The following is a 576716-nucleotide window of genomic DNA, read 5'->3' on the forward strand; positions in this document are numbered from 1 at the left end:
TAATTTGTTATTCCTTACCTCGGGAAACCGAGATGGTAACAGTCCGGTTTATTAGGGAATGTCTTGCTAAAGGCTGCTTCATAAATCGGGGTGTTACACAGGGTGTCAGGACGTCAAGCTACCAGGATGCAAGGAGACAGGCGCCAAGCCACGGAGAGGACAACGGTCAAAATATCAGGACGATATTTGACCAGATGACTATATTATAGACAATATTCGCGCAATAATTGGAGCATTAGTGGAGAAGATTTAGAAATAAAGGACAGTAATTAAGGGAGCAATAATGAGCATTAAGGCGGATAATCAAGACAGAATAATCAGCATTAATTACAAGATTATGCAGCCGTTCAGCATGGCTATATAAGAAGCACTTAGAGATCATTTGCAACACACAACACAATACAACACATACTCTAAGATACTATTCTCTCATACAATACTTGAGCTATTTTTAAGTCCATTGTTCTTATTACTTAATAATATATTGAAATCCTCTCCTGCCTTGGTGCCCGTGGTTTTTTCCCATTTAAGCGTTTTCCACGTACAAATTCCTTGTCTTATTTTTACTTATTTATTTTTGCTTTACTTTTTTTATTTCATACCCTGCCTGCATATTCACAGATAAGTTCGAGCTAGTTAACCCTGCCTAGACCTACCCTGACCCGATTTCACTTTGCGCAAAATCCATACAAAATAATAAATATAAGTCATAACCCAAAATCTTTTGATTCTCTTAAGTATTGACAGAGAGAGCTTTTAAAAGAGTTTGTATTACTATCTCTATAGTAATGATTTCTAACATAAGTTAATCTTTGGAAAATCTTTTAGTTATTATAATATATACTCTGTATTTCTTATTTTATATTCAAGTGATTTTCTAATTTTTATATAAAAACTTTTACATTTCATTTGGCAAAATAATGTCGGTAAAAAAATTATGAAAATAATATTATTAGATTCATGATAAGAAATGCTATCATTAGAGTATATATAGATTTCATATAATTTGCACATATTAAAGATGGTGTATTTCATAGTATGTTATATGTCCCACATTGAAAAATAATATAGGTGTGACAAATATACTACATATAAAAAATAGAATTTTCTCACACCGAAATATAGCATAAGGTAGGTGATTCTATGATTATAAATAGGAGGTATCCTTGGAACTTAGGCATCAACCCAAAATCTTTTGAGTCTCTTAAGTATTGTCTTGGAGAGCTCTTAAAAGTTATATCATTATATTTCCTACCTATACGTTTTATATGTCCCACATTGAAAAATAATGTAGGTGTGGTAAATATACTACGTTTAAATAATATAATTAGAATTGTGTACTTTAAAATATGTTATTCGTCTCACATTGAAAAATAATGTAGGTGTGATAAATATATACTACGTATAAATAGTTGAATTGTCCCACATCAGAAGATTATCATAAGGTAGGGTGATCCCATGATTATAAATTGGATTTATCCTTGAAATTTAGGTATCACCCGAAATATATTGAATCTCTCTAAGTATACTTATTATATAAAAGACTTTAAACATAATCTTGAATTAAATGTTAAATTTTTAAAGTCGAGAAAGAGCGATAAAATGGTCAATATTATAACGAAAATTTTTCATGGTACCCTCGAATTTTGGTAGATTACACATAATACCCCTAATTTTAAGTTTCTACATATAATACCCTTGTGTTTACTTTTTTTCATAACGCCGTTACTCATATGAGTAACTAGATGAGTAATTGAGCATGCCATGCTATTTGTGTTTTGTTATTTAGGTATTAAATGTTAGTTTATTAAATAAAATATGGATTTAGGAATTAGATGATGAAGTGTTTGTGTAATAGATAACAAAAAAAAAGGCATCACAAGTCATATGAGTAATGGCATTATGACGGAAGTTGTCAAATATTATTCAGGGAAAGAAAAAGGTGAACACAGGGGTACCATTTGTAGAAACTTAAAATTAGGGGTACCATGTGTAATCTATCAAAGTTCAAGGTTACCATGAGAAATTTCCAATATTATAATGATATAGTTAAATAAATTTTCATTTAAAAGAGAGAGATATCCGTACCAATACAACAATAAAGGGGGTATTATTTTTTAATTGTTATTTTATTGCCACACCATCAAACTTAACGTCCATTTAACAGCCTTTATATTAGGGGGTACCATGGGCAAAATAATGGAACCTCAAGGGTGTTGGATTATGTGTCCTCAACAGTAGTGCGATCACATATTTAAATCTCATAATAAGAATACATAAGGGATGATACATGATATAGTCAACTGATCAACATTTATCGGTAACGATTGGCTGACTAGAGTTATTTGACATTACTGTCGTTTGGCGGTGGTGATCAGTTGATCCCTTGAGGTCACACCTATAGGATGGAACCCAAATTATTAACTGATCAAATGTATTTGATACAGGTTGATCAGTCCCTTATATTTAATATATGTATATATATTTAGTTGTGTAAGTTTGTTGAAGTCGAGTTTAGAACTGGATTCAACACAAGTTTATTATTCAATTATGCGATGGTTGACTAAGGAAATTTATATCTTATTAATGTGATTAAATAAGATTTAATTAAATAATTAAGCGTTAATTCGTTAAATTAATTGAGGTTTTGTATTTTTAGAGGTAGAGGTTATTTGTTGATTATATTTACGAAGGATTGTAAATTAATTTAATTGGACATTATAGGACCCATTATATTTTAATATAATGACATAATAATCACCTAAGAGTTAATTGTATATTAATTATTAGTTTATATTATATAATTGTTATATGATCAAACTAATACTTATTTATGTAAGATAAATAAATAAATATATGATTCTTGTATTTGTGTGACAAACATTACAAAATCAAAATGGTCCATTTCATATCCATATTGGCCGAAATACATATGTTGTTGGACAATATTTTTATTTCGCATTTTATTTTATAATCAACTTTGCATGTAATCACAACACTAGTTGCATGCTTATGACAATAAACTACCCTAATATAATCATTACCCATTTTGCTTGGATTAAAATAAGAAAAAGTAATTGCCCACTATTGGACATAGGGTGCCGGTTTTTGGGTGCTTTTAAGGGCAATTTTGTTGCTCATTTTTCACATTCTAATCTTATACAATTATCTCTCTATATTACACACAACCACATTATTATTATATAATTACTAGAGTAGTAATAAAAATAATATTAAGAGATTAATTCCTTAATAATATCTAGTTAATATTTTTAAGGATTATTTGGGTAAAATCTTGGGTGCAATCAAAAGGAGAGTTTCTAATTTGAAACTTGGAGGATCATCCTTATATTTATAGCTCAAGAACAAGGTTGGAAGGAGTCCTTCGTTGTGCCCATATTTCCATTTATTCAAATGTAAGGAAAACATTGTTTTCTCTCTTTATTATTGTTTTTGTTTGCAAGCAACTAGATTCTCATCATCTAATTTAACAAGTAACTTAGATCTATATTAGAAGAGTCTAATAAGATGGTTGAAGAACCTAACAAAGGGTACCATAGGCAGATTCTTAAAAGTAGGGGTAACATGGAAAATCTGACACAATTAAGGGATACCACGGGAAATTTCCATATCTCAATTATGATAAATTTTTTTGAAGAAATACAACGTACAAATATTAATGGAGAGTACTTGATCATATTATTAAATTTAAATATAACTATTAGATATAATGAGTAGCAATTGTCCATATTCGGTATTCGGGATCTGGTTGGATGTCGAACTAAGTGCAAAAAAGATGGTGTAATTATGAGTATGTTATTTGTCCCACATTGAAAAACAATGCAGGTTTGATGAATCACAAAATCTCATTATATACGACACATATCCGTCTATAACTAAAGACGGGTCAAATACAATACCATATTCCTAATAGGACAAGCAACAAGTGGGGTGGTGGGAGCCAAAAATGTCACCACTTTCAAGCTACTTGACCCGTCTTTAGCTATAGACGGATATATCCGTCTATAGCAAGACTAGTTGTGGATGAATATATACAACGTATAAATAGTATAATTGTCCCACATCAGAAAAATAATCCAAGTTTGGTGAATATATTATTTATAAATAGTAGAATTGTCCCACATCGAAAGATTAGTATAAGGTGGGTGACTATATGGTTATAAATAAGAGTTAACCCACGTATATATTAATCTTTTTCTTTTTTTGAAAGAGATATTTTAATAATATGTAAACAAATCATTAGACATAGAATGTAAACATTAAACCCTTATAACATCTTTTTTTTTGCATTATAAATAAGTTAATTACCCCGTTGCAACGCACGGACATTCAAACTAGTAATTAAAATATTTCCTCTATATTTTTTATATCAAAATAATTATTTAGGATATTTTCCTAAATTAATTAATTAATTTTTAATAATACAAACTCTTAAAAGTTCTCTAAGACAATACTTAAGAGACTCAGAAGATTTTTACTTGATACCTAAGTTGTAAAGATAACTCCTATTTATAATCATAGAATCACCCACCTAATGGTAATCTTCCAATGTGGGATAATTCTACTATTTATATGTAATATATTCACCACACCTACATAAATTTTCAATGTGGGACAAATAACATATTAAGAAGTACACCATCTTTTATCATAATTAAAATATGAGAAAATAATAATACTTCGTTCATACCATTGAATTGCTTATGTTTTCTATTTCACCCTGTTCACTACGTTTCTATATATGGATATTTTATGACCAATTAAATGACCCACATACCTTTGTCTACTTTTATACCTTTCAGTGGGTGGGTGCCAAAATATGAGGGGCTTACATGAGAGTAGTTGTGTAAGTAAACATATGAAAAGTAGAGATATCTCATTTTCCTTATATTTGTGCAAAAAGTAAATGTAAACAATTGAATGGAAGGGAGGAAGTAGTAATAGTACGAAATTTATACTCAAATAAAAGCATTTTTCGCTACGAATCCAAATATCCAAGTTTCTAAATGTTTTGTGTTATACTTTTTGGTTAGATTTATAATCAAACAATTCTTTTATGTAAAATATAGCTTTGATATTAAAAATATTACATAGTATCTTTGTCATAATTTTGGAAGATCTTATAATATACTTTCCTAAAATTAAAAAAGTTGACGCAGACGCTCTAATATCGCTCGAAAAAAGCCTCATAATATATATATATATATATATATATATATATATATATATATATATATATATATATATATATATATATATATATATATATATATATATATATATATATATATATATATATATATATATTTAGGATCCTACGAGAACCTTCTTTCAATGAGAACTACGGGTTCAGAAACTTTGTACCAAATGTACAACAATATTATACTAACGGTTCAAAACATTTGTACCAAAGGTACGGAGGATTGCACTATATTATACTCCCTCCATCATATTCATTTGTTTGCCTTTAATATTAAAATACCATTTACAAAGAATAAAAAACAAACAAATAATGAAGATAAAGAGAGTATATATTGTTTTATTTTGTTACCCAGTTATTAATACAAAGAGATTGGCCAAAAACAATGTTAATCTTTATATGACGCACAAGTGATTAATATGTCCTACAAATTGTACGTAACTAAATGTTAATAACGATTTGGATTTATTGACAAGCTTGTTAGGATTTAGCCACTTAGAATTCGTTCTTTTCATAATTGGATTGAGTTTGGTGTTAATCAATCAACCCGTATAACTAGATGTATTCAATTTCTTATTATCTAATGTTATTCATGCTGTAAGTGTATTGTATGGTACCTGACGTTGTTTGGTTTTGTGATTCCTAGATTGGATCATTTGTCGTATGATGAGTTGTGAGTTTGCGCTTTGAAAACTCAACCACTACATTATTCCTATGAGATAGGATCTTGTGAGTTTGGTTTCTTATGATGAGTTGTGAGTTTGCGCTTTGAAATCTCAACCACTAGATTATATTAGAGATGAATGACCAAGATCTAATCTTATCTGTCATATATAACCACTATCATTTATTTATTTTCTCTTTTTGCTAGTGCTACTTTTTTTTCACTTTAATTTTTTTTATCTCTTTTTATTTAGCTCGTGTTATTATGCTGTTATTATACTTTTTTTTACGACTTTGATTTTTTTTTTCTCTTTATGTTTTTCTCTAATTTTCTCATTATGTTACATTTTTTTCTTTTTCTTTTTGTACCAAATTTTTTTTTCACTTTAATTTTTTTTTACTCTTATTTTTTTTACCTCGTGTTATTATGCTATTATTGTGTTTTTTTTACGACTTTGATTTTTTTTTTTACCACGTGTTATTGTGCTGTTATTGTTACTCCGTTGTTATTGTGATGTTATTCTGCTGTCACTTTGATTTTTTTTACGACTTTGATTTTTTTTCTTTGTTTTTACCACGTGTTATTATGCTGTTATTGTTACTCCGCTGTTATTGTGATGTTATTCTGCTGTCACTTTGATTTTTTTTACGACATTGATTTTTTTTTCTTTTTTTTACCACGTGTTATTGTGCTGTTATTTTACTGTTATTCTTCTATTATTGTGATGTTATTCCGGTGTCACTTTTGATTTTTTTTTACTACTTTGATTTCTTTACTCTCTTTTTTACCGCATGTTATTGTGCTGTTATTCTGGTGTTATTGTGATGTTATTCCGGTGTCACTTTGATTTTTTTTACTCTTTTTTTTCCCGTGTTATTATATTGTTATTCTGGTGTTATTGTGTTGTTATTCTGCTACCATTGTGTTGTTATTCTGATTATAATCAGTAAATCAACACATTGTACATGATAACATATCAACAACAAATCCTATACTAAATAAGACAAAAGTAAGGAAAAGAAAAAAAACAAATCAAACAAATTATTTGAAGTCCATATCCCTTTGCACCTTGGCCTATTTTTATATACGGCTACTTCTCAAGACAAACCATATCCCAATATCACTTTGGAATTGATCAATCCATTTCATAAAACACATAACAAATTAACTCAAGTCCAATTTGAGCACCATCAACTTACAAATTACAATCAGCAATAATAATACTAAACAATCATCCTCCTTTCCTGCTCAACCACCACGCTCAACCCGAAATCGAAGTCGCACCTGGACAACAATAGACCACCATCAGGCCGATTTTGAGCACCTCCGTCAACGGCATCACCATCAGGACAACAATGGATTCATGCACGACCTCATACTAATAACCATACCTGCTGCGAGTATGATGCATGATTTTGCCATCACAAAGAACTATGCATAAGCATGCCCACAGGTAGAGGTAGGTAGGAGAATCCCAATTAAAACTCGCTGGTAGTAGCATGTACTAGCGTTAGAAAGGAAATTAATGCCTGCACACGAAAAAAATGGCTGGCATATCTTGATTTAATTTCCTGAGCTTGTTTACAGTTTTTGTTGATTGGAAGGACGGCGTAGCAACGTTTCAGATTGGAAGCGGTGAAAAATGGGCGTATCAGTACAGCCAAAATAAGGTATACATATGTCTTGATCCGAAATTGAGCAAAATGTTGTTAATGGCCGCAATATTCTTAATAAGTTTGAAATTTGAACAGCGTACCTTCCAGGGGTGGTTCAATTGGAATTATATGACGTTCATGAAGGAGGCGTCTTTTCTAGCGGATAAAGCTCGTTTGCTGTTTCTGACAGTTCCGGAGTAGCACGTCTTGTTTCAGTTCCACATTGGAGAATCAGCTGATTTTTTTTACTACAGAAGGCTCGTTTTGTGATGTCTGCAGAAGATGAAGATGTCGTCAGCGACATTGTTACCCTTGATACACTCTCTAATTCCTGGCTCCACTAAATCGAGTCAGAACCAACACTCGTATAACTACTCCGTTAGTACTCGCAGGCAGGCACAACGATTTTGATCTCTGTTAGTATGTAGTAGTTGTTTCGATGATGATTGATGGATGGAGATACGAACAATGTGTGGGATTTCAGGAAATATAATAGAAGAGAGAGAAAAAAAAGTAGAGTGTGAGGTAATATAAAAGTATTGATTTATCTGCTTGGTTAATCTGAGCCGTAAGATCTTATTATTCAATGGTTTAGATTTTCCAAACTCACAACTCACCGTAAGAACCAAACTCACGAGATTCCGCCTCTCTCTCTCTCTCTCTCTCTCTCTCTCTCTCTCTATATATATATATAAATATATATATATATATATATATATATATATATATATATATATATATATATATATATATATATATAGACACACACACACGAGAGACTAGTACAGATATAGGGGATAATAACGGCTATTAACCGTTGTTATAGAAAAAAGCGGGCGTTGTTATTCGGGCCATTGTTAAAGATTTTAACAACGGGTAATATTTTTAGAAAAAACCATTGTGGAAAGTATTAACAATGGTTTACACCCGTTGTTATTTGGTGTTATCCGTTGTGAAAAGAAGTGACTGGTGTGAAAGTAATAACAAGGGTTATTTTTAAAAAAATTGTTGTTAAAAGTAATAACAAGGGTTATATATAAAAAAAAACCGTTGTTAAAAGTGACTATTAACAAGGGTTATATGTAAAAAAAACCGTTGTTAAAAGTAATAATAAGGGTTATATTTAAAAAAAAACCGTTGTTAAAAGTGACTATTAACAACGGTTTTGTGGCATATAACCGTTGTTATTGATGTTTATTTTTATTTATTTTAAAATTTACAAAATCAGTGCATTTAAAATCTTGTATCAACAACAACAGCAGTATCAACATACAACAAAAGCTCACTTCAAATTGATTAACTTAAAACTAAACACCTACAAAGTTTTATGCACTAGCACAACGATTTTCTCAAATGCAACATAAATTAATAATTAACAACAAATATCATCATACAAACAACCTATTATCCAAATCCATTCAAGTACTAAAAGATCTATCCTAATTTAGATAACTAACCGAATAACCGATCAATAAAATCAGAAACGAATTTATAAGCTGATATAATTTAAAAAAAAAAGATTGAAGAGGCGAGACTACTTGTTGCCACCAAATTAACTTCTTGGTAGTCGAGATCTATTCATCTTCCATTGCACAGGAACCTGCATAAATAGACATGCTGTCATTAGAGAAGTTGAAATCCAATACAAGTCACCAATAAGAAGGCATAATCAATCAAGATTCGTACATCACAATTGTGGGTCTACAAACCCAAGGATAAATAAATCAAACAAGAATTGCTACGATGAATCGTCTACCAAAAATCCCAAACGAAATGAAAAATTATGTTTTACCTATAAATCCACGGAGAAATTAATAAAAAAAAAGGGCACTTACAGAATCATAGTAGAAGTGACATTAAAGTTGATGCTCCTCTAGACATCCCAAAATCCGCTCCTCTTCCATTTCACACATGACTAACAGAATCTTGTTCAACATATGAAAGTCAATTGAGAATACGACATACATTTAGGGAACCTTCATAAAATCGATCCTATATGAGTCGCGAATAAGAAGGCATAAGCAAGATTCATACATTATAATTATGGGTTGACCGTCTAATACAACTTCTAACATCATTGTTACACCCATTCTAACGAAGTAAAATTATACATTTACTTACACGGTTACACCCATTCTGGCTAAGCAAAAATTTGACGTTTACTAATTACATTGTTACACCCATCAATCCTGCAGTGTAAACTATGGGGACAGACACAATTTTGACAAACCCTGAAAACAGACAAATGAACAATCTCAGGGAATGCAATAAACTTGAGTATTTTTGTAAAAATAGTAAATGACCTTGAAAAATTATGAAAATTGGTGACAATTTAGTTAAGATGGTAAATGAAACTGAGCCAAAATTCAGAATTTTACAAACACTTTAAGTAATTTAATTAATTAGAAAACCAGACTGAATTATATTGATTCTCAGACAATTTCCTTAGCAGAATTTGGATGACTCTTTTTGTGACTAGAAACCAGGATATAATTATTAAATTCACCCTCAAGCAAGCACAAAGGTTAAACTTAATAATTTGGGGAGTCTGAAATGAATTTACTCAAGCAAACACAAAACAAATACAAGACAGACAGACAATGCACTTAAAACAGTTCAAGCAAGCACAGACCTGTCCTAAGTAACATCACATATCCTTAATCACCTTCTAAGCAAGCACAAGAAGATATTAAGTCTGACTTACAACTAAGACTCAACAAAGTTAATAAGATTTGCAATTTTTGAGAGAAAACTCAAGGTTTTCATTAATCAAAGTCTGCCTTTCAACAGTAGTCTCAAGGTCCTTATATAGGCCTTGAAAATTAGGTTTACAATTTGTAGGGCATTCGTCCAAGGGCCGGGATTGTCTTTAGGATAAGTACAACTGAAAGATAAATATTTTACAAACTGAAATTCAAAAGTAAACTAGTAAAAACAAGAGTTCTTTGGTAAAACAGACTGTGACTGATGCAAAAAGCAGTCTGTCCTTGGCTTGTTGTGTGCAGGTTGTTGTTGGATTTAGAGGCTTACAACATTACTCCCAAAGTCAAGGCTATTTGTAAGGTTTTGTGCTTTGTATTTAAATGGAAAACTGAGCAAGGAAACTTTAAAAGTAGCCTCACAATTGCCTCACCAAAAGAGAAAAGTATGCTTTATGCTTTTTGGCTTGTTTCATTCAGCAACATGTGACTGTCTCTTGGGGTTGTTTCTTGGACTAATTCTTGGCCATGGCTGGAGTGTGGCTTGATCTCAGTTCATGGACTTCTCAGCTGGCTATGGTGGCAGCTGGTGGCTGGCTTGGAATTAATACATATGGCTTGGACAGAGTGGCCTGATTGGGATTGTTGTCTGCTCAGGGTTGCTGTAAGTTGTTGAGCTTTGAGCCTGGCTAGACTGATCCAGGGTCAGTGTAGAAATGTCATTGCCCTGGTCTATGGCTCCTGCTGCAAATCCATGACTGGATATTAAAAAAATTGGTTCAAGAGGCGAGACTACTTGGCTGCCAACAAAAAACCATCTTAAATAGACAAACATATCAAAAAGTAAGTAACATATAGTTCCCTGAAGAATGTCGCCTCTAGTTTGCACAAGTTTCATTTTAATCAAGCAATGGAAGGCTGACTCATGACCTTTAGAGAAGGTGAAGCTAGTTTCTGTAATGTAAAAATAAGAATCAAAATTTTTATATAGCATGTGCATATCTTACCTCTTGCAAATCAATTTTGAAACCTTCAGATCACCACTTGTATAACCAAAACAGTAATACAGAGTACACATGTGAAAAAACAAGAGAACCCACCTCCAAAGAACTGCTAAATGAATGTGAAAATTGGAATAAGGTTGGCAGGTTGTCAACTGCTGCAACAATGAATACATGCATGTCTACAACAAATACATTCTGCACCCAAAATCATAACTAAGCAAATTAGTAGAAAGCAGAGAACATAAACACAACCTAATATAATTATTAGAGTTATTATTAGACTAATTCAGGGGAGATAAACAAAAAAGATTCCATATTTTTACTTAGAAATGATACTCCATATTAATTTGTAAGCACCCAACATCATAACTAAGCAAATTAGTAAATAAACTAATCAAACTCAAACAAAATCATGTGATTAGAACAAAGTTCGCATCTTTTTGGCATGTTAAATTTGATATCAATCCAAGTAAGAATAAAAGTACATAAGCTCCATCCAAGTATATGTTCAATTTTCAACATCAAAATACAAACCTCTAATTTTCAGAAAAACAAACCTCTAATTACAAAGTACTAGATGAAACTGAGCTTTTCCATCCAAATTCAGTAGAGTAATTAACAAACTACTATACAAAAACAAATAATTCGTGTTTGTCGTCATATAACCATAATTATACCGATACTGTACAACTAATTCGTGTTGAAGTAAAACCCCCTAATTTTCAGCATCAAAATACCATAATTTTACTTTAGCTAATACCTCTATTCAAACCCTAATTAATTGAACAAATTAATAAAGAAACCAAACTAGTTAAGCAACAATTGAAGTAGATTGATTATAGAAGTAGGGAGAACTTAAAGAAGAGACGACGATGCTGGTGGTAACGCGATGACGATGGATAAGCACGGCAGCGGTGGTCACTATAGAAAAAACACCAAATGAAAGAAGAAGAAGGGAATGACAACACTTGTAAACAACAAAATCCAATCGAAAAACAAACACATTAACGACATACCACAATATGGATAAGAGACAACACCTGCAACTCCTTAACACCTATATGAGCCTTTCTCTTGCTTCTAGTGCTCACCGTTTTGTATACTAACCCAAGAAATACTACCCCAAAAAGATGCTTCAAATCCTTTAGTAAATGAACCCCAAGTACCTTAATAGTGCCTTAGAAATAATCTATGAGCAATGAATAGAAGTAATAAGGTGAAAATCAAACCACAAAATCAATTTCTTGCTCCCGGACTTTTAAAACCCTAGGTTTCTAAAAGTCAATTTTGAGTGATTTTGGTAGTTTTGAAGGTTTGAAAGTGGGTTATAAGTATGCAGGATTGAGTTAGGGGGAATTTTTGAGTGTTTTGGGGGTGATTTGGTGGGTTTTGAGTGAGTATTGTGTGAGGGGTTTTGTTTTTGAGGGTGAGGGAGATGAAGATGTGAATGTTGAAGATAAATAAAGAATAAAAAGGGAAAGAAACATAAGGGATCCGGTTTGTGAAAATATTTTGGTTCAAAAGTAATAACAAGGGTTATATGTAAAAAAAAAACCGTTGTTAAAAGTAATAACAACGGTTATATGTACAAAAACCGTTGTTAAAAGTAATAACAAGGGTTTAAAAAGAATAACCGTTGTTATTAATTTTCAACTATTAACAACAGTTCTAAAATAAAACCCGTTATAATTACTAATAACAAGGGTTTTAATGAAATAAACATCGTTATTACTTTTCACAAAATTGCGCCAAAATACCCTAACCTGATTAACAATGGTATTATATATAACGCGTTAATATGCGTTGTTATTGCATATATTTTGAGTAGTGATATATATATATATATATATATATATATATATATATATATATATATATATATATATATATATATATAGAGAGAGAGAGAGAGAGAGAGAGAGAGGGAGAGGGAGAGAAGTTCTTATGAGTCCTCCTCTTTCATTGAGTCCCTAAATCCTTCTAAGAGCCATTGGATGGACTAAATGGATGGTTGAGATGGATGGAGAGGGAATGGATTAAGGATTACCAAAAAGAAAAGGAAAAAAATGTGAATGGTTGGATTGAAATGGATGGTTGAGATTGAAAAAAAAAAAATTATTACTAAACAATTTTCTATACACTAAGTAATTATCTTTCTCTCTCTAGCCCCTAATTAATCACTTTTGAGTTTCATATTTGAGGAGTGTAACTCTTATGTTGCATGTGTTTTAAGAGTGTAACTTTGATTTTTTGAGGCGGTTTTGTATGCAAAAAATTTGAATTTATACAATTTTAACATTTTACAAGTGTAACTCTAACATTTTACGAGTGTAACTTTGATGTTTTATGAGTGTAATTTTGATTTTTTTATGACGGAAAATTTGAATTTATATAATTTTTAACATTTTATGAGTGTAATTTTGATGTTTTACGAGTGTAAATGTAATATTTTAAGAGTGTAAATTTGATTTTTTTAGGCAATTTTAATAAAAATTTGAATTTATATAATCTTAACATGTTACGAGTGTAAATTTGATGCTACGAGTGTAAATGTAGTATTTAAAGTATAAATTTGAAGGTTTACGAGTGTAAATTTGAAGGTTTACAAGTGTAAATTTAATGCTTTATAAGTGTAACTTTGGTCCTTTAAATGTAACTTTCGTCCTTTAAGAGTGTAACTTTGGTTCTTTATGAGTGTAAATGTAGTCCAACCACCAACAAACATTACCACTGTCCTCCACCACCAACCCACCCTCATAAAAAAAGGTAGACCTATTAAAAAAACCTGAAAAATAAAGAAAAAAACTAGATCTGAAATCCAAAAAAATAGAGTACAAGTGTAACTCTGAGGAAATACGAATGTAACTCTGATGAAATACGAGTGTAAATCTTAAAAAATATCTATAACAAGATGAATTTAAACAAGCCGAGATTAAAAAAATATAAAACAAAAAGAGATTTGGAAAATATAAAACTAGTGTAACTTTAAGGAAAAACGAGTGTAAATTTGAGGAAATAGAAGTGTAACTTTAAAGAAATACGAGTGTAAATTTAAAGAAACACGAGTGTAACTTTAAAGAAATACGAGTGTAACTGTAAAACCAGATCTGAAAACATCACAATTACACTTCATAATACGAGTGTAACTTTGATGGAGTAGAAGTGTAACTTTAAGTAAATATGAGTGTAAATTTAACGAAATACGAGTGTAAATCTGGAAAAAAAGAAAAAAAGGATCTCGAAAAAGAACTAAAAAACCCCAAAAAAATGAAAAAGGAACCTAACAAAACCAGATCTGAAACATAAATCTAAAAAAATATATAACAAGACGATTTTTGAAAAGACAAGATTTGAAAAATTATAAAACAAGAAGATATTTGAAAAAAAGACGAGATTTGTGAAAAGCTGAAAATAACAAAAATTTAAACAAAAGAAAACAAAACAAAAAGGAGTTCACAAAACAAAACCAAACGAAACCAGCACCACCCACCGACACCACAGCCCCGCCACCACCACCACCAGATTTGCGACCCTCCAACCCACCCCAACCACCGCCGGAACCTCTAACGCCACCACCACAAAGCACGACCGTCATTGACAGCCCACAACCACTATGTTATAGGTCTGAGATTTTTTTTTTAAAAAAAAAAAAATTGAGTAGAAGGTGCAAGGGGACTGGCGTGAGGCGTGATGGTGCGGGTTGTGGTGGGTGGTTGTCGGGTTGAGGTCGTGGGGCCAGATCTAGACAAAAAAGAAGGGGAGAGAGGTGGTGGGACTGGTAGAAAGGTCGTGGTGGGGTTGGGAGGACCATCGGAAAGGAGGTCGTGTGGAGTGGAAGAAGGTGGTGTTGGTGTCGGGTTGTGTGTCGGGTGGAGGGAGTGGAAGAAGGAGGATGTTGTGGTGGTGGTAGAGGGCGGCAACAAGTGCGGTTGTTATTGTTGTTGTTAGTTGGAGGAGCGAGGGTGGTGGGTCCGGTGTGGTGGGTTAAGTGGCATGGTGGCGGGTCTTGTGGTGGGTCTGAGTGGTTTTAGATCGTGGGGTAGGGGTTGTTGTGGTGGTTGTCGGGGAGTAGGTGCGTGGTTGGTGGTGGTAGGTGGGTGAGTGAGAAGAGCGGAGGGAAATGTTTTTTGAGTTTTTTCGATTTATTTGGTTTTTAGAGAGATGAGAGAAATGATAATTGTGTGAGATGAGAGAGAAGTGAGTGGAAAATAAATGATACTCCCACCAATCCACTATTTTCTTTCCTATTTCCGTAAACGGATTATTCAGGTTTTCTTCCCTATTTCCTTTTTTTGGGTTGATTTGTGCGGTCCAAATTCAATAACATGTGGGGTAGTGTGTTTTGTGTGGTCCAAATTCAATTTCTTATTTCTTGTGCAAAAAGGAAAGGTAAAGAAAATGGTGAATTGGAGGGAGTATATATAGTAAAATAGTGTTTGATTAGTGAGGGTAGAGAGGGAAAGTGTTTAATTAGCAATTATCCCCTCCTTTTAGCATTAATCCCCTCATTTTTTCTTTCAATCTAAGCTTTCCATCTCACTCATCCAAGGGCCCTAAAGAGGACTTATGGACTCAATGATTTTGGGTGGACTCATTTGATCTCATATATATATATATATATATATATATATATATATATATATATATATATATATATATATATATATATATATATACTCCTCCGTCTCGATCAATTGTTATCTATTTCTATTTTTGGGTGTATCACTCATTTGTTATCTATTTCCTCTTTTGGTAAGCTTTACACAAGTGGGCAAGTGGGTGTGTGATGTGGGGTAAGTGTAGATGTGAGAGAACACCTTAGTTTATTATTATTTTTCTCTACTTTTTCTCATTTCCTTGGTCTTTGTGCCAAAATGAATAGATAACAAATGACCGAGACGGAGGGAGTATATGTGTATATATATATATATATATATATATATATATATATATATATATATATATATATATATATATATATAGAGAGAGAGAGAGAGAGAGAGAGTTGGGATCTTGTGAGTTTGGTTTCTTATGGTGAGTTGTGAGTTTGTGCTTTGAAATCTCAACCACTAGATTATATTAGAGATGAATGGCCAAGATCTAATCTTACATATTATATAAAACCACGGTCATTTACTTATTTTCTCTTTTTTCTAATGTTACTTTTTTTTTTTTACTTTAATTTTTTTATCTCTTTTTTTTACCTCGTGTTATTATGCCGTTATTGTGCTTTTTTTACCACTTTGATTTTTTTTATCTTATGTTTTTCTTTAATTTACTCATTATGTTACCTTTTTTTCTTTTTCTTTTTGTACCCGATTTTTTTTTACTTGAAATTTTTTGTACTCTTATTTTTTTACCTCGTATTATTATGCTGTTATTGTGCTTTTTTTTACTGTTATTCTGCTGTTATTGTGATATTATTCCGGTGTCACTTTAATTTTTTTTCTACTTTGATTTTTTTAACTACTTTGATTTTTTTACCGCATGTTATTGTGCTGTTATTCTGGTGTTATTGTGATGTTATTCCGTTGCCACTTTGATATTTTACTACTTTGAGGTTTTTTTTACTACTTTGATTTTTTTTTACTCTTTTTTACCTGATGTTATTGTGCTGTTATTCTGGTGTTATTCTGGTGCCACTTTGATTTTTTTACGACTTTGATTTTTTTTCCTTTTTTTTACCACGTGTTATTGTGCTGTTATTCTACTGTTATTGTGATGTTATTCCGGTGTCACTTAGATTTTTTTTTACTACTTTGATTTTTTTACTCTTTTTTTTTACCGCATGTTATTGTGCTGTTATTCTGCTGTTATTGTGATGTTAAACATCGAAATGAAAACATACATTGTATTCTCTCTTCCTGCATGGATATTACAGTTGTTCTGCTTCTCGATACTTCATTTCCTTTGTGTAAGCCTTCATAAGAGCAAGGTAAGTGACGAAATCTAGGTGATAATATCTAGGCATAACCATCTCTACGCATCTCCTTCAATAATTCCCTAATCAATTTCCCTAAATTCAGAAACCTTAGATTTATGTTTAAAATCATGGAATTTAGTGTCGGAATAGTTCTGAAATTCCACATTAAATTGTCGCCATTTCTGTATTAACTTTAACTCAATAATATGGAAATATCCTTATTTTCATCTGATACATTAGGATGCAGCATCGTCCTCTATTTGAATTGCTGACTTCCAAGTCTACGTGGCTCTAGTATCCATCAGGCGGCAGCTGAAAACAACAAGAGCAAGTAACTGAATCATATTATGCCATTAGAGCAGTCCAACAGCCTAGCAACTATAACAAGGGTACAAAAACCAAAATCAAGTGCAGCGACGTGACACTGCCTACCTAGAAAGAACATAATTGAGGGAAACATCGCCCTTCGAGCAAAAGTAACAATGCAATCAACTGGCCAAAAAGGCACGCCAACAGAAAATAAAGGCGGCAAAACGCAGAAAGCACAAGAATCATATATAAGTGAGTGGACCAAAGATTGTTCCAGGGGTTAGGTAATTAAATTAAAATCATGGAATCCCCTAATCAATTTCCCTAAATTTATCAATCTTCACCTCAATCAACAAACCCTAATTTCCGATCAATTCCCCCAAATCATCACCAACTCCCACAATTCTCTCTTTTTAACTAAAGAGAGAATCGCCATTGTTGTCGAACAATTCGAGCTCGAACTGTCTGTCGGTGATGTCCCCTGCTTCGCCGTCGTTGTCGGGCAGATCGACTTCGAGTGTGATTGTCGTTTTCATCGTTGAATTAAACGTTAATTCCTAACTTATTTTTGTGATTGTCGGAAAGGTACAAGGAGGTGGATGAAGGCGAAGATTTGAATAAATTATTGGCTTTGTCTTTAGTTGAGGAAGCCATAGCTGAGATGGGGAGTTTTATTTGGGATTTTTTTTACAGAGAGTTGGGTTTATGGAGGGAGAGAAAGTTTCAGGGAAACGTGATTTTTATTTGTTTAAGGGTTGAATATCAGCCGTGTATTTGTATTTATCCAATGGTCCAGATTTTTCAAACTCACATCTCACCGTAAGAACCAAACTCACGATATATATATATATATATATATATATATATATATATATATATATATATATATATATATATATATATATATATATATATATATATATATATATATATAGCTTGTTCGTTACGATTCTAACGATAGGTCACACGCCCAAAACGACCAAGAAACGAGTGAGTTATGTCCGTTTTACGAAAATTGGATAGTGGTGAGAAATGCGCAGGGTACTCGATCAAGTGGACCTCACTCAATCGAGTGCACCTCTTGTTACTCGATCGAGTAACCCTTACTCGATCGAGTAGCCCTAATAATTTTTTTTACGTGCTTCTGACCTTCACCTACTCGATCGAGTGACCTTTACTTGATCTAGTGACCCCTGTTTTGGGTCATATGCTTATCTTTTGACCCGGTAGCCTATTATGTTTAATTAAAAGGTGTTCTTTTGCTTCCTTATGCATTGATTTACATGTGTGTCGGTCTTGATGCGTAAGTTACCCAATCTTATGATGTAAGGAGTGACACCTGTGGTGAGTATGAGTTCGGTGGGGAGGACATGAGTTATATGCGGTTGTGATAGGTAGTGGAAAAGAAAAGGAAGATTGGTAAGGCTTATTAAGGCATGGAGCATGTTTTGTGAGATGATATGAGTGATATGATTGTGTGCTGAGTAATGTAAAAGTAAGTGAATGTGGGCAAGGGATGATGTGAGTCTAAGGAACGTGAGAATGAAAAGATTGAAAGGAAGAATGTGGATAGTGGCAACTTGAGATGTGTAAAGAATTATGGAGGAAGATGGTTAGGAATCGTGTGTGTTAAGAATATATGTAGTGAAAGGTCGTTTTAGAGGGATGGAGAAGAGTGGTATATAGTGAACTTAATGGAGACATGTCGCGACGTGGATTTGCAGATAGTGAGTGAGTTTGGGAATTTGCATTATCAAGAGGTGAAACTAATGTGTGATTTCCTTGGGCAAGTAACGTTATGAAATGAGTTTTGGGATTTTTTTTTTAAAAAAAGGGGGAGAGATTGGAGATCAGTGTGAGTAATAGCATGAGATGGCCTGGACTGATTTATGTTAAGTGTGAGTAATAGCAGGATAAGAAAAGATCGATGGTAAGAAAGATTGAGATGATACTAATATGAAATAATGGAATTTGAGTTTTGGAACAACGAAAGGGTAACTGGATTACTAAAGAGTTAGGTAGAAGGAATAAGGAGTTGAACTATTAATTGGTATTGTTGAGTGTAAAGAGAAAAAAAGGATAAAAGTAAGCTGAGAAAAATGTTGACCAGAGTTATGTGATATAGAAGTAAGGAATCGTCGAGATTTATGATACTATCATGAGGATGTTAGTTAAGGGTTATATAGGAGTTTCAGGACAACATGATTAGTCATGAGTTTCGGGGAATTAAGGAAAGTAAGAAGTCGGGTAAAGACTTTACACGATATGAGACCTTGGTGGTGAGTTGGGTGACGATGCAATTAAGGATGGAATTGGGAATAGTGTTGAGGTAATTTTGTTGATGGGTTTGATGTTCGTTATTTGGGATGTTAACCAAAGGTAGGAAAGAAACCGTGACATTTAGAGATGAGTGTAAAAGGGTTATTATACGAGCAGTGGGGGTATTGTGGTGTTGTCACTAGTGGTTAAGGGTGATAGTCAATTAGAAAGATAACAATTCTAAAGAGGTTGATTTGGTAGAGGCCGGATTGATATGTACGTTTGTGGGGAAGTATAAGATGTGGTCTTAGGAGGCGGTTGCTAGTGGTTGAGTATTAGCTGTATGGTTATATTTGGCAGGGGATGATGGTTATGCGAATGGAAGAATGTGTTATGGGCGAGAGGTAACCTTTATCAGGTGGTAACTTATGTGATCAGGATTGACTAGTTGGATGTTATTACGGGTCTATGATGTGTATAAATGTTTGTGTGAGGTTCTGACCTTACGAGAGATAGTATGGTGTGATAGTTATAAAGTTGTTATATGAATGTTTTGTGATATATGTTGGGTACGGTAAACTAATGGTATGATGTTCAAAAGTGATAGTTTGGGTGATATGGCATGGCTAGTTATACTTGTATGTGTATTCCTGATATATGTTTATTCCATAAAAAGGTATGGATGATATTCATGAGATTCTTGTCTGTTTATTCCGTATAATATGTTGTGTTATGAGTCAGTAAAGCAGTTTTGAGTAAGTTTTCTTGTCCGGAAAGTTATAGTGAGTCAGTGTTTATGGGAATTATATGTGGTTGTGATGTCTATCAACTTGGTTGTTGTGCCTCGGGTGGTGATCCGGGCACGGTACTTCGTGTTGTGATGCGGGTATTTTCGCGCTGCAGTGCGGCTGTTGGTGGCGGTGTTGCAATGCCGTCACTGGTTGTGGTGGAGTAGGTGAGATGATTACGATTCGAGTTTCGAAAGTACATACCAGATATACATAGATTGTTGTTTTGTTTGATGTTGTTTTCTGTGAGTTTCGGGTTGTACATATAGACGGTTGTTTTGTTTATTGATGTTTCTTACCAGTTTTAGTTTGGGAGTAAGGGTAGAGTATGATATGGAAAAGAGTTGTGCATGTTTTCGTTGTTGTCATGGTATAGTGACATCCTGTTGATGGGACACAGTTGCGAGAAGTTGTTGGAATACTTGTGATGTTCTTTTAGAGGAGGCGTTGGTAGACTTAGTAATGGCATGTGAATGGTGGGACATGTGTTGTACTGATCTGAAAACTGCAAGTGGTTCATAATCTTTTATTGGGACAGTGAGTATAGAGTGTTTGAAATTAGTATCATGGTAAGTTATGGATGAGTTTTGCGATAGTGATAGAAAAGAACTTGAGGATCTAGTGTGAGTGTGTGTAATAATTGTGGATCGTAAGTTATGAGTATGGAGATAGATGCATGTATAGAGGGGACTATGTCGTTTTGGAGGTAATAGGGAACAATTGACGTTTTGGTTAAGGTAAATATTTTTTGGTATAGGTTAGGTGGTGTGCCGAGTGAATTGAGGTATGGGAACTGTTTAAGTAAGAGAGCCTTGGATATAGGAATGGTGAGTGTTTAGAGTATAGGCGGTTATCTTTGACATGCGGTGGTGATGAGGATAATGAGAAGATATAGCTAGGATTTAGTATAGTGAGTTACGAGGACGTAACATTTATCTTAAGAGGAGGAGGATGCGATACAAGAGAGTTTGTTGGTTGTGCATGTTGTAGTACAATTGGAAGTAGAGTATTGATGTAGCATAATGAATGGACTTGTATATATTGTGGTTGATATTGTTAAAAGGGTCATGGCCGTGCTTGTAGTAGTGTGATGCTTAGGAGTGTGAGAATATTTCGATAGTGTTGACAGTTGGATGATGATGATTATGAGTTCCATAGTTTTGGCAATTGGATGATGATGTTTATAAGTATGAGTAAACTTCGAGGATGAAGTTCCTTTTAAGGGTGGTAGAATGTAGCATTCCGTTTGATGTTTATGAGTGTCTTGATATTGGATTTTCTATTGGATAATATGTTAGTGAAACGGAGCTAGCGGCGTTTGTGGAGGGTAGTTACTAGTGTATGGAGTTAGTGTCGAAAGAGGCTATAATGTTGTGGATATGATATCGTTAGTCATGTTGTGGGGGTAGACATAGTTGGTGGAGTTGGTGTTGGGAGTCCATGTTTGATGGGTTGGAGTTTTGTTTTGAGTTCTTATTTGCGTTGTTATGTCTTGATCGAGTTAGTATGTTTTGTTTTTGTTTATGGGTTGAACTTCGGGGACGAAGTTCTTTTTAAGGAGGGAAGACTGTAATACTATGGTTTTATGAGTCTATGGGTACTCTATCGAGTGGGGCTTACTCTGTCGAGTTAGTAGTTTTTGACGCAAAACAGTAGTCTGCCTATAGGGTACTCGATCGAGTAAGTTGGGTACTCGATCGAGTAGGGGGCACTCGATCGAGTAAGTGCCTTACTCGATCGAGTAAGTGAGTTTACAGGCTGAGTTTTGACGGGTTTTGTTAATGATGCGAGATTAATATATAATGAGTTCCGTCACTTTTCTTAAATCTTTTTATCATTTAAAAACCTAAATTGAGAGAAGGAAGTTACGTAAGTTGATTCATCGCATCATTAGCAAATCCTCAAGGCTAGGAGAGTCGGATCATCTTGTTCTTTACGCCGTCGTGATCAACGTGTCAAGGGTAAGTTCCTTGTATAATTTTTATAGCATTTGGTTGAGTTTCTTTAAAACCCTAATTGGGTGATTTTGAGGATTTTGGGTGATTTGTATGTGTGTGGTAGTAATTGAATGTATACATGTTATAGGAGGAGGATTCGTAGAGGAGAATTCTGATTAGCTGCTAGATCGTCTGTGATGGTTGCTTCTCCAGGTAGGGTTTCCCTACTCAGTATTAATTACATGATGTGTTTGGTGGTTTCATTGTGATTATTGTTGAAGTATATTGTTGGTGGTTGTGACGGTTGTTGGTTATATTGTTGGTTGTTGTTGATTAATTATCGTATTGGAATTGGTTTTTGGTAATTGTTGATTGTGTAAAGTGATTGTTGTATAACTGTCTGTGATCTTCGGGGTGCGTCTCTGGCTGAGTGCAGTCACTTGCAGGAGTGGCTTCACGCCCTTGATTCACCTTATGTGGAACCCGCCACAGGAGGGATGTGCACATTAATGAACATGGGTTTATCGCTCGATGGAGATGAGCGGGGCTTAGGTGGGAACGGCTGCGGTCCCCCACTGGCGGTGTGGAGTATCTGTTGCGATGGGTACTCTGGCAGGGCTACACACTTTAGTGTGTAGTCAGTTGTGTGGAGATTTGAGATGGAGACTGGGGTTTGTTGAGTTGTTTGCGATATTGTTCCTTTATGGTCTTTGTTTTTGTGTAATTAGTACAAACCCCGTTTAAATATTTTAAAAACCGTGGTGATCCATTCGGGGGTGGTGAGCAGTTATTGAGCAGGTTTGGTTGATGCGCATGGGATAGCTGGGTTGAGTCATCACGAGCTGTTTTAGAAGTCTTCCGCTGTGTCGAACGTTGTTCTTTAGCCAGTTGGTTTAACATTTGAGAACAATTGTATTTTCTTTTAACAGTTTTGGAGTTTAGTTGTATCACTTAAACTTTGTAATCATTTAAGTACGTTTTGTTATTGTCTATTTGATTATCATTGCCTCGGGTAAGGCACTTGGAGTATGGGGGTGTCACAATATGTGTTGGTTTTATATCTGATCATTAATTTAGACTAAAAAATGATTTTGGGTTAAAGTTACACAATACTGGACTAAAGTAACACAATTTTGGACTAAAGTTACACAAAATTGGACTAAAGTTACACAATTTTGGACTAAAGGTTACACTATTAATGAACAAAAGTTACACTCAGAAAAAGAGTTACATAAACTCAAAATAATGTATAAAATGGACTATACGACTGAAGTTATTGTATTAAGGACTAAAGTTACACCCTTAAAGCCCTAGAGTTACATGATTTTGAATATATAAATTTAATTTGTATAATTTTAGTCCAAATTTGTATAATTTTTGTAATTTATAAGTAAATTTATAAGACAAGTTTATATAAATTGTCCTACTGTAACTTTAGCCTTTTTTTGTATAACTTTAGTACAAAATTATGTAACTTTAGTCCAAAATTGTTCAACTTTAGTCCAAAAAAGAAGAGAAATGAGAAGAATAAGAGATATAATATTTTAAGGGTATAACTTTAATCCTTAATGATATAACTTTTGTCCTAAATAGTGTAACTTTAAATTTTAAAGGGTATAACTTTAATCGTAATTAGTGCAACTGTCATCACAAGTAGTGTAACTTTAATCGTATAGTCCAAATTTATGTAACTTTTACTTCCTCCATTCTCATATGATATACCCATTTTATTAAAATACTCCACTCATATATTCAACAAATGGGTACATCATATAAAAACGGAGGAAGTATATTTTAAGGGTGAAACATTAGTCATTAATAGTGTCACTTTAGTCCAAATTGGTATAACTTTTGTATTCCAAATTGGAATAAAACTGAAGTTATAGTATTAACGATTAAAGTTACACCCTTAAAGAATTAGTGCTAAAAATCTGAAAAATGACATTAAAGTTTATGTAACTTTAATATTTGAAGTGTATAACTTTAGTCGTAAGTAGTGTAACTTTAGTCATAAATAGTGTAACTTTAGTCGTATAGTACATTTTTTGCATCATTCATATTTAATAGACCTAAGATAAAATCAACAAAATATATATAAGTAAAACAAGATTTGAAAAAAATTAACAAAAAGATTTGAAAAATTCAAAATTCAAAAGTAGATCTGAAAAATTAACAAATGTAAATTGTCAACAAAAATTTAAAAGTATAAAAAACCGTCTCACAACAACAAATACCAAAGAAATAAAAAAAATTAACAAATGGATGGTTATAACTTTAATGTTTAAAGGGTATAACTTTAGTCGTAAATAGTATAACTTTAATAGTAGATAGTATAACTTTAGTTGTATTCACATATAGATCTGAAAATTAAAAATAAAAAAAAGTTAACAAATGTAAATTGTAAACAAAAATTATAAAGTACAAAAAACCGTAAATCTAACTAATATTAGATCTAAAATAAAAAACCAAAAAAAAAAAAAATCTAAAAAAAAAAAACAAAATTGAGAAGTAGAAAACTAGATCTGGAAACCAATAACAAAAACAATAAAGAAACGAAAAAAGAATCGAAAGAAAAAAAAAACGCAATAAACACCACAAAAAATAATTAAATAACAACACTAACACCCAATAAAAACCAAATATGAAATTATTTAAAAAAAAAAACGAAAATAACTTTAATCCATAATAAAAAAACCCGTAAATCTAACAAAAAAACCCGTAAATCTAAGAAAAAACCAAATAACCAAAAAAAAAACAAAAAACAAATAAAAGTAAATCTGAAAAAACAAAATGGACCAAAAACAAAGAAAATGAGGAGGGAGGCGGGAGGTGGAGAGGAGGGTGGTCGTGGAGAGGAGGGTGGCGAGGGGAAGTTGCAGGCGTGGTGGTGGAGAGGAGGCCGGCAGACGAGTGGTGGAGGGGAAGATGCAGGCGCGGTGGTGGAGAGAAGGGCGACAAGCGAGTGTTGTCGAGATCTGGAGGGGAAGGTGAGCGCGGTGGTGGTGGTGATGTTGTTGTCAGGTGGTGGTAGGCGAGTGGTGGAGTGAGGGTGGCATTGAGGAGTCGGGATTGGGCGGTGGTTTGTCGGGTGCGGTGGTGGTAAGGGAGGGAGGGAGGATTTTTATGTTTTGAAAATTTTGATTTGATTTGTTTTGAGTTTTTTATTGTGTGTTTTTTTTTTTGTTTTGTTTTGAGAGAATGAGAGGAAAATGAGAGAGAATGAGGTAATGAGAGAAGTGAGAGAGAATGAATAATGATGAAGTGAGTAGGGAAATGAGGAAGAAGTTATGGAGGATTAGGAAGAAGTTATGAAGGATTAGGGAGGGAGATTAGAGAGGGAGATTTATGGCCCTTTATTGAGATGCAGTCTCATCCCTCTATTCCCTTCATCCTATGGTCCTTAGAAGGACTTAGGGACTTTGTTGAGAGTTACACTTGTAAAATGTTAAAATTTTATAAATTCAATTTTTCATATACAAACTGCCTTAAAAGGTCAAAGTTACACTTTACGACTTAGAGTTACACTTCTAAATCTCAGAAACTTAAAAGTCATGAAACAGGAGCTAAAAGTCACTAAATACAAACTAGAGAGAGAAAGTAAATTAATGAGTGCTTAGAGAATTGATTAGAGTTAAGTGTATTTTTATTGCTTTTAATCTCAACCATCCACCTCCTCTCTTCTAATGGCGTAGATGAGGACTTAGGAACTCAATGGAAGAGGAGGACTCTATTGAACCCATATATATATATATATATATATATATATATATATATATATATATATATATATATATATATATATATATATATATATAGAATTAGGTTCAACTAAGTCCTCCTAGTTAAAATGAGTCCATAAGTCCTCATCTAAACCCTTAAATGTATACATAAGGGGATTTGAGATTAAAACAACCAACAAAAAAAAACTCAACCACCTATTTCATTAAATCTCTCCAATTCCCAATATTCTATTCGTTTCCCAATCTTATACTGTACTCATTTTTCTAATTCACTCTCAAACATATTGATTGTCACTGCCGTTTTCCATGTTTACTCCTTCATTTTCTTATTCTTCTTTTTATTTGCGAGATCTCTTCTTCTTGCACACTCAAATACGCACTCCATGAGTTCTTGCACCAAAATCTCGTCTTTTTTTCTCTCAATGAAGATTTTATGCACAATTATTATGATTTTATCAAAAAAATATTCGTCGCTGTTAGTTTTAATGGTGAAAGCGCTCGCTAATTATGAGTTCTTGCACATATCGTATCTTCCTTCGTTGATCAACCACATTAAATCACATGGTTATCAAAATAGTGAGATCTCGAGATTCTAATTCACACACTTAATCAAATCTCTTGCTCATCTTCTCGGAATCGAAAACGAACGAGCCCAACCACGGTAATAACGGAGGAGCAGGGGAGTGGCGATTCCGGGTAATGACGAAGGTGTGGCTAGATTCGCGATGGTGGTTGACGACGGAGAGCAGGTGAGTAACATTAGAGTTTGTGATTGTCTCTGTTCTTGATTTTGTCCGAAAATTGTGACTGTCTTTAAGTTTTTTCCTTTCATTTTATTTATTTCTTTTCCTTTCATTTTTTTATTAAGATCTAATAACATTGAGTTTGTGGTTAGTGGATATACTTTAGAAATTATTTGAATCTAGTAAGAAGTTGATTCAGTGCAATTTTATGTTTTTCCGTAACATTCCCATACTTAATTTAAAATGTCCATCCTACACATGTGTATGAAGTTCTATTAACACTCTAATGTTGCTTGTGATTTCGTATTTAGATGAAGCTTTAAGCTTTTCAATTGCACATGCTTCCTTTATGTTATCTTGTACAAATTTCCTCTAACACTATTAATTCGTCTGTAAATTGAATGCAGGATTTCAAGTATATAAGGGAACAGTACTGATATTGAAGATCCGAGAGGAGTCAAGACAGGATTATGCTTACTTTTTCTGTTTTGTGTTGATCTGAGAGGAGTATTAGGGAGTAGTTCGTGTTCTTATGGCAAAGTGGAATTTGCCTGGGTTGAAATTTTGTAGGAGATCAGTTACATTTTTAATTGTATCCTATTTGAATAAAGGAGTAGATTCTTATTCTTATCGTTTACGAATAATAATGGTGTAAAAGTTGCATTATATTTGTATAAAGGACTGGGAGAATTATTTGAAGGTAACTTCAAGCTAATACCGTGTAACAATTCAATGAAGGTGTCACATTTTAAATGATATTGTGAAACTTCAAACTAATATTATTTTGAAGGTAACTTCAATTTACCGTGTAACTTTAATTCAATAAAAGTGTAACTTTAAACCGATATTGTGAAACTTCATTATTTTGAAGATATCTTCAAGCTATTACCGTTTAACTTTAATTCAAAAAAGATGTAACTTTAAATCGATATTGTGAAACTTCAAATTAATATTATTTTGAAGGTAACTTCAAGATAATACCGTGTAACTTTAATTCAATAAAGGTGTAACTTTAAATCGATATTGTGAAACTTCAAATTAATTTTATTTTGAAGGTAACTTCAATATACTGTGTAACTTTAATTCAATAAAGGTGTAACTTTAAACCGATATTGTGAAACTTCATTAATTTGGAGGTAACTTCAAGCTATTACCGTGTAACTTTAATTCAATAAAAGTGTAACTTCAAATTAATATTATTTTGGAAGAAATTTCAAGTTAATAACGTGTAAATTTAATTCAATAAAGGTGTAACTTTAAATCGATATTCTGAAACTTCAAATTAATATTATTTTGAAGGTAACCGCAAGCTAATATTGTGTAACTTTAATTCAATAAAGATGTAACTTTAAATCTATATTGTGAAACTTTAAAACTACATTGTGAAACTTCAAATTAATATTACTTTGAAGGAAATTTCAAGCTAATACCGTGTAACTTTAACTCAATAAATGTGTAACTTCAAGTTGATGTTGTGTAACTTCAAGTCGATATTGTATAACTTCAAATTAATACAGTGTAACTTCAAGTATATGAGTAAATTAATTAATTAATGTCAAGTAGATAAGGCGTAACTTCACGCAAATTGATATTGTGTAACTTCAAATATACATGGTTAATTAATTAATGAATTTCAAGTAAATATGTGAAACTTCAAACAGAAATTTTGTAACTTCAAGTAGATATAAATATGATGTAACTTCAATTAATATAGTGTAAATTCAAAAATATAGGTAAATTAATTAATTAATTTCAAGTAGATATGGTGTAAATTGAGTGTAATTTCAAACGTATATGATGCAACTCCAAATTCACGAAGCATACTGAATATTTCAAAAATTCAATAGTATTTAAAAATGATACCATTGTGACGGGCTCGAAAAAATAATAAAATTAGACTTTTATTTCGCTTTAATCGGAGTTCGGATGAAGATTTAAAGAGCTTTTTTTAAAGCCGTTTTTAATTTACGCGGGCATGAAAATTTCAGATTATAAACATTAATTTGAGATTTTAAATGGGAATAACAAGTTCCTCAAAAAGAGAATGCAATTAATGGATTAATTGAGAATAAAAACTAGGAGAGATAAAATTTAATGGATCATTAATTACTAGTGGGTGGATGTGTCTTTCCTTTTAATCTCAACCATCAATTTTATAAGATCTAGTGGTTTAGATTAGGACTTAGGGACTTAATTTTTTAGGTGGACTCATTTGAACTTGACTCTATATATATATATATATATATATATATATATATATATATATATATATATAGAAGGGTTCTTATAAGGTCTTCATACCTTATAAGGCCCTAAGTCTTTATAAGAGCCCTTAGATGAAGGGATTGAAGGGATGAGATGAGGAGAGAGGGCGTGATTTTTAGAGCAAAAAAAAAAGGAAAATGGTGATTGTGTGAGAGAGGGACCACTTTCACTGTTTATGTACTGCCTCCATATCAAATCCCGCGGACAATAGCAATAAACAAAGCCTCCTAAATCATTTTGCATGCTTCCTGATACCCGTCGTTGTGAGTACCAAAAATAATATTTATAATTCCGAGCTAAACTAACAGAAGCTAGTGGTAGCACGAGTCGAACCACAGGGAGGAAGGGAATTTCAGTTGTCTAAATCTGGTCTAAGGTAACGATTGTGGGGGTTTAATTGGTTTGGTCTATAGCTAAGAGAAATAAAAGACAATAAAATAAATAACGGATTAAACAGATAAAGAAAGGTACTAGGAGGGTCGGTTCACTATAGTTTCGGCGGCAAAGATACTAAAACAGTCTAAATCAAAACACATGAGGCGGGAAATAAAGAGGTCCTCTCGGTCCACTCTTAACAAATAGCATCTTTCGATCTCGCTATAAGTCCCTAATATCACTAATACGACTCTCGTCCTAAAAAGTGACTTATAATCTAAACTTTACCTATCTTTCGATCTCGGCATAATTTAGTCATTTTAATTGGTGATCTAACAACTGTCCCTATCTCTCGATCTAATGGGTCAGTCATATCCTAAACATTCAACTAGTCGTGTGCACTCGATTCGTCGAATAAAGAATTAAAACAATTAAAACGAAAGGAAAACCTCACGTGGTCAGTCGATCGACCAAGTATGGCGGTCGATCGACTGACATGCGAATTCAGTCCGTGTTTAATCTACGCCGCCTAATCTATAATTCCCCTACATCCTAGCACAAGCAATTTAGCTACTCATAACGGGAATGATAACAACAATAATATTAAGGAAATAAACAGAAGAATTCATGCTTGGATTAATGGAATAAACAATTAACATAAATGATAATTGCGGTTTCGGGAAAACTAACTAGCAATTTCTATACTATTAATGCAATAAAGATGAACTGAAATAAGAATAAGGGAATACCGAATTTGCAGAAGAATTGTAACGGAATGATTAAAGACCATAAACGAAAATCTAATGCGAAACAATATCCCGAACCCTAATTATTTGATATTCTAAACTGAATGAAAACTAGATGTAAAAACTTTATAAATTTCTGAATGTTCATGCTGCGTTTTATAGGAAAAGTACGCAGCTATTATTCCTAAACCTAATAACTCATGGGCTTGATAAATCTCGATCTTTTAATTCTCGTATCAGCTCGTGGAGTGGTCGATCGACCATGTTGCTCAGTCGATCGACCAACCTATACTGAACAGTAGCTTTCGATCTCGTGCTCTGGTCGATCGACCACAAGCATCGATCGATCGACCAAGGTTGTTGACAAGAGTGCATTCTCGACGAATTCTGCAGCGCGCACCGATCTTAAAACAGCTGTCATTTCTTCATTCCTTGGTCAAATCAGGCGTTCTACGCGGCGTTGGAAAGCTAAGAGGATAATATTTCACCTACAATTGGAATCACTTGATTATCAGCTCTAGAACTCGAGATATTGCCATCTGAAGCAGGCTGCAATATTGTGAAGTGCTTCTTCGCTTGTTAAACTCGTACGCACCCATGCTTTTGCTATCTTTAGGCCTTGAAACGCGCACCAAGCTCATTCCTCGAGTCAATACTTCATGTCAAATGCAATGTTAATTACTTAGGGACGGATTTGGCTCGATTCCCGCTCAATTCTTCATATTTCTGCAATAATAGACAAAAACACGAAAGTAGAGGAAAATAGGGAAATAATGGCATATATTGCACATTTGAGCTCTGAAATGCGTGTAGAATAAAGTGTGAAACATCATATTTTGGACACGCATCAAATCTCCCCAAACCAAACCTTGCTTGTCCCCAAGCAAGAACTAGACTCGATCCTAAAACCTAATGGAACGAGTTCAGTCTCAGAGCGAATTGCAATATGTAAAGCCTAAACCAATTTAATGCACAACCAACAATCAATTAGCAATGTGAATCATGCAAACGAATTATGAAGCCGTTAAAATCTGGCCGAACCGTCAACCATAGAGACTTATCAAATTGGACTCTCACGGGTCGCTCAAATCACTCAAATAAGAACAAGGTGAATATATAAGAGGATAGAAAGAATTTATTTTGTAAAGACTCTCACCTAACTACGACCTATGAAGACGTGCCAGCAATAAAATAAGAAAATGATCTCTATGACCGTACATATGCATTCCAACCAACAAATGACCATGACACATGCCGAGGTATATATGGATATGTGAGGTAAAGGGTAAGAAGGGGCTAAAATGAATTTGGATATGAGGAGTAATAAGCCAAGCTAGTACTACAATCCAAACTATAAACGAATCCCAACTTCAAGCTCAATGTAAATGATACAATACGGTGCCAATTCAAGGCACAAAACTCACAATCTCCACAAAATTTGACTCCCCAAAGAATACAAATGATAATATGGGAGTAGAAATCACCAAATCATAACAATTGCAACATGTGATTTTTTCGAACTTTTCTTTCTCTCGGGATGCAGTCGATCGACCAATATAGTCAGTCGATCGACCGGATTCTACAGCACTCGTCTCTCTTTTTTTTTCTCTTCTTTTTTCGAGTCATTTTTCTTCTTCTTTTTTTTTCTTTTTTTTTTCTTCCACCATTTCACCCAACATCTCGAAATGAGCATATAACCAAACCGCAAATAAACACATCCCCAAAACTAATACTACTAGCTTGACAAAGGCAGGCTAAATATAGGATGTAGTTAAGGGACAAAAAGGCTATTTTTGGCTATGAGGGGTTCATGGGTAAAATGAATAAAGGGAAACCTCTACCACATGTGTCAACAAACCACAAACCGAATGCATACAGGTATTAAGTAGATCAAGTTCATAATTATGCAAATTAAGAAAACATGTCTCATAAGGAGTACTACTCACATTCCTAGATAAACTGGTCATAGGTGTCACCAGTTATAGGCTCTAATACTCAGAAATATGATGTAGCTTGCCAAAAATCCAAGTCAAGTCTCAAGTTCAGCAAGAATGTAACGAAAACTCGTAGATATGCATTTACGATTCTACTAATAATATGTAAGTCAAGCAAGGCTCAGGCAAAACAGGTGCAAAAGCTAAATCATCCTTGAAATACTACCGTTCCGACTCGACCTAAATGCTAAAATAAACGTGCATTTTATGGAAATTTTTGAAATTTTTTTCAATTTGTTTGAATTTTGTATATATATGAAATGAAATAAACAATGCAAAACAAAAGTAAACGTGAATGCAAAACAATGATATGCGACGCAAAACCCTTCCCCAAACCAAATCGCACAATGTCCCCATTGTGCAAAATCATGTAATGAAGAAAAGAGAAATGGGAATTTGCGAGAAAAGAAATAAAATATAATGACATGAAGTAAAGAAATCAGGAACTCACAAGACTTTAAGCGCAGCAAAGGAAACCTCCCAAACCAGCGTGAGCTAAGAGGTTTCAAGAGTTTAGAGCAGTGTGCTACTAATAAAAGTGCCGAAAGAGAGAAAATACCACGTATAAGATCGAGAAAACAATTTTGAAGCGTAAAAATTGTGCACAAATGAGACAATAGAAGAAATAGATAATTCGACGGAAAATAAAGTGGAGTAGAAAACTCCCTTAAGTCCGCATATCGACCAAACACAGCAGGGGAGAGGTCGTGAATGAATATAGCAGCAGTGGTGGTCGATCGACCACATAACCCAGTCGATCGACCATGCAAACGTGTGAATGATCGTCCCTGGAAATGAGATCGATCGATCGACTAATGGTGCCAGTCGATCGACTGAAAACACTGCTGCAACCTCTTATTTCTTCGTATTAGCCCAATAACTTGAGCTAATGAGGTCTAAAAACCTGCAAATGCACAATAATACGCGCCCAAAATTGCGCAAAACCCAAAGTAAAGTCTATAGCGTTTAAAATACTAAGCAAGCAAAAATAAAATGCGAAGTCTCGCGCACACAAAATACGGTAAATAGTCTTAAAAGCAATAAAGTAAATGTTTGATAGAGCATGTGATCAACTAATAGTCGATCAAGAACGGCCACGGTATGGCCCACTTCGTCGGCTTCTGGCTACATGAGGTAGCCTCAGCAGTGCTCATCTTCTCAGCTGCACTCTTCTTAACTTCAATATCCGTATGGCTTAACGGATCAATACTCTCATCATCTCCCCAGTCAATGACCTCTTCGGAATCGTCAGAATCCAAATCAGACTTCGTTGCTTTGACCGGCTTGTCATCCACTTCCTCATCGGTCCCATAGCTCGTGCAACCAAGACCACCCCTTGAAATGATTGGCTTCTTTACACCAGTGGAGCAATTTGCAGCTCACCCTTCCCCAAACCAGCTCTGCAATATCGTAAATAGACAGATCTTCCTCCAATTTGCTCTCAATTTGGGGCGGAGGTGTTACAACAGGAGTAGAAATAGAGACAGTAATTCGGGAAGCACAAAGTACGATTTCTTTTCGAAACCGTATTGCAAGTGACCGCCACACGGGGTCTTTCTTCTTAGCAGTGAGTAAAAACGATGGACTGTTTTCCTACTTTAAAGGTCAACGTCCCTGAGCCTACATCTATAATCGCACAGCAAAGTGTGCGAAATGGTCTACCCAAAATAATAGGAATATGAGCATCCTCGGGTATATCAAGTACAACGAAGTCAACAGGGAAGAAAAACTTCCCTATTTGGACAGGAATGTCCTTTAGGACTCCTATTGGCTGGACCGCAGAACGATCACCATCTGTCTTGTCATGCTAGTAATCGAAAACCTAGTCAAATTCAATTTCCTAGCTAGACTCAAAGGCATGACACTTATATCGGCTCCTAGGTCACACAATGCCCTCTCAATTGAGAATGTACCTATGTTGCAAGGAACAGAGAAACCGCACGGGTCCTTTAACTTAAGGGGCGCAGAGAGAGATAGGAGCAAGACTCCTCGTAAGTGCGACAATGTGCTTTGTTTCAAGTGACCGCTTTTTGGACAACAATTGTTTCATAAATTTAGTATAAGCGGGTACTTGGTTAACTAACTCGAGAAAAGGAACCCGTACATTCGGACTACGAATAACATTTTCAAACTTATTAAATGATACCTGTTCCTTTGTCGGCACTAGTCTCTCCGGATATGGGGCTGAAAGAAGTAACTTAGCCCTCTCCTCTAAGTCTCTCGCACGTATCGTGGATTTAGGCTGAAAATCCACTACCTTCTCTTTGTTGCAGCTCGACCCTTCTTCAGACCGTCTCAAATGTGAGCCATTAACCGACATGGGGTCATACCTTGCCAGGGGGACCACCCATCAAAGACTCGGGTCTTGCCTCAATATTTTCGGAGTTGTCGTCACCGAAACAAATGGTCTCTCAAGTCATTAGGCATTGGGGGACGGAACCGAGCACCTTGGAGACTTCCTCGGTCGATCGACTAGGTTGGTCGGTCGATCGACCGAGGTTTTCGTGCACTGATAGCACTGGAAAGTCGGGACTGGTCGATCGACCATTATGGTCGATCCCGATCGATCGGTCCTGTTTGTTTGAAGTTTCGCTTCGTTAATCTTCTCCTTCGTTTTTTCAAGGCGGTCGATCGACCATGATAGGCAATCGATCGATCGCCTATCTTCGCTAGTCGTCTTTATTTTGCCATTATTAACAGACGCCTTTTCTTTCTTCTTTTCGGACCCATCTTTCGCCACAAATGACCCTGCAATAGTAGACCCGCTCCTCGGGGTTATGGCATTCAAAGTCTCTTTTTGCTCGGTCTCATCTTTATCAACAATATCAGCAGTAGGCGAGGTCTATTGACTTTCAAATGCAGCAATTCTACTCCTAACGCTATTCTTCTGCTCCGAGAGTTCAGCCTCTTCTCTTCCCAATTCATCTTTATTAATTTCCGGGCTTACCCTTTTCATAGCAGCTTTTCAGTGGGTCGACCCATTATGATGCGCATAGCATGCACGGTCTCCTGTGTGTTGAAGAGAAGAAAGGTCGGCCATTCGGGAGTGAGTTGATTTAAACCATGTCATAGATTTTGGCCGAAATCTCTTGTATCATAGCTTTGAGATCCGCTATCTCGTTAGAGGGAAGAGGATTTCGGAGGTGGCGCAAAATAATATGAAGGCTCTTGAAAGCCTTGATGATAGTACGGATGTGGCGGCGTATAATGACCTTGTTTATATTGCTTGTAAGCATAAACTTGGTCCATAGTTGCTCGGCATATATAGAGAATCATGCCCTCAAAGACCACATCTCTCACAAAATTCCACCTGCTGCTCCCAAGAACGGAACATGGTGAATCCTCCTGAAGTACTGCTAATAGGACCTGTAGGACCTATCGAAACAACACTAAAGAGGAAGATAAGAACTGCCTCAAGGTACTCAGTCTTCCCTTGAGGCTAAAGACAGACCAAAATAAAAACAACTAAAACTAGCGCTACCTCCCTGGCAACGGCGCCAAAGTTTGATACCCGTCGTTGTGAGTACCAAAAATAATATTTATAATTCCGAGCTAAACTAACAGAAGCTAGTGGTAGCACGAGTCAAACCACAGGGAGGAAGGGAATTTCAGTTGTCTAAATCTGGTCTAAGGTAACAGTTGTGTGGGTTTAATTGGTTTGGTCTATAGCTAAGAGAAATAAAAGACAATAAAATAAATAACGGATTAAACAGATAAAGAAAGGTACTAGGAGGGTCGGTTCACTATAGTTTCGGCAAGCAAAGATACTAAACAGATCTAAATCAAAACACATGAGGCGGAAATAAAGAGGTCCTCTCGGTCCACTCTTAACAAATAGCATCTTTCGATCTCGCTATAAGTCCCTAATATCACTAATACGACTCTCGTCCTGAAAAGTGACTTATAATCTAAACTTTACCTATCTTTCGATCTCGGCATAATTTAGTCATTTTAATTGGTGATCTAACAACTGTCCCTATCTCTCGATCTAATGGGTCAGTCATATCCTAAACATTCAACTAGTCGTGTGCACTCGATTCGTCGAATAAAGAATTAAAACAATTAAAACGAAAGGAAAACCTCATGTGGTCAGTCGATCGACCAAGTATGGCGGTCGATCGATCGACATGCGAATTCAGTCCGTGTTTAATCTACGCCGCCTAATCTATAATTCCCCTACATCCTAGCACAAGCAATTTAGCTACTCATAACGGGAATGATAACAACAATAATATTAAGGAAATAAACAGAAGAATTCATGCTTGGATTAATGGAATAAACAATTAACATAAATGATAATTGCGGTTTCGGGAAAACTAACTAGCAATTTCTATACTATTAATGCAATAAAGATGAACTGAAATAAGAATAAGGGAATACCTAATTTTTAGAAGAATTGTAACGGAATGATTAAAGACCATAAACGAAAATCTAATGCGAAACAATATCCCGAACCCTAATTATTTGATATTCTAAACTGAATGAAAACTAGATGTAAAAACTTTATAAATTTCTGAATGTTCATGCTGCGTTTTATAGGAAAAGTACGCAGCTATTATTCCTAAACCTAATAACTCATGGGCTTGATAAATCTCGATCTTTTAATTCTCGTATCAGCTCGTGGAGTGGTCGATCGACCATGTTGCTCAGTCGATCGACCAACCTATACTGAACAGTAGCTTCTGATCTCGTGCTCTGGTCGATCGACCACAAGCATCAGTCGATCGACCAAAGTTTCTTTGTAAGAGTGCATTCTGACGAATTCTGCAGCGCGCACCGATCTTAAAACAGCTGTCATTTCTTCGTTCCTTGGTCAAATCAGGCGTTCTACGCGGCGTTGGAAAGCTAAGAGGATAATCTTTCACCTCCAAATGGAATCACTCGATTATCAGCTCTAGAACTCGAGATATTGCCATCTGAAGCAGGCTGCAATATTGTGAAGTGCTTCTTCGCTTGTTAAACTCGTACGCACCCATGCTTTTGCTATCTTTAGGCCTTGAAACGCGCACCAAGCTCATTCCTCGAGTCAATACTTCATGTCAAATGTAATGTTAATTACTTAGGGACGGATTTGGCTCGATTCCCGCTCAATTCTTCATATTTCTGCAATAATAGACAAAAACACGAAAGTAGAGGAAAATAGGGAAATAATGGCATATAATGCACATTTGAGCTCTGAAATGCGTGTAGAATAAAGTGTGAAACATCATATTTTGGACACGCATCATTTCCCTCCTCTTTTCACCATTCAAAACCTCTCAACAAGCCAAACCCATGAAAATCATCAAAAAAACCTGAATAATTCTGCAAATCCATTATAAATCATCAAAAAGATTAAAGAAATTTCATTCCCACTGTTAACTACATCATCTTTCCGTATAAAATTCATTCGCTTTGTTGAAAATAAATAATTTGTCATTGTTCATCACAAAAAGACGATCAAAATGACAGTCAGGGTTCGTGAAATCGATTATATGCAGATTGAAGTTGCCGTCGATGACGAGTTCCGAATGTTCATTATTGTAGGTTGTAGTTATTTAATTTGTGTTCATTATTCTTAATACTGTTGTACTTTCATTGTGTTCATCATATTTGTTCTTTCATTTTGGTAGCTTGTTGTTGATCGAAAAAAATGATGGTAATTTAAAAGCTTCATCAAGTACTTAATTATAACTTGAGTGGGTTTTAGTAAAACTCTGACCCAAATATGTATAACTTGAATAATACAGTGTACACATGCAGTTCTTATATTCATCGTGTTATAACTCCAGAGGTTTTTTGTAAAACTCTTTGACAATTTCCTGCAGCTGTGGCTAGAGTTATACATTGTGCGTAATTCAAACGCTAAATTGTGCGTAAAAATCTTACTAAAGAACCAATTTTGATATAGTTATACAGGCTGTGGCTAGAGTTATACATTGTATCATTAGAGTTATTCAGACTGTGTATAGAGTTATACATCGTATGATTACAGTTATACACGTTTTGTACAGGAGTTATACAACACATCACTGCAGTTATCCATATGTAACACCCCGTATTTTAATAAGTTGGATAAAATTCTTTTAATTGCTACTTTATATTTAATTACGTTGGTTAACGATTTATATATTTATTTTCTCAGCTAATTAATTAATTTCATTATAATTCGTTACGTTAAATTTAATAATCGTTAATAAGTTCTTTTAAAAGTTAGCTCGAGTTTGTTTAGTTGACTTTTTATGGGTTCATGTAAATAGTTTTATTTATTTAATAACCTTTTGTTTCTTTCTAAGTCCCTTATCGAAGTCGAGCTAAGTGGGCTCCAGACGGATCAGTTAGCTATTTCGAGTTCGTTCCGCTAAATTAGCAAATATCTTTAAAAGCCGCTAATTTAGTTAAAATCTCTAATAATTCCGATTCGAGCTAATTTCGTATTATTTTAGTTAACTAGCTGAGTTTATTTTATTTATATTCATTAAATTTATTTATTATTGAGTATGTTTTATCTCGAAAAACTTTACTAAAATCGCTTCTATTTAACTCGAGACGATTTTAAAAACGAGTGAAATTACTTAACGATGAAGAAACGTACGTATAATATATAGCAGGCAAGCAAGCTCGTCACTCATTCTTTTATTATTATTATTATTATTATTATTATTATTACACCCGTCCCTACCCCATTCTTTTCCCCTTCCTTTCGTGTTTCACCAGCAACAACGAAACAATAGCAACAACAACAGCCAACAACCAGTGAACCACAACACCCACCATTTTCGTCACCTCCAACCCCAGATCCCGCCTCCATTCTCAACCAAATTCGATAATTTTTGTACCATTCTCTTCCCCTTTCCTTCCTCCTCCTTTTAAGGTAAGAAAGTCTCCTTTTTGTAGTGGTTTCGTCTTTCGCCGTCTTATAAAAGTGTCGTCTTTTAGCTTCTTTATTCCGTTTTCTTGCCCTTTTATGAAGGATTTGAAGACCCGGAGCAGTTTGAGTCGGAAATTCGTGAGGTTAAAGGTAACGGTGATAGGTTACTCGACTTGAACCTTTATGTTTTTCTCATTTGTATGTAAATTTTTCCGTCTCAAAATGATGCTGGTTTTGGAGCCGTGTTTGGCACGGTTTCATGTAGTTTAGTGGACTGTTGTTGGCTCGGTTTCTCTAGGGGATTTGGATGTGAAGGGTGCGGCTGAGACTGAGGTTCCGTCTCAGGAACAATCTGTTTTACATGACATTTTCGAGTATAGCTAGGTTGAATTTAAATGTTACTATGTTAGCCCATATTTCCTGCAGATCTTAATCTTATATTTGACAGTGGACTGATTTTGGACAATTTGTGCGGTTGCTTCTAGGCCGAAATGGGACCGTTTTTAGTATGTTTGAGCTGAGAAATTATAGGGCTAGAAATGTTGGTTGAATACGTAAACTATTGAACTCCCGTCCAATCTTCCCGCATTTACATGTTCACCTTTCTACGGGTATGACTGTTTTGGAATGGTGATAGGGTGGTAGAAATGGGCTGTTTAGTCAGCCATAACGGGGTATTTGTGGGGCTAGTTCTTTGGCTGTTTGGCGTACCGTGGAGGAAGGGTTGAGTAAGTTGGTTATGGGCATGGTTTACATGGTGTTTATGAGGACTGTTTTGGGCGAGAATTTGCAGTGCCAAATAGATCGCTTTTACACGGTGAAATGAGGACCCAATGGATGAAATTTGGTTGTATGAATTGGATAAATTGTTGTTGTACTATTTGAGACCGTCACATTTTTGGTTTGAAGTAAATTCTAGTCTTATGGTTACATGGTTATATGAAATGGGTGATTTAAGTGAGTGAATTCTACCTTCTTCATACTTTAAATTTTGTCTTTAAGTGCCTTAGTCATGAGGCTGTTTTGGGTGGTAAATTGTCGTGTTTGTGTGCTGTTTTGGGGCGTAAAAGTGGTGGTTTTTGGGCTGTGTTAGGGACGGCATGACCGCTGGTTGTGGGCAGTCGAGTGGTTGTCTGTCACAGCCTGTTTTGGCCTGCAACTAGACGGCACACAGCCTGCACTGGCCTGCTTTTCACGGCCTGCTTTATGGCCTGTTTTGGCGAGTCGGGTGGCCTGGCCGTGGCCTGGGTAGTGGGCTGGGGAACGGGTTGAGGCCGCGTGTGGTTTGTTGTGAGGTCGAGTTGAGGTTGCCATAATAGCTCGTGAGTCATGGTTATAATTGTTTTGGCGCTAGTTTGGTTTATTTAAAATATGATTAAATAACCGTCTCGTATTTTATATCACGTAACTCGTTAAATATCATTCATTTACATATTAATTTAATTGGACTTATTAAGTTAATAGGACTTCTCATATTTAGCTGTTTGAACTCGTCTGGCTAATCTAATTAAAATTGCCTCGTTAATTTAATTGGACTTGTCTAGTTTACTTATTGGGGGTATGAATGAGTCACTTGAGCTTTGTCACATTTTATTCCGTAATTTCATATAACGTAAATTATTCATCGTCACTCATAATATTTTATTTAACTGGCATGTTAAATTATATAATAGAATATTTATTATTATAAGACAAGTTTGAGTTATTCGAGTTATTTAAATCCCGTCTCATACTTTATATAACGATAATTCGTTAATATCGTCCTTTCACATAATTATTTTAGGTGACTCATATGTGGTTGAAGATGAAGAGTAATTTTGGGTTTTAGAAGCTTTCTCAAGTTTATTGCTTGTCTCTTTGCTAGCTTAAGGTAACTATTCCGAGTTACTCGACGAATTAATGTCACATTAGTAGTTGATGTTGTGTTTGTTGTTTGATAAGTGTTTAGGTGATTGATAATGTATTACTTTCGTTTTTCACATGATAGAAATTGGAAATAGCATGAGAATAGTATTGCGATAAAATTTGTGATTTGGGCCAAAGTAGGCCAAGACTCTGAGCTGGGCCAGATTGACCGAACGAGTTTGGTCAAACTAGGTTTATACCATCGGCCTCGATTTGACCGATGACCGTCGCGGGACTCGGGTCGAGGGTTTGTCTTTGAGGTGAGATTGGATGTTTTATGTTATGCCTTGATATTTGTAATTATCATTTCACATGTTGGTTGTTGGATGAATTGGTTGCCATATACTTGAGTCTTGTTGCCTCTTTGCCATTTTAGCTTGTTCTCATGAATTATGAGATTAACGGTTAGCTGGAATTTGGATTATTATTGATATTGAGGATATTGTTGGATTGTCTGCTGAATAGACATTTATATAGCCTTTCACATGATAGAATGTTAGCATTTATGTTGGTAAGTTGGACTCTTTGCCCTTTTATGGTTAATTGGGTATCCTACTTGTCTTGTGTGGTGTGGGCTAAAGTATTCAAGTCGGGACTAGTGGGACTAGGTCCTAGGTGAGTATTTCGGCCTTCATCATAGATAGGCCATTATAGTCTTTGACGAGTGTATGTTCACTGCTTAATAGCCTTTGTGTTCCTGACTTGGTGGGTTTATATCCAAGTTAGGGCATGACCTCGTTACTTATTTTGAGAGTAAGTGGTCAGCTTAAGTACTAGCCAACCCTTTGGTGGACTCCTTAGGGTACTCACTTTGTTTTAGAAAAATTGTGGGTCTTGGGTGCGGTGGTGTGTATCCGCATGTCTAGGTCTCAAGGCAGATTTTAGGCTAGGGTTGTGTTGTGTCTTGGCCATGTTTTGATAGAACCTCTGAGCCAAGATACCGGTTCGATTACCTTCCCTACCTCGTGGTATAGACTCGAGTTACAGAGTGACTATTGACCGTGCTAAGAACTTATGCCTGTCTTTGATATATTGCCCTTTCTTGTTTTATGATTCTATGAATCATAGAAGGTGAGATGCAAGCCGGCTATGGTTGATAGAGTTTGGATTCCTGGATGTTATGTGATTCACATGATAGTGTAGTATGAGTCGGTCTAGTATTCACATGCTAGGACTATGTGTTGTTATATTGTTGTTCACATGATAAGCACGATTGTCTAGCATCTATATGCTAAGGCTATGTGTCATTCATATTCATATTCTTATGTTTACATGTTATATTAATTATGACATTTCGTGGCTGGGAGAACTCGGAGTTACTCCCCACTGACTGTGGCTTTCGTAATTGTATAAAATGCGAATGACAGGTAGGTGATGCATATATGGGGCACATGGACGAGCTAGCGAGCAAAGTAACCTTGGGACCTAGATTGGCTTTATTTTATGGTGACCCTTAAACACTTTTTATGTCACATACATTTTAGGGACATATGTCTCCCTCTTTACATTTGGTTGTATAATTTGCTATTCGCGACTTTAGCGATGGTTAGGTTATGAAACTTCTAGTTAGACCTTGTATGTTTGACACCTTCCAATTTGGATATCTTTATAACAGGTTCAGGTTTTAAAAATTACAGGTTTTTACCCAAATGAACCTATTACAAACATATCCATGCAGTTTTATTCTAGAATTACGTGTTTACTTTTCCGCAATAAATGAGGGTGTCACAGTTGGTATCAGAGCATATTTGCTCCCGACGCACGTTTGTGCACCCCAATATAAATAACTTGACCTTAAAATAATAAACTTGAGAGATGGGTAAGATGGGTAGATTTAGGATCTTATGTTGTAGTCTCTTTGTGTTTGCTCTTTGTTAGGTACTAACCTGTTTGTTGATTGTCATTTAATAATTGTTGCGTTCTTGGATCATGACCGTGAGCTTATCTATAGCTAATGGAGTTATTACCCTTATTATAAAAAAAATTTTGAACTAAAGGTTTTGAAAATATTTTAATGTTTTTCACTGGTTTTAACGTCAATTAGTGTTAAAACTTGTTATTGGAGACGTCTGATAATTAGTTTTATCAATTGTTGGTGTAAAAATGTATTTTTATGTCTTTGAATTGGAATATTGATGTTCTTGAGTGATCGCCAAGAGTATCTCCGTTCCATTGAAAGGACACTTATATTTTACGAAGATCAAGATTTAGTGCCTATTGCTGAGGATTGAAGATTTGTTCAACCTTTGAAGAATGCTTCTACTTCCTTGAAGATGTTTCTCGTTCTTTTTGTATCTCGCCTTATTCTTAATCTCTTGGTGCTTATCCTCCTTCTAAACTCCCTTCTGTTTTACTTTAAAAGCTACGCTTGTACTCCTAACTTGTCTTTTGTTCCTTGCTTATCCTCCCTTAACGCCATTTGATAGTACTCTTTCTTGTGAGGAATGTTGACCTTGGTTGAAAATTCGACTTTTGAGGAGCTTGTTTGTGTTTGACCCTTTCCTGGTTTTGAGAGGATTTGATGATGGAAAGACTTAGGTAAGGTGATGAGACATATTTAGTGATTCTTATACCTAGTTCCTTGATAAAGTGAGTATAATTGATTGGTGGATTATTTGTGTTAGGAATGAGTTGCCTATGTAATTAAAAGTTATAGAACTTGGCTTTGTTGTTTATGTTTGGGGATTTGAAAGCTTAGTAGGTTGAGCGTCGTCACCCTAGGAGTAAACATGAGATAAGTTTAGAATATGAATTTGGAAGAAAACCCATTTTTAGATGTTAACAATCCCGTATAGATTGGGAATGTGATTTGGTCGTTTTGTCATGAAGGTACAATACCCTAATAGGCGTTTCCTTGTTGTCTAATTTCCCTTTTTCCTTGATCATGAGCGTTACCGTTCATACCTCCTTTCCTCGCTTCATCTTGCTCCTCCTTTAAGTTTGACACTCGTATCTGGTGAAACTCTATCTTTGACATCCATGTAAATTTGACTTCAATTCTTATCCCTAGGAAGTTCATCATACCTCTTTTGTTGGTTAAGCTTGAACCCTCTTAGCATACTTGTATCTATGATGTCTAACTTACTTTTCATTTCACACAATTTCTAAATATTTCAAACTACTATTTTTGGTTCGTTGTTAAAAATTTATGTTACCCTCACAAAATTTTCCCTACTTGTAAAGATTTGGAAAATGAAAATTCGATTTGATTCTCTAATTGTTCTTTGAGTATAGACTTCCTTATCATGGTTTTGAGTTGCTAAACCTGAGATTTTTGTAAATTTTATCCAATTTCTATTCACTTTAATCTATTATGATGCCTTTGTCAAAGTTTAATATTATATTTCAGGAATTTAACTCCCCTTTTAGTTATTTAAAGGTGAAACTTTTATTTCCATTTTGGCTTAGGTGGACTACCTTTTCTTTGGATTTTAACGTTAATCGGACGTTATTAGAGACGTTTAATAGCTTGTTCTACTCTTGTCGACGAGTGATTTTCGGTTTTAAATTTGTCTCTGACTTGGAAAGTTAGCGTTCTTGTGTGCGCGACAAGAGCATTTCCGTTCCATGAATAAGACTTATATTTTTGAAAACTCTTCATTAATGTTTTTGAAGGTATTTTGATTTTGACTTATACAAATAATTTGCCTTTTGACCTTATCTTTGATTTGGAATGTGATGTTCTTGAATACGTAACGAGAACACTTCCGTTCCTCTGATGAGAGTCTGGTTCTGTCGGAAAATTTTATTTGAAACTTTTGAAAGAATTTTAGTTCTTATGATAAGTAACCTTTTAAATGTTTTGGTTACCGATTCCAAAGTTCCAGTTTTGTTTTATATAACCTTTCATTTCTACTTTCAAGTTTCGAGGACGAAACTTTTTAAAAGGTGGGGTGATTGTAACACCCCGTATTTTAATAAGTTGGATAAAATTCTTTTAATTGCTACTTTATATTTAATTACGTTGGTTAACGATTTATATATTTATTTTCTCAGCTAATTAATTAATTTCATTATAATTCGTTACGTTAAATTTAATAATCGTTAATAAGTTCTTTTAAAAGTTAGCTCGAGTTTGTTTAGTTGACTTTTTATGGGTTCATGTAAATAGTTTTATTTATTTAATAACTTTTTGTTTCTTTCTAAGTCCCTTATCGAAGTCGAGCTAAGTGGGCTCCAGACGGATCAGTTAGCTATTTCGAGTTTGTTCCGCTAAATTAGCAAATATCTTTAAAAGCCGCTAATTTAGTTAAAATCTCTAATAATTCCGATTCGAGCTAATTTCGTATTATTTTAGTTAACTAGCTGAGTTTATTTTATTTATATTCATTAAATTTATTTATTATTGAGTATGTTTTATCTCGAAAAACTTTACTAAAATCGCTTCTATTTAACTCGAGACGATTTTAAAAACGAGTGAAATTACTTAACGATGAAGAAACGTACGTATAATATATAGCAGGCAAGCAAGCTCGTCACTCATTCTTTTTTTTTATTATTATTATTATTACACCCGTCCCTACCCCATTCTTTTCCCCTTCCTTTCGTGTTTCACCAGCAACAACGAAACAATAGCAACAACAACAGCCAACAACCAGTGAACCACAACACCCACCATTTTCGTCACCTCCAACCCCAGACCCCGCCTCCATTCTCAACCAAATTCGATAATTTTTGTACCATTCTCTTCCCCTTTCCTTCCTCCTCCTTTTAAGGTAAGAAAGTCTCCTTTTTGTAGTGGTTTCGTCTTTCGCCGTCTTATAAAAGTGTCGTCTTTTAGCTTCTTTATTCCGTTTTCTTGCCCTTTTATGAAGGATTTGAAGACCCGGAGCAGTTTGAGTCGGAAATTCGTGAGGTTAAAGGTAACGGTGATAGGTTACTCGACTTGAACCTTTATGTTTTTCTCATTTGTATGTAAATTTTTCCGTCTCAAAATGATGCTGGTTTTGGAGCCGTGTTTGGCACGGTTTCATGTAGTTTAGTGGACTGTTGTTGGCTCGGTTTCTCTAGGGGATTTGGATGTGAAGGGTGCGGCTGAGACTGAGGTTCCGTCTCAGGAACAATCTGTTTTACATGACATTTTCGAGTATAGCTAGGTTGAATTTAAATGTTACTATGTTAGCCCATATTTCCTGCAGATCTTAATCTTATATTTGACAGTGGACTGATTTTGGACAATTTGTGCGGTTGCTTCTAGGCCGAAATGGGACCGTTTTTAGTATGTTTGAGCTGAGAAATTATAGGGCTAGAAATGTTGGTTGAATACGTAAACTATTGAACTCCCGTCCAATCTTCCCGCATTTACATGTTCACCTTTCTACGGGTATGACTGTTTTGGAATGGTGATAGGGTGGTAGAAATGGGTCATTTTAGTCACCATAACGGGGTATTTGTGGGGCTAGTTGCTTTGTTTGGCACCGTGGAGGAAGGGTTGAGTAAGTTGGTTATGGGCATGGTTTACATGGTGTTTATGAGGACTGTTTTGGGCGAGAATTTGCAGGCCAAATAGACTGTTTTACACGGCTGAAATGAGGACCCAATGGACTGAAATTTGGTTGTATGAATTGGATAAATTGTTGTTGTAGTATTTGAGACCGTCACATTTTTGGTTTGAAGTAAATTCTAGTCTTATGGTTACATGGTTATATGAAATGGGTGATTTAAGTGAGTGAATTCTACCTTCTTCATACTTTAAATTTTGTCTTTAAGTGCCTTAGTCATGAGGCTGTTTTGGGTGGTAAATTGTCGTGTTTGTGTGCTGTTTTGGGGCATAAAAGTGGTGGTTTTTGGGCTGTGTTAGGGACGGCATGACCCGCTGGTTGTGGGCAGTCGAGTGGTTGTCTCATCACGGCTGTTTTTTGGCTCAGAATCGACGGCACACGCCCGCGACGGCTCGCTTTCGCCACGGCCGCTTTATGGCCTGTTTTGGCGAGTCGGGTGGCCTGGCCGTGGCCTGGGTAGTGGGCTGGGGAACAGGTTGAGGCCGCGTGTGGTTTGTTATGAGGTCGAGTTGAGGTTGCCATAATAGCTCGTGAGTCATGGTTATAATTGTTTTGGCGCTAGTTTGGTTTATTTAAAATATGATTAAATAACCGTCTCGTATTTTATATCACGTAACTCGTTAAATATCATTCATTTACATATTAATTTAATTGGACTTATTAAGTTAATAGGACTTCTCATATTTAGCTGTTTGAACTCGTCTGGCTAATCTAATTAAAATTGCCTCGTTAATTTAATTGGACTTGTCTAGTTTACTTATTGGGGGTATGAATGAGTCACTTGAGCTTTGTCACATTTTATTCCGTAATTTCATATAACGTAAATTATTCATCGTCACTCATAATATTTTATTTAACTGGCATGTTAAATTATATAATAGAATATTTATTATTATAAGACAAGTTTGAGTTATTCGAGTTATTTAAATCCCGTCTCATACTTTATATAACGATAATTCGTTAATATCGTCCTTTCACATAATTATTTTAGGTGACTCATATGTGGTTGAAGATGAAGAGTAATTTTGGGTTTTAGAAGCTTTCTCAAGTTTATTGCTTGTCTCTTTGCTAGCTTAAGGTAACTATTCCGAGTTACTCGACGAATTAATGTCACATTAGTAGTTGATGTTGTGTTTGTTGTTTGATAAGTGTTTAGGTGATTGATAATGTATTACTTTCGTTTTTCACATGATAGAAATTGGAAATAGCATGAGAATAGTATTGCGATAAAATTTGTGATTTGGGCCAAAGTAGGCCATGACTCTGAGCTGGGCCAGATTGACCGAACGAGTTTGGTCAAACTAGGTTTATACCAGTCAGCCTCGATGACCGATGACCCCGTCGCGGGACTCGGGTCGAGGGTTTGTCTTTGAGGTGAGATTGGATGTTTTATGTTATGCCTTGATATTTGTAATTATCATTTCACATGTTGGTTGTTGGATGAATTGGTTGCCATATACTTGAGTCTTGTTGCCTCTTTGCCATTTTAGCTTGTTCTCATGAATTATGAGATTAACGGTTAGCTGGAATTTGGATTATTATTGATATTGAGGATATTGTTGGATTGACTGCTGAATAGACATTTATATAGCCTTTCACATGATAGAATGTTAGCATTTATGTTGGTAAGTTGGACTCTTTGCCCTTTTATGGTTAATTGGGTATCCTACTTGTCTTGTGTGGTGTGGGCTAAAGTATTCAAGCTGGGACTAGGTCCTAGGTGAGTATTTCGGCTTTCATCATAGATAGGCCATTATAGTCTTTGACGAGTGTATGTTCACTGCTTAATAGCCTTTGTGTTCCTGACTTGGTGGGTTTATATCCAAGTTGGGGCATGACCTCGTTACTTATTTTGAGAGTAAGTGGTCAGCTTAAGTACTAGCCAACCCTTTGGTGGACTCCTTAGGGTACTCACTTTGTTTTAGAAAAATTGTGGGTCTTGGGTGCGGTGGTGTGTATCCGCATGTCTAGGTCTGCGCAGATTTTAGGCTAGGGTTGTGTTGTGTCTTGGCCATGTTTTGATAGAACCTCTGAGCCAAGATACCGGTTCGATTACCTTCCCTACCTCGTGGTATAGACTCGAGTTACAGAGTGACTATTGACCGTGCTAAGAACTTATGCCTGTCTTTGATATATTGCCCTTTCTTGTTTGATGATTCTATGAATCATAGAAGTTGAGATGCAAGCCGGCTATGGTTGATAGAGTTTGGATTCCCTGATGTTATGTGATTCACATGATAGTGTAGTATGAGTCGGTCTAGTATTCACATGCTAGGACTATGTGTTGTTATATTGTTGTTCACATGATAAGCACGATTGTCTAGCATCTATATGCTAAGGCTATGTGTCATTCATATTCATATTCTTATGTTTACATGTTATATTAATTATGACATTTCGTGGCTGGGAGAACTCGGAGTTACTCCCCACTGACTGTGGCTTTCGTAATTGTATAAAATGCGAATGACAGGTAGGTGATGCATATATGGGGCACATGGACGAGCTAGCGAGCAAAGTAACCTTGGGACCTAGATTGGCTTTATTTTATGGTGACCCTTAAACACTTTTTATGTCACATACATTTTAGGGACATATGTCTCCCTCTTTACATTTGGTTGTATAATTTGCTATTCGCGACTTTAGCGATGGTTAGGTTATGAAACTTCTAGTTAGACCTTGTATGTTTGACACCTTCCAATTTGGATATCTTTATAACAGGTTCAGGTTTTAAAAATTACAGGTTTTTACCCAAATGAACCTATTACAAACATATCCATGCAGTTTTATTCTAGAATTACGTGTTTACTTTTCCGCAATAAATGAGGGTGTCACACATATATAGGTAAGAGTTATACAAGTTGTACAACACATCACATTCTGGATATACAGTAATACACTCTAAAATGTATAACTCTAGGCGTATAATGTATAACTCTTAACATATACAGACAGTGTTTGGAGTTATACATTATATGCTAAGAGTTATACATTGTGTAGCTAGAGTTATACATCCTATGACTAGAGTTATACAGACTGTTCATAGAGTTATACATTAAATACATAGAGTTATACAGTTTGTGTCTAGAGTTATACAAATTGTGTACAACAGATTTACACAACACATGACTGCATTATGAGATAGGCAAAATTTATTACGATTATGAGTTATACATTTCGTGAAGTACGATTATCCATATATAGGTAAGAGTTATACAAATTGTATGACTAGAGTTATACATTTCGGAACTACTGATAATACACTCTACAATGTATAACTCTAGGCATATAATGTATAACTCTTAGAATATAATGTATAACTCTTAGCATATCTGTTGTGTTTGGAGTTATACATTCTATGCCTAGAGTTATACATTATATGCCAAGAGTTATACATTCTATGTCTAGAGTTATACATTATATGCCAAGAGTTATACATTATATGCATAGAGTTATACATTAAATGCCTGCAGATTATACATTCTCGTGCCCTGAGTTATACATTCTATGCCTAGAGTTATACATTATATGCCAAGAGTTATACATTATATGTATAGAGTTATACATTAAATGCCTGCAGTTATACATTATGTGCCCAGAGTTATACATGTTATTTGCATGTGTTTTTCTCCGTCATTGTTTTTTCTGTAATTATTTTTCGCTTAGTTTTTCTGCGTTTGTTAGTAAAACAAATTAAATAAAATAAAACAAAGAAGATGATGGAGAGGATAGTAAAACAAACCCACATTTAACATACATGAACTTAATTAATAGATATAGATACATAAACTTAATGCATTGCTAAAAATACAGTTCTTAGATGTTCATATAGGGATGAATTCTCTTCTATGATATTCATCCTCTCCTCCTTTGCTATTTGGAGGTTTCGTTCCGCAGATGTAATATCTTCTAATAGCTGCATTATCTGCTGCTCTGACAAGCCGTTTTCTTTCGCGTCCTTGAGTGCGATCTGAGCGTCCTCAAGGTAGGTCATGTACCTCCTCTCGATGTCCAGCAACCGGCGTATGAAACTCTTGTTGTACTCGGTCATAATGCATGTATTACGAATGGCATCATTCATTGTTGTTGAAGGAAGTTTGGAGTTTATTATTAGGTTTTAACGATTTAGGGTTTGGAGTTTAGGGTGGAGATAGGGATATAATGAACTGGTTTTTGAGATAGTGGAATGAATTTATAATTAGTAATGTGTCCTTTGAGTTGCCATATCCCTGCTTCAAAATCTTATAACCCTTCCCATTCCATATATTGTGCCGTTTCATTAAATGTATAACTCTTAGAATATAAAGTATGACTAGAGTTATGCATTATATACCTAGAGTTATACATAATTTGCTAAGAGTTATACATTGTGTAGAATGAGTTATACATCTTACAGTCTCTGCCTAGAGTTATACATTGTGTATCTAGAGTTATACATCGTATGACTAGAGTTATACAGACTGTGCCTAGAGTTATACATTGAATGACTAGAATTATAAATACTGAAAGTAGAGTTATACATCCTATGACTACAGTTATACATTATGTGCCCAGAGTTATACATTATATGACTAGAGTTATACAAACTGTGACTAGACTTATACATTGTATAACTAGAGTTATACAGTATCTACCTAGAGTTATACAGAGTGTGATATGGTAAGAGTTATACATTGTGTATAATGAGTTATAAATCTTACAGTCTCTGCCTAGAGTTATACATTGTGTATCTAGAGTTATACATCGTATGACTAGAGTTATACAGACTGTGCCTAGAGTTATACATTGAATGACTAGAATTATAAATACTGAAAGTAGAGTTATACATCCTATGACTACAGTTATACATTATGTGCCCAGAGTTATACATTATATGACTAGAGTTATACAAACGTGGATGGACTTATACATTGTATAACTAGAGTTATACTGTATCTACCTAGAGTTATACAGAGTGTGATATGGTAAGAGTTATACATTGTGTAGAATGAGTTATAAATCTTACAGTCTCTGCCTAGAGTTTGACATTGTGTAGCTAGAGTTATACATCCTATGACTAGAGTTATACAGACTGTGCCTAGAGTTATACATTGTGACTAGAGTTATACATTGAATGACTAGAATTATAAATACTGTGACTAGAGTTATACATTATCTGACTACAGTTATACATTCTGTGCCCAGAGTTAGACAGTGTGACTAGGGTTATACATTAAATGACTAGAGTTATACATTGTATGACTAGAGTTATACATCCTGTGACTAGAGTTATACATTGTATGACTAGAGTTATACAGTATCTACCTAGAGTTATACAGAGTGTGACTATAGTTATACATGATATGGTAAGAGTTATACATTATATACCCAAAGTTATACAGTCTGTGTCCAGAGGTATACAGTCTGTGCATAGAGTTATACAGTATATGTGTAAAGTTATGTATTTCTTAATCATTTCATGGATGTTTGATTCTGGTCAGATGGTCGCAAGGCAGCGGAAACTGAGTATTGTAAGCATTTGGCAGCGGAGTTTACACCTTGTGTAGGGCAACAATTTTTTGAAATCGACGAGGCAGTGACATTCTATAAAGTTTATGCATTGGCGACCGGGTTTGATGTTCGGAAGTACTCGACGAAAAAATGGCGCGACGGTGAAATGCAGACAAAGTTGCTGGTTTGCAACAGAGAGGGATTCACATATGTCCCAAAAGGAGAGGCAGTAAATAAAAAAAATGAGTCCGGGATTAGGGAAGAAGGAATGCAATGGGGAAAAAGAACTGCGAACCAGAGGAAATATACAGTCAAGAGGGTAGGGTGTAAAGCACATGTCAGGCTATTTATGAAGAATGGAGTACTAGTAATTGACCGATTCCACATGGGGCATAATCACGAGCTTGTATCGAGTGAGGATCGTCAGTTTCAAAAGATGTCGCGGAACATAGAAGATTTTCACAAGTACTTGATAATGTACAACTCAAGGGTTAGTTTACTATTAAACAAACATCCACTAAATGAATGGCAAACTTCTAAAGTTATTCACCGAGATGATAGAGTTATGTAAACCTAAAAGTTATAAATAATAAGAAGTTGCATAATCAATCAATGGAGTTATGCATATGTTTCAAGAAGTTATAAGAATAGCTGAAAGAGTTATAGTTGAGGAATTCTTGGTTATTAATCAAGATCGATAAGGATTTGTTGTCCACTGCAGTTGAGGATAGGAGCAACTAGGACGTACAACATGTGTAAGGAGTTCGTAAACGGTTCGAGAACATTGGTGCATCCTTAACTGATTTTAAGAACTTCCACCGAGATGTGAAGTGCTTCATCCATAAACGGGACGGTCAATTGTTCATTGACCGGTTCAAGAATATGGCACAAAATAGGCAGGGTTTTTATTTTGATTACGAAGTTGACAAGGATAATGACCTTGAAGCGCAATATGGGTGACAGAACCGCTAGAAGGAACTACTCCGTTTTTGGAGATGCGGTGTCGTACGACCCAACGTACTCAACAAACAAGTACGATATGATTTTCACGCCATTCATTGGCATAGATCACCATAAGCGATCGGTGACATTCGTGGGGCATTGATTGCCCATGAAGACCATGAATCCTTCCGGTGGGTTTTCAACGGGTTTTGAATGCTATGGGAGGAAAGGAACCCAAGTACATTATCACGGATCAGTGTCCGGGCATTATTAAGGCCGTACCCCTTGCCTTCAAGATCGCACGACACCGATTTTGCATGTGGCATATAATGAACAAGGTGCCATCAAAGGTCGGGGTGACAAGGGAGGATTATAAGGAGTTCGTTCAGAAATTGAACAACATTATATGGGACGACAACATAGAAGGCACGACTTTGACGCTAGGTGGGCAGAAATAATGGAAGCGCATGGTCTTGTGAACGAAGAGTGGTTTACTGAAGCGTACGATAAAAGGAGCCAATGGGTGATGGCCCATTGCAGGGACTTGAACATGGGTGGTGTAATGAGGACAACCCGGAGATCGAGAGAGCGTAATAGTTTTTTTAAGAAGTTCGAGCGAAGTCGGGCACGTTAGTGGAGTTTTGGATGCGTTTTGAAAGCGCTATGGACCATCAACGGCATACGCAGAAGAGACTTGACCATGAAAACCGACACTCAACACCGGAAATGGGGACGCATTTACCCATAGAGGAATATGCGTCGGATGTTTATACCCGTGAGGTTTTCAAGGAATTCCAACTAGAGGCCATTTGCTCAATCGATACATGTAAGAGTGTCGGCTATCTTTGAAGTCGATGGAGTTGAAGTGACTGTGTCGTAAAGGATTCAATCGAGAAAAGTTTCAACGTCGAGTACAACCCAGGTAACAACATTTTGGCATCAACTTTATGTGGTAGTTGACTGAAGTTGCTAGATATAGTGCCAAAGTTACATTGTCTGAACATAGAAGTTCTACAATTGTTCAGTGAAATGCAGTTATCTGCTGTATAAATCTGACAACAATTTGAATAACTTAAGTTTTATGAATGTATAACTTTTCTTATTATATGCATAACTCTACTTGCAGAATGTATAACTCTTGTTGACATATGTATAACTCTACTTTCAGAATAACACTAGAAATTCAATTTTTCATTGAACTGTTGTCATTTGTAGTATAACTCTGATTACATTTTGAATAACTTTAGGTTTCAGAATGTATAACTCTTGTTGCCATATGTATAACTCTACTTTCAGAATAACATTAGAATTTATTCAATTTTCACTTTGAACTGTTGTCATTTGTAGTATAACTCGATTACATTTTGAATAACTTTAGGTTTTGAATGTATAACTCTTGTTGCCATATGTATAACTCTACGTGATAATGTTTAACTCTTATTATTATATGTATAAGACTACTAACGGCATAATTTAATTGGATTACAGGGACACAGGCTACACAGTGTAGCTATATGATGTTTGAAAGGATGGGATTTCTGTGCCGACATATAGTATGGATTTTGTCGGCTAACGGCATGAAGACAATTCCAGTTGATTACGTTTCTACAAGATGGAGAAAGGATGCATTGCAATTCAGATTATCAGAATGTGATGGTGAACAAATGGAAACAAATAGTAGCGCTGATGCAAAAGAAGTTGCGATGGTGAAGTTGTGGTCAGAAGTTCATGCAACCATTGGTTTACTTCGTGGCACGAGTGAGACTGAAGTTGTGAAATTAAGCTCGTTAATTAGAGAGTTCAAGGAGAAACTTTTACCGTACAAGAAGGATTTAACAAAGCAGCAAGAATTTGACCAAATCCTTGGTTGCTCGGCCAGTGACGAGGTAACGATACTTCCACCAAAACAATCGAAAAACAAAGCCAGCGGTAAAAGAATGGTGTCAGCTAAGGCTAAAGCCATTGCCTTGGCTTCTAAGCCAAAGCGCATGTGTAATAACTGTAAACAAATGGCACACCACGATAAACGGAACGCCCTAACCCATTCTCTCGAGCATCCACCGTCTTCACCAAAGATCGAAGGAGTAGAAGAAGAAGAAGAAGAAGAAGAAGAAGAAGAAGAAGAAGAAAGAAGAAGAAGAAGAAGAAGAAGAAGAAGAAGAAGAAGAAGAAGAAGAAGAAGACGACGAAGAATAGAGAAACATAACATCTTTGTAGTAGTAGGCAGTAGAAAAATACCTCCGTCTCAACAAATTATTTACAATCTTTTTTTCTTTAAAAGGTAAAAAATCTGGTGAGACGGAAGGGGTATTTAATAGCTAGCTTTTGTCTATTTTGAAGGGGGATTGCACCTTCCAGAATGTATAACTTCAGTAATATGGTGTGTGAAATTTCAAGCTAATGTTGTATAACTCTTTAAGAACGAATTATAAGTCCAGTGGCTTTAAGTAAAACTCTTACCTATATATGGATAACTGTATTTCACAGAATGTATAACTCTTGTACCCAATTTGTATAACTCTTGTTATTTTTTGAAAAACTCATAACTGTCTAATAAAATATTCCTTTTACATAACTGCAGTCATATGTTGTATAACTCTTGTACGCAGTTTGTAGAACTCTTGATGTTTTTTGTATAACTCTTAGCTGTCTAATAAATTTTGCCTTTTTTTTTTCATAACTGCAGACATGTGTTGTATAACTCCTGTACATAATTTGTATAAATTTAGTTCATAGAGTGTATAACTCTAACACTTATCTGTAAAACTTGGATTTTCATTATGACTGACCAAGATGATATAGTAACAATATATTCCAAAAAGTTGTCTAAGTTGTTAAGCTGTTTCTTGACAACATACTAGAGTTGCAAAAAAAGAGAATACAGAATGAAAGGAAATACATTCTATTTTTTTCGCGGGTTTTTATCTCCTCTCCGCGCTACTTTCCGTCGGCTTCTACTTGCTTCAGGATCGTAATTTATCGCCAATGAAACCGTTGACCTTGTCCAGAACTCCTTCCCTGATGATGTTCATGTCGGCTAGAGAAGCGTCGCCGCCAACCTGGATCACCAAATATCGACGGTTCACCTTCCTCTCGAGATCAACGTGACCAAAACTTCCACCCTCGTACATTAACATGTGCATCATGGCGAACAAGCCAGACTCGGTGTCGTTTATCGTTTGCTGATGCCAGGCAAACTGGATCTGACGGAACTGGAACGCCGGTATGTCTTTCCCTCTGTTCTTCGTGTTGTCCCTAGACTCCACGTAGTCGCTCATGAGGCTCGCCTGGCAGAGACAAGAACGTCAAAAAGTGAAATTGTAAAAGCGGTGACAACACTTTTTAGTTGAACATAATTACAAATTACTTCCACTTACAATAACGTGACATGCTTTGCATATCTCCGATTGCCGCGGACTTGAATAGTACTTATTGTCCAGAAGATCAATCGTCCTAGAATTAAAGTTGATACACACACATGCATAATGGGCTTCGATCTTAATGGGTACGAAGATTAAATCAGCCTTCAAGCTGAAATCATCCCACTGATCGGTTCGGGAAGACGTCCCACATATTGTACAACCTATCGGTGTCCGGTGTTTGTTGGACAGGGTTTCGTACAAGGCTCAAGATTATTTCCTGTTCAAGTAGCAGTATATGTGTGAGGATACTAGTGGAGTTATAGAGGTTGTGCATTGGAGTTGTACAGTAACTCTTATAGCATAATGAAAAAATGCCTAAGTTCATACTGGTTGTTAATAACTATTCAAAACGAAATGTTTAACTCCAGGGAGGGTATGTATAACTTTAGACTCATTTTCCACTGTGAAAGTTTTAAAGAGGGTATGTGCAACTCTTATAACATATTAAAGGATTGATTAGGACCATACCATATGACGGATACCGAAGAAAGACGAACGAAAAATCGCGCAATCCTGTGCCTCCAATCGATTAAGCAACAAGGACCAACACTCAATCACTTTTTCATCCATTGGCGTCTCAGGGAGCATAGACAACATTTGCAACCTATTAATTGTTCCGTGCCGGCCATAACTCACAAGTGGTTCACTGTAGTTCAGACAGCAGGTGTTAGTCAGGCTATAACGTATACTAAATGGGAAGGTAACTGCTATTAAAATGACTGCATCACTTCACTGATGAAATGTATAACTGCAGTTTAGGAGTGTTTAACTCTATTAACGATATATATAACTTCAGTGATGAAACATATAACTCCATGTATTACTCTAGGTATAACTCCAGGCCTCTAATGTACAACTCCAAAGCATATATTGTACAACTCTGAGCATATACTGTAAAACTCTACGCAAAATAATGTAGTATTCCGGTAAACCAATGTGTCTATATTGATAAAACTTAATATGATAAAACGTTAGGATTTCAGACAGCTTACTCATTTGGAAATTTGTAGTCATCAAGGAAAACGTAATCAGCCACTTGTTTGCGATACACCAGGATATCCCTAGTTAATGCCTTGTTCATCTTGACATCTTGGAGACCACCGTAAGGTCGGCGTCTGGTTCCCCGCAATATGTGGTGCAACCAAGGCCATCGCCCTTACCCCGGGAGCGGCTATTAACAGCTGAGAGGGCCCGACTAGATGGCGTCCGGCCCAGGGCTACTTTAGAAGGTGGAGTCTGATACGTTGAATTGACTTTAGAATAAGGTCGTTTAGAAGAACTGTTCTCTCCGGCGATTCCAACACCTCTCTTCCTTCCACTTGTGTTGCCGGCTATCCTCTGTTTATCACGCGCCTCCTCCATTTCACGGTCTTTAAGCTCCTTAAAAGCTGTTACCCTGGATAACACATCTTCCCTCTCCAAGTTAATGTCACTGAGGACAAGGGTTGCAGCAATTTCCGCTCGCATGAGGTCATTGCTTTCCTTAGTCCCTAAGGTACAGTCGAATGGCTCTCCACGGTACAGCAACATATGAACCATGACGTACAGACCACAGTCATTGTCAGTATGTCCTGTTCCCTGCCAGTTGAATTTAATGTTGACAAAAGGAAACCCTTCAACTTTCTTCCCTTTGTCGAGCCCTTTGTAGGCCATATACTTTCCCATTGCATCAGCCTGGCGGAAGTTAGGCAAGGCGTTTAAAATTGGAAGACCAATTAACAAAACAATGGAGCTGATAATTAATATAGTCACCAGTTTTATAAGACTTACAGTAATACGCGCAATCCCTCCGTACGGTAATTTCAGAAGATCGTCCTCATAAGAACGATTATCAAGGTACTCGATCTGCTCGGAGAGGAAATTTATGCAAATGCAAGAGTAATGATCTTGATCGCCACTGCTTACCGGGACGAAAACCTACAAACATGCACCAAAAATCTAAGAGTTATAAAACATAATTAGCAGATTAGAGGCGTACATATTGTGCGTGGTTGGAATTATACATTCTATGGTCAGAGTTATACATTATATGTGTAGAGTTGTACATTCAATTTCTAGAGTTATACAGTATATTCTTGCAGTTGTACATTATGTGCAGTAAGCAGATGCCTGGAGTTATACATTATACTGTATATGCTTAAAGTTATACATTATATGCCTAGAGTTATGGAGTGAAGTTAGCCACTCATCAAAACTCTGAGCATATACTGTATAACTCTAGACAAATAATGTATAACTTCAGTCCTAGAACGTATAACTCTAGTCATTCTGAAAGCTAGAGTTATATAATGTATAACTCTTGCAATATGATGTACAACTCTAAGCATATACTGAAAGCTAGAGTTATATAATGTATAACTCTAGCCATATCTTTGTATAACTCTAGACAAATAATGTATAACTTCAGTCCTAGAACGTATAACTATAGTCATTACAAAGCTAGAGTTATATAATGTATAACTCTTGCCATAGGATGTACAACTCTAAGCATATCTTTGTTAAACTCTAGTAAAATAATGTAGTATTCAAAGTATGTAAATGTCTCTATATTGATATCCGAGCTCACCATATCGAGTCCGGTTGGAATGGACTAGAACACGACTCTTGCCACATGTCCCACGAGGCACAAAAGCCTTCAGAATTATCAACAACCAAGTTTTTCTTCCTGCCTTGCCAAATTGCAATTGCTAGGTCCTATAAAAATGATAGACATGGGTTGGCAGCTTGTATCACAAGTTACGTACAGTTTTGTCACAAAATAACTTGCGGAGTTCGAGCACACTTACAGCGTGACCTAGGCCAAAGAAACAGCGTGAACTTGAAACATTGCTGTTTGCGTGCGTAAGGCGATTGAGTAGTAATCTGAGACCAATGATCGATGACGTTGGCCAAAATCTGAACCCCGGGCATCAACGACTGGAGATCAATACGCGTTATGCAGTTTGGTGTGGGATATGTGACCAATTGTTCCCTACAAAGGATTAGAAAAATTGAGACACGCAGCAAGGGAAAAGATTCATGGGCTGTTTGACTGTCGTATTGAAATATATGTAAAACTTATCTTCTACTTACACTTTCTTATGGTCGTGGAATTGATCGAAGACGTAATCCATTACATCCTTCCTCACCCCGAACACCGTCCTGAAACGTTCCTTGTTAAATCGCAACCACTGTGAGCATACGTGCTGGTCAGGTTCGGGTGCCCCGCAATCGTGAGAACACCCTAGGTTCTCAGGTACAATGTCCATACACGGAAGGGGGGCGGTTGAATGCAGTAGGAAAGGATGGTGGATCATGTCACATCGCGGCACATAAATAGGGGGTGGGAGTGGTGCAACCGGCTCAACCCTAGCACCATCGATTTCAACTGCCGAACCTTCTTTGGCAGCACCAATCGTTCGCTCCTCCACCCCGGCAAATGCCTCATTCACATCTGCCGTGCTCATGAAAGTCAGCGGGATTTGATTTCCACTCCATTCCGTTGAAGGATTCCCCGGGGTGATCTCCGCACCATCGACGACATCTACGTTTACACCCCCATTGTTAGAATGTTGTTCAACATTCTCAATTACATCCTTTTTAACAGTGGCCTGAATGAAAAATAATAAAATTAAACACCAAACGTATAACTCTGGCCATAAAATGTATAACTGTGAGCATAGAATGTATATCTACGGCCATAAAATGTATAAGCGTAAGCATATACACTATAATGTATAACTCAGGAATAACTCCAGGTATAGCTCTAGCTATACCTCCAGCTATCTAAGGTATAACTAGAAAGCATATATTGTATAACTCTAGTCATATCTTTGTATAATTGTAGTCATATCTTTGGTTAGGAGTTGTACCAACCGGTCGTTGCAGTGGCACTACAGTTACAAGGCCTCAACATAAGTTTCAACAAAGTTATACTTTATCAACTTAGAGTTATACACGACCAATAAAAAAGAAAAAATACGATTGTAACAAAAGTATTTAGCGCAGATTAACAAACTTACCTCGCCACCAGGACCACTCCCGTACGCTGGAAGTCCACATAAAGCTTCCTTCATTTCAGCAGTAGAAAACATACACTCCATCAATTCTTGTGTCTCCAAACCCAATTGTGGGACCGTATATTTTTCCATCTCCTTATCTGACGGTTTATTGTTTGACAATCTTTCAACATTTTCTTGCAATCCCTCCTCATGAACTTGCTCATGCACCTCATCACCTACCACGGGCCGAGATTGACATCCTCGACGGTCCGTCACTCAACCTACAATGTCTGCTGCTCTTTCATGGTCAATGTCTGACAATCTTCCAACATTTTCAGCATACATGTTCAATTCCTCCCCATGAACGTGCTCATGCCCCTCATCACCTGCCCAAGGGCGAACCTCATCGTCCTTTGACCGTCCGTAAGTTTCGTCAATTTCTTCCTCGGTGTAATTCGCCTCCAACAACAGTTCTCTGACAGTTGGGCCGGGGGTGCACAAAACTTGATCCTCTAACCCTGGGCTAGCAGGTAACAACGGCTTAGAAACTACTGTATCACCTCCCACTTCCTCCATAATTTTTGACCAAGAAACTGCAACTGATTTCGTTGGCGTCTCGGCTTTGACGGACTCTCGACACGGCTCAACACGGGGGTTACCACCCCTGCCACCCCCATCATTGGCGAGACTAGACAGAACTTCACTTATTTGCCGCGTAGATGCATCGATTCCGTCAGAATTTTTGGGAGGCTCGGTAACTACCTCTCCAAATGCAGGAACGTTACCAACCGAAACCTTCAGCCTTTCTGCAATCTGTTCTGCTTTAGCGACGTAATTTTGAATATTTTCACCCTCAAAGAATTCTTGAGAGGGCTGACTAGGATTTAGGCCCGTCGGATCACTAGTTACAGCTTTGATCCTTGCGGTTGCATCTGCGTACCATGAATAGAACACAATAGCGTTCCTTTGCATTTGTAGATAAAGCTCGTGAGTAGACTGCATTCAAGAAGTACAGTAAGTTAGTTATATTATAATAGATGCGTATGTTCAGCTGAACCAGAATCCATCTGCAGAAATATATAATAGTTTGAACTTACATCGACAGCCCTAACTTTCAATTCCTGGTCATCCTCGACACCTTGGTAGTTCTATCGAATGAACTTCTTCTCGGAAGTTGAGCGGGAAGGAGGGGGTGGGGGCTGATAGCAACAGTAGTTTGGGTTCACGCGCGTCGCTGAGGCTGCTACTGTTCACACTCCTTCCATAAGAGGGGTCTTGAAGGCACCTCGGATACCTGGTCTTAGACAAGGTTAAAGTACCCAATCCCCCTTGACCCACCTCAAATTTTACCCTGTCTACAAGCGAAGCTTCATCCCAATGCTTAATCAAAGGTAGATCGTGGCGGCACGGCTTACCCCTGTAATCATATCGCTGAAAGTAGCTTATCATGAGGAACGGGATACACCCGTTCAAAATTGTTACCCCCTTTTTACAGTCTAACTCCGCTTTCACCATCATGTCCAAAATATAAGAGCACCAGTCAAAATGCGGGATGGCTTTAGGATCTTCTACAGCCCTTAACAGCTTCCAATCTATCCCGCTGTTTGGGGTGGGTGCGAGGAATGAAGACATACAGAACAAAACAAATGGGCGGCAAAATTGATCGTCCGCCTTCTCATACTCCAGAAGTTGCTTGTAAACTTTCCCTAAGGGTATTGCACTATTCCCTTTGGCCACCCCGTACGCTTGCCGCCATTTGTCCTTCAGCTCCTCATTCTCGGGATCGTTGGACCCCTTCTGCGAGCTCACAGGCACCAAAGGGAGAGGGTTGGGTCCAGAAGGTAACAAGAAACAGTCATGCACGTCATGCTTACTGATCATAAACTCCTTCTTCCGCGAAGCCCTGAACACATATGACCCGTCAGAGAAGGACTCCAAGAACAGGCGAACGTGTGCAAGTGGGAGGCTGCTAATCTTGAGCTCCAAAAGACCACCAAACCCAATTTTCTCAACAGCGGACACCTGATCCTCATTAAGCTTTTCAATGAGAGAGACAAGTCTGTGAGGTCGACACGAAACCGTGATTTCATGCACCCTCTTTACCCTTGGCTTGACTTCAACCATCTGGGGAAAAGCAAGGACAACACACAAAATTAGACATACTTTAGTTGCAATTAGAGATATTTGGAACAAAGAAATAGACATACTGTGAATTAAAGTAATACAATAGATAGTCAGAGTTATACAAAATATAAGTAAAGTTATACATTCTGATAATAGAGTTAATCAGAAAATATCAAGAGTTATACATTCTGTACGCAAAAGTTATTCAAAATGAAATCAGAGTTATACAACAAATGACAACAGTTATAAAAAGGTCAAACTTTGAACCTGGGAATCACTCCCTTCTCCGTACTTGGTGCATCCATCCATCTGTAGTTGACAAACAAAAAGGGATTCAAATTAACAGTACAGTTATACATATACATATAATCATGGTGACAAAAAAAAAAAAAGAAGAGGTAATCGGGAGAGTTATACGGAATAACGATGCAGTTTGACCTATTATTAAAATGTATAACTTCAAGTATATCTTTGTGTAACTCTAGGCATATCTGCATAACTCTAGGCCATATATTGTATAACTCGAGTTATACATTATGAATGACAGTTATTCAACATGTAATCGAGTTATACAACAGATGACTGCAATAGAATGTATAACTCTAGCAATAAAAAGTATAACTCCGGCCATATAATGTATAACTCTGGCCATACAATGTATAACTAGCGTAAGTATATACGAGTATAACACTAGCAATATAAAGTATAACTCGGCAATATAAAGTATAACTCGGCCAAATAATGTATAACTCGGCCATATATTGTATAACTCGATTATACATTATGACAAAGCAAGTTATTCAACATGTAATCGAGTTATACAACAAATATTTGCAATAGAATGTATAACTCTAGCAATATAAAGTATAACTCCGGCCATATAATGTATAACTCTGGCCATACAATGTATAACTGTAAGTATATACAAAGTATAACACTAGCAATATAAAGTATAACTCGGCAATATAAAGTATATCTCGGCCAAATAATGTATAACTCGGCCATATATTGTATAACTCAGTTATACATTATGACAAGCAGAAGTTATTCAACATGTAATCAGAGTTATACAACAAATGACTGCAATAGAATGTATAACTCTAGCAATATAAAGTATAACTCCGGCCATATAATGTATAACTCTGGCCATACAATGTATAACTGTAAGTATATACAGTATAACTCTAGCAATATAAAGTATAACTCTGGCAATATAAAGTATAACTCTGGCAATATAAAGTATAACTCTGGCCATACAATGTATAACTGTAAGCATATACAGTATAATCTATAACTCCAGGAATAACTCCAGGTATAACTCTAGGTATAACTCCAGGCATCTAATGTATAACTCCAAAGTATAAATTGTATAACTCTAGCTATACATTGTATAAATTCAGGTATAAATAGTGTAACTGTAGGCATATATTGTATAACTCTATGCATGGAAACTAATTAGAAGTATAGTTATACATATAACAATTAGAGTTTGACATTATGAAAAAGGAGTTGGTCACAGAATCAAAAGAGCTATACATCTAGAACCCAGAGTTATACAGCTAGATACCAGAGTTCTACATATTGCGTACTAAAGTTATACATCTAGTAACCAGAATTTTACATTAAGTAACCAGAGTTATACACATTGAGTACTAAAGTTATACATCTAGTAAGCAGAGTTAGACATCTAGTAACGTATAAATCAAAATCAAAACTTTTAACCTGGATATCAACTCCCGTGTCAATACTTTCTACAACATCCATCTGTAGATGACAAACAATTGGGATTAGAGTTATACAGATATTTAATTGAAGTTACACATCATTCTGTAAGAGTTATACAAACAAGACGAGATTTTTTACCTTCGATTCAGATTTCTTGGCATTTTTCTTGGCAAAAACCATTGTTAATTATCAAATGACCTCGAATTTGATCTGCACAACCATAATTAACAATTGGACAAATCAACATCAGCAAACCCATAATTGAAGATTGAAAAATCAAATGTACTCTTTTTATAATAGTTTAACAAAGGCAATAATTAACAAAAAACAAACTACAAATCACTAAATAAGGAATGGAAAAAATACCTTATAAAAAAATGGAGACAGGCGAGTTTGCAGACGAGTTGGAATTAATTTGTAGTGATGAAAATGGCGTTTGTTAGGATGGAGTTAATTGGTAGTGATGAAAATGGAGTTATCAGAATTGTGAGGAAAGAAGAGGAAGACGAAATGACAGGAAATAGAGGGAAAAATACCCGCAAGTTGTTTTGAATTGTCTAGAAAATGAGGAGGGAAATGATCATAGACTGATGGACAAACAGTGTAGCATGCATGGGTTAGTGGGTAAGAGGAGAGAGGTAAATCAAAAATATTAGTTTAATGGGGTTTAGTGGGGTTTTTTGCAAAATCGTGGCCATTCGTTTGATTGATCCAACCGTCCACATTAGGACTTATGGACTTAATATATATAAGGACCTTAGTTGATCTCTTCTCTCTCTCTCTCTCTCTCTCTCTATATATATATATATATATATATATATATATATATATATATATATATATATATATATATATATATATTGGTATTTGACTATTTGAGACATAAGATAATAAAAAGGAGGTGTGCATGTATATAGGGACTCAGTACTTGGATACGACATATGGTAAACAATTCCGGATCTGGTCAAACCCTCTCGTCCTAATTAGTATAAATACTCCTCTTTATACCCTTATTCAACACACAGAAAACACACAGAAAATTCACAGAAAAGTACTAACTTATCAGAAAAATACTATTCCATACAAAATACTACCTTCCATACAAAATACTGTTCCATTCATTCATCCTACTTTGAGCATAAAGACGCCCGAAAGTCAGTTCAAGTAGGCTAATTGTCGATTCGCCGTAACCAGGTAGACCCGAGGGTGTTATATTTACTCCTTATTTTTATATTGTCATAATATAATTTCATTGTTTGTAAATAGTCTAACTTAGTTAATCCACCCAAGTAAATAATTTGTATAGTCTTGTATAAAATCGTTTTAAAACTTTTTTTATTGTTAATTTCATCAAATATACAATATTATAAATAATAGTAGAGACTTTCAGTTTGATGGTCGGTCCGGGTGCGTAACACCTTCCCTGACCGTACCTTTACCCCCGAATCCGCAATCTTTGGTTCAGACCGGAGTGACGGATTAGTGCCCATACCAGGGATCTAAATGGCCTTTTCCGTTAAAATATTTTTTCATATGTTTTTTTTATAAAACCTGCTGGTGACTCCTATTATTTATTTAAAAATTAAGATTTTTTTCAGGAATCTCACACATACAATGACTAATTTATTAACCAAATAACTTGTCGATTCATTCAATTACACCAACCTAACCCCAAATCCAAAATTTCTTATCTCACTTCCCCAATTCATTCAATCGATTTTCAGATTCCCTTTTTTCCTTCTTTCTCACTCTCTCATTTTCCAGATTTTCTGCCGAGGTATGTGTTCTTGGGCTAACATGATTAGTCAACTCAAGCATATTGTAGAAAGGTAATAACCAGACTTCTACGTAAGAAATATTAATCGAAGTATTAAAAACATATCAACAGGAACTTCGATATACAGTTATCGAAAATTTGTAGCATCCAGATAATAGATGCTGTTATACAAAGGTCAACTTAAATTCCTCATTTATTACCGAAACCACAGGACATAGCAAGAAGGCTAACTTTATAAGGAACTCCAACATGAGGGAGCTCATTCATATGTCATTTCATATAACTTATAAATTTATGGTGATTAATTACCCTAATAAAAAACGATAAAAGAAAGCTACAGCAAATAACTTATTGCCAATTTTTCGTTGTTTTTTAAACCCATAACCTTTAATTTCTTGGGGGAATTGATCGAGGTGGAAATGCTGATCAAGGAAGAAAGATTGAATGACTTGGGGAAATTGATCGAACAATGAAGTTGATTGTGAGAAATTGATCGACGGAATTGGGGAATTAGTGATTTAGGGTTTAATTTGAGAGAAATAAGGGAGTAATCATTCCTGTGAGAAATGATCGAGTAATATGGGAGTAATCATAGGAAAGGGTAATGATGGTGTTTAGCGTAAACTGTCACTAAAAAGTTAGAAAATAAGAAAAACGATGCTCGGGATAAAAATACGGTGGTGATTGGGAGTATACATTAGAGTGTAAGAGTTATTTGTAAAAATGCAAATACTTGCTGTTAATTTGTAAACAAAAGTAACAAAATGTAAATACGTTTTGGTTATTTACAATTTTTCCTAATTTTTTTTATTATATAGGTATTAAGTGAATGGGTATATATAGACCTGACAAATGTGACATTATCTAAATGAACTGACTCGATAAGGCTCACTTGATATCCAAAATAACTCGAGAGTGCTAACCTGAATATGACCCGACTCAAACCCGACCTAAATCTTGATCGATCCAGTGTCAACGGACCCAAAATAACCCGACTCAAAACCTGGCCCCATGACTCATAATTAACCATATACTCCCTCCAAATACCTATATTTGCCCCATTTTCCCATAATGGCAAAACATTTGTGTTTGCCCCATTTCTCCACTTTCCTTATATGGACACATTTTTTTACTATATGATCCTTTTGTCTCTTTTCTATTTATAATATTTTCCACTCACTTATGGTCTTGATATTGTTGTTTATATACTCTAATCCATATTAGTTTATCCAAGCCATTTCCCTAATGTACTTACTCACTCTAATATTTGGCCCCAAAAACAAAATAATCCCTCCATATTTTGGATCAACCCAAAATATCCCTCCATATTTAGATCAACCCAAATCTCGTCCACATTTGAAAACCCTACTTCAACCCCTCATCCTCTCTTAGAACTTTCATTCTCTCCTTCTCTCAATTAAGTCGTCATTGTCTCCTTTCCATTCTTCTCTCACTAGAAACCCTAAAACCTCTCTAGAACCTTCACCTCACCGCCTCTCTTCTCGTCTTTTCCTTTTCTCTTCTTCTTCTTCTTCTTCTTCTTCTTCTTCTTCTTCTTCTTCTTCTTCTTCTTCTTCTTCTTCTTCTTCTTCTTCTTTGTTCTTCCAATGTCATCTATAAGAGATTCTTCGAAGGATCACTTACTCCTGCACTATTCAGCACTTCATGAGTATGCTGTCTAAGATTCAGAAGATGGGTTTAACGGTTTATATATCCTCGATCCGCCAGGTTTGGTGACCTGTCCCTTTGTAAGGAGCCCTTACGATCAGGCTCTTGGCGAATCTCATTGTTGGGAAGAATCATTAAAGAAGAATAAGGTTTGTTGATTTCTCCTTTTGATTTAATAAATATTGTGTTAAAGATGGTTACTTTTGTTGTTAAATGTCATAAAAATCTCAGATCTGGTGTGTTTTACTTTTTGTTGTTGTTAAATTTATTAAAATGTTTATTTGAGTTTAAATTTGAGGTTTTTCTGTTGTTAAATTAAAAAAGATGAAACACATAAGTTGTTTATTTAATTTTATGATGCTGCTTTTACTTGTATTGCTATGAACATTTAGATTTGACGGTTATTTGGTTCTACATGTCACAAAAATTGATTTAGTTAAAGTTATTTTGGTGACTTTATGTTAAGTGTATCTACGTTGGCTTTGATATTTGATGGTTTTTTTATATAAAACTGTGTAAATTTTGTTCAGTTCTTGTTGTACCTCCGACCTCATTCAGTTGTTGTTGTTGTTGTTGTTGTTGTTGTTGTTGTTGTTGTTGTTGTTGTTGTTGTTGTTGTTGTTGTTGTTGTTGTTGTTGTTGTTGTTGTTGTTGTTGTTGTTGTTGTTGTTGTTGTTGTTGTTGTTGTTGTTGTTGTTGTTGTTGTTGTCGTCGTCGTCGTCGTCGTCGTCGTCGTCGTCGTCGTCGTTATTGTTGTTGTTGTTGTTGTTGTTGTTGTTATATTATTGTTGTTGTTGTTGTTGTTGTTGTGGTTCATTGTGCATGTAAGGAGAAAAAGAGACAACTCGTTTTATATAAAAAAACCATCAAGTATGATGATCCTCTCACCCATACAAGAACCTCGAGATGCGTGAGAGGATCATCATACTTGATGAGAGACTACTCGCAAGTAAAGTAGAGGTGTACACCAGATCAAGTAAGACCTAGACTAGACCTAGTGAACCTGCAGTAGACCGAGTAGAGCTTTCAGTGGACTTAGTAGGCTCCACTCGTCCAAGTACGAGGAGTACTCGACCGAGTATGAGGAGTACTCGACCGAGTGAGTGGCACTCGGCACTCGACCGAGTGCGACTGAACAACACCCGATAAAGCCTATTTTGGGATCTTATCCTAAATCATTTTATCCTTTCTCCTTATCACTCTAAATCATCTCCCTTCTTTTTAAAACCCTCACAAACACGTTCTGCATGGGATTCAAGCTTGGATTAAGAAATTGTCCAAATCGACTATAAGAATCAAAGAAAGTCCAAATCGACTCTAAGAATGGAATATGAAACGTGAAGTAAGAGCTAAAATGCAAGTCAAGTTAAACATGAGAGAAGAGATAAAAAAGATAACATACAAGGACCATGGTATGGATGCTATGTGAGCCACCTTCCACCAAGTGCTTGCCATCCTTCTCCCTCAATCTTCTTTATCGGTCACCCCATCATAATCGGCGTTCTCGCCAACATTGTCACCAATTGAAGTAGCCATATTATCACTTTCATTATCCCCATCATCACTTTCTTGATCAACATCGTCGATCACATCATTATCACTAACATCGATAGTCTCATCATAAACCTTATCATTACTCCCTTTATCACTCACATTTCCATTTCCACTCATCACCTCTTCATCTTTTGAAGCGTAAAGGTCCGGGAAGAAGACCTTGCGATCCACCCAATCCGGTATTGGCCCGTTAGGATCAAGTAGGCCTTGTTTGAAAGTTGTAAAGCGGAGGGTATTGGGCATAAAAATTGTTCACCCGGTCCTTATACATTTCATTATGGATATGTTGCAATAAACCAGAAACATAATCATTTCCCGCCATGACATTGGGATCGCCGTGGCCAAAAGGTTGGTGTGGGTAAGGAAAAATAGGAATAGTCAAAGTTGAGGGAGTTGATTGAGAACATGGAGGCGAAGATGCTTCACATTTTTTGGTTGAAGCGGTGGTGGTCAACATTGGAAGAAGATAATCTTCCCTATCCTTTGAGAGGCGCGGGAATTTCTTTTGTGGTAATGTGATAGAAGGAGAATCCTTTACTAACCATTGCACGGTTCTATTATCGTCATTTCTCTTCACCCAATATAAACGATAAGCAAGCATAGACATGTTGATACACGTATCCCCTTTAACCGGTTTATAAGTACGAAATTGATTGAAGTCGGGGTTGGAATGTTTAGCTAGCTTTCACAATAATCTGTTGGAATATGTGTCCTCCGACAATAATGCGATCACAACTGTTGATCATGATGATCACATGTTTAAGTCTCGTTTTAAAGAATACAATTGGGAAGTAATTTTTACTGTCAACTGGTCCACACATATCGGTAATGATTGGCGGACTAGAGTTTGACATTACTGTCGTGAGACGGTGGTGACCAGTTGATCCCCTTAGGTCATACCTAAAGGGTAACACTCTTAATTGATCATTTAATTGATCGTATGACGATAGGGGTCAATTAAATTACTTAAAATTGACGGACGATTTTGGAAGTAATATTTACGTATCTCATTGTAATTTGATTAAATAAGATACGGTCTAAGTAATCGAATTGTTTTATTGCTTAGATGAAATTATTGTTTAAGGAAACAATTACATTTGAATGAATAAATTATTATAAATACAAGATGTTGTTATTTATAATTGGTAAATTATTTTGGTACAAGTAATTATGAATTACTAAGTCGATTTTGTATATGACGTATTTTTATTAATGCGTTGATTTTTAATATGTTAAAAATACATAACAATTTTATGTGACATGTGACATGTGACATATGACAAATTGGCAATTTGACAAAGATAAAATGGAGTCTATTTTATCCATGTTAACCGAAATAATGGGGTATTAGGAAAATATATTATGTTAATTAAGTGAGTGGTAAGCATAATCATTTTGCCTAATACTAGCCATGCAACCCTACTTGCTCTTGTGAAGACCACCTTGTGCATGCATTGGCCCCCTTTCCTTCCCTATTCCAACCGGTTTTAAGAGGAGAAAAACCATGGGTTTTTCTCATCTTTTTACCATATACACTACTAATAGTTAGTGTATCTATTATTCATTCTAACTCACATCTAAAATAAGAATTTTAGAGAGATAAAGAGCTTTCCTTCTCCTCCTTCTCTCAACCGAATTAGAGAGCACAAAACAAAGATTTTTGGTCAATTTTATACTAAATTAATATTGTTCTAGTAATAATAATATTAATTTGATTAATTTGTTACTTTGGGTATAAATCCTTGGGAGGGATTCTCCACTTGAATCCTTGTTCTTCCATTTTGGAGTGCTCAAGAACAAGTAAGAAGGAGATCTTACTTGTGCCCAATAATCCGAAATTCCAATGTAAGGGTTGATGATTTCTTCCTTTTAATTATTGTTTGCATGCATAAGATCATCTTTTAATCTTATGACTAAATTAAAATCATCACATATATGAATATGTCAAGTAAAGAGATATAGATTTCTAACAAGCGGTATCAAGAGCCTTGGTTGTTTGCATGCAAATCGGTTATAGTTTTTCCGAGTTATACGATTAACATATAAAACTTGTAAATTTGTGTTATTATGATATATCACGAAATAATTTATGCATGTTAAGTTTCTGATCCTAAAATGTATTTAGGATATTTTGGTTAATTTATGGATTTTTATTCTTCATCTTATATAATAATGGCATTAAAAATGTGATTTTATGATTAAAATGTCATTTTCGGACTAAAATTAGCTAAACTTCGAATTTTCCAGTGATTTTTGGATATGTTATCACATGTTTTATTTTTAGATGACCTGTAAATATTCAGAAATTGTGGAGTTTTTATGCTCGAAATATGGATTTTTCATGATAAAAATTGGATTTAGATGAAAAATAGGTTAATATGAGATAAATTTCGAATCTATTCATAGAAATTTAGTATGTTGTCACATGAAATTTTACAAGATGTGTGTAAAATAATAGGCTATATTAAAGTCTTTATGCATGATTTATGAATTTTTGATGAAAAAATAACATAAATAGTGACTTAATTAGTGAATAATTGCTAAAACATACTCCATGACTAAGGAAAAACGTCACATGTTGCATTTTATTATCTTTTTCAGACCTAAAATTGAAAAGTTGATGAATATAATTTTTCTCATGTTTTATGATTATAAATGATGAATCTATAAACCGCAACATAGTTTTTCCGGAAAATTTCGAAATTTTAACCTAGTTTTTGAACATTATGAGTGTCATGGTAATTTTTCCAGAATGTTTATAAGTTTAAATTTCAAATTTCAAATTTATTTGAAATTTTTGTGATTTATTTGAAGTTTATAGCATTTTATTGTAATTTTGGGTCCATTAATGAACAAATTTTAAGAAATATGAGTTAATTATAGTCAAATAGTTAGTGGAGACTAATTTTGAGTCCTAAGAGGTTAGGGTAATTAACTTGTGCATAAATGTGATTTTATGTAATTAATTGTGATTTTTAAAAGGTTGAATCACGCAAATCCGTAAAAACCGTTAAATATACGATATTGGCTCCTTAAAGGCGATTTAGCATATAATTGGGCATGTTCATACATATTATAATGCTGCATTTTATTTATGATTGTCATAATTTTATTTTATGTAATTTTGAATTATGTAATTTTTACTTAGTATGGCCTTAGTTTTAATTGGTATTACCCGAAATGTATGGGAATATCGATTCGTTTGTAATTTATTGAGATCTCGTATCACCGTTTTGTAATTTAATAGATTTATTTTATTTTAATTACAAATGTATAATAGGAAATTATGTAATTTGTTATGTAATTTATTTATTCCGGAGTTCCTTGGAGACGGTGTCATTCAAGAAAGTGATACATAAAGACGGTGTTACCTCGAGATGCGTGCCATAACCGAAGTTCAAGGGACCAATGGAGTTGGTTTCCGAATATGTAATAGTTAATTAGATTTTCTATTTTAGGAAGGTCATACTAGGATTTATTTTATGCTTTGCATTTTATTTATATGTTGCATGCATCGCTAAATCGCCATGACTAAAACATGCATTATCTTTTAATCGAGATTATCGACCGTGTCAATTAGAATTATCGTAGTTCACCGCTTTAGTTCACTTAAAACGTGATAGATAATAAATTGACATGACCTCTCGCTAAAACAATCAATTGAGACATAGCCTTACCAAATAGTAGAAACCATGAAAACCTATTTCGCGAGGGAGTGCACTCGGCCCTACCGGGGTACAAACCTTGTTACGTAGGGGAAGTGGGTGATAAATGTCTATCCACCGAATTTATGTTAATGAGGGGTATTTCGGCACACCGTGCCCTAAGTTGATATGAGTTTGGATCATGGACACATTTATTCGAAATTTGGGTTGAACTCAACGAAAGTATTCACGACGATTTCTGGATGTGTTTCGGGCTAGAGATAAATATTAATGTAAATTTTATCGACCAAGAGTTCTAAAAGTAGAATCAATTAAAAGGTTAATCCACCGAGTTATGTTAATAAAGGGTATTTCGGCACACCGTGCCCTAAGTTAATATAAATTTGGGTCTTGGAATCATTTATCAAGTTGGGTAGAGGTCTCTAGATAAATGCCATAAAACTTGTTTAAATTTAAATTTATTTTACGAGTATTATAAGTTTGGAAACGACATTTGTTTTACTCCTTCTATTTTGTTTTGTAGACCGCTTCTATTTCTCATAACCAATGGCTACTTCAAACCCAAACGCCACACCTCTCGCTAATACTTCTTGGCTCCGATCCTTCATGGTTCGATTTAAACTTGAAAAGAATGGGTCAAATTTCTCCGATTGGGATGCCCAACTCAAATTAGCCGCCCAAGGTGACGACAAGCTTCGTTACCTCACCGAGGCCTCTCCACCCGAACCTAATACTAGGTCGACCGCCGCCACTAGGGAAGCATATGAGGCTTACCATAAGGAGTCCGCCGCAATAAAAAATGTGTTGATCTTTGCGATGGAGGCGGATCTCCAAAGGAGAGCCTTTAAGATGGGAACCGCTAATGAAATCTATTCCAAGCTTGTGACAATGTTTTCACAAACTCCGCGGATCGTCCAATATGAGGCGGCCGCGGCATTATTTGATCTCAACTTCAAAGAGGGCCAAAAGGTTAGCCCTCACATGCTCAAATTAATGGAGCTAGTCTAGACATTGAAGATTCAAAAGGTTGAAATCCCCAAAGAACTCATTGTAGATAGGATTCTAAACTCGTTATCCAAGGTCAAAGCGTATGTTCAATTCCGGGTGAATTTTAACATGCAAGACAAGGACGTGTCTCTTGAAGAGTTGCACAAGTTACTTGTGCAAGCCGAAAGAGACATGGGGTTAAATGTTAACCCACCTAAGGATGTGCTTAACATTAGCACCAAAAGGAAGGGGAAGTTTAAGAAGAATGGGAAGAGGGGTAAGAAGCAAGCTCCCACTTTCACCAAAGCTAAGACTTATGAAGCTAGCACTTCCAAAATCAAGAAGGGTCCTCTTGATAAATGCCATTATTGTAATGGTGTTGGACATTGGAAAAGAAATTGTTCCAAATACCTTGGTGATATTAAGGCTGGAAAGATCACTCTAGTAGGTAAATGACTATCCTTTCTTTTATGTTTCTAATTAAACTATGGTATTGTGATACAAAGTTGTGATAATGTATCCCCTTTTTATTATAAATAGGGCCTCCACCAAGTAAGGACAAGGGAAAAGAAAAGCAAGCTTGAGAAACCATCGAGAAGCTAGGAATAGCTTCCATGAAGCTTCGCTTTTTATTGTCTTATTTTAATTATGTTTAGGATTTTAGAACCTTTTGATTTCCGTGTTCGACATGGAAATGTATTTTGGATAATGGTTGTATTTTGGATAATGGTGGCTTGGTTTGCAACCCAAGTCACCCGTTTTATCGTTTTTATCCTTGTTCTAAAATTCGTCTTTATCCGCTTGCTCATAGAAACATATGATCATTCAATTAAAGTGATCTAATACACAACTATAATGATGGGATTCATTATATGTCCACAAGCTTAAGGCTTGTGTATGATCATTTATAAAATGATATTGAGTTAATGAACTCTCTTAAAGGTATGTCAATCACCAAGTACACTTACAAAATCTAAAACAATTAGTCAACCTATGAGATAGTTCTCTTTATACTTCAAAAATCATTATTTGTGTCTCATATGCTATCTTTGAATCTCTAGTGTATTCATTCTAAAGATAGAGTGGGAGAAAAATGAGGACACAAAGAACACCAAGATAAAATTGTGTACTTGTGTAAATGAGATCTACGCAAGGAAGAATGATTTGAATAAAGGAATATCTATTTATATGGTATACACGAATAGATGAGATCTATGGTCTCGAATCGATCTACATGACAAAAGAGGCCAAGTGAAGTAATCGAAAGAATATGTTCTCAAGATAACTACACGAGGAGACCAAAAGAAAGTTTTGGAATAAGAATGACTAATATAAATTCTTAACAAGAGTTTTGACTAGTTTATGATAAAATTTGACCAATAGTTTCAACATTGATATTTACTTAAGAGCCTATATAAATCAAAGTTGCAAATATTGATATACCGATATCCACAAGAGTTAAGTTAAGTATTAACCACGCAAAAGTCATTACTTAACCTCATTATGAAAATGAAATGGTTAAACCTCCTTCCGAAAGGGGTATTTTGAAGGACGTGTATTAAATATTATTCATATTTAAATAATGACATTTCTACGCATCATTTTAAAATGAATGAGTTAGAGATTAAAATCTCTTTCCATAAGGCTAAGATGAGACCACTTCAAAATAGGTATTTTGAAAGGATATGATGGGAACATATATGGTTTTATCTTAATAACTTAGCGAAGCAAAATATATTTCAATTCTTGAAATGTTTCAATTGAGTAGTCAATTACGAAACATGTGGTATTAAGTGGGAGTTGGAAATTATCATGTGAAGACATGGAATTTAGTGGGAGCAATCATCTTGTAAAAGTTTATAACTCATTACTCATTGAGAATGACGAGCTAATACTATTCTTTTACAAAGAAGTATTTCAGTTTTCAATTCTAGATAAAAATGGACTATGATGAATCCAATCACATCATGAGATGTTGGATAAATATTGAGATATACACATCGAATCAACGAGAAACATAGGTTATTCATGTCAATGAAAATGGAATTGCCATTAGCAGTCATGGTCGTTCATTGAACCTAAGAATGGTTGATCACATGATTATTAGTTACTAATGTTTCCGCCATTAGAATAACCATGCACATATCCAATAATGAATCATATGCATAAGAGCATGGTGAATCATTGGCAAGCCATAGAAGAATCGTCATGAATTCTCGAGGAGAACTGATAAGCGATTTCAGTGTTGGACAAAAGACTCTGTTATGTGTCAAGAGGTTGCACATATTAAAGTTCGAACACATGTAAGGATTTATGAAAATCCTAAGCTTTCCAAGATAAAAGGAGAAATAGGAAGTTTGGAAAGATATTTAGTTGAAGTAAGAAGTTACTCAAAACTAATATTTTCTAATATGCTAGGACTTGTGAGAAGTGCTAGGCTAATCATCTTGACAATTGTTGCAAGACTCTGCAAAACATTTACCTAGTGCATTGTGAGTGGGTCGAATACTTGATTAGTGCAAGTTGAATCATTCACCGCAAATTCATTGGTTATGTGATAATCGACAGGAAAGTTCTTTCAAGATAAAGAACCCAAACCGAGGTTGGGAACCTATATGTGTACTTGGTAAGGTTCATGCTATGAGAGATAACATGAATATAAAGGAAATGCGATTAAAAGAAGTTTGAACACATGGACACATGGTATATTAAACTTCCATTACAATCGTCTGGTGTTTACACACTTACGATATGCATCACAAGGTTATAATACGGTATTGACTACCTGAATGTGATGTTGACATTTGTCGTTTGAGTTATTAATTAACTCACCTTATACTTTGTTACATTCAAACGGGTTGTAGAGACAGTTGAACCCCGTTAAAGTGAACACGGATTAGCATTGTATTCGCCCATAGTTACTTATATGAGGTGACGTCTCGAAGTGACTAGAGTGTGATGCGATTGATGGCAAGTTCAAGTGCCATGGAGTCATATGAGAATGACTAGTCGATCACATAGGCAGACTGTTAGGAACACTTTGTCGGGCCTTATGACCGCTTATAGAGTTCTGGCAAATTTATATAGCCTAGTCGTGGCGAGAGCTACTATAGTATTCTAATGAGTCGATTCTTTTGACTAAAGACTATTCGCCTAAGATGGCACAGTTTCAGATCAAATTTGATTTGTGTTACTACGACCTTTGTAAATGGGATCAAATGGGCATATTTTGGGTTATGATGGCTGTGGCTAGTCGAAGGGAATGAGTGCGATATGAATTGTCCAACCCTATTAAGGGTTATAACAATATCTCAGGGCCACTCGAGGAGTAATGAAATGGAAATGCGTGGCCACGCTCGGAAGATATCTATGGTAGATAAATCCGGTCAATCAGTTATTCTCCAGATCGAGGAAACCACTCTCGATATGATCACTTGCAAGTACGACTTGAAAGACACCTTGCATTGAGTGGGAGATAGTAATAGGACAAGAGAATTGGTGACGCACACTTGTCGAGGACAAGTGGGAGATTGTTGGAATATGTGTCCTCCGACAATAATGCGATCACAACTGTTGATCATGATGATCACATGTTTAAGTCTCATTTTAAAGAATACAATTGGGAAGTAATTTTTCTTTGTCAATGGTCCACACATATCGGTAATGATTGGCTTACTAGAGTTTGACATTCTTGTCGTGAGACGGTGGTGACCGATTGATCCCCTTAGGCCATACCTAAAGGGTAACACTCTTAATTGATCATTTAATTGATCGTATGACGATAGGGGTCAATTAAATTACTTAAAATTGACGGACGATTTTGGAAGTAATATTTACGTGTCTCATTGTAATTTGATTAAATAAGATACGGTCTAAGTAATCGAATTGTTTTATTGCTTAGATGAAATTATTGTTTAAGGAAACAATTACATTTGAATGAATAAATTATTATAAATACAAGATGTTGTTATTTATAATTGGTAAATTATTTTGGTACAAGTAATTATGAATTACTAAGTCGATTTTGTATATGACGTATTTTTATTAATGCGTTGATTTTTAATATGTTAAAAATACATAACAATTTTATGTGACATGTGACATATGACAAATTGACAATTTGACAAAGATAAAATGGAGTCCATTTTATCCATGTTAACCGAAATAATGGGGTATTAGGAAAATATATTATGTTAATTAAGTGAGTGGTAAGCATAATCATTTTGCCTAATACTAGCCATGCAACCCTACTTGCTCTTGTGAAGACCACCTTGTGCATGCATTGGTCCCCTTTCCTTCCCTATTCCACCCGGTTTTAAGAGGAGAAAAACCAAGGGTTTTTCTCATCTTTTTACCATATACACTACTAATAGTTAGTGTATCTATTATTCATTCTAACTCACATCTAAAATAAGAATTTCAGAGAGATAAAGAGCTTTCCTTCTCTCAACCGAATTAGAGAGCACAAAATAAAGATTTTTGGTCAATTTTATACTAAATTAATATTGTTCTAGTAATAATAATATTAATTTGATTAAGTTGTTACTTTGGGTATAAATCCTTGGGAGGGATTCTCCACTTGAATCCTTGTTCTTCCATTTTGGAGTGCTCAAGAACAAGTAAGAAGGAGATCTTACTTGTGCCCAATAATCCGAAATTCCAATGTAAGGGTTGATGATTTCTTCCTTTTAATTATTGTTTGCATGCATAAGATCATCTTTTAATTTTATGACTAAATTAAAATCATCACATATATGAATATGTCAAGTAAAGAGATATAGATTTCTAACATAATCCACCATTGACTATATAAGTCATCTGTTCCTTGCCCATCACCAAATCCATCCATCGGTTTAACAATTATTGTATGATGTTGTACGTAGATTTGTAAGACCCATGTGCATTTAATCGGGTCTCAAGGTAAGGTAATTCAAGCTCCGAGAAGGTACATGCTTCATTCCTAGATATCAAAGTGGTGGACACAAAGCGTTGCCAAAACCGAATGCTCGGGTGATAAACAAATAAATTTGAGCAAGCTTTGAAATTTGTAAAGTCCCTACCCGAAATAGCCTTCCAAAGGGTCTTGGCATCAAAGTTATGCGGTTTCTTAATCATTTTGAAAAGTATTGTGATTCCAATCACTACGGCAAATGCATGTATGTTAATTCTACGGGAAACATTAACAAGTCGGAATTCCAAGAATTTACGGTCTTTATGTCTAGTCATCTTCAAACAACTAATGAAATCAACGGTTAAGGCTCTATATGTATGCTCATGCATATCAAAGAGTTTACCTAAACTCGTGGACTCAAAGAAAGACCTCGTGTCCTTCAAAATCCCGAATTGGGTCAAGGTGTCATGGCATATAAACTTTGTAGTCAAGACATTCTTGCTGTAAAGAAACAAAAGATTTCTTATGATTTTCATCAATGAAAATTACCCTCGGAAATCCTCCGATTGGTTCAATTGTCGGAATGTTGGGAGCCACAACCGCTTCAACTTGCCTCTCTACCAAAGGTGCTACAACAATTGCCTTAGTAGCTAATATCTTTTGCCTCTTTGTAATATTTGTTGGAGCTAGTGTCCTCCACAGTTAGTGTGATAACGTATATAAATCTCTTATAGGTTCACAGGGTATACTTAGTATTTTATCAGTTGATTAACGTTTATTAATAATGGTTGGCGTGCTTGAAGTTTGACGTTATTATCATACTGATGGCGGTGATCAACTGGTCCCTAAAAGTCACACCTAAAGGATGTTTTCGAGAGATATGATTATATGAAAATATAATCACATTGATGCCTTATATGACTAAAAGGTTAGTCCATGTATTTGACTAAAAAGTTAGTCAATGTGATGATGAGACGATTATTTAATACAATTAAATAATATTAGCTGAGACGAATTAATTGTTAATTCGTAAATTGAATATAAACTGTTATATTTAATTAATGTATAAAATGTTAGCTTAAACGAATTAAGATGTTAATTCGTAATTAAACGTAACCAGTTATATTTAATTAGAAAATTATAAATATGCGATATTTATAGTTAAAGTATATATTATACGACATTGTCATAATAAATGATTGACAGACCAGTATTAATAAATCGACTACAAACTGTTGTGTGTGGACTTATTAAAGACGTGTTGACATAATTGACAATTGATAAATATACACATTTTATACAATATGAGAACTACCAATAAGAAGATTATCTCCTTATTTTGGTTGGTGGTTTTTCGGTCAAAGTGAGGAAAAAAGGAAGAAAAAGATCTTCCCATTTTACTCCCCTTTGCACGGTTAAAAGAAGAAAAAGAGATCATTTTCTTCACTGGTTTTTTAACCTAATTCTCTCATCAAAAAACCCTAAAAAAATATAATTAAAATTAGGGTTCTTATTCTAGCAGAAGGAGAGGCATTTCTCGGGCATTTTGGGTGCAACGATTAGGAGAATATCGATCTCGATATTTGTTCTTAGGCCAAATTGCTAGGACCAAAGGCTAAATCTAATCTCTATACTTTTGTTTATGCAAATTCGTTTATGACTAGTTATTTCATATTTATAATTTCGTTATAATTCGAATTTCTTGATGAAGTATACCGATATTTCCCACAAGTGGTATCAGAGCATAGGCCACGAAATTATTTTATATGATTTTCATAAATGGATTTAAACAAAAATTTTGAGAAAAAAAATTTCGGCCGAATGAAAAAAAAAAATTTTGCCGAGACCTTTTTTTGTTTTTTTGATGTTTTGTTTCCATTTGATTTATTGATATTATTGTTTTAACATGTTAAGATGATAATATGATAAATTTGTAGATGTTTTGATTTAATAAGAATTAAATTAAAATGTAAATGGAAATCGTTTTTATTGTTGATGATTTGTTTTTGCTATATAGTTTTTGCATACAAGTTAATTTAATTATGTTAAAATCAATTGTGATGAATCAAATATTCGGATAATCGATTTAATCATAATTTAGATATTCATTTTAAGAGGTTAAATCGGATCATCTAGTTTGAATCTATGCTTAAATTAAAAGATAATGATTATGCCATTCTTGTTATATTAGCAACATTAAACATTTTGTTCACATAAAAGTTTTTTTTTTTTTCGAGAAAAGAAAGAAGAAAAAAAATAACGGCTGAATGCCGTGAGCTTTTAAAAAGGAAAAAAATCTGTTTTTTTTTTTGTATTAAGGGCAAAATGCCCCAAGAAAAAAAAAAACTGTTTTTGTTTTTAGGATTGGAATGTCGAGTGCATTTAAAATAAAAAAAAACTATTTTTTTTTGTTTGAGCAATGCCGAGAGCATTTTATAATTTTTTTTTTTTTTTTTTTTTTTTTTGTGTTATGGCCAATAATCTTTATACATTAAATCTGTAATGTATGATTGTTTGTTGTGAAAAGGTTCACAAATTTGAGATACCCAAATTATTTTAAAGAGATTTAAAATAATGTTATATTAATTCATATTATAGGTTAATGTGAATTAAGATTGGAATTATTGTGAGTAATTGAGGAATTGTCACATAATTTGATCATTTAAATAGGTGGTTTGGATAAATTACTCTACATAATTAAGGAATTATGTCTTGAATGATTAATTTATAGTTGATGCATTTTTATTTAGTTGTATGAATTGTTGAATGGTTTATTTATGTATTTTTGCAATCGGTTGTAATTTTGTATTACCTAGTGTGGCCTTAGTTGATTATGTTTTCGTAATGATGGAAACATAATTTTTATGTAATTTTGAGATCTCGAATCTCCTTTGGTTTTTCTTTAGTATTATGTTTTGAAATTAGAATGTAAATAGGTTTATTTTGTAATTTTATTTGTATTTTTGAGAAGACTAAAGATGGAGATTGGATTGCTCACTCCCGCTACATGGACCAAGATGGAACATCAAGACAAGCTTCTCGGGTCCTAGGAAGGATTCCAAAGTTGTATTTATGTTCATTTTGGTAGATAGGCCACACTAAGACTTTGTTTTTGTTTTACGTTTTCATTCTCGTTGCTTTTCTATGCATGATAATTAGTGCATCATATTCCGCCTAAACCAAACCACCTACTACTAATATGCATGAAAATTGACTCATATAGATTGTATGTTAGTTATCATGGACATAAAAATGTCACACTATTTTAAGCCATCGTCTTAGTTTATTCATTCTCGCATGCTAGATATTAGTTCACATAAAATGAATTAAAATAAAGTTGATGGGATCTTCCTCTAAAATAAAATTGAGACCAGTCTTTATAAGGCCAAATAACTATGAATCCCTTCTTCGTCGGTAGATATATAGGACCTTACTCTCCATGTGACCCCTTCTACGTTGGGTAAGTAGTTTGTGTTGACTTATTTTACCTCAACATTATAATCCGAAGAGTTTCTCGTGATTATGATGGACTATAGATAGAATTTACAGAAATTTATCAACCAAGAATTCTAACAGTAGAATTAGCCAAGAGGTTGGCTTATCAATTTAAAGATAATTGAGTCTTAGGATCATTTATATAATTCTTGAGGGAGGTCAATTGTATAAATGCTTGAGTCTTCGCTTATAACAGTTATGCATTAGACTTAAATCATAATGAAGAGTATGCTTATTATATTTTTATTCTTCTTTTCGCAGTGTAGAATTCGTTTTATATTGATAATACTGCTTACAACAAATGGCTGGAAATAACGAAATCCCTATGCCAAGTGCCACACTTGCACGCGAGTCCGGGCTCAAAACTTTCATGGACCACATGAATCAGTCCACACGACTGAAGAATGACGGGTCCAACTTTGTGGACTGGGAGGCATCATTAAGGAATGCTGCCATTGCTGACGGTAAGCTCAAGTACTTAACTGAGCCAATACCGCCAAACCCAGGCCCCAATGCAAGAGCTAACGAGTCACTTGCTTATAGTGACTTCGTCATGGAAGCGGGTGCGATAAAGAACGTACTCATTTTTGCAATGGAAACCAATTTGCAAAGACGCTTCATTGCCCAAGGTGCAAACAGGATTTTCACCACGCTCACTAATGAGTTCTCAAAAGCACCGAGAATCGTTACTTATGAGCATACCTGTCGCTTCTTTGATGCGAAACTCCAGAAGGGCCAACCGGTTAGCCCACACATTCTTAACATGATTCAGAATGTCGAGAAACTGGAGGCACTTGATTTTAAAATCAGTGAGAGCATAGTCATTGACCGTATGCTTCATTCACTTTATGATGGTTTTTCCCTCTTCAGGGCAAATTACTACATCAATGACATGAAGAAAAGTCCTCATCAGCTACACTCACTTCTCGTAAAGACCGAGAAGGATATGAAATTGAGTGGGAGCATGAAGGAAGATGTTCTCATGATTTCCAACAAGAATAAGGGTAAGGGCAAAGCTCACGGCGACCTAACTGTAGGAAAGCCAAAGTTTAAGAAGTCAGGAAACGGTAAGAGTGGGCCTGGTGAGACTAGTGGCTCACAAGGCAAGACAAAGAGCAAGGACGGTAACGTTGAGTGCCACCATTGTCACAAGACTGGGCATTGGAGGAGGAACTGTCCCGTGTACCGTGAGGACATAAAAGCAGGCCGCATCACTCCTGTTGGTATGTCATCTTATATTCATATGATTGAGATTAACCATGAAAGTTTCGGAACTTGGGTACTAGATACTGGTTGTGGTTCTCATCTGTGTAATCATTTGCAAGGCCTAAAAAACATCACACCCCTCGCAAAGGGTGATGTGGACCTGCGAGTCGGGAATGGAGCAAGAGTTGCTGCAGTCTCAATGGGAACATACGTAATCCAGCTCCCTAGTGGTTTTGAGTTATATTTATATAACTGTTACTATGTACCCAGTTTATCTAAGAATATTATTTCTGTTTCCGTACTTGATAAAGACGGTTTTTCATTTTCAATAAAAGACAATAGCTGTATTTTCTCTTTTAATGAAATGGTTTATGGCAAAGCAGTTTCCATGAATGGAATTTATATCTTAGATCAAACCACAGATATATTACATGTGAATAATAAGAAATTAGAGGTTGGTGACAAAGATCAAACTTATCTATGGCATTGTCGAATGGGACACAAAAATGAAAAACGTGTAAAGAAACTCATTGAGAATGGGACTATCCCCACTTTTGATTTCTCATCGTTTGGCACGTGTGAATCATGTCTTATCGGCAAAATGACTCGAATTTCCTTCAAAGGTGTTGGAATGCGCGCTAATGACCTATTAGGACTCATACATACTGATGTATGTGGACCTATGTCAATCACCTCAAGAGACGGCTATAGATATTTTATCACTTTCACGGATGATTTGAGTAGATACGGATATGTCTACTTAATGAAGCATAAAAGTGAGTCCTTTGAAAAATTCAAAGAATACCAGAATAAGGTTGAGAACCAACTGGGTAGAAAGGTTAAAGCACTCCGTTCAGATCGTGGTGGCGAATATCTTTCAAATGAGTTTGATCAACACCTTAAAGACCGTGGAATAGTTTTGCAGTTAAACTCCACCTGGAACACCTCAATTAAATGGTGTGTCCGAATGGAGAAATCGAACACTACTTGATATGGTTCGATCCATGATGAGTCACACAGTAGTACCTGATTCATTATGGGGCTTTGCTCTTTTGTCACCTGCTCTTATACTTAACCGAAGTCCGTCTAAAGTTGTCGACAAGACTCCATATGAAATGTGGAAGGGAACGGTCCCTAACTTGTTCTTTATTCGGTTTTGGGGCTGCGAGGCTTATGTCAAGTGGAGACACAAGAATAAGCTCGGCCCGCGATCGGTCAAGACATACTTTATTGGTCATCCAAAAGGAATGTTTGGTCATTACTTCTATTCGCCTACCGAACATCGAGTTTTTGTTGCGGCTAGTGCAAAGTTCTTTGAGAAAGAATTTCTCGAGAACAAGTCAAGTAATAGAACCTTCGAGATGTCGGAGATTCAAGAACCAACAACCGAGGAACAGATGGAGGAAGTTGTTCCTTCAATTGATGATACGGTTAATATTCCTCAGGAACCTAGAAGGTCGGGTAGAGTCTCTAATCCTCCAGACAGATACATTGGTATGGTCGAGGAAAATGACGTTTTGCTCCTAGAGAGTAATGAACCCGCTACCTATAAAGGTGCCCTGACCTGTTTCGACTCTAAGCTATGGCTTGAAGCCATGCAATCCGAGATGGACTCCATGTATGAGAATGACGTATGGGATCTTGTTGATTTACCTAACAAGTTACGACCTCTTCAGTGCAAATGGCTTTACAAAATAAAGCATTCTATAGACGGGCAACCAGATACCTATAAAGCACGACTAGTGGCAAAAGGTTTCACTCAAGTGCACGGATTGCATTATGATGAAATTTTTGCACCCGTAGTTATGCTGCGTTCCATTTGGATAATCTTAGCGATTGCCGCTTTTCATGACTATGAAATTTGGCGGATGGATGTGAAAACCGCCTTCTTAAACGGTTATTTGGAGGAGGAGTTGTACATGGTACAACCCGAAGGTTTCATAGATCCTGAAAATCCTAAGAAGTGTGCAAGCTTAAACGTTCCATTTATGGATTTAAGCAAGCTTCTCGGAGTTGGAATCATCGTTTCGACCAGGTGATAAAAGAGTATGGTTTCACTCGATCGGTCGAGGAACCATGCTTATATGTCAAGTTGAGTGGGAGCAAGATTGTTTTCTTGATATTGTATGTCGATGACATACTCTTGATTGGGAATGACATTCCTCTCTTATCTTCGGTAAAAGGATGGTTGAAGAACCATTTCGGATGAAAGATCCGGGTGAGGCACAACGCATATTGGGAATCCGTATCTATCGAGATAGATCACGACGGATGTTATCACTGAGTCAGGAGTCTTATTTAGATAAGATTCTTGAAAGGTTCAGCATGACCAACTCCAAGAAGGGGAACCTTCCAATGACTTCTGGGATGCATTTGAGCAAGTCTCAGTCACCCCAGACACCTGAAGGGGTCGAACGCATGAGTCGTGTTCCATATGCATCAGCCATAGGATCAATCATGTATGCCATGATATGCACACGTCCAGACGTGGCATATGCATTGAGTATGACGAGTCGGTACCAAGGCAATCTAGGTGAAATACACTGGATGGCTGTTAAAAACATCCTTAAGTACCTACGAAGGACTAAGGATTGGGTATTGACTTATGGAGGAGATACTAAGCTATGTGCAATCGGTTACGTAGATGCTAGCTTCCAAACGGATCGAGATGATTCGAAATCTCAGTCTGGATTCGTCTTTACTCTTAATGGTGCTGGGTCAGCTGGAAGAGTTCCAAACAGGAAGTTGTAGCATATTCTACTACTGAATCCGAGTACTATGCCGCTTCAGAAGCAGCAAAGGAAGCTATATGGATGCGTCAATTCTTACAAGGACTATCCATAGTTCCTAGTTCGAATGACCCAATCACCATCTATTGTGACAATAGAGGTGCCATCTTCCAGGCTAAGGAGCCTAAGTCTAGCAACAAGTCTAGACATGTACATCGGAAGGCTCACCTGATCCGTGATTACATGGAGCAAGAGGAGATAGTGATTTACAAGATTGCTTCGGATGACAACATCGCGGATCCTCTCACTAAACCATTGAAATATGATAAGCATGAAGGGCACGTTATTTCCATGGGAATTAAACGTGTTCCTGAGTTGTACTAGTTGCTTATGAATTCGATACATTTTCTTTTCATATGCTATTTATAACTTCATCGTATTATTTCATATTTTGTTTTTCATGTGGATTGTACGACAACATTGAACGCCAAAAAGTGAACTGAATTACATTATATTTGTTTTGGTCCGTAATCGCCTACATGAGCTGATAACTCTGGTTATTATATTGTGAAGTTGATTGATGGTGGGTTCAACGAGCCATAAGTCTAACGGTTGGCTGATCGATCACAGATGCGAGTTATACTGATACCTCGTAGGACATTATGACAACGTAATGGAGTTCTAAATGTTTAAAAACATTCGGTGCCAGGTCGTGGATTGGACGTCCATTGTGTTCCTAGAGTCGATTCTTTTGACTATCGACTGTCTCTTGAGATTAAGGCAGTTTTTGGGTGACTTTGGTTTCTTGATATTGATCACTTGTAAAATACGACCTTTGTGAATTCGGATTTTGCAAATTGTTTTACATTGAGTGGGAGAAATTTTAGGATATGAGAATCGGTTATCGCACATACACTTGTGAGGACAAGTGGGAGATTGTTGGAGCTAGTGTCCTCCACAGTTAGTGTGATAACGTATATAAATCTCTTATAGGTTCACAGGGTATACTTAGTATTTTATCAGTTGATTAACGTTTATTAATAATGGTTGGCTTGCTAGAAGTTTGACGTTATTATCATACTGATGGCGGTGATCAACTGGTCCCTAAAAGTCACACCTAAAGGATGTTTTCGAGAGATGTGATTATATGAAAATATAATCACATTGATGCCTTATATGACTAAAAGGTTAGTCCATGTATTTGACTAAAAAGTTAGTCAATGTGATGATGAGACGATTATTTAATACAATTAAATAATATTAGCTGAGACGAATTAATTGTTAATTCGTAAATTGAATATAAATTGTTATATTTAATTAATGTATAAAATGTTAGCTTAAATGAATTAAGATGTTAATTCGTAATTAAATGTAACCAGTTATATTTAATTAGCAAATTATAAATATGCGATATTTATAGTTAAAGTATATATTATACGACATTGTCATAATAAATGATTGACAGACCGGTATTAATAAATCGACTACAAACTGTTGTGTGTGGACTTATTAAATACGTGTTGACATAATTGACAATTGATAAATATACAAATTTTATACAATATGAGAACTACCAAAATAAGAAGATTATCTCCTTATTTTGGTTGGTGGTTTTTCGGTCAAAGTGAGGAAAAAAAGGAAGAAAAAGATCTTCCCATTTTACTCCTCTTTGCACGGTTAAAAGAAGAAAAAGAGATCATTTTCTTCACTGGTTTTTTAACCTAATTCTCTCATCACAAAACCCTAAAAAAAAATATAATTAAAATTAGAGTTCTTATTCTAGCAAAATGAGAGGCATTTCTCGGGGCATTTCGGGTGCAACGATTAGGAGAATATCGATCTCGATATTTGTTCTTAGGCCAAATTTCTAGGACCAAAGGTTAAATCTAATCTCTATACTTTTGTTTATGCAAATTCGTTTATGACTAGTTATTTCATATTTATAATTTCATTATAATCCGAATTTCTTGATGAAGTATACCGATATTTCCCACAAGATTTGACCCACTTGGTGCCTTAATATTCCCTTTTGTTCTTGTCATCCCAAAGAAACTACCATAAAATTCTTCAAACTTTGATAAATTAGTACCGATTAGCCTTATAGATGCTTGACAAATCCTCTTCAATTAACAATTCAAGCTATTAATCAAACCCAATTAGGAAAACCCCCAATTTTCGACGTCTTCAAACCCTAGATGTGGGCCAGTCAATTTTTGGGTGATTTGAAGGCTAAAATATAATGGAGCTGTTTAAAAGTGTCAAAGATGAATTTGCAACAAATTTGGGGTGATTTGATTAAGATTTAAATGATTTGAGATATGGGTAATGGGTGTTTATGTGTGAGAAGGGGGTTTTGTGTTTTGAAATTGGGGAAAAAATGAACAATTGAAGGTAAGATCCCGTATTATAGTCTAGCATGAACAGTGAACTCGCCCGACTTGGCTCTGAAGAAGCTCGACTTCGTTATGCAATGCTTGGATCTCTTCATTGATTGTGGGGGCAATAGTAATGCAAGTGATTAAGCATCCCCATACTTCATTTTTACTCCATCTACGCACTTAAAACACAATAAGTGAACCCTCCCTTACCTTCCCTCATATAAAACATTACTAGAAATGCAAATTAACTAAATGCAATGTAATGATGCTTAATGAAATGTAAAGTTAGAGGGTTAGAATATGTACAAATCATGGTTTAGAGAGGACTCCACCAAACTCCTCTCGTTTTTAAAGATTGTCAAGGGGGTAAATCTAAGACGTTGTTGATGTTGCTCAACGTCACATGAAAGAAATTGAAAGCTTGTTCACATTTCTTAAATGAATCCCACGAAGACTTGGGTGAATTGTGACCATCACGTGTAATACTACGTTTTTCTAAGTCCTGTTACTCGGCCGAATAAGGCTTACTCGGCCGAGTAATGCGTCGTATGTTTTTGGTCAGGCTACTGTCCAGGAATACTCGGCCGAGTATGGTAATACTCGACCGAGTAAGGGATACTCGGCCGAGTATACTCTATACTCGACCGAGTATCCGGTCTGACGGGTATTATTTCCGTGGTTTTGATTAAAATGATTAGAGAAGTATAAATAGCGTGTTAAGCAGTTTCTAATCAGTTCTAAATCAATACTTTACAAAATCTAATGACGCTCTAAACTTCTCTAATCATCTTCCTCGTTTCCTAAGCCAAGGGTGATCGATTGTGAGCTTTTGGATCTCGTTGTGCGTGTCGTCTGTGTTAGTAAGTCTCTAATATTCCTAATCAAATTATCATTGTTATTGTTAGAATTTGTGCAAACCCTTATTTGGGTTAAATTGGGGGAATCGTTTATAGTGATGGTATGTGTTTATTCGTGTGTAGGTGACGGTGTCATAGAGTATCGCTATTGATTGCTTGTGTGTGCTTAGATTGCGAAAAGGTAGGGTTTGCCTACTCAGTTGACTTTATAATTGATTTAATGCATTGTTGTGATTAATTGATTTGATTCATGTTGTTGATTGATTGTTGTTGGTGGATTGGAGTATGGGGTGTTGGAGTTAAGATGGTTGTTGATGTTTGCGAGGTGCGTCCTCGGCTGAGTGAAGTCACTTGCGGGAGTGGCTTCATGCCCTTGATTCGCCCTCTGTGGAACCCGCCAAAGGAGGGGATATCTACTACAGATACATGCTATAACAACGGTTAAAAACCGTTGTTATATAAAAAGCGGACGTTGTTAAAGCGTCCGTTGTTAAAGGTTTTAACAACGATTGGTTTTTCTATGAAACCCGTTGTGAAAACTATTAACAACGGTTTAAAGTAGAAAAAACCGTTGTGGAAAGTGTGACTAATTTTTGGTGGGAAAGTTATAACAATGGTTACAGTAGAAAAAACCGTTGTTATAACTAAAGACAACGAGTGTTTTTTTAATAACCGTTGTTGTTGATTTTTTAAAAAAAAATAATAAATTATATATTACTAGATGCATGCATTATTACTGCAATTCCGATGCATAATGCATTATTACTGCCAAATCCTGCATATGAAAGAACACAATAATATATGGAATGAGAAGGGTTATAAGATTTGGCACAACTTCCTAAACATATTAATTAAAAAACAACTCAAACGACACATTACTAAGTATAAATTCATGCATTATCTCAATAACCATTTCCATTATATCACTATCTCCACGTCCTAAACTCCAAACCCTAAATCTTTAAAACAAACTCCAAACTTCCTTCAACACTTCCTTCAACAATGAATGATACCATCCGTAATACATGCATTATGACCGAGTACAACAAGAGTTTCATCCGCCGGTTGCTGGACATCGAGGGCAGGTACATGAGCTACTTTGAGGACGCTCGGACCGCACTCAAGGACGCCAAAAAAAATGGCTTGACAGAGCAGCAGATGTTGCAGCTATATGACGATTTAGCAAATGCGGAATGAAACCTCCAAATAGCAAAGGAGGAGAGGATGGATATCATAGAGAGAATAAGACTCTCTATTCATATCTAAGAATTGCATTTTTAGCAATGTAATTCATTTTTTTATGTATTTATATATTAATTAATTAAGTTTATTATGCATTATTCATCTCCACCATCTTCTTCTTTTGTTTTATTTAATTTAATTTGTTTTACAAGCTAATAAACGCAGAAAAACAACAATGACAAAGCTAGTTAAGCGAATAATAGTTAGAGAAAGAACAATAATGATCGATAAAAACACATGCAAATGAAATAATTAGAGAAAGAAAATAATGACTGAGATGATGACAAAACCTAAAACCATGCATATAAAGCGATACCTGATAATTAGAGAAAATAAGAGATGACGAAAACAACAGTGACGGAGATGATAAAGCGACGATGAAAAAGAGAGAAAGAGACGATGAGAAAGTGTGTGTTTGTGTTTGTGTATGTTTATGTTTGTGTTAGGTTTTTGTGTTTATGGTCAGAATTGATCGTGTTTGTGTGGTTTATATTATGGAAAGTATTGACAACGGTTTTTACACAAAAACCCGTTGTCATTAGAGAATATATTAACAACGGGTCCTTAGAAAACCGTTGTTAAAAAGTATTTACAACGGGTTCAAATATAACCGTTGTAATTACTTTTCACTAATTTTGCGCCAAATTTTTAACAACGGTTATAATGTATTACAGAGTAAACTGTTGTTATTAGTTTTTATATTAACAACGGTTGTGCAAGTTTGACCCGTTGTTAAAACCTATAACAACGGTTATCAACACATAACTGTTGTAGTTAAGTTTAGTAAAATTCGCGCCATCCATTCTACAACGTCTTATGGTGATTTTCGTGAACAAGCGTTGTTAAAGGGGCGTTGTAGTTGCCTGGATTTGTAGTAGTACACATTAATGAATAAGGTTGTCGCTCGTTTATGAACGGGGTTTAGGTGGGCAAGGCTGCGGTCCCCCACTGGCAGGAATACACACTTTAGTGTGTAGTCAGTTATGTGAGGTGATTAGGAGTTGGAGATGGATGGTGGCACAGCTATTTACCTTTGTTGCACTTTGTCTTATTTTGTTTATGTAGTGAACTGACCCCGTTGTTGTTTTTTAAATCTATGGTGATTTATTCGGGGATGGTGAGCATATTGTGACAAGTGATGATGGTCTTTAGCTATGGGGATGAGATGGGGAGTCATCACTTCGAGTCACGCTTCCGCTGTTACGAGTTTAGCTGTTTAAGTTTTCAGTTGTTTTGAGTAGTAGCAAACATTTCTTTTGGTTTGGTTTGGAACTATGTAACATTAACTTTATATACTTTAATAAATGTTGTGGAATGATTTCTTTTGATATACTATCCTCGGCCAACCGAGATGGTAACAGTCTCTCATTCTAGGGTGGTCCTTGGTAAGGCACCTTAATATGAGGGGGTGTTACAAGGTGGTATCAGAGTGACGATTCTGGAACCTAAAACCAATGAACCTAATAAACATAGAGAGTCTAAATAAAAATAAACCCGGGGAGAGTTGTTTGGAGCTACCGCAAAGACTTGGTAGACGTCCCGAAGTCGCATTGAGGCGCTTACAACTTTGCGCCGGTCACGATGGGGTGTCAAGGGATCATTATCTGTTGTATTCCTATAATTATATGTTGGATGAAAGTATATTTTTGGGCTGAATTGAAGTGGTTGAAATATATATAATGTGATGTGGGTTATGTCTATATGGTCATGATGATGTTAATGTTTGGTTTGTTGGTAGTAGCATGTGATTAAGGTCATACGTCTATATATATAAATGTATATATATATATATATATATATATATATATATATATATATATATATATATATATATATATATATATATGAATGTTGTGTTTAATTTACATGTGGATATGATAAAAGTTCACTTATGTACTGGTTTTTAGAAGTATTGAGTGGTTATTGTTTGCCTTATTCATGTTCAAGTTGTTTTGTTAAGAAAAATTTAATTTGTATAAAGTCCGATTATGGAAGGGCTGTCTTAAAACTGTCATAAGTCGAGTTCTCGAAATGATATTGCTGTAATTTTAATTGGAGGTGATAGCTTTTCCTCTTACAATTATAACGATAGGTCACACGCCCAAAATGACCAAGTAACGAGTGAGATATGACTGTTTTATGAAAACTGGACATTGCTCAGAACCGTGTCGGTACTCGACCGAGTAGGCCCTACTCGGCCAAGTAACTTTCATAGTCGGCCGAGTAACCCATATTGGGCCGAGTAATCTTTCTGTGATAATTCTGTTCAGCTTTTGGAGTCGTGAACTCGGCCGAGTAGTCTCATTACTCGACCGAGTGTCCTGTACTCGGCCGAGCACGTCATGCACTCGACCGAGTATCTCTTTGGGCGGTTTTATTGGGCCGGCGGCTACGTTCTTACATAAATTTTGAGTCGTAGGTGATGTGCGCACGTATGTTTTGGGTCTTAAAGCATTCTTTTACATATGTGACGGTCTTGATACGTAAGTTTCCAGATGCTATGATATGGGGAATGCCGGCTTATGAGGGATATGTGTTGGGTAGGGAGGACATGAGTTATATGTGGTTGTGAGGGATAGTGGAAAAGGAATGGAAATATTGATGAGCTTATCGAGGCAGGGAGCATGTTTTGTGAGATGTGGTGAGTGATATAGTCGCATGTTGAGTAATATAAAAGTAAGTGTATATGGGCAAGGGTGATGTTAGTGTAAAGAAACATGAGAATGCAAAGATTGAGACGAGGGATGCAAATAGTGTCAAATTAGAATGTGTAAGGATTTATGTAGGGAGACGGTTAGGATTGTGTTGGTTAAGGATATATGTGACGAAAAGTCGTTATAGAGGGATGGAAACGAATGGTGTATAGTGAGATCGAGTTATACCCCGATTAGTAGATAGTGGTTGAGTTTGGGGAATTTGGATTATCAAGGGGTGAGCCTAGTGTGTAATTCTTTGGTAAATTAACGGTATGAGATGAATTTTGGTTTCTAAGGATACGAAAGGGAGATACAACTAATTGAAGAGTAACCGTTAGTTGTGTGGACTTGATGGTGACAATTGTGAGTGAGTAGTATGATGAGAGATGATTAGTGATAAGAAAGAATGAGAAGATATTAATATGAAGAATGGAATTTGAGTTGTGGAGCAACAAGAAGGTAACCGGATTACTAAAAAGTTAGGTAGAAGAAGGAAGGAGATGAATTATTAATTGGTATTGTTGGATGGAAGTAAGATGAGAGAACGTTGACCAAAGTTATGGAACATGAAAGTAAGGAATCATGGAAATGTACGATAGCATCACGAGAGGGTGTGAGTTAATGGTTATATAGGAGTTCAAGACGACATGTTAGCCGTGAGTTTCGAGGTATTAAGGGAATAAGAAGCTGGTAAAGTGTTTGCACGATATGAGATTTTGGTGGAGAGTTAGGTGACGATACAAAAAAAAGATAGAATTGGAAAGAATGTTGAGGTAAATTTTGTTGATGGACTTGATTTTCGTTATTTGGGATGACAACCAAAGAGAGAAAACGGATTGTTATATTAAGAAGTGATAGTAAGAGATTAGTCACATGAAGGATGGTGGTGTCGTAGTGTTGGCACTAGTGGTTGAGGATGGTGTTACATAGGGAAGTTAGTTGTTCTAAAGGGGTTGATTTTGTGAAGACTGATTACTATGTATGGTTATGAGGGAGTATAAGATGTGGATATAGGAGGTATTTGCTAGTAGTTGGGTAATGATGATATGGTTACGTTCGCCGGGTGGTGATAATTTTGTGGATGGGAGGATATGTTATGAAGGGCATCTGAGTTAAGTTCGGATGAGAGATATTCATTATCAAGTGGTAACTTACATGATCAGGATTGGTTAGTTAGATTTGATTATGGGTCCATGATGTGTGTAAATCTTTGTGTGAGTTTCTAACCTCACGAGTAATGGTATGGTGTGATAGTTATGAGTCGTTATATGAGTGTTCCGCGTCATATGTTATATTTGTATGTGTATGTATGATATCTGTAAGTGATAGTGTGAGGTTTTGGCCTCATGAGTAATAGTATGGATGATATTCATAAGGTTATTATCTGTTATTCCATGCAATATGTTGCGTTGTGATCTAGTAAAGCGGTTTTAAGGAAGTCTTCTGGTCAAGGAAGTTGTACTGAGTCAGTGTCTATGGGATTGTATAAGTTGAGATGACTCTCGATGTGGTTGTTGTGCCTCGGGTGGCGATCCGGGCACAGTACTTCGTATTGTGATACGAGTATTTTCGCGTTGCGGTGCGGCTGTTGGTGGCGGTGTTGCGATGCCGTCATCGGTTGTGGTGGAGTAGGCGGGATACTGAAGAGACGAACTTTCGAAATTATATATCAGTTATATAGAATGTTGTTTGTTTTTTTTCGCTGTTCTCTGTCAGTGTCGGTCTAGGTATATAAATTTTTGTTTTGTTTATTAATGTTTCTTACCAGTTTCGGCTTGGGAGTGAGGGAAGAGTATTATATAGAAGAAAGTTGCGTATGTTTCCGTTGTTGTCATGGTATATTGATATTCTGTTTATCAGACACATTGGCGAGAAGTTGTTAGGGTATTTTCGATCTTGTTGTATACGAGGCATTGGTTGACATAGTTGTGGCAAGAGTTTTGTGGAATATGTGTGAGCTGAGCTGGAAGCAGCAAGTGGTTCGTAATCTTTATTGGGAACTAGTTTTATGTTAAGTTATGGATGAGTTTAACGGTAATAAACAGGAGAACTTGAGGATCTAGTGTGAGTGTATATAACAATTGTGGATCGCGAGTTATGATTGTGGGGATAAGTGCAGGTATAAAGAAGTATGTCGTTTGCGGTAAAGGTTATGCTAAGGATTTCGTGGTATAGGTTAGGTGGTGTGCCGAATGAATTGAGGTATGAGAACGGCTAGAGTAAGAGAGCCTTGGATATAGGAATGGATTTAGGTAGGTGTTGAGGCTATAGGCGGTTATCAGGGACATGCGGTGGTGATGAAGATAATGAGAAGATATAGCTAAGGATCTAGTATTAGTTAGTTACAAGGACGTAACATTTATCTTAGGAGGAGTAGGATGCGACAAAGAGAGTTTGATGGTTGTACATGTTGTAGTATAATTGGAAGTTTGAGTGTTGGTGTAGAATAAAGGATGGATTTGTGTTGTGGTTGGTTTTATTACAGGTAATGGCAGTGCTTGTAGTAGAATGATGTTTATGAGTGTGAGTAAACTTTGATAGTGTTGATGGATTGGGTGATGATGTTTATGTGTATGAGTAAACTTCGAGGACGAAGTTCGTTTTAAGGGTGGAAGAATGTAACATTCCGTTTTGGTGTTGATCTTGTTTGGTGGATTGTTTTGGTATTGAGTTGCTAGTGAGCGTTATGGAAGTAAGACAGAGTTGGCAACACTTAAGTTGTTGATATTCGATAGTATGATGGAGTTAGGTGAGTTATTCTATGGTCGAGGTTACGTCGGGAGCTGCATTGTTGAGATAGGCGTTGTTAATTGAGTTAGCACTGAGGATGTAGGATGAGAGTTGAGTGATGTTGGTTGGCTGAGTGGTAGGTGTATATGCTACGTAGGTATGGGTTTGAACTTCGGGGATGGAATTCTTTTGAAGGAGGGAAGACTGTAATACTACGTTTTTCCAAGTCCTGTTACTCGGCCGAATAAGGCTTACTCGACCGAGTAATGTGTTGTGTGTTTCTGGTCAGGCTACTGTCCAGGAATACTCGGCCGAGAATGGTAATACTCGGCCGAGAATGGTAATACTCGACCGAGTAAGGGATACTCGGCCGAGTATACTCTATACTCGACCAAGTATCCGGTTTGACGGGTATTATTTCCGCGGTTTTGATTAAAATGATTAGAGAAGTATAAATAGCGTGTTGAACAGTTTCTAATCAGTTCTAAATCATTACTTTACAAAATCTAACGACGCTCTAAACTTCTCTAATCATCTTCATCTTTTCCTAAGCTAAGGGTGATCGATTATGAGCTTTTGGATCTCGTTATCTGTGTCCTCTGTGTTAGTAAGGCTCTAGTATTCCTAATCAGTTTATCATTGTTATTGTTAGAATTTGTGCAAACCCTAATTTGGGTTAAATTGGGGGAATGGTTTATAGTGATGGTATGTGTTTATTCTTGTGTAGGTGAGGTGTCATGGAGTATCGCTATTGATTGCTTGTGTGTGCTTGGATTGCGAAAAGGTAGGGTTTCCTATTCAGTTGATTGTATAATTGATTTAATGCATTCTTGTGATTAATTGATTTGAGTAATGCTGTTGATTGATTGTTGTTGGTGGATTGGGGTATGGGGTGCTAGAGTTGAGATGGTTGTTGATGTTTGCGAGGTGCGTCCTCGGCTGAGTGGAGTCACTTGCAGAAGTGGCTTCACGCCCTTGATTCGCCCTCTGTGGAACTCGCCACAGGAGGGGATGAGCACATTGATGAACAAGGTTATCGCTCATTGATGAGCGGGGCTTAGGTGGTCATGGATGCGGTCCCCCACTGGCAGGACTACAAACTTTAGTGTGTAGTCAGTTATGTGATGTGATTGGGAGTTGGAGATGGATGGTGGCACAATTGTTTACCTTTGTTGCACTTTGTCTTATTTTGATTATGCAGTGAACTGACCTCGTTGTTCTTTTGTAAATCTGTGGTGATCCATTCGGGGATGGTGAGCAGATTATGACAGGTGATGATGGTCTTTAGCTATGGGGACGAGATGGGGAGTCATCACTTCGAGTCACGCTTCTGCTGTTACGAGTTTAGCTGTTTAAGTTTTCAGTTGTTTTGACTCTTTTGAGTAGTAGCAAACATTTCTTTTGGTTTGGTTTGAAACTATGTAACATTAACTTTATATACTTTAATAAATGTTGTGGAATGGTTTCTTTTGATATACTATCCTCGGGCAACCGAGATGGTAACAATCTCTCATGCTAGGGTGGTCCTTGGTAAGGCACCTTGATATGAGGGGGTGTTACATCATGACCTAGAAATCCCATTCCATAGATGCTTGAATCAGGATTAACATAGCCTCTATCATAGTCAAATGACATTGCATTGTCAAAATAAGGATTGAATAACCCTTCAAACTCGTCATGCCAAAGACCATTGACTTCCTCGGTTTTGCCATTCACAGAACCAATTCCATTGCTAAAAGTAGCAACCATTTCTTTCATAGAGTCAATCGGGCCTCCAAGGTCCGTTTCTTCTGCCTTACAACTCATATCATCCAAGGTTTCACTCTTGATGTTAAACTTGTCAAACGTTCCTACCTCATCATAGATAACAATCTCTATTTTATCAACCTCTTGTTTCCAAGTTGGGGTCTCCACCTTATCTTTTTCATGGGAGGTTCATCTTTTGAATGGGAACAAGGAGGAGGCACAACTTTATCGTTTACATCGCTATTTTAATACTCGAACATTATAGAGACCGATGAAGGAACATTGTGATACGTGAGAGGACCCTTAGGCTGGACGAGAGACCATTCGTGAGTAAGACATATGGGCATAGTGGACCAAGTATAACCTGTATGAAACCTAGTGGAAAGTCTAGTGGACCGAGTAAGCAGAACTCAGCCGAGTACGAGTTGTACTCGACCGTGTGGGTGGCACTCGACCGAGTGCAGCAGTACTCGACCGAGTGGTTCAGCTCTCGACCGAGTGCAGCCTGTCAGAAGGCGATATAACTTAAGACGGGATGACAATTCACCTAACCCCAATTCATTTCTCCTTCTCTCTCTTCCACTCCAAATCCTCTCCCTTTTCTTTAAAACCCTCTTAAACACCTCTCCATGGAAGCTAAGCTTGGATTAGAAGATTGCAACCTTATCCTTCTTTCTTCCACCTTGTAAGTAAGGATCTACCATTGTTTCCTCTTCTTATGACATGTGATCGTATTATTGTTGAGTACACATACTCCAACAATCTCTCACTTGTCCGCGACAAGTGTGCGTCACCAATTCTCTTGTCCCATTACTATCTCCCACACAATGCAAGGTGTCTTGCAAGTCGTACTTTCACTTGATCATATCATGAGTGGTTTCCTCGATCTGGAGAATAACTGTTTAACCGGAATTATCTACCGTAGATACCTTCCGAGCGTGGCCACGCATTTCCAGTTCATTACTCCTCGAGTGGCCTTGAGATATAAGATAACCCTGACCGAGATGGACTATTCCTATTGCACTGTTCCCTTCGAATAACCATAGCTCATCATGACCCAAAACATGCCCATTTGACCCCAATTACGAAGATCGTAGAACATAAATCAAAGTCGCTCTGAAACTATGCCATCTTAGGCGAATAGTCTTTAGTCAAAGAATTGACTCATAAGAATACTATAGTAGCTCTTGCCACGACCAGGCTATAAAAATTGCCAGAACTCTATAAGCGGTCATTTCCCGACAGAGTGTACCATACAGTCTTCCTATGTGATCAACTAGTCATCTCTCCTGACACTATAGCACTTGAACTTGCCATCATTCGCATCACACTCTAGTTACTTCGAGACGTCACCTCATATAAGCAACTAGGGGCCAATACTATGTTAATCCAGTTCACTTTAATAGGGTTCAACGTTGTCCTTACAACCTATTTGGAAATAACAAAGTAATAGAAGAGTTTTTAATAAAACTCAAACAATGAATGTATTATCACATATGTAAAATTGATACCATATCAATTACTACATAATCTATAATCCATATTAAATATTGAATACAACTATACATCTCAACTTAATTGAAATGGCATGACTTATCACGCTTAGCCTATGAAAAGGCCTTGGTTAGTAAGTTTTAGCAACACTTTGCACTTTTTCTAACCTTATACCATTTCCCTTTGTATAATCTTTATTATAACAACCTTTTGAGTACATGTCCAGATCCAATCCAAAAATAGCTTCTTTAGCCTAGGAATAACTCCCACTGTCCTCATAGTGTGTAGGGATAGGACATTTGGTTATTGGAACGAACTACCATGATTCCTCCAATTTATGAAACCAAATCCCAATATCATCCCCTCCTTCTTGCATATCTTATTATTGCAAGTGTACTCAACTTCCGTTTTTAATACCTCATTGTTCTACTGCCTAGAGAGTTTTTAGAAGATATCCTCCTTAAAAAATATAGCGAAGATGGTTCTCTAACCATCCTAGTGTGTCTAGAATGTGGTTATCGTGCAACTCCTTGCACATAAATCCATATCAATTCTAATCACTTTGCATCATATCTTTAGTGCTCCAAGAGTACTAACCCATAAACTATATGGCTATATAGAGACTTCTCTCAAAAATTCGATTTGTAACTTTTCGTCATACTTCAAGTATACGAATTTTAAGAATGGTGATACATCTAAGCGTAATGAATTAATCCCGTAGCGGAAGCAAGTGGATTCAATTTCTACATGTTCAATACCTTTGAACTTGACTAGACTCTTATCAATATAAGAATATTCATTTAACGCCAATATCCTCTTAGAACTATCTTTATAGGTCTATCTTTATAGGTATGGATACCTTAGAGATGTACTATTCCTCTCCTAAGTCTTTCATTATTCACAATGATCAATATGTCCCTTACTTATAAGACTAATTATACCACATTACACCCACTAAACTCCATGTATAAACAGAACAACTCGACAATTAGAGAAATATTTATCACATGATCAAAACATACAAATTAACTCTTTGACATCTACTTAAGACTTCCTCTTAAGTTCGCATCCTACTTTAGGATAGTTGCGATTTACAAAACTCATGCAAGATGATTTTAAAATCCAACTATATCAAATCATATCCGAATACAATGAAGCATTGTTGTTGTGTGCAACACCCTTTGCCACCAACCAACCAAGCTAAATAAACATTTTTCATGTTTATGCTTGCTTCGGAGTTTTGCGGAGTTGAAACTAGATAAAGCATCATAATAAGTTACAGGTTTGTTATTTTCTAAAATAACATGACTCCTGTCCACTTAGATTTCGAAGAAATAATTACTGATTTTGACCAAGAAGGAACATCTTCCTACGTCTTATTCTCAGTTTGTGGCTCTTGAATATTTTCTCCCACTCTGTCTATAAGAAATAATACTCTTTTCTCTAATAGACAGCATCACAAACCACAAACCCTTTGTTCTTGTGATCATGTAGAAAGAGAGACCACACATTCATTATCGAAACAAGCTACAATTTAGGTACCATGCCTAACTATATCACATATGAAATGTAGATGATTGCTTTAATTATGTTTTTTTACTGGAATAAGTAAATACTAGACAAATTGTGATAGAAACTACTTCCAACTTTATAGTAAAGATTCAGTCATATCGTATAGGATTCTTTGTCACTTCTAATATTATGAAGGTGAACTTGTGATACCATATCACACTCCTCTTGGTGCATATAAAAGTCTTCACTTTATTGTTCCTTATATTAACAAAGTACTAATACTTTGGTCATAATCTCTAGGTTTTGATACTTTTAAACATTCATTGAACTTATTCAAAGAATTTTTCTTCTTACCTCATTAAGTGGATACCAAGTATCTACCTAATTCGTTGGTAAAAGAGATGAAGAAGTAATAACCCTTTTGATTGAATTGTATTTGACCATACACTTTTAAGTGTAAATAGGGCGAATATCTTGCTTTATGCATAATTATTTTCTAGAAAGAAGTCATGAATTAATCTTGCTTTGAATACAAGATTCGCACACATACCAAGAGATTCCCAATCAGATGGTTTGGGACACTAGTCAAAACTAGTCTTCTAAATGCAATTTCAATCGAGAATTGAGAAATAATTTGGGGTCACCATTTTGAGTCTTATACAATGAATACACTATAACACTTATATGTCTATGGATGAAATGGTAACTACCCTAGTTCCATTCATGTAAATGTCTAACTTTATTCTTGCTAATCGTCGTACGATTATTTAATGTTAGGATTCTAAGGATTTAAAAAACCCTCAAATTGTGTTATAAACACATCATCTTCTAAATACCCATTTAGAAAGGTGGTTTTGACATCTTTTGCCATATTTCATAATCATGAGATGTGGGATTTTCTAACATTGTTCACAAATTTGTATCAAATACTCATGACGTGATAATTCGCAAGAAGGTAATAATAATATCATATATATTCAAGAAGGAATTTGTTGGAGTCACACGACCAACTTCATAGATCTTTAATTATTTGGGGTTTGTCTCTATTTTAGTGTCTAACACCTTCTCTTTCGAGCCTAATTCTATCCTTAACAATTAAGATAGATACTTTACTTCTTATTGCTCCCACTTATTTCAAGAATTTTTACTCGATGAAGACCTATCTTCATATAAATTCCTAGTTAATTCTTCACAAGAATTACCTTTATAGTGGTAATTGGTTAATCAAAATCTCTAACAAATCAATTTACCAATGTAACATTTTCATGTTCTTAACAACTTAAGTGCTTAATGACAATTGTTTAGGTTGAGCAATGAGACTTTTGAACCATGGATGTATAGAAGACATTATCAAAACATATTTTGACTAATCATTACTTCTATTCACATTTCTTCATAAGAAATCATAGGTATGTAAGGAATTTAAGATGTTAATCTTATATTTGCATAGGACGATTACTATTGAGTTCTATGGAATAGAACGATTCCAATGGATCTAGTCCACAACCTATGACACGGTTTTAGAAATAGATTCTATTTGTTATAAGTAATAGTGGTTTAGCGGAGACTCGTGTTACAATCGAAATGATATCATATATGAGTAGGAGCGATAATAAAGAACAACATAAAACAACGGGAAAATCAAACATTCATGTTATATAAAAACATTTAAGCATGTTTTAGCATTTATATAGTGACCTCTACCCAACTATTATAAATAATCCCGAGATCCAAATTCATATCAACTCGGGCACGGTGAGCCGATTCATCCCTAATCAATATAATTCGGTGGATTAACTCTTTAATCGATTCTACTTCCAGAACTCTCGGTCGATAAAATTACTTTAATATTTATCTTTAGCCCGGAACACATGCGACTACGGTCACGAATACTTCCGTTGAGCTCAATCCAAATTTTGATGTAGAAACAATTTACCACCCACTTACCCAACGTAACAAGTTTAGCACCCTGGTGAGCCGAGCCTACTTCCTTATGAAATTGGGATTCATGATTCTACTATTTGGTAAGGCTAATTCTCAATTATTATTTAGTGAGAGGTCTTGTCAATTTATTATCTATCATGTTTTAAGTGAACTAAAGCGGTGAACTACGATAATTACAATTGACACGGTCGATGACTCGATAAAATATGATATGCATGTGTAGTTATGGCAATTTGGCTATGCATGCAAACATATAAAATAAATGCAAAGCAACCAATAAAATCCTAGTATGGCCTTCCTAAAATAGTAAATATAATAAACCATTTACAAATTTGGAAACTAACTCCTTTGGTCCCTCGAACTTCATATGGCACGCAATTCATGGCAACACCGTCTTTGTCGGACCGCCTTCTCGAATGGCACCGTCTTCAAGGAACTCCGGAATTAATAAATTCTATAGCTTTTCTACTTTATACATTATAAAAAGAGAAACTAAAAATAAAATAAAAAATGATACGAGATCACATTAATTACAACGGAATCGATATCCCCATTCATTTCGGGAAATACCGATTAAAAACTAAGGCCATACTAAGTACAAATTACATAGTTCAAAATTACATAAAATAAAATATGACAATCATACTAAAAATGCAGCATTAATATATGTATAAAACATGCCATGTTATGTGCCAAATCGCTCTATTTAAGCTAATATCGTATATATGGTCCAGTTTTATGGATTATTGTGACAATTAACCTAATAAAATCACAAAATATTACATAAATCACATCTATATCCAAGTTAATTACCCCAACCATCTTAGGACTCAAAAATTTAGTCTTCACTAAACATTTGACGATAATTCAACTTGATATTTTATTATTGCTCTTTAAACATCTATTATTCATAATAATAAAGAAATAATTCCCAACGAAGTCATAAAAATTCGAAAATTCAAAATCATAATTTTGTATATTCTGGAAAATTCCCAACATCCCAAAATTTTAATAAAATTTGTCCTTTAATTTATTTTAATTTATTTCACAAATAAATCGCATAAAACAAAATTTTAACCCTTTAATTCCAAATTAAACATAAAATTATGCAATAAATCAAAATTAAAATTTTTAATATTCTAAATGAGTTTCTAGAACCTGGAAATGACAAATTTTTAAGGCCAAAATCAAATTTTTATATTAATGACTAATAAAGTTGCTATTTATCAATTTATATCACATAAAAATTAATAACCATTTAAATCATACGAAATTTAACATACAACTTTAGATCTGATGTTCATATCATATATACAACATTGGGAAAAATTTTCATGCCATAAAATTCATTTTAGCTATTTTTGCTAAAATATTCACTATTTATGTGATTTTTACATATAAAAATCATAAATCATGCAAAATAAAACCATTTTATCTCAAAATTTACATACAGTGTGTAAATATTGCATGTGACAACATACTAAAATATCATGGGCAGAAACGAAGTCTAACGTTTTTTAACAAAATACCTCTACTTAATCGATTTTTATCATGTAAAAATCATAAAACATGCAATATAAAACCATTTTATACGAAATTTTACATACAATGTGGTAAAATATGCATGTGAGGTCGTGTTAAAATTTCATGGTCAGAATCATAGTCTAACTTATTTTAGCATTTTAAAAGTCATTTTACTAAATAAAATGTAATAAAAATACTAAAATAAATTAAGAGCAATATTTATACCATAAATCAACAAAATGACCTAAAATCAATTTAGGACCAGAATGTTAAACATGCAAAAATTTCGTGACCTTTCTCATCATAAATCACAAATTTCAAGTTTTACATGTTAACATTTTAACTCGGAAAAACAATAACCGATTATGCATGCAATAATTCTTGCTCTGATACGAATTGAAAGATTCATTAATCTCTTATTAGACACTTCTAATAACTATGTTGATTTAGTTTAGTCATAAACTAATTAGATCTTATGCATGCATAACAATAAAATACAAAGTAAGAAGAAAACCGATCTACTTACAATGAGGGCCGAATGGTTTATACTAATCGGCCTCCTACCAAATTAGTCTTCTTAAGAAAAACCAAGTGCTCCAACAAAACCCTTAGATTCAATAGTAGAATCTACTCCTCAAGGATTGTACCAAGGTAACCACTCTTAATATATATATTAATTTAGATACTAGAAATTAGTATATGTACCCTTTTAAAGACTAATATAATTGTATTACTATTACTAGTAATGGAATGATAATATTAGTAATTTTAGAACAAATTCTATGCATAAAAACCTAATTTTTATGAGAGAGAGAAGATAGATTTTTGCATGAGAATTAGAATAAAAAAAAAAATCAAAACTACACTCCTTGAGTGTATATGGGGGCACCGGTTTTTCCCTCATAGGGGAAGGGAATTTTTGTCTTCTCGAAAACTCCTTTTTGCCTTATCAAAGTATAGGGTAGGGTGTTGTTCTTGTTTTATGCAAAAGGCACATCATTATGTCCTTAAGCATGCTAATAAAATAATTGACAAAACAACACCAACCATCACACCCTTTGGACCGGTTTTTCCATATTAGGAGACCTCCATTTTAACTTTGTCAATTGTAAAATGTAATTTGGTAGGTCATGTAACATGTTACATGTCCTAATTAATTTTAATGCATATTTAACTAATTAAATATCAATTTTCGATAAATGAATTACGTTTAACAAATTGACTAGTAATTCTTGATTACAAGTACTTAAAATGGGTCATGTTTATTTAATCTACAATATTTTGTAATTACAATAATCTTATTAAATTACTAAATTAAATCTTATTTAATCACATTACAATAAGATATAAAACTCTCTCTTACAAATAAAATTTGTTCAATTTAAAGAATTAATTAACTTGTATCAACATACAATTAATTAATTAATAAATTAAGAGTGTTACCCTAGAGGTATGACCTTAAGGGATCAACTGATCACCACCGTCATACGACAGTAATGTCAAACTCTAGTCAGCCAACCATTACCGATTAATGTGGATCAGTTGACAATAAAATATTACTTTCCCTCATGTATTCTTATTATGAGATTTAAACATGTGATCGCATTATTGTCGAGGACACATACTCCAACATTATTACCCACCTTCTTTATGGGAGAAGAGACGTTAGTAGGTTGAATTCGACAGAGGTTTTACTTTTAAGTTCCTATCTGAACCATTACCATGAGAAGCACTTTTACTTTAGCGCCGTTTCACTGGTGTATTTAGCCCTTGAAAGGTGGCTACTTCGGATAAGTGTTCTTTGGGTTGTGGCGCCATTGTAACGCGCTTGGCCAAGAGGTTGTTGAATTACTATCCGGGGGATGTGGATAGACCATTGACTGCCGAGGTACCACTTTTTGATATAGCCTACATGGGAGAGAGTCTTGGTTGGCTCGCGGAGTTGAGGGGTGAGGGTCATTCGTAGAGAGTAGATGGAAATTGGTACATAAGGCTCCCCGCGAGAGGGAGGTTACCTAAGACGGCACATCTAATGAAAGCAAGACCACTCCGCCCTCCGGCCACATACTACACCATTCCTCATGAGTTCACCTTCTTACTTAGCGACTTGAACAATAAACAAGGACCCGATTCCCCGACACCTCATACCCGACCTTCCTTCTCTAGGCCCATGCCACCTCCACCCTATTTGAGCGGGTATGCCCAACCGCCGCCTTCCTATGATCACAATTACTACATGGCGGAGCTCACCCAACGCATGAACACTTATCTAGGGTTAAGGAGTACCCATGAAGCGGCAATTCTACAAGTAGTGAACCCACCCTACAACCCTAATTAATGGACCAAAATGGGAAATGATCCGGGCATTTTCAAAGCCTATGGCGTGGCACCATCGGATTGGGGTACTAGGATTCCTTATAGTGAGGGACGCTTGCTTGGTCCTTGGGCGGGACCGTCTCACTTGAGTGGAAGCCTCTTTAGCAATGCCTTCCAAGGGGAAGGGAGTGGAGTGGAGCGGGTACGTCCGGAGCGGCGACGGGGAATATGGAACAAGAGTATGATAATGATGATAACAATGATGATGATGGTGAGGAGGATCAAGAGGAGGACGAAGAGGAGGAAGATGAGGAGGAAGAGGAAGACGAGAGTGAAGAGGATGAAGAGCAAACCACGGCAAGAAAACACGAGTATAAGGGTGATACCACCTTGGGCCATTGGATGAGTTTCTTCCGCATGAAGAGGAAATCATCTCATTAGCTCTGGTGTTTATGAGTCGGATTGGACATGCCATTTGTATCGGTGGTAGGTCTTGGATAAATCATTTTTGTGTGTTGTAACCGTGGCCATAAGGCTAAGACTTGTCTACATTTGATTATTGGATGGTCTGTTAGTCACCATTGAAGTTTATTTGCACTTAAGTGGTAAGATAGGCAAGTTTGGGAACGATTCTGGACAATAAACATTCTGCCCAGGTGACACTCGACCGAGTGCCCCTTTGAATCGACCGGGTGTCGTCTACTCGGTCGAGTGGGCTGTTTTGTGCGCCATCTCGCCAATACTGGACAAAGTATTGAGTGTATACCTTATTCCGCGGTTTATACTAGATGACTTGCGTTATATAAGCCTGCTGACCCTACATAGATTATATCGTGATGAATTGTTTACGCTTGAGCCCATTATGTGAAACTCTACTTTTAAGTGACATTTGATGGAATCGTTAGTTAACATGAGGTTATGTGATAATCTTACATAACACATGAGTAATTTCCGCCATCTTATTTTATGAAAGCAAGATGATAACAATGTCCATATTACATGAAGTTTTGTTTCATTATGTGTGTCACATAGTAACGTTAAATGCATGATAAAAGTTGCGAATGTCTTATAAACGGAACTGTCCATAGTGGATGGAAATGAGTATGAATAAAACATGTGTGATCATGTGGGGGTGGGTGCGACGAGGTATGCGTGATGTGATGTATACGGAAGTGGGAGTATTGAAAGTCATCGAGTCATATCTGTGGACGCGGGCCCGCGGGGGCGAAAAACGAAGCAAGCTTTTCACTCTTTGTATGTTTTGAATTTGTGGAGTCGCCACCAATTTATTGTGGAAATTGGAAACCGTTCGAATACCTCTTGTCATGTCAAGACACAAAGTAATGACATGAACACTAAGCACTCATTACCCTTAGCATTCTATGTCTAGAATGACTCTCGTGGATGCCAATGAACAGGGATGTTCACAGAGATCTCGAGTAAGGGGTGAGGGTATGTATTAGGAAGCTCTTTTGATCGAACACCTAATCCCGCCCGCCTCGATAGCGGCCTCTACTAATGATTAGGGAAATTGTCTATACTCGATATATTGACGGTTTATATGTATGCAATGCAACATCCATTAGATTAATCCTAGCATGTGAGAATTAACTAAGTCGGTTATCACGTAATTTAGCATGCAATTAATGTCAAGGTAGAAATTTAGGTTAATTGCATATGAGAAAGCATACAAACAATACAATAAAAGAAATACAATAATAATACAATAAAGAAAAATTACAATAATTACATCGGATTTAATGATTTATGTCGAAAATACATTTAAAACGGATAATTTTAGAAAAGAAAGAATAAATAAATAAACGAACAGATTATGGAGGATAATACGAGTAATAGTAAATTAAATACGTAAGCTAAACTAGGTCAAATCAGAAACAGGAGTTCAGGGACAGAAATCAACCGGGAACAGGCGTAGTAGAGCTGCGTCCCTTGGAAGAGGCGCAACAGTCGCTGCGTCTGTTCCTGGGTTGAGTTCTATCTGTGAAGCCGGAACCGCAACTCGCTAATGTTCGTTGGTGAATTTAATGGTTTATTATGAATAGTTGACTCGGATGAAAGTGATTAACAGATTATTTACATGTGATTGAGGTCATAAGAACGATAAAGCACGAATGAAACTAATTAGAATGAATTATTACAAGATTAATGAGATTATTTACAAATTAACAAACTAATCAAATTAATTAGTTTAAACAAGTTATTAATGATGAATTGACGATGGTGACGATAAATAACAGATACTAGTATATCAAAGATGAATTCCAAAGATTCAATATGGGTAAATCGAATCTCTAAAACCCAAATTGATTTAATGACGAAAACCCGCAAATATGGATTATAAGGGATTTAAGTCGAGGATTTAAAAGATGAATTAAATATTAATGATTTATTTACATGTTAAAATTATTATATTCAAATTATCGGGTTAAAAGAAATATGAACAATTGAAGGCGAAACAAAACAATCGAATTATCAAAAGACGAAGGAAGAAGAAAGGAAGCAGGAACTGCGGCAGTGTCAGGAAGAGGTGCAGCAGGTGCTGCATCCCTTCGAAGAGGCGCATCAGTTGCTGCATCCTTTCTCGACGTTTGTCTCCTGATAATCCGTAAAAAGGGTTTGAATAAAGGTTTTGCAAAACGGTTTTGAATATACTTTCGACATAAAACTTACAATAATTATTACAAAAATAAAGTACAATAATAAAATATGGGATTTACACCCTCAGACTTACATGTTTGACGAAACGAGATTGACTAAGTTAACGTTTAGTGATGCTCGACTCGAATCTACGACGAAAGTGCCCTCTTAGAGGAATTAAACAGATTGATTAAGTTAATTGGTTGTGGAGTTGGTCAAATTGGCCGGTCATGCAAAACGAGGCTGGTACTCAGAAGGATCCGAGCTTACGTGGTCGAAAGTTCAAGCACGTAGACGCCAAAAAGTAAGAACGTGGTCTAGAATGCAAAGGGAGAAGAGAAGGGCGGACACTCGCGTGAGAAATATGTGAGACCGAAGGTCTCTATTTATACTAATCACACGATAGAAGTAGGGTTTTCGGAGAAGCTTTGGAAGTAAATCTCGAAAAGATACGGAAAATACGCAGAAAAGGACTGAGGAAGAGGCGCAGCAAGAGCTGCGTCCCTTGGAAGAGGCGCAGCACCTGCTGCGTCCTTTCCTCAGTGGTTTCCTCCTGCAGAAGAAAGATTTTTGCGTTTCTATTATGGAATAGCGGATTAATCTCGTTTCCTTAATATTTCGTGTGAATATTACGGGAGATATTTTACCAATGATCAAAAGATTGGAAAATATGGAATAGAAATATCCGGAACATTCCAGAACATTCTGACTCGGTTTTAAAAAATGAAGACGGTTTTTGACTCGGTCTCCAAATATACTCTAATTACTGCCAAAATGACCGTATCGGCACGTAGATGACAATTAAGAGGTAGACACAAGTGTTTGAGCGACCACTTGACGATAAACTTACGAACTGTCACAAATCGTTCCGTATACCAAACATGCGGCCCAATCATCACCGGGTGGTTTGCGGGAGGTGCAGAAATGAGGTATCTACAGAGCCCCCACTTTGACTGAGGCTTAGAAAAGGCAAAGTCAAAGTATAGCAATCAGGTCAATCGAAAATTACAACCTGACGACTACGGCGACACGAGGTGGCTCAAGGGGCCTGAGCCAAGGACCTGTCGTCGGGAACATTTTAGAGTCTGTCGACTATCGGGGAGGGTCGTTTAAAGTCCATTAGACTACGCAAGGAAGCTCGCCAGCCATAAGAAGAGACCATACCTGAAATTCCTTGAAATTTCAGGGGAAACAAAACGCGATATTGGGAGGAGGCAGCAGGACGTAGTCAGGAACTGTTGGGAGAAATCTGCTTGTGGTCGGTTTCAAACAAACTTCAGAAGAGCTTGGGGTCGATGTTGATATCCATGTCTCGAGAGGGACGATTGGCTATCCGTGAACTCTCGCTGGGGGAACATAATCGGAAACTGATCTCCATGTCTCGAGAGGGAATGTCTATCCGTGTACTCTCGCTGGGGGAACATAATCGGGAACTGATCTCCATGTCTCGAGAGGCAATGTCTATCCGTGTACTCTCGCTGGGGGAACATAATAAAGGTGTGTCGAAACACCTGTCAAAGAAGAACCGCTCGTTGTGACAAGCTAGGTCTTCGCAAAAACATGGCAACAGTTTGCTGCTGGCTTGGAAATACGGGTCCGGGCGAAGAATAAATGTCAAACGGACCAAATACGCGATATGACATCGAGGAAGAGGCGCACCAAAGATGGACCCACAAAATAACGAACTTATAATGAATCTTCAAAAATTCATATGGAGGGAAACTGAGGAAGAGGCGCCGCAAGAGTTGCGTCCCTTGGAAGAGGCGCAACACCTACTGCGTCTTTTCCTGAGCGTGGCATTTCTGGGTAAAAACCCGATGAAACAAGGGTTTATTCATTATTTCGAAATTTAATTCTCTAATTTCTCTCTCAAATTCAAAGCATTTTCCGTCAAAATTCGATCAAAACCTCGCATTTGCCATGACTAATCGAGGTATGTGTATTATTTGTGCATTAATCTTCTGTAATTGATCAAATTCGACCGACAAAATCAGGGTTTTCAACCCTAATTATGTCGAAAATTTGGGGCTTTTTCCCCAAATGATTTTGCCTTGCAAAATTGACCTTTTAAATGGCTAATTGGTAGTATAAGGATCATAACCATGTATTTGTTTCGAATTTTCGTCTAGTTTTGAGCATTTGGGTGAAATTGTGACGGTTTCACAGCTAAACCGTAAATTGCTTTGAAAATAGCCTTAGGATTTGCCCTTTTGTGACAAAACTTGATATTTGGAATCCTTGTATGATTAGTAAACTTCTTATCATCTCGTAATTTTGATTCGTAACGGCTTTTTCAGGACACTTCCTAAGGTATAATCGCCGTTATAACGAAATGCTGTCGAAATTCCGACCCGAACCCATGACCAGGCTTCAACTTAGGCTTGACTTGACCAAAGTTACCACATGAGCGGATGGGTTTGTAGGAAAATTGCGAAAGATGGCGAGAAAAGAGCGATTTCGGAGCTCCGAAAACTCGAAAATCCCCTATTTAAGGCTTGTCGTCACTTGACGCGGCCTAAATTCACTTTAATTTTGCAGGTGATGAGGCTTTTATGTCGCGGAGAGCTCCCATGGACGTGGATACTGCTATTGACCCTTCTCGCTCGCTTGAGGAGGCGTTAGAGCAGACTTTTACTACCGCGGTGATGGCCGCTGAGGACGAGGTCCTTGAGGAGGAGGCCCCGAGACGGGCCAACGTTGGTCGGGGTGGTCGCCAGCTAAGGGGAGCACCTGCGTGGGCTGAGACTTGGGACAACAGGCACCTACTTTGGGCTGCAGAGGGTCACCTGTCCTACAGGACGATGAAGAGCTTGGTAAATCGAATTCATCGCTCTTCATTCATCTTATTTCATTGCTTTTGTTATTCCTTTTCTTCATTCAGTCAAGCTAAATATAGCTTTTATTTCGAATCCAAATAGGAGGCCGGGAACATCAGATCATTCTCGGGCTACATGACGGCGATGGGGTGCTACGAGAGGCTGTCGGTTGAGGAACGAGTCATCATCGAGCGGGGAGCGTTCGGTGCTTTGGTGCAGGCTTGGAGGGATATCACGAGGAGGAAGCTTCGGGCTAACCTCAGCCTGGTCCGAGCTTTCTTGGACGGGTTTTTGTACATGACCTCAACATTTCACATGCCTTTTGGTGAGGTGGGGGTCACGTTGGAGGATTACGGCATGATTTATTGTTTGCTGTGTGGGACTGAGGTGGTGGAGTGGCCGGAGACAGCCATGAGGGTAGACTCGGCTGAGGCTAGGAGATTGATCGGCTGGAACTTGATGCCGAAGGCTGCTGCGGTGCCTGGATTGGTGCCTAGTTCTTACGTCTGGGACTATTTTGAGGGGAAGACCTCGACGTCGATGGTGATCGAGGGGAGGGAGACGGCTCCTCCTCCCTGTACTGCAGAGCAGAGAGTCCGTTTGTGGCTTTGGTGGTTCCTGTCTTCAATCTATTTCGGAGACAAGGGAGAGAGGCTATCGATGAAGCTCCATCCCTTTCTTTCTGACCTGAGTGACCTAGGCCGTTGGGACTGTGTCACTGCTGGTTTTGCGGTCCTCATTCGCTTTATGAGGGCCATGGTTCGTCCGGAGTTGATGGAGAAGGGGACTTCTCCTGCCGCTGTTGGCCCTGGGCTGTTGTTGGAGGTATGAACCTTCATTTATTTCATGAAAGATCATTTCCTTTTCTCATCGAACCACGAAAGATCGTTGTTGACTATCTTGTTCTACAGGCGTGGGTGTAATCCTACTTTCCGGGCCTCGCGCCCAAGAGGACGGAGCTGGTGGAGAGGGCCTATCCCGTTGTGAGGGATTGGGTGATGTGCCGTACAATGAGCCGGCGTTCCTTCCACGACGTCTGTCGACGGGAGGTGAACGCTCTTCAGTTGGATGACGTGAGTACTTCACCTTGCGTTGTTTGTCTTTCTTCTTTACTTTTAGAACTGATCATAAGAATGACCCTTCGTTTGCTTTTCATAGTGGGTGCCCAGGCCTTGGGTGGACTATGCTGGCACTCCTCCCTTTGTGGCTGAGGTCCTTCGACCTAGGATCTCGAGCTGGTTGCTGCTGAGGACATCGATGGGTCCTGTGTGGTACTTAGGCTAGCGTTTGGCTCGTCAGTGCTCTCGGAATGTCTTGACGGTTCCCATCGACCCTCCTCGGACGATGTTTAGGGAGCCTTCTGAGGCTGAGAGGGAGGTTGACCTGGCTGGCGTTGGTGGTGACGCCCTCCTCCTTCCAGGCGAGGACTACTCGGCGTTCCTCTACGGGAGGTTGGCGTACTGGCCGGTCGTGGTAAGTGTTTTACTCTTATTTTTAGTCATTTTGAGAACACGATGAATGATCATCGGTTAAAGGAAATCATTTGACTTTGCAGGAGGTCAAGGCGGCGGGCATCGAGCCCCCAGAGTACTCCGAGCTGCTCGACTTTGATGCGGCGGTGAGAGATGCTGGCTTGGACGAGTGGCATCATCTGATTCAGAGGGTGGGTCTCCTAACTTGTATAATTTTGTGTAAGAACACATTTGCTTGAATTTGTCCAATCGTTTAAGAATCTCTTCTTTTAAAATGCAGGTTGCGCCGTCCCGGTTCGTGGCTTTATGGAGGGTAGCCAACCGGCTGCGGGCTACTGCCGTCGAGGCACATGCTGGTGGCCGAGGACGTCAGGTATGAACCTTCCGTTTACTTCATTTTCGAATTTTCTAAATTTCCTTATGTTTGAAATGATTGACATGAGCCAAAAGAGGGAGCGTGAGCTCGAGCGAGAGCTTGCCCAGTCCCGGGAGGAGACAGCTCGTCTGCTGAGGGAGCTCAAAGTTCGTGACGCCGAGGTTACTACTCTCGAGGCGAGAGTTGCTGAGCTAGACGGCGACTAGCAGTAGTTTGCTTGTTGTATTTTTGGTTTTGGCTGTATTTTGTACATTTTTAGGACCCACATTTTGGACATTCGGACTTTGTTTTGGGGCTCGAGCCCCCAGTTTGGTGTACATATCCCCTTTTGGTTGTATATATGATGGCCTGAGTGCCTTTGCTACCGGGTTTCTTTGTTTGTACCTGCAGGTAAGCTTTGAACAGGTTTGGTAGATGTCGGTTTATGCCGTCATGCTGCCGAAATTTACACAGAAATCATATAGAACATACATTTGTACACATGGCCTAAATTAGCGCAAAATAACAACTCGGAAATGCAAAAAAGTGCAAAAATTTGCCGGAAATGACCGGACGGTAGGGAGGGTTACCCCCTAAAAAAAGAAAAAAAAGAAACATATAAGTTTGAAATGTAATGTGGAAGGAGATTGAAATGATTCCCCAAAAAAAAGAAAATTAAAAAGAAATGTATAAGTTTGAAAATGAATAATTTAAATTGGTGAAATGATTCCCCAAAAGAAAATTAAAAAAAGAAACGGATAAGTGTGCTAAGATGACGAAAATGTCGATATCGCCTCGCAATGCGTGCCCGTGGAATTAGGAAACACGAAACATGGCAATTTGATGGACTTACCAAAATAATAACCCGTATGAATAGGAAATTATTATTTGAGGAATTAGGAAAGATCCAACGCGGAAAATCACAGAAAGAAGGTTGAGGAAAAGGCGCAGCAAGAGTTGCGTCCCTTTGAAGAGGCGCAGCACCTTAGTGTATCCGTCCTGAAAAATTTTAGGAAACAACTTTTAGGATAAATAGAGACGTCGGGGGAGGTTTTATTCACATAATTCTTCCGTCTTTCCTTCGTCTTATTACATAAACCTCTCAAAATAAGACTACATCATGAATACTCTCGAAATTCGTCTAAAAGAATGGACAAATGAGTTCTCTAATGTGGAGAAACACGACATGGGTGCTTATAACTTTGGATCACTTTTGAGTTTGAAGTTGATCAAGGTGGTCAAACCGTTCCTAGATGCTTGTCTTGATTATTGGGACCTGTGGACATGGCCCACCTGCAGGTCCGCTTCGATCTGCGGACATACAACGGTCTTTTTGAAAGCCACGCTCGGCGGCGTAAAGGTGCTTTCGACCGGATCGTTTTAGATCGGTCGGTTTCGTCTCGGTAAGGGTCTCGAAACGATTAGAGATGTTTGGAGTCGTCACCAAGCATTTGTGGGATGCCTGGAACCCGTTCGAATTCCACTTTATACCTCGGTTAAATCGAAGCACAAAGCAGCGTTTGACATAGGTACTAAAGATAAGGAAATCGTCCCTCTTTAGCATCCTATCTCTAGAATGACTCTCGTACGCACTGGATAAGGTCGTACACTATCCAAAGTTTCTGAGTAAGAGGTGAAGGTACGTATTGGGAAGCCCTTTAATCAGACACTCAATCCCGCCTGTGTTTAGCGGCCTCTACCGATCGATCTTGGTTGGTTGAATGCAAAAGTTGATAAAACGGTTTAAATGCATGAATGCGCATCCAATAATTTAAACCTAACATGTGAGAGCTTTCTAAGTCGGTTGATTTAATCCAAGTATCAAGTATAAGATGTCGAGTTGGATTAATGGTTGATTTGCATGCAAGACGGAAATTAAACATCCATTTACCGTATTAGGTTTAGGGTGCATAACATGATCCATTTGTCTTAGTCAGGCATTTTGCAAATATGGTTTGAGCGATGTCGTCGATCCGTCCTGTATCCGGGTTAATCGGAGTCGGGATCGTCCTAGACTGATGCTGGAAGGGAACAGGCCCTGTACCAGACGGCTATATGAGGCGCGAGCCAGCGGGCGGTGTAAGGGGCCTCCCTCTGGTTTTGAAAATGAGAAATGGAGAGCCTGTTTAGGCGCGGGTTAGCCCACGGTTTATGTGCCGTGTTCTGAACTTTTTAGAAAACGTTATAAAACGTGTTGAAAATGGGTATTTGAACCCGGTTTGATTTGAAAGGGTCGTTTAGACCGCATTTGTTGATTTGAAGAACTAGACTCGAATAATCATCATTATTTGATAATATTCGGTGTCGGGTTCGATTTGACAAACTTGACATGAATAGTTTTGAAAAATGATTATGGACTAGTTGTTTTAAGTCCATTTGAATGTTATTAGCCGATACTCATCATCGTACCCGGGTTAAAATCCGGCATGGTATGTAGAACCAAGGATGACTTTGTGTTGGTGACTAATATGTTTGTTTGAAAATGTAAAGAAATAAAATAAAAGGCTTTAAAATACCTTTTAAATGTCATTAACCAGATATTATCACCGAAACACGGATTTAACCGTCATGGTATGAGGAACCAAGGGTGAAAATGCTTTATGGTTAAAACATGTGAAATAAAATAACAATGGTTCGAAAATACTTGAAATGGTGAAAACCGATTACAAATAGGAAAAATGGATTAAGGGAAATGACGAGAACAAACACGGTTGATCTCTGGTCTGAATACCCCATTTAGGCGCGGGCTGGTTGGCGACCTAAGGGGCTTCTGCCTCAGACCAAAAATCAGTTTTGGCTCGTTTATTCCATGTTTTAGTTCATGTTATGCATGTTTTAGCATGTTAGAGTCATGAAACAAATGAAAACATAATGAAAGAGGATTTTTACACCCTCATACTTACATGTTTGGTTATGGCGAGTGACCGACGTAAGTGTAATAACTCGTTTGATCGGAAAAAACTCGGTTTAAAACCGTTTTGGTAAGTAAAAGAGTGTTTTAAAAGTTTAGTGATGGTGTAGTGGTCGAAATGGTCGGTCAAGTGGTTTAATGCACGATGATGGTACCAAACAATGTGTAAGGCTCGTGTTTACGATCGGTAGGTCGTAAATATGCGTCGGATTGTGACTTTAGAAGTCGAGTCGAGAATTTTAAGGGAGAAAAGAGGGGGGCGGACACTCGCGTAACTCTCAAATGAGTGGCATTTGAGGGGTATTTATAGGAGAATGAGTGGTTGTGTGAGTTTTGAGCGACGTGGCCACCTGGGCTGCTCAAAGAGGCGCGAGCCACGTCGCGGGTCTTCGAGCTGTGTTGTCACTTTCACAACAAACGCAATCGTGATTTGTTCTATCCTAGGTTTTGTAGTCACATGTTTGGTACTTGACCATTCATGAATCCAGGAAAACTTAAGGTAGAAGGTTTAAAATGTTTGTTTTTTGTGGTTGACTCGGTTTGACTCGTTGTTGGAGTCAGGATTTTAATTTTTGAGTCAGTTTTTGGTCCGGTGTCGGTTTTGACTCTAGTTAGTGTCATTGTGACCCCGTCGCCGTGCATTAAACACTTCAGGTATTTTTTGAAATGTTTTTGTAACACCCCAAGTTATTGAGAGTAAGGTTGTCCTACATCGGGGAATTGAGGAGGTTGTGATATGTTTATAAGGGATTCCACCCACCACTTAGTAACAAGGCCTTGTGCTTTTGGGCTTAAGTGAGGATAAGTAATGGGCCCAAAGGCACATATCCCATCTTATTGGGTTGTGTTACAACCGTGGTGGGTCGGGTTGTTATAGTTTTGAAATGTTTTATTTTCGAAATCGTTTTAAGTTTTCCGACGTAAAGTTGTACACAAACTGTCGATCAAACGCCGCGATTCCAAAACATGTTGTAGTCCGATAATCATCGGGTGTTTGTTGGAGTCTCAGCAGATACTGGGTATCTACAGAGCCCTCACATTGACTGAGGCTTGGACAGGGCGAAAGTCAAAGTAGAGCCCCCAGGTCAATCGAAGATTATAACCTGGAGACCCAAGCGACGTCGAGGCGGCTCGAAAGGATTCGGGCCAAGGACGTGCCGTCGGGAAGGGCGCCGCCAAGGCGACTCGAGGGTACGAGTCAAGGACTTGTCGTCGGGAACAGTTTAGAGTCTGTCGACTGTCTGTGCAGGTCGTTTAGAGTCCGTTAGACTACGTACAAAGGCTCGCCAGCCATAAGAAGGAGTCATACCTGAGGCATCTTCGGATATGTCCTTGCACGTTTGCGGACAAAGGCTCGCCAGCCATAAGAAGGAGTCATACCTGTGTTGGAATATGTGTCCTCCGACAATAATGCGATCACGACTGTTGATCATGATGATCACATGTTTAAGTCTCATTAAAATGAATACAATTGGGAAGTAATATTGTTACTGTCAACTGGTCAACATATATCGGTAATGATTGGCTGACTAGAGTTTGACATTCTTGTCGTGTGTGGTGGTGATCGATTGACCCCCTAGGTCATACCTAAAGGGCAATACTCTTAATTGATTATTTAATTAATCGTATAATGTTGCGAGTTAATTAAATTACTAGAAAATTGACGGACGATTTTGGAAGTAAAATTTACGTATCATATTGAAATGTGATTTAATAAGATACGGTCTGAGTAATTAAATTGTATCATTACTCGGATGAAATAATTGTTTAATGTAACAATTAAATTGAATGAATTGTTATAAATACAATCAGTTGTGATTTATAAATTGGTAAAATATTTTGGCACAAGTAATTATGATATTACTAAGTCGATTTTGTATGTGACGTATTTTTATTAATACGTTGATTTTTAATATGTTAAAAATACATAACAAATATATGTGACATGTGACATGTAACATATTGACATTTGACAAAATTAATATGGAATCCATATTAGCTAAAGGTGCCGAAAATAGGAGGGGCTTTTAAGCTAATTAATTGTTTAATTAGTAGCTAAACACAATGATTGTTTTGCTTTAGTAGCCATGCAAGCCTATGGTGCATTGTGAAGACAAACCATTTCATGCATTGGCTCACCCAAAAGCCCCCCTACCACCCGGTTTGTGATGTGAAAAACCATCATTGGTTTTTCATTTTTATTTTACCTATTACTCTAAAATGTGTTAGAAATTAATTCATTCCACTCATCATCCAAAATATAGTTTTAGAGAGAATTAAAATCCTCCCTTTTATCTCTCTAAAAACCGAAATAGTATAAGAGTTTATAAATATTTTGGTTCCATTTTTCTACCTTGATTAATATTATAACTAGTATTTGTAATATTGATTTAATAAAGAGAAGCCTTGGGTATTAAGCATAGGGAGAGATCTTACACTTAGATCTTTGTTCTTCCATTGGAATAGCTCAAGAACAAGAAGAGATAGGTGATCTCTCTTGTGCCCTAATAGCCGAAATCCATTTTGTAAGAACATGATTTCTCCTCTATTTATATTATTGTTTGCATGCATAAGATCCGTTTTAATTTTATGACAAATCATTTAGACATATAAGAGTATGTTAACATGTATATGAATCTACTTTTCCTTCAATTGGTATCAGAGCCACGGTTGTTTGCATGCAAATTGGTTAAAAGTTTTTCCGAGTTATATGAATAACAAAATAAAACTTGGAAAATTTGTGTTATTATGATATATCACGAAATTATTACATGCATGTTAATATTTCTGGTCCTAAAATGTTTTAAGATATTTTGGTTAATTTTTCGGATTTTTATTGTTCATAATTTACAATAATGGCATTTAAATGTGATTTTATGAATAAAAATGTCATTTTTGGTCGAAAATTAGCTATACTTCGAATTTTAAGTTGATCTTTGGATATGTTATCACATATAGTATTTTGAGATAACCTGTAATTTTTCATAATTTTTGCACTTGTTATGCTCGAAAAATGAATTTTTCATTATTAAATATGGATTTAAGAGAAAAATAGGTTAATATGAGTTAAATTTCGAATCTGGTCATAGAAAATTAATATGTTGTCACATGCAATTTTACAAAATGTGTGTAAAATAATTGGCTATAAAGAAGTCTTTTAGCATGATTTATGAATTTTTGAAGAAAAATTAGCATAAATAGTGACATTATTAGTGTAAAATTAATAAAACATAATCTATGACTTAGGAAAAACGTCTAATGTTGCATTTTATTGTATTTTTCAGATCTAAAATTGAAAAGTTAATGAAAATAATTTTTCCATGTTTTTATGATTATTTTATTAAATATCGATAAACCGCAACATTGTTTTTCCGGAAATTTTTTCGAAATTTTTAACCTAAGATTTTGAACATTATGAGTGTCATGGATTTTTCCAGAATGTTCATGAATTTAAATTTCAAATTTTGAATTTATTTGAAATTTTGTGATTTATTTGAAGTTTAATAGCTTATTTTTGTAATTTTGGTCCATTTATGAACAATTTTGTAAATAAAAGTTAATTATGGTCAAAATTATTAGTGAAGACTATATTTTGAGTCCTAAGAGGTTAGGGTAATTAACTTATGCATAAATATGAGTTTATGTATTTTTGTGATTATAAAATGTTGAAATCACGCAAATCCGTAAAAACCGAGTAATATATGATATTGGCTAATTAAAGGCGATTTAGCATAAAAATTGAGCATGTTCATACATATTATAATGCTGCATTTTTCTTTGTGATTGTCATAATTTTAATTTATGTAATTTTGAATTATGTAATTTTACTTAGTATGGCCTTAGATTTTAATTGGTATTTCCCGAAATGTATGGGAATATCGATTCGGTTGTAATTTTTATTGTGATCTCGTATCACCGTTTTGTAATTTAATAGATTTATTTTATTTTAGTTACAAATGTATAATAGGAAATTATGTAATTTATTATGTAATTTTATTCATTAGGAGTTCCTAAAGACGGATTTCTTCAAGAATGGCGATACATAAAGACGGTGTTACCTCGAGATGTGTGCCACAACCGAAGTTCAAGGGACCAATGGAGTTGGTTTCCGAATATGTAATAGATTAATAGTTTTTCTATTTTAGGAAAGGCCATACTAGGATTTATTTATCTTTATGCTTGCATTTTATTTTATGTCACATGCATCGCTAAATCGCCATAACTAAAACATGCATTGTCTTCTTTTATCGAGTTTATCGACCGTGTCAATTAAAATTATCGTAGTTCACCGCTTTAGTTCACTTAAAACGTGATAGATAATAAATTGACATGACCTCTCGCTAAAACTATCAATTGAGAAATAGCCTTACCAAATAGTAGAAACCATGAAAACCTATTTCGCGAGGGAGTGCGCTCGGCCCCACCGGGGTACAAACCTTGTTACGTAGGGGAAGTGGGTGATGAATGTTAATCCACCGAATTCATGTTGATGAGGGATGTATCGGCCACACCGTGCCCAAGTTAATGTGGGTTTGGATCATGGACACATTTATTCGAAATTTGGATTGAACTCAACAAAAGTATTTGATGAGGGATGTATCGGCCCCACCGTGCCCTTGTCGATGTGTTTTGGGCTATAGATAATAGTTAATGTAATATTATCGACCAAGAGTTCTAAAAGTAGAATCGATTAAACGTTAATCCACCGAGTTATATTGATGAAGGATGTATCGGCCCCACCGTGCCTAAGTCGATATGAATTTGGGTCTTGGAATCATTTATCTAGTTGGGTAGAGGTCACTAGAAAAATGCGTAAAACTTGTTTAAATCATACATTTTTACGAGTATAATCAAAACGACAATTGTTTTACTCCTTATATTTTGTTTTGTAGACCACTTCTTATTGATAACAAATGGCAACACCAACTCCTAATGCTACACCACTCGCTACTTCATCTTGGCTCCGATCCTTTATGGACCGATGTAAACTTGAAAAGAATGGGTCAAATTTCTCCGAGTGGGATGCCCAACTCAAATTAGCCGCCGAAGGTGACGACAAGCTTCGTTACCTTACCGAGGCCTCTCCACCCGAACCCTCCACTAGGTCCACTGCGGCCACGAGGGAAGCCTATGAGGCTTACCAAAAGGAGTCCGCCGCAATGAAAAATGTCTTAATATTTGCGATGGAGGCGGACCTCCAAAGGAGAGCCTTCAAAATGGGCAATGCTAATGAGATTTACTCCAAACTTGTGACCATGTTTTCACAAACTCCGCGGATCGTCCAATATGAGGCGGCCACGGCATTCTTTGATCTCGACTTCAAAGAGGGCCAAAAGGTTAGCCCTCATGTGCTCAAACTCATGGAGCTTGTCGAGACCTTGAAGATTCAAAAAGTTGAAATCCCCAAAGAACTCATCGTAGATAGGATTCTACACTCCTTGTCTAAAGTTAAGGCATATGTGCAATTCCGGGTGAATTTCAACATGCAAGACAAGGATGTGTCTCTTGAGGAGTTGCACAAGTTACTTGTGCAAGCCGAGAGGGACATGGGGTTAAATGTGAACCCTCCCAAGGATGTGCTTAACATAAGCACAAAGAGTAAGGGGAAGTTCAAGAAGAATGGGAGAAAGGGCAAGAAGCAAGCTCCCACATTCACCAAAGCTAAGTCTTGTGAAGCTAGCAACTCCAAAGTCAAGAAGGGTCCTCTTGACAAATGCCATTATTGTAATGGCATGGGACATTGGAAGAGGAATTGTTCCAAATACCTTGGTGATATCAAAACTGGAAAGATCACTCCAGTAGGTAAATGACTAACCTTCTTTTATGTTTCTAAATTCAACTATGGTATTATGATGCAAAGTTGTGATAATGTATCTCCCTTTTTATTGTAAATAGGGCCTCCACCAAGCAAAGACAAGGGAAAAGAAAAACAAGCATGAGAAACCATGGAGAAGCTAAGGATAGCTTTTATGGAGCTTTGTTTTTCATTGTCTTATTTTAAGTTATGTTTTGGATTCTAGAACTTTAAGTTTCCGTGTTCGACATGGAAAGGTATTTTGGATAATGGTTTGTATTTTGGATAATGGTGACTTGGTTTGCAACCCAAGTCACCCGTTTTATCATTTATCCTTATGTTCTAAAATTTCATCCTTAAATGCTTGCATTTTGAAACATAAGATAATTCACTTAAAAGTGATCCAATAGACAATTATAATGACGGGTTTCATTATATGTCCACATGCTTAAGGCTTGTGTATGATCATTTATAAAGTGATTTTGAGTCTATGAACTCTCCTAAAGGTATGTCAATCACCAAGTATACATATGAAATCAATAACAATTAGTCAACCTATGAGGTAGTCCTCCTTATACTTCAACATCATTAATTTGTGTCTCATATGCTATCTTTGAATGCTTAGTGTATTCATTCTAAAGATAGAGTGGGAGAAAAATGAGGACACAACACACAAGGCAAGATATAATTGTGTACTTGTGTAAATGAAGATCTACGCAAGAGAGAATGATTTGAATGAAGGTATATCTATTTACATAGTATACCAAATAGATGAGATCTATAGTCTCAAGTTAGTTCTAAATGACTTAAGAGACCAAGTGAAGTAATCATAAGAGTTTATTCTCAAGATAACTACACGAGGAGACCAAAAGAAGTTTTGGAAGAAAAATGACTAATGTAAAGTCTTAACAAGCTTTTGACTAAGGTTATGAATCATTTGACCAATAGTTTCAATCATGAGTTTTACTTAAGAGCCTAAATGAATCATAGTAACATACTAGTTATGATCAAGTTGCAAAGATTGATATTCCGATATCTTCAATAGCCAACGTTTTAACCGCGCAAATGTCGTTGTTTAACCTCGCTATGAAATGGTTAAACCTCCTTCCGAAAGGGTATTCCAAAGGACCTATTCTAAATATTATTTGTATTTGAATAATGACATTGCTACACATCATTATGACATGAGTGTGTTAGAGATTTAAAATCTCTTTCCGTAAGGTTGAGATGAGACCACTTCAAAATAGGCATTTTGAAAGGATATGATGGGAACATATATGGTTTTATCCTAGTAACTTGGCAAAGCGATTTATATTTATATTCTTGACAAATTTCGATTAAGAAGTCAATTTCGAAATATGTAGAATTAAGTGGGAGTTAGGAAATTCTCATGTGAAGACATAGAATTTGGTGGGAGCTATCATCCTTGAATGTATAAAACTCATTACTCATTAAAGAATGACGAGCTAATATCTTCTTTCATAAAGAAGCTTTTGAGTTTTCAATTCTGGATGAAAATGGACAATGATGAATCCAATTACATCATGAGATGTTGGATTAGTATTAAAGAGATACACATCGTATCAACATTTACATAGGTTATTCATGTGAATGAAAAATGGGATTACCATTAGCAGTCATGGTAGTTCATTGAACCTGAGAACGGTTGATCTCATGATTATTAGTAACTAATGTTTCCGCCATTAGAATAATCATGTACATGTCCAATTATGAATCATATGCATAAGAGCATGATGATTGACTTGGTGAGCCATAATAGAAGCGTCATGAATTCTCGAGTAGAATCCGATGAGCGATTTCGATGATTGACGGATGTTCTATTGTGTGTCAAGAGTTTGCACATATTGTAGAAAATCCGAGCACATATGAGGATTTATGAGAATCCCAAATCTTTCAAGCCCAGAAAGAGAAATGAGAAGTTTTGGAAAGATACTTGGTTAAATAAGAAGTTATTCAAAACAATCTTTCCTAATAAAGCTAGGACTTGTGAGAAGTACTAAGCTAATAATCTTGTCAATTGTTACAAGATTCTACAAAACATATACCTAGTGCATTGTGTGTGGATGGAATACTTGATCGGTACAAGTTGTATTATTCATCGCAAATTCGTTCGTTATGAGATGAGCAATGAGAAAGTTCTTTCAAGTTAAAGAACCAAAACCAAGGTCAAGAACCTTAATATGTACTTGGTAAGATTCATGCTATGAGAACATGAATGTGAAGGAAATTGCAAGTGCAAGAAGTTTGAACACATGGACACATGGGATGTTAAACTTCTATTGCAATCAATAAGTGTTTACACTTATGATAAACATCACAAGGTTGTAATATGATATTGACTACCCGAGTGTGATGTCGACATTTGTCGTTTGAGTTATTATTAACTCACTTGGTACATTGTTATATCCAAACGGGTTGTGGAGACAATTGAACCCCGTTAAAGTGAACATGGATTAACATTGTTTTTGCCCATAGTTACTTATATGAGGTGACGTCTCGAAGTGACTAGAGTGTGAGGCGATTGATGGCAAGTTCAAGTGCCATACAGTCATGTGAGATGACTAGTCGATCACATAGGCAGACTGTTAGGAACTTTTGTCGGGCCTAATGACCGCTTATAGAGTTCTGGCAAATTTATATAGCCTGGTCGTGGCAAGAGCTACTATAGTATTCAAATGAGTCGATTCTTTTGACTAAAGACTATTCTCCTAAGATGGCACGATTTGGATTAACTTTGATTTGTGTTACTACGACCTTCGTAAATGGGGTCAAATGGGCATATTTTGGGTTATGATGGTTGTGGCTAGTCGAAGGGAATGAGTGCGATAGGAATTGTCCACCCCTAGTCAGGGTTATAACAATATCTCAGGGCCACTCGAGGAGTAATGAACTGGAAATGCGTGGCCACGCTCGGAAAGTATCTATGATGGATAAGTCCGGTCGATCGGTTATTCTCCGGATCGAGGAAACCACTCTCGATATGATCACTTGCAAGTACGACCTGAAAGACACCTTGCATTGAGTGGGAGATAGTAATAGGACAAGAGAATTGGTGACGCACACTTGTCGAGGACAAGTGGGAGATTGTTGGAATATGTGTCCTCCGACAATAATGCGATCACGACTGTTGATCATGATGATCACATGTTTAAGTCTCATTAAAATGAATACAATTGGGAAGTAATATTATTATTGTCAACTGGTCAACATATATCGGTAATGATTGGCTGACTAGAGTTTGACATTCTTGTCGTGTGACGGTGGTGATCGATTGACCCCTAGGTCATACCTAAAGGGCAATACTCTTAATTGATTATTTAATTAATCGTATAATGTTGCGAGTTAATTAAATTACTAGAAAATTGACGGACGATTTTGGAAGTAAAATTTACGTATCATATTGAAATGTGATTTAATAAGATACGTCTATGCGAGTAATTAAATTGTATCATTACTCGGATGAAATAATTGTTTAATGTAACAATTAAATTGAATGAATTGTTATAAATACAATCAGTTGTGATTTATAAATTGGTAAAATATTTTGGCACAAGTAATTATGATATTACTAAGTCGATTTTGTATGTGACGTATTTTTATTAATACGTTGATTTTTAATATGTTAAAAATACATAACAAATATATGTGACATGTGACATGTAACATATTGACATTTGACAAAATTAATATGGAATCCATATTAGCTAAAGGTGCCGAAAATAGGAGGGGCTTTTAAGCTAATTAATTGTTTAATTAGTAGCTAAACACAATGATTGTTTTGCTTTAGTAGCCATGCAAGCCTATGGTGCATTGTGAAGACAAACCATTTCATGCATTGGCTCACCCAAAAGCCCCCCCTACCACCCGGTTTTTGATGTGAAAAACCATCATTGGTTTTTCATTTTTATTTTACCTATTACTCTAAAATGTGTTAGAAATTAATTCATTCCACTCATCATCCAAAATATAGTTTTAGAGAGAATTAAAATCCTCCCTTTTATCTCTCTAAAAACCGAAATAGTATAAGAGTTTATAAATATTTTGGTTCCATTTTTCTACCTTGATTAATATTATAACTAGTATTTGTAATATTGATTTAATTAAGAGAAGCCTTGGGTATTAAGCATAGCGAGAGATCTTACACTTAGATCTTTGTTCTTCCATTGGAATAGCTCAAGAACAAGAAGAGATAGGTGATCTCTCTTGTGCCCTAATAGCCGAAATCCATTTTGTAAGAACATGATTTCTCCTCTATTTATATTATTGTTTGCATGCATAAGATCCGTTTTAATTTTATGACAAATCATTTAGACATATAAGAGTATGTTAACATGTATATGAATCTACTTTTCCTTCAACCTGAGGCATCTTCGGATATGTCCTTGCACGTTTGCGGACAAAGGCTCGCCAGCTATTGTAAGGAAATGTACCCGAGGCATCTTCGGGATGTGTCCTTGAAAGATTGCGGACAAAGGCTCGCCAGCCAAAGGTAAGGAAATGTACCTGAGGCATCTTCGGGATGTATCCTTGAATGCTTGCGAACAAAGGCTCGCCAGCCAAAGGTAAGGAAATGTACCCGAGGCATTTTCGGGATGTGTCCTTGAAAGGTCGCGGACAAACGCTCGCCAGCCATTGTAAGGAAATGTACCCGAGGCATCTTCGGGATCTGTCCTTGAATGTTTGCGGACAAAGGCTCGCCAGCCAATGATAAGGAAATATACCCGAGGCATCTTCGGGATCTGTCCTTGAATGTTTGCGGACAAAGGCTCGCCAGCCATTGGTAAGGAAATGTACCCGAGGCATCTTCGGGATCTGTCCTTGAATGTTTGCGGACAAAGGCTCGCCAACCAATGGTACGGTCGGTTAATGGACCATGGGAGTAGCCTTGTCGAATGGGCTTGTTTTGAAAGTAGCGAACTCGTGATGTCGCTGGGGAAATAGTGAGTATGGATTCTCACTATCACTGTTTTTGGAATGAGTGGGTTCCGCGAGGAAGCCCCCTGCTGGTATTTGAAAGAATAGTGAGTTTGGCATCTTCACCATTCGTCGTTCTTCTTTGCGCTTAAAGTGGCGGTTTTGATCGCCGTTTGTTTTAATTTTGAAAGAAAATAGCAAATTTGAGTTTGCTATTGGGTTTGAAGTGACGGTTTATATGCCGCCGTTGACATTTGATGGAAATAGTGAATTTGGAATCTTCACTATTAATTGAAGTGACGGTTTATGTGCCGCCGTTGACATTTGATGGAAATAGTGAATTTGGAATCTTCACTATTAATTGAAGTGACGGTTTATGTGTCGCCGTTGACATTTGATGGAAATAGTGGAATTCAAATTCCAACTATTATTTTGAAAATGACGGTTTTAATTGCCGTCGTCTAAAATTTGGAGAAACAGCGATTTTTGAATTTTCGCTATTATTCTTGAAATTTTGAAGGAAAATGGTGAATTTTGATTTCATCATTATTTTTGAAATTGGCGGTTTGATCGCCGTTTGCTTGAAAATTCTCGAAAATAGTGAATTTAAATTTTCACTATTCGATTGGAGGGACGGTTTATGTGCCGTCGCTTAAAGCTTCTGAAAATAGTGAATTTGAATTTTCACTATTTGTTTTTGAGAAAAATGACGACCTTTAATATCGTCAAATGAAAGTTTGAAGTTTGTCACGGGAAATTGGGCTAAAGCCCAAATTTCGCTGAAAAAGCAAGGGACGCCTTGCGACAATGGTGCCGGGATTTGTCGCCTCCCGAAAAGCATCAACTCGTTTGCATGGGAGTTGGTCAATTGTTGGTGCTTCGCCAAGTTAAGGTGAAACCTTCGTTTCTTGAAGCATGTTCTCGGTTTTGCGATTCGAAACATCATGTTTTTGTTTTCCCGAAATGTGAGCTTTATCCTCTTGCCGAAGAAGTTGGAGCCATTGGTGGGTGGCCGGGTTGTGTTCCGGTGCTTCCTCCGACTCGGTTGTGCTACAAGGAGAAATTCCGTTCCATGTTGGGCTTGTCAACAAGCCAAGTCAACTTTCTTCTTTCTCCACATGGTGTGGACATGTTAGCTCTTATCAACATCTTTTCAAACCGATTAGATGCTAATGTCTCGGAGGTGGCTAGGAGACGGGCTCTTGCATTTTGCCTTGTCCATATGTACCTCTTTGTTGATGCCTTGAAGAAGGAGGGGCCGAGATGTCATGTTAGCATGACCCTTATCCATGTGATTGAGCAAATGGAGCATGGTAGAGATCCATCATGGTTGGTGCTTGGGGAGATTATCCAAGCTTTGGACAAGGAAGGCTCTTGTGGAGAAGCTCCCTCTTTCGGATCCCCAAGGATCCTCCAAGTGTGGCTATTGGAGAGGCTAAGGTATGTAGAGCCTCCGGTAGATCCTTCCTCTTACTCCTTCCGTCACCTTACTATGAGGAAGAAGTTGTACCCGGATAGTTTTGCTTCCACCGAGGCCTATTGGGCCGCAAGATTGGCGGAGGAGGGTGGTCCTCATATCCGTTGGGTGGTGCCGTGGTGGCACTTGAGGTCCTTCACGGGGTTGCCCGCTTCGGGTGCTAGTCCTCGTTCTTTGATGGTGGTGGGTTTGAAGGTTGTTTCCTTCATTTATCACGAAAGGCTCATGAGGCAAATGGGGCGTCAACAAAAGGTGCCCGCTCAAGATACTCTTGTCTAAGAGAATGTTTTACGGAACTCCTAGCTTGTGGAGTTATTTGAAAGATGGTGGGCCACTCGGCCGCTTTGGGAGGTACCAAACCCCGCTGCCACGACATGGGTGACTCCCGCTTATGTCAAATGGTCACGAGCTCCGTCCTTGGAAGAGAGATCCAAATTTCGTAAGGACGAGGTTGTCGATTTGAAGTATCGAGAGGTTGGCAAGGCCAACCGTGCCTTCTTTGAGGAGTATGTTGATGGAGCTACTCCAGATGTGATGAGACCACCGAAGAGGAGGAGTTCCGGCCCCAAGAATATGGTGGGCCGTGCATTGGCTCGTCTTGGGTCGAATATGGGGTCTTGTGCTAGACCGGAGGCCATCGCCGTCTTAGATCCGTTGAGGGTCCGTTCCGAAGAGGAAGTCCATGCTAGGCGGGCCAACAAGAGGAGCAAGGGGAAGATGTACCCCGAAGGAAAAGGCAAGGGTAGAATGGAAGAGTGAAGACCTCCATTACCCACTTTATTATTATGTTGTATTATTGTTGTGAGTTTTTATTATGTTGTACTAGCTATGTATTGTGTGTTTTGTGCTAGTTTTATTATGTGAGGTGTGTTAGTTGACACCTTAGCTATGACAAGTTTTAGACTCGTCGAGCTTTATTTGTTGAAATTGTAATCCCTCCCATTATTAATTAAATAAGAGGATTGCTCGTGTCGAAAATTGTGAACGCTTGTTTCTTCCATCCATTTGGTGAAGGCAATTCAATTTGAATCGTCTCAAACATTTGCACTTGGGAAAGTGGTATTTTTTGGAAAGGGAGAAAGGCTCATTTTTGTATTTTTGTGGGAAAGGGAATGGTTTCCCTTCCTCTTTTTTGATGGGGATGTTTTTGTATGTTGGGATTTTTGTATGGGGATGGTTGTTTTTGATTGTGGGAATGGTTGTATCCTTCTTGTGTAAGAAAGGACTGCCTACGTATTCACCTGGAGAGGTGAAATCAAACCATGATCGTAGTTCGAAATGTTTTGTGAATTTGATTGGGGTTTTGTGGTTGTATCCCTCAGGCATAAGAGGTACTGCCTACGTATCCACCTGAAGAGGTGAAATCAAACCATGCTCGTAGTTCAGGGGTTGTTTTGTTTTAGCGCAAATGGACGTTGCCTTTGACGGATCAAAGGACATTGGAAATGGGCAAGGTGCCGCCGCTTAGACTCGATAAAACATGCAATTTCAAATCAGAATACGTTGAGGAACTTGACTTGAAAAGGGTTGAGGTTGTTGCTAGTTGTAAAACTAGGCTTAGGTCGTTGGTTGTTATGGTTCAAGGGTAGTATTTCTTGAGCTGGTCTAGGTTGGTTGGGTTTGTAAAATCCTCCCCATCTAGGTCACTCAGTCTCACTGCGCCCCCGAAAGTATTTTCTTGACCAGGTATAGCCCGGCCCAGTTGGGTTTGAATTTTCCCCTCGGATCGACGGGTAATGGTGCTCGAACTGACTTGAGGACCAAGTCGCCCTCCTGGATGTTTCTTGGTTTAACCTTCTTGTTGAATGCCCGTTGTATACGTCGTTGGTATAACTGGACGTTGTGCAAGGAGTTGAGTCATCGTTCGTCTAGAAGAGTGAGTTGTTCGTACCTTCGACGGGTCCATTCCGCTCAGGGACTTGACTATCCAGTAGGATGCGTAGAGAAGGGACCTCTAACTCTACCGGTTGAACCGCCTCCATACCATATGCTAGGTAGAAGGGTGTGGTGCCTGTTGGTGTTTGAATGGAGGTTCGGTATCCCCAGAGTGCGAATGGGAGTTTGCTCGGCCAATCGCGGTAGTTCTCTTGCATTTTCTTGATAATGGTGACAAGAGTTTTGTTTGCTGCCTCCACCGCTCCGTTGGTTTGGGGACGGTAAGGGGATGATCGATGTCGCCTGATTTTTTACTTGTCCAGCAAAGCTTGAGTTTCCGTCCGGAAGTGAGAGCCTTGATCGCTGATGATTTCATGGGGTACCCCATATCGACAGATGATGTTGTTTTGAATGAACTTGGCCACTTGTTTGGCAGTCAAGACTGCATATGACTGTGCTTCTACCCATTTGGTGAAGTAGTCGATGGCGACAAGGACGAAGCAATGCCCCTTGGTGCCTATTGGGTTGACTTTCCCGATGATGTCGATGCCCCAGGTTGAGAATGGCCAGGGTGATGTCATGGTGTATAAAAGGGATGGTGGTATGTGTTGTATGTTGGCGAAGATTTGGCAATTATGGCAACGTTTGACGTAGTTAAGGCAATCAGCTTCCATGGTGGTCCAGTAGTAACCTAGCCGTATGATTTTCCGTGTAAGCATCATTGCGCTCATGTGAGGGCCACACTCTCCGTCGTTGACCTCTCCCATGACTTTCTTGGCTTTGTGATGGTCGATGCAAAGGAGGAGAATTCCTTGGGGTGTTCTTTTGTAGAGTTGGTTTTGGTTTATCACGAATTGTGATGCAAGTAAACGGATGGCTCTTTGTCCTCTTTGATCAAAGTTGGGAGGGAATTCGTTTTTGGTTTTGTAATTGAGGATGGCTTGGTACCAAGGTTCATCATGGTTTTCCTCGTCGTCGATAATAGCACAAATGTGAGCTGGCTTGCTCCGTCTTTCGACACATAGGGGCATCGACGTCATGTCGTCAGGTATGTTGACGAGCGCGACAAGTTTTGCCAGGGCATCAGCAAATTGATTTTCCTCGCGTGGCAAGTGGAAGTAGTCTATTTGGTCGAAGAATTCGGCCTCTTGATTGATCTTTGCTCGGTAGGGAGCTAAGCTGTTAGATCGGATTTTCCATGATCCGGACACCTGATTGATGATGAGCGAGAAATCGCCATGGACCCTCAATCTCTTGATGCCAAGTGTGATGGCTGCTTGCAGGCCGATGAGACATGCTTCATATTCAGCGGCATTGTTGGTGACGGCGAAGTCTAGCTTGACCGAGATCGGAACATGTTCTCCCTCTGGTGATATTAGAAGGATTCCTACCCCGAAGCCTCTCAGATTAGATGCACCATCAAAGTATAGGTCCCATGCATCGGAGTCGGCACAAAGGATGTCTTCGTCAGGAAGTGACCATGTGTCGGTTGTTGGATCCTTGTTGACAGGATTTTCTGCCAGGAAGTCGGCAACTGCTCTTCCCTTGATAACCTTGAGGGGTACGAACTTGAGATCGAACTCGGACAGCATCAGTGTCCATCTAGACAGCCTTCCGTTTAGTACGGGTTTTTCGAAGATGTATTTAACCGGGTCCATCTTGGAGTAGATGTGGACCGTGTATCTGAGCATGTAATGCCGCAGCTTCTTTGTTGACCATACTAGGGCAAGGCATGTCTTTTCCAGTTGGGTATACCTCGTCCCGTACTCAATGAACTTTTTGCTGATGTAGTAGATGGCTCGCTCCTTGTTGCCAACTGTTTGTGCTAGCATTTCTCCCATGGCTGTGTTGGTAACAGGCAGGTATAAGGATAGAGGAATCCCCGGTTGAGGTGGCATGAGGACAGGAGGTTTGGATAGGATTTCCTTTATCCTGTCGAAGGCCTTTTGACAGTCGTCGTCCCAATCGGTGTGATCGGAGGCTCGAAGCTTCTTGAATATTGGTTCACAAATCATAGTGAGCTTGGCAATGAACCGACTGATGTATTGGACCTGACCGAGAAATCCCCGAATCTCCTTCTCGTTCCTAGGCCGAGGCATTTGTTGAAGGGCTTTGATTTTGGTTGGATCAATCTCAATGCCTCTTTTGCTGACGACATGTCCCAAGAGTTTTTCCGGAGGTTACCCCGAATGCACACTTCTGAGGATTTAGTCTCATGTTATATTTCCGCAGACGAGCGAAGAATTTCCGGAGGGCATTGATGTGGTCGTCCCGTTCTTTTGATTTGACAATCATGTCATCAACATATACCTCTACCTCCTTGTGCATCATATCATGTAGGAGAGTGGTAGCGGTTCTTTGATAGGTCGCTCCGGCGTTGATGAGGCCGAAAGGCATGACCGTGTAGCAATATGTACCCCACTGTGTAGTGAACGCAGTTTTGTGCATATCTTCCTCAGCCATCTTAATCTGGTTGTACCCGGCATACCCGTCCATGAATGATAGGAGAGCATGTTCGGCGGTGTTGTCCACCAAAATGTCAACATGTGGCAAAGGGAAGTCGTCCTTTGGACTCGCCTTGTTCAGGTCCCTGAAGTCGACGCAACCCGAATTCTTCCGTCTTTCTTTGGTACCGGCACAATGTTGGCCACCCAATCCGAGTATTCAGATACTTTGATGAACACAGCCTTGAACGGTTTGTCCACTTCTTCTTTCATTTTTAGGGCCCATTCAGGACGCATCCGGCGTAGCTTCTGTTTCACAGGTTTAGCTCCGGGTTTAATGGGTATCCGGTGCTCTGCAATTTCTCTGTCAATCCCAGGCATATCTCTGTAAGACCAGGCGAACACGTCCGTGTATTCGTGGAGGAGGTCAATGAACTGTTGTCTTTCCGAAGGGTCCAGGGGTGTCCATAACCTAAGTTCTTGAGGTGTATTGTCGGTTCCTACGTTAATAAGTTCGTTCTCCTCAATGATGGGGGTTCTGGTTTCCCGTTTGTCAAGTTCTTTGGCTAAGTGAGGTGGGTAGTCACTCAAGTCAAATTCCTCATAGTCATTCATAATTGCATTGCAGTTAAGATGAGACGAGTCATAAGCAAACTTAACGTTCATTAAGTTGACACGAGAGAAAAGCTCGGAAAGGACAGACATCTCGTGATCAGTCACAGGCGACACGACAGAGGAAGTGGCCCCTGGAATTGGATCCAGGTTGTCACCATTCATGGGAGTGGGGGTGACCTTAGTAGACTCAGCCTCTGAATCAGCCATAACTTTGTGATAGAACAGTGGGAAGGGGGACCTTGACTGGGACATCCGGAGTGTTAGGAGCTATGACAGACTCTGACTCTCCGACTCGGACTCAGACTCAGATACTTCTTCACTTCCCTCCTTGAACATAGGGCCCTCTCCAGTTGTTATCTTGAGAATGCGGCCCTGGCGATCGACCACTTGACGGTCTTCCTCCAGCCCTGGGTAGCGTTCTCCGGGTCAGTATCGGAGATCAAGGCGGTTGGATCGAACTGGTTGTCCTTCAGGGCGATGTTGATAATGTCCTCATAGTCGAGGTGTTTGACGTTATCTTCCCCAAATATGAGTGTGACAGCATGTCCGTCAAGGCATGGTGACGGCTTGGACTCAGTTGATGCAGCTTCGATGTTGTCGGGGATAAAGTAGCAGTCCTGGAAGACTTCCACTCCCGGGTATCTAGCCATGGCCACAAAATTATAGATTAGCTCCGGAAAGCCGTGGTAGAGTTCAGACTCTCCCTCGGGGACAAAGTATCTGTTGAGAGTCAGGTGGTAGGGACGGAGGATGACTCCGTGCTTCTTGCGTTTTCGGATTAGGAGGTTCATCTCCCGGATATCTTGGTCGATGAGGTTCGCACCCGATCCAAAGGGAATGTTGGGGACCTTAGCCTGTTTCAAGGGAGGCAATGGGTCCTTTAGTGGATTAAGCGGCAAACCCGGGAAGTAACCCTGACGCATCATGATACGGTTGACCGTGAGGTTGGTGAACGGGTCACACTCAGAGGTTGCCGATTCATTAGTTATGGCGTTTACGGCTTGGAAACCCCAAATTTCATTGTCGTCCTCCTCAATGTTTTGGGAGGCTATCCCCCTTCTCATAACTGCTTTGATTGGGGAAGCGGGAATCGTGATCGTTTTCCCGTTGAAGGGGACCCTGATCTTCTGGTGGTGCGTTGATGTGACCGCCTTGACGTCGTGAATCCAGGGACGTCCCAGGAGCATGTTGAAGGACGCGTCGATGTCGACCACTTGAAAACTGGTTTGTCTTTCTAAGGGTCCGGTTGCGACGGTCAAAGTGACTAGCCCAGCGACCTTGCGACGAGTGCCGTCGTAGGCGCGTACTCCTTGATTCGTTAGGATCAAATCAGATTCCTTGACACCCAGCCTGTGGGCAGTTTTGAGAGGGATGAAATTCACGGTGGAACCGTCATCCACGAGGACCATTGGTATATTCTTTTGGAGGCATTGTACGGTGATGTACAGGGTCAGGTTATGATTGGCTCCGAATGGAGGGATGTCCTCGTCGGAGAAGACGACCGGGTTACTCAGATCAGGGGCGTCCCTCGTCATGTGTGCCACTATTTCTTCTGGGGAAGAGGTGGAGGGCACGGTTAATTTTCCCAAGGCCTGCAGCAAGGCCTGTCGATGCTCAAAAGACGTTGCGATCAATTGCCAAATTGAGAGTTCGACTTTTGCTTTCTGGAGCTGCTTCAGGATTGAGTTCTGGGCGGCCTTTGGCTGAGTGTCCACCTCTAGGACGATTTGGTCATTAGTTGTTGGAACGACCGTTGGGTTGCTCGGATTTTGATAGGGACGTCCGGACCGGGTGAGATGTCCGATTTCTTTCGTCCGCTTCTCCTTCCCTGGGAGGATATAGACATCCTCAACATTATCCCTCCATATGCCGTTAATTTCAGAGTCTCGAGGATACCTTGGAGGGGTATTCCTCGGTGGGTAGTTCTTCTGGGGAATATTTTTGTGAGGGCGATTTTTTTGGGGGTAGTTATTTTGAGGGTAGTTATTTTGAAGGTGATTATCTTGAAGGTGATTTTTGTGAAGTGTATGCCAAAATGGTCGCGGGAGCAATCCATCCTGGGGTGGGTAGTTTTGAATGCTTGGGGAATTCTCCCTTGGGCGCGGTGTTGGGGGATTGAAGACGAGTCGACGGTAGGCGTCGTCGAGTCGGGTGATTCTCTCAGAGAGGCTGGCTATGGCCTCTTCAACTTGTTGAAACATAGTGAGCATATGGGCAGCACTAAACACAAACACTCCGTCTGAAGGATCCTTTTCCAGAACATTCACCTCGTTGTCAATCGGCAAGATGAGGTGAGAGCAATCTAGGGTCGGCTCATTGTCAGAGATGGCGTGAATTCCTAGAGGATTCGTCTTGTTGTTCGGCTTAGTTGGTGGGGGTATAGGCAAATCTCCCTTCTCAATCATGTCTTGAATGAGGTGCTTGAGTTTGAAGCAATTTTCGGTATCATGCCCTTTCCCTCGATGATACTGACAGTAGGCGTCAGGGTTCCAAAATCGGGACTTCTTGGCGTCGGTCGGATTTGGGGTGGGTCCGATCGGTTGTAGCTTCCCTTGGTCCATGAGCCTTTTCAGGGCACTTGCATAAGTCGACCCTATGTTGGTGAACACCCTCTGGGGGCGCTCCGTTTTCTTGGCAGATGGTTCAACGAGGTTGACCTCATCAATCTTGTTTGTCTGACCGTAAGGGCGAGATCCGGTTGAGGTGGATCCCTGGTAACCCGTGCCAGTGGTCTTTGCTAAGACATCCTTTCGGAGGTCGTCCTCAATACGTGTCCCCAGAATCTGCAGATCTTGAAAAGTTTTGATATTCTGATACCTCAGTAGGTTGGCATAAACCGGGCGGAGATTGTTGACAAATTTTTCCACCAGAGTTGATTCACTCGGCTTAGTGACCAATTGAGTACTCACCCTCCTCCAACGGGTTAGGAACTTAGTGAACCCCTCCTTGTCGTTTTGGGTTAACACTTTGAGAGTGCGGGTGTTGGCCTGGATTTCGACGTTGTCGGCATACTGCTTGGCAAACTCAACTGCGATCTCATCCCAAGTAGTAAGGTTTTTCGGGTCCAAGGAGTAGTACCATTGGCGAGGAATCGGCTCCAAAGAGGATGGGAAGATCCGGGTAAAGAGCTCCTGTTTGACTCCCTTAATGGCCATGTAGTCCTTGAAAGCACAGATATGGTTGAGTGGGTCCTCCACTCCCTTGAACTTAGGTACATCAGTCAGGGTGAAGTTGTTAGGTAACTGGTCCCCAACAGGCTCGAACCTTCGGTTGTTTTCAAGATGGATGTTGTTACCCCGGGCTAGGAGCTGTTCTTCCAAGAGTTTGACCTCTTCTCGTTTCGATCAGAGGTGGGGTATTATGTTCCCCAGTTTCCTTGTTCTCCAGGGCGTCGATACGGGTCTCGACGCGATCCAGGGTGACCTTAAGAGCGGTAAGCAGGCTGGCTAGTTGATCAGTTGTGACATCTCTGTTGTTATCATTGTTGTTGTTGGACGAAGCTGAAGACGGGGCCATGGCTCCGAGGCATAAAAATGGCTCACAGAAAACACAGAGGACGAGACAAAGATCGAATCAACAAGACGGGGTGACCGTGTGTGGTCCCTTGGTGCTGACTCGATTTATGTCGTGACGGTGTTTGACCAAACCTTTGACACGAGTCCAATCATGACGGCGCGACGCCATTGGACGGGTCTCGTGGTGAGACGACTCATAAGTAAAGACCCATAAGTACGTTTGCTTTGACTCGATAAACACGAGGCGGAATTGGAATGGTGCACTGAAGTTTTCGAAAATAGAAATTTTCAAAAAGGTTCATTTGTCACTTTAATGGGCGGCTTCCGAAGATAGAGATCTCCGCAAGTCGATCAGTTGAAAAGGTTTGTCTTAAGTTTATTTGCAAAAGACGGTTTGAGTTTGAGTCGGCTCGGAAAACAGTGCGTCGTTTCCCAAAACGGTTTTTTGAAATTCAAAATTGTATGTTTTGAAAATCGAGTTTGAAATGTTTGAAGTGGTCTCGGGGACGGTGCATGGTCCTCGGGATCCCGAAAGTGTCTCGAGAAAAGGGTGTGTGCCTTTCTCAGGTTTTGAAAGAAAGCCATTGTCGGCGCGAAACGGGTTAAAATTCGTGTGTAGACGCGGCGATTATAACGGCGTAAAAAGGTGATTTGAAATGGTTATACAAAACCGGGTTTGAAAATCGTCATTATGACGGCCTAGAAAGGCGTGTTGAAATGGTTATACAAAACCGGGTTTGAAAATCGTCATTACGACGGCCTAGAAAGACGTGTTGAAATGGTTATACAAAACTGAGTTTGAAATCGTCGTTACGACGGCCTAGAAAGGCATGTTGAAATGGTTATACAAAACCGAGTTTGAAAATCGTCATTACGACGGCCTAGAAAGGCGTGCATCGGTCGGCGAAAGACCGAGGTTTGAAATGGCCATTATAACGGCGCAAAAAGGGTGTTTTTGAAAGTTTGAAAAATGACACGGAAAGACTTATGATCAAGTAGCACATAAGCACTCACAGTTTCATTATATTATGCATTATGCTGACACGGGTTTTGGCTTAGAAGGGTGGGTTACACACCAAGCAATCAAAGCCCGATTTGCGAGAGGGATACCAATCCAAACAAAACGTGTAAGGAGGGTGCCCTAGCCTCGTGCTCGAAAGTGATGAAAGCTCTTTGCGAAACAGAATTGTGTAACGTCAACGGTATGCTTAACTCAATCAGGATTCAAAACCCGGGGATGAGAAAACTCACGCCGACGAAACGAGCCAATTGGTCGAAAAGGGTTAGGTTGTGGGCCCGGACAAGGAACCCGACCGTGACCGTAATATCAATTAATGCATTCCAACCAAGACCTCGTTCGAGTCTCACCATCTAGGGACCACAAAGACGTAAGTGTCCTAGTTTTCCCCAGCGGAGTTTCCAATCTGTGGACATGGCCCACCTGTAGGTCCGGTTCGATCTGCGGACATACAACGGACTTTTTGAAAGCCACGCTCGGCGGCGTAAAGGTGCTTTCGACCGGATCGTTTTAGATCGGTCGGTTTCGTCTCGGTAAGGGTCTCGAAACGATTAGAGATGTTCGGAGTCGCCACCAAGCATTTGTGGGATGCCTGGAACCCGTTCGAATTCCACTTTATACCTCGGTCAAATCGAAGCACAAAGCAGCGTTTGACATAGGTACTAAAGATAAGGAAATCGTCCCTCTTTAGCATCCTATCTCTAGAATGACTCTCGTACGCCCTGGATAAGGTCGTACACTATCCAAAGTTTCTGAGTACGAGGTGAAGGTACGTATTTGGAAGCCCTTTAATCAGACACCTAATCCCGCCCGCGTTTAGCGGCCTCTACTGATCGATCTTGGTTGGTTGAATGCAAAAGTTGATAAAACGGTTTAAATGCATGAATGCGCATCCAATAATATAAACCTAAAATGTGAGAGCTTTCTAAGTCGGTTGATTTAATCCAAGTATCAAGTATAAGATGTCGAGTTGGATTAATGGTTGATTTGCATGCAAGACGGAAATTAAACATCCATTTACCGTATTAGGTTTAGGGTGCATAACATGATCCATTTGTCTTAGTAAAACATTTTGCAAATATGGTTTGAACAGTCATCTGATCCGTCCTGTATCCGGGTTAATCGGAGTCGGGATCGTCCTAGACTGATGCTGGAAGGGAACAGGCCCTGTACCAGACGGCTATATGAGGCGCGAGCCAGCCGGCGGTGTAAGGGGCCTCCCTCTGGTTTTGAAAATGAGGAATGGAGAGCCTGTTTAGGCGCGGGTTAGCCCACGGTTTATGTGCCGTGTTCTGACCTTTTTAGAAAACGTTATAAAACGTGTTGAAAATGGGTATTTGAACCCGGTTTGATTTGAAAGGGTCGTTTAGACCGCATTTGTTGATTTGAAGAACTAGACTCGAATAATCATCATTATTTGATAATATTCGGTGTCGGGTTCGATTTGACAAACTTGACATGAATAGTTTTGAAAAATGATTATGTACTAGTTGTTTTAAGTCCATTTGAATTTAATAGCCGATACTCATCATCGTACCCGGGTTAAAATCCGGCATGGTATGTAGAACCAAGGATGACTTTATGTTGGTGACTAATATGTTTGTTTGAAAATGTAAAGAAATGAAATAAAAGGCTTTAAAATACCTTTTAAATGTCATTAACCAAATATTATCACCGAAACACGGATTTAACCGTCATGGTATGAGGAACCAAGGGTGAAAAATTCTTTATGGTTAAAACATGTGAAATAAAATAACAATGGTTCGAAAATATTTGAAATGGTGAAAACCGATTACAAATATGAAAAATGGATTAAGGGAAATGACGAGAACAAACACGGTTGATCTCTGGTCTGAATACCCCATTTAGGCGCGGGCTGGTTAGCGACCTAAGGGGCTTCTGCCTCATACCAAAAATCAGTTTTGGCTCGTTTATTCCATGTTTTGGTTCATGTTATGCATGTTTTAGCATGTTAGAGTCATGAAACAAATAAAAACATAATGAAAGAGGATTTTTACACCCTCATACTTACATGTTTGGTTATGGCGAGTGACCGACGTAAGTGTAATAACTCGTTTGATCGGAAAAAACTCGGTTTAAAACCGTTTTGGTAAGTAAAAGAGTGTTTTAAAAGTTTAGTGATGGTGTAGTGGTCGAAATGGTCGGTCAAGTGGTTTAATGCACGATGATGGTACCAAACAATGTGTAAGGCTCGTGTTTACGATCGGTAGGTCGTAAATACGCGTCGGATTGTGATTTTAGAAGTCGAGTCGAGAATTTTAAGGGAGAAAAGAGGGGGGCGGACACTCGCGTAACTCTCAAATGGGTGGCATTTGAGGGGTATTTATAGGAAAATGAGTGGTTGTGTGAGTTTTGAGCGACGTGGCCACCTGGGCTGCTCAAAGAGGCGCGAGCCATGCCGCGGGTCTTCGAGCTGTGTTGTCACTTTCATAACAAACGCAATCATGATTTGTTCTATCCTAGGTTTTGTAGTCACATGTTTGGTACTTGACCATTCATGAATCCGAGAAAACTTAAGGTAGAAGGTTTGAAATGTTTGTTTTTTGTGGTTGACTCGGTTTGACTCGTTGTTGGAGTAGGGATTTGAATTTTTGAGTCGGTTTTTGGTCCGGTGTCGGTTTTGACTCTAGTTAGTGTCATTGTGACCCCGTCGCCGTGCATGAAACACTCCAGGTATTTTTTTAAATGTTTTAAAATGTTTTATTTTCGAAATCGTTTTAAGTTTTCCGACGTAAAGTTGTACACAAACTGTCGATCAAACGCCGCGATTCCAAAACATGTTGTAGTCCGATAATCATCGGGTGTTTGTTGGAGTCTCAGCAGATATCGGGTATCTACAGGACCCGAATTATCACGTATTTGCCTTCCCTGGAGGCGACATTTGCCCATTTCCCGAAGAAATTGCTGCGATTGGTGGTTGGGACCCGGATCATTTGCCTGCTATTCCCTCTACTTCTCAAGGGTATAAGAATAAGTTTAGAGATTTGCTTGGGTTGACAAGAGCTGAGGTGGACCGTTTTGTGACCTCTAAAGGAGTGCGAATGTTGGACTTCATTGATCGATTCATAAACAGAGCAGATCCTACCATCTCATATGTTGCCAGACGAAGGGCATTCGGGTTTTTCCTATTACATGTATATGTCCTTCAAGGGCATGTTGATGAGGATTTGAGAGGTGATCCTCGTTATTTGAGCTTGATTGAGCAAATGGAGCTGCGCAGGAGCCCAGCTTGCCTGTGTTTAGGAGAGATCCTGTTGGGGTTAGATAACAGGAAAGCCAACCGCGACCTTCCTTATTTGGGAAGTCCCATCATATTGCAGGTAAAAGAACTCTTTTATCTCTTTCTTTTTTTTGTCTATTTTTTTTGTCTCGTTTTTAATACCCGCTTTTGTTAGGTCTGGCTTATGGAGCATCTTCGATTGATCAAGCCCCCAGTTAATGTTCCTGCTTATCATGCCCGTTCAATTGCGATGAGGACCAGGCTCTACATGGTGGACTTCACTCGAGTCTGCAACTATTGGGAAAATAAATTGAAGAGTGAAGATGACCCCTTGATTAGATGGATCGTACCATGGTGGCATCTTAAATCTGTCATTGGAGTATCATCCTTGGATCCTACCCGGTCTGTGCGCATTCCTGGCTTGGAGTTTATGATATGCATCTTCCTGGGGAGGTTGATGAGGCAGGTTGGATTGAAGCAGACAATTCCGAAGCTTGACACTGTCCCGCAGACTGCCGTGGCGCTTACTACTGAGAGTCGAAGAGAATGGGCCATCAAATGGGCTCAAAGAAATATTTGGTTCTTGAACTCTTCTGTTAGTGCTCTATGGGTGTCGGATTCCTATCTGCGGTGGAGAAAAGCTACTACTCCGGAGGAGCGCGAGATATTGAGGAAACGCGAACCTGTTGACCACAAGGTTCGTGATGTGGAAAAGGAGAAAGAGAAGCATCTGACCGAGGGAGAGGAAGAAGCCGGGTTTCGAGTTGTTCATCCTTCGAAGAAACCGAAGACTTCTCCTGTCGTTGAGATGGTGGTTGACAAGATTGGCAAGGCTAGACCACAAGAGAGACCATTGGTGATTAGGTCGGAAGTGGCGCAAGAGCGTCCGGCTCAAGGTCGGGACAAGAAATATGATAAAAATGACAAAGGCAAAGGGAAAATGGAAGAATAGCCTAAGTCTTTATTATTATTATTATTATTATTATTATTATTATTATTATTATTATTATTATTATTATTATTATTATTTTTTTTTTTTTTTTTTTTTTTTTTTTTTTTTATGAAGAGATGCGCGCAGCTTTCATTAAAATAAAAATAAAAGGTTTACATGAAATTGGTGGGGAGCCGAGAGACAATCTGGGCTCAAAATGTTGTTGATGGGAATTGAACCCACAACCTCTTGGTTGAAATGCACTTATTTTTACCACTGTGACACATGCATCTTATTATTATTATTATTATTATTATTATTATTATTATTATTATTATTATTATTATTATTATTATTATTATTATTATTATTATTATTATTATTATTATTATTATTATTATTATTATTATTATTATTATTATTATTATTATTATTATTATTATTATTATTATTATTATTATTGTTATTACTATTATTATTACTATTGTTATTATTATTGTTATTATTATTGTTATTATTATTATTATTATTATTATTATTATTATTATTATTATTATTATTATTATTATTATTATTATTATTATTATTATTATTATTATTATTATTATTGTAATAAGAAGGTGGGGTTTTTAGAATCCTAGCCGATTTTTATTTTTTTATATTATGTGGCATATTATTATTAAAAGAAATGAAATAAAAGAGGTTGATTGGTTATGAAACCGTTACGATTTTCTATCATTATTCTTGTCGAATTCCAAATGCATTTAAAAATGTCCTTCTATTTACATTTAAAATAATTAATGGGTTGTATCCTGTGAAGAATTGCCTACGTATTCATTTAAAAAAAAAGAAATCAAACCCTTGCGCGTAGTTCAAGTAAATGTAAAAGAATAATTGTTCTAAGCAAGAGCCTGTAATGAACTTAGAAAATAAGCATGAACGCTTACTTACTCCTAAAATGCACTCCGGTTTATTTGATGACATGAGGATGACAAATTGTCAAAATGCAAGAGTAAGATGACATTAGCTCATTTCAGCTTGATCTGGGGCCGTTTATTTCGTGCCACAAGAGCGACACGTGAGGTTACGCGAGGCGCGTTTTTGCTCCTATTCTAGGCATAGTAACATTTTAGTTGGTCAAGGTTTGTCGGGTTGGCAAATTCGTTTCCATCTAAGTATGTGATCCTAACTGCACCCCCTGGAAGTATGGACTTGACTAGAAATGGCCCGGCCCAATTGGGTTTGAATTTTTCTCGTGGATCGACAGGTAAAAGAGCTCTAATTGATTTGAGGACCAAGTCTCCTTCTTTGATGTTCCTTGGCTTAACCCTTTTGTTGAAGGCTCGTTTGATACGTGCCTGATATGTTTGAACATTGTGTAATGCATGCAATCTTCGTTCATCCAGGAGGATGAGTTCTTCATATCTATCCCTCTTCCACTCGGCTTTTGGGATTTGACGTTCGAGTAAAATACGCTAGGATAGTATTTCTAGATCGACTGGTTGTACTGCTTCCATGCCGTAGGTCAAATAGAAAGGGGTGGCCCCAGTGGGCGTCCTAACAGATGTGCGGTATCCCCATAAAGCAAAGGGCATCTTGTTTGGCCATTATCGATAGTTGTCAATCATTTTCTTGAGAATCGTGACAACGTTTTTGTTTGCCGCCTCTACTGCGCCATTGGTTTGTGGTCTATATGGCGAGGAGTGGTGATGCTTGATTTTGTACTTGGCTAGCAATTGCTCAGTCTCAGCTTGGAAATGTGATCCATTGTCACTGATGATCTCATGTGGGCAACCATATCGACAGATGTTGTTGGTTTGTATGCACTTTGCCACGTTCTTGGCTGTAAGACTGGTGTAGGAAGCCGCTTCTACCCATTTGGTGAAGTAATCAATTGCTACTAGGATAAAACAGTGACCTCCTGTTCCGGCTGGAGTGATCTTGCCGATGATGTCAATTCCCCAAGCAGAAAATGGCCAGGGAGACGTCATGTTGTAGAGCAATGAAGGAGGGATATGTTGCACATTCCCGAAGACTTGGCAATTGTGGCAATGTCTTACATATTTGATACAATCGGATTCCATCGTGGTCCAATAATACCCCAAACGTGTGATTTTCTTTGCCATCATGAGTCCACTCATGTGAGGGCCACATTCTCCATCATGGAGTTCTTCCATCACTTTCTGTGCCTGTGAATGATCAAGACAGCGTAGGATTACACCAAGAGGTGTTCTTTTGTACAATTCTCCTTGCATGAGAACGTATTGGGAAGCTAGTAAGCGTATAGAGGGTTTTCCCCTTTTGTCCATATCTGGTGGATAGGTGCCATTGAGTTTGAAGTTTAGGATCGCTTGGAACCAAGGTTCTTCTGTGATTTCCTCTTCATCGGCAATTTGGTGCACATAAGCTGGCTCTGATCGCCGTTCGATGCAAAAAGGCATTTCTACCATGCTATCCGGCATATTAATCAAAGATGCGAGTTTTGGAAGAGCATCTGCAAATTGATTCCCCTCTCGAGGTAGGTGTAGGTAGGTTACTTGATCGAAGAATTGGGCTACTTGGTCTATTCTGGCTTGATAAGGTGCTAACCTTTCCCTTCGGAATTTCCAAGATCCCGTAATTTGGTTGATGATCAAAGATGAATCCCCATGCACTCGAAGATTCTTGATGCCTAAACCTACTGCTGCTTGTAATCCAATGAGACAAGCCTCGTATTCTGCAGTGTTATTTGTCACCTCGAAGTCGAGTTTGACAGAGATTGATGTATGCTCGCCTTCAGGAGAAATGAGCAACACTCCTATTCCAAATCCTCTTAAGTTCGATGCTCCATCAAAATAAAGGTCCCAGGAGTCTACATCGGTTTGGAGTATATCCTCATCCAGAAACGACCAGGTGTCTATCGTTTGTGTATCATTAATAGGATTTTCTGCGAAGAATTCGGTAACGGCGCGCTGTAGATACCTCATTTCTGCACCTCCCGCAAACCACCCAGTGATGATTGGGCCGCATGTTTGGTACGCGGAATGATTTGTGACAGTTCGTATGTTTATTGTCAAGTGATTGCTCAAATATTTATGTCTTCCTCTTAATTGTCATCTACGCGCCGATACGGTCATTTTGACAGTAATTAGAGTACATTTGGAGTCCGGGCCTAAAACCGTTTTCATTTTCTGATAACCGCTAAATCCCGAGTCAGAATGTTGGAATGTTAGGATATTTCTATTCCATATTTCACAATCTTTTAATCTTTGGTAAAGAATTTCCCGTAATATTCACACAAAATATTAAGGAAAATAAGATTAATCCGTTATTCCATAAATTAAACACGGAAATCTTTCTTCCGCAGGAGGAAACCACTTGGGAACAGACGCAGCAGTTGCTGCGCCTCTTCCAAGAGACGCAGTGCCTGCTGCGCCTCTTCCCAAGTCCTTTTCTGCGTATTTTTCGTATCTTTTCATATCTTTTCGAGATTCACTTCCAAAGTCTCTCCGAAAACCCTAATTCCTCCACGTGATTAGTATAAATAGGAGCCTTCGCTCCTCATATTTCTCACGCGAGTGTCCGCCCTTCTCTTCTCCCTTTGCATTCTAAGACCACGTTCTTACTTTTTGGCGCCTACGTGCTTGAACTTTCGATCACGTAAGCTCAGATCCTTCCGAGTACCAGCCTCGTTTTGCATGACCGACCAATTTGACCAACTCCACTACACCATAATCAATTAATCAATTCAATTTCCTTTTAAATCCTTTTTCAAGGGCACTTTCATATTTGCATTATAAATCGAGTCGAGTTACCACTAAAAGCCGATTTAGTTAAATCTCGCGACGCTAACATGTAAGTCTGAGGGTGTAAAATCCCAATTTTATTTAAAGTATTTATTTTCTGTATTATAATTAATGTAAGAATTTATGTCATAAGCATGCTCGAACCGTCTTTTAAAACCCTTTTTAACGGAAGTAACACAGATCTGACGTGGGGAAGAATCGCATCAACTGATACGCCTTCTGGAAAGGGTGCAACATCTGTTGCGCCTCTTCCAGGGGCTGCATTCAGTTGATGCACTTCTTCTTCTTCCTCGGGTTTTTGTTCCTTTCGTCTTTTATTTTTCTTTCTTCGTTCTTTCCCTTATTTCACCTAATAATTTTCAAATTAGTTTTTATGAATCCATTTCAATAATTTTCGACTTAAATCCCTTATAATTAATATTTGTGGGTTTTCGTCACAAATTCAAACTCGGATTTTAGAGACTCGATTCGTTCATATCCAGTCCCTTGATTTCGTCTTTGATACATGTTTTAAATCTGTATTCTTCATCAATTCGTAATCTTTTGTTTCTACCATTAACTTCAAGTTTGCAAATAAACCAATTCCAACATCGTAAATAATATCTAACTTATAATAATTCGTTTTAAATTGTTTTCTTTCACTTCATGACGATCCCAGATGCATGTAAATCAATTAATCACTTCTACTCGAGTTACCAATCAATAAATCAATGTAAATTAACCAACGAACATTAAAAAACCGCGAGTCTGACTTTCACAGTCAGAACTCAACTCAAGAACAGACGCAGGAAGTGCTGCGCCTGTTCTGAGGTGGTTTCTGCCTCTGAACTCTTCTCGTTTTGACGTAGGGTTTCTAATTTGGATTTTAATTAACAATTATTCTTATTTTCCAAATTTCCATACTTTCCATATTTTCATATTTTCCATATTTTCCAAATTTCCATAATTTCCATAATTTCCATATTTTCGAAATTTCGAAATTTCTTTATTTTCCAAATTTTCCTTTTCTTCAAATTTCCTTATTTTCCAATTTTCCTAATTTAAATCAATTTCCTAATTTTTTCCAATTTTCTAATTTTCATTTATTCTTTTATTTTATTTCTAAAACTCTTTTGGGCATGTTTATGACGCAAATTCAAGTTTATCAATTGTAATTTATTTCTTTATTTCGTATTCATATTTATTATGTATGATTTATTTACTTGCTCTCACATGTAATTAATCTAAAATTCACTTCGACCCCAATTTATGTGCTAATTACTTGTTCACCGACTTAGTTAATTCTCACATGCTAGGATCAATTTATTGGATGTTGCATTGCATGCATATAAATCGACAATATATCGAGTATGGAAAATTTTCCCTAATCATTAGTAGAGGCCGCTATCGAGGCGGGCGGGATTAGGTGTTCGATCAAAAGAGCTTCCTAATACGTACCCTCACCCCTTACTCCAGATCTCTGTGAACATCCGTGTTCATTGGCATCCACGAGAGTCATTCTAGACATAGAATGCTAAGGGTAACGAGTGCTTAGTGTTCATGTCATTACTTTGTGTCTTGACATGACAAGAGGTATTCGAATGGTTTCCAATTTCCACAATAAATTGGTGGCGACTCCACAAATGCAAAACATACAAAGAGTGAAAAGCTTGCTTCGCTTTTCGCCCCCGTGGGCCCGCGTCCACAGATATGACTCGATAACTTTCAATACTCCCACTTCCGTATACATCACATCACGCATACCTCGTCGCACCCACCCCCACATGATCACACATGTTTTATTCATACTCATTTCCATCCACTATGGACAGTTCCGTTTATAAGACATTCACTTTTATCATGCATTTAACGTTACTATGTGACACACATAATGAAACAAAACTTCACGTAATATGGACATTGTTATCATCTTGCTTTCATAAAATAAGATGGCGGAAATTACTCATGTGTTATGTAAGATTATCACATAACCTCATGTTAACTAACGATTCCATCAAATGTCACTTAAAAGTAGAGTTTCACATAATGGGCTCAAGCGTAAACAATTCATCACGATATAATCTATGTAGGGTCAGCAGGCTTATATAACGCAAGTCATCTAGTATAAACCGTGGAATAAGGTATACACTCAATACTTTGTCCAGTATTGGCGAGATGGCGCACAAAACAGCCCACTCGACAGAGTAGATGACACTCGGTCGATTCAAAGGGGCACTCGGTCGAGTGTCACCTGGGCAGAATGTTTTTTGTCTAGAACCGTTCCCAAACTTGCCTATCTTACCACTTAAGTGCATATAAGCTTCAATGGTGACTAACAGACCATCCAATAATCAAATGTAGACAAGTCTTAGCCTTATGGCCACGGTTACAACACACTAAAATGATTTATCCAAGACCTACCACCGATACAAATGGCATGTCCAATCCGACTCATAAACACCAAAGCTAATGAGATGATTTCCTCTTCATGCGGAAGAAACTCATCCAATGGCCCAAGGTGGTATCGCCCTTATACTCATGTTTTCTTGCCGTGGTTTGCTCTTCATCCCCTTCGCTCTCGTCTTCCTCTTCCTCCTCATCTTCCTCCTCTTCGTCCTCCTCTTGATCCTCCTCACCATCATCAACATTGTTATCATCATTATTATACTCTTGTTCCATATTCCCCGTCGCCGCTCCGGACGTACCCGCTCCACTCCACTCCCTTCCCCTTGGAAGGCATTGCCAAAGAGGCTTCCACTCAAGTGAGACGGTCTCGCCCAAGGACCAAGCAAGTGTCCCTCACTATAGGGAATCCTAGTGCCCCAATCCGATGGTGCCACGCCATAGGCTTTGAAAATGCCCGGATCATTTCCCATTTTGGTCCATTAATTAGGGTTGTAGGGTGGGTTCACTACTCGTATAATTGCCACTTCATGGGCACTCCTTAACCCTAGATAAGTGTTCATGCGTTGGTTGAGCTCCGCCATGTAGTAATTGTGATCATAGAAAGGCGGCGGTTGGGCATACCCGCTCAAATATGGTGGAGGTGGCATGGGCCTAGAGAAGAAAGTCGGGTATGAGGTGTCGGGGAATCGGGTCCTTGTTTATCGTTCAAGTCGCTAAGTAAGAAGGTGAACTCATGAGGAATGGTGTAGTATGTGGCCGGAGGGCGGAGTGGTCTTGCTTTCATTAGATGTGCTGTCTTAGGTAACCTCCCTCTCGCGGGGAGCCTTATGTACCAATTTCCATCTACTCTCTACGAATGACCCTCACCCCTCAACTTCGCGAGCCAACCAAGACTCTCTTCCATGTAGGCTATATCAAAAAGTGGTATCTCGACAGTCAATGGTCTATCCACATCCCCCGGATAGTAATTCAACAACCTCTTGGCCAAGCGCGTTACAATGGCGCCAAAACCCAAAGAACACTTATCTGAAGTAGCCATCCTTTCAAGGGCTAAATACACCAGTGAAACGGCGCTAAAGTAAAAGTGCTCCTCATGGTAAGGGTTCAGATAGGAACTTAAAAGCAAAACCTCTGTCGAATTCAACCTACTAACGTCTCTTCTCCCATAAAGAAGGTGGGTAATAATGTTGGAGTATGTGTCCTCGACAATAATGCGATCACATGTTTCAATCTCATAATAAGAATACATGAGGGAAAGTAATATTTTATTGTCAACTGATCCACATTAATCGGTAATGGTTGGCTGACTAGAGTTTGACATTACTGTCGTATGACGGTGGTGATCAGTTGATCCCTTAAGGTCATACCTCTAGGGTAACACTCTTAATTGATTAATTAATTAATTGTATGTTGATACAAGTTAATTAATTCCTTAAATTGAACAAATTTTATTTGTAAGAGAGAGTTTTATATCTTATTGTAATGTGATTAAATAAGATTTAATTTAGTAATTTAATAAGATTATTGTAATTACAAAATATTGTAAATTAAATAAACATGACCCATTTTAAGTACTTGTAATCAAGAATTACTAGTCAATTTGTTAAACGTAATTCATTTATCGAAAATTGATATTTAATTAGTTAAATATGCATTAAAATTAATTAGGACATGTAACATGTTACATGACCTACCAAATTACATTTTACAATTGACAAAGTTAAAATGGAGGTCTCGTAATATGGAAAAACCGGTCCAAAGGGTGTGATGGTTGGTGTTGTTTTGTCAATTATTTTATTAGCATGCTTAAGGACATAATGATGTGCCTTTTGCATAAAACAAGAACAACACCCTACCCTATACTTTGATAAGGCAAAAAGGAGTTTTCGAGAAGACAAAAATTCCCTTCCCCTATGAGGGAAAAACCGGTGCCCCCATATACACTCAAGGAGTGTAGTTTTGATTTTTTTTTTATTCTAATTCTCATGCAAAAATCTCTCTTCTCTCTCTCATAAAAATTAGGTTTTTATACATAGAATTTGTTCTAAAATTACTAATATTATCATTCCATTACTAGTAATAGTAATACAATTATATTAGTCTTTAAAAGGGTACATATACTAATTTCTAGTATCTAAATTAATATATATATTAAGAGTGGTTACCTTGGTACAATCCTTGAGGAGTATATTCTACTATTGAATCTAAGGGTTTTGTTGGAGCACTTGGTCTTTCTTAAGAAGACTAATTTGGTAGGAGACCGATTAGTATAAACCATTCGGCCCTCATTGTAAGTAGATCGGTTTTTTTCTTACTTTGTATTTTATTGTTAAGCATGCATAAGATCTAATTAGTTTAGGACTAAACTAAATCAACATAGTTATTAGAAGTGTCTAATAAGAGATTAATGAATCTTTCAATTGGTATTAGAGCAAGAATTGTTGCATGCATAATCGGTTATTGTTTTTCCGAGTTAAAATGTTAACATATAAAACTTGAAATTTGTGATTTATGATGAGAAAGGTCACGAAATTTTTGCATGTTTAACATTCTGGTCCTAAATTGATTTTAGGTCATTTTGATGATTTATGGTATAAATATTGCTCTTAATTTATTTTAGTATTTTTATTACATTTTATTTAGTAAAATGACTTTTAAAATGCTAAAATAAGTTAGACTATGATTCTGACCATGAAATTTTAACACGACCTCACATGCATATTTTACCACATTGTATGTAAAATTTCGTATAAAATGGTTTTATATTGCATGTTTTATGATTTTTACATGATAAAAATCGATTAAGTAGAGGTATTTTGTTAAAAAAAGTTAGACTTCGTTTCTGCCCATGAAATTTTAGTATGTTGTCACATGCAATATTTACACACTGTATGTAAATTTTGAGATAAAATGGTTTTATTTTGCATGATTTATGATTTTTAGATGTAAAAATCACATAAATAGTGAATATTTTAGCAAAAATAGCTAAAATGAATTTTATGGCATGAAAATTTTTCCCAATGTTGTATATATGATATGAACATCAGATCTAAAGTTGTATGTTAAATTTCGTATGATTTAAATGGTTATTAATTTTTATGTGATATAAATTGATAAATAGCAACTTTATTAGTCATTAATATAAAAATTTGATTTTGGCCTTAAAAATTTGTCATTTCCAGGTTCTAGAAACTCATTTAGAATATTAAAAATTTTAATTTTGATTTATTGCATAATTTCATGTTTAACTTGGAATTAAAGGGTTAAAATTTTGTTTTATGCGATTTATTTGTGAAATAAATTAAAATAAATTAAAGGTCAAATTTTATTAAAATTTTGGGATGTTGGGAATTTTCCAGAATATAAAAAATTATGATTTTGAATTTTTGAATTTTTATGACTTAGTTGGGAATTATTTCTTTATTATTATGAATAATAGATGTTTAAAGAGCAATAATAAAATATCAAGTTGAATTATCGTCAAATGTTTAGTAAAGACTAAATTTTTTAGTCCTAAGATGGTTGAGGTAATTAACTTGGATATAGATGTGATTTATGTAATATTTTGTGATTTTATTAGGTTAATTGTCACAATAATCCATAAAACTGGACCATATATACGATATTAGCTTAAATAGAGCGATTTGGCACATAACATGGCATGTTTTATACATATATTAATGCTGCATTTTTAGTATGATTGTCATATTTTATTTTATGTAATTTTGAATTATGTAATTTGTACTTAGTATGACCTTAGTTTTTAATCGGTATTTCCCGAATGAATGGGGATATCGATTCCGTTGTAATTAATGTGATCTCGTATCATTTTTTATTTTATTTTTAGTTTCTCTTTTTATAATGTAAAAAGTAGAAAAGCTATATAATTTATTAATTCCGGAGTTCCTTGAAGACGGTGCCATTCGAGAAGGTGGTCCGACAAAGACGGTGTTGCCATGAATTGCGTGCCATATGAAGTTCGAGGGACCAAAGGAGTTGGTTTCAGAATTTGTAAATGGTTTATTAGATTTACTATTTTAGGAAGGCCATACTAGGATTTTATTTGTTGCTTAGCATTTATTTTATATGTTTGCATGCATAGCCAAATTGCCATAACTACACATGCATATCATATTTTATCGAGTCATCGACCGTGTTAATTGTAATTATCGTAGTTCACCGCTTTAGTTCACTTAAAACATGATAGATAATAAATTGACAAGACCTCTCACTAAATAATAATTGAGAATTAGCCTTACCAAATAGTAGAACCATGAATCCCAATTTCATACGGAAGTAGGCTCGGCTCACCGGGGTGCTAAACTTGTTACGTTGGGTAAGTGGGTGGTAAATTGTTTCTACATCAAAATTTGGATTGAGCTCAACGGAAGTATTCGTGACCGTAGTCGCATGTGTTCCGGGCTAAAGATAAATATTAAAGTAATTTTATCGACCGAGAGTTCTGGAAGTAGAATCGATTAAAGAGTTAATCCACCGAATTATATTGATTAGGGATGAATCGACTCACCGTGCCCGAGTTGATATGAATTTGGATCTCGGGATCATTTATAATAGTTGGGTAGAGGTCACTATATAAATCCTAAAACATGCTTAAATGTTTTTATATAACATGAATGTTTGATTTTCCCGTTGTTTTATGTTTTCTTTATTATCGCTCCTACTCATATATGATATCATTTCGATTGTAACACGAGTCTCCGCTAAACCACTATTACTTATAACAAATAGAATCTATTTCTAAAATGAACCATGTCATAGGTTGTGGACTAGATCCATTGGAATCGTTCTATTCCATAGAACTCAATAGTAATCGTCCTATGCAAATATAAGATTAACATCTTAAATTCCTTACATACCTATGATTTCTTATGAAGAAATGTGAATAGAAGTAATGATTAGTCAAAATATGTTTTGATAATGTCTTCTATACATCCATGGTTCAAAAGTCTCATTGCTTAACCTAAACAATTGTCATTAACCACTTAAGTTGTTGAGAACATGAAAATGTTACATTGGTAAATTGATTTGTTAGAGATTTTGATTAACCAATTACCAGTATAAAGGTAATTCTTGTGAAGAATTAACTAGGAATTTATATGAAGATAGGTCTTCATCGAGTAAAAATTCTTGAAATAAGTGGGAGCAATAAGAAGTAAAGTATCTATCTTAATTGTTAAGGATAGAATTAGGCTCGAAAGAGAAGGTGTTAGACACTAAAATAGAGACAAACCCCAAATAATTAAAGATCTATGAAGTTGGTCGTGTGACTCCAACAAATTCCTTCTTGAATATATATGACATTATTATTACCTTCTTGCGAATTATCACGTTATGAGTATTTGATACAAATTTGTGAACAATGTTAGAAAATCCCACATCTCATGATTATGAAATATGGCAAAAGATGTCAAAACCACCTTTCTAAATGGGTATTTAGAAGATGGTGTGTTTATAACACAATTCGAGGGTTTTTTAAATCCTTAGAATCCTAACATTGAATAATCGTAGACGATTAGCAAGAATAAAGTTAGACATTTACATGAATGGAACTAGGGTAGTTACCATTTCATCCATAGACATATAAGTGTTATAGTGTATTCATTGTATAAGACTCAAAATGGTGACCCCAAATTATTTCTCAATTCTCGATTGAAATTGCATTTATAAGACTAGTTTTGACTAGTGTCCCAAACCATCTGATTGGGAATCTCTTGGTATGTGTGCGAATCTTGTATTCAAAGCAAGATTAATTCATGACTTCTTTCTAGAAAAGAATTATGAATAAAGCAAGGTATTCGCCCTATTTACACTTAAAAGTGTATGGTCAAATACAATTCAATCAAAAGGGTTATTACTTCTTCATCTCTTTTACCAACAAATTAGGTAGATACTTGGTATCCACTTAATGAGGTAAGAAGAGAAATTATTTGAATAAGTTCAATGAATGTTTAAAAGTATCAAAACCTAGAGATTATGACCAAAATATTAGTACTTTGTTAATATAGGGAACAATAAAGTGAAGACTTTTATATACACCAAGAGGAGTGTGATATGGTATCACAAGTTCACCTTCATAATATTAGAAGTGACAAAGAATCCTATACGATATGACTGAATCTTTACTATAAAGTTGGAAGTAGTTTCTATCACAATTTTCTAGTATTTACTTATTCCACTAAAAAAACATAATTAAAGCAATCATCTACATTTCGTATGTGATATAGTTAGGCATGGTACCTAAATTGTAGCTTGTTTCGATAATGAACGTGTGGTCTCTCTTTCTACATGATCACAAGAACAAAGGGTTTGTGGTTTGTGATGCTGTCTATTAGAGAAAAGAGTATTATTTCTAATAGACAGAGTGGGAGAAAATGTTCAAGAGCCACAAACTGAGAATAAGACGTAGGAAGATGTTCCTTCTTGGTCAAAATCAGTAATTATTTCTTCGAAATCTAAGTGGACAGGAGTCATGTTATTTTAGAAAATAACAAACCTGTAACTTATTATGATGCTTTATCTAGTTTCAACTCCGCAAAACTCCGAAGCAAGCATAAACATGAAAAATGTTTATTTAGCTTGGTTGGTTGGTGGCAAAGGGTGTTGCACACAACAACAATGCTTCATTGTATTCGGATATGATTTGATATAGTTGGATTTTAAAATCATCTTGCATGAGTTTTGTAAATCGCAACTATCCTAAAGTAGGATGCGAACTTAAGAGGAAGTCTTAAGTAGATGTCAAAGAGTTAATTTGTATGTTTTGATCATGTGATAAATATTTCTCTAATTGTCGAGTTGTTCTGTTTATACATGGAGTTTAGTGGGAGTAATGTGGTATAATTAGTCTTATAAGTAAGGGACATATTGATCATTCTGAATAATGAAAGACTTAGGAGAGGAATAATACATCTCTAAGGTATCCATACCTATAAAGATAGACCTATAAAGATAGTTCTAAGAGGATATTGACGTTAAATGAATATTCTTATATTGATAAGAGTCTAGTCAAGTTCAAAGGTATTGAACATGTAGAAATTGAATCCACTTGCTTCCGCTACGGGATTAATTCATTACGCTTAGATGTATCACCATTCTTAAAATTCGTATACTTGAAGTATGACGAAAAGTTACAAATCGAATTTTTGAGAGAAGTCTCTATATAGCCATATAGTTTATTGGTTAGTACTCTTGGAGCACTAAAGATATGATGCAAAGTGATTAGAATTGATATGGATTTATGTGCAAGGAGTTGCACGATAACCACATTCTAGACACACTAGGATGGTTAGAGAACCATCTTGGCTATATTTTTTAAGGAGGATATCTGCTAGAAACTCTCTAGGCAGTAGAACAATGAGGTATTAACAACGGAAGTTGAGTACACTTGCAATAATAAGATATGCAAGAAGGAGGGGATGATATTGGGATTTGGTTTCATAAATTGGAGGAATCATGGTAGTTCGTTCCAATAACCAAAGGTCCTATCCCTACACACTATGAGGACAGTGGGAGTTATTCCTAGGCTAAAGAAGCTATTTTTGGATTGGATCTGGACATGTACTCAAAAGGTTGTTATAATAAAGATTATACAAAAGGGAAATGGTATAAAGTTAGGAAAAGTGCAAAGTGTTGCTAAAACTTACTAACCAAGGCCTTTTCATAGGCTAAGCGTGATAAGTCATGCCATTTCAATTAAGTTGAGATGTATAGTTGTATTCAATATTTAATATGGATTATAGATTATGTAGTAATTGATATGGTATCAATTTTAGATATGTGATAATACATTCATTGTTTGAGTTTTATTAAAAACTCTTCTATTACTTTGTTATTTCCAAATAGGTTGTAAGGACAACGTTGAACCCTATTAAAGTGAACTGGATTAACATAGTATTGGCCCCTAGTTGCTTATATGAGGTGACGTCTCGAAGTAACTAGAGTGTGATGCGATTGATGGCAAGTTCAAGTGCTATAGAGTCAGGAGAGATGACTAGTTGATCACATAGGAAGACTGTATGGTACACTCTGTCGGGCAATGACCGCTTATAGAGTTCTGGCAATTTTTATAGCCTGGTCGTGGCAAGAGCTACTATACTATTCTTATGAGTCAATTCTTTGACTAAAGACTGTTCGCCTAAGATGGCATAGTTTCAGAGTGACTTTGATTTATGTTCTACGATCTTCGTAATTGGGGTTAAATGGGCATGTTTTGGGTCATGATGAGCTATGGTTATTCGAAGGGAACAGTGCAATAGGAATAGTCCATCCCGGTCAGGGTTATCTTATATCTCAAGGCCACTCGAGGAGTAATGAACTAGAAATTGAACAAGGTTAGGGAATAGTTTGTACAAGACAATTGTCGGTTTTCATAAGTCGGTCTTCCTAGATCGTTTCATTCGGCCTTCCTAGGCCCAACCCAACCCATTCGACCAACCGTCCCGTCTAAACGGTCATAATTCTTATTTGGGCCTAAGGATTGATAGCGATTGACGTCATCCATACCATGGTACTTACTCTTGTTTGTATCAAGGACTTTCACTACTTGAGGAAATGGACTAGGAATCGGCCTTACTCTTTTTTGGTACGAGCCTCTCCACAAACTTCGGGTTTCATTGTTCGGTATGGGAACCCACCCTTTAAACCAAAACCCTTTTAAATGCACTCAGCATCCCGTTATAATGCTTGTATAAATGTTTGTACCTTACGTGATCACCATTTCTAAACGAAACCATGACGATTTTTGTAAAATCAAAATCCCTTTAAAATGTAAATTTTGGAAAAAGCCAATGATTAGCGCAAAACCGAGTCAAAACTCTGTCCATTTGTCGAGTCAAAATTCCGGGCCCAAGCCCATTTCAAAACCTTACTTCGAGTCTACTCCTACAACTACACTATAGTTGACTAGGACACACATTTTCAAACTTTGTCATCTTTTCCAAACTCACTCGACACAAGTGGAACACACCCACTTCCTAAGTCAAAACATTTCTCTCTTAAGTAAGTGTGCTAGAATGGTCGATCGTGTTTTCATTCGTCGTCGATCTCTTATCCAGTTTCCAAGATGCCTGAAACAAGCGACGTAAGCACCGACCAACCCCAGAATGGTAATGATCAAATCATAACCGCGCTAGCTCGCCTCCAAGTTACTCAAGATCAAGTGCACGACCGCCTCGATACAATCGAAGGCCGAATTTATACCGTAGAAACGAGGTTGCCTCCTCGGGAAAGTGAAGTAGATGATGGCTTTGTGAACACCTTCAGGGAAGAAAACCCTCCCATATGAATGACTGCAGCTGAGAAACGACTCCAATATTTGGAGGAACAATTGATGTATCTCAAATGGGATGACATTTATAGGGAAAATAACCGTAAGTATGAGGCCGTGAGTTCCAAGTTGCCAACCAACTTCAACATGACGGATATCCCTTGATTCAAGGGGCACGAAAACCCTTTGAATCACATCCGTGCTTTCAAGGACTATATGTCTATCAAAGGCATCAAACCTGAGATGTTCCTAAGGATCTTTCCTTCATCTCTTGACACCATCCCAAAGCAATGGTTCTACTCTCTAGAACATAAGAATATCGCTACTTGGGAAGATGCCGCGATCGAGTTTGCTAAGCAATATGCGGATAATGCTGAAATCCAAGTTAACATGCGCACTTTAGAGGTTCTTACCCAAAATGACAAAGAAGGTTTCACCGACTTCCTAAGTAGGTGGAGGAAGACTAGTACCCAACTAGTTGAACGCCCAGACGAAGCTACCCTTGTGGAAAAGTTCGTGGACAACCTAAAACCCATCTATGCGAGTCATTTGAGGTACCAAAACATCAAAACTTTCAAAGATTTAACCGTACTAGAAACAAGGATCGAAGATGACATCCGTAAAGGGCTCTTGTCCAAAACAGTAGGCCGAGGCTATCAAGGCTCAACAAGTCGATCTTACGGCTCCACTAGCAAGACCGATGAAGTTAACCTCCTCAAGCCATCCAAGAAGAGTACCCCACCAAGGAAATTTAAAAATCTTGGGGACACTTACTCCAATGCTCTAAAAAGGTTGATGAAACAAGGTAAACTCCAACCCATAGGCCTTACGCCCTAACCAGAAAAGAAATCCAAGTTCTGGGACGAGAATTCATACTGCGAATATCATAGGGGTAAGGGACCTGACATAGAAAAATGCTACAAATTGAAAAATGTGCTTCAAGACATGATTGAGGATGGTCGACTACCAATACCGCCGGGAGGTAAGCCCAACAACACTCAGAATCCTCTTGGAATTCTAGTGATAACAAGTGAAGAATCTACCTTAGATTGTTCACACCTCATTTCCCCAGTAAAAGATGAGATCCACGCAATCGAGAATGAAGGGTTCTACTCTACCATTTCCTCTACCATTACCGACTTCATCGCATGGACAAAGGGTGTGGATAGGCAAGTTTCGGAATTGGAAAATGTGGTGACAACCTTACATGACCCGAATGCAACACCTAAAGAACATGCGCCACTAATTTTCTCCCAAAATGCTACTATGCAAGAAGTAGTCACCGTGGTTGATAAACTAATCGACCAAATTACACAATTAGAGGACGAGATCATGAGAATGAGGGAACTAGCTATAGTCAATGGAGTATGGGCCGATGATGATGAGGACGAGTATCTCATTTAACACTCCCTAGTCAAGGAAATAGTCCAAAATAATGAAGACAAAGATGTGGACCACCTAACTCGTTCGGGGCGTCCATATCAAAGTACTACTCAAAATGGTCCAACCAACGTTATCACACCAAATGATAATGAAGATAACTCTACTGATCATTTCCTAAAGCAATTACAGAAGACAAAGGCTGATCTTTCAGTCTGGCAACTAGTAGCAAGCTCATTCCCACATCGCCAAGCTTTACTGCAAGCTTGGGCAAAACTAAACGTAGCACATAACTCCACACCCGACGATGTAGTCAACTTGGTCTTCCAAGAATCACCGAAGCTAAGTAATCCTATTACTTTCTCAGATGAAGATTTGCCGCCCTTTGGCGCTAGTCACAACTTGGCTCTTTACATCACTGTTGTTTGCTTAAAGAAGAATGTGCCAATGACCTTGGTAGATGATGGCTCTACGGTCAACGTCATACCCTTGAAAACAGCATACAAACTAGGCATGAAAGAGTCGGATTGGACCCCTACCAATCAAGGTGTTCGCGCATATGATGGTACACGACGAAAGGTAGTAGGACTCGTTAACCTAACCGTAGCCACAGGGCCAATTGAGCGAAAGGTTAACTTCCAAATGGTGGACATTGAAGCTTCCTTCAACATACTTCTGGGAAGACCTTGGATTCACGCTTCCAAAGCAGTAACATCCACCCTTCACCAAAATATCAAAATTCCACTAAATGGCAAAGTGGTGACGATCACTTCGTCGCCTATCAAAGCAATAATCGAAAAGAAGTCAAATAATTAAGTCCTTGCGGATCCAGTATATGAACTTGGGGGCTTTCAAAGCATAAGTGTCATAGAAAGTGAGTTGGCACCCCTATACTACGATCCCTACTCCAACTTGGTGGTCAACCACATACTCAAATCCCAGAGATACTTCCCGGGAATGCCTTTGAACCCAGCCCGAAGAAACACCTTCGCACCTGACAAGGAAGGCAACTCAAAAAGAATACCACTTGGACTAGGATACAAACCCACTAAAGAGGATGTTTTCGAGATGCTCGCTCAAGTTCAAAGCCATAAGCACGTAGGAGTCCAAATGCGACCATATGTCCCTACCCTAAATGGATACTTCGTTAGGGAAGGAAGTCAAGAACTCTTTCATGAATTTCCCGAACCTTGGCACTATCTCGGAAGGAAGCTAGCCGGAATCGAGATCTTTCAAGATTGCTACTTCATTCCTCCAGAAACGGTTCCTACCGTCAAGGCTCGTCAAGCACCTTGCTTAGACGAACAAGCTGTTAGTCTACTATTTGGAGAAGATCAATTTGTTAGAGCCGCGCAGGATGAGATCATTACCATGATACTTCAAGATGATCACTTCAACCCTACCGCGTTGATCATAGAAACAAACGCGAACCAGCAGAAAGGATGGAGAAAATGAATCAAGTGGACCAACAATCAAGAAAGGCTCTTCAAGCTCACCACTGGAGAAGGAGTGATGTTCAAGGGAGAACCAGAAGACGATGAATTCGAGTCAGAGTCAGAGTCAGAGTCAGAGTTGGAGTCATAGTCGGAGTCTAGAGAAGTTACTAGGAAGTCTCCTCCTGTCGTCGTCCCCACTCCCTTTGTTTCTCCTAGCTTAGCCTCAAATAGTAACGGTAGTTCGGGAAATGTCCCAACAACTGTCCCTTTACCGCCGGTGACCACAAATTAGATGGCTTCCTTGTTTCAACTATTCTCAAACTTTAATATGAATAAATTAGGTTCTGCTTACTCTTTGTGTTATCTTGAATGTAATTCTGTTTACGATGATACTGAGGATGACCCAAACCCAGACTCAATTGAGATACCTCCCTATATAGCCAAGGAAATACTACAAGAGGGGGAAGGGGGACCAGTAATAGAGAACACCGAACCCATCAATGTAGGAACCGAACTAGAACCCCAAGAACTTAGGATATGGACTACCTTGAGCTCTACCGAAAGGGCGAGTTTCATAGACCTCCTAAACGAATTCAAAGACGTTTTCGCTTGGTCCTACAAAGACATGCCAGGGATCGACAGGGATATCGCCGAACATAGAATCCCAATTAAGCCAGGTTTCAAGCCCGTAAAACAGAAGCTTCGTCGAATGAGGACAGAATGGGCTCTGAAGATTAAGGAAGAAGTCGATAAGCAATTCAAAGCCGGGTTCATCAAAGTTTCCGAGTACTCTGACTGGGTAGCCAACATAGTACCCGTACCCAAAAAGGATGGGAGAATCCGTGTTTGTGTTGATTTTAGAGACTTAAACAAAGCAAGTCCTAAAGACGACTTTCCTCTACCACATATCGACATATTGGTGGATAATACCGCAGATCACGCGGTTACTATCCTTCATGGATGGGTACGCGGGATACAACCAAATCAAGATGGCCATAGAAGACATGCATAAGACCGCCTTTGTCACTAAATGGGGAACCTATTGCTATACGGTCATGCCGTTTGGGTTAATCAACGCCAGAGCTACATATCAACGCACCGCAACTACACTCCTACATGACATGATGCATAAAGATGTTGAGGTATACGTTGACGACATAATTTTCAAGTCCAAGGATAGAGAGGGGAATATTGCGAACCTTCGCAAATTCTTCTCAATGCTACGAATGTACAACATGAAGCTCAATCCTCAAAAGTGCGCATTCGGAGTAACATCTGGCAAACTCCTGGGATACGTCGTTAGCCAACGAGGTAAAGAAATAGACCCTTCCAAGATCAAAGCTCTGATCGAAATGCCACAACCTCAAACGGAAAAAGAAGTCAGAGGATTCCTGGGAAAAGTGCAATATATAAGTCGATTATATCAAAACTCACCATGATCTATGAACCTATCTTCAAAAAGCTCAAGAAAACAGATCACACCATGTGGGATGATGACTGTCAAAAGGCATTCGCCGAATCAAGGAGATATTAGCTAAACAACCAGTGATCATGCCACCTCAACGAGATCAACCTCTTTGTTTATATCTCACAGTAACCGAAATAGCCATGGGCGCAATGCTAGCTCAAAACATAGGAAAGGAAGAAATGGCTATCTACTACCTTAGTAAGAAGTTCCTAGAGTAGGAGTGCAAATATTCAGAACTCGAAAAGACATGCCTCGCTCTTGTGTGGGCAACGAAGAAGCTACGTCATTACATGCTTAGCTACTCCGACAAAATATACTCCAAAATGGATCCTGTCAAATACCTCTTCGAGAAACCCGTCCTCAATGGACGCCTAGCAAGATGGACCTTGATGCTCTCAGAGTTCGATCTCAAATACGTGCCTCTGAAAGTCATAAAAGGGCGCGTCGTTGCCGAATTCTTTGCAGAAAATCCCATCAATGATGCACAAACAATAGATACTTGGTCATTTCCAGACGAGGATATACTCCAAACCGATGTAGACTCCTGGGACCTTTACTTTGATGGAGCATCAAACTTAAGAGGATTTGGAATATGAGTGTTGCTCATTTCTCTTGAAGGCGAGCATACACCAATCTCTGTCAAACTCGACTTCGAGGTGACAAGCAATGCTGCAGAATACGAAGCTTGTCTCATTGGACTACAAGCGGCAGTGAGCTTAGGCATTAAAAACCTCCGAGTGCATGGGGATTCGTCCCTGATCATCAATCAAGTTACGGGTTCTTGGAAAATACGAAGCGAAAGCCTAGCGCCTTATCAAGCCAGAATAGATCAAGTTGCCTAATTCTTTGATCACGTGACCTATCTACACCTACCTCGGGAAGAAAATCAATTTGCAGATGCTCTTGTAAAACTTGTATCTTTGATTAATATGCCAGATGACATGGTGGAAATGCCTATGTATCGAACGACGATCAGAGCCAGCTTATGGTGGAAATGCCTATGTATCGAACGACGATCCTAAATACATGCCTAGACTTGTTACTAGACTTGGGCTCTTTTGCTTGAAAAATAGCCCCACTGTTATCACAATACAAAGTGATAGGATCCTCGGCGGTCGGAACTACTTTCAGTCCCTCTATAAATTGCCTAATCCAAACAGCTTCCCTTGCAGCTTCAGAGGCTGCAATGTACTTAGCTTCCGTTGTAGAATCAGCAGTCACAGACTCTTTGAAACTTCTCCTGCAAACCGCCCCTCCGTTCAACAAAAAGACAAAACTAGCCTGGGATTTCAAATCATCCCTATCGGTTTGGAAACTGGCATCCGTATAACCTCTTATACGTAATTCAGATTCTCCTCCAAACACTAAGAATGAATCTTTAGTCCTTCTCAAGTACTTCAGAATATTCTTGACGGCTATCCAGTGACTCTCACCTGGATTTTTCTGAAAACGACTCGTCATACTCACAGCATACGACACATCAGGACGAGAACGCATCATAGCATACATGATCGATCCAACAGCGGAAGCATAGGGAATCGATTTCATGCGTTCAATATCCTTAGGCTCAGTAGGACACTGTGACTTACTCAAAGTGATCCCATTGCCCATAGGTAGAAAACCTCTCTTGGAGTTTTTCATATTGAATCGGTCAAGAATCTTATCGATATAGGCTTCTTGACTCAATGCTAAGATCCTTTTGGATCTATCCCTATAGATCCGCATACCCAAGATGCGCTGAGCTTCTCCCAAATCTTTCATTTGGAAGTGATTTCCCAACCACTTCTTAACAGAAGCAAGCATATCAACATCATTCCCAATGAGTAATATGTCGTCCACATAAAGAAGTAAGAAAACAACTTTACTACCACTAAACTTCATGTATAAACATGGTTCCTCAACACTTCGAGAAAAACCATTCTGTTTAATAACATGATCAAAACGATAATTCCAACTCCTTGACGCTTGCTTAAGACCATAAATGGATCTCTTAAGTTTGCATACTTTGTTAGGATTTTTAGGATCCACAAAACCCTCAGGTTGTGTCATGAACACTTCCTATTCCAGAAACCCGTTCAGGAAAGCGGTTTTGACATCCATTTGCCATATCTCATAATCATTAAATGCACCAATCGCTAACATTATCCGAACAGATCTAAGCATAGCAACTGGTGCAAAAGTTTCATCATAGTGTAAACCATGAACCTGAGTGAAACCTTTTGCAACCAATCTAGCTTTCTAGACATCTTTATGTCCATCCATGCCGATTTTAATCTTGAATATCCACTTACACTGAAGAGGTCGAACATCTTTAGGTAAGTCAACCAGGTCCCATACCTGATTATCGTACATGGAATCCATTTAGGATTGCATGGCTTCGAGCCATAGCTTAGAGTCAGAACTCATAATAGCCGCTTTATAGGTCTTGGGTTCACCACTTTCTAAAAGTAAAACCTCATAGTCACCATCTTCTTCGATAATACCAAGGTATCTATCAGGCTGGCGACTAACCCTTTTTGACCTCCTAGGTTCAGAAGGAACAATAACCGATTCAGACGTAGAAGGAACATCTTCCTGTATTGTCATATCAGTTTGTGGCTCTTGAACTTCGTCAAGTTCAAATTTTCTCCCACTCGGTCTTCTAGAAATAAATTCTTTTTCTAGAAAGACAGCTTCACGAGCCACAAACACTTTGTTCTCGTTACTATTGTAGAAGTAATATCCACAAGTTTCCTTAGGGTAGCCTACAAAATTACACTTTTCTGAACGAGGTGCAAGCTTATCGTCATACTTGCTCTTGACATAAGTATCACAACCCCATACTTTTATATATCGCAGATTCGGGACTTTCCCTTTCCATATCTCATATGGAGTTTTGTCAGTTGCTTTAGTGGGACTTTTATTAAGTGATTGTACAGCAGATAAAATGGCAAAACCCCAGAATGACTTAGGTAACTCTGTTTGACTCATCATCAATCGAACCATATCTAATAATGTTCGATTCCTCCTTTCAGCCACACCATTTAATTGTGGTGTGCCAGGATGAGTTAACTGTGATACAATACCGCAGTTTATAAGGTGATCTTTAAAGTCATTGCTTAAATATTCCCCACCACTATCTGATCGTAATGCTTTAATCTTCTTATTTAATTTGTTTTCTACTTCATTCTGAAACTCTTTGAACTTATCAAAAGCTTCACTTTTATACCTCATTAAGTAGATATACCCATATCTACTCATGTCATCGGTAAAAGTAATGAAATAGTCATAATTACCTCTAGCTGTGACTGTCATTGGGCCACAAACATCAGTATGTATTAAACCCAATAACTTACTAGCTCGAGATCCTTTTCCTAGAAAAGGTGAACGAGTCATCTTGCCAAGAAGACAAGATTCGCATAAACGAAATGATTCGAAATCAAAAGGTTTAATTACACCAGTCGACACTAGTCTTTTAATGCGCTTCTCGTTGATGTGTCCTAATCAACAATGCCATAAATAAGATAGATCAGGATCACCTGTTTTGAGTCTTTTATTATCTAAATGATAAACATCGTTGCAAGTATCTAGAATATAAATACCATTGATTGAAATAGCTTGACTATATACAATCCCATTAAGGAAAAAGTACAACACTTGCCTTTAATTACAAAGGAAAACTCTTTCGTGTCTAACACATGATACGAATATTATATTTCTAGATAGAGTTGGTACAAAATAACAATTATTAAGATGTAACTCCAACCCCGAAGCTAAACTAAGTACATAAGTTCCTCAGAGACGGCAGACTACTTTAGACCCGTTTCCCATTCGGAGATCGACATCACCCTTGTTTAGCTTTCTTATGCTTTTTAGGCCCTGCAAATGATTACACAAGTGAGAACCACAACCAGTATCTAATACCCAAGTTGTATTTGAAGCATAGTTTATGTCTATCATAAAAGATTCAGTTGAGAAATTACATGTCGGCTTCACAATGCCAGCTTTTATGTCATCCAGGTACTTTGTACAATTACGTCTCCAATGTCCCTTGTTATTACAATAATTACAAGTATCTGTAAGAGGATTACCCTTTATAGGTTTTTGCTTGGTAGAGCAATTCGCAATTGCTTTACCTTTGCCCTCCACCTGAATGGGCTTCTTACCTGCATTCCTCTTAAACTGCTTCTTCCCCTTCACGTTAATCGCAAGCACATCTTTCCTCGTACTCCCACTCAATCCCATGTCCTTCTCTGCTTGCACAAACAGAGAATGGAGCTCATGTAAACTCTTTCTCATGTTTGTCATATTGTAATTTACCCTAAATTGGGTAAATCCCTTGACGTGCAAGAGAGAGTGGAGCACTCGGTCCACCACAAGTTCGTCGGGGATCTTGCATCCCAACCCCTCTAAAGTTTCCACGTACTCAATCATTTTAAGTACGTGTGAACTTACAGGTTGACCATCTTTGAGGTTAGCCTCAAAGAAACCAACAGTGGTGTCATACTGAATGATTCTCGGGGCTTGAGAACACATAGTGGAAACCCTCGAGAATACTTCATGTGCATCACGAAACTTGACACATTGCCTTTGTAAAGCAGGATCCATAGAAAAAATAAAAACATTTTTTATTGCAGCGGATTCCTTTTGATAATTTGAAAAGGCCACCCTTACATCGGCAGTGGCCCTAGTACTAGGTGAAGGGGTAGAGGGATCGACAAGGTAGCGTAATTTGCCATCACCTGCGGCAGCTCATCGAAGTTGTTCTTCCCAATCTTTAAAATTACTACCGTCGGCTTTTAATACATATTTGTCCATAAAAGAACGTAGCCATGAATATCTAGCTATGGTGGCGGTTTCACTAGTAGAAGTCATCATGATTACTACAAAGGAAATAAAGGAAAGATTAACATTTATCGTCTAGAAATATTTAATTTGTGAAACTATTTAACAAGTTCCCATTTATATAATGATCTCCCACTGAATTATATAAATGATTCCAAGATCCAATTTTATATAAACACGGGCACGGTGGACCGATTCAACCCATATTTATATAAATTTGGTGAGTCAACATTTTGACTGATTCTACTACTAGAACTCTTGGTTGACGGATTTTTCTTAAAATCTATCTTTTAGCCCCAGAATAAATATGGGCACGGTGGACCGATTCAACCCATATTTATCCCGTTGAGTCCAACCAATTTTCACTCGTAATAACTTTTATTACCCTACTTACCCAACGTAAAAAGAGTGTACCTCGGTGATCCGAACCTACCTCTAATGAAGAAGGGATTCATAGGTGCTATTATTTGGTAAGGCTTAATCTCAATTTTAAACAAAATGTGAGAGATCTTATCAATTTAATTGTCTATCACTTTTAATTGAACAAAATTAGTGAATCCTAGACGATTAAATCGATAACAACAAAACAAAAAAAAAAAATAAAACATGTAGTGACGATTTGGCATGAATGCATAAAAGAATTAAAACAAACAAGTCCTAATATGGCCACCTAGTTAATCTAATTAACTAAAATTATTACACTTCGGAAACCAACTCCTTGGTCCCTTGAGTCTTCATAAAATGGCCTCCTTCTTTAGGATTTCGGAACGCCTTTCCGAAAACACCGTCTTCATGAAAACTCCATCTTTAGTAGCTTCATCTAATTACTAATAATTAAATTACATAACAATACCCTATTATATAATTTGTAATAAAATTAAAATAAAACTATTAATTAATTACAAATTAGGCGATGCGAAATCGCAATTAATTAAAAAACAAGTCGATATTCCCTTACATTTCGGGAAATACCAACTTCTACCTATGGCCATATTAGGAAAAAATTACATAATTATAATTATAAAAACCATTCATCTAAATGAATAATAAAATGCGTTATGGAAAATGACATGCCAAATCGTCTAACTTACCAACAACGATCATTCACAATTATCATACAAAAATTCCATTTAATATAAAAATTTATTGAAAAATAAATTTTAAAGCCATGAACATTATGGTATTACACCAAAAATACCATGCAAGTGAAAATTTTGGTTTTTAAAATTTATTTAAAACAATTTCACAATTTAATCGGTAAAGCGACAATTTTTACGATTTAATTCTAAATCAAACCATAAAAATTGAAATGACTTAAAATAAAATTTTATACATTTTAGAACATTTTCCAGGAGCTAAAAATTCAGAAATTTCGAGCCCCATAATTAAATCAATATTTATTTACAAAATAACCATTATTTACCCATTTTTATCAAATAAAAATCAATAAACTACCTAAATTAATCACATTAACCTAAAGTATCTACTTATCTCATAAATAGAACATGCATGTGGTTATTTATAAATAAATATGCATAAAATTAACATGCAACCCAATTTAATTAACTCTTAATTAATTTTAATGCATTTTTACTCAATTTTATGCCAATTTAAGTTATAAAAAGTGAAAAAAATTAACAAAAATCAAATTTTCGTCCATATCATCCTAAGACCAGATTATTTACATACAAGAGTATATTATGTGATAAAACGAATTTTAGTAATATAATATCAATTTTATTAATTTATCTCATAAATTACTAAAATCGTCTTAAGACAACATGCATGTATTTAACAATGCTCTGATACCACTTGTTAGTTATTTAGACCAAATTAATACTCATATTATGATATTAAAATTATAAATTAATTTAAAGTGGTCTAAATCTACATACATGCAAATAAAAAGTATAAAAGATGGTATTAAACCATCTTAAGACAAGAAAATCCTTACATTGTATAAGGTAAGTTAAGGGCACAACTCAAGGACTCCTTCCTTGATGTTGTTCTTGAGCTATGAAAATGGATGATCCTCCAAGACAACTAACCACCAAAAAGATGGTCTCCTAAGGATACACCCAAGAATCAACCCAAAAACTACTATATTACTAACTAGATAAAATTAGTAGTAATCCTTGTTTGTAATATATTTGATGTACTAATAAATATTATTACTATGATAATATTATTAGTAGATAATTATATGTGTTTTTAGATGAAAAAGATGAAGAAAATAAGAAGGAAAATTGGTCACTTAAGGAAGAGAAGGCTACCGGTTTTAGGCTTAAAATTGGACCAATTTTACTTCAAATTTTTCAACCTAGGAAATGAAGTGAATAATGGGGTATTTATAGCAAAAATAAGGGAACAATCCTTAGTGGAAAATCCACTACAAAGGACACTTGTATGTCCTCATAAAAACCGAAACATGTGGACTACTTATGGTCCATTTCGGTTTTCGACATTTGCCCCACAAATGCTTATAAGTCTTATATTTAATTATCTTACATAATTAAATATTAATTTAATTATTTAACCCTTAAATAATATAAATTAACTACCAATAACTACTTAACTATTATGTAATCATAAGACCATATTATCAACATACAATGTGTCAATATTAACCCATTTAGCTAATTTTACAACCTCTTGTAAAATATAATAGCTAATTGATTCTACCTCAAAACATATACACATATCATATAAAATTAATTAATTAACAATTAATTAATAAATTCTAATCATTTATTATTTAAATATCTCATAATTAAATAATAAATCTCTTTGTCTCGAGTTCGTAACCCGTCATCAAATAATACATTTATGTGACTAACTAAGAGTCAAATAATACAAGGAATTAATTATCTCGTATCTCATACAAACAATTAATTTATTCTATTTGGGCGTCATCCTATAGGTGTGACCTAAAGGGATCAGCTGATCACCGCCGTCACACGACAGTAATGTCAAACTCTAGTCAGCCAATCATTACCGATTAACGATGACCAGCTGACAAATAAATAAAATAAATCCCCGATATTCCTTTTACGAGATTTAATATGTAAACGCACTCATTGTGGAGGACACTACTCCAACAATCTCCCACTTGTCTGACACAAGTGTGCGTTACCAATTCTCTTGTCCAATAATATCTCCCACTCAATGCAAGATGTCTTTCAGGTCGTTCTTGCACGTGATCATATCATAAAGAGGTTTCCTCGATCAGGAGAATGACTGTCTGACTGGATAATCTACTATAGATCGCATTCGAGCGTGGCCACGCATTCACAGTCATCTCTCCTCGAGTGGCCTTGAGATAAAATATGACTTAAAAGGACAATCCTGTTGACCTATTTTCTTCGTTCGATACAGATCACAATGACCCAGTAAATGCTCATCGGCCTCCTTTTACGGTGCGACCTAGAACAAAAACCAAAGTCACCGGAAAACCGTACCAACTCAGACAAATAGTCACCAGTCCAAAGAATTGACTCGAAGGAATAAATAGAAATCCTCGCCACGACCTAGCAACAAAAGGACTCTATAAATGGTCACTGTCCGACAAATTGTCTCACAATATGCCTATGTAATCGACCAGTCATCACTATGATCATATGACAGTCGAACCTGTCATCTATCGCCTTACAATCTAGTCACTCCGAGACGTCACCTCATTAAGTAACTAGGGACAAAATACAATGTTAATCTAGTTCACTTAATAGGGCACTACTCCAACATACCCTACTCATGATTTCGAGCTGGGTGCAGTTGTTTTTGCTCTTAAGATTTGGAGGCACTACCATTACGGGGCAACCTTTAAGGTGTTTTCAGATCATAAGAGTCTGAAGTATATCTACACTCAGAGGGAGCTTAATATGCGACAGAGACGATGGATGAAGCTGATCGGGGACTACGATATAGAGATCATCTACCACGAGGGAAAGGCTAAAGTTGTTGCAGATGCTCTGAGTAGGAAGAGCGTTCATTCGCTATGTACATCTATGTATTTACTGAAGATGAGGGATGAGATGTCCAAGATGGGGATCTTTATGATAAGGAAAGGGGATGCTATCGGAGATTTGACGATCGAGCCGGATTTGTATGAGAACATCAAGAGTAAACAAGAGCTTGATCCTAAGATCCAAGAGTGGAAGTCTAGAGTGGAGAGTGGCACAGTCTCCAGGTTTTCTATCTACACGGATGGGAGTCTTCGCTTTGATGGGAGATGGTGTGTTCCTGATGATGCAGATTTCAGGAGAGTGATCCTGACAGTGCACTCCTTATTCGGTTCACCCAGGTGGTGATAAGCTGTATAAAGATCCTAAGAAGACCTTCTGGTGGCCCAACATGAAGAGGGATGTGGCTGAGTTCGTGGCTAAGTGTTTGACCTGTCAGAGGGTCAAGGTGAGCAGCAGAGACCATAAGGTAAGATTCAATCCTTGGAGGTACCGGAGTGGAAGTGGGAGTCGATCTCTATGGACTTTGTTGTGGGGTTACCTAGGTCACAGCAAGGTAACAACATGGTCTGGGTGATTGTTGATCGGTTAACAAAGTCAGCTCATTTTGTTCCTATGAAGGATACTTGGTCCAAGATGCAGCTGGTCGTGGGTTATAGGAGACATGTGGTCCGGTTACATGGTATACCTAAGGATATAGTGTCTGATCGTGATGCGAGGTTTATATCCAAGTTTTGGCAAGAACTGCAGGATTTGATGGGTACTACCTTGAAGATGAGCACAGCTTTTCATCCTACAACTGATGGTCAGACTGAGAGGACTATCAAGATCCTGGAGGACATGTTGAGAGCATGTGCCATGGAGTTTGGGGGAAGCTGGGAGGACAGGCTTGATCTGATCGAGTTTTCGTACAACAAAAGTTACCATACTAGTATCGGGATGGCACCTTTCGAGGCTTTATATGGTCGGAAGTCCCGAAGTACAGTTTGTTGGGACGCCAGTTCAGAGGCAGTGGTTTTAGGACCACAGCTGGTACAGGATATGGTTGAGCAGGTTCGGTTAATTCGTCAAAAGATGAAAGCAGCTCAAGATCGTCAGAAGAGTTATGCTGACTTGCACCGCAGAGACATAGAGTTCGCAGTAGGTGACAAGGTCCTTTTGAAAGTGTCATCTATGCGAGGAGTGATGAGATTTGGAATGAAAGGCAAGTTGAGCCAGAAGTTTATAGGTCCTTATGAGATTTTGGATCGCGTAGACGAGGTAGCCTACAGGTTAGCTTTGCCACCAGCTTTGGATAGAGTTCACAATGTCTTTCATGTTTCACAGCTCGGGAAGTATGTGAGTGACCCGTCACATGTACTTGAAGTTGAGAACATCGAGCTTGATGAGTCCTTGTCCAATGCTGAGGTTCCTAAAGAGATTCTAGACCGCAAAGTACGCAAGACAAGGAATGGTGAGACCGTCTTACTCAAGGTACTTTGGTCCCATCACAATATTGAAGAGGCCACATGGGAACCAGAAGAGGCTATGCGAGAGCGTTTTCCTAACCTTTTTTATCAGGAATCGTTGGTTACGGGGACGTAACTATTGTCTTTTTAAGGGGGTTAGCAGATGGCCGCATGTGTGTTTTTGGGGTAGTTTGAGTCGGGTTAGTTGGGTTTTGTGATGTTTTGTGTTAGTATATTGTTTGGTATGTTGTGTCGGGAGGTCCTTCAGTTGTGGTTTATTTTGGTAGAGTGTGAACTTCGGGGACGAAGGTCTTTTTAAGAGGGGAAGACTGTAATACTACGGATTTTATAGGCTAGTACTCAACCGAGTATGGCCTACTCGGTCGAGTAGTGTGTGTCGTGTAGTTTGTTTGGCTACTGCCAAGGAACACTCGGCCGAGTATGCTAAATACTCGACCGAGTAGAGGGTACTCGGCCGAGTATACTCTATACTCGACCGAGTATCCGGTCTGACGAGTAATATTTCAGCGGTTTGATTCGGGAGTAATTAGGGCATTATATTTCGTTAATAAGTTTCTAAACACAATTTACAAAACCAAAAACATCACACGACGCTCTAATCACTCCGAATCTCTCCTCTGTATGTGGACTATCATAAGCAATCGTACTCAACCCTTTAATTCTTCGTCCGTAATTTTTTATTCTCATGTTTAATGGTGGTTATTTCTAGGGTTTGTCTTTAATCATGAATTGGGGGAAATGGGGTTTTGGCAATTAGTGATTGTGTTATGTGATAGTTGTTTAGGCGAAGACTTCGTAGAGGAGCCGTTCTAGTTGCTTGATCTCCTTCATTTCTGTTGTGGTAAGGTAGGGTTTCCCTACTCAGTTACTGTTAGTTGATTTAAGAATGTGATTGTATTGTGTATGACTGTTTTCTGGCGATCATCGGAGTGTTGGTGTGGTGGTGGTGGTGGTTGTGACGATTTTGTGATGGTTGTGGTGGAGTCACTTGCAGGAGTGGCTTCACGCCCTAGTTCGCCCTCCGTGGAACCCGTCACGGGTGGGGAAGTGCACATTAAGGGACAGGGTCATCGCTCGTTGATGAGCGGAAATTTGGTAGGGATTGGTTGCGGTCCCCCTTTGGCGGCGTGGGCTACCTGTTGCGATGGATAGTCTGGCAGGTCTACACACTTCGGTGTGTAGTCGGTTACTATGTGATATCGGGAGACCGTGAATGGATGATGATCAGCTGGTTACTTTATGCACTTGTCTTATTTTGATTAAGCAGAACTGACCCCGTTGTTGTTTTGTAAAATCTGTGGTGATCCATTCGGGGATGGTGAGCAGATTATGACAGGTGATTCATTTGGTGAGCTTGGGGCGGTCATGGGAGAGTCGTCACGCCGGATTAGTATCACCATCACGAGTCTTAGCTTTTGTTTTGCAGTCGTTAGTATTTGGATATTTATTTATTGGATTTTGGAAATATTGTAACCTTTTATACTTACCGTACTTTAATAAATGTGTTTGGGATAGTTGCTTTTGATATGTACTAACCTCGGGCAACCGAGATGGTAATAGCCTTTCATGCTAGGGTAGTCCTGGTAAGGTACCTTGGTATGAGGGGGTGTTACACCCCTTGTGTAATTGAACACTCCCCTAGTCTGTTCGTGGACTTGTGAACACCATGGTTGATCATTGCTTGAACCGTATTAGTGAACGGTTCACCTTGTTCCTTGGACACACACTCGGCATGGAGGACATGAGCACTTCCCATTTCACCCTCCCCTTGGACATCCTCGGTTTCTTGGACCAACATTGCCCCCTTAGAAGGCTCAAACACGGTTGACGGTGGAAGTTGTGCTAGAACAATCTTCTTTTTGTCAAAGTTGAAGGCATATGTGTTATCCTTCCCATGATGTACCGAATTCTTATAAAATTCTCATGGCTTCCCAAGTAACAAATGACAAGCATCCATAGGTAAGACGTCACAAAGGACCTCATCAACATTTCCAATTGAGAAGGAGACCAAGCATTGTTTATCCACTCTAACCTCGGCCCCTTTGTTGAGCCACCTTAGTTTATATGGACAAGGATGTTTTATGGTAGGCCATGAGAGTTTTTCAACCAATGTACTTGATGCTACATTAGTACAACTCCCTCCATTAATGATTAGATTGCACACCCTTCCCCCAATTGTACACCTAGACCTAAAGAGTTGTTGTCTTTGATCCATCTCCAAAGGTTGGGGTTGTACGTGTATGCAATACCCTCCTAATTACCAAGCTAAGACCCGAATCTGGTGCTATCACTTCGGTTTTCTCACTTTCTTCTTCGGTCCCACCCTCATCACACACAAAAATCTCATCCTCTCCCCAATGAACCACCTCAAAGCTACTAAGGGCTCTTTGAGCTGGACAATCTTTGACAAAGTGACCATAACCTTGGCATTGGAAACATTTTTTAAGGCTGATGGTTTTCCTTTGTGAAATTTTGAGTGCTTTTCCTTTGTCAAAGTAGGGTGTTTTTGGTAGTGTGGTTGGTTGTCATTAGTTTTGGTCTCGGTTGTGGTTGGCTTGAGGTAGTGGCTTGTCTTGGCCGTAGGTTTGGCCGTGGGGTTCTTACTCTTCCCCGCCCTTTTCACCCTCATGGCCAAGTTGACGGCCTCATCAAATGACCACACATGTTGTAAGCGAACCCTTTGAGCAATTTTAACATCTAAACCTTCAACAAATCTAGCAATCTTTTGTTCCGGTTTCTCATTGATTTCACATTGCAAAGTGAGTTGTTCAAATTTCCTAATGTAAGATTCAAGTGGTTGTTGATCTTGTTTTAGTTGAGTAAGTTTAACAAACATATCTTGAGTATACTCTTTGGAAATAAACTTGTCACTAAGCTTCTTTTTCAACTTTAACCAAGACTTTATGGGTTCTTTACCATCCTTCTTCCTTTGGTTTTTCATGTTTTCATACCAAAGATATGCATAACCTTTAAATTTTAAAATGGCAACCTTGAAAGACTTAGCATCCGAGTATGATTTAAATTCAAAGATTCTTTCAATTGACCTAAACCAATCTCGTAAGTCATCGGGATTTAAACTACCATGGAAGTCCGAAATGTCTACCTTTAGTCCTTAGGATGCTCTTCATGCTCGGCTTCTATAAAGGAACCCTCTTCATCCGAGTGTAGGTCCTCCTCTTCATGGTCGGCCTCTTGGTCCCTTGCTCCAATCCCTCGGCCACGCCCTCTACCACGGTGAGGTGGTGGTCTTCTCCGGTTCCTTGGTGGTGTTGGAACATTGGTCATAATGGTGGTTATGGACTCCAAGATTAGATCAACATTTTTTGTTAATCGGTCTACTTTTGTCTCAAGACCAATTATTCTCTCCTCACTAGTTTCACTCATGGTTGTTTTGTTATTTTTGTGATGCGGTTAGGATATTTATAGAACTCACAAGGCTTGACTCAAGACTAACACAACAATGGAATTGTGTTAAACTAACCAAAGCTCTGATAACCAATTGAAGTAAAACCACTAAGACTCGAAATTTTGGACAAAGACTCGAAACTGAACAGTGTGCAGAACTGTCTGATTCTGGAACAAGGACTGAAATTTGGATGGACAGTGGAGAATTAAACGGTCGAGAGGATTGATTAATTCAGAGAACCTAAAAGAAAAACAATTTACTATGAGCCCGGTTTTGCATTCAACAAATACCTTGGATGGGCGTAAATTGGGCAAGATATGTTTTAGTCCGAACACACAACAATAGACTAAAACTAAGACTAATCCCAACACTAAGTAAAGGACTCATCCAAACCTCAAGCACTAAGCAACGAGGGCTATTCAAGCACTAAGCAATGAATATGGTTAGATGAAAACTTGGTTTCAATCTTTGGTTTTTTTATCATTCAAAATCTGAATTTTCCATGTCCAACCCTTGGCTTTTATACTACAAGCCTTACAATCTTGACCCTCAAAAGTTAACTAAGATCTAGGTCTCACAATTAAGCTGAAAACACAACAAATAAAACGGCTCTCTAGGCCTTATATGACTTACACAATCTTACACAAGAAAAAGACATAAAGCATAAAGATACAACCTCCCTTTGGCATGTTCTATTGACTTATTTATGATTACAATGGATCTATTAGAAGCTCTCAAAACCGGGACATACTCTTGGTAGCCTTCCAAAGGTGTTTTAGAACTTGCTTGTTCAAAAGAGGAAAGGTTGAAAGTGACCCCTTGATAAGCCTCTCAAACCGTGTAGATGTCCCTATCACTCGTTTTGTTGCATTTTGTTTCATTATTGGTGTCTATTATGCAAGGTTCCTTAGACAAAAATACTCCAAATTCTCCCTTGAATTGAGTAGTAACGATTTTTGACATGAGTTCTTAGACGGAAATTTGGTTCAACCTCGTTTTGTGTGACGGGGTCAAAACCGTGGCTTTATTCTCTTCAATATCCTTTGATCCCGAACCAGAAAAGACTTTTCAGTATTGACAGAATTTTCAGAGAGAAATCAGTCAGGTGGAAGACTTGAGTACACTTGACGTCAATTACGAGCACTTTACATTTGTAGAAAATCCGTCCTTTGAAGAGGACAAGCCCGTTTCGGCCACTGACATTCTAGTTCCTATCCCAGACGAGATACCTACTCTAGCCAGTCATTCAGAGCCTACTCTTGCATCCATTCCTAAAGAATTCAAGCTACCCACTACAGACAATGGCACATTCGAGATTCATCCCTTCTACATGAACCTGGTGGAGCGAAATATGTTTGGTGGAGGTGCTTCTAAAGATCCGGCTAAGCACATGGAGATGTTTACTGATTATTGTTGCTCCATTCCGTTATCTGCTGGAGTAACTCAAGACCAAGTGAAGCAGGCACTCTTCCCTTTTTCCTTGCGAAATGGTGTGGCCGAGTGGTTAAGAGATTTGGACATGGAGACTCATGGTGTCACATATTTGAACACTTTGGCTCTTGCATTGTATAAGAGATATTTCCCACCACAGAAGACCAATGCTTTGAGAAGTCAGATTACAAGATTTAAACATGGTCCCACTAAAGACCTGAATGAGGCCTGAGTTCGCTTCAAAAGGCTAGTTCGTTTTGTTCCACATCATGGTTTCTAGACTTGGTTTTGTGCAATCAATTCTATAATGGGTTATATGACGATCATAGAGCTTTAGTTGACTCCTCTGCCAATAGGAGATTCTAGAATAATAATAATAATGATGCCACTGCATGGAAGTTGATCGAGGAGATGGCTACTCACACTGATAAGTATGGTAACCCAAGGGGAAGTACGAGAGGGAGTGGTTCGGATAGTGCCGTTGCAAAACATTTAGAGGCCTTGACAGCCCAGATAGCCGAATTGAAGACATCCCAGTCCTTGGGAAAGCATCAAACGGTTCATGCCATGGTTCAACAGAAGGTGCCTTGTGAGTTATGTGGGATTGATGGTCATACTGCGGCCAGATGTATGAGTACTATTGAGCAAGTACATGATTTTCAAGCTTTCAAACAAGGAACTCCATATTCAACTTTCTTCACCGAGAGGAGTCCGCAGCAGAATGCATATATTATTCCCTAAATCATGGTCATCAACCACAAGGGAACTTTGTTAGGCAGAACCAAGGAGGTCAAAGTTTTAATCAATAACAATTCTAGCAGATAGAACCTCCTCAGCAAGCTCCTAATAATTATCTAGTAGAGAATAAAGCTATGTTGCAACAGTCTCTTATGGCTCAAAAAATACAAGCGGCTCTAATTTCTGAACTTATGACTCATAACAAGATATTGGATACCCAAGTTGCTCAGTTAGCGGTCCAAAATCCTTCAAAGTTGTGGATGTGGAAAATCGGTATATCCACGGGGTGCTTTAAAAAAAGGAGTCTCCACCAAATTTAAGGAAATTTGGAAACCATCTTGAAAACAGATTTGAGTTTGATGTGAAAGTACATCGTGGGAAGTTCATTAATAAAACACCCACCCCCACCCGTTGTAAACAACGGCCTCTACAAATGGACTATGATGGCTAATCGTATAAGACTTGATCGTTGTATAAAAGTGCACACACCCTTTTTGATCCTATGTGAGTTTAGTTTCTAATCGTTTGATGCAATTTAAACTACTTTGTCCAAGTTGTTTTAGCATACGAGATTGATTTACAATAAATACGCAAACAAAGAGATAGATAGAAATTCTTACACTTAGCATAAGACAGATGAACAAACGTTAGAGGTTAGTATACAAATGACGTGCTAAAGTGATACAAATTACATGTTAAGCATTTCGAAAACAGTAGCAAGGTGTCGACTTTAAGACGAGTTTTGAAGGTGCAAACGAAGTCGAATATGGGTGTTCTTGGACTTGTTGGAATCATGGAATTGTGAAGTTTATAACTATGGTTAGAGGTATGGTTAATGATTGCTCTAAGGGTAGTCAAATGGGTGCTAAACAGGTGCTGGTCATGGACTGGACTGCTGCATTTTCTGGGCAGTTCGTTTACGGACAGGGTATCTTCTAATGATCTTTTAACCCAATTAGAGAGGTGATACTGATATGAAATTCGGTACAATCCTAGTTTTGAGTCCAATGAAGGTCATGGTTGTGTCAGTTATGGCATATGATGGTGTTGGATGGCGGTTTCAAGGGCAAGAACAGGGTCTGATTGCGTGGGTGCAAAAACGAAAACAGGGGCTGTCAAATTAATCAAACTACGACTTGAATACATTCATACACGTTTGACATGCTCTCACAAATACTTCGTCGTAATTATTAACAAACTAAATTTTGCTACGGAAAATTTATTAACGAATATTGACATGCTAAAACGAAGTCATATGGTATGACAAACGAACGAGCAAAAGTAAGCCACGCTATTGTCAATTTACATGCTCATGCTAATACTATGTCATGGTTATATTATTAAGACTTGAAGTGGTGATTTACAACAGATTATGATGCTAGCAATGATAAGTAAAAGGTATAATATGGGATAAGTGGAAAATAGCGAAACCAATGAACGATGTTAAAACATGCTATAAAACGAAAATAAAAGAAAGACGGAATTAGTAAAAGGAGTTGTTGCACCCTCAACTTACATGTATGAGACAGGTCGCCAGACTCGGAGTCGATATCGATCTCGAAATGAGCTAAGTTGACAGAAGGTACGTGAAGAGTCATAATTATATACATATTTATGCCTCCCCTTAATTACTTTTGATACGGTTTTCGTGCTAATTTATATTAATTACATGCCTTTTAGGTTAGAATATTGTTACTTCCGCTATTTGATGTTTAATGCAGGATGATGCATTTGAGGAGCAAAGGAATAAAATGGGCATCGCGGAGTGGGCATGAAGGAAAACACGATGTATGGCATGGGAATCTAGAAGAATAAAGGAGGAGAAGTGAACAAGACAACACGAAGATAAGAGATGAAAAGGGAGTATACTCGATCAATCCTAAGCAGACTCGATCGAGGAAGTAGTGTACTCGATCGAGTGCACCTAGGCTCGATCGAGTACACATCGAGGTGAGGGATTTTTCGCAATTTCCATAAGTCGGTTATGTTTTACTATAAATACCCAATTCGTACCCTATGTTTATTTACGTTTTATTTTACCTAGATACGCTTTATTTCACCTAGCTACGTATAATGTACCCTAGAAACTCTCTCTAAAACTCCTAGTTTAGTTTATTGCTCTTATTCTCGGATCTAGCATTCTCTATTACGGTATTATTGTTAATCTTTCCTATATTATTAATCATTATTTCATCATTCATCTTTTATGCTTTTAATTATGTCTTCTATTATTTTTGTTGTTGTGACTCTTTCTATTATACGTAGCTAAACCTCTAATCTAGGGTGAATGGGGATCTATGTTGTTTGAAGGGGGATTAATTAACGAATTGATAGTTAAATTTCTTATTCGTTATTGTTCATTTTATTATTCTTCATCTAGTTAGTTAATTACTGGCCAGGGTTAATTTACAAGTATAGCGAATTGAGACTTTCACCGACTGGGTTAGAATTAATATAGGCTGCGATAACTGAATAGATATAATTTAATGATAGCGATAGCATGTTAAATTAGATCTAAAGGAATATTGAATCGACCAATCATATAATCTTAAACAACGTAATTAGCTCTGTTAATGAATTATATCTGATTCCCGGATGACTACCAAGTGAACTTAGTCCCTAGACTCTTTTAATATTATCGAATTTGTCTTTTATTTACATCGCAATTAGTTTTTAGCAAACAATCATCCTTCAAGAAAATGGTTACTTTAAAATGAACTTAAATATAAACAAACTAGAACAATTAACTCGCCTCCCTGTGGATTCGACCCTTTCTTGCCACTAGCTACCAACTAGTAGTAAATTAGGATTTGTTTTGATAGGCCAACGACTGAAAATAACCTTATCAAATTTGGCGCCGTTGCCGGGGAGGCAACAATTTTTCTGTTTATTTTTGTTTATTTTCGTCTTTTGTCTCAGGGAGCATCAGTTCCTTGAGACAGTTTAATATTTTTCTTGTTGTTTTCGTGTATGCCCAGGTCTGGTGGGTTGGAGTTTGTACCTTTTGATCCCGAGCCAAAGAAGACTTTTCACTATAGACAAAAATTTAAAAGAGAAATAAGTCAAGTGGAAGATTTGAGTACACTTGACTACGAGCGGTTTACTTTCGCAGAAGATTCGTCCTTTGAAGAGGACACATTAGTTTCTGCTCCCGTTATTCCTACAATATTAAAGATGTCGACCTTGGCAAGTTGTATGCTTAATGTTGTTGATCCACCAATTAATGATTCCTTTACTTTGTGGTTTGACTGGATTCAGTCCGACGCCCCTGCTGCTGCGTCAGGACCATGGAGCAAGGAAGTGGACGAGATAGAGAAATTGATTTATGGAGAAGAACCTCATCCCAAGCCGGTTTACAGCTTTGATGATGATATTGACATAGAAGCTAATATGGATGCCTTGGAGGCCGAGATTTTTAAAGAGGAGTCCGTCAAAGTTTTTGATGAAGCTCCTATGACGGATGAAGAGCCCCATCTCCTCCCCAAAGATGATGACTAGAAGAGCGATGAACATACTTGCTCATATTTCCTATTAGACTTTGAGTTTGATGAGCCCGAACTTTATTCATTGCTTATTTTCTTTGTATGGACTATTAATTGGTGCTACTTATGTCTGTGTGTAGCACATGCGCTACTTTTTTATTTACTATTACATGCTTTAAGTTGTATTGATTATGCCTTGCATGGTGTGTGTTTTTAAATGCAGAAAACTATCCGTTGGACTGAGTACTCGATCGAGTGAAGCTGGGCTTGATCGAGTACCCTTGCCTTTTGGGTTTAAATCGTAGCTAGCTTGGATGGAATTACGCGGTTGGTCTTTTTCCCCTATTTTTACAGCTGGTTTGGGGAACTCCTACGCTCTTACCCGGTATTCTCTTACCTTGTACCAACTTTTGTTGTATTATCTATAGTTATTTCTCATTCCTCTTGTTAGATGTGTCCTTTAGGTTGCTGGAAATTTGTTGTGTGATTGCTATGTTGTAGGCGTCACAATGAGGATACTGTGATGTTTAGGTTTGGGGGAGGAGTCTTTAATTATGTTGTGTGATTTACTTTATTGTTGTGTGCATTTAAATCAAAAATCCCATAAAATTAAAAAATTTCAAAATACAAAAACATGTTTTTCCTTTATTTTAGGTCGAGTCTTGGTGAACTAAATAACAATGATGTCAAATTGCATTGTTTTTGCATTTGAATCCCAATATAGTTGTGCATGTACTTAGTTTTGACCCGTTATTTATGAAAACAAAGCTCATAACTCGAGTCTTGACCGTATTGACATGCCTTATGCTAATTAGATTTGACAAATTTATGTTGGTAAACTACTTAAATTCGGAGGTCTATAGAGCTTCCTAGGCCATGAACATCAATAAACTGGTCTCATTGTCAATTATGTTTGAGTGTGGTTTCTCCTTGTAGAATGTGTAATATCAAACTGCATAAGTGTGACATTGATTTCTTGATACTTTTATTGCTTTCATTTGACTAAGTACTTGTGGATAAACTGTTCTTACCGTTCAAATAAGCCTTACATTACCTTTTGTTTAGCCTGTTTGAACCCTTGTAGCCAACTTTAAATTACATCTTATGAAGTTATAATCCAAGAATTTGTCTACCTTTTCGAGACAGTCGCATTTGCTTATTTTTCGTGTCAACTTTGCTATTATGGTTGGGTTGGTACTTATTGTCATGTGGGTATGGCAAAGCACTTTAATAGCAATTGTGTTGTATCCTTGTGTTGGAAAAAGAAAAAATACGAAGCAAAAAAAGGAAAAAAAAAAAGAAAGAAAAAGAAAAAAAAGAATTGAAAAGAAAAAAAAATGAAATTGATTGCTTCGTTTTGGTTCTGTCAAGGATCGAAAGGATATTTACTAGAGTCTTATGCATATTTGGAGAATACCTCATAAGCTCTCATGTGTTGTAAAGTTGAGATGATTTCTCTAGTTGGGTTGTATTCATGCTTACTTTTGTCTAGAATTGGTTTTGGTTTAGCACTGCGACTACCGTCTTAGCTCCATATATCCATAATGTGCCTTGTCACAAACCATTTCTACCTTTGCCCATTTACCATCCTTATTGTCCTTAATACATGTACTTTTGTTTACATTGTGAATGCATATTAGTTGGGAAATCTCTTTCACATTAGATTGCATACATGTTTCATAAGTTGAGTGAGTGTTTCTATTTCTTTCTATCTTCACATATAAATCACCCATACTTATGAGTGCATGAGTGAATCCGCGAGAATCCGACTAATTTGTCTTGCAAGATCGAATGGTATTTGGCATTTCTCTGTAGTATGGTGACATGAGACTTGAGCTACGTTTTCTATTACCCGTGCCTTTGAATTTGTTTTATTGATACACCTTGGTCATTACTTTGTTACAAATATAGATAGCTTGGGATTTGTATGTGCATCAACATTAGCTCTGAGTTATTTATGCGCCATTTGTAAGATTGCCTTTTGTATTGTGTGATTCTTTGCTTGAGGACAAGCAAAGAGTTGGTTTGGGGGAGTTTGATGAGTCATAATTGTATACATATTTATGCCTCCCCTTAAATACTTTTGATACGGTTTTCGTGATAATTTATATTAATTACATGCCTTTTATGTTAGAATATTGTTACTTCCGCTATTTGATGTTTAATGCAGGATGATGCATTTGAGAAGCAAAGGAATAAATGGGCATCGCGGAGTGGGCATGAAGGAAAATACGAAGTATGGCACGGGAATCTAGAAGAATAAAGGAAGAGAAGTGAAGAAGACAACATGATGAAAATAGCTGAAAAGGGAGTATACTCTATCAATCCTACGCAGACTCGATCGAGGAAGTAGTGTACTCGATCGAGTGCACCTAGGCTCAATCGAGTACACATTGAGCTGAGGGATTTTTTGCAATTTCCATAAGTCGGTTATGTTTTACTATAAATACCCCATTTTACCCTTTGTTTATTTACGCTTTATTTTACCTAGCTACATATAATCTACCCTCGAAACTCTCTCTAAAATTGTTAGTTTAGTTTATTGCTCTTATTCTCGGATCTAGCATTCTCTATTACTGTATTATTGTTAATCTTTCCTCTAATATTAATCATTATTTCATCATTCATCTTTTATGCTTTTAATTATGTGTTCTATTATTATTGTTGTTGTTACTCTTTCTATTATGCGTAGCTAAACCTCTAATCTAGGGTGAATGGGGATCTAGGTTGTTAAAAGGGGGATTAATTAATGAATTGATAGTTAAATTGCTTATTTGTTGTTGTTCAATTTATTGTTCTTCATCTAGTTAGTGAATTATTGGCTAGGGTTAATTGACTAGTATAGCAAATTGAGACTTTCACCGACTGGATTAGAATCAATATAGGCTGTGAGAACTGAATAGAGATAATTTAATGATAGCGATAGCATGTTAAATTAGATCTAAAGGAATATTGAATCGACCGATCATATAACCTTAAACAACGTAATTAGCTCTGTTAATGAATTATATCTGATCCTCGGATGACTACCTAGTGAACTTGATCCCTAGACTCTTTTAATATTATCGAATTTGTCTTTTAGTTACATTGCAATTAGTTTTTAGCAAACAATCATCCTTCAAGAAAACGGTTACTTTAAGACGAACTAAAATATAAACAAACTAGAACAATTAACTCGCCTCCATGTGGATTCGACCCATTCTTGCCACTAGCTACCAGTTAGTAGTAATTTAGGATTTTTTAATAGGCCAACGACTGAAAATAGGCTTATCAAATTTGGCGCCGTGGCCGGGGAGGCAACAATTTTTCTGTTTGTTTTTGTTTATTTTCGTTTTTTGTCTCAGGGAGCACCAGTTCCTTGAGACAGTTTGATATTTTGTTGCACGGTTTGTGACGGTTTGAGAGGTGTTTTCATGGGGGTTAAGGCAGAGGAATATGATTAGGATAGTTAAGTACGGATTAGTGGTAATGGGTTGCGGTTTTGGGTCGAAATTGAGCGGGTTTGGTGGAGGGGAGCTGAACATGGGTTGGCTGTTTTGGGCTGCTCATATGGGGCTCAAAAATGGGTCTTAAAACGGTCATGGTGAGCTATCATGAGGTATACTGGCATGGGAAAGTGAGCCCAAGTGAATGTGTAGAAATCGGGTTTCAATCGGATTAAAATAACGTCGTTTTAAATCGCTTTAAAAAAACTCATTTTAAGAGGAACAAACGAACGATAAATAGCCAAAATAAAAACTCGAAAATATGAAATTATTTGATTAAAAATAATTTGGTCAAACATGCATCTCATTTTAAATCAATTTGCCAAAAAGGTTATTTTTCTAATAAACTTTAAAATTAATCTTAAATAAATCAAACATTAAAGACCTTATAAAAATTAATCAAAATAAAGACACTTTTATTCTATTTATATATTCAATCGAACCCCATTGATCTCGTCAGTCGGATTTTACCCCGCTCATACATTAACGTCCTATTATCATCGGGTGTTTTTCGGGAGTCTTATAAATGCAGTATCGTGACGGATACGAGTATCTACAGAAGCAGCCCGAAACTCTTCCTTCTCAAGGTAAAAAAAGCAGATGAGCAGGTTAATGCTAGTTCAATGAGGAGCGGTACTATTTATCAAAGTAAGGAGATGCCTATTGTTTAAGATGAGGTCCCTTACATGCAGCCCAAGGGATTGGGTAAACTTGAGCCAAGTGATGACGAGAATGAACCAAGCAAAGATAAAACACGAGGCAAGAAGAAAGACGTAACAGCAGGAAACAAGTTGTGTACTCGATCGAGTGGTCACGAGCTCGATCGAGTACACCCCCTCTGAAGCTACTCACTACAAAAAGAATTAAAACAGGCGACCGATTTTGGCGACTGAAATCAGTCGCCAAAATCAATTTGGCGACTGAAATCAGTCGCCAAACGTCAATCGCGGACCTTAGTCACCTTTTCTAACTTTGGCGACTAAAGTCGGTCGCCAAATTTTGCGACTGAAAAATCAGTCGCCAAACGACAAAAATGGCGACTGAAAAAATAGTCGCCAAATTGGCGACTGATTTTAGGTAGTCGCCAATTTGGCGACTGAATTTCAGTCGCTAAATTTGGTATTAGTCGCCAAATTCGGGTGACGTAGCCAGTTTCACTGAGAAACTTTGGCGAATGAATAAGAGCTTTGGCGACTGAAATTCAGTCGCCATTTTGGCGACTACATTAAATCAGTCGCCAAAGCCCTTTTCAGTCGCCAGAGTTGCTGTAAGTTTTTGTGGTTTTTTTCGTTTTCAATGCTAGCCAACCTGCATACAACGCCATACATCAACCCAAATTTCATCGCCGTACATCCCAAATTTCAACACACACAACACCATACATTTCAACCCAACACCACCCATTTTCTCAAACTTCATTTCATATATTGAAAATGAAAGTTTTACAAGCTAAGCTATTCTAAAGTTCAAGTCTAAAGTTCAAGTTTTACAAGCTTACATGCTAAAATCATCTTACTTGGAAGCCAACACCGGCTCCACTCCCCCCTTGTGGACCATGCGGATCATTTGGATCGTAGTTGGGTCTAGGTCCGGGGTTACAACCTTGCCACCAATTCTCAAACATTTCCATTCTTTCCTTCATTTGGCGGAATTCTTCATCACGTTTGGCATCACGTTCATCACGCTCTCTTACTTGAGCTTGAAGTTGACTAATAATTCCCGGTTGATACGTGTTGCTGGGAATTGTTGAAGTCGATCTCCTACGCGTTTTCTCATAGAAAGCCAGTGTTGAACTTCCGGTACCATACACATGCCCTTTCTTGAAGCCATTCACCAACTCATACCATATGTCATTATCCAGTTTTTCTGGATTGGCGGCCTTTTCTTGTTCAAATGCTTCCTACAATATTAAACAAATGGTTGTAAGTTAATATGTTAACCACCTTATATACGACATTTTAAAAGAGAATAAATTAACAAAAATTAAGTGTTAGGGAAAACTTACATATAATTGCTTGTGTTTTGGCTTAGTCCAACTTCTAACCCCTTTGTGGTCAACCCTGGAATGCGTGTCCAGAAACAGTTTCGGTACCGTCGCAATCGGCTTTGACTTCTTCTTTCCTTTCTGAATGAAAAAAAAAACATACATGTTAGAAAATCAACAAAAAATCTAACATAAAATAAACATGTTGCATTGAAAACCAAAAAAAGTGTGAAATAATAGACAAACTTACACCCAATACACGATCCCTGAACGATCGTGAACCCGCGAAATGAGTAGGCTCGTTCACGGCATCTTCCTTTCCTCCTTTTTTGTTGAGGGATGCTTGCTTAGACTTCTTCTGAAAAGCTTCACTTTTGGTATGCTTTATTAAGCCTTCATACTTGTCACCTGTAATTACACATATGAAATCATAACTAATAAGTTACTGTTATTTATAATATAAGAGAGTATATGCTAATTAATACAAATAACAAAACAAGTTAATTAAATACCTTTCATGTGCTCTGGTTCCTTCGGGCGCCTGATCGTCTTCCAGATCACGTCCCGATATCGTCGAGTACCAACGTCATTGTACCTATTACGGACATTCTGTTCTTGAGACGGTGACCAAGCAAATGATAGCTACAAAAAAAAGCGACAAAATTTCATATTAGTATAAAATAAAAGTATAACCTTGGTTCTTAAAAAATTTATCAAAATTAGATATTTGGTTTCTAAAACAAAGAATTACGGAAAATATATACCCGAAAGTTATTGAACCACGCCTCTTTTTGTGCATTAGATGCTTGTGTCCACGATGTAGGAATTGGACCCACGAAATTAGTCTTCGTGCTTATTTTGAACATGTAAAATTAGAAACAATTATTATTTTACAAGAAAAAAAAAAGAAAAAATAGTAGACTAATAAAGAATAAAACTTACCATAATCCCGCCGGCTCAAGAATCATCCGATGATCCGAAGTGTACCGTATCGTCACCCGTACTGGCTCGTCGGTAGCGTCAGTCTCCTCATCGTTACCGTCACCGTCTGTCTGCATCGGATCCTCCTGCACAAACTCCTCCTCCTTCTCCGCACGCGTACTCTGTCCAGAACCTGAGCCGCCTCCACGCTTCCTACCTCGACCTGCTCCAACCATCTGCAGTAATACAAATAAAAATTAACACAAATAATGATAAATGAAAATTATACAGACTTCTAAATTTTAATAATTTACTCTTGAGGAATACAAAATTATACCAATTTAATCATCTTCATCTTCAAACCCCTCGTCCTCATCCTCATCCTCATCCTCATCATCGTCATCATCATCATAATCATCTTCCTCTCCAAACCCCTCGTCCTTCCTCCTCCTTTTCTCCTCCTCCCTTCTCCTCCTCACCTCCTCTTCCCCCCTCCACTCCTCCTCTTCTTCCCTTCTCTCCTCCTCCTCCGCCTCATCCTCCCCCGGCAGTCTCTCTTCCACATTATAATATTCTTCCTCTCCCATGTCTTCACCATCTTTATTCTCATGCTCATAGTTGATTTCATCGGGTGGAGACAAAAGTGTTTCATTTGAAACGTTTTCTTCTTGGAAAAAAGTTGTATCAACTTGTGACCGTGCCTTTGTCTTAAATATTGCACACCACGCATTTTGATTTCTATCATTTGTTGTGCTTGGATAAGTAGCAAAATACACTTGATGAGCCTGATGTGCAAGTATAAATGGATCATACTTAGAGTATGTTCTAGTACGATTCACTCCTACAAGCTTGTATTGTTCATGTACTCTCATTCCAGCCACAAAATTATCCTTCCAGTCAACCTTGAATAAGACAGTTTTATAAGCTCGGTCACGTCCATTATAACTAATTTCAAAGATATCTTCAACTATACCATAGTATTCGTTGTCATCAAGAGAAGAAATAGTAACCCCCTAATTGCACCTAGCCTTACCTTTACCGTGGTTGAATGTTTGAAAATTAAACCCATTAACCGAGTATCGATTCCACGTTCTTACTATTTTTTAAGGACCAAAAGCCAAACTTCTTATCAAATCATCTTGAATCATCAACTCAATTACATGTTTCTGAAACCATGATAGGAATTGGTCCTCATGTTTGTCCCAAACATCATCCTTACTTATATTAGGATTCCTCTTAATGAAATCATTAACAAACTGTGTTTCGTATGACTCCAAGAGGTCACAATTAGATAGCACGTAAAGGTGGGCACGATTATACTCCTTATCATACAAATATCTTGTTTGCCCCTTTGATGAACACCCTTCATCATCTTGAGTTTGAAAAAATTCGGGTAAACTTCCGTCTATTTCATCCGGTTTCTCAACATTCAAGTTTTTTGCTTTGGTTTCTATATGTTTTTCAAAGTAAAGAGAACAAAAGTTTGCAATCTCTTCCGTTAAATAAGCATTGCATATAGAACCTTCCACCCTAGCTTTATTACCAATTTTTTTTCTTCAAATGATTAAGAAACCTATAAAAGTTAATGATGAGTTTTATTAATAATAAAGTTAACATATAATAAATAGATTAGTTATTATTATTAATTTTAATTTAAAAGTAGCTAGATTATCTTAATTACCTTTCAAATGGATACATCCACCTATATTGGACGGGTCCCCCAACTTTGGCTTCATATGCCAAATGAACCGGTAGATGCTCCATGGAGTTAAAAAATGCAGGAGGAAAGATCATTTCAAGCTTACACAATATCTGTGGTATTTGCTCTTCCAGACAAATCATGTCATCAACACATATTGAAGAGGCACATAAATCTCGGAAGAATTGACTAATCTCAACAACTACATTCCAAACGTTTGTCGGCACGAGGTGTTTCAAAGCAACGGGTAATAATCGCTCCATGAAAACATGACAATCATGACTTTTCAAGCCTTGCAACTTCAGCTTCTTAAGATCAACACATCGACTAAAATCTGATGCATACCCATCAGGAAACTTCAAATTTTGTAACCACTCACACAATACCTTTCTCTTAGCTTTGTCGAGAGTGAAAATGGATGTTGGCTTAGACCCGTCGCCGCGAATGTGTAATTTGGGACGATGACAAAATTTCTGCAAATCTTTTCTAGAAGCAATGCTATCACATTTTTCACCTTCTACATCCATGATCATGTCAATTAGTTGCTCAAAGAAATTCTTTTCTATGTGCATTACATCCAAATTATGTCTTATCAACATTGTCTTCCAATAAGGAAGGTCCCAAAGAATTCTTCTTTTAAACCAACCGTTTTTCTGCTTTTTCAATTCTTTAAATTCTTCCTCGGTACCATCAATAGGGGATGGTAAATCACATACCGTCTTCCATATCTCATCCCCAGGCACTCGTTTCGGAGGGGCATCAAGCACCTCTTTACCTTTTGTGAAAGCTTTCTTGTTCCTCCTATGTGGATTTCCCTCTCGTAAGAAGAATCTATGACAATCAAACCAGCTTATTTTCTTGCTATTGGGAAGCCAAAATTCTTTACTTTCCTCCATGCAACAAGGACATGCTTTTTGTCCTTGTGTAGACCACCCAGATAGCATACCATAGGCGGGAAAATCATTTATTGTCCACAAAAGGGAAGCTTTAAGTTAAAATTTTTGTTTTTTAGACACATCATAAGTTTCCACCCCAACTTCCCACAAATATTTCAACTCCTCCACCAATGGTTGTAAATAAACATCCAAATTACGTTTCGGGCTTTTTGGTCCGGGAACAATAAGTGAGAAGAAGATAAATGGTCTTTTCATACATAACCAAGGTGGTAAATTGTATGGTGTGACCATAACGGGCCAACAAGAATACTTCCTCCCAAAATTACCGAAAGGATCAAATCCATCTGTACACAAGCCAAGTCGTACATTGCGGGGTTCCTTGGCAAAATCAGGATACATCTGATCAAATCGTTTCCATTCTTCCCCATCACTAGGATGACTCATCTTCCCTGTGAAGGAAAAGTAGATCTATATACTTAACATACTCATATATGTTTTAATTTAAATTGTCATAAAATTAACTAATGATCTTATGCATGCAAACTAACAAACAAAATAAGGAAGAAACATCCATTCTTACATTGGATTTTCGGTTTTAGGGCACAAGAGAGATCTCCTTCTCTCTTGTTCTTGAGCTTTCCTTTTGGATGAATAAAGACCCAAGTGTAGGATCTCTCCCAAGGATTTATACCCAAAGCTCACTCTTAATTAAAATTAATACTATGAATACTAGACAATATTAATTTTGTAGAAAAATGACCCAAAATAATTTGGTTTTTAATCTCCCAAAACCGGTTGAGAGAGGAGAGAAGAGGAAGTATTTTTATCTTTCTAAAATTCTTAATTTTTTGATGAATGAATGATACAACAACAACCAAAATGTTATGTATATTATAATGAATAATCTAAGGCATAAACCACTTGTTTTTCCTTGAAGAAAAACCGGACAAGAGGAGGGGGAGGGGAGCCAATGCATGCACTTATTTGTCTTCACAATGCACAATAGGGTTGCATGGCTAGATTAGTAGGTAATCATCATGCCCTCCACTAATACAATCAACATAATATTAGCTTAATCTTCCTCTAATTTTTGGCACATTAGATAATACAATTCGATTACTCAGACCGTATCTTATTTTAATTAATTTCAATGAGATACGTAAATATTACTTCCAAAAATCGTCCGTCAATTTTCAAATAATTTAATTAACTCGTAACATTATACGATCAATTAAATGATCAATTAAGAGTGTTGCCCTATAGGTATGACCTAGGGGATCAACTGATCACCACCGTCGCACGACAGTAATGTCAAACTCTAGTCAGCCAATCATTACCGATATGTGTGGACCAGTTGACAGTAAAATATTACTTCCCAATTGTATTCTTTATAATGAGACTTAAACATGTGATCATCATGATCAACAGTCGTGATCGCATTATTGTCGGAGGACACATATTCCAACACCCCGGAGCACGTGGATTTTCTTTGTGCCATCTCATTTGTTCGGCAATGTTTTTGGTGGCATAGATTCTTTGAAGTCTTGGTGCGAGAAGAAAGTAAAACAATTGGTTACATGCTATTGGTTTCTTACTCTTTTTGGCCCTCTTACTACCGTTGCCTTTTTTCAACACCAAAATTGTATCTCTTTCACTTGTCTCATATCTATCCGCCCCACAATCTTTACATTTGTCAAGCAAAGCATCATCTTTCCAAAATAGCATACATCCTTCAGGACATGCATCAAACTTTTCATGCGGTAACTGAAGACCTTTAACTACTTTTTTGGTAGTATAGAAACTTCGGGTCATGATATTATCATCGGGGAAAGATTCCTCAAGGAACGAGGCAATGCCATCAATAGCAACAAATGGCATATTAAACTCACATTTCAAAGTAATTAGCCTAGAAGCGGTTTGTAACAATGTCATTCTGCTTCCTTCATACAAAGGTTTTTCTGAGGCTTTTAACATGTCAAGAAAGGCTTTTGCTTGTGGGTGTGGCGATTGTTCTTCAGAAATGGTTGTATGGTCATCACTATTAAAAATAGTGGAATCCATAGCATCAACAACCATCTCTCTATATGGGTTCTCATCATTTTGTATTTGTTGGGTGTGAGCTTGTTCATGAATTGGAGAATATGCTTCTCCGTGTGAAATCCAATTGTAATAATTTGGCTTAAACCCGTTTATAATGAGATGTTCTTCTACTACAATTGCAAGCTGGTATTTAAGGTTTTTGCATTTGGCACAAGGACATCTAAGTTTTTTGTCTACCAAGTCATATTCATCTTGTTGTTTAGCAATTTCAATAAACTCGCTAACACCCTTTATAAATCTAGCAGTAGGACGTCTTTTCTTATTGGAATGGTCTAATCTTCCATCATACATCCATGAACGTTCCAATCTCTTCATTTTAATCTAAAGAAGACCCCATAATAATTTAAACATTTTTAAAAAATAACAATAATATTACATACAAAATTTAAACATTATACTCCACATTATACAATAAACATATGAAAACAATATATAAATATTGTCAATAAGTAATCCATCTTCGAATGGGGTCCTTATCACTCCAACCTAAACCCGTCAATGTACGTTTCAAGTCACTAGCAAACACACTTGTAATTTATTAATGAGGAAAAAATTCGGCAGCAATTCCCTTCAGTTCTCCAAATACACATCTATGTAGAATAACTAATTACTCCACATATACATGTATACGGAGAATATTAAAGGGATCGCCACCAAACTCATTCCTAATTAATAAATCACAAGTACGTGTTTACTACCTAAATGACTTGAAACGTACAAAGACAGTCCCAAAATGGGGACTATTCAAGAATTACTCCTAATGAGTAATTCTTGAACGGGTACTAAGTCAACATCAAATCAAACAACAACACAATCAAGTACTAAATTAATTAAGTCAATCAATAGCACAATTCAACCACATAATAAAGGTTTCTATCCTAAAGTCCGTAGCATAATTTGAACTAAAATTAGTAAATTTAAAAGGTAACTGGTAAGAGAAGGTTACCTAATCAAGTAAAAGCAAAAATGAAAAGAAAACAAGAAGCAACGAGCTACGCGTGACGGTGGTGCCTAGCGGTAGCGGTGACAACCCTGAAAAGAGAAAAGAAAAACAAAAAAAACAAGGTTATTCAACCTCAATTCATCAATAACATGAATTATCAAACTAAATTTAACAAAATCAAGTCCTAAAGAAGGTTCCACTTAGCTAATAGCTAATTTCTCTTAATCCAAAAGACGGTTCCACTTAGCTAATTCCATTAATGCAAAAGACGATTTCACTTAGCTTAATATTAATAATAATACGACGGTTTCACTTAACTTAGTAATAATAATAATATTAATTAAGACGGTTCCACTAAGCTTAATACTAATGATAATGAGACGGTTTCACTTAGCTACAAACACCACCCCACGATCCACCCCAACCAAGGCCGACCGCCGGCCGACCACCACCCACCGAACCACCCCCACCCATAACCCTAAACCAAGACAAAAACCCCTTTAATCATTCCCTTTTAATTCAAACACAAATTAAACTAAATCTAACTACAAATTAAACTAAATCTAACTACAAATTAATCAAACATACTAACTACAAATAAATCTAACCAACTAACCACAAATTAATCAAACTAACTACAAATTAATCTAACAAATTAAACTAATTAAACTGAAATTAAACAAAAACAACTAACCTAATTAAAGAGGGTGGATGTGGCGGTGGAAATGGCGGTATAAGGGTGGTTGTGTGGTGTTGTTGGTTGGTTGTGTCGTCGTCGCCGCTGTTTCGCTCTCCCGTCTTTTTTTTTTTGTTTCGTAAAGAGTAAAGTATGAGAGAGGCTGGTTTCTATTACCAAATTTGGCGACTGAATTCCATTTTGGCGACTGAATTTCAGTCGCCAAATTTGGCGACTACACATATTTCAGTCGCCAAATTTAAAAACTCGGTCGCCAAATTGATTCCCTTTTTAAAAAAGACAGCCTGGTTTCTATTAAAAAAATTGGCGACTGAATTTCAGTCGCCAAATTGGCGACTACCCATAAATCAGTCGCCAAATTTAAAATCTCGGTCGCCAAGTTTGATTCCCTTTTTAAAAAAGACAGTCGCCAGATTGGCGACTGATTTCAGTCGCCAATTTGAAAATCAGTCGCCAACTTGGCGACTAAAAATATCAGTCGCCAAATTTCGGTCGCCTGTTTTAGTTTTTCTTGTAGTGAATGTTTCTCACCTTTCAGCTACGACAATTAGTAATAACAGGGTACTCGATAGAGTGTCCCCTATACTCGATCGAGTAACCCCCGTGGTTGATGACAGTGTTTCAAAAACTTCGAGTAAAGCAAAAGAAACCGGGCCCATTACCATTGCACAACCTTTCCCACACCGACAACACAAATCCACGCTTGATTAGCAGTTTGGAAAGTTAATGGAGGTAGTGAAGAATCATCAAGTTAGTGTGCCATTTACGGAATTGGTCACTCAAGTGCCGTCTTATGCGAAGTTTCTGAAGGAAATATTAACAAAGAAGAGGCCTTTCAATGAAGTGGAGATGGTTGCTTTTACTAAAGAGTGCAGTGCGATGTTGCAATCTCGTTCACCACCTAAGTGTAAGCATCCAGGGAGTTTTTCTATTCCTTGTACTATTGGTTCATTAGCTATTGATAATGATCTTTGTGATTTAGGAGCGAGTGTTAGTGTTATGCAGTATAGAATTTGCAAACAACTGAACATGACTAAGCTTAAATGTACTAGTATGACCTTGCAAATGGCTGACAAATCTATTAAATGCCCTGTGGGTGTCTTAGAAGATGTGCCAGTTAGAGTCGGAAAATTCTTTATTCTAGTTGACTTTGTAGTAATAGACATGGCCGAGGATTCCCGAATCTCTATTATTCTAGGACGACCATTCCTGCACACAGCGAGGGCAGTCATAGATGTTAGGGATGGTAGTCTTACACCAAGGATTGGGGATGACACTATTATTTTTGTTCTTGATAAAGCATTAAAGCATCCCGAGTTAGAAGCTACATGTCATATGATTAACTGTGTTGATCATACTATTGATAGCTTTGCTTTTTGTTTGGATAAAAATCCGTTTGACGCTCCTGCTATTGTGTCAGGATCATGGAGTAAGGAGGTGCATGAGATAAAAAGGTTGATTTATGGAAATGAGACTCACCTTGAGACGACATATAGTTTTGATGGGAGTGTTGATTTAGAAGCTGAGTTAGATGTTCTGGAAGCTGAAATACTTAGAGAGGAGACCATCAAAGTATATACAGATCAAGTATCTCAGGTAGCGTATGCGCCTATAATGGGTGAGGTAGTGCGTTATTCTCCCGTCGATGATAAGATGGACTTGGATAAACAACCATGCTCGTATTTTACATTGGACTTTAAGTTTGACAAGCCCGAACATTATTCATTGTTTATTTTCTTTGCTTGTAATGTATATTGGTGCTACTTGTGTGTGTGTGTAGCACATGCGCTACTTTTTTATTTACTAATGCGTGCATTAAGTTGTATTGATTGTGCCATGGGTGAACACTTGGTTTCAACGGAGAAGCAACATCCGTTTATTGCGTACTCGATCGAGTACTCTCGCTTTTGGGTCTGAAACGTAGCTGATGATGATGGATTTGCACGGTTGGTCATTTTCCCCTATTTTTGCAGCTGGTTTGGGGGAACTCCTAAGCTTTTACAAGGTATTATCTTTCGTTATATCTACTTTTATTGTATTACCTCTAGTTATTTTTCCTTCCTTTTTTAGATGTGTCCTTTCGGTTGTTGGTAACTTGTTATGTGATTGTTATGTAGTAGGCGTCACATTGAGGACACCGTGATATTTAAGTTTGGGGGAGGAGTCTTTACATTCCTGTTTTGTGCTTTTACTTATTGTTGTGTGATTTTAAACAAAAAAAATCTATTAAAATTAAAAAGTTTCAAATTCCAAAAACATGTTTTCCTTGTTTTAAGTCGATTCTTGGTGAATTATGTAGCAATGATGTTAAATTGTATTGTTTTTGCATATTGAATCCCAAATAGTTTTCCATGTACATTGTTTTGACTTGTTATTCGTGAAAACAAAGGTCATAACCCAACTCTTGACAGTATTGACATGCCTTATGCTAAGTAGATTTGACTAAATTATGTTGGTAAACTAATTAAATTATGAGGTCTATAGAGCTTCCTAGGCCAGAAACATCAATAAACTGGTCTCATTGTCAATTAGGCTTGAGTGTGGTTCTCCTTGTGGAATATGTAATACCAAACTACGTAAGTGTGACATTGGTTTCTTGATACTTTTACGTGTTCTTATGTTGAAGTACATGAGTATAGGCAATTCTTACCATTCAAATAAGCCTTACATTACCTTTTGTTTAACCCGTTTGAACCCTAGTAGTCGTTTTATATCCTATTTCTAATAGCTACAATCCTAGAATTTGCCTAGCTTATCGGAAAAGTCACAGTTGCTTGTTTATCATGTTTATTTTGCTACTATGGTTGGGTTGTGACTATTTTTTTTCATTTGTGGGTGTAGTGGAATACTTATTAGCAATTGTGTTGTATCCCTTATATTGGAAAAGGAAGGGAAAAAATATGAAGCAAAAGAAAAAGAAGAAAAAAAGAAGAATTCAAAAAAAAAAGCAAAAAAAAAGAGACAAAAAGAAGGATGGTTAGTATAGTCTAATCCATTATTGGAGAGCAGTTCTTTTATCTCTCATATGTTGTCAAAGTTGAGATGATTTCTCTAGTTTGGACGATTTATAATGTTTTAGATTTTGTTTTGGTTAACAAGTTGAATTGCGACAACCGTATTAGCCTCACATATCCATACGTGCCTTGACACAATCCACTTCTATACCTTGACCCATTTGCCACCCTTATTGTCCTTGATAGGTGTAATTTTGTCTATATTATGAATGCATACTAGTTGAAGAAATTCTTTTCACATAAGATTGCATGCATGTTTCATAAGTCGAGTGAGTGTTCTAATTCTTTCTTTGTTCACTTATAACTCACCCTTACATAGTTATGAGAGCATGAGTGTATCCGCGAGAATCCCACTAATTTGTCTTTTAAGATTGAAAGGTATTTGGAATTTGTCTTTACTACGGTATAAAGGGACTTGAGCTGCGTTTTTTATTACCCTTGACTTCGAATTTGTTTTATTGGTACACCTTTGTCATTACTTTGTTATAGATATGGGTAGCTTGGGATTTGTATGTGCATTAAACATTAGCTCTGAGTTAGTCATTCACCATTTGTATGATTGCCTTATGTAATGTGTGATGCTTTCTTAGGTACAAGAAAAGGATTGGTTTGGGGGAGTTTGGCGAGTCATATTTATATACATTTACATGCCTCCCCTTAGTTACTTTTGTTATGGTTTTCGTGCTCGATTATGTTATTTGTATGTCATTTATATTAGAATGCCGATAATTCCGCTTTTTGGTATTTAATGCAGGAATGAAGCATTTGTGGAGCAAAGAAATGAAATGGGCACCACGGAGTTGGCATGAAGGAATACACGAAACATGGCACGGAAATCTAGAGGAATAAAGGAAGAGAAGTAAAAAATACTACACGAAGAAAAGAGCTAAAAAGAGAGGATCCTCGATCGAGTTGATGAGCACTCGATCGAGTGGTTGTGTACTCGATCGAGTCACCTATACTCGATCGAGTATACACCGTTCTGATGACTTTCCGTGCACGTTTCCTAAAGTCGGTTTACGTTTACTATAAATACCAAACTCGTGCCCTATTATTGGGTTATGCTTTATTACGTGTCATTTACTCTAAAAACTCCTAGAAACCCTTAGTTTAGTTCCATTGCTATTATTTCGGATCGAAGCACTCTCTAAGTATGGTGTTACTAATCTTTCTTTAGTTATTGTTAATTCAAAGTTCTATTTTATTCAATTTCTCTCTTACTCACCTTATTATGTTTTTAATTATGTTTTCCCTTCATCCTATTACTGTAGTTCTTATTAATACGAGTAGCTAATATTTTAATCTAGGGTGAATGGGGATCTAGGTTGTTAGAAGGGGGTTTAATTAATGAATTCATATTTAAATTGCTTCTTTGTTGTTGTTCAGTTGATTGTTTTAAATCTAATTGATTAATTACTGCAGGATTGATTAATTGGGGTTGCGAACTAAGATTTTCACCGACCGGGTAAAAACTAGTAAAGGCTAGGATAACTGAATATAACTAATTTAATGATAGCGACCGCATGTTAAGTTAGATCTAAAAGGCATATTAGAATCGACCGATCGTATGGCCTTAAATAACAAAAATTGCGCTGTTAATGAATTAAATCTCACCCCTGGATATCTACCTAGTGAACTTGATCCCTATACTGCTTTAATATATTTGAATTCATCTTTATTACTTTATTGCAATTAGTTATAGAAACCAACAAATCAAACCTTCAAGAAATTGTTACCTTAAGACAGACTTAGATAAAAGCAAACTAGATAACTACCGCCTCCCTATGGATACGATACCCTACTTACTGCTAGCTAATTGTTAGTGCTAAAATAGGATTTCATTGATATAGGTAATATAACTAAATCCTTATCAGTTGTGTCGTTGTGTCAAGGAAATCGTGCTGTTATATGGTTTTGGTATGTGTAATTGTGGTAGTCGATTTGTGGTATGAGTATGGTTGGTTTCATCTTGGTTACTCCTGAGATATGGCACGTGGTGATTTAGTGAGGAGGTGTGGGAGCAGACCTCACACCTAAGATCGCTCCTTGGAGTGTCCCTCACTGATAGGTCCATTTTATATATAGTTTTAACTCCCTATTTTAGCTCGGTTTATTTGATTATTGCACCTCTATTAGTGTATTTGTGAGCTAATTTCGTGTTCTAGGTGTTTTTGCTCGTATTCATTGCATTTTGTAGGAAATGAAGTCCTTGGTAGCTTTTTCCCGTCAAATTAGCATTTACCCAAGTTCACGAGGCTAATGAGAGAAAGTCTTGACCATGCAAGGGCGTTTTGGGAAGAAATTGGAAATCCCGAGCAAGAAGAAACCAATTTTGGTTGGTGGATATGTAAAGAAATGAAGTCCAAGTAAAAGCCCAAGCTATATGTATGCATCGGATGCCAAATAATCTCTAGGATGCCTTAGACGGACGCATAAATAAGCAAGCATTGGATTCCGCATCACCATAAAGTAAGACGTTAAGACAAAATTAAGATGAAAAATAGAAAACACACGACCCCGATTAGGGTTGGGTATCCCCAATCGGAGTGACCCCTTTCTAGCTCATTTACGTTACTCCCTTTGTTCCTATATAAAGGGTGTTGATCCGGGACCTCAAATACAACTCATACACCACTTTTACATGTTTTTCATACCCTTTATTTCAAGTTCTTAGTATAGTTTAGATTAGATTTCCTTTAAGCATTTCCTTTATGTTATAAACATTTTCATTTTAGCATTTCAAGTTATATGCAAGTTACATTTCAAGTTACTTTCAAGTGTTATCTTGTTCTTTATTCCCAAGTTATATTTCCATTGCAAAGGTAATCTCATTTCTAATATTACTTTTGTTATTCATTTGTTATTTCCACTACTAATTAGTATGTTCATGTTTATCATTTCATATGTCATTGGTTTAATCTTCATTATGCAAGAGTAGTTCATTTGTCTAGGGAATAGGGAAGTCATGCATAAATAGTTTTGCAATTGTTGAATTAGGATGTTATAGTAATCATATAATAGTTTCTATCACATGCTTGTTAGGTTCTTTAACCTTTAATTAGACTCTTCTAATTAATCTCTAAATTACTTATTAATTTAGACTTACAAGATCTAGTGCATGCAATAAGTAAATAAATGAAATAAGGAGAAAATGGATTTATCCTTACAAAATGGTGGACCGATTTATTGGGCACAAGGTAGGACACCTTCCTAACCTTGTTCTTGAGCTTAATAACATTAGGATGATCTTCCAAAAAACATAGTTCCCAAGTATAGAAACTCTTCTCTTAGTTGCACCCAAGACATCCCCATAACACTAATATAATTATTAACTAGATAATGTATATTAGTATCCTTCAATATTAAATCTAATACTAATGATATTTCTACTATAGTAATATATTTATTTTACTAGATTTTATGAACAAAGTTTCTTCACAAAACTAATTTTTTAAGAAAGTTTAGTGAGAGAAATGAGATATGAGAATGTATGAGCAAAAATGATGATCATAAAAAAATGAGAACTACTTCTCCATCAATAGGGGGGACCGGTTTTTTCTCATCATCAAAAGAGGCATGAAATTGCTTTTTCTCTTATCAATATTATAGACTGGGTTCTAGGTTGTTTAGGTAATTATGGTGTCTTTTGCATGAAAAAGAACAACCATCATCACCCTAAAACCCCACCCAAAACCGGCTCCCACTCACTAAAATGGATTTCCATATTACAACTTGTGTTATGTTAATTGTAATGTGTGACATGTGATATGTAACATGTCATTAGTAACATAAATGCATATTTAACTAATTAAATATCATTACATATCAAATAAAATTACATTTAGCAAATTAAATTGTAATTCATAATTACATGTATGTAAAATGGATCATTTTAAATTTAGTTAATATAATCTACAATATTTTATAATTATAACTAACTAATTACTCTTATCTCAAATGTTTCATAAACATTAACCAATTTTAGTAATGTAACATATTAGTTACTAAATTGAATCTTATTTAATCATATTACAATAAGACATAAAATTCTCACTCACAAATGAAATTTGTTCAATTTAAGGAATTAATTAGTCTGTATCGATATACAATCAATTAACTTATCAGTCAAGGGAATTGTCCTATAGGTGTGACCTTATGGGATCAAATGATCACCACCGTCAAACAACAGTAATGTTAAACTCTAGTCAGCCAATCGTTACCGATTAATGTTGATCAGTTGACAATATATTGAATCATCCCTTATGTATTCTTATTATGAGATTTAATAATGTGATCGCACTATTGTTGAGGACACTTACTCCAACAATGCTTGCATTGAATTGTTAGTCTTTGATTGTTGGCCACTATCTTAGATTAAATAAGTTAATTCACTTTTATAAGTCGAGAGGCACGAAAATGAATTAGACTAAGTATGTTTTAGAAGACCGACCTAGCCATAGTGAGAGCTCGTTAGGACCCGTTCTATGGTTGATAATAAGGCCGAGAGATGCTTGTCATAAGACCTAAACAATTAACGATATTATCAACTCCTATGTTTAACTTGAGTATTTACGTAATTTGCTTGTGTAACCCGACTTCCCTAGGCTCTTTCCTTATTATTGAGTTCTTTCATTGCTTTATCATTGTTTTACAAACCCAAACAAACAATCAATCGAAAACCGACCTTGATAGAATTCACTCCATAACAACTTGTTTAGCAACTCCCGTATCCTTGTGTTCGACCCCTACTACATTCATTTGTGTCTAGGGTATTTATCTTTGATTAGGTTACGACATCCTATCACTCACCTTCAATGAGCATGTGCACATTAATGTTTTGGGTTACCGGGTTCGTGCTGTGATGCAGACTCAGGTACTTCGTGTTGTGATGCAGGTACCTTGGGCTGCGGTCCGACTGTTGGGGCGGTGTCGCGATACTGTTGCCGGGATTGTGATCAGATGAATATGAGTATGATGAGATGGGTAGGAGATAGGTTGGGGAGTTCTTATGTCGTGTCAGTCGATCATAGTATGTTGTTTATTATGGTTACATGCATTAGTGAGGCTGACTTGTGTGTTGTCTGTGTAATTGTCACCAAATCTAATTGCAGTGGCTTCTGTTGATCCATATAATATTTACGATAATATGGGGAGCAGTTTGAGTACAAGTTTGCATTTGGTAGCGCGTGGGATCACGGGCTGAGTTACAGAGTTGAAGTCGAGTTGCTTGATTAAATTTTAGTTGACATAGTTGAAAGTTGAGTTGTATAATGGTTGATCCACATTTATTATTCATTTTTTAGTAATGTAATTCACTAAACATGTTATTTATATAAATGTTTCTTAATTGTAATTCCAATTTCACTGCCTCGGGAAACCGAGACGGTAACATCTCCCGATTACCTTGGCCGGGTAAGAAGGGGATGTTACAGTTATGAGCATGGTCAACCATAAAGCATGGTTCCTTGAAGTTGGACGCCATCATCACTTTGATAAGATTGAAGGTTATCCTTTCATCGGCTACCTCCATGGCGAGCATTCTGTTCTTCACATCTATTACCGCTCCGGCGGTATGCAAGAATGGTTGTCCCAAGATGATCAGGATATGAGCATCTTCCGCCATGTCTACGATAACAAAGTCAATGGGAATGAAGAACTTTCCAACTCGTACTGGTACATCTTCCAAAACTCCTAGGAGCTTCTTTGTAAAGCGATTCGCCATTTGAAGCGTCATGCTCATGCATGTAGACACCTCGTTTCTACACCTCCCGCCAAACACCTAGTGATGATTGGGCCGCATGTTTAGCATATGTCGCGATTTTACGACGTCTTATAAATCGGTTAATAAAAGGTAATGCTTACACTTATGTCTACCCCTTGGTTGTCATCTAGGTGTCATTACGGTCGTTTTGGCAGTAATTAGAGTACATTTGGAGTCTGGGTCAAAAACCGTCTCCATTTCCTAAAACCCTCAAATCCCGAGTAAAAAAGAAATGTGCTTGTCTACCTAAGGGTAGGATGTCATAAAATGTTATGAGTATATATCATTTTTAGTCCTATGTCACTTCTTTGAGCTGAACTTAAAGTTTACATTACAAAATGTTCATTTTATTTAGCTAAAATGACAGCCCAACATTTAGGCCCGTTTTACGAGGTGATAACGACTTTTTTGGGTATGGGCTTTTTTACAAAAACTTATCGATCTTTCTCTTAGCTTTCCAAGGCCACCGAAATCACGTTAATCCAAGTCTTGTAGAGAAAGTTATGCCTAAAATACGACAGGCTGTCAAACGCGTTTTCTTGCGCAGAAGAATACTACCTGAGAAAGAATGCGTAAGTGTTGCTCCTCTTCTAAGGGTCGCAACACCTGCTGCGCTTTTTCTCAAGGCTTTATTTTTGTCCATGTTTTCGTGTTTCAACCTAAGTCGGTTGTTTTCGGATCTTTACTTCCATATCCCTTTCCTAACCCCACCCCTCGCGATTAGTATAAATAGAGGCCTTCGCCTCACATATTTTTCACGCGAGTGTTCCGCCCTTCTCTTCTCCCTTTGAATTATAAGACCACGCTCTTACCTTTCGACGCCTACTTTCTTGATCAATCGACCACGTAAGCTCAGATCATTCTGAGTACCAGGCACGTTTGCATGACCGACCAATTTGACCACTACACAATCAATTAATCAATCTTTTAAATTCTTTTTTCAAGGGCACTTTCATATGTGCATAGATCGAGTCGAGTTACCACTAAAAAACCATTTTAGTTAAATCTCGCGACGCTAACATGTAAGTCTGAGTGTGTAAGATCCCATTTATTATTGTACTTTATTTTGTATCAATCAATGTAGATTTATATCAGAAGCACGTTCAAAAACCGATATTAAATCCATCTTTTAAAACCGTATTTACAAAACAGCAGAGGTCAGACGTTGAGAAGAAACGCAGCAGCAGCTGCGGCTGCGCCTCTTCCCGAGGCTGCTCGCTGCTCCCGCTCTTCTTCTTCTTCCTCGACTTCCTGCAATTTTCTTTTATCTTATTTTCTTTCCTCTTTCGTTCTCTTTTGTAATTTTTTGTACATTAATCATGTTATAACAAATCCTCTTAAATTACAATGTTTAATCGTCTTTAATCCCGAGTAATTCAATACATGCGGATTTTCGCCGTTTTAATTCAAATCGAATCTTCTGGGTTTCGACTTGTTCATGTCGAGGTTCTGGGAATCTAATTTGATATATACGTTTTTTTATTTGTCTAAATCCGTCTTAATTTAACCTAAAGTTTGTTCTTTTATATTTCCGACACAAGTTCATCATAATTATGTAAACTAATGTAAATTCTCGTTTTTTAATTCGTTTACGACTTGCCTAGATGCATGTAATCAATTAAAACACTTCAATTTGAGTCTAAAATTATAATCGATCTTTAATCTACGAATGAACGAAACAACCCGCGATTCTGACTTCACACCCAGAACCCAACTCAAGAACAGACGCAGGACGTGCTGCGCCTCTTCCAAAGGACGCAGCAGATGCTGCGCCTGTTCTGGGATGGCTTATGTCCCTGAAATCTTTATCGCCTTGACGTAGCTCCTAATTACGGTTTAAATTAATTATTATTCGTACTATCTCTTCAAATCTGATATATTTTCATATTTTAGTTCTAATTTTATTTTCTTTTATTTTCTTCTTCGAAATCCCGTCTTTGAGCGTGTTTTTGACGTAGATCAAATAAACCTTGTAATTCTTGTAATTTTTAATTATTTTAATCATTTATCGTATTTATTATTACGTATGATTTATTTACTTGGCATTCCCATGTAATTAATCTAACATCTACTTCGACCAAATTGTTTGCTAAAACACGTGTTAACCGACATAGTCTAATTTCACATGCTAGGATTAATCTATGCTTGTTGCATTGCATGCATAACATCGACGACATATTAAATATGAACAATTTTCCTAATCATTAGTAGAGGCCGCTATCGAGGCGGGCGGGGTTAGGTGTTCGAATTAAAGAGCTTCCTAATACGTACCCTCACCCCATACTCCAGCTATCTGTGGACATCCGTGTCCATTAGCATCTCGAAAGTAATTCTAGACATGGAATGCTAAGGGTAACGAATTTCTTAGTGTTCATGTCATTACTTTGTGTCTTGGCATGACACAAGGTATTCGAACAGTGTCCAATTTTTCCACAATAAATCGGCAGTGACTCCACAAATGCAGGCTTATTCAACCTTTCACCGGTTTCAATGCCTCACAAGTAACGGCCCATGACGTGCTTTGGCAAACCAAGGTTCCGTGGGAGAAGTGCCACCGCCTCGAAACCAACGTCCGGGTGCGCGCGGCGCGGGTGGCCCATGTCCACCGTTTGGCGACTCCGCTGGGGATGATACACTTACGTGTTACCCAGGGTGAAACTTGAACAAGGTTAGGGAATAGTTTATATGAGACAGTTGCCGATTTTCATTACTCAACATTCTTAAGTCGTTTCATTCAGTCTTCCTAGGCACTAAACCAACCCATTCGACCAATCGTCCCATCTGGACCGTCAAAATTCTTATCTAGGCCTAAAGATGGATAGCGATTGACGTCAACCATACCACGATGTTAACTCATGTTTGTATCGAGAGCTTTCACTGCTCGAGGAAATGGACTAGGAACCGACCTTACTCATGTTTGGCACGGACCTCTCCACAGACCAGGATTTGATTGCTTGGCATGACAACCCACCCTTTTTAAGCCAAAACCTTTTACATGCACTGAGCATACTATCATAATGCATGTTAGTGTGTGTACATTGTACGAACCAATCACGTGTCTAAGTACCTCATTTATAAACAAAATAATGTCGAATTTCTATTTTTTTTGGTGTAAATAAGATTCATTTTCAACCCTTTGAAATGTCCCATTTGTAAACCAAATAATGCCGAATTTTCCGATTTTCAAATTCAATTTTCCAACAAATAAACCTTTTCAAAAATCCATTTTGTAAATTAAATAATGTCCAATTTTCTGTAAATGTAAATCCATTTCCTTTCAAAAATCACTCTCTGTAAAATTCCATTTTTAAAGTTTAAGTCAATTTTAAATTCACTATAAATAAAATCCTTTGTAAATTCCCAAATAAAAAAAAAAGAACGTAAAAAAAAAACAAAAAAACAAAAAAAAAACAAAACGTTTTAAATCAAAATATTTTCAGACAATGTAAATGTAAATATGTAAATTCAATTGGGCTAAGTTAGAGTCAAAATTCAAACTGACTATGTCCTAGTCAGAACTCTGTCGAGTTATAAACCCGTCTTTCTTTACATTTTGGGTCTTTTCAAATTCAAGTCAATTCCTAAGGCGTCACGCCGTCATTTTGGACCCCCTACCCCAATTCTGTTAGGATCTAAACATTTCCGACACCTCGAGTCACACGTGCCCGAGTCATATACAAAAGACATATTAACACCTATAAGCACACCTCGGGTATCTACACTTATGCCCGAGTCTAGAATCAATACGTGTCATCAATCCCGTCAATAAGGTCAACCATATAAGGGTCACTCAGTCAAAGTCAACACTCGAGTCTAAAATTAAAGTCAAGCACCGTGAATTCAAACACGAGAAGTCGCTCACGTCATTTCAAGAATTCACAAGTCAAGTCTAGATCCGTCTTCTTATCCTCGTGATTACTTGTCCCTTCTAGTGTTTGTTGCTTATTGCCTTAGTATACGTGATCCCATTTCGAATCGAGTTGTAATGCGCGTCATTTCTCATTTCTGTCGAACATGAATCCAGCAAGTTCCGTCAGTCAGCAAAGTCACGAATCAGCTCAAGCCACAATCACCCTGTCTCTCGAAGACGTTTATGCCATGGTCCTACGAGTTCAAGCTACAGTGGAAAATATGAGCATTCGCGTCCTCACCCTTGAGAATGGAATGGTGGAAAAGAACACGCCACCTAGAGAAACCACTAGTCTAAGTCGTCCAAAGCTTACCTCTTGCAATTACTGTCGCCCTAGAGAGCCGAAAACATCCGAAAGGAAACCTGGGAGGCATCAAAGGGCACTTTCTGATTTAGGCATGTCTTATATATACCGATGCTTTGAAGATACTCTCTGCCCAAGGCAAGCTACATCCGATAGGTTCGACTCCGGATCAACCTTTAGAGAAGCAGGTGAACCTCTGGAAGGGCAACAAATACTGCCTATATCACCAAGGTTGAGGCCATGAAATTGAAGAGTGTTTTCTCTTGAAACACACCATCCAAGATATGATCGAAGAGGGCAAGCTTCCAGTGCCACCTTCTATCGAGCAATCCGAGAGGATCAACCCTCTTGGGTCTAGCAACACTAAACATGATGAAGAATTATCCCTAGACTGTTCTCATCTCCTCGATCCTTGTAACGACAAAGAGATCAACGTGCTTGAGGAAGACGATATCCAAAGTGGAATGCTCATGCTTTCCATTGCCTTCAACAATAAATTTTCCAAGTTAGAGGGAGCTATTGATAATCTAAACTCTCGGCTTTCCAACATGGAGAACCAGTTTGATGAAATGGGTAAGAAGCTTGAGGCCCAACCTCTCAAGATGAAAAGTGTCCAGACAAATCCTCAACCTGACAGTCCTAAAGCAACAAGTGAGCAATCTATTTCTAGTTCTCCTCATCCCGGAATCAAAATCAACAATGGCAACCTCATGGCGCCTTCGTCAAAGAAACCTAACAACCCTCCCAAGTCATTCACAAGTTTAGGCATACCTTATGCCCTATAATTAAAAACATTATCCTCTCTAGGTATTCTTTAACCAATAGGGCCTACCCCAGATCCGGAAAAGAAGTCTAAGTTTTGGGATGGCAACTCGTATTGTCGATACCATAGAGGAAGGGGGCATGACACCGAGAGTTGCTACAAACTAAAAAATGTCATCCAGGATAATATTGAGAGCGGCGAGTATCATATATCGACCTGTGCTCTAACTAACATTAAGTGTGATAGGGCTAAACTCATGGAAGCTCCACCCAGAAGACCGGGACGGGCTCCTAGAGCATTCACTAACCTTGGCGTCACTTATGCAGCAGCACTCCAAATGCTAGTATCACAAGGCAAATTACACGTACTCGGTCCAATTCCAGACCCCGAAATATATTGCCTAGATGGAACAGTAATACATATTTCCAATACCATCGTTGTAGGGGACATGATACAGAAGCATGCTTTTGTTTGAAGCATATGATCCAAGATATGATTGATAGTGGGAAATTGTCTCCCTCAACTTGTAACCCGCTGGTCGTGATCCCTCGTGAGGGTTTAGTTTTCAGTACTTGTGGTTAGGAGCACCTAGACCAAAACACAATTTATAACTTCACAAAAAACTCTACAATTAGTAAAGAGGCAAGTAAAGGTCGGATCCCAAGGGACGGGAATTGAGATGAGATTTCTATTGCAACTAGTGGTGTCTAAGGGTGTCACAATTGGGGTTTGAAGTAGAAGATCACTAAACTAAGTAGCAATAAAAGTAAACAAGCAAGATGAATTAAAAGGGATGTAAACAATTGATAAAAAGCATTAGGATGTCATGGGGTCATAGGGGATTCATGGGAATTGATCATACAAACATGTTCTCAAATTATAAGCAAGCAATTATTGTTGTGATGGATCGAGTTGGTTTATATCTTACAATCCTAGGAAAGTTTGGGTCCCGGAGCCGAATCGATTAGATTGTACAACACCTACAAGTCGACTTAATCTTCTCTACTCAACTATATGCATGGTCTAATGAGACTCGAGTTGGTTTATGTCTTACAAGTCTCATTGAAAAGATAGGTGATGGGTAAAAAATGCAAGGATTCATAGGCTCGCATTTCATCAAACATAACATGTGCATAAGTTGAGATCACAACAAGCAAGCAAATAAACTATGAAAGCATATTAATTTAAGCATGAATCATTCCCCATGTTGGTTTCCCCTAATTACCCATTAAGCCTAGCTAAAGAAACTACTCACTCATTATCATGTTGAACATGCTAGCAAGGTTGTCAATCATACCAACAAAGTGAAACATGATGAATAAATGAAAGTGATTAACAATAATTAAAAAGGGATTAAGAGAATTATACCTACTAATGATTCCAATAATAAAGCAAAGAATAAAAGAAGTACTTGATGCTTGATTGGAAGGTTGTCAATCTCCCAATAATAACCCAAATAATCTTCAATTACCCAAAATAAAGGATGAACAAAAGAGAGATTAAGGAAATAAAACTTGTATTAAAACTTGATTAAATGTTGATTACAAGATTAAAGAGATATTTGATTGATATTAACTACACTAAAGATTGCTAAGAAGAACATGCTCTTCTAATTAGACTAATGGGGTATTTATAGTGGGCATTAGGTACATAAATTAGGGTTTACTAAGGGCTTAAATGACGATTAAGTCCTTGAGGAATCGCCGGTCTCTAGGGAGACTCCGGTCACTTTTTCGCCGGTCGTAGAAAAAGATGCGCATCCTTCCTTGAAGCTTGTAGAAGACGAAAGTACTGTCTGGGATACCGTGCGTTTTTGGCACGGGACGGGCGGATTTGGGAGCTTCTGGACGGGCGTCCAGAAGGGAAAGACGGGCGTCTTTGGGTGGTTTTGCCCGGGCGTCTTGTGGAGGAAGACGCTCGGATTGTGGGTGGTGGACGGGCGTCTTCACGGCAATCCGCACGGATTGTCAAACAATTTCATTCCTTCTTCTTTTCTTCCTTTTTCTTCATAGAATCCTTGAGGATTTCCCCGGGGACGCAAGGATCTTTTCTCATCATTGCCCATCTACTATAGTATGTACAAAGGCCTTCTAATCTTGTCTCTCCTTGATGCTTCATCATTAAATTCAATCAATTTAGCCTCATTTTGCCATGAAAATGCAAGGTTTGCACTCCTTTCCTACCAAGGACACAAAACCTCAAAGAATATGCAAAACAAAGAACTAAAGACAATAAATGACCCAAATATGCACTAAAAAGCATGGGAACAAGGCTAATTCGGGGATTAAATATGCTCTAATTATGGTCACATCAAATATCCCCAAACCGAACCTTTGCTCATCCCGAGTAAAGAGGTGACAAAGACTAGGACCATTATTTAAACTATCCTAATAACATAGCCGATATGAGACAATTAGTGGGTGTCACTCCGCCCCTTCAACTCACAACAAGACAACTATGAGGTAGGATACTTTCTTGCAAGGCAAGGTGGGTCTTGCCAAAATGGCGACACATCCAAACATTAAGCACACAAAATCAAGTAATGGATGCATCTACAAAAGAATAACCACTTTCCTCATCTAAGTGGCGGAAATTATCTACAAGGGAAGCAATTCAAGGGTACACACTCCTTCATAGATGCAATTTCTTCAAACTACGTAGCCTAGAAGGATACCAATAAATCACCTCCAAATTGTGTCAAGCTAGGGTACCTTTGTTCTCAATCGTTAAATGCTTTTGTCAAGAATAGACTCCCTATGGTGTTAGAAACACTGGAGGATCGCGGAATTCCCCCTCTTGCCTAGACAAGAAGAAGGGTCGTCCCCTCTCTACCATGCACAAAAATTGATATGAAAGGGATCGATAGATATTTGAGTTTTATTTTGGGAGTTTGCTTTGTTTTTCCCCCCAATTTCTTGTGGCTTATAACATTTGAGAACACTTTCTTTTGCCATTTCTTTTGATTTTTGGCTTTTCAACACTTGACAACTTTTTAACTTTTTGCATTTCTCTTTGAACATTTTCAATGTCACCCCATATGTAGTGAGGGTGGCTTATATTTGAAGCATAGGAGTTCTATTTTTGCTCCTCTTTTCATTTGATGCATTTTTTGCAAACTTTCTTTCACTTTTCATTTCATTGAACTCAAATTGATTTCTTTTTGTGCCCATTCCCTTTGATGACAAAAATGTGGTAGAACATGGATGATGGATGGATGCATGGTTTCAAGGGTCACCTTGGAATAAACGGTAGCCAAGGAGTTATCACACCACAAGGTACTCTTGACTAGGCCTTAATCCATGGGTCAAAGGATACTAGCATGACACATCCTAGGGTGTTTTACAAGTATTCTAACAAGCAAAGTCTTAAGAAGAAAAAGCATCTACTAGGGCCTATATACACTTGTCAAGCTTCCCAAGTAAACGGTTTCACAAAATTTTTCTAACATGCAACTACATGCCATGATGCAACTAACATAGGAATCATCATTAGGTATAATTCTCTTAATCCCTTTTTAATTATTGTTAATCATCTTAATTTATTCATCATGTTTTGCTTTGTTAATATGATTGACAACCTTGTTAACATGTTAAACTTGATAATGAGCGAGTAGTCTCCTTAACTAGGGTTAATGGGGAATTAGGGGAAACCAACATGGGGATTGATTCATGCTTAATCTAATATGCTTTCATAATTAATTTGCTTACTTGTTGTGATTTCAACTTATGCACATGTTATGTTTGATAAAATGAGAGCCTATGAATCCTTTCATTTTTTACCCATCACTTATCTTTTCAATGAGACTTGTAAGATATAAACCAACTCGAGTCTCATTAGACCATGCATATTGTGGGATAGGGAGGATTAAGTCGGCTTGTAGGTGTTGTACAATTTAATCGATTCGGCTCCGGGACCCAAACCTTCCTAGGGATTTTAAGATATACACTAGCTCGATCCCATCACAATAATAATTGTTTGCATCTAGTTGAAAACATGTTTGTATGATCAAATCCCATGAATCCCCTATGAACCCATGACACCCTAGTGCCTTTAATAAATTGTTTACATCTCATTTTAATCATCTTGCTTGTTTACTTTTATTGCTATTTAGTTTAGTGATCTTCTGTAACACCCCCATATTCCGAGGAGCCTTAACTAGGCCTTCCTTAGCATATAAGGGCGTTACCATCTCGGTTGCCCGAGGAAAGTAATTATCAAACGTCAACCAAAGAACTATTAAGTTATTTTACAAGGGATTCAAACCAAAATACAATACTAAGGTACAACTCAAAGACTACTCGCTATGACCACCACATCTCGTGAAGACTCATCCCTGCCCGGACCTCAGCTATCAACAACATCAACACCTGCTAAGACCGACTGCTCACCATAAGGGATCACAGCAGACACATAACAAACAACCACACAAGGTCAGTACTGAGACAAGATAAGACAACAGCAACTACAAACAACAATACAACAATGACATTAGACCCAACCACAACCACGATAATCCAACCGAACCTGTCACTGACTGTCCACTGGACCAGCCCTGCCAGTGAGGGACCGCAGCCGTTCCCACCTAAGCCCCGCTCATCATACGAGCGATAACCCTGCTCATTAATGTGCACATCCCCTTCCGTGGCGGGTTCCACGAAGGGCGAAACTAGGGCGTGAGATCACTCCCGCAAGTGACCCCACTCAGCCGAGAACGCATCTCGAGAACCATCAACAACGATCACAACCACAACCATAACACAACTCAATCACCATGTCAAGCAACCACAATACTATTACAACGACCGACACACTAGACAATCTACAGCAACTGAGTAGGCGAACCTACCTTTAAGCGACCGCAACCAATCCACGCTGACAAACAAAGTATCCAGCGCACAAGCAAAGCCTATTACCATCACACAAACATCTATTACTAACAAGCAATCCTAACTATAGAGACAAAGGCACGGATGATGATTATGACATACCTATTAGGGGGAAACTCAGCAAAGACCGCTACCCGACTCAAGAGGCGCTCTCCTAGGCACAAGAACCTTCCAAGAGGCATCCATGGAGGTTTTGAGGTGAAGGGAAGGGAAAGAGGCGGCTGAAGGATAGGAGGAAAGTGGCGAAAGTGATTTGCGGATTTAACAAAACGCGATATATAACCCTCGCTGAAAACCAGGCACTCGATCGAGTACCCAACATACTCGATCGAGTAACCCCCTACTCGATCGAGTACCCTAGCTACTCGATCGAGTAGCCTCTACTCTATCGAGTACCACTCTTTCACCCAACTTCCGATGCCCTCGGCACTTAACTCTAAGGCTATTCCCGCTCCCAAGGTCAGTCAACGCTGGTCAAAGAGTCCCTAAAAGGGCGGGTATTACAGTCTTCCCCCCTTAAAAAGAACTTCGTCCCCGAAGTTCAACTCACCTCTCCCGCTCTCGACCCGGAACCAACACAGCCTTACCAAACTTCCCGGCCAAACCACCACTCCTTCTAAATACCATTCCCCCCCCATGTCATCATCATCACCGTCCACATTTATGCCTATCGATTCTTGCCACTATCATGTAAGCTTTATCACAGTCAACGGTTATCTTATACATATAAAGCATCCAACTCGCAATGCGAATCGTCACACACGATCTCCGAACATACAATATCGACTATCAAACTATTGATCTAGAACATGTCTCGTATCAACTTTCACGTGGTACAACTAATGCCACCATATTACTTAGTAACGTGATGCAAACGCGGTTTATCGTACTATAGCTTTTCTCCATAACCGTATTTTGAAATATATTACCACACTCCCTTAAGAACTAAAGCAAGTCGTTACACATATATTTTATATTTTATTTATTTATTTATTTATTTATTTATTTATTTTTATTTTTACGCTACCAACCACATTATAACAATTACCTACAACATTATAACCGAGCAAAACATCATTCAAACAACCTTTTTATTTTGCGACATTACTCTTCCCCTCTAAAAAGGAACTTCGTCCCCGAAGTTCACCACCCAAATATCAACACGTATTTACTTATTATGGGCATCAAAACATGAAAGGAAACCACATTATTCTGGACATTACTCACTAATTACACACTTGTTAAATTAAAGTCATACCCACGCCACCGGAATAACTAGTCACCGTTGATAACATATAATAACATGGTATGCACAAATGTACGAGAAGCTACAACTCCGATAAATTAATCGCAATGAGGCGTATACAAAATAAAAGTAACAAGAAATTATTACCGCCTTGCTAGTTGTGACCAAAATGCTTATAAAACTTCAAACACGACTTCCAACACATGAATTTAACTGTCCAAAGGTGTTACTGTGCACTAATAATTATATGAAATGATAGACTTGCAATTATAAAACATTTGAACATTTTTAATTTTGAAACCTCTCGAATACAGTGCTACTCGATCGAGTAACTAGAGGTACTCGATCGAGTGCCATGCTACTCGATCGAGTGCTTTGGGCTACTCGATCGAGTAGCCTACAGGTCAGAAGCTTTTCTTTCTCTAATTCCCGCAGCTACTTGATAGAGTACGAGGTACTCTATCTAGTACCTACAGTCGAGATGTTTTATAAACCTGCGCGACGGATCGTGTAATGCATATCTTGGTCTCATAAAGATCAAGTCGGGACAATTTCCCCGACTTCTAATATCCTGCTACCTATCAAAGTACCAAATCCGGCCTTATGGCCATCAATACAAGTCTAACAAAGTCTAGGAAGAACCAACCGCTAAAGTCTGGCAACAATATCCACATCTAAAACCAACTACTACTAACCAACATGAATGAAGATAGAAACAAGGAGTATCACTCCTCCCTGCTGCTTCTTCTTTGCTCGAACATCGTCTCATCACCACCACCCGAAGTACCTGCCCCCGATGACCCGATCCCCGCATCCCCTCCCGCTCCGCTGCTGAACTCGAGTACCATGGGGTCAAACCACCGTAAGGGAAGGACCGAGGTGTCCCCACGTCGACCGATCCACCCCGTAGGAATGGAAAACCCCGAGTAGTCTCCTACCCCACTCCACCAAATGGATGCGGTCCCTCGGTCCCTATCCCCTGAGTGTACGCCATCTCATGCATGTTCCGGAGTGTCAAAGTAGATGACATTCTCTCCGACAAGTAGCTGGACCGCGTCTCCGGTGTATCAAGATAGGGGTAGTACGGGAAAGGCTGCTGCTGCTTCCGCCGTGCCTGCCCCGGCCGTGTCCTAGTCTCCGGGGCCTCTCTCTCACTCGACGGGGTCCCTCACCACCCTAGGCCTCTCCGCCACCCGAACTCCCGCGTTCTCACCCTTCGTCGGCCCGGCATCTCCGTGAGGATGGTGCGTCGATGAGATAGGGTCAGTAGGGCGGGGGGTGTGTCCTCATCCTCCTCCTCCTCATCATCGGAGTCCACTGTCACTACAGTCGGCTCCAAGGGCTCCGTGGGTGGGAGGTGCTCGGGAGCTGGGATCTTCATCCAACTCATCCCATGCACCCTCCATGCTAGGCTACCATCAGTCAAGGTCCTCAACCATTTCAGGTCGAGGTAGTATTCACGATCCATGGTAGGCACAGGGGTAACTAGAGGCACGTACGCCGAAGAAGCCTCAAAGGAGGTTAGCTTTTCAGCTAACCGAGTGGCAATAGCACCACAGCTCAATTATCGAGAATTAGAAGAAGTCATCAAGGCGAGAGCAGCACAAACTATGGAAGGAGCATTGAAGACCACTTTCCTGGTCCGCTCCGGGTTCAGGTACGACATCAAAAGTAAGACCTCATGGTTGTTCAACTTACTGATATCCTTTCTATCGTAGAGGAGGTTTGAAAGAGAACGGAGGAAGATTCTCAAGGTGATGTGCTGAACGTCATTAATCAGCATATTGCTTGCGGTGGGAGCTTGCTTCCCAGTCAAGCAAGGCATTAGGCGGCAGACGCCGCACTCAGCTGGAATGTCGGTGATGGAGTCCTTGGGAGGCTTGGCCAACCCAAGGTGAGAGGCAAACAAATCCATGGTTAACAAGAAACTGGTATTCATCAATCAACTCAACAAATCGACCTACTGGGTCATAGTTAAAGGAACTCATGAATTCTAGGGTAAGGAAAGGGTAAGTGTGCTTCCTCAACCGGTACAAACCCGTAAACCCCAAGGTCTCGAATATATGACGGACATCCGTCTCTATCTCCAACTCCTCTAACACAGCGGTGTCAATACACTTTGTAGGTCTCATCTTGCGTTTTTGTAAAGCTACAAAACGCTCTCTTTGCTTAAAGTCAACAAAAACGACAGAAGGGTACTCAGACACTGCGGGTACTACCGGTCCACTAGCCTCCCCCCTCTCAAGTGGATCAACCCTTCCCCGTTTACTCTGACGGGTTCCAAGGTTTAGTCTCGGCATCTGCTTTAGACATATGTTCAAACAATTTATATAATCATGCAAGCATATACTTCATGTAATTTAGGTTCTATATACTTAGTAAGTTTACTAATTCATCAACCAATTCCATATTTGAGGCACATAATTCATATCACCAAACTTAGTTGCTCAGCTAGGTACACACCAAATTTCCAACCATTCTCAGCATGTGAAGCACATATTTCACGTTGTTACTTTGGTTATGGAAATAAGTATACATGTTCTTTAGCAGTTTATACGATTTCAACACACTAGTTCATATTATTACTACTCATAAGGCATAGTGGTGTAAGTAATTGTCATGATGGCCGCATATGTTCAGCGAATTTGAATACCCTATCATGCTTCTAAGGGTTGTTCCAGTACATTGCTAGATACATGTTACTAGTTCAAGAGAATGTATAATTTATGACAAATCAATATCACCCTTCACTATTATGTAAAACAACTCAATCAAAATTTTCAGACGGTCTTTACAGCTGTGAGAATTGTGGCATGTATTCATCAATCATTGTTTCTTTTATCATATTGGAATTCTATTCATGCTTATATTGTCAATTACAACATCAATTTTCTCATTCTAAGTCACGAATTTCTCATGAAACACTTTTAAGACGGAGTTTTAAGGCAACTTTCTAAGGGTAAAATCGTTAAAACCTATCCTCCAACATGATATAAACCATAATTAAAGCTCAATTTTGCTATCTAATCATTATAAAACAACCAAAAATCGATTTCAATTTGGAAACCCTAGAAATTTCGGGTTCAACTATTGTAATTTCTAATCTAATTTACAGCATATAATCACCAACAAGCACGATTAGGAGGCATGTGAATCATGTTTCAACAATTAAACGCACCAATTTGCTCATTATAATCGAAAATTTCAGATTACTACACTATTTTAACATATTCAAAATAACAAATCACATAAATTGAGAAGAATTACATACCTTGATTGATTAGTCAGGTAAGAAACGAATTAAACTAAGAAATTAACCCCAAGATTCACTACTAACCCAAGAGAAAGCTAAGATTTTGGAGGAAATAGGGGAGTTGAGAGAAGTTTAGATGTGAGAGTGTCGAAATATAGAAGAATAAGAAGAAGATATAGGAGGATTAGGGGTTTTAAGAAAACCCGTAGAAGTCACTGTACAGTAACCTACTCGATCGAGTGCCTGGGGTACTCGATCGAGTACCACCCTACTCGATCGAGTAGGAGCTAAATCATCGAGTAACTGCGGAAATTTTTCCACATCCCGACATCATAGCTCCCTAATTAGATCGAGTGAGGTCTACTCGGTCAAGTAAGCACTCGCACTCGGTCAAGTATAGTTAAGTACTCGAACAAGATATGAAGTAACTTTGAAGATTCCTGCAAAAACAACACCGCGTGTCGATTCCAACTAAGTTCGGAATTCGACACTAGTCATCGCATTCAATCACGTTTTATAACCATCGTCACACAAAATACAACTCTCCAACAACTAAGAGACATATCCCGTTACGTTATACAAATTACCCAACTCGGTCTACCTGTCACCGAGTTATGTATAAACCTAGCCGTGCCATTTTATTACATTTACTTACTTTACATGCTATTACTAAACTCGTGTTTATATCAAATTCAAACGTATGATTAACATTAATGTCCCCATGTTTACTTATCACATAATTATATACATTGCCAATCACTTAATCAATTATGTATTATATGTGATTCTAAGCAATCTATTTTGCATAATTCAAATATTTCGCAGCGGAAAAATTTCAACTAGCTAACAAAGCATATACACATTACCATATATCGTGATTCGATTTATTACTCATCCATACTATAATTTTCATTATAGCTATCGCGGTATGATCTACAAGCTCACTTACAACTTCCGTCATCATAAATTTTATGACAAACACCTACGTGTTCGCTATTCATATTACACATTCAAGTTCCCACCTTCATGCATCCCCATGATGTATAATCTCGTCACATAACTCCTAGCTATCCTATAGGCTCACTATTCATCCAACGAGCTTCAATAATCCCGTCACTAATTACCATACTCGGCCCGAACATTACTATCATACCTCTATTAATTCTAACAAAACTTAACCGGAGGTAGCTCTGGCACAATTAACATTCATAGTACACATAGACACACGGACTCCACATTCCCATCCCATGTGACTGGCTTAAGTGTCATGGGGCCAAAATTTTGAAATGAGGGCGCCTACTCACCCAAAATCTAGCATCGGTAGGCTCCCATTACACATACACCAGGTTCATTTTATTAGACTCTCTATGTTCATTATGTTCATTTGTTACAGGTTCCAAAATCGTCGCTCTGATACCAATTTGTAACACCCCCATATTCCGAGGAGCCTTAACTAGGCCTTCCTTAGCATATAAGGGCGTTACCATCTCGGTTGCCCGAGGAAAGTAATTATCAAACGTCAACCAAAGAACTATTAAGTTATTTTACAAGGGATTCAAACCAAAATACAATACTAAGGTACAACTCAAAGACTACTCGCTATGACCACCACATCTCGTGAAGACTCATCCCTGCCCGGACCTCAGCTATCAACAACATCAACACCTGCTAAGACCGACTGCTCACCATAAGGGATCACAGCAGACACATAACAAACAACCACACAAGGTCAGTACTGAGACAAGATAAGACAACAGCAACTACAAACAACAATACAACAATAACATTAGACCCAACCACAACCACGATAATCCAACCGAACACATCGATCACGACGTCCACTTTGGACCGACCACGCAAATGAGGGACCGCAGCCGTTCCCACCTAAGCCCCGCTCATCATACGAGCGATAACCCTGCTCATTAATGTGCACATCCCCTTCCGTGGCGGGTTCCACGAAGGGCGAAACTAGGGCGTGAGATCACTTCCGCAAGTGAGCCCACTCAGCCGAGAACGCATCTCGAGAACCATCAACAACGATCACAACCACAACCATAACACAACTCAATCACCATGTCAAGCAACCACAATACTATTACAACGACCGACACACTAGACAATCTACAGCAACTGAGTAGGCGGACCTACCTTTAAGCGACCGCAACCAATCCACGCTGACAAACAAAGTATCCAGCGCACAAGCAAAGCCTATTACCATCACACAAACATCTATTACTAACAAGCAATCCTAACTATAGAGACAAAGGCACGGATGATGATTATGACATACCTATTAGGGGGAAACTCAGCAAAGACCGCTACCCGACTCAAGAGGCGCTCTCCTAGGCACAAGAACCTTCCAAGAGGCATCCATGGAGGTTTTGAGGTGTAGGGAAGGGAAAGAGGCGGCTGAAGGATAGGAGGAAAGTTGCGAAAGTGATTTGCGGATTTAACAAAACGCGATATATAACCCTCGCTGAAAACCAGGCACTCGATCGAGTACCCAACATACTCGATCGAGTAACCCCCTACTCGATCGAGTACCCTAGCTACTCGATCGAGTAGCCTCTACTCTATCGAGTACCACTCTTTCACCCAACTTCCGATGCCCTCGGCACTTAACTCTAAGGCTATTCCCGCTCCCAAGGTCAGTCAACGCTGGTCAAAGAGTCCCTAAAAGGGCGGGTATTACATCTTCTTATCTCAACCCAAATCGTGACACCCCTGGACACCGCTACTTGCAATCGAAAATCCTACATCAATACCCGTCCCTTGGGATCCGACCTTTACTTACCTCTTAACTAATAGTAGAGTTGTTTGTGGAGATATAAATATTGTTTTGGTCTAGGTGCTCCTAACGACAAGCAATCGAAAACTAAGCTCCAAGTGAGTCCGACCAAAAATGGCGCCGTTGCCGGGGACGGTATTTACTTGATTTGATTTTCTTAGATTTTTATTATTGTGTCTTTCTTTGCCTTGGGGAAGTAAAACTCCTCAAGGTTTGTTCTAATTGTCTTCAAGTTGTTCGATATTTTGCAAGATGGATATTATAGATTGTTTTGTTGAGAACCACTTAAGTATACCTTTCTTCAAAGACCCCATGCAAGCATTGGAAGCCTTGGAAGCAAGTGAGGCCAAAAATATGCATTGGGAGTTGGAGGTAGATCTTTTTGAGGCCGCTCTAGCTAACAAATAACTTACTCATGAGAAATCTGAATTAGTACATAACATCCTTGTGGAAGCATATCAACCTATAGAACAAGAGCAAGCAATCATAGAAGACATCTTACAAGCCGAAGAGCAAGAAGAATTTGTCATGGAATTTGAGTATGACGAGATTGATGAGCTTGAAGAACAAGTTGAACATGCCATGAGAATGGAGTGTCTAATGGAAATGGAGCACGTTTTCAATGAACCTTCAATGGAGGAAAGTGAGGTACAAGTCCAACTTTAAAACCCCTTCCCGCAAATTTGAAATATGCTTACCTTGATGAATCTAAGACCAAACCCGTGATTGTTAATGACAAACTTGATGAAAACCATTTGGGAAAATTGTTTGATGTGTTGAAACAACATGAAAAGGCTATAGGTTATAGTCTAGATGACCTTAAGGGGATAAGTCCCAACTTTTGTATGCAAAGAATTCATCTAGAGGAGGACCATAGACCTACCATTCAATCTCAAAGGAGATTAAACCCCCACATGTAAGAAGTTGTTAAAGGAGAGGTTATGAAATTACTTGATGCGGGAATCATATACCCCATATCGGATTCTTTATGGGTTAGCCCCGTTCAAGTGGTACCTAAGAAAGGAGGTACCACGGTAGTGACAAATGAAAAGAATGAGCTAATACCCACAAGGAAGATCACCGGGTGGCGTATGTGTATTGACTATCGAAAATTAAATTCCGCAACAAGAAAGGATCATTTCCCCCTACCATTCATTGACCAAATGCTTGAGAGGTTAGCCTCCAACAAGTTCTTTTGCTACCTTGACGGGTATTCGGGATTCTTTCAAATCCCTATACACCCGGATGACCAACACAAGACCACCTTCACATGCCTTTATGATACTTTTGCATATAGGAGGATGCCTTTTGGCTTGTGTAATGCCCCTGCCACTTTTCAAAGATGCATGATGAGTGTCTTCTCCGATTACCTAGAGACCATAATAGAAGTTTTTATGGATGATTTTAGCGTTTATGGAGAAGACTTTGACTCATGTTTGCATAATCTTTCTCTTGTATTGCAAAAATGTGAAGATGTTAGTCTTGTTTTAAATTGGAAAAAGTGTCACTTCATGGTCAATGAAGGAATTGTTTTTGGTCATTTAATCTCGGAAAAGGGCATCGAGGTTGATAAAGCTAAGGTTGACGTGATAGAGAAACTCCCACCTCCCGTGAATGTTAGAGGGGTGAGAAGTTTTCTCGATCACGCGGGTTTCTATCTCCGTTTCATAAAAGATTTTTCAAAAATCGTGAAACCCCTCCCTCAACTCTTACTTAAAGATGCCCAATTCCATTTCACTAATGAGTGTGTTGAAGCCTTTAATAGAATCAATGAAGCACTAATCTCGGCATCGATCATTCAACCACCAAATTGGGAACTACCGTTCGAGATTATGTGTGATGCTAGTAACTACGCCGTTGGAGCGGTTCTTGGCCAACGGGTAGGAAAAGCTCTACATGCTATCTACTATATAAGCAAGACTCTTGATTCTTCCCAAGTGAACTATGATACCACCGAGAAAGAGCTTCTTGCCATTGTCTATGCTTTGGACAAATTCCGTTCCTACTTATTTGGATCCAAAGTGATTGTCTTTTCGGATCACCGCGCCCTTCGGCATCTCTTGATAAAAAAAGAGGCAAAACCAAGGTTGTTGAGATGGATTTTGCTTCTTCAAGAATTCGACATGGAAATAAGAGACAAGAAAGGAGCCGAGAATGTATTGGCGGATCACTTGTCAAGGATCCGGTTTCATGATGAAGAAGGAGAAACACCGATCAATGACTATTTCCCCGATGATATCTTGATGGCTATTCAAACACAACTTGAGAGACATATCACCCCATGGTTTGCCGATTATGCCAACTATATTGTTGGAAGAGTACTCCTTCCAAACTTAAACTACAACCAAAGAAAGAGGTTCTTATTCGAAGTAAAGAGGTATTTTTGGGATGACCCAAATCTTTACAAGGAGTGTAGTGATGGGCTCTACCGGAGGTGCATCCCTCAATGGGAGATTCAAGGAGTCTTGGAAGGATGCCACTCATTACCTTACGGTGGACACCATGGAGCAAGGATAACCATTGCAAAAATTCTTCAATCGGGCTTCTATTGGCCCACGATGTTCCAAGATGCAAGGGAATTCATCCTTAATTGTGATGCTTGTCAAAGGACGGGGAATATCTCTTGGAGGAATAAAATGCCACAAAGGGGCATACTAGAGGTGGAGATATTTGACGTTTGGGGGATCAACTACCAAGGGCCGTTCGTGACATCCAAGGGAAACAAATATATCCTTGTGGCCGTAGACTACGTCTCAAAATGGGTGGAGGAAATTGCCACCCCAACCGATGATGCAAAGACGGTCACTAAGCTCTTCAAGAAAATAATCTTCCCAAGATTCGGAGTCCCTAGAGCAATCATAAGTGATGGAGGACCGCATTTTCACGAAAAGAAGCTCGCATCCCTTTTGACCAAATATGGTGTTCAACATAGAACCGGCTTAGGATACCATCCTCAAAAAAGCGGTCAAGTTGAAGTTTCAAATAGAGAGATCAAGCAAATTCTTGAGAAAGTTGTCAACAAGACTCGTAAAGATTGGAGCATGAAGCTTGATGACGCTCTTTGGGCTTGTAGGACGGCCTATAAGACTCCCATAGGAGCTTCCCCTTACAAACTTGTCTATGGGAAAGCATGCCACTTGCCAATCGAGTTAGAATACAAAGCTTTTTGGGCGATCAAAGCTCTCAACCTTGATCTCAAATTAAGTGGTCAAAGAAGGATGAAACAAATCCAAGAGTTGGAAGAATTCTGACTACAATCTTATGAGAACGCAAAGATCTACAAGGAAAGGACAAAGTTGCTTCATGACAAGAGAATCAAGCAAAAAGCCTTGCACAAAGGAGATAAAGTCCTTCTATTCAATTCCCGATATCGACTCTTCCCCGGGAAGTTGAACTCTAGATGGATGGGTCCTTATGTGATCACCGAGGTAGGCAAGTATGGAGACTTTGAGATCAAATCGGAAGACGGAAGCAAATTCAAGGTCAATGGCCAAAGATTGAAGCCATATTATGAGGGAGAATTCATTGGAGAGGTCGAGGTCACCTACCTCGGGCCTCCTCATCCTTGAAGAACTGATCAAAAGGAGAGTTTGGTGGGGTCCTCCCTAAACCACCACTTGTAAATATACTAACCCTTCTTACTTGTACTTTTAATTTTATTGCACTTCTTTCATAAACATGATTCTTTCCATGAGAGTAAGTGAGGGAGGGTCACTAATCATTTTGATGAATGAAGGAACTAATTTTCAAGTGTGGGGAAATATTTCTATCCGAGTGAAAGAAAGACAGGAGGAATCCGAGCGTCCCGAGAGGAAGACGCTCGTCCAAGTAGAGAGTCCGAGCGTCGCCCTAGGAATCCGCTCGTCCTACTGAGCTGACAAGCATCTGTTTAGTGCTGACCTGAAATCCGAGCATCTCAAGTGCTGATCCGCTCGTCCTATTCCGGACGCCCGTCGCGTTGGGAATCCGCTCGTCTAGTTGACAAAAGTTTCTGGGATTGTTCGCTGTAACAAAATCCGAGGGTCTGCTGGAGAAGCCGCTCGTCCTACTGTTGAGAGACGCTCGTCCCAACCTGAGGATGCTCATCCTGGCTGTTTCAAAATCTGAATTTTTTATCTGTAAGAGAATCTGAGCATCCCTCGTGGAATCCGCTCATCCCAGCACGCAAGAATCCGAGCATCCCGATGACAAAGCCGCTCGTCCCTCTGCGTCTTCTACTACCAATTTTCGCAATCAATCTTCTGCCCCACCATACAATTTGTGACACCTCATCTTCTTTCCACTTACAATATAAAAACCCCCTCTCTTATGACTCTAAACCATATCTCAAGCACTCACTCACTCCACAAAAATAAAAACCCCCAAATTCTAGGGTTTCAAAAATATTAAAAAGCAAGATCTAATTCACAAAGAGCATCTCCATATTTCACTAAATGTAATTCCAAATCTACAATCAAATAATGGGACCAAGAGGATCTTCATTTAGGGAAAGAAGAAGACCAAGAGTGAGAGGAAGTTCCTCTACTTCTCACATCAACACTCTAAGGAGGGAACATGAAGAGATTGTGGATCTCACCAAGCTTGACGATTTTTCCAACATTGATTTTATGAACGATGTTCAAAGGCTTGTCTTTCACCAACTACTTGGTAAGAATATTCTTCCTACCAAATTTCTATGCCATAAGACATTAAGAAAGCTTGGAATATACCATCAAACGGAAGTCCTTTTTGAGTTGTTTGGTCTTTCTACCTTGGTCCACGTACATGAGCAAACCTACCGACCTCTTGGTCTTAAGTTTCTTAAAAATCACAACTTTGAACAAAAAAAATTGCATAGAGTTTAGATTGGAGAATGTGACAACGATGATTACTCTTGTTGAGTTTGCAAATGTATTCGGTTTGGATGTTTTGCCTACCCGAACATCAAGACCTAAGAATTATAGTGTGGCGCCATTGTGGAGAGCCATGACAGGTCGAGACTTTTTGTATATCAAGGATTGTTTGGCATTTCACATCCAAAACCCTATTCTAAGGCTCACTTACCGGTTCTTATCCGGAACTATTCTTGCACGCCGAGACCTGGCAATTGTGAATGAGCTTGATCTCGTATTCATGGAATCATATCTTGAGATCCAAGGAAAGAGTGGTTATCATTTTAATGCACCTCTTGTACTCCTCGAGAAATGGGCTAAGTTTCGAAATGGAGATGATGATGGGATGAAGCATATCATCAATGGAGGACTCATTACAAGACTCGCAAAACACTTCAATCCAAGGTTTAATGAGAACAATGAGTACACTCCCCTTCCGAGAAATACAAGGATAAATGAGGAGCTAATCTTTGTGCAACATCATTGGAGAACCCACGAGGGTTTTAAAAAGAAAACCAAATGTATAACAAAAGGGAGCAATCCTATCTACTTGCCATTGAACGGTTTACCGAGAATTTCACCAAGGAGGGGTCCTCTATCTCCAATTCCGTCATACCTCATCTCCACAAACCCGAACCAAACAAATCAAGCGCCACCACAAACCAAACAATAACAAAATGAGCCACAACAACAAAATGAAAAGATCAAGATACCTCCCTACCCTTTTCAATACCAACCATACAATCACCCTAACCCCTTCATCCTCCCCCGAGACGATTTTATGACGGGAATTCTCCAAGACATGCATTTCCATCAATATGAAGCCGCCGTGGATAGCTACTATGCTCTATACCCACAATTCCACCATTTGGTTCAACAAGGGAATGTTTCCTTCTTGGGCCCAAATGGACATTCTCTTCCCAAACTCGGAAAGAGCAAATGAAGGAGCAAATGAGCAAGAAGGAGAAGGGAGCGATAAATCTTGTGGTGGAGATACGGTGGAGCTCAATAGTGAGGAAGATGAGTTCATGGACTTCAATGCAAGGGATGCATCCAAAGAGGCTTGGGATAGTGACTTAGAGGGGGATAATGGCGATCTCTAGGGATCTCTCCATAGCTTGATGGAGCGGGCAAGAGGCACCCGTCAAGGCTTAAGTGAAGTTTCCTTTATCCCTTCTCTTTTTTTTTAACTTTCATGAAACGAATTTGTTGTTTTCCTAATTTGTTGTACCATATTTGTTTTGATCATTTTGTGGAGTCCTAGCAACATTGGAGGACTAACACCTTGGCTTCATTAAGGTATTCTTTATCTTTGTTCCCAACTTGTAAAATCCAAAATGACAATCTTTAGTTTCATGCATTGCTTTCCATGTGCATAAACTCCCCCGAAATTCAAGACAATAGAAATAATGTCTATTTTGGTATGGGGAAGTCCATGCATATGCATTGGGAGCTAATTTAAATTATGCTCTCCGCCATAACAAAAACACATGCATCATGTAGTGTAGGTTAGTATAATTTGCATTTAGTTTAGAAATCATGCATATTCATTGCATAATTTCCTATCGCATTGGCCATTGAGGACAATGCCCATACTAGTGTGGGGATGGGAAATTCTAACTTGACTTTTATTCAAAATCCAAACAAATCAAAAATTTCGAAAAATCAAAAAATATTGAAAAATCAAAAAATCAAAAAACATGTTCATTCCTTTTTAGTGTAGACTTGTATATATTATTTTGTATATATTGTGTTTGTTCATCCTCTTTCACATTGATCGACTACGCCACATCCGAGACATGAGGATATTGAAGACGGCATGGTATGATCTTTCCAATCTCCTTTTTTCTCTTTATGTTAATGACTATGTGGCTTTATTTTGATTGATGCGGTAAAAACAATGTGAATTTTGGATTGTATTTAGATTATTTGGCATATTACTTAGTAAAAGCATATGCATTAGGATGTATAAATGTTAGTTGCATCATGGCATGTAGTTTGCATGTTAGAAAAATTTTGTGAAACCGTCTACTTGGGAAGCTTGACAAGTGTATATAGGCCCTAGTAGATGTTTTTTTCTTCTTAAGACTTTGCTTGTTAGAATACTTGTAAAACACCCTAGGATGTGTCATATTAGTATCCTTTACCCATAGATTAAGACCTAGTCAAGAGTACCTTATGGTGTGATAACTCCTTGGCTACCGTTTATTCCAAGGTGACCCTTGAAACCATGCAACCATCATTCATCCATGTTCTACCATACATTTTGTCATCAAAGGGAATGGGTACAAAAAAATTGTTCAAATTTGAGTTCAAGAAATGAAATGAAAGTTGAAAAAGTTTGCAAATTCCATCAAAAGAAAAGAGGAGCAAAAATAGACTTCTAATGCTTCAAATATAAGCACCCTCACTACATATGGGGTGACTTTGAAAATATTCAAAAGAAAATGCAAATAAAAGTTGAAAAAATTGTCAAGTATTGAAATGCCAAACATCAAAAAGAAATTGCAAAAAAAAGTGTTCTCAAATGTCAAATGCCACAAGAAATTGAGAAAAAACAACAACAAAAGCAAACTCGCAAATGAAACTCAAATACTATTGATCCCTTTATCAATCATATCCATTTTTGTGCATGGTAGAGAGGGGACGACCCTTCTTCTTGTCTAGGCAAGAAGGGGAATTCCGCGATCCTCCAGTGTTTCTAACACCATAGGGAGTCTACTCTTGACAAAAGCATTTAACGATTGAGGACAAATGTACCTAGCTTGACATAACTTGGAGGTGATTTATTGGTATCCTTCTAGGCTTAGTAGTTTGAAGAAATTGTATCTATGAAGGAGTATATACCCTTGAATTGCTTCCCCTTTAGATAATTTTCGCCACTTAGATGAGGAAAGTGGCTATTCTTTTGTAGATGCATCTATTACTTGGTTTTATGTGCTTTATTGATTGAATGTGTCGCCATTTTGGCAAGACCCACCTTGCCTTGCAAGAAGGCATCCTACCTCATGGTTGTCTTGTTGTGAGTTGAAGGGGCGGAGTGAGACCCGCTAATTGTCTCATATTGGCTATGCTAGTAGGTTAGTTTAAATAAGGGTCCTAGTTTTTGTCACTTCTTTACTCGGGACGAGCAAATGTTCGGTTTGGGGATATTTGATGTGACCAATATTTGAGCATATTTAGTCCCCGAATTAGCCTCGTTCCTATGCTTTTAGTGCTTATTTGGTTCATTTTCTATCTTTAGTCCTTTGTTTTGCATACTCTTTGAGGCTTTGTTTCCTTGATAGGAAAGGAGTGCAAACCTTGCATTTTCATGGCAAAATACAGCTAAATTGATTAAATTCAATGACCAAGCATCAAAGTGAAGACAAGACTAGAAGGCCTTTAAACATAGTGTAGTAGATGGGCAATGATGAAGAAATCCTTGCATCTCTGACAAGATCCCGTAGGATTGTTGGAAGAAGAAAGAAGAAAAGAAGAAAAAGGAAGGTTGGGACAAGATCCGAGCGTCTTAACCATCGGGACGCCCGTCCAAAACTGCCAGAATCCGAGCGTCCAAGCTTGAAAGCCGCTCGTCCAGCCACCTGAGAATTCGCTCGTCCCGACCCTTGGACGCTCGGATTGTGTTACAGGACAACACGTCCTCTTCTTGCCTCTTTGAAGATGCGCATATTTTTGAAAGACTAGCTAAAAGGAGACCCGCATCCTTTCTTAGAGGAGCGATTCCTCAAGGTCTTAATCGTCATTTAAGCCCTTAGTAAACCCTGAATTGTGCACTTAATCCCCACTATAAATACCTCATTAGTCTAATTAGATTGACATCATCTTCTTATCAATCTTTAGTGTAGTTTATATTATTCTAATCTCTCTTTAATCTTGTAATCAACTTCTAATCAAGTCTTAATACAAATCACATTTCCTTAATTTCTCTTGTGTTCATCTTTTATTTTGGGTAATTGAAGATTATTTGGGTTTATTGGGAGATTGACAACCTTCCATCAATCATCAAGTGCTTCTATTATTCTTTGCATTATTATTTTGGATCATCATTAGGTATAATTCTCTTAATCCCTTTTTAATTATTGTTAATCATCTTCATTTATTCATCATGTTTTGCTTTGTTAATAAGATTGATAACCTTGTTAACATGTTAAACTTGATAATGAGTGTGTAGTCTCCTTAACTAGGGTTAATGGGGGAATTAGGGAAAACCAACATGGGGATTGATTCATGCTTAATCTAATATGCTTTCATAATTAATTGGCTTGCTTGTTGTGATTTCAACTTATGCACATGTTGTTAGAAATATTAATCTCATTATTTAACATATTCATATATGAAAAGATTTATTTAGTCATAAAATAAAAGCTAGATCTTATGCATGCAAACATAAATAAGATAAGAGAAGAAATCATCAATATTACTATATGATTTCGGATTAATGGGCACCAACAAATTCACCTATTTGTTAGTTCTTGAGCTTTCCTTAAAATGGATGAACAAAAGGTCCAAATTAGAGCCTCTCCCAAATGTGAATACCCAAGGAAATCTCTTAATAACTAATATTATTTTGTACTAGAAATAATATAAGTCTTACTATAAAATTGACAAAAAAATATTGTGTATTTCCTCTTGAAAATTTTCGGCCAAGAGGAGAGATTTGTGTGTATTTATCTCTCTAAGTTTTCATAAATTATGGAGAGATTAATCTTTCTTACACTAGAAAAATCTTATGAAAAATGAATGAATAATTAGAGAATAACCCTTGGCTTCTTGTGAGGGAAAAACCGGTTGGAGGGAGTAAGAGTGCCCAATGCATGGGCTAGTTTTTCTACCCAAGAAATCATAGGCATGCAAGGCTACAAGCAAGGTCTTATCATTGTGTTTTCCACTTAAAAATAATTAACACAATTTTAAAGACCCTAACCCTCCCATTTCGGTACACTTGATAAAATGGGAGGTCCATTTTATTTTTGTCAATTGTAACATATGTGACATGTTACTTGACATATAAAATTGTAATGTATTTTTAACATATTAAAAATCAACATACTCATAAAATATGTCATATACAAAATCGACTAGTAATTCGTAATTACTTGTACCAAAAAGGTTTATCAAATTATAAATTACAACGTCTTGTATTTATAATAAATTATTCATTCAATTTCAATTTCAATTGTTTTGTAAACAATAATTTTTATCCAAGCAATAAAACAATTCAATTACTTAGACCGTATCTAATATAATCGAATTACAATAAGACACGTTAATATTACTAACAAGATCACCCGTTAATTTTAAGCAATTTAATTAACTCATAACGGCATACGATTAATTAAATAATCAATTAAGAGTATTTCCCTATAGGTATGACGGCTATGACCTAAGGGGATCAACTGATCACCACCGTCGCACGACAGTAATGTCAAACTCTAGTCAGCCAATCATTACCGATATGTGTGGACCAGTTGACTGTAAAATATTACACCCCACATGTATTCTTAAAATGAGATTTAAACATGTGATCATTATGATCAACAGTTGTGATCGCATTATTGTCGGAGGACACATATTCCAACAATCTCCCACTTGTCCTCGACTAGTGTGCGTCACCAATTCTCTTGTCCTATTACTATCTCCCACTCAATGCAAGGTGTCTTTCAGGTCGTACTTGCAAGTGATCATATCGAGAGTGGTTTCCTCGATCTGGAGAATAACTGATTGACCGGAATTATCTACCATAGATACCTTCCGAGCGTGGCCACGCATTTACAGTTCATTTCTCCTCGAGTGGCCCTAAGATATTGTTATAACCCTGACAAGGGGTGGACAATTCCTATCGCACTTATTCCCTTCGACTAGCCACAACCATCATAACCCAAAATATGCCCATTTGACCCCATTTACGAAGGTCGTAGTAACATAAATCAAAGTTAACCTGAAACTGTGCCACCTTAGGCGAACAGTCTTTAGTCAAAAGAATCGACTCATTAGAATACTATAGTAGCTCTCGCCACGACCAGGCTATATAAATTTGCCAGAACTCTATAAGCGGTCATTAGCCCGACAAAGTGTTCCTAACAGTCTGCCTATGTGATCGACCAGTCATTCTTATATGACTTTATGGCACTTGAACTTGCCATCAATCGCATCACAATCTAGTCACTTCGAGACGTCACCTCATACAAGTGACTATGGGCGATTACAATGTCAATTTAGTTCACTTTAATGGGGTTCAATATTGTCTCCACAACCCATTTGAATATGACAAAGTAATGGAAAAACAAAAGACAAATGTGATTATGCATATGATCAAATAAAACAACTCTTTTATTTTATATCAAAATCTAACATAAAACTGGCATGCGTTTGAGTCCCATGGACGCAACATGTCCATCATGCTTAGCCTGCGATAAAGGCTTGGTGAGCGTATCAGCTATGTTATCATCCGTCCCAACCTTACATATCTCAATTTCCTTTCTTTCAATGAAATCTCTAATTACATGATATTTTCTAAGTACATGTCTAGATCTATTACTAGACTTTCGCTCTTTAGCTTGGAAGATCGTCCCACTATTATCACAATAGAGAGTGATGGGATCATTGGCGGTAGGTACTACTCTTAGACCTTCCGTGAATTGCCTGATCCACACAACTTCCTTGGCAGCTTCTGATGCTGCAATGTACTCAGCCTCCGTTGTTGAATCCGCAGTCACACCTTCCTTGAAGCTTCTCCAGCTAACGGCACCACCATTGAACATGAAAATGAAACCAGCTTGTGATTTCATGTCATCTCTATCCGTTTGGAAACATGAGTCCGTGTAACAATTAACACGGAGCTCGGTGTCTCCTCCAAACACTAAGATAAAATCCTTAGTTCTTTTCAAGTACTTAAGGATGTTTTTGACGGCTATCCAGTGACTCTCACCTGGATTTCCTTGATATCTACTCGTCATGCTCAAGGCATACGAGACATCAGGACGTGTGCATATCATGGCATACATGATTGATCCAACAGCGGAAGCATAAGGGATCAACTTCATGCGTTCAACATCATGGGGTTCGGAGGGCGATTGAGACTTGCTCAATATTGTCCCAGTTACCATAGGTACCAATCCCCTTTTTTATTTGTCCATGCTGAAACGTCGAAGAATCTTATCAACATAAGATTCTTGACTTAGTGCCAATATCCTCTTGGATCTATCTCTATGGATCCGGATACCTAATATGCGTTGTGCCTCTCCTAAATCCTTCATTTGGAAATGGTTACCTAACCACTTCTTAACCGAAGACAACATTGGAATGTCATTTCCAATGAGTAGTATGTCATTGACATACAAGATTAGGAACACAACATTGCTCCCACTGAATTTCATGTATAAACATGGTTCCTCAACACTTCGAGTGAAACCATTCTCTTTTATCACATGATCGAATCGATGATTCCAACTTCTAGATGCTTACTTAAGACCATAAAGGGATCTCTTAAGTTTGCACACTTTGTTAGGATTTTTAGGATCGACAAAACCTTCGGGTTGTATCATGTACACCTCCTCTTCTAAATGCCCATTTAGAAAAGCGGTTTTGACATCCATTTGCCATATTTCATAATCATGAAATGCGGCAATCACTAACAAAATCCGTATGGATCTTAGCATGGCTACGGGGGCGAAGGTTTCATCATAATAATGAAGACCTTGGACTTGGGTAAATCCTTTTGCCACTAGCCTAGCTTTGTAGACATCATCATGTCCTTCTACGCCATTCTCGACCTTGAAAATCCATTTGCATTGAAGAGGTCTTGCCCCTTTAGGCAAATCCACCAAGTTCCAAACTTGGTTTTCATGCATAGAATCCATCTCGGACTTCATGGCTTCAAGCCATAAGGAGGAATTTGGACTAGAGATTGCGGCCTTGTAGGTGGCGGGCTCGTCACTTTCTAAAAGCAACACATCGAGTGTTCCATCTTCTTCGATAAGTCCCACATATCGATCGGGATGGCGAATAACTCGGCCCGTTCTTCTAAGTGGAGGATGGACAACCGTGCTAGATGACGAAGGAACATCTTCTGACGTCTCTAACTCGGTTTGTGGCTCTTGAACTTCATCAAGTTCTAAATTTCTCCCACTCTGTCTCTTAAAAATAAATTCTCTTTCTAAGAACACAGCCTCGCAAGACACAAACACTTTGTTTTCTTGAGGTTTGTAGAAGTAGTATCCTCGAGAGGTCGAGGGGTAACCTAAAAGATGCATTTTTCGGATCTTAGGGCAAGCTTGTTGTCGGTCTTTGCCTTGACGTAAGCATCACATCCCCAAATCTTTATATAGGATATATTGGGAACCCTTCCCGTCCACATCTCATATGGAGTCTTTTCGGTTGTCTTTGTGGGACTATTGTTCAAAGATCTAATTGCGGTTTGAATCGCAAATCCCCAAAACGAGTTTGGTAGCTCGGTTTGACTCATCATTGATCAAACCATTTCAAGTAGGGTTCGATTTCTCCTTCCGGCAACACCATTGAGTTGTGGTGTTCCGGGTGGAGAAAATTGTGATATAATACCACAACCTTTCAAGTGTGAATCGAATTCAAGGCTAAGATATTCTCCACCATGATCGGATCGTAGTGCTTTTATCTTTTTTGTTCAATTGGTTCTCTAGTTCATTTTGAAATTCCTTGAATTTCTCAAAAGCTTCTATGTTTCACTAAATAGACATACCCATGTCTACTCAAGTCGTCGGTGAAGGTTATGAAGTAGTCATAATTTCCTCGAGCGGTGATACTCATGGTCCACACACATCGGTATGTATGAGTCCCAATAGTTCACTAGCTCGTGTTCCTTTACCGCTAAAAGGATTACGAGTCATCTGGCCAAGAAGGCAATATTCGCATGTTCCATATGATTGATAATCAAATGGAGTAATCACATTAGTCGAAATTAATCTTTTGATGCGATTCTCGTTTATGTGACCTAATCGACAATGCCAAATGAACGATTCATTTGGATCACTTGATTTGAGTTTCTTTGATTGAATGTTGTAGATGTCATTAGTCGGATTCGAGGTTTCTAAAATGTAAATGCCATTAATGGAAGGAGCTTGGCCTATAACCAAGTCGTTCCTTGAAATAGTACAACGATTGTTTTTAATGACAAAACATAAACCGTCCATGTCCAACATAGCGATTGAAATAATGTTTTTAGAAAGTGTAGGCACATAAAAACAATTATGTAAATACAACTCAAATCCATTAGGCAAAGCTAATACATAAGTTCCCTTGGATTCGGTCGCTACTCGAGCTCCATTTCCAAGGCGTAGATCCACATCTCCTTTGCTAAGCCTCTTCACGTCTCTTAACCCCTTTAAATGATTACAAAGGTGAGAACCAGAACCGGTATCCAGTACCCATGTCGTAGTGGAAGTATAATTTACATCAATAACATAAATTTCCTTAGGAATTTTACCTTTTGGAACGATGATTCCTTCCCTTATATTTCGCAAATATACGGGATAATTGCTAAGCCAATGTCCCATGCCATAGCAATAATGACACTCATCTTCAACTTGCTTGAAGTTTTTCCCTTTCTTTCCCTTCTTCTTGAACCTTTTGCCCTTGGAAGCAAGAACTTGATTGCTTGAGCTCCCACTAGTTTAGGCATCTTTCTCTTCCAAAGATAAAGATCCTACAGATTTTATGAGGCGGTCTTCCTGAGACCGGCTCACAAGAGATCTTGTAGTAGTAGGTGGTCTAGAAGAAGTGATGAAGTTTATGTTTCCATCCGAACCTATCCCAAAAGAAAGTTCTCTAGTAGTGTCGAAATCATTTTTGAAGCAAACGTCGTCAAAAACATTGTGGCAAGACTCAATAGTTATCGGTGTAGTAGCGTTCGATGGATTCATTGTAATGAACTACAAGTATGGAGGAAAAGGAAATATTAACATTTGTCTTTTTAGTCATACTTGTAAATGAAATTTAAATAAGATATGAGCATTTATATAGTGACATCTACCCAACTATTATAAATGATTACAAGATCCAAATTCATATTAACTTGGGCACGGTAGAGCCGATTCATCCCTTATCAATATAACTCAGTGGATTAACTCTTTAATCGATTCTACTTTTTGAACTCTTGGTCGATAAAATTACATTAATATTTATCTTTAGCCCGGAACACATGCGACTACGGTCACGAATACTTCCGTTGAGCTCAATCCAAATTTCGAATAAATGTGTCCATGATCCAAATCCACATCAACTTGGGCACGGTAGGGCCGATTCATCCCTTATCAACATGAATTCGGTGGAGAGACATTTATCACCCACTTTCCCTACGTAACAAGGTTTGTACCCCGGTAGGGCCGAGCGCAGTCCCTCATGAAATAGGTTTTCATGGTTTCTAATTTTTGGTAAGGCTAAATCTCAATTGTTTATTTTAGCGAGAGGTCATGTCAATTTATTATCTATCACGTTTTAAGTGAACTAAAGCGGTGAACTACAATAATTGTTATTGACACGGTTGATAAACTCGATATAAATGCATGTTTTAGTTATGACGATTTAGCGATGCATACAACATATAAATAAAATGCAAAGCATAAATAAAATCCTAGTATGGCCTTCCTAAAATAGTAAATCTAATAAACTATTACAAATTTGGAAACCAACTCCTTTGGTCCCTTGAACTTCGGTCTTGGCACGCATTTCAAGGCAACACTTTCTTTAATGGATCGCCTTCTTGAGTGGCACCGTCTTCAAGGAACTCCGGAATAAATAAATTACAAAATGAATTACATAATTTCCTATTATGCATTTGTAATTAAAATAAAATAAATCTATTAAATTACAAAACGGTGATACGAGATCACAATAATTACAAGCGAATCGATATTCCCATACATTTCGGGTAATACCAATTTAAAACTAAGGCCATACAAAGTAAAATTACATGATTCAAAATTACATAAAATTATAATATGACAATCATAAATACAATGCAGCATTATAATATGTATGAACATGCCAAATTTTATGCTAAATCGCCTTTAAAGAGCCAATATCGTATATTAATCGGTTTTTACGGATTTGCGTGATTTAACCTTTTAAAATCACAATAATTACATAAATTCATATTTATGTACAAGTTAATTACCCTAACCATATTAGGACTCAAAATTAGTCTCCACTAACATTTGACAATAATTAAACTTGATTTCTTAATTTTGTTCATAAATGGACTCAAAAACATAAAAAATATGCTATAAACTTCAATTTAAATCATAAAAATTTTAAATAATTTCAAAATTTGAAATTTATACTCATGAACATTCTGGAAAAATACCATGACACTCATAATGTTCAACACTTAGGTTAAAAATTTCGAAAATTTTATCGAGAAAAACAATGTTGCGGTTTATCGGTTTTAACAATTATGACCCTAAAAATATGAGAAAATTTATAATCATCAACTTTTCACTTTTAAATCTGAAATATATGATAAAATGCAACATGTGACGTTTTTCCTTAGTCATGAAGTATGTTTTAGGATTATTACTAATTATAGTCACTATTTATGTGATTTTTCATCAAAAATTCATAAATCATGCACAACATACTAAATTTCCATGACCAGATTCGAAATATAACTCATATTAACCTATTTACCCATTTAAATACTATTTTAACTTGAAAAATCCATATTTCGAGCAAAACAACTCATTTTATCATGAAACTTTACAGGCCATCGGTAAATAATATATGTGAAAACATATCCAAAAACCACAGAAAAAATCGAAGTTTAGCTATTTTTCGTCCAAAAATGACATTTTTATCATAAAAATCACATTTTAATGCCAATATTATATAAAATGAACAATAAAATCCATAAACAAACCAAAATGTCCTAAAACTCACTTAAGACCAGAGACTTTTAACATGCAAATTTATTTTAAGGTTTATCTTCATAAAACCAATTAATTAGTTTTGTATGTTAATCATATAACTCAGAAAAACTATAAACCGATTTGCATGCAAACAACCTAAGGCTCATGATACCGCTTGATAGAAATTTTAATCTCATTATTTAACATATTCATATATGAAAAGATTTATTTAGTCATAAAATAAAAGCTAGATCTTATGCATGCAAACATAAATAAGAAAAGAGAAGAAATCATCAATCTTACTATATGGTTTCGGATTAATGGGCACCAACAAATTCACCTATTTGTTAGTTCATGAGCTTTCCTTAAAATGGATTAACAAAAGGTCCAAATTAGAACCTCTCCCAAATGTAAATACCCAAGGAAATCTCTTAATAACTAATATTATTTTGTACTTGAAATAATATAAGTCTTACTATAAAATTGACACAAAAATATTGTGTATTTCCTCTTGAAAATTTTCGGCCAAGAGGAGAGATTTGTGTGTATTTATCTCTCTAAGTTTTCATAAATAATGGAGAGATTAATCTTTCTTACACTAGAAAAATGTTATGAAAAATGAATGAATAATTAGAGAATAACCCTTGGCTTCTTGTGAGGGAAAAACCGGTTGGAGGGAGTAAGAGTGCCCAATGCATGGGCTAGTTTTTCTACCCAAGAAATCATAGGCATGCAAGGCTACAAGCAAGGTCTTATCATTGTGTTTTCCACTTAAAAATAATTAACACAATTTTAAAGACCCTAACCCTCTCATTTCGGTACACTTGATAAAATGGGAGGTCCATTTTATTTTTGTCATTTGTCAATTGTAACATATGTGACATGTTACTTGACATATGAAATTGTAATGTATTTTTAACATATTAAAAATCAACATACTCATAAAATATGTCATATACAAAATCGACTAGTAATTCGTAATTACTTGTACCAAAACGGTTTATCAAATTATAAATTACAACGTCTTGTATTTATAATAAATTATTCATTCAATTTCAATTTCAATTGTTTCGTAAACAATAATTTTTATCCAAGCAATAAAACAATTCAATTACTTAGACCGTATCTAATATAATCGAATTACAATAAGACACGTTTATATTACTCACAAGATCATCCGTCAATTTTAAGCAATTTAATTAACTCATATCGGCATACGATTAATTAAATAATCAATTAAGAGTATTTCCCTATAGGTATGACCTAAGGGGAACAACTGATCACCACCGTCGCACGACAGTAATGTCAAACTCTAGTCAGCCAATCATTACCGATATATGTGGACCAGTTGACTGTAAAATATTACATCCCACACGTATTCTTAAAACGAGATTTAAACATGTGATCATTATGATCAACAATTGTGATCGCATTATTGTCGGAGGACACATATTCCAAAAATCTCCCACTTGTCCTCGACAAGTGTGCGTCACCAATTCTCTTGTCCTATTACTATCTCCCACTCAATGCAAGGTGTCTTTCAGGTCGTACTTGCAAGTGATCATATCGAGAGTGGTTTCCTTGATCTGGAGAATAACTGATTGACCGGAATTATCTACCATAGATACCTTCCGAGCGTGGCCACACATTTTCAGTTCATTTCTCCTCGAGTGGCCCTGAGATATTGTTATAACCCTGACAAGGGGTGGACAATTCCTATCGCACTTATTCCCTTCTACTAGCCACAGCCATCATAACCCAAAATATGCCCATTTGACCCCATTTACGAAGGTCATAGTAACATAAATCAAAGTTAATTTAAAACTGTACCACCTTAGGCGAACAGTCTTTAGTCAAAAGAATCGACTCATTAGAATACTATAGTAGCTCTCGCCACGACCAGGCTATATAAATTTGCCAGAACTCTATAAGCGGTCATTAGCCCGACAAAGTGTTCCTAATAGTCTGCCTATGTGATCGACCAGTCATTCTCATATGACTTTATGGCACTTGAACTTGCCATCAATCGCATCACAATATCGTCACTTCGAGACGTGACCTCATACAAGTGACTATGGGCGATTACTATGTCAATTTAGTTCACTTTAATGGGGTTCAATCTTGTCTCCACAAATCATTTGAATATGACAAAGTAATGGAAAAACAAAAGACAAATGTGATTATGCATATGATCAAATAAAACAACTCTTTTATTTCATATCAAAATCTAACATAAAACTGGCATGCGTTTGAGTCCCATGGACGCAACATGTCCATCATGCTTAGCCTGCGATAAAGGCTTGGTGAGCATATCAACTATGTTATCATCCGTCCCAACCTTACATATTGCAATTTCCTTTCTTTCAATGAAATCTCTAATTACATGATATTTTATAAGTACATGTCTAGATCTATTACAAGACTTTGGCTCTTTAGCTTGGAAGATCGTCCCACTATTATCACAATAGAGAGTGATGGGATCATTGGCGATAGGTACTACTCTTAGACCTTCCGTGAATTGCCTGATCCACACAGCTTCCTTGGCAGCTTCGATCCGCAATGTACTCAAACCTCCGTTGTTGAATCATGATCACGGCTTCCTTGAAGCTTCTCCAGCTAACGGCACCACCATTGAGCATGAAAATGAAACCAGCTTGTGATTTCATGTCATCTCTATCCGTTTGGAAACTTGAGTCCGTGTAACCATTAACACGGAGCTCGGTGTCTCCTCCAAACACTAAGATAGAATCCTTAGTTCTTCTCAAGTACTTAAGGATGTTTTTGACGGCTATCCAGTGACTCTCACCTGGATTTCCTTGATATCTACTCGTCATGCTGAAGGCATACGAGACATCAGGACTTGTGCATATTATGGCGTACATGATTGATCCAACAGCGGAAGCATAAGGGATCAACTTCATGTGTTCAACATCATGGGGTTCAGAGGGCGATTGAGACTTGCTCAATATTGTCCCAGTTACCATAGGTGCCAATCCCCTTTTTTATTTGTCCATGCTGAAACGTCGAAGAATCTTATCAACATACGATTCTTGACTTAGTGCCAATATTCTCTTGGATCTATCTCTATGGATCCAGATACCTAATATGCGTTGTGCCTCTCCTAAATCCTTCATTTGGAAATGGTTACCTAACCACTTCTTAACAGAAGTCAGCATTGGAATGTCATTTCCAATGAGTAGTATGTCATCGACATACAAGATTAGGAACACAACATTGCTCCCACTGAATTTCATGTATAAACATGGTTCCTCAACACTTCGAGTGAAACCACTCTCTTTTATCACATGATCGAATCGATGATTCCAACTTCTAGATGCTTGCTTAAGACCATAAATGGATCTCTTAAGTTTGGACACTTTGTTAGGATTTTTAGGATCGACAAAACCTTCGGGTTGTATCATGTACACCTCCTCTTCTAAATGCCCATTTAGAAAAGCGGTTTTGACATCCATTTGCCATATTTCATAATCATGAAATGCGGCAATCGTTAACAAAATCCGTATGGATCTTAGCATGGCTACGGGGGCGAAGGTTTCATCAGAATGAAGACGTTGGACTTGGGTAAATCCTTTTGCCACTAGCCTAGCTTTGTTGACATCATCATGTCCTTCTATGCCATTCCCGACCTTGAAAATCCATTTGCATTGAAGAGGTCTTGCCCCTTTAGAGAAATCCACCAAGTTCCAAACTTGGTTTTCATGCATAGAATCCATCTCGGACTTCATGGCTTCAAGCATTAAGGAGGAATTTGGACTAGAGATTGCGGCCTTGTAGGTGGCGGGCTCGTCACTTTCTAAAAACAACACATCGAGTGTTTTATCTTCTTCGATAAGTCCCACATATCGATTGGGATGGCGAATAACTCGGCCCGTTCTTCTAAGAGGAGGAGGGACATCCGTGCTAGACGACGAAGGAACATCTTCTGGCGTCTCTAACTCGTTTGTGGCTCTTGAACTTCATCAAGTTCAAAATTTCTCCCACTCTGTCTCTTAGAAATAAATTCTCTTTCTAAGAAGACAGCCTCGCACGACACAAACACTTTGTTTTCTTGAGGTTTGTAGAATTATTATCCTCGAGAGGTCGAGGGGTAACCTACAAATATGCATTTTTCGGATCTTGGGGCAAGCTTGTTGTCGGTCTTTTCCTTGACGTAAGCATCACATCCCCAAATCTTTATATAGGATATATTGGGAACCCTTTCCTGTCCACATCTCATATGGAGTATTTTTGGTTGTCATTGTGGGACTATTATTCAAAGATCGAATTGCGGTTTTAATCGCAAATCCCCAAAACGAGTTTGGTAGCTCGGTTTGACTCATCATTGATCGAACCATATCAAGTAGGGTTCGATTCCTCCTTTCGGCAACACCATTGAGTTGTGGTGTTCCGGGTGGAGAAAATTGTGATATAATACCTCAACCTTTCAAGTGTGAATCGAATTCAAGGGTAAGATATTCTTCACCACGATCGGATCGTAGTGCTTTTATCTTTTTTGTTCAATTGGTTCTCTACTTCATTTTGAAATTCCTTGAATTTATCAAAAGCTCCACTCTTATGTTTCACTAAATAGACATACCCATGTCTACTCAAGTCGTCGGTGAAGGTTATGAAGTAGTCATAATTTCCTCGAGCGGTGATACTCATTGGTCCACACACATCGGTATGTATGAGTTCCAATAGTTCACTAGCTCGTGTTCCTTTACCGCTAAAAGGATTACGAGTCATCTTGCCAAGAAGGCAATATTCGCATGTTCCATATGATTGATAATCAAATGGTGTAATCACATTAGTCGAAATTAATCTTTTGATGCGATTCTCACTTATGTGACCTAATCGACAATGCCAAATGAACGATTCATTTGGATCACTTGATTTGAGTTTCTTTGATTGAATGTTGTAGATGTCATTAGTCGGATTCGAGGTTTCTAAAATGTAAATGCCATTAATGGAAGAAGCTTGGCCTATAACCAAGTCGTTCCTTGAAATAGTACAACGATTGTTTTTAATGACAAAACAAAAACCGTCCATGTCCAACATAGCGATTGAAATAATGTTTTTAGAAAGTGTAGGCACATAAAAACAATTATGTAAATACAACTCAAATCCATTAGGCAAAGCTAATACATAAGTTCCCTTGGATTCGGCCGCTACTCGAGCTCCATTTCCAAAGCGTAGATCCACATCTCCTTTGCTAAGCCTCTTCACGTCTCTTAACCCCTGTAAATGATTACAAAGGTGAGAACCACAACCGGTATCCAGTACCCATGTCATAGTGGAAGTATAATTTACATCAATAACATAAATTTCCTTAGGAATTTTACCTTTTGGAACGATGATTCCTTCCCTTATATTTCTTAAATATACGGGAAAATTGATAAAGCCAATGTCCCATGCCATAGCAATAATGGCACTCATCTTCAACTTGCTTGAAGTTTTTCCCTTTCTTTCCCTTCTTCTTGAACCTTTTGCCCTTGGAAGCAAGAACTTGATTGCTTGAGCTCCCACTAGTTTTGGCATCTTTCTCTTCCAAAGATAAAGATCCTATATAGATTTTATGAGGCGGTCTTCCTGAGACCGGCTCACAAGAGATCTTGTAGTAGTAGGTGGTCTAGAAGAAGTGATGAAGTTTATGTTTCCATCCGAACCTATCCCAAAAGAAAGTTCTCTAGTAGTGTCGAAATCATTGTTGAAGCAAAGGTCGTCAAAACATTGTGGCAAGACTCAATAGTTATCGGTGTAGTAGCGTTCGATGGATTCATTGTAATGAACTACAAGTATGGAGGAAAAGGAAATATTAACATTTGTGTTTTTAGTCATACTTGTAAATGAAATTTAAACAAGATATGAGCATTTATATAGTGACCTCTACCCAACTATTATAAATGATTCCAAGATCCAAATTCATATTAACTTGGGCACGGTAGGGCCGATTCATCCCTTATCAATATAACTCGGTGGATTAACTCTTTAATCGATTCTACTTTTAGAACTCTTGGTCGATAAAATTACATTAATATTTATCTTTAGCCCGGAACACATGCGACTACGGTCACGAATACTTCCGTTGAGCTCAATCCAAATTTCGAATAAATGGGTCCATGATCCAAATCCACATCAACTTGGGCACGGTAGGGCCAATTCATCCCTTATCAACATGAATTCGGTGGATAAATATTTCTCACCCACTTCCCCTACGTAACAAGGTTTTTACCCCGGTAGGGCCGAGCGCACTCATAAAATAGGTTTTCATGGTTTCTAATTTTGGGAAGGCTAAATCTCAATTGTTTATTTTAGCGATAGGTCATGTCAATTTATTATCTATCACGTTTGAAGTGAACTAAAGAGGTGAACTACGATAATTGTTATTGACACGGTCGATAAACTCGATATAAATGCATGTTTTAGTTATGGCGATTTAGCGATGCATGCAACATATAAATAAAATGCAAAGCATAAATAAAATCCTAGTATGGCCTGCCTAAAATAGTAGATCTAATAAACTATTACAAATTTGGAAACCAACTCCTTTGGTCCCTTGAACTTCGGTCTTGGCATGCATTTCAAGGCAACACTTTCTTTAATGGATCACCTTCTTGAGTGGCACCGTCTTCAAGGAACTCCGGAATAAATAAATTACAAAATGAATTGCATAATTTCCTATTACACATTTGTAATTAAATAAAATAAATCTATTAAATTACAAAACGGTGATACGAGATCACAATAATTACAACCGAATCGATATTCCCATACATTTCGGGTAATACCAATTTAAAACTAAGGTCATACAAAGTAAAATTACATAATTCAAAATTACATAAAATAATAATATGACAATCATAAATAAAATGCATCATTATAATATGTATGAACATGCCAAATTTTATGCTAAATCGCCTTTAAAGAGCCAATATCGTATATTAATCGGTTTTTACGGATTTGCGTGATTTAACCTTTTAAAATCACAATAATTACATAAATTCATATTTATGTACAAGTTAATTACCCTAACCATATTAGGAATCAAAATTAGTCTCCACTAACATTTGACAATAATTAAACTTGATTTCTTAATTTTGTTCATTAATGGACTCAAAAACATAAAAAATATGCTATAAACTTCAATTTAAAACATAAAAATTTCAAATAATTTCAAAATTTAAAATTTAAACTCATGAACATTCTGGAAAAATACCATGACACTCATAATGTTCAAAACTTAGGTTAAAAATTTCGAAAATTTTATTGAGAAAAACAATGTTGCGGTTTATCGGTTTTACCAATTATGACCCTAAAAATATGAGAAAAATTATAATCATCAAATTTTCACTTTTAGATCTGAAATATATGATAAAATGCAACATGTGATGTTTTTCCTTAGTCATGAAGTATGTTTTAGGATTATTACTAATTATAGTCACTATTTATGTGATTTTTCATCAAAAATTCATAAATCATGCATAAAGACTTCATTTTTGGCAAATATTTTACACACATCTTATAAAATTGCATGTGACAACATACTAAATTTCCATGACCAGATTCGAAATATAACTCATATTAACCTATATACCCATTTAAATACGATTTTAACTTGAAAAATCCATATTTCGAGCAAAACAACTCATTTTATCATGAAACTTTACAGGACATCAGTTGATAATATATGTGAAAACATATCCAAAAACCACTGAAAAAATCGAAGTTTAACTATTTTTCGTCCAAAAATGACATTTTTATCAAAAAAATCACATTTTAATGCCAATATGATATAAAATGAACAATAAAATTCATAAACAAACCAAAATGTCCTAAAAATCACTTAGGACCAGAGACTTTTAACATGCAAATTTATTTTAAGGTTTATCTTCATAAAACCAATTAATTAGTTTTGTATGTTAATCATATAACTCGGAAAAACTATAAACCGATTTGCATGCAAACAACCTAAGGCTCATGATACCGCTTGTTATAAATTTTAATCTCATTATTAAACATATTAATATATGAAAAGATTTATTTAGTCATAAAATAAAAGCTAGATCTTATGCATGCAAATATAAATAAGATAAGAGAAGAAATCATCAATCTTACTATATGGTTTCGGATTAATGGGCACCAACAAATTCACCTATTTGTTAGTTCTTGAGTTTTCCTTAAAATGGATGAACAAAAGGTCAAAATTAGAACCTCTCCCAAATGTGAATACCCAAGGAAATCTCTTAATAACTAATATTATTTTGTACTAGAAATAATATAAGTCTTACTATAAAATTGACAAAAAAATATTGTGTATTTCCTCTTGAAAATTTTCGTCCAAGAGGAGAGATTTGTGTGTATTTATCTCTCTAAGTTTTCATAAATTATGGAGAGATTAATCTTTCTTACACTAGAAAAATGTTATGAAAAATGAATGAATAATTAGAGAATAACCCTTGGCTTCTTGTGAGGGAAAAACCGGTTGGAGGGAGTAAGAGTGCCCAATGCATGGGCTAGTTTTTCTACCCAAGAAATCATAGGCATGCAAGGCTACAAGCAAGGTCTTATCATTGTGTTTTCCACTTAAAAATAATTAACACAATTTTAAAGACCCTAACCCTCCCATTTCGGTACACTTGATAAAATGGGAGGTCCATTTTATTTTTGTCATTTTTCAATTGTAACATATATGACATGTTACTTGACATATGAAATTGTAATGTATTTTTAACATATTAAAAATCAACATACTCATAAAATATGTCATATACAAAATCGACTAGTAATTCGTAATTACTTGTACCAAAACGGTTTATCAAATTATAAATTATAACGTCTTGTATTTATAATAAATTATTCATTCAATTTCAATTTCAATTGTTTCGTAAACAATAATTTTTATCCAAGCAATAAAACAATTCAATTATTTAGACCGTATCTAATATAATCGAATTACAATAAGACACGTTAATATTACTTACAAGATCATCCGTCAATTTTAAGCAATTTAATTAATTCATATCGGCATACGATTAATTAAATAATCAATTAAGAGTATTTCCCTATAGGTATGACCTAAGGGGATCAACTGATCACCACCGTCGCACGACAGTAATGTCAAACTCTAGTCAGCCAATCATTACCGATATGTGTGGACCAGTTGACTGTAAACTTTTACATCCCACATGTATTCTTAAAATGAGATTTAAACCTGTGATCATTATGATCAACAGTTGTGATCGCATTATTGTCGGAGGACACATATTCCAACACATGTTATGTTTGATGAAATGCGAGCCTATGAATCCTTGCATTTTTTACCAATCACTTATCTTTTCAATGAGACTTGTAAGACATAAACTAACTGGAGTCCCATTCGACCATGCATATTGTTGGATAGGGAGGATTAAGTCGACTTGTAGGTGTTGTACAATCTAATCGATTTGGCTCCGGGACCCAAACCTCCTAGGGATTATAAGATATACACTAACTCGATCCCATCACAACAATAATTGCTTGCATCTAGTTGAAAACATGTTTGTATGATCAAATCCCATGAATCCCCTATGAACCCATGACACTCTAGTGCCTTTAATCAATTGTTTACATCTCATTTTAATCATCTTGCTTGTTTAATTTTATTGCTTTTTAGTTTAGTGATCTTCTTATCTCAACCCAAATCGTGACACCCCTAGACACCGCTACTTGCAATCGAAAATCCTACATCAATACCCATCCCTTGGGATCCGACCTTTACTTACCTCTTTACTAATAGTAGAGTTGTTTGTGGAGATATAAATATTGTTTTGGTCTAGGTGCTCCTAACGACAAGCAACCGAAAACTAAGCTCCAAGTGAGTCCGACCAAAGATAATTCCCGTGATATAGCTTGTGAAAGCCTTAAAGAACATCCTGGAGATTCTTGAGAAGAATTAAGGATTCGTTCAAATGTTTGGATGATAAACTAAGTTGTGTGTTGAAGGGTTGCACAAACTTTAGTTTCCAAACTCAAAAGGGATTTGTTGAAATCCTAGGATATCTTACTGACTTAGGAGTAAGAGACTAAAAAAGTGTTTTAGTTTCGCACATTGTAAAATTCTACAAAAGGAATCTAAGTAAATTATGATAAAATGGTCAACGTAGGGATTAAGGGTGAATCCCTCTACGAATGACTTTGTCACAAGTTATGGGATAACAGTAGGAGCATCTTTCAAGTAAAAGAGCCCAAGTATAGCAAGAAGACTAGACAAATACTTATAAATGAATTCAAGTTATTAGAAATAACATTGAATTAAAGGAAATAGCAATTGACAAAGTTGAAATATATGGATATAGGGTATATCCACTTGCCAACCTTTTATTGCATTTTAACTAGTGTTAATAATACACTAAAGATTATAAGATATGAAGTAGTAATAGTGTATTGACTATTCATACATGATAAGCGCATTTATCGTTTGAGTTTCATTAAACTCACCTGTTACCTTGTCGTATCGAAATGGGTTGTAGGGTCAAATTAAACCCCATTAAAGTGAACTGGATTGACATGGTATTCTCCCCTAGTTACTTATATGAGGTGATGTCTCGAAGTGACTAGAGTGTGATGCGATTGATGGCAAGTTCAAGTGTCATAGAGTCATACGGGATGACTAGTCGATCACATAGGCAGACTGTATGGGACACTCTGTCGGGCAGTGACCGCTTATAGAGTTCTGGTAATTCATAAAGCCTGGTCGTGGCAAGAGCTACTATAGTATTCTTGTGAGTCAATTCTTTTGACTAGAGACTATTCGCCCAAGTTGGCACAAATTTCTGATTAGCTTTGATTTATACTCTACGACTGTCGTAAATGAGGTCAAATGGGTATATTTTGGGTTATGATGAACTGTGGCTGAACAAAGGGAATAGTACGATAGGAATTGTCCACCCCTTGTCAGGGTTGTTTGAAATCTCAAGGCCACTCGAGGAGTAGTTAACTGGAAATGCGTGGCCACGCTCGGAAGGTATCTATGGTAGATAATTCCGGTCAGACAGTTACATTCTAGATCGAGGAAACCACTCAAGATATGATCAAGTGCAAGTACGACCTGCAAGACACCTTGCATTGAGTGGGAGATTGTAATAGGACAAGAGAATTGGTGACGCACACTTGTCTCGGACAAGTGGGAGATTGTTGGAATATTTGTCCTCAACAATAGTGCGATCACATGATTTAATATCATAATTAAATCTCATATTAAGAATACGAAATGGATGATTCATTATATAGTCAACTGATCATTATTAATCAGTAATGATTGGCTAGTTAGAGTTTGACATTACTGTCGTATGACGGTGGTGGTCAGTTGATCCGTTTAGGTCACACCTATAGGATAAGGCCCAAATAGATATTTAATTAATTGTATACGATACAGATTAATTAATTCCTTAATTACGGGAGTTGGGTTTTACGTCTTATTTTAATATGATTAAATAAGATTTAATTTAGTAATTAAGTGTTAAGTTACTAAATTAGTTGAGGTTTTGTATAAGTTTTGAGATAAAGGTGATCAGTTATTTATGTTTATAAAGAGTTGTAAATTTAACTAACTAGCAATTGTAGGACCCATTATATATTGATATAATGGTAGTATACTACTCAAAAGTGGAGTGTATATTATATTATTAATTGTAATATTTAATTGTTAAATGATTAATTACATTAATAATTTATTGTGTAAGATAGTTGATCACATGACTTATAAGCATTTGTGGGACAAATGACAAAAGACAAAAATGGACCAAAAGACCATCACATGGCCGGCCATATGGAGTGTTTTATACTCTATTGTTCTGTCAATTTTTTATGTAAAGTCATGTGATTCTTGTCAAGAAAATGACATCTCACTTACACCATAATCATCATGTTTCACCTTACACTCAAACACTTTTTGCATGTAAATAAAATAAGAGGAAAATGCTCCGTAGTGGAGCATGTGTGCTGTGTGATGCTCTTATAAGAGCATCCATGTGCTTGTCATTTGACACTTCCTCTCTCACTTTATTTTCATACTCATTTTTTCTTTACATGCAAAATCCTTTCTAAACTCTCATATTCATACTAATATACTTCATCTATTACTAGAAGTAGTAATACCAAAATATTAGTAATATTAAGGAAGCATTTCTACTACATATCTAGTTAATATTAGTAGGAATTTTTGGGTTGAATCTTGGGTGCAACTTATTGGAGTTTCTTCTAAACTTGGAGTCTTAGGAGGATCATCCAACACATTAAGCTCAAGAACAAGTGAAGGAAGGTGACCTTACTTGTGCCCATATTTTCAAACCAACTAACAATGTAAGGGACATTGTTTTTTTTTATAAATCTCTTATTTTGTTATGTATGCAGTAGATCTAAAGAACAAATAATTACGTAGTTAATTAGTTCACTATTAGAGGAGTCTAATAAGAGCTAAATAAACCTAACAGAAGATAGAATGAATGAGGATAAGGGGATAAGATTTCCTTATCAAGTGTTCTGATTCAGCGGCACTCAGTCGTGTGGCGTGTCCACTTGGTCGAGTGTCACTCACTTGATCGAGTGCCGAGTCCACTCGGTCGAGTGAACCTGACTCGGTCGAGTGCGACACAGTTCTCAGCAATGACCAATTTTCGTAAAACAGTCATATCTCACTCGCTTCTTGGTCATTTTGGACGTGTGACCTACCGTTGGAATTGTAATAGAACAAGATATCAACTCAAATTAGAATCACATTAATACCATATCTAGATCTCAAGTTATGACAGTTTTAATATGACCTTTTTATAGGCGGACATTATAACAACTCTACTAAGTCTAGTATAAGTTATACTCGGTCCACTTTATAGTTATACCTCACTCCCGAGTCATCTCTAGTCTAGTCTAAGGTCCCCTCACGCATCCCAAGGTTCCATTCCGGGTCCTACAATATCCGGGTATTACATGAAAAGTTAAAATGCCATGTTAATTTTGTGTTGGTCATCAATTTAAGTCATTGGGGGAAAATTTCTATTAATTTCCAAGTTGTTTTGATTCTTACTTTTCCTATTCGATAACTTGTTGCGTGATTCCATTTTGTAGTATGTCAAGTAACACGAAAAGTGAATGAAGAAGGAACAACCATCAACCCCAACCTGAACAGGAGGTACCAACCGCCATTTCCCTTCGGGATACCCGGGGACAGAGTTTGAGAGTGAGCCTCACAAAAATGCCTTCTTAGCCTATGTCCAAAAACGCATGAATGCTACTAGGTGTGTGTCATAGAGTGCCTTGGAAATTTTGGGAATAGAGGAGCAAGTACATGACATTGTTAGGGTACTTGGTATGGAGGGGCTATACCACTTGGCGGAAGTAAGCTACCGCAACCTCACCCTTGAATTCTTGAGCTCTTTTGTCTACAATAAGAGAGACCATTCCGTGAGTTCCCGAGTCAAAAACACCTCTTTCAACTTGACTAGTGATGTGTTTGCGGAGCATTTAGGTGTGCAGAGAAGGACCGAATTTACCCATGACAAGGTGGGAAAGGATATGAAAGCTACAAAGTACATCGATCTTTATACGGGTAACCAATACACCGAGGTGAGTTACATGAAAATAAATGATGTGGAACACCCCGTATTGAAAATTTCCCTTAGCCTCATGATCAACATTCTTTATGGGAGGAGAGAGTGAGAGACCCTAGCAAGCTTAAATCCACGGAAGTGTTGCTTTTGAACTCCTACCTCAACCCATGCTATGAAAAGTGCTTCTACTTTAGCCCTGTGACTTTGGTGAGTCTAGCCTTTGAGAGGATGACAAAATCCGACAAGTGCTCTTTTGATTGCGGTGCTCTAGTGACTAGGTTGGCAAGGAACCTATTGGGTTATGAAACGAGGGAGATTGATAACCCAATGAGTGCTGGAGTGTTTGGACACAACCACCCACGCTGCACGCACCCGCGCGTTGGTTTCGAGGCGGCGACACTTCTCCCACGGAACTCCGGCGTGAGGCCGAGGCACGCCATGGGCCGTTACTGATTTGTAACGCATTGAAACCGGTGAAAGGTTTGACAAGCCTGCATTCATGGAGTCGCCACCAATTTTTATGGAAAATTGGAACCGTTCGAATACTTCGCGTCATGTCAAGACACAAAGTAGTGACATGAACACTAAGAAATCCGTTACCCTTAGCATTCTATGTCTAGAATGACTCTCGTGATGCCAATGAACACGAATGTTCACAGAGATCTTGAGTAAGGGGTGAGGGTACGTATTAGGAAGCTCGTTTATTTGAACATATAATCTCGCCCGCCTCGATAGAAGCCTCTACTAATGATCAGAGAAGTTATTTATACTCGATATCTTGTCAATTTTATGCATGCAATGCAACAAACTTGTTTTAAACCTAGCATGTGAATTTAGACTAAGTCGGTGGACAAGTAATTTAGAAATCAATTAAGCCGAAGTGGGAATATTTAGATTAATTACATGTGAATGCCAATTAAATAAATCATACACAAAACGAAATAAATAAATATATTACAAAAAGAAATAAATTACAAATGAACTACAATGGATAACTTGAATTTACGTCACAAGTACGCTCGAAAAAAGAAGGATTTTGAAAAGAAAAGAAATAAAAAAGGTAAAAGAAAACGAAATAATTAAATGGAATATGAAGATATGTCGAATTATTGACGGTAATACAAATAATAGTCGATTAAAACCTAACTAGAATGCCTACGTCTGAACGAGATGAGTTCAGAGGTAGAATCCATCTCAGAAGAGGCACAACATCTGCTGCGTCCCTTAGAAGAGGCGCATCAAACCGTGCGTCTGTTCTTGAGTTGGGTTCTGACTGTGAAAGTCAGACTCGTTGAATCGTTATTGTTCGTTGATTGCTTAAGGTTGATTATTGTTATACGACTCGAGTTAAGGTGCTTTAGCATGATTATATACACTAAGAACCGTCCTAAAGCGATACAAAAAGTAAAACGAAACATTATATGTTAGTTATCATACGATGTTAGAAACGGATTTATATACAAAACTTGAATTTAGAGACATAAATGGAAGATAAAAATAGATGAAGAAACAGAATCAAAATCATGTATCAAAGACGAATTCAAGGGACTTGATATGAACAAATCGAGCCTCTTAAATCCGGGTTTGAATTTAATGACGAAAACCCGCAAATATCGGTTATAAGGGATTTTGATCAGAAATAATTGAAAAGCATTAACAAAAACAAACTATAAACTGAAAATATAAGAATTTTGAAAGAAAAAAGAAGAGAAAACGAAGGATAAAGAGAGAACAGATACTCGAGGAAGAAAAAGAAGAAATGCATCAGCAGAAAGGCAACCCTTGGAAGAGGTGCAATAGATGCTGCGATCCTTCCAGAAGGCGCATCTCCTGATGCGTTTCTTTTAGGACGTCCTTCACTGCTGTTTTGGAAAATAGATTTGAAAGACGAGTTTTGAAAATTGTTTTAAGTGTACTTGTGATATGAACTCGTACATTAATTAATACAAAATAAAATACAATAAAAAAAATTGAGATTTACACCCTCAGACTTACATGTTTGACGAAGCGAGATTAACTAAGTTGTCGAATTAGTGATTGCTTGATTCGATGTAATATGAAAGTGCCCTCTTAAGAGGATTTAGAACAAATTAATTAAATTGATTAAAGGGTAGTGATCAAGTTGGTCGGTCATGCAAACGTGACTGGTACTCAAAATGATATGAGCTTACGTGGTTGAGTAGATCAAGCTCGTAGGCGTCGAAAAGCAAGAGCGCGGTCTTAGAATGGAAAGGGAGAAGAGAAGGGCGGACACTCGCGTGAAAAATATGTGAGGCGGAGGCCTCTATTTATACTAATCACACGGAGAAATTATGGAAAAAGTAGGATTCGGAAAGAAATTCGGAGGAAATCTGAAAACTGGAGAAAAAGCAGCCCAGGAAGAGGCGCAGCAGGAACTGCGATCTTTCCAAAAGGCGCATTACCTGCTGCGCTCTCTCTTGGGCAGTTTCGTCCTCAACAAGAAAGATTTCCGCGGTTGGTTTTAGGAATTAGGGAAGATGTAGGTTTCCTTATTCTGCAAGTTAGATATTTTCGTGATAAAATATAAAATTTAGGAATATTACTCAGGAAAATTCCAAAATATTCGGAGTCGGGTTTAAGACGGTTTTAGAAAATGAAAGCGATTTTTGACCCGGACTCCAAATAAACTATAATTACTATCAAAACGACCGTATCGGCGCGTAGATGATGACCATGAGGTTGACTCGACTGTTTGAGCTATCACGTGTCGATGAACTTATGAAATGTCATAAATCGCTCCGCATAATTAAACATGCGGCCGAATCATCACTGGGTGGTTGGCGGGAGGTGCAGAAACGAGGTGTCTACAAAGCCCCCATTATGACTGAGGCTTGAACAAGGGAAAAGTCAAAGTATAGCCTCCAGGTCAATCGAAGATTACAACGTGAAGACTATGGCGACGCAAGGCGGCTCAAGGGGTCTGAGCCAAGGACCTGTCGTCGGGAACATTTTAGAGTCTGTCGACTATCGGAGAGGGTCTTTTAAAGTCCATTAGACTACGTAAGAAGGCTCGCCAGCGATAAGAAGAAATCATACCTAAGACACTGATAGCTGGAATTGTCGTCATTTCCGAATCAAAAGTAATTTATTAAACCCAATTAAAAAGTAGCATTTAATCGGGGTCGAACACAAAGATGGCGGGCGTGTCTACTTAATTCGTTTGAGTCTCAATTTAGTCTAACAAAAGTAAGGTTGATTGATTGTAAACTAAGATACAAATAAGATATAAAATTAAACTAAATGAAATTGTTTCTAATTAATGAAGGAAAGCAAAGGTCTTTGGGTTCACAAAGGGTAATTAGGGGGAGAGACAAGGTCTAACAAGAGATTAGTGATGATAGTGGTCAAGGGTCTAAGACTAATTTCTTAGTCACCTTAAGTTCCTCAATAAGTTGTCACTTGATTAAGGTGAACTTGCTACAAACAAAGCATAAAGACTATCCAATAGCATAGGCACCAAGATGGACCAAATATGTCAAACAAAGGTTCTGACTTTCGTTTAAACATCTCAATAAACACTTCTAAGACCATACAATAGCATAATGCACCAAGATAAGTTAAACATGCTAATGAAAAGTTCAAACTTTCATTCAAACATTTCATCGAACACTTCATATGCATGAGAGTAGAAACCACATAATCACCCACACTAAAGTGTCAACAACCCAAATTCATCCCTTTTAATTATCCAAGTTCCCCCTAGACCCTAAATAAGACTACTCACACATGTTCATGGGTGAGAATTCAACAATAAGAGAAAACAATATGCAAACAATGACAAACAACATGGTGACTTGAACAAAGAGTAATTAATTAAGATGAGAAATGTAAACAAATGAAAATAATATGTTAATAAGAGAGAAATTGTACCAACAAAGAGGAAAGTAACAAGTTTGGATAATATTGGAAGATGAATTTCTTCTTGTCTTCCAAATACAACCCAAATGACTAATTGTAAACTATTGAGAATTGAAGAACTTGCATAAACAAAAGAAGAATTAAACTAATAATTAAAGAAAGATTACAACTTTTATTGAATAAATATTAAGAGAGAAATATTTAGGGTTCTACAAAATGATAAGAGGAAAAATAAGCTAAGCTAAACTATCTAATTGATAGTCTAATGTTATCTAATTCAATTCTAATTTGTTGGTGTCCCCCTCAAATAAAATGAAAGAGTCCCCTTTATACTACTCTAACAACAATACTAATAATAATAACAACAATAACAATAACAACAATAACAATAACAATAACAATAACAATAACAATAACAATAACAATAACAATAACAATAACAATAACAATAACAATAACAATAACAATAACAATAACAATAACAATAACAATAACAATAACAATAACAATAACAATAACAATAACAATAACAATAACAATAACAATAACAATAACAATAACAATAACAATAACAATAACAATAACAATAACAATAACAATAACAATAACAATAACAATAACAATAACAATAACAATAATAATAATAATAATAATAATAATAATAATAATAATAATAATAATAATAATAATAATAATAACAACAACAACAATAATAAATAACAACAACAACAACAACAACAACAACAACAACAATAATAATAATAAGGGTAGAGTTCCGGTGAGAACAGGGCTTATCGTGAGAACCGTGAGAACAGCTCTCAACCGTCCATCAAATTATCTGACGGCTGAGATTAGACGCGCGCTTCTCTTAGAATTTCACGGAAAACAAAAAATAAGACTATACATGTCAGCAATATCAAGCCTACGTAACAAAATCAAACCACACGAAACAAAATCAATCGATTTCATCATTAATCCTTCCTTAATTTGTAAATTTTTGTCTTTCGACATCAAATTTAGTGATCTAAAATCGGTTATTCATCATCAATTGTTGTGTTCGAAGCGCAAATCAGAGTAAATTTGTTCAAACTTTTGCATTCATCGGCTATTCAGTTATTTCAAGATCAAAACTTTGTAAGGAAAATCGGAATTGATTTCGTCATTCATCTGGAATTATTGTTTTCTACAGTCAATATTGAGGTATGTTCATTCAATGTTATTTAATTCCTTTCTGAATCGTTGTTGAATTGATTTTATGATGATGTTAAAGTTGAATTTAATTAAATTCAAATTAATTTCGGATTTGATTAAATTTAGTTAACTAGATTTAATGTCCAGAACCACAAAAACATTAATTTTATAATGAAAAGTGTTAAATTAGGGTTTATAGTTTGTTTGTTTGATTTTAGGAGGATGATAAATGCAAATGTACTTTGTGGTGAGAAAAAATGTATTAAAAATAATGAGAAAGGAAAAGTGTGCAATTTGAAGTAACTGAAAAGTAATTTTGCATGTAAAAATAATGTGTTGTGTTGTGTTGTACACGTTTCATAAGGAAATGTCCAATCAGTCTTTGTGAAATGTGCATTATATATAATAAGGATGTGCAAGTAATTATTACCTTTTGCAAGTGGTCTTGCAACTGTTCACAATAAGTCACAATAAGTCAAATGACGGTTTGTAACTTGCTTATGTGGTGAAAAGACGCAATTATTCACATTAATTTGAATATTACTTCTAAATGTACATTATATTAATTATAAAAAAACATGTTCCATAAAATAAATTGTCCACTATCTATATTCGTAATTTGCATTTTCTGATAATTAGGTGCAACTAATATATCATTAAGCACTGTTTGAAAAATGTACATTATATTATATTTAAAGGTACATTAAATTATTTAAAAAAGAACATGGAACATTATTTAGAAAATAAATGTGAATTCAGTTTAATTCAAATGTCCATTACGTATTTTCATAGTGTGCATATACTGTTTTATGCAAGAGATTAAAGTAACATAGATAACTTCACCCAATTTATTAATTACCATGATTATGTTTGTGTCAGTTGAAAAGACACAACTATTCACAGAATTTAATCTCTTATAATCAATTAATCCACTATATAAACCCAAGAGTACACAACCACTTTTCCATCCTACCTTTTCCAATAAGCAAAACTTTTAATCTGTCCAGAAAACTACTTAATTTAATTAAAAAAAAAAACAATGTCTTACTCAAAATGCACAATAGTTCCCTACACGAATGCTGCTTACAAACAAAATTTCGTGGACCATTATCATGAATGGAAAGTAAGCCAGTTTTCTTTAAACTGTTTTGATGGAGATGACATTCCTGTGCAGATGGATGTACCATCTCACAGTCGTCCTTTACATCCTTTCCTTACTACTGAGGCATTCCTCCGGATTTTTTTTGATCGACTTGGGAGGGAAGAAAAGAGAAACATGGCCATGGTGTGCAAGGGCTGGTCAAAGTGGTTCCTTATAGGGACCGAGCCAAAGGTAATGGATAGGGATTATTACTGAGGCGCGGTTCGGGGAAATGAAAATGATGTAATCTATGTCACAAAGAATGATCGGCTCCTTGACAGATTCTGCCTTTGCATGACTATGTCTAGTCGTGCAGAAATAATTAGACATCACAAACAACAACAACGACAATTTAGAAACCAAAGAGAAGAATATGAAATTGAGGAGCAGTCTGGGGATGAGGGTTATTATGACTCCGACTGTTAGATTAGTTTAGAAATATCTTGTGTTATCTTGTGTTTATTGTTATTAGGTATTATCTTGTGTTTTTTTTTTCAATATAAGCCTTAGTAGGCTTTATCATTTTGAAAGCCTTAAATGACTTTTGTAAATATTTTTCTAATATTAATGAAATAATATTATGACTATTTGTTTGTTTACTGTCATTAGCATTCAATACATTTTATATATGCTATATCAAAATGGACAACAATATTTCCTATGAACATTAGCTGTAAAATAAATGTTCCTTTAAAGGCATGATAATGGACATTCTCAGGAATACATTATATATGAACCTTTATTTGTACGAAATAAATTACCAATCTTTGTAGAGCATATTAGAATTGGATTACTGCATTATTGATGCAATAATATTCAATATACTTACTTACTTACTTAACTACTGTTGAAGCAGACAATGAGTACAAGTGATGCAACTACGTCTTCTTCTACAAATAACAGCTTTAAAACGCCAAGGACAAGAATTGAAACATTAAATGCACTCTAGTACATTCCATTCTGTCCAGAAGAAAAGAAACCTAAAGTAGGACAAGTATTCGAAACGCTAGAATCAGCAGAGTTATTCTACAAAGAATATTGTACAATCTGTGGGTTTACGCCAAGACTTGCAACAACAAAAAGGATTAAAGGCAATGAGTTACCAAATAGTTTTGCATTAAGGAATGTTATCTACAATAGGCAAGGTGTAAAGGAAAGTAGGAAAAGGAAGAGGACTGATCGCGCATCGATCTCATCGAGAGCGATGCGAGAATCGATGTGACAGACGTAAGCCGTGTGAGGCCGATTACAAGAATTGACTGTCGTGCATTAGTGCAGTTTAAATACCAAGAAAATGGAACTTATATTGTTACCAGATTCAATGAAGTGCATAACCATCCACTTGCTTCGCCTGAATCTACAATATTCTTGAAAGGAAACCGAAAAATCACAGAGGTCCAGAAGCAATTTGTCACAAAGGTAAAGGTGCTAAAACTAGGTGGTGTGAAAGCCTATAGAGGTTGGAAGGAGCTGTGTGGTGGTTACGACAACATTGGGGCTACTGAGGTTGATTTCAAAAACTTTGCCAGGGACATAAAGACCTACATTGGTAATTTTGATGCGCAAATGTTTGTTGAAAATCTTATTGGGAGAAAAGACACATGCAGTTCATTTTACTTTGATTTTATAGTAGATGAAAACAAGTGCCTGGCTGGAGTGTTTTGGGCAGATCCGATCTGCATAAAGAACTACATCTTTGTTCGGTGAGGTGTTATCGCAGATGCTATATATGGAACAAACAAGTACGATATGGTGTTTGTGCCTTTCACAATGTTAGATTGATCACCACAAAAGGTGCATAACCTTTGGAGTGGGTTGATAGGTGATGAAAGTATTGAGTGTTATACATGGTTGTTCAAGACATTTTTGGAAGCAATGGGCGGGTGCCATTAAAATTATAATTTGCGATCGTGACAAATCAATGAAGTCGGTAGTCCCGGAAGTGTTTAAGGAGTCAACACATAGACTGTGCATGTGGCACATATTGAAGAAACTAAGAGAAAAAGTCAGTTATCAACTGTTTCAAGATGAGGATTTTAAGACCAGGCTCAATAGGTGTGTTTGGAACAACCAACTTGAGCCTGATGAATTCGAAGAACAATGGGGGAAGATAATGACTGATTACTTGTAGAATACGAGTGGTTTTCAGATTTATACGATCTCAGGGAACAGTGGATCCCTGCCTATTTTAAATATGTTTCCATGTCTGGCTTGATGAGGGTTACTTCTAGGTCTGAGAGTGAAAACAGTTTATTTGACAGGTTCCTCACACCTCATTTGACCCTTGTTGAGTTTTGGGTGCGCTATGAGAGTGCCTTGGAAGCACAAAGACACAAGCAGTCCAAGTTGAACAGTGAGAACAAACACTCTGAAATCCCACGGAAAACAAAGTCAAACCTTAAAGTCCATGCTTCTGAAATGTACTCGCACAACATTTTCAAAGACTTCCTAACAGAATTGGTTGCAGCTTTGTCAGATTGCCGTTTTAAAGATGTGGAGAAGATTGATGAGACAAAAATATATATTCTAACAGACTTGAAGATGCGAAATAAGTCATGGAACGTAGCATATTCACCAGATAACATGGAGATTACTTGTTCTTGTTCTATGTTTTGAGAGAATGGGCTTGTTGTGCAGTGCATCGCTTTGGATTCTACACAACCAAGATTTTTAGAAAATACCGAGAACAAGACATAATGCAAAGATGGACAAAAGTGCAATGAGTAAGCTTGTCTTTGATAAAGATGGCAAACTGATAGATGTCTCTCCAAAGTTTTCTGTAGGAAAAGTTTGAGTGCGAATGTGGCAAGAGGTTTATTCTTGTGTCAGCGTAGCTGAGTGTGATGATAATGACATGAAGCTTTTGATTGAAAAACTGAGAGATATTAGATTGGATATGATTAGTAACAGAAGTGTTCTAGCAAAGAATAAAGACAAGATGAAAGAAATAGAAAGTACGTGGGCTGCAAAATACCTGAGAAGTTGGTGATTCATGGTCCTAAAAAATCTAAAAACAAGGGTAGGACCAAGGGCAAGAGAATTGAATCACAAATGTTAAAAGCCCTAAAGAAGAGAGGAAAAGAGAAGAGGTACTGCAAAACATGTGGCCGCCAAGGACACAACTCTAGGACTTGCAAAGAAACAAACCATCTGACAGGTATGTATAATTTGGTTTCTTGTTAAAACATATTACATTAATGTTAAATAATTATTAAATTATACAAGTATAGCTCATAGTGTTTACCTTCCAAAATCATCACTCTTATATGGAGGCACATAAGCTCTTTGTGCAATGAACATTATGGTTGTTCTGAAGGCACAGATGAGAATTTCAGCAATGTATATTTGGTTAACATTAAATCTATATCAATTTAGTTGTTCATTTTGGCCATTTTCTTCTTATAAAATCTGATATTTAATTTACATTTTGTTGCATATTCACCAAATACTAAGATGACGACGATGAAGGAGATGAATCTGATGATGTGGAGGACGACGATGAAGAAGATGAATCTGATAACGAAGTGGAAGGTGCAAATTTTTGATTCAAGGATAGACATCCATAATATACACTACGAGAACATTCTTAAAGGCTTGTATATACAATTCGATTTTACTGCCAAAGTACATTACTCTTATAGGGAAAGTATATTCCATTTGTATTAAAGGATCATTATTGTTGTTCTGCAAGGAACATTCTTAAAGGCTTGTATGTACAATTCGATTTCACCGCCAAAGTACATTACTCTTATAGCCAAAGTATATTACATTTGTATTAAAGGATCATTATTGTTGTTCTGCAAGGAACATTCTTAAAGGCTTGTATGTACAATTCGATTTCACTGCCAAAGTACATTACTCTTATAGCCAAAGTATATTACATTTGTATTAAAGGATCATTATTGTTGTTCTGCAGGGATATCATCAACTTGATTGGAATTGTTTTCCCAGAGTACAATAATTTTAAGGCGTTTTGCACAATAAACATTATTGTTGTTCTGCAAGAACATAATAAACTTTATTGAAATTTGTTTCCGCACTATAACACTCTCTTGAATTAAATTTTTTTTCAAACTTCAGGTTGTTCGACTCGCAGCTTCCTCAATATATGTTACATTACTCACAAACATGTCACAAACGAAACTAAAAAAGTTTTTACGGCTTCAATTCAGCATCTTCCTCATCTTCATCGTCGTATTCTTCCCATGGCAGTGGGTTTGAACGGAAATCCATTGCCTTCTTTAGGACAGCATCAAAACATACATTGCCTTCTGTTAAAATCATATATTTCTTCCGCAGAATCAGTAGGGGAGCATCCTAGGAAAGTAGAGAAAACAAGGGGTTAGAACATGTACAAATGTGTACTGAATTATGTATTAAAAATAATTGTATTACTTCTGAAACTCACATCGCCTTTTTTAAGCCCACATGTCCAATTTAGATTACCCTTAAATGTCTCCATATGTCTCATAACGTAAACACCACAATCATTCTTGTTAGTGTTGTTTCTCCACTTCATCTTTGCAAGAATAGGCTGCAATTTTTTTATGCGATCAACTTTTACCTTTGAAACACCGATGTCTTTTAAGTATTCTGCTAGAACATTAAGCTGGCGGAGAAGGGGGGAAAGAAAACATTAGGACTTTAATAATTATGAGATACAATATCACAAAAATAAGAAAATTAAGACAGACACAAATTTTTTGGGGAAGGTACACTCTATGTAAAGTCATTGTACATTCACAATAATGAATAGGAACAGCATGTAGTGCTGCTAAGCAAAAGTGAACATAGAATTTTACAAAAGACAGTGGGCTATCGTGGAATAATTCTTCTGGTTTTCCGTCACGATGCACATTATCAATGATGATGAACTTATACTTGTTGCTGTCAATGACTAGTAAATGGTAATGCCTTTTATATATAACTGGGAAGAAGAACTGTAGATTTTAAAAGATTTAATTAGGCAACAAGCAAATTAAATATAACATGCAGAAAGAGTGTATATTGTCGATGCTAACCAAATCAATTCTATCTGGGTTAACCGAGAATTGGGTAAACTCTTCTTTCATTATATCCTTAATCACCATAAAATTTTCAACAGTGTCCAGTTCTCCTTGAAGCATCATCTGTATGCAAGACAAGTAAAGTTTTTGATGTTAATCAAGGGAAAAAACATTACAAAATTTACTTGTTGAAATAAGTTTATGTAAATATTTGACTTACACACACAGCTGGGGTGAAAAAAAAATCGATATGGCTCTGAAGAGTTTCTTCTAGATTCCTTGGCATTCAAAAGTTTTGCCCAACAATCGATCATATCACTCGTTAAATACTTAGATTGTCGTAGCGTTGCCATTTCAATACGCCGAAGAGAAATTTCACCCACATGCACAAGAAGTTCCCTGGTTCAGGACTACCAGTCTTAACTCAAAACAGGATACAGAACATTTTAAATTTAAATATTGTACATTAGTATATATATATATATATATATATATATATATATATATATATATATACCTCGCTAAATCGGTATGTTTTCCTCTACTATACGACACATAATCAGCAATGCAATTCTGAAAGTCAGTAAGAGGAGTAATAATGCATGTATCTGTGCTTAGTAAATTACGATTTGCAAGGATGCTCAGAGACTCTGGTTGACTTCTTTCATGTTCATGAACATTTTCATTGTTGATGACTTTGCCCTTGGTAGTGTCACCACTGTCAAGCATATTATGCTCATTTGTACTCTTGTCATTTGTATTACTCACATCTGTCATGATGTCATTGTTCTCACAAGCATCATAACCATCTGGTATAATATTCCCTTCTGGACAACCTACCTCCATTGTTCTCTTCTTAACCCTAACAGTCTCATTGTTGTCAGGGACACCAATATCTTCGGTACTCTTCTCTTTCTTTCCAACTACCCCCTCTTCTATCTTCTCATCCCCAACAGTCTCATCACCCTCGTAGAATTCTTCATCAGACGAATCCATTTTCTTTGGAAAGGGATTCTCTTGATACTGCTTCACCTTTGTTAAAACGTCATCACAAACAATGTTGCACTTGGATGAAATCAAAGTGCAAAGATATTTGATTCTCAATATTCGAAGTCCATCCATCTACAAAAGTTAAAATATCTTTAGGATAGGTAACTTATAAACAAGAATGTGCTTTTAATACTTTAAGAAAGATCACTTAATTAAACCAAAAGTACATTTACAATTATTGGATATAAATTGTTTAGAAACTTACGTTATTTTTTGTCAACCCACAAGTCCAATACTGACCCCCCTTGTACGTTTCCATGTGTTTCATTGTGTAAATACCACATTCAACAACATTTTGATGGTTTCTCCAAGGCATTTTCAATACAGCAGGCTCCATTGCTCTTACTCTTTCCTTCAAATCACCAATGTCATTGAAATATTCTGCCAAAGCATTACGCTGCATTGAAAAATTCAGATCAAACTGTCTAGAGAGACCGTGCAAAAAATATGACATTGTAAAAGAAAAAATAACCAATGAAAGGCAACTGAACAATTACCATATTCCAAGGTTTGTTTCCATAACGATTTTTTGGGGTTTCATCATTCTGTTGATTATCAAGAATGACAAACTTGTTCTTCTCCATATTGAATACGAACAGGTAAAAATGCTTGTCGGATATTATTGGGAAAAAAAACTGTTTTATATAAGAAAAGATTAGAAGATACAACATACATAAAATTTGTTACGAGAGTAAATTAGCAGTAGAAAACACTATGTATTGACTATATATATATATTGTTTGAGCCAACCATATCAACTTTTGTCAGATCAATAATCCCAGCATGATTTAACTCATTTCTAAAATGCCTTTTGAATACTTCCAATTGTCTTTCAAATTTGAATTCTTTCCTTTGCCCTTGAAATGCTTGCTGTACACACAGAACATAATATTCTTCTATTAATATACACTTGTATAACATAAAATTATTGTAATATAGAATGAAATAAAATTTTACATACAAATACGAGGGTTGAAGCAAACAATCGACGTGGTGCTGAAGATTTTCTTTCAAGTTCATTGAAATTCAAGTAAGCTGACCAACTATCAACCACAGCATCTTCTATATACCGAGGTGGTTTTAGAGATGCAAAAAGATATCGGGTACCCACGACATTCTTAAACTCAAAGAGCTTCTCACTGGTTCAGACGTTACACAAAACAAGTCAGTTAATTACACATATGTACATTATCTTTATTAATAATACACATAATACCCAAACGAAATGTACAGAATGATTAAATTAAAGAAACATAATGAGTAGAATAAAATATACCTAGCAAGAACAGTGCCTTTTCCCTTGGTGTAGTAGACGTAGTCGCAATACGATCTTGAAACTCGATGGCTCTGCATACATGGGTCGTTGTCTCCTCTTAGTAAATCAAGTTCAGTACTAATATCTAATCTTGGATTGGGATTGGTTGCCTTGGGTTCTTCACTATAATCTTCAGATAACATGCTACATACAAGGGTATTTATAAGATTATCCGTATTGGCTTCTTCCTTATTCTCCACGTCATTATCAACATAAAGATGGTTCGAATCATTTCGTACATTCTTGTCATCATCAGACGTTCTGTTTTTATCACACTCCCCTTATGACACCTCTTTCTTGTTGTCTTCATTCCCATTTTCAACCTTGTTATGTTCATTCACATCGTAAACTAATTCACCTTCTTTTCTCAATGCACAAGGCTTCTGGAGTAGTTGAAATGTATCAAATTAAAGAACAATACACTTAAGCACCAAGTTAACATAATATAACAAAAAATATGATCAACATATTTACTTTTTTGTATGTATAAAAAATCGGCCTCTTCAATGACATGCTTTCAACCTGAATACTATTTTTTAAAGTTATGTTTACATTATTCAAAGTTTCAACAACCAAAGGATGATTACTAACATCATTCTCAGCAGCAGGAACAACATCTGGAATATCAGCAACATTAATACCAACAGAACTTTCACTATCGGCGAGCATGCTCATTTGACAAATTGAGTAAACTAAATGCATGATCACAGAGCTTCTTAGCAGTCTTGTTCTCCTTAATTATTGATGCTCCTTTTTATAACTTAGCCTTAACAGATGATATGTTCTGAGCTAAACTAGTTATACATTTAGCAAGATCAAGAATATACTCCTCAGTGTAGTCCTTTGTTTGATAGACAGATTCGACACCTGTATTGTCAACCACCTCCTCCATTGGTGCTTCCAACTTACCATTTCCAAACATACCGCTTTTCATCTCATCCTTCTCTCTCGATGATAACAAACTACTAGTCCAACCTACCAACGTATAATAATCTCTTTCAACTTTTCGTTCCACATGAACAACGCGATCAACATAGATGAGCTGCAAAAAAAAAAAAAAAAAAAAAAAAAAAAAAAAAATTAATTAGAAGAGAATGAAAACGTACCTTACAATGTTAAATTAATTTATGAACTTCAAATATATTTTTTTGAGACTTCTTACCTCCAAAAACAACAGTGGCCCACCGAAGTGAGTCTCCTTTTCCACCCACTCAATCTTGCTTTTTTGTAGACTTTTTAACAAAAAGGAACACCAATTGTAATCTTTGATTTCATCAACATTCATCAACGATTTCAAAACATGATGATTAACCAAAGGCTTTTGGGTGTTTCTCATTAACAAAAAAACAGCAAACACAACAAAGTTAACCTTGAATTCATCACCACCATGATCATGATTTATCAACCAATTCTCAAGCGTTTTGAGTGGAACTTGTCCATCTTTTATACAAAATTGTTGTTTCCATTTGCCATAAAACTCTTGAAACTCTTCTGATTCAGTATGAGTTTTGGATAATTCAACTGTTTTAGGGCCTATTGGTAATCCAATTATTTATCTTACATCAGAAACCTTCAAGAACAAATTCTCACCATCAAGAAGATCGCTAAAGTTTTGGTATGGGTTATACTGCTTAATTAACCAGTACCCAAGCTTTAAAGGAATGGAACGAACTCTTAAACAAAACAGCCCACTAAATCCAATCTCTTCTAGCGCGCACCACTGTTCGTATGACAAACGTTCAACTACCTCAACTATTCCTGTAGGAGACATTCTCGTATATGCACTTTTAAACGAAGAGAAATCAAACTTCTGCTTACACTTGGAACCCAATACCATCTTATTACTTACTTTACCCTTTTGAGGACATTCTTTCTTTGCAGTAACAATTTGTTTATTAACGGAAATAATTTGTTTCTTAACTGCAAGATCATCGTCACTTTCTTCATTTATCTTCTTTGCGAAAGATTGTATAGACTTAAGTTAATAGTAGCTGATTTACGCTTTCTTGTAAATGGAGCACACTCATTTTTACCATCAGTGCAACTTTCAGTTGGTGGAAAAATAAAAGTAACTTTACTCCGCTTTTCAGATTTTTTATCTACCTGCTCCATAGTCTGTAATAATAAAATGAAATTACAAAACAAGTAGAGATAATCAACAGTTATCTAATTTTAGGAAATGTACATTAATCACAAATATAATGTTCTTTAAGATGATTCAGAACAATTTCTATATTAATAACAAACGGCACATTAATTTAAGCTGAATGTACATTATATTATTACCTTCAATTAAAAATCCAAAAATTAACAAGTAGAGATAATCAGCAGTTACCTAATTTTACGAAATGTACATTAATAACAAATATAATGGTCTTTACATATTTCAGAACAGTTCCTATATTAAAAACAAACGGCACATTAATTTAAGCTGAATGTATTATATTATTACGTTCAATTGAAAATACAAAATTGACAAGTAGAAATAATCACCAGTTACCTAATTTTAGGAAATGTACATTAGTCACAAAGATAATGTACTTTTAGATGATTCAGAACAATTTTTATATTAAAAACAATACGCACATTAATTTAAAGCTGTATGAACAATATATATTATTACCTTCAATTAAAAATTCAAAATTAACAGAAACTAGAAAGTAATTGTTAAAAGAATACTTCAGAGATATAAAATTGGGGAAGAACAATGCGAATGTGTTTCTAAAGGTAGAAAAAATAATTCATGCACATTAATCCGAATGAATTTTTAACAAGAAAGCAAATATAAATATTTGAAATCGAACATCAAAATTAAACTGCTGTTGAACAATTAAGTGATCCAAATTAAACATTATATTAGAGTTATGATAGAGAAGAAACGAAATTGAAAAGAAAATACCTTAGTATAACGGAGGAAATTGGGCGTATCATAAAAATTATACTGCTGTTGAACAATTCTCCTATGACAACGTCTATACTGGTAATGTAAAACGACTAAGCTAAAAAATGGTTACTACTTTTATTTTTTTACTCCGTTTCTTTTTTCTTGTAGGTAGTTAGTTACTAGTGTATTGTAACTGTTAAAAAATAATGGAAATGATAAATACATTTAATACCCTAAAATAGTTAGTTAGTTACCTTGAAGCTTGGCCACTGCAGTCCCCGAAAGGGGTGGCTTACATGGTCCATGTGTTGGTGCGAGAATGCATGGACCCGGGGGGGATTCAACCCCCTCGTCAACCAAAAAAAAAAAAAAAGACACCTGACGGACCGAGTAAACCCTTTTTTTTGGGGGGGGGGGGGGGGGGGGGGTATCCTAAAACGGGATGGGAAAGGGTTTAGGGTTGGATTAGGCGGATCATTGCTTCTCATTTGAAGGCGGCAAGACAAAAAGACACCCTAGAGGGGCCGAGTGAACCCTTTTTGGGGGGATCGGGTACCGTAAAACGGGACGGGAAAGGGTTTAGGGTTTGATTAGGCGGACCGCTACCGCAGATCCCCCTAATCAAGCCCTAAACCCTTTCCCTTGCTTCTCATTTGAAGGCGACAAGACAAAAAGACACCTTAGAGGGGCCGAGTGAAACCTTTTTTCAGGGGCCGGGTATCCTAAAACGGCACGGGAAAGGGTTTAGGGTTTGATTAGGGGGATCCGTGGCCGGGTATCCTAAAACGGGACGGGAAAGGGTTTACGGTTTGATTAGGCGGACCGCTATCGCGGATCCCCCTAATCAAACCCTAAACCCTTTCCCTTTCTTCTCATTCGAAGGCGGCAAGACAAAAAGAGACCCTAAAGGGCCGAGTGAATCCTTTTTTGGGGGGCCGGGTATCCTAAAACGGGACGGGAAAGGGTTTGATTAGGCGGACCACTACCGCGAACCCCCCTAATCAAACCCTATTCCCTTTCCCTTGCTTCTCATTTGAAGGCGGCAAGACAAAAAGACACCCAAAAGGGGCGGAGTGAACCCTTTTTGGGGGGACCGGGTATCATAAAATGGGACGGGAAAGGGTTTAGGGTGTGATTAGGCGGACCGCTACCGCGGATCCCCCTAATCAAACCCTAAACCCTTTCCCTTGCTTCTCATTTGAAGGCGGCAAGACAAAAAGACACCCAAAAGGGGCGGAGTGAACCCTTTTTGGGGGGACCGGGTATCATAAAATGGGACGGGAAAGGGTTTAGGGTGTGATTAGGCGGACCGCTACCGCGGATCCCCCTAATCAAACCCTAAACCCTTTCCTCGCTTCTCATATGATGGCGGCAAGACAAAAAGACACCCGAGAGGGCCGAGTAAACCCTTTTTTGAGGTGCCGGGTATCCTAAAACGGCACGAGAAAGGGTTTAGGGTTTGATTAGGGGGATCCGCGGCCGGGTATCCTAAAACGGGACGGGAAAGGGTTTACGGTTTGATTAGGCGGACCGCACCGTGGATCCCCTAATCAAACCCTAAACCCTTTCCTTGCTTCTCATTCAAAGGCGGCAAGACAAAAAGACACCCTAGAGGGGCCGAGTGAACCCTTTTTGGAGGGCCGGGTATCCTAAAACGGGACGGGAAAGGGTTTAGAGTTTGATTAGGCGGACCGCTTCCGCGGATCCCTCTAATCAAACCCTAAACCCTTTCCTCGCTTCTCATTTAAAGGCGGCAAGACAAAAAGACACCCTAGAGGGCCCGAGTGAACCCTTTTTGGGGGACCGGGTATCGTAAAACGGGACGGGAAAGGGTTTAGGGTGTGATTAGGCGGACCGCTACCGCGGATCCCCTAATAATACCCTAAACCCTTTCCTCGCTTCTCATATGAAGGCGGCAAGACAAAAAGACACCCTAGAGGGTGCCGAGTGAACCCTTTTTTGAGGGGCCGGGTATCCTAAAACGGCACGGGAAAGGGTTTAGGGTTTGATTAGGGGGATCCGCGGCCGGGTATCCTAAAACGGGACGGGAAAGGGTTTACGGTTTGATTAGGCGGACCGCTACCGCGGATCCCCCTAATCAAACCCTAAACCCTTTCCCTTGCTTCGCATTCGAAGGCGGCAAGACAAAAAGACACCCTAGAGGGTTCCGAGTGAACCCTTTTTTGAGGGGCCGGGTATCCTAAAACGTCACGGGAAAGGGTTTAGGGTTTGATTAGGGGGATCCGCGGCCGGGTATCCTAAAACGGGACGGGAAAGGGTTTACGGTTTGATTAGGCGGACCGCTACCGCGGATCCCCTAATCAAATCCTAAACCCTTTCCCTTGCTTCGCATTCGAAGGCGGCACGACAAAAAGACACCCTAGAGGGGCCGAGTGAACCCTTTTTTGGGGGGCCGGGTATCCTAAAACGGGACGGGAAAGGGTTTAGGGTTTGATTAGGCAGACCGCTATCGCGGATCCCCCTAATCAAACCCTAAACCCTTTCCTCTGCTTCTCATTTAAAGGCGGCAAGACAAAAAGACACATAAAAGGGGCCGAGTCAACCCTTTTTGGGGGAGGGGGGGGGGGGCGGGTATCCTAAAACGTGACGGGAAAGGGTTTAGGGTTTGATTAGGCGGACCGCTACCGCGGATCCCCATAATCAAGCCCTAAAACCTTTCCCTTGCTTATCATTTGAAGGCGGTAAGACAAAAAGACACCCTAAAGGGGCGGAGTGAACCCTTTTTGGGGGGACCGGGTATCGTAAAACGGGACGGGATAGGGTTTAGGGTTTGATTAGGCGGACCGCTACTACGTATCCCCCTAATCCAACCCTAAACCCTTTCCCTTGCTTCTCATTTGAAGGCGGCAAGACAAAAAGACACCCAAAAGGGGCGGAGTGAACCCTTTTTGGGGGGACCGGGTATCATAAAATGGGACGGGAAAGGGTTTAGGGTGTGATTAGGCGGACCGCTACCGCGGATCCCCCTAATCAAACCCTAAACCCTTTCCCTTGCTTCTCATATGAAGGCGGCAAGACAAAAAGACACCCGAGAGGGGCCGAGTAAACCCTTTTTTGAGGTGCCGGGTATCCTAAAACGGCACGAGAAAGGGTTTAGGGTTTGATTAGGGGGATCCGCGGCCGGGTATCCTAAAACGGGACGGGAAAGGGTTTACGGTTTGATTAGGCGGACCGCTACCGTGGATCCCCCTAATCAAACCCTAAACCCTTTCCCTTGCTTCTCATTCAAAGGCGGCAAGACAAAAAGACACCCTAGAGGGGCCGAGTGAACCCTTTTTTGGAGGGCCGGGTATCGTAAAACGGGACGGGAAAGGGTTTAGAGTTTGATTAGGCGGACCGCTTCCGCGGATCCCTCTAATCAAACCCTAAACCCTTTCCCTTGCTTCTCATTTAAAGGCGGCAAGACAAAAAGACACCCTAGAGGGCCCGAGTGAACCCTTTTTGGGGGGGACCGGGTATCGTAAAACGGGACGGGAAAGGGTTTAGGGTGTGATTAGGCGGACCGCTACCGCGGATCCCCCTAATCAAACCCTAAACCCTTTCCCTTGCTTCTCATATGAAGGCGGCAAGACAAAAAGACACCCTAGAGGGTGCCGAGTGAACCCTTTTTTGAGGGGTCGGGTATCCTAAAACGGCACGGGAAAGGGTTTAGGGTTTGATTAGGGGGATCCGCGGCCGGGTATCCTAAAACGGGACGGGAAAGGGTTTACGGTTTGATTAGGCGGACCGCTACCGCGGATCCCCCTAATCAAACCCTAAACCCTTTCCCTTGCTTCGCATTCGAAGGCGGCAAGACAAAAAGACACCCTAGAGGGTTCCGAGTGAACCCTTTTTTGAGGGGCCGGGTATCCTAAAACGTCACGGGAAAGGGTTTAGGGTTTGATTAGGGGGATCCGCGGCCGGGTATCCTAAAACGGGACGGGAAAGGGTTTACGGTTTGATTAGGCGGACCGCTACCGCGGATCCCCCTAATCAAACCCTAAACCCTTTCCCTTGCTTTGCATTCGAAGGCGGCACGACAAAAAGACACCCTAGAGGGGCCGAGTGAACCCTTTTTTGGGGGGCCGGGTATCCTAAAACGGGACGGGAAAGGGTTTAGGGTTTGATTAGGCAGACCGCTACCGCGGATCCCCCTAATCAAACCCTAAACCCTTTCCTCTGCTTCTCATTTAAAGGCGGCAAGACAAAAAGACACATAAAAGGGGCCGAGTCAACCCTTTTTGGGGGAGGGGGCGGGTATCCTAAAACGTGACGGGAAAGGGTTTAGGGTTTGATTAGGCGGACCGCTACCGCGGATCCCCATAATCAAGCCCTAAAACCTTTCCCTTGCTTATCATTTGAAGGCGGTAAGACAAAAAGACACCCTAAAGGGGCGGAGTGAATCCTTTTGGGGGAGGGTATCGTAAAACGGGACGGGATAGGGTTTAGGGTTTGATTAGGCGGACCGCTACTACGTATCCCCCTAATCCAACCCTAAACCCTTTCCCTTGCTTCTCATTTGAAGGCGGCAAGACAAAAAGACACCCAAAAGGGGCGGAGTGAACCCTTTTTGGGGGGACCGGGTATCATAAAATGGGACGGGAAAGGGTTTAGGGTGTGATTAGGCGGACCGCTACCGCGGATCCCCCTAATCAAACCCTAAACCCTTTCCCTTGCTTCTCATATGAAGGCGGCAAGACAAAAAGACACCCGAGAGGGGCCGAGTAAACCCTTTTTTTGAGGTGCGGGTATCCTAAAACGGCACGAGAAAGGGTTTAGGGTTTGATTAGGGGGATCCGCGGCCGGGTATCCTAAAACGGGACGGGAAAGGGTTTACGGTTTGATTAGGCGGACGCCACCGTGGATCCCCCAATCAAACCCTAAACCCTTTCCCTTGCTTCTCATTCAAAGGCGGCAAGACAAAAAGACACCCTAGAGGGGCCGAGTGAACCCTTTTTTGGAGGGCCGGGTATCGTAAAACGGGACGGGAAAGGGTTTAGAGTTTGATTAGGCGGACCGCTTCCGCGGATCCCTCTAATCAAACCCTAAACCCTTTCCTCGCTTCTCATTTAAAGGCGGCAAGACAAAAAGACACCCTAGAGGGCCCGAGTGAACCCTTTTTTGGGGGGGCGGGTATCCTAAAACGGGACGGGAAAGGGTTTAGGGTTTGATTAGGCGGACCGCTACCGCGGATCCCCTAATCAAACAATAAACCCTTTCCTCGCTTCTCATTCGAAGGCGGCAAGACAAAAAGAAACTCTAGAGTGGCCGAGTGAACCCTTTTTGGGGGAACCGGGTATCCTAAAGCGGGACGGGAAAGGGTTTAGGGTTTGATTAGGCGGACCGCTACCGCGGATCCCCATAATCAAACCCTAAACCCTTTCCCTTGCTTCTCATTTGAAGGCGGTAAGACAAAAAGACACCCTAAAGGGGCGGAGTGAACCCTTTTTGGGGGGACCGGGTATCGTAAAACGGCACGGGATAGGGTTTAGGGTTTGATTAGGCGGACCGCTACCACGGATCCCCCTAATCCAACCCTAAACCCTTTCCCTTGCTTCTCATTTGAAGGCGGCAAGACAAAAAGACAGCCTAAAGGGGCGGAGTGAACCCTTTTTGGGGGGACCGGGTATTGTAAAACGGGACGGGAAAGGGTTTAGGATGTGATTAGGCGGACCGCTACCGGGGATACCCCTAATCAAACCCTAAACCCTTTCCCTTGCTTATCATTCGAAGGCGGCAAGACAAAAAGACACCCTAGAGGGGCCGAGTGCACCCTTTTTTGGGGGGCCGGTATCCTAAAATGGGACGGGAAAGGGTTTAGGGTTTGATTAGGGGACCGCTACCACGGATCCCCCTACTCAAACCCTAAACCCTTTCCCTTGCTTCTCATTTAAAGGCGGCAAGACAAAAAGACACCCTAGAGGGCCCGAGTGAACCCTTTTTTGGGGGGCCGGGTATCCTAAAACGGGACGGAAAAGCGTTTAGGGTTTGATTAGGCGGACCGCTACCGCGGATTCCCCTAATCAAACCCTAAACCCTTTCCCTTGCTTCTCATTCGAAGGTGGCAAGACAAAAAGACACCCTAGAGGGGCCGAGTGAACCCTTTTTGGAGGGACCGGGTATCCTAAAGCGGGACGGGAAAGGGTTTAGGGTTTGATAAGGTGGACCGCTACCACGGATCCCCCTAATCCAACTCTAAACCCTTTCCCTTGCTTCTCATTTGAAGGCGGCAAGACAAAAAAACACCCTAGAGGGGCGGAGTGAACCCTTTTTGGGGGGGAAGGGTATCGTAAAACGGACAGAAAGGGTTTAGGGTTTGATTAGGCGGATCGCCACCGCGGATCCCCTAATCCAACCCTAAACCATTTCCCTTGCTTCTCATTTAAAGGCGGCAAGCCAAAAAGACACCCTAAAGGGGCGGAGTGAACCCTTTTGGGGGATAGGGTATCGTAAAACGGGACGGGAAAGAGTTTAGGGTTTGATTAGGCGGACCGCTAACGCGAATCCCCATAATCAAACCCTAAACCCTTTCCCTTGCTTCTCATTTGAAGGCGGTAAGACAAAAAGACACCCTAAAGGGGCGGAGTGAACCCTTTTTGGGGGGACCGGGTATCGTAAAACGGGACGGGATAGGGTTTAGGGTTTGATTAGGCGGACCGCTACCACGGATCCCCCTAATCCAACCCTAAACCCTTTCCCTTGCTTCTCATTCGAAGGTAGCAAGACAAAAAGACACCCTAGAGGGGCCGAGTGAACCCTTTTTGGGGGGACCGGGTATCTTAAAGCGGGACGGGAAAGGGTTTAGGGTTTGATTAGGCGGACCGCTACCACGGATCTCCCTAATCCAACCCTAAACCCTTTCCCTTGCTTCTCATTTGAAGGCGGCAAGACAAAAAGACACCCTAGAGGGGCCAAGTGAAACCTTTTTTGGGGGGTCGGGTATCCTAAAACGGGACGGGAAAGGGTTTAGGGTTTGATTAGGCGGACCGCTACCGCGGATCCCCCTAATCAGACCCTAAACCCTTTCCCTTGCTTCTCATTCGAAGGTAGCAAGACAAAAAGACACCCTAGAGGGGCCGAGTGAACCCTTTTTGGGGGGACCGGGTATCTTAAAGCGGGACGGGAAAGGGTTTAGGGTTTGATTAGGCGGACCGCTACCACGGATCTCCCTAATCCAACCCTAAACCCTTTCCCTTGCTTCTCATTTGAAGGCGGCAAGACAAAAAGACACCCTAGAGGGGCGGAGTGAACCCGTTTTGGGGGGACCGGGTATCGTAAAACGGGACGGGAAAGGGTTTAGGGTTTGATTAGGCGGACCGCTACCGCGAATCCCCATAATCAAACAATAAACCCTTTCCCTTGCTTCTCATTTGAAGGCGACAAGAAAAAAAGACACCTTAGAGGGGCCGAGTGAAACCTTTTTTCAGGGGCCGGGTATCCTAAAACGGCACGGGAAAGGGTTTAGGGTTTGATTAGGGGGATCCGTGGCAGGGTATCCTAAAACAGGACGGGAAAGGGTTTACGGTTTGATTAGGCAGACCGCTACCGCGGATCCCCCTAATCAAACCCTAAACCATTTCCCTTTCTTCTCATTCGAAGGCGGCAAGACAAAAAGACACCCTAGAGGGGCCGAGTGAACCCTTTTTTGGGGGGCCGGGTATCCTAAAACGGGACGGGAAAGGGTTTGATTAGGCGGACCGCTACCGCGAATCCCCCTAATCAAACCCTAAACCCTTTCCCTTGCTTCTCATTTGATGGCGGCAAGACAAAAAGACACCCTAGAGGGGCCAAGTGAACCCTTTTTTAGGGGGCCGGGTATCCTAAAACGGGACGGGAAAGGGTTTAGGGTTTGATTAGGCGGACCGCTACCGCGGATCCCCCTAATCAGACCCTAAACCCTTTCCCTTGCTTCTCATTCGAAAGCGGCAAGACAAAAAGACACCCTAGAGGGGCCGAGTGAACCCTTTTTGGGGGGACCGGGTATCTTAAAGTGGGACGGGAAAGGGTTTAGGGTTTGATTAGGCGGGCCGCTACCACGGATCTCCCTAATCCAACCCTAAACCCTTTCCCTTGCTTCTCATTTGAAGGCGGCAAGACTAAAAGACACCCTAGAGGGGCGGAGTGAACCCTTTTTGGGGGGACCGGGTATCGTAAAACGGGACGGGAAAAGGTTTAGGGTTTGATTAGGCGGACCGCTACTGCGAATCCCCATAATCAAACCCTAAACCCTTTCCCTTGCTTCTCATTTGAAGGCGGTAAGACAAAAAGACACCCTAAAGGGGCGGAGTGAACCCTTTTTGGGGGGACCGGGTATCGTAAAACGGGACGGGATAGGGTTTAGGGTATAGGCGGACCGCTACCACGGATCCCCCTAATCCAACCCTAAACCCTTTCCCTTGCTTCTCATTTCAAGGCGGCAAGACAAAAAGACACCCTAAAGGGGCGGAGTGAACCCTTTTTGGGGGGACCGGGTATCGTAAAACGGGACGGGAAAGGGTTTAGGGTGTGATTAGGCGGACCGCTACCGCGGATCCCCCTAATCAAACCCTAAACCCTTTCCCTTGCTTCTCATATGAAGGCGGCAAGACAAAAAGACACCCTAGAGGGTGCCGAGTGAACCCTTTTTTGAGGGGCCGGGTATCCTAAAACGGCACGGGAAAGGGTTTAGGGTTTGATTAGGGGGATCCGCGGCGGGTATCCTAAAACGGGACGGGAAAGGGTTTACGGTTTGATTAGGCGGACCGCTACCGCGGATCCCCCTAATCAAACCCTAAACCCTTTCCCTTGCTTCGCATTCGAAGGCGGCAAGACAAAAAGACACCTTAGAGGGTTCCGAGTGAACCCTTTTTGAGAGGCGGGTATCCTAAAACGTCACGGAAAGGGTTTAGGGTTTGATTAGGGGATCCGCGGCGGGTATCCTAAAACGGGACGGGAAAGGGTTTACGGTTTGATTAGGCGGACCGCTACCGCGGATCCCCCTAATCAAACCCTAAACCCTTTCCCTTGCTTCGCATTCGAAGGCGGCACGACAAAAAGACACCCTAGAGGGGCCGAGTGAACCCTTTTTTGGGGGGCCGGGTATCCTAAAACGGGACGAGAAAGGGTTTAGGGTTTGATTAGGCAGACCGCTACCGCGGATCCCCCTAATCAAACCCTAAACCCTTTCCTCTGCTTCTCATTTAAAGGCGGCAAGACAAAAAGACACCTAAAAGGGGCCGAGTCAACCCTTTTTGGGGGAGGGGGGGGGTATCCTAAAACGTGACGGGAAAGGATTTAGGGTTTGATTAGGCGGACCGCTGCCGCGGATCCCCATAATCAAGCCCTAAAACCTTTCCCTTGCTTCTCATTTGAAGGCGGTAAGACAAAAAGACACCCTAAAGGGGCGGAGTGAACCCTTTTTGGAGGGACCGGGTATCGTAAAACGGGAAGGGATAGGGTTTAGGGTTTGATTAGGCGGACCGCTACTACGGATCCCCCTAATCCAACCCTAAACCCTTTCCCTTGCTTCTCATTTGAAGGCGGCAAGACAAAAAGACACCCAAAAGGGGCGGAGTGAACCCTTTTTGGGGGGACCGGGTATCATAAAATGGGACGGGAAAGGGTTTAGGGTGTGATTAGGCGGACCGCTACCGCGGATGTAACACCCCGTATTTTAAAAAAAGTTGAATAAAATTATTTTAATTGCTACTTTTTATTTAATTACATTGGTTAGCGATTTATATATTTATTTTCTCAGCTAATTAATTAATTTTATTATAATTCGTTACGTTAAATTTTAATAATCGTTAATAAATTATGTTCCTTTTACGAGTCCTTTATGAAAGTCGTCCCTTAGTGGATGCAAAATGGATTTAGGAAAAGTCATCCAATTAGCTATTTTGAGTTATTTTGCTAAGTTATCAAATTTCGTTAAACTCCGCTAATTTAGTAAAAATCGTTAATAACTCCGATTCGAATCGAATTCCTATTATTTCCGTTAGCTGGCTGAATTTATTATATTTTTACTCATTAAATTTATTTATTATTGACTCCGTTTTATTACTGAAACTTTTACTAAAACCGATTTTATTAACTCGAGACGATTTTAATAACGATCGAAGTTTCTTAACGACGAAGAAACGTACGTATAATTAGTAGCTAGCAAGCTAGCTGGTGTATCATTATTATTATTATTATTATTATTAATTTTTATTACTCCCTCACCCGTTTCCCCTGACTCTTTCTTTTCCCCTTTTATTTTTTTTCCTTTCTTTTCGTTCTATCAGCAAACAACAGAGAAACAACAGCTCCTCCGTATGCCATTTCCCATCGTTCAAACCTCAGATCCCGGCCCATTTCTCAACCAAATTCGATAATTTTTGTACCATTCTCTTCCCCTTTCCTTCCTCCTCCTTTTAAGGTAAGAAAGTCTCCTTTTTGTAGTGGTTTCGTCTTTCGCCGTCTTATAAAAGTGTCGTCTTTTAGCTTCTTTATTCCGTTTTCTTGCCCTTTTACGAAGGATTCGAAGACCCGGGGTGAGGCTCGTGCCTTGTGGACCATTTATTCGAAGAATAAGGGGCGTTTAAGGTAGCATGATTATACCGATCCTATTATTACTTTCATTGTTCGGGTGGTATGAATCATATGCAATTTATATTTAAATATGTGGTCTACTTATTGAAATTTAAGTTAAAGTGAAGAATTGTGGATATATTAGTACTATATATTTACGTTATTAATCACACTCTTTTTGGAGGTGGTTGGTGATAGCTAATTGGAATTTGGGATACCAGGAACTCTTTTGTAGTAAGGCTATTAATTAGTTGGAAACGGAGTAAACCTCATCATTTTGTTGAGTTTAACATAGACATGTTGGTCACTCCATATTAAGCAAGATAGGATTTGTTCTAACTTCGTAGAATGATAATTATAAAAAGATAATATGGTCCGTAATAATTTTAAGGTGATTTGTTATATGAAGTTCATCTAGTACTTGGGGAGATTAGTATAAAGATGGTATGTAGAGTATTATAGATTATTTTGCACAACAGAGGTATGAACAACACATATGGGATTTTGGATGTAACAACTCTATGGATGGCTTTGAAATAGTATAATAACCAGTGTTGTGTTTGTCGTTTTACTCTTGAAATTCATAGTTATGACATAATTTGACATTGTGAAAGTTTAAGGCATGATCTTTAGCATGTGGATTTTGCCAATGATGAACACGTATGAAAAAAAATTGTATGGCAAGTATGTGGATTTTTAGTATTGGTACTACTAGCTTATAATTTCAATTCCAGGGATAAACTTTTTGCTTGTTTATTACATTGGATATGAATTTGACGCAAAAGTATGAGATTGAGACTTTGGTTTGTGGTACTGTATTTTAACTGTCGTATTCTTTGACCTTGACTTGTGGGGGAGTAGCTTAGAGTTTTACTCAAATGTTGAGCAGTTCCTTTAATGGAATATTTGACAATATCGATATTGAAATTGGGATGGAAATTGGTTACTTTGGAGTATTATATTATGAGACGGAGTAATGAGTAGGACGGAGTAATGAGAGAGATGGGGTAGAGAGTTGAGATTGAATTAATTATTGGGACGAGAGTGTCTATAATAAGGTTGGTCGTGGCCTACTGCAGCCTGGCCGTGGCCTGCGGTAGAGGCGGCACCTAGCGAGAGCTAGCGTGGCTCGGCCGTGGCCTAGGCAGTGGCCTGGCTAAGTTGCGAGTTTGGGCCGTATCTATAAATTGTTTTGACGCTAGTTTGGTTTATTTAAAATATAATTAAATTAATTTAAGTCTCATATTTTATATAAAGATAATTCGTTAATATCGTCCTTTCACATACTTATTTTAGGTGGCTCATATGTGGTTGAAGATGAAGAGTAATTTTGGGTTTTAGAAGCTTTCTCAAGTTTTTACTTGTCTCTTTGCTAGCGTAAGGTAACTATTCCGAGTTACTCGACGAATTAATGTCACATTAGTAGTTGATGTTGTGTTTGTTGTTTGATAAGTGTTTAGGTGATTGATAATTATCACATGTTAGGATAGTTTATAAATTGAAATTGTAATTAATAGGCACAAAATGAATTTTATAGTGATAAGTGTAATGTTTTGATGATTGTGCCGAAAACTGAGCCTTAGTCCCTTTGACTGATTCGATGTCAGTCAATTGAGTGATTGGTCAGCCGCAATTTAACCCGTACCTGTCGCAGGGCTGGGGTTGCGGGTAAAAATTAGGTTGAATGAATTAGATAATCGGCCTTTTTCTTGCTTTAGGCTATTTATTATATCTCTATTTCACATGTGTAATTAGTTGAATTTAAATAGCTTTTTATTTTGTAGTAATGGCCCTAGATTCCCCTAAAGCCTTTAATATTGTTAAAATTGCTAGAATTGGAAGTTAGTATTGAATTCTTATTGAGGAACTGTTGGATTGTATGCTGTAAATAGACATTTATATAGCCTTTCACATGATAGAATGTTAGCATTTAGGTTGGTAAGTAGGACTTTTTGCCCTCTTAAGGTTAAGTGGGTGTCTTACTTGACTTGTGTGGTGAGTCTTGTGTGGTGTGGGCTAAAGTATTCAAGCTGGGACTAGCTGTGACTATGTCCTAGGTGAGTATTTCGGCCTTCATCATAGATAGGTCTTTATAGTCTCTGACGAGTATATGTTCACTGCTTGATAGCCTTTGTGTTCCTGACTAGTGGATTTATATCCAAGTTGGGGCATGACCTCAGGTACTTATTTTGATAGTATGGGGTCAGCTTAAGTACTAGCCAACCCTTCGGTGGTGTCCTTAGGGTACTCACTTCACTTTGTTTTAAAAAAAAAGTTGTGGGTCTTGGGTGCGGTGGTGTGTATCCGCATGTCTAGGTCTCTGCAGATTTTAGGCTAGGGTTGTGTTGTCTCTTGGCCATGTTTTCTTAATAGTAACCGCCGAGCCAAGATACCGGTTCGATTACCTTCCCTACCTCGTGGTATAGACTCGAGTTACAAAGTGACTATTGACGGTACTAAGAACTTATGCCTGTCTTTGATATATTGCCCTTTCTTGTATGGTGATTCTATGAATCATAGAAGGTGAGATGCAAGCCGGCTATGGTTGATAGAGTTTGGATTCCTGGATGTTATGTGATTCACATGATAGTGTAGTATGAGTCGGTCTAGTATTCACATGCTAGGACTATGTGTTGTTATATTGTTGTTCACATGATAAGCACGATTGTCTAGCATCTATATGCTAAGGCATTGTGTGATTCGTATTCATATTCTTATGTTTACATGTTATATTAATTATGACATTTCGTGGCTGGGAGAACTCGGAGTTACTCCCCACTGACTGTGGCTTTCGTATTTGTATAAAATGCGAATGACAGGTAGGTGATGCATATATGGGGTACATGAACGAGCTAGCGAGCAAAGTAACCTTGGGACCTAGACTGGTTTTATTTCATTGTGACCCTTAAACCCTTTTTATGTCACATACATTTTAGAGACATATGTCTCCCTTTCTCATAATTGGTTTGTATAACTTTCTATTCGCGACTTTAGCGATATTTCATTCTTGAGATTTATTTTGGACCTTGCATGTTTGACACCTTCCCTTTTGGATATCTTTATAACAGGTTCAGGTTTTTAAAATTACAGGTTTTTACCCAATTGAACCTATTACAAACATATCCTGTCAGTTTTTCTGTAGAATTACGTGTTTACTTTTCCGCGATAAGTGAGGGTGTCACAGTTGGTATCAGAGCATATTTGCTCCCGACGCACGTTTGTGCACCCCAATATAAATAACTTGACCTTAAAATAATAAACTTGAGAGATGGGTAAGATGGGTAGATTTAGGATCTTATGTTGTAGTCTCTTTGTGTTTGCTCTTTGTTAGGTACTAACCTGTTTGTTGATTGTCATTTAATAATTGTTGTGTTCTTGGATCAATGACCGTGAGCTTATCAATAGCTAATGGAGTTATTACCCTAATTTGGGAAAAAAAAATTTGAACTAAAGGTTTTGAAAATATTTTAATGTTTTTCACTGGTTTTAACGTCAATTAGTGTTAAAGCTTGTTATTGGAGACGTCTGATAATTAATTTTATCATTTGTTGGTGTAAAAATGTATTTTTATGTCTTTGAATTGGAATATTGATGTTCTTGAGTGATCGCCAAGAGTATCTCCGTTCCATTGAAAGGACACTTATATTTTAAGAAGATCAAGATTTAGTGCCTATTGCCGAGGATTGAAGATTTGTTCAACCTTTGAAGAATGCTTCTACTCCCTTGAAGATGTTTCTCGTTCTTTTTGTATCTCGCCTTATTCTTAATCTCTTGGTGCCTATCCTTCTTCTAAACTCTCTATTCGTCTTCCTAGGAAGTTACATTTGTATCCTCCCAACTCGTCCTTTCACCCTTGCTAATCCTCCCTTAACGCCTTTTAGATAGTTCTTTTTCTTTTGTGGGGTGTTAACCTTGGTTGGATAATTTGGCTTGTGGAGTTGTTTCTGGTTGACCTATAACCCCGGTTTTGAGAAGTTGTGATATTGGAAGGGCTTAGGTTGAGTGTTGTTACCTTAGGAGTAAACACGGAGTAAGGTTTATGATGTGATTTTGGAAAGAGATACCTTTAGGATGTTGATAGTCATACATAAATTGATGTTACCTTATGACATTGTTGTTTGAGATTTGAGTATCTGACATTTCCTTGTTGTCTAATTTCCCTTTCTCCTTGATCATGAGCGTTACCGTTCATACCTCCTTTCCTCGCTTCATCTTGCTCCTCCTTTAAGTTTGACACTCGTATCTGGTGAAACTCTATCTTTGACATCCCTGTAAATTTGACTTCAATTCTTATCCCTAGGAAGTTCATCATACCTCTTTTGTTGGTTAAGCTTGAACCCTCTTAACATACTTGTATCTATGATGTCTAACTTCCTTTTCATTTCACACAATTTCTAAATATTTCAAACTACTATTTTTGGTTCGTTGTTAAAAGTTTATGTTACCCTCACAAAATTTTCCCTACTTGTAAAGATTTGGAAAATGAAAATTCGATTTAATTCTCTAATTGCTCTTTGAGTATAAACTTCTTTATCATGGTTTTGAGTTGCTAAACCTGAGATTTTTGTAAATTTTATCCAATTTCTATTCACTTTGATCTAATTATGATGCCTTTATCAAAGTTTAATATTATATTTTCAGGAATTTGATTTCCCTTTGAGTTTAAAGGTGAAACCTTTATTTCCATTTTGGCTTTTGCAAAAGAAAATTTGAATGAATTTCCTTTTCTTTTGATTTTAACGTTGATCGGATGTTAGAACTCGTTATTAGAAACGTTTAATAGCTTGTTCTACACTTGTCAGCGAATAATTTTTGTTTTAATTTGTCTCTGACTTGGAAAGTTAGCGTTCTTGTGTGCACGACAAGAGCATTTCCGTTCCATGAGTGAGACTTATATCTTTGAAAACTCTCTATAAATGTTTTTGAAAGCATTTTGATTTTTGATTTATACAAATGATTTGCCTTTTGACCTTATCTTTGATCTGGAATGAGATGTTCTTGAATACGTAACGAGAACACTTCTGTTCCTCTGTTGAGAGTCTGGTTCTGTCGGAAAATTTTATTTGAAACTTTTGAAAGAATTTTGATTCTTACGATAAATAACCTTTAAAATGTTTTGGTTACCGATTCTACTTTCAGTTTTATTTTATTAACCTTTCATTTCTACTTTCAAGTTTCGAGGACGAAACTTTTTAAAAGATGGGGTGATTGTAACACCCCGTATTTTAAAAAAAGTTGAATAAAATTATTTTAATTGCTACTTTGTATTTAATTACATTGGTTAGCGATTTATATATTTATTAGCTCAGCTAATTAATTAATTTTATTATAATTCGTTACGTTAAATTTTAATAATCGTTAATAAATTATGTTCCTTTTACGAGTCCTTTATGAAAGTCGTCCCTTAGTGGATTCAAAATGGATTTAGGAAAAGTCATCCAATTAGCTATTTTGAGTTATTTTGCTAAGTTATCAAATTTCGTTAAACTCCGCTAATTTAGTAAAAATCGTTAATAACTCCGATTCGAATCGAATTCCTATTATTTCCGTTAGCTGGCTGAATTTATTATATTTTTACTCATTAAATTTATTTATTATTGACTCCGTTTTATTACTGAAACTTTTACTAAAACCGATTTTATTAACTCGAGACGATTTTAATAACGATCGAAGTTTCTTAACGACGAAGAAACGTACGTATAATTAGTAGCTAGCAAGCTAGCTGGTGTATCATTATTATTATTATTATTATTATTAATTTTTATTACTCCCTCACCCGTTTCCCCTGACTCTTTCTTTTCCCCTTTCATTTTTTTTCCTTTCTTTTCGTTCTATCAGCAAACAACAGAGAAACAACAGCTCCTCCGTATGCCATTTCCCATCGTTCAAACCTCAGATCCCGGCCCATTTCTCAACCAAATTCGATAATTTTTGTACCATTCTCTTCCCCTTTCCTTCCTCCTCCTTTTAAGGTAAGAAAGTCTCCTTTTTGTAGTGGTTTCGTCTTTCGCCGTATTATAAAAGTGTCGTCTTTTAGCTTCTTTATTCCGTTTTCTTGCCCTTTTACGAAGGATTCGAAGACCCGGGGTGAGGCTCGTGCCTTGTGGACCATTTATTCGAAGAATAAGGGGCGTTTAAGGTAGCATGATTATACCGATTCTATTATTACTTTCATTGTTCGGGTGGTATGAATCATATGCAATTTATATTTAAATATGTGGTCTACTTATTGAAATTTAAGTTAAAGTGAAGAATTGTGGATATATTAGTACTATATATTTACGTTATTAATCACACTCTTTTTGGAGGTGGTTGGTGATAGCTAATTGGAATTTGGGATACCAGGAACTCTTTTGTAGTAAGGCTATTAATTAGTTGGAAATCTGGAGTAAACCTCATCATTTTGTTGAGTTTAACATAGACATGTTGGTCACTCCATATTAAGCAAGATAGGATTTGTTCTAACTTCGTAGAATGATAATTATAAAAAGATAATATGGTCCGTAATAATTTTAAGGTGATTTGTTATATGAAGTTCATCTAGTACTTGGGGCGATTAGTATAAAGATGGTATGTAGAGTATTATAGATTATTTTGCACAACAGAGGTATGAACAACACATATGGGATTTTGGATGTAACAACTCTATGGATGGCTTTGAAATAGTATAATAACCAGTGTTGTGTTTGTCGTTTTACTCTTGAAATTCATAGTTATGACATAATTTGACATTGTGAAAGTTTAAGGCATGATCTTTAGCATGTGGATTTTGCCAATGATGAACACGTATGAAAAAAAATTGTATGGCAAGTATGTGGATTTTTAGTATTGGTACTACTAGCTTATAATTTCAATTCCAGAGATAAGCTTTTTGCTTGTTTATTACATTGGATATGAATTTGACGCAAAAGTATGAGATTGAGACTTTGGTTTGTGGTACTGTATTTTAACTGTCGTATTCTTTGACCTTGACTTGTGGGGGAGTAGCTTAGAGTTTTACTCAAATGTTGAGCAGTTCCTTTAATGGAATATTTGACAATATCGATATTGAAATTGGGATGGAAATTGGTTACTTTGGAGTATTATATTATGAGACGGAGTAATGAGTAGGACGGAGTAATGAGAGAGATGGGGTAGAGAGTTGAGATTGAATTAATTATTGGGACGAGAGTGTCTATAATAAGGTTGGTCGTGGCCTACTGCAGCCTGGCCGTGGCCTGCGGTAGCCTGGCAGCAGCCTAGCAGTAGCTAGCTGTGGCCTGGCCGTGGCCTAGGCAGTGGCCTGGCTAAGTTGCGAGTTTGGGCCGTATCTATAAATTGTTTTGACGCTAGTTTGGTTTATTTAAAATATAATTAAATTAATTTAAGTCTCATATTTTATATAAAGATAATTCGTTAATATCGTCCTTTTACATAATTATTTTAGGTGGCTCATATGTGGTTGAAGATGAAGAGTAATTTTGGGTTTTAGAAGCTTTCTCAAGTTTTTACTTGTCTCTTTGCTAGCGTAAGGTAACTATTCCGAGTTACTCGACGAATTAATGTCATATTAGTAGTTGATGTTGTGTTTGTTGTTTGATAAGTGTTTAGGTGATTGATAATTATCACATGTTAGGATAGTTTATAAATTGAAATTGTAATTAATAGGCACAAAATGAATTTTATAGTGATAAGTGTAATGTTTTGATGATTGTGCCGAAAACTGAGCCTTAGTCCCTTTGACTGATTCGATGTCAGTCAATTGAGTGATTGGTCAGCCGCAATTTAACCCGTACCTGTCGCAGGGCTAGGGTTGCGGGTAAAAATTCGGTTGAATGAATTATATAATCGGCCTTTTTCTTGCTTTAGGCCATTTATTATATCTCTATTTCACATGTGTAATTAGTTGAATTTAAATAGCTTTTTATTTTGTAGTAATGGCCCTAGATTCCCCTAAAGCCTTTAATATTGTTAAAATTGCTAGAATTGGAAGTTAGTATTGAATTCTTATTGAGGAACTGTTGGATTGTATCTTGTGTAAATAGACATTTATATAGCCTTTCACATGATAGAATGTTAGCATTTAGGTTGGTAAGTAGGACTTTTTGCCCTCTTAAGGTTAAGTGGGTGTCTTACTTGACTTGTGTGGTGAGTCTTGTGTGGTGTGGGCTAAAGTATTCAAGCGGGACTAGTGTGACTAGGTCCTAGGTGAGTATTTCGGCCTTCATCATAGATAGGTCTTTATAGTCTCTGACGAGTATATGTTCACCGCTTGATAGCCTTTGTGTTCCTGACTAGTGGATTTATATCCAAGTTGGGGCATGACCTCGTTACTTATTTTGATAGTATGGGGTCGCTTAAGTACTAGCCAACCCTTCGGTGGTGTCCTTAGGGTACTCACTTCACTTTGTTTTAAAAAAAAGTTGTGGGTCTTGGGTGCGGTGGTGTGTATCCGCATGTCTAGGGTCTTGCAGATTTTAGGCTAGGGTTGTGTTGTCTCTTGGCCATGTTTTCTTAATAGTAATCGCTGAGCCAAGATACCGGTTCGATTACCTTCCCTACCTCGTGGTATAGACTCGAGTTACAAAGTGACTATTGACGGTACTAAGAACTTATGCCTGTCTTTGATATATTGCCCTTTCTTGTATGGTGATTCTTTGAATCATAGAAGGTGAGATGCAAGCCGGCTATGGTTGATAGAGTTTGGATTCCTGGATGTTATGTGATTCACATGATAGTGTAGTATGAGTCGGTCTAGTATTCACATGCTAGGACTATGTGTTGTTATATTGTTGTTCACATGATAAGCACGATTGTCTAGCATCTATATGCTAAGGCATTGTGTGATTCGTATTCATATTCTTATGTTTACATGTTATATTAATTATGACATTTCGTGGCTGGGAGAACTCGGAGTTACTCCCCACTGACTGTGGCTTTCGTATTTGTATAAAATGCGAATGACAGGTAGGTGATGCATATATGGGGTACATGAACGAGCTAGCGAGCAAAGTAACCTTGGGACCTAGACTGGTTTTATTTCATTGTGACCCTTAAACCCTTTTTATGTCACATACATTTTAGGGACATATGTCTCCCTTTCTCATATTTGGTTAGTATAACTTTCTTTTCGCGACTTTAGCGATATTTCATTCTTGAGATTTATTTTGGACCATGCATGTTTGACACCTTCCCTTTTGGATATCTTTATAACAGGTTCAGGTTTTTAAAATTACAGGTTTTTACCCAATTGAACCTATTACAAACATATCCTGTCAGTTTTTCTGTAGAATTACGTGTTTACTTTTCCGCGATAAGTGAGGGTGTCAGAGCGGATCCCCCTAATCAAACCCTAAACCCTTTCCCTTGCTTCTCATATAAAGGCGGCAAGACAAAAAGACACCTGAGAGGGGCCGAGTAAACCCTTTTTTGAGGTGCTGGGTATCCTAAAACGGCACGAGAAAGGGTTTAGGGTTTGATTAGGGGGATCCGCGGCCGGGTATCCTAAAACGGGACGGGAAAGGGTTTACGGTTTGATTAGGCGGACCGCTACCGTGGATCCCCCTAATCAAACCGTAAACCCTTTCCCTTGCTTCTCATTCAAAGGCGGCAAGACAAAAAGACACCCTAGAGGGGCCGAGTGAACCCTTTTTTGGAGGGCCGGGTATCCTAAAACGGGACGGGAAAGGGTTTAGAGTTTGATTAGGCGGACCGCTTCCGCGGATCCCTCTAATCAAACCCTAAACCCTTTCCCTTGCTTCTCATTTAAAGGCGGCAAGACAAAAAGACACCCTAGAGGGCCCGAGTGAACCCTTTTTTGGGGGGGCGGGTATCCTAAAACGGGACGGGAAAGGGTTTAGGGTTTGATTAGGCGGACCGCTACCGTGGATCCCCCTAATCAAACAATAAACCCTTTCCCTTGCTTCTCATTCGAAGGCGGCAAGACAAAAAGAAACTCTAGAGTGGCCGAGTGAACCCTTTTTGGGGGAACCGGGTATCCTAAAGCGGGACGGGAAAGGGTTTTGGGTTTGATTAGGCGGACCGCTACCGCGGATCCCCATAATCAAACCCTAAACCCTTTCCCTTGCTTCTCATTTGAAGGCGGTAAGACAAAAAGACACCCTAAAGGGGCGGAGTGAACCCTTTTGGGGGACCGGTATCGTAAAACGGCACGGGATAGGGTTTAGGGTTTGATTAGGCGGACCGCTACCACGGATCCCCCTAATCCAACCCTAAACCCTTTCCCTTGCTTCTCATTTGAAGGCGGCAAGACAAAAAGACACCCTAAAGGGGCGGAGTGAACCCTTTTTGGGGGGACCGGGTATTGTAAAACGGGATGGGAAAGGGTTTAGGATGTGATTAGGCGGACCGCTACCGCGGATCCCCCTAATCAAACCCTAAACCCTTTCCCTTGCTTCTCATATGAAGGCGGCAAGACAAAAAGACACCCTAGAGGGGCCGAGTGAACCCTTTTTTGAGAGGCCGGGTATTCTAAAACGGCACGGGAAAGGGTTTAGGGTTTGATTAGGGGGATCCGCGGCCGGGTATCCTAAAACGGGACGGGAAAGGGTTTACGGTTTGATTAGGCGGACCGCTACCGGGGATACCCCTAATCAAACCCTAAACCCTTTCCCTTGCTTATCATTCGAAGGCGGCAAGACAAAAAGACACCCTAAAGGGGCCGAGTGCACCCTTTTTTGGGGGGCCGGTATCCTAAAATGGGACGGGAAAGGGTTTAGGGTTTGATTAGGCGGACCGCTACCACGGATCCCCCTACTCAAACCCTAAACCCTTTCCCTTGCTTCTCATTTAAAGGCGGCAAGACAAAAAGACACCCTAGAGGGCCCGAGTGAACCCTTTTTTGGGGGGCCGGGTATCCTAAAACGGGACGGGAAAGCGTTTAGGGTTTGATTAGGCGGACCGCTACCGCGGATCCCCCTAATCAAACCCGAAACCCTTTCCCTTGCTTCTCATTCGAAGGTGGCAAGACAAAAAGACACCCTAGAGGGGCCGAGTGAACCCTTTTTGGAGGGACCGGGTATCCTAAAGCGGGACGGGAAAGGGTTTAGGGTTTGATAAGGTGGACCGCTACCACGGATCCCCCTAATCCAACTCTAAACCCTTTCCCTTGCTTCTCATTTGAAGGCGGCAAGACAAAAAAACACCCTAGAGGGGCGGAGTGAACCCTTTTTGGGGGGGAAGGGTATCGTAAAACGGGACAGGAAAGGGTTTAGGGTTTGATTAGGCGGACCGCTACCGCGGATCCCCCTAATCCAACCCTAAACCATTTCCCTTGCTTCTCATTTAAAGGCGGCAAGCCAAAAAGACACCCTAAAGGGGCGGAGTGAACCCTTTTTGGGGGGACCGGGTATCGTAAAACGGGACGGGAAAGAGTTTAGGGTTTGATTAGGCGGACCGCTAACGCGAATCCCCATAATCAAACCCAAACCCTTTCCCTTGCTTCTCATTTGAAGGCGGTAAGACAAAAAGACACCCTAAAGGGGCGGAGTGAACCCTTTTTGGGGGGACCGGGTATCGTAAAACGGGACGGGATAGGGTTTAGGGTTTGATTAGGCGGACCGCTACCACGGATCCCCCTAATCCAACCCTGAACCCTTTCCCTTGCTTCTCAATTGAATGCGGCAAGACAAAAAGACACCCTAAAGGGGCGGAGTGAACCCTTTTTGGGGGGACCGGGTATCGTAAAACGGGACGGGAAAGGGTTTAGGGTGTGATTAGGCGGACCGCTACCGTGGATCCCCCTAATCAAACCCTAAACCCTTTCCCTTGCTTCTCATATGAAGGCGGCAAGACAAAAAGACACCCTAGAGGGGCAGAGTGAACCCTTTTTTGAGGGGCAATGTATCCTAAAACAGCACGGGAAAGGGTTTAGGGTTTGATTAGGGGGATCCGCGGCCGGGTATCCTAAAGCGGGACGGAAAAGGGTTTAGGGTTTGATTAGGTGGACCGCTGCCGCAGATCCCCCTAATCAAACCCTAAACCATTTCCCTTGCTTCTCATTTAAAGGCGGCAAGACAAAAAGACACCCTAGAGGGGCGAGTGAACCCTTTTTTGGGGGGGCGGGTATCCTAAAACAGGACGGGAAAGGGTTTAGGGTTTGATTAGGCAGATCGCTACCGCGGATCCCCCTAATCAAACCCTAAACCCTTTCCCTTGCTTCTCATTCGAAGGCGGCAAGATAAAAAGAAACTCTAGAGGGGCCGAGTGAACCCTTTTTGGGGGAACCGGGTATCCTAAAGCGGGATGGGAAAGGGTTTAGGGTTTGATTAGGCGGACCGCTACCACGGTTCTCCAAAATCAAACCCTAAACCCTTTCCCTTGCTTCTCATTTGAAGGCGGTAAGACAAAAAGACACCCTAAAGGGGCGGAGTGAACCCTTTTTGGGGGGACCGGGTATCGTAAAACGGCACGGGATAGGGTTTAGGGTTTGATTAGGCGGACCGCTACTACGGATCCCCCTAATCCATCCCTAAACCCTTTCCCTTGCTTCACATTTGAAGGCGGAAAGACAAAAAGAAACCCTAAAGGTGCGGAGTGAACCCTTTTTGGGGGGACCGGGTATCGTAAAACGGGACGGGAAAGGGTTTAGGGTGTGATTAGGCGGACCGCTACCGCGGATCCCCCTAATCAAACCCTAAACCCTTTCCCTTGCTTCTCATATGAAGGCGGCAAGACAAAAAGACACCCTAGAGGGGCCGAGTGAACCCTTTTTTGAGGGGCCGGGTATCCTAAAACGGCACGGGAATGGGTTTAGGGTTTGATTAGGGGGATCCGCGGCGGGTATCCTAAGACGGGACGGGAAAGGGTTTACGGTTTGATTAGACGGACCGCTACCGCGGATCCCCCTAATCAAACCCTAAACCCTTTCTTTTGCTTCTCATTCGAAGGTGGCAAGACAAAAAGACACCCTAGAGGGGCCGAGTGAACCCTTTTTTGGGGGGCCGGGTATCCTAAAACGGGACGGGAAAGGGTTTAGGTTTTGATTAGGCGGACCGCTACCGCAGATCCCTCTACTCAAACCCTAAAACCTTTCCCTTGCTTCTCACTTAAAGGCGGCAAGACAAAAAGACACCCTAGAGGGCCCGAGTGAACCCTTTTTTGGGGGGCCGGGTATCCTAAAACGGGACGGGAAAGGGTTTAGGGTTTGATTAGGCGGCCGCTACCGCGGATCCCCTAATCAAACCCTAAACCCTTTCCCTTGTTTCTCATTCGAAGGTGCCAAGACAAAAAGACACCCTAGAGGGGCCGAGTGAACCCTATTTATGGGGACCGGGTATCCTAAAGCTGGACGGGAAAGGGTTTAGGGTTTGATAAGGTGGACCGCTACCACGGATCCCCCTAATCCAACCCTAAACCCTTTCCCTTGCTTCTCATTTGAAGGCGGCAAGACAAAAAAACACCCTAGAGGGGCAGAGTGATCCCTTATGGGGGGGGGGGGAAGGGTATCGTAAAACGGAACGGGAAAGGGTTTAGGGTTTGATTAGGTGGACCGCTACCGCGGATCCCCCTAATCCAACCCTAAACCATTTCCCTTGCTTCTCATTTAAAGGCGGCAAGCCAAAAAGACACTCTAAAGTGGCGGAGTGAACCCTTTTTGGGGGGACCGGGTATCGTAAAACGGGACGGGAAAGGGTTTAGGGTTTGATTAGGCAGACCGCTACCGCAGATCCCCCTAATCAAACCCTAAACCCTTTCCCTTGCTTCTCATTTGAAGGCGGCAAGACAAAAAGACACCCTAGAGGGGCCGAGTGAACCCTTTTTTCAGGGGCCGGGTATCCTAAAACGGCACGGGAAAGGGTTTAGGATTTGATTAGGGGGATCCGTGGCCGGGTATCCTAAAACATGACGGGAAAGGGTTTACGGTTTGATTAGGCGGACCGCTACCGCGGATCCTCCTAATCAAACCCTTTCCCTTGCTTCTCATTTGAAGGCGGTAAGACAAAAAGACACCCTAGAGGGGCGAGTGAACCCTTTTTTGGTGGGCCGGGTATCCTAAAACGGGACGGGAAAGGGTTTGATTAGGCGGACCGCTTCCGCGAATCCCCTTAATCAAACCCTAAACCCTTTCCCTTGCTTCTCACTTGAAGGCGGCAAGACAAAAAGACACCCTAGAGGGGCCAAGTGAACCCTTTTTTGGGGGGCCGGGTATCCTAAAACGGGACGGGAAAGGGTTTAGGGTTTGATTAGGCGGACCGCTACCGCGGATCCCCCTAATCAGACCCTAAACCCTTTCCCTTGCTTCTCATTCGAAGGCAGCAAGACAAAAAGACACCCTAGAGGAGCCGAGTGAACCCTTTTTGGGGGGACCGGGTATCCTAAAGCGGGACGAGAAAGGGTTTAGGGTTTGATTAGGTGGACCGCTACCGCGGATCCCCCTAATCAAACCCTAAACCCTTTCCGTTGCTTCTCATTTAAAGGCGGCAAGACAAAAAGACACCCTAGAGGGGCCGAGTGAACCCTTTTTTTGGGGGGCGGGTATCCTAAAACGGGACGGGAAAGGGTTTAGGGTTTGATTTGGCGGACCGCTACCGCGGATCCCCCTAATCAAACCCTAAACCCTTTCCCTTGCTTCTCATTCGAAGGCGGCAAGACAAAAAGAAACTCTAGAGGGGCCGAGCGAACCCTTTTTGGGGGAACCGGGTATCCTAAAGCGGGACGGGAAAGGGTTTAGGGTTTGATTAGGGGGATCCGCGGCCGGGTATCCTAAAACGGGACGGGAAAGGGTTTACGGTTTGATAAGACGGACCACTACCGGGGATCCCCCTAATCAAACCCTAAACCCTTTCCCTTGCTTCTCATTCGAAGGCGGCAAGACAAAAAGACACCCTAGAGGGGCCGAGTGAACCCTTTTTTGGGGGGCCGGGTATCCTAAAACGGGACGGGAAAGGGTTTAGGGTTTGATTAGGCGGACAAGACGGGGATCCCCTAATCAAACCCTAAACCCTTTCCCTTGCTTCTCATTCAAAGGCGGCAAGACAAAAAGACACCCTAGAGGGGCCGAGTGAACCCTTTTTGGGGGGCCGGGTATCCTAAAACGGGACGGGAAAGGGTTTAGGGTTTGATTAGGCGGACCGCTACCGCGGATCCCCCTACTCAAACCCTAAACCCTTTCCCTTGCTTCTCATTTAAAGGCGGCAAGACAAAAAGACACCCTAGAGGGCCCGAGCGAACCCTTTTTTGGGGGGCCGGGTATCCTAAAACGGGACGGGAAAGGGTTTAGGGTTTGGTTAGGCGGACCGCTACCGCGGATCCCCCTAATCAAACCCTAAACCCTTTCCCTTGCTTCTCATTCGAAGGTGGCAAGACAAAAAGACACCCTAGAGGGGCCGAGTGAACCCTTTTTGGGGGGACCGGGTATCCTAAAGCGGGACGGGAAAGGGTTTAGGGTTTGATAAGGTGGACCGCTACCACGGATCCCCCTAATCCAACCCTAAACCCTTTCTCTTGCTTCTCATTTGAAGGCGGCAAGACAAAAAAACACCCTAGAGGAGCGGAGTGAACCCTTTTTGGGGGGGAAGGGTATCGTAAAACGGGACGGGAAAGGGTTTAGGGTTTGATTAGGCGGACCGCTACCGCGGATCTCCCTAATCAAACCCTAAACCCTTTCCGTTGCTTCTCATTTAAAGGCGGCAAGACAAAAAGACACCCTAGAGGGGCCGAGTGAACCCTTTTTTTGGGGGGCGGGTATCCTAAAACGGGACGGGAAAGGGTTTAGGGTTTGATTTGGCGGACCGCTACCACGGATCCCCCTAATCAAACCCTAAGCCCTTTCCCTTGCTTCTCATTCGAAGGCGGCAAGACAAAAAGAAACTCTAGAGGGGCCGAGTGAACCCTTTTCGGGGGAACCGGGTATCCTAAAACGGGACGGGAAAGGGTTTAGGGTTTAATTAGGCGGACCGCTACCGCGGATCCCCATAATCAAACCCTAAACCCTTTCCCTTGCTTCTCATTTGAAGGCGGTAAGACAAAAAGACACCCTAAAGGGGCGGAGTGAACCCTTTTTGGGGGGACCGGGTATCGTAAAACGGCACGGGATAGGGTTTAGGGTTTGATTAGACGGACCGCTACCACGGATCCCCCTAATCCAACCCTAAACCCTTTCCCTTGCTTCTCATTTGAAGGCGGCAAGACAAAAAGACACCCTAAAGGGGCGGAGTGAACCCTTTTTGGGGGGACCGGGTATTGTAAAACGGGACGGGAAAGGGTTTAGGGTGTGATTAGGCGGACCGCTACCGCGGATCCCCCTAATCAAACCCTAAACCCTTTCCCTTGCTTCTCATATGAAGGCGGCAAGACAAAAAGACACCCTAGAGGGGCCGAGTGAACCCTTTTTGAGGGGGGTATCCTAAAACGGCACGGAAAGGGTTTAGGCTTTAATTAGGGGGATCCGCGGCCGGGTATCCTAAAACGGGACGGGAAAGGGTTTACGGTTTGATTAGACGGACCGCTACCGGGGATCCCCCTAATCAAACCCTAAACCCTTTCCCTTGCTTCTCATTCGAAGGCGGCAAGACAAAAAGACACCCTAGAGGGGCCGAGTGAACCCTTTTTTGGGGGGCCGGGTATCCTAAAACGGGACGGGAAAGGGTTTAGGGTTTGATTAGGAGGACCTCTACCGCGGATCCCCCTACTCAAACCCTAAACCCTTTCCCTTGCTTCTCATTTAAACGCGGCAAGACAAAAAGACACGCTAGAGGGCCCGAGCGAACCCTTTTTTGGGGGGCCGAGTATCCTAAAACGGGACGGGAAAGGGTTTAGGGTTTGGTTAGGCGGACCGCTACCGCGGATCCCCCTAATCAAACCCTAAACCCTTTCCCTTGCTTCTCATTCGAAGGTGGCAAGACAAAAAGACACCCTAGAGGGGCCGAGTGAACCCTTTTTGGGGGGACCGGGTATCCTAAAGCAGGACGGGAAAGGGTTTAGGGTTTGATAAGGTGGACCGCTACCACGGATCCCCCTAATCCAACCCTAAACCCTTTCTCTTGCTTCTCATTTGAAGGCGGCAAGACAAAAAAACACTCTAGAGGGGCGGAGTGAACCCTTTTTGGGAGGGAAGGGTATCGTAAAACGGGACGGGAAAGGGTTTAGGTTTTGATTAGGCGGACCGCTACCGCGGATCCCCCTAATCCAACCCTAAAACATTTCCCTTGCTTCTCATTTAAAGGCGGCAAGCCAAAAAGACACCCTAAAGGGGCGGAGTGAACCATTTTTGGGGGGACCGGGTATCGTAAAACGGGACGGGAAAGGGTTTAGGGTTTGATTAGGCGAACCGCTACCGCGAATCCTCAAAATCAAACCTTAAACCCTTTCCCTTGCTTCTCATTTGAAGGCGTTAAGACAAAAAGACACCCTAAAGGGGCGGAGTGAACCCTTTTTGGGGGGACCGGGTATCGTAAAACGGGACGGGATAGGATTTAGGGTTTGATTAGGCGGACCGCTACCACGGATCCCCCTTATCCAACCCTAAACCCTTTTCCTTGCTTCTCATTTGAATGCGGCAAGACAAAAAGACACCCTAAAGGGGCGGAGTGAACCCTTTTTGGGAGGGTAGGGTATCGTAAACGGGACGGGAAAGGGTTTAGGGTGTGATTAGGCGGACCGCTACCACGGATCCCCCTAATCAAACCCTAAACCCTTTCCCTTGCTTCTCATATGAAGGTGGCAAGACAAAAAGACACCCTAGAGGGCCCGAGCGAACCCTTTTTTGGGGGACGGGTATCCTAAAACGGGACGGGAAAGGGTTTAGGGTTTGGTTAGGCGGACCGCTACCGCGGATCCCCCTAATCAAACCCTAAACCCTTTCCCTTGCTTCTCATTCGAAGGTGGCAAGACAAAAAGACACCCTAGAGGGGCCGATTGAACCCTTTTTGGGGGGACCGGGTATCCTAAAGCGGGACGGGAAAGGGTTTAGGGTTTGATAAGGTGGACCACTACCACGGATCCCCCTAATCCAACCCTAAACCCTTTCTCTTGCTTCTCATTTGAAGGCGGCAAGACAAAAAAACACCCTAGAGGGGCGGAGTGAACCCTTTTTGGGGGGGAAGGGTATCGTAAAACGGGACGGGAAAGGGTTTAGGGTTTAGGGTTTGATTAGGCGGACCGCTACCGCGAATCCCCCTAATCCAACCCTAAAACATTTCCCTTGCTTCTCATTTAAAGGCGGCAAGCCAAAAAGACACCCTAAAGGGGCGGAGTGAACCATTTTTGGGGGGACCGGGTATCGTAAAACGGGACGGGAAAGGGTTTAGGGTTTGATTAGGCGAACCGCTACCGCGAATCCTCAAAATCAAACCTTAAACCCTTTCCCTTGCTTCTCATTTGAAGGCGTTAAGACAAAAAGACACCCTAAAGGGGCGGAGTGAACCCTTTTTGGGGGGACCGGGTATCGTAAAACGGGACGGGATAGGATTTAGGGTTTGATTAGGCGGACCGCTACCACGGATCCCCCTTATCCAACCCTAAACCCTTTTCCTTGCTTCTCATTTGAATGCGGCAAGACAAAAAGACACCCTAAAGGGGCGGAGTGAACCCTTTTTGGGAGGACCGGGTATCGTAAAACGGGACGGGAAAGGGTTTAGGGTGTGATTAGGCGGACCGCTACCACGGATCCCCCTAATCAAACCCTAAACCCTTTCCCTTGCTTCTCATATGAAGGCGGCAAGAAAAAAAGACACACTAGAGGGCCCGAGCGAATCCTTTTTTGGGGGGCCGGGTATCCTAAAACGGGACGGGAAAGGGTTTAGGGTTTGGTTAGGCGGACCGCTACCGCGGATCCCCCTAATCAAACCCTAAACCCTTTCCCTTGCTTCTCATTCGAAGGTGGCAAGACAAAAAGACACCCTAGAGGGGCCGAGTGAACCCTTTTTGGGGGGACCGGGTATCCTAAAGCGGGACGGGAAAGGGTTTAGGGTTTGATAAGGTGGACCGCTACCACGGATCCCCCTAATCCAACCCTAAACCCTTTCTCTTGCTTCTCATTTGAAGGCGGCAAGACAAAAAAACACCCTAGAGGGGCGGAGTGAACCCTTTTTGGGGGGGGGAAGGGTATCGTAAAACGGGACGGGGGAAAGGGTTTAGGGTTTGATTAGGCGGACCGCTACCGCGGATCCCCCTAATCCAACCCTAAAACATTTCCCTTGCTTCTCATTTAAAGTCGGCAAGCCAAAAAGACACCCTAAAGGGGCGGAGTGAACCATTTTTGGGGGGACCGGGTATCGTAAAACGGGACGGGAAAGGGTTTAGGGTTTGATTAGGCGAACCGCTACCGCGAATCCTCAAAATCAAACCTTAAACCCTTTCCCTTGCTTCTCATTTGAAGGCGGTAAGACAAAAAGACACCCTAAAGGGGCGGAGTGAACCCTTTTTGGGGGGACCGGGTATCGTAAAACGGCACGGGATAGGGTTTAGGGTTTGATTAGACGGACCGCTACCACGGATCCCCCTAATCCAACCCTAAACCCTTTCCCTTGCTTCTCATTTTAAGGCGGCAAGACAAAAAGACACCCTAAAGGGGCGGAGTGAACCCTTTTTGGGGGGACCGGGTATTGTAAAACGGGACGGGAAAGGGTTTAGGGTGTGATTAGGCGGACCGCTACCGCGGATCCCCCTAATCAAACCCTAAACCCTTTCCCTTGCTTCTCATATGAAGGCGGCAAGACAAAAAGACACCCTAGAGGGGCCGAGTGAACCCTTTTTTGAGGGGCCGGGTATCCTAAAACGGCACGGGAAAGGGTTTAGGCTTTGATTAGGGGGATCCGCGGCCGGGTATCCTAAAACGGGACGGGAAAGGGTTTACGGTTTGATTAGACGGACCGCTACCGGGGATCCCCCTAATCAAACCCTAAACCCTTTCCCTTGCTTCTCATTCGAAGGCGGCAAGACAAAAAGACACCCTAGAGGGGCCGAGTGAACCCTTTTTTGGGGGGCCGGGTATCCTAAAACGGGACGGAAAGGGTTTAGAGTTTGATTAGGAGGACCGCTACCGCGGATCCCCCTACTCAAACCCTAAACCCTTTCCCTTGCTTCTCATTTAAAGGCGGCAAGACAAAAAGACACCCTAGAGGGCCCGAGCGAACCCTTTTTTGGGGGGGCGGGTATCCTAAAACGGGACGGGAAAGGGTTTAGGGTTTGGTTAGGCGGACCGCTACCGCGGATCCCCATAATCAAACCCTAAACCCTTTCCTCGCTTCTCATTCGAAGGTGGCAAGACAAAAAGACACCCTAGAGGGGCCGAGTGAACCCTTTTTGGGGGGACCGGGTATCCTAAAGCGGGACGGGAAAGGGTTTAGGGTTTGATAAGGTGGACCGCTACCACGGATCCCCCTAATTCAACCCTAAACCCTTTCTCTTGCTTCTCATTTGAAGGCGGCAAGACAAAAAAACACCCTAGAGGGGCGGAGTGAACCCTTTTTGGGGGGGAAGGGTATCGTAAAACGGGACGGGAAAGGGTTTAGGGTTTGATTAGGCGGACCGCTACCGCGGATCCCCCTAATCCAACCCTAAAACATTTCCCTTGCTTCTCATTTAAAGGCGGCAAGCCAAAAAGACACCCTAAAGGGGCGGAGTAAACCATTTTTGGGGGGACCGGGTATCGTAAAACGGGACGGGAAAGGGTTTAGGGTTTGATTAGGCGAACCGCTACCGCGAATCCTCAAAATCAAACCTTAAACCCTTTCCCTTGCTTCTCATTTGAAGGCGGTAAGACAAAAAGACACCCTAAAGGGGCGGAGTGAACCCTTTTTGGGGGATAGGGTATCGTAAAACGGGACGGGATAGGATTTAGGGTTTGATTAGGCGGACCGCTACCACGGATCCCCCTTATCCAACCCTAAACCCTTTTCCTTGCTTCTCATTTGAATGCGGCAAGACAAAAAGACACCCTAAAGGGGCGGAGTGAACCCTTTTTGGGAGGACCGGTATCGTAAACGGGACGGGAAAGGGTTTAGGGTGTGATTAGGCGGACCGCTACCACGGATCCCCTAATCAAACCCTAAACCCTTTCCCTTGCTTCTCATATGAAGGCGGCAAGACAAAAAGACACCCTAGAGGGCCCGAGCGAACCCTTTTTTGGGGGACGGGTATCCTAAAACGGGACGGGAAAGGGTTTAGGGTTTGGTTAGGCGGACCGCTACCGCGGATCCCCCTAATCAAACCCTAAACCCTTTCCCTTGCTTCTCATTTGAAGGTGGCAAGACAAAAAGACACCCTAGAGGGGCCGAGTGAACCCTTTTTGGGGGGACCGGGTATCCTAAAGCGGGACGGGAAAGGGTTTAGGGTTTGATAAGGTGGACCACTACCACGGATCCCCCTAATCCAACCCTAAACCCTTTCCCTTGCTTCTCATATGAAGGCGGCAAGAAAAAAAGACACACTAGAGGGCCCGAGCGAACCCATTTTTGGGGGGCCGGGTATCCTAAAACGGGACGGGAAAGGGTTTAGGGTTTGGTTAGGCGAACCGCTACCGCGGATCCCCCTAATCAAACCCTAAACCCTTTCCCTTGCTTCTCATTCGAAGGTGGCAAGACAAAAAGACACCCTAGAGGGGCCGAGTGAACCCTTTTTGGGGGGACCGGGTATTGTAAAACGGGACGGGAAAGGGTTTAGGGTGTGATTAGGCGGACCGCTACCGCGGATCCCCCTAATCAAACCCTAAACCCATTCCCTTGCTTCTCATATGAAGGCGGCAAGACAAAAAGACACCCTAGAGGGGCCGAGTGAACCCTTTTTTGAGGGGCCGGGTATCCTAAAACGGCACGGGAAAGGGTTTAGGCTTTGATTAGGGGATCCGTGACGGGTATCCTAAAAACGGGACGGGGAAAGGGTTTACGGTTTGATTAGACGGACCGCCACACGGGATCCCCTAATCAAACCCTAAACCCTTTCCTTGCTTCTCATTCGAAGGCGGCAAGACAAAAAGACACCCTAGAGGGGCCGAGTGAACCCTTTTTTGGGGGGCCGGGTATCCTAAAACGGGACGGGAAAGGGTTTAGAGTTTGATTAGGAGGACCGCTACCGCGGATCCCCCTACTCAAACCCTAAACCCTTTCCCTTGCTTCTCATTTAAAGGCGGCAAGACAAAAAGACACCCTAGAGGGGCCGAGTGAACCCTTTTTGGGGGGACCGGGTATCCTAAAGCGGGACGGGAAAGGGTTTAGGGTTTGATAAGGTGGACCGCTACCACGGATCCCCCTAATCCAACCCTAAACCCTTTCTCTTGCTTCTCATTTGAAGGCGGCAAGACAAAAAAACACCCTAGAGGGGCGGAGTGAACCCTTTTTGGGGGGGAAGGGTATCGTAAAACGGGACGGGAAAGGGTTTAGGGTTTGATTAGGCGAACCGCTACCGCGAATCCTCAAAATCAAACCTTAAACCCTTTCCCTTGCTTCTCATTTGAAGGCGGTAAGACAAAAAGACACCCTAAAGGGGCGGAGTGAACCCTTTTGGGGGACCGGTATCGTAAAACGGGACGGGATAGGATTTAGGGTTTGATTAGGCGGACCGCTACCACGGATCCCCCTTATCCAACCCTAAACCCTTTTCCTTGCTTCTCATTTGAATGCGGCAAGACAAAAAGACACCCTAAAGGGGCGGAGTGAACCCTTTTTGGGAGGACCGGGTATCGTAAAACGGGACGGGAAAGGGTTTAGGGTGTGATTAGGCGGACCGCTACCACGGATCCCCCTAATCAAACCCTAAACCCTTTCCCTTGCTTCTCATATGAAGGCGGCAAGACAAAAAGACACCCTAGAGGGGCCGAGTGAACCCTTTTTGGGGGGCCGGGTATCCTAAAACGGCACGGGAAAGGGTTTAGGCTTTGATTAGGGGGATCCGCGGCCGGGTATCCTAAAACGGGACGGGAAAGGGTTTACGGTTTGATTAGACGGACCGCTACCGAGGATCCCCCTAATCAAACCCTAAACCCTTTCCCTTGCTTCTCATTCGAAGGCGGCAAGACAAAAAGACACCCTAGAGGGGCCGAGTGAACCCTTTTTGGGGGCGTCGGGTATCCTAAAACGGGACGGGAAAGGGTTTAGGGTTTGATTAGGAGGACCGCCACCGCGGATCCCCTACTCAAACCCTAAACCCTTTCCTCGCTTCTCATTTAAAGGCGGCAAGACAAAAAGACACCCTAGAGGGCCCGAGCGAACCCTTTTTTGGGGGGCCGGGTATCCTAAAACGGGACGGGAAAGGGTTTAGGGTTTGATTAGGCGGACCGCTACCGCGGATCCCCTAATCAAACCCTAAACCCTTTCCCTTGCTTCTCATTCGAAGGTGGCAAGACAAAAAGACACCCTAGAGGGGCCGAGTGAACCCTTTTTGGGGGGACCGGGTATCCTAAAGCGGGACGGGAAAGGGTTTAGGGTTTGATAAGGTGGACCGCTACCACGGATCCCCCTAATTCAACCCTAAACCCTTTCTCTTGCTTCTCATTTGAAGGCGGCAAGACAAAAAAACACCCTAGAGGGGCGGAGTGAACCCTTTTTGGGGGGGGGGAAGGGTATCGTAAACGGGACGGGAAAGGGTTTAGGGTTTGATTAGGCGGACCGCTACCGCGGATCCCCTAATCCAACCCTAAAACATTTCCCTTGCTTCTCATTTAAAGGCGGCAAGCCAAAAAGACACCCTAAAGGGGCGGAGTAAACCATTTTTGGGGGGACCGGGTATCGTAAAACGGGACGGGAAAGGGTTTAGGGTTTGATTAGGCGAACCGCTACCGCGAATCCTCAAAATCAAACCTTAAACCCTTTCCCTTGCTTCTCATTTGAAGGCGGTAAGACAAAAAGACACCCTAAAGGGGCGGAGTGAACCCTTTTTGGGGGGACCGGGTATCGTAAAACGGGACGGGATAGGATTTAGGGTTTGATTAGGCGGACCGCTACCACGGATCCTCCTTATCCAACCCTAAACCCTTTTCCTTGCTTCTCATTTGAATGCGGCAAGACAAAAAGACACCCTAAAGGGGCGGAGTGAACCCTTTTTGGGAGGACCGGGTATCGTAAAACGGGACGGGAAAGGGTTTAGGGTGTGATTAGGCGGACCGCTACCACGGATCCCCCTAATCAAACCCTAAACCCTTTCCCTTGCTTCTCATATGAAGGCGGCAAGACAAAAAGACACCCTAGAGGGCCCGAGCGAACCCTTTTTTGGGGGACGGGTATCCTAAAACGGGACGGGAAAGGGTTTAGGGTTTGGTTAGGCGGACCGCTACCGCGGATCCCCCTAATCAAACCCTAAACCCTTTCCCTTGCTTCTCATTTGAAGGTGGCAAGACAAAAAGACACCCTAGAGGGGCCGAGTGAACCCTTTTTGGGGGGACCGGGTATCCTAAAGCGGGACGGGAAAGGGTTTAGGGTTTGATAAGGTGGACCACTACCACGGATCCCCCTACTCAAACCCTAAACCCTTTCCCTTGCTTCTCATATGAGGACCGCTACCGCGGATCCCCCTACTCAAACCCTAAACCCTTTCCCTTGCTTCTCATTTAAAGGCGGCAAGACAAAAAGACACCCTAGAGGGCCCGAGCGAACCCTTTTTTGGGGGGCCGGGTATCCTAAAACGGGACGGGAAAGGGTTTAGGGTTTGGTTAGGCGGACCGCTACCGCGGATCCCCCTAATCAAACCCTAAACCCTTTCCCTTGCTTCTCATTTGAAGGCGGTAAGACAAAAAGACACCCTAAAGGGGTGGAGTGAACCCTTTTTGGGGGGACCGGGTATCGTAAAACGGGACGGGATAGGATTTAGGGTTTGATTAGGCGGACCGCTACCACGGATCCCCTTTATCCAACCCTAAACCCTTTTCCTTGCTTCTCATTTGAATGCGGCAAGACAAAAAGACACCCTAAAGGGGCGGAGTGAACCCTTTTTGGGAGGACCGGGTATCGTAAAACGGGACGGGAAAGGGTTTAGGGTGTGATTAGGCGGACCGCTACCACGGATCCCCCTAATCAAACCCTAAACCCTTTCCCTTGCTTCTCATATGAAGGCGGCAAGACAAAAAGACACCCTAGAGGGGCCGGGTGAACCCTTTTTTGAGGGGCCGGGTATCCTAAAACGGCACGGGAAAGGGTTTAGGGTTTGATTAGGGGGATCCGCGGCCGGGTATCCTAAAACGGGACGGGAAAGGGTTTACGGTTTGATTAGGCGGACCGTTACCGCGGATCCCCCTAATCAAACCCTAAACCCTTTCCCTTGCTTCGCATTCGAAGGCGGCAAGACAAAAAGACACCCTAGAGGGGCCGAGTGAACCCTTTTTGGGGGGACCGGGTATCCTAAAGCGGGACGGGAAAGGGTTTAGGGTTTGATTAGGCGGACCGCTACCGCGGATCCCCCTACTCAAACCCTAAACCCTTTCCCTTGCTTCTCATTCGAAGGTGGCATGACAAAAAGACACCCTAGAGGGGCCGAGTGAACCCTTTTTGGGGGGACCGGGTATCCTAAAGCGGGACGGGAAAGGGTTTAGGGTTTGATAAGGTGGACCGCTACCACGGATCCCCCTAATCCAACCCTAAACCCTTTCTCTTGCTTCTCATTTGAAGGCGGCAAGACAAAAAGACACCCTAGAGGGGCGGAGTGAACCCTTTTTGGGGGGGAAGGGTATCGTAAAACGGGACGGGAAAGGGTTTAGGGTTTGATTAGGCGAACCGCTACCGCGAATCCTCAAAATCAAACCTTAAACCCTTTCCCTTGCTTCTCATTTGAAGGCGGTAAGACAAAAAGACACCCTAAAGGGGTGGAGTGAACCCTTTTGGGGGACTAGGGTATCGTAAAACGGGACGGGATAGGATTTAGGGTTTGATTAGGCGGACCGCTACCACGGATCCCCCTTATCCAACCCTAAACCCTTTTCCTTGCTTCTCATTTGAATGCGGCAAGACAAAAAGACACCCTAAAGGGGCGGAGTGAACCCTTTTTGGGAGGACCGGGTATCGTAAAACGGGACGGGAAAGGGTTTAGGGTGTGATTAGGCGGACCGCTACCACGGATCCCCCTAATCAAACCCTAAACCCTTTCCCTTGCTTCTCATATGAAGGCGGCAAGACAAAAAGACACCCTAGAGGGGCCGGGTGAACCCTTTTTGGGGGGACCGGGTATCCTAAAACGGGACGGGAAAGGGTTTAGGGTTTGATTAGGGGATCCGCGGCCGGTATCCTAAAACGGGACGGGGAAAGGGTTTACGGTTTGATTAGGCGGACCGTTACGCGGATCCCCTAATCAAACCCTAAACCCTTTCCCTTGCTTCGCATTCGAAGGCGGCAAGACAAAAAGACACCCTAGAGGGGCCGAGTGAACCCTTTTTGGGGGGACCGGGTATCCTAAAGCGGGACGGGAAAGGGTTTAGGGTTTGATTAGGCGGACCGCTACCGCGGATCCCCCTAATCAAACCCTAAACCCTTTCCCTTGCTTCTCATTTAAAGGCGGCAAGACAAAAAGACACCCTAGAGGGCCCGAGCGAACCCTTTTTTGGGGGGCCGGGTATCCTAAAACGGGACGGGAAAGGGTTTAGGGTTTGGTTAGGCGGACCGCTACCGCGGATCCCCCTAATCAAACCCTAAACCCTTTCCCTTGCTTCTCATTCGAAGGTGGCAAGACAAAAAGACACCCTAGAGGGGCCGAGTGAACCCTTTTTGGGGGGACCGGGTATCCTAAAGCGGGACGGGAAAGGGTTTAGGGTTTGATAAGGTGGACCGCTACCACGGATCCCCCTAATCCAACCCTAAACCCTTTCTCTTGCTTCTCATTTGAAGGCGGCAAGACAAAAAAACACCCTAGAGGGGCGGAGTGAACCCTTTTTGGGGGGGAAGGGTATCGTAAAACGGGACGGGAAAGGGTTTAGGGTTTGATTAGGCGGACCGCTACCGCGGATCCCCCTAATCCAACCCTAAAACATTTCCCTTGCTTCTCATTTAAAGGCGGCAAGCCAAAAAGACACCCTAAAGGGGCGGAGTGAACCATTTTTGGGGGGACCGGGTATCGTAAAACGGGACGGGAAAGGGTTTAGGGTTTGATTAGGCGAACCGCTACCGCGAATCCCCAAAATCAAACCTTAAACCCTTTCCCTTGCTTCTCATTTGAAGGCGGTAAGACAAAAAGACACCCTAAAGGGGCGGAGTGAACCCTTTTTGGGGGGACCGGGTATCGTAAAACGGGACGGGATAGGATTTAAGGTTTGATTAGGCGGACCGCTACCACGGATCCCCCTTATCCAACCCTAAACCCTTTCCCTTTCTTCTCATTTGAATGCGGTAAGACAAAAAGACACCCTAAAGGGGCGGAGTGAACCCTTTTTGGGGGGGAAGGGTATCGTAAAACGGGACGGGAAAGGGTTTAGGGTTTGATTAGGCGGACCGCTACCGCGGATCCCCCTAATCCAACCCTAAAACATTTCCCTTGCTTCTCATTTAAAGGCGGCAAGCCAAAAAGACACCCTAAAGGGGCGGAGTGAACCATTTTTGGGGGACCGGTATCGTAAACGGGACGGGAAAGGGTTTAGGGTTTGATTAGGCGAACCGCTACCGCGAATCCCCAAAATCAAACCTTAAACCCTTTCCCTTGCTTCTCATTTGAAGGCGGTAAGACAAAAAGACACCCTAAAGGGGCGGAGTGAACCCTTTTTGGGGGGACCGGGTATCGTAAAACAGGACGGGATAGGATTTAGGGTTTGATTAGGCGGACCGCTACCACGGATCCCCCTTATCCAACCCTAAACCCTTTCCCTTGCTTCTCATTTGAATGCGGCACAACAAAAAGACACCCTAAAGGGGCGGAGTGAACCCTTTTTGGGGGGACCGGGTATCGTAAAACGGGACGGGAAAGGGTTTAGGGTGTGATTAGCGGACCGCTACCACGGATCCCCTAATCAAACCCTAAACCCTTTCCCTTGCTTCTCATATGAAGGCGGCAAGACAAAAAGACACCCTAGAGGGGCCGGGTGAACCCTTTTTGAGGGGCCGGTATCCTAAAACGGCACGGAAAGGGTTTAGGGTTTGATTAGGGGATCCGCGGCCGGTATCCTAAAACGGGACGGGAAAGGGTTTACGGTTTGATTAGGCGGACGTTACGCGGATCCCCCTAATCAAACCCTAAATCCTTTCCCTTGCTTCGCATTCGAAGGCGGCAAGACAAAAAGACACCCTAGAGGGGCCGAGTGAACCCTTTTTTGGGGGGCCGGGTATCCTACAACGGGACGGGAAAGGGTTTAGGGTTTGATTAGGCGGACCGCTACCGCGGATCCCCTAATCAAACCCTAAACCCTTTCCTCGCTTTCTCATTTAAAGGCGGCAAAACAAAAGACACCCTAGAGGGCCCGAGCGAACCCTTTTTGGGGGGCCGGGTATCCTAAAACGGGACGGGAAAGGGTTTAGGGTTTGGTTAGGCGGACGCTCCGCGGATCCCCCTAATCAAACCCTAAACCCTTTCCCTTGCTTCTCATTCGAAGGTGGCAAGACAAAAAGACACCCTAGAGGGGCCGAGTGAACCCTTTTTGGGGGGACCGGGTATCCTAAAGCGGGACGGGAAAGGGTTTAGGGTTTGATAAGGTGGACTGCTACCACGGATCCCCCTAATCCAACCCTAAACCCTTTCTCTTGCTTCTCATTTGAAGGCGGCAAGACAAAAAAACACCCTAGAGGGGCGGAGTGAACCCTTTTTGGGGGGGGGGGGGGGGGAAGGGTATCGTAAAACGGGACGGGAAAGGGTTTAGGGTTTGATTAGGCGGACCGCTACCGCGGATCCCCCTAATCCAACCCTAAAACATTTCCCTTGCTTCTCATTTAAAGGCGGCAAGCCAAAAAGACACCCTAAAGGGGCGGAGTGAACCATTTTTGGGGGGACCGGGTATCGTAAAACGGGACGGGAAAGGGTTTAGGGTTTGATTAGGCGAACCGCTACCGCGAATCCCCAAAATCAAACCTTAAACCCTTTCCCTTGCTTCTCATTTGAAGGCGGTAAGACAAAAAGACACCCTAAAGGGGCGGAGTGAACCCTTTTTGGGGGGACCGGGTATCGTAAAACGGGACGGGATAGGATTTAAGGTTTGATTAGGCGGACCGCTACCACGGATCCCCCTTATCCAACCCTAAACCCTTTTCCTTGCTTCTCATTTGAATGCGGCAAGACAAAAAGACACCCTAAAGGGGCGGAGTGAACCCTTTTTGGGAGGACCGGGTATCGTAAAACGGGACGGGAAAGGGTTTAGGGTGTGATTAGGCGGACCGCTACCACGGATCCCCCTAATCAAACCCTAAACCCTTTCCCTTGCTTCTCATATGAAGGCGGCAAGAAAAAAAGACACACTAGAGGGCCCGAGCGAACCCATTTTTGGGGGGCCGGGTATCCTAAAACGGGACGGGAAAGGGTTTAGGGTTTGGTTAGGCGGACCGCTACCGCGGATCCCCCTAATCAAACCCTAAACCCTTTCCCTTGCTTCTCATTCGAAGGTGGCAAGACAAAAAGACACCCTAGAGGGGCCGAGTGAACCCTTTTTGGGGGGACCGGGTATCCTAAAGCGGGACGGGAAAGGGTTTAGGGTTTGATAAGGTGGACCGCTACCACGGATCCCCCTAATCCAACCCTAAACCCTTTCTCTTGCTTCTCATTTGAAGGCGGCAAGACAAAAAAACACCCTAGAGGGGCGGAGTGAACCCTTTTTGGGGGGGAAGGATATCGTAAAACGGGACGGGAAAGGGTTTAGGGTTTGATTAGGCGGACCGCTACCGCGGATCCCCCTAATCCAACCCTAAAACATTTCCCTTGCTTCTCATTTAAAGGCGGCAAGCCAAAAAGACACCCTAAAGGGGCGGAGTGAACCATTTTTGGGGGGACCGGGTATCGTAAAACGGGACGGGAAAGGGTTTAGGGTTTGATTAGGCGAACCGCTACCGCGAATCCTCAAAATCAAACCTTAAACCCTTTCCCTTGCTTCTCATTTGAAGGCGGTAAGACAAAAAGACACCCTAAAGGGGTGGAGTGAACCCTTTTTGGGGGGACCGGGTATCGTAAAACGGGACGGGATAGGATTTAGGGTTTGATTAGGCGGACCGCTACCACGGATCCCCCTTTTCCAACCCTAAACCCTTTTCCTTGCTTCTCATTTGAATGCGGCAAGACAAAAAGACACCCTAAAGGGGCGGAGTGAACCCTTTTTGGGAGGACCGCGTATCGTAAAACGGGATGGGAAAGGGTTTAGGGTGTGATTAGGCGGACCGCTACCACGGATCCCCCTAATCAAACCCTAAACCCTTTCCCTTGCTTCTCATATGAAGGCGGCAAGACAAAAAGACACCCTAGAGGGGCCGGGTGAACCCTTTTTGAGGGGACCGGGTATCCTAAAACGGGACGGGAAAGGGTTTAGGGTTTGATTAGGGGATCCGCGGCCGGGTATCCTAAAACGGGACGGGAAAGGGTTTACGGTTTGATTAGGCGGACCGTTACCGCGGATCCCCCTAATCAAACCCTAAACCCTTTCCCTTGCTTCGCATTCGAAGGCGGCAAGACAAAAAGACACCCTAGAGGGGCCGAGTGAACCCTTTTTGGGGGGACCGGGTATCCTAAAGCGGGACGGGAAAGGGTTTAGGGTTTGATTAGGCGGACTGCCACCGCGGATCCCCTACTCAAACCCTAAACCCTTTCCCTTGCTTCTCATTTAAAGGCGGCAAGACAAAAAGACACCCTAGAGGGCCCGAGCGAACCCTTTTTTGGGGGGCCGGGTATCCTAAAACGGGACGGGAAAGGGTTTAGGGTTTGGTTAGGCGGACCGCTACCGCGGATCCCCCTAATCAAACCCTAAACCCTTTCCCTTGCTTCTCATTCGAAGGTGGCAAGACAAAAAGACACCCTAGAGGGGCCGAGTGAACCCTTTTGTGGGGACCGGTATCCTAAAGCGGGACGGGAAAGGGTTTAGGGTTTGATAAGGTGGACCGCTACCACGGATCCCCCTAATCCAACCCTAAACCCTTTCTCTTGCTTCTCATTTGAAGGCGGCAAGACAAAAAAACACCCTAGAGGGGCGGAGTGAACCCTTTTTGGGGGGGAAGGGTATCGTAAAACGGGACGGGAAAGGGTTTAGGGTTTGATTAGGCGAACCGCTACCGCGAATCCTCAAAATCAAACCTTAAACCCTTTCCCTTGCTTCTCATTTGAAGGCGGTAAGACAAAAAGACACCCTAAAGGGGTGGAGTGAACCCTTTTTGGGGGGACCGGGTATCGTAAAACGGGACGGGATAGGATTTAGGGTTTGATTAGGCGGACCGCTACCACGGATCCCCCTTATCCAACCCTAAACCCTTTTCCTTGCTTCTCCTTTGAATGCGGCAAGACAAAAAGACACCCTAAAGGGGCGGAGTGAACCCTTTTTGGGAGGACCGGGTATCGTAAAACGGGACGGGAAAGGGTTTAGGGTGTGATTAGGCGGACCGCTACCACGGATCCCCCTAATCAAACCCTAAACCCTTTCCCTTGCTTCTCATATGAAGGCGGCAAGACAAAAAGACACCCTAGAGGGGCCGGGTGAACCCTTTTTTGAGGGGCCGGGTATCCTAAAACGGCACGGGAAAGGGTTTAGGGTTTGATTAGGGGATCCGCGGCCGGTATCCTAAAACGGGACGGGGAAAGGGTTTACGGTTTGATTAGGCGGACGTTACCGCGGATCCCCTAATCAAACCCTAAACCCTTTCCCTTGCTTCGCATTCGAAGGCGGCAAGACAAAAAGACACCCTAGAGGGGCCGAGTGAACCCTTTTTGGGGGGACCGGGTATCCTAAAGCGGGACGGGAAAGGGTTTAGGGTTTGATTAGGCGGACCGCTACCGCGGATCCCCCTACTCAAACCCTAAACCCTTTCCCTTGCTTCTCATTTAAAGGCGGCAAGACAAAAAGACACCCTAGAGGGCCCGAGCGAACCCTTTTTTGGGGGGCCGGGTATCCTAAAACGGGACGGGAAAGGGTTTAGGGTTTGGTTAGGCAGACCGCTACCGCGAATCCCCCTAATCAAACCCTAAACCCTTTCCCTTGCTTCTCATTCGAAGGTGGCAAGAAAAAAAGACACCCTAGAGGGGCCGAGTGAACCCTTTTTGGGGGGACCGGGTATCCTAAAGCGGGACGGGAAAGGGTTTAGGGTTTGATTAGGCGGACCGCTACCACGGATCCCCCTAATCCAACCCTAAACCCTTTCTCTTGCTTCTCATGTGAAGGCGGCAAGACAAAAAAACACCCTAGAGGGGCGGAGTGAACCCTTTTTGGGGGGGAAGGGTATCGTAAAACGGGACGGGAAAGGGTTTAGGGTTTGATTAGGCGGACCGCTACCGCGGATCCCCCTAATCCAACCCTAAAACATTTCCCTTGCTTCCCATTTAAAGGCGGCAAGCCAAAAAGACACCCTAAAGGGGCGGAGTGAACCATTTTTGGGGGGACCGGGTATCGTAAAACGGGACGGGAAAGGGTTTAGGGTTTGATTAGGCGAACCGCTACCGCGAATCCCCAAAATCAAACCTTAAACCCTTTCCCTTGCTTCTCATTTGAAGGCGGTAAGACAAAAAGACACCCTAAAGGGGCGGAGTGAACCCTTTTTGGGGGGACCGGGTATCGTAAAACGGGACGGGATAGGATTTAAGGTTTGATTAGGCGGACCGCTACCACGGATCCCCCTTATCCAACCCTAAACCCTTTCCCTTTCTTCTCATTTGAATGCGGTAAGACAAAAAGACACCCTAAAGGGGCGGAGTGAACCCTTTTTGGGGGGGAAGGGTATCGTAAAACGGGACGGGAAAGGGTTTAGGGTTTGATTAGGCGGACCGCTACCGCGGATCCCCCTAATCCAACCCTAAAACATTTCCCTTGCTTCTCATTTAAAGGCGGCAAGCCAAAAAGACACCCTAAAGGGGCGGAGTGAACCATTTTTGGGGGGACCGGGTATCGTAAAACGGGACGGGAAAGGGTTTAGGGTTTGATTAGGCGAACCGCTACCGCGAATCCCCAAAATCAAACCTTAAACCCTTTCCCTTGCTTCTCATTTGAAGGCGGTAAGACAAAAAGACACCCTAAAGGGGCGGAGTGAACCCTTTTTGGGGGACCGGTATCGTAAAACAGACGGGATAGGATTTAGGGTTTGATTAGGCGGACCGCTACCACGGATCCCCCTTATCCAACCCTAAACCCTTTCCCTTGCTTCTCATTTGAATGCGGCACAACAAAAAGACACCCTAAAGGGGCGGAGTGAACCCTTTTTGGGGGGACCGGGTATCGTAAAACGGGACGGGAAAGGGTTTAGGGTGTGATTAGGCGGACCGCTACCACGGATCCCCCTAATCAAACCCTAAACCCTTTCCCTTGCTTCTCATATGAAGGCGGCAAGACAAAAAGACACCCTAGAGGGGCCGGGTGAACCCTTTTTTGAGGGGCCGGGTATCCTAAAACGGCACGGGAAAGGGTTTAGGGTTTGATTAGGGGGATCCGCGGCCGGGTATCCTAAAACGGGACGGGAAAGGGTTTACGGTTTGATTAGGCGGACCGTTACCGCGGATCCCCCTAATCAAACCCTAAATCCTTTCCCTTGCTTCGCATTCGAAGGCGGCAAGACAAAAAGACACCCTAGAGGGGCCGAGTGAACCCTTTTTTGGGGGGCCGGGTATCCTACAACGGGACGGGAAAGGGTTTAGGGTTTGATTAGGCGGACCGCTACCGCGGATCCCCCTACTCAAACCCTAAACCCTTTCCCTTGCTTCTCATTTAAAGGCGGCAAAACAAAAAGACACCCTAGAGGGCCCGAGCGAACCCTTTTTTGGGGGGCCGGGTATCCTAAAACGGGACGGGAAAGGGTTTAGGGTTTGGTTAGGCGGACCGCTACCGCGGATCCCCCTAATCAAACCCTAAACCCTTTCCCTTGCTTCTCATTCGAAGGTGGCAAGACAAAAAGACACCCTAGAGGGGCCGAGTGAACCCTTTTTGGGGGGACCGGGTATCCTAAAGCGGGACGGGAAAGGGTTTAGGGTTTGATAAGGTGGACTGCTACCACGGATCCCCCTAATCCAACCCTAAACCCTTTCTCTTGCTTCTCATTTGAAGGCGGCAAGACAAAAAAACACCCTAGAGGGGCGGAGTGAACCCTTTTTGGGGGGGAAGGGTATCGTAAAACGGGACGGGAAAGGGTTTAGGGTTTGATTAGGCGGACCGCTACCGCGGATCCCCCTAATCCAACCCTAAAACATTTCCCTTGCTTCTCATTTAAAGGCGGCAAGCCAAAAAGACACCCTAAAGGGGCGGAGTGAACCATTTTTGGGGGGACCGGGTATCGTAAAACGGGACGGGAAAGGGTTTAGGGTTTGATTAGGCGAACCGCTACCGCGAATCCCCAAAATCAAACCTTAAACCCTTTCCCTTGCTTCTCATTTGAAGGCGGTAAGACAAAAAGACACCCTAAAGGGGCGGAGTGAACCCTTTTTGGGGGGACCGGGTATCGTAAAACGGGACGGGATAGGATTTAAGGTTTGATTAGGCGGACCGCTACCACAGATCCCCCTTATCCAACCCTAAACCCTTTCCCTTGCTTCTCATTTGAATGCGGCAAGACAAAAAGACACCCTAAAGGGTCGGAGTGAACCCTTTTTGGGGGGACCGGGTATCGTAAAACGGGACGGGAAAGGGTTTAGGGTGTGATTAGGCGGACCGCTACCACGGATCCCCCTAATCAAACCCTAAACCCTTTCCCTTGCTTCTCATATGAAGGCGGCAAGACAAAAAGACACCCTAGAGGGGCCGGGTGAACCCTTTTTTGAGGGGTCGGGTATCCTAAAACGGCACGGGAAAGGGTTTAGGGTTTGATTAGGGGGATCCGCGGCCGGGTATCCTAAAACGGGACGGGAAAGGGTTTACGGTTTGATTAGGCGGACCGTTACCGCGGATCCCCCTAATCAAACCCTAAACCCTTTCCCTTGCTTCACATTCGAAGGCGGCAAGACAAAAAGAAACCCTAGAGGGGCCGAGTGAACCCTTTTTTTGGGGGCCGGGTATCCTTAAACGGGACGGGAAAGGGTTTAGGGTTTGATTAGGCGGACCGCTACCGCGGATCCCCCTAATCAAACCCTAAACCCTTTCCTCTGCTTCTCATTTAAAGGCGGCAAGACAAAAAGACACCCAAGAGGGGCCGAGTGACCCCTTTTTTTGGGGGGCGGGTATCCTAAAACGTGACGGGAAAGGGTTTAGGGTTTGATTAGGCGGACCGCTACCGCGGATCCCCATAATCAAGCTCTAAACCCTTTCCCTTGCTTCTCATTTAAAGGCGGCAAGACAAAAAGACACCCTAGAGGGGTCGAGTGAACCCTTTTGGGGGGGGGGGGGGGGGGGCGGGTATCCTAAAACGGGACGGGAAAGGGTTTAGGGTTTGATTAGGTGGACCGCTACCGCGGATCCCCATAATCAAACCCTAAACCCTTTCCCTTGCTTCTCATTCGAAGGTGGCAAGTCAAAAAGACACCCTAGAGGGGCCGAGTGAACCCTTTTTGGGGGGACCAGGTATCCTAAAGCGGGACGGGAAAGGGTTTAGGGTTTGATTAGGCGGACCGCTACCGCGGATCCCCCTACTCAAACCCTAAACCCTTTCTCTTGCTTCTCATTTATAGGCGGCAAGACAAAAAGACACCCTAGAGGGCCCGAGTGAACCCTTTTTATGGGGGGCCAGGTATCCTAAAACGGGACGGGAAAGGGTTTAGGGTTTGATTAGGTGGACGCATCGCAGATCCCCTAATCAAACCCTAAACCCTTTCCCTCGCTTCTCATTTGAAGGCGGCAAGACAAAAAGACACCCTAGAGGGGCCGAGTGAACCCTTTTTGGGGGGACCCGGTATCCTAAAACGGCACGTGAAAGGGTTTAGGGTTTGATTAGGGGATCCGCGGCCGGGTATCCTAAAACGGGACGGGAAAGGGTTTACGGTTTGATTAGGCGGACCGCTACCGCGGATCCCCCTAATCAAACCCTAAACCCTTTCCCTTGCTTCGCATTCGAAGGCGGCAAGACAAAAAGACACCCTAGAGGGGCCGAGTGAACCCTTTTTTGGGGGGCCGGGTATCCTAAAACGGGACGGGAAAGGGTTTAGGGTTTAATTAGGCGGACCGCTACCGCGGATCCCCATAATCAAGCCCTAAAACCTTTCCCTTGCTTCTAATTTGAAGGCGGTAAGACAAAAAGACACCCGAAAGGGGCGGAGTGAACCCTTTTTGGGGGGACCGGGTATCGTAAAACGGGACGGGATAGGGTTTAGGGTTTGATTAGGCGGACCGCTACCACGGATCCCCCTAATCCAACCCTAAACCCTTTCCCTTGCTTCTCATTTGAAGGCGGCAAGACAAAAAGACACCCTAAAGGGGAGGAGTGAATCCTTTTTGGGGGGACCGGGTATCGTAAAACGGGACGGGAAAGGGTTTAGGGTGTGATTAGGCGGACCGCTACCGCGGATCCCCCTAATCAAACCCTAAACCCTTTCCCTTGCTTCTCATATGAAGGCGGCAAGACAAAAAGACACCCTAGAGGGGCCGAGTAAACCCTTTTTTGAGGTGCCGGGTATCCTAAAACGGCACGGGAAAGGGTTTAGGGTTTGATTAGGGGGATCCGCGGCCGGGTATCCTAAAACGGGACGGGAAAGGGTTTACGGTTTGAATAGGCGGACCGCTACCGCGGATCCCCCTAATCAAACCCTAAACCCTTTCCCTTGATTCTCATTCGAAGGTGGCAAGACAAAAAGACACCCTAGAGGGTCGAGTGAACCCTTTTTGGGGGGACCAGGTATCCTAAAGCGGGACGGGAAAGGGTTTAGGGTTTGATTAGGCGGACCGCTACCGCGGATCCCCCTACTCAAACCCTAAACCCTTTCCTCGCTTCTCATTTATAGGCGGCAAGACAAAAAGACACCCTAGAGGGCCCGAGTGAACCCTTTTTTGGGGGGCCGGGTATCCTAAAACAGGACAGGAAAGGGTTTAGGGTTTGATTAGGTGGACGCACCGCGGATCCCCTAATCAAACCCTAAACCCTTTCCCTTGCTTCTCATTCGAAGGCGGCAAGACAAAAAGACACCCTAGAGGGGCCGAGTGAACCTTTTTTTGGGGGGCCGGGTATCCTAAAACGGGACGGGAAAGGGTTTAGGGTTTGATTAGGCGGACCGCTACCGCGGATCCCCCTAATCAAACCCTAAACCCTTTCCCTTGCTTCTCATTCGAAGGTGGCAAGACAAAAAGACACCCTAGAGGGGCCGAGTGAACCCTTTTTAGGAGGACCGGGTATCCTAAAGCGGGACGGGAAAGGGTTTAGGGTTTGATTAGGTGGACCGCTACCGCGGATCCCCCTAATCAAACCCTAAACCCTTTCCCTTGCTTCTCATTTAAAGGCGGCAAGATAAAAAGACACCCTAGAGGGGCCGAGTGAACCCTTTTTTGGGGGGGCGGGTATCCTAAAACGGGACGGGAAAGGGTTTAGGGTTTGATTAGGCGGATCGCTACTGCGGATCCCCCTAATCAAACCCTAAACCCTTTCCCTTGCTTTCCATTCGAAGGCGGCAAGACAAAAAGAAACTCTAGAGGGGCCGAGTGAACCCTTTTTGGGGGAACCGGGTATCCTAAAGCGGGACGGGAAAGGGTTTAGGGTTTGATTAGGCGGACCGCTACCGCGGATCCCCATAATCAAACCCTAAACCCTTTCCCTTGCTTCTCATTTGAAGGCGGCAAGACAAAAAGACACCCTAAAGGGGCGGAGTGAACCCTTTTTGGGGGACCGGGTATCGTAAAACGGGACGGGAAAGGGTTTAGGGTGTGATTAGGCGGACCGCTATCGCGGATCCCCCTAATCAAACCCTAAACCCTTTCCCTTGCTTCTCATATGAAGGCGGCAAGACAAAAAGACACCCTAGAGGGGCCGAGTGAACACTTTTTTGAGGGGCCGGGTATCCTAAAACGGCACGGGAAAGGGTTTAGGGTTTGATTAGGGGGATCCGCGGCGGGTATCCTAAAACGGGACGGGAAAGGGTTTACGGTTTGATTAGGCGGACCGCTACCGCGGATCCCCCTAATCAAACCCTAAACCCTTTCCCTTGCTTCTCATTCGAAGGCGGCAAGACAAAAAGACACCCTAAAGGGGCCGATTGAACCCTTTTTTGGGGGGCCGGTATCCTAAAACGGGACGGGAACGGGTTTAGGGTTTGATTAGGCAGACCGCTACCGCGGATCCCTCTACTCAAACCCTAAACCCTTTCCCTTGCTTCTCATTTAAAGGCGGCAAGACAAAAAGACACCCTAAAGGCCCCGAGTGAACCCTTTTTTGGGGGGCCGGGTATCCTAAAACGGGACGGGAAAGGGTTTAGGGTTTGATTAGGCGGACCGCTACCGCGGGTCCCCTAATCAAACCCTAAACCCTTTCCCTTGCTTCTCATTCAATGGTGGCAAGAAAAAAAGACACCCTAGAGGGGCCGAGTGAACCCTTTTTGTGGAGACCGGGTATCCTAAAGCGGGACGGGAAAGGGTTTAGAGTTTGATAAGGTGGACCGCTACCACGGACCCCCCTAATCTAACCCTAAACCTTTCCCTTGCTTCTCATTTGAAGGCGGCAAGACAAAAAAACACCCTAGAGGGGCGGAGTGAACCCTTATTGGGGGGGAAGGGTATCGTAAAACGGGACGGGAAAGGGTTTAGGGTTTGATTAGGCGGACCGCTACCGCGGATCCCCCTAATCCAACCCTAAACCATTTCCCTTGCTTCTCATTTAAAGGCGGCAAGCCAAAAAGACACCCTAAAGGGGAAGAGTGAACCCTTTTTGGGGGGACCGGGTATCGTAAAACGGGACGGGAAAGGGTTTAGGGTTTGATTAGGCGGGCCGCTACCGCAGATACCCCTAATCAAACCCTAAACCCTTTCCCTTGATTCTCATTTGAAGGCGGCAAGACAAAAAGACACCCTAGAGGGACCGAGTGAACCCTTTTTTCAGGGGCCGGGTATCCTAAAACGGCACGGGAAAGGGTTTAGGATTTGATTAGGGGGATCCGTGGCCGGGTATCCTAAAACGGGACGGGAAAGGGTTTACGGTTTGATTAGGCAGACCGCTACCGCGGATCCTCCTAATCAAACCCTAAACCCTTTCCCTTGCTTCTCATTTGAAGGCGGCAAGACAAAAAGACACCCTAGAGGGGCCGAGGGAACCCTTTTTTGGGGGGCCGGGTATCCTAAAACGGGACGGGAAAGAGTTTGATTAGGCGGACCGCTTCCACGAATCCCCCTAATCAAACCCTAAACCCTTTCCCTTGCTTCTCATTTGAAGGTGGCAAGACAAAAAGACACCCTAGAGGGGCCAAGTGAACCCTTTTTTGGGGGACCGGGTATCCTAAAACGGGACGGGAAAGGGTTTAGGGTTTGATTAGGCGGACCGCTACCACGGATCCCCCTAATCCAACCCTAAACCCTTTCCCTTGCTTCTCATTTGAAGGCGGCAAGAAAAAAACACACCCTAGAGGGGCGGAGTGAACCTTTTTTGGGGGGACCGGGTATCGTAAAACGGGACGGGAAAGGGTTTAGGGTTTGATTAGGCGGACCGCTACCGCGGATCCCCATAATCAAACCCTAAACCCTTTCTCTTGCTTCTCATTTGAAGGCGGTAAGACAAAAAGACACCCTAAAGGGGAGGAGTGAATCCTTTTTGGGGGGACCGGGTATCGTAAAACGGGACGGGAAAGGGTTTAGGGTGTGATTAGGCGGACCGTTACCGCGGATCCCCCTAATCAAACCCTAAACCCTTTCCCTTGCTTCTCATATGAAGGCGGCAAGACAAAAAGACACCCTAGAGGGGCCGAGTAAACCCTTTTTTGAGGTGCCGGGTATCCTAAAACGGCACGGGAAAGGGTTTAGGGTTTGATTAGGGGGATCCGCGGCCGGGTATCCTAAAACGGGACGGGAAAGGGTTTACGGTTTGAATAGGCGGACCGCTACCGCGGATCCCCCTAATCAAACCCTAAACCCTTTCCCTTGCTTCTCATTCGAAGGTGGCAAGACAAAAAGACACCCTAGAGGGGCCGAGTGAACCCTTTTTGGGGGGACCAGGTATCCTAAAGCGGGACGGGAAAGGGTTTAGGGTTTGATTAGGCGGACCGCTACCGCGGATCCCCCTACTCAAACCCTAAACCCTTTCCCTTGCTTCTCATTTATAGGCGGCAAGACAAAAAGACACCCTAGAGGGCCCGAGTGAACCCTTTTTTGGGGGGCCGGGTATCCTAAAACGGGACGGGAAAGGGTTTAGGGTTTGATTAGGTGGACCGCTACCGCGGATCCCCCTAATCAAACCCTAAACCCTTTCCCTTGCTTCTCATATGAAGGCGGCAAGACAAAAAGACACCCTAGAGGGGCCGAGTGAACCCTTTTTTGGGGGGCCGGGTATCCTAAAACGGCACGGGAAAGGGTTTAGGGTTTGATTAGGGGATCCGCGGCCGGGTATCCTAAAACGGGACGGGAAAGGGTTTACGGTTTGATTAGGCGGACCGCTACCGCGGACCCCCCTAATCAAACCCTAAACCCTTTCCCTTGCTTCGCATTCGAAGGCGGCAAGACAAAAAGACACCCTAGAGGGGCCGAGTGAACCCTTTTTTGGGGGGCCGGGTATCCTAAAACGGGACGGGAAAGGGTTTAGGGTTTAATTAGGCGGACCGCTACAGCGGATCCCCCTAATCAAACCCTAAACCCTTTCCTCTGCTTCTCATTTAAAGGCGGCAAGACAAAAAGACACCCAAGAGGGGCCGAGTGAACCCTTTCTTGGGGGGCGGGTATCCTAAAACGTGACGGGAAAGGGTTTAGGGTTTGATTAGGCGGACCGCTACCGCGGATCCCCATAATCAAGCCCTAAAACCTTTCCCTTGCTTCTAATTTGAAGGCGGTAAGACAAAAAGACACCCGAAAGGGGCGGAGTGAACCCTTTTTGGGGGGACCGGGTATCGTAAAACGGGACGGGATAGGGTTTAGGGTTTGATTAGGCGGACCGCTACCACGGATCCCCCTAATCCAACCCTAAACCCTTTCCCTTGCTTCTCATTTGAACGCGGCAAGACAAAAAGACACCCTAAAGGGGAGGAGTGAATCCTTTTTGGGGGGACCGGGTATCGTAAAACGGGACGGGAAAGGGTTTAGGGTGTGATTAGGCGGACCGCTACCGCGGATCCCCCTAATCAAACCCTAAACCCTTTCCCTTGCTTCTCATATGAAGGCGGCAAGACAAAAAGACACCCTAGAGGGGCCGAGTAAACCCTTTTTTGAGGTGCCGGGTATCCTAAAACGGCACGGGAAAGGGTTTAGGGTTTGATTAGGGGGATCCGCGGCCGGGTATCCTAAAACGGGACGGGAAAGGGTTTACGGTTTGAATAGGCGGACCGCTACCGCGGATCCCCCTAATCAAACCCTAAACCCTTTCCCTTGATTCTCATTCGAAGGCGGCAAGACAAAAAGACACCCTAGAGGGGCCGAGTGAACCTTTTTTTGGGGGGCCGGGTATCCTAAAACGGGACGGGAAAGGGTTTAGGGTTTGATTAGGCGGACCGCTACCGCGGATCCCCCTAATCAAACCCTAAACCCTTTCCCTTGCTTCTCATTCGAAGGTGGCAAGACAAAAAGACACCCTAGAGGGGCCGAGTGAACCCTTTTTAGGAGGACCGGTATCCTAAAGCGGGACGGGAAAGGGTTTAGGGTTTGATTAGGTGGACCGCTACCGCGGATCCCCTAATCAAACCCTAAACCCTTTCCCTTGCTTCTCATTTAAAGGCGGCAAGACAAAAAGACACCCTAGAGGGGCCGAGTGAACCCTTTTTTGGGGGGGCGGGTATCCTAAAACGGGACGGGAAAGGGTTTAGGGTTTGATTAGGCGGATCGCATCGCGGATCCCCCTAAACCAACCCTAAACCCCCTTTCCTTGCTTTCCATTCGAAGGCGGCAAGACAAAAAGAAACTCTAGAGGGGCCGAGTGAACCCTTTTTGGGGGAACCGGGTATCCTAAAGCGGGACGGGAAAGGGTTTAGGGTTTGATTAGGCGGACCGCTACCGCGGATCCCCATAATCAAACCCTAAACCCTTTCCCTTGCTTCTCATTTGAAGGCGGCAAGACAAAAAGACACCCTAGAGGGGCCGAGTGAACCCTTTTTTCAGGGGCCGGGTATCCTAAAACGGCACGGGAAAGGGTTTAGGATTTGATTAGGGGGATCTGTGGCCGGGTATCCTAAAACGGGACGGGAAAGGGTTTACGGTTTGATTAGGCAGACCGCTACCGCGGATCCTCCTAATCAAACCCTAAACCCTTTCCCTTGCTTCTCATTTGAAGGCGGCAAGACAAAAAGACACCCTAGAGGGGCCGAGGGAACCCTTTTTCAAGGGTATCCTAAAACGGGACGGGAAAGAGTTTGATTAGGCGGACCGCTTCCAAGAATCCCCCTAATCAAACCCTAAACCCTTTCCCTTGCTTCTCATTTGAAGGTGGCAAGACAAAAAGACACCCTAGAGGGGCCAAGTGAACCTTTTTTTGGGGGACCGGGTATCCTAAAACGGGACGGGAAAGGGTTTAGGGTTTGATTAGGCGGACCGCTACCACGGATCCCCCTAATCCAACCCTAAACCCTTTCCCTTGCTTCTCATTTGAAGGCGGCAAGAAAAAAACACACCCTAGAGGGGCGGAGTGAACCTTTTTTGGGGGGACCGGGTATCGTAAAACGGGACGGGAAAGGGTTTAGGGTTTGATTAGGCGGACGCTACCGCGGATCCCCATAATCAAACCCTAAACCCTTTCTCTTGCTTCTCATTTGAAGGCGGTAAGACAAAAAGACACCCTAAAGGGGAGGAGTGAATCCTTTTTGGGGGGACCGGGTATCGTAAAACGGGACGGGAAAGGGTTTAGGGTGTGATTAGGCGGACCGCTACCGTGGATCCCCCTAATCAAACCCTAAACCCTTTCCCTTGCTTCTCATATGAAGGCGGCAAGACAAAAAGACACCCTAGAGGGGCCGAGTAAACCCTTTTTTGAGGTGCCGGGTATCCTAAAACGGCACGGGAAAGGGTTTAGGGTTTGATTAGGGGATCCGCCGGTATCCTAAAACGGGACGGGGAAAGGGTTTACGGTTTGAATAGGCGGACCGCTCGCGGATCCCCCTAATCAAACCCTAAACCCTTTCCCTTGCTTCTCATTCGAAGGTGGCAAGACAAAAAGACACCCTAGAGGGGCCGAGTGAACCCTTTTGGGGGACCGGGTATCCTAAAGCGGGACGGGAAAGGGTTTAGGGTTTGATTAGGCGGATTGCTACCGCGGATCCCCCCACTCAAACCCTAAACCCTTTCCCTTGCTTCTCATTTATAGGCGGCAAGACAAAAAGACACCCTAGAGGGCCCGAGTGAACCCTTTTTTGGGGGGCCGGGTATCCTAAAACGGGACGGGAAAGGGTTTAGGGTTTGATTAGGTGGACCGCCATCGCGGATCCCCTAATCAAACCCTAAACCCTTTCCTCGCTTCTCATATGAAGGCGGCAAGACAAAAAGACACCCTAGAGGGGCCGAGTGAACCCTTTTTGGGGGGCCGGGTATCCTAAAACGGGACGGGAAAGGGTTTAGGGTTTGATTAGGGGATCCGCGGCCGGTATCCTAAAACGGGACGGGAAAGGGTTTACAGATTTGATTAGGCGGACCGCTACCGCGGACCCCCTAATCAAACCCTAAACCCTTTCCCTTGCTTCTCATTCGAAGGCGGCAAGACAAAAGACACCCTAGAGGGGCCGAGTGAACCCTTTTTTGGGGGACGGGTATCCTAAAACGGGACGGGAAAGGGTTTAGGGTTTGATTAGGCGGACCGCACAGCGGATCCCCTAATCAAACCCTAAACCCTTTCCTCTCGCTTCTCATTTAAAGGCGGCAAGACAAAAAGACACCCAAGAGGGGCCGAGTGAACCCTTTCTTGGGGGGCGGGTATCCTAAAACGTGACGGGAAAGGGTTTAGGGTTTGATTAGGCGGACCGCTACCGCGGATCCCCATAATCAAGCCCTAAAACCTTTCCCTTGCTTCTAATTTGAAGGCGGTAAGACAAAAAGACACCCGAAAGGGGCGGAGTGAACCCTTTTTGGGGGGACCGGGTATCGTAAAACGGGACGGGATAGGGTTTAGGGTTTGATTAGGCGGACCGCTACCACGGATCCCCCTAATCCAACCCTAAACCCTTTCCCTTGCTTCTCATTTGAAGGCGGCAAGACAAAAAGACACCCTAAAGGGGAGGAGTGAATCCTTTTTGGGGGGACCGGGTATCGTAAAACGGGACGGGAAAGGGTTTAGGGTGTGATTAGGCGGACCGCTACCGCGGATCCCCCTAATCAAACCCTAAACCCTTTCCCTTGCTTCTCATTTGAAGGCGGCAAGACAAAAAGACACCCTAGAGGGGCCGAGTAAACCCTTTTTTGAGGTGCCGGGTATCCTAAAACGGCACGGGAAAGGGTTTAGGGTTTGATTAGGGGGATCCGCGGCGGGTATCCTAAAATGGGACGGGAAAGGGTTTACGGTTTGAATAGGCGGACGCTACCGCGGATCCCCTAATCAAACCCTAAACCCTTTCCCTTGATTCTCATTCGAAGGCGGCAAGACAAAAAGACACCCTAGAGGGGCCGAGTGAACCTTTTTTGGGGGGACCGGGTATCCTAAAACGGGACGGGAAAGGGTTTAGGGTTTGATTAGGCGGACCGCTACCGCGGATCCCCCTAATCAAACCCTAAACCCTTTCCCTCGCTTCTCATTCGAAGGCGGCAAGACAAAAAGACACCCTAGAGGGGCCGAGTGAACCCTTTTAGGGGGACCGGGTATCCTAAAGCGGGACGGGAAAGGGTTTAGGGTTTGATTAGGTGGACCGCGGATCCCCCTAATCAAACCCTAAACCCTTTCCCTTGCTTCTCATTTAAAGGCGGCAAGACAAAAAGACACCCTAGAGGGGCCGAGTGAACCCTTTTTGGGGGGCGGGTATCCTAAAAAACGGGACGGAAAGGGTTTAGGGTTTGATTAGGCGGATCGCTACTGCGGATCCCCCTAAACCAACCCTAAACCCTTTCCCTTGCTTTCCATTCGAAGGCGGCAAGACAAAAAGAAACTCTAGAGGGGCCGAGTGAACCCTTTTTGGGGGAACCGGGTATCCTAAAGCGGGACGGGAAAGGGTTTAGGGTTTGATTAGGCGGACCGCTACCGCGGATCCCCATAATCAAACCCTAAACCCTTTCCCTTGCTTCTCATTTGAAGGCGGCAAGACAAAAAGACACCCTAAAGGGGCGGAGTGAACCCTTTTTGGGGGGACCGGGTATCGTAAAACGGGACGGGAAAGGGTTTAGGGTCTGATTAGGCGGACCGCTATCGCGGATCCCCCTAATCAAACCCTAAACCCTTTCCCTTGCTTCTCATATGAAGGCGGCAAGACAAAAAGACACCCTAGAGGGGCCGAGTGAACACTTTTTTGAGGGGCCGGGTATCCTAAAACGGCACGAGAAAGGGTTTAGGGTTTGATTAGGGGGATCCGCGGCGGGTATCCTAAAATGGGACGGGAAAGGGTTTACGGTTTGATTAGGCGGACCGCTACCGCGGATCCCCCTAATCAAACCCTAAACCCTTTCCCTTGCTTCTCATTCGAAGGCGGCAAGACAAAAAGACACCCTAAAGGGACCGATTGAACCTTTTTTTGGGGGCCGGTATCCTAAAACGGACGGAACGGGTTTAGGGTTTGATTAGGCAGACCGCTACCGCGGATCCCTCTACTCAAACCCTAAACCCTTTCCCTTGCTTCTCATTTAAAGGCGGCAAGACAAAAAGACACCCTAAAGGGCCCGAGTGAACCCTTTTTTGGGGGGCCGGGTATCCTAAAACGGGACGGGAAAGGGTTTAGGGTTTGATTAGGCGGACCGCTACCGCGGGTCCCCTAATCAAACCCTAAACCCTTTCCCTTGCTTCTCATTCAATGGTGGCAAGAAAAAAAGACACCCTAGAGGGGCCGAGTGAACCCTTTTTGTGGAGACCGGGTATCCTAAAGCGGGACAAGAAAGGGTTTAGAGTTTGATAAGGTGGACCGCTACCACGGACCCCCCTAATCTAACCCTAAACCTTTCCCTTGCTTCTCATTTGAAGGCGGCAAGACAAAAAAACACCCTAGAGGGGCGGAGTGAACCCTTATTGGGGGGGAAGGGTATCGTAAAACGGGACGGGAAAGGGTTTAGGGTTTGATTAGGCGGACCGCTACCGCGGATCCCCCTAATCCAACCCTAAACCATTTCCCTTGCTTCTCATTTAAAGGCGGCAAGCCAAAAAGACACCCTAAAGGGGCGGAGTGAACCCTTTTTGGGGGGACCGGGTATCGTAAAACGGGACGGGAAAGGGTTTAGGGTTTGATTAGGCGGACCGCTACCGCAGATCCCCCTAATCAAACCCTAAACCCTTTCCCTTGATTCTCATTTGAAGGCGGAAAGACAAAAAGACACCCTAGAGGGGCCGAGTGAACCCTTTTTTCAGGGGCCGGGTATCCTAAAACGGCACGGGAAAGGGTTTAGGATTTGATTAGGGGGATCCGTGGCCGGGTATCCTAAAACGGGACGGGACAGGGTTTACGGTTTGATTAGGCAGACCGCTACCGCGGATCCTCCTAATCAAACCCAAAACCCTTTCCCTTGCTTCTCATTTGAAGGCGGTAAGACAAAAAGACACCCTAGAGGGGCCGAGGGAACCCTTTTTTGGGGGGCCGGGTATCCTAAAACGGGACGGGAAAGGGTTTGATTAGGCGGACCGCTTCCACGAATCCCCCTAATCAAACCCTAAACCCTTTCCCTTGCTTCTCATTTGAAGGCGGCAAGACAAAAAGACACCCTAGAGGGGCCAAGTGAACCCTTTTTTGGGGGACCGGGTATCCTAAAACGGGACGGGAAAGGGTTTAGGGTTTGATTAGGCGGACCGCTACCACGGATCCCCCTAATCCAACCCTAAACCCTTTCCCTTGCTTCTCATTTGAAGGCGGCAAGAAAAAAACACACCCTAGAGGGGCGGAGTGAACCCTTTTTGGGGGGACCGGGTATCGTAAAACGGGACGGGAAAGGGTTTAGGGTTTGATTAGGCGGACCGCTACCGCGGATCCCCATAATCAAACCCTAAACCCTTTCTCTTGCTTCTCATTTGAAGGCGGTAAGACAAAAAGACACCCTAAAGAGGAGGAGTGAACCCTTTTTGGGGGGACCGGGTATCGTAAAACGGGATGGGAAAGGGTTTAGGGTGTGATTAGGCGGACCGCTATCGCGGATCCCTCTAATCAAACCCTAAGCCCTTTCCCTTGCTTCTCATATGAAGGCGGCAAGACAAAAAGACACCCTAGAGGGGCCGAGTGAACACTTTTTTGAGGGGCCGGGTATCCTAAAACGGCACGGGAAAGGGTTTAGGGTTTGATTAGGGGGATCCGCGGCGGGTATTCTAAAACGGGACGGGAAAGGGTTTACGGTTTGATTAGGCGGACCGCTACCGCGGATCCCCCTAATCAAACCCTAAACCCTTTCTCTTGCTTCTCATTCGAAGGCGGCAAGACAAAAAGACACCCTAAAGGGACCGATTGAACCCTTTTTTGGGGGGCCGGTATCCTAAAACGGGACGGGAACGGGTTTAGGGTTTTATTAGGCAGACCGCTACCGCGGATCCCTCTACTCAAACCCTAAACCCTTTCCCTTGCTTCTCATTTAAAGGCGGCAAGACAAAAAGACACCCTAAAGGGCCCGAGTGAACCCTTTTTTGGGGGGCTGGGTATCCTAAAACGGGACGGGAAAGGGTTTAGGGTTTGATTAGGCGGACCGCTACCGCGGGTCCCCTAATCAAACCCTAAACCCTTTCCCTTGCTTCTCATTCAATGGTGGCAAGAAAAAAAGACACCCTAGAGGGGCCGAGTGAACCCTTTTTGTGGAGACCGGGTATCCTAAAGCGGGACGGGAAAGGGTTTAGAGTTTGATAAGGTGGACCGCTACCACGGACCCCCCTAATCTAACCCTAAACCTTTCCCTTGCTTCTCATTTGAAGGCAAGACAAGACAAAAACACCCTAGAGGGGCGGAGTGAACCCTTATTGGGGGGGAAGGGTATCGTAAAATGGGACGGGAAAGGGTTTAGGGTTTGATTAGGCGGACCGCTACCGCGGATCCCCTAATACAACCCTAAACCATTTCCTTGCTTCTCATTTAAAGGCGGCAAGCCAAAAGACACCCTAAAGGGGCGGAGTGAACCCTTTTGGGGGACCGGGTATCGTAAAACGGGACGGGAAAGGGTTTAGGTTTGATTAGGCGGACCGCTACCGCAGATCCCCCTAATCAAACCCTAAACCCTTTCCCTTGATTCTCATTTGAAGGCGGCAAGACAAAAAGACACCCTAGAGGGGCCGAGTGAACCCTTTTTCAGGGGGACCGGGTATCCTAAAACGGGACGGGAAAGGGTTTAGGATTTGATTAGGGGATCCGTGGGTCGGTATCCTAAAACGGGACGGGAAAGGGTTTACGGTTTGATTAGGCAGACCGCTACCGCGGATCCTCCTAATCAAACCCTAAACCCTTTCCCTTGCTTCTCATTTGAAGGCGGCAAGACAAAAAGACACCCTAGAGGGGCCGAGGGAACCCTTTTTTGGGGGGCCGGGTATCCTAAAACGGGACGGGAAAGGGTTTGATTAGGCGGACCGCTTCCACGAATCCCCCTAATCAAACCCTAAACCCTTTCCCTTGCTTCTCATTTGAAGGCGGCAAGACAAAAAGACACCCTAGAGGGGCCAAGTGAACCCTTTTTTGGGGGACCGGGTATCCTAAAACGGGACGGGAAAGGGTTTAGGGTTTGATTAGGCGGACCGCTACCACGGATCCCCCTAATCCAACCCTAAACCCTTTCCCTTGCTTCTCATTTGAAGGCGGCAAGAAAAAAACACACCCTAGAGGGGCGGAGTGAACCCTTTTTGGGGGGACCGGGTATCGTAAAACGGGACGGGAAAGGGTTTAGGGTTTGATTAGGCGGACCGCCACCAAGGATCCCCATAATAAAACCCTAAACCCTTTCTCTTGCTTCTCATTTGAAGGCGGTAAGACAAAAAGACACCCTAAAGGGGCGGAGTGAACCCTTTTTGAGGGGACCGGATATCGTAAAACGGGACAGGATAGGGTTTAGGGTTTGATTAGGCGGACCGCTACCACGGATCCCCCTAATCCAACCCTAAAACCCTTCCCTTGCTTCTCATTTGAAGGCGGCAAGACAAAAAGACACCCTAAAGGGGCAGAGTGAACCCTTTTTGGGGGGACCGGGTATCGTAAAACGGGACGGGAAAGGGTTTAGGGTGTGATTATGCGGACCGCTACCGCGGATCCCCCTAATCAAACCCTAAACCCTTTCCCTTTCTTCTCATATGAAGGCCGCAAGACAAAAATACACCCTAGAGGGGCCGAGTGAACCCTTTTTTGAGGGGCCGGGTATCCTAAAACGGCAAGGGAAAGGGTTTAGGGTTTGATTAGGGGGATCCGCGGCCGGGTATCCTAAAACGAGACGGGAAAGGGTTTACGGTTTGATTAGGCGGACCGCTACCGCGGATCCCCCTAATCAAACCCTAAACCCTTTCCCTTGCTTCTCATTCGAAGGCGGCAAGACAAAAGGACACCCTAGAGGGGCCGAGTGAACCCTTTTTTGGGGGGTCGGGTATCCTAAAACGGGATGGGAAAGGGTTTAGGGTTTGTTTAGGCGGACCGCTACCGCGGATCCCCCTAATCAAACCCTAAACCCTTTCCCTTGCTTCTCATTTAAAGGCGGCAAGACAAAAAGACACCCTAGAGGGCCCGAGTGAACCCTTTTTTGGGGGGCCGGGTATCCTAAAACGGGACGGGAAAGGGTTGAGGGTTTGATTAGGCGGACCGCTACCGCGGATCCCCCTAATCAAACCCTAAACCCTTTCCCTTGCTTCTCATTCGAAGGTGGCAAGACAAAAAGACACCCTAGAGGGGCCGAGTGAACCCTTTTTGGGGGGACCGGGTATCGTAAAACGGGACGGGAAAGGGTTTAGGGTGTGATTATGCGGACCGCTACCGCGGATCCCCCTAATCAAACCCTAAACCCTTTCCCTTTCTTCTCATATGAAGGCCGCAAGACAAAAATACACCCTAGAGGGGCCGAGTGAACCCTTTTTTGAGGGGCCGGGTATCCTAAAACGGCAAGGGAAAGGGTTTAGGGTTTGATTAGGGGGATCCGCGGCCGGGTATCCTAAAACGGGACGGGAAAGGGTTTACGGTTTGATTAGGCGGACCGCTACCGCGGATCGCCCTAATCAAACCCTAAACCCTTTCCCTTGCTTCTCATTCGAAGGCGGCAAGATAAAAAGACACCCTAGAGGGGCCGAGTGAACCCTTTTTTGGGGGGTCGGGTATCCTAAAACGGGATGGGAAAGGGTTTAGGGTTTGATTAGGCGGACCGCTACCGCGGATCCCCCTAATCAAACCCTAAACCCTTTCCCTTGCTTCTCATTTAAAGGCGGCAAGACAAAAAGACACCCTAGAGGGCCCGAGTGAACCCTTTTTTGGGGGGCCGGGTATCCTAAAACGGGACGGGAAAGGGTTGAGGGTTTGATTAGGCGGACCGCTACCGCGGATCCCCCTAATCAAACCCTAAACCCTTTCCCTTGCTTCTCATTCGAAGGTGGCAAGACAAAAAGACACCCTAGAGGGGCCGAGTGAACCCTTTTTGGGGGGACCGGGTATCCTAAAGCGGGATGGGAAAGGGTTTAGAGTTTGATTAGGTGGACCGCTACCACGGATCCCCCTAATCCAACCCTAAACCCTTTCCCTTGCTTCTCATTTGAAGGCGGCAAGACAAAAAAACACCCTAGAGGGGCGGAGTGAACCCTTTTTGGGGGGACCGGGTATCGTAAAATGGGACGGGAAAAGGTTTAGGGTTTGATTAGGCGGACCGCTACCGCGGATCCCCCTAATCCAACCCTAAACCCTTTCCCTTGCTTCTCATTTAAAGGCGGCAGGACAAAAAGACATCCTAAAGGGGCGGAGTGAACCCTTTTTGGGGGGACCGGGTATCGTAAAACGGGACGGGAAAGGGTTTAGGGTTTGATTAGGCGGACCGCTACCGCGGATCCCTATAATCAAACCCTAAACCCTTTCTCTTGCTTCTCATATGAAGGCGGTAAGACAAAAAGACACCCTAAAGGGGCGGAGTGAACCCTTTTTGAGGGGACCGGATATCGTAAAACGGGACAGGATAGGGTTTAGGGTTTGATTAGGCGGACCGCTACCACGGATCCCCCTAATCCAACCCTAAAACCCTTCCCTTGCTTCTCATTTGAAGGCGGCAAGACAAAAAGACACCCTAAAGGGGCAGAGTGAACCCTTTTTGGGGGGACCGGGTATCGTAAAACGGGACGGGAAAGGGTTTAGGGTGTGATTATGCGGACCGCTACCGCGGATCCCCCTAATCAAACCCTAAACCCTTTCCCTTTCTTCTCATATGAAGGCCGCAAGACAAAAATACACCCTAGAGGGGCCGAGTGAACCCTTTTTTGAGGGGCCGGGTATCCTAAAACGGCAAGGGAAAGGGTTTAGGGTTTGATTAGGGGATCCGCGGCCGGTATCCTAAAACGGGACGGGGAAAGGGTTTACGGTTTGATTAGGCGGACCGCACCGCGGATCCCCTAATCAAACCCTAAACCCTTTCCCTTGCTTCTCATTCGAAGGCGGCAAGACAAAAGGACACCCTAGAGGGGCCGAGTGAACCCTTTTTTGGGGGGTCGGGTATCCTAAAACGGGATGGGAAAGGGTTTAGGGTTTGTTTAGGCGGACCGCTACCGCGGATCCCCCTAATCAAACCCTAAACCCTTTCCCTTGCTTCTCATTTAAAGGCGGCAAGACAAAAAGACACCCTAGAGGGCCCGAGTGAACCCTTTTTGGGGGGCCGGGTATCCTAAAACGGGACGGGAAAGGGTTGAGGGTTTGATTAGGCGGACCGCTACCGCGGATCCCCTAATCAAACCCTAAACCCTTTCCCTTGCTTCTCATTCGAAGGTGGCAAGACAAAAAGACACCCTAGAGGGGCCGAGTGAACCCTTTTGGGGGACCGGGTATCCTAAAACGGGACGGGAAAGGGTTTAGGGTTTGATTATGCGGACCGCTACCGCGGATCCCCTAATCAAACCCTAAACCCTTTCCCTTTCTTCTCATATGAAGGCCGCAAGACAAAAATACACCCTAGAGGGGCCGAGTGAACCCTTTTTGAGGGGCCGGGTATCCTAAAACGGCAAGGGAAAGGGTTTAGGGTTTGATTAGGGGATCCGCGGCCGGTATCCTAAACGGGACGGGAAAGGGTTTACGGTTTGATTAGGCGGACCGCTACCGCGGATCGCCCTAATCAAACCCTAAACCCTTTCCCTTGCTTCTCATTCGAAGGCGGCAAGACAAAAAGACACCCTAGAGGGGCCGAGTGAACCCTTTTTTGGGGGGTCGGGTATCCTAAAACGGGATGGGAAAGGGTTTAGGGTTTGATTAGGCGGACCGCGGATCCCCCTAATCAAACCCTAAACCCTTTCCCTTGCTTCTCATTTAAAGGCGGCAAGACAAAAAGACACCCTAGAGGGCCCGAGTGAACCCTTTTTTGGGGGGCCGGGTATCCTAAAACGGGACGGGAAAGGGTTGAGGGTTTGATTAGGCGGACCGCTACCGCGGATCCCCCTAATCAAACCCTAAACCCTTTCCCTTGCTTCTCATTCGAAGGTGGCAAGACAAAAAGACACCCTAGAGGGGCCGAGTGAACCCTTTTTGGGGGGACCGGGTATCCTAAAGCGGGATGGGAAAGGGTTTAGAGTTTGATTAGGTGGACCGCTACCACGGATCCCCCTAATCCAACCCTAAACCCTTTCCCTTGCTTCTCATTTGAAGGCGGCAAGACAAAAAAACACCCTAGAGGGGCGGAGTGAACCCTTTTTGGGGGACCGGGTATCGTAAAATGGGATTTAGGGGAAAGGGTTTAGGGTTTGATTAGCGGACGCTACCGCGGATCCCCTAATCCAACCCTAAACCCTTTCCCTTGCTTCTCATTTAAAGGCGGCAGGACAAAAAGACACCCTAAAGGGGCGGAGTGAACCCTTTTTGGGGGGACCGGGTATCGTAAAACGGGACGGGAAAGGGTTTAGGGTTTGATTAGGCGGACCGCTACCGCGGATCCCTATAATCAAACCCTAAACCCTTTCTCTTGCTTCTCATTTGAAGGCGGTAAGACAAAAAGACACCCTAAAGGGGCGGAGTGAACCCTTTTTGAGGGGACCGGATATCGTAAAACGGGACGGGATAGGGTTTAGGGTTTGATTAGGCGGACCGCTACCACGGATCCCCCTAATCCAACCCTAAACCCTTTCCCTTGCTTCTCATTTGAAGGCGGCAAGACAAAAAGACATCCTAAAGGGGCGGAGTGAACCCTTTTTGGGGGGACCGGGTATCGTAAAACGGGACGGGAAAGGGTTTAGGGTGTGATTATGCGGACCGCTACCGCGGATCCCCCTAATCAAACCCTAAACCCTTTCCCTTTCTTCTCATATGAAGGCCGCAAGACAAAAAGACACCCTAGAGGGGCCGAGTGAACCCTTTTTTGAGGGGCCGGGTATCCTAAAACGGCACGGGAAAGGGTTTAGGGTTTGATTAGGGGGATCTGCAGCGGGTATCCTAAAACGGGACGGGAAAGGGTTTACGGTTTGATTAGGCGGACCGCTACCGCGGATCCCCCTAATCAAACCCTAAACCCTTTCCCTTGCTTCTCATTCGAAGGCGGCAAGACAAAAAGACACCCTAAAGGGGCCGATTGAACCCTTTTTTGGGGGGCCGGTATCCTAAAACGGGACGGGAACGGGTTTAGGGTTTGATTAGGCGGACTGCTACCGCGGATCCCTCTACTCAAACCCTAAACCCTTTCCCTTGCTTCTCATTTAAAGGCGGCAAGACAAAAAGACACCCTAGAGGGCCCGAGTGAACCCTTTTTTGGGGGGCCGGGTATCCTAAAACGGGACGGGAAAGGGTTTAGGGTTTGATTAGGGCCGCTACCACGGATCCCCCTAATCCAACCCTAAACCCTTTCCCTTGCTTCTCATTTGAAGGCGGCAAGACAAAAAGACACCCTAAAGGGGCGGAGTGAACCCTTTTTGGGGGGACCGGGTATCGTAAAACGGGACGGGAAAGGGTTTAGGGTGTGATTATGCGGACCGCTACCGCGGATCCCCCTGATCAAACCCTAAACCCTTTCCCTTTCTTCTCATATGAAGGCCGCAAGACAAAAAGACACCCTAGAGGGGCCGAGTGAACCCTTTTTTGAGGGGCCGGGTATCCTAAAACGGCAAGGGAAAGGGTTTAGGGTTTGATTAGGGGGATCCGCGGCCAGGTATCCTAAAACGGGACGGGAAAGGGTTTACGGTTTGATTAGGCGGACCGCTACCGCGGATCCCCCTAATCAAACCCTAAACCCTTTCCCTTGCTTCTCATTCGAAGGCGGCAAGACAAAAAGACACCCTAGAGGGGCCGAGTGAACCCTTTTTTGGGGGGTCGGGTATCCTAAAACGGGATGGGAAAGGGTTTAGGGTTTGATTAGGCGGACCGCTACCACGGATCCCCCTAATCAAACCCTAAACCCTTTCCCTTGCTTCTCATTTAAAGGCGGCAAGACAAAAAGACACCCTAGAGGGCCCGAGTGAACCCTTTTTTGGGGGGGCGGGTATCCTAAAACGGGACGGGAAAGGGTTTAGGGTTTGATTAGGCGGACCGCTACCGCGGATCCCCCTAATCAAACCCTAAACCCTTTCCCTTGCTTCTCATTCGAAGGTGGCAAGACAAAAAGACACCCTAGAGGGGCCGAGTGAACCCTTTTTGGGGGGACCGGGTATCCTAAAGCGGGATGGGAAAGGGTTTAGAATTTGATTAGGTGGACCGCTACCACGGATCCCCCTAATCCAACCCTAAACCCTTTCCCTTGCTTCTCATTTGAAGGCGGCAAGACAAAAAAACATCCTAGAGGGGCGGAGTGAACCCTTTTTGGGGGGACCGGGTATTCTAAAACGGGACGGGAAAGGGTTTAGGGTTTGATTAGGCGGACCGCTACCGCGGATCCCCCTAATCAAACCCTAAACCCTTTGCCTTGCTTCTCATTCGAAGGCGGCAAGACAAAAAGACACCCTAGAGGGGCCGAGTGAACCCTTTTTTGGGGGGCCGGGTATCCTAAAACAGGACGGGAAAGGGTTTAGGGTTTGATTAGGCGGACCGCTACTGCGGATCCCCCTAATCAAACCCTAAACCCTTTCCCTTGATTCTCATTCGAAGGCGGCAAGACAAAAAGACACCCTAGAGGGGCCGAGTGAACCCTTTTTGGGGGGACCGGGTATCCTAAAGCGGGACGGGAAAGGGTTTAGGGTTTGATTAGGCAGACCGCTACCACGGATCCCCCTAATCCAACCCTAAACCCTTTCCCTTACTTCTCATTTGAAGGCGGCAAAACAAAAAGACACCCTAGAGGGGCGGAGTGAACCCTTTTTGGGTGGACCGGGTATCCTAAAACGGGACGTGAAAGGGTTTAGGGTTTGATTAGGTGGACCGCTACCGCAGATCCCCTAATCAAACCCTAAACCCTTTGCCTTGCTTCTCATTCGAAGGCGGCAAGACAAAGAGACACCCTAGAGGGGACGAGTGAACCCTTTTTGGGGGGACCGGGTATCCTAAAGTGTGACGGGAAAGGGTTTAGGGTTTGATTAGGCGGACCGCTATAATGGATCCCCCTAATCTGACCCTAAACCCTTTCCCTTACTTCTCATTGGAAGGCGGCAAGACAAAAAGACACCCTAGAGGGGCGGAGTGAACCCTTTTTGGGGGGACCAGGTATCGTAAAACAGGACGGGAAAGGGTTTAGGGTTTGATTAGGCGGACCGCTACCGCGGATCCCTCTAATCAAACCCTAAACCCTTTCTCTTGCTTCTCATTTGAAGGCGTCAAGACAAAAAGACACCCTAGAGGGACCGAGTGAACCCTTTTTGGGGGGGGGGGGGGCGGGTATCCTAAAACGATACGGGAAAGGGTTTAGGGATTGATTAGGCGGACTGCTACCGCGGATCCCCCTAATCAAACCCTAAACCCTTTCTCTTGCTTCCCATTTGAAGGCGGGAAGACAAAAAGACATCCTAGAGGGGCCGAGTGAACCCTTTTTTGGGGGACCGGGTATCCTAAAACGGGACGGGAAAGGGTTTAGGGTTTGATTAGGCGGACCGCTACCACGGATCTCCCTAATCAAACCCTAAACCCTTTCCCTTGCTTCTCATTCGAAGGCGGCAAGACAAAAAGACACCCTAGAGGGGCCGAGTGAACCCTTTTTTGGGGGGACGGGTATCCTAAAACGGGACGGGAAAGGGTTTAGGGTTTGATTAGGCGGACCACTACCGCGGATCCCCCTAATCAAACCCTAAACCCTTTCCCTTGCTTCTCATTTGAAGGCGGCAAGACAAAAAGACACCCTAGAGGGGCCGAGTGAACCCTTTTTTAAAGGGTCGGGTATCCTAAAACGGGACGGGAAAGGGTTTAGGGTTTGATTAGGCGGACCGCTACTGCGGATCCCACTAATCAAACCCTAAACCCTTTCCCTTGATTCTCATTCGAAGGTGGCAAGACGAAAAGACACCCTAGAGGGGCCGAGTGAACCCTTTTTGGAGGGACCGGGTATCCTAAAGCGGGACGGGAAAAGGTTTAGGGTTTGATTAGGTTGACCGTTACCACGGAACCCCCTAATCCAACCCTAAACCCTTTCCCTTGCTTCTCATTTGAAGGCGGCAAGACAAAAAGACACCCTAGAGGGGCCGAGTGGACCCTTTTTGGGGGGACCGGGTATCCTAAAGCGGGACGGGAAAGGGTTTAGGGTTTGATTAGGCGGACCGCTACCACGGATCCCCCTAATCCAACCCTAAACCCTTTCCCTTGCTTCTCCTTTGAAGGCGGCAAGACAAAAAGACACCCTAGAGGGGCGGAGTGAACCCTTTTTGGGGGGACCGGGTGTCCTAAAATGGGACGGGAAAGGGTTTAGGGTTTGATTAGGCGGACCGCTACCGCGGATCCCCCTAATCAAACCCTAATACCTTTCCCTTGCTTCTCATTTGAAGGCGGCAAGACAAAAAGACACCCTAGAGGGGCCGAGTGAACCCTTTTTGGGGGGACCGGGTATCCTAAAATGGGACGGGAAAGGGTTTAGGGTTTAATTAGGCGGACCGCGACCGCGGATCCCCCTAATCAAACCCTAAACCCTTTGCCTTGCTTCACATTCGAAGGCGGCAAGACAAAAAGACACCCTAGAGGGGACGAGTGAACCCGTTTTTGGGGGGACTGGGTAACCTAAAGCGGGACGGGAAAGAGTTTAGGGTTTGATTAGGATCCCGCTAGTCAAACCCTAAACCTTTTCCCTTGCTTCTCATTTGAAGGCGGCAAGACAAAAAGACACCCTAGAGGGACCGAGTGAATCCTTTTTTGGGGGGGCGGGTATCCTAAAACGATACGGGAAAGGGTTTAGCGATTGATTAGGCGGACTGCTACCACGGATCCCCCTAATCAAACCCTAAACCCTTTCTCTTGCTTCCCATTTGAAGGCGGGAAGACAAAAAGACATCCTAGAGGGGCCGAGTGAACCCTTTTTTGGGGGGCCGGGTATCCTAAAACGGGACGGGAAAGGGTTTAGTGTTTGATTAGGCGGACCGCTACCACGGATCTCCCTAATCAAACCCTAAACCCTTTCCCTTGCTTCTCATTCGAAGGCGGCAAGACAAAAAGACACCCTAGAGGGGCCGAGTGAACCCTTTTTGGGTGGACCGGGTATCCTAATGCGGGACGGGAAAGGGTTTAGGGTTTGATTAGGCGGACCGCTACCACGGATCTCCCTAATCAAACCCTAAACCCTTTCCCTTGCTTCTCATTCGAAGGCGGCAAGACAAAAAGACACCCTAGAGGGGCCGAGTGAACCCTTTTTGGGTGGACCGGGTATCCTAAAGCGGGACGGGAAAAGGTTTAGGGTTTGATTAGGCGGACCGCTACCACGGATCCCCCTAATCCAACCCTAAACCCTTTCCCTTGCTTCTCATTTGAAGGCGGCAAGACAAAAAGACACCCTAGAGGGGCGGAGTGAACCCTTTTTGGGGGGATCGGTTATCGTAAAACGGGACAGGAAAGGGTTTAGGGTTTGATTAGGCGGACCGCTACCGTGGATCCCCCTAATCAAACCCTAAACCCTTTCTCTTGCTTTTGAAAGCGGCAAGACAAAAAGACACCCTAGAGGGGCCGAGTGAACCCTTTTTTGGGGGGACGGGTATCCTAAAACGGGACGGGAAAGGGTTTAGGGTTTGATTAGGCGGACCACTACCGCGGATCCCCCTAATCAAACCCTAAACCCTTTCCCTTGCTTCTTATTTGAAGGCGGCAAGACAAAAAGACACCCTAGAGGGGCCGAGTGAACCCTTTTTTAAAGGGTCGGGTATCCTAAAACGGGACGGGAAATGGTTTAGGGTTTGATTAGGCGGACCGCTACCGCGGATCCCCCAAATCAAACCCGAAACCCTTTACATTGCTTCTCATTCAAAGGCGGCAAGACAAAAAGACACCTTAGAGGGGCCGAGTGAACCCTTTTTTGGGGGGCCGGGTATCCTAAAACGGGACGGGAAAGGGTTTAGGGTTTGATTAGGCGGACCGCTACTGCGGATCCCCCTAATCAAACCCTAAACTCTTTCCCTTGATTCTCATTCGAAGGCGGCAAGACAAAAAGACACCCTAGAGTGGCCGAGTGAACCCTTTTTGGGAGGACCGGGTATCCTAAAGCGGGACGGGAAAGGGTTTAGGGTTTGATTAGGCGGACCGCTACCACGGATCCCCCTAATCCAACCCTAAACCCTTTTCCTTGCTTCTCCTTTGAAGGCGGCAAGACAAAAAGACACCCTAGAGGGGCGGAGTGAACCCTTTTTGGAGGGACCGGGTATCCTAAAACGGGACGGGAAAAGGTTTAGGGTTTGATTAGGCGGACCGCTACCGCGGATCCCCCTAATCAAACCCTAATCCCTTTACCTTGCTTCTCATTCGAAGGCGGCAAGACAAAAAGACACCCTAGAGGGGCCGAGTGAACCCTTTTTTGGGGGGGCGGGTATCCTAAAACGGTACGGAAAAGGGTTTAGAGATTGATTAGGCAGACCGCTACCGCGGATCCCCCTAATCAAACCCTAAACCCTTTCTTTTGCTTCTCATTTGAAGGCGGAAAGACTAAAAGACACCCTAGAGGGGCCGAGTTAACCCTTTTTTGGGGGGACCGGGTATCCTAAAACGGGACGGGAAAGGGTTTAGGGTTTGATTAGGCGGACCACTACCGCGGATCCCCCTAATCAAACCCTAAACCCTTTCCCTTGCTTCTTATTTGAAGGCGGCAAGACAAAAAGACACCCTAGAGGGGCCGAGTGAACCCTTTTTTAAAGGGTCGGGTATCCTAAAACGGGACGGGAAATGGTTTAGGGTTTGATTAGGCGGACCGCTACCGCGGATCCCCCAAATCAAACCCGAAACCCTTTACATTGCTTCTCATTCAAAGGCGGCAAGACAAAAAGACACCTTAGAGGGGCCGAGTGAACCCTTTTTTGGGGGGCCGGGTATCCTAAAACGGGACGGGAAAGGGTTTAGGGTTTGATTAGGCGGACGCCATCGCGGATCCCCTAATCAAACCCTAAACTCTTTCCTTGATTCTCATTCGAAGGCGGCAAGACAAAAAGACACCCTAGAGGGGCCGAGTGAACCCTTTTGGGAGGACCGGGTATCCTAAAACGGGACGGGAAAGGGTTTAGGGTTTGATTAGGCGGACCGCTACCACGGATCCCCTAATCCAACCCTAAACCCTTTTCCTTCGCTTCTCCTTTGAAGGCGGCAAGACAAAAAGACACCCTAGAGGGGCGGAGTGAACCCTTTTTGGGGGGACCGGGTATCCTAAAACGGGACGGGAAAAGGTTTAGGGTTTGATTAGGCGGACCGCTACCGCGGATCCCCCTAATCAAACCCTAAACCCTTTACCTTGCTTCTCATTCGAAGGCGGCAAGACAAAAAGACACCCTAGAGGGGCCGAGTGAACCCTTTTTTGGGGGGGCGGGTATCCTAAAACGGTACGGAAAAGGGTTTAGAGATTGATTAGGCAGACCGCTACCGCGGATCCCCCTAATCAAACCCTAAACCCTTTCTTTTGCTTCTCATTTGAAGGCGGAAAGACTAAAAGACACCCTAGAGGGGCCGAGTGAACCCTTTTTTGGGGGGACCGGGTATCCTAAAACGGTACGGGAAAGGGTTTAGGGTTTGATTAGGGGGACCCTACCGCGGATCCCCCTATTCAAACCCTAAACCCTTTCCCTTGCTTCACATTTGAAGGCGGCAAGACAAAAAGACACCCTAGAGGGGACGAGTGAACCCTTTTTGGGGGGGCCGGGTATCCTAAAGCGGGACGGGAAAGGGTTTAGTGTTTGATTAGGCGGACCGCTACCACGGATCCCCCTAATCCGACCCTAAACCCTTTCCCTTGATTCTCATTTGAAGGCGACAAGACAAAAAGACACCCTAGAGGGGCGGAGTGAACCCTTTTTGGGGGGGCCGGGTATCGTAAACGGGATGGGGAAAGGGTTTAGGGTTTGATTTGGCGGACCGCCATCTGCGGATCCCACTAATCAAACCCTAAACCCTTTCCCTTGATTCTCATTCGAAGGCGGCAAGACAAAAAGACACCCTAGAGGGGCCGAGTGAACCCTTTTTGGGGGGACCGGTTATCCTAAAGCGGGACGGGAAAGGGTTTAGGGTTTGATTAGGCAGACCGCTACCACGGATCCCCCTAATCCAACCCTAAACCCTTTACCTTGCTTCTCATTCAAAGGCGGCAAGACAAAAACACACCCTAGAGGGGCCGAGTGAACCCTTTTTGGGGGACCGGGTATCCTAAACGGGACGGGAAAGGGTTTAGGGTTTGATTAGGCGGACGCCATCGCGGATCCCACTAATCAAGCCCTAAACCCTTTCCTGATTCTCATTCGAAGGTGGCAAGACAAAAAGACACCCTAGAGGGGCCGAGTGAACCCTTTTTGGGGGGACCGGGTATCCTAAAACGGGACGGGAAAGGGTTTAGGGTTTGATTAGGCGGACCGCTACCGCGGATCCCCCTATTCAAACCCTAAACCCTTTGCCTTGCTTCACATTTGAAGGCGGCAAGACAAAAAGACACCCTAGAGGGGACGAGTGAACCCTTTTTGGGGGGGCCGGGTATCCTAAAGCGGGACGGGAAAGGGTTTAGTGTTTGATTAGGCGGACCGCTACCACGGATCCCCCTAATCCGACCCTAAACCCTTTCCCTTGCTTCTCATTTGAAGGCGACAAGACAAAAAGACACCCTAGAGGGGCGGAGTGAACCCTTTTTGGGGGGGCCGGGTATCGTAAAACGGGACGGGAAAGGGTTTAGGGTTTGATTAGGCGGACCGCTACTGCGGATCCCACTAATCAAACCCTAAACCCTTTCCCTTGATTCTCATTCGAAGGCGGCAAGACAAAAAGACACCCTAGAGGGGCCGAGTGAACCCTTTTTGGGGGGACCGGTTATCCTAAAGCGGGACGGGAAAGGGTTTAGGGTTTGATTAGGCAGACCGCTACCACGGATCCCCCTAATCCAACCCTAAACCCTTTACCTTGCTTCTCATTCGAAGGCGGCAAGACAAAAAGACACCCTAGAGGGGCCGAGTGAACCCTTTTTTGGGGGGCCGGGTATCCTAAAACGGGACGGGAAAGGGTTTAGGGTTTGATTAGGCGGACCGCTACTGCGGATCCCACTAATCAAACCCTAAACCCTTTCCCTTGATTCTCATTCGAAGGTGGCAAGACAAAAAGACACCCTAGAGGGGCCGAGTGAACCTTTTTTGGGGGGACCGGTTATCCTAAAGCGGGACGGGAAAGGGTTTAGGGTTTGATTAGGCAGACCGCTACCACGGATCCACCTAATCCAACCCTAAACCCTTTCCCTTGCTTCTCATTTGAAGGCGGCAAGACAAAAAGACACCCTAGAGGGGCAGAGTGAAACCTTTTTGGGTGGACCGGGTATCCTAAAACGGGACGTGAAAAGGTTTAGGGTTTGATTAGGCGGACCGCTACCGCGGATCCCCTAATCAAACCCTAAACCCTTTACCTTGCTTCTAATTCGAAGGCGGCAAGACAAAAAGACACCCTAGAGGGGCCGAGTGAACCCTTTTTTGGGGGGCCGGGTATCCTAAAACGGGACGGGAAAGGGTTTAGGGTTTGATTAGGCGGACCGCTACCGCGGATCCCCCTATTCAAACCCTAAACCCTTTGCCTTGCTTCACATTCGAAGGCGGCAAGACAAAAAGACACCCTAGAGGGGACGAGTGAACCTTTTTTGGGGGGACCGGGTATCCTAAAGCGGGACGGGAAAGGGTTTAGGGTTTGATTAGGCGGACCGCTACCACGGAACCCCCTAATCCGACCCTAAACCCTTTCCCTTGCTTCTCATTTAAAGGCGACAAGACAAAAAGACACCCTAGAGGGGCCGAGTGAACCCTTTTTGGGGGGACCGGGTATCCTAAAGCGGGACAGGAAAGGGTTTAGGGTTTGATTAGGCAGACCGCTACCACAGATCCCCCTAATCCAACCCTAAACCCTTTCCCTTGCTTCTCATTTGAAGGCGGCAAGACAAAAAGACACTCTAAAGGGGCCGAGCGAACCCTTTTTTAAAGGGTCGGGTATCCTAAAACGGGACGGGAAAGGGTTTAGGGTTTGATTAGGCGGACCGCTACTGCGGATCCCACTAATCAAACCCTAAACCCTTTCCCTTGATTCTCATTCGAAGGTGGCAAGACGAAAAGACACCCTAGAGGGGCCGAGTGAACCCTTTTTGGAGGGACCGGGTATCCTAAAGCGGGACGGGAAAGGGTTTAGGGTTTGATTAGGTTGACCGCTACCACGGAACCCCCTAATCCAACCCTAAACCCTTTCCCTTGCTTCTCATTTGAAGGCGGCAAGACAAAAAGACACCCTAGAGGGGCCGAGTGGACCCTTTTTGGGGGGACCGGGTATCCTAAAGCGGGACGGGAAAGGGTTTAGGGTTTGATTAGGCGGACCGCTACCACGGATCCCCCTAATCCAACCCTAAACCCTTTCCCTTGCTTCTCCTTTGAAGGCGGCAAGACAAAAAGACACCCTAGAGGGGCGGAGTGAACCCTTTTTGGGGGGACCGGGTATCCTAAAACGGGACGCGAAAGGGTTTAGGGTTTGATTAGGCGGACCGCTACCGCGGATCCCCCTAATCAAACCCTAATCCCTTTCCCTTGCTTCTCATTTGAAGGCGGCAAGACAAAAAGACACCCTAGAGGGGCCGAGTGAACCCTTTTTGGGGGGACCGGGTATCCTAAAATGGGACGGGAAAGGGTTTAGGGTTTAATTAGGCGGACCGCGACCGCGGATCCCCCTAATCAAACCCTAAACCCTTTGCCTTGCTTCACATTCGAAGGCGGCAAGACAAAAAGACACCCTAGAGGGGACGAGTGAACCCGTTTTTGGGGGGACTGGGTAACCTAAAGCGGGACGGGAAATAGTTTAGGGTTTGATTAGGATCCCGCTAGTCAAACCCTAAACCTTTTCCCTTGCTTCTCATTTGAAGGCGGCAAGACAAAAAGACACCCTAGAGGGACCGAGTGAATCCTTTTTTGGGGGGGCGGGTATCCTAAAACGATACGGGAAAGGGTTTAGGGATTGATTAGGCGGACTGCTACCACGGATCCCCCTAATCAAACCCTAAACCCTTTCTCTTGCTTCCCATTTGAAGGCGGGAAGACAAAAAGACATCCTAGAGGGGCCGAGTGAACCCTTTTTTGGGGGGCCGGGTATCCTAAAACGGGACGGGAAAGGGTTTAGGGTTTGATTAGGCGGACCGCTACCACGGATCTCCCTAATCAAACCCTAAACCCTTTCCCTTGCTTCTCATTCGAAGGCGGCAAGACAAAAAGACACCCTAGAGGGGCCGAGTGAACCCTTTTTGGGTGGACCGGGTATCCTAATGCGGGACGGGAAAGGGTTTAGGGTTTGATTAGGCGGACCGCTACCACGGATCTCCCTAATCAAACCCTAAACCCTTTCCCTTGCTTCTTATTCGAAGGCGGCAAGACAAAAAGACACCCTAGAGGGGCCGAGTGAACCCTTTTTGGGTGGACCGGGTATCCTAAAGCGGGACGGGAAAAGGTTTAGGGTTTGATTAGGCGGACCGCTACCACGGATCCCCCTAATCCAACCCTAAACCCTTTCCTATGCTTCTCATTTGAAGGCGGCAAGACAAAAAGACACCCTAGAGGGGCCGAGTGAACCCTTTTTGGGGGATCGGTTATCGTAAAACGGGACGGGGAAAGGGTTTAGGGTTTGATTAGGCGGACCGCTACCGTGGATCCCCCTAATCAAACCCTAAACCCTTTCTCTTGCTTTTGAAAGCGGCAAGACAAAAAGACACCCTAGAGGGGCCGAGTGAACCCTTTTTTGGGGGACGGGTATCCTAAAACGGGACGGGAAAGGGTTTAGGGTTTGATTAGGCGGACCGCTACCGCGGATCCCCTAATCAAACCCTAAACCCTTTCCCTTGCTTCTTATTTGAAGGCGGCAAGACAAAAAGACACCCTAGAGGGGCCGAGTGAACCCTTTTTTAAAGGGTCGGGTATCCTAAAACGGGACGGGAAATGGTTTAGGGTTTGATTAGGCGGACCGCTACCGCGGATCCCCCAAATCAAACCCGAAACCCTTTACATTGCTTCTCATTCAAAGGCGGCAAGACAAAAAGACACCCTAGAGGGGCCGAGTGAACCCTTTTTTGGGGGGACGGGTATCCTAAAACGGGACGGGAAAGGGTTTAGGGTTTGATTAGGCGGACCGCTACTGCGGATCCCCCTAATCAAACCCTAAACTCTTTCCCTTGATTCTCATTCGAAGGGGGCAAGACAAAAAGACACCCTAGAGGGGCCGAGTGAACCCTTTTTGGGAGGACCGGGTATCCTAAAGCGGGACGGGAAAGGGTTTAGGGTTTGATTAGGCGGACCGCTACCACGGATCCCCCTAATCCAACCCTAAACCCTTTTCCTTGCTTCTCCTTTGAAGGCGGCAAGACAAAAAGACACCCTAGAGGGGCGGAGTGAACCCTTTTGGGGGACCAGGGTATCCTAAAACGGGACGGAAAAGGTTTAGGGTTTGATTAGGCGGACCGCTACCGCGGATCCCCCTAATCAAACCCTAATCCCTTTACCTTGCTTCTCATTCGAAGGCGGCAAGACAAAAAGACACCCTAGAGGGGCCGAGTGAACCCTTTTTTGGGGGGGCGGGTATCCTAAAACGGTACGGAAAAGGGTTTAGAGATTGATTAGGCAGACCGCTACCGCGGATCCCCCTAATCAAACCCTAAACCCTTTCTTTTGCTTCTCATTTGAAGGCGGAAAGACTAAAAGACACCCTAGAGGGGCCGAGTGAACCCTTTTTTGGGGGGACCGGGTATCCTAAAACGGGACGGGAAAGGGTTTAGGGTTTGATTAGGCGGACCCTACCGCGGATCCCCCTATTCAAACCCTAAACCCTTTCCCTTGCTTCACATTTGAAGGCGGCAAGACAAAAAGACACCCTAGAGGGGACGAGTGAACCCTTTTTGGGGGGGCCGGGTATCCTAAAGCGGGACGGGAAAGGGTTTAGTGTTTGATTAGGCGGACCGCTACCACGGATCCCCCTAATCCGACCCTAAACCCTTTCCCTTGCTTCTCATTTGAAGGCGACAAGACAAAAAGACACCCTAGAGGGGCGGAGTGAACCCTTTTTGGGGGGGCCGGGTATCGTAAAACGGGACGGGAAAGGGTTTAGGGTTTGATTTGGCGGACCGCTACTGCGGATCCCACTAATCAAACCCTAAACCCTTTCCCTTGATTCTCATTCGAAGGCGGCAAGACAAAAAGACACCCTAGAGGGGCCGAGTGAACCCTTTTTGGGGGGACCGGTTATCCTAAAGCGGGACGGGAAAGGGTTTAGGGTTTGATTAGGCAGACCGCTACCACAGATCCCCCTAATCCAACCCTAAACCCTTTACCTTGCTTCTCATTCAAAGGCGGCAAGACAAAAACACACCCTAGAGGGGCCGAGTGAACCCTTTTTTGGGGGGCCGGGTATCCTAAAACGGGACGGGAAAGGGTTTAGGGTTTGATTAGGCGGACCGCTACTGTGGATCCCACTAATCAAGCCCTAAACCCTTTCCCTTGATTCTCATTCGAAGGTGGCAAGACAAAAAGACACCCTAGAGGGGCCGAGTGAACCCTTTTTGGGGGGACCGGGTATCCTAAAACGGGACGGGAAAGGGTTTAGGGTTTGATTAGGAGGACCGCTACCGCGGATCCCCCTATTCAAACCCTAAACCCTTTGCCTTGCTTCACATTTGAAGGCGGCAAGACAAAAAGACACCCTAGAGGGGACGAGTGAACCCTTTTTGGGGGGGCCGGGTATCCTAAAGCGGGACGGGAAAGGGTTTAGTGTTTGATTAGGCGGACCGCTACCACGGATCCCCCTAATCCGACCCTAAACCCTTTCCCTTGCTTCTCATTTGAAGGCGACAAGACAAAAAGACACCCTAGAGGGGCGGAGTGAACCCTTTTTGGGGGGGCCGGGTATCGTAAAACGGGACGGGAAAGGGTTTAGGGTTTGATTAGGCGGACCGCTACTGCAGATCCCACTAATCAAACCCTAAGCCCTTTCCCTTGATTCTCATTCGAAGGCGGCAAGACAAAAAGACACCCTAGAGGGGCCGAGTGAACCCTTTTTGGGGGGACCGGTTATCCTAAAGCGGGACGGGAAAGGGTTTAGGGTTTGATTAGGCAGACCGCTACCACGGATCCCCCTAATCCAACCCTAAACCCTTTACCTTGCTTCTCATTCGAAGGCGGCAAGACAAAAAGACACCCTAGAGGGGCCGAGTGAACCCTTTTTGGGGGGGTATCCTAAACGGGGACGGGGAAAGGGTTTAGGGTTTGATTAGGCGGACCGACATCTGCGGATCCCACTAATCAAACCCTAAACCCTTTCCCTTGATTCTCATTCGAAGGTGGCAAGACAAAAAGACACCCTAGAGGGGCCGAGTGAACCTTTTTTGGGGGGACCGGTTATCCTAAAGCGGGACGGGAAAGGGTTTAGGGTTTGATTAGGCAGACCGCTACCACGGATCCCCCTAATCCAACCCTAAACCCTTTCCCTTGCTTCTCATTTGAAGGCGGCAAGACAAAAAGACACCCTAGAGGGGCGGAGTGAAACCTTTTTGGGTGGACCGGGTATCCTAAAACGGGACGTGAAAGGGTTTAGGGTTTGATTAGGCAGACCGCTACCGCGGATCCCCTAATCAAACCCTAAACCCTTTACCTTGCTTCTAATTCGAAGGCGGCAAGACAAAAAGACACCCTAGAGGGGCCGAGTGAACCCTTTTTTGGGGGGCCGGGTATCCTAAAACGGGACGGGAAAGGGTTTAGGGTTTGATTAGGCGGACCGCTACCGCGGATCCCCTATTCAAACCCTAAACCCTTGCCTTGCTTACATTCAAAGGCGGCAAGACAAAAAGACACCCTAGAGGGGACGAGTGAACCTTTTTTGGGGGGACCGGGTATCCTAAAGCGGGACGGGAAAGGGTTTAGGGTTTGATTAGGCGGACCGCTACCACGGAACCCCCTAATCCGACCCTAAACCCTTTCCCTTGCTTCTCATTTAAAGGCGACAAGACAAAAAGACACCCTAGAGGGGCCGAGTGAACCCTTTTTGGGGGGACCGGGTATCCTAAAGCGGGACAGGAAAGGGTTTAGGGTTTGATTAGGCAGACCGCTACCACAGATCCCCCTAATCCAACCCTAAACCCTTTCCCTTGCTTCTCATTTGAAGGCGGCAAGACAAAAAGACACTCTAAAGGGGCCGAGCGAACCCTTTTTTAAAGGGTCGGGTATCCTAAAACGGGACGGGAAAGGGTTTAGGATTTGATTAGGCGGACCGCTACCGCGGATCCCCCTAATCAAACCCGAAACCCTTTACCTTGCTTCTCATTCGAAGGCGGCAAGACAAAAAGACACCCTAGAGGGGCCGAGTGAACCCTTTTTTGGGGGGCCGAGTATCCTAAAACGGGACGGGAAAGGGTTTAGGGTTTGATTAGGCAGACCGCTACCGCGTATCCCCCTAATCAAACCCTAAACCCTTTCTCTTGCTTCTCATTTGAAGGCGGCAAGACAAAAAGACACCCTAGAGGGGCCGAGTGAACCCTTTTTTGGGGGGCCGGGTATCCTAAAACGGGACGGGAAAGGGTTTAGGGTTTAATTAGGCGGACAGCTACTGCGGATCCCCAAAATAAAAACCCTAAACCCTTTGCCTTGCTTCACATTCGAAGGCGGAAAGACAAAAAGACACCCTATAGGGGACGAGTGAACCCTTTTTGGGGGGACCGGGTATCCTAAAGCGGGACGGGAAAGGGTTTAGGGTTTGATTAGGCGGACCGCTACCACGGATCCCCCTAATCCGACCCTAAACCCTTTCCCTTGCTTCTCATTTGAAGGCGACAAGACAAAAAGACACCCTAGAGGGGCGGAGTGAACCCTTTTTGGTGGGGCCGGGTATCCTGGAACGGGACGGGAAAGGGTTTAGGGTTTGATTAGGCGGACCGCTACTGCGGATCCCACTAATCAAGCCCTAAACCCTTTCCCTTGATTCTCATTCGAAGGTGGCAAGACAAAAAGACACCCTAGAGGGGCCGAGTGAACCCTTTTTGGGGGGACCGGGTATCCTAAAACGGGACGGGAAAGGGTTTAGGGTTTGATTAGGCGGACCGCTACCGTGGATCCCCCTATTCAAACCCTAAACCCTTTGCCTTGCTTCACATTTGAAGGCGGCAAGACAAAAAGACACCCTAGAGGGGACGAGTGAACCCTTTTTGGGGGGGCCGGGTATCCTAAAGCGGGACGGGAAAGGGTTTAGTGTTTGATTAGGCGGACCGCTACCACGGATCCCCCTAATCCGACCCTAAACCCTTTCCCTTGCTTCTCATTTGAAGGCGACAAGACAAAAAGACACCCTAGAGGGGCGGAGTGAACCCTTTTTGGGGGGGCCGGGTATCGTAAAACGGGACGGGAAAGGGTTTAGGGTTTGATTAGGCGGACCGCTACTGCGGATCCCACTAATCAAACCCTAAACCCTTTCCCTTGATTCTCATTCGAAGGCGGCAAAAAAAAAAGACACCCTAGAGGGGCCGAGTGAACCCTTTTTGGGGGGACCGGTTATCCTAAAGCGGGACGGGAAAGGGTTTAGGGTTTGATTAGGCAGACCGCTACCACGGATCCCCCTAATCCAACCCTAAACCCTTTACCTTGCTTCTCATTCGAAGGCGGCAAGACAAAAAGACACCCTAGAGGGGCCGAGTGAACCCTTTTTTGGGGGGCCGGGTATCCTAAAACGGGACGGGAAAGGGTTTAGGGTTTGATTAGGCGGACCGCTACTGCGGATCCCACTAATCAAACCCTAAACCCTTTCCCTTGATTCTCATTCGAAGGTGGCAAGACAAAAAGACACCCTAGAGGGGCCGAGTGAACCTTTTTTGGGGGGACCGGTTATCCTAAAGCGGGACGGGAAAGGGTTTAGGGTTTGATTAGGCAGACCGCTACCACGGATCCCCCTAATCCAACCCTAAACCCTTTCCCTTGCTTCTCATTTGAAGGCGGCAAGACAAAAAGACACCCTAGAGGGGCGGAGTGAAACCTTTTTGGGTGGACCGGGTATCCTAAAACGGGACGTGAAAGGGTTTAGGGTTTGATTAGGCGGACCGCTACCGCGGATCCCCTAATCAAACCCTAAACCCTTTACCTTGCTTCTCATTCGAAGGCGGCAAGACAAAAAGACACCCTAGAGGGGCCGAGTGAACCCTTTTTTGGGAGGCCGGGTATCCTAAAACGGGACGGGAAAGGGTTTAGGGTTTGATTAGGCGGACCGCTACCGCGGATCCCCCTATTCAAACCCTAAACCCTTTGCCTTGCTTCACATTCGAAGGCGGCAAGACAAAAAGACACCCTAGAGGGGACGAGTGAACCTTTTTTGGGGGGACCGGGTATCCTAAAGCGGGACGGGAAAGGGTTAAGGGTTTGATTAGGCGGACCGCTACCACGGAACCCCCTAATCCGACCCTAAACCCTTTCCCTTGCTTCTCATTTAAAGGCGACAAGACAAAAAGACACCCTAGAGGGGCGGAGTGAACCCTTTTTGGGGGGACCAGGTATCGTAAAACGGGACGGGAAAGGGTTTAGGGTTTAATTAGGCGGACCGCTACCGCGGATCCCCCTAATCAAACCCTAAACCCATTCTCTTGCTTCACATTTGAAGGCGACAAGACAAAAAGACACCCTAGAGGGGCCGAGTGAACCCTTTTTTGGGGGCCCGGGTATACTAAAACGGGACGGGAAAGGGTTTAGGTTTTGATTAGGCGGACCGCTACCGCGAATCCCCTAATCAAACCCTAAACCCTTTACCTTGCTTCTCATTCGAAGGCGGCAAGACAAAAAGACACCCTAGAGGGGCCGAGTGAACCCTTTTTTGGGGGGCCGGGTATCCTAAAACGGGACGGGAAAGGGTTTAGGGTTTGATTAGGCGGACCGCTACTGCGGATCCCACTAATCAAACCCTTAACCCTTTCCCTTGATTCTCATTCGAAGGTGGCAAGACAAAAAGACACCCTAGAGGGGCCGAGTGAACCTTTTTTGGGGGGACCGGTTATCCTAAAGCGGGACGGGAAAGGGTTTAGGGTTTGATTAGGCAGACCGCTACCACAGATCCCCCTAATCCAACCCTAAACCCTTTCCCTTGATTCTCATTTGAAGGCGGCAAGACGAAAAGACACCCTAGAGGGGCGGAGTGAAATCTTTTTGGGTGGACCGGGTATCCTAAAACGGGACGTGAAAGGGTTTAGAGTTTGATTAGGCGGACCGCTACCGCGGATCCCCTAATCAAACCCTAAACCCTTTACCTTGCTTCTCATTCGAAGGCGGCAAGACAAAAAGACACCCTAGAGGGGCCGAGTGAACCCTTTTTTGGGGGGCCGGGTATCCTAAAACGGGACGGGAAAGGGTTTAGGGTTTGATTAGGCGGACCGCTACTGCGGATCCCCCTAATCCAACCCTAAACTCTTTCTCTTGCTTCTCATTTGAAGGCGACAAGACAAAAAGAAACCCTAGAGGGGCGGAGTGAACCCTTTTTGGGCGGACCAGGTATCGTAAAACGGGACGGGAAAGGGTTTAGGGATTAATTAGGCGGACCGCTACCGCGGATCCCCTTAATCAAACCCTAAACCCATTCTCTTGCTTCTCATTTGAAGGCGGCAAGACAAAAAGACACCCTAGAGGGGCCGAGTGAACCCTTTTTTGGGGGGCCGGGTATCCTAAAACGGGACGGGAAAGGGTTTAGGGTTTGATTAGGCGGACCGCTACCGCGGATCCCCTAATCAAACCCTAAACCCTTTACCTTGCTTCTCATTCGAAGGCGGCAAGACAAAAAGACACCCTAGAGGGGCCGATTAAACCCTTTTTTGGGGGGCCGGGTATCCTAAAACGGGACGGGAAAGGGTTTAGGATTTTATTAGGCGGACCGCTACTGCGGATCCCACTAATCAAATCCTAAACCCTTTACCTTGATTCTCATTCGAAGGTGGCAAGAAAAAAAGACACCCTAGAGGGGCCGAGTGAACCCTTTTGGGGGGACCGGGTATCCTAAAGCAGGACGGGAAAGGGTTTAGGGTTTGATTAGGCGGACCGCTACCACGGAACTCCCTAATCCAACCCTAAACCCTTTCCCTTGCTTCTCATTTGAAGGCGGCAAGAAAAAAAGACACCCTAGAGGGGCCGAGTGAACCCTTTTTGGGGGGACCGGGTATCCTAAAACGGGACGGGAAAGGGTTTAGGGTTTGATTAGGCGGACCGCGACCGCGGATCCCCCTAATCAAACCCTAAACCCTTTGCCTTGCTTCTCATTCGAAGGCGGCAAGACAAAAAGACACCCTAGAGGGGACGAGTGAACCCTTTTTGGGGGGACCGGGTATCCTAAAGCGGGATGGGAAAGGGTTTAGGGTTTGATTAGGCGGATCGCTACCGCGGATCCCCCTAATTAAACCCTAAACCCATTCTCTTGCTTCTCATTTGATGGCGGCAAGACAAAAAGACACCCTAGAGGGGCCAAGTGAACCCTTTTTTGGGGGGCCGGGTATCCTAAAACGGGACGGGAAAGGGTTTAGGGTTTGATTAGGCGGACCGCTACCGCGGATCCCCTTATTCAAACCCTAAACCCTTTGCCTTGCTTCACATTCGAAGGCGGCAAGACAAAAAGACAACCTAGAGGGGACGAGTGAACCCTTTTTGGGGGGACCGGGTATCCTAAAGCGGGACAGGAAAGGGTTTAGGGTTTGATTAGGCGGACCGCTACCACGGATCCCCCTAATCCGACCCTAAACCGTTTCCCTTGCTTCTCATTTGAAGGCGACAAGACAAAAAGACACCCTAGAGGGGCGGAGTGAACCCTTTTTGGGCGGACCAGGTATCGTAAAACGGGACGGGAAAGGGTTTAGGGTTTAGGGTTTAATTAGGCGGACCGCTACCGCGGATCCCCTTAATCAAACCCTAAACCCATTCTCTTGCTTCTCATTTGAAGGCGGCAAGACAAAAAGACACCCTAGAGGGGCCGAGTGAACCCTTTTTTGGGGGGCCGGGTATCCTAAAACGGGACGGGAAAGGGTTTAGGGTTTGATTAGGCGGACCGCTACCGCGGATCCCCTAATCAAACCCTAAACCCTTTACCTTGCTTCTCATTCGAAGGCGGCAAGGCAAAAAGACACCCTAGAGGGGCCGAGTAAACCCTTTTTTGGGGGGCCGGGTATCCTAAGACGGGACGGGAAAGGGTTTAGGATTTTATTAGGCGGACCGCTACTGCGGATCCCACTAATCAAACCCTAAACCCTTTCCCTTGATTCTCATTCGAAGGTGGCAAGACAAAAAGACACCCTAGAGGGGCCGAGTGAACCCTTTTTGGGGGGACCGGGTATCCTAAAGCAGGACGGGAAAGGGTTTAGGGTTTGATTTGGCGGACCGCTACCACGGATCCCCCTAATCCGACCCTAAACCGTTTCCCTTGCTTCTCATTCGAAGGCGACAAGACAAAAAGACACCCTAGAGGGGACGAGTGAACCCTTTTTGGGGGGACCGGGTATCCTAAAGCGGGATGGGAAAGGGTTTAGGGTTTGATTAGGCGGACCGCTACCGCGGATCCCCCTAATTAAACCCTAAACCCATTCTCTTGCTTCTCATTTGAAGGCGGCAAGATAAAAAGACACCCTAGAGGGGCCAAGTGAACCCTTTTTTGGGGGGCCGGGTATCCTAAAACGGGACGGGAAAGGGTTTAGAGTTTGATTAGGCGGACCGCTACCGCGGATCCCCCTATTCAAACCCTAAACCCTTTGCCTTGCTTCACATTCGAAGGCGGCAAGACAAAAAGACACCCTAGAGGGGACGAGTGAACCCTTTTTGGGGGGACCGGGTATCCTAAAGCGGGACAGGAAAGGGTTTAGGGTTTGATTAGGCGGACCGTTACCACGGATCCCCCTAATCCGACCCTAAACCGTTTCCCTTGCTTCTCATTTGAAGGCGACAAGACAAAAAGACACCCTAGAGGGGCGGAGTGAACCCTTTTTGGGCGGACCAGGTATCGTAAAACGGGACGGGAAAGGGTTTAGGGTTTAATTAGGCGGACCGCTACCGCGGATTCCCTTAATCAAACCCTAAACCCATTCTCTTGCTTCTCATTTGAAGGCGGCAAGACAAAAAGACACCCTAGAGGGGCCGAGTGAACCCTTTTTTGGGGGGCCGGGTATCCTAAAACGGGACGGGAAAGGGTTTAGGGTTTGATTAGGCGGACCGCTACCGCGGATCCCCTAATCAAACCCTAAACCCTTTACCTTGCTTCTCATTCGAAGGCGGCAAGACAAAAAGACACCCTAGAGGGGCCGAGTAAACCCTTTTTGGGGGGCCGGGTATCCTAAAATGGGACGGGAAAGGGTTTAGGGTTTGATTAGGCGGACCGCGACAATGATCCCCCTAATCAAACCCTAAACCCTTTGCCTTGCTTCTCATTCGAAGGCGGCAAGACAAAAAGACACCCTAGAGGGGACAAGTGAACCCTTTTTGGGGGGACCGGGTATCCTAAAGCGGGACGGGAAATGGTTTAGGGTTTGATTAGGCGGACCGCTACCACGGATCCCCCTAATCCGATCCTAAACCCTTTCCCTTGCTTCTCATTTGAAGGCGACAAGACAAAAAGACACCCTAGAGGGGCGGAGTGAACTCTTTTTGGGGGGACCAGGTATCGTAAAACGGGACGGGAAAGGGTTTAGGGTTTAATTAGGCGGACCGCTACCGCGGATCCCCCTAATTAAACCCTAAACCCATTCTCTTGCTTCTCATTTGAAGGCGGCAAGACAAAAAGACACCCTAGAGGGACCGAGTGAACCCTTTTTTGGGGGGCCGGGTATCCTAAAACGGGACGGGAAAGGGTTTAGGGTTTGATTAGGCGGACCGCTACCGCGGATCCTCTTATTCAAACCCTAAACCCTTTGCCTTGCTTCTCATTCGAAGGCGGCAAGACAAAAAGACACCCTAGAGGGGACGAGTGAACCCTTTTTGGGGGGACCGGGTATCCTATAGCGGGACGGGGAAAGGGTTTAGAGTTTGATTAGGCGGACCGCTACCGCGGATCCCCTAATCCAACCCTAAACCCATTCTCTTGCTTCTCATTTGAAGGCGACAAGACAAAAAGACACCCTAGAGGGGCGGAGTGAACCCTTTTTGGGGGGACAAGGTATTGTAAAACGGGACGGGAAAGGGTTTAGGGTTTAATTAGTCGGACCGCTACCGCGGATCCCCCTAATCAAACCCTAAACCCATTCTCTTGCTTCTCATTTGAAGGCGGCAAGACAAAAAGACACCCTAGAGGGGTCGAGTGAACCCTTTTTTGGGGGGCCGGGTATCCTAAAACGGGACGGGAAAGGGTTTAGGGTTTGATTAGGCGGACCGCTACCGCGGATCCCCTAATCAAACCCTAAACCCTTTACCTTGCTTCTCATTCGAAGGCGGCAAGACAAAAATACACCCTAGAGGGGCCGAGTAAACCCTTTTTTGGGGGGCCGGGTATCCTAAAACGGGACGGGAAAGGGTTTAGGATTTTATTAGGCGGACCGCTACTGCGGATCCCACTAATCAAACCCTAAACCCTTTCCCTTGATTCTCATTCGAAGGTGGCAAGACAAAAAGACACCCTAGAGGGGCCGAGTGAACCCTTTTTGGGGGGACCGGGTATCCTAAAGCAGGACGGGAAAGGGTTTAGGGTTTGATTAGGCGGACCGCTACCACGGAACTCCCTAATCCAAGCCTAAACCCTTTCCCTTGCTTCTCATTTGAAGGCGGCAAGAAAAAAAGACACCCTAGAGGGGCCGAGTGAACCCTTTTTGGGGGGACCGGGTATCCTAAAACGGGACGGGAAAGGGTTTAGGGTTTGATTAGGCGGACCGCGACAGCGGATCCCCCTAATCAAACCCTAAACCCTTTGCCTTGCTTCTCATTCGAAGGCGGCAAGACAAAAAGACACCCTAGAGGGGACAAGTGAACCCTTTTTGGGGGGACCGGGTATCCTAAAGCGGGACGGGAAATGGTTTAGGGCTTGATTAGGCGGACCGCTACCACGGATCCCCCTAATCCGATCCTAAACCCTTTCCCTTGCTTCTCATTTGAAGGCGACAAGACAGAAAGACACCCTAGAGGGGCGGAGTGAACTCTTTTTGGGGGGACCAGGTATCGTAAAACGGGACGGGAAAGGGTTTAGGGTTTAATTAGGCGGACCGCTACCGCGGATCCCCCTAATTAAACCCTAAACCCATTATCTTGCTTCTCATTTGAAGGCGGCAAGACAAAAAGACACCCTAGAGGGACCGAGTGAACCCTTTTTTGGGGGGCCGGGTATCCTAAAACGGGACGGGAAAGGGTTTAGGGTTTGATTAGGCGGACCGCTACCGCGGATCCTCTTATTCAAACCCTAAACCCTTTGCCTTGCTTCTCATTCGAAGGCGGCAAGACAAAAAGACACCCTAGAGGGGACGAGTGAACCCTTTTTGGGGGGACCGGGTATCCTAAAGCGGAACAGGAAAGGGTTTAGAGTTTGATTAGGCGGACCGCTACCACGGATCCCCCTAATCCGACCCTAAACCGTTTCCCTTGCTTCTCATTTGAAGGCGACAAGACAAAAAGACACCCTAGAGGGGCGGAGTGAACCCTTTTTGGGGGGACAAGGTATTGTAAAACGGGACGGGAAAGGGTTTAGGGTTTAATTAGGCGGACCGCTACCGCGGATCCCCCTAATCAAACCCTAAACCCATTCTCTTGCTTCTCATTTGAAGGCGGCAAGACAAAAAGACACCCTAGAGGGGTCGAGTGAACCCTTTTTTGGGGGGCCGGGTATCCTAAAACGGGACGGGAAAGGGTTTAGGGTTTGATTAGGCGGACCGCTATCGCGGATCCCCTAATCAAACCCTAAACCCTTTACCTTGCTTCTCATTCGAAGGCGGCAAGACAAAAATACACCCTAGAGGGGCCGAGTAAACCCTTTTTTGGGGGGCCGGGTATCCTAAAACGGGACGGGAAAGGGTTTAGGGTTTTATTAGGCGGACCGCCACTGCGGATCCCACTAATCAAACCCTAAACCCTTTCCCTTGATTCTCATTCGAAGGTGGCAAGACAAAAAGACACCCTAGAGGGGCCGAGTGAACCCTTTTTGGGGGACCGGGTATCCTAAAGCAGGACGGGAAAGGGTTTAGGGTTTGATTAGGCGGACCGCTACCACGGAACTCCCTAATCCAAGCCTAAACCCTTTCCCTTGCTTCTCATTTGAAGGCGGCAAGAAAAAAGACACCCTAGAGGGGCCGAGTGAACCCTTTTTGGGGGGACCGGGTATCCTAAAACGGGACGGGAAAGGGTTTAGGGTTTGATTAGGCGGACCGCGACAGCGGATCCCCCTAATCAAACCCTAAACCCTTTGCCTTGCTTCTCATTCGAAGGCGGCAAGACAAAAAGACACCCTAGAGGGGACAAGTGAACCCTTTTTGGGGGGACCGGGTATCCTAAAGCGGGACGGGAAATGGTTTAGGGCTTGATTAGGCGGACCGCTACCACGGATCCCCCTAATCCGATCCTAAACCCTTTCCCTTGCTTCTCATTTGAAGGCGACAAGACAGAAAGACACCCTAGAGGGGCGGAGTGAACTCTTTTTGGGGGGACCAGGTATCGTAAAACGGGACGGGAAAGGGTTTAGGGTTTAACTAGGCGGACCGCTACCGCGGATCCCCCTAATTAAACCCTAAACCCATTATCTTGCTTCTCATTTGAAGGCGGCAAGACAAAAAGACACCCTAGAGGGACCGAGTGAACCCTTTTTTGGGGGGCCGGGTATCCTAAAACGGGACGGGAAAGGGTTTAGGGTTTGATTAGGCGGACCGCTACCGCGGATCCTCTTATTCAAACCCTAAACCCTTTGCCTTGCTTCTCATTCGAAGGCGGCAAGACAAAAAGACACCCTAGAGGGGACGAGTGAACCCTTTTTGGGGGGACCGGGTATCCTATAGCGGGACAGGAAAGGGTTTAGAGTTTGATTAGGCGGACCGCTACCACGGATCCCCCTAATCCGACCCTAAACCGTTTCCCTTGCTTCTCATTTGAAGGCGACAAGACAAAAAGACACCCTAGAGGGGCGGAGTGAACCCTTTTTGGGGGGACAAGGTATTGTAAAACGGGACGGGAAAGGGTTTAGGGTTTAATTAGGCGGACCGCTACCGCGGATCCCCCTAATCCAACCCTAAACCCATTCTCTTGCTTCTCATTTGAAGGCGGCAAGACAAAAAGACACCCTAGAGGGGTCGAGTGAACCCTTTTTTGGGGGGCCGGGTATCCTAAAACGGGACGGGAAAGGGTTTAGGGTTTGATTAGGCGGACCGCTATCGCGGATCCCCTAATCAAACCCTAAACCCTTTACCTTGCTTCTCATTCGAAGGCGGCAAGACAAAAATACACCCTAGAGGGGCCGAGTAAACCCTTTTTTGGGGGGCCGGGTATCCTAAAACGGGACGGGAAAGGGTTTAGGATTTTATTAGGCGGTCCGCTACTGCGGATCCCACTAATCAAACCCTAAACCATTTCCCTTGATTCTCATTCGAAGGTGGCAAGACAAAAAGACACCCTAGAGGGGCCGAGTGAACCCTTTTTGGGGGGACCGGGTATCCTAAAGCAGGACGGGAAAGGGTTTAGGGTTTGATTAGGCGGACCGCTACCACGGAACTCCCTAATCCAACCCTAAACCCTTTCCCTTGCTTCTCATTTGAAGGCGGCAAGAAAAAAAGACACCCTAGAGGGGCCGAGTGAACCCTTTTTGGGGGGACCGGGTATCCTAAAACGGGACGGGAAAGGGTTTAGGGTTTGATTAGGCAGACGCGCGACAATGATCCCCTAATCAAACCCTAAACCCTTTGCCTTGCTTCTCATTCGAAGGCGGCAAGACAAAAAGACACCCTAGAGGGGACAAGTGAACCCTTTTTGGGGGGACCGGGTATCCTAAAGCGGGACGGGAAAGGGTTTAGGGTTTGATTAGGCGGACCGCTACCACGGATCCCCCTAATCCGATCCTAAACCCTTTCCCTTGCTTCTCATTTGAAGGCGACAAGACAAAAAGACACCCTAGAGGGGCGGAGTGAACCCTTTTTGGGGGGACCAGGTATCGTAAAACGGGACGGGAAAGGGTTTAGGGTTTAATTAGGCGGACCGCTACCGCGGATCCCCCTAATTAAACCCTAAACCCATTATCTTGCTTCTCATTTGAAGGCGGCAAGACAAAAAGACACCCTAGAGGGACCGAGTGAACCCTTTTTTGGGGGGCCGGGTATCCTAAAACGGGACGGGAAAGGGTTTAGGGTTTGATTAGGCGGACGCTACCGCGGATCCTCTTATTCAAACCCTAAACCCTTTGCCTTGCTTCTCATTCGAAGGCGGCAAGACAAAAAGACACCCTAGAGGGGACGAGTGAACCCTTTTGGGGGACCGGGTATCCTAAGCGAAGCGGAACAGAAAGGGTTTAGAGTTTGATTAGGCGGACCGCTACCACGGATCCCCTAATCCGACCCTAAACCGTTTTCCCTTGCTTCTCATTTGAAGGCGACAAGACAAAAAGACACCCTAGAGGGGCGGAGTGAACCCTTTTTGGGGGGACAAGGTATTGTAAAACGGGACGGGAAAGGGTTTAGGGTTTAATTAGGCGGACCGCTACCGCGGATCCCCTAATCAAACCCTAAACCCTTTCTCTTGCTTCTCATTTGAAGGCGGCAAGACAAAAAGACACCCTAGAGGGGTCGAGTGAACCCTTTTTTGGGGGGCCGGGTATCCTAAAACGGGACGGGAAAGGGTTTAGGGTTTGATTAGGCGGACCGCTATCGCGGATCCCCTAATCAAACCCTAAACCCTTTACCTTGCTTCTCATTCGAAGGCGGCAAGACAAAAATACACCCTAGAGGGGCCGAGTAAACCCTTTTTTGGGGGGCCGGGTATCCTAAAACGGGACGGGAAAGGGTTTAGGATTTTATTAGGCGGTCCGCTACTGCGGATCCCACTAATCAAACCCTAAACCATTTCCCTTGATTCTCATTCGAAGGTGGCAAGACAAAAAGACACCCTAGAGGGGCCGAGTGAACCCTTTTTGGGGGGACCGGGTATCCTAAAGCAGACGGGAAAGGGTTTAGGGTTTGATTAGGCGGACCGCTACCACGGAACTCCCTAATCCAACCCTAAACCCTTTCCCTTGCTTCTCATTTGAAGGCGGCAAGAAAAAAAGACACCCTAGAGGGGCCGAGTGAACCCTTTTTGGGGGGACCGGGTATCCTAAAACGGGACGGGAAAGGGTTTAGGGTTTGATTAGGCGGACCGCGACAAATGATCCCCTAATCAAACCCTAAACCCTTTGCCTTGCTTCTCATTCGAAGGCGGCAAGACAAAAAGACACCCTAGAGGGGACAAGTGAACCCTTTTTGGGGGACCAGGGTATCCTAAAGCGGGACGGGAAAGGGTTTAGGGTTTGATTAGGCGGACCGCTACCACGGATCCCCCTAATCCGATCCTAAACCCTTTCCCTTGCTTCTCATTTGAAGGCGACAAGACAAAAAGACACCCTAGAGGGGCGGAGTGAACCCTTTTTGGGGGGACCAGGTATCGTAAAACGGGACGGGAAAGGGTTTAGGGTTTAATTAGGCGGACCGCTACCGCGGATCCCCCTAATTAAACCCTAAACCCATTCTCTTGCTTCTCATTTGAAGGCGGCAAGACAAAAAGACACCCTAGAGGGACCGAGTGAACCCTTTTTTGGGGGGCCGGGTATCCTAAAACGGGACGGGAAAGGGTTTAGGGTTTGATTAGGCGGACCGCTACCGCGGATCCTCTTATTCAAACCCTAAACCCTTTGCCTTGCTTCTCATTCGAAGGCGGCAAGACAAAAAGACACCCTAGAGGGGACGAGTGAACCCTTTTTGGGGGACCGGGTATCCTAAAGCGGGACAGGAAAGGGTTTAGGGTTTGATTAGGCGGACCGCTACAACGGACCCCCCTAATCCGACCCTAAACCGTTTCCCTTGCTTCTCATTTGAAGGCGACAAGACAAAAAGACACCCTAGAGGGGCGGAGTGAACCCTTTTTGGGGGGACCAGGTATCGTAAAACGGGACGGGAAAGGGTTTAGGGTTTAATTAGGCGGACCGCTACCGCGGATCCCCCTAATTAAACCCTAAACCCATTCTCTTGCTTCTCATTTGAAGGCGGCAAGACAAAAAGACACCCTAGAGGGACCGAGTGAACCCTTTTTTGGGGGGCCGGGTATCCTAAAACGGGACGGGAAATGGTTTAGGGTTTGATTAGGCGGACCGCTACTGCGGATCCCACTAATCAAACCCTAAACCCTTTCCCTTGATTCTCATTCGAAGGTGGCAAGACAAAAAGACACCCTAGAGGGGCCGAGTGAACCCTTTTTGGGGACCAGGTATCCGAAAACGGGACGGGAAAGGGTTTAGGGTTTGATTAGGCGGACCGCTACCACGGAACCCCCTAATCCAACCCTAAACCCTTTCCCTTGCTTCTCATTTGAAGGCGGCAAGAAAAAAGACACCCTAGAGGGGCCGAGTGAACCCTTTTTGGGGGGACCGGGTATCGTAAAACGGGACGGGAAAGGGTTTAGGGTTTGATTAGGCGGACCGCGACAGCAGATCCCCCTAATCAAACCCTAAACCCTTTGCCTTGCTTCTCATTCGAAGGCGGCAAGACAAAAAGACACCCTAGAGAGGACGAGTGAACCCTTTTTGGGGGGACCGGGTATCCTAAAGCGGGACGGGAAAGGGTTTAGGGTTTGATTAGGGGGACCGCTACCACGGATCCCCCTAATCCGACCCTAAACCCTTTCCATTGCTTCTCATTTGAAGGCGACAAGACAAAAAGACACCCTAGAGGGGCGGAGTGAACCCTTTTTGGGGGACCAGTATCGTAAAAACGGGACGGGAAAGGGTTTAGGGTTTAATTAGGCGGACCGCTACCGCGGATCCCCCTAATCAAACCCTAAACCCATTCTCTTGCTTCTCATTTGAAGGCGGCAAGACAAAAAGACACCCTAGAGGGGTCGAGTGAACCCTTTTTTGGGGGGCCGGGTATCCTAAAACGGGACGGGAAAGGGTTTAGGGTTTGATTAGGCGGACCGCTACCGCGGATCCCGTAATCAAACCCTAAACCCTTTACCTTGCTTCTCATTCGAAGGCGGCAAGACAAAAAGACACCCTAGAGGGGCCGAGTGAACCCTTTTTTGGGGGGCCGGGTATCCTAAAACGGGACGGGAAAGGGTTTAGGGTTTGATTAGGCGGACCGCTACTGCGGATCCCACTAATCAAACCCTAAACCCTTTCCCTTGATTCTCATTCGAAGGTGGCAAGACAAAAAGACACCCTAGAGGGGCCGAGTGAACCCTTTTTGGGGGGACCGGGTATCCTAAAGCGGGACGGGAAAGGGTTTAGGGTTTGATTAGGCGGACCGCTACCACGGAACCCCCTAATCCGACCCTAAACCCTTTCCCTTGCTTCTCATTTGAAGGCGGCAAGAAAAAAGACACCCTAGAGGGGCCGAGTGAACCCTTTTTGGGGGGACCGGGTATCCTAAAACGGGACGGGAAAGGGTTTAGGGTTTGATTAGGCGGACCGCGACAGCGGATCCCCCTAATCAAACCCTAAACCCTTTGCCTTGCTTCTCATTCGAAGGCGGCAAGACAAAAAGACACCCTAGAGAGGACGAGTGAACCCTTTTTGGGGGGACCGGGTATCCTAAAGCGGGACGGGAAAGGGTTTAGGGTTTGAATAGGGGGACCGCTACCACGGATCCCCCTAATCCGACCCTAAACCCTTTCCATTGCTTCTCATTTGAAGGCGACAAGACAAAAAGACACCCTAGAGGGGCGGAGTGAAGCCTTTTTGGGGGGACCAGGTATCGTAAAACGGGACGGGAAAGGGTTTAGGGTTTAATTAGGCGGACCGCTACCGCGGATCCCCCTAATTAAACCCTAAACCCATTCTCTTGCTTCTCATTTGAAGGCGGCAAGACAAAAAGACACCCTAGAGGGACCGAGTGAACCCTTTTTTGGGGGGCCGGGTATCCTGAAACGGGACGGGAAAGGGTTTAGGGTTTGATTGGGCGGACCGGTACCGCGGATCCTCCTATTCAAACCCTAAACCCTTTGCCTTGCTTCTCATTCGAAGGCGGCAAGACAAAAAGACACCCTAGAGGGGACGAGTGAACCCTTTTTGGGGGGACCGGGTATCCTAAAGCGGGACGGGAAAGGGTTTAGGGTTTGATTAGGCGGACCGCTACCGCGGATCCCCCTAATCCGACCCTAAACACTTTCCCTTGCTTCTCATTTGAAGGCAACAAGACAAAAAGACACCCTAGAGGGGCGGAGTGAACCCTTTTTGGGGGGACCAGGTATCGTAAAACGGGACGGGAAAGGGTTTAGGGTTTAATTAGGCGGACCGCTACCGCGGTTCCCCCTAATCAAACCCTAAACCCATTCTCTTGCTTCTCATTTGAAGGCGGCAAGACAAAAAGACACCCTAGAGGGGCCGAGTGAACCCTTTTTTGGGGGGGGTCGGGTATCCTAAACGGGACGGGAAAGGGTTTAGGGTTTGATTAGGCGGACCGCCTCTGCGGATCCCCCTAATCCAACCCTAAACTCTTTCCTGCTTCTCATTTGAAGGCGACAAGACAAAAAGAAATCCTAGAGGGGCGGAGTGAACCCTTTTTGGGCGGACCAGGTATCGTAAAACGGGACGGGAAAGGGTTTAGGGTTTAATTAGGCGGACCGCTACCGCGGATCCCCTTAATCAAACCCTAAACCCATTCTCTTGCTTCTCATTTGAAGGCGGCAAGACAAAATGACACCCTAGAGGGGCCGAGTGAACCCTTTTTTGGGGGGCCGGGTATCCTAAAATGGGACGGGAAAGGGTTTAGGGTTTGATTAGGCGGACCGCTACCGCGGATCCCCTAATCAAACCCTAAAACCTTTACCCTGCTTCTCATTCGAAGGCGGCAAGACAAAAAGACACCCTAGAGGGGCCGAGTAAACCCTTTTTTGGGGGGCCGGGTATCCTAAAACGGGACGGGAAAGGGTTTAGGATTTTATTAGGCGGACGCCATCTGCGGATCCCACTAATCAAACCCTAAACCCTTTCCTTGATTCTCATTCGAAGGTGGCAAGACAAAAAGACACCCTAGAGGGGCCGAGTGAACCCTTTTGGGGAGACCGGGTATCCTAAAACGGGAAAGGGTTTAGGGTTTGATTAGGCGGACCGCTACCACGGAACTCCCTAATCCAACCCTAAACCCTTTCCCTTGCTTCTCATTTGAAGGCGGCAAGAAAAAAGACACCCTAGAGGGGCCGAGTGAACCCTTTTTGGGGGGACCGGGTATCCTAAAACGGGACGGGAAAGGGTTTAGGGTTTTATTAGGCGGACCGCGACCGCGGATCCCCCTAATCAAACCCTAAACCCTTTGCCTTGCTTCTCATTCGAAGGCTGCAAGACAAAAAGACACCCTAGAGGGGACGAGTGAACCCTTTTTGGGGGGACCGGGTATCCTAAAGCGGGATGGGAAAGGGTTTAGGGTTTGATTAGGCGGACCGCTCTGCGGATCCCCTAATCCAACCCTAAACTCTTTCCTGCTTCTCATTTGAAGGCGACAAGACAAAAAGAAACCCTAGAGGGGCGGAGTGAACCCTTTTTGGGCGGACCAGGTATCGTAAAACTGGACGGGAAAGGGTTTAGGGTTTAATTAGGCGGACCGCTACCGCGGATCCCCTTAATCAAACCCTAAACCCATTCTCTTGCTTCTCATTTGAAGGCGGCAAGACAAAAAGACACCCTAGAGGGGCCGAGTGAACCCTTTTTTGGGGGGTCCGGGTATCCTAAAACGGGACGGGAAAGGGTTTAGGGTTTGATTAGGCGGACCGCTACCGCGGATCCCCTAATCAAACCCTAAAACCTTTACCTTGCTTCTCATTCGAAGGCGGCAAGACAAAAAGACACCCTAGAGGGGCCGAGTAAACCCTTTTTTGGGGGGCCGGGTATCCTAAAACGGGACGGGAAAGGGTTTAGGATTTTATTGGGCGGACGCCATGCGGATCCCACTAATCAAACCCTAAACCCTTTCCTTGATTCTCATTCGAAGGTGGCAAGACAAAAAGACACCCTAGAGGGGCCGAGTGAACCCTTTTTGGGGGACCGGGTATCCTAAAGCAGACGGGGAAAGGGTTTAGGGTTTGATTAGGCGGACCGCTACCACGGAACTCCCTAATCCAACCCTAAACCCTTTCCCTTGCTTCTCATTTGAAGGCGGCAAGAAAAAAAGACACCCTAGAGGGGCCGAGTGAACCCTTTTTGGGGGGACCGGGTATCCTAAAACGGGACGGTAAAGGGTTTAGGGTTTGATTAGGCGGACCGCGACCGCGGATCCCCCTAATCAAACCCTAAACCCTTTGCCTTGCTTCTCATTCGAAGGCGGCAAGACAAAAAGACACCCTAGAGGGGACGAGTGAACCCTTTTTGGGGGGACCGGGTATCCTAAAGCGGGATGGGAAAGGGTTTAGGGTTTGATTAGGCGAACCGCTACCGCGGATCCCCCTAATTAAACCCTAAACCCATTCTCTTGCTTCTCATTTGAAGGCGGAAAGACAAAAAGACACCCTAGAGGGGCCAAGTGAACCCTTTTTTGGGGGGCCGGGTATCCTAAAACGGGACGGGAAAGGGTTTAGGGTTTGATTAGCCGGACCGCTACCGCGGATCCCCCTATTCAAACCCTAAACCCTTTGCCTTGCTTCACATTCGAAGGCGGCAAGACAAAAAGACACCCTAGAGGGGACGAGTGAACCCTTTTTGGGGGGACCGGGTATCCTAAAGCGGGACAGGAAAGGGTTTAGGATTTGATTAGGCGGACCGCTACCACGGATCCCCCTAATCCGACCCTAAACTGTTTCCCTTGCTTCTCATTTGAAGGCGACAAGACAAAAAGACACCCTAGAGGGGCGGAGTGAACCCTTTTTGGGCGGACCAGGTATCGTAAAACGGGATGGGAAAGGGTTTAGGGTTTAATTAGGCGGACCGCTACCGCGGATCCCCTTAATCAAACCCTAAACCCATTCTCTTGCTTCTCATTTGAAGGCGGCAAGACAAAAAGACACCCTAGAGGGGCCGAGTGAACCCTTTTTTGGGGGGCCGGGTATCCTAAAACGGGACGGGAAAGGGTTTAGGGTTTGATTAGGAGGACCGCTACCGCGGATCCCCTAATCAAACCCTAAACCCTTTACCTTACTTCTCATTCGAAGGCGGCAAGACAAAAAGACACCCTAGAGGGGCCGAGTAAACCCTTTTTTGGGGGGCCGGGTATCCTAAAACGGGACGGGAAAGGGTTTAGGATTTTATTAGGCGGACTGCCATCATGCGGATCCCACTAATCAAACCCTAAACCCTTTCCCTTGATTCTCATTCGAAGGTGGCAAGACAAAAAGACACCCTAGAGGGGCCGAGTGAACCCTTTTTGGGGGGACCGGGTATCCTAAAGCGGGACGGGAAAGGGTTTAGGGTTTGATTAGGCGGACCGCTACCACGGAACTCCCTAATCCAACCCTAAACCCTTTCCCTTGCTTCTCATTTGAAGGCGGCAAGAAAAAAAGACACCCTAGAGGGGCCGAGTGAACCCTTTTTGGGGGGACCGGGTATCCTAAAACGGGACGGGAAAGGGTTTAGGGTTTGATTAGGCGGACGCGACAACGGATCCCCTAATCAAACCCTAAACCCTTTGCCTTGCTTCTCATTCAAAGGCGGCAAGACAAAAAGACACCCTAGAGGGGACGAGTGAACCCTTTTTGGGGGATAGGGTATCCTAAAGCGGGACGGGAAAGGGTTTAGGGTTTGATTAGGCGGACCGCTACCACGGATCCCCCTAATCCGATCCTAAACCCTTTCCCTTGCTTCTCATTTGAAGGCGACAAGACAAAAAGACACCCTAGAGGGGTGGAGTGAACCCTTTTTGGGGGGACCAGGTATCGTAAAACGGGACGGGAAAGGGTTTAGGGTTTAATTAGGCGGACCGCTACCGCGGATCCCCTAATCAAACCCTAAACCCATTCTCTTGCTTCTCATTTGAAGGCGGCAAGACAAAAAGACACCCTAGAGGGGCCGAGTGAACCCTTTTTTGGGGGGCCGGGTATCCTAAAACGGGACGGGAAAGGGTTTAGGGTTTGATTAGGAGGACCGCTACCGCGGATCCCCTAATCAAACCCTAAACCCTTTACCTTGCTTCTCATTCGAAGGCGGCAAGACAAAAAGACACCCTAGAGGGGCCGAGTAAACCCTTTTTTGGGGGCCGGGTATCCTAAAACGGGACGGGAAAGGGTTTAGGATTTTATTAGGCGGACCGCTACTGCGGATCCCACTAATCAAACCCTAAACCCTTTCCCTTGATTCTCATTCGAAGGTGGCAAGACAAAAAGACACCCTAGAGGGGCCGAGTGAACCCTTTTGGGGGACCAAGGGTATCCTAGCAGACGGGGAAAGGGTTTAGGGTTTGATTAGGCGGACCGCTACCACGGATCCCCCTAATCCGACCCTAAACACTTTCCCTTGCTTCTCATTTGAAGGCAACAAGACAAAAAGACACCCTAGAGGGGCGGAGTGAACCCTTTTTGGGGGGACCAGGTATCGTAAAACGGGACGGGAAAGGGTTTAGGGTTTAATTAGGCGGACCGCTACCGCGGTTCCCCCTAATCAAACCCTAAACCCATTCTCTTGCTTCTCATTTGATGGCGGCAAGACAAAAAGACACCCTAGAGGAGCCGAGTGAACCCTTTTTTGGGGGGCCGGGTATCCTAAAACGGGACGGGAAAGGGTTTAGGGTTTGATTAGGCGGACCGCTACTGCGGATCCCCCTAATCCAACCCTAAACTCTTTCCCTTGCTTCTCATTTGAAGGCGACAAGACAAAAAGAAACCCTAGAGGGGCGGAGTGAACCCTTTTTGGGCGGACCAGGTATCGTAAAACTGGACGGGAAAGGGTTTAGGGTTTAATTAGGCGGACCGCTACCGCGGATCCCCTTAATCAAACCCTAAACCCATTCTCTTGCTTCTCATTTGAAGGCGGCAAGACAAAAAGACACCCTAGAGGGGCCGAGTGAACCCTTTTTTGGGGGGCCGGGTATCCTAAAACGGGACGGGAAAGGGTTTAGGGTTTGATTAGGCGGACCGCTACCGCGGATCCCCTAATCAAACCCTAAAACCTTTACCTTGCTTCTCATTCGAAGGCGGCAAGACAAAAAGACACCCTAGAGGGGCCGAGTAAACCCTCTTTTTGGGGGCCGGGTATCCTAAAACGGGACGGGAAAGGGTTTAGGATTTTATTAGGCGGACCGCTACTGCGGATCCCACTAATCAAACCCTAAACCCTTTCCCTTGATTCTCATTCGAAGGTGGCAAGACAAAAAGACACCCTGGAGGGGCCGAGTGAACCCTTTTTGGGGGGACCGGGTATCCTAAAGCAGGACGGGAAAGGGTTTAGGGTTTGATTAGGCGGACCGCTACCACGGAACTCCCTAATCCAACCCTAAACCCTTTCCCTTGCTTCTCATTTGAAGGCGGCAAGAAAAAAAGACACCCTAGAGGGGCCGAGTGAACCCTTTTTGGGGGGACCGGGTATCCTAAAACGGGACGGGAAAGGGTTTAGGGTTTGATTAGGCGGACCACTACCGCGGATCCCCCTAATCAAACCCTAAACCCTTTGCCTTGCTTCTCATTCGAAGGCGGCAAGACAAAAAGACACCCTAGAGGGGACGAGTGAACCCTTTTTGGGGGGACCGGGTATCCTAAAGCGGGATGGGAAAGGGTTTAGGGTTTGATTAGGCGGACCGCTACCGCGGATCCCCCTAATTAAACCCTAAACCCATTCTCTTGCTTCTCATTTGAAGGCGGAAAGACAAAAAGACACCCTAGAGGGGCCAAGTGAACCCTTTTTTGGGGGGCCGGGTATCCTAAAACGGGACGGGAAAGGGTTTAGGGTTTGATTAGGCGGACCGCTACCGCGGATCCCCCTATTCAAACCCTAAACCCTTTGCCTTGCTTCACATTCGAAGGCGGCAAGACAAAAAGACACCCTAGAGGGGACGAGTGAACCCTTTTTGGGGGATAGGGTATCCTAAAGCGGGACGGGGAAAGGGTTTAGGATTTGATTAGGCGGACCGCTACCACGGATCCCCCTAATCCGACCCTAAACCGTTTCCCTTGCTTCTCATTTGAAGGCGACAAGACAAAAAGACACCCTAGAGGGGCGGAGTGAACCCTTTTTGGGCGGACCAGGTATCGTAAAACGGGACGGGAAAGGGTTTAGGGTTTAATTAGGCGGACCGCCACCGCGGTTCCCCTAATCAAACCCTAAACCCATTCTCTTGCTTCTCATTTGATGGCGGCAAGACAAAAAGACACCCTAGAGGGGACGAGTGAACCCTTTTTGGGGGGACCGGGTATCCTAAAGCGGGACGGGAAAGGGTTTAGGGTTTGATTAGGCGGACCGCTACTGCGGATCCCCCTAATCCAACCCTAAACTCTTTCCCTTGCTTCTCATTTGAAGGCGACAAGACAAAAAGAAACCCTAGAGGGGCGGAGTGAACCCTTTTTGGGCGGACCAGGTATCGTAAAACGGGACGGGAAAGGGTTTAGGGTTTAATTAGGCGGACCGCTACCGCGGATCCCCTTAATCAAACCCTAAACCCATTCTCTTGCTTCTCATTTGAAGGCGGCAAGACAAAAAGACACCCTAGAGGGGCCGAGTGAACCCTTTTTTGGGGGGCCGGGTATCCTAAAACGGGACGGGAAAGGGTTTAGGGTTTGATTAGGCGGACCGCTACCGCGGATCCCCTAATCAAACCCTAAAACCTTTACCTTGCTTCTCATTCGAAGGCGGCAAGACAAAAAGACACCCTAGAGGGGCCGAGTAAACCCTCTTTTTGGGGGCCGGGTATCCTAAAACGGGACGGGAAAGGGTTTAGGATTTTATTAGGCGGACCGCTACTGCGGATCCCACTAATCAAACCCTAAACCCTTTCCCTTGATTCTCATTCGAAGGTGGCAAGACAAAAGACACCTGGAGGGGCCGAGTGAACCCTTTTTGGGGGACCGGGTATCCTAAAGCGGGACGGGAAAGGGTTTAGGGTTTGATTAGGCGGACCGCTACCACGGAACTCCCTAATCCAACCCTAAACCCTTTCCCTTGCTTCTCATTTGAAGGCGGCAAGAAAAAAAACACCCTAGAGGGGCCGAGTGAACCCTTTTTTGGGGGGAAGGGTATCCTAAAACGGGACGGGAAAGGGTTTAGGGTTTGATTAGGCGGACCACTACCGCGGATCCCCCTAATCAAACCCTAAACCCTTTGCCTTGCTTCTCATTCGAAGGCGGCAAGACAAAAAGACACCCTAGAGGGGACGAGTGAACCCTTTTTGGGGGGACCGGGTATCCTAAAGCGGGATGGGAAAGGGTTTAGGGTTTGATTAGGCGGACCGCTACCGCGGATCCCCCTAATTAAACCCTAAACCCATTCTCTTGCTTCTCATTTGAAGGCGGAAAGACAAAAAGACACCCTAGAGGGGCCAAGTGAACCCTTTTTTGGGGGGCCGGGTATCCTAAAACGGGACGGGAAAGGGTTTAGGGTTTGATTAGGCGGACCGCTACCGCGGATCCCCCTATTCAAACCCTAAACCCTTTGCCTTGCTTCACATTCGAAGGCGGCAAGACAAAAAGACACCCTAGAGGGGACGAGTGAACCCTTTTTGGGGGGACCGGGTATCCTAAAGCGGGACAGGAAAGGGTTTAGGATTTGATTAGGCGGACCGCTACCACGGATCCCCTAATCCGACCCTAAACCGTTTCCTTGCTTCTCATTTGAAGGCGACAAGACAAAAAGACACCCTAGAGGGGCGGAGTGAACCCTTTTTGGGCGGACCAGGTATCGTAAAACGGGACGGGAAAGGGTTTAGGGTTTAATTAGGCGTACCGCTACCGCGGATCCCCTTAATCAAACCCTAAACCCATTCTCTTGCTTCTCATTTGAAGGCGGCAAGACAAAAAGACACCCTAGAGGGGCCGAGTGAACCCTTTTTGGGGGGCGGGTATCCTAAAACGGGACGGGAAAGGGTTTAGGGTTTGATTAGGAGGACCGCTACCGCGGATCCCTCTAATCAAACCCTAAACCCTTTACCTTGCTTCTCATTCGAAGGCGGCAAGACAAAAAGACACCCTAGAGGGGCCGAGTAAACCCTTTTTTGGGGGCCGGGTATCCTAAAATGGGACGGGAAAGGGTTTAGGATTTTATTAGGCGGACCGCTACTGCGGATCCCACTAATCAAACCCTAAACCCTTTCCCTTGATTCTCATTCGAAGGTGGCAAGACAAAAAGACACCCTAGAGGGGCCGAGTGAACCCTTTTGGGGAGACCGGGTATCCTAAAGCAGACGGGGAAAGGGTTTAGGGTTTGATTAGGCGGACCGCTACCACGAAACTCCCTAATCCAACCCTAAACCCTTTCCCTTGCTTCTCATTTGAAGGCGGCAAGAAAAAAAGACACCCTAGAGGGGCCGAGTGAACCCTTTTTGGGGGGACCGGGTATCCTAAAACGGGACGGGAAAGGGTTTAGGGTTTGATTAGGCGGACCGCGACAACGGATCCCCCTAATCAAACCCTAAACCCTTTGCCTTGCTTCTCATTCGAAGGCGGCAAGACAAAAAGACACCTTAGAGGGGACGAGTGAACCCTTTTTGGGGGGACCGGGTATCCTAAAGCGGGACGGGAAAGGGTTTAGGGTTTGATTAGGCGGACCGCTACCACGGATCCCCCTAATCCGATCCTAAACCCTTTCCCTTGCTTCTCATTTGAAGGCGACAAGACAAAAAGACACCCTAGAGGGGTGGAGTGAACCCTTTTTGGGGGGACCAGGTATCGTAAAACGGGACGGGAAAGGGTTTAGGGTTTAATTAGGCGGACCACTACCGCGGATCCCCCTAATTAAACCCTAAACCCATTCTCTTGCTTCTCATTTGAAGGCGGCAAGACAAAAAGACACCCTAGAGGGACCGAGTGAACCCTTTTTTGGGGGGCCGGGTATCCTAAAACGGGACGGGAAAGGGTTTAGAGTTTTATTAGGCGGACCGCGACAGCGGATCCCCCTAATCAAACCCTAAACCCTTTGCCTTGCTTCTCATTCGAAGGCGGCAAGACAAAAAGACACCCTAGAGAGGACGAGTGAACCCTTTTTGGGGGGACCGGGTATCCTAAAGTGGGACGGGAAAGGGTTTAGGGTTTGATTAGGCGGACCGCTACCACGGATCCCCCTAATCCGACCCTAAACCCTTTCCCTTGCTTCTCATTTGAAGGCGACAAGACAAAAAGACACCCTAGAGGGGCGGAGTGAACCCTTTTTGGGGGGACCAGGTATCGTAAAACGGGACGGGAAAGGGTTTAGGGTTTAATTAGGCGGACCGCTACCGCGGATCCCCATAATTAAACCCTAAACCCATTCTCTTGCTTCTCATTTGAAGGCGGCAAGACAAAAAGACACCCTAGAGGGACCGAGTGAACCCTTTTTGGGGGACCGGGTATCCTAAAACGGGACGGGAAAGGGTTTAGGGTTTGATTAGGCGGACCGTGCACCGCGGATCCTCCTATTCAAACCCTAAACCTTTGCCTTGCTTCTCATTCGAAGGCGCAAGACAAAAAGACACCCTAGAGGGGACGAGTGAACCCTTTTTGGGGGGACCGGGTATCCTAAAGCGGGACGGGAAAGGGTTTAGGGTTTGATTAGGGGGACCGCTACCACGGATCCCCCTAATCCGACCCTGAACACTTTCCCTTGCTTCTCATTTGAAGGCAACAAGACAAAAAGACACCCTAGAGGGGCGGAGTGAACCCTTTTTGGGGGGACCAGGTATCGTAAAACGGGACGGGAAAGGGTTTAGGGTTTAATTAGGCGGACCGCTACCGCGGTTCCCCCTAATCAAACCCTAAACCAATTCTCTTGCTTCTCATTTGAAGGCGGCAAGACAAAAAGACACCCTAGAGGGGCCGAGTGAACCCTTTTTTGGGGGGCCGGGTATCCTAAAACGGGACGGGAAAGGGTTTAGGGTTTGATTAGGCGGACCGCTACTGCGGATCCCCCTAATCCAACCCTAAACTCTTTCCCTTGCTTCTCATTTGAAGGCGACAAGACAAAAAGAAACCCTAGAGGGGCGGAGTGAACCCTTTTTGGGCGGACCAGGTATCGTAAAACGGGACGGGAAAGGGTTTAGGGTTTAATTAGGCGGACCGCTACCGCGGATCCCCTTAATCAAACCCTAAACCCATTCTCTTGCTTCTCATTTGAAGGCGGCAAGACAAAAAGACACCCTAGAGGGGCCGAGTGAACCCTTTTTTGGGGGGTCGGGTATCCTAAAACGGGACGGGAAAGGGTTTAGGGTTTGATTAGGCGGACCGCTACCGCGGATCCCCTAATCAAACCCTAAACCCTTTACCTTGCTTCTCATTCGAAGGCGGCAAGACAAAAAGACACCCTAGAGGGGCCGAGTAAACCCTTTTTTGGGGGGCCGGGTATCCTAAAACGGGACGGGAAAGGGTTTAGGGTTTTATTAGGCGGACCGCTACTGCGGATCCCACTAATCAAACCCTAAACCCTTTCCCTTGATTCTCATTCGAAGGTGGCAAGACAAAAAGACACCCTAGAGGGGCCGAGTGAACCCTTTTGGGGAGACGGGTATCCTAAAGCAGACGGGAAAGGGTTTACGCTTGTTTGATTAGGCGGACCGCTACCACGGAACTCCCTAATCCAACCCTAAACCCTTTCCCTTGCTTCTCATTTGAAGGCGGCAAGAAAAAAAGACACCCTAGAGGGGCCGAGTGAACCCTTTTTGGGGGACCGGGTATCCTAAAACGGGACGGGAAAGGGTTTAGGGTTTGATTAGGCGGACGCGACCGCGGATCCCCTAATCAAACCCTAAACCCTTTGCCTTGCTTCTCATTCGAAGGCGGCAAGACAAAAAGACACCCTAGAGGGGACGAGTGAACCCTTTTGGGGGACCAGGGTATCCTAAAGCGGGATGGGAAAGGGTTTAGGGTTTGATTAGGCGGACCGCTACCACGGATCCCCCTAATTAAACCCTAAACCCATTCTCTTGCTTCTCATTTGAAGGCGGCAAGACAAAAAGACACCCTAGAGGGGCCAAGTGAACCCTTTTTTGGGGGGCCGGGTATCCTAAAACGGGATGGGAAAGGGTTTAGGGTTTAATTAGGCGGACCGCTACCGCGGATCCCCTTAATCAAACCCTAAACTCATTCTCTTGCTTCTCATTTGAAGGCGGCAAGACAAAAAGACACCCTAGAGGGGCCGAGTGAACCCTTTTTTGGGGGGCCGGGTATCCTAAAACGGGACGGGAAAGGGTTTAGGGTTTGATTAGGCGGACCGCTACCGCGGATCCCCTAATCAAACCCTAAACCCTTTACCTTGCTTCTCATTCAAAGGCGGCAAGACAAAAAGACACCCTAGAGGGGCCGAGTAAACCCTTTTTTGGGGGGCCGGGTATCCTAAAACGGGACGGGAAAGGGTTTAGGGTTTAATTAGGCGGACCGCTACCGCGGATCCCCTTAATCAAACCCTAAACTCATTCTCTTGCTTCTCATTTGAAGGCGGCAAGACAAAAAGACACCCTAGAGGGGCCGAGTGAACCCTTTTTTGGGGGGGGCGGGTATCCTAAAACGGGACGGGAAAGGGTTTAGGGTTTGATTAGGCGGACCGCTACCGCGGATCCCCTAATCAAACCCTAAACCCTTTACCTTGCTTCTCATTCGAAGGCGGCAAGACAAAAAGACACCCTAGAGGGGCCGAGTAAACCCTTTTTTGGGGGGCCGGGTATCCTAAAACGGGACGGAAAAGGGTTTAGGATTTTATTAGGCGGACCGCTACTGCGGATCCCACTAATCAAACCCTAAACCCTTTCCCTTGATTCTCATTCGAAGGTGGCAAGACAAAAGGACACCCTAGAGGGGCCGAGTGAACCCTTTTTGGGGGGACCGGGTATCCTAGCAGACGGGAAAGGGTTTAGGGTTTGATTAGGCGGACCGCTACCACGGAACTCCCTAATCCAACCCTAAACCCTTTCCCTTGCTTCTCATTTGAAGGCGGCAAGAAAAAAAGACACCCTAGAGGGGCCGAGTGAACCCTTTTTGGGGGAACCGGGTATCCTAAAACGGGACGGGAAAGGGTTTAGGGTTTGATTAGGCGGACCGCGACAGCGGATCCCCCTAATCAAACCCTAAACCCTTTGCCTTGCTTCTCATTCGAAGGCGGCAAGACAAAAAGACACCCTAGAGGAGACGAGTGAACCCTTTTTGGGGGGACCGGGTATCCTAAAGCGGGACGGGAAAGGGTTTAGGGTTTGATTAGGCGGACCGCTACCACGGATCCCCCTAATTCGATCCTAAACCCTTTCCCTTGCTTCTCATTTGAAGGCGACAAGACAAAAAGACACCCTAGAGGGGCGGAGTGAACCCTTTTTGGGGGGACCAGGTATCGTAAAACGGGACGGGGAAAGGGTTTAGGGTTTAATTAGGCGGACCGCTACCGCGGATCCCCATAATTAAACCCTAAACCCATTCTCTTGCTTCTCATTTGAAGGCGGCAAGACAAAAAGACACCCTAGAGGGACCGAGTGAACCCTTTTTTGGGGGGCCGGGTATCCTAAAACGGGACGGGAAAGGGTTTAGGGTTTGATTAGGCGGACCGCTACCGCGGATCCTCTTATTCAAACCCTAAACCCTTTGCCTTGCTTCTCATTCGAAGGCGGCAAGACAAAAAGACACCCTAGAGGGGACGAGTGAACCCTTTTTAGGGGGACCGGGTATCCTAAAGCGGGACAGGAAAGGGTTTAGGGTTTGATTAGGCGGACCGCTACCACGGATCCCCCTAATCCGACCCTAAACCGTTTCCCTTGCTTCTCATTTGAAGGCGGCAAGACAAAAAGAAACCCTAGAGGGGCGGAGTGAACCCTTTTTGGGCGGACCAGGTATCGTAAAACGGGACGGGAAAGGGTTTAGGGTTTAATTAGGCGGACCGCTACCGCGGATCCCCTTAATCAAACCCTAAACCCATTCTCTTGCTTCTCATTTGAAGGCGGCAAGACAAAAAGACACCCTAGAGGGGCCGAGTGAACCCTTTTTTGGGGGGTCGGGTATCCTAAAACGGGACGGGAAAGGGTTTAGGGTTTGATTAGGCGGACCGCTACCGCGGATCCCCTAATCAAACCCTAAACCCTTTACCTTGCTTCTCATTCAAAGGCGGCAAGACAAAAAGACACCCTAGAGGGGCCGAGTGAACCCTTTTTTTGGGGGCCGGGTATCCTAAAACGGGACGGGAAAGGATTTAGGGTTTGATTAGGCGGACCGCCATCGCGGATCCCCTAATCCAACCCTAAACTCTTTCCTTGCTTCTCATTTGAAGGCGACAAGACAAAAAGAAACCACAGAGGGGCGGAGTGAACCCTTTTTGGGCGGACTGTATCGTAAACGGACGGGAAAGGGTTTAGGGTTTAATTAGGCGGACCGCTACCGCTGATCCCCTTAATCAAACCCTAAACCCATTCTCTTGCTTCTCATTTGAAGGCGGCAAGACAAAAAGACACCCTAGAGGGGCCGAGTGAACCCTTTTTGGGGGGTCGGGTATCCTAAAACGGGACGGGAAAGGGTTTAGGGTTTGATTAGGCGGACCGCTACCGCGGATCCCCTAATCAAACCCTAAACCCTTTACCTTGCTTCTCATTCGAAGGCGGCAAGACAAAAAGACACCCTAGAGGGGCCGAGTAAACCCTTTTTGGGGGACCGGGTATCCTAAAACGGGACGGGAAAGGGTTTAGGATTTTATTAGGCGGACCGCCATCTGCGGATCCCACTAATCAAGCCCTAAACCCTTTCCCTTGATTCTCATTCGAAGGTGGCAAGACAAAAGGACACCCTAGAGGGGCCGAGTGAACCCTTTTTGGGAGACCAAGGGTATCCTAGCAGACGGGGGAAAGGGTTTACGGTTTGATTAGGCGGACCGCTACCACGGAACTCCCTAATCCAACCCTAAACCCTTTCCCTTGCTTCTCATTTGAAGGCGGCAAGAAAAAAGACACCCTAGAGGGGCCGAGTGAACCCTTTTTGGGGGACCAGGTATCCTAAAACGGGACGGGAAAGGGTTTAGGGTTTGATTAGGCGGACCGCGACCGCGGATCCCCCTAATCAAACCCTAAACCCTTTGCCTTGCTTCTCATTCGAAGGCGGCAAGACAAAAAGACACCCTAGAGGGGACGAGTGAACCCTTTTTGGGGGGACCGGGTATCCTAAAGCGGGATGGGAAAGGGTTTAGGGTTTGATTAGGCGGACCGCTACCACGGATCCCCCTAATTAAACCCTAAACCCATTCTCTTGCTTCTCATTTGAAGGCGGCAAGACAAAAAGACACCCTAGAGGGGCCAAGTGAACCCTTTTTTGGGGGGCCGGGTATCCTAAAACGGGATGGGAAAGGGTTTAGGGTTTAATTAGGCGGACCGCTACCGCGGATCCCCTTAATCAAACCCTAAACTCATTCTCTTGCTTCTCATTTGAAGGCGGCAAGACAAAAAGACACCCTAGAGGGGCCGAGTGAACCCTTTTTTGGGGGGCCGGGTATCCTAAAACGGGACGGGAAAGGGTTTAGGGTTTGATTAGGCGGACCGCTACCGCGGATCCCCTAATAAAACCCTAAAGCCTTTACCTTGCTTCTCATTCGAAGGCGGCAAGACAAAAAGACACCCTAGAGTGGCCGAGTAAACCCTTTTTTGGGTGGCCGGGTATCCTAAAACGGGATGGGAAAGGGTTTAGGGTTTAATTAGGCGGACCGCTACCGCGGATCCCCTTAATCAAACCCTAAACTCATTCTCTTGCTTCTCATTTGAAGGCGGCAAGACAAAAAGACACCCTAGAGGGGCCGAGTGAACCCTTTTTGGGGGCGGGTATCTAAAACGGACGGGGAAAGGGTTTAGGGTTTGATTAGGCGGACCGCTACCGCGGATCCCCTAATCAAACCCTAAACCCTTTACCTTGCTTCTCATTCAAAGGCGGCAAGACAAAAAGACACCTTAGAGGGGCCGAGTGAACCCTTTTTTGGGGGGTCGGGTATCCTAAAACGGGACGGAAAAGGGTTTAGGGTTTTATTAGGCGGACCGCCATCTGCGGATCCCACTAATCAAGCCCTAAACCCTTTCCCTTGATTCTCATTCGAAGGTGGCAAGACAAAAAGACACCCTAGAGGGGCCGAGTGAACCCTTTTTGGGGGACCAAGGGTATCCTAAAGCAGACGGGAAAGGGTTTAGGGTTTGATTAGGCGGACCGCTACCACGGAACTCCCTAATCCAACCCTAAACCCTTTCCCTTGCTTCTCATTTGAAGGCGGCAAGAAAAAAGACACCCTAGAGGGGCCGAGTGAACCCTTTTTGGGGGAACGGGTATCCTAAAACGGGACGGGAAAGGGTTTAGGGTTTGATTAGGCGGACCGCGACGCGATCCCCTAATCAAACCCTAAACCCTTTGCCTTGCTTCTCATTCGAAGGCGGCAAGACAAAAAGACACCCTAGAGGAGACGAGTGAACCCTTTTTGGGGGGACCGGGTATCCTAAAGCGGGACGGGAAAGGGTTTAGGGTTTGATTAGGCGGACCGCTACCACGGATCCCCCTAATTCGATCCTAAACCCTTTCTCTTGCTTCTCATTTGAAGGCGACAAGACAAAAAGACACCCTAGAGGGGCGGAGTGAACCCTTTTGGGGGACCGGTATCGTAAACGGGACGGGAAAGGGTTTAGGGTTTAATTAGGCGGACCGCTACCGCGGATCCCCATAATTAAACCCTAAACCCATTCTCTTGCTTCTCATTTGAAGGCGGCAAGACAAAAAGACACCCTAGAGGGACCGAGTGAACCCTTTTTTGGGGGGCCGGGTATCCTAAAACGGGACGGGAAAGGGTTTAGGGTTTGATTAGGCGGACCGCTACCGCGGATCCTCTTATTCAAACCCTAAACCCTTTGCCTTGCTTCTCATTCGAAGGCGGCAAGACAAAAAGACACCCTAGAGGGGCCGAGTGAACCCTTTTTAGGGGATAGGGTATCCTAAAGCGGGACGACGGAAAGGGTTTAGGGTTTGATTAGGCGGACCGCTACCACGGATCCCCTAATCCGACCCTAAACCGTTTCCCTTGCTTCTCATTTGAAGGCGGCAAGAAAAAAAGACACCCTAGAGGGGCCGAGTGAACCCTTTTTGGGGGAACCGGGTATCCTAAAACGGGACGGAAAAGGGTTTAGGATTTTATTAGGCGGACCGCTACTGCGGATCCCACTAATCAAACCCTAAACCCTTTCCCTTGATTCTCATTCGAAGGTGGCAAGGCAAAAAGACACCCTAGAGGGGCCGAGTGAACCCTTTTTGGGGGGACCGGGTATCCTAAAGCAGGACGGGAAAGGGTTTAGGGTTTGATTAGGCGGACCGCTACCGCGGATCCCCCTAATTAAACCCTAAACCCTTTACCTTGCTTCTCATTTGAAGGCGGCAAGACAAAAAGACACCCTAGAGGGGCCGAGTGAACCCTTTTTTGGGGGGCCGGGTATCCTAAAACGGGACGGGAAAGGGTTTAGGGTTTGATTAGGCGGACCACTACCGCGGATCCCCCTAATTAAACCCTAAACCCTTTCCCTTGATTCTCATTCGAAGGCGGCAAGACAAAAAGACACCCTAGAGGGACCGAGTGAACCCTTTTTTGGGGGGCCGGGTATCCTAAAACGGGACGGGAAAGGGTTTAGGGTTTGATTAGGCGGACCGCTACCGCGGATCCTCTTATTCAAACCCTAAACCCTTTGCCTTGCTTCTCATTCGAAGGCGGCAAGACAAAAAGACACCCTAGAGGGGACGAGTGAACCCTTTTTGGGGGGACCGGGTATCCTAAAGCAGGACGGGAAAGGGTTTAGGGTTTGATTAGGCGGACCGCTACCACGGATCCCCCTAATCCGACCCTAAACACTTTCCCTTGCTTCTCATTTGAAGGCAACAAGACAAAAAGACACCCTAGAGGGGCGGAATGAACCCTTTTTTGGGGAACCGGGTATCCTAAAACGGGACGGGAAAGGGTTTAGGGTTTGATTAGGCGGACCGCGACAGCGGATCCCCCTAATTAAACCCTAAACCCATTCTCTTGCTTCTCATTTGAAGGCGGCAAGACAAAAAGACACCCTAGAGGGACCGAGTGAACTCTTTTTTGGGGGGCCGGGTATCCTAAAACGGGACGGGAAAGGGTTTAGGGTTTGATTAGGCGGACCGCTACCGCGGATCCTCTTATTCAAACCCTAAACCCTTTGCCTTGCTTCTCATTCGAAGGCGGCAAGACAAAAAGACACCCTAGAGGGGACGAGTGAACCCTTTAGGGGACCGGGTATCCTAAAGCGGGACAGAAAGGGTTTAGGGTTTGATTAGGCGGACCGCTACCACGGATCCCCTAATCCAACCCTAAACCCTTTCCCTTGCTTCTCATTTGAAGGCGACAAGACAAAAAGACACCCTAGAGGGGCGGAGTGAACCCTTTTTGGGGGGACAAGGTATCGTAAAACGGGACGGGAAAGGGTTTAGGGTTTAATTAGGCGGACCGCTACCGCGGATCCCCCTAATCAAACCCTAAACCCATTCTCTTGCTTCTCATTTGAAGGCGGCAAGACAAAAAGACACCCTAGAGGGGCCGAGTGAACCCTTTTTTGGGGGGCCGGGTATCCTAAAACGGGACGGGAAAGGGTTTAGGGTTTGATTAGGCGGACCGCTACCGCGGATCCCCTAATCAAACCCTAAACCCTTTACCTTGCTTCTCATTCGAAGGCGGCAAGACAAAAAGACACCCTAGAGGGGCCGAGTGAACCCTTTTTTGGGGGGCTGGGTATCCTAAAACGGGACGGGAAAGGGTTTAGGGTTTGATTAGGCGGACCGCTACTGCGGATCCCACTAATCAAACCCTAAACCCTTTCCCTTGATTCTCATTCGAAGGTGGGAAGACAAAAAGACACCCTAGAGGGGCCGAGTGAACCCTTTTTGGGGGGACCGGGTATCCTAAAGCGGGACGGGAAAGGGTTTAGGGTTTGATTAGGCGGACCGCTACCACGGAACCCCCTAATCCAACCCTAAACCCTTTCCCTTGCTTCTCATTTGAAGGCGGCAAGAAAAAAGACACCCTAGAGGGGCCGAGTGAACCCTTTTTGGGGGGACCGGGTATCCTAAAACGGGACGGGAAAGGGTTTAGGGTTTGATTAGGCGGACCGCGACACAAATGATCCCCTAATCAAACCCTAAACCCTTTGCCTTGCTTCTCATTCGAAGGCGGCAAGACAAAAAGACACCCTAGAGAGGACGAGTGAACCCTTTTTGGGGGGACCGGGTATCCTAAAGCGGGACGGGAAAGGGTTTAGGGTTTGATTAGGCGGACCGCTACCACGGATCCCCCTAATCCGACCCTAAACCCTTTCCCTTGCTTCTCATTTGAAGGCGACAAGACAAAAAGACACCCTAGAGGGGCGGAGTGAACCCTTTTTGGGGGGACCAGGTATCGTAAAACGGGACGGGAAAGGGTTTAGGGTTTAATTAGGCGGACCGCTACCGCGGATCCCCCTAATTAAACCCTAAACCCATTCTCTTGCTTCTCATTTGAAGGTGGCAAGACAAAAAGACACCCTAGAGGGACCGAGTGAACCCTTTTTTGGGGGGCAGGGTATCCTAAAACGGGACGGGAAAGGGTTTAGGGTTTGATTAGGCGGACCGGTACCGCGGATCCTCCTATTCAAACCCTAATCCCTTTTCCTTGCTTCTCATTCGAAGGCGGCAAGACAAAAAGACACCCTAGAGGGGACGAGTGAACCCTTTTGGGGGACAAGGGTATCCTAAAGCGGGACGGGAAAGGGTTTAGGGTTTGATTAGGCGGACCGCTACCACGGATCCCCCTAATCCGACCCTAAACACTTTCCCTTGCTTCTCATTTGAAGGCAACAAGACAAAAAGACACCCTAGAGGGGCGGAGTGAACCCTTTTTGGGGGGACCAGGTATCGTAAAACGGGACGGGAAAGGGTTTAGGGTTTAATTAGGCGGACCGCTACCGCGGTTCCCCCTAATCAAACCCTAAACCCATTCTCTTGCTTCTCATTTGAAGGCGGCAAGACAAAAAGACACCCTAGAGGGGCCGAGTGAACCCTTTTTGGGGGGCGGGTATCCTAAAACGGGACGGGAAAGGGTTTAGGGTTTGATTAGGCGGACCACTACCGCGGATCCCCCTAATTAAACCCTAAACCCTTTCCTCGCTTCTCATTTGAAGGTCGCAAGACAAAAAGACACCCTAGAGGGGCGAGTGAACCCTTTTTTAAAGGGTCGGGTATCCTAAAACGGGACGGGAAAGGGTTTAGGGTTTGATTAGGCGGACCGCTACCGCAGATCCCCCTAATCAAACCCAAACCCTTTACCTTGCATCTCATTCGAAGGCGGCAAGACAAAAAGACACCCTAGAGGGGCCGAGTGAACCCTTTTTTGGGGGACCGGGTATCCTAAAACGGGACGGGAAAGGGTTTTGGGGTTTGATTAGGCGGGCCGCTACTGCGGATCCCCCTAATCAAAACCTAAACCCGTTCCCTTGATTCTCATTCGAACGCGGCAAGACAAAAAGACACCCTAGAGGGGCCGAGTGAACCCTTTTTGGGGGGACCGGGTATCCTAAAGCGGGACGGGAAAGGGTTTAGGGTTTGATTAGGCGGACCGCTACCACGGATCCCCCTAATCCGACCCTAAACCCTTTCCCTTGCTTCTCATTTGAAGGCAACAAGACAAAAAGACACCCTAGAGGGGCGGAGTGAACCCTTTTTGGGGGGACCAGGTATCGTAAAACGGGACGGGAAAGGGTTTAGGGTTTAATTAGGCGGACCGCTACCGCGGTTCCCCCTAATCAAAACCTAAACCCATTCTCTTGCTTCTCATTTGAAGGCGGCAAGACAAAAAGACACCCTAGAGGGGCCGAGTGAACCCTTTTTGGGGGGCCGGGTATCCTAAAACGGGACGGGAAAGGGTTTAGGGTTTGATTAGGCGGACCACTACCGCGGATCCCCCTAATTAAACCCTAAACCCTTTCCCTTGCTTCTCATTTGAAGGCTGCAAGACAAAAAGCACCCTAGAGGGGCCGAGTGAACCCTTTTTTAAAGGGTCGGGTATCCTAAAACGGGACGGGAAAGGGTTTAGGGTTTGATTAGGCGGACCGCTACCGCAGATCCCCCTAATCAAACCCGAAACCCTTTACCTTGCATCTCATTCGAAGGCGGCAAGACAAAAAGACAACCTAGAGGGGCCGAGTGAACCCTTTTTTGGGGGACCGGGTATCCTAAAACGGGACGGGAAAGGGTTTTGGGGTTTGATTAGGCGGACCGCTACTGCGGATCCCCCTAATCAAAACCTAAACCCTTTCCCTTGATTCTCATTCGAAGGCGGCAAGACAAAAAGACACCCTAGAGGGGCCGAGTGAACCCTTTTTTGGGGGACCGGGTATCCTAAAGCGGGACGGGAAAGGGTTTAGGGTTTGATTAGGCAGACCGCTACTACGGATCCCCCTAATCCAACCCTAAACCCTTTCCCTTGCTTCTCATTTGAAGGCGGCAAGACAAAAAGACACCCTAGAGGGGCGGAGTGAACCCTTTTTTGGGGGGCAGGGTATCCTAAAACGGGACGGGAAAGGGTTTAGGGTTTGATTAGGCGGACCGGTACCGCGGATCCTCCTATTCAAACCCTAAACCCTTTTCCTTGCTTCTCATTCGAAGGCGGCAAGATAAAAAGACACCCTAGAGGGGACGAGTGAACCCTTTTTGGGGGGACCGGGTATCCTAAAGCGGGACGGGAAAGGGTTTAGGGTTTGATTAGGCGGACCGCTACCACGGATCCCCCTAATCCGACCCTAAACACTTTACCTTGCTACTCATTTGAAGGCAACAAGGCAAAAAGACACCCTAGAGGGGCGGAGTGAACCCTTTTTGGGGGGGACCAGGTATCGTAAAACGGGACGGGAAAGGGTTTAGGGTTTAATTAGGCGGACCGCTACCGCGGTTCCCCCTAATCAAACCCTAAACCCATTCTCTTGCTTCTCATTTGAAGGCGGTAAGACAAAAAGACACCCTAGAGGGGCCGAGTGAACCCTTTTTTGGGGGGCCGGGTATCCTAAAACGGGACGGGAAAGGGTTTAGGGTTTGATTAGGCGGACCACTACCGCGGATCCCCCTAATTAAACCCTAAACCCTTTCCCTTGCTTCTCATTTGAAGGCTGCAAGACAAAAAGACACCCTAGAGGGGCCGAGTGAACCCTTTTTTAAAGGGTCGGGTATCCTAAAACGGGACGGGAAAGGGTTTAGGGTTTGATTAGGCGGACCGCTACCGCAGATCCCCCTAATCAAACCCGAAACCCTTTACCTTGCATCTCATTCGAAGGCGGCAAGACAAAAAGACAACCTAGAGGGGCCGAGTGAACCCTTTTTTGGGGGACCGGGTATCCTAAAACGGGACGGGAAAGGGTTTTGGGGTTTGATTAGGCGGACGCCATGCGGATCCCCTAATCAAAACCTAAACCCTTTCCCTTGATTCTCATTCGAAGGCGGCAAGACAAAAAGACACCCTAGAGGGGCCGAGTGAACCCTTTTTGGGGGGACCGGGTATCCTAAAGCGGGACGGGAAAGGGTTTAGGGTTTGATTAGGCAGACCGCTACTACGGATCCCCCTAATCCAACCCTAAAACCTTTCCCTTGCTTCTCATTTAAAGGCGGCAAGACAAAAAGACACCCTAGAGGGGCGGAGTGAACCCTTTTTTGGGGGGCAGGGTATCCTAAAACGGGACGGGAAAGGGTTTAGGGTTTGATTAGGCGGACCGGTACCGCGGATCCTCCTATTCAAACCCTAAACCCTTTTCCTTGCTTCTCATTCGAAGGCGGCAAGACAAAAAGACACCCTAGAGGGGACGAGTGAACCCTTTTTGGGGGGACCGGGTATCCTAAAGCGGGACGGGAAAGGGTTTAGGGTTTGATTAGGCGGACCGCTACCACGGATCCCCCTAATCCGACCCTAAACCCTTTCCCTTGCTTCTCATTTGAAGGCAACAAGACAAAAAGACACCCTAGAGGGGCGGAGTGAACCCTTTTTGGGGGGACCAGGTATCGTAAAACGGGACGGGAAAGGGTTTAGGGTTTAATTAGGCGGACCGCTACCGCGGTTCCCCCTAATCAAACCCTAAACCCATTCTCTTGCTTCTCATTTGAAGGCGGCAAGACAAAAAGACACCCTAGAGGGGCCGAGTGAACCCTTTTTGGGGGCGTCGGGTATCCTAAAACGGGACGGGAAAGGGTTTAGGGTTTGATTAGGCGGACCACTACCGCGGATCCCCCTAATTAAACCCTAAACCCTTTCCCTTGCTTCTCATTTGAAGGCTGCAAGACAAAAAGACACCCTAGAGGGGCCGAGTGAACCCTTTTTTAAAGGGTCGGGTATCCTAAAACGGGACGGGAAAGGGTTTAGGGTTTGATTAGGCGGACCGCTACCGCAGATCCCCCTAATCAAACCCGAAACCCTTTACCTTGCATCTCATTCGAAGGCGGCAAGACAAAAAGACAACCTAGAGGGGCCGAGTGAACCCTTTTTTGGGGGACCGGGTATCCTAAAACGGGACGGGAAAGGGTTTTGGGGTTTGATTAGGCGGACATCATGCAGATCCCCCTAATCAAAACCTAAACCCTTTCCCTTGATTCTCATTCGAAGGCGGCAAGACAAAAAGACACCCTAGAGGGGCCGAGTGAACCCTTTTTGGGGGGACCGGGTATCCTAAAGCGGGACGGGAAAGGGTTTAGGGTTTGATTAGGCAGACCGCTACTACGGATCCCCCTAATCCAACCCTAAACCCTTTCCCTTGCTTCTCATTTGAAGGCGGCAAGACAAAAAGACACCCTAGAGGGGCGGAGTGAACCCTTTTTGGGTGGACCGGGTATCCTAAAACGGGACGTGAAAGGGTTTAGGGTTTGATTAGGCGGCCCGCTACCGCGGATCCCCTAATCAAACCCTAAACCCTTTACCTTGCTTCTCATTCGAAGGCGGCAAGACAAAATGACACCCTAGAGGGGCCGAGTGAACCCTTTTTTGGGGGGCCGGGTATCCTAAAACGAGACGGGAAAGGGTTTAGGGTTTGATTAGGCGGACCGCTACTGCGGATCCCACTAATCAAACCCTAAACCCTTTCCCTTGATTCTCATTCGAAGGTGGCAAGACAAAAAGGCACCCTAGAGGGGCCGAGTGAACCCTTTTTGGGGGGACCGGGTATCATAAAGCGGGACGGGAAAGGGGTTAGGGTTTGATTAGGCGGACCGCTACCACGGAACCCCCTAATCCAACCCTAAACCCTTTCCCTTGCTTCTCATTTGAAGGCGGCAAGAAAAAAAGACACCCTAGAGGGGCCGAGTGAACCCTTTTTGGGGGGACCGGGTATCCTAAAACGGGACGGGAAAGGGTTTAGGGTTTGATTAGGCGGACCGCGACCGCGGATCCCCCTAATAAAACCCTAAACCTTTTGCCTTGCTTCTCATTCGAAGGCGGCAAGACAAAACGACACCCTAGAGGGGCCGAGTGAACCCTTTTTTAAAGGGTCGGGTATCCTAAAACGGGACGGGAAAGGGTTTAGGGTTTGATTAGGCGGACCGCTACCGCGTATCCCCCTAATCAAACCCTAAACCCTTTACCTTGCTTCTCATTCGAAGGCGGCAAGACAAAAAGACACCCTAGAGGGGACGAGTGAACCCTTTTTGGGGGGACCGGGTATCCTAAAGTGGGACGGGAAAGGGTTTAGGGTTTGATTAGGCGGACCGCTACCAGGGATCCCCCTAATCCGACCCTAAACCCTTTCCCTTGCTTCTCATTTGAAGGCGACAAGACAAAAAGACACCCTAGAGGGGCGGAGTGAACCCTTTTTGGAGGGACCAGGTATCGTAAAACGGGACGGGAAAGGGTTTAGGGTTTAATTAGGCGGACCACTACCGCGGATCCCCCTAATCAAACCATAAACCCATTCTCTTGCATCTCATTTGAAGGCGGCATGACAAAAAGACACCCTAGAGGGGCCGAGTGAACCCTTTTTTGGGGGGCCGGGTATCCTAAAACGGGACGGGAAAGGGTTTAGGGTTTGATTAGGCGGACCACTACCGCGGATCCCCTAATCAAACCCTAAACCCTTTTCCTTGCTTCTCATTTGAAGGCCGCAAGACAAAAAGACACCCTAGAGGGGCCGAGTGAACCATTTTTTAAAGGGTCGGGTATCCTAAAACGGGACGAGAAAGGGTTTAGGGTTTGATTAGGCGGACCGCTACTGCGTATCCCACCAATCAAACCCTAAATCCTTTTCCTTGATTCTTATTCGAAGGTGGCAAGACAAAAAGACACCCTAGAGGGGCCGAGTGAACCCTTTTTGGGGGACCGGGTATCCTAAAGCGGGACGGGAAAGGGTTTAGGGTTTGATTGGGCAGACCGCTACCACGGATCCCCCTAATCCAACCCTAAACCCTTTCCCTTGCTTCTCATTTGAAGGCGGCAAGACAAAAAGACACCCTAGAGGGGCGGAGTGAACCCTTTTTGGGTGGACCGGGTATCCTAAAACGGGACGTGAAAGGGTTTAGGGTTTGATTAGGCGGACCGCTACCGCGGATCCCTCTAATCAAACCCTAAACCCTTTACCTTGCTTCTCATTCGAAGGCGGCAAGACAAAAAGACACCCTAGAGGGGCCGAGTGAACTTTTTTTTGGGGGGTCGGGTATCCTAAAACGGGACGGGAAAGGGTTTAGGGTTTGATTAGGAGGACCGCTACTGCGTATCCCACTAATCAAACCCTAAATCCTTTTCCTTGATTCTTATTCGAAGGTGGCAAGACAAAAAGACACCCTAGAGGGGCCGAGTGAACCCTTTTTGGGGGGACCGGGTATCCTAAAGCGGGACGGGAAAGGGTTTAGGTTTTGATTAGGCGGACCACTACCGCGGATCCCCCTAATCAAACCCTAAACCCTTTCCCTTGCTTCTCATTTGAAGGCGGCAAGACAAAAAGACACCCTATAGGGGCCGAGTGAACCCTTTTTTAAAGGGTCGGGTATCCTAAAACGGGACGGGAAAGGGTTTAGGGTTTGATTAGGCGGACCGCTACCGCGTATCCCCCTAATCAAACCCTAAACCCTTTACCTTGCTTCTCATTCGAAGGCGGCAAGACAAAAAGACACCCTAGAGGGGACGAGTGAACCCTTTTTGGGGGGACCGGGTATCCTAAAGCGGGACGGGAAAGGGTTTAGGGTTTGATTAGGCGGACCGCTACCGCGGATCCCCCTAATCCGACCCTAAACCCTTTCCCTTGCTTCTCATTTGAAGGCGACAAGACAAAAAGACACCCTAGAGGGGCGGAGTGAACCCTTTTTGGAGGGACCAGGTATCGTAAAACGGGACGGGAAAGGGTTTAGGGTTTAATTAGGCGGACCGCTACCGCGGATCCCCCTAATCAAACCATAAACCCATTCTCTTGCATCTCATTTGAAGGCGGCAAGACAAAAAGACACCCTAGAGGGGCCGAGTGAACCCTTTTTTGGGGGGCGGGTATCCTAAAACGGGACGGGAAAGGGTTTAGGGTTTGATTAGGCGGACCGCTACCGCGGATCCCCTAATCAAACCATAAACCCTTTTCCTTGCTTCTCATTTGAAGGCCGCAAGACAAAAAGACACCCTAGAGGGGCCGAGTGAACCCTTTTTTAAAGGGTCGGGTATCCTAAAACGGGACGAGAAAGGGTTTAGGGTTTGATTAGGCGGACCGCTACCGCGGATCCCCCTAATCAAACCCGAAACCCTTTACCTTGCATCTCATTCGAAGGCGGCAAGACAAAAAGACAACCTAGAGGGGCCGAGTGAACCCTTTTTTGGGGGGGCGGGTATCCTAAAACGGGACGGGAACGGGTTTAGGGTTTGATTAGGCGGACCGCTACTGCGGATCCCCCTAATCAATCCCTAAACCCTTTCCCTTGATTCTCATTCGAAGGCGGCAAGACAAAAAGACACCCTAGAGGGGCCGAGTAAACCCTTTTTGGGGGGACCGGGTATCCTAAAGCGGGACGGGAAAGGGTTTAGGGTTTGATTAGGCAGACCGCTACCACAGATCCCCCTAATCCAACCCTAAACCCTTTCCCTTGCTTCTCATTTGAAGGCAGCAAGACAAAAAGACACCCTAGAGGGGCGGAGTGAACCCTTTTTGGGTGGACCGGGTATCCTAAAACGGGACGTGAAAGGGTTTAGGGTTTGATTAGGCGGACCGCTACCGCGGATCCCCTAATCAAACCCTAAACCCTTTACCTTGCTTCTCATTCGAAGGCGGCAAGACAAAAAGACACCCTAGAGGGGCGGAGTGAACCCTTTTTGGAGGGACCAGGTATCGTAAAACGGGACGGGAAAGGGTTTAGGGTTTAATTAGGCGGACCGCTACCGCGGATCCCCCTAATCAAACCATAAACCCATTCCTTGATTCTTATTCGAAGGTGGCAAGACAAAAAGACACCCTAGAGGGGCCGAGTGAACCCTTTTTGGGGGGACCGGGTATCCTAAAGCGGGACGGGAAAGGGTTTAGGTTTTGATTAGGCGGACCACTACCGCGGATCCCCCTAATCAAACCCTAAACACTTTCCCTTGCTTCTCATTTGAAGGCGGCAAGACAAAAAGACACCCTATAGGGGCCGAGTGAGCCCTTTTTTAAAGGGTCGGGTATCCTAAAACGGGACGGGAAAGGGTTTAGGGTTTGATTAGGTGGACCGCTACCGCGTATCCCCCTAATCAAACCCTAAACCCTTTACCTTGCTTCTCATTCGAAGGCGGCAAGACAAAAATACACCCTAGAGGGGACGAGTGAACCCTTTTTGGGGGGACCGGGTATCCTAAAGCGGGACGGGAAAGGGTTTAGGGTTTGATTAGGCGGACCGCTACCAGGGATCCCCCTAATCCGACCCTAAACCCTTTCCCTTGCTTCTCATTTGAAGGCGACAAGACAAAAAGACACCCTAGAGGGGCGGAGTGAACCCTTTTTGGGGGGACCAGGTATCGTAAAACGGGAAGGGAAAGGGTTTAGGGTTTAATTAGGCGGACCGCCACGCGGATCCCCTAATCAAACCATAAACCCATTCTCTTGCATCTCATTTGAAGGCGGCAAGACAAAAAGACACCCTAGAGAGGCCGAGTGAACCCTTTTTTGGGGGACCGGGTATCCTAAAACGGGACGGGAAAGGGTTTAGGGTTTGATTAGGCGGACCACTACCGCGGATCCTCCTAATTAAACCATAAACCCTTTTCCTTGCTTCTCATTTGAAGGCGGCAAGACAAAAAGACACCCTAGAGGGGCCGAGTGAACCCTTTTTTAAAGGGTCGGGTATCCTAAAACGGGACGAGAAAGGGTTTAGGGTTTGATTAGGCGGACCGCTACCGCGGATCCCCCTAATCAAACCCGAAACCCTTTACCTTGCATCTCATTCGAAGGCGGCAAGACAAAAAGACAACCTAGAGGGGCCGAGTGAACCCTTTTTTGGGGGGGCGGGTATCCTAAAACGGGACGGGAACGGGTTTAGGGTTTGATTAGGCGGACCGCTACTGCGGATCCCCCTAATCAATCCCTAAACCCTTTCCCTTGATTCTAATTCGAAGGCGGCAAGACAAAAAGACACCCTAGAGGGGCCGAGTGAACCCTTTTTGGGGGGACCGGGTATCCTAAAGCGGGACGGGAAAGGATTTAGGGTTTGATTAGGCAGACCGCTACCACGGATCCCCCTAATCCAACCCTAAACCCTTTCCCTTGCTTCTCATTTGAAGGCAGCAAGACAAAAAGACACCCTAGAGGGGCGGAGTGAACCCTTTTTGGGTGGACCGGGTATCCTAAAACGGGACGTGAAAGGGTTTAGGGTTTGATTAGGCGGACCGCTACCGCGGATCCCCTAATCAAACCCTAAACCCTTTACCTTGCTTCTCATTCGAAGGCGGCAAGACAAAAAGACACCCTAGAGGGGCCGAGTGAACTTTTTTTTGGGGGGTCGGGTATCCTAAAACGGGACGGGAAAGGGTTTAGGGTTTGATTAGGCGGACCGCTACTGCGTATCCCACCAATCAAACCCTAAATCCTTTTCCTTGATTCTTATTCGAAGGTGGCAAGACAAAAAGACACCCTAGAGGGGCCGAGTGAACCCTTTTTGGGGGGACCGGGTATCCTAAAGCGGGACGGGAAAGGGTTTAGGGTTTGATTAGGCGGACCGCTACCAGTAACCCCTAATCCAACCCTAAACCCTTTCCCTTGCTTCTCATTTGAAGGCGGCAAGACAAAAAGACACCCTAGAGGGGCCGAGTGAACCCTTTTTGGGGGGACCGGGTATCCTAAAACGGGACGGGAAAGGGTTTGGGTTTGATTGGGCGGACCGCGACCGCGGATCCCCCTAATCAAACTCTAAACCCTTTGCCTTGCTTCTCATTCGAAGGCGGCAAGACAAAAAGACACCCTAGAGGGGACGAGTGAACCCTTTTTTGGGGAGACCGGGTAACCTAAAGCGGTAAGGGAAAGGGTTTATCGATTGATTAGGCGGACCGCTACCGCGGATCCCCCTAATCAAACCCTAAACCCTTTCTCTTGCTTCCCATTTGAAGGCGGCAAGACAAAAAGACACCCTAGAGGGGCCGAGTGAACCCTTTTTTGGGGGGCCAGGTATCCTAAAACGGTAAGGGAAAGGGTTTAGGGATTGATTAGGCGGACCGCTACCGCGGATCCCCCTAATCAAACCCTAAACCCTTTCCCTTGCTTCTCATTCGAAGGCGGCAAGACAAAAAGACACCCTAGAGGGGCCGAGTGAACCCTTTTTTTTTTGGGGGGGGGGGGCGGGTATCCTAAAAACGGGACGGGAACGGGTTTAGGGTTTGATTAGGCGGACGCCATCTGCGGATCCCCTAATCAATCCCTAAACCCTTTCCTGATTCTCATTCGAAGGCGGCAAGACAAAAAGACACCCTAGAGGGGCCGAGTAAACCCTTTTTGGGGGGACCGGGTATCCTAAAGCGGGACGGGAAAGGGTTTAGGGTTTGATTAGGCAGACCGCTACCACAGATCCCCCTAATCCAACCCTAAACCCTTTCCCTTGCTTCTCATTTGAAGGCAGCAAGACAAAAAGACACCCTAGAGGGGCGGAGTGAACCCTTTTTGGGTGGACCGGGTATCCTAAAACGGGACGTGAAAGGGTTTAGGGTTTGATTAGGCGGACCGCTACCGCGGATCCCCTAATCAAACCCTAAACCCTTTACCTTGCTTCTCATTCAAAGGCGGCAAGACAAAAAGACACCCTAGAGGGGCGGAGTGAACCCTTTTTGGAGGGACCAGGTATCGTAAAACGGGACGGGAAAGGGTTTAGGGTTTAATTAGGCGGACCGCTACCGCGGATCCCCCTAATCAAACCATAAACCCATTCCTTGATTCTTATTCGAAGGTGGCAAGACAAAAAGACACCCTAGAGGGGCCGAGTGAACCCTTTTTGGGGGGACCGGGTATCCTAAAGCGGGACGGGAAAGGGTTTAGGTTTTGATTAGGCGGACCACTACCGCGGATCCCCCTAATCAAACCCTAAACACTTTCCCTTGCTTCTCATTTGAAGGCGGCAAGACAAAAAGACACCCTATAGGGGCCGAGTGAGCCCTTTTTTAAAGGGTCGGGTATCCTAAAACGGGACGGGAAAGGGTTTAGGGTTTGATTAGGTGGACCGCTACCGCGTATCCCCCTAATCAAACCCTAAACCCTTTACCTTGCTTCTCATTCGAAGGCGGCAAGACAAAAATACACCCTAGAGGGGACGAGTGAACCCTTTTTGGGGGGACCGGGTATCCTAAAGCGGGACGGGAAAGGGTTTAGGGTTTGATTAGGCGGACCGCTACCAGGGATCCCCCTAATCCGACCCTAAACCCTTTCCCTTGCTTCTCATTTGAAGGCGACAAGACAAAAAGACACCCTAGAGGGGCGGAGTGAACCCTTTTTGGGGGGACCAGGTATCGTAAAACGGGAAGGGAAAGGGTTTAGGGTTTAATTAGGCGGACCGCTACCGCGGATCCCCCTAATCAAACCATAAACCCATTCTCTTGCATCTCATTTGAAGGCGGCAAGACAAAAAGACACCCTAGAGAGGCCGAGTGAACCCTTTTTTGGGGGACCGGGTATCCTAAAACGGGACGGGAAAGGGTTTAGGGTTTGATTAGGCGGACCACTACCGCGGATCCTCCTAATTAAACCATAAACCCTTTTCCTTGCTTCTCATTTGAAGGCGGCAAGACAAAAAGACACCCTAGAGGGGCCGAGTGAACCCTTTTTTAAAGGGTCGGGTATCCTAAAACGGGACGAGAAAGGGTTTAGGGTTTGATTAGGCGGACCGCTACCGCGGATCCCCCTAATCAAACCCGAAACCCTTTACCTTGCATCTCATTCGAAGGCGGCAAGACAAAAAGACAACCTAGAGGGGCCGAGTGAACCCTTTTTGGGGGGCCGGGTATCCTAAAACGGGACGGAAAGGGTTTAGGGTTTGATTAGGCGGACCGCTACTGCGGATCCCCCTAATCAATCCCTAAACCCTTTCCCTTGATTCTAATTCGAAGGCGGCAAGACAAAAAGACACCCTAGAGGGGCCGAGTGAACCCTTTTTGGGGGGACCGGGTATCCTAAAGCGGGACGGGAAAGGATTTAGGGTTTGATTAGGCAGACCGCTACCACGGATCCCCCTAATCCAACCCTAAACCCTTTCCCTTGCTTCTCATTTGAAGGCAGCAAGACAAAAAGACACCCTAGAGGGGCGGAGTGAACCCTTTTTGGGTGGACCGGGTATCCTAAAACGGGACGTGAAAGGGTTTAGGGTTTGATTAGGCGGACCGCTACCGCGGATCCCCTAATCAAACCCTAAACCCTTTACCTTGCTTCTCATTCGAAGGCGGCAAGACAAAAAGACACCCTAGAGGGGCCGAGTGAACTTTTTTTTGGGGGGTCGGGTATCCTAAAACGGGACGGGAAAGGGTTTAGGGTTTGATTAGGCGGACCGCTACTGCGTATCCCACCAATCAAACCCTAAATCCTTTTCCTTGATTCTTATTCGAAGGTGGCAAGACAAAAAGACACCCTAGAGGGGCCGAGTGAACCCTTTTTGGGGGGACCGGGTATCCTAAAGCGGGACGGGAAAGGGTTTAGGGTTTGATTAGGCGGACCGCTACCACAGAACCCCCTAATCCAACCCTAAACCCTTTCCCTTGCTTCTCATTTGAAGGCGGCAAGACAAAAAGACACCCTAGAGGGGCCGAGTGAACCCTTTTTGGGGGGACCGGGTATCCTAAAACGGGACGGGAAAGGGTTTGGGTTTGATTGGGCGGACCGCGACCGCGGATCCCCCTAATCAAACTCTAAACCCTTTGCCTTGCTTCTCATTCGAAGGCGGCAAGACAAAAAGACACCCTAGAGGGGACGAGTGAACCCTTTTTTGGGGAGACCGGGTAACCTAAAGCGGTAAGGGAAAGGGTTTATCGATTGATTAGGCGGACCGCTACCGCGGATCCCCCTAATCAAACCCTAAACCCTTTCTCTTGCTTCCCATTTGAAGGCGGCAAGACAAAAAGACACCCTAGAGGGGCCGAGTGAACCCTTTTTGGGGGGCCGGGTATCCTAAACGGTAAGGGAAAGGGTTTAGGGATTGATTAGGCGGACCGCTACCGCGGATCCCCCTAATCAAACCCTAAACCCTTTCCCTTGCTTCTCATTCGAAGGCGGCAAGACAAAAAGACACCCTAGAGGGGCCGAGTGAATCCTTTTTGGGGGGACCGGGTATCCTAAAGCGGGACGGGAAAAGGTTTAGGGTTTGATTAGGCGGACCGCTACCACGGATCCCCCTAATCCATCCCTAAACCCTTTCCCTTGCTTCTTATTTAAAGGCGGCAAGACAAAAAGACACCCTAGAGGGGCGGAGTAAACCCTTTTTGGGGGGACCGGTTATCGTAAAACGGGACGGGAAAGGGTTTAGGGTTTGATTAGGCGGACCGCTACCGCAGATCCCCCTAATAAAACCCTAAACCCTTTCTCTTGCTTCTCATTTGAAAGCGGCAAGACAAAAAGACACCCTAGAGGGGCCGAGTGAACCCTTTTTTGGGGAGCCGGGTATCCTAAAACGGGACGGGAAAGGGTTTAGGGTTTGATTAGGCGGACCGCTACCACAGAACCCCCTAATCCAACCCTAAACCCTTTCCCTTGCTTCTCATTTGAAGGCGGCAAGACAAAAAGACACCCTAGAGGGGCCGAGTGAACCCTTTTTGGGGGGACCGGGTATCCTAAAACGGGACGGGAAAGGGTTTGGGTTTGATTGGGCGGACCGCGACCGCGGATCCCCCTAATCAAACTCTAAACCCTTTGCCTTGCTTCTCATTCGAAAGCGGCAAGACAAAAAGACACCCTAGAGGGGACGAGTGAACCCTTTTTTGGGGAGACCGGGTAACCTAAAGCGGTAAGGGAAAGGGTTTAGGGATTGATTAGGCGGACCGCTACCGCGGATCCCCCTAATCAAACCCTAAACCCTTTCTCTTGCTTCCCATTTGAAGGCGGCAAGACAAAAAGACACCCTAGAGGGGCCGAGTGAACCCTTTTTTGGGGGGCCGGGTATCCTAAAACGGTAAGGGAAAGGGTTTAGGGATTGATTAGGCGGACCGCTACCGCGGATCCCCCTAATCAAACCCTAAACCCTTTCTCTTGCTTCCCATTTGAAGGCGGCAAGACAAAAAGACACCCTAGAGGGGCCGAGTGAACCCTTTTTGGGGGCGGGGCGGGTATCCTAAAAGGGACGAGGGAAAGGGTTTAGGGTTTGATTAGGCGGACCGCCACGCGGATCCCCTAATCAAACCCTAAACCCTTTCCCTTGCTTCTCATTCGAAGGCGGCAAGACAAAAAGACACCCTAGAGGGGCCGAGTGAACCCTTTTTGGGGGGACCGGGTATCCTAAAGCGGGACGGGAAAAGGTTTAGGGTTTGATTAGGCGGACCGCTACCACGGATCCCCCTAATCCAACCCTAAACCCTTTCCCTTGCTTCTCATTTAAAGGCGGCAAGACAAAAAGACACCCTAGAGGGGCGGAGTAAACCCTTTTTGGGGGGACCGGTTATCGTAAAACGGGACGGGAAAGGGTTTAGGGTTTGATTAGGCGGACGCCACCGCAGATCCCCTAATAAAACCCTAAACCCTTTCTCTTGCTTCTCATTTGAAAGCGGCAAGACAAAAAGACACCCTAGAGGGGCCGAGTGAACCCTTTTTTGGGGAGCCGGGTATCCTAAAACGGGACGGGAAAGGGTTTAGGGTTTGATTAGGCGGACCACTACCACAGATCCCCCTAATCAAACCCTAAACCCTTTCCCTTGCTTCTCATTTGAAGGCGGCAAGATAAAAAGACACCCTAGAGGGGCGGAGTGAACCCTTTTTTGGTGGACCGGGTATCCTAAAACAGGACGTGAAAGGGTTTAGGGTTTGATTAGGCGGACCGCTACCACGGATCCCCTAATCAAACCCTAAACCCTTTACCTTGCTTCTCATTCGAAGGCGGCAAGACAAAAAGACACCCTAGAGGGGCCGAGTGAACCCTTTTTTGGGGGGGCGGGTATCCTAAAACGGGACGGGAAAGGGTTTAGGGTTTGATTAGGCGAACCGCTACCGCGGACCCCCTATTCAAACCCTAAACCCTTTCCCTTGCTTCTCATTCGAAGCCGGCAAGACAAAAAGACACCCTAGAGGGGCCGAGTGAACCCTTTTTGGGGGACCGGTTATCCTAAAGCGGGACGGGAAAGGGTTTAGGGTTTGATTAGGCAGACCGCTACCACGGATCCCCCTAATCCAACCCTAAACCCTTTCCCTTGCTTCTCATTTGAAGGCGGCAAGACAAAAAGACACCCTAAAGGGGCCGAGTGAAACCTTTTTTAAAGGGTCGGGTATCCTAAAACGGGACGGGAAAGGGTTTAGGGTTTGATTAGGCGGACCGCTACCGCGGATCCCCCTAATCAAACCCGAAACCCTTTACCTTGCTTCTCATTCGAAGGCGACAAGACCAAAAGACACCCTAGAGGGGCCGAGTGAACCCTTTTTTGGGGGGACCGGTATCCTAAAACGGGACGGGAAAGGGTTTAGGGTTTGATTAGGCGGACCGCCATGCGGATCCCCTAATCAAACCCTAAAATTTTTCCCTTGATTCTCATTCGAAGGCGGCAAGACAAAAAGACACCCTAGAGGGGCCGAGTGAACCCTTTTTGGGGGGACCGGTTATCCTAAAACGGGACGGGAAAGGGTTTAGGGTTTGATTAGGCGGACCGCTACCGCGGATCCCTCTAATCAAACCCTAAACCCTTTACCTTGCTTCTCATTCGAAGGCGGCAAGACAAAAAGACACCCTAGAGGGGCAGAGTGAACCCTTTTTTGGGGGGCCGGGTATCCTAAAACGGGACGGAAAAGGGTTTAGGGTTTGATTAGGCGGACCGCTACTGCGGATCCCACTAATCAAATCCTAAACCCTTTCCCTTGATTCTCATTCGAAGGTGGCAAGACAAAAAGACACCCTAGAGGGGCCGAGTAAACCCTTTTTGGGGGGACCGGTGATGCGTGCCTTTTTGACGTATTTATTTACATATTCGGCACGCATTTTTATAAGTTTACTTGTTTATTTCACTCGTTTTTCCTCCCGTATTTGCTACTTTGGTGGGTTTCATGCTCCATGTAGGTTCGAGACACACTTATACATTTACAAGCCAAATCCGTTTAACAATGGAATAAGAAAGGAGTTAGAAGAGTTTCAGACAAGTTTGACAAGGCGAGAATGGATTTTTGTTTACTTGGTATGCATGCTTGAAGAGATAATCAACTTCAATTTTGTGCCCAATGCTCATGTCGCCCGACTTAGAGGTTATGTCGTCCGACATGTTTGCCAAGTAGAGCGACCAATACTCCCCGTGGTCGAACATTTTTGCAATCACAAAGCAGCGATCATAAAGAAGAGCAGCATGAGTCGGCCGACTTATGACTATGTGTCGGCCGACTTATGACTCGATGTCGGTCGACCACCATGTATTTTTTTGGTAGACACAGTGGAGAGCCAAAGCACGACATCAGCCTTATGTCTACCGACTTCAGATTTATGTCGGTCGACATTAGTCTATCTTTCGCTAGACTTCCTCCATATTGTCGACAAGTTATCTTATTTTATTTTTTTTATTTGGGCTTTACTATAAAAAGCATCATGGTAATCCCAAAATTAGGTTACGCTATTATTATTGATTAGACTTTTCTCTCAAGAACTTTTAGCAAGTAAAAACTCCATTAGCTTTCATATTTAGAAATCCTTGCACTCAAATCTTACGGTACTTTGTTAATCTTTCTTCATTAATTAATTTATTTAGTTTCAATCAATTATTAACATCTTTCATATTCTTTTATGTTTACAATTATGTCTTCTATTATTATAATTGTTATTGTTTCCGTTAGTATGCATAGCTAAACTTCTCATCTAGGGAGAAGGGGGATCTAGGTTGTTAGAAAAGGGGTTATTATGAATTGATTGTTAAATTGCTCTTAATTGTTGTTTGATTATCGTATTACTTCTAATTAGTTAATTATTGATCAGAATTGATTAATTAGTCTTGCATAAACTAGGATTATCACCGACCGGGTTAAGACTAGTATAGGCCATGGTAATTGAATAGAGATAATTTAATGATAGCGATCGCATGTTAAATTAGATCTAAAAGAAATATTGAATCGACTGATCATATGACTTTCAACAATATAAATTGCTCAATCAATGAATTAAATTCTACCCTTTGATGACTACCTAGTGAACCCGAATCCCTAGACTCTTTAATATTATTGTTATTTATCTTTTAATTACTTGCAATTAGCTGTTAGCATACAAACAATCAAAACCCCCACAGTTGGTTACTTTAAGACAGATTTAAATATAAACAAACTAGATAATCACCGTCTCCCTGTGGATTCGACTACGACTTACCGCTAGCTATTTTGTTAGTAGTAGTTTAGGTTTACTTTGATTAAGGCAAACGACTGAAAATAACCTTATCAACCGGGTATCCTAAAGCGGGACGGGAAAGGGTTTAGGGTTTCATTAGGCGGACCGCTACCACGGATCCCCCTAATCCAACCCTAAACCCTTTCCCTTGCTTCTCATTTGAAGGCGGCAAGACAAAAAGACACCCTAGAGGGGCCGAGTGAACCCTTTTTGGGGGGACCGGGTATCCTAAAACGGGACGGGAAAGGGTTTAGGGTTTGATTAGGCGGACCGCTACCGCGGATGCCCCTAATCATACCCTAAACCCTTTGCCTTGCTTCTCATTCGAAGGCGGCAAGACAAAACGACACCCTAGAGGGGACGAGTGAACCCTTTTTTGGGGGACCGGGTATCCTAAAGCGGGACGGGAAAGGGTTTAGGGTTTGATTAGGCAGACCGCTACCACGGATCCCCCTAATCAAACCCTAAACCCTTTACCTTGCTTCTCATTCGAAGGCGGCAAGACAAAAAGACACCCTAGAGAGGCCGAGTGAACCCTTTTTTGGGGGGCCGGGTATCCTAAAACGGGACGGGAAAGGATTTAGGGTTTGATTAGGCGGACCGCTACTGCGGATCCCAATAATCAAACCCTAAACCCTTTCCCTTGATTCTCATTCGAAGGCGGCAAGACAAAAAGACACCCTAGAGGGGTCGAGTGAACCATTTTTGGGGGACCGGGTATCCTAAAACGGGACGGGAAAGGGTTTAGGGTTTGATTAGGCGGACGCTACCACGGATCCCCTAATCCAACCCTAACCCTTTCCTTGCTTCTCATTTGAAGGCGGCAAGACAAAAAGACACCCTAGAGGGGCCGAGTGAACCCTTTTTGGGGGGGACCGGGTATTCTAAAACGGGACGGGTGAGGGTTTAGGGTTTAATTAGGCGGAATGCTACCACGGATCCCTCTAATCAAACCCAAAACACTTTACCTTGCTTCTCATTCGAAGGCGGCAAGACAAAAAGACACCCTAGAGGGGCCGAGTGAACCCTTTTTTAAAGGGTCGGGTATCCTAAAACGGGACGGGAAAGGGTTTAGGGTTTGATTAGGCGGACCACTACCGCGGATCCCCCTAATCAAACCCCAAACCCTTTATCTTGCTTCTCATTGGAAGGCGGCAAGACAAAAAGACACCCTAGAGGGGCCGAGTGAACCCTTTTTTGGGGGGCCGGGTATCCTAAAAGGGGACGGGAAAAGGTTTAGGGTTTGATTAGGCGGACCGCTACTGCGGATCCCTCTAATCAAACCCTAAACCCTTTCCCTTGATTCTCATTCGAAGGAGGCAAGACAAAAAGACACCCCAGAGGGGCCGAGTGAACCCTTTTTGGGGGGACCGGGTATCCTAAAGCGGGACGGGAAAGGGTTTAGGGTTTGATTAGGCCGACCGCTACCACGGATCCCCCTAATCCAACCCTAAACCCTTTCCCTTGCTTCTCATTTGAAGGCGGCAAGACAAAAAGAATACCTAGAGGGGCGGAGTGAACCCTTTTTGGGGGGACCGGGTATCCTAAAACGGGACGGGAAAGGGTTTAGGGTTTGATTAGGCGGACCGCTAAGGCAGATCCCCCTAATCAAACCCTAAACCCTTTACCTTGCTTCTCATTCGAAGGCGGCAAGACAAAAAGACACCCTAGAGAGGCCGAGTGAACCCTTTTTTGGGGGACCGGGTATCCTAAAACGGGACGGGAAAGGATTTAGGGTTTGATTAGGCGGACGCCTCTGCGGATCCCAATAATCAAACCCTAAACCCTTTCCTTGATTCTCATTCGAAGGCGGCAAGACAAAAAGACACCCTAGAGGGGTCGAGTGAACCCTTTTTGGGGGACCGGGTATCCTAAAACGGGACGGGAAAGGGTTTAGGGTTTGATTAGGCGGACCGCTACCACGGATCCCCCTAATCCAACCCTAAACCCTTTCCCTTGCTTCTCATTTGAAGGCGGCAAGACAAAAAGACACCCTAGAGGGGCCGAGTGAACCCTTTTGGGGGGAGGGTATTCTAAAACAGACGGGAAAGGGTTTAGGGTTTAATTAGGCGGAATGCTACCACGGATCCCTCTAATCAAACCCAAAACACTTTACCTTGCTTCTCATTCGAAGGCGGCAAGACAAAAAGACACCCTAGAGGGGCCGAGTGAACCCTTTTTTGGGGGACCGGGTATCCTAAAACGGGAAGGGAAAGGGTTTTGCGTTTGTTTAGGCGGAACGCTACCACGGATCCCCCTAATCCAATCCTAAACCGTTTCCCTTACTTCTCATTTGAAGGCGACATGACAAAAAGACACCCTAGAGGGGCCAAGTGAACCCTTTTTTGGGGGGCCGGGTATCCTAAAACGGGACGGGAAAGGGTTTAGGGTTTGATTAGGCGGACCGCTACCGCGGATCCCCCTAATCAAACCCTAAACCCTTTCTCTTACTTCTCATTTGAAGGGGGCAAGACAAAAAGACACCCTAGAGGGGCAGAGTGAACCCTTTTCTGGGGGGCCGGGTATCCTAAAACGGGACGGGAAAGGGTTTAGGGTTTGATTAGGCGGACCGCTACCACGGATCCCCATAATCAAACCCTAAACCCTTTCCCTTGCTTCTCATTCGAAGTCGGCAAGACGAAAAGACACCCTAGAGGGGCCGAGTGAACCCTTTTTGGGGGGACCGGGTATCCTAAAGCGGGACGGGAAAGGGTTAGGGTTTGATTAGGGGGACCGCTACCATGGATCCCCCTAATCAAATCCTAAACCCTTTCTCTTGCTTCTCATTTGAAGGCGACAAGACAAAAAGACACCCTAGAGGGGAGGAGTGAACCCTTTTTGGGGGGACCGGTTATCGTAAAACGGGACGGGAAAGGGTTTAGGGTTTGATTAGGGGACGCACGCGGATCCCCTTAATAAAACCCTAAACCCTTTCCTTGCTTCTCATTTGAAGGCGGCAAGACAAAAAGACACCCTAGAGGGGCCGAGTGAACCCTTTTGGGGGGGGGTGCGGGTATCCTAAAACGGGACGGGAAAGGGTTTAGGGTTTGATTAGGCGGACCACAAACGCGGATCCCCCTAATCAAACCCTAAACCCTTTCCCTTGCTTCTCATTTGAAGGCGGCAAGACAAAAAGACAACCTAGAGGGGCCGAGTGAAACCTTTTTTGAAGGGTCGGGTATCCTAAAACGGGACGGGAAAGGGTTTAGGGTTTGATTAGGTGGACCGCTACCGCGGATCCCCCTAATCAAACCCTAAACCCTTTCCCTTGCTTCTCATTTGAAGGCGGCAAGACAAAAAGACACCCTAGAGGGGCCGAGTGAACCCTTTTTTGGGGGGCCGGGTATCCTAAAACGGGACGGGAAAGGGTTTAGGGTTTGCTTAGGAGCACCGCTACCGCGGATCCCCCTAATAAAACCCTAAACCCTTTCCCTTGCTTCTCATTTGAAGGCGGCAAGACAAAAAGACACCCTAGAGGGGCTGAGTGAACCCTTTTTTGGGGGGCCGGGTATCCTAAAACGGGACGGGAAAGGGTTTAGGGTTTTATTAGGCGGACCGCTACCGCGGACCCCCTAATCAAACCCTAAACCCTTTCCCTTGCTTCTCCTTCGAAGGCGGCAAGACAAAAAGAAACCATAGAGGGGCCGAGTGAAACCTTTTTGGGGGGACCGGGTATCCTAAAGCGTGACGGGAAAGGGTTTAGGGTTTGATTAGGCAGACCGCTACCACGGATCCCCCTAATCCAACCCTAAATCCTTTCCCTTGCTTCTCATTGGAAGGCGGCAAGACAAAAAGACACCCAAGAGGGGCCGAGTGAACCCTTTTTTGAAGGGTCGGGTATCCTAAAATGGGACGGGAAAGGGTTCAGGGTTTGATTAGGGGGATCCTAAAGTGGGACGGGAAAGGGTTTAGGGTTTGATTAGGATCCCGCTAATCAAACCCTAAACCCTTTCCATTGCTTCTCATTCGAAGGCTGCAAGACAAAAAGATACCCTAGAGGGGCCGAGTGAACCCTTTTTGGGAGGACCGGGTATCCTAAAGCGGGACGGGAAAGGGTTTAGGGTTTGATTAGGCAGACCGCTACCACGGATCCCTCTAATCCAACCCTAAACCCTTTCCCTTGCTTCTAATTTGAAGGCGGCAAGACAAAAAGACACCCTAGAGGGGCGGAGTGAACCCTTTTTGGGGGGACCGGGTATCCTAAAGCGGGACGGGAAAGGGTTAGGGTTTGATTAGGGGGACCGCTACCATGGATCCCCCTAATCCAATCCTAAACCCTTTCTCTTGCTTCTCATTTGAAGGCGACAAGACAAAAAGACACCCTAGAGGGGCGGAGTGAACCCTTTTTGGGGGGACCGGTTATCGTAAAACGGGACGGGAAAGGGTTTAGGGTTTGATTAGGGGGACCGCTACCGCGGATCCCCTTAATAAAACCCTAAACCCTTTCCCTTGCTTCTCATTTGAAGGCGGCAAGACAAAAAGACACCCTAGAGGGGCCGAGTGAACCCTTTTGGGGGGGGGTGCGGGTATCCTAAAACGGGACGGGAAAGGGTTTAGGGTTTGATTAGGTGGACCACAAACGGATCCCCTAATCAAACCCTAAACCCTTTCCTTGCTTCTCATTTGAAGGCGGCAAGACAAAAAGACACCCTAGAGGGGCCGAGTGAAACCTTTTTGAAGGGTCGGGTATCCTAAAACGGGACGGGAAAGGGTTTAGGGTTTGATTAGGTGGACCGCTACCGCGGATCCCCCTAATCAAACCCTAAACCCTTTCCCTTGCTTCTCATTTGAAGGCGGCAAGACAAAAAGACACCCTAGAGGGGCCGAGTGAACCCTTTTTTGGGGGGCCGGGTATCCTAAAACGGGACGGGAAAGGGTTTAGGGTTTGCTTAGGAGCACCGCTACCGCGGATCCCCCTAATAAAACCCTAAACCCTTTCCCTTGCTTCTCATTTGAAGGCGGCAAGACAAAAAGACACCCTAGAGGGGCTGAGTGAACCCTTTTTTGGGGGGCCGGGTATCCTAAAACGGGACGGGAAAGGGTTTAGGGTTTTATTAGGCGGACCGCTACCGCGGACCCCCTAATCAAACCCTAAACCCTTTCCCTTGCTTCTCCTTCGAAGGCGGCAAGACAAAAAGAAACCATAGAGGGGCCGAGTGAAACCTTTTTGGGGGGACCGGGTATCCTAAAGCGTGACGGGAAAGGGTTTAGGGTTTGATTAGGCCGACCGCTACCACGGATCCCCCTAATCCAACCCTAAATCCTTTCCCTTGCTTCTCATTGGAAGGCGGCAAGACAAAAAGACACCCAAGAGGGGCCGAGTGAACCCTTTTTTGAAGGGTCGGGTATCCTAAAATGGGACGGGAAAGGGTTCAGGGTTTGATTAGGGGGATCCTAAAGTGGGACGGGAAAGGGTTTAGGGTTTGATTAGGATCCCGCTAATCAAACCCTAAACCCTTTCCATTGCTTCTCATTCGAAGGCTGCAAGACAAAAAGATACCCTAGAGGGGCCGAGTGAACCCTTTTTGGGGGGACCGGGTATCCTAAAGCGGGACGGGAAAGGGTTTAGGGTTTGATTAGGCAGACCGCTACCACGGATCCCTCTAATCCAACCCTAAACCCTTTCCCTTGCTTCTCATTTGAAGGCGGCAAGACAAAAAGACACCCTAGAGGGGCGGAGTGAACCCTTTTTGGGGGGACCGGGTATCCTAAAACGGGACGGGAAAGGGTTTATGGTTTGATTAGGCGGACCGCTAAGGCAGATCCCCCTAATCAAACCCTAAACCCTTTACCTTGCTTCTAATTCGAAGGCGGCAAGACAAAAAGACACCCTAGAGAGGCCGAGTAAACCCTTTTTTAGGGGGCCGGGTATCCTAAAACGGAACGGGAAAGGATTTAGGGTTTGATTAGGCAGACCGCTACTGCGGATCCCAATAATCAAACCCTAAACCCTTTCCCTTGATTCTCATTCGAAGGCGGCAAGACAAAAAGACACCCTAGAGGGGCTGAGTGAACCCTTTTTGGGGGGACCGGGTATCCTAATACGGGACGAGAAAGGGTTTAGGGTTTGATTAGGCGGACTGCTACCACGGATCCCCCTAATCCAACCCTAAACCCTTTCCCTTGCTTCTCATTTGAAGGCGGCAAGACAAAAAGACACCCTAGAGGGGCCGAGTGAGCCCTTTTTGGGGGGGACCGGGTATTCTAAAACGGGACGGGAAAGGGTTTAGGGTTTAATTAGGCGGAATGCTACCACGGATCCCTCTAATCAAACCCAAAACACTTTACCTTGCTTCTCATTCGAAGGCGGCAAGACAAAAAGACACCCTAGAGGGGCCGAGTGAACCCTTTTTGGGGGGACCGGGTATCCTAAAGCGGGACGGGAAAGGGTTAGGGTTTGATTAGGCGGACCGCTACCATGGATCCCCCTAATCCAATCCTAAACCCTTTCTCTTGCTTCTCATTTGAAGGCGACAAGACAAAAAGACACCCTAGAGGGGCGGAGTGAACCCTTTTTGGGGGACCTAGGTTATCGTAAAACGGGACGGGAAAGGGTTTAGGGTTTGATTAGGGGACGCTACGCGGATCCCCTTAATAAAACCCTAAACCCTTTCCCTTGCTTCTCATTTGGAGGCGGCAAGACAAAAAGACACCCTAGAGGGGCCGAGTGAACCCTTTTGGGGGGGGGTGCGGGTATCCTAAAACGGGACGGGAAAGGGTTTAGGGTTTGATTAGGCGGACCACAAACGCGGATCCCCCTAATCAAACCCTAAACCCTTTCCCTTGCTTCTCATTTGAAGGCGGCAAGACAAAAAGACAACCTAGAGGGGCCGAGTGAAACCTTTTTTGAAGGGTCGGGTATCCTAAAACGGGACGGGAAAGGGTTTAGGGTTTGATTAGGTGGACCGCTACCGCGGATCCCCCTAATCAAACCCTAAACCCTTTCCCTTGCTTCTCATTTGAAGGCGGCAAGACAAAAAGACACCCTAGAGGGGCCGAGTGAACCCTTTTTTGGGGGCGGGTATCCTAAAACGGGACGGGGAAAGGGTTTAGGGTTTGCTTAGGAGCACGCTACCGCGGATCCCCTATTCAAACCCAAAACCCTTTCCCTTGCTTCTCATTTGAAGGCGGCAAGACAAAAAGACACCCTAGAGGGGTAGAGTGAACCCTTTTTGGGGGGACCGGGTATCCTAAAACGGGACAGGAAAGGGTTTAGGGTTTTATTAGGCGGACCGCGCACGCGGACCCCTAATCAAACCCTAAACCCTTTCCTTGCTTGTCCTTCAAAGGCGGCAAGATAAAAAGACACCATAGAGGGGCCGAGTGAACCCTTTTTGGGGGGACCGGGTATCCTAAAGTGTGACGGGAAAGGGTTTAGGGTTTGATTAGGCGGACCGCTACCACGGATCCCCCTAATCCAACCCTAACCCTTTCCCTTGCTTCTCATTTGAAGGCGGCAAGACAAAAAGACACCCTAGAGGGGCCGAGTGAACCCTTTTGGGGGGGACCGGGTATCCTAAAACGGGACGGGAAAGGGTTTAGGGTTTAATTAGGCGGAATGCTACCACGGATCCCTCTAATCAAACCCAAAACACTTTACCTTGCTTCTCATTCGAAGGCGGCAAGACAAAAAGACACCCTAGAGGGGCCGAGTGAACCCTTTTTTAAAGGGTCGGGTATCCTAAAACGGGACGGGAAAGGGTTTAGGGTTTGATTAGGCGGACCACTACCGCGGATCCCCCTAATCAAACCCCAAACCCTTTATCTTGCTTCTCATTGGAAGGCGGCAAGACAAAAAGACACCCTAGAGGGGCCGAGTGAACCCTTTTTTGGGGGGCCTGGTATCCTAAAAGGGGACGGGAAAAGGTTTAGGGTTTGATTAGGCGGACCGCTACTGCGGATCCCTCTAATCAAACCCTAAACCCTTTCCCTTAATTCTCATTCGAAGGAGGCAAGACAAAAGGACACCCCAGAGGGGCCGAGTGAACCCTTTTTGGGGGGACCGGGTATCCTAAAGCGGGACGGGAAAGGGTTTAGGGTTTGATTAGGCCGACCGCTACCACGGATCCCCCTAATCCAACCCTAAACCCTTTCCCTTGCTTCTCATTTGAAGGCGGCAAGACAAAAAGAATACCTAGAGGGGCGGAGTGAACCCTTTTTGGGGGGACCGGGTATCCTAAAACGGGACGGGAAAGGGTTTAGGGTTTGATTAGGCGGACCGCTAAGGCAGATCCCCCTAATCAAACCCTAAACCCTTTACCTTACTTCTCATTCGAAGGCGGCAAGACAAAAAGACACCCTAGAGAGGCCGAGTGAACCCTTTTCTGGGGGGTCGGGTATCCTAAAACGGGACGGGAAAGGATTTAGGGTTTGATTAGGCGGACCGCTACTGCGGATCCCAATAATCAAACCCTAAACCCTTTCCCTTGATTCTCATTCGAAGGCGGCAAGACAAAAAGACACCCTAGAGGGGTCGAGTGAACCCTTTTTGGGGGGACCGGGTATCCTAAAACGGGACGAGAAAGGGTTTAGGGTTTGATTAGGCGGACCGCTACCACGGATCCCCTAATCCAACCCTAAACCCTTTCCCTGCTTCTCATTTGAAGGCGGCAAGACAAAAAGACACCCTAGAGGGGCCGAGTGAACCCTTTTTGGGGGGGACCGGGTATTCTAAAACGGGACGGGAAAGGGTTTAGGGTTTAATTAGGCGGAATGCTACCACGGATCCCTCTAATCAAACCCAAAACACTTTACCTTGCTTCTCATTCGAAGGCGGCAAGACAAAAAGACACCCTAGAGGGGCCGAGTGAACCCTTTTTTGGGGGGGCGGGTATCCTAAAACGGGAAGGGAAAGGGTTTTGCGTTTGTTTAGGCGGACCGCTACCACGGATCCCCCTAATCCAATCCTAAACCCTTTCCCTTACTTCTTATTTGAAGGCGACATGACAAAAAGACACCCTAGAGGGGCCAAGTGAACCCTTTTTTGGGGGGCCGGGTATCCTAAAACGGGACGGGAAAGGGTTTAGGGTTTGATTAGGCGGACCGCTACCGCGGATCCCCCTAATCAAACCCTAAACCCTTTCTCTTACTTCTCATTTGAAGGGGGCAAGACAAAAAGACACCCTAGAGGGGCAGAGTGAACCCTTTTCTGGGGGGCCGGGTATCCTAAAACGGGACGGGAAAGGGTTTAGGGTTTGATTAGGCGGACCGCTACCACGGATCCCCCTAATCAAACCCTAAACCCTTTCCCTTGCTTCTCATTCGAAGTCGGCAAGACGAAAAGACACCCTAGAGGGGCCGAGTGAACCCTTTTTGGGGGGACCGGGTATCCTAAAGCGGGACGGGAAAGGGTTAGGGTTTGATTAGGGGGACCGCTACCATGGATCCCCCTAATCCAATCCTAAACCCTTTCTCTTGCTTCTCATTTGAAGGCGACAAGACAAAAAGACACCCTAGAGGGGCGGAGTGAACCCTTTTTGGGGGGACCGGTTATCGTAAAACGGGACGGGAAAGGGTTTAGGGTTTGATTAGGGGGACCGCTACCGCGGATCCCCCTAATCAAACCCTAAACCCTTTCCCCTTGCTTCTCATTTGAAGGCGGCAAGACAAAAAGACACCCTAGAGGGGCCGAGTGAACCCTTTGGGGGGGGGGGTATCCTAAAACGGGACGGGAAAGGGTTTAGGGTTTGATTAGGCGGACCACAAACGCGGATCCCCCTAATCAAACCCTAAACCCTTTCCTTGCTTCTCATTTGAAGGCGGCAAGACAAAAAGACAACCTAGAGGGGCCGAGTGAAACCTTTTTTGAAGGGTCGGGTATCCTAAAACGGGACGGGAAAGGGTTTAGGGTTTGATTAGGTGGACCGCTACCGCGGATCCCCCTAATCAAACCCTAAACCCTTTCCCTTGCTTCTCATTTGAAGGCGGCAAGACAAAAAGACACCCTAGAGGGGCCGAGTGAACCCTTTTTTGGGGGGCCGGGTATCCTAAAACGGGACGGGAAAGGGTTTAGGGTTTGCTTAGGAGCACCGCTACCGCGGATCCCCCTAATCAAACCCTAAACCCTTTCCCTTGCTTCTCATTTGAAGGCGGCAAGACAAAAAGACACCCTAGAGGGGCTGAGTGAACCCTTTTTTGGGGGGCCGGGTATCCTAAAACGGGACGGGAAAGGGTTTAGGGTTTTATTAGGCGGACCGCTACCGCGGACCCCCTAATCAAACCCTAAACCCTTTCCCTTGCTTCTCCTTCGAAGGTGGCAAGACAAAAATAAACCATAGAGGGGCCGAGTGAACCCTTTTTGGGGGGACCGGGTATCCTAAAGCGTGACGGGAAAGGGTTTAGGGTTTGATTAGGCAGACCGCTACCACGGATCCCCCTAATCCAACCCTAAATCCTTTCCCTTGCTTCTCATTGGAAGGCGGCAAGACAAAAAGACACCCAAGAGGGGCCGAGTGAACCCTTTTTTGAAGGGTCGGGTATCCTAAAATGGGACGGGAAAGGGTTCAGGGTTTGATTAGGGGGATCCTAAAGTGGGACGGGAAAGGGTTTAGGGTTTGATTAGTATCCCGCTAATCAAACCCTAAACCCTTTCCATTGCTTCTCATTCGAAGGCTGCAAGACAAAAAGATACCCTAGAGGGGCCGAGTGAACCCTTTTTGGGGGGACCGGGTATCCTAAAGCGGGACGGGAAAGGGTTTAGGGTTTGATTAGGCAGACCGCTACCACGGATCCCTCTAATCCAACCCTAAACCCTTTCCCTTGCTTCTCATTTGAAGGCGGCAAGACAAAAAGACACCCTAGAGGGGCGGAGTGAACCCTTTTGGGGGACCAGGGTATCCTAAAACGGGACGGGAAAGGGTTTATGGTTTGATTAGGCTGACCGCTAAGGCAGATCCCCCTAATCAAACCCTAAACCCTTTACCTTGCTTCTAATTCGAAGGCGACAAGACAAAAAGACACCCTAGAGAGGCCGAGTAAACCCTTTTTTGGGGGGCCGGGTATCCTAAAACGGAACGGGAAAGGATTTAGGGTTTGATTAGGCAGACCGCTACTGCGGATCCCAATAATCAAACCCTAAACCCTTTCCCTTGATTCTCATTCGAAGGCGGCAAGACAAAAAGACACCCTAGAGGGGCTGAGTGAACCCTTTTTGGGGGGACCGGGTATCCTAAAGCGGGACGAGAAAGGGTTTAGGGTTTGATTAGGCGGACTGCTACCACGGATCCCCCTAATCCAACCCTAAACCCTTTCCCTTGCTTCTCATTTGAAGGCGGCAAGACAAAAAGACACCCTAGAGGGGCCGAGTGAGCCCTTTTTGGGGGGGACCGGGTATTCTAAAACGGGACGGGAAAGGGTTTAGGGTTTAATTAGGCGGAATGCTACATCGGATCAATCTAATCAAACCCAAAACACTTTACCTTGCTTCTCATTCGAAGGCGGCAAGACAAAAAGACACCCTAGAGGGGCCGAGTGAACCCTTTTTGGGGGGACCGGGTATCCTAAAGCGGGACGGGAAAGGGTTAGGGTTTGATTAGGCGGACCGCTACCATGGATCCCCCTAATCCAATCCTAAACCCTTTCTCTTGCTTCTCATTTGAAGTCGACAAGACAAAAAGACACCCTAGAGGGGCGGAGTGAACCCTTTTTGGGAGGACCGGTTATCGTAAAACGGGACGGGAAAGGGTTTAGGGTTTGATTAGGAGGACCGCTACCGCGGATCCCCTTAATAAAACCCTAAACCCTTTCCCTTGCTTCTCATTTGGAGGCGGCAAGACAAAAAGACACCCTAGAGGGGCCGAGTGAACCCTTTTGGGGGGGGGTGCGGGTATCCTAAACGGGACGGGGAAAGGGTTTAGGGTTTGATTAGGCGGACCACAAACGCGGATCCCCCTAATCAAACCCTAAACCCTTTCCCTTGCTTCTCATTTGAAGGCGGCAAGACAAAAAGACAACCTAGAGGGGCCGAGTGAAACCTTTTTTGAAGGGTCGGGTGAAGAGTCCATTGATCCAAAATACTCAAGAGGGGGGGGTGAATTGAGGATTTAAAACTTTTTAAAATCTTTTTCGATATGTATATGTAATTGAATATTTAAAGTTTATTGATTAAACTTTAACTATTCAACTAATGATGATTAACGAAACAAACAAAAGAACGAAAGAAGAAGAGACACAAGGGTTTTTGAAGTGGTTCAGTTTCACAAGTCGAAACCTACGTCCACTATTCTCGATTAATAAATTTAGTACCTTTCTACGGATTACAAATTTACTAACCCAACTCGTACAACTAACTCTAGCTGTAACTCAATGAGTACCGTTAAATACTCGAGTGACTAACTTACGCTAATAAGAAAGCACTAATGATTCTTCTAATAGTTCACGTTAATGAACAAGTAAGCAATCAATTATAGCACTATTATCTTATAACGATAATGAAGAACAAGTATGCGAGTTTTTGTAAAGACACGACCTTTCGAAATTAGCAAATCGGTTTTCGTTAAAAACACACGGTTTGCTCTTTAAAATATGAAAAACAATTTTATGCTTAAGGTCTCTATTTTAGATGTTGTAAATAACAAAGTATTTATAGGCAAAGAGAAGGAGAGCTACACGGTTTCAAGGAAACCCTAATAGCCGAATAATAAGATATAATTATAAATTATATCTTCTTATTATCTCTTACCTAAAAGCCATAGAAGATAATAAAGAATATTCTAAAAGATAGAATATAATCTTTCTAATATTATCTTTACTATAAATTCTAAGATTATGATAAGATTTCCTAAAACAAGAAAATCTTTTACCATAAACAAATATATAAGTAAGATATGCAAGATATGTAAAGATTATTTTACATAATAAAATCTTTACCAAATCTCTTAGGCAACACGGCATGACACGGCTCATGGGCTCGTGTATCCATGCAAACCCTAATCTTAGTATATAATTAGAATTTAGGTTTTAGGAGTGGTTAGATGAAAACCCTAATTGATAGTAAAGTCCAACTCATAAGTTGACTCAATGACCATCAATTACGTCAATCATAAAACCGGACTCCTCACTAAACCGGGCTTTACAAAATAAATACTTTCATTAAAACATATAAAATAGACTTTAAGAAATTGTAAAACAATTTTCGAACCATTTAAAAGTCGTGTATAAAAACTCAAAGATTTCAATGTTATAGTAGAAGAGCTATAACATTGAGCTCTTTTACTAGTAATGTTATAGCCGCAAAGCTATAACTTTACTAATTAAGAAACTCATTCTTGATTACCACTACGAGATAATCACCTATACTATTCTAATCTTCAGGAGATCTTGAGTATAGGCTACATCATCATCCAAGCTTGATTAATCTTCTAGAAGAACTCCGTCTTCACATAATGCTTGAACGAATCTTCGAATTGTTTGATCTTTAAACAAGGACTTGAACTTCTCATGTGTACGTCACAATCTTCTTGGTTGCTCGTAATAAGTTAATGCTAAAACACTTAACAAACAATTACACGCAACAAGTATATAACATGTAAGGCACCTTGACATCATCAAAACATATAAGCTATATGGTCCAACAAATTCCCCCTTTTTGATGATGGCAAGTCTCCTAAAATTGTGACTAATGAACAAGTTCCCCCTTAATATAATACCATTATCTTGATAATAAAGAGGAACGCAAGATCAAACAATTATATCCAATATCAAGGCTTTAAGGACTTTAAGAGACAATTGGTCTTGACAAGGAGCAAGCTTAGGTAGATGCTTACCATAGACGTTCTTTCCCCCTCTTGACATCATCGAAAAGTTAAGAACAAATCAAAAATGACTAGAATAATATAAGACGAGACAAGAGATAAAAACGTCATAAGAAAATAAGATAACATGCAAGACTAAAAGCATCCAAAAGATAATAAACATCCAAACTAAGAGTTAAACATGTCTAAAGCCAAATGGGCCGAATGATCACATGTTTAATAGAACACTTGGGCCATAACCACAAGTGTAAGCCAAAATGGGCCGAATGATAGTTTGATTAACACACCACAAACAAAGAAGCTAATGAAATTAAAGGCTAATGATGGTAGGACGTGAGGAATCAGATGTTGCGTGTCTTATATGGGTTCACGTAGTCGGGTCGGGTACGGTGCTCCAAAGCATCCAGACGGTCGAAAGAACTCCTAACCAATCGTGAGAGAGTAGCAATGCTTCTTTCAAAATTAAGGACTTTCAACGAAAGAGCCTTTGTAGCTTCCAAAGTAAGAGCTTGATCTCCCGCCAATGCTTTCCCGTGCACCACCAACGCACCTCCCTGACTAGTAAGGAAACTGAGACGATCACCATGTGGGAACACTTCCCCACGGATAGCCTTTAGCTCCCTTTCAAAACCCGCCAATCTCTTATCCACACCCTCCATCCATGAGTACACCCGACTAGCATCTAATTCCGAGTCTAAGGACCGAGATGGTCCAACTCGTGACAATGCCGTGGCCAAGCTAGCCGAATGCTCCTCAAATTTCTGCATTAACCCATTCATAAATCCTTCCAATTTCGATTCAACAGCTCCTAAACCCGAATCCACGGGAACCTTTTCAACATCTTTCACAAGTTGCAATTCGGGTCCATCAGCAACCAGACCCATTAACTTGATTAATTTGTCACACATACAATCTCTAGCACTAACACCATAACTGTCAAGCCCTATTACTTGCTTAATTTCCAACAACCGAGAGATCCACATACCGTAAGGCAAATCAATCGTGGTGCTCAACTTATCCTTTGTCACCGTAAGACCAGTTTGAAGAATACGGTGCAAAACAACACTTGCTAAATTTACCTTTTGACCCTCTAACCAAGAATAAACCATAATTGCCTCATAACTTGACACCTTATCACGGCCCCCTCTTCTCGGCACTATGGTGTTCCACAAAAAATTCAAGAAAAATTTAATTTTGGCCGAAAGAGGACGAACCACGATATTGACACCCTCCGTCATCTCCTCAAAATATTGTTTTACCAAAGATTCCTTTTCACTCCCAACATTAGACCATTCAAGACTCGGATTTAATTCAATCCCTTCATTAGGAACCGAAAAAGCAGAGCAAAAATCCAAACAGAGAGACGGTAACATCGACACCGTTAACAACCGCATGCAACACTCCCTTTTTAATCGACACACTAGCAAAGAATTGTACCACTTCAACCGGGTATACAGGACCCGAAAACTGACTTATGTGACTCCAACCTTGAAAATCAAGAAAATTGATAAAGAAGGAAAGAGCGGGTACACTAACCAACCAAGACTTCGGATAATACCGACCACCATGAATAGAATACCTCAAAACTCGATTTACCAAGATGCTTTCATCGTGTGTAAGCCGAACACGATTCAATCCTTCCTTCGTCGCGGCTTTCGAAGCATCTTTGAACAGAGCACGAGTAACACCATTCCGAACCATCACCTCGGGTTCCTCCACACCAGCTTCACCATTATCAACTACAACCTTATTTTTACCTTTGAAAAGACGGCGTCTTTTTCCTTCGGAGACCGATTCGTCCCGACTACGAAACAGGGGCGAGTTTTGGTTGGGTTGAGGTGAAGGACAGTTCATGGAATGAGGAGTATGTGGTGGTAGGGGTGATGTTTGGTGAGGAAGGGGACGGTTTTGGTTGATACGGGTTGAGGAACGAGTGGTTTTTGCATGGGATGAGTTCATGATGATGGAGATGGTTTGAAAAAGGGATGATGGTGATTGTTGGAGTAAAGAGGAAGATAAGTAATGATGGTAAATATTTGAGGAAGGAAAGAGGTAGGCAAGTGGGATGGGTGGACGGTCAAGGGAAGGGTAGATATAGGTGTAGGTGTTCTAGGGTTAACAAGTGTAGATATTTTATGGTAAGTGTGGTTAATTAGGAATAGGAGAGTAATAGGATGAGATTTAGGAAATTGAGTTGATATAGGAATCATTGAGCCGTGTATTGTGAGCTGATTTTGTGAGATTTTCTTTTGATTTTTGGAAAAATACAAGAAAATATGGTGTGTTTGTTTATTGAGAGAATAAGTTTGGACATTAATTAAATTCTAAATAGCAAAAAGAATCTTATGAAAATAATATTTCTATAAACGCATTTATTCATGCAACGCAATATACGGATGATCATACAATCTTAATCGAACTAGTCGGTCATAAAAAGATTAAACATATATAGAAGCTTAGGTACCACTGATTAAACCAATTTCCAACCGTAAAGTCTCAAATCGTTCTCTAGCTAATGATTTTGTCAAAATGTCAGCCCATTGTTTTTCAGTACTACAAAATTCAAGTTTTATATTCCCCTTCTCAACATGGTCTCGTATAAAATGGTGTCTTATTTCAATATGTTTGGTACGAGAATGTTGTGCGGGATTTTTAGAAATAATTATCGCGCTAGTATTATCACATAAAATAGGAATACATCCTACATCAACACCATAATCACGTAATTGTTGCTTAAGCCATAAAAGTTGAGTACATACCGTCCCCGCAAAGCAATATATTCGGCTTCAGCGGTTGATGAGAGAGCAACCGAATTTTGTTTCTTGAACCCACGTGATGATACATGGTCCGATAAAAGTGGCGACACCTGACGTGCTTTTTCTGTCTAGAGAACATCCTGCGTAGTCGGCATCAGAATAACCGACTAGGTCAAAATTGCATTCCATAGGATACCATAGATATAAGTTGGCCGTTCCAATTAAATAACGTAAAATCCGTTTACTACCGTCATATGCGATTCTTTGGGAGACGATTGATATCTCGCGCAAACGCATACGCTAAACATGATATCCGGTCTACTTGCGGTCAAATATAACAGTGACCCAATCATCCCACGGTAAGTAGTTTCATCAACTGATTTACCGTTTTCATCCAATGTCAATTTCTTGTTCTCGACCATTGGAGTAGGCATAGCGTGTGAATTTTCCATCCCGAATTTCCGAATCAACTCTTTGATGTATTTCTGTTGATGGATCTTAATGCCTTCATCTGTTTGTTGTATTTGCAGACCTAGGAAGAATTTTAATTCTCCCATCATACTCATCTCGAACTCGGAAGTCATCAACTCAGAAAAGTATTTGCATAGGCGTCGGTTGGTTGATCCAAAGATGATATCATCGACGTATATTTGAACAACCAAAAGGTCGAATCCTCGTTTTTAAATAGGGTTTTGTCGACGGATCTCTCTGAATCCACTGTCAAGTAGAAACTTGGATAATCGTCGTACCAAGCCCTAGGTGCTTGCTTCAAATCGTATAGGGCTTTATCTAATTTGAACACGTGATCCTCAAATTTGATATTCTTAAAACCAGGAGGTTGTTCAACGAAGACTTCTTCTTGTAGATAACCGTTCAAGAATGCCGTCTTGACATCCATCTGGAAGAGCTTCATTCCTTTGTGCGCGGCGAATGCTATCAGAAGTCGAATAGCTTCAAGACGTGCAACAGGTGCGAAAGTCTCGTCATAATCTATTCCTTCTTGTTGATTATATCCTTGGACCACCAATCTTGCTTTGTTTCTGACAATGACTCCGGCATCGTCTAATTTGTTCCTGAAGACCCACCGTGTTCCAATAATTGTCCGATCTTTTGGTCTAGGAACTAAATGCCAAACTTTGTTTCTTTCGAACTGCTGTAGCTCTTCTTGCATAGCGACAATCCAATCTGATTCAGCAAGAGCTTCATTGATGTTCTTTGGTTCGACCATGGATAGGAAAGAGTAGAAGGAACAGAAGTTGTTTAAGGACCGTCTTGTTTGAACACCCTTCTTAATATTCCCAAGAATATTGTCCATGGGGTGTGAGTTCTTGTATTTCCACTTCGTCGAAGTGCTTGGTTCTTCCTCGTTATTTGAGCTTGTCCCGACTTCATTTGGCTCGGAATTAGAGGAAGTTCCCCCTGAATCCAATCCGGGTGTTGTATTTGAGCCGATTATAACCTCGGACTCTACACCTTGATTTGGATTCAATGTTACAAAGAACATCATCTATAACATTGGTTTGGGAGTTCTTATTTTGAGTAGATGTTATAGTATCATCAACTATAACTTTGTCCTTCTCCTTTTTGTCTTTTGAGGAACGATCAAGTTCATCGTTTATTCCCTCAATTTCATTATCCTCTAATTCCAAACCAGGGGGATCATCTCTTGAGAGACGGAAGTCGGGTTCATCCAAGTCTTCTTCCTCATCCTGTAAAGGCTTATCGAACATGTTATCTTCATCAAAGATAACATGGACACTTTCTTCAATACAGAGAGTTCTCTTATTGAATACTTTATAAGCCTTGCTATGATCTGAGTATCCTATAAAAATCGCCTCATCACTCCTAGGGTCGAACTTACTTAAACAGTTTTTACCGTTATTATGTACAAAACATTTACTCCCAAAACAACGAAGATGGGAGATATTAGGTTTTCGACCTCTAAGGAGTTCATATGGGGTTTTCTTAAGGATAGGTCGGATCATAGCACGATTATGGATGTAGCAAGAAGTACTAATGGCTTCAGCCCAAAAGTTACGAGGTAAACCACTACACAGAAGCATTGTACGTGCCATATCTTCTAAAGTTCTATTCATACGTTCAACGACACCGTTTTGTTGCGGAGTTCTTGGTGCGGAAAAGTTATGTCCTACACCATTAACTCTACAATATTCTATAAAGGTTTGATTATCAAATTCGGTGCCATGATCCGTACGAATAGATACTAGATTAGTCTTATATTTATTTTGAACACGTTTCATAAGACAATCAAATTCATCAAAAGTTTCATCTTTTGAATGAAGAAAGATAGGCCATACATACCTTGAGTAGTCGTCTACAAGAACAAAGACGTACCTTGATCCTCCTCTACTTCTTACCTTCATAGGTCCACATAGATCCATATGTACCAGTTCCAAGGCTTCATTTGTGCTCACTACTCGTTTCGGTTTGAACGATGATCTTACTTGTTTACATCTAGCACATGTGTCACACATCTTTTCTTGGTCGAACTTTATCTTAGGCAGTCCTTCAACCAAGTCCCACTTCTTGAGTTTATTCAAGGTTAGTGAGCTAATGTGACCGAATCGCTTATGCCATAAACAAGGATCATCAAGAGTAACTTTCATACACGAAAAAGAGTTAGTAGGCACAACATTTAAATCTACCATATAAACGTTCCTTTTACGGTGGCCTTCAAGAATGACATTGCTAGTTCCTTCAATAATAATGCGACAACTATCAGTATGAAAGACTACTTTGTTACCTCTGTCGCATAGTTGAGATATGCTTAGCAAGTTGTGTTTTAGACCATCTACGAGATAAACGTCACTTATTGCGTGAGATTTGGAGATTCCGATTTTGCCAACTCCTATTACTTTTCCCTTTTTATTATCCCCGAACGTCACTTTTCCTCCGTTGAAAGGCTTGAGTGAAAGAAACAGATTTTTGTCTCCGGTCATGTGTCTTGAACATCCACTGTCAAGATACCATTGGTTGTTTTCTTTCACTTCTTCCCGCAGAAAGGATTAGATACAGTTTTTAGGTACCCAAGCTAAGTTGGGTCCCTTATGATTAGTTACTCTAAATATTAGATCCTTTCGAACCCAAATACTTCTAATCACCGTCTTTCTAACTTTAGGTTTATTTATCTTGGGAGGATTTCTAGGGTTAGGGTTTTCTCTAGGTCTCGGAACTTCTCTAGGTCTCGGAACTTCTCTAGGTCTCTCTTGACTAGATGCCTTGTGAATAGGTTTACTAGGTTTAGATTTGCAAGGGCTTTGTGAGGTGCTAGGTTTCTTAGAGTAGTCAAAGGCCATGTCATAGAACCAACGGAATTTATTGTTCCTTTCTTCGTTAGGTTCGTCAGTGGGAGTTTCCTTATCCTCGTCAACTGTGTCAACAGTTTTGGCATGTTCGGCATTCTTTCGTAAGTCATGAGCCTTTTTGACACAATTGATTTGGATGTGACCCGTATGACCACAGTAATTGCAAATCAAATATTCAGGAAGATCAGCATACTTCCTTTTTCTAAAATCAAAATCCGAAGGTGTTGATTTGCATTTAGAGTGATCTCTACTAACATTTGTAGCACTCATATCCTAACCCCATCTTCATATTGTTGTCAGATTGTTCGGTTAGGAAGTTTAGGACTTTTGTGCTACCTTCCCACTTATCATGGACCTTTCTAGCGTGTAGAAGAAGGTTTTTTAGGGTTTTGATTTCCTCTTGACATTTCGTGTGATCTACATCATTGTCCTTTTTAAAGTTGTCACGAAAGTCTTGGAATCGTTTGTTAAGAATGAACACAACGTCGGTGTGGTGTTTCTTAACATTGATCATATCGGTCTTGGATTCTTTCAATTGCTTTGAAAGAGAGTCTATCTCTTTCTTTTGATCCAAGATCACTTCTTCATTAGATGTGACCTTAGTTTCCAAGATTTCTTTGACTTTTCTAAGTTCTAAAGTTATAGCTTCATTAGCTATAACTTTGGCTTGAAGGTGCTTGATTTTAAGCTTTAGGTCGGAAGTTATAGCTTCATTAGCTATAACTTTGGACTCTAATTCCTTCTTTTCAGCCATAGTAGAATCTAATGTTGTAGCTTTCTCAGCTGTAACTTTAGATTTCAACTTCTTAGCTTTAGTCTTGAGATTATGATTCTCTTCCGCAATATCGAGAATCTGTTCCTTTAGATCTTTCAATTCCAAATCCTGTTCATGGCACTTATCAAGAGATTGTTCAAAGAATTCAATTAGGGCACTTTTAGACAATTTCTTAACACGTTTTTTAAGCTCAAGGTAACTTACCTCTTCATCGTCATCTTCGTCCGATTCTCCAAGAAAACAATAGTTTGAGTGAGAAGTTGTGCTTTCATCATCACTGTCGGAGATTAGGTCAAGACTAACACCGCTCGGACAAAGGTTAGCCACTTCATCGTCTTTGATTCCTCGTCATCTTTCGATTCAAGGTCTCCCCAACACGAAGCCATCATAACTTGCTTGAATTCTCTCTTTGTCTTCTCACGTTTCGTCTTGTCCTTTATCTTCTCCCATGTTGGACAATCTTTGATCATATGACCAGATTCTCCACATCTGAAGCAACCTCTATTTGCGAAAGACGACTTTGAGTCATTAACCTTTTTGTTGAATGACTTGTTGTTGTTGTTGTTAAAGGATGATTTTGTTTGTTTGTTTCGAAATATTTTGTTTTTGAAACGGCGTGCAAACAGAACAGTTTCATCCTCTAATTCAGAGTCCACTTCTTCACTCTTTAAGGCCATACTCTTATTTCGGCTTGGTTCAGCGTCATCTTTGTTAAGAGTAATTTCATGGGCCATGAGAGCACCTATGAGTTCTTGATAGGATAGGTTTTCAAGATCTCGTGATTCCTCCATTGCGGTGACTTTAGCACGCCACTTTTTAGTAAGGCTCCTAAGAACCTTTCTAGCAATGTCCTCGATCGAATTTCCTACCTAGGTTTTTCGGTTCGTTTATAATGCTCGAAAATCTTGCGAGACATGCTATTTAAGGACTCATTAGGCTCCATAATGAATAGCTCGTATTTTTGCATAAGCAAATCAATTCGGTGCTTCCTAACAATGGAAGTACCTTCATAAGCTAATTCGAGCCCATCCCATATCTCCTTGGCCGTGGAACAAGAGGAGAACCGATCAAACTCTGTGGAAGTCATTCCGTTTTGCGTAAGACTTATTGCTTTGGAGTTCTTCTCAGCTTTCTTGTAGTCGGCCTCGACATAGTCCTCTTCTTTCTTTTCATAGGTAGTGCCTTCCTCGGATGCCACAAGAATTTTATGCGGTCCGTTTTGAATAATCCTCCAGCACTCCCAATCGTGTCCTTTCACATAGTGAGTCATCATGTTTTTCCATAATCCATAATTCTTCCCATCAAAGACGGGACACTTGAGATATTTGGAATCCATTTATCACGTGATAGGCAGCGGAATATAAAACGATAAGATAAATGAAAAACAAGATAGATCAGCCTCTTTGCGGTTAGGCAATCAAGAGCACGAGGCTCTGATACCAATTGAAGAGTCCATTGATCCAAAATACTCAAGAGGGGGGGGGGGTGAATTGAGGATTTAAAACTTTTTAAAATCTTTTTCGATATGTATATGTAATTGAATATTTAAAGTTTATTGATTAAACTTTAACTATTCAACTAATGATGATTAACGAAACAAACAAAAGAACGAAAGAAGAAGAGACACAAGGGTTTTTGAAGTGGTTCAGTTTCACAAGTCGAAACCTACGTCCACTATTCTCGATTAATAAATTTAGTACCTTTCTACGGATTACAAATTTACTAACCCAACTCGTACAACTAACTCTAGCTGTAACTCAATGAGTACCGTTAAATACTCGAGTGACTAACTTACGCTAATAAGAAAGCACTAATGATTCTTCTAATAGTTCACGTTAATGAACAAGTAAGCAATCAATTATAGCACTATTATCTTATAACGATAATGAAGAACAAGTATGCGAGTTTTTGTAAAGACACGACCTTTCGAAATTAGCAAATCGGTTTTCGTTAAAAACACACGGTTTGCTCTTTAAAATATGAAAAACAATTTTATGCTTAAGGTCTCTATTTTAGATGTTGTAAATAACAAAGTATTTATAGGCAAAGAGAAGGAGAGCTACACGGTTTCAAGGAAACCCTAATAGCCGAATAATAAGATATAATTATAAATTATATCTTCTTATTATCTCTTACCTAAAAGCCATAGAAGATAATAAAGAATATTCTAAAAGATAGAATATAATCTTTCTAATATTATCTTTACTATAAATTCTAAGATTATGATAAGATTTCCTAAAACAAGAAAATTTTTACCATAAACAAATATATAAGTAAGATATGCAAGATATGTAAAGATTATTTTACATAATAAAATCTTTACCAAATCTCTTAGGCAACACGGCATGACACGGCTCATGGGCTCGTGTATCCATGCAAACCCTAATCTTAGTATATAATTAGAATTTAGGTTTTAGGAGTGGTTAGATGAAAACCCTAATTGATAGTAAAGTCCAACTCATAAGTTGACTCAATGACCATCAATTACGTCAATCATAAAACCGGACTCCTCACTAAACCGGGCTTTACAAAATAAATACTTTCATTAAAACATATAAAATAGACTTTAAGAAATTGTAAAACAATTTTCGAACCATTTAAAAGTCGTGTATAAAAACTCAGCATTTCAATGTTATAGTAGAAGAGCTATAACATTGAGCTCTTTTACTAGTAATGTTATAGCTGCAAAGCCATAACTTTACTAATTAAGAAACTCATTCTTGATTACCACTACGAGATAATCACCTATACTATTCTAATCTTCAGGGAGATCTTCGAGTATAGGCTACATCATCATCCAAGCTTGATTAATCTTCTAGAAGAACTCCGTCTTCACATAATGCTTGAACGAATCTTCGAATTGTTTGATCTTTAAACAAGGACTTGAACTTCTCATGTGTACGTCACAATCTTCTTGGTTGCTCGTAATAAGTTAATGCTAAAACACTTAACAAACAATTACACGCAACAAGTATATAACATGTAAGGCACCTTGACATCATCAAAACATATAAGCTATATGGTCCAACATCGGGTATCCTAAAACGGGACGGGAAAGGGTTTAGGGTTTGATTAGGTGGACCGCTACCGCGGATCCCCCTAATCAAACCCTAAACCCTTTCCCTTGCTTCTCATTTGAAGGCGGCAAGACAAAAAGACACCCTAGAGGGGCCGAGTGAACCCTTTTTTAGGGGGCCGGGTATCCTAAAACGGGACGGGAAAGGGTTTAGGGTTTTCTTAGGAGCACCGCTACCGCGGATCCCCCTAATCAAACCCAAAACCCTTTCCCTTGCTTCTCATTTGAAGGCGGCAAGACAAAAAGACACCCTAGAGGGGCTGAGTGAACCCTTTTTTGGGGGGCCGGGTATCCTAAAACGGGACGGGAAAGGGTTTAGGGTTTTATTAGGCGGACCGCTACCGCGGACCCCCTAATCAAACCCTAAACCCTTTCCCTTGCTTGTCCTTCAAAGGCGGCAAGACAAAAAGACACCATAGAGGGGCCGAGTGAACCCTTTTTGGGGGGACCGGGTATCCTAAAGTGTGACGGGAAAGGGTTTAGGGTTTGATTAGGCAGACCGCTACCACGGATCCCCCTAATCCAACCCTAAACCCTTTCCCTTGCTTCTCATTGGAAGGCGGCAAGACAAAAAGACACCCAAGAGGGGCCGAGTGAACCCTTTTTTGAAGGGTCGGGTATCCTAAAACGGGACGGGAAAGGGTTCAGGGTTTGATTAGGGGGATCCTAAAGTGGGACGGGAAAGGGTTTAGGGTTTGATTAGGATCCCGCTAATCAAACCCTAAACCCTTTCCATTGCTTCTCATTCGAAGGCTGCAAGACAAAAAGATACCCTAGAGGGGCCGAGTGAACCCTTTTTGGGGGGACCGGGTATCCTAAAGCGGGACGGGAAAGGGTTTAGGGTTTGATTAGGCAGACCGCTACCACGGATCCCTCGAATCCAACCGTAAACCCTTTCCCTTGCTTCTCATTTGAAGGCGGCAAGACAAAAAGACACCCTAGAGGGGCGGAGTGAACGCTTTTTGGGGGGACCGGGTATCCTAAAACGGGACGGGAAAGGGTTTAGGGTTTGATTAGGCGGACCGCTAAGGCAGATCCCCCTAATCAAACCCTAAACCCTTTACCTTGCTTCTAATTCGAAGGCGGCAAGACAAAAAGACACCCTAGAGAGGCCGAGTAAACCCTTTTTTGGGGGGCCGGGTATCCTAAAACGGGACGGGAAAGGATTTAGGGTTTGATTAGGCAGACCGCTACTGCGGATCCCAATAATCAAACCCTAAACCCTTTCCCTTGATTCTCATTCGAAGGCGGCAAGACAAAAAGACACCCTAGAGAGGCTGAGTGAACCCTTTTTGGGGGGACCGGGTATCCTAAAGCGGGACGAGAAAGGGTTTAGGGTTTGATTAGGCGGACCGCTACCGCGGATCCCCCTAATCCAACCCTAAACCCATTCCCTTGCTTCTCATTTGAAGGCGGCAAGACAAAAAGACACCCTAGAGGGGCCGAGTGAACCCTTTTTGGGGGGAACCGGGTATTCTAAAACGGGTCGGGAAAGGGTTTAGGGTTTAATTAGGCGGAATGCTACCACGGATCCCTCTAATCAAACCCAAAACACTTTACCTTGCTTCTCATTCGAAGGAGGCAAGACAAAAAGACACCCTAGAGGGGCCGAGTGAACCCTTTTTTGGGGGGCCGGGTATCCTAAAACGGGACGGGAAAGGGTTTAGCGTTTGTTTAGGCGGACCGCTACCACGGATCCCCCTAATCCAATCCTAAACCCTTTCCCTTACTTATCATTTGAAGGCGACATGACAAAAAGACACCCTAGAGGGGCCAAGTGAACCCTTTTTTGGGGGGCCGGGTATCCTAAAACGGGACGGGAAAGGGTTTAGGGTTTGATTAGGCGGACCGCTACCGCGGATCCCACTAATCAAACCCTAAACCCTTTCTCTTGCTTCTCATTTGAAGGGGGCAAGACAAAAAGACACCCTAGAGGGGCTGAGTGAACCCTTTTTTGGGGGGCCGGGTATCCTAAAACGGGACGGGAAAGGGTTTAGGGTTTGATTAGGCGGACCGCTACCACGGATCCCCCTAATCAAACCCTTAACCCTTTCCCTTGCTTCTCATTCGAAGTCGGCAAGACAAAAAGACGCCCTAGAGGGGCCGAGTGAACCCTTTTGGGGGACCAGGGTATCCTAAAGCGGGACGGGAAAGGGTTAGGGTTTGATTAGGCGGACCGCTACCATGGATCCCCCTAATCCAATCCTAAACCCTTTCTCTTGCTTCTCATTTGAAGGCGACAAGACAAAAAGACACCCTAGAGGGGCGGAGTGAACCCTTTTTGGGGGGACCGGTTATCGTAAAACGGGACGAGAAAGGGTTTAGGGTTTGATTGGGGGACCGCCACGCGGATCCCCTTAATAAAAACCTAAACCCTCTCCCTGCTTCTCATTCGAAGGCGGCAAGACAAAAAGACACCCTAGAGGGGCCGAGTGAACCCTTTTTGGGGGACCAGGTATCCTAAAAAGGGACGGGAAAGGGTTTAGGGTTTGATTAGGCGGACCACTACCGTGGATCCCCCTAATCAAACCCTAAACCCTTTCTCTTGCTTCTCATTTGAAGTCGGCAAGACAAAAAGACACTCTAGAGGGGCCAAGTGAACCCTTTTTTGGGGGGCCGGGTATCCTAAAGCGGGACGGGAAAGGGTTTAGGGTTTGATTAGGCAGACCGCTACCACGGATCCCTCTAATCCAACGCTAAACCCTTTCCCTTGCTTCTCATTTGAAGGCGGCAAGACAAAAAGACACCCTAGAGGGGCGGAGTGAACCCTTTTTGGGGGGACCGGGTATCCTAAAACGGGACGGGAAAGGGTTTATGGTTTGATTAGGCGGACCGCTAAGGCAGATCCCCCTAATCAAACCCTAAACCCTTTACCTTGCTTCTAATTCGAAGGCGGCAAGACAAAAAGACACCCTAGAGAGGCCGAGTAAACCCTTTTTAGGGGGCGGGTATCCTAAAACGGAACGGGAAAGGATTTAGGGTTTGATTAGGCAGACCGCTACTGCGGATCCCAATAATCAAACCCTAAACCCTTTCCCTTGATTCTCATTCGAAGGCGGCAAGACAAAAAGACACCCTAGAGGGGCTGAGTGAACCCTTTTTGGGGGGACCGGGTATCCTAATACGGGACGAGAAAGGGTTTAGGGTTTGATTAGGCGGACTGCTACCACGGATCCCCCTAATCCAACCCTAAACCCTTTCCCTTGCTTCTCATTTGAAGGCGGCAAGACAAAAAGACACCCTAGAGGGGCTGAGTGAACCCTTTTTGGGGGGACCGGGTATCCTAAAGCGGGACGAGAAAGGGTTTAGGGTTTGATTAGGCGGACTGCTACCACGGATCCCCCTAATCCAACCCTAAACCCTTTCCCTTGCTTCTCATTCGAAGCCGGCAAGACAAAAAGACACCCTAGAGGGGCGGAGTGAACCCTTTTTGGGGGGACCAGGTATCGTAAAACGGGACGGGAAAGGGTTTAGGGTTTGATTAGGCGGACCACTACCGTGGATCCCCCTAATCAAACCCTAAACCCTTTCTCTTGCTTCTCATTTGAAGTCGGCAAGACAAAAAGACACTCTAGAGGGGCCAAGTGAACCCTTTTTTGGGGGGCCGGGTATCCTAAAGCGGGACGGGAAAGGGTTTAGGGTTTGATTAGGCAGACCGCTACCACGGATCCCTCTAATCCAACCCTAAACCCTTTCCCTTGCTTCTCATTTGAAGGCGACAAGACAAAAAGACACCCTAGAGGGGCGGAGTGAACCCTTTTTGGGGGGACCGGGTATCCTAAAACGGGACGGGAAAGGGTTTATGGTTTGATTAGGCGGACCGCTAAGGCAGATCCCCCTAATCAAACCCTAAACCCTTTACCTTGCTTCTAATTCGAAGGCGGCAAGACAAAAAGACACCCTAGAGAGGCCGAGTAAACCCTTTTTTGGGGGGCCGGGTATCCTAAAACGGAACGGGAAAGGATTTAGGGTTTGATTAGGCAGACCGCTACTGCGGATCCCAATAATCAAACCCTAAACCCTTTCCCTTGATTCTCATTCGAAGGCGGCAAGACAAAAAGACACCCTAGAGGGGCTGAGTGAACCCTTTTTGGGGGGACCGGGTATCCTAAAGCGGGACGAGAAAGGGTTTAGGGTTTGATTAGGCGGACTGCTACCACGGATCCCCCTAATCCAACCCTAAACCCTTTCCCTTGCTTCTCATTTGAAGGCGGCAAGACAAAAAGTCACCCTAGAGGGGCCGAGTGAGCCCTTTTTGGGGGGGACCGGGTATTCTAAAACGGGACGGGAAAGGGTTTAGGGTTTAATTAGGCGGAATGCTACAACGGATCAATCTAATCAAACCCAAAACACTTTACCTTGCTTCTCATTCGAAGGCGGCAAGACAAAAAGACACCCTAGAGGGGCCGAGTGAACCCTTTTTGGGGGGACCGGGTATCTTAAAGCGGGACGGGAAAGGGTTAGGGTTTGATTAGGCGGACCGCTACCATGGATCCCCCTAATCCAATCCTAAACCCTTTCTCTTGCTTCTCATTTGAAGGCGACAAGACAAAAAGACACCCTAGAGGGGCGGAGTGAACCCTTTTTGGGGGGACCGGTTATCGTAAAACGGGACGGGAAATGGTTTAGGGTTTGATTAGGGGGACCGCTACCGCGGATCCCCTTAATAAAACCCTAAACCCTTTCCCTTGCTTCTCATTTGGAGGCGGCAAGACAAAAAGACACCCTAGAGGGGCCGAGTGAACCCTTTTGGGGGGGGGGGGGTATCCTAAAACGGGACGGGAAAGGGTTTAGGGTTTGATTAGGCGGACCACAAACGCGGATCCCCCTAATCAAACCCTAAACCCTTTCCCTTGCTTCTCATTTGAAGGCGGCAAGACAAAAAGACAACCTAGAGGGGCCGAGTGAAACCTTTTTTGAAGGGTCGGGTATCCTAAAACGGGACGGGAAAGGGTTTAGGGTTTGATTAGGTGGACCGCTACCGCGGATCCCCCTAATCAAACCCTAAACCCTTTCCCTTGCTTCTCATTTGAAGGCGGCAAGACAAAAAGACACCCTAGAGGGGCCGAGTGAACCCTTTTTAGGGGGCGGGAATCCTAAAACGGGACGGGAAAGGGTTTAGGGTTTGCTTAGGAGCACCGCTACCGCAGATCCCCCTAATCAAACCCAAAACCCTTTCCCTTGCTTCTCATTTGAAGGCGGCAAGACAAAAAGACACCCTAGAGGGGCCGAGTGAACCCTTTTTGGGGGCCGGGTATCCTAAAACGGGACGGGAAAGGGTTTAGGGTTTTATTAGGCGGACCGCTATCAGAGACCCCTAATCAAACCCTAAACCCTTTCCCTTGCTTGTCCTTCAAAGGCGGCAAGACAAAAAGACACCATAGAGGGGCCGAGTGAACCCTTTTTGGGGGACAAGGGTATCCTAAAGTGTGACGGGAAAGGGTTTAGGGTTTGATTAGGCAGACCGCTACCACGGATCCCCCTAATCCAACCCTAAACCCTTTCCCTTGCTTCTCATTGGAAGGCGGCAAGACAAAAAGACACCCAAGAGGGGCCGAGTGAACCCTTTTTTGAAAGGTCGGGTATCCTAAAACGGGACGGGAAAGGGTTCAGGGTTTGATTAGGGGGATCCTAAAGTGGGACGGGAAAGGGTTTAGGGTTTGATTAGGATCCCGCTAATCAAACCCTAAACCCTTTCCATTGCTTCTCATTCGAAGGCTGCAAGACAAAAAGATACCCTAGAGGGGCCGAGTGAACCCTTTTTGGGGGGACCGGGTATCCTAAAGCGGGACGGGAAAGGGTTTAGGGTTTGATTAGGCAGACCGCTACCACGGATCCCTCGAATCCAACCCTAAACCCTTTCCCTTGCTTCTCATTTGAAGGCGGCAAGACAAAAAGACACCCTACAGGGGCGGAGTGAACGCTTTTTGGGGGGACTGGGTATCCTAAAACGGGACGGGAAAGGGTTTAGGGTTTGATTAGGCGGACCGCTAAGGCAGATCCCCCTAATCAAACCCTAAACCCTTTACCTTGCTTCTAATTCGAAGGCGGCAAGACAAAAAGACACCCTAGAGAGGCCGAGTAAACCCTTTTTTAGGGGGCCGGGTATCCTAAAACGGGACGAGAAAGGATTTAGGGTTTGATTAGGCAGACCGCTACTGCGGATCCCAATAATCAAACCCTAAACCCTTTCCCTTGATTCTCATTCGAAGGCGGCAAGACAAAAAGACACCCTAGAGAGGCTGAGTGAACCCTTTTTGGGGGACCGGGTATCCTAAAACGGGACGAGAAATGGTTTAGGGTTTGATTAGGCGGACCGCTACTACACGGATCCCCTAATACAACCCTAAACCATTTCCCTTGCTTCTCATTTGAAGTCGGCAAGACAAAATGACACCCTAGAGGGGCCGAGTGAACCCTTTTTGGGGGAACCGGGTATCCTAAAACGGGACGGGAAAGGGTTTAGGGTTTAATTAGGCGGAATGCTACCACGGATCCCTCTAATCAAACCCAAAACACTTTACCTTGCTTCTCATTCGAAGGAGGCAAGACAAAAAGACACCCTAGAGGGGCCGAGTGAACCCTTTTTTGGGGGGCCGGGTATCCTAAAACGGGACGGGAAAGGGTTTAGCGTTTGTTTAGGCGGACCGCTACCACGGATCCCCCTAATCCAATCCTAAACCCTTTCCCTTACTTATCATTTGAAGGCGACATGACAAAAAGACACCCTAGAGGGGCCAAGTGAACCCTTTTTTGGGGGGCCGGGTATCCTAAAACGGGACGGGAAAGGGTTTAGGGTTTGATTAGGCGGACCGCTACCGCGGATCCCACTAATCAAACCCTAAACCCTTTCTCTTGCTTCTCATTTGAAGGGGGCAAGACAAAAAGACACCCTAGAGGGGCAGAGTGAACCCTTTTCCGGGGGGGGCGGGTATCCTAAAACGGGACGGGAAAGGGTTTAGGGTTTGATTAGGCGGACCGCTACCACGGATCCCCCTAATCAAACCCCTAACCCTTTCCCTTGCTTCTCATTCGAAGTCGGCAAGACAAAAAGACACCCTAGAGGGGCCGAGTGAACCCTTTTTGGGGGACAAGGGTATCCTAAAGCGGGACGGGAAAGGGTTAGGGTTTGATTAGGCGGACCGCTACCATGGATCCCCCTAATCCAATCCTAAACCCTTTCTCTTGCTTCTCATTTGAAGGCGACAAGACAAAAAGACACCCTAGAGGGGCGGAGTGAACCCTTTTTGGGGGGACCGGTTATCGTAAAACGGGACGAGAAAGGGTTTAGGGTTTGATTAGGGGGACCGCTACCACGGATCCCCTTAATAAAAACCTAAACCCTTTCCCTTGCTTCTCATTCGAAGGCGGCAAGACAAAAAGACACCCTAGAGGGGCGGAGTGAACCCTTTTTGGGGGGACCGGGTATCGTAAAACGGGACGGGAAAGGGTTTAGGGTTTGATTAGGCGGACCACTACCGTGGATCCCCCTAATCAAACCCTAAACCCTTTCTCTTGCTTCTCATTTGAAGTCGGCAAGACAAAAAGACACTCTAGAGGGGCCAAGTGAACCCTTTTTTGGGGGGCCGGGTATCCTAAAACGGGACGGGAAAGGGTTTAGGGTTTAATTAGGCGGACCGCTACCGCGGATCCCCCTAATCAAACCCTAAACCCTTTCTCTTGCTTCTCATTTGAAGGCGGCTAGACAAAAAGACACCCTAGAGGGGCCGAGTGAACCCTTTTTTGAAGGGTCGGGTATCCTAAAACGGGACGGGAAAGGGTTCTGGGGTTTGATTAGGGGATCCTAAAGTGGGACGGGAAAGGGTTTAGGGTTTGATTAGGATCCCGCTAATCAAACCCTAAACCCTTTCCATTGCTTCTCATTCGAAGGCTGCAAGACAAAAAGATACCCTAGAGGGGCCGAGTGAACCCTTTTTGGGGGGACCGGGTATCCTAAAGCGGGACGGGAAAAAGTTTAGGGTTTGATTAGGTAGACCGCTACTACGGATCCCTCTAATCCAACCCTAAACCCTTTCCCTTGCTTCTCATTTGAAGGCGGCAAGACAAAAAGACACCCTAGAGGGGCGGAGTTAACCCTTTTTGGGGGGACCGGGTATCCTAAAACGGGACGGGAAAGGGTTTAGGGTTTGATTAGGCGGACCGCTAAGGCAGATCCCCCTAATCAAACCCTAAACCCTTTACCTTGCTTCTAATTCGAAGGCGGCAAGACAAAAAGACACCCTAGAGAGGCCGAGTAAACCCTTTTTTAGGGGGCCGGGTATCCTAAAACGGGACGAGAAAGGATTTAGGGTTTGATTAGGCAGACCGCTACTGCGGATCCCAATAATCAAACCCTAAACCCTTTCCCTTGATTCTCATTCGAAGGCGGCAAGACAAAAAGACACCCTAGAGGGGCTGAGTGAACCCTTTTTGGGGGGACCGGGTATCCTAAAGCGGGACGAGAAAGGATTTAGGGTTTGATTAGGCGGACCGCTACCACGGATCCCCCTAATCCAACCCTAAACCCTTTCCTATGCTTCTCATTTGAAGGCGGCAAGACAAAAAGACACCCTAGAGGGGCCGAGTGAACCCTTTTTGGGGGACCGGGTATTCTAAAACGGGACGGGAAAGGGTTTAGGGTTTAATTAGGCGGAATGCTACCACGGATCCCTCTAATCAAACCCAAAACACTTTACCTTGCTTCTCATTCGAAGGAGGCAAGACAAAAAGACACCCTAGAGGGGCCGAGTGAACCCTTTTTTGGGGGCCGGGTATCCTAAAACGGGACGGGAAAGGGTTTAGCGTTTGTTTAGGCGGACCGCTACCACGGATCCCCCTAATCCAATCCTAAACCCTTTCCCTTACTTCTCATTTGAAGGCGACATGACAAAAAGACACCCTAGAGGGGCCAAGTGAACCCTTTTTTGGGGGGCGGGTATCCTAAAACGGGATGGGAAAGGGTTTAGGGTTTGATTAGGCGGACCGCTACCGCGGATCCCACTAATTAAACCCTAAACCCTTTCTCTTGCTTCTCATTTGAAGGGGGCAAGACAAAAAGACACCCTAGAGGGGCAGAGTGAACCCTTTTACGGGGGCGGGTATCCTAAAACGGGACGGGAAAGGGTTTAGGGTTTGATTAGGCGGACCGCTACCACGGATCCCCCTAATCAAACCCCTAACCCTTTCCCTTGCTTCTCATTCGAAGTCGGCAAGACAAAAAGACACCCTAGAGGGGCCGAGTGAACCCTTTTTGGGGGGACCGGGTATCCTAAAGCGGGACGGGAAAGGGTTAGGGTTTGATTAGGCGGACCGCTACCATGGATCCCCCTAATCCAATCCTAAACCCTTTCTCTTGCTTCTCATTTGAAGGCGACAAGACAAAAAGACACCCTAGAGGGGCGGAGTGAACCCTTTTTGGGGGACCGGTTATCGTAAACGGGACGAGAAAGGGTTTAGGGTTTGATTAGGGGGACCGCTACCACGGATCCCCTTAATAAAAACCTAAACCCTTTCCCTTGCTTCTCATTCGAAGGCGGCAAGACAAAAAGACACCCTAGAGGGGCGGAGTGAACCCTTTTTGGGGGGACCAGGTATCGTAAAACGGGACGGGAAAGGGTTTAGGGTTTGATTAGGCGGACCACTACCGTGGATCCCCCTAATCAAACCCTAAACCCTTTCTCTTGCTTCTCATTTGAAGTCGGCAAGACAAAAAGACACTCTAGAGGGGCCAAGTGAACCCTTTTTTGGGGGGCCGGGTATCCTAAAACGGGACGGGAAAGGGTTTAGGGTTTAATTAGGCGGACCGCTACCGCGGATCCCCCTAATCAAACCCTAAACCCTTTCTCTTGCTTCTCATTTGAAGGCGGCTAGACAAAAAGACACCCTAGAGGGGCCGAGTGAACCCTTTTTTGGGGGGACGGGTATCCTAAAACGGGACGGGAAAGGGTTCGGGGTTTGATTAGGGGATCCTAAAGTGGGACGGGGAAAGGGTTTAGGGTTTGATTAGGATCCCGCTAATCAAACCCTAAACCCTTTCCATTGCTTCTCATTCAAGGTCGCAAGACAAAAAGATACCCTAGAGGGGCCGAGTGAACCCTTTTTGGGGGACTAGGGTATCCTAAAGCGGGACGGGAAAAAGTTTAGGGTTTGATTAGGTAGACCGCTACTACGGATCCCTCTAATCCAACCCTAAACCCTTTCCCTTGCTTCTCATTTGAAGGCGGCAAGACAAAAAGACACCCTAGAGGGGCGGAGTTAACCCTTTTTGGGGGGACCGGGTATCCTAAAACGGGACGGGAAAGGGTTTAGGGTTTGATTAGGCGGACCGCTAAGGCGGATCCCCGTAATCAAACCCTAAACCCTTTACCTTGCTTCTAATTCAAGGCGGCAAGACAAAAAGACACCCTAGAGAGGCCGAGTAAACCCTTTTTAGGGGGCGGGTATCCTAAAACGGGACGAGAAAGGATTTAGGGTTTGATTAGGCAGACCGCTACTGCGGATCCCAATAATCAAACCCTAAACCCTTTCCCTTGATTCTCATTCGAAGGCGGCAAGACAAAAAGACACCCTAGAGGGGCTGAGTGAACCCTTTTTGGGGGGACCGGGTATCCTAAAGCGGGACGAGAAAGGATTTAGGGTTTGATTAGGCGGACCGCTACCACGGATCCCCCTAATCCAACCCTAAACCCTTTCCCTTGCTTCTCATTTGAAGGCGGCAAGACAAAAAGACACCCTAGAGGGGCCGAGTGAACCCTTTTTGGGGGGGACCGGGTATTCTAAAACGGGACGGGAAAGGGTTTAGGGTTTAATTAGGCGGAATGCTACCACGGATCCCTCTAATCAAACCCAAAACACTTTACCTTGCTTCTCATTCGAAGGAGGCAAGACAAAAAGACACCCTTGAGGGGCCGAGTGAACCCTTTTTTGGGGGGCCGGGTATCCTAAAACGGGACGGGAAAGGGTTTAGCGTTTGTTTAGGCGGACCGCTACCACGGATCCCCCTAATCCAATCCTAAACCCTTTCCCTTACTTCTCATTTGAAGGCGACATGACAAAAAGACACCCTAGAGGGGCCAAGTGAACCCTTTTTTGGGGGGCCGGGTATCCTAAAACGGGATGGGAAAGGGTTTAGGGTTTGATTAGGCGGACCGCTACCGCGGATCCCACTAATTAAACCCTAAACCCTTTCTCTTGCTTCTCATTTGAAGGGGGCAAGACAAAAAGACACCCTAGAGGGGCAGAGTGAACCCTTTTCTGGGGGGCCGGGTATCCTAAAACGGGACGGGAAAGGGTTTAGGGTTTGATTAGGCGGACCGCTACCACGGATCCCCCTAATCAAACCCCTAACCCTTTCCCTTGCTTCTCATTCGAAGTCGGCAAGACAAAAAGACACCCTAGAGGGGCCGAGTGAACCCTTTTTGGGGGGACCGGGTATCCTAAAGCGGGACGGGAAAGGGTTTAGGGTTTGATTAGGCGGACCGCTACCATGGATCCCCCTAATCCAATCCTAAACCCTTTCTCTTGCTTCTCATTTGAAGGCGACAAGACAAAAAGACACCCTAGAGGGGCGGAGTGAACCCTTTTTGGGGGGACCGGTTATCGTAAAACGGGACGAGAAAGGGTTTAGGGTTTGATTAGGGGCCGCACGCGGATCCCCTTAATAAAAACCTAAACCCTTTCCCTTGCTTCTCATTCGAAGGCGGCAAGACAAAAAGACACCCTAGAGGGGCGGAGTGAACCCTTTTGGGGGACCGGTATCGTAAAACGGGACGGGAAAGGGTTTAGGGTTTGATTAGGCGGACCACTACCGTGGATCCCCCTAATCAAACCCTAAACCCTTTCTCTTGCTTCTCATTTGAAGTCGGCAAGACAAAAAGACACTCTAGAGGGGCCAAGTGAACCCTTTTTTGGGGGGCCGGGTATCCTAAAACGGGACAGGAAAGGGTTTAGGGTTTAATTAGGCGGACCGCTACCGCGGATCCCCCTAATCAAACCCTAAACCCTTTCTCTTGCTTCTCATTTGAAGGCGGCTAGACAAAAAGACACCCTAGAGGGGCCGAGTGAACCCTTTTTTGAAGGGTCGGGTATCCTAAAACGGGACGGGAAAGGGTTCAGGGTTTGATTAGGGGGATCCTAAAGTGGGACAGGAAAGGGTTTAGGGTTTGATTAGGATCCCGCTAATCAAACCCTAAACCCTTTCCATTGCTTCTCATTCGAAGGCTGCAAGACAAAAAGATACCCTAGAGGGGCCGAGTGAACCCTTTTTGGGGGGACCGGGTATCCTAAAGCGGGACGGGAAAGGGTTTAGGGTTTGATTAGGTAGACCGCTACCACGGATCCCTCTAATCCAACCCTAAACCCTTTCCCTTGCTTCTCATTTGAAGGCGGCAAGACAAAAAGACACCCTAGAGGGGCGGAGTTAACCCTTTTTGGGGGGACCGGGTATCCTAAAACGGGACGGGAAAGGGTTTAGGGTTTGATTAGGCGGACCGCTAAGGCAGATCCCCCTAATCAAACCCTAAACCCTTTACCTTGTTTCTAATTCGAAGGCGGCAAGACAAAAAGACACCCTAGAGAGGCCGAGTAAACCCTTTTTAGGGTAGGGTATCCTAAAACGGGACGAGAAAGGATTTAGGGTTTGATTAGGCAGACCGCTCATCGGATCCCAATAATCAAACCCTAAACCCTTTCCCTTGATTCTCATTCGAAGGCGGCAAGACAAAAAGACACCCTAGAGGGGCTGAGTGAACCCTTTTTGGGGGGACCGGGTATCCTAAAGCGGGACGAGAAAGGATTTTGGGTTTGATTAGGCGGACCGCTACCACGGATCCCCCTAATCCAACCCTAAACCCTTTCCCTTGCTTCTCATTTGAAGGCGGCAAGACAAAAAGACACCCTAGAGGGGCCGAGTGAACCCTTTTTGGGGGGGACCGGGTATTCTAAAACGGGACGGGAAAGGGTTTAGGGTTTAATTAGGCGGAATGCTACCACGGATCCCTCTAATCAAACCCAAAACACTTTACCTTGCTTCTCATTCGAAGGAGGCAAGACAAAAAGACACCCTAGAGGGGCCGATTGAACCCTTTTTTGGGGGGCCGGGTATCCTAAAACGGGACAGGAAAGGGTTTAGCTTTTGTTTAGGCGGACCGCTACCACCGATCCCCCTAATCCAATCCTAAACCCTTTCCCTTACTTCTCATTTGAAGGCGACATGACAAAAAGACACCCTAGAGGGGCCAAGTGAACCCTTTTTTGGGGGGCCGGGTATCCTAAAACGGGACGGGAAAGGGTTTAGGGTTTGATTAGGCGGACCGCTACCGCGGATCCCACTAATTAAACCCTAAACCCTTTCTCTTGCTTCTCATTTGAAGGGGGCAAGACAAAAAGACACCCTAGAGGGGCCGAGTGAACCCTTTTTCGGGGGGGTATCCTAAAACGGGACGGGGAAAGGGTTAAGGGTTTGATTAGGCGGACCGCTACCACGGATCCCCCTAATCAAACCCTTAACCCTTTCCCTTGCTTCTCATTCGAAGTCGGCAAGACAAAAAGACACCCTAGAGGGGCCGAGTGAACCCTTTTTGGGGGGACCGGGTATCCTAAAGCGGGACAGGAAAGGGTTAGGGTTTGATTAGGCGGACCGCTACCATGGATCCCCCTAATCCAATCCTAAACCCTTTCTCTTGCTTCTCATTTGAAGGCGACAAGACAAAAAGACACCCTAGAGGGGCGGAGTGAACCCTTTTTGGGGGGACCGGTTATCGTAAAACGGGACGAGAAAGGGTTTAGGGTTTGATTAGGGGGACCGCTACCGCGGATCCCCTTAATAAAAACCTAAACCCTTTCCCTTGCTTCTCATTCGAAGGCGGCAAGACAAAAAGACACCCTAGAGGGGCGGAGTGAACCCTTTTTGGGGGGACCAGGTATCGTAAAACAGGACGGGAAATGGTTTAGGGTTTGATTAGGCGGACCACTACCGTGGATCACCCTAATCAAACCCTAAACCCTTTCTCTTGCTTCTCATTTGAAGTCGGCAAGACAAAAAGACACCCTAGAGGGGCCAAGTGAACCCTTTTTTGGGGGGCCGGGTATCCTAAAACGGGACGGGAAAGGGTTTAGGGTTTAATTAGGCGGACCGCTACCGCGGATCCCCCTAATCAAACCCTAAACCCTTTCTCTTGCTTCTCATTTGAAGGCGGCTAGACAAAAAGACACCCTAGAGGGGCCGAGTGAACCCTTTTTTGGGGGGCCGGGTATCCTAAAACGGGACGGGAAAGGGATTAGGGTTTGATTAGGCAGACCGCTACCACGGATCCCCCTAATCAAACCCTAAACCCTTTCCCTTGCTTCTCATTCGAAGGGGGCAAGACAAAAAGACACCCTAGAGGGGCCGAGTGAACCCTTTTTGGGGGGACCGGGTATCCTAAAGTGGGACGGGAAAGGGTTAGGGTTTGATTAGGCGGACCGCTACCATGGATCCCCCTAATCTAATCCTAAACCCTTTCTTTTGCTTCTCATTTGAAGGCGACAAGACAAAAAGACACCCTAGAGGGGCGGAGTGAACCCTTTTTAGGGGGACCGGTTATCGTAAAACGGGACGGGAAAGGGTTTAGGGTTTGATTAGGGGGACCGCTACCGCGGATCCCCTTAATAAAACCCTAAACCCTTTCCCTTGCTTCTCATTTGAAGGCGGCAAGACAAAAAGACACCCTAGAGGGGCCGAGTGAACCCTTTTTTGGGGGGGCGGTATCCTAAAACGGGACGGGAAAGAGTTTAGGGTTTGATTAGGCGGACCACTAACGCGGATTCCCCTAATCAAACCCTAAACCCTTTCCCTTGCTTCTCATTTGAAGGCGGAAAGACAAAAAGACACCCTAGAGGGGCCGAGTGAACCCTTTTTTGGGGGGCCGGGTATCCTAAAACGGGACGGGAAAGGGTTTAGGGTTTGCTTAGGCAGACCGCTACTGCGGATCCCCCTAATCAAACCCTAAACCCTTTCCCTTGCTTCTCATTTCATGGCGGCAAGACCAAAAGACACCCTAGAGGGGCTGAGTGAACCCTTTTTTGGGGGACCGGGTATCCTAAAACGGGACGGGAAAGGGTTTAGGGTTTTATTAGGCGGACCGCTACCGCGGACCCCCTAATCAAACCCTAAACCCTTTCCCTTGCTTCTCATTCGAAGGCGGCAAGACAAAAAGACACCCTAGAGGGGCCGAGTGAACCCTTTTTGGGGGGACCGGGTATCCTAAAGCGTGACGGGAAAGGGTTAAGGGTTTGATTAGGCAGATCGCTACCACGGATCCCCCTAATCCAACCCTAAACCCTTTCCCTTGCTTTTCATTTGAAGGCGGCAAGACAAAAAGACACCCAAGTGGGGCCGAGTGAACCCTTTTTTGAAGGTTCGGGTATCCTAAAACGGGACGGAAAGGGATTAGGGTTTGATTAGGGGGATCCTAAAGCGGGACGGGAAAGGGTTTAGGGTTTGATTAGGATCCCGCTAATCAAACCCTAAACCCTTTCCCTTGCTTCTCATTCGAAGGCGGCAAGACAAAAAGACACCCTAGAGGGGCCGAGTGAACCCTCTTTTGGGGGGGCGGGTATCCTAAAACGGGACGGGAAAGGGTTTAGGGATTGATTAGGCAGACCGCTGCCGCGGATCCCCCTAATCAAACCCTAAACCCTTTCCCTTGCTTCTCATTTGAAGGCGGCAAGACAAAAAGACACCCTAGAGGGGAGGAGTGAACCCTTTTTGGGGGGACCAGGTATCGTAAAACGGGACGAGAATGGGTTTAGCGTTTGAGTAGGCGGACCGCTACCGCAGATCCCCCTAATCAAACCTTAAACCCTTTCTCTTGCTTATCATGAAGGCGGCAAGACAAAAAGACACCCTAGAGGGGCCGAGTTAACCCTTTTTTGGGGGGCCGGGTATCCTAAAACGGGACAGGAAAGGGTTTAAGGTTTGATTAGGCGGACCACTACCGCGGATCCCCCTAATCAAACCCTAAACCATTTCCCTTGCTTCTCATTTGAAGGCGGCAAGACAAAAAGACACCCTAGAGGGGCCGAGGGAAACCTTTTTTGGGGGGCCGGGTATCCTAAAACGGGACGGGAAAGGGTTTAGGGTTTGCTTAGGCAGACCGCTACTGCGGATTCCCCTAATCAAACCCTAAAACCTTTCCCTTGCTTCTCATTTCATGGCGGCAAGACCAAAAGACACCCTAGAGGGGCTGAGTGAACCCTTTTTTGGGGGGCCGGGTATCCTAAAACGGGACGGGAAAGGGTTTTGGGTTTTATTAGGCGGACCGCTACCGCGGACCCCCTAATCAAACCCTAAACCCTTTCCCTTGCTTCTCATTCGAAGGCGGCAAGACAAAAAGACACCCTAGAGGGGCCGAGTGAACCCTTTTTGGGGGGACCGGGTATCCTAAAGCGTGACGGGAAAGGGTTAAGGGTTTGATTAGGCAGATCGCTACCACGGATCCCCCTAATCCAACCCTAAACCCTTTCCCTTGCTTTTCATTTGAAGGCGGCAAGACAAAAAGACACCCAAGTGGGGCCGAGTGAACCCTTTTTTGAAGGGTCGGGTATCCTAAAACGGGACGGAAAGGGATTAGGGTTTGATTAGGGGGATCCTAAAGCGGGACGGGAAAGGGTTTAGGGTTTGATTAGGATCCCGCTAATCAAACCCTAAACCCTTTCCCTTGCTTCTCATTCGAAGGCGGCAAGACAAAAACACACCCTAGAGGGGCCGAGTGAACCCTCTTTTGGGGGGGCGGGTATCCTAAAACGGGACGGGAAAGGGTTTAGGGATTGATTAGGCAGACCGCTACCGCGGATCCCCCTAATCAAACCCTAAACCCTTTCCCTTGCTTCTCATTTGAAGGCGGCAAGACAAAAAGACACCCTAGAGGGGAGGAGTGAACCCTTTTTGGGGGGACCAGGTATCGTAAAACGGGACGGGAATGGGTTTAGCGTTTGAGTAGGCGGACCGCTACCGCAGATCCCCCTAATCAAACCCTAAACCCTTTCTCTTGCTTATCATGAAGGCGGCAAGACAAAAAGACACCCTAGAGGGGCCGAGTTAACCCTTTTTTGGGGGGCCGGGTATCCTAAAACGGGACAGGAAAGGGTTTAAGGTTTGATTAGGCGGACCACTACCGCGGATCCCCCTAATCAAACCCTAAACCATTTCCCTTGCTTCTCATTTGAAGGCGGCAAGACAAAAAGACACCCTAGAGGGGCCGAGGGAAACCTTTTTTGGGGGGCCGGGTATCCTAAAACGGGACGGGAAAGGGTTTAGGGTTTTCTTAGGCAGACCGCTACTGCGGATCCCCCTAATCAAACCCTAAACCCTTTCCCTTGCTTCTCATTTCATGGCGGCAAGACCAAAAGACACCCTAGAGGGGCTGAGTGAACCCTTTTTTGGGGGGCCGGGTATCCTAAAACGGGACGGGAAAGGGTTTAGGGTTTTATTAGGCGGACCGCTACCGCGGACCCCCTAATCAAACCCTAAACCCTTTCCCTTGCTTCTCATTCGAAGGCGGCAAGACAAAAAGACACCCTAGAGGGGCCGAGTGAACCCTTTTTGGGGGGACCGGGTATCCTAAAGCGTGACGGGAAAGGGTTAAGGGTTTGATTAGGCAGATCGCTACCACGGATCCCCCTAATCCAACCCTAAACCCTTTCCCTTGCTTTTCATTTGAAGGCGGCAAGACAAAAAGACACCCAAGTGGGGCCGAGTGAACCCTTTTTTGAAGGGTCGGGTATCCTAAAACGGGACGGAAAGGGATTAGGGTTTGATTAGGGGGATCCTAAAGCGGGACGGGAAAGGGTTTAGGGTTTGATTAGGATCCCGCTAATCAAACCCTAAACCCTTTCCCTTGCTTCTCATTCGAAGGCGGCAAGACAAAAACACACCCTAGAGGGGCCGAGTGAACCCTCTTTTGGGGGGGCGGGTATCCTAAAACGGGACGGGAAAGGGTTTAGGGATTGATTAGGCAGACCGCTACCGCGGATCCTCCTAATCAAACCCTAAACCCTTTCCCTTGCTTCTCATTTGAAGGCGGCAAGACAAAAAGACACCCTAGAGGGGAGGAGTGAACCCTTTTTGGGGGGACCAGGTATCGTAAAACGGGACGGGAATGGGTTTAGCGTTTGAGTAGGCGGACCGCTACCGCAGATCCCCCTAATCAAACCCTAAACCCTTTCTCTTGCTTATCATGAAGGCGGCAAGACAAAAAGACACCCTAGAGGGGCCGAGTTAACCCTTTTTTGGGGGGCCGGGTATCCTAAAACGGGACAGGAAAGGGTTTAAGGTTTGATTAGGCGGACCACTACCGCGGATCCCCCTAATAAAACCCTAAACCCTTTCCCTTGCTTCTCATTTGAAGGCGGCAAGACAAAAACACAACCTAGAGGGGCCGAGTGAACTCTTTTTAAAGGGTAGGGTATCCTAAACGGAACGGGGAAAGGGTTTAGGGTTTGATTAAGCGAGGCCGCTACCGCGGATCTTCCTAATCAAACCCGAAATCCTTTCCCTTGCTTCTCATTTGAAGGCGGCAAGACAAAAAGACACCCTAGAGGGGCCGAGTGAACCTTTTTTTGGGGGGCCGGGTATCCTAAAACGGGACGGGAAAGGGTTTAGGGTTTTATTAGGCGGACCGCTACCGCGGAACCCCCTAATCAAACCCTAAACCCTTTCCCTTGCTTCTCATTTGAAGGCGGCAAGACAAAAAGACACCCTAGAGGGGCCGAGTGAACCCTTTTTGGGGGTACCGGGTATCCTAAAACGGGACGGGAAAGGGTTTAGGGTTTGATTAGGCGGACCGCTACCGCGGATCCCCCTAATCAAACCCTAAACCCTTTGCCTTACTTCTCATTCGAAGGCGGCAAGAAAAAAAGACACCCTAGAGGGGACGAGTGAACCCTTTTTTAGGGGGACCGGGTATCCTAAAGCGGGACGGGAAAGGGTTTAGGGTTTGATTAGGCGGACCTCTACCATGGATCCCTCTAATCCAACCCTAAACCCTTTCCCTTGCTTCTCATTTGAAGGCGGCAAAACAAAAAGACACCGTAGATGGGCGGAGTGAACCCTTTTTGGGAGGACCAGGTATCGTAAAACGGGACGGGAAAGGGCTTAGGGTTTGATTAGGCGGACCGCCATCGTGAATCCCCTAATCAAACCCTAAACCCTTTCTCTTGCTTCTCATTTGAAGTCGGCAAGACAAAAAGACACCCTAGAGGGGCCGAGTGAACCCTTTTTTGGGGAGCCGGGTATCCTAAAACGGGACGGGAAAGGGTTTAGGGTTTGATTAGGCGGACCACTACCGTGGATCCCCCTAATCAAACCCTAAACCCTTTCCCTTGCTTCTCATTTGAAGGCGGCAAGACAAAAGACACCCTAGAGGGGCCGAGTGAACCCTTTTTTAAAGGGTCGGGTATCCTAGAATGGGACGGGAAAGGGTTTAGGGTTTAATTAGGCGGACCGCTACCGCGGATACCCCTAATCAAACCCGAAACCCATTACCTTGCTTCTCATTCGAAGGCGGCAAGACAAAAAGACACCCTAGAGGGGCCAAGTGAACCCTTTTTTGGGGGGCCGGGTATCCTAAAACGGGATGGGAAAGGGTTTAGGGTTTAATTAGGCGGACCGCTACCGCGGATCCCCTTAATCAAACCCTAAACTCATTCTCTTGCTTCTCATTTGAAGGCGGCAAGACAAAAAGACACCCTAGAGGGGCCGAGTGAACCCTTTTTTGGGGGGGGCGGGTATCCTAAAACGGGACGGGAAAGGGTTTAGGGTTTGATTAGGCGGACGCTACCGCGGATCCCCCTAATCAAACCCTAAACCCTTTACCTTGCTTCTCATTCGAAGGCGGCAAGACAAAAAGACACCCTAGAGGGGCCGAGTAAACCCTTTTTGGGGGGCCGGGTATCCTAAAACGGGACGGAAAAGGGTTTAGGATTTTATTAGGCGGACCGCTACTGCGGATCCCACTAATCAAACCCTAAACCCTTTCCCTTGATTCTCATTCGAAGGTGGCAAGACAAAAAGACACCCTAGAGGGGCCGAGTGAACCCTTTTTGGGGGGACCGGGTATCCTAAAGCAGGACGGGAAAGGGTTTAGGGTTTGATTAGGCGGACCGCTACCACGGAACTCCCTAATCCAACCCTAAACCCTTTCCCTTGCTTCTCATTTGAAGGCGGCAAGAAAAAAAGACACCCTAGAGGGGCCGAGTGAACCCTTTTTGGGGGGACCGGGTATCCTAAAACGGGACGGGAAAGGGTTTAGGGTTTGATTAGGCGGACCGCGACAGCGGATCCCCCTAATCAAACCCTAAACCCTTTGCCTTGCTTCTCATTCGAAGGCGGCAAGACAAAAAGACACCCTAGAGGGGACGAGTGAACCCTTTTTGGGGGGACCGGGTATCCTAAAGCGGGACGGGAAAGGTTTTAGGGTTTGATTAGGCGGACCGCTACCACGGATCCCCCTAATACGATCCTAAACCCTTTCCCTTGCTTCTCATTTGAAGGCGACAAGACAAAAAGACACCCTAGAGGGGCGGAGTGAACCCTTTTTGGGGGGACCGGGTATCGTAAAACGGGACGGGAAAGGGTTTAGGGTTTGATTAGGCGGACCGCTACCGCGGATCCCCTAATCAAACCCTAAACCCATTCTCTTGCTTCTCATTTGAAGGCGGCAAGACAAAAAGACACCCTAGAGGGACCGAGTGAACCCTTTTTTGGGGGGCCGGGTATCCTAAAACGGGACGGGAAAGGGTTTAGGGTTTGATTAGGCGGACCGCTACCGCGGATCCTCTTATTCAAACCCTAAACCCTTTGCCTTGCTTCTCATTCGAAGGCGGCAAGACAAAAAGACACCCTAGAGGGGACGAGTGAATCCTTTTTGGGGGGACCGGGTATCCTAAAGCGGGACAGGAAAGGGTTTAGGGTTTGATTAGGCGGACCGCTACCACGGATCCCCCTAATCCGACCCTAAACCGTTTCCCTTGCTTCTCATTTGAAGGCGACAAGACAAAAAGACACCCTAGAGGGGCGGAGTGAACCCTTTTTGGGGGGACAAGTTATCGTAAAACGGGACGGGAAAGGGTTTAGGGTTTAATTAGGCGGACCGCTACCGCGGATCCCCCTAATCAAACCCTAAACCCATTCTCTTGCTTCTCATTTGAAGGCGGCAAGACAAAAAGACACCCTAGAGGGGCCGAGTGAACCCTTTTTTGGGGGGCCGGGTATCCTAAAACGGGACGGGAAAGGGTTTAGGGTTTGATTAGGCGGACCGCTACCGCGGATCCCCTAATCAAACCCTAAACCCTTTACCTTGCTTCTCATTCGAAGGCGGCAAGACAAAAAGACACCTTAGAGGGGCCGAGTGAACCCTTTTTGGGGGGACCGGGTATCCTAAAACGGGACGGGAAAGGGTTTAGGGTTTGATTAGGCGGACCGCTACTGCGGATCCCACTAATCAAACCCTAAACACTTTCCCTTGATTCTCATTCGAAGGTGGCAAGACAAAAAGACACCCTAGAGGGGCCGAGTGAACCCTTTTTGGGGGACCGGGTATCCTAAAGCGGGACCGGAAAGGGTTTAGGGTTTGATTAGGCGGACCGCTACCACGGAACCCCCTAATCCAACCCTAAACCCTTTCCCTTGCTTCTCATTTGAAGGCGGCAAGAAAAAAGACACCCTAGAGGGGCCGAGTGAACCCTTTTTGGGGGGACCGGGTATCCTAAAACGGGACGGGAAAGGGTTTAGGGTTTGATTAGGCAGACCGCGACAGCGATCCCCTAATCAAACCCTAAACCCTTTGCCTTGCTTCTCATTCAAAGGCGGCAAGACAAAAAGACACCCTAGAGAGGACGAGTGAACCCTTTTTGGGGGACCGGGTATCCTAAAGCGGGACGGGAAAGGGTTTAGGGTTTGATTAGGCGGACCGCTACCACGGATCCCCCTAATCCGACCCTAAACCCTTTCCTCGCTTCTCATTTGAAGGCGACAAGACAAAAAGACACCCTAGAGGGGCGGAGTGAACCCTTTTTGGGGGGACCAGGTATCGTAAAACGGGACGGGAAAGGGTTTAGGGTTTAATTAGGCGGACCGCTACCGCGGATCCCCCTAATTAAACCCTAAACCCATTCTCTTGCTTCTCATTTGAAGGCGGCAAGACAAAAAGACACCCTAGAGGGACCGAGTGAACCCTTTTTTGGGGGGCCGGGTATCCTAAAACGGGACGGGAAAGGGTTTAGGGTTTGATTAGGCGGACCGCTACCGCGGATCCTCTTATTCAAACCCTAAACCCTTTGCCTTGCTTCTCATTCGAAGGCGGCAAGACAAAAAGACACCCTAGAGGGGACGAGTGAACCCTTTTTGGGGGGACCGGGTATCCTAAAGCGGGACAGGAAAGGGTTTAGGGTTTGATTAGGCGGACCGCTACCACGGATCCCCCTAATCCGACCCTAAACCGTTTCCCTTGCTTCTCATTTGAAGGCGACAAGAAAAAAAGACACCCTAGAGGGGCCGAGTGAACCCTTTTTGGGGGGACCGGGTATCCTAAAACGGGACGGGAAAGGGTTTAGGGTTTGATTAGGCGGACCGCGACAGCGGATCCCCCTAATCAAACCCTAAACCCTTTGCCTTGCTTCTCATTCGAAGGCGGCAAGACAAAAAGACACCCTAGAGGGGACGAGTGAACCCTTTTTGGGGGGACCGGGTATCCTAAAGCGGGACGGGAAAGGTTTTAGGGTTTGATTAGGCGGACCGCTACCACGGATCCCCCTAATACGATCCTAAACCCTTTCCCTTGCTTCTCATTTGAAGGCGACAAGACAAAAAGACACCCTAGAGGGGCGGAGTGAACCCTTTTTGGGGGGACCAGGTATCGTAAAACGGGACGGGAAAGGGTTTAGGGTTTAATTAGGCGGACCGCTACCGCGGATCCCCCTAATTAAACCCTAAACCCATTCTCTTGCTTCTCATTTGAAGGCGGCAAGACAAAAAGACACCCTAGAGGGACCGAGTGAACCCTTTTTTGGGGGGCCGGGTATCCTAAAACGGGACGGGGAAAGGGTTTAGGGTTTGATTAGGCGGACCGCTACCGCGGATCCTCTTATTCAAACCCTAAACCCTTTGCCTTGCTTCTCATTCGAAGGCGGCAAGACAAAAAGACACCCTAGAGGGGACGAGTGAACCCTTTTTAGGGGGACCGGGTATCCTAAAGCGGGACAGGAAAGGGTTTAGGGTTTGATTAGGCGGACCGCTACCACGGATCCCCCTAATCCGACCCTAAACCGTTTCCCTTGCTTCTCATTTGAAGGCGACAAGACAAAAAGACACCCTAGAGGGGCGGAGTGAACCCTTTTTGGGGGACAAGTTATCGTAAACGGGACGGGGAAAGGGTTTAGGGTTTAATTAGGCGGACCGCTACCGCGGATCCCCCTAATCAAACCCTAAACCCATTCTCTTGCTTCTCATTTGAAGGCGGCAAGACAAAAAGACACCCTAGAGGGGCCGAGTGAACCCTTTTTTGGGGGGCCGGGTATACTAAAACGGGACGGGAAAGGGTTTAGGGTTTGATTAGGCGGACGCTACCGCGGATCCACCTAATCAAACCCTAAACCCTTTACCTTGCTTCTCATTCGAAGGCGGCAAGACAAAAAGACACCTTAGAGGGGCCGAGTGAACCCTTTTTGGGGGTACCGGGTATCCTAAAACGGGACGGGAAAGGGTTTAGGGTTTGATTAGGCGGACCGCTCATGCGGATCCCACTAATCAAACCCTAAACACTTTCCTTGATTCTCATTCGAAGGTGGCAAGACAAAAAGACACCCTAGAGGGGCCGAGTGAACCCTTTTTGGGGGACCGGGTATCCTAAAGCGGGGAGGAAAGGGTTTAGGGTTTGATTAGGCGGACCGCTACCACGGAACCCCCTAATCCAACCCTAAACCCTTTCCCTTGCTTCTCATTTGAAGGCGGCAAGAAAAAAAGACACCCTAGAGGGGCCGAGTGAACCCTTTTTGGGGGACCGGGTATCCTAAAACGGGACGGGAAAGGGTTTAGGGTTTGATTAGGCGGACCGCGACAGTGATCCCCTAATCAAACCCTAAACCCTTTGCCTTGCTTCTCATTCGAAGGCGGCAAGACAAAAAGACACCCTAGAGAGGACGAGTGAACCCTTTTTGGGGGGACCGGGTATCCTAAAGCGGGACGGGAAAGGGTTTAGGGTTTGATTAGGCGGACCGCTACCACGGATCCCCCTAATCCGACCCTAAACCCTTTCCCTTGCTTCTCATTTGAAGGCGACAAGACAAAAAGACACCCTAGAGGGGCGGAGTGAACCCTTTTTGGGGGGACCAGGTATCGTAAAACGGGAAGGGAAAGGGTTTAGGGTTTAATTAGGCGGACCGCTACCGCGGATCCCCCTAATTAAACCCTAAACCCATTCTCTTGCTTCTCATTTGAAGGCGGCAAGACAAAAAGACACCCTAGAGGGACCGAGTGAACCCTTTTTTGGGGGGCCGGGTATCCTAAAACGGGACGGGAAAGGGTTTAGGGTTTGATTAGGCGGACCGCTACCGCGGATCCTCTTATTCAAACCCTAAACCCTTTGCCTTGCTTCTCATTCGAAGGCGGCAAGACAAAAAGACACCCTAGAGGGGACGAGTGAACCCTTTTGGGGGACCGGGTATCCTAAAGCGGGACGGGGAAAGGGTTTAGGGTTTGATTAGGCGGACCGCTACCACGGATCCCCCTAATCCGACCCTAAACCGTTTCCCTTGCTTCTCATTTGAAGGCGACAAGACAAAAAGACACCCTAGAGGGGCGGAGTGAACCCTTTTTGGGGGGACAAGGTATCGTAAAACGGGACGGGAAAGGGTTTAGGGTTTAATTAGGCGGACCGCTACCGCGGATCCCCCTAATCAAACCCTAAACCCATTCTCTTGCTTCTCATTTAAAGGCGGCAAGACAAAAAGACACCCTAGAGGGGCCGAATGAACCCTTTTTTGGGGGGCCGGGTATCCTAAAACGGGACGGGAAAGGGTTTAGGGTTTGATTAGGCGGACCGCTACCGCGGATCCCCCAATCAAACCCTAAACCCTTTACCTTGCTTCTCATTCGAAGGCGGCAAGACAAAAAGACACCCTAGAGGGGCCGAGTGAACCCTTTTTTGGGGGGCTTGGTATCCTAAAACGGGACGGGAAAGGGTTTAGGGTTTGATTAGGCGGACCGCTACTGCGGATCCCACTAATCAAACCCTAAACCCTTTCCCTTGATTCTCATTCGAAGGTGGCAAGACAAAAAGACACCCTAGAGGGGCCGAGTGAACCCTTTTTGGGGGGACCGGGTATCCTAAAGCGGGACCGGAAAGGGTTTAGGGTTTGATTAGGCGGACCGCTACCACGGAACCCCCTAATCCAACCCTAAACCCTTTCCCTTGCTTCTCATTTGAAGGCGGCAAGAAAAAAGACACCCTAGAGGGGCCGAGTGAACCCTTTTTGGGGGAACCGGGTATCCTAAAACGGGACGGGAAAGGGTTTAGGGTTTGATTAGGCGGACGCGCGGCAATGATCCCCTAATCAAACCCTAAACCCTTTGCCTTGCTTCTCATTCGAAGGCGGCAAGACAAAAAGACACCCTAGAGGGGACGAGTGAACCCTTTTTGGGGGGACCGGGTATCCTAAAGCGGGACGGGAAAGGTTTTAGGGTTTGATTAGGCGGACCGCTACCACGGATCCCCCTAATACGATCCTAAACCCTTTCCCTTGCTTCTCATTTGAAGGCGACAAGACAAAAAGACACCCTAGAGGGGCGGAGTGAACCCTTTTGGGGGACCGGTATCGTAAAACGGGACGGGAAAGGGTTTAGGGTTTAATTAGGCGGACCGCTACCGCGGATCCCCCTAATTAAACCCTAAACCCATTCTCTTGCTTCTCATTTGAAGGCGGCAAGACAAAAAGACACCCTAGAGGGACCGAGTGAACCCTTTTTTGGGGGGCCGGGTATCCTAAAACGGGACGGGAAAGGGTTTAGGGTTTGATTAGGCGGACCGCTACCGCGGATCCTCTTATTCAAACCCTAAACCCTTTGCCTTGCTTCTCATTCGAAGGCGGCAAGACAAAAAGACACCCTAGAGGGGACGAGTGAACCCTTTTTGGGGGGACCGGGTATCCTAAAGCGGGACGGGAAAGGGTTTAGGGTTTGATTAGGCGGACCGCTACCACGGATCCCCTAATCCAACCCTAAACCCTTTCCCTTGCTTCTCATTTGAAGGCGACAAGACAAAAAGACACCCTAGAGGGGCGGAGTGAACCCTTTTTGGGGGGACAAGTTATCGTAAAACGGGACGGGAAAGGGTTTAGGGTTTAATTAGGCGGACCGCTACCGCGGATCCCCCTAATCAAACCCTAAACCCATTCTATTGCTTCTCATTTGAAGGCGGCAAGACAAAAAGACACCCTAGAGGGGCCGAGTGAACCCTTTTTTGGGGGGCCAGGTATCCTAAAACGGGACGGGAAAGGGTTTAGGGTTTGATTAGGCGGACCGCTACCGCGGATCCCCTAATCAAACCCTAAACCCTTTACCTTGCTTCTCATTCGAAGGCGGCAAGACAAAAAGACACCCTAGAGGGGCCGAGTGAACCCTTTTTGGGGGACCGGGTATCCTAAAGCGGGACGGGAAAGGGTTTAGGGTTTGATTAGGCGGACCGCTACCACGGATCCCCCTAATCCGACCCTAAACCCTTTCCTCGCTTCTCATTTGAAGGCGACAAGACAAAAAGACACCCTAGAGGGGCGGAGTGAACCCTTTTTGGGGGGACCAGGTATCGTAAAACGGGACGGGAAAGGGTTTAGGGTTTAATTAGGCGGACCGCTACCGCGGATCCCCTAATCAAACCCTAAACCCATTCTCTTCGCTTCTCATTTGAAGGCGGCAAGACAAAAAGACACCCTAGAGGGACCGAGTGAACCCTTTTTTGGGGGGGGCGGGTATCCTAAAACGGGACGGGAAAGGGTTTAGGGTTTGATTAGGCGGACCGCTACCGCGGATCCTCTTATTCAAACCCTAAACCCTTTGCCTTGCTTCTCATTCGAAGGCGGCAAGACAAAAAGACACCCTAGAGGGGACGAGTGAACCCTTTTTGGGGGGACCGGGTATCCTAAAGCGGGACAGGAAAGGGTTTAGGGTTTGATTAGGCGGACCGCTACCACGGATCCCCCTAATCCGACCCTAAACCGTTTCCCTTGCTTCTCATTTGAAGGCGACAAGACAAAAAGACACCCTAGAGGGGCGGAGTGAACCCTTTTTGGGGGACAAGGTATCGTAAACGGGACGGGGAAAGGGTTTAGGGTTTAATTAGGCGGACCGCTACCGCGGATCCCCCTAATCAAACCCTAAACCCATTCTCTTGCTTCTCATTTAAAGGCGGCAAGACAAAAAGACACCCTAGAGGGGCCGAGTGAACCCTTTTTTGGGGGGCCGGGTATCCTAAAACGGGACGGGAAAGGGTTTAGGGTTTGATTAGGCGGACCGCTACCGCGGATCCCCCAATCAAACCCTAAACCCTTTACCTTGCTTCTCATTCGAAGGCGGCAAGACAAAAAGACACCCTAGAGGGGCCGAGTGAACCCTTTTTTGGGGGGCTTGGTATCCTAAACGCAGGACGGGAAAGGGTTTAGGGTTTGATTAGGCGGACCGCTCTGCGGATCCCACTAATCAAACCCTAAACCCTTTCCTTTGATTCTCATTCGAAGGTGGCAAGACAAAAAGACACCCTAGAGGGGCCGAGTGAACCCTTTTTGGGGGAAGGGTATCCTAAAGCGGGATCGGAAAGGGTTTAGGGTTTGATTAGGCGGACCGCTATCACGGAACCCCCTAATCCAACCCTAAACCCTTTCCCTTGCTTCTCATTTGAAGGCGGCAAGAAAAAAGACACCCTAGAGGGGCCGAGTGAACCCTTTTTGGGGGAACCGGGTATCCTAAAACGGGACGGGAAAGGGTTTAGGGTTTGATTAGGCGGACCGCGACAGCGGATCCCCCTAATCAAACCCTAAACCCTTTGCCTTGCTTCTCATTCGAAGGCGGCAAGACAAAAAGACACCCTAGAGGGGACGAGTGAACCCTTTTTGGGGGGACCGGGTATCCTAAAGCGGGACGGGAAAGGTTTTAGGGTTTGATTAGGCGGACCGCTACCACGGATCCCCCTAATACGATCCTAAACCCTTTCCCTTGCTTCTCATTTGAAGGCGACAAGACAAAAAGACACCCTAGAGGGGCGGAGTGAACCCTTTTTGGGGGGACCAGGTATCGTAAAACGGGACGGGGAAAGGGTTTAGGGTTTAATTAGGCGGACCGCTACCGCGGATCCCCTAATCAAACCCTAAACCCATTCTCTTGCTTCTCATTTGAAGGCGGCAAGACAAAAAGACACCCTAGAGGGACCGAGTGAACCCTTTTTTGGGGGGCCGGGTATCCTAAAACGGGACGGGAAAGGGTTTAGGGTTTGATTAGGCGGACCGCTACCGCGGATCCTCTTATTCAAACCCTAAACCCTTTGCCTTGCTTCTCATTCGAAGGCGGCAAGACAAAAAGACACCCTAGAGGGGACGAGTGAACCCTTTTTGGGGGGGGACCGGGTATCCTAAAACGGGACGGGGAAAGGGTTTAGGGTTTGATTAGGCGGACCGCTACCACGGATCCCACTAATCCGACCCTAAACCGTTTCCCTTGCTTCTCATTTGAAGGCGACAAGACAAAAAGACACCCTAGAGGGGCGGAGTGAACCCTTTTTGGGGGGACAAGTTATCGTAAAACGGGACGGGAAAGGGTTTAGGGTTTAATTAGGCGGACCGCTACCGCGGATCCCCCTAATCAAACCCTAAACCCATTCTCTTGCTTCTCATTTGAAGGCGGCAAGACAAAAAGACACCCTAGAGGGGCCGAGTGAACCCTTTTTTGGGGGGCCGGGTATCCTAAAACGGGACGGGAAAGGGTTTAGGGTTTGATTAGGCGGACCGCTACCGCGGATCCCCTAATCAAACCCTAAACCCTTTACCTTGCTTCTCATTCGAAGGCGGCAAGACAAAAAGACACCCTAGAGGGGCCGAGTGAACCCTTTTTTGGGGTGGACCGGGTATCCTAAAACGGGACGGGAAAGGGTTTAGGGTTTGATTAGGCGGACCGCTACTGCGGATCCCACTAATCAAACCCTAAACACTTTCCCTTGATTCTCATTCGAAGGTGGCAAGACAAAAAGACACCCTAGAGGGGCCGAGTGAACCCTTTTTGGGGGGACCGGGTATCCTAAAGCGGGACCGGAAAGGGTTTAGGGTTTGATTAGGCGGACCGCTACCACGGAACCCCCTAATCCAACCCTAAACCCTTTCCCTTGCTTCTCATTTGAAGGCGGCAAGAAAAAAGACACCCTAGAGGGGCCGAGTGAACCCTTTTTGGGGGAATAGGGTATCTAAAACGGGACGGGGAAAGGGTTTAGGGTTTGATTAGGAGACCGCGACAGCGGATCCCCTAATCAAACCCTAAACCCTTTGCCTTGCTTCTCATTCGAAGGCGGCAAGACAAAAAGACACCCTAGAGAGGACGAGTGAACCCTTTTTGGGGGGACCGGGTATCCTAAAGCGGGACGGGAAAGGGTTTAGGGTTTGATTAGGCGGACCGCTACCACGGATCCCCCTAATCCGACCCTAAACCCTTTCCCTTGCTTCTCATTTGAAGGCGACAAGACAAAAAGACACCCTAGAGGGGCGGAGTGAACCCTTTTTGGGGGGACCAGGTATCGTAAAACGGGACGGGAAAGGGTTTAGGGTTTAATTAGGCGGACCGCTACCGCGGATCCCCCTAATTAAACCCTAAACCCATTCTCTTGCTTCTCATTTGAAGGCGGCAAGACAAAAAGACACCCTAGAGGGACCGAGTGAACCCTTTTTTGGGGGGCAGGGTATCCTAAAACGGGACGGGAAAGGGTTTAGGGTTTGATTAGGCGGACCGCTACCGCGGATCCTCTTATTCAAACCCTAAACCCTTTGCCTTGCTTCTCATTCGAAGGCGGCAAGACAAAAAGACACCCTAGAGGGGACGAGTGAACCCTTTTTGGGGGGACCGGGTATCCTAAAGCGGGACGGGAAAGGGTTTAGGGTTTGATTAGGCGGACCGCTACCACGGATCCCCCTAATCCGACCCTAAACCGTTTCCCTTGCTTCTCATTTGAAGGCGACAAGACAAAAAGACACCCTAGAGGGGCGGAGTGAACCCTTTTTGGGGGGACAAGGTATCGTAAAACGGGACGGGAAAGGGTTTAGGGTTTAATTATGCGGACCGCTACCGCGGATCCCCCTAATCAAACCCTAAACCCATTCTCTTGCTTCTCATTTAAAGGCGGCAAGACAAAAAGACACCCTAGAGGGGCCGAGTGAACCCTTTTTTGGGGGGCCGGGTATCCTAAAACGGGACGGGAAAGGGTTTAGGGTTTGATTAGGCGGACCGCTACCGCGGATCCCCTAATCAAACCCTAAACCCTTTACCTTGCTTTCTCATTCGAAGGCGCAAGACAAAAAGACACCCTAGAGGGGCTGAGTGCACCCTTTTTGGGGGGCTTGGTATCCTAAAACGGGACGGGAAAGGGTTTAGGGTTTGATTAGGCGGACCGCTACTGCGGATCCCACTAATCAAACCCTAAACCCTTTCCCTTGATTCTCATTCGAAGGTGGCAAGACAAAAAGACACCCTAGAGGGGCCGAGTGAACCCTTTTTGGGGGGACCGGGTATCCTAAAGCGGGACCGGAAAGGGTTTAGGGTTTGATTAGGCGGACCGCTACCACGGAACCCCCTAATCCAACCCTAAACCCTTTCCCTTGCTTCTCATTTGAAGGCGGCAAGAAAAAAGACACCCTAGAGGGGCCGAGTGAACCCTTTTTGGGGGACCGGGTATCCTAAAACGGGACGGGAAAGGGTTTAGGGTTTGATTAGGCGGACCGCGACAGCGGATCCCCCTAATCAAACCCTAAACCCTTTGCCTTGCTTCTCATTCGAAGGCGGCAAGACAAAAAGACACCCTAGAGAGGACGACTGAACCCTTTTTGGGGGGACCGGGTATCCTAAAGCGGGACGGGAAAGGGTTTAGGGTTTGATTAGGCGGACCGCTACCACGGATCCCCCTAATCCGACCCTAAACCCTTTCCCTTGCTTCTCATTTGAAGGCGACAAGACAAAAAGACACCCTAGAGGGGCGGAGTGAACCCTTTTTGGGGGGACCGGGTATCGTAAAACGGGACGGGAAAGGGTTTAGGGTTTAATTAGGCGGACCGCTACCGCGGATCCCCCTAATTAAACCCTAAACCCATTCTCTTGCTTCTCATTTGAAGGCGGCAAGACAAAAAGACACCCTAGAGGGACCGAGTGAACCCTTTTTTGGGGGGCCGGGTATCCTAAAACGGGACGGGAAAGGGTTTAAGGGTTTGATTAGGCGGACCGGCACCGCGGATCCTCCTATTCAAACCCTAAACCCTTTCCTCGCTTCTCATTCGAAGGCGGCAAGACAAAAAGACACCCTAGAGGGGACGAGTGAACCCTTTTTGGGGGGACCGGGTATCCTAAAGCGGGACGGGAAAGGGTTTAGGGTTTGATTAGGCGGACCGCTACCACGGATCCCCCTAATCCGACCCTAAACACTTTCCCTTGCTTCTCATTTGAAGGCAACAAGACAAAAAGACACCCTAGAGGGGCGGAGTGAACCCTTTTTGGGGGGACCAGGTATCGTAAAACGGGACGGGAAAGGGTTTAGGGTTTAATTAGGCGGACCGCTACCGCGGTTCCCCCTAATCAAACCCTAAACCCATTCTCTTGCTTCTCATTTGAAGGCGGCAAGACAAAAAGACACCCAAGAGGGGCCGAGTGAACCCTTTTTTGGGGGGCCGGGTATCCTAAAACGGGACGGGAAAGGGTTTAGGGTTTGATTAGGCGGACCACTACCGCGGATCCCCCTAATTAAACCCTAAAACCTTACCCTTGCTTCTCATTTGAAGGCTGCAAGACAAAAAGACACCCTAGAGGGGCCGAGTGAACCCTTTTTTAAAGGGTCGGGTATCCTAAAACGGGACGGGAAAGGGTTTAGGGTTTGATTAGGCGGACCGCTACCGCAGATCCCCCTAATCAAACCCAAACCCTTTACCTTGCATCTCATTCGAAGGCGGCAAGACAAAAAGACACCCTAGAGGGGCCGAGTGAACCCTTTTTTGGGGGACCGGGGTATCCTAAACGGGACGGGAAAGGGTTTTGGGGTTTGATTAGGCGGACCGCTACTGCGGATCCCCCTAATCAAAACCTAAACCCTTTCCCTTGATTCTCATTCGAACGCGGCAAGACAAAAAGACACCCTAGAGGGGCCGAGTGAACCCTTTTTGGGGGGACCGGGTATCCTAAAGCGGGACGGGAAAGGGTTTAGGGTTTGATTAGGCGGACCGCTACCACGGATCCCCCTAATCCGACCCTAAACCCTTTCCCTTGCTTCTCATTTGAAGGCAACAAGACAAAAAGACACCCTAGAGGGGCGGAGTGAACCCTTTTTGGGGGGACCAGGTATCGTAAAACGGGACGGGAAAGGGTTTAGGGTTTAATTAGGCGGACCGCTACCGCGGTTCCCCCTAATCAAACCCTAAACCCATTCTCTTGCTTCTCATTTGAAGGCGGCAAGACAAAAAGACACCCAAGAGGGGCCGAGTGAACCCTTTTTTGGGGGGCCGGGTATCCTAAAATGGGACGGGAAAGGGTTTAGGGTTTGATTAGGCGGACCGCTACCGCGGATCCCCTAATCAAACCCTAAACCCTTTCCCTTGCTTCTCATTTGAAGGTGGCACGACAAAAAGACACCCTAGAGGGGCCGAGTGAACCCTTTTTTAAAGGGTCGGGTATCCTAAAACGGGACGGGAAAGGGTTTAGGGTTTGATTAGGCGGACCGCTACCGCAGATCCCCCTAATCAAACCCAAACCCTTTACCTTGCATCTCATTCGAAGGCGGCAAGACAAAAAGACACCCTAGAGGGGCCGAGTGAACCCTTTTTGGGGGACCAGGGTATCCTAAAAAACGGGACGGGAAAGGGTTTTGGGGTTTGATTAGGCGGACCGCCATCTGCGGATCCCCTAATCAAAACCTAAACCCTTTCCCTTGATTCTCATTCGAACGCGGCAAGACAAAAAGACACCCTAGAGGGGCCGAGTGAACCCTTTTTGGGGGACCGGGTATCCTAAAGCGGGACGGGAAAGGGTTTAGGGTTTGATTAGGCGGACCGCTACCACGGATCCCCCTAATCCGACCCTAAACCCTTTCCCTTGCTTCTCATTTGAAGGCAACAAGACAAAAAGACACCCTAGAGGGGCGGAGTGAACCCTTTTGGGGGACCGGTATCGTAAAACGGGACGGGAAAGGGTTTAGGGTTTAATTAGGCGGACCGCTACCGCGGTTCCCCCTAATCAAAACCTAAACCCATTCTCTTGCTTCTCATTTGAAGGCGGCAAGACAAAAAGACACCCTAGAGGGGCCGAGTGAACCCTTTTTTGGGGGGCCGGGTATCCTAAACGGGACGGGAAAGGGTTTAGGGTTTGATTAGGCGGACCACTACCGCGGATCCCCCTAATTAAACCCTAAAGCCTTTCCCTTGCTTCTCATTTGAAGGCTGCAAGACAAAAAGACACCCTAGAGGGGCCGAGTGAACCCTTTTTTAAAGGGTCGGGTATCCTAAAACGGGACGGGAAAGGGTTTAGGGTTTGATTAGGCGGACCGCTACCGCAGATCCCCCTAATCAAACCCTAAACCCTTTACCTTGCATCTCATTCGAAGGCGGCAAGACAAAAAGACAACCTAGAGGGGCCGAGTGAACCCTTTTTTGGGGGACCGGGTATCCTAAAAACGGGACGGAAAGGGTTTTGGGGTTTGATTAGGCGGACCGCTCTCGCGGATCCCCTAATCAAAACCTAAACCCTTTCCCTTGATTCTCATTCGAAGGCGGCAAGACAAAAAGACACCCTAGAGGGGCCGAGTGAACCCTTTTTGGGGGGACCGGGTATCCTAAAGCGGGACGGGAAAGGGTTTAGGGTTTGATTAGGCAGACCGCTACTACGGATCCCCCTAATCCAACCCTAAACCCTTTCCCTTGCTTCTCATTTGAAGGCGGCAAGACAAAAAGACACCCTAGAAGGGCGGAGTGAACCCTTTTTTGGGGGGCAGGGTATCCTAAAACGGGACGGGAAAGGGTTTAGGGTTTGATTAGGCGGACCGGTACCGCGGATCCTCCTATTCAAACCCTAAACCCATTCCCTTGCTTCTCATTCGAAGGCGGCAAGACAAAAAGACACCCTAGAGGGGACGAGTGAACCCTTTTTGGGGGGACCGGGTATCCTAAAGCGGGACGGGAAAGGGTTTAGGGTTTGATTAGGCGGACCGCTACCACGGATCCCCCTAATCCGACCCTAAACACTTTCCCTTGCTTCTCGTTTGAAGGCAACAAGACAAAAAGACACCCTAGAGGGGCGGAGTGAACCCTTTTTGGGGGGACCAGGTATCGTAAAACGGGACGGGAAAGGGTTTAGGGTTTAATTAGGCGGACCGCTACCGCGGTTCCCCCTAATCAAACCCTAAACCCATTCTCTTGCTTCTCATTTGAAGGCGGCAAGACAAAAAGACACCCTAGAGGGGCCGAGTGAACCCTTTTTTGGGGGGCCGGGTATCCTAAAACGGGACGGGAAAGGGTTTAGGGTTTGATTAGGCGGACCACTACCGCGGATCCCCCTAATTAAACCCTAAACCCTTTCCCTTGCTTCTCATTTGAAGGCTGCAAGACAAAAATACACCCTAGAGGGGCCGAGTGAACCCTTTTTTAAAGGGTCGGGTATCCTAAAACGGGACGGGAAAGGGTTTAGGGTTTGATTAGGCGGACCGCTACCGCAGATCCCCCTAATCAAACCCAAACCCTTTACCGTGCATCTCATTCGAAGGCGGCAAGACAAAAAGACACCCTAGAGGGACCGAGTGAACCCTTTTTTGGGGGACCAGGTATCCTAAAACGGGACGGGAAAGGGTTTTGGTGTTTGATTAGGCGGACCGCTACTGCGGATCCCCCTAATCAAAACCTAAAACCTTTCCCTTGATTCTCATTCGAACGCGGCAAGACAAAAAGACACCCTAGAGGGGCCGAGTGAACCCTTTTTGGGGGGACCGGGTATCCTAAAGCGGGACGGGAAAGGGTTTAGGGTTTGATTAGGCAGACCGCTACTACGGATCCCCCTAATCCAACCCTAAACCCTTTCCCTTGCTTCTCATTTGAAGGCGGCAAGACAAAAAGACACCCTAGAGGGGCGGAGTGAACCCTTTTTGGGTGGACCGGGTATCCTAAAACGGGACGGGAAAGGGTTTTGGGGTTTGATTAGGCGGACCGCTACTGCGGATCCCCCTAATCAAAACCTAAACCCTTTCCCTTGATTCTCATTCGAACGCGGCAAGACAAAAAGACACCCTAGAGGGGCCGAGTGAACCCTTTTTGGGGGGACCGGGTATCCTAAAGCGGGACGGGAAAGGGTTTAGGGTTTGATTAGGCGGACCGCTACCACAGATCCCCCTAATCCGACCCTAAACCCTTTCCCTTGCTTCTCATTTGAAGGCAAGAAGACAAAAAGACACCCTAGAGGGGCGGAGTGAACCCTTTTTGGGGGGACCAGGTATCGTAAAACGGGACGGGAAAGGGTTTAGGGTTTAATTAGGCGGACCGCTACCGCGGTTCCCCCTAATCAAACCCTAAACCCATTCTCTTGCTTCTCATTTGAAGGCCGGCAAGACAAAAAGACACCCTAGAGGGGCCGAGTGAACCCTTTTTTGGGGGGCCGGGTATCCTAAAACGGGACGGGAAAGGGTTTAGGGTTTGATTAGGCGGACCAATACCGCGGATCCCCCTAATTAAACCCTAAACCCTTTCCCTTGCTTCTCATTTGATGGCTGCAAGACAAAAAGACACCCTAGAGGGGCCGAGTGAACCCTTTTTTAAAGGGTCGGGTATCCTAAAACGGGACGGGAAAGGGTTTTGGGGTTTGATTAGGCGGACCGCTACCGCGGATCCCCCTAATCAAACCCTAAACCCTTTCCCTTGCTTCTCATTTGAAGGCGGCAAGACAAAACGACACCCTAGAGGGGCCGAGTGAACCCTTTTTTGGGGGACCGGGTATCCTAAAACGAGATGGGAAAGGGTTTAGGGTTTGATTAGGCAGACCGCTACCACGTATCCCCCTAATCAAACCCTAAACCCTTTCTCTTGCTTCTCATTTGAAAGCGGCAAGACCAAAAGACACCCTAGAGGGGCCGAGTGAACCCTTTTTTGGGGGTCGGGTATCCTAAAACGGGACGGGAAAGGGTTTAGGTTTTGATTAGGCGGACCACTACCGCGGATCCCCCTAATCAAACCCTAAACCCTTTCCCTTGCTTCTCATTTGAAGGCGGCAAGACAAAAAGACACCCTAGAGGGGCCGAGTGAACCCTTTTTTAAAGGGTCGGGTATCCTAAAACGGGACGGGAAAGGGTTTAGGGTTTGATTAGGCGGACCGCTACCGCGGATCCCCATAATCAAACCCTAAACCCTTTACCTTGCTTCTCATTCGAAGGCGGCAAGACAAAAAGACACCCTAGAGGGGACGAGTGAACCCTTTTTGGGGGACAAGGGTATCCTAAAAGTGGGACGGAAAGGGTTTAGGGTTTGATTAGGCGGACCGCTACGGGGATCCCCTAATCCGACCCTAAACCCTTTCCCTTGCTTCTCATTTGAAGGCGACAAGACAAAAAGACACCCTAGAGGGGCGGAGTGAACCCTTTTTGGAGGGACCAGGTATCGTAAAACGGGACGGGAAAGGGTTTAGGGTTTAATTAGGCGGACCGCTACCGCGGATCCCCCTAATCAAACCATAAACCCATTCTCTTGCATCTCATTTGAAGGCGGCATGACAAAAAGACACCCTAGAGGGGCCGAGTGAACCCTTTTTTGGGGGGCCGGGTATCCTAAAACGGGACGGGAAAGGGTTTAGGGTTTGATTAGGCGGACCACTACCGCGGATCCCCCTAATTAAACCCTAAACCCTTTTCCTTGCTTCTCATTTGAAGGCCGCAAGACAAAAAGACACCCTAGAGGGGCCGAGTGAACCCTTTTTTAAAGGGTCGGGTATCCTAAAACGGGACGAGAAAGGGTTTAGGGTTTGATTAGGCGGACCGCTACTGCGTATCCCACCAATCAAACCCTAAATCCTTTTCCTTGATTCTTATTCGAAGGTGGCAAGACAAAAAGACACCCTAGAGGGGCCGAGTGAACCCTTTTTGGGGGGACCGGGTATCCTAAAGCGGGACGGGAAAGGGTTTAGGGTTTGATTGGGCAGACCGCTACCACGGATCCCCCTAATCCAACCCTAAACCCTTTCCCTTGCTTCTCATTTGAAGGCGGCAAGACAAAAAGACACCCTAGAGGGGCGGAGTGAACCCTTTTTGGGTGGACCGGGTATCCTAAAACGGGACGTGAAAGGGTTTAGGGTTTGATTAGGCGGACCGCTACCGCGGATCCCCTAATCAAACCCTAAACCCTTTACCTTGCTTCTCATTCGAAGGCGGCAAGACAAAAAGACACCCTAGAGGGGCCGAGTGAACTTTTTTTTGGGGGGTCGGGTATCCTAAAACGGGACGGGAAAGGGTTTAGGGTTTGATTAGGAGGACCGCTACTGCGTATCCCACTAATCAAACCCTAAATCCTTTTCCTTGATTCTTATTCGAAGGTGGCAAGACAAAAAGACACCCTAGAGGGGCCGAGTGAACCCTTTTTGGGGGGACCGGGTATCCTAAAGCGGGACGGGAAAGGGTTTAGGTTTTGATTAGGCGGACCACTACCGCGGATCCCCCTAATCAAACCCTAAACCCTTTCCCTTGCTTCTCATTTGAAGGCGGCAAGACAAAAAGACACCCTAGAGGGGCCGAGTGAACCCTTTTTTAAAGGGTCGGGTATCCTAAAACGGGACGGGAAAGGGTTTAGGGTTTGATTAGGCGGACCGCTACCGCGGATCCCCATAATCAAACCCTAAACCCTTTACCTTGCTTCTCATTCGAAGGCGGCAAGACAAAAAGACACCCTAGAGGGGACGAGTGAACCCTTTTTGGGGGGACCGGGTATCCTAAAGCGGGACGGGAAAGGGTTTAGGGTTTGATTAGGCGGACCGCTACCAGGGATCCCCCTAATCCGACCCTAAACCCTTTCCCTTGCTTCTCATTTGAAGGCGACAAGACAAAAAGACACCCTAGAGGGGCGGAGTGAACCCTTTTTGGAGGGACCAGGTATCGTAAAACGGGACGGGAAAGGGTTTAGGGTTTAATTAGGCGGACCGCTACCGCGGATCCCCCTAATCAAACCATAAACCCATTCTCTTGCATCTCATTTGAAGGCGGCATGACAAAAAGACACCCTAGAGGGGCCGAGTGAACCCTTTTTTGGGGGGCCGGGTATCCTAAAACGGGACGGGAAAGGGTTTAGGGTTTGATTAGGCGGACCACTACCGCGGATCCCCCTAATTAAACCCTAAACCCTTTTCCTTGCTTCTCATTTGAAGGCCGCAAGACAAAAAGACACCCTAGAGGGGCCGAGTGAACCCTTTTTTAAAGGGTCGGGTATCCTAAAACGGGACGAGAAAGGGTTTAGGGTTTGATTAGGCGGACCGCTACTGCGTATCCCACCAATCAAACCCTAAATCCTTTTCCTTGATTCTTATTCGAAGGTGGCAAGACAAAAAGACACCCTAGAGGGGCCGAGTGAACCCTTTTTGGGGGGACCGGGTATCCTAAAGCGGGACGGGAAAGGGTTTAGGGTTTGATTGGGCAGACCGCTACCACGGATCCCCCTAATCCAACCCTAAACCCTTTCCCTTGCTTCTCATTTGAAGGCGGCAAGACAAAAAGACACCCTAGAGGGGCGGAGTGAACCCTTTTTGGGTGGACCGGGTATCCTAAAACGGGACGTGAAAGGGTTTAGGGTTTGATTAGGCGGACCGCTACCGCGGATCCCCTAATCAAACCCTAAACCCTTTACCTTGCTTCTCATTCGAAGGCGGCAAGACAAAAAGACACCCTAGAGGGGCCGAGTGAACTTTTTTTTGGGGGGTCGGGTATCCTAAAACGGGACGGGAAAGGGTTTAGGGTTTGATTAGGAGGACCGCTACTGCGTATCCCACTAATCAAACCCTAAATCCTTTTCCTTGATTCTTATTCGAAGGTGGCAAGACAAAAAGACACCCTAGAGGGGCCGAGTGAACCCTTTTTGGGGGGACCGGGTATCCTAAAGCGGGACGGGAAAGGGTTTAGGTTTTGATTAGGCGGACCACTACCGCGGATCCCCCTAATCAAACCCTAAACCCTTTCCCTTGCTTCTCATTTGAAGGCGGCAAGACAAAAAGACACCCTATAGGGGCCGAGTGAACCCTTTTTTAAAGGGTCGGGTATCCTAAAACGGGACGGGAAAGGGTTTAGGGTTTGATTAGGCGGACCACTACCACAGATCCCCCTAATCAAACCCTAAACCCTTTCCCTTGCTTCTCATTTGAAGGCGGCAAGACAAAAAGACACCCTAGAGGGGACGAGTGAACCCTTTTTGGGGGGACCGGGTATCCTAAAGCGGGACGGGAAAGGGTTTAGGGTTTGATTAGGCGGACCGCTACCAGGGATCCCCCTAATCCGACCCTAAACCCTTTCCCTTGCTTCTCATTTGAAGGCGACAAGACAAAGAGACACCCTAGAGGGGCGGAGTGAACCCTTTTTGGAGGGACCAGGTATCGTAAAACGGGACGGGAAAGGGTTTAGGGTTTAATTAGGCGGACCGCTACCGCGGATCCCCCTAATCAAACCATAAACCCATTCTCTTGCATCTCATTTGAAGGCGGCAAGACAAAAAGACACCCTAGAGGGGCCGAGTGAACCCTTTTTTGGGGGGCCGGGTATCCTAAAACGGGACGGGAAAGGGTTTAGGGTTTGATTAGGCGGACCACTACCGCGGATCCCCCTAATTAAACCATAAACCCTTTTCCTTGCTTCTCATTTGAAGGCCGCAAGACAAAAAGACACCCTAGAGGGGCCGAGTGAACCCTTTTTTAAAGGGTCGGGTATCCTAAAACGGGACGAGAAAGGGTTTAGGGTTTGATTAGGCGGACCGCTACCGCGGATCCCCCTAATCAAACCCGAAACCCTTTACCTTGCATCTCATTCGAAGGCGGCAAGACAAAAAGACAACCTAGAGGGGCCGAGTGAACCCTTTTTTGGGGGGGCGGGTATCCTAAAACGGGACGGGAACGGGTTTAGGGTTTGATTAGGCGGACCGCTACTGCGGATCCCTCTAATCAATCCCTAAACCCTTTCCCTTGATTCTCATTCGAAGGCGGCAAGACAAAAAGACACCCTAGAGGGGCCGAGTGAACCCTTTTTGGGGGGACCGGGTATCCTAAAGCGGGACGGGAAAGGGTTTCGCGTTTGATTAGGCAGACCGCTACCACGGATCACCCTAATCCAACCCTAAACCCTTTCCCTTGCTTCTCATTTGAAGGCAGCAAGACAAAAAGACACCCTAGAGGGGCGGAGTGAACCCTTTTTGGGTGGACCGGGTATCCTAAAACGGGACGTGAAAGGGTTTAGGGTTTGATTAGGCGGACCGCTACCGCGGATCCCCTAATCAAACCGTAAACCCTTTACCTTGCTTCTCATTCGAAGGCGGCAAGACAAAAAGACACCCTAGAGGGGCCGAGTGAACTTTTTTTTGGGGGGTCGGGTATCCTAAAACGGGACGGGAAAGGGTTTAGGGTTTGATTAGGCGGACCGCTACTGCGTATCCCACCAATCAAACCCTAAATCCTTTTCCTTGATTCTTATTCGAAGGTGGCAAGACAAAAAGACACCCTAGAGGGGCCGAGTGAACCCTTTTTGGGGGGACCGGGTATCCTAAAGCGGGACGGGAAAGGGTTTAGGGTTTGATTAGGCGGACCGCTACCACAGAACCCCCTAATCCAACCCTAAACCCTTTCCCTTGCTTCTCATTTGAAGGCGGCAAGACAAAAAGACACCCTAGAGGGGCCGAGTGAACCCTTTTTGGGGGGACCGGGTATCCTAAAACGGGACGGGAAAGGGTTTGGGTTTGATTGGGCGGACCGCGACCGCGGATCCCCCTAATCAAACTCTAAACCCTTTGCCTTGCTTCTCATTCGAAGGCGGCAAGACAAAAAGACACCCTAGAGGGGACGAGTGAACCCTTTTTTGGGGAGACCGGGTAACCTAAAGCGGTAAGGGAAAGGGTTTAGGGATTGATTAGGCGGACCGCTACCGCGGATCCCCCTAATCAAACCCTAAACCCTTTCTCTTGCTTCCCATTTGAACGCGGCAAGACAAAAAGACACCCTAGAGGGGCCGAGTGAACCCTTTTTGGGGGGACCGGGTATCCTAAAGCGGGACGGGAAAAGGTTTAGGGTTTGATTAGGCGGACCGCTACCACGGATCCCCCTAATCCAACCCTAAACCCTTTCCCTTGCTTCTCATTTAAAGGCGGCAAGACAAAAAGACACCCTAGAGGGGCGGAGTAAACCCTTTTTGGGGGGACCGGTTATCGTAAAACGGGACGGGAAAGGGTTTAGGGTTTGATTAGGCGGACCGCAACCGCAGATCCCCCTAATAAAACCCTAAACCCTTTCTCTTGCTTCTCATTTGAAAGCGGCAAGACAAAAAGACACCCTAGAGGGGCCGAGTGAACCCTTTTTTGGGGAGCCGGGTATCCTAAAACGGGACGGGAAAGGGTTTAGGGTTTGATTAGGCGGACCACTACCACAGATCCCCCTAATCAAACCCTAAACCCTTTCCCTTGCTTCTCATTTGAAGGCGGCAAGATAAAAAGACACCCTAGAGGGGCGGAGTGAACCCTTTTTTGGTGGACCGGGTATCCTAAAACAGGACGTGAAAGGGTTTAGGGTTTGATTAGGCGGACCGCTACCACGGATCCCCTAATCAAACCCTAAACCCTTTACCTTGCTTCTCATTCGAAGGCGGCAAGACAAAAAGACACCCTAGAGGGGCCGAGTGAGCCCTTTTTTGGGGGGGGGGGTATCCTAAAACGGGACGGGAAAGGGTTTAGGGTTTGATTAGGCGAACCGCTACCGCGGACCCCCTATTCAAACCCTAAACCCTTTCCCTTGCTTCTCATTCGAAGCCGGCAAGACAAATAGACACCCTAGAGGGGCCGAGTGAACCCTTTTTGGGGGGACCGGGTATCCTAAAGCGGGACGGGAAAGGGTTTAGGGTTTGATTAGGCAGACCGCTACCACGGATCCCCCTAATCCAACCCTAAACCCTTTCCCTTGCTTCTCATTTGAAGGCGGCAAGACAAAAAGACACCCTAAAGGGGCCGAGTGAACCCTTTTTTAAAGGGTCGGGTATCCTAAAACGGGACGGGAAAGGGTTTAGGGTTTGATTAGGCGGACCGCTACCGCGGATCCCCCTAATCAAACCCGAAACCCTTTACCTTGCTTCTCATTCGAAGGCGGCAAGACAAAAAGACACCCTAGAGGGGCCGAGTGAACCCTTTTTTGGGGGCCGGGTATCCTAAAACGGGATGGGAAAGGGTTTAGGGTTTGATTAGGCGGACGCCATCTGCGGATCCCCCTAATCAAACCCTAAAACCTTTCCCTTGATTCTCATTCGAAGGCGGCAAGACAAAAAGACACCCTAGAGGGGCCGAGTGAACCCTTTTTGGGGGGACCGGGTATCCTAAAACGGGACGGGAAAGGGTTTAGGGTTTGATTAGGCGGACCGCTACCGCGGATCCCTCTAATCAAACCCTAAACCCTTTACCTTGCTTCTCATTCGAAGGCGGCAAGACAAAAAGACACCCTAGAGGGGCAGAGTGAACCCTTTTTGGGGGGGTATCCTAAACGGGACGGAAAAGGGTTTAGGGTTTGATTAGGCGGACGCCATCTGCGGATCCCACTAATCAAATCCTAAACCCTTTCCCTTGATTCTCATTCGAAGGTGGCAAGACAAAAAGACACCCTAGAGGGGCCGAGTGAACCCTTTTGGGGGGACCGGTGATGCGTGCCTTTTGACGTATTTATTTACATATTCGGCACGCATTTTTATAAGTTTACTTGTTTATTTCACTCGTTTTTCCTCCCGTATTTGCTACTTTGGTGGGTTTCATGCTCCATGTAGGTTCGAGACACACTTATACATTTACAAGCCAAATCCGTTTAACAATGGAATAAGAAAGGAGTTAGAAGAGTTTCAGACAAGTTTGACAAGGCGAGAATGGATTTTTGTTTACTTGGTATGCATGCTTGAAGAGATAATCAACTTCAATTTTGTGCCCAATGCTCATGTCGCCCGACTTAGAGGTTATGTCGTCCGACATGTTTGCCAAGTAGAGCGACCAATACTCCCTGTGGTCGACACAGCTGCAATCACAAAGCAGCGATCATAAAGAAGAGCAGCATGAGTCGGCCGACTTATGACTATGTGTCGGCCGACTTATGACTCGATGTCGCTCGACCACCATGTATTTTTTGGTAGACACAGTGGAGAGCCAAAGCACGACATCAGCCTTATGTCTACCGACTTCAGATTTATGTCGGTCGACATTAGTCTATCTTTCGCTAGACTTCCTCCATATTGTCGACAAGTTATCTTATTTTATTTCTTTTATTTGGGCTTTACTATAAAAAGCATCATGGTAATCCCAAAATTAGGTTACGCTATTATTATTCAGTTAGACTTTTCTCTCAAGAACTTTTAGCAGTAAAAACTCCATTAGCTTTCATATTTAGAAATCCTTGCGCTCAAATCTTACGGTACTTTGTTAATCTTTCTTCATTAATTAATTTATTTAGTTTCAATCAATTATTAACATCTTTCATATTCTTTTATGTTTACAATTATGTCTTCTATTATTATAATTGTTATTGTTCCCGTTAGTATGCATAGCTAAACTTCTCATCTAGGGAGAAGGGGGATCTAGGTTGTTAGAAAAGGGGTTATTATGAATTGATTGTTAAATTGCTCTTAATTGTTGTTTGATTATCGTATTACTTCTAATTAGTTAATTACTGATCAGAATTGATTAATTAGTCTTGCATAAACTAGGATTATCACCGACCGGGTTAAGACTAGTATAGGCCATGGTAATTGAATAGAGATAATTTAATGATAGCGATCGCATGTTAAATTAGATCTAAAAGAAATATTGAATCGACTGATCATATGACTTTCAACAATATAAATTGCTCAATCAATGAATTAAATTCTACCCTTTGATGACTACCTAGTGAACCCGAATCCCTAGACTCTTTAATATTATTGTTATTTATCTTTTAATTACTTGCAATTAGCTGTTAGCATACAAACAATCAAAACCCCCACAGTTGGTTACTTTAAGACAGATTTAAATATAAACAAACTAGATAATCACCGTCTCCCTGTGGATTCGACCCTGACTTACCGCTAGCTATTTTGTTAGTAGTAGTTTAGGTTTACTTTGATTAAGGCAAACGACTGAAAATAACCTTATCAACCGGGTATCCTAAAGCGGGACGGGAAAGGGTTTAGGGTTTCATTAGGCGGACCGCTACCACGGATCCCCCTAATCCAACCCTAAACCCTTTCCCTTGCTTCTAATTTGAAGGCGGCAAGACAAAAAGACACCCTAGAGGGGCCGAGTGAACCCTTTTTTAAAGGGTCGGGTATCCTAAAACGGGACGGGAAAGGGTTTAGGGTTTGATTAGGCGGACCGCTACCGCAGATCCCCCTAATCAAACCCAAACCCTTTACCTTGCATCTCATTCGAAGGCGGCAAGACAAAAAGACACCCTAGAGGGGCCGAGTGAACCCTTTTTTGGGGGACCGGGTATCCTAAAACGGGACGGGAAAGGGTTTTGGTGTTTGATTAGGCGGACCGCTACTGCGGATCCCCCTAATCAAAACCTAAACACTTTCCCTTGATTCTCATTCGAAGGTGGCAAGACAAAAAGACACCCTAGAGGGGCCGAGTGAACCCTTTTTTGGGGGGCCGGGTATCCTAAAATGGGACGGGAAAGGGTTTAGGGTTTGATTAGGCGGACCGCTACCGCGGATCCCCCTAATCAAACCCTAAACCCTTTGCCTTACTTCTCATTCGAAGGCGGCAAGAAAAAAAGACACCCTAGAGGGGACGAGTGAACCCTTTTTGGGGGGACCGGGTATCCTAAAGCGGGACGGGAAAGGGTTTAGGGTTTGATTAGGCAGACCGCTACTACGGATCCCCCTAATCCAACCCTAAACCCTTTCCCTTGCTTCTCATTTGAAGGCGGCAAGACAAAAAGACACCCTAGAGGGGCGGAGTGAACCCTTTTTGGGTGGATCGGGTATCCTAAAACGGGACGTGAAAGGGTTTAGGGTTTGATTAGGCGGACCGCTACCGCGGATCCCCTAATCAAACCCTAAACCCTTTACCTTGCTTCTCATTCGAAGGCGGCAAGACAAAATGACACCCTAGAGGGGCCGAGTGAACCCTTTTTGGGGGGACCGGGTATCCTAAAACGGGACGGGAAAGGGTTTAGGGTTTGATTAGGCGGACCGCGACCGCGGATCCCCCTAATCCAACCCTAAACCCTTTCCCTTGCTTCTAATTTGAAGGCGGCAAGACAAAAAGACACCCTAGAGGGGCCGAGTGAACCCTTTTTTAAAGGGTCGGGTATCCTAAAACGGGACGGGAAAGGGTTTAGGGTTTGATTAGGCGGACCGCTACCGCAGATCCCCCTAATCAAACCCAAACCCTTTACCTTGCATCTCATTCGAAGGCGGCAAGACAAAAAGACACCCTAGAGGGGCCGAGTGAACCCTTTTTTGGGGGACCGGGTATCCTAAAACGGGACGGGAAAGGGTTTTGGTGTTTGATTAGGCGGACCGCTACTGCGGATCCCCCTAATCAAAACCTAAACACTTTCCCTTGATTCTTATTCGAAGGTGGCAAGACAAAAAGACACCCTAGAGGGGCCGAGTGAACCCTTTTTTGGGGGGCCGGGTATCCTAAAATGGGACGGGAAAGGGTTTAGGGTTTGATTAGGCGGACCGCGGATCCCCCTAATCAAACCCTAAACCCTTTGCCTTACTTCTCATTCGAAGGCGGCAAGAAAAAAAGACACCCTAGAGGGGACGAGTGAACCCTTTTTGGGGGGACCGGGTATCCTAAAGCGGGACGGGAAAGGGTTTAGGGTTTGATTAGGCAGACCGCTACTACGGATCCCCCTAATCCAACCCTAAACCCTTTCCCTTGCTTCTCATTTGAAGGCGGCAAGACAAAAAGACACCCTAGAGGGGCGGAGTGAACCCTTTTTGGGTGGACCGGGTATCCTAAAACGGGACGTGAAAGGGTTTAGGGTTTGATTAGGCGGACCGCTACCGCGGATCCCCTAATCAAACCCTAAACCCTTTACCTTGCTTCTCATTCAAAGGCGGCAAGACAAAAAGACACCCTAGAGGGGCCGAGTGAACCCTTTTTGGGGGACCGGGTATCCTAAAACGGGACGGGAAAGGGTTTAGGGTTTGATTAGGCGGACGCCACTGCGGATCCCACTAATCAAACCCTAAACCCTTTCCTTGATTCTCATTCGAAGGTGGCAAGACAAAAAGACACCCTAGAGGGGCCGAGTGAACCCTTTTTGGGGGGACCGGGTATCATAAAGCGGGACGGGAAAGGGGTTAGGGTTTGATTAGGCGGACCGCTACCACGGAACCCCCTAATCCAACCCTAAACCCTTTCCCTTGCTTCTCATTTGAAGGCGGCAAGAAAAAAAGACACCCTAGAGGGGCCGAGTGAACCCTTTTTGGGGGGACCGGGTATCCTAAAACGGGACGGGAAAGGGTTTAGGGTTTGATTAGGCGGACCGCGACCGCGGATCCCCCTAATAAAACCCTAAACCTTTTGCCTTGCTTCTCATTCGAAGGCGGCAAGACAAAACGACACCCTAGAGGGGCCGAGTGAACCCTTTTTTGGGGGACCGGGTATCCTAAAACGAGATGGGAAAGGGTTTAGGGTTTGATTAGGCAGACCACTACCACGAATCCCCCTAATCAAACCCTAAACCCTTTCTCTTGCTTCTCATTTGAAAGCGGCAAGACCAAAAGACACCCTAGAGGGGCCGAGTGAACCCTTTTTTGGGGGTCGGGTATCCTAAAACGGGACGGGAAAGGGTTTAGGTTTTGATTAGGCGGACCACTACCGCGGATCCCCCTAATCAAACCCTAAACCCTTTCCCTTGCTTCTCATTTGAAGGCGGCAAGACAAAAAGACACCCTAGAGGGGCCGAGTGAACCCTTTTTTAAAGGGTCGGGTATCCTAAAACGGGACGGGAAAGGGTTTAGGGTTTGATTAGGCGGACCGCTACCGCGGATCCCCATAATCAAACCCTAAACCCTTTACCTTGCTTCTCATTCGAAGGCGGCAAGACAAAAAGACACCCTAGAGGGGACGAGTGAACCCTTTTTGGGGGGACCGGGTATCCTAAAGTGGGACGGGAAAGGGTTTAGGGTTTGATTAGGCGGACCGCTACCAGGGATCCTCCTAATCCGACCCTAAACCCTTTCCCTTGCTTCTCATTTGAAGGCGACAAGACAAAAAGACACCCTAGAGGGGCGGAGTGAACCCTTTTTGGAGGGACCAGGTATCGTAAAACGGGACGGGAAAGGGTTTAGGGTTTAATTAGGCGGACGCCACCGCGGATCCCCTAATCAAACCATAAACCCATTCTCTTGCATCTCATTTGAAGGCGGCATGACAAAAAGACACCCTAGAGGGGCCGAGTGAACCCTTTTTTGGGGGGCCGGGTATCCTAAAACGGGACGGGAAAGGGTTTAGGGTTTGATTAGGCGGACCACTACCGCGGATCCCCCTAATTAAACCCTAAACCCTTTTCCTTGCTTCTCATTTGAAGGCCGCAAGACAAAAAGACACCCTAGAGGGGCCGAGTGAACCCTTTTTTAAAGGGTCGGGTATCCTAAAACGGGACGAGAAAGGGTTTAGGGTTTGATTAGGCGGACCGCCATCGCGTATCCCACCAATCAAACCCTAAATCCTTTTCCTTGATTCTTATTCGAAGGTGGCAAGACAAAAAGACACCCTAGAGGGGCCGAGTGAACCCTTTTTGGGGGGACCGGTATCCTAAAACGGGACGGGAAAGGGTTTAGGGTTTGATTGGGCAGACCGCTACCACGGATCCCCCTAATCCAACCCTAAACCCTTTCCCTTGCTTCTCATTTGAAGGCGGCAAGACAAAAAGACACCCTAGAGGGGCGGAGTGAACCCTTTTTGGGTGGACCGGGTATCCTAAAACGGGACGTGAAAGGGTTTAGGGTTTGATTAGGCGGACTGCTACCGCGGATCCCCTAATCAAACCCTAAACCCTTTACCTTGCTTCTCATTCGAAGGCGGCAAGACAAAAAGACACCCTAGAGGGGCCGAGTGAACTTTTTTTGGGGGGCCGGGTATCCTAAAACGGGACGGGAAAGGGTTTAGGGTTTGATTAGGAGGACCGCTACTGCGTATCCCACTAATCAAACCCTAAATCCTTTTCCTTGATTATTATTCGAAGGTGGCAAGACAAAAAGACACCCTAGAGGGGCCGAGTGAACCCTTTTTGGGGGACAAGGGTATCCTAAAGCGGGACGAGAAAGGGTTTAGGTTTTGATTAGGCGGACCACTACCGCGGATCCCCTAATCAAACCCTAAACCCTTTCCCTTGCTTCTCATTTGAAGGCGGCAAGACAAAAGACACCCTAGAGGGGCCGAGTGAACCCTTTTTTAAAGGGTCGGGCATCCTAAAACGGGACGGGAAAGGGTTTAGGGTTTGATTAGGCGGACCGCTACCGCGTATCCCCCTAATCAAACCCTAAACCCTTTACCTTGCTTCTCATTCGAAGGCGGCAAGACAAAAAGACACCCTAGAGGGGACGAGTGAACCCTTTTTGGGGGGACCGGGTATCCTAAAGCGGGACGGGAAAGGGTTTAGGGTTTGATTAGGCGGACCGCTACCAGGGATCCCCCTAATCCGACCCTAAACCCTTTCCCTTGCTTCTCATTTGAAGGCGACAAGATAAAAAGACACCCTAGAGGGGCGGAGTGAACCCCTTTTGGAGGGACCAGGTATCGTAAAACGGGACGGGAAAGGGTTTAGGGTTTAATTAGGCGGACCGCTACCGCGGATCCCCCTAATCAAACCATAAACCCATTCTCTTGCATCTCATTTGAAGGCGGCAAGACAAAAAGACACCCTAGAGGGGCCGAGTGAACCCTTTTTTGGGGGGCCGGGTATCCTAAAAAGGGACGGGAAAGGGTTTAGGGTTTGATTAGGCGGACCACTACCGCGGATCCCCCTAATTAAACCATAAACCCTTTTCCTTGCTTCTCATTTGAAGGCCGCAAGACAAAAAGACACCCTAGAGGGGCCGAGTGAACCCTTTTTTAAAGGGTCGGGTATCCTAAAACGGGACGAGAAAGGGTTTAGGGTTTGATTAGGCGGACCGCTACCGCGGATCCCCCTAATCAAACCAGAAACCCTTTACCTTGCATCTCATTCGAAGGCGGCAAGACAAAAAGACAACCTAGAGGGGCCGAGTGAACCCTTTTTTGGGGGGGCGGGTATCCTAAAACGGGACGGGAACGGGTTTAGGGTTTGATTAGGCGGACCGCTACTGCGGATCCCCCTAATCAATCCCTAAACCCTTTCCCTTGATTCTCATTCGAAGGCGGCAAGACAAAAAGACACCCTAGAGGGGCCGAGTGAACCCTTTTTGGGGGGACCGGGTATCCTAAAGCGGGACGGGAAAGGGTTTAGGGTTTGATTAGGCAGACCGCTACCACGGATCACCCTAATCCAACCCTAAACCCTTTCCCTTGCTTCTCATTTGAAGGCAGCAAGACAAAAAGACACCCTAGAGGGGCGGAGTGAGCCCTTTTTGGGTGGACCGGGTATCCTAAAACGGGACGTGAAAGGGTTTAGGGTTTGATTAGGCGGACCGCTACCGCGGATCCCCTAATCAAACCCTAAACCCTTTACCTTGCTTCTCATTCGAAGGCGGCAAGACAAAAAGACACCCTAGAGGGGCCGAGTGAACTTTTTTTTGGGGGGTCGGGTATCCTAAAACGGGACGGGAAAGGGTTTAGGGTTTGATTAGGCGGACCGCTACTGCGTATCCCACCAATCAAACCCTAAATCCTTTTCCTTGATTCTTATTCGAAGGTGGCAAGACAAAAAGACACCCTAGAGGGGCCGAGTGAACCCTTTTTGGGGGGACCGGGTATCCTAAAGCGGGACGGGAAAGGGTTTAGGGTTTGATTAGGCGGACCGCTACCACGTAACCCCTAATCCAACCCTAAACCCTTTCCCTTGCTTCTCATTTGAAGGCGGCAAGACAAAAAGACACCCTAGAGGGGCCGAGTGAACCCTTTTTGGGGGGACCGGGTATCCTAAAACGGGACGGGAAAGGGTTTGGGTTTGATTGGGCGGACCGCGACCGCGGATCCCCCTAATCAAACTCTAAACCCTTTGCCTTGCTTCTCATTCGAAGGCGGCAAGACAAAAAGACACCCTAGAGGGGACGAGTGAACCCTTTTTGGGAGAGGGTAACCTAAAGCGGTAAGGAAAGGGTTTAGGGATTGATTAGGCGGACCGCCACCGCGGATCCCCCTAATCAAACCCTAAACCCTTTCTCTTGCTTCCCATTTGACGGCGGCAAGACAAAAAGACACCCTAGAGGGGCCGAGTGAACCCTTTTTTGGGGGGCCGGGTATCCTAAAACGGTAAGGGAAAGGGTTTAGGGATTGATTAGGCGGACCGCTACAGCGGATCCCCCTAATCAAACCCTAAACCCTTTCTCTTGCTTCCCATTTGAAGGCGGCAAGACAAAAAGACACCCTAGAGGGGCCGAGTGAACCCTTTTTGGGGGCGGGGCGGGTATCCTAAAAGGGACAGAAAGGGTTTAGGGTTTGATTAGGCGGACCGCACCGCGGATCCCCTAATCGAACCCTAAACCCTTTCCCTCGCTTCTCATTCGAAGGCGGCAAGACAAAAAGACACCCTAGAGGGGCCGAGTGAACCCTTTTTGGGGGACGGGTATCCTAAAACGGGACGGGAAAGGGTTTAGGGTTTGATTAGGCGGACCGCTACCACGGATCCCCCTAATCCAACCCTAAACCCTTTCCCTTGCTTCTCATTTAAAGGCGGCAAGACAAAAAGACACCCTAGAGGGGCGGAGTAAACCCTTTTTGGGGGGACCGGTTATCATAAACGGGACGGGGAAAGGGTTTAGGGTTTGATTAGGCGGACCGATACCGCAGATCCCCCTAATAAAACCCTAAACCCTTTCTCTTGCTTCTCATTTGAAAGCGGCAAGACAAAAAGACACCCTAGAGGGGCCGAGTGAACCCTTTTTGGGGGCCGGGTATCCTAAAACGGGACGGGAAAGGGTTTAGGGTTTGATTAGGTGGACCACTACCACAGATCCCCCTAATCAAACCCTAAACCCTTTCCCTTGCTTCTCATTTGAAGGCGGCAAGATAAAAAGACACCCTAGTGGGGCGGAGTGAACCCTTTTTTGGTGGACCGGGTATCCTAAAACAGGACGTGAAAGGGTTTAGGGTTTGATTAGGCGGACCGCTACCACGGATCCCCTAATCAAACCCTAAACCCTTTACCTTGCTTCTCATTCGAAGGCGGCAAGACAAAAAGACACCCTAGAAGGGCCGAGTGAACCCTTTTTTGGGGGGGCGGGTATCCTAAAACGGGACGGGAAAGGGTTTAGGGTTTGATTAGGCGAACCGCTACCGCGGACCCCCTATTCAAACCCTAAACCCTTTCCCTTGCTTCTCATTCGAAGCCGGCAAGACAAAAAGACACCCTAGAGGGGCCGAGTGAACCCTTTTTGGGGGGACCGGGTATCCTAAAGCGGGACGGGAAAGGGTTTAGGGTTTGATTAGGCAGACCGCTACCACGGATCCCCCTAATCCAACCCTAAACCCTTTCCCTTGCTTCTCATTTGAAGGCGGCAAGACAAAAAGACACCCTAAAGGGGCCGAGTGAACCCTTTTTTAAAGGGTCGGGTATCCTAAAACGGGACGGGAAAGGGTTTAGGGTTTGATTAGGCGGACCGCTACCGCGGATCCCCCTAATCAAACCCAAAACCCTTTACCTTGCTTCTCATTCGAAGGCGGCAAGACAAAAAGACACCCTAGAGGGGCCGAGTGAACCCTTTTTTGGGGACCGGGTATCCTAAAGCGGGACGGGAAAAGGTTTAGGGTTTGATTAGGCGGACCGCTACCACGGATCCCCCTAATCCAACCCTAAACCCTTTCCCTTGCTTCTCATTTAAAGGCGGCAAGACAAAAAGACACCCTAGAGGGGCGGAGTAAACCCTTTTTGGGGGGACCGGTTATCGTAAAACGGGACGGGAAAGGGTTTAGGGTTTGATTAGGCGGACCGCTACCGCAGATCCCCCTAATAAAACCCTAAACCCTTTCTCTTGCTTCTCATTTGAAAGCGGCAAGACAAAAAGACACCCTAGAGGGGCCGAGTGAACCCTTTTTTGGGGAGCCGGGTATCCTAAAACGGGACGGGAAAGGGTTTAGGGTTTGATTAGGCGGACCACTACCACAGATCCCCCTAATCAAACCCTAAACCCTTTCCCTTGCTTCTCATTTGAAGGCGGCAAGATAAAAAGACACCCTAGAGGGGCGGAGTGAACCCTTTTTTGGTGGACCGGGTATCCTAAAACAGGACGTGAAAGGGTTTAGGGTTTGATTAGGCGGACCGCTACCACGGATCCCCTAATCAAACCCTAAACCCTTTACCTTGCTTCTCATTCGAAGGCGGCAAGACAAAAAGACACCCTAGAGGGGCCGAGTGAACCCTTTTTTGGGGGGGCGGGTATCCTAAAACGGGACGGGAAAGGGTTTAGGGTTTGATTAGGCGGACCGCTACCGCGGACCCCTATTCAAACCCTAAACCCTTTCCCTTGCTTCTCATTCGAAGCCGGCAAGACAAAAAGACACCCTAGAGGGGCCGAGTGAACCCTTTTTGGGGGGACCGGGTATCCTAAAGCGGGACGGGAAAGGGTTTAGGGTTTGATTAGGCAGACCGCTACCACGGATCCCCCTAATCCAACCCTAAACCCTTTCCCTTGCTTCTCATTTGAAGGCGGCAAGACAAAAAGACACCCTAAAGGGGCCGAGTGAACCCTTTTTTAAAGGGTCGGGTATCCTAAAACGGGACGGGAAAGGGTTTAGGGTTTGATTAGGCGGACCGCTACCGCGGATCCCCCTAATCAAACCCAAAACCCTTTACCTTGCTTCTCATTCGAAGGCGGCAAGACAAAAAGACACCCTAGAGGGGCCGAGTGAACCCTTTTTTGGGGGCCGGGTATCCTAAAACGGGATGGGAAAGGGTTTAGGGTTTGATTAGGCGGACCGCTACTGCGGATCCCCCTAATCAAACCCTAAAACCTTTCCCTTGATTCTCATTCGAAGGCGGCAAGACAAAAAGACACCCTAGAGGGGCCGAGTGAACCCTTTTTGGGGGGACCGGGTATCCTAAAACGGGACGGGAAAGGGTTTAGGGTTTGATTAGGCGGACCGCTACCGCGGATCCCTCTAATCAAACCCTAAACCCTTTACCTTGCTTCTCATTCGAAGGCGGCAAGACAAAAAGACACCCTAGAGGGGCAGAGTGAACCCTTTTTTGGGGGGCCGGGTATCCTAAAACGGGACGGAAAAGGGTTTAGGGTTTGATTAGGCGGACCGCTACTGCGGATCCCACTAATCAAATCCTAAACCCTTTCCCTTGATTCTCATTCGAAGGTGGCAAGACAAAAAGACACCCTAGAGGGGCCGAGTGAACCCTTTTTGGGGGGACCGGTGATGCGTGCCTTTTTGACGTATTTATTTACATATTCGGCACGCATTTTTATAAGTTTACTTGTTTATTTCACTCGTTTTTCCTCCCGTATTTGCTACTTTGGTGGGTTTCATGCTCCATGTAGGTTCGAGACACACTTATACATTTACAAGCCAAATCCGTTTAACAATGGAATAAGAAAGGAGTTAGAAGAGTTTCAGACAAGTTTGACAAGGCGAGAATGGATTTTTGTTTACTTGGTATGCATGCTTGAAGAGATAATCAACTTCAATTTTGTGCCCAATGCTCATGTCGCCCGACTTAGAGGTTATGTCGTCCGACATGTTTGCCAAGTAGAGCGACCAATACTCCCTGTGGTCGACACAGCTGCAATCACAAAGCAGCGATCATAAAGAAGAGCAGCATGAGTCGGCCGACTTATGACTATGTGTCGGCCGACTTATGACTCGATGTCGGTCGACCACCATGTATTTTTTGGTAGACACAGTGGAGAGCCAAAGCACGACATCAGCCTTATGTCTACCGACTTCAGATTTATGTTTCGACATTAGTCTATCTTTTCGCTAGACTTCCTCCATATTGTCGACAAGTTATCTTATTTTATTTCTTTTATTTGGGCTTTACTATAAAAAGCATCATGGTAATCCCAAAATTAGGTTACGCTATTATTATTCAGTTAGACTTTTCTCTCAAGAACTTTTAGCAGTAAAAACTCCATTAGCTTTCATATTTAGAAATCCTTGCACTCAAATCTTACGGTACTTTGTTAATCTTTCTTCATTAATTAATTTATTTAGTTTCAATCAATTATTAACATCTTTCATATTCTTTTATGTTTACAATTATGTCTTCTATTATTATAATTGTTATTGTTTCCGTTAGTATGCATAGCTAAACTTCTCATCTAGGGAGAAGGGGGATCTAGGTTGTTAGAAAAGGGGTTATTATGAATTGATTGTTAAATTGCTCTTAATTGTTGTTTGATTATCGTATTACTTCTAATTAGTTAATTACTGATCAGAATTGATTAATTAGTCTTGCATAAACTAGGATTATCACCGACCGGGTTAAGACTAGTATAGGCCATGGTAATTGAATAGAGATAATTTAATGATAGCGATCGCATGTTAAATTAGATCTAAAAGAAATATTGAATCGACTGATCATATGACTTTCAACAATATAAATTGCTCAATCAATGAATTAAATTCTACCCTTTGATGACTACCTAGTGAACCCGAATCCCTAGACTCTTTAATATTATTGTTATTTATCTTTTAATTACTTGCAATTAGCTGTTAGCATACAAACAATCAAAACCCCCACAGTTGGTTACTTTAAGACAGATTTAAATATAAACAAACTAGATAATCACCGTCTCCCTGTGGATTCGACCCTGACTTACCGCTAGCTATTTTGTTAGTAGTAGTTTAGGTTTACTTTGATTAAGGCAAACGACTGAAAATAACCTTATCAACCGGGTATCCTAAAGCGGGACGGGAAAGGGTTTAGGGTTTCATTAGGCGGACCGCTACCACGGATCCCCCTAATCCAACCCTAAACCCTTTCCCTTGCTTCTAATTTGAAGGCGGCAAGACAAAAAGACACCCTAGAGGGGCCGAGTGAACCCTTTTTGGGGGGACCGGGTATCCTAAAACGGGACGGGAAAGGGTTTAGGGTTTGATTAGGCGGACCGCTACCGCGGATCCCCCTAATCATACCCTAAACCCTTTGCCTTGCTTCTCATTCGAAGGCGGCAAGACAAAACGACACCCTAGAGGGGACGAGTGAACCCTTTTTTGGGGGACCGGGTATCCTAAAGCGGGACGGGAAAGGGTTTAGGGTTTGATTAGGCAGACCGCTACCACGGATCCCCCTAATCGAACCCTAAACCCTTTACCTTGCTTCTCATTCGAAGGCGGCAAGACAAAAAGACACCCTAGAGAGGCCGAGTGAACCCTTTTTTGGGGGGCCGGGTATCCTAAAACGGGACGGGAAAGGATTTAGGGTTTGATTAGGCGGACCGCTACTGCGGATCCCAATAATCAAACCCTAAACCCTTTCCCTTGATTCTCATTCGAAGGCGGCAAGACAAAAAGACACCCTAGAGGGGTCGAGTGAACCATTTTTGGGGGGACCGGGTATCCTTAAGCGGGACGAGAAAGGGTTTAGGGTTTGATTAGGCGGACCGCTACCACGGATCCCCCTAATCCAACCCTAACCCTTTCCCTTGCTTCTCATTTGAAGGCGGCAAGACAAAAAGACACCCTAGAGGGGCCGAGTGAACCCTTTTTGGGGGGGACCGGGTATTCTAAAACGGGACGGGAAAAGGTTTAGGGTTTAATTAGGCGGAATGCTACCACGGATCCCTCTAATCAAACCCAAAACACTTTACCTTGCTTCTCATTCGAAGGCGGCAAGACAAAAAGACACCCTAGAGGGGCCGAGTGAACCCTTTTTTAAAGGGTCGGGTATCCTAAAACGGGACGGGAAAGGGTTTAGGGTTTGATTAGGCGGACCACTACCGCGGATCCCCCTAATCAAACCCCAAACCCTTTATCATGCTTCTCATTGGAAGGCGGCAAGACAAAAAGACACCCTAGAGGGGCCGAGTGAACCCTTTTTTGGGGGGCCGGGTATCCTAAAACGGGACGGGAAAGGATTTAGGGTTTGATTAGGCGGACCGCTACTGCGGATCCCAATAATCAAACCCTAAACCCTTTCCCTTGATTCTCATTCGAAGGCGGCAAGACAAAAAGACACCCTAGAGGGGTCGAGTGAACCCTTTTTGGGGGGACCGGGTATCCTAAAGCGGGACGAGAAAGGGTTTAGGGTTTGATTAGGCGGACCGCTACCACGGATCCCCCTAATCCAACCCTAACCCTTTCCCTTGCTTCTCATTTGAAGGCGGCAAGACAAAAAGACACCCTAGAGGGGCCGAGTGAACCCTTTTTGGGGGGACCGGGTATCCTAAAGCGGGACGGGAAAGGGTTTAGGGTTTGATTAGGCGGACCGCTAAGGCAGATCCCCCTAATCAAACCCTAAACCCTTTACCTTGCTTCTCATTCGAAGGCGGCAAGACAAAAAGACACCCTAGAGAGGCCGAGTGAACCCTTTTTTGGGGGGCCGGGTATCCTAAAACGGGACGGGAAAGGATTAAGGGTTTGATTAGGCGGACCGCTACTGCGGATCCCAATAATCAAACCCTAAACCCTTTCCCTTTATTCTCATTCGAAGGCGGCAAGACAAAAAGACACCCTAGAGGGGTCGAGTGAACCATTTTTGGGGGGACCGGGTATCCTAAAGCGGGACGAGAAAGGGTTTAGGGTTTGATTAGGCGGACCGCTACCACGGATCCCCCTAATCCAACCCTAACCCTTTCCCTTGCTTCTCATTTGAAGGCGGCAAGACAAAAAGACACCCTAGAGGGGCCGAGTGAACCCTTTTTTAAAGGGTCGGGTATCCTAAAACGGGACGGGAAAGGGTTTAGGGTTTGATTAGGCGGACCACTACCGCGGATCCGCCTAATCAAACCCCAAACCCTTTATCTTGCTTCTCATTGGAAGGCGGCAAGACAAAAAGACACCCTAGAGGGGCCGAGTGAACCCTTTTTTGGGGGGCCGGGTATCCTAAAAGGGGACGGGAAAAGGTTTAGGTTTTGATTAGGCGGACCGCTACTGCGGATCCCTCTAATCAAACCCTAAACCCTTTCCCTTGATTCTCATTCGAAGGCGGCAAGACAAAAAGACACCCCAGAGGGGCCGAGTGAACCCTTTTTGAGGGGACCGGGTATCCTAAAGCGGGACGGGAAAGGGTTTAGGGTTTGATTAGGCCGACCGCTACCACGGATCCCCCTAATCCAACCCTAAACCCTTTCCCTTGCTTCTCATTTGAAGGCGGCAAGACAAAAAGAATACCTAGAGGGGCGGAGTGAACCCTTTTTGGGGGGACCGGGTATCCTAAAACGGGACGGGAAAGGGTTTAGGGTTTGATTAGGCGGACCGCTAAGGCAGATCCCCCTAATCAAACCCTAAACCCTTTACCTTGCATCTCATTCGAAGGCGGCAAGACAAAAAGACACCCTAGAGAGGCCGAGTGAACCCTTTTTTGGGGGGCCGGGTATCCTAAAACGGGACGGGAAAGGATTTAGGGTTTGATTAGGCGGACCGCTACTGCGGATTCCAATAATCAAACCCTAAACCCTTTCCCTTGATTCTCATTCGAAGGCGGCAAGACAAAAAGACACCCTAGAGGGGTCGAGTGAACCCTTTTTGGGGGGACCGGGTATCCTAAAGCGGGACGAGAAAGGGTTTAGGGTTTGATTAGGCGGACCGCTACCACGGATCCCCCTAATCCAACCCTAACCCTTTCCCTTGCTTCTCATTTGAAGGCGGCAAGACAAAAAGACACCCTAGAGGGGCCGAGTGAACCCTTTTTGGGGGGGACCGGGTATTCTAAAACGGGACGGGAAAGGGTTTAGGGTTTAATTAGGCGGAATGCTACCACGGATCCCTCTAATCAAACCCAAAACACTTTACCTTGCTTCTCATTCGAAGGCGGCAAGACAAAAAGACACCCTAGAGGGGCCGAGTGAACCCTTTTTTGGGGGACCGGGTATCCTAAAACGGGAAGGGAAAGGGTTTTGCGTTTGTTTAGGCGGACCGCTACCACGGATCCCCCTAATCCAATCCTAAACCCTTTCCCTTACTTCTCATTTGAAGGCGACATGACAAAAAGACACCCTAGAGGGGCCAAGTGAACCATTTTTTGGGGGGCCGGGTATCCTAAAACGGGACGGGAAAGGGTTTAGGATTTGATTAGGCGGACCGCTACCGCGGATCCCCCTAATCAAACCCTAAACCCTTTCTCTTACTTCTCATTTGAAGGGGGCAAGACAAAAAGACACCCTAGAGGGGCAGAGTGAACCCTTTTCCGGGGGGTAGGGTATCCTAAAACGGGACGGGAAAGGGTTTAGGGTTTGATTAGGCGGACCGCTACCGCGGATCCCCCCTAATCAAACCCTAAACCCTTTCCCTTGCTTCTCATTCGAAGTCGGCAAGACGAAAAGACACCCTAGAGGGGCCGAGTGAACCCTTTTTGGGGGACCGGGTATCCTAAAGCGGGACGGGAAAGGGTTAGGGTTTGATTAGGGGGACCGCTACCATGGATCCCCCTAATCCAATCCTAAACCCTTTCTCTTGCTTCTCATTTGAAGGCGACAAGACAAAAAGACACCCTAGAGGGGCGGAGTGAACCCTTTTTGGGGGACCTAAGTTATCGTAAACGGGACGGGAAAGGGTTTACGGTTTGATTAGGGGACCGCTACCGCGATCCCCTTAATAAAACCCTAAACCCTTTCCCTTGCTTCTCATTTGAAGGCGGCAAGACAAAAAGACACCCTAGAGGGGCCGAGTGAACCCTTTTGGGGGGGGGGGTATCCTAAAACGGGACGGGAAAGGGTTTAGGGTTTGATTAGGCGGACCACAAACGCGGATCCCCCTAATCAAACCCTAAACCCTTTCCCTTGCTTCTCATTTGAAGGCGGCAAGACAAAAAGACAACCTAGAGGGGCCGAGTGAAACCTTTTTTGAAGGGTCGGGTATCCTAAAACGGGAGGGGAAAGGGTTTAGGGTTTGATTAGGTGGACCGCTACCACGGATCCCCTTAATCAAACCCTAAACCCTTTCCCTCGCTTCTCATTTGAAGGCGGCAAGACAAAAAGACACCCTAGAGGGGCCGAGTGAACCCTTTTTTGGGGGCGGGTATCCTAAAACGGGACGGGAAAGGGTTTAGGGTTTGCTTAGGAGCACCGCTACCGCGGATCCCCCTAATCAAACCCTAAACCCTTTCCCTTGCTTCTCATTTGAAGGCGTCAAGACAAAAAGACACCCTAGAGGGGCCGAGTGAACCCTTTTTGGGGGCCGGGTATCCTAAAACGGGACGGGAAAGGGTTTAGGGTTTTATTAGGCGGACCGCACCGCGGACCCCTAATCAAACCCTAAACCCTTTCCCTGCTTCTCCTTCAAGGCGGCAAGACAAAAAGACACCATAGAGGGGCCGAGTGAACCCTTTTTGGGGGAGACCGGGTATCCTAAAACGTGACGGGAAAGGGTTTAGGGTTTGATTAGGCAGACCGCTACCACGGATCCCCCTAATCCAACCCTAAATCCTTTCCTCGCTTCTCATTGGAAGGCGGCAAGACAAAAAGACACCCAAGAGGGGCCGAGTGAACCCTTTTTTGAAGGGTCGGGTATCCTAAAATGGGACGGGAAAGGGTTCAGGGTTTGATTAGGGGGATCCTAAAGTGGGACGGGAAAGGGTTTAAGGTTTTATTAGGATCCCGCTAATCAAACCCTAAACCCTTTCCATTGCTTCTCATTCGAAGGCTGCAAGACAAAAAGATACCTTAGAGGGGCCGAGTGAACCCTTTTTGGGGGGACCGGGTATCCTAAAGCGGGACGGGAAAGGGTTTAGGGTTTGATTAGGCAGACCGCTACCACGGATCCCTCTAATCCAACCCTAAACCCTTTCCCTTGCTTCTCATTTGAAGGCGGCAAGACAAAAAGACACCCTAGAGGGGCGGAGTGAACCCTTTTTGGGGGGACCGGGTATCCTAAAACGGGACGGGAAAGGGTTTTTGGTTTGATTAGGCGGACCGCTAAGGCAGATCCCCCTAATCAAACCCTAAACCCTTTACCTTGCTTCTAATTCGAAGGCGGCAAGACAAAAAGACACCCTAGAGAGGCCGAGTAAACCCTTTTTTGGAGGGCCGGGTATCCTAAAACGGGACGGGAAAGGATTTAGGGTTTGATTAGGCAGACCGCTACTGCGGATCCCAATAATCAAACCCTAAACCCTTTCCTTTGATTCTCATTCGAAGGCGGCAAGACAAAAAGACACCCTAGAGGGGCTGAGTGAACCCTTTTTGGGGGGACCGGGTATCCTATAGCGGGACGAGAAAGGGTTTAGGGTTTGATTAGGCGGACTGCTACCACGGATCCCCCTAATCCAACCCTAAACCCTTTCCCTTGCTTCTCATTTGAAGGCGGCAAGACAAAAAGACACCCTAGAGGGGCCGAGTGAGCCCTTTTTGGGGGGGACCGGGTATTCTAAAACGGGACGGGAAAGGGTTTAGGGTTTAATTAGGCGGAATGCTACCACGGATCCCTCTAATCAAACCCAAAACTCTTTACCTTGCTTCTCATTCGAAGGCGGCAAGACAAAAAGACACCCTAGAGGGGCCGAGTGAACCCTTTTTGGGGGGACCGGGTATCCTAAAGCGGGACGGGAAAGGGTTAGGGTTTGATTAGGCGGACCGCTACCATGGATCCCCCTAATCCAATCCTAAACCCTTTCTCTTGCTTCTCATTTGAAGGCGACAAGACAAAAAGACACCCTAGAGGGGCGGAGTGAACCCTTTTTGGGGGGACCGGTTATCGTAAAACGGGACGGGAAAGGGTTTAGGGTTTGATTAGGGGGACCGCTACCGCGGATCCCCTTAATAAAACCCTAAACCCTTTCCCTTGCTTCTCATTTGGAGGCGGCAAGACAAAAAGACACCCTAGAGGGGCCGAGTGAACCCTTTTGGGGGGGGGGGTGCGGGTATCCTAAAACGGGACGGGAAAGGGTTTAGGGTTTGATTAGGCGGACCACAAACGCGGATCCCCCTAATCAAACCCTAAACCCTTTCCCTTGCTTCTCATTTGAAGGCGGCAAGACAAAAAGGCAACCTAGAGTGGCCGAGTGACACGTTTTTTGAAGGGTCGGGTATCCTAAAACGGGACGGGAAAGGGTTTAGGGTTTGATTAGGTGGACCGCTACCGCGGATCCCCCTAATCAAACCCTAAACCCTTTCCCTTGCTTCTCATTTGAAGGCGGCAAGACAAAAAGACACCCTAGAGGGGCCGAGTGAACCCTTTTTTGGGGGGCCGGGTATCCTAAAACGGGACGGGAAAGGGTTTAGGGTTTGCTTAGGAGCACCGCTACCGCGGATCCCCCGAATCAAACCCAAAACCCTTTCCCTTGCTTCTCATTTGAAGGCAGCAAGACAAAAAGACACCCTAGAGGGGCTGAGTGAACCCTTTTTTGGGGGGCCGGGTATCCTAAAACGGGACGGGAAAGGGTTTAGGGTTTTATTAGGCGGACCGCTACCGCGGACCCCCTAATCAAACCCTAAACCCTTTCCCTTGCTTGTCCTTCAAAGGCGGCAAGACAAAAAGACACCATAGAGGGGCCGAGTGAACCCTTTTTGGGGGGACCGGGTATCCTAAAGTGTGACGGGAAAGGGTTTAGGGTTTGATTAGGCAGACCGCTACCACGGATCCCCCTAATCCAACCCTAAACCCTTTCCCTTGCTTCTCATTGGAAGGCGGCAAGACAAAAAGACACCCAAGAGGGGCCGAGTGAACCCTTTTTTGAAGGGTCGGGTATCCTAAAACGGGACGGGAAAGGGTTCAGGGTTTGATTAGGGGGATCCTAAAGTGGGACGGGAAAGGGTTTAGGGTTTGATTAGGATCCCGCTAATAAAACCCTAAACCCTTTCCATTGCTTCTCATTCGAAGGCTGCAAGACAAAAAGATACCCTAGAGGGGCCGAGTGAACCCTTTTTGGGGGGACCGGGTATCCTAAAGCGGGACGGGAAAGGGTTTAGGGTTTGATTAGGCAGACCGCTACCACGGATCCCTCGAATCCAACCCTAAACCCTTTCCCTTGCTTCTCATTTGAAGGCGGCAAGACAAAAAGACACCCTAGAGGGGCAGAGTGAACCCTTTTTGGGGGGACCGGGTATCCTAAAACGGGACGGGAAAGGGTTTAGGGTTTGATTAGGCGGACCGCTAAGGCAGATCCCCCTAATCAAACCCTAAACCCTTTACCTTGCTTCTAATTCGAAGGCGGCAAGACAAAAAGACACCCTAGAGAGGCCGAGTAAACCCTTTTTTGGGGGGTCGGGTATCCTAAAACGGGACGGGAAAGGATTTAGGGTTTGATTAGGCAGACCGCTACTGCGGATCCCAATAATCAAACCCTAAACCCTTTCCCTTGATTCTCATTCGAAGGCGGCAAGACAAAAAGACACCCTAGAGGGGCTGAGTGAACCCTTTTTGGGGGGACCGGGTATCCTAAAGCGGGACGAGAAAGGGTTTAGGGTTTGATTAGGCGGACCACTACCACGGATCCCCCTAATCCAACCCTAAACCCTTTCCCTTGCTTCTCATTTGAAGGCGGCAAGACAAAAAGACACCCTAGAGGGGCCGAGTGAACCCTTTTTGGGGGGAACCGGGTATTCTAAAACGGGACGGGAAAGGGTTTAGGGTTTAATTAGGCGGAATGCTACCACGGATCCCTCTAATCAAACCCAAAACACTTTACCTTGCTTCTCATTCGAAGGAGGCAAGACAAAAAGACACCCTAGAGGGGCCGAGTGAACCCTTTTTTGGGGGGCCGGGTATCCTAAAACGGGACGGGAAAGGGTTTAGCGTTTGTTTAGGCGGACCGCTACCACGGATCCCCCTAATCCAATCCTAAACCCTTTCCCTTACTTCTCATTTGAAAGCGACATGACAAAAAGATACCCTAGAGGGGCCAAGTGAACCCTTTTTTGGGGGGCCGGGTATCCTAAAACGGGACGGGAAAGGGTTTAGGGTTTGATTAGGCGGACCGCTACCGCGGATCCCACTAATCAAACCCTAAACCCTTTCTCTTGCTTCTCATTTGAAGGGGGCAAGACAAAAAGACACCCTAGAGGGGCAGAGTGAACCCTTTTTGGGGGGACCGGGTATCCTAAAGCGGGACGGGAAAGGGTTAGGGTTTGATTAGGCGGACCGCTACCATGGATCCCCCTAATCCAATCCTAAACCCTTTCTCTTGCTTCTCATTTGAAGGCGACAAGACAAAAAGACACCCTAGAGGGGCGGAGTGAACCCTTTTTGGGGGGACCGGTTATCGTAAAACGGGACGAGAAAGGGTTTAGGGTTTGATTAGGGGGACCGCTACCGCGGATCCCCTTAATAAAAACCTAAACCCTTTCCCTTGCTTCTCATTCGAAGGCGGCAAGACAAAAAGACACCCTAGAGGGGCGGAGTGAACCCTTTTTGGGGGGACCAGGTATCGTAAAACGGGACGGGAAAGGGTTTAGGGTTTGATTAGGCGGACCACTACCGTGGATCCCCCTAATCAATCCCTAAACCCTTTCTCTTGCTTCTCATTTGAAGTCGGCAAGACAAAAAGACACTCTAGAGGGGCCAAGTGAACCCTTTTTTGGGGGGCCGGGTATCCTAAAACGGGACGGGAAAGGGTTTAGGGTTTAATTAGGCGGACCGCTACCGCGGATCTCCCTAATCAAACCCTAAACCCTTTCTCTTGCTTCTCATTTGAAGGCGGCTAGACAAAAAGACACCCTAGAGGGGCCGAGTGAACCCTTTTTTGAAGGGTCGGGTATCCTAAAACGGGACGGGAAAGGGTTCAGGGTTTGATTAGGGGGATCCTAAAGTGGGACGGGAAAGGGTTTAGGGTTTGATTAGGATCCCGCTAATCAAACCCTAAACCCTTTCCATTGCTTCTCATTCGAAGGTTGCAAGACAAAAAGATACCCTAGAGGGGCCGAGTGAACCCTTTTTGGGGGGACCGGGTATCCTAAAGCGGGACGGGAAAGGGTTTATGGTTTGATTAGGTAGACCGCTACCACGGATCCCTCTAATCCAACCCTAAACCCTTTCCCTTGCTTCTCATTTGAAGGCGGCAAGACAAAAAGACACCCTAGAGGGGCGGAGTTAACCCTTTTTGGGGGGACCGGGTATCCTAAAACGGGACGGGAAAGGGTTTAGGGTTTGATTAGGCGGACCGCTAAGGCAGATCCCCCTAATCAAACCCTAAACCCTTTACCTTGCTTCTAATTCGAAGGCGGCAAGACAAAAAGACACCCTAGAGAGGCCGAGTAAACCCTTTTTTAGGGGGCCGGGTATCCTAAAACGGGACGAGAAAGGATTTAGGGTTTGATTAGGCAGACCGCTACTGCGGATCCCAATAATCAAACCCTAAACCCTTTCCCTTGATTCTCATTCGAAGGCGGAAAGACAAAAAGACACCCTAGAGGGGCTGAGTGAACCCTTTTTGGGGGGACCGGGTATCCTAAAGCGGGACGAGAAAGGATTTAGGGTTTGATTAGGCGGACCGCTACCACGGATCCCCCTAATCCAACCCTAAACCCTTTCCCTTGCTTCTCATTTGAAGGCGGCAAGACAAAAAGACACCCTAGAGGGGCCGAGTGAACCCTTTTTGGGGGGGACCGGGTATTCTAAAACGGGACGGGAAAGGGTTTAGGGTTTAATTAGGCGGAATGCTACCACGGATCCCTCTAATCAAACCCAAAACACTTTACCTTGCTTCTCATTCGAAGGAGGCAAGACAAAAAGACACTCTAGAGGGGCCGAGTGAACCCTTTTTTGGGGGGCCGGGTATCCTAAAACGGGACGGGAAAGGGTTTAGCGTTTGTTTAGGCGGACCGCTACCACAGATCCCCCTAATCCAATCCTAAACCCTTTCCCTTACTTCTCATTTGAAGGCGACATGACAAAAAGACACCCTAGAGGGGCCAAGTGAACCCTTTTTTGGGGGGCCGGGTATCCTAAAACGGGACGGGAAAGGGTTTAGGGTTTGATTAGGCGGACCGCTACCGCGGATCCCACTTATCAAACCCTAAACCCTTTCTCTTGCTTCTCATTTGAAGGGGGCAAGACAAAAAGACACCCTAGAGGGGCAGAGTGAACCCTTTTCTCGGGGGCGGGTATCCTAAAACGGGACGGGAAAGGGTTTAGGGTTTGATTAGGCGGACCGCTACCACGGATCCCCCTAATCAAACCCTAAACCCTTTCCCTTGCTTCTCATTCGAAGTCGGCAAGACAAAAAGACACCCTAGAGGGGCCGAGTGAACCCTTTTTGGGGGGACCGGGTATCCTAAAGCGGAACGGGAAAGGGTTAGGGTTTGATTAGGCGGACCGCTACCATGGATCCCCCTAATCCAATCCTAAACCCTTTCTCTTGCTTCTCATTTGAAGGCGACAAGACAAAAAGACACCCTAGAGGGGCGGAGTGAACCCTTTTTGGGGGGACCGATTATCGTAAAACGGGACGAGAAAGGGTTTAGGGTTTGATTAGGGGGACCGCTACCGCGGATCCCCTTAATAAAAACCTAAACCCTTTCCCTTGCTTCTCATTCGAAGGCGGCAAGACAAAAAGACACCCTAGAGGGGCGGAGTGAACCCTTTTTGGGGGGACCAGGTATCGTAAAACGGGACGGGAAAGGGTTTAGGGTTTGATTAGGCGGACCGCTAAGGCAGATCCCCCTAATCAAACCCTAAACCCTTTACCTTGCTTCTAATTCGAAGGCGGCAAGACAAAAAGACACCCTAGAGAGGCCGAGTAAACCCTTTTTTAGGGGGCCGGGTATCCTAAAACGGGACGAGAAAGGATTTAGGGTTTGATTAGGCAGACCGCTACTGCGGATCCCAATAATCAAACCCTAAACCCTTTCCCTTGATTCTCATTCGAAGGCGGAAAGACAAAAAGACACCCTAGAGGGGCTGAGTGAACCCTTTTTGGGGGGACCGGGTATCCTAAAGCGGGACGAGAAAGGATTTAGGGTTTGATTAGGCGGACCGCTACCACGGATCCCCCTAATCCAACCCTAAACCCTTTCCCTTGCTTCTCATTTGAAGGCGGCAAGACAAAAAGACACCCTAGAGGGGCCGAGTGAACCCTTTTTGGGGGGGACCGGGTATTCTAAAACGGGACGGGAAAGGGTTTAGGGTTTAATTAGGCGGAATGCTACCACGGATCCCTCTAATCAAACCCAAAACACTTTACCTTGCTTCTCATTCGAAGGAGGCAAGACAAAAAGACACCCTAGAGGGGCCGAGTGAACCCTTTTATGGGGGGCGGGTATCCTAAACGGGACGGGAAAGGGTTTAGCGTTTGTTTAGGCGGACCGCTACCACAGATCCCCCTAATCCAATCCTAAACCCTTTCCCTTACTTCTCATTTGAAGGCGACATGACAAAAAGACACCCTAGAGGGGCCAAGTGAACCCTTTTTTGGGGGGACGGGTATCCTAAAACGGGACGGGAAAGGGTTTAGGGTTTGATTAGGCGGACCGCTACCGCGGATCCCACTAATCAAACCCTAAACCCTTTCTCTTGCTTCTCATTTGAAGGGGGCAAGACAAAAAGACACCCTAGAGGGGCAGAGTGAACCCTTTTCTGGGGGGCCGGGTATCCTAAAACGGGACGGGAAAGGGTTTAGGGTTTGATTAGGCGGACCGCTACCACGGATCCCCCTAATCAAACCCTTAACCCTTTCCCTTGCTTCTCATTCGAAGTCGGCAAGACAAAAAGACACCCTAGAGGGGCCGAGTGAACCCTTTTTGGGGGGACCGGGTATCCTAAAGCGGGACGGGAAAGGGTTAGGGTTTGATTAGGCGGACCGCTACCATGGATCCCCCTAATCCAATCCTAAACCCTTTCTCTTGCTTCTCATTTGAAGGCGACAAGACAAAAAGACACCCTAGAGGGGCGGAGTGAACCCTTTTTGGGGGGACCGATTATCGTAAAACGGGACGAGAAAGGGTTTAGGGTTTGATTAGGGGGACCGCTACCGCGGATCCCCTTAATAAAAACCTAAACCCTTTCCCTTGCTTCTCATTCGAAGGCGGCAAGACAAAAAGACACCCTAGAGGGGCGGAGTGAACCCTTTTTGGGGGGACCAGGTATCGTAAAACGGGACGGGAAAGGGTTTAGGGTTTGATTAGGCGGACCACTACCGTGGATCACCCTAATCAAACCCTAAACCCTTTCTCTTGCTTCTCGTTTGAAGTCGGCAAGACAAAAAGACACCCTAGAGGGGCCAAGTGAACCTTTTTTTGGGGGGCCGGGTATCCTAAAACGGGACGGGAAAGGGTTTAGGGTTTAATTAGGCGGACCGCTACCGCGGATCCCCCTAATCAAACCCTAAACCCTTTCTCTTGCTTCTCATTTGAAGGCGGCTAGACAAAAAGACACCCTAGAGGGGCCGAGTGAACCCTTTTTTGGGGGGCCGGGTATCCTAAAACGGGACGGGAAAGGGATTAGGGTTTGATTAGGCGGACCGCTACCACGGATCCCCCTAATCAAACCCTAAACCCTTTCCCTTGCTTCTCATTCAAAGGGGGCAAGACAAAAAGACACCCTAGAGGGGCCGAGTGAACCCTTTTGGGGGGGGACCGGGTATCCTAAAGTGGGACGGGAAAGGGTTAGGGTTTGATTAGGCGGACCGCTACCATGGATCCCCCTAATCCAATCCTAAACCCTTTCTCTTGCTTCTCATTTGAAGGCGACAAGACAAAAAGACACCCTAGAGGGGCGGAGTGAACCCTTTTTGGGGGGACCGATTATCGTAAAACGGGACGAGAAAGGGTTTAGGGTTTGATTAGGGGGACCGCTACCGCGGATCCCATTAATAAAAACCTAAACCCTTTCCCTTGCTTCTCATTCGAAGGCGGCAAGACAAAAAGACACCCTAGAGGGGCGGAGTGAACCCTTTTGGGGGACCGGTATCGTAAAACGGGACGGGAAAGGGTTTAGGGTTTTATTAGGCGGACCGCTAAGGCAGATCCCCCTAATCAAACCCTAAACCCTTTACCTTGCTTCTAATTCGAAGGCGGCAAGACAAAAAGACACCCTAGAGAGGCCGAGTAAACCCTTTTTTAGGGGGCCGGGTATCCTAAAACGGGACGAGAAAGGATTTAGGGTTTGATTAGGCAGACCGCTACTGCGGATCCCAATAATCAAACCCTAAACCCTTTCCCTTGATTCTCATTCGAAGGCGGAAAGACAAAAAGACACCCTAGAGGGGCGGAGTGAACCCTTTTTGGGGGGACCGATTATCGTAAAACGGGACGAGAAAGGGTTTAGGGTTTGATTAGGGGGACCGCTACCGCGGATCCCCTTAATAAAAACCTAAACCCTTTCCCTTGCTTCTCATTCGAAGGCGGCAAGACAAAAAGACACCCTAGAGGGGCGGAGTGAACCCTTTTTGGGGGGACCAGGTATCGTAAAACGGGACGGGAAAGGGTTTAGGGTTTGATTAGGCGGACCACTACCGTGGATCACCCTAATCAAACCCTAAACCCTTTCTCTTGCTTCTCGTTTGAAGTCGGCAAGACAAAAAGACACCCTAGAGGGGCCAAGTGAACCTTTTTTTGGGGGGCCGGGTATCCTAAAACGGGACGGGAAAGGGTTTAGGGTTTAATTAGGCGGACCGCTACCGCGGATCCCCCTAATCAAACCCTAAACCCTTTCTCTTGCTTCTCATTTGAAGGCGGCTAGACAAAAAGACACCCTAGAGGGGCCGAGTGAACCCTTTTTTGGGGGGCCGGGTATCCTAAAACGGGACGGGAAAGGGATTAGGGTTTGATTAGGCGGACCGCTACCACGGATCCCCCTAATCAAACCCTAAACCCTTTCCCTTGCTTCTCATTCGAAGGGGGCAAGACAAAAAGACACCCTAGAGGGGCCGAGTGAACCCTTTTTGGGGGGACCGGGTATCCTAAAGTGGGACGGGAAAGGGTTAGGGTTTGATTAGGCGGACCGCTACCATGGATCCCCCTAATCCAATCCTAAACCCTTTCTCTTGCTTCTCATTTGAAGGCGACAAGACAAAAAGACACCCTAGAGGGGCGGAGTGAACCCTTTTTGGGGGGACCGATTATCGTAAAACGGGACGAGAAAGGGTTTAGGGTTTGATTAGGGGGACCGCTACCGCGGATCCCCTTAATAAAAACCTAAACCCTTTCCCTTGCTTCTCATTCGAAGGCGGCAAGACAAAAAGACACCCTAGAGGGGCGGAGTGAACCCTTTTTGGGGGGACCAGGTATCGTAAAACGGGACGGGAAAGGGTTTAGGGTTTGATTAGGCGGACCGCTAAGGCAGATCCCCCTAATCAAACCCTAAACCCTTTACCTTGCTTCTAATTCGAAGGCGGCAAGACAAAAAGACACCCTAGAGAGGCCGAGTAAACCCTTTTTTAGGGGGCCGGGTATCCTAAAACGGGACGAGAAAGGATTTAGGGTTTGATTAGGCAGACCGCCATCTGCGGATCCCAATAATCAAACCCTAAACCCTTTCCTTGATTCTCATTCGAAGGCGGAAAGACAAAAAGACACCTAGAGAGAGGGGCCGAGTGAACCCTTTTGGGGGGACCAGGGTATCCTAAAGTGGGACGAGAAAGGATTTAGGGTTTGATTAGGCGGACCGCTACCACGGATCCCCCTAATCCAACCCTAAACCCTTTCCCTTGCTTCTCATTTGAAGGCGGCAAGACAAAAAGACACCCTAGAGGGGCCGAGTGAACCCTTTTTGGGGGACCGGGTATTCTAAAACGGGACGGGAAAGGGTTTAGGGTTTAATTAGGCGGAATGCTACCACGGATCCCTCTAATCAAACCCAAAACACTTTACCTTGCTTCTCATTCGAAGGAGGCAAGACAAAAAGACACCCTAGAGGGGCCGAGTGAACCCTTTTTTGGGGGGCCGGGTATCCTAAAACGGGACGGGAAAGGGTTTAGCGTTTGTTTAGGCGGACCGCTACCACAGATCCCCCTAATCCAATCCTAAACCCTTTCCCTTACTTCTCATTTGAAGGCGACATGACAAAAAGACACCCTAGAGGGGCCAAGTGAACCCTTTTTTGGGGGGCCGGGTATCCTAAAACGGGACGGGAAAGGGTTTAGGGTTTGATTAGGCGGACCGCTACCGCGGATCCCACTAATCAAACCCTAAACCCTTTCTCTTGCTTCTCATTTGAAGGGGGCAAGACAAAAAGACACCCTAGAGGGGCCGAGTGAACCCTTTTTGGGGGGGCGGGTATCCTAAAACGGGACGCGAAAGGGTTTAGGGTTTGATTAGGCGGACCGCTACCACGGATCCCCCTAATCAAACCCTTAACCCTTTCCCTTGCTTCTCATTCGAAGTCGGCAAGACAAAAAGACACCCTAGAGGGGCCGAGTGAACCCTTTTTGGGGGGACCGGGTATCCTAAAGCGGAACGGGAAAGGGTTAGGGTTTGATTAGGCGGACCGCTACCATGGATCCCCCTAATCCAATCCTAAACCCTTTCTCTTGCTTCTCATTTGAAGGCGACAAGACAAAAAGACACCCTAGAGGGGCGGAGTGAACCCTTTTTGGGGGGACCGATTATCGTAAAACGGGACGAGAAAGGGTTTAGGGTTTGATTAGGGGGACCGCTACCGCGGATCCCCTTAATAAAAACCTAAACCCTTTCCCTTGCTTCTCATTCGAAGGCGGCAAGACAAAAAGACACCCTAGAGGGGCGGAGTGAACCCTTTTTGGGGGGACCAGGTATCGTAAAACGGGACGGGAAAGGGTTTAGGGTTTGATTAGGCGGACCACTACCGTGGATCACCCTAATCAAACCCTAAACCCTTTCTCTTGCTTCTCGTTTGAAGTCGGCAAGACAAAAAGACACCCTAGAGGGGCCAAGTGAACCTTTTTTTGGGGGGCCGGGTATCCTAAAACGGGACGGGAAAGGGTTTAGGGTTTAATTAGGCGGACCGCTACCGCGGATCCCCCTAATCAAACCCTAAACCCTTTCTCTTGCTTCTCATTTGAAGGCGGCTAGACAAAAAGACACCCTAGAGGGGCCGAGTGAACCCTTTTTTGGGGGGCCGGGTATCCTAAAACGGGACGGGAAAGGGATTAGGGTTTGATTAGGCGGACCGCTACCACGGATCCCCCTAATCAAACCATAAACCCTTTCCCTTGCTTCTCATTCGAAGGGGGCAAGACAAAAAGACACCCTAGAGGGGCCGAGTGAACCCTTTTTGGGGGGACCGGGTATCCTAAAGTGGGACGGGAAAGGGTTAGGGTTTGATTAGGCGGACCGCTACCATGGATCCCCCTAATCTAATCCTAAACCCTTTCTTTTGCTTCTCATTTGAAGGCGACAAGACAAAAAGACACCCTAAAGGGGCGGAGTGAACCCTTTTTGGGGGGACCGGTTATCGTAAAACGGGACGGGAAAGGGTTTAGGGTTTGATTAGGGGGACCGCTACCGCGGATCCCCTTAATAAAACCCTAAACCCTTTCCCTTGCTTCTCATTTGAAGGCGGCAAGACAAAAAGACACCCTAGAGGGGCCGAGTGAACCCTTTTTTGGGGGGGCGGTATCCTAAAACGGGACGGGAAAGAGTTTAGGGTTTGATTAGGCGGACCACTAACGCGGATTCCCCTAATCAAACCCTAAACCCTTTCCCTTGCTTCTCATTTGAAGGCGGAAAGACAAAAAGACACCCTAGAGGGGCCGAGTGAACCCTTTTTTGAAGGGTCGGGTATCCTAAAATGGGACGGGAAAGGGTTTAGGGTAAGGGTTTAGGGTTTGATTAGGCGGACTGCGACCGCGGATCCCCCTAATCAAACCCTAAACCATTTCCCTTGCTTCTCATTTGAAGGCGGCAAGACAAAAAGACACCCTAGAGGGGCCGATGGAAACCTTTTTTGGGGGGCCGGGTATCCTAAAACGGGACGGGAAAGGGTTTAGGGTTTGCTTAGGCGGACCGCTACTGCGGATCCCCCTAATCAAACCCTAAACCCTTTCCCTTGCTTCTCATTTCATGGCGGCAAGACCAAAAGACACCCTAGAGGGGCTGAGTGAACCCTTTTTTGGGGGACCGGGTATCCTAAAACGGGACGGGAAAGGGTTTAGGGTTTTATTAGGCGGACCGCTACCGCGGATCCCCCTAATCAAACCCTAAACCCTTTCCCTTGCTTCTCATTCGAAGGCGGCAAGACAAAAAGACACCCTAGAGGGGCCGAGTGAACCCTTTTTGGGGGACCGGGTATCCTAAAGCGGGACGGGAAAGGGTTTAGGGTTTGATTAGGCAGATCGCTACCACGGATCCCCCTAATCCAACCCTAAACCCTTTCCCTTGCTTTTCATTTGAAGGCGGCAAGACAAAAAGACACCCAAGTGGGGCCGAGTGAACCCTTTTTTGAAGGGTCGGGTATCCTAAAACGGGACGGAAAGGGATTAGGGTTTGATTAGGGGGATCCTAAAGCGGGACGGGAAAGGGTTTAGGGTTTGATTAGGATCCCGCTAATCAAACCCTAAACCCTTTCCCTTGCTTCTCATTCGAAGGCGGCAAGACAAAAAGACACCCTAGAGGGGCCGAGTGAACCCTTTTTTGGGGGGGCGGGTATCCTAAAACGGGACGGGAAAGGGTTTAGGGATTGATTAGGCGGACCGCTACCGCGGATCCCCCTAATCAAACCCTAAACCCTTTCCCTTGCTTCTCATTTGAAGGCGGCAAGACAAAAAGACACCCTAGAGGGGAGGAGTGAACCCTTTTTGGGGGGACCAGGTATCGTAAAACGGGACGGGAATGGGTTTAGCGTTTGAGTAGGCGGACCGCTACCGCAGATCCCCCTAATCAAACCCTAAACCCTTTCTCTTGCTTATCATGAAGGCGGCAAGACAAAAAGACACCCTAGAGGGGCCGAGTTAACCCTTTTTTGGGGGGCCGGGTATCCTAAAACGGGACAGGAAAGGGTTTAAGGTTTGATTAGGCGGACCACTACCGCGGATCCCCCTAATAAAACCCTAAACCCTTTCCCTTGCTTCTCATTTGAAGGCGGCAAGACAAAAACACAACCTAGAGGGGCCGAGTGAACTCTTTTTTAAAGGGCCGGGTATCCTAAAACGGAACGGGAAAGGGTTTAGGGTTTGATTAAGCGGACCGCTACCGCGGATCTTCCTAATCAAACCCGAAATCCTTTCCCTTGCTTCTCATTTGAAGGCGGCAAGACAAAAAGACACCCTAGAGGGGCCGAGTGAACCTTTTTTTGGGGGGCCGGGTATCCTAAAATTGGACGGGAAAGGGTTTAGGGTTTGATTAGGCGGACCGCTACCGCGGATCCCCCTAATCAAACCCTAAACCCTTTGCCTTACTTCTCATTCGAAGGCGGCAAGAAAAAAAGACACCCTAGAGGGGACGAGTGAACCCTTTTTTAGGGGGACCAGGTATCCTAAAGCGGGACGGGAAAGGGTTTAGGGTTTGATTAGGCGGACCTCTACCATGGATCCCTCTAATCCAACCCTAAACCCTTTCCCTTGCTTCTCATTTGAAGGCGGCAAAACAAAAAGACACCGTAGATGGGCGGAGTGAACCCTTTTTGGGAGGACCAGGTATCGTAAAACGGGACGGGAAAGGGCTTAGGGTTTGATTAGGCGGACCGCTACCGTGAATCCCCCTAATCAAACCCTAAACCCTTTCTCTTGCTTCTCATTTTAAGTCGGCAAGACAAAAAGACACGCTAGAGGGGCCGAGTGAACCCTTTTTTGGGGAGCCGGGTATCCTAAAACGGGACGGGAAAGGGTTTAGGGTTTGATTAGGCGGACCACTACCGTGGATCCCCCTAATCAAACCCTAAACCCTTTCCCTTGCTTCTCATTTGAAGGCGGCACAAAAAGACACCCTAGAGGGGCCGAGTGAACCCTTTTTTAAAGGGTCGGGTATCCTAGAATGGGACGGGAAAGGGTTTAGGGTTTAATTAGGCGGACCGCTACCGCGGATCCCCCTAATCAAACCCGAAACCCATTACCTTGCTTCTCATTCGAAGGCGGCAAGACAAAAAGACACCCTTGAGGGGCCGAGAGAACCCTATTTTGGGGGGCCGGGTATCCTAAAACGGGACGGGAAAGGGTTTAGGGTTTTATTAGGCGGACCGCTACTGCGGATCCCCCTAATGAAACCCTAAACCCTTTCCCTTGATTCTCATTCGAAGGCGGCAAGACAAAAAGACACCCTAGAGGGGCCGAGTGAACCCTTTTTGGGGGGACCGGGTATCCTAAAGCGGGACGGGAAAGGGTTTAGGGTTTGATTAGGCGGACCGCTACCACGGATCTCCCTAATCCAATCCTAAACCCTTTCCCTTGCTTCTCATTTGAAGGCGGCAAGACAAAAAGACACCCTAGAGGGGCGGAGTGAACCCTTTTTGGTGGGACCGGGTATCCTAAAACGGGACGGGAAAGGGTTTAGGGTTTGATTAGGCGGACCGCTACCGCGGATCCCCTAATCAAACCCTAAACCCTTTCCCTTGTTTCTCATTTGAAGGCGGCAAGACAAAAAGACACCCTAGAGGGGCCAAGTGAACCCTTTTTGGGGGAACCGGGTATCCTAAAACGGGTTGGGAAAGGGTTTAGGGTTTGATTAGGCGGACCGCTACCGCGGATCCCCCTAATCAAACCCTAAACCCTTTCCCTTACTTCTCATTTGAAGGCGACATGACAAAAAGACACCCTAGAGGGGCCAAGTGAACCCTTTTTTGGGGAGCCGGGTATCCTAAAACGGGACGGGAAAGGGTTTAGGGTTTGATTAGGCGGACCGCTACCGCGGATCCCCCTAATCAAACCCTAAACCCTTTCCCTTGCTTCTCATTTGATGGCGGCAAGACAAAAAGACACCCTAGAGGGGCTGAGTGAACCCTTTTTTGAGGGGCCGGGTATCCTAAAACGGGACGGGAAAGGGTTTATGGTTTTATTAGGTGGACCGCTACCGCGGAACCCCCTAATCAAACCCTAAACCCTTTCCCTTGCTTCTCATTTGAAGGCGGCAAGACAAAAAGACACCCTAGAGGGGCCGAGTGAACCCTTTTTGGGGGGGGGCGAGTATCCTAAAATGGGACGGGAAAGGGTTTAGGGTTTGATTAGGCGGACCGCTACCGCGGATCCCCCTAATCAAACCCTAAACCCTTTGCCTTACTTCTCATTCGAAGGCGGCAAGACAAAAAGACACCCTAGAGGGGACGAGTGAACCCTTTTTTAGGGGGACCGGGTATCCTAAAGCGGGACGGGAACGGTTTAGGGTTTGAGTAGGCGGACCTCTACCATGGATCCCTCTAATCCAACCCTAAACCCTTTCCCTTGCTTCTCATTTGAAGGCGGCAAAACAAAAAGACACCGTAGAGGGGCGGAGTGAACCCTTTTTGGGAGGACCAGGTATCGTAAAACGGGACGGGAAAGGGCTTAGGGTTTGATTAGGCGGACCGCTACCGTGAATCCCCCTAATCAAACCCTAAACCCTTTCTCTTGCTTCTCATTTGAAGTCGGCAAGACAAAAAGACACCCTAGAGGGGCCGAGTGAACCCTTTTTTGGGGAGCCGGGTATCCTAAAACGGGACGGGAAAGGGTTTAGGGTTTGATTAGGCGGACCACTACCGTGGATCCCCCTAATCAAACCCTAAACCCTTTCCCTTGCTTCTCATTTGAAGGCGGCACAAAAAGACACCCTAGAGGGGCCGAGTGAACCCTTTTTTAAAGGGTCGGGTATCCTAGAATGGGACGGGAAAGGGTTTAGGGTTTAATTAGGCGGACCGCTACCGCGGATCCCCCTAATCAAACCCGAAACCCATTACCTTGCTTCTCATTCGAAGGCGGCAAGACAAAAAGACACCCTTGAGGGGCCGAGAGAACCCTATTTTGGGGGGTCGGGTATCCTAAAACGGGACGGGAAAGGGTTTAGGGTTTTATTAGGCGGACCGCTACTGCGGATCCCCCTAATCAAACCCTAAACCCTTTCCCTTGATTCTCATTCGAAGGCGGCAAGACAAAAAGACACCCTAGAGGGGCCGAGTGAACCCTTTTTGGGGGGACCGGGTATCCTAAAGCGGGACGGGAAAGGGTTTAGGGTTTGATTAGGCGGACCGCTACCACGGATCTCCCTAATCCAATCCTAAACCCTTTCCCTTGCTTCTCATTTGAAGGCGGCAAGACAAAAAGACACCCTAGAGGGGCGGAGTGAACCCTTTTGGTGGGACCAGGGTATCCTAAAACGGGACGGGAAAGGGTTTAGGGTTTGATTAGGCGGACCGCTACCGCGGATCCCCCTAATCAAGCCCTAAACCCTTTCCCTTGTTTCTCATTTGAAGGCGGCAAGACAAAAAGACACCCTAGAGGGGCCAAGTGAACCCTTTTTGGGGGGACCGGGTATCCTAAAACGGGATGGGAAAGGGTTTAGGGTTTGATTAGGCGGACCGCTACCGCGGATCCCCTAATCAAACCCTAAACCCTTTCCCTTACTTCTCATTTGAAGGCGACATGACAAAAAGACACCCTAGAGGGGCCAAGTGAACCCTTTTTTGGGGGGCCGGGTATCCTAAAACGGGACGGGAAAGGGTTTAGGGTTTGATTAGGCGGACCGCTACCGCGGATCCCCCTAATCAAACCCTAAACCCTTTCCCTTGCTTCTCATTTGATGGCGGCAAGACAAAAAGACACCCTAGAGGGGCCGAGTGAACCCTTTTTTGGGGGGCCGGGTATCCTAAAACGGGACGGGAAAGGGTTTAGGGTTTTATTAGACGGACCGCTACCGCGGACCCCCTAATCAAACCCTAAACCCTTTCCCTTGCTTCTCATTCGAAGGCGGCAAGACAAAAAGACACCCTAGAGGGGCCGAGTGAACCCTTTTTTGAAGGGTCGGGTATCCTAAAACGGGACGGAAAAGGTTTAGGGTTTGATTAGGGGGATCCTAAAGCGGGACGGGAAAGGGTTTAGGGTTTGATTAGGATCCCGCTAATCAAACCCTAAACCCTTTCCCTTGCTTCTCATTCGAAGGCGGCAAGACAAAAAGACACCCTAGAGGGGCCGAGTGAACCCTTTTTTGGGGGGGCGGGTATCCTAAAACGGGACGGGAAAGGGTTTAGGGATTGATTAGGCGGACCGCTACCGCGGATCCCCCTAATCAAACCCTAAACCCTTTCTCTTGCTTCTCATTTGAAGGCGGCAAGACAAAAAGACACCCTAGAGGGGAGGAGTGAACCCTTTTTGGGGGGACCAGGTATCGTAAAACGGGACAGGAATGGGTTTAGCGTTTGAGTAGGCGGACCGCTACCGCAGATCCCCCTAATCAAACCCTAAACCCTTTCTCTTGCTTATGATGAAGGCGGCAAGACAAAAAGACACCCTAGAGGGGCCGAGTTAACCCTTTTTTGGGGGGCCGGGTATCCTAAAACGGGACGGGAAAGGGTTTAAGGTTTGATTAGGCGGACCACTACCACGGATCCCCCTAATAAAACCCTAAACCCTTTCCCTTGCTTCTCATTTGAAGGCGGCAAGACAAAAACACAACCTAGAGGGGCCGAGTGAACCCTTTTTAAAGGGGGTATCCTAAAACGGGACGGGAAAGGGTTTAGGGTTTGATTAAGGGGACCGCTACCGCGGATCTTCCTAATCAAACCCGAAATCCTTTCCCTTGCTTCTCATTTGAAGGCGGCAAGACAAAAAGACACCCTAGAGGGGCCGAGTGAACTTTTTTTGGGGGGCCGGGTATCCTAAAACGGGACGGGAAAGGGTTTAGGGTTTGATTAGGCGGACCGCTACCGCGGAACCCCCTAATCAAACCCTAAACCAATTCCCTTGCTTCTCATTTGAAGGCGGCAAGATAAAAAGACACCCTAGAGGGGCCGAGTGAACCCTTTTTTGGGGGGCCGGGTATCCTAAAATGGGACGGGAAAGGGTTTAGGGTTTGATTAGGCGGACCGCTACCGCGGATCCCCCTAATCAAACCCTAAACCCTTTGCCTTACTTCTCATTCGAAGGCGGCAAGACAAAAAGACACCCCAGAGGGGACGAGTGAACCCTTTTTTAGGGGGACCAGGTATCCTAAAGCGGGACGGGAAAGGGTTTAGGGTTTGATTAGGCGGACCGCTACCATGGATCCCTCTAATCCAACCCTAAACCCTTTCCCTTGCTTCTCATTTGAAGGCGGCAAAACAAAAAGACACCGTAGAGGGGCGGAGTGAACCCTTTTTGGGGGGACCGGGTATCCTAAAGCGGGACGGGAAAGGGTTTAGGGTTTGATTAGGCGGACCGCTACCACGGATCTCCCTAATCCAATCCTAAACCCTTTCCCTTGCTTCTCATTTGAAGGCGGCAAGACAAAAAGACACCCTAGAGGGGCGGAGTGAACCCTTTTTGGTGGGACCGGGTATCCTAAACGGGACGGGAAAGGGTTTAGGGTTTGATTAGGCGGACCGCTACCGCGGATCCCCCTAATCAAGCCCTAAACCCTTTCCCTTGTTTCTCATTTGAAGGCGGCAAGACAAAAAGACACCCTAGAGGGGCCAAGTGAACCCTTTTTTGGGGGGCCGGGTATCCTAAAACGGGTTGGGAAAGGGTTTAGGGTTTGATTAGGCGGACCGCTACCGCGGATCCCCCTAATCAAACCCTAAACCCTTTCCCTTACTTCTCATTTGAAGGCGACATGACAAAAAGACACCCTAGAGGGGCCAAGTGAACCCTTTTTTGGGGGCCGGGTATCCTAAAACGGGACGGGAAAGGGTTTAGGGTTTGATTAGGCGGACGCACCGCGGATCCCCTAATCAAACCCTAAACCCTTTCCCTTGCTTCTCATTTGATGGCGGCAAGACAAAAAGACACCCTAGAGGGGCTGAGTGAACCCTTTTTTGGGGGGCCGGGTATCCTAAAACGGGACGGGAAAGGGTTTATGGTTTTATTAGGTGGACCGCTACCGCGGAACCCCCTAATCAAACCCTAAACCCTTTCCCTTGCTTCTCATTTGAAGGCGGCAAGACAAAAAGACACCCTAGAGGGGCCGAGTGAACCCTTTTTTGGGGGGCCGGGTATCCTAAAATGGGACGGGAAAGGGTTTAGGGTTTGATTAGGCGGACCGCTACCGCGGATCCCCCTAATCAAACCCTAAACCCTTTGCCTTACTTCTCATTCGAAGGCGGCAAGACAAAAAGACACCCTAGAGGGGACGAGTGAACCCTTTTTTAGGGGGACCGGGTATCCTAAAGCGGGACGGGAAGGGTTTAGGGTTTGATTAGGCGGACCTCTACCATGGATCCCTCTAATCCAACCCTAAACCCTTTCCCTTGCTTCTCATTTGAAGGCGGCAAAACAAAAAGACACCGTAGAGGGGCGGAGTGAACCCTTTTTGGGAGGACTAGGTATCGTAAAACGGGACGGGAAAGGGCTTAGGGTTTGATTAGGCGGACCGCTACCGTGAATCCCCCTAATCAAACCCTAAACCCTTTCTCTTGCTTCTCATTTGAAGTCGGCAAGACAAAAAGACACCCTAGAGGGGCCGAGTGAACCCTTTTTTGGGGAGCCGGGTATCCTAAAACGGGACGGGAAAGGGTTTAGGGTTTGATTAGGCGGACCACTACCGTGGATCCCCCTAATCAAACCCTAAACCCTTTCCCTTGCTTCTCATTTGAAGGCGGCACAAAAAGACACCCTAGAGGGGCCGAGTGAACCCTTTTTTAAAGGGTCGGGTATCCTAGAATGGGACGGGAAAGGGTTTAGGGTTTAATTAGGCGGACCGCTACCGCGGATCCCCCTAATCAAACCCGAAACCCATTACCTTGCTTCTCATTCGAAGGCGGCAAGACAAAAAGACACCCTTGAGGGGCCGAGAGAACCCTATTTTGGGGGGCCGGGTATCCTAAAACGGGACGGGAAAGGGTTTAGGGTTTTATTAGGCGGACCGCCATCGCGGATCCCCTAATCAAACCCTAAACCCTTTCCCTTGATTCTCATTCGAAGGCGGCAAGACAAAAAGACACCCTAGAGGGGCCGAGTGAACCCTTTTTGGGGGGACCGGGTATCCTAAAGCGGGACGGGAAAGGGTTTAGCGTTTGATTAGGCGGACCGCTACAACGGATCTCCCTAATCCAATCCTAAACCCTTTCCCTTGCTTCTCATTTGAAGGCGACAAGACAAAAAGACACCCTAGAGGGGCGGAGTGAACCCTTTTTGGTGGGACCGGGTATCCTAAACGGGACGGGAAAGGGTTTAGGGTTTGATTAGGCGGACCGCTACCGCGGATCCCCCTAATCAAGCCCTAAACCCTTTCCCTTGTTTCTCATTTGAAGGCGGCAAGACAAAAAGACACCCTAGAGGGGCCAAGTGAACCCTTTTTTGGGGGGCCGGGTATCCTAAAACGGGTTGGGAAAGGGTTTAGGGTTTGATTAGGCGGACCGCTACCGCGGATCCCCCTAATCAAACCCTAAACCCTTTCCCTTACTTCTCATTTGAAGGCGACATGACAAAAAGACACCCTAGAGGGGCCAAGTGAACCCTTTTTTGGGGAGCCGGGTATCCTAAAACGGGACGGGAAAGGGTTTAGGGTTTTATTAGACGGACCGCTACCGCGGACCCCCTAATCAAACCCTAAACCCTTTCCCTTGCTTCTCATTCGAAGGCGGCAATACAAAAAGACACCCTAGAGGGGCCGAGTGAACCCTTTTTGAGGGTCGGGTATCCTAAAACGGGACGGGAAAGGGTTTAGGGTTTGATTAGGGGATCTAAAGCGGGACGGGAAAGGGTTTAGGGTTTGATTAGGATCCCGCTAATCAAACCCTAAACCCTTTCCATTGCTTCTCATTCGAAGGCGGCAAGACAAAAAGACACCCTAGAGGGGCCGAGTGAACCCTTTTTGGGGGCGTCGGGTATCCTAAAACGGGACGGGAAAGGGTTTAGGGTTTGATTAGGCGGACGCTACCGCGGATCCACCTAATCAAACCCTAAACCCTTTCTCTTGCTTCTCATTTGAAGGCGGCAAGACAAAAAGACACCCTAGAGGGGAGGAGTGAACCCTTTTTGGGGGGACCAGGTATCGTAAAACGGGACAGGAATGGGTTTAGCGTTTGAGTAGGCGGACCGCTACCGCAGATCCCCCTAATCAAACCCTAAACCCTTTCTCTTGCTTATGATGAAGGCGGCAAGACAAAAAGACACCCTAGAGGGGCCGAGTTAACCCTTTTTTGGGGGGCCGGGTATCCTAAAACGGGACGGGAAAGGGTTTAAGGTTTGATTAGGCGGACCACTACCACGGATCCCCCTAATAAAACCCTAAACCCTTTCCCTTGCTTCTCATTTGAAGGCGGCAAGACAAAAACACAACCTAGAGGGGCCGAGTGAACCCTTTTTTAAAGGGCCGGGTATCCTAAAACGGGACGGGAAAGGGTTTAGGGTTTGATTAAGGGGACCGCTACCGCGGATCTTCCTAATCAAACCCGAAATCCTTTCCCTTGCTTCTCATTTGAAGGCGGCAAGACAAAAAGACACCCTAGAGGGGCCGAGTGAACTTTTTTTGGGGGGCCGGGTATCCTAAAACGGGACGGGAAAGGGTTTAGGGTTTGATTAGGCGGACCGCTACCGCGGAACCCCCTAATCAAACCCTAAACCAATTCCCTTGCTTCTCATTTGAAGGCGGCAAGACAAAAAGACACCCTAGAGGGGCCGAGTGAACCCTTTTTGGGGGGACCGGGTATCCTAAAACGGGACGGGAAAGGGTTTAGGGTTTGATTAGGCGGACCGCTACCGCGGATCCCCCTAATCAAACCCTAAACCCTTTGCCTTACTTCTCATTCGAAGGCGGCAAGACAAAAAGACACCCCAGAGGGGACGAGTGAACCCTTTTTTAGGGGGACCAGGTATCCTAAAGCGGGACGGGAAAGGGTTTAGGGTTTGATTAGGCGGACCGCTACCATGGATCCCTCTAATCCAACCCTAAACCCTTTCCCTTGCTTCTCATTTGAAGGCGGCAAAACAAAAAGACACCGTAGAGGGGCGGAGTGAACCCTTTTTGGGAGGACCAGGTATCGTAAAACGGGACGGGAAAGGGCTTAGGGTTTGATTAGGCGGACCGCTACCGTGAATCCCCCTAATCAAACCCTAAACCCTTTCTCTTGCTTCTCATTTGAAGTTGGCAAGACAAAAAGACACCCTAGAGGGGCCGAGTGAACCCTTTTTTGGGGAGCCGGGTATCCTAAAACGGGACGGGAAAGGGTTTAGGGTTTTATTAGGCGGACCACTACCGTGGATCCCCCTAATCAAACCCTAAACCCTTTCCCTTGCTTCTCATTTGAAGGCGGCAAGACAAAAAGACACCCTAGAGGGGCCGAGTGAACCCTTTTTTAAAGGGTCGGGTATCCTAAAATGGGACGGGAAAGGGTTTAGGGTTTAATTAGGCGGACCGCTACCGCGGATCCCCCTAATCAAACCCGAAAACCATTACCTTGCTTCTCATTCGAAGGCGGCAAGACAAAAATACACCCTTGAGGGGCCAAGAGAACCCTTTTTTGGGGGCCGGGTATCCTAAAACGGGACGGGAAAGGGTTTAGGGTTTGATTAGGCGGACCGCTACCACGGATCTCCCTAATCGAACCCTAAACCCTTTCCCTTACTTCTCATTTGAAGGCGGCAAGACAAAAAGACACCCTAGAGGGGCGGAGTGAACCCTTTTTGGTGGGACCGGGTATCCTAAAACGGGACGGGAAAGGGTTTAGGGTTTAATTAGGCGGACCGCTACCGCGGATCCCCCTAATCAAACCCGAAAACCATTACCTTGCTTCTCATTCGAAGGCGGCAAAACAAAAATACACCCTTGAGGGGCCAAGAGAACCCTTTTTTGGGGGCCGGGTATCCTAAAACGGGACGGGAAAGGGTTTAGGGTTTTATTAGGCGGACCGCTACTGCAGATCCCCCTAATAAAACCCTAAACCCTTTCCCTTGATTCTCATTCGAAGGCGGCAAGACAAAAAGACACCCTAGAGGGGCCGAGTGAACCCTTTTTGGGGGGACCGGGTATCCTAAAGCGGGACGGGAAAGGGTTTAGGGTTTGATTAGGCGGACCGCTACCACGGATCTCCCTAATCCAATCCTAAACCCTTTCCCTTGCTTCTCATTTGAAGGCGGCAAGACAAAATGACACCCTAGAGGGGAGGAGTGAACCCTTTTTGGGGGGACCAGGTATCGTAAAACGGGACAGGAATGGGTTTAGCGTTTGAGTAGGCGGACCGCTACCGCAGATCCCCCTAATCAAACCCTAAACCCTTTCTCTTGCTTATGATGAAGGCGGCAAGACAAAAAGACACCCTAGAGGGGCCGAGTTAACCCTTTTTTGGGGGGCCGGGTATCCTAAAACGGGACGGGAAAGGGTTTAAGGTTTGATTAGGCGGACCACTACCACGGATCCCCCTAATAAAACCCTAAACCCTTTCCCTTGCTTCTCATTTGAAGGCGGCAAGACAAAAACACAACCTAGAGGGGCCGAGTGAACGCTTTTTTAAAGGGCCGGGTATCCTAAAACGGGACGGGAAAGGGTTTAGGGTTTTATTAAGGGGACCGCTACCGCGGATCTTCCTAATCAAACCCGAAATCCTTTCCCTTGCTTCTCATTTGAAGGCGGCAAGACAAAAAGACACCCTAGAGGGGCCGAGTGAACTTTTTTTGGGGGGCCGGGTATCCTAAAACGGGACGGGAAAGGGTTTAGGGTTTGATTAGGCGGACCGCTACCGCGGAACCCCCTAATCAAACCCTAAACCAATTCCCTTGCTTCTCATTTGAAGGCGGCAAGACAAAAAGACACCCTAGAGGGGCCGAGTGAACCCTTTTTTGGGGGGCCGGGTATCCTAAAATGGGACGGGAAAGGGTTTAGGGTTTGATTAGGCGGACCGCTACCGCGGATCCCCCTAATCAAACCCTAAACCCTTTCCCTTGCTTCTCATTCGAAGGCGGCAAGACAAAAAGACACCCCAGAGGGGACGAGTGAACCCTTTTTTAGGGGGACCAGGTATCCTAAAGCGGGACGGGAAAGGGTTTAGGGTTTGATTAGGCGGACCGCTACCATGGATCCCTCTAATCCAACCCTAAACCCTTTCCCTTGCTTCTCATTTGAAGGCGGCAAAACAAAAAGACACCGTAGAGGGGCGGAGTGAACCCTTTTTGGGAGGACCAGGTATCGTAAAACGGGACGGGAAAGGGCTTAGGGTTTGATTAGGCGGACCGCTACCGTGAATCCCCCTAATCAAACCCTAAACCCTTTCTCTTGCTTCTCATTTGAAGTTGGCAAGACAAAAAGACACCCTAGAGGGGCCGAGTGAACCCTTTTTTGGGGAGCCGGGTATCCTAAAACGGGACGGGAAAGGGTTTAGGGTTTGATTAGGCGGACCACTACCGTGGATCCCCCTAATCAAACCCTAAACCCTTTCCCTTGCTTCTCATTTGAAGGCGGCAAGACAAAAAGACACCCTAGAGGGGCCGAGTAAACCCTTTTTTAAAGGGTCGGGTATCCTAAAATGGGACGGGAAAGGGTTTAGGGTTTAATTAGGCGGACCGCTACCGCGGATCCCCCTAATCAAACCCGAAAACCATTACCTTGCTTCTCATTCGAAGGCGGCAAGACAAAAATACACCCTTGAGGGGCCAAGAGAACCCTTTTTTTGGGGGCCGGGTATCCTAAAACGGGACGGGAAAGGGTTTAGGGTTTTATTAGGCGGACCGCTACTGCAGATCCCCCTAATAAAACCCTAAACCCTTTCCCTTGATTCTCATTCGAAGGCGGCAAGACAAAAAGACACCCTAGAGGGGCCGAGTGAACCCTTTTTGGGGGTACCGGGTATCCTAAAGCGGGACGGGAAAGGGTTTAGGGTTTGATTAGGCGGACCGCTACCACGGATCTCCCTAATCGAACCCTAAACCCTTTCCCTTACTTCTCATTTGAAGGCGGCAAGACAAAAAGACACCCTAGAGGGGCGGAGTGAACCCTTTTTGGTGGGACCGGGTATCCTAAAACGGGACGGGAAAGGGTTTAGGGATTGATTAGGCGGACCGCTACCGCGGATCCCCCTAATCAAACCCTAAACCCTTTCTCTTGCTTCTCATTTGAAGGCGGCAAGACAAAAAGACACCCTAGAGGGGAGGAGTGAACCCTTTTTGGGGGGACCAGGTATCGTAAAATGGGACATGAATGGGTTTAGCGTTTGAGTAGGCGGACCGCTACCGCATATCCCCCTAATCAAACCCTAAACCCTTTCTCTTGCTTATGATGAAGGCGGCAAGACAAAAAGACACCCTAGAGGGGCCGAGTTAACCCTTTTTTGGGGGGCCGGGTATCCTAAAACGGGACGGGAAAGGGTTTAAGGTTTGATTAGGCGGACCACTACCACGGATCCCCCTAATAAAACCCTAAACCTTTTCCCTTGCTTCTCATTTGAAGGCGGCAAGACAAAAACACAACCTAGAGGGGCCGAGTGAACCCTTTTTTAAAGGGCCGGGTATCCTAAAACGGGACGGGAAAGGGTTTAGGGTTTGATTAAGGGGACCGCTACCGCGGATCTTCCTAATCAAACCCGAAATCCTTTCCCTTGCTTCACATTTGAAGGCGGCAAGACAAAAAGACACCCTAGAGGGGCCGAGTGAACCCTTTTTTGGGGGCGGGTATACTAAAACGGGACGGGAAAGGGTTTAGGGTTTGATTAGGCGGAGCCGCTACCGCGGAACCCCTAATCAAACCCTAAACCAATTCCCTTGCTTCTCATTTGAAGGCGGCAAGACAAAAAGACACCCTAGAGGGGCCGAGTGAACCCTTTTTTGGGGGGGCCGGGTATCCTAAAATGGGACGGGAAAGGGTTTAGGGTTTGATTAGGCGGACCGCTACCGCGGATCCCCTAATCAAACCCTAAACCCTTTCCCTTACTTCTCATTCGAAGGCGGCAAGACAAAAAGACACCCTGGAGGGGCCGAGTGAACCCTTTTTAGGGGGACCGGGTATCCTAAAGCGGGACGGGAAAGGGTTTAGGGTTTGATTAGGCGGACCGCTACCATGGATCCCTCTAATCCAACCCTAAACCCTTTCCCTTGGTTCTCATTTGAAGGCGGCAAAACAAAAAGACACCGTAGAGGGGCGGAGTGAACCCTTTTTGGGAGGACCAGGTATCGTAAAACGGGACGGGAAAGGGCTTAGGGTTTGATTAGGCGGACCGCTACCGTGAATCCCCCTAATCAAACCCTAAACCCTTTCTCTTGCTTCTCATTTGAAGTTGGCAAGACAAAAAGACACCCTAGAGGGGCCGAGTGAACCCTTTTTTGGGGAGCCGGGTATCCTAAAACGGGACGGGAAAGGGTTTAGGGTTTGATTAGGCGGACCACTACCGTGGATCCCCCTAATCAAACCCTAAACCCTTTCCCTTGCTTCTCATTTGAAGGCGGCAAGACAAAAAGACACCCTAGAGGTGCCGAGTGAACCCTTTTTTAAAGGGTCGGGTATCCTAAAATGGGACGGGAAAGGGTTTAGGGTTTAATTAGGCGGACCGCTACCGCGGATCCCCCTAATCAAACCCGAAAACCATTACCTTGCTTCTCATTCGAAGGCGGCAAGACAAAAATACACCCTTGAGGGGCCAAGAGAACCCTTTTTTTGGGGGTCGGGTATCCTAAAACGGGACGGGAAAGGGTTTAGGGTTTTATTAGGCGGACCGCTACTGCAGATCCCCCTAATAAAACCCTAAACCCTTTCCCTTGATTCTCATTCGAAGGCGGCAAGACAAAAAGACACCCTAGAGGGGCCGAGTGAACCCTTTTTGGGGGTACCGGGTATCCTAAAGCGGGACGGGAAAGGGTTTAGGGTTTGATTAGGCGGACCGCTACCACGGATCTCCCTAATCGAACCCTAAACCCTTTCCCTTACTTCTCATTTGAAGGCGGCAAGACAAAAAGACACCTTAGAGGGGCGGAGTGAACCCTTTTTGGTGGGACCGGGTATCCTTAAACGGGACGGGAAAGGGTTTAGGGTTTGATTAGGCGGACCGCTACCGCGGATCCCCCTAATCAAGCCCTAAACCCTTTCCCTTGTTTCTCATTTGAAGGCGGCAAGACAAAAAGACACCCTAGAGGGGCCAAGTGAACCCTTTTTTGGGGGGCCGGGTATCCTAAAACGGGTTGGGAAAGGGTTTAGGGTTTGATTAGGCTGACCGCTACCGCGGAGCCCCCTAATCAAACCCTAAACCCTTTCCCTTACTTCTCATTTGAAGGCGACATGACAAAAAGACACCCTAGAGGGGCCAAGTGAACCCTTTTTTGGGGGGCCGGGTATCCTTAAACGGGACGGGAAAGGGTTTAGGGTTTGATTAGGCGGACCACTACTGCGGATCCCCCTAATCAAACCCTAAACCCTTTCTCTTGCTTCTCATTTGAAGGGGGCAAGACAAAAAGACACCCTAGAGGGGCAGAGTGAACCCTTTTCTTGGGGGCCGGGTATCCTAAAACGGGACGGGAAAGGGTTTAGGGTTTGATTAGGTGGACCGCTACCACGGATCCCCTTAATCAAACCCTTAACCCTTTCCCTTGCTTCTTATTCGAAGTCGGCAAGACAAAAAGACACCCTAGATGGGCCGAGTGAACCGTTTTTGGGGGGACCGGGTATCCTAAAGCGGGACGGGAAAGGGTTAGGGTTTGATTAGGCGGACCGCTACCATGGATCCCCCTAACCCAATCCTAAACCCTTTCTCTTGCTTCTCATTTGAAGGCGACAAGACAAAAAGACACCCTAGAGGGGCGGAGTGAACCCTTTTTGGGGGGACCGGTTATCGTAAAACGGGACGGGAAAGGGTTTAGGGTTTGATTAGGGGGACCGCTACCGCGGATCCCCTTAATAAAAACCTAAACCCTTTCCCTTGCTTCTCATTCGAAGGCGGCAATACAAAAAGACACCCTAAAGGGGCGGAGTGAACCCTTTTTGGGGGGACCAGGTATCGTAAAACGGGACGGGAAAGGGTTTAAGGTTTGATTAGGCGGACCACTACCGTGGATCCCCCTAATCAAACCCTAAACCCTTTCTCTTGCTTCTCATTTGAAGTCGGCAAGACAAAAAGACACCCTAGAGGGGCCAAGTGAACCCTTTTTTGGGGGGCCGGATATCCTAAAACGGGACGGGAAAGGGTTTAGGGTTTAATTAGGCGGACCGCTACCGCGGATCCCCCTAATCAAACCCTAAACCCTTTCTCTTGCTTCTCATTTGAAGGCGGCTAGACAAAAAGACACCCTAGAGGCGCCGAGTGAACCCTTTTTTGGGGGGCCGGGTATCCTAAAACGGGACGGGAAAGGGTTTAGGGTTTGATTAGGCGGACCGCTACCACGGATCCCTCTAATCAACCCCTAAACCCTTTCCCTTGCTTCTCATTCGAAGGCGGCAAGACAAAAAGACACCCTAGAGAGGCCGAGTGAACCCTTTTTGGGGGGACCGGGTATCCTAAAGTGGGACGGGAAAGGGTTAGCGTTTGATTAGGCGGACCGCTACCATGGATCCCCCATATCTAATCCTAAACCCTTTCTTTTGCTTCTCATTTGAAGGCGAAAAGACAAAAAGACACCCTAGAGGGGCGGAGTGAACCCTTTTTGGGGGGACCGGTTATCGTAAAATGGGACGGGAAAGGGTTTAGGGTTTGATTAGGGGGACCGCTACCGCGGATCCCCTTAATAAAACCCTAAACCCTTTCCCTTGCTTCTCATTTGAAGGCGGCAAGACAAAAAGACACCCTAGAGGGGCCGAGTGAACCCTTTTTTGGGGGCGGTATCCTAAAACGGGGCGGGAAAGAGTTTAGGGTTTGATTAGGCGGACCACTAACACGGATTCCCCTAATCAAAACCTAAACCCTTTCCCTTGCTTCTCATTTGAAGGCGGCAAGACAAAAAGACACCCTAGAGGGGCCGAGTGAAACCTTTTTTGGGGGGCCGGGTATCCTAAAACGGGACGGGAAAGGGTTTAGGGTTTGCGTAGGCGGACCGCTACCGCGGATCCCCCTAATCAAACCCTAAACCGTTTCTCTTGCTTCTCATTTGAAGGCGGCAAGACAAAAAGAGACCCTAGAGGGGCCGAGTGAACTCTTTTTTGGGGGGCCGGGTATCCTAAAACGAGACGGGAAAGGGTTTAGGGTTTGATTAGGCGGACCACTGCCGCGGATCCCCCTAATCAAACCTTAAACCCTTTCCCTTACTTCTCATTTGAAGGCGGCAAGACAAAAAGACACCCTTGAGGGGCCGAGAGAACCCTTTTTTGGGGGGCCGGGTATCCTAAAACGGGACGGGAAAGGGTTTAGGGTTTTATTAGGCGGACCGCTACTGCGGATCCCCCTAATCAAACGCTAAACCCTTTCCCTTGATTCTCATTCGAAGGCGGCAAGACAAAAAGACACCCTAGAGGGGCCGAGTGAACCCTTTTTTAAAGGGTCGGGTATCCTAAAATGGGACGGGAAAGGGTTTAGGGTTTGATTAGGCGGACCGCTAACGCGGATCCCCCTAATAAAACCCGAAACCCTTTTCCTTGCTTCTTATTCGAAGGCGGCAAGACAAAAAGACACCCTTGAGGGGCCGAGAGAACCCTTTTTTGGGGGGCCGGGTATCCTAAAACGGGACGGGAAAGGGTTTAGGGTTTTATTAGGCGGACCGCTACTGCGGATCCCCCTTATCAAACGCTAAACCCTTTCCCTTGATTCTCATTCGAAGGCGGCAAGACAAAAAGACACCCTAGAGGGGCCGAGTGAACCCTTTTTGGGGGGACCGGGTATCCTAAAGCGGGACGGGAAAGGGTTTAGGGTTTGATTAGGCGGAACGTTACCACGGATCCCCCTAATCTAACCCTAAACCCTTTCCCTTGCTTCTCATTTGAAGGCGGCAAGACAAAAAGACACCCTAGAGGAGCGGAGTGAACCCTTTTTGGGGGGACCAGGTATCCTAAAACGGGACGGGAAAGGGTTTAGGGTTTGATTAGGCGGACCGCTACCGTGGATCCCCCTAATCAAACCCTAGACCCTTTCCCTTGCTTCTCATTTGAAGGCGGCAAGACAAAAAGACACACTAGAGGGGCCGAGTGAACCCTTTTTTGGGGGCCGGGTATCCTAAAACGGGACGGGAAAGGGTTTAGTGTTTGATTAGGCGGACCACTACCACGGATCCCCTTAATCAGACCCTAAAACCTTTTCCTTGCTTCTCATTCGAAGGCGGCAAGATAAAAAGACACCCTAGAGGGGCCTAGTGAACCCTTTTTGGGGGGACCGGGTATCCTAAAGCGGGACGGGAAAGGGTTTAGAATGTTATTAGGCAGACCACTACCACGGATCCCCCTAATCCAAACCTAAACCCTTTCCCTTGCTTCTCATTTGAAGGCGGCAAGACAAAAAGACACCCTAGAGGGGCGGAGTGAACACTTTTTGGGGGGACCGGGTATCGTAAAACGGGACGGGAAAGGGTTTAGGGTTTTATTAGGCGGACCGCTACCGCGGATCCCCCTAATCAAACCCTAAACCCTTTCCCTTGCTTCTCATTTGAAAGCGGCAAGAGAAAAAGACACCCTAGAGGGGCCGAGTGAACCCTTTTTTGGGGGGCCGGGTATCTTAAAACGGGACGGAAAAGGGTTTAGGGTTTTATTAGGCGGACCGCTACCGCGGATCCCCCTAATCAAACCCGAAACCCTTTACCTTGCTTCTCATTCGAAGGCGGCAAGACAAAAAGACACCCTAGAGGGGCCGAGTGAACCCTTTTTTGAAGGGTCGGGTATCCTAAAACGGGACGGGAAAGGGTTTAGGGTTTGATTAGGCGGACCGCTACCGTGGATCCCCCTAATCAAACCCTAAACCCTTTCCCTTGCATCGCATTTGAAGGCGGCAAAACAAAAAGATACCCTAGAGGGGCCTAGTGAACCCTTTTTTGGGGGGTCGGGTATCCTAAAACGGGACGGGAAAGGGTTTAGGGTTTGATTAGGCAGACCGCTACCGCGGACCTCCCTAATCAAACCCTAAACCCTTTCCCTTGGTTCTCATTTGAAGGCGGCAAGACAAAAAGACACCCTAGAGGGGCCGAGTGAACCCTTTTTTGGGGGGCCGGGTATCCTAAAACGGGACGGGAAAGGGTTTAGGGTTTGATTAGGCGGGCCGCTACCGCGGATCCCCTAATCAAACCCTAAACCCTTTCCCTTGCTTCTCATTCGAAGGCGGCAAGACAAAAAGACACTCTAGAAGGGCCGAGTGAACCCTTTTTGGGGGGATCGGGTATCCTAAAGCGGGATGGGAAAGGGTTTGGGGTTTGACTAGGCAGACCGCTACCACGGATCCCCCTAATCCAACCTTAAACCCTTTCCCTTGCTTCTCATATGAAGGCGGCAAGACAAAAAGACACACTAGAAGGGCCGAGTGAACCCTTTTTTGAAGGGTCGGGTATCCTAAAACGGGACGGGAAAGGGTTTGGGGTATGATTAGGCAGACCGCTACCGCGGATCCCCCTAATCAAACCCTAAACCCTTTTCCTTGCTTCTCATTCGAAGACGGCAAGACAAAACGACACTCTTGAGGGGCCGAGTGAACCCTTTTTGGGGGGATCGGGTATCCTAAAGCGGGACGGGAAAGGGTTTAGGGTTTGATTAGGCAGACCGCTACCACGGATCCCCCTAATCCAACCCTAAACCCTTTCACTTACTTCTCATTTGAAGGCGGCAAGACAAAAAAACACCCTAGAGGGGCCGAGTGAACCCTTTTTGGGGGGACCAGGTATCGTAAAACGGGACGGGAAAGGGTTTAGGATTTGATTAAGCGGACCACTACCGCGTATCCCCCTAATCAAACCCTAAACCCTTTATCTTGCTTCTCATTTGAAGGCGGCAAGAAAAAAAGACACCCTAGAGGGGCCGAGTGAACCCTTTTTCGGGGGGCTGGGTATCTTAAAACGGGACGGGAAAGGGTTCAGGGTTTGATTAGGCGGACCGCTACCGCGGATCCCCCTAATCAAACCCTAAACCCTTTCTCTTGCTTCTCATTTGAAGGCGGCAAGACAAAAAGACACCCCAGATGGGCCGAGTGAACTCTTTTTTGGGGGGCCGGGTATCCTAAAACGAGACGGGAAAGGGTTTAGGGTTTGATTAGGCGGACCACTGCCACGGATCCCCCTAATCAAACCCTAAACCCTTTCCCTTACTTCTCATTTGAAGGCGGCAAGACAAAAAGACAGGCTAGAGGGGCCGAGTGAACCCTTTTTTAAAGGGTCGGGTATCCTAAAATGGGACGGGAAAGGGTTTAGGGTTTGATTAGGCGGACCGCTAACGCGGATCCAACTAATAAAACCCGAAACCCTTTACCTTGCTTCTTATTCGAAGGCGGCAAGACAAAAAGACACCCTTGAGGGGCCGAGAGAACCCTTTTTTGGGGGGCCGGGTATCCTAAAACTGGACGGGAAAGGGTTTAGGGTTTTATTAGGCGGACCGCTACTGCGGATCCCCCTAATCAAACCCTAAACCCTTTCCCTTGGTTCTCATTCGAAGGCGGCAAGACAAAAAGACACCCTAGAGGGGCCGAGTGAACCCTTTTTGGGGGGACCGGGTATCCTAAAGCGGGACGGGAAAGGGTTTAGGGTTTGATTAGGCGGACCGTTACCACGGATCCCCCTAATCTAACCCTAAACCCTTTCCCTTGCTTCTCATTTGAAGGCGGCAAGGCAAAAAGACACCCTAGAGGAGCGGAGTGAACCCTTTTTGGGGGGACCAGGTATCCTAAAACGGGACGGGAAAGGGTTTAGGGTTTGATTAGGCGGAACGCTACCGCGGATCCCCCTAATCAAGTCCTAAACCCTTTCCCTTGCTTCTCATTTGAAGGCGGCAAGACAAAAAGACACCCTAGAGGGGCCAAGTGAACCCTTTTTTGGGGGGCCGGGTATCCTAAAACGGGTTGAGAAAGGGTTTAGGGTTTGATTAGGCGGACCGCTACCGTGGATCCCCCTAATCAAACCCTAGACCCTTTCCCTTGCTTCTCATTTGAAGGCGGCAAGACAAAAAGACACCCTAGAGGGGCCGAGTGAACCCTTTTTGGGGGGCCGGGTATCCTAAAACGGGACGGGAAAGGGTTTAGTGTTTGATTAGGCGGACCACTACCACGGATCCCCTTAATCAAACCCTAAAACTTTTTTCTTGCTTCTCATTCGAAGGCGGCAAGATAAAAAGACACCCTAGAGGGGCCTAGTGAACCCTTTTTGGGGGGACCGGGTATCCTAAAGCGGGACGGGAAAGGGTTTAGAATTTTATTAGGCAGACCGCTACCACGGATCCCCCTAATCCAAACCTAAACCCATTCCCTTGCTTCTCATTTAAAGGCGGCAAGACAAAAAGACACCCTAGAGGGGCGGAGTGAACCCTTTTTGGGGGGACCGGGTATCGTAAAACGGGACGGGAAAGGGTTTAGGGTTTTATTAGGCGGACCGCTACCGCGGATCCCCCTAATCAAACCCTAAACCCTTTCCCTTGCTTCTCATTTTAAAGCGGCAAGAGAAAAAGACACCCTAGAGGGGCCGAGTGAACCCTTTTTTGGGGGGCCGGGTATCCTAAAACGAGACGGAAAAGGGTTTAGGGTTTTATTAGGTGGACCGGTACCGCGGATCCCCCTAATCAAACCCGAAACCCTTTACCTTGCTTCTCATTCAAAGGCGGCAAGACAAAAAGACACCCTAGAGGGGCCGAGTGAACCATTTTTTGAAGGGTCGGGTATCCTAAAACGGGACGGGAAAGGGTTTAGGGTTTGATTAGGCGGACCGCTACCACGGATCCCCCTAATCAAACCCTAAACCCTTTCTCTTGCTTCTCATTTGAAGGCGGCAAGACAAAAAGACACCCTAGAGGGGCCGAGTGAACTCTTTTTTGGGGGGCCGGGTATCCTAAAACGAGACGGGAAAGGGTTTAGGGTTTGATTAGGCGGACCACTGCCACGGATCCCTCTAATCAAACCCTAAACCCTTTCCCTTACTTCTCATTTGAAGGCGGCAAGACAAAAAGACAGGCTAGAGGGGCCGAGTGAACCCTTTTTTAAAGGGTCGGGTATCCTAAAATGGGACGGGAAAGGGTTTAGGGTTTGATTAGGCGGACCTCTAACGCGGATCCCCCTAATAAAACCCGAAACCCTTTACCTTGCTTCTTATTCGAAGGCGGCAAGACAAAAAGACACCCTTGAGGGGCCGAGAGAACCCTTTTTTGGGGGGCCGGGTATCCTAAAACGGGACGGGAAAGGGTTTAGGGTTTTATTAGGCGGACCGCTACTGCGGATCCCCCTAATCAAACCCTAAACCCTTTCCCTTGATTCTCATTCGAAGGCGGCAAGACAAAAAGACACCCTAGAGGGGCCGAGTGAACCCTTTTTGGGGGGACCGGGTATCCTAAAGCGGGACGGGAAAGGGTTTAGGGTTTGATTAGGCGGACCGTTACCACGGATCCCCCTAATCTAACCCTAAACCCTTTCCCTTGCTTCTCATTTGAAGGCGGCAAGACAAAAAGACACCCTAGAGGAGCGGAGTGAACCCTTTTTGGGGGGACCAGGTATCCTAAAACGGGACGGGAAAGGGTTTAGGGTTTGATTAGGCGGAACGCTACCGCGGATCCCCCTAATCAAGTCCTAAACCCTTTCCCTTGCTTCTCATTTGAAGGCGGCAAGACAAAAAGACACCCTAGAGGGGCCAAGTGAACCCTTTTTTGGGGGGCCGGGTATCCTAAAACGGGTTGAGAAAGGGTTTAGGGTTTGATTAGGCGGACCGCTACCGTGGATCCCCCTAATCAAACCCTAGACCCTTTCCCTTGCTTCTCATTTGAAGGGGGCAAGACAAAAAGACACCCTAGAGGGGCCGAGTGAACCCTTTTTTGGTGGCCGGGTATCCTAAAACGGGATTGAAAAGGGTTTAGTGTTTGATTAGGCGGACCACTACCACGGATCCCCTTAATCAAACCCTAAAACCTTTTCCTTGCTTCTCATTCGAAGGCGGCAAGATAAAAAGACACCCTAGAGGGGCCTAGTGAACCCTTTTTGGGGGGACCGGGTATCCTAAAGCGGGACGGGAAAGGGTTTATAATGTTATTAGGCAGACCGCTACCACGGATCCCCCTAATCCAAACCTAAACCCTTTCCCTTGCTTCTCATTTGAAGGCGGCAAGACAAAAAGACACCCTAGAGGGGCGGAGTGAACCCTTTTTGGGGGGACCGGGTATCGTAAAACGGGACGGGAAAGGGTTTAGGGTTTTATTAGGCGGACCGCTACGGCGGATCCCCCTAATCAAACCCTAAACCCTTTCCCTTGCTTCTCATTTGAAAGCGGCAAGAGAAAAAGACACCCTAGAGGGGCCGAGTGAACCCTTTTTTGGGGGGCCGGGTATCCTAAAACGAGACGGAAAAGGTCTTAGGGTTTTATTAGGCGGACCGCTACCGCGGATTCCCCTAATCAAACCCGAAACCCTTTACCTTGCTTCTCATTCGAAGGCGGCAAGACAAAAAGACACCCTAGAGGGGCCGAGTGAACCCTTTTTTGAAGGGTCGGGTATCCTAAAACGGGACGGGAAAGGGTTTAGGGATTGATTAGGCGGACCGCTACCGTGGATCCCCCTAATCAAACCCTAAACCCTTTCCCTTGCATCGCATTTGAAGGCGGCAAGACAAAAAGATACCCTAGAGAGGCCTAGTGAACCCTTTTTTGGGGGGTCGGGTATCCTAAAACGGGACGGGAAAGGGTTTAGGGTTTAATTAGGCAGACCGCTACCGCGGACCCTCCTAATCAAACCCTAAACCCTTTCCCTTGGTTCTCATTTGAAGGCGGCAAGACAAAAAGACACCCTAGAGGGGCCGAGTGAACTCTTTTTTGGGGGGCCGGGTATCCTAAAACGGGACGGGAAAGGGTTTAGGGTTTGATTAGGCGGGCCGCTACGGCGGATCCCCTAATCAAACCCTAAACCCTTTCCCTTGCTTCTCATTCGAAGGCGGGAAGACAAAAAGACACTCTAGAGGGGCCGAGTGAACCCTTTTTGAGGGGATCGGGTATCCTAAAGCGGGATGGGAAAGGGTTTAGGGTTTGATTAAGTAGACCGCTACCACGGATCCCCCTAATCCAACCCTAAACCCTTTCCCTTGCTTCTCATTTGAAGGCGGCAAGACAAAAAAGACACCCTAGGGGGGCCGAGTGAACCCTTTTTTGAAGGGACGGGTATCCTAAAACGGGACGGGAAAGGGTTTAGGGTTTGATTAGGCGGACCGCTACCGCGGACCCCTTAATCAAACCCTAAACCCTTTCCCTTGCTTCTCATTCGAAGGCGGCAAGACAAAAAGACACCCTAGAGGGGCCGAGTGAACCCTTTTTGGGGGGATCGGGTATCCTAAAGCGGGATGGGAAAGGGTTTGGGGTTTGATTAGGCAGACCGCTACCACGGATCCCCCTAAACCAACCTTAAACCCTTTCCCTTGCTTCTCATATGAAGGCGGCAAGACAAAAAGACACCCTAGAAGGGCCGAGTGAACCCTTTTTTGAAGGGTTGGGTATCCTAAAACGGGACGGGAAAGGGTTTGGGGTATGATTAGGCAGACCGCTACCGCGGATCCCCCTAATCAAACCCTAAACCCTTTCACTTACTTCTCATTTGAAGGCGGCAAGACAAAAAAACACCCTAGAGGGGCCGAGTGAACCCTTTTTAGGGGGACCAGGTATCGTAAAACGGGACGGGAAAGGGTTTAGGATTTGATTAAGCGGACCACTACCGCGTATCCCCCTAATCAAACCCTAAACCCTTTCCCTTGCTTCTCATTTGAAAGCGGCAAGAGAAAAAGACACCCTAGAGGGGCCGAGTGAACCCTTTTTTGGGGGGCCGGGTATCCTAAAACGAGACGGAAAAGGGTTTAGGTTTTATTAGGCGGACGCCACCGCGGATCCCCTAATCAAACCCGAAACCCTTTACCTTGCTTCTCATTCGAAGGCGGCAAGACAAAAAGACACCCTAGAGGGGCCGAGTGAACCCTTTTTTGAAGGGTCGGGTATCCTAAAACGGGACGGGAAAGGGTTAAGGGTTTGATTAGGCGGACCGCTACCGTGGATCCCCCTAATCAAACCCTAAACCCTTTCCCTTGCATCGCATTTGAAGGCGGCAAGACAAAAAGATACCCTAGAGGGGCCTAGTGAACCCTTTTTTGGGGGGTCGGGTATCCTAAAACGGGACGGGAAAGGGTTTAGGGTTTAATTAGGCAGACCGCTACCGCGGACCCCCCTAATCAAACCCTAAACCCTTTCCTTGGTTCTCATTTGAAGGCAGCAAGACAAAAAGACACCCTAGAGGGGCCGAGTGAACTCTTTTTTGGGGGGCCGGGTATCCTAAAACGGGACGGGAAAGGGTTTAGGGTTTGATTAGGCGGGCCGCTACCGCGGATCCCGTAATCAAACATTAAAACCCTTTCCCTTGGTTCTCATTCGAAGGCGGGAAGACAAAAAGACACTCTAGAGGGGCCGAGTGAACCCTTTTTGGGGGGATCGGGTATCCTAAAGCGGGATGGGAAAGGGTTTGGGGTTTGATTAGGCAGACCGCTACCACGGATCCCCCTAAACCAACCTTAAACCCTTTCCCTTGCTTCTCATATGAAGGCGGCAAGACAAAAAGACACCCTAGAAGGGCCGAGTGAACCCTTTTTTGAAGGGTCGGGTATCCTAAAACGGGACGGGAAAGGGTTTGGGGTATGATTAGGCAGACCGCTACCGCGGATCCCCCTAATCAAACCCTAAACCCTTTTCCTTGCTTCTCATTCGAAGACAGCAAGACAAAACGACACCCTTGAGGGGCCGAGTGAACCCTTTTTGGGGGGATCGGGTATCCTAAAGCGGGACGGGAAAGGGTTTAGGGTTTGATTAGGCAGACCGCTACCAAGTATCCCCCTAATCCAACCCTAAACCCTTTCACTTACTTCTCATTTGAAGGCGGCAAGACAAAAAAACACCCTAGAGGGGCCGAGTGAACCCTTTTTAGGGGGACCAGGTATCGTAAAACGGGACGGGAAAGGGTTTAGGATTTGATTAAGCGGACCACTACCGCGTATCCCCCTAATCAAACCCTAAACCCTTTCCCTTGCTTCTCATTTGAAAGCGGCAAGAGAAAAAGACACCCTAGAGGGGCCGAGTGAACCCTTTTTTGGGGGGCCGGGTATCCTAAAACGAGACGGAAAAGGGTTTAGGGTTTTATTAGGCGGACCGCTACCGCGGATCCCCCTAATCAAACCCGAAACCCTTTACCTTGCTTCTCATTCGAAGGCGGCAAGACAAAAAGACACCCTAGAGGGGCCGAGTGAACCCTTTTTTGAAGGGTCGGGTATCCTAAAACGGGACGGGAAAGGGTTTAGGGTTTGATTAGGCGGACCGCTACCGTGGATCCCCCTAATCAAACCCTAAACCCTTTCCCTTGCATCGCATTTGAAGGCGGCAAGACAAAAAGATACCCTATAGGGGCCTAGTGATCCCTTTTTTGGGGGGTCGGGTATCCTAAAACGGGACGGGAAAGGGTTTAGGGTTTAATTAGGCAGACCGCTACCGCGGACCCCCCTAATCAAACCCTAAACCCTTTCCCTTGGTTCTCATTTGAAGGCGGCAAGACAAAAAGACACCCTAGAGGGGCCGAGTGAACTCTTTTTTGGGGGGCCGGGTAACCTAAAACGGGACGGGAAAGGGTTTAGGGTTTGATTAGGCGGGCCACTACCACGGATCCCCTAATCAAACCCTAAACCCTTTCCCTTGCTTCTCATTCGAAGGCGGGAAGACAAAAAGACACTCTAGAGGGGCCGAGTGAACCCTTTTTGGGGGGATCGGGTATCCTAAAGCGGGATGGGAAAGGGTTTAGGGTTTGATTAAGTAGACCGCTACCACGGATCCCCCTAATCCAACCCTAAACCCTTTCCCTTGCTTCTCATTTGAAGGCGGCAAGACAAAAAAGACACCCTAGGGGGGCCGAGTGAACCCTTTTTTGAAGGGTCGGGTATCCTAAAACGGGACGGGAAAGGGTTTAGGGTTTGATTAGGCGGACCGCTACCGCGGACCCCTTAATCAAACCCTAAACCCTTTCCCTTGCTTCTCATTCGAAGGCGGCAAGACAAAAAGACACCCCAGAGGGGCCGAGTGAACCCTTTTTGGGGGGATCGGGTATCCTAAAGCGGGATGGGAAAGGGTTTAGGGTTTGATTAAGTAGACCGCTACCACGGATCCCCCTAATCCAACCCTAAACCCTTTCCCTTGCTTCTCATTTGAAGGCGGCAAGACAAAAAGACACCCTAGGGGGGCCGAGTGAACCCTTTTTTGAAGGGTCGGGTATCCTAAAACGGGACGGGAAAGGGTTTAGGGTTTGATTAGGCGGACCGCTACCGCGGACCCCCTAATCCAACCCTAAACCCTTTCCCTTGCTTCTCATATGAAGGCGGCAAGACAAAAAGACACCCTAGAAGGGCCGAGTGAACCCTTTTTTGAAGGGTCGGGTATCCTAAAACGGGACGGGAAAGGGTTTGGGGTATGATTAGGCAGACCGCTACCGCGGATCCCCCTAATCAAACCCTAAACCCTTTTCCTTGCTTCTCATTCGAAGACGGCAAGACAAAACGACACCCTTGAGGGGCCGAGTGAACCCTTTTTGGGGGGATCGGGTATCCTAAAGCGGGACGGGAAAGGGTTTAGGGTCTGATTAGGCAGACCGCTACCACGGAACCCCCTAATCCAACCCTAAACCCTTTCACTTACTTCTCATTTGAAGGCGGCAAGACAAAAAAAACACCCTAGAGGGGCCGAGTGAACCCTTTTTAGGGGGACCAGGTATCGTAAAACGGGACGGGAAAGGGTTTAGGATTTGATTAAGCGGACCACTACCGCGTATCCCCCTAATCAAACCCTAAACCCTTTATCTTGCTTCTCATTTGAAGGCGGCAAGACAAAAAGACACCCTAGAGGGGCCGAGTGAACCCTTTTTGGGGGGATCGGGTATCCTAAAGCGGGACGGGAAAGGGTTTAGGGTTTGATTAGGCGGACCACTACCGTGGATCCCCCTAATCAAACCCTAAACCCTTTCCCTTGCATCGCATTTGAAGGCGGCAAGACAAAAAGATACCCTAGAGGGGCCTAGTGAACCCTTTTTTGGGGGGTCGGGTATCCTAAAACGGGACGGGAAAGGGTTTGGGGTATGATTAGGCGGACCGCTACCGCGGACCCCTTAATCAAACCCTAATCCCTTTCCCTTGCTTCTCATTCGAAGGCGGCAAGACAAAAAGACACCCTAGAGGGGCCGAGTGAACCCTTTTTGGGGGGATCGGGTATCCTAAAGCGGGATGGGAAAGGGTTTGGGATTTGATTAGGCAGACCGCTACCACGGATCCCCCTAAACCAACCTTAAACCCTTTCCCTTGCTTCTCATATGAAGGCGGCAAGACAAAAAGACACCCTAGAAGGGCCGAGTGAACCCTTTTTTGAAGGGTCGGGTATCCTAAAACGGGACGGGAAAGGGTTTGGGGTATGATTAGGCAGACCGCTACCGCGGATCCCCCTAATCAAACCCTAAACCCTTTTCCTTGCTTCTCATTCGAAGACGGCAAGACAAAACGACACCCTTGAGGGGCCGAGTGAACCCTTTCACTTACTTCTCATTTGAAGGCGGCAAGACAAAAAAACACCCTAGAGGGGCCGAGTGAACCCTTTTTAGGGGGACCAGGTATCGTAAAACGGGACGGGAAAGGGTTTAGGATTTGATTAAGCAGACCACTACCGCGTATCCCCCTAATCAAACCCTAAACCCTTTCCCTTGCTTCTCATTTGAAAGCGGCAAGAGAAAAAGACACCCTAGAGGGGCCGAGTGAACCCTTTTTTGGGGGGCCGGGTATCCTAAAACGAGACGGAAAAGGGTTTAGGGTTTTATTAAGCGGACCGCTACCGCGGATCCCCCTAATCAAACCCGAAACCCTTTACCTTGCTTCTCATTCGAAGGCGGCAAGACAAAAAGACACCCTAGAGGGGCCGAGTGAACCCTTTTTTGAAGGGTCGGGTATCCTAAAACGGGACGGGAAAGGGTTTAGGGTTTGATTAGGCGGACCGCTACCGTGGATCCCCCTAATCAAACCCTAAACACTTTCCCTTGCATCGCATTTGAAGGCGGCAAGACAAGAAGATACCCTAGAGGGGCCTAGTGAACCCTTTTTTGGGGGGTCGGGTATCCTAAAACGGGACGGGAAAGGGTTTAGGGTTTAATTAGGCAGACCGCTACCGCGGACCCCTTAATCAAACCCTAAACCCTTTCCCTTGCTTCTCATTCGAAGGCGGCAAGACAAAAAGACACCCTAGAGGGGCCGAGTGAACCCTTTTTTGAAGGGTCGGGTATCCTAAAACGGGACGGGAAAGGGTTTAGGGTTTGATTAGGCAGACCGCTACCGCGGACCCCCCTAATCAAACCCTAAACCCTTTCCCTTGGTTCTCATTTGAAGGCGGCAAGACAAAAAGACACCCTAGAGGGGCCGAGTGAACCCTTTTTTGGGGGGGCCGGGTATCCTAAAACGGGACGGGAAAGGGTTTAGGGTTTGATTAGGCGGGCCGCTACCGCGGATCCCCTAATCAAACCCTAAACCCTTTCCCTTGCTTCTCATTCGAAGGCGGCAAGACAAAAAGACACTCTAGAGGGGCCGAGTGAACCCTTTTTGGGGGGATCGGGTATCCTAAAGCGGGATGGGAAAGGGTTTAGGGTTTGATTAAGTAGATCGCTACCACGGATCCCCCTAATCCAACCCTAAATCCTTTCCCTTGCTTCTCATTTGAAGGCGGCAAGACAAAAAGACACCCTAGAGGGGCCGAGTGAACCCTTTTTTGAAGGGCCGGGTATCCTAAAACGGGACGGGAAAGGGTTTAGGGTTTGATTAGGCGGACCGCTACCGCGGACCCCTTAATCAAACCCTAAACCCTTTCCCTTGCTTCTCATTCGAAGGCGGCAAGACAAAAAGACACCCTAGAGGGGCCGAGTGAACCCTTTTTGGGGGGATCGGGTATCCTAAAGCGGGATGGGAAAGGGTTTGGGGTTTGATTAGGCAGACCGCTACCACGGATCCCCCTAAACCAACCTTAAACCCTTTCCCTTGCTTCTCATATGAAGGCGGCAAGACAAAAAGACACCCTAGAAGGGCCGAGTGAACCCTTTTTTGAAGGGTCGGGTATCCTAAAACGGGACGGGAAAGGGTTTGGGGTATGATTAGGCAGACCGCTACCGCGGATCCCCGTAATCAAACCCTAAACCCTTTTCCTTGCTTCTCATTCGAAGACGGCAAGACAAAACGACACCCTTGTGGGGCCGAGTGAACCCTTTTAAGGGGGATCGGGTATCCTAAAGCGGGACGGGAAAGGGTTTAGGATTTGATTAAGCGGACCACTACCGCGTATCCCCCTAATCAAACCCTAAACCCTTTATCTTGCTTCTCATTTGATGGCGGCAAGACAAAAAGACACCCTAGAGGGGCCGAGTGAACCCTTTTTCGGGGGGCCGGGTATCCTAAAACGGGATGGGAAAGGGTTTAGGGTTTGATTAGGCGGACCGCTACCGCGGATCCCCCTAATCAAACCCTAAACCCTTTCCCTTGCTTCTCATTTGAAGGCGGCAAGACAAAAAGACACCCTAGAGGGGCCGAGTGAACCCTTTTTTGGGGGGCCGGGTATCCTAAAACGGGAGGAGAAAGGGTTTAAGGTTTGATTAGGAAGACCGCTACCGCGGATCCCCCTAATCAAACCCTAAACCCTTTCCCTTGCTTCTCATTTGAAGGCGGCAAGACAAAAAGACACCCTAGAGGGGCCGAGTTAACCCTTTTTTGGGGGGCCGGGTATCCTAAAACGGGACGGGAAAGGGTTTAGGGTTTGATTAGGCAGGCCGCTACCGTGGACCCCCTAATCAAACCCTAAACCCATTCCCTTGCTTCTCATTCGAAGGCGGCAAGACAAAAAGACACCCTAGAGGGGCCGAGTGAACCCTTTTTGGGGGGATCGGGTATCCTAAAGCGGGACGGGAAAGGGTTTAGGGTTTGATTAAGCAGACCGCTACCACGGATCCCCCTAGTCCAACCCTAAACCCTTTCACTTACTTCTCATTTGAAGGCGGCAAGACAAAAAAACACCCTAGAGGGGTCGAGTGAACCCTTTTTGGGGGGACCAGGTATCGTAAAACGGGACGGGAAAGGGTTTAGGATTTGATTAAGCGGACCACTACCACGTATCCCCCTAATCAAACCCTAAACCCTTTATCTTGCTTCTCATTTGAAGGCGGCAAGACAAAAAGACACCCTAGAGGGGCCGAGTGAACCCTTTTTCGGGGGGCCGGGTATCCTAAAACGGGACGGGAAAGGGTTTAGGTTTTGATTAGGCGGACCGCTACCGCGGATCCCCCTAATCAAACCCTAAACCCTTTCCCTTGCTTCTCATTTGAAGGCGGCAAGACAAAAAGACACCCTAGAGGGGCCGAGTGAACCCTTTTTTGGGGGGCCGGGTATCCTAAAACGGGAGGAGAAAGGGTTTAAGGTTTGATTAGGAAGACGCACCGCGGATCCCCTAATCAAACCCTAAACCCTTTCCCTTGCTTCTCATTTGAAGGCGGCAAGACAAAAAGACACCCTAGAGGGGCCGAGTTAACCCTTTTTGGGGGCCGGTATCCTAAAACGGGACGGGAAAGGGTTTAGGGTTTGATTAGGCAGGCCGCTACCGTGGACCCCCTAATCAAACCCTAAACCCTTTCCCTTGCTTCTCATTCGAAGGCGGCAAGACAAAAAGACACCCTAGAGGGGTCGAGTGAACCCTTTTTGGGGGGATCGGGTATCCTAAAGCGGGACGGGAAAGGGTTTAGGGTTTGATTAAGCAGACCGCTACCACGGATCCCCCTAATCCAACCCTAAACCCTTTCCCTTACTTCTCATTTGAAGGCAGCAAGACAAAAAGACACCCTAGAGGGGCCGAGTGAACCCTTTTTTGAAGGGTCGGGTATCCTAAAACGGGACGGGAAAGGGTTTAAGGTTTGATTAGGCGGACCGCTACCGCGGACCCCCTAATCAAACCCTAAACCCTTTCCCTTGCTTCTCATTCGAAGGCGGCAAGACAAAAAGACACCCTAGAGGGGCCGAGTGAACCCTTTTTGGGGGGATCGGGTATCCTAAAGCGGGATGGGAAAGGGTTTGGGGTTTGATTAGGCAGACCGCTACCACGGATCCCCCAAATCCAACCCTAAACCCTTTCCCTTGCTTCTCATTTGAAGGCGGCAAGACAAAAAGACACCCTAGAGGGGCCGAGTGAACCCTTTTTTGAAGGGTCGGGTATCCTAAAACGGAACGGGAAAGGGTTTGGGGTATGATTAGGCGGACCGCTACCGTGGATCCCCCTAATCAATCCCTAAACCCTTTTCCTTGCTTCTCATTCGAAGACGGCAAGACAAAACGACACCCTTGTGGGGCCGAGTGAACCCTTTTAAGGGGGATCGGGTATCCTAAAGCGGGACGGGAAAGGGTTTAGGATTTGATTAAGCGGACCACTACCGCGTATCCCCCTAATCAAACCCTAAACCCTTTATCTTGCTTCTCATTTGATGGCGGCAAGACAAAAAGACACCCTAGAGGGGCCGAGTGAACCCTTTTTCGGGGGGCCGGGTATCCTAAAACGGGACGGGAAAGGGTTTAGGGTTTGATTAGGCAGACCGCTACCACGGATCCCCCAAATCCAACCCTAAACCCTTTCCCTTGCTTCTCATTTGAAGGCGGCAAGACAAAAAGACACCCTAGAGGGGCCGAGTGAACTCTTTTTTGAAGGGTCGGGTATCCTAAAACGGGACGGGAAAGGGTTTGGGGTATGATTAGGCGGACCGCTACCGCGGATCCCCCTAATCAAACCCTAAACCCTTTCCCTTGCTTCTCATTCGAAGACGGCAAGACAAAACGACACCCTTGAGGGGCCGAGTGAACCCTTTTTGGGGGGATCGGGTATCCTAAAGCGGGACGGGAAAGGGTTTAGGGTTTGATTAGGCAGACCGCTACCACGGATCCCCCTAATCCAACCCTAAACCCTTTCACTTACTTCTCATTTGAAGGCGGCAAGACAAAAAAAACACCCTAGAGGGGCCGAGTGAACCCTTTTTGGGGGGACCAGGTATCGTAAAACGGGACGGGAAAGGGTTTAGGATTTGATTAAGCGGACCACTACCGCGGATCCCCCTAATCAAACCCTAAACCCTTTCTCTTGCTTCTCATTTGAAGGCGGCAAGACAAAAAGACACCCTAGAGGGGCCGAGTGAACCCATTTTGGGGGGACTAGGTTTCGTAAAACGGGACGGGAAAGGGTTTAGGATTTGATTAAGCGGACCACTACCGCGGATCCCCCTAATCAAACCCTAAACCCTTTCTCTTGCTTCTCATTTGAAGGCGGCAAGACAAAAAGACACCCTAGAGGGGCCGAGTGAACCCTTTTTCGGGGGGCCGGGTATCCTAAAACGGGACGGGAAAGGGTTTGGGGTATGATTAGGCGGACCGCTACCGTGGATCCCCCTAATCAATCCCTAAACCCTTTCCCTTGCTTCTCATTCGAAGGCGGCAGGACAAAAAGACACCCTTCAGGGGCCGAGTGAACCCTTTTTGGGGGGATCGGGTATCCTAAAGCGGGATGGGAAAGGGTTTGGGGTTTGATTAGGCAGACCGCTACCACGGATCCCCCAAATCCAACCCTAAACCCTTTCCCTTGCTTCTCATTTGAAGGCGGCAAGACAAAAAGACACCCTAGAGGGGCCGAGTGAACCCTTTTTTGAAGGGTCGGGTATCCTAAAACGGAACGGGAAAGGGTTTGGGGTATGATTAGGCGGACCGCTACCGTGGATCCCCCTAATCAATCCCTAAACCCTTTCCCTTGCTTCTCATTCGAAGGCGGCAGGACAAAAAGACACCCTTCAGGGGCCGAGTGAACCCTTTTTGGGGGGATCGGGTATCCTAATGCGGGACGGGAAAGGGTTTAGGGTTTGATTAGGCAGACCGCTACCATGGATCCCCCTAATCCAACCCTAAACCCTTTCCCTTGCTTCTCATATGAAGGCGGCAAGACAAAAAGACACCCTAGAAGGGCCGAGTGAACTCTTTTTTGAAGGGTCGGGTATCCTAAAACGGGACGGGAAAGGGTTTGGGGTATGATTAGGCGGACCGCTACCGCGGATCCCCCTAATCAAACCCTAAACCCTTTCCCTTGCTTCTCATTCGAAGACGGCAAGACAAAACGACACCCTTGAGGGGCCGAGTGAACCCTTTTTGGGGGGATCGGGTATCCTAAAGCGGGACGGGAAAGGGTTTAGGGTTTGATTAGGCAGACCGCTACCACGGATCCCCCTAATCCAACCCTAAACCCTTTCACTTACTTCTCATTTGAAGGCGGCAAGACAAAAAAAACACCCTAGAGGGGCCGAGTGAACCCTTTTTGGGGGGACCGGTATCCTAAAACGGGACGGGAAAGGGTTTAGGATTTGATTAAGCGGACCACTACCGCGGATCCCCCTAATCAAACCCTAAACCCTTTCTCTTGCTTCTCATTTGAAGGCGGCAAGACAAAAAGACACCCTAGAGGGGCCAAGTGAACCCATTTTGGGGGGACTAGGTTTCGTAAAACGGGACGGGAAAGGGTTTAGGATTTGATTAAGCGGACCACTACCGCGGATCCCCCTAATCAAACCCTAAACCCTTTCTCTTGCTTCTCATTTGAAGGCGGCAAGACAAAAAGACACCCTAGAGGGGCCGAGTGAACCCTTTTTCGGGGGGCCGGGTATCCTAAAACGGGACGGGAAAGGGTTTGGGGTATGATTAGGCGGACCGCTACCGTGGATCCCCCTAATCAATCCCTAAACCCTTTCCCTTGCTTCTCATTCGAAGGCGGCAGGACAAAAAGACACCCTTCAGGGGCCGAGTGAACCCTTTTTGGGGGGATCGGGTATCCTAAAGCGGGACGGGAAAGGGTTTAGGGTTTGATTAGGCAGACCGCTACCATGGATCCCCCTAATCCAACCCTAAACCCTTTCCCTTGCTTCTCATATGAAGGCGGCAAGACAAAAAGACACCCTAGAAGGGCCGAGTGAACCCTTTTTTGAAGGGTCGGGTATCCTAAAACGGGACGGGAAAGGGTTTGGGGTATGATTAGGCGGACCGCTACCGTGGATCCCCCTAATCAAACCCTAAACCCTTTCCCTTGCTTCTCATTCGAAGACGGCAAGACAAAACGACACCCTTGAGGGGCCGAGTGAACCCTTTTTGGGGGGATCGGGTATCCTAAAGCGGGACGGGAAAGGGTTTAGGGTTTGATTAGGCAGACCGCTACCACGGATCCCCCTAATCCAACCCTAAACCCTTTCACTTACTTCTCATTTGAAGGCGGCAAGACAAAAAAACACCCTAGAGGGGCCGAGTGAACCCTTTTTAGGGGGACCAGGTATCGTAAAACGGGACGGGAAAGGGTTTAGGATTTGATTAAGCGGACCACTACCGCGGATCCCCCTAATCAAACCCTAAACCCTTTCTCTTGCTTCTCATTTGAAGGCGGCAAGACAAAAAGACACCCTAGAGGGGCCGAGTGAACCCTTTTTGGGGGGACTAGGTTTCGTAAAACGGGACGGGAAAGGGTTTAGGATTTGATTAAGCAGACCACTACCGCGGATCCCCCTAATCAAACCCTAAACCCTTTCTCTTGCTTCTCATTTGAAGGCGGCAAGACAAAAAGACACCCTAGAGGGGCCGAGTGAACCCTTTTCTGGGGTAGGGTATCCTAAAACGGGACGGGAAAGGGTTTAGGGTTTGATTAGGCAGACCGCTACCGCGGATCCCCCTAATCAAACCCTAAACCCTTTCCCTTGCTTCTCATTTGAAGGCGGCAAGACAAAAAGACACCCTAGAGGGGCCGAGTGAACCCTTTTTTGGGGGGCCGGGTATCCTAAAACGGGACGGGAAAGGGTTTAGGGTTTGATTAGGCAGGCCGCTACCGCGGACCCCCTATTCAAACCCTAAACCCTTTCCCTTGCTTCTCATTCGAAGGCGGCAAGACAAAAAGACACCGTAGAGGGGCCGAGTGAACCCTTTTTGGGGGGATCGAGTATCCTAAAGCGGGACGGGAAAGGGTTTAGGGTTTGATTAAGCAGACCGCTACCACGGATCCCCCTAATCCAACCCTAAACCCTTTCCCTTACTTCTCATTTGAAGGCGGCAAGACAAAAAGACACCCTAGAGGGGCCGGGTGAACCCTTTTTTGAAGGGTCGGGTATCCTAAAACGGGACGGGAAAGGGTTTAGGGTTTGATTAGGCAGGCCGCTACCGCGGACCCCCTAATCAAACCCTAAACCCTTTCTCTTGCTTCTCATTTGAAGGCGGAAAGACAAAAAGACACCCTAGAGGGGCCGAGTGAACCCTTTTTTGATGGGTCGGGTATCCTAAAACGGGACGGGAAAGGGTTTGGGGTTAGATTAGGCGGACCGCTACCGCGGATCCCCCTAATCAAACCCTAAACCCATTCCCTTGCTTCTCATTCGAAGGCGGCAAGACAAAAAGACACCCTAGAGGGGCCGAGTGAACCCTTTTTGGGGGGATCGGGTATCCTAAAGCGGGACGGGAAAGGGTTTAGGGTGTGATTAGGCAGACTGCTACCACGGATCCCAATAATCCAACCCTAAACCCTTTCCCTTGCTTCTCATTTGAAGGCGGCAAGACAAAAAGACACCCTAGAGGGGCCGAGTGAACCCTTTTTTGAAGGGTCGGGTATTCTAAAACGGGACGGGAAAGGGTTTAGGGTTTGATTAGGCGGACCGCTACCGCGGACCCCCTAATCAAACCCTAAACCCTTTCCCTTGCTTCTCATTCGAAGGCGGCAAGACAAAAAGACACCCTAGAGGGGCCGAGTGAACCCTTTTTTGGGGGGCCGGGTATCCTAAAACGGGAGGGGAAAGGGTTTAAGGTTTGATTAGGAAGACCGCTACCACGGATCCCCCTAATCAAACCCCAAACCCTTTCCCTTGCTTCTCATTTGAAGGCGGCAAGACAAAAAGACACCCTAGAGGGGCCGAGTGAACCCTTTTTTGGGGGGCAGGGTATCCTAAAACGGGACGGGAAAGGGTTTAGGGTTTGATTAGGCAGGCCGCTACCGCGGACCCCCTAATAAAACCCTAAACCCTTTCCCTTGCTTCTCATTCGAAGGCGGCAAGACAAAAAGACACCCTAGAGGGGCCGAGTGAACCCTTTTTGGGGGGATCGGGTATCCTAAAGCGGGACGGGAAAGGGTTAAGGGTTGGACTAAGCAGACCGCTACCACGGATCCCCCTAATCCAACCCTAAACCCTTTCCCTTACTTCTCATTTGAAGGCGGAAAGACAAAAAGACACCCTAGAGGGGCCGAGTGAACCCTTTTCCGGGGGGCCGGGTATCCTAAAACGGGACGGGAAAGGGTTTAGGGTTTGATTTGGCGGACCACTATCGCGGATCCCCCTAATCAAACCCTAAACCCTTTCCCTTGCTTCTCATTTGAAGGCGGGAAGACAAAAAGACACCCTAGAGGGCCGGGTGAACCCTTTTTTTATGGGTCGGGTATCCTAAAACGGGACGGGAAAGGGTTTGGGGTTAGATTAGGCGGACCGCTACCGCGGATCCCCCTAATCAAACCCTAAACCCATTCCCTTGCTTCTCATTCGAAGGCGGCAAGACAAAAAGACACCCTAGAGGGGCCGAGTGAACCCTTTTTGGGGGGATCGGGTATCCTAAAGCGGGACGGGAAAGGGTTTAGGGTGTGATTAGGCAGACTGCTACCACGGATCCCAATAATCCAACCCTAAACCCTTTCCCTTGCTTCTCATTTGAAGGCGGCAAGACAAAAAGACACCATAGAGGGGCCGAGTGAACCCTTTTTTGAAGGGTCGGGTATTCTAAAACGGTACGGGAAAGGGTTTAGGGTTTGATTAGGCGGACGCTACCGCGGACCCCCTAATCAAACCCTAAACCCTTTCCCTTGCTTCTCATTCGAAGGCGGCAAGACAAAAAGACACCCTAGAGGGGCCGAGTGAACCCTTTTTGGGGGGATCGGGTATCCTAAAGCGGGACGGGAAAGGGTTTGGGGTTTGATTAGGCAGACCGCTACGACGGATCCCCCTAATCCAACCCTAAACCCTTTCCCTTGCTTCTCATTTGAAGGCGGCAAGAAAAAAAACACCCTAGAGGGGCCGAGTGAACCCTTTTTTGAAGGGTCGGGTATCCTAAAAAGGGACGGGAAAGGGTTTGGGGTATGATTAGGCGGACCGCTACCGCGGATCCCCCTAATCAAACCCTAAACCCTTTCCCTTGCTTCTCATTTGAAGGCGGCAAGACAAAAAGACACCCTAGAGGGGCCGAGTGAACCCTTTTTTGGGGGGCCGGGTATCCTAAAACGGGAGGGGAAAGGGTTTAAGGTTTGATTAGGAAGACCGCTACCGCGGATCCCCCTAATCAAACCCCAAACCCTTTACCTTGCTTCTCATTTGAAGGCGGCAAGACAAAAAGACACCCTAGAGGGGCCGAGTGAACCCTTTTTCAAAGGGGGTATCCTAAAACGGGACGGGAAAGGGTTTAGGGTTTGATTAGGCAGGCCGCTACCGCGGACCCCCTAATAAAACCCTAAACCCTTTCCCTTGCTTCTCATTCGAAGGCGGCAAGACAAAAAGACACCCTAGAGGGGCCGAGTGAACCCTTTTTGGGGGGATCGGGTATCCTAAAGCGGACGGGAAAGGGTTTAGGGTTGGACTAAGCAGACCGCTACCACGGATCCCCCTAATCCAACCCTAAACCCTTTCCCTTACTTCTCATTTGAAGGCGGCAAGACAAAAAGACACCCTAGAGGGGCCGGGTGAACCCTTTTTTGAAGGGTCGGGTATCCTAAAACGGGACGGCAAAGGGTTTGGGGTTTGATTAGGCGGACCGCTACCGCGGATCCCCCTAATGAAACCCTAAACCCTTTCCCTTGCTTCACTTTTGAAGGCGGCAAGACAAAAAGACACCCTAGAGGGACCGAGTGAACCCTTTTTTCGGGGGTCGGGTATCCTAAAACGGACGGAAAGAGTTTAGGGTTTGATTAGGCGGACCGCTACCGCGGATCCCCCTAATCAAACCCTAAACCCTTTGCCTTGCTTCTCAATCGAAGGCGGCAAGACAAAAAGACACACTAGTGGGGACGAGTGAACCCTTTTTTGGGGGGACCGGGTGTCCTAAAGCGGGATGGGAAAGGATTTAGGGTTTGATTAGGATCCCGCTAATCAAACCCTAAACCCTTCTCCTTGCTTCTCATTCGAAGGCGGCAAGACAAAAAGACACCCTAGAGGGGCCGAGTGAAACCTTTTGGGGGGGGGTATCCTAAAACGGGACGGGAAAGGGTTTAGGGATTCATTAGGCGGACCGCTACCGCGGATCCCCTTAATCAAACCCTAAACCCTTTCCCTTGCTTCTCATTCGAAGGCGGCAAGACAGAAAGACACCCTAGAGGGGCCGAGTGAACCCTTTTTGGGGGGATCGGGTATCCTAAAACGGGACGGGAAAGAGTTTAGGGTTTGATTAGGCGGACCGCTACCGCGGATCCCCTTAATCAAACCCTAAACCCTTTGCCTTGCTTCTCAATCGAAGGCGGCAAGACAAAAAGACACCCTAGTGGGGACGAGTGAACCCTTTTTTGGGGGGACCGGGTATCCTAAAGCGGGACGGGAAAGGGTTTAGGGTTTGATTAGGATCCCGCTAATCAAACCCTAAACCCTTCTCCTTGCTTCTCATTTGAAGGCGGCAAGACAAAAAGACACCATAGAGGGGCCGAGTGAACCCTTTATTGGGGGGCCGGGTATACTAAAACGGGAGGGGAAAGGGTTTAAGGTTTGATTAGGAAGACCGCTACCGCGGATCCCCCTAATCAAACCCTAAACCCTTTCCCTTGCTTCTCATTTGAAGGCGGCAAGACAAAAAGACACCCTAGAGGGGCCGAGTGAACCCTTTTTTGGGGGGCCGGGTATCCTAAAACGGGACGGGAAAGGGTTTAGGGTTTGATTAGGCAGGCCGCTACCGCGGACCCCCTAATCAAACCCTAAACCCTTTCCCTTGCATCTCATTCGAAGGCGGCAAGACAAAAAGACACCCTAGAGGGGCCGAGTGAACCCTTTTTGGGGGGATCAGGTATCCTAAAGCGGGACGGGAAAGGGTTTAGGGTGTGATTAGGCAGACTGCTACCACGGATCACAATAATCCAACCCTAAACCCTTTCCCTTGCTTCTCATTTGAAGGCGGCAAGACAAAAAGACACCATAGAGGGGCCGAGTGAACCCTTTTTTGAAGGGTCGGGTATTCTAAAACGGGACGGGAAAGGGTTTAGGGTTTGATTAGGCGGACCGCTACCGCGGACCCCCTAATCAAACCCTAAACCCTTTCCCTTGCTTCTCATTCGAAGGCGGCAAGACAAAAAGACACCCTAGAGGGGCCGAGTGAACCCTTTTTGGGGGGATCGGGTATCCTAAAGCGGGACGGGAAAGGGTTTGGGGTTTGATTAGGCAGACCGCTACCACGGATCCCCCTAATCCAACCCTAAACCCTTTCCCTTGCTTCTCATTTGAAGGCGGCAAGAAAAAAGACACCCTAGAGGGGCCGAGTGAACCCTTTTTTGAAGGGTCGGGTATCCTAAAAAGGGACGGGAAAGGGTTTGGGGTATGATTAGGCGGACCGCTACCACGGATCCCCCTAATCAAACCCTAAACCCTTTCCCTTGCTTCTCATTTGAAGGCGGCAAGAGAAAAAGACACCCTAGAGGGGCCGAGTGAACCCTTTTTTGGGGGGCCGGGTATCCTAAAACGGGAGGGGAAAGGGTTTAAGGTTTGATTAGGAAGACCGCTACCGCGGATCCCCCTAATCAAACCCCAAACCCTTTCCCTTGCTTCTCCTTTGAAGGCGGCAAGACAAAAAGACACCCTAGAGGGGCCGAGTGAACCCTTTTTTGGGGGGCAGGGTATCCTAAAACGGGACGGGAAAGGGTTTAGGGTTTGATTAGGCAGGCCGCTACCGCGGACCCCCTAATAAAACCCTAAACCCTTTCCCTTGCTTCTCATTCGAAGGCGGCAAGACAAAAAGACACCCTAGAGGGGCCGAGTGAACCCTTTTTGGGGGGATCGGGTACCCTAAAGCGGGACGGGAAAGGGTTTAGGGTTGGACTAAGCAGACCGCTACCACGGATCCCCCTAATCCAACCCTAAACCCTTTCCCTTACTTCTCATTTGAAGGCGGCAAGACAAAAAGACACCCTAGAGGGGCCGGGTGAACCCTTTTTTGAAGGGTCGGGTATCCTAAAACGGAACGGCAAAGGGTTTGGGGTTTGATTAGGCGGACCGCTACCGCGGATCCCCCTAATGAAACCCTAAACCCTTTCCCTTGCTTCACTTTTGAAGGCGGCAAGACAAAAAGACACCCTAGAGGGACCGAGTGAACCCTTTTTTGGGGGGACCGGGTATCCTAAAACGGGACGGGAAAGAGTTTAGGGTTTGATTAGGCGGACCGCTACCGCGGATCCCCCTAATCAAACCCTAAACCCTTTGCCTTGCTTCTCAATCGAAGGCGGCAAGACAAAAAGACACACTAGTGGGGACGAGTGAACCCTTTTTTGGGGGGACCGGGTGTCCTAAAGCGGGATGGGAAAGGATTTAGGGTTTGATTAGGATCCCGCTAATCAAACCCTAAACCCTTCTCCTTGCTTCTCATTCGAAGGCGGCAAGACAAAAAGACACCCTAGAGGGGCCGAGTGAAACCTTTTTTGGGGGGGCGGGTATCCTAAAACGGGACGGGAAAGGGTTTAGGGATTCATTAGGCGGACCGCTACCGCGGATCCCCTTAATCAAACCCTAAACCCTTTCCCTTGCTTCTCATTCGAAGGCGGCAAGACAGAAAGACACCCTAGAGGGGCCGAGTGAACCCTTTTTTGGGGGGTCGGGTATCCTAAAACGGGAGGGGAAAGGGTTTAAGGTTTGATTAGGAAGACCGCTACCGCGGATCCCCCTAATCAAACCCCAAACCCTTTCCCTTGCTTCTCCTTTGAAGGCGGCAAGACAAAAAGACACCCTAGAGGGGCCGAGTGAACCCTTTTTGGGGGGGGGCGGGTATCCTAAAACGGGACGGGAAAGGGTTTAGGGTTTGATTAGGCAGGCCGCTACCGCGGACCCCCTAATAAAACCCTAAACCCTTTCCCTTGCTTCTCATTCGAAGGCGGCAAGACAAAAAGACACCCTAGAGGGGCCGAGTGAACCCTTTTTGGGGGGTCGGGTAACCTAAAACCGGACCGGGAAAGGGTTTAGGGTTGGACTAAGCAGACCGCTACCACGGATCCCCCTAATCCAACCCTAAACCCTTTCCCTTACTTCTCATTTGAAGGCGGCAAGACAAAAAGACACCCTAGAGGGGCCGGGTGAACCCTTTTTTGAAGGGTCGGGTATCCTAAAACGGAACGGCAAAGGGTTTGGGGTTTGATTAGGCGGACCGCTACCGCGGATCCCCCTAATGAAACCCTAAACCCTTTCCCTTGCTTCACTTTTGAAGGCGGCAAGACAAAAAGACACCCTAGAGGGACCGAGTGAACCCTTTTTTCGGGGGTCGGGTATCCTAAAACGGGACGGGAAAGAGTTTAGGGTTTGATTAGGCGGACCGCTACCGCGGATCCCCCTAATCAAACCCTAAACCCTTTGCCTTGCTTCTCAATCGAAGGCGGCAAGACAAAAAGACACACTAGTGGGGACGAGTGAACCCTTTTTTGGGGGGACCGGGTGTCCTAAAGCGGGATGGGAAAGGATTTAGGGTTTGATTAGGATCCCGCTAATCAAACCCTAAACCCTTCTCCTTGCTTCTCATTCGAAGGCGGCAAGACAAAAAGACACCCTAGAGGGGCCGAGTGAAACCTTTTTTGGGGGGGCGGGTATCCTAAAACGGGACGGGAAAGGGTTTAGGGATTCATTAGGCGGACCGCTACCGCGGATCCCCTTAATCAAACCCTAAACCCTTTCCCTTGCTTCTCATTCGAAGGCGGCAAGACAGAAAGACACCCTAGAGGGGCCGAGTGAACCCTTTTTTGGGGGGTCGGGTATCCTAAAACGGGACGGGAAAGAGTTTAGGGTTTGATTAGGCGGACCGCTACCGCGGATCCCCTTAATCAAACCCTAAACCCTTTGCCTTGCTTCTCAATCGAAGGCGGCAAGACAAAAAGACAACCTAGTGGGGACGAGTGAACCCTTTTTTGGGGGGACCGGGTATCCTAAAGCGGGACGGGAAAGGGTTTAGGGTTTGATTAGGATCCCGCTAATCAAACCCTAAACCCTTCTCCTTGCTTCTCATTTGAAGGCGGCAAGACAAAAAGACACCATAGAGGGGCCGAGTGAACCCTTTATTGGGGGGCCGGGTATACTAAAACGGGACGGGAAAGGGTTTAAGGTTTGATTAGGAAGACCGCTACCGCGGATCCCCCTAATCAAACCCTAAACCCTTTCCCTTGCTTCTCATTTGAAGGCGGCAAGACAAAAAGACACCCTAGAGGGGCCGAGTGAACCCTTTTTTGGGGGGCCGGGTATCCTAAAACGGGACGGGAAAGGGTTTAGGGTTTGATTAGGCAGGCCGCTACCGCGGACCCCCTAATCAAACCCTAAACCCTTTCCCTTGCATCTCATTCGAAGGCGGCAAGACAAAAAGACACCCTAGAGGGGCCGAGTGAACCCTTTTTGGGGGGATCGGGTATCCTAAAGCGGGACGGGAAAGGGTTTAGGGTTTGATTAAGCAGACCGCTACCACGGATCCCCCTAATCAACCCTAAACCCTTTCCCTTACTTCTCATTTGAAGGCGGCAAGACAAAAAGACACCCTAGAGGGGCCGGGTGAACCCTTTTTTGAAGGGTCGGGTATCCTAAAACGGGACGGGAAAGGGTTTAGGGTTTGATTAGGCAGGCCGCTACCGCGGACCCCCTAATCAAACCCTAAACCCTTTCTCTTGCTTCTCATTTGAAGGCGGAAAGACAAAAAGACACCCTAGAGGGGCCGAGTGAACCCTTTTTCGGGGGGCCTGGTATCCTAATACGGGACGGGAAAGGGTTTAGGGTTTGATTTGGCGGACCACTATCACGGATCCCCCAAATCAAACCCTAAACCCTTTCCCTTGCTTCTCATTTGAAGGCGGGAAGACAAAAAGACACCCTAGAGGGGCCGGGTGAACCCTTTTTTGAAGGGTCGGGTATCCTAAAACGGGACGGGAAAGGGTTTGGGGTTAGATTAGGCGGACCGCTACCGCGGATCCCCCTAATCAAACCCTAAACCCATTCCCTTGCTTCACATTCGAAGGCGGCAAGACAAAAAGACACCCTAGAGGGGCCGAGTGAACCCTTTTTGGGGGGAACGGGTATCCTAAAGCGGGACGGGAAAGGGTTTAGGGTGTGATTAGGCAGACTGCTACCACGGATCCCAATAATCCCACCTTAAACCCTTTCCCTTGTTCTCATTTGAAGGCGGCAAGACAAAAAGACACCCTAGAGGGGCCGAGTGAACCCTTTTTTGAAGGGTCGGGTATTCTAAAACGGGACGGGAAAGGGTTTAGGGTTTAATTAGGCGGACCGCTACCGCGGACCCCCCTAATCAAACCCCAAACCCTTTCCCTTGCTTCTCATTTGAAGGCGGCAAGACAAAAAGACACCCTAGAGGGGCCGAGTGAACCCTTTTTTGGAGGGCAGGGTATCCTAAAACGGGACGGGAAAGGGTTTAGGGTTTGATTAGGCAGGCCGCTACCGCGGACCCCCTAATAAAACCCTAAACCCTTTCCCTTGCTTCTCATTCGAAGGCGGCAAGACAAAAAGACACCCTAGAGGGGCCGAGTGAACCCTTTTTGGGGGGATCGGGTATCCTAAAGCGGGACGGGAAAGGGTTAAGGGTTGGACTAAGCAGACCGCTACCACGGATCCCCCTAATCCAACCCTAAACCCTTTCCCTTACTTCTCATTTGAAGGCGGAAAGACAAAAAGACACCCTAGAGGGGCCGAGTGAACCCTTTTCCGGGGGGCCGGGTATCCTAAAACGGGACGGGAAAGGGTTTAGGGTTTGATTTGGCGGACCACTATCGCGGATCCCCCTAATCAAACCCTAAACCCTTTCCCTTACTTCTCATTTGAAGGCGGGAAGACAAAAAGACACCCTAGAGGGGCCGGGTGAACCTTTTTTTTATGGGTCGGGTATCCTAAAACGGGACGGGAAAGGGTTTGGGGTTAGATTAGGCGGACCGCTACCGCGGATCCCCCTAATCAAACCCTAAACCCATTCCCTTGCTTCTCATTCGAAGGCGGCAAGACAAAAAGACACCCTAGAGGGGCCGAGTGAACCCTTTTTGGGGGGATCGGGTATCCTAAAGCGGGACGGGAAAGGGTTTAGGGTGTGATTAGGCAGACTGCTACCACGGATCCCAATAATCCAACCCTAAACCCTTTCCCTTGCTTCTCATTTGAAGGCGGCAAGACAAAAAGACACCATAGAGGGGCCGAGTGAACCCTTTTTTGAAGGGTCGGGTATTCTAAAACGGGACGGGAAAGGGTTTAGGGTTTGATTAGGCGGACCGCTACCGCGGACCCCCTAATCAAACCCTAAACCCTTTCCCTTGCTTCTCATTCGAAGGCGGCAAGACAAAAAGACACCCTAGAGGGGCCGAGTGAACCCTTTTTGGGGGGATCGGGTATCCTAAAGCGGGACGTGAAAGGGTTTGGGGTTTGATTAGGCAGACCGCTACCACGGATCCCCCTAATCCAACCCTAAACCCTTTCCCTTGCTTCTCATTTGAAGGCGGCAAGAAAAAAGACACCCTAGAGGGGCCGAGTGAACCCTTTTTTGAAGGGTCAGGTATCCTAAAAAGGGACGGGAAAGGGTTTGGGGTATGATTCGGCGGACCGCTACCGCGGATCCCCCTAATCAAACCCTAAACCCTTTCCCTTGCTTCTCATTTGAAGGCGGCAAGACAAAAAGACACCCTAGAGGGGCCGAGTGAACCCTTTTTTGGGGGGCCGGGTATCCTAAAACGGGAGGGGAAAGGGTTTAAGGTTTGATTAGGAAGACCGCTACCGCGGATCCCCCTAATCAAACCCCAAACCCTTTCCCTTGCTTCTCATTTGAAGGCGGCAAGACAAAAAGACACCCTAGAGGGGCCGAGTGAACCCTTTTTTGGGGGGGGCCGGGTATCCTAAAACGGGACGGGAAAGGGTTTAGGGTTTGATTAGGCAGGCGCACCGCGGACCCCCTAATAAAACCCTAAACCCTTTCCCTTGCTTCTCATTCGAAGGCGGCAAGACAAAAAGACACCCTAGAGGGGCCGAGTGAACCCTTTTTGGGGGGATCGGGTATCCTAAAGCGGGACGGGAAAGGGTTTAGGGTTGGACTAAGCAGACCGCTACCACGGATCCCCCTAATCCAACCCTAAACCCTTTCCCTTACTTCTCATTTGAAGGCGGCAAGACAAAAAGACACCCTAGAGGGGCCGGGTGAACCCTTTTTGAAGGGTCGGGTATCCTAAAACGGACGGCAAAGGGTTTGGGGTTTGATTAGGCGGACCGCTACCGCGGATCCCCCTAATGAAACCCTAAACCCTTTCCCTTGCTTCACTTTTGAAGGCGGCAAGACAAAAAGACACCCTAGAGGGACCGAGTGAACCCTTTTTTCGGGGGTCGGGTATCCAAAACGGGACGGGAAAGAGTTTAGGGTTTGATTAGGCGGACGCACCCGCGGATCCCCTAATCAAACCCTAAACCCTTTGCCTTGCTTCTCAATCGAAGGCGGCAAGACAAAAAGACACACTAGTGGGGACGAGTGAACCCTTTTTTGGGGGGACCGGGTGTCCTAAAGCGAGACGGGAAAGGATTTAGGGTTTGATTAGGATCCCGCTAATCAAACCCTAAACCCTTCTCCTTGCTTCTCATTCGAAGGCGGCAAGACAAAAAGACACCCTAGAAGGGCCGAGTGAAACCTTTTTTGGGGGGGCGGGTATCCTAAAACGGGACGGGAAAGGGTTTAGGGATTCATTAGGCGGACCGCTACCGCGGATCCCCTTAATCAAACCCTAAACCCTTTCCCTTGCTTCTCATTCGAAGGCGGCAAGACAGAAAGACACCCTAGAGGGGCCGAGTGAACCCTTTTTTGGGGGGTCGGGTATCCTAAAACGGGACGGGAAAGAGTTTAGGGTTTGATTAGGCGGACCGCTACCGCGGATCCCCTTAATCAAACCCTAAACCCTTTGCCTTGCTTCTCAATCGAAGGCGGCAAGACAAAAAGACACCCTAGTGGGGACGAGTGAACCCTTTTTTGGGGGGACCGGGTATCCTAAAGCGGGACGGGAAAGGGTTTAGGGTTTGATTAGGATCCCGCTAATCAAACCCTAAACCCTTCTCCTTGCTTCTCATTTGAAGGCGGCAAGACAAAAAGACACCATAGAGGGGCCGAGTGAACCCTTTATTGGGGGGCCGGGTATACTAAAACGGGAGGGGAAAGGGTTTAAGGTTTGATTAGGAAGACTGCTACCACGGATCCCCCTAATCAAACCCTAAACCCTTTCCCTTGCTTCTCATTTGAAGGCGGCAAGACAAAAAGACACCCTAGAGGGGCCGAGTGAACCCTTTTTGGGGGGATCGGGTATCCTAAAGCGGGACAGGAAAGGGTTTAGGGTTGGACTAAGCAGACCGCTACCACGGATCCCCCTAATCCAACCCTAAACCCTTTCCCTTACTTCTCATTTGAAGGCGGCAAGACAAAAAGACACCCTAGAGGGGCCGGGTGAACCCTTTTTTGAAGGGTCGGGTATCCTAAAACGGGACGGCAAAGGGTTTGGGGTTTGATTAGGCGGACCGCTACCGCGGATCCCCCTAATGAAACCCTAAACCCTTTCCCTTGCTTCACTTTTGAAGGCGGCAAGACAAAAAGACACCCTAGAGGGACCGAGTGAACCCTTTTTTCGGGGGTCGGGTATCCTAAAACGGGACGGGAAAGAGTTTAGGGTTTGATTAGGCGGACCGCTACCGCGGATCCCCCTAATCAAACCCTAAACCCTTTGCCTTGCTTCTCAATCGAAGGCGGCAAGACAAAAAGACACACTAGTGGGGACGAGTGAACCCTTTTTTGGGGGGACCGGGTGTCCTAAAGCGGGACGGGAAAGGATTTAGGGTTTGATTAGGATCCCGCTAATCAAACCCTAAACCCTTCTCCTTGCTTCTCATTCGAAGGCGGCAAGACAAAAAGACACCCTAGAAGGGCCGAGTGAAACCTTTTTTGGGGGGGCGGGTATCCTAAAACGGGACGGGAAAGGGTTTAGGGATTCATTAGGCGGACCGCTACCGCGGATCCCCTTAATCAAACCCTAAACCCTTTCCCTTGCTTCTCATTCGAAGGCGGCAAGACAGAAAGACACCCTAGAGGGGCCGAGTGAACCCTTTTTGGGGGGACCGGTATCCTAAAACGGGACGGGAAAGAGTTTAGGGTTTGATTAGGCGGACCGCTACCGCGGATCCCCTTAATCAAACCCTAAACCCTTTGCCTTGCTTCTCAATCGAAGGCGGCAAGACAAAAAGACACCCTAGTGGGGACGAGTGAACCCTTTTTTGGGGGGACCGGGTATCCTAAAGCGGGACGGGAAAGGGTTTAGGGTTTGATTAGGATCCCGCTAATCAAACCCTAAACCCTTCTCCTTGCTTCTCATTTGAAGGCGGCAAGACAAAAAGACACCATAGAGGGGCCGAGTGAACCCTTTATTGGGGGGCCGGGTATACTAAAACGGGAGGGGAAAGGGTTTAAGGTTTGATTAGGAAGACTGCTACCACGGATCCCCCTAATCAAACCCTAAACCCTTTCCCTTGCTTCTCATTTGAAGGCGGCAAGACAAAAAGACACCCTAGAGGGGCCGAGTGAACCCTTTTTGGGGGGGCGGGTATCCTAAAACGGGACGGGAAAGGGTTTAGGGTTTGATTAGGCAGGCCGCTACCGCGGACCCCCTAATCAAACCCTAAACCCTTTCCCTTGCATCTCATTCGAAGGCGGCAAGACAAAAAGACACCCTAGAGGGGCCGAGTGAACCCTTTTTGGGGGGATCGGGTATCCTAAAGCGGGACGGGAAAGGGTTTAGGGTTTGATTAAGCAGACCGCAACCACGGATCCCCCTAATAAACCCTAAACCCTTTCCCTTACTTCTCATTTGAAGGCGGCAAGACAAAAAGACACCCTAGAGGGGCCGGGTGAACCCTTTTTTGAAGAGTCGGGTATCCTAAAACGGGACGGGAAAGGGTTTAGGGTTTGATTAGGCAGGCCGCTACCGCGGACCCCCTAATCAAACCCTAAACCCTTTCTCTTGCTTCTCATTTGAAGGCGGAAAGACAAAAAGACACCCTAGAGGGGCCGAGTGAACCCTTTTTTGAAGGGTCGGGTATCCTAAAACGGGACGGGAAAGGGTTTGGGGTTAGATTAGGCGGACCGCTACCGCGGATCCCCTTAATCAAACCCTAAACCCATTCCCTTGCTTCACATTCGAAGGCGGCAAGATAAAAAGACACCCTAGAGGGGCCGAGTGAACCCTTTTTGGGGGGAACGGGTATCCTAAAGCGGGACGGGAAAGGGTTTAGGGTGTGATTAGGCAGACTGCTACCACGGATCCCAATAATCCCACCTTAAACCCTTTCCCTTGCTTCTCATTTGAAGGCGGCAAGACAAAAAGACACCCTAGAGGGGCCGAGTGAACCCTTTTTTGAAGGGTCGGGTATTCTAAAACGGGACGGGAAAGGGTTTAGGGTTTAATTAGGCGGACCGCTACCGCGGACACCCTAATCAAACCCTAAACCCTTTCCCTTGCTTCTCATTTGAAGGCAGCAAGACAAAAAGACACCCTAGAGGGGCCGAGTGAACCCTTTTTTGGGGGGTCGGGTATCCTAAAACGGGACGGGAAAGAGTTTAGGGTTTGATTAGGCGGACCGCTACCGCGGATCCCCCTAATCAAACCCTAAACCCTTTGCCTTGCTTCTCAATCGAAGGCGGCAAGACAAAAAGACACCCTAGTGGGGACGAGTGAACCCTTTTTTGGGGGGACCGGGTATCCTAAAGCGGGACGGGAAAGGGTTTAGGGTTTGATTAGGCAGGCCGCTACCGCGGACCCCCTAATCAAACCCTAAACCCTTTCCCTTGCTTCTCATTCGAAGGCGGCAAGACAAAAAGACACCCTAGAGGGGCCGAGTGAACCCTTTTTTGGGGGGTCGGGTATCCTAAAACGGGACGGGAAAGAGTTTAGGGTTTGATTAGGCGGACCACTACCGCGGATCCCCCTAATCAAACCCTAAACGCTTTGCCTTGCTTCTCAATCGAAGGCGGCAAGACAAAAAGACACCCTAGTGGGGACGAGGGAACCCTTTTTTGGGGGGACCGGGTATCCTAAAGCGGGACGGGAAAGGGTTTAGGGTTTGATTAGGATCCCGCTAATCAAACCCTAAACCCTTCTCCTTGCTTCTCATTTGAAGGCGGCAAGACAAAAAGACAACATAGAGGGGCCGAGTGAACCTTTTATTGGGGGGCCGGGTATCCTAAAACGGGAGGGGAAAGGGTTTAAGGTTTGATTAGGAAGACCGCTACCGCGGATCCCCCTAATCAAACCCTAAACCCTTTCCCTTGCTTCTCATTTGAAGGCGGCAAGACAAAAAGACACCCTAGAGGGGCCGAGTGAACCCTTTTTTGGGGGGCCGGGTATCCTAAAACGGGACGGGAAAGGGTTTAGGTTTGATTAGGCAGGCGCTACCGCATGGACCCCCTAATCAAACCCTAAACCCTTCTCCTTGCTTCTCATTTGAAGGCGGCAAGACAAAAAGACAACATAGAGGGGCCGAGTGAACCCTTTATTGGGGGGCCGGGTATCCTAAAACGGGAGGGGAAAGGGTTTAGGGTTTGATTAGGCAGGCCGCTACCGCGGACCCCCTAATCAAACCCTAAACCCTTCTCCTTGCTTCTCATTTGAAGGCGGCAAGACAAAAAGACAACATAGAGGGGCCGAGTGAACCCTTTATTGGGGGGCCGGGTATCCTAAAACGGGACGGGAAAGAGTTTAGGGTTTGATTAGGCAGGCCGCTACCACGGACCCCCTAATCAAACCCTAAACCCTTTCTCTTGCTTCTCATTTGAAGGCGGAAAGACAAAAAGACACCCTATAGGGGCCGAGTGAACCCTTTTTCGGGGGGCCGGGTATCCTAAAACGGGACGGGAAAGGGTTTAGGGTTTGATTTGGCGGACCACTATCGCGGATCCCCCTAATCAAACCCTAAACCCTTTCCCTTACTTCTCATTTGAAGGCGGGAAGACAAAAAGACACCCTAGAGGGGCCGGGTGAACCCTTTTTTGAAGGGTCGGGTATCCTAAAACGGGACGGAAAAGGGTTTGGGGTTAGATTAGGCGGACCGCTACCGCGGATCCCCCTAATCAAACTTTAAACCCATTCCCTTGCTTCTCATTCGAAGGCGGCAAGACAAAAAGACACCCTAGAAGGGCCGAGTGAACCCTTTTTTGAAGGCTCAGGTATTCTAAAACGGGACGGGAAAGGGTTTAGGGTTTGATTAGGCGGACCGCTACCGCGGACCCCCTAATCAAACCCTAAACCCTTTCCCTTGCTTCTCATTCGAAGGCGGCAAGACAAAAAGACACCCTAGAGGGGCCGAGTGAACCCTTTTTGGGGGGATCGGATATCCTAAAGCGGGACGGGAAAGGGTTTGGGGTTTGATTAGGCAGACCGCTATCACGGATCCCCCTAATCCAACCCTAAACCCTTTCCCTTGCTTCTCATTTGAAGGCGGCAAGACAAAAAGACACCCTAGAGGGGCCGAGTGAACCCTTTTTTGAAGGGTCGGATATCCTAAAACGGGACGGGAAAGGGTTTGGGGTATGATTAGGCGGACCGCTACCGCGGATCCCCCTAATCAAACCCTAAACCCATTCCCTTGCTTCACATTCGAAGGCGGCAAGACAAAAAGACACCCTAGAGGGGCCGAGTGAACCCTTTTTGGGGGGAACGGGTATCCTAAAGCGGGACGGAAAAGGGTTTAGGGTGTGATTAGCAGATCGCTACCACGGATCCCAATAATCCCACCTTAAACCCTTTCCCTTGCTTCTCATTTGAAGGCGGCAAGACAAAAAGACACCCTAGAGGGGCCGAGTGAACCCTTTTTTGAAGGGTCGGGTATTCTAAAACGGGACGGGAAAGGGTTTAGGGTTTAATTAGGCGGACCGCTACCGCGGACCCCCTAATCAAACCCTAAACCCTTTCCCTTGCTTCTCATTTGAAGGCAGCAAGACAAAAAGACACCCTAGAGGGGCCGAGTGAACCCTTTTTTGGGGGGTCGGGTATCCTAAAACGGACGGAAAGAGTTTAGGGTTTGATTAGGCGGACCGCTACCGCGGATCCCCCTAATCAAACCCTAAACCCTTTGCCTTGCTTCTCAATCGAAGGCGGCAAGACAAAAAGACACCCTAGTGGGGACGAGTGAACCCTTTTTTGGGGGGACCGGGTATCCTAAAGCGGGGATTTAGGAAAGGGTTTAGGGTTTGATTAGGCACGCGCGCGCGGACCCCCTAATCAAACCCTAAACCCTTTCCCTTGCTTCTCATTCGAAGGCGGCAAGACAAAAAGACACCCAAGAGGGGCCGAGTGAACCCTTTTTTGGGTGGTCGGGTATCCTAAAACGGGACGAGAAAGAGTTTAGGGTTTGATTAGGCGGACCGCTACCGCGGATCCCCCTAATCAAACCCTAAACGCTTTGCCTTGCTTCTCAATCGAAGGCGGCAAGACAAAAAGACACCCTAGTGGGGACGAGTGAACCCTTTTTTGGGGGGACCGGGTATCCTAAAGCGGGACAGGAAAGGGTTTAGGGTTTGATTAGGATCCCGCTAATCAAACCCTAAACCCTTCTCCTTGCTTCTCATTTGAAGGCGGCAAGACAAAAAGACAACATAGAGGGGCCGAGTGAACCCTTTATTGGGGGGCCGGGTATCCTAAAACGGGAGGGGAAAGGGTTTAGGGTTTGATTAGGCGGACCGCTACCGCGGATCCCCCTAATCAAACCCTAAACCCTTTCCCTTGCTTCTCATTCGAAGGCGGCAAGACAAAAAGACACCCTAGAGGGGCGGGTGAACCCTTTTTGAAACGGGGAAAGGGGTTAGGGTTTGATTAGGCGGCCGCACCGCGGACCCCTAATCAAACCCTAAACCCTTTCTCTTGCTTCTCATTTGAAGGCGGAAAGACAAAAAGACACCCTAGAGGGGCCGAGTGAACCCTTTTGGGGGGGACCGGGTATCCTAAAACGGGACGGAAAGGGTTTAGGGTTTGATTAGGCGGACCGCTATCGCGGATCCCCTAATCAAACCCTAAACCCTTTCCCTTACTTCTCATTTGAAGGCGGGAAGACAAAAAGACACCCTAGAGGGGCCGGGTGAACCCTTTTTTGAAGGGTCGGGTATCCTAAAACGGGACGGAAAAGGGTTTGGGGTTAGATTAGGCGGACCGCTACCGCGGATCCCCCTAATCAAACCCTAAACCCATTCCCTTGCTTCTCATTCGAAGGCGGCAAGACAAAAAGACACCCTAGAGGGGCCGAGTGAACCCTTTTTGGGGGGATCGGGTATCCTAAAGCGGGACGGGAAAGGGTTTAGGGTGTGATTAGGCAGACTGCTACCACGGATCCCAATAATCCAACCCTAAACCCTTTCCCTTGCTTCTCATTTGAAGGCGGCAAGACAAAAAGACACCCTAGAGGGGCCGAGTGAACCCTTTTTTGAAGGGTCGGGTATTCTAAAACGGGACGGGAAAGGGTTTAGGGTTTGATTAGGCGGACCGCTACCGCGGACCCCCTAATCAAACCCTAAACCCTTTCCCTTGTTTCTCATTCGAAGGCGGCAAGACAAAAAGACACCCTAGAGGGGCCGAGTGCACCCTTTTTGGGGGGATCGGGTATCCTAAAGCGGGACGGGAAAGGGTTTGGGGTTTGATTAGGCAGACCGCTATCACGGATCCCCCTAATCCAACCCTAAACCCTTTCCCTTGCTTCTCATTTGAAGGCGGCAAGACAAAAAGACACCCTAGAGGGGCCGAGTGAACCCTTTTTTGAAGGGTCGGATATCCTAAAACGGGACGGGAAAGGGTTTGGGGTATGATTAGGCGGACCGCTACCGCGGATCCCCCTAATCAAACCCTAAACCCTTTCCCTTGCTTCTCATTTGAAGGCGGCAAGACAAAAAGACACCCTAGAGGGGCCGAGTGAACCCTTTTTTGGGGGGGCGGGTATCCTAAAACGGGAGGGGAAAGGGTTTAAGGTTTGATTAGGAAGACCGCTACCGCGGATCCCCCTAATCAAACCCTAAAACCTTTCCCTTGCTTCTCATTTGAAGGCGGCAAGACAAAAAGACACCCTAGAGGGGTCGAGTGAACCCTTTTTTGGGGGGCCGGGTATCCTAAAACGGGACGGGAAAGGGTTTAGGGTTTGATTAGGCAGGCCGCTACCGCGGACCCCCTAATCAAACCCTAAACCCTTTCCCTTGCTTCTCATTCGAAGGCGGCAAGACAAAAAGACACCCTAGAGGGGCCGAGTGAACCCTTTTTGGGGGGATCGGGTATCCTAAAGCGGGACGGGAAAGGGTTTAGGGTTTGATTAAGCAGACCGCTACCACGGATCCCCCTAATCCAACCCTAAACCCTTTCCCTTACTTCTCATTTGAAGGCGGCAAGACAAAAAGACACCCTAGAGGGGCCGGGTGAACCCTTTTTTGAAGGGTCGGGTATCCTAAAACGGGACGGCAAAGGGTTTGGGGTTTGATTAGGCGGACCGCTACCGCGGATCCCCCTAATCAAACCCTAAACCCTTTCCCTTGCTTCACATTTGAAGGCGGCAAGACAAAAAGACACCCTAGAGGGACCGAGTGAACCCTTTTTTCGGGGGTCGGGTATCCTAAAACGGGACGGGAAAGAGTTTAGGGTTTGATTAGGAGGACCGCTACCGCGGATCCCCCTAATCAAACCTAAACCCTTTGCCTTGCTTCTCAATCGAAGGCGGCAAGACAAAAAGACACCCTAGTGGGGACGAGTGAACCCTTTTTTGGGGGGACCGGGTGTCCTAAAGCGGGACGGGAAAGGGTTTAGGGTTTGATTAGGATCCCGCTAATCAAACCCTAAACCCTTCTCCTTGCTTCTCATTCGAAGGCGGCAAGACAAAAAGACACCCTAGAGGGGCCGAGTGAACCCTTTTTTGGGGGGGCGGGTATCCTAAAACGGGACGGGAAAGGGTTTAGGGATTCATTAGGCGGACCGCTACCGCGGATCTCCTTAATCAAACCCTAAACCCTTTCCATTGCTTCTCATTCGAAGGCGGCAAGACAAAAAGACACCCTAGAGGGGCCGAGTGAACCCTTTTTTGGGGGGTCGGGTATCCTAAAACGGGACGGGAAAGAGTTTAGGGTTTGATTAGGCGGACCGCTACCGCGGATCCCCCTAATCAAACCCTAAACTCTTTGCCTTGCTTCTCAATCGAAGGCGGCAAGACAAAAAGACACCCTAGTGGGGACGAGTGAACCCTTTTTTGGGGGGACCGGGTATCCTAAAGCGGGACGGGAAAGGGTTTAGGGTTTGATTAGGATCCCGCTAATCAAACCCTAAACCCTTCTCCTTGCTTCTCATTTGAAGGCGGCAAGACAAAAAGACACCATAGAGGGGCCGAGTGAACCCTTTATTGGGGGGCCGGGTATCCTAAAACGGGACGGGAAAGGGTTTTGGTTTTGATTAGGAGGACCGCTACCGTGGATCCCCCTAATCAAACCCTAAACCCTTTCCCTTGCTTCTCATTCGAAGGCGGCAAGACAAAAAGACACCCTAGAGGGGCCGAGTGAACCCTTTTTGGGGGGACCGGGTATCCTAAAGCGGGACGGGAAAGGGTTTAGGATTTTATTAAGTGGACCGCTACCACGGATCCCCCTAATCAAACCCTAAACCCTTTCCCTTGCTTCTCATTTGAAGGCGGGAAGACAAAAAGACACCCTAGAGGGGCCGAGTGAACCCTTTTTTGAAGGGTCGGGTATCCTAAAACGGGACGGGAAAGGGTTTGTGGTTTGATTAGGCGGACCTCTACCGCGGATCCCCCTAATCAAACCCTAAACCCTTTCCCTTGCTTCTCATTCGAAGGCGGCAAGACAAAAAGACACCCTAGAGGGGCCGAGTGAACCCTTCTTGGGGGGATCGGGTATCCTAAAGCGGGACGGGAAAGGGTTTAGGGTGTGATTAGGCAGACCGCTACCACGGATCCCCCTAATCCTACCCTAAACCCTTTCCCTTGCTTCTCATTTGATGGCGGCAAAACAAAAAGACACCCTAGAGGGGCCGAGTGAACCCTTTTTTGAAGGGTCGGGTATCCTAAAACGGGACGGGAAAGGGTTTAGGGTTTTCTTAGGCGGACCGCTACCGCGGACCCCCTAATCAAACCCTAAACCCTTTCCCTTGCTTCTCATTCGAAGGCGGCAAGACAAAAAGACACCCTAGAGGGGCCGAGTGAACCCTTTTTGGGGGACCGGGTATCCTAAAGCGGGACGGGAAAGGGTTTAGGGTTTGATTAGGCAGACCGCTACCACGGATCCCCCTAATCCAACCCTAAACCCTTTCCCTTGCTTCTCATTTGAAGGCGGCAAGACAAAAAGACACCCTAGAGGGGCCGAGTGAACCCTTTTTTGAAGGGTCGGGTATCCTAAAAACGGGACGGGGAAAGGGTTTGGGGTCTGATTAGGCGGACCGCTACCGCGGATCCCCCTAATCAAACCCTAAACCCTTTCCCTTGCTTCTTATTCGAAGGCGGCAAGATAAAAAGACACCCTTGAGGGGCTGAGTGAACCCTTTTTGTGGGGATCGGGTATCCTAAAGCGGGACGGGAAAGGGTTTAGGGTTTGATTAGGCGGACCGCTACCACGGATCCCCCTAATCCAACCCTAAACCCTTTCCTTACTTCTCATTTGTAGGCGGCAAGACAAAAAGACACCCTAGAGGGGCCGAGTGAACTCTTTTTTGAAGGGTCGGGTATCCTAAAACGGGACGGGAAAGGGTTTGGGGTTTGATTAGGCGGACCGCTACCACGGATCCCCCTAATCAAACCCTAAACCCTTTCCCTTGCTTCACATTTGAAGGCGGAAAGACAAAAAGACACCCTAGAGGGGCCAAGTGAACCCTTTTTTGGGGGGTCGGGTATCCTATAACGGGACGGGAAAGGGTTTAGGGTTTGATTAGGCGGACCGCTACCGCGGATACCCCTAATCAAACCCTAAACCCTTTGCCTTGCTTCTCAAGCGAAGGCGGCAAGACAAAAAGACACCCTAGTGGAGACGAGTGAACCCTTCTTTTGGGGGGACCGAGTATCCTAAAGCGGGACGGGAAAGGGTTTAGGGTTTGATTAGGATCCCGCTAATCAAACCCTAAACCCTTTTCCTTGCTTCTCATTCGAAGGCGGCAAGACAAAAAGACACCCTAGAGGGGCCGAGTGAACCCTTTTTTGAAGGGTCGGGTATCCTAAAACGGGACGGGAAAGGGTTTAGGGTTTTATTAGGCGGACCGCTACCACGGATCCCCCTAATCCAACCCTAAACCCTTTCCCTTGCTTCTCATTTGATGGCGGCAAGACAAAAAGACACCCTAGAGGGGCCGAGTGAACCCTTTTTTGAAGGGTCGGGTATCCTAAAACGGGACGGGAAAGGGTTTAGGGTTTTATTAGGCGGACCGCTACCGCGGACCCCCTAATCAAACCCTAAACCCTTTCCCTTGCTTCTCATTCGAAGGCGGCAAGACAAAAAGACACCCTAGAGGGGCCGAGTGAACCCTTTTTGGGGGGATCGGGTATCCTAAAGCGGGACGGGAAAGGGTTTAGGGTTTGATTAGGCAGACCGCTACCACGGATCCCCCTAATCCAACCCTAAACCCTTTCCCTTGCTTCTCATTTGAAGGCGGCAAGACAAAAAGACACCCTAGAGGGGCCGAGTGAACCCTTTTTTGAAGGGTCGGGTATCCTAAAACGGGACGGGAAAGGGTTTGGGGTATGATTAGGCGGACCGCTACCGCGGATCCCCCTAATCAAACCCTAAACCCTTTCCCTTGCTTCTTATTCGAAGGCGGCAAGATAAAAAGACACCCTTGAGGGGCCGAGTGAACCCTTTTTGTGGGGATCGGGTATCCTAAAGCGGGACGGGAAAGGGTTTAGGGTTTGATTAGGCAGACCGCTACCACGGATCCCCCTAATCCAACCCTAAACCCTTTCCCTTACTTCTCATTTGTAGGCGGCAAGACAAAAAGACACCCTAGAGGGGCCGAGTGAACTCTTTTTTGAAGGGTCGGGTATCCTAAAACGGGACGGGAAAGGGTTTGGGGTTTGATTAGGCGGACCGCTACCACGGATCCCCCTAATCAAACCCTAAACCCTTTCCCTTGCTTCACATTTGAAGGCGGAAAGACAAAAAGACACCCTAGAGGGGCCAAGTGAACCCTTTTTTGGGGGGTCGGGTATCCTAAAACGGGACGGGAAAGGGTTTAGGGTTTGATTAGGCGGACCGCTACCGCGGATACCCCTAATCAAACCCTAAACCCTTTGCCTTGCTTCTCAAGCGAAGGCGGCAAGACAAAAAGACACCCTAGTGGAGACGAGTGAACCCTTCTTTTGGGGGGACCGAGTATCCTAAAGCGGGACGGGAAAGGGTTTAGGGTTTGATTAGGATCCCACTAATCAAACCCTAAACCCTTTTCCTTTTTTTGGTGAAATGTAAGAAATTCCATTAAGCACAAACCAAGGTTACAAAGAACATCATAAGTTATACTAGCTTACATCAAGATTTGTTCAAGCCATTGCCTATCACTAACGCCTTAAGCCTACCTCATTTGTCCTAGCAATTTGATTTTCATCAAAGCTTTACATTGTAGAGCAAGATTATCAGGACGTAACAGAACTCCTTCTAACCTAGCAGCATTTCTTTGTTGCCATATAGCATAATAACCACACATGATGACAAGACTAAAAGACGTTTCTTAGGGGACGGGCCATTTTCTTCTTCCTAGCCAAATGATTGCAAGGGTGGAATTAGGGAATATGTATCCCTAATCAAACCCTAAAGTGAGTTCAGACAGCAAGAGCATATCACGCAGAGGGGCTGGAAAAGATGTGAGGTAGTTTCTGATCGCAGTACCACATACACAACACAGGTCATCAGGACAGATACCAAGCTTATAAAGACGATCTTTGGTGTTTAAGGCATTCTTCAGAATGAGCCAGTTTAGGAAAGAATGCTTAGGAAGTGCCCAACTACACCAAACAAGCTTAGCCCAGCCAACTTTTGGAGCCTTGTGACGAAGCCATTGATAGCCGACCGCACACTATAACCTTTAACATCAAGAAGCAAGTCCCATTCAGAAACCAAGAGAAAGTACATCCCTAGTCCTACATATTGCCTTCCAATTGCCACTCAGATGGGACTTGGGAAGGTATGTAGTCCAGGGACATCCTTTTAAGAATAGCAGATGCACCCATTTCACCCAAAGACTGTCTGGCTTGCTATAAATCCACCACACTAATTTACCAATAGAAGCAACATTCCATTGAAAACTATCACGAATACCCAAACCTCCCTCCTGTTTGGGAGTACAAACCTGCTCCCATCCAACCAGAGGCACTCGACCATATGTACTTGTCCCATCCCATAAGTAACCCGACAAATACTATTAATTTTTCAAGGACCCTTTAGGCCGGTAAGAAAAATATTTGCCCAATAAGTATAAAGAGAAGAGAGCACAGACTGAACTAAAGTTAATCTTCCAAAGATAAGAGAGGTGCCTGGACCCAAACATTCGATCTTCTCTACAATTTTTCTCCACAAGGACAAGACACTCCCTCTTCCCCAATTTCCCAGCAGTAATGGGCACACCAAGATATCTAAAAGGAAGCTTACCCTCAACACACCCAGACCTGGCAAAGATTTGGTCTTTAACTCTTTTAGGCACCCCATTAAAATATATATTAGACTTGGACCTGTTCATCTCTAAGCCAGAAGCAGCAGAGAAAGAGGCAAAAGAACGAAGCAGCAGCATGATAGATTGAGAATCCCCTCTAGAGAAAAGCAGCAGATCATCTGCAAACATTAAATGATGAAGCTTCAATTTTCCACACAAAGAGTGATACCTGAACTCCATATTTTCAGTGGTAAAATTGAGAACTCTAGAGAGATACTCCATGGCAATAGTGAAGAGAAGAGGGGATAAAGGGTCCCCCTGCCTGAGCCCCTTCTTCCCAGGAAAGTGTCCAAATGTTTCACCATTTAGCACTAAGGAATATGAGGCAGTAGTAATGCATTCCATAAGAAGATGATTGAAATGCTCGGGGAAATTAGGGGGCATTCAACATTTGCTGCAAAAAATCCCAATTAACCGAGTCATAAGCTTTCTTTAGGTCAACCTTGATCAAACATCTAGGTGAAACAGAGGACCTATTGTAGAGCCTTATAACTTCCTGACAAACCAAAATATTTTCAATGATGTTACGACCTTTAATAAACCCTCCCTGGGTAGAGCTAATTATCTCAGGTAGCACCTTAGTCAATCTGGAACACAACAGCTTGGAGATAAGCTTATAGACCACATTACAGCATGAAATGGGTCTAAATTGAGTCACATCCTGAGGCAAGTCCACTTTTGGAATAAGGGTGACCAAGGTATGATTCAACCTTTGAGTAACTTTGCCATGAATGAAGAAATCCTTAACCACCTCACAAAGTTCCTCTCCCACAACACTCCAAGCATCTTTAAAAAATGCACTAGAGTACCCGTCAGGACCAGGAGCTTTGTGGTTAGGGATTTGAAATAGAGCCTCCTTGATCTCATCATTAGTGACAGTCTTATTCAGCCAGTCCCAGTGATCCTGGTTACAAATAGGACCCCTTTTAACAATTGCTGCATTGACATTTTCATAGACGAGTCTCTCCAACACTTCGATAGTAGTCCAAAAGGCAGACTGAATTTGCCCTGGCTCAGTGAGCCATTGCCCCTGCACAACAGAAATCCTGAGCACTTTATTTCTTGCCTGTCTACTCTTCATGTAGCTGTGAAAAACTTTAGAGTTATTGTCCCCTTCATGAACCCAAGTGGCCTTAGATTTTTGTAATAGAAAACTGTCACAGGCCTTCTGAAGCTCCTGACACTCCTTAGCAGCTTGGATTTCAATCCCAATCAAATCTGGGTTAGTGGAATCAGACCTGATTTGAGTCTGAACAGTTTCCAAATGTTTCAAGCTCCTATGGTATTGTTCTCAACATCAGAAAGAGATCTCGATTCAACCGCTTTTAAGAGGATGTTTAAGCATTTTAAGCTTTCTCACAAGCTTATACATGGGAGTACCATAAAACCTGTGTCCCCAAACCTGGGCCACACAAGGTAGAAACTGGTCAGTAGTACTCCACATATTAAAGTATTTAAAGCTTCCTTTCCTTTGTCCCATGGCACTCAATCTTTGAATGATGCAAGGAGTATGGTCAAAACATCCTTCAGGAAGAAAGTGAGCATCGAACTCATGTTTCTGGTTACTCCATTCATGATTGACAAGAGCTCTGTCAAGTCTACTAAAAACCCTGGTAGCTGCCTCCTGTTTGTTATTCCAAGTGAAGAGAGATCCAGTGGCAGGCATATCAGATACATGACAAACATCCTGCAGGGTTTAAAATCCTCCATTTCTTCCTCCTCTAATCAAACTAAACCCTCCCTAGTCTTTTTCGAAGAGGGAATCAACACAGTGTTAAAATCCCCACAAATGATCCAAGGCCTATGAATTTGACCACTTATGTCCTTAAGCCTACTCCATAAAGGCTTCCTTTCATGTACACCATTAAACGCATAAACCATAGTCGATAAAACGATCACCAAAACCCTCATGCACTAGAACATGTATGAACTGAGCATTGTATTCAAGAAATTGTATGTCAAACAGATTAGGTTTCCATAAGAGCCAGACCCTACCACCTTTATGATATGAAGAATTAGTAGAAACACACCTAAGCAAACAAATATTCGAACTAATTTTATTTAGAGAAGAAGGTTTAACCTTCGTCTCAAGGAGGCCAAACAATCCAACTTGGTGATGATGCAAAAACCACTTGATATGTTTCTGCTTTGCTGGACTATTCAACCCCCTAACATTCCAAAAGCCCATCATTTCGACCCCCCCCTGTTAGGGGGTAATAAACCAGTCCCAATGCCTACTTTAGGGGTAGCGTTGTTAAGAGCATCCATGAAAGTATAGTGCCCAAAGTTAGCAACCGTGGACTACCCCCGATCCAATAATTCCCTAAACCGCTTTCGATGATTGCTCTTTGAAGGGGTGGTCAAATGAACTCCCCTAATGTGACCGAAACTCGGGAGTAGCAATGAGAAATCTTGGACTAGTAGAACCTCTAGGCACATTGTCACCTTAGGAGAAGGAGGTTTAGTGACTAACTGTGCACCTGTGATCGTGTCATTCGAAGTCACTGGAACCTTTGGTTGAGGGGCACTACCTTTTCTTAGGTTCAAAAAAGACGCTTGGGTTTCTTACAAGCATTATCAACATGTCCTATGCCACCACAAGCCTTAAACCCTAAATTGGAAGCCATTCAAATTCAACATTAAAAGTAACCACATTCCGAGTGCTTCATCTAGAAACTTAACATCTTTAGGAGGATGGTTTGATTAAAGGGAACATCTATCAAAACCCTAAAGCATACCCAAGCCTTGTTCTAGCCTTGTTTGTTCATCACACCTAACGTATTCTCCAATTAAACTGAAATCTTTGGTATCCCTTGTCCCCAAAATTTTAATGGTAAGTTCAACAATCTAACCAAAAGGAACCATGAGGGACACATCGATTTTGTTAGAGGGTCCCGAGCATTCCAAGGACGAACAATCAAGGGCTTGTTTTCAAAGAGGAAATGACCATGGCTTAAGACGGCCTCCTGATCCTTTGACCTCTTGAAACGAACAAGGAAGACACCTAAGGCATGAAAGATATCCTATCAATACCATATTCATCCCATAACCCCAATATAAACTCTTCAACAACATTCCAGGGAGGATTACCCCTAGAATGAAGGGGCCGAGTGAATTCTTCCAAAAATCAAGTTCCTTTTGCACTCTCCGAGTAGGGTTTGAATTGCAACATACCTTCTTGATTCTTCATGTATGGTCCCTAAACCCGTTTTCCCTTTGTTCCTTCCGGTAAACGACCCATGCCTGCTTTCATCATCTAAAAGCAATAAAGTCATCAAGGTCCAACGGTTCAATTTCAACCGGATTTGAAGCAAGCTTGACAACAGATGAAGTCCCTAAGATGGAGAAATCCAAAGAATTAATACGCTTTTTATTGCAGTTTTTATGATTTTTGATGATTGAGGACGATGAAGGTTTAACCGATCATTATTCAATATCTAATTTTACCCATTTTTCTATTTTGGGAAAGATGCTTCTCATTCGAAGGCGGCAAGACAAAAGACACCCTAGAGGGGCCGAGTGAACCCTTTTTGGGGGGACCGGGTATCCTAAAACGGGACGGGGAAAGGGTTTAGGGATTCATTAGGCGGACCGCTAACACGGATCCCCTTAATCAAACCCTAAACCCTTTCTCTTGCTTCTCATTTGAAGGCGGCAAGACAAAAAGACACCCTAGAGGGGCCGAGTGAACCCTTTATTGGGGGACCGGGTATCCTAAAACGGACGGGGAAAGGGTTTAGGTTTTGATTAGGAGGACGCCACCGCGGATCCCCCTAATCAAACCCTAAACCTTTCCCTTGCTTCTCATTCGAAGGCGGCAAGACAAAAAGACACCCTAGAGGGGCCGAGTGAACCCTTTTTGGGGGACCGGGTATCCTAAAACGGACGGAAAGAGTTTAGGTTTGATTAGTGGACCACTACCACGGATCCCCCTAATCAAACCCTAAACCCTTTCCCTTGCTTCTCATTTGAAGGCGGCAAGACAAAAAGACACCCTAGAGGGGCCGAGTGAACCCTTTTTGGGGGACCGGGTATCCTAAAACGGGACGGGAAAGGGTTTAGGGTTTGATTAGGCGGACCACTACCGCGGATCCCCTTAATCAAACCCTAAACCCTTTCCCCGCTTTCATTTGAAGACAAAAAGACAAGACAAAAAGACACCCTAGAGGGGCCGAGTGAACCCTTTTTGGGGGACCGGTGAATCCTAAAACGGGACGGAAAGGGTTTAGGGTTTGATTAGGCGGACCACTACCGCGGATCCCCCTAATCAAACCCTAAACCCTTTCCCTTGCTTCTCATTTGAAGGCGGCAAGACAAAAAGACATCCTAGAGGGGCCGAGTGAACCTTTTTTGGGGGACCGGTATCCTAAAACGGGACGGGAAAGGGTTTGGGGTTTGATTAGGCGGACCACTACCACGGATCCCCCTAATCAAACCCTAAACCCTTTCCCTTGCTTCTCATTGGAAGGCGGCAAGACAAAAAGACACCCTAGAGGGGCCGAGTGAACCTTTTTGGGGGAGCCGGGTATCCTAAAACGGGACGGGAAAGGGTTTAGGGTTTGATTAGGCGGACCGCGGATCCCCCTAATCAAACCCTAAACCCTTTCCCTTGCTTCTCATTTGAAGGCGGCAAGACAAAAGACACCCTAGAGGGGCCGAGTGAACCCTTTTTGGGGGACGGGTATCCTAAAACGGGACGGGAAAGGGTTTAGGTTTGATTAGCGACGCTACCGCGGATCCCCTAATCAAACCCTAAACCCTTTCCTTGCTTCTCATTAAAGGCGGCAAGAAAAAAGACACCCTAGAGGGGCCGAGTGAACCCTTTTTGGGGGACCGGTATCCAAAACGGACGGGAAAGGGTTTGGGTTTGATTAGGCGGAACACTACCGCGGATCCCCCTAATCAAACCCTAAACCCTTCCCTTTGCTTCTCATTAGAAGGCGGCAAGACAAAAAGACACCCTAGAGGGGCCGAGTGAACCTTTTTGGGGGCAACGGGTATCCTAAAACGGGACGGGAAATGGTTTAGGGTTTGATTAGGCGGACGCACATCGCGGGATCCCCCTAATCAAACCCTAAACCCTTTCCCTTGCTTCTCATTCAAAGGCGGCAAGACAAAAAGACACCCTAGAGGGGCCGAGTGAACCCTTTTTGGGGGTATCCTAAAACGGGACGGGAAAGGGTTTAGGGTTTGATTAGGACCGCCACACCACGGATCACCCTAATCAAACCCTAAACCCTTTCCCTTGCTTCTCATTCGAAGGCGGCAAGATAAAAAGACACCCTAGAGGGGCCGAGTGAACTCTTTTTTGGGGGACCGGGTATCCTAAAACGGGACGGGAAAGGGTTTAGGTTTGATTAGGCGGACAAAAGAACGCTACCACGGATCCCCCTAATCAAACCCTAAACCTTTTCCTTGCTTCTCATTCAAAGGCGGCAAGACAAAAAGACACCCTAGAGGGGCCGAGTGAACCCTTTTTGGGGGGACCGGGTATCCTAAAACGGGACGGAAAAGGGTTTAGGGTTTGATTAGGCGGACCGCTACCACGGATCCCCCTAATCAAACCCTAAACCCTTTCCCTTGCTTCTCATTTGAAGGCGGCAAGACAAAAAGACACCCTAGAGGGGCCGAGTGAACCCTTTTTGGGGGCCGGGTATCCTAAAACGGGATGGAAAGGGTTAGGGTTTGATTAGGCGGACCGCTACCACGGATCCCCTAATCAAACCCTAAACCCTTTCCCTTCTCATTTGAAGGCGGCAAGACAAAAAGACACCCTAGAGGGGCCGAGTGAACCCTTTTGGGGGACCGGGTATCCTAAAACGGGACGGAAAAGGGTTTAGGTTTGAGGCGGACGCTAAGCGGATCCCCTAATTTAAACCCTTTTTGCTTCTCATTTAGGCAAGACAAAAGACACCCTAGAGGGGCCGAGTGAACCCTTTTTGGGGGGACCGGTATCCAAAACGGAAGAGTTTAGGTTTGATTAGGCGACCGCGGATCCCCTAATCAAACCCTAAACCCTTTCCTTGCTTTCATTTGAAGGCGGCAAGACAAAAAGACACCCTAGAGGGGCCGAGTGAACCCTTTTTTTGGGGGGGCGGGTATCCTAAAACGGGACGGGAAAGGGTTTAGGGTTTGATTAGACGGACCGCTACCACGGATCCCCTAATCAAACCCTAAACCCTTTCCCTTGCTTCTCATTTGAAGGCGGCAAGACAAAAGACACCCTAGAGGGGCCGAGTGAACCCTTTTTTGGGGGGCCGGGTATCCTAAAACGGACGGGAAAGGGTTTAGGTTTGATTAGCGGACGCTACCATGGATCCCCTAATCAAACCCTAAACCCTTTCCCTTGCTTCTCATTCGAAGGCGGCAAGACAAAAAGACACCCTAGAGGGGCCGAGTGAACCCTTTTTGGGGGACCGGTATCCTAAACGGGACGGAAAGGGTTTAGGGTTTGATTAGGTTTGATTAGGATCCCCCTAATCAAACCCTAAACCCTTTCCCTTGCTTCTCATTCGAAGGCGGCAAGACAAAAGACACCCTAGAGGGGCCGAGTGAACCCTTTTTTTTTTTTTTTTGGGGGGCGGGTATCCTAAAAACGGGACGGGAAAGGGTTTAGGTTTGATTACCGCGGATCCCCTAATCAAACCCTAAACCCTTTCCCTGCTTCTCATTTGAAGGCGGCAAGACAAAAAGACACCCTAGAGGGGCCGAGTGAACCCTTTTTTTGGGGGACCGGGTATCCTAAAACGAGACGGGAAAGGGTTTAAGGTTTGATTAGGCGGACAGCTACCGCGGATCCCCCTAATCAAACCCTAAACCCTTTCCCCTGCTTCTCATTTGAAGGCGGCAAGACAAAAAGACACCCTAGAGGGGCCGAGTGAACCCTTTTTTGGGGGACCGGTATCCAAAACGGGACGAGAAAGGGTTTAGGGTTTGATTAGGTGGACTTCTACCGCGGATCCCCCTAATCAAACCCTAAACCATTTCCCTTGCTTCTCATTCGAAGGCGGCAAGACAAAAAGACACCCTAGAGGGGCCGAGTGAACCCTTTTGGGGGACCGGTATCCTAAAATCCTTTGGGGGACGGGAAAGGGTTTAGGTTTGATTAGGCGGACTGCTACCGCGGATCCCCCTAATCAAACCCTAAACCCTTTCCCTTGCTTCTCATTGGAAGGCGGCAAGACAAAAAGACACCCTAGAGGGGCCGAGTGAACCCTTTTTGGGGACCGGTATCCTAAAAACGGGATGGGAAAGGGTTTAGGGTTTGATTAGGCGGACCGCTATCGTGGATCCCCCTAATCAAACCCTAAACCCTTTCCCTTGCTTCTCATTCGAAGGCGGCAAGACAAAAAGACATCCTAGAGGGGCCGAGTGAACCCTTTTGGGGGACCGGTATCCTAAAATGGGACGGAAAAAGGGTTTAGGGTTTGATTAGGAGGACCGCTACCGCGGATCCCCTAATCAAACCATAAACCCTTTCCCTTGCTTCTCATTTGAAGGTGGCAAGACAAAAAGACACCCTAGAGGGGCCGAGTGAACCCTTTTTTGGGGGGCCGGGTATCCTAAAACGGGACGGAAAAGGGCTTAGGGTTTGATTAGGCGGACCACTACCACGGATCCCTCTAATCAAACCCTAAACGCTTTCCCTTGCTTCTCATTTGAAGGCGGCAAGACAAAAAGATACCCTAGACGGGCCAAGTGAACCCTTTTTGGGGGGACCGGGTATCCTAAAACGGGACGGAAAGGGTTTAGGGTTTGATTAGGCAGACCGCTACCGCGGATCCCCTAATCAAACCCTAAACCCTTTCCTTGCTTCTCATTTGAAGGCGGCAAGACAAAAAGACACCCTAGAGGGGCCGAGTGAACCCTTTTTGGGGGACCGGGTATCCTAAAACGGGACGGGAAAGGGTTTAGGGTTTGATTAGGCGGAGGTTTGATTACCGCGGATCCCCCTAATCAAACCCTAAACCCTTTCCCTTGCTTCTCATTTGAAGGCGGCAAGACAAAAAGACACCCTAGAGGGGCCGAGTGAACCTTTTTGGGGGACGGGTATCCTAAAACGGGACGGGAAAGGGTTTAGGGTTTGATTAGGCGGATCACTACCGCGGATCCCCCTAATCAAACCCTAAACCCTTCCCCTTGCTTCTCATTCGAAGGCGGCAAGACAAAAAGACACCCTAGAGGGGCCGAGTGAACCCTTTTGGGGGACCGGATCCGCCTAATCAAATCCTAAAACGGGATTTTAGGGGGTTTAAGGGGTTTGATTAGGCGGACTGCTACCGCGGATCCCCTAATCAAACCCTAAACCCTTTCCCTTGCTTCTCATTTGAAGGCGGCAAGACAAAAAGACACCCTAGAGGGGCCGAGTGAACCTTTTGGGGGACCGGGTATCCAAAACGGACGGAAAGGGTTTAGGTTTGATTAGGCGGACTGCCACATGCGGGATCCCCCCTAATCAAACCCTAAACCCTTTCCCTTGCTTCTCATTTGAAGGCGGCAAGACAAAAAGACACCCTAGAGGGGCCGAGTGAACCTTTTTGGGGGACCGGTATCCTAAAACGGGACGGAAAGGGTTTAGGGTTTGATTAGGCGGACCGCTACCACGGATCGCCCTAATCAAACCCTAAACCCTTTCCCTTGCTTCTCATTTGAAGGTGGCAAGACAAAAAGACACCCTAGAGGGGCCGAGTGAACCCTTTTGGGGGGGGGGACCGGTATCCTAAACGGGACGGGAAAAGGGTTTAGGTTTGATTAGGCGGACTGCCACCGCGGATCCCCCTAATCAAACCCTAAACCCTTTCCCTTGCTTCTCATTCGAAGGCGGCAAGACAAAAAGACACCCTAGAGGGGCCGAGTGAACCCTTTTAAAGGGTATCCTAAAACGGGGACGGGAAAGGGTTTAGGGTTTGATTAGGCGGACTCGCTACCGCTGGATCCCCCTAATCAAACCCTAAACCCTTTCCTTGCTTCTCATTTGAAGGCAAGAAGACAAAAGACACCCTAGAGGGGCCGAGTGAACCCTTTTTGGGGGGACCGGTATCCTAAAACGGGACGGGAAAGGGTTTAGGTTTGATTAGGCGGACCGCTACCACGGATCCCCCTAATCAAACCCTAAACCCTTTCCCTTGCTTCTCATTCGAAGGCGGCAAGACAAAAAGACACCCTAGAGGGGCCGAGTGAACCTTTTTTGGGGGACCTTTTTGGGGGACCGGGTATCCTAAAAACGGGCAAGACAAAAGACACCCAGAGGGGGAGTGAACCTTTTTGGGGGGTTCCTAAACGGGACGGGAAAGGGTTTGTTTGATTAGGCGGACGCTACCGCGGATCCCCTAATCAAACCCTAAACCCTTTCCTTTGCTTCTCATTTAAAGGCGGCAAGACAAAAAGACACCCTAGAGGGGCCGAGTGAACCCTTTTTTGGGGGCGGGGTATCCTAAAACGATCCCCCTAATCAAACCCTAAACCCTTTCCCTTCTTCTCATTTGAAGGTGGCAAGACAAAAAGGGCCGAGTGAAGGTTTAGGGTTTGATTAGCGGACCGCACCGCGGATCCCCTAATCAAACCCTAAACCCTTTCCTTGCTTCTCATTCGAAGGCGGCAAGACAAAAAGACACCCTAGAGGGGCCGAGTGAACCCTTTTGGGGGACCGGTATCCTAAACGGGAAAGGGAAGGGTTTAGGGTTTGATTAGGCGGACCGCACACGGATCCCCTAATCAAACCCTAAACCCTTTCCCTTGCTTCTCATTTGAAGGCGGCAAGACAAAAAGACACCCTAGAGGGGCCGAGTGAACCTTTTTGGGGGGACCGGGTATCCTAAAACGGGACGGGAAAGGGTTTAGGGTTTGATTAGGCGGACCGCTACCGCGGATCCCCCTAATCAAACCCTAAACCCTTTCCCATGCTTCTCATTCGAAGGCGGCAAGACAAAAAGACACCCTAGAGGGGCCGAGTGAACCCTTTTTGGGGGACCGGGTATCCTAAAACGGGACGGGAAAGGGTTTAGGGTTTGATTAGGCGGACCGCTACCGCGGATCCCCTAATCAAACCCTAAACCCTTTCCCTTGCTTCTCATTCGAAGGCGGCAAGACAAAAAGACACCCTAGAGGGGCCGAGTGAACCCTTTTGGGGGACCGGGGAAAGGGTTTAGGGTATCCTAAAACGGGACGGGAAAGGGTTTAGGGTTTGATTAGGCGGACTCACACCACGGATCCCCTAATCAAACCCTAAACCCTTTCCCTTGCTTCTCATTTGAAGGCGACAAGACAAAAAGACACCCTAGAGGGGCCGAGTGAACCCTTTTGGGGGACCGGGTATCCTAAAACGGGACGGGAAAGGGTTTAGGGTTTGATTAGGCGGATCCTACCGGGGGATCCCCCTAATCAAACCCTAAACCCTTTCCCATTGCTTCTCATTTGAAGGCGGCAAGAAAAAAAGACACCCTAGAGGGGCCGAGTGAACCCTTTTTGGGGGACCGGGTATCCTAAAACGGGATTTTAGTGGTTTAGGTTTGATTAGGCGGGACACACCGCGGATCCCCTAATCAAACCCTAAACCCTTTCCCTTGCTTCTCATTTGAAGGCGGCAAGACAAAAAGACACCCTAGAGGGGCCGAGTGAACCCTTTTTTAAAGGGTCAGGTATCCTAAAAACGGGATTTAGAAAGGGTTTAGGGTTTGATTAGGCGGACGCCACCGCGGATCCCCTAATCAAACCCTAAACCCTTTCCCTGCTTCTCATTCGAAGGCGGCAAGACAAAAAGACACCCTAGAGGGGCCGAGTGAACCCTTTTTGGGGGGGCCGGTATCCTAAAACGGATTGGAAAGGGTTTATGGGTTTGATTAGGCGGACCGCTACCGCGGATCCCCCTAATCAAACCCTAAACCCTTTCCCCTGCTTCTCATTTGAAGGCGGCAAGACAAAAAGACACCCTAGAGGGGCCGAGTGAACCCTTTTTGGGGGACCGGGTATCCTAAAACGGGACGGAAAAGGGTTTAGGTTTGATTAGGCGGCTACCGCGGATCCCCTAATCAAACCCTAAACCCTTTCCTTGCTTCTCATTTGAAGGAGGCAAGACAAAAAGACACACTAGAGGGGCCGAGTGAACCCTTTTTGGGGGGACCGGGTATCCTAAAACGGGACGGAAAAGGGTTTAGGGTTTGATTAGGCGGATCGCTACCGGGATCCCTAATCAAACCCTAAACCCTTTCCCTTGCTTCTCATTTGAAGGCGGCAAGACAAAAAGACACCCTAGAGGGGCCGAGTGAACCTTTTTGGGGGACCGGGTATCCTAAAACGGACGGGAAAGGGTTTAGGGTTTGATTAGGCGGACCGCCACCGCGGATCCCCCTAATCAAACCCTAAACCCTTTCCCTTTGCTTCTCATTCGAAGGCGGCAAGACAAAAAGACACCCTAGAGGGGCCGAGTGAACCCTTTTTGGGGGACCGGGTATCCTAAAACGGACGGGAAAGGGTTTAGGGTTTGATTAGGCGGACCGCTACCACGGATCCCCCTAATCAAACCCTAAACCCTTTCCCTTGCTTCTCATTGAAGGCGGAAAGACAAAAAGACACCCTAGAGGGGCCGAGTGAACCATTTTTGGGGGACCGGGTATCCTAAAACGGGACGGAAAGGGTTTAGGGTTTGATTAGGCGGACCGCTACCGCGGATCCCCCTAATCAAACCCTAAACCCTTTCCTTGCTTCTCATTCGAAGGCGGCAAGACAAAAAGACACCCTAGAGGGGCCGAGTGAACCCTTTTTGGGGGACCGGGTATCCTAAAACGGGGCGGGAAAGGGTTTAGGGTTTGATTAGGCGGACTGCCACCGCGGATCCCCCTAATCAAACCCTAAACCCTTTCCCTTGCTTCTCATTTGAAGGCGGCAAGACAAAAGACACCCTAGAGGGGCCGAGTGAACCCTTTTGGGGACGGTATCCTAAAACTGGACGGGGAAAGGGTTTAGGGTTTGATTAGGCGGACCGCTACCGCGGATCCCCTAATCAAACCCTAAACCCTTTCCCTTGCTTCTCATTCAAAGGCGGCAAGACAAAAGACACCCTAGAGGGGCCGAGTGAACCCTTTTTTGGGGGACCGGGTATCCAAAACGGGACGGGAAAGGGTTTAGGGTTTGATTAGGCGGACGGACTACCGCGGATCCCCTAATCAAACCCTAAACCCTTTCTCCTTGCTTCTCATTTGAAGGCGGCAAGACAAAAAGACACCCTAGAGGGGCCGAGTGAACCTTTTTGGGGGACCGGTATCCTAAAACGGGACGGAAAGGGTTTAGGGTTTGATTAAACGCCACCGCGGATCCCCCTAATCAAACCCTAAACCCTTTCCCTTGCTTCTCATTTGAAGGCGGCAAGACAAAAAGACACCCTAGAGGGGCCGAGTGAACCCTTTTTGGGGGCCGGGTATCCTAAACGGACGGGAAAGGGTTTAGGTTTGATTAGCGGACCGCTACCGCGGATCCCCTAATCAAACCCTAAACCCTTTCCTTGCTTCTCATTCGAAGGCGGCAAGACAAAAAGACACCCTAGAGGGGCCGAGTGAACCCTTTTGGGGGGACCGGGTATCCTAAAACGGAACGGGAAAGGGTTTAGGATTTGATTAGGCGGACCGCTACCGCGGATCCCCTAATCAAACCCTAAACCCTTTCCCTTGCTTCTCATTCGAAGGCGGCAAGACAAAAAGACACCCTAGAGGGGCCGAGTGAACCCTTTTTGGGGGACCGGGTATCCTAAAACGGGACGGGAAAGGGTTTAGGGTTTGATTAGGCGGATCACAGTGGGATCCCCTAATCAAACCCTAAACCCTTTCCCTTGCTTCTCATTTGAAGGCGGCAAGACAAAAGACAAAGGGGACGGGGAAAGACACCCTAGAGGGGGGAGTGAACCTTTTGGGGGTTCCTAAAACGGGACGGAAAGGGTTTAGGGTTTGATTAGGCGGTTTGCACCGCGGATCCCCTAATCAAACCCTAAACCCTTTCCCTTGCTTCTCATTTGAAGGCGGCAAGACAAAAAGACACCCTAGAGGGGCCGAGTGAAACCGGTATCCTTTTTAAAGGGCTTAGGGGGATTAGGCGGACCGCCACCCGTGGATCCCCCTAATCAAACCCTAAACCCTTTCCCTTGCTTCTCATTCGAAGGCGGCAATCCTAAAACCCTTTTGGGGGGGAAATGGGAAAGGGTTTTGTTTGATTAGGCGGACGCACCCGTGATCCCCCTAATCAAACCCTAAACCCTTTCCCTGCTTCTCATTCGAAGGCGGCAAGACAAAAAGACACCCTAGAGGGGCCGAGTGAACCCTTTTTTGGGGGACCGGTATCCTAAAACGGACGGGAAAGGGTTTAGGTTTGATTAGGCGGACGCCACCGCGGATCCCCCTAATCAAACCCTAAACCCTTTCCCATGCTTCTCATTCGAAGGCGGCAAGACAAAAAGACACCCTAGAGGGGCCGAGTGAACCCTTTTGGGGGACCGGGTATCCTAAAACGGGACGGAAAGGGTTTAGGGTTTGATTAGGCGGACCGCTACCATGGATCCCCTTAATCAAACCCTAAACCCTTTCCCTCGCTTCTCATTCGAAGGCGGCAAGACAAAAAGACACCCTAGAGGGGCCGAGTGAACCCTTTTTTGGGGGACCGGGTATCCTAAAACGGGACGGAAAGGGTTTAGGTTTGATTAGGCGACGCTCCGACATGATCCCCCTAATCAAACCCTAAACCCTTTCCCTTGCTTCTCATTCGAAGGCGGCAAGACAAAAAGACACCCTAGAGGGGCCGAGTGAACCCTTTTGGGGGACCGGGTATCCTAAAATGGGACGGGAAAGGGTTTAGGTTTGATTAGGCTACCGCGGATCCCCCTAATCAAACCCTAAACCCTTTCCCTTGCTTTCATTTGAAGGCGGCAAGACAAAAAGACACCCTAGAGGGGCCGAGTGAACCCTTTTTGGGGGACCGGGTATCCTAAAACGGGACGGAAAAGGGTTTAGGGTTTGATTAGGCGGACGCCACCGGATCCCCTAATCAAACCCTAAACCCTTTCCCTTGCTTCTCATTGAAGGCGGCAAGACAAAAAGACAACCTAGAGGGGCCGAGTGAACCCTTTTTTGGGGGACCGGGTATCCTAAAACGGGACGGAAAGGGTTTAGGGTTTGATTAGGCGGACCGCTACTGCGGATCCCCTAATCAAACCCTAAACCCTTTCCCTTGCTTCTCATTTGAAGGCGGCAAGACAAAAAGACACCCTAGAGGGGCCGAGTGAACCCTTTTGGGGGACCGGGTATCCTAAAACGGGACGGAAAAGGGTTTAGGGTTTGATTAGGCGGAGGGTTTGCCACCGGATCCCCCTAATCAAACCCTAAACCCTTTCCCTGCTTCTCATTGAAGGCGGCAAGACAAAAAGACACCCTAGAGGGGCCGAGTGAACCCTTTTTGGGGGGCCGGGTATCCTAAAACGGGACGGAAAAGGGTTTAGGGTTTGATTAGGCGGACTGCTACCACGGATCCCCCTAATCAAACCCTAAACCCTTTCCCTTGCTTCTCATTTGAAGGCGGCAAGACAAAAAGACACCCTAGAGGGGCCGAGTGAACCCTTTTTGGGGGGACCGGGTATCCTAAAACGGGACGGGAAAGGGTTTAGGGTTTGATTAGGCGGATCCGCTACCGCGGATCCGCCTAATCCAACCCTAAACCCTTTCCCTCGCTTCTCATTTGAAGGCGGCAAGACAAAAAGACACCCTAGAGGGGCCGAGTGAACCCTTTTTGGGGGACCGGGTATCCTAAAAAGGGACGGGAAAGGGTTTAGGGTTTGATTAGGCGGATCGCTACCGACGGATCCCCCTAATCAAACCCTAAACCCTTTCCCTTGCTTCTCATTCGAAGGCGGCAAGACAAAAAGACACCCTAGAGGGGCCGAGTGAACCTTTTGGGGGGACCGGGTATCCTAAAATGGGACGGGAAAGGGTTTAGGTTTGATTAGCGGACACACCGCGGATCCCCTAATCAAACCCTAAACCCTTTCCCTTGCTTCTCATTTGAAGGCGGCAAGACAAAAGACACCCTAGAGGGGCCGAGTGAACCCTTTTTGGGGGGACCGGGTATCCTAAAACGGGACGGAAAAGGGTTTAGGTTTGATTAGGCGGATGCCACCGCGGATCCCCTAATCAAACCCTAAACCCTTTCCCTTGCTTCTCATTGAAGGCGGCAAGACAAAAAGACACCCTAGAGGGGCCGAGTGAACCTTTTTTGGGGGACCGGTATCCTAAAAACGGGATTTAGGGGAAAGGGTTTAGGGTTTGATTAGGCGGACCGCTACCGCGGATCCCCTAATCAAACCCTAAACCCTTTCCCTTGCTTCTCATTTGAAGGCGGCAAGACAAAAAGACACCCTAGAGGGGCCGAGTGAACCTTTTTTGGGGGACCGGGTATCCTAAAACGGGACGGGAAAGGGTTTAGGTTTGATTAGGGACGCCACCGCGGATCCCTAATCAAACCCTAAACCCTTTCCCTGCTTCTCATTTGAAGGCGGCAAGACAAAAAGACACCCTAGAGGGGCCGAGTGAACCCTTTTGGGGGACCGGGTATCCTAAAACGGGACGGGAAAGGGTTTAGGGTTTGATTAAAGGATCGCCACCGCGGATCCCCCTAATCAAACCCTAAACCCTTTCCCTTGCTTCTCATTTGAAGGCGGCAAGACAAAAAGACACCCTAGAGGGGCCGAGTGAACCCTTTTTGGGGGACGGGTATCCTAAAACGGGACGGGAAAGGGTTTAGGTTTGATTAGGATCCTACCGCTGGATCCCCTAATCAAACCCTAAACCCTTTCCCTTGCTTCTCATTGAAGGCGGCAAGACAAAAAGACACCCTAGAGGGGCCGAGTGAACCCTTTTTGGGGGACCGGGTATCCTAAAACGGGACGGGAAAGGGTTTAGGTTTGATTAGGCGGACGCACCGCGGATCCCCTAATCAAACCCTAAACCCTTTCCCTTGCTTCTCATTCGAAGGCGGCAAGACAAAAAGACACCCTAGAGGGGCCGAGTGAACCCTTTTTGGGGGGACCGGTATCCTAAAAAACGGGATTTTAGGGTTTAGGGTTTGATTAGGCGGATCCAAAATGCGGACGGATCCCCCTAATCAAACCCTAAACCCTTTCCCTTGCTTCTCATTTGAAGGCGGCAAGACAAAAAGACACCCTGGAGGGGCCGAGTGAACCCTTTTGGGGGACCGGCATCCTAAACGGGACGGAAAGGGTTTAGGTTTGATTAGGCGGACTGCCACCGCGGATCCCCCTAATCAAACCCTAAACCCTTTCCCTTGCTTCTCATTTGAAGGCGACAAGACAAAAAGACACCCTAGAGGGGCCGAGTGAACCCTTTTTGGGGGACCGGGTATCCTAAAACGGAACGGGAAAGGGTTTAGGATTTGATTAGGCGGACCGCTACCGCGGATCCCCTAATCAAACCCTAAACCCTTTCCCTTGCTTCTCATTCAAAGGCGGCAAGACAAAAGACACCCTAGAGGGGCCGAGTGAACCCTTTTTGGGGGCCGGGTATCCTAAAACGGGACGGGAAAGGGTTTAGGGTTTGATTAGGCGGACGCTATCGGATCCCCTAATCAAACCCTAAACCCTTTCCCTTGCTTCTCATTGAAGGCGGCAAGACAAAAAGACACCCTAGAGGGGCCGAGTGAACCCTTTTGGGGGACCGGGTATCCTAAAACGGGACGGGAAAGGGTTTAGGTTTGATTAGGCGGACCGCTACCGCGGATCCCCCTAATCAAACCCTAAACCTTTCCCTTGCTTCTCATTCGAAGGCGGCAAGACAAAAAGACACCCTAGAGGGGCCGAGTGAACCCTTTTTGGGGGGACCGGGTATCCTAAAACGGGACGGAAAAGGGTTTAGGGTTTGATTAGTCGGATCGCTACCGCGGATCCCCCTAATCAAACCCTAAACCCTTTCCCTTGCTTCTCATTCGAAGGCGGCAAGACAAAAAGACACCCTAGAGGGGCCGAGTGAACCCTTTTTGGGGGGCCGGTATCCTAAAAACGGGAGGGAAAGGGTTTAGGGTTTGATTAGGCGGACCGCTACCGCGGATCCCCCTAATCAAACCCTAAACCCTTTCCCTTGCTTCTCATTGAAAGGCGGCAAGACAAAAAGACACCCTAGAGGGGCCGAGTGAACCCTTTTTGGGGGGCCGGTATCCTAAAACGGGACGGGAAAGGGTTTAGGGTTTGATTAGGCGGACCGCGGATCCCCCTAATCAAACCCTAAACCCTTTCCTTGCTTCTCATTTGAAGGCGGCAAGACAAAAACACACCCTAGAGGGGCCGAGTGATCCCTTTTTAGGGGGACTGGGTATCCTAAAACGGGACGGGAAAGGGTTTAGGGTTTGATTAGGAGCCGCTACCGCGGATCCCCCTAATCAAACCCTAAACCCTTCCTCTTGCTTCTCATTCGAAGGCGGCAAGACAAAAAGACACCCTAGAGGGGCCGAGTGAACCCTTTTGGGGGACCGGGTATCCTAAAACGGACGGTAGGGAAAGGGTTTAGGTTTGATTAGGCGGACGCCACCGCGGATCCCCTAATCAAACCCTAAACCCTTTCCCTTGCTTCTCATTTGAAGGCGGCAAGACAAAAAGACACCCTAGAGGGGCCGAGTGAACCTTTTTTTGGGGGGCCGGGTATCCTAAAACGGGAAACGGGATGGGAAAGGGTTTAGGTTTGATTAGGCGGACCGCCACCGCGGATCCCCCTAATCAAACCCTAAACCCTTTCCCTTGCTTCTCATTTGAAGGCGGCAAGACAAAAAGACACCCTAGAGGGGCCGAGTGAACCCTTTTTGGGGACCGGTATCCTAAAACGGACGGGAAAGGTTTAGGTTTGATTAGGCGGATCACCGCGGATCCCCCTAATCAAACCCTAAACCCTTTCCCTTGCTTCTCATTGAAGGCGGCAAGACAAAAAGACAACCTAGAGGGGCCGAGTGAACCCTTTTTGGGGGACCGGGTATCCTAAAACGGAACGGGAAAGGGTTTAGGGTTTGATTAGGCGGATCGCCACCACGGATCCCCTAATCAAACCCTAAACCTTTCCTTGCTTCTCATTGAAGGCGGCAAGACAAAAAGACATCCTAGAGGGGCCAAGTGAACCATTTTTGGGGGGACCGGGTATCCTAAAACGGGACCGGAAAGGGTTTAGGGTTTGATTAGGCGGACTTCTACCGCGGATCCCCCTAATCAAACCCTAAACCCTTTCCCTTGCTTCTCATTCGAAGGCGGCAAGACAAAAGACACCCTAGAGGGGCCGAGTGAACCCTTTTTTGGGGGGACCGGGTATCCTAAAACGGGATGGGAAAGGGTTTAGGGTTTGATTAGGCGGAACGCTACCGCGGATCCCCCTAATCAAACCCTAAACCCTTTCCCTTGCTTCTCATTCGAAGGCGGCAAGACAAAAAGACACCCTAGAGGGGCCGAGTGAACCCTTTTTTGGGGGACCGGTATCCTAAAATGGGACGGGAAAGGGTTTAGGGTTTGATTAGGCGGACCGCTACCGCGGATCCCCTAATCAAACCCTAAACCCTTTCCCTTGCTTCTCATTGAAGGCGGCAAGACAAAAAGACACCCTAGAGGGGCCGAGTGAACCCTTTTTGGGGGGACCGGTATCCTAAAATGGGATTGGGAAAGGGTTTAGGTTTGATTAGCGGACCGCCACCGCGGATCCCCTAATCAAACCCTAAACCCTTCCCTTCGCTTCTCATTGAAGGCGGCAAGACAAAAAGACACCCTAGAGGGGCCGAGTGAACCCTTTTTGGGGGACCGGGTATCCTAAAATGGGACGGGAAAGGGTTTAGGTTTGATTAGGCGGACCGCTACCGCGGATCCCCCTAATCAAACCCTAAACCCTTTCCCTTGCTTCTCATTTGAAGGCGGCAAGACAAAAAGACACCCTAGAGGGGCCGAGTGAACCATTTTTTGGGGGACCGGGTATCCTAAAACGGGACGGGAAAGGGTTTAGGGTTTGATTAGGCGGACCGCTACCGCGGATCCCCCTAATCAAACCCTAAACCCTTTCCTTGCTTCTCATTCGAAGGCGGCAAGACAAAAAGACACCCTAGAGGGGCCGAGTGAACCCTTTTTGGGGGACCGGGTATCCTAAAACGGGACGGGAAAGGATTTAGGGTTTGATTAGGCGGGACTCGAATCCACCGCGGATCCCCTAATCAAACCCTAAACCCTTTCCCTTGCTTCTCATTTGAAGGCGGCAAGACAAAAAGACACCCTAGAGGGGCCGAGTGAACCATTTTTTTGGGGGGCGGGTATCCTAAAACGGGACGGGAAAGGGTTTAGGGTTTGATTAGGCGACTGCCACCGGATCCCCCTAATCAAACCCTAAACCCTTTCCCTTGCTTCTCATTCGAAGGCGGCAAGACAAAAAGACACCCTAGAGGGGCCGAGTGAACCCTTTTTGGGGGACCGGGTATCCTAAAACGGGATGGGAAAGGTTTTAGGGTTTGATTAGGCGGATTGCCACCAATGATCCCCCTAATCAAACCCTAAACCCTTTCCCTTGCTTCTCATTTGAAGGCGGCAAGACAAAAAGACACCCTAGAGGGGCCGAGTGAACCCTTTTTGGGGGACCGGGTATCCTAAAAACGGACGGAAAGGGTTTAGGGTTTGATTAGGCGGATCGCTACCGCGGATCCCCCTAATCAAACCCTAAACCCTTTCCCTTGCTTCTCATTTGAAGGCGGCAAGACAAAAAGACACCCTAGAGGGGCCGAGTGAACCTTTTGGGGGGACCGGGTATCCTAAAACGGGACGGGAAAGGGTTTAGGTTTGATTAGGCGGACCGCCACCGCGGATCCCCCTAATCAAACCCTAAACCCTTTCCCTTGCTTCTCATTTGAAGGCGGCAAGACAAAAAGACACCCTAGAGGGGCCGAGTGAACCCTTTTGGGGGACCGGGTATCCTAAAACGGGACGGAAAAGGGTTTAGGTTTGATTAGGCGGACGCCACCGCGGATCCCCCTAATCAAACCCTAAACCCTTTCCCTTGCTTCTCATTCGAAGGCGGCAAGACAAAAAGACACCCTAGAGGGGCCGAGTGAACCTTTTTTGGGGGACCGGGTATCCTAAAATGGGACGGGAAAGGGTTTAGGGTTTGATTAGGCGGACGCCACCGCGGATCCCCTAATCAAACCCTAAACCCTTTCCCTTGCTTCTCATTTGAAGGCGGCAAGACAAAAAGACACCCTAGAGGGGCCGAGTGAACCCTTTTGGGGGACCGGGTATCCTAAAACGGGACGGGAAAGGGTTTAGGGTTTGATTAGGCGGACCGCACCGCCGATCCCCATAATCAAACCCTAAACCCTTTCCCTTGCTTCTCATTCGAAGGCGGCAAGACAAAAAGACACCCTAGAGGGGCCGAGTGAACCTTTTGGGGGACCGGTATCCTAAAACGGACGGGGAAAGGGTTTAGGGTTTGATTAGGCGGATGCTACCGCGGATCCCCTAATCAAACCCTAAACCCTTTCCCTTGCTTCTCATTTGAAGGCGGCAAGACAAAAAGACACCCTAGAGGGGCCGAGTGAACCCTTTTGGGGGGACCGGGTATCCTAAAACGGGACGGGAAAGGGTTTAGGGGTTTGATTAGTTTGATTACCGCGGATCCCCTAATCAAACCCTAAACCCTTTCCCTTGCTTCTCATTTGAAGGCGGCAAGACAAAAAGACACCCTAGAGGGGCCGAGTGAACCTTTTTGGGGGCCGGTATCCTAAAACGGACGGGAAAGGGTTTAGGGTTTGATTAGGCGGACCGCTACCGCGGATCCCCTAATCAAACCCTAAACCCTTTCCCTTGCTTCTCATTTGAAGGCGGCAAGACAAAAGACACCCTAGAGGGGCCGAGTGAACCCTTTTTGGGGGGACCGGGTATCCTAAAACGGGACGGAAAAGGGTTTAGGTTTGATTAGGCGGACCGCCACCATGGATCCCCTAATCAAACCCTAAACCCTTTCCCTTGCTTCTCATTCGAAGGCGGCAAGACAAAAAGACACCCTAGAGGGGCCGAGTGAACCCTTTTTTGGGGGACCGGTATCCTAAAATGGGACGGGAAAGGGTTTAGGGTTTGATTAGGCGGACGCACCGCGGATCCCCCTAATCAAACCCTAAACCCTTTCCCTCGCTTCTCATTCGAAGGCGGCAAGACAAAAAGACACCCTAGAGGGGCCGAGTGAACCCTTTTTTGGGGGGACCGGTATCCTAAAACGGGACGGGAAAGGGTTTAGGTTTGATTAGGCGGACCGCTACCGCGGATCCCCTAATCAAACCCTAAACCCTTTCCCTTGCTTCTCATTCGAAGGCGGCAAGACAAAAAGACACCCTAGAGGGGCCGAGTGAACCCTTTTTTTGGGGGGCTTGAGGGTATCTAAAACGGGACTTTTTGGGGGAAAGGGTTTAGGGTTTGATTAGGCGGACCGCTACCACGGATCCCCCTAATCAAACCCTAAACCCTTTCCTTGCTTCTCATTCGAAGGCGGCAAGACAAAAAGACACCCTAGAGGGGCCGAGTGAACCTTTTTGGGGGACCGGTATCCTAAAACGGGACGGAAAGGGTTTAGGGTTTGATTAGGCGGACCGCTACCGCGGATCCCCCTATCAAACCCTAAACCCTTTCCCTTGCTTCTCATTCAAAGGCGGCAAGACAAAAAGACACCCTAGAGGGGCCGAGTGAACCCTTTTGGGGGGACCGGGTATCCTAAAACGGGACGGGAAAGGGTTTAGGTTTGATTAGGCGGACCGCAAAACCCTAAACCATGATCCCCCTAATCAAACCCTAAACCCTTTCCCTTGCTTCTCATTCGAAGGCGGCAAGACAAAAAGACACCCTAGAGGGGCCGAGTGAACCCTTTTTGGGGGACCGGGTATCCTAAAACGGAACGGGAAAGGGTTTAGGATTTGATTAGGCGGACCACTACCGCGGATCCCCCTAATCAAACCCTAAACCCTTTCCCTAGCTTCTCATTCGAAGGCGGCAAGACAAAAAGACACCCTAGAGGGGCCGAGTGAACCCTTTTGGGGGACCGGTATCCTAAAAACGGGACGGGGGAAAGGGTTTTAGGTTTGATTAGGCGGACGCTACCGCGGATCCCCTAATCAAACCCTAAACCCTTTCCCTTGCTTCTCATTCGAAGGCGGCAAGACAAAAAGACACCCTAGAGGGGCCGAGTGAACCTTTTTTTGGGGGGCCGGGTATCCTAAAACGGGACGGGAAAGGGTTTAGGGTTTGATTAGGCGGACACCGCTACCGCGGATCCCCTAATCAAACCCTAAACCCTTTTCCCTTGCTTCTCATTCGAAGGCGGCAAGACAAAAAGACACCCTAGAGGGGCCGAGTGAACCTTTTTGGGGGACGGGTATCCTAAAACGGGACGGGAAAGGGTTTAGGTTTTGATTAGGCGGACGGCTACCGCGGATCCCCCTAATCAAACCCTAAACCCTTTCCTTGCTTCTCATTTGAAGGCGGCAAGACAAAAAGACACCCTAGAGGGGCCGAGTGAACCCTTTTTGGGGGACCGGGTATCCTAAAACGGACGGAAAGGGTTTAGGGTTTGATTAGGCGGACGCCACCGCGGATCCCCTAATCAAACCCTAAACCCTTTCCCTTGCTTCTCATTTGAAGGCGGCAAGACAAAAAGACACCCTAGAGGGGCCGAGTGAACCCTTTTTGGGGGACCGGTATCCTAAACGGGATGGGAAAGGGTTTAGGTTTGATTAGGCGGACCGCTACCGTGGATCCCCTAATCAAACCCTAAACCCTTTCCTTGCTTCTCATTTGAAGGCGGCAAGACAAAAAGACACCCTAGAGGGGCCGAGTGAACCTTTTTGGGGGGACCGGGTATCCTAAAACGGGACGGGAAAAGGGTTTAGGGTTTGATTAGGCGGACCGCTACCGCGGATCCCCCTAATCAAACCCTAAACCCTTTCCCTCGCTTCTCATTCGAAGGCGGCAAGACAAAAAGACACCCTAGAGGGGCCGAGTGAACCCTTTTTGGGGGACCGGGTATCCTAAAAAGGGACGGGAAAGGGTTTAGGTTTGATTAGGCGGATCGCACGCGGATCCCCCTAATCAAACCCTAAACCCTTTCCCTTGCTTCTCATTTGAAGGCGGCAAGACAAAAAGACACCCTAGAGGGGCCGAGTGAACCCTTTTTTGGGGGGCCAGGTATCCTAAAACGGGACAGGAAAGGGTTTAGGGTTTGATTAGCGGACCGCCACCGCGTGATCCCCCCTAATCAAACCCTAAACCCTTTCCCTTGCTTCTCATTCGAAGGCGGCAAGACAAAAAGACACCCTAGAGGGGCCGAGTGAACCCTTTTTTGGGGGACCGGGTATCCTAAAACGGGACGGGAAAGGGTTTAGGTTTTGATTAGGCGGACCGCTACCGCGGATCCCCTTAATCAAACCCTAAACCCTTTCCCTTGCTTCTCATTTGAAGGCGACA

At 44.4% G+C, this 576716-nt stretch overlaps 2 protein-coding genes and 2 long non-coding RNA genes across 6 annotated transcripts; 3 read left to right on the forward strand and 1 right to left on the reverse strand.

Annotated features, from left to right (window-relative positions):
- Positions 1-26755: 26755 nt before the first annotated feature.
- LOC141621719 (uncharacterized) lies at positions 26756-27657 on the forward strand. The gene is made up of 2 exons (XR_012532611.1): positions 26756-26948; positions 27350-27657. It is a non-coding gene; the product is annotated as an uncharacterized LOC141621719 (long non-coding RNA).
- Positions 27658-256870: 229213 nt separating this feature from the next.
- LOC141619421 (uncharacterized) lies at positions 256871-259588 on the forward strand. Its single transcript, XM_074436433.1, has 3 exons — positions 256871-257164; positions 258251-258675; positions 259138-259588. Exons 1-3 carry the CDS (start codon positions 256871-256873, stop codon positions 259586-259588), a joined length of 1170 nt encoding a protein of 389 aa, XP_074292534.1.
- A 17917-nt stretch (positions 259589-277505) lies between these two features.
- On the forward strand, positions 277506-286890 carry LOC141621721 (uncharacterized). 3 transcript variants are annotated; one of them, XR_012532612.1, is made up of 5 exons: positions 277506-277626; positions 277726-277793; positions 279075-279160; positions 285205-285290; positions 286725-286890. It is a non-coding gene; the product is annotated as an uncharacterized LOC141621721 (long non-coding RNA). The 3 variants fall into 3 exon arrangements; XR_012532614.1 differs by lacking the exons at positions 285205-285290; positions 286725-286890 and adding an exon at positions 280598-280800 and having other exon boundaries at positions 277508-277626; XR_012532613.1 differs by lacking the exons at positions 277506-277626; positions 277726-277793; positions 279075-279160 and adding exons at positions 283632-283750; positions 283850-283917 and having other exon boundaries at positions 286725-286888.
- Positions 286891-552307: 265417 nt separating this feature from the next.
- On the reverse strand, positions 552308-553561 carry LOC141619422 (uncharacterized). The gene is made up of 3 exons (XM_074436434.1): positions 553004-553561; positions 552684-552761; positions 552308-552583 (listed from the first exon to the last, which is right to left on the reverse strand). Exons 1-3 carry the CDS (start codon positions 553559-553561, stop codon positions 552308-552310), a joined length of 912 nt encoding a protein of 303 aa, XP_074292535.1.
- Between the last annotated feature and the right edge of the window lie 23155 nt (positions 553562-576716).

Source organism: Silene latifolia, chromosome X, assembly GCF_048544455.1.
Source record: "Silene latifolia isolate original U9 population chromosome X, ASM4854445v1, whole genome shotgun sequence".
Taxonomy (NCBI): domain Eukaryota; kingdom Viridiplantae; phylum Streptophyta; class Magnoliopsida; order Caryophyllales; family Caryophyllaceae; genus Silene; species Silene latifolia.

Coding starts and splice junctions, on each gene's coding strand:
- LOC141619421 (XM_074436433.1), top strand. CDS start 256,871: ATGTCTTACTCAAAATGCACAATAGTTCCCTACACGAATGCTGCTTAC. Junction 257,165..258,250: donor TTATAGGGACCGAGCCAAAG/GTAATGGATAGG, acceptor GCATTAGTGCAG/TTTAAATACCAAGAAAATGG. Junction 258,676..259,137: donor AAGAACTACATCTTTGTTCG/GTGAGGTGTTAT, acceptor ATACGATCTCAG/GGAACAGTGGATCCCTGCCT.
- LOC141619422 (XM_074436434.1), bottom strand. CDS start 553,561: ATGGAATGCATTACTACTGCCTCATATTCCTTAGTGCTAAATGGTGAA. Junction 552,762..553,003: donor GGAAGATTAACTTTAGTTCA/GTCTGTGCTCTC, acceptor GTGGATTTATAG/CAAGCCAGACAGTCTTTGGG. Junction 552,584..552,683: donor TGGACTACATACCTTCCCAA/GTCCCATCTGAG, acceptor TAAAGGTTATAG/TGTGCGGTCGGCTATCAATG.